The 576,716-nt window shown below is 45.4% G+C and overlaps 1 protein-coding gene and 2 long non-coding RNA genes across 3 annotated transcripts; all 3 read left to right on the top strand.

The window, feature by feature from the left end:
* The first annotated feature begins 239,647 nt into the window (after window positions 1-239,647).
* On the top strand, window positions 239,648-574,367 carry LOC144769584 (uncharacterized). The gene is made up of 48 exons (XM_078653744.1): window positions 239,648-239,787; window positions 248,649-248,712; window positions 257,961-258,013; window positions 260,891-261,034; window positions 263,209-263,358; window positions 263,749-264,954; window positions 266,301-266,391; window positions 267,351-267,400; window positions 268,394-268,530; window positions 268,981-269,107; window positions 271,434-271,611; window positions 279,931-280,031; window positions 280,960-281,184; window positions 281,763-281,937; window positions 282,988-283,065; window positions 284,723-284,775; window positions 290,915-291,059; window positions 293,242-293,352; window positions 295,430-295,571; window positions 296,797-296,934; window positions 298,176-298,319; window positions 300,639-300,740; window positions 310,399-310,506; window positions 310,935-311,091; window positions 312,658-312,684; window positions 314,865-315,020; window positions 316,152-316,430; window positions 318,669-318,786; window positions 320,521-320,600; window positions 323,474-323,535; window positions 324,046-324,148; window positions 326,782-326,880; window positions 329,019-329,117; window positions 333,540-333,553; window positions 346,827-346,925; window positions 378,507-379,198; window positions 395,714-395,727; window positions 407,805-407,903; window positions 417,387-417,419; window positions 483,700-483,707; window positions 485,596-485,743; window positions 486,842-486,876; window positions 487,012-487,110; window positions 520,449-520,569; window positions 562,230-562,448; window positions 563,205-563,297; window positions 569,887-569,957; window positions 573,148-574,367. Exons 1-48 carry the CDS (start codon window positions 239,721-239,723, stop codon window positions 573,478-573,480), a joined length of 7,047 nt encoding a protein of 2,348 aa, XP_078509870.1. The 5' UTR covers window positions 239,648-239,720; the 3' UTR covers window positions 573,481-574,367.
* Window positions 471,566-475,080, top strand: LOC144770525 (uncharacterized). Its single transcript, XR_013598921.1, has 3 exons — window positions 471,566-471,610; window positions 473,466-473,571; window positions 474,979-475,080. It is a non-coding gene; the product is annotated as an uncharacterized LOC144770525 (long non-coding RNA).
* LOC144770524 (uncharacterized) lies at window positions 540,662-558,524 on the top strand. The gene is made up of 6 exons (XR_013598920.1): window positions 540,662-540,787; window positions 547,331-547,432; window positions 551,071-551,084; window positions 552,380-552,409; window positions 557,534-557,639; window positions 558,497-558,524. It is a non-coding gene; the product is annotated as an uncharacterized LOC144770524 (long non-coding RNA).
* Window positions 574,368-576,716: the final 2,349 nt, after the last annotated feature.

Here is a 576,716-nt window from a genome sequence, read left to right as displayed (position 1 = left end):
CGTGCAGGCAGCCAAGAAAAACCTCTTTCAATCCAAGATAGAAAATACCCAAAATAAGAGTACTAAATCTTTAGCATAGTTAAATCCGTTACCGCCCCGAAAGCCAGCACAAAGGCAGGGCCATTCACAGAAGAATTGTCTAAGCAAATAGCTCAATTCTTCCACAAAAAGATCTTTGTGATCCAACAAGCCTTCGCTAACATCTCAGAGGAAGAACGGACCTTTCTACCTTAGTTCTAACAGCAAATTTCACCTCTTGGATCCTCCATCTTTACTAGCTTTCCCTGAGTTTCAGCTTGAACAGTCACAGACCCTTCTCCAAATCATTAAGTCTGGCTCTCCTACAGTCCCATGTCCAGCGAATATCCTGAACCTATTAACTCCCACCATAAACCCCACGGTAAACCAGCTCTTTAATGCTTCCCTTTCCTCAGGCAACATGCCAAAATTATGGAGGAATGCTAAGATTCTTCCACTGATAAAAAAGGCTAACGCCAAACCGATGGACCCTGACAACTACAGGCCAATCTCCCTTCTTCCGGCCTTCTCCAAAGTATTAGAGAAGCATGTAAACAAGGCCCTCCAAAATACATTGAAGATGGGAAGCTCCTTCATGTGTCTCATTTTAGGGCTAACTACAGTATGGAGTCCGCTCTGCTGGAATTGACTGAATTTCTCAAGGGTAAGCTGAACCAGGGAGGCAAGGCTGCTCTGACACTGCTCGATCTGTCAGTGGGCTTCGATATCGTCCCACATGAGAGGCTCCTGGAGAGACTTTCAAACATCAGCCTGGGGGGAACCTCCTTAACATGGATCTTGGTAAATATATTTCAGGACACCTGACCCCCCTCTTTCTCATCCTCGGTCTGGCCATAAATGTAGGGGTCCCTCAGGCCTCCATTCTCAGGCCTACCCTTTTTAATATATATCAAATCCCCCCTTGCATTTATGGTAGAGCAAGACTGCGCCAACATTTTTTCCTATGCTGATGATACTCAGCTGATTTTGACATGTGAAAAAGAAACCAACTTTGATGGTCTGAGTAGCTGCGTGCTTTATTAAATACACTATTTCATTTAATTTCATTAGGTCCCTGACAGTGCAAAGAAACACTTGTCCAAATTCTAAGGGCCTTATTTATGAGTAACCCTGGGCGTAGTGGGCGTAGTGGGGCTCCGCGGAGCTACGCGGAGAGGGCGAGAAGCTACGCCCACTCCCGCACTCCGCGTAGCCCCACTACGCACCTCCCTCCCGCTCTCCCCTACATCCATTATTTAAGCAACTAGCCTTAATAAATCTATTTTAAACCACTTACCGTGTCCGGGGGCTCGTCCGGGGCTCCCTCTGTGAATAGCGTTGTCCTGGATACCAATGCGCATGTGCGGGCGGCCGCGCATGCGCATTTCTCCCGAGAAATGCGCCTGCGCGGCCGCCCGCGCATGCGCATTGGTATCCAGGAAAGGACGCTATTCCCAGAGGGAGCCCCGGACGAGCCCCCGGACATGGTAAGTGCCTTAAAATAGTTTCATTAAGGGTATTTGCTAAAATACTGTATGTAGGGGAGGGCGGGAGGGAGACGGGTGGCGGCCGACTCGGCTACGCTCACGGAGTGGGCGTAGTGTTGCCGGCTACGCTGTCTACGCAAAATGCGTAGGAGGCAACACTACGCCTACTCCGTGGGCGTAGCCGATTCCTCCGCCCAGGGTTATTTATGAGGACTTGCTTCACTTTTATGCCGCCAGTGCGTCTCTTTTTGTGACGCACTGGCAGCGTAAAAAATTTGCCATGTTGCGCCCTATTTACAAACTGACGCATCTAGGCAGATGCATCACTTTCTAAGCCCCTGCACCACATTATACCTACGCCAGGTATAATGTATGCAGGGTGGATGTTCCCCGCAAAAAGCCTTGTAGAAGTGGCTCATTGAATCTATGAGAACTCATTGTGTCACTTCTGGGATGCCATTGTGTCAATATCTTACACCTGCGGCGTAAGACTGATGCAGGCTCTTTAACTTAGGGATTGCCCCATGTGAAAAGACATATTGCTGGAGTTGCGTGTTTTTTCAGACACACCCCAGCAATTCAACACTTTTGCGTCTACAGATACGTCGGAAATACTGACGTATCTGTAACTCCTTGCGACATGATGCGTCGTACAGTAAATATGACGCATCCATCATGTCGCAAGGAGGGCGCACTAAGAAGTAACGCATCCCTGTTTTCGCCAAGCGATGCATCACTTCTTATAAATAAGGCCCTAAATGTGTTTACATCTAATATTCAGGGATAGTTATGTGTGTTTTCAATATTGCAACACAGCAGCAGCTCACCAATATTACTGCAAATAAGCTCTGTGATGCCCTCCCATTTCTTATATGTTAGGCCTTTTTTTTTATCTAAACGCAAGTTTTTTTTATGTATATTGCATGAAACATAAACATAACATTTCTCTGCAATATGGCTGTACTAGACTCTCACACATCAGGTACATAAAAAATAAATTAAAGGAAAACAGTATTTAAAACAATCTGTTAAAGCAATATTTAAGGTCATTAGGGCAAAACTTTGGAGAACGGAGCTGACTCTGTCAGGGGGCCCCCTGAAAGGCTGGGGCCCTGGGCCAGAGCCCACTTTGCCCATGCATTAAAATGTCTCTGAGACGGTGCACTTAGTTAGTTAAAAAGAACTCTAGCAGCTGTGCGCTGCCATACATATCTAAACAACAAGAGAGAAAAGGGACAAATTGTCACTCTTACACCCCTTAGGTCAAATGTATCAAACAACAAAAGAGTAACCAAATAGACTGGTGGCTCAGATAAAAGTTTTGTTACCACAACCAAATGAAAAGTGGGTGAAATTAGTCAGAATCACTGTGAAAATGAACCCTCAGGCACCAACAAAGTCAGTGACCAGTTTCATCATTGGGTTCTTGTTATAGGCAAGTGCAATAGTGCCCTATTGTGAAATGAGTGAATTAATAGAAAATGTAACTGTTCCCTAACCACATTTTTTAATAAAGGGACAGTTCACCTTCGCTAAAAACAAAGTGAATACGGACAACAGATGGTTAAGTCAATTTGAACCAAAGTGTCCTAAAAAGATAGTAACGTACTCAACATGTTTCTGCTTTCACAAGCTCATTCCGCGCAGCATTCGTCAGGACCATACATACCCCAGCTTCTGGTCTGCGCACCCTAAAGCGCAAACTCCAAGTTGTGGAAAGAAATTGTGTTTCAACGAACTCACGGAATTCCCGTGGAAAAACCCTCCTTCAGATAAGGGGTCTTCAATCTGAAAGAGACAAAAATTAATCCGACATAGCCATTATCGTAGTTTAAAACTTCAACACATAGCCATCCAAATGTCGAGATGTTACGTTACCAGTCCATTATTTTAGAAAAAAGATTAGTTGATATAGTGTAAAACAACTAATTCCACCAGAAAAAAACATACGTTCATTATGTGAGAGAGCAAACACTCTATACAGCACTCACTGAGTTTGCTTGTAGAGGCATTCTAATCCCAAACGTCCATGCTCTTCGTTCGGGACTGCGACACTCTATTCAGTATGTCAATTCGTCAAATATATATATAGCTGGCTGTTTTTTGTGAAAAAACTCCAGCATTATTAACCTTCTGTATTTGGCAGCCGTCACCCTTAATGGTATATGGCTAACAGAGGTTCACAATTTTTAAGTGCCCGTAAGAAAATAAACCACACCATATGCAATGGAAGATATAATTGTGAAAACAGGGAAAGGGGAAGAAAGAAACTCACTAATTGTATACGTTGAAATTTCAACGTGGGCTCGTGGCAGGCGAAACCTTCACGCCCGGATTCTCTGTAAAAATAGAACGACTCACTATCATTACTCGAGCACTATATACTCGAAATAGTTATCCGGTCAATTTACGCATTTCATTGGACTAGAAATATGGCTTAAAGTATCTAATTTACGAAAGCCACTTACTTCTATCCAGGCGACAGCCCGCAGCTTGACCTACTGCGATCACATCCACGGCCCGAACAAGACTAAAGCTCGGGACCGGGTGTGTATTTAAAGGCGTCAGCATGCTCCACGTGACCATAGCAGAACTCCAGCTCTTCAAGGGCAACACAACCTGGTGGCTCTTTGGAGCACACGTCACTCCATAATTAACAACGTAAATGCCGATATCACCAAAAAGAAGGAGTCGGATTACCCAACCAATCCCAGATATGTTACAAAGGATAAGAAAACTAAAAACCATGCTCAGTTGTAGATTCGAATTGCTATTTGTCGTCATTATCAATTTTGATAGGAAAAAAGGGGGGCAAAATGACCGTGCATTTCTTTCTTTTCCATCTCAATCGAAACTTTATTGACAAAGCCCTGCTATATCTCGTCTTATATTACAGGTCAATGTCTATTGCCAGGGTCCGTTGCCAAGAAAGCCGACAAACTATTGCTATTATGCACACGGCAAAAACCATCCTCTAAACAGTATAGGGAGTCAAACGTATCTATGTGACTCAGCCGGCCATGATAAATTGGTGCAGAAATTACTAGCCTACCCCTCATAAAGAGGATGTAGTGTGTACTGGTCAAGGAATACAGACAAGTTGTACCATAAATGCTAAAGCTACCAGTGATATGCCTACTGGGAACACAAAAACATAAGTCAGCGTTCAAAAATCAGCGTCTCATGACCGAGCCACACGGAATGGCATCATTAAGACCAGACTCATGTGTGCAAAGACGGTATATCCACCGCTGTTCCTTCTCAAAGATACTGCCTTCTGTGCCTTTTTTGAGCTGCTCAATGATGGTCCATTTGATGTCATTGGGGTTATGGTTTGTCTGTAAAAAATGTGCGGTCAATTTGGTGGTACATTTGCGACACCTGATGTTACTGCGATGTTCGCAGATGCGTTGCTTAATTTTTCTAGTGGTCATGCGCACATACTTCAAGTCACAAGGGCATGTGATCAAGTAAATTACATGACTAGAATTGCAATTTGTGTGGCTCCTTTGATGCCAGAGTTTTCCAGGCTCAAGATTCAGTGTCTTGGTATTTGTAGTTAAATGGCAAACACTGCAGGACGCGACTATCAAAGTTCTAGCCGATGTCCTGGATAGGGCAACTTGGGACTAAACCACCTCTCGTGCTTTCATAATCGAATGTGCAACCCTGGCACTCAAACGTAATTTTTTTGAGTACCATTGATAAAATCTACCTGCAAAAAACGGGCACATCGATGGGCAGTACATTTGCCCCAAGTATAGCGGGGTTGTACGTCTATAACTTTGAATGTACGCACATCCTCTCTGCTACCAACCCCTACACATCCAATGTTATCCTTTGGCAAAGGTACATTGACGATGTGCTGCTTATTTGCAATGGTTCAGAAGACAGTCTCCTTGCTTTTTTTGACTGGGTGAATACCTGTGATCCACATCTCAAATTCACTTACCAATACAAACAATGCAGACTCCATTGTTTTTTTGGATGTCACGATTACCAGGGATGCGGATCATTTGTCTACAAAAACCTACTACAAACCCACCAGCAAGAATAATCGTCTACATTTCTCAAGTTTTCACCCTCGCCCCCTTAGGGAAAATCTTCCCTTTTGTCAATATCTGCGTAGTCGCAGAAATTGTAGTGAATTGTCATATTTTAAAACACAATCTAAAGATTTGACAATCAAGTTGCAGTAGAGAGGCTATCCCAATAACATCCTGATTAGAAGCTGCAAGAGGGCGAAAAACCAGCATAGAGAGGCCCTCCTGGAAGAATATCCCAAGGAGCCTGGAGCCAATATGCCTCTGACGTGTGTAACGACCTACTGTAATATCTCCAATGCTGTGAGTCGCTGCATAGGGAAATATTGGAACATTTGAACCAGTAACAAACATGACTGGCTGAAACCTTTATTCTCATATAAACGAGAAAGGAGTCTGCAAGATTCCTTAGTACATACCCGCCCAAGAATGAATGATACAAGACGGGATCAGGACGTTTTGACGCCCTGGGGTCTCCCGCCAGTGACTGGTCATTTTCCATGCGGTGGATGCAGTGTTTGCCATTTAACTACAAATACCAAGACACTGAATCTTGAGCTTGGTAAACTCTGCATCAAAGGAGCCACACAAATTGCAATTCTATTCATGTAATTTACTTGATCACATGCCCTTGTAACTTGAAGTATGTGGGCATGACCACTAGAAAAATTAAGCAACGCATCTGCGACCATCGCAGTAACATCAGGTGTCGCAAAAGTACCACCAAATGGACCGCACATTTTTTACAGACAAACCATAACCCATTGACATCAAATGGACCATCATTGAGCAGCTCAAACAAGGCACAGAAGGCAGTCTCTTTGAGAAGGAACAGCGGTGGATATACCGTCTTTCCACACATGAGTCTGGTCTTAATGATGCCATTCCGTGGGGCTCGGTCATGAGACGCTGATTTTTGATTGCTGACTTTTGTTTGTGTGTTCCCAGTAGGCATATCACTGGTAGCTTTAGCATTTATGGTACAACTTGTCTGTATTCCTAGACCAGGACATACTACATCCTCTTTATGAGGGGTAGGCTAGTAATTTCTGCACCAGTTTATCATGGCCGGCTGAGTCACATAGATCCGTTTGACTCCCTATACTGTTTAGAGGATGGTTTTTGCCATGTGCATAATAGCATTAGTTTGTCGGCTTTCTTGGCAACGGACCCTGGCCATAGACATTGACCTGTAATATGAGACGAGATATAGCAGGGCTTTGTCAATAAAGTTTTGATTGAGATGGAAAAGAAAGAAATGCATGGTCATTTTTTTCCCCTTTTTTCCTCTCAAAATTGATAATGACAACAAATAGCGATTCAAATCTACAACTGAGCATGGTTTTTAGTCTTCTTATTCTTTGTAACATATCTGGGATGTGTTGAGCAATCCGACTCCTTCTTTTGGGTGATATCGGCATTTACGTTGTTAATTATGGAGTGACGTGTGCTCCAAACAACCACGAGGTTGTGTTGGCCTTTAAGAGCTGGAGTTCCGCTATGGTCACGTGGAGCACGCTGACGCCTTTGAATACACACCTGGTCCCGAGCTTCAGTCTTGTTCGGGCCGTGGATGTGATCGCAGTAGGTCACGCTGCGGGCTGTCGTCTGGATAGAAGTAAGTGGCTTTCGTAAATAAGATACTTTAAGCGGTATTTCTAATCCAATGAAATGCATAAATCGACCGGATAACTATTTCGAGTATATAGTGTTCGAGTAATGATAGTGAGTCATTCTATTTATACAGAGAATCCGGGCGTGAAGGTTTCCCCTGCCACGAGCCCACATTGGAATTTCAACGTATACAATTAGTGAGTTTCTTTCTTCCCCTTTCCCTGTTTTCACAATTATATCTTCCATTGCATATGGTGTGGTTTATTTTCTTACGGGCACTTAAAAATTGTGAACCTCTGTTAGCCATATACCATTAAGGGTGACGGCTGCCAAATACAGAAGGTTAATAATGCTGGAGTTTTTTCACAAAAAACAGCCAGCTATATATATATATTTGACGGAGCGACATACTGAAGTGTCGCAGTCCCGAACGAAGAGCATGGATGTTTGGGATTAGAATGCCTCTACAAGCAAACTCAGCGAGTGCTATATAGAGTGTTTGCTCTCTCACATAATGAATGTATATTTTTTTCTGGTGGAATTAATTGTGTTACACTATATCAACTAGTCTTTTTTCTGAAATAATGGACTGATAACGTAACATCTCGACATTTGGATGGCTATGTGTTGAAGTTTTATACTACGATAATGGCTATGTCGGATTAATTTTTGTCTCTTTCAGATTGAAGACCCCTTATCTGAAGGAGGGTTTTTCCACGGGAATTCCGTGAGTTTGTTGAAACACAATTTTTTTCTCCAACTCGGAGTTTGCGCTTTAGGATGCGCGGACCAGAAGCTGGGGTATGTATGGTCCTGACGAATGCTGAGCGGAATGAGCTCGTGAAAGCAGGAACATGTTGACCACGTTACTATCTTTTTAGGACACTTTGATTCAAATTGACTTAACCATCTGTTGTCCGTATTCACTTTGTTGTTAGCGAAGGTGAACTGTCCCTTTATTAATAAAATTGGTTAGGGAACAGGTTACATTTTCTTTTAATTCACTCATTTCACATTAGGGCACTATTGCACTTGCCTATAACAAGAACCCAATGATGAAACTAGTCACTGACTTTGTTGGTACCTGAGAGTTCATTTTCACAGTGATTCTGACTAATTTCACCCACTTTTCATTTGGTTTTGGTAACAAAACTTTTATCTGAGTCACTAGTCTATTTGGTTACTCTTTTGTTGTTTGATACAAAAGCTTCCTGTAGCCACTAGATCTGAACAGAATTTATTGTTTCCAGATATGTACTGGATGTTAGTTGTGTTTCTAAGTGTTCCAAATTGAGTTTGTTCCACGACCGATAGGTGGATGGATGTAAGGGAGTTTTAGGTGAGTCGGTTAGTGTTCTTTTATGTTGGAAAGAAAACAAGTGGTGGTCTGACCAGGTGACTGGAGTTAAAGTTTGAAAGGTAACCAGTTCAGTATTATCAAAAATGACATCTATGAGATGTCAAGCGATGTGTGTGGGTTTGTGGACAATCTGATGCAGATTCAGTGCATCTAGGCCAGTGATTACTGTTTTTTGGATGTGTCATATTGGGTTTGTCAAACCAAATGTTGAGGTCACCCAGAATGCATAGGTTGGTGTGTATTGTTATCAGGTTTGAAATTGTGTATAGAAGTGCGTCTCGGAAAGTCGCCTTGCTTTGTGGAGGTCTGTAAAGGAGCAGGAAGTTAAAGGAGGAAGACGGTATGGGATTGCATCTTCTCAGAAGAGCCTCACAATTCTTTATGGAGATGTCGTCAGCTTTAGTGATATGTAATGTTTGCCTGAACACAACAGCTGGACCACCTCCTTTTTTGCCTATACAATTTAGGGTGATCGTTTGATTGCCTAGAGGAACAGCTTTATGCTGGTCTGGAGCCATATCATCTCCCAACCGCGATGAAGTTATGAATAGTATGTCTGGTTTTGCGTCTGTGAGAAGGTCGTAGATGTGATGTTTGTTTTTAGAGATGGATCAAGCATTTATTAGTAGACAGTTAGAAGAGAGTTGCTGTGTTGCTGTATCTGTATTAGGTGTGGTGGAAGAGAGAAAACATGGCATTGGAGTTCGTTCCTTTGTGTGGTTTGAAAGGTGGGTGATGTTATATGAATAAACTGTCTGACATTTGACCTGTATTTTGGAATGCACAGGAAATGAGGCAAAATAAAAACGTATCTTTGATGTTCATTCCCATTCTGGACCTCAGCGGCGTTATTTTGGGGATGCTGGGGCACCCTCATCCCCCTACTTCCAGCGCCTGTGTCTGAGGCTGCTCAAAATATCTCCATATGGACTGTATCCTGGGGCATGAAACCACATATGAATTAAATCCCCCACCTTCCCTACCCTCCAGCATGACATTCTCACGCTGGTGTAAAACTTGTGTCATTTAGTCGGGTGCACGTACCTTTTATGAAGCACTTTATATTGAGCTTCTTTGCCTAGAAAACTGTCACATTCCTGTTAAAACTCACTGTATTCATGTCCATTGTTGCTCTGTGAGTTTCCCGATCATAAGTGTGTGGCCCTCAGTCTCATAAGGATGGCTGGCAGTGTCTCTGTGATTATTTACCTATAGAGAGAAGAGATTACTCCTTTGGAGCCCTTGGTAAATTGTTGCATTGGTTTGGGGTTTCGCATCATGGCATCTTTAATGGGTTGGAAGTGATACCCAGGGCCTTAATTGATAATAATATAACCTATCCTTTTTGCTCAGTTCGAACTCTTACAATCGGGAATAGTTTGACACAGCCTTTGAAGTGCATATCTCACACCCTGAGATTGTCGCCTCTACTCCAAGCATCAAGAGGCCCTGACGTTATTGCTGTGATTAAAGTGAATAGCTGTGGAGAAGAAGATGTGGTCAGAACTAGTTAAATGTTGATTTAATCGGAGTGGTGGGGATATTTGGATATCCGTACAGTGGTCTTGCTCTTTTGGGCTTCCAATTGAAGGGGTCGAATTATGTTTTGAAGAATGGCCCATTGTTCCACCAGGGGGATGGTGTAGATTACTCTGTCCCCCTGGTGGAGGGATCAACAGACAAATTTATAAATAACTAATAATTTGGCAGTCATTCATAAAGCATTGGTAGGAACGCTGTCACTGCAGTTCCTGTCAATGCGTATTGGTATTTGGTGCAGGATTGCGTCAGTAAGAAGCAATCCTGCACCAAATAGTTTTATTTTTTTTATTTGGAAAGAAAAAAATCACATAATCGGAATTTCATTTTTAAAATGAAAATGAAATCTCAAAATGGAGGGGGAGCAATATTTTCATTTTACTCTCCTTCACTGCAAGGATTTGTATGGCGGTGATGGATGGTAAAAAAAAATGGCTGCATATCTGCCCATCTAAATTCGGCGGGCGGACATGTAGCCATTTCTTCGTTGGCCCTTTCTCCGTTGGTTGGTTTTGGCTATGACAATGATGGAGTAGTCACTGGTGTAGCCAAATGTATGGTCCACCTGCAATTAAATCTGGTGAGTGGACCATTATTTTGGCGGCTATGTCGATTTTGCAACAGAGTGTCACATGGCCAGTGGGGACATTATCGACATCACTAAGTTAGCATCAGCCTTTCAGGCATGATTCAGCTTAATAGCTGCTTTTATTTTGCAACACCCCTGTCCATGCCTTACACATAGGAACTGTTCACTGAGTTTGTTCTCTGCCTGTTCCTGAAGTTTTGTCTGAACATTGTGAACAAGGTCGATAAACAATAACCCTTGTTGTTCTGTTCCAGTCAGGCACTAGCACTTAGACACAACATACCAAAGCAGCTGGTGGGAGACTGGCATTTTAATATTATGGGGGTGCACGCCTGGGGAACACACACTTGGAGAGAGACCTTTCCAGGGAGAAAGAGCAAGGCGGCTCCTTTGATGTAGCTCTACCATCTAGGCACTAAGGTATGGGGTCTGCTGACAAAGCCCAGAGATCTTCTGTTATATAATAATACCTATTCCTAGCTAGGGGAGGGAGGCTAGCCTGAAATGTCATTTCTCTATTGTCTTTTCATTATGACAACCCCCTACATGTTATATAGCCTAGTTGCTGTACTGACAATATTTGTATTATGCATTTTTCTGCTTGTTGTGGCACATATACTGCATTATAGAGCAGAATAGTTCAATTAAATATTTTTAACTATTTCGTGTCTCTGTCAGATTTTATTGTGGACAAAAACAAGAGTGCGAGCGAAACAGTTTTGTCTCGTTAGCGCAATTCCTGAGAGAGTCGAGAGTGTTGTGTTCTGGGGTGTCTAATCATTTGCTTCTCTGTGAGTGTGTAGGAAAACGAGTGAGACACTATAGCTAGTTGGTCCTGGGCTCGTGGGCACTAAGGTGATGGAAAGGCCTAGCCCCTCTACACGAGGTCCCATAATCCTTCGCATAGTTCTGGGTATGTGCAGAATCTCTGCAGCAAGAGTATACACACCGGCAGGCCATCATATACATCAGCCTCTAAATTCCATAAGGATGGTCCCGCCACGGCTCTGTCCATATGTAGCCAGGGTTTTTCTGATTCTCCATGCCATAAGTACCCAGTGTTGGGATGTTACATAATCTATATTTATATAAAAACGAATGTATGTCTGTCTGTCTGTTTGTCCTTTATGCATTACTATACCATTCATCCGATCGCCATGAAACTTTGGGAAGTTGTTGAGTACACTCCTGCAAAGGTTTCTGGCATACATTTTTTTTAAATATCAGCCCCCCAGGGCCCTTATAATCTTTCAAATACTGATGTACGCACAAGATGGAAAAACAAAAAATCGTGTATCCACAAGCACTCGAATAAATAAATAGAATTAAAACAGCATTCATCCGATCGCCAGGAAACTTTGGGAAGTTGTTGAGTACACTCCCGCGAAGGTTTCTGGCATAGGAATTTTTGGAATATCGGCCCCGCAGGGCCCTCATCCTCCACAGTCCAGAAATGCCTGGAAAGGGAGAGTGCATATTAAAGCAAGTAGCCATAAAGAATGAGAATTGGAGGCCAGTTTGAGGTGGAATAATATCCGCATTTCCGGCATTGCTGAGATAACCAACATGGGCCGACCGGACTCCTTTATTGAACAACTGCTCATAGATCTGTTTGACTGCTCCAGTTTCTCTCCAACTTTCTCCATAGAGAAGGCACACCACGCTCTTGGGCTATGACCCTCCACTGGCGCTATGCTGCTCTTTCTTATTGCACAACTCCTCAACTACAAGGACAGGGATGCCGCCTTTCGCCTGGCCCGTGTGCATGAAACACTCCAGTATAAGGGGTCCACCATCTCCCTTTATCCAGACTTTGCCCCCACAGTACAGGTTGCCAGAAGCAAGTTCAGCGATGTAAAGAACATCCTCCGCAAGGTGAACAAATAGTATGCAATGCCCTACCTGGTTCGCTGGAAAATAAAACATAATGGGAAGCCCAAGATTTTTGAAACACCCACCGATGTAGCCACCTTTTACAAGAAACTGTTGGCTGGCTCCCCCGCCCACTCGCGCTGTTACTCGGGACCAGACTGATGGTGGACTGTGCTTGCCCTGCCATACACTGGCCTCGGAAACTGGAGTGATTAGTTGTGCAGGCTACCTTTCACAACCTCTCCCCACAATCTATCCAGCCAAGTCCTCAAATGGCAGAGGTCTGTCATTCCAGTTACATGCCCAATGTTTGTGGCTATCTATGGGGCATGCACAGATGTGCTCCATCAGCCTCCAGTGTGGATTGGATTCAAACTAAAAGTCACACAAAAAGTTTAGGGCAGAGAAATGCCCACTTTCTAGAATTGGGATTTCTACGCTAATAATGACAAATCCATTTTTTACCACAAGGGAGTATTTGTTATTGGGAATTCAATGATAGAAAACAACATGAGGCTGTTCCACTGTAAGCCACTGCTACAGCTTAAACTCAATTGAGCCCTTCCCCCATGTTATTACCTCATAGGTAGTAAAAACACACAAGGATATTCTGCACTACCTGGGTAAGGAACATACCTTTGTACCTGCCCTTCTTACCACCTGCTTCACCCCTCAGGGCTTACCCTAGGGGTACTCTAGAGGTAGTGAAAGGTATCCCCAGGATTGGCCATTGGTTTAGCAAGGCCAACCTGAGCATAAGCGCAAATGCGCACACACAGGCCTGCAATGGCAGTCTTGAGACATGTTTGAATGGGTATTCTTGTGGGTGGCACCATTAGTGCTGCTGCCCACCAGTAGCCAGGTATGTAATATGCCTGGGTATGTGGTATACCTCTTTACAGGGTACTCACAGGTACAGCACCTCAACCAATCAGGTAAGCACCACTTCCCAGCATGTGTAGAAAGGATATGCATCCTTTCACACTGCATTCCAGTGGGAAAGTTCCCAGAGTCCTTAGACCACGAAAAGAGAACCAGCAAAAAAAACAAGAGGAAAATCAAAATGATTTACAGGGACCATGTCCAACAGCAGAATAAGTATGAACCATAGATGAAATAGTATCACTTGTGTTGGAAGCATAAGGGACTCCTCCACCTCTCCAGGTGGGTAAGTTATGCACCGTCATTGTACAGCAGTCTTAATGGTCCATAACACAGGTAAGACTCAGCAGGGGCCCTCAATGAATGTTGCACTTTGGGCCTTTAGCATCACCTATTGGTGTTCCACTTCTACCACTCTGGAGCAGGCCAAGTCCACAATAGATTTGACCACTGGAATTTTTTTTAAAGGTTTGACCTAAGGTTCAAGAGTTCCTTGGACAAGTCTGTCTGAAGTTCTTCTCGTAGCAATAGATCTGCTTTTGTTAGGGATGTGTCTGTAGCTCTCCCTACACTCTTAGCAATCAATCAATCATGATTTATGAGGCACAGCTAATCACCCTCTATCCAGGCGCTTTCACGCCCCAGAGCCTTATTCATACAGTCAGGTCTTGCTGGCAATTCGGAATTTTGGAAGTGAGGTGATGGGCCGGAGGTGCATGGGAAAGCTATCCAGGTCTTTGCTACAGTGTGGGAGAAGGCGCATTCCTCCGCTTCTGCTTTGGTAGATGCATTGAGTATGGGCAAGTGAAAGGGAGGTAGAGTGTAGTCTTGTCAAAGGTTGGTGGAAGTTCAGGCGGTGGTTAATGTATGCCGATCCTTGGTTCTGTAGAGCCTTGTGTGCGCAGGTCAGCAGCTTGAATTAGCATCTCTTCTGTATGGGAAGCCAGTGAAGTTGTCTGAGGTGGGGTGTGATGTGAATTTGCCAGGGAAGGCAGAGGATGAGTCTGGTTGCAATGTTCTACATGGTCTGAAGTCTCTGTAGGAGATGTGCGGTGATTCCTACATAAAGGACAATGCTGTAGTCCAGTCAGCTTGTGATAAGGACTAGTGTCGTGATGTGTATCATGTGTAGGGGTAGCCACTTGAAGATCTAACATGGCATGTGCAGAGGGATGAAGCAGGCGGAGGAGAGGGCATTGATCTGTGATTTCATGATGAGCTTGTCAATGATGAGTCTGAGGTTTCTGGCATGGTCAGAAAGAGTGGGTGCGGGTCGTAGGTCTGATGGCCACCAGGAGTCCTACCATGTGTTATTGCTGTTGCTAAAGATCAGTACTTCCGTCTTGTCTGTGGTCAGCTGCAGGCAATTGTTTTTCATTCAGTCAATAATGTTTGTCAAGCATCTGTGAAAGTTGGTTCTGGTGGTGGTGGGGTCGTTGGTGAGTGAGAGGATGAGTTGGGTGTTGTCTTTGTAGGCAATTATGTAGAGACTGTGGGATCTGACGATGTAGGCCATACATGCGTTGAAGAGAGTGAGGCTGAGGGAGAAGACCGAAGGGACACCTCAGTTGATCTCCTTGGCTTCAGAGGGGAAAGGTGGGAGTTGGATCCTCTGGGTTCTTCTGGAGAGAAAGGAGGTGACCCATCTGATGCATTCCCTTGGATGCTGATGTAGTGGAGTCTTTCAATCAGCATGCGGTGGGTCTCCGAAATGGTCTGTAGAGTTCTTTTTTCATGGAGATGGTGCAACTTCAAAAAAGATGGCGACTTTTTGCTAGGCTTATCTCTTGGGTGGCATGGGCAGAGTGGTATCGGTGTGAAGAACGACTTTGTGGAATCTAAGAGTGCAAGTGGCTCCCCTGGCCCAGCTATGCTTGACAAGTTGTCACTTCCTTAGTTCCCGAGATGTCCTACGACTTGTGCTTCTAGGTAAGTACCTGTCAAGTGTTTCCTTGCTCCACTTGACAGGTACTTACATAGAAGCACAGGTCCCACAAGAACAGTCTGCGGGGATCTTTCTCAGGGTCTGAGGGTAAGATCCTAGTTTTAAACATTCAACACCTTGGTCTTTACCCTTACCCTCTCTTACCCTCTCTTCTATCTTGGCTTTTATGGCTCTTCATTTTCGCATAACTAACTAACTGAGCTTGTCATATGAATAAGATTTAGACTATCAGTCCTTGTTAGCTACAAGGTGTTGATACACCTGTTTTTATAACAATGTGATGGGCATCCTTAGTCTCTCTCTCACGTTCACATCACATGAACCCGCTGGGCGATAACCTACGCTTGGTTGATGAGTCTTTACTTTATACGGTGCTGACATGCAACAACCAGCATGTACTCCTCTGTATATAACACACTCTTTTCTTTTCTTTTTTCCTCCAGGGCTGATTTCCACGCAGGACCAACGGCCTGCCCTGGTTACTGACCCCTCAGGTTGTATACTGCATACACTGGAAGCCCACTTTGGGCACCTTATTAGTTTATGAGCACAATTAGGTCCTGAAGAATTGCCAATAGGGCATGAAACATGTTGACCACAGGTGAGGGTTGAACGAGGCCGAACTACATCGACTTTGTGTCTCGGTACCCCTCCTTTCACTATTTTAATAAGGCAGTTAGCCACGTGAATAAAGTTGTCTTAGTGGACTAAACTAACCTTTTTTAACACACCCCTTCACGCTCACTACTTCACCTTCCTAGGCCCCTCATACGCACTCAACCACGGCAAGGAACAAAAGAACTCCATAAAAGCGTAGCACTTTGTGCTACCCGTCAGGCATTGCAGCGCCGGCTTGACGTAGGAGCAGGAAGCCGTTGATGAGGCAAGACAACCATCTTGCGGGATGAAAATAAGTCATCCAGCTAATTAGTTGTGTGAGGCTTCCTAGTTCCGATAAGGGATCCTCTTGGTTCCCTGACTATCGATTACACATCCATCCATAGAGAGAGAGACTACTATGCCACACTAACATGATCTCTTGGGGAACTCTGTACATTACTTGGTTATATGCTCTTAGGACAGGTACACTGGACCCCTTTAAATATTGTCCTTTTTAGGTCCCTCTTTGTTGTTTCACTTGATTAGCGTGGGCTGCCCCCCATGGGACCCTTAGGCTACCAACAGTGACACTACTTCACTGCCTTGGCCTACCACATACTCGCTAGCTTTTAGGAGACCACATCAGTGGTCTGCTCACCTTTCGTTAGCACATATCTGTTAACCCGGCCACACTCCACCAATCATGGAAGATGTAGCGGGGCTTAGCTTTGATGAGGACGCCATTGCCGAAGCTCTAAGAGCAGCACCCAGCCTGCTCAATAACCCGACTGCCTCTGCTTCAGGCACTACCAATGACGACTGGGTCATTCTGACTGAAATGAAGAAAGAACTGATAAGGATCACTATACATGGGATAATGATGACAGAATACCTGAGAAGCAATATAGCCCCTCAGGGCCTAATCGTTAATATCATACCCAGGCTCTTCTTAGAAGACAAACAATTCAAGGTTGATTGGTGTCAGGTGTCTTGGAAATGTACCAAGGACTTACTCTTCCTAATAACACAAACAGCTAAACGACTGTCTGATGCCCTACTGGAGAAAATTACAGCTATAGAAGCCACTATGAGGAGTGCAGTTAACAAAAACAATAAAGCCGCCTTTACCACGAAACTAGCTGAAATCAATCAGGAAATGGCTGACCATCATGAATACCTCCTGAAACAAAAAACAGCAAAACTTCAGAAAGATATTTCAAAGTTTGAGAAGGAGAGGGTATACCCATACCTAAAGGACGGTTTCAAAGGTAAAAAGACCAGCTACTCCTCAGATGATAACTCAGATAACAACAACAGGCGAGGCTCTACCAGTAGCGACTCCAGTGGAGGATACACTCCAAAGAACAACCGGTTCCCAAGATGCCCCAATTGGCAACAAGGCTACCAACAAGGACCAATGTTCCATGGGCCTCCGCATATGGCACCTCCATGGCAGTACCCCCCCTTTTTTCCACAGGGCCCGCCGCAATTTTACCCTTTGAACCCGCCACCTTTTCAAGGCAGAGGTTGGGGCAGAGGAAGAGGGCAAAAGCGAGGCGGACAGAAAGGGGTCCAGCGGCAAGACCAGCCGACACAGCAGACCATGGTGGAGACCAGGAGCACCACCAGGGGGAGAAGAGTCTAATTGTCAACCTCTCTAAAAAAGTCCTGACACCCAATGAAAGCAGTGTTCTGGAGAAAGGACTGGGGTTTGTCCATACACCCACCCCAGACAGCTTTCAGGAGATGATCGAAATCAGGCAACTCTTCAGAAAGATACGCTTGCGGGCTTTCTTTGATGATAAACCCGAAGCAAGGAGCCAAGATACTGGATTACGGAAACCTTCCACCTTCACTCCAGCGGATGGGATGGTCCCCCCAGAAGTCCTAACTTTTGAGCGAGCAGTCCTTGCCAGCCTTAAGAACAAACCGCATATCAACCAATTCCATAACCTGACGAATACGGAGAGACAAGCCTCCATCGCATTGGGAAATGACAATACCATCGTCATTAAACAGGCTGATAAAGGGGGAGCAACGGTGATTCAAGACTACGATGACTATAATCTAGAATGTAGACGACAGCTGTCCAATAGCACCCACTACAGACCTCTCACCGTGGATCCAACCAAACGCCTGACTACTACCATCATGAGTATGGTGATTGAGGGTGAGACAAACGAATGGATAACCAAGAAGGAAGCCGATTTTCTCATTACCACTGAACCAGTAACGCCCTATTTTTACACACTACCAAAAATCCACAAGGGTGTCATCCCTGTCCCTGGCAGACCTATTGTATCCGGAATAGGGTCTTTACTGGAACCACTTTCCCAATTTTGTGAAGTGTTTCTACAACCTGTAGTTAAGAAAATCCCATCCTTTCTCCAGGACACCAGAGATGTCCTACGCCTGATTAACGACGTGGATGGTAGGGAAGATGTCGACCTTCTACTGACATTGGATGTGGAAGCCCTATATACAAACATCCCCCAACAGGCAACCTTAGAGGCAGTTGAGACCGCTTTGAGGTCGGAAGAATGGTCATCTCCCACCCCGATCTCGTTTATTATGGCATTGGCCAACATAGCCCTAACGGAGAATTTCTTCAAATATGAGTCACAGCTATACTACCAGATCCGTGGTACATCAATGGGATCGACCTTCGCACCGAGCCTGGCATGTATATACATGGCCACTTTCGAGAAAGACTTCATCTATCCAACCGACAACAACCCATTTCTCGAACACCTTACCCTATGGCGACGCTATATCGACGATATAGTGATCTTTTGGAAAGGGGATCGGGCAAGTTGCGAGGCCTTCTGTACATGGATTAATCTCCAGAACCCATTCCTAAAGTTCACGGGGACCATATCTGAACACTCTTTGCCCTTCCTGGATCTAACAATCATGCTGGGGCCCACAGAGATTACCACCACTCTCTACAGAAAAGAGACCGACAGGAATAGCCTCCTGCTCTACAATAGCCATCACACCAGGGCCCTGAAGGAAAATCTGCAGTTCGGTCAATTTCTGAGGATCCGCAGGAATTGTACCTCGGTAACGGACTACAAACGGGAGGCAACCACCCTTCAACATAAACTACAGGATAGGGGCTACCCCACTAGACTCCTTAAACAAACAGTGAAGAGAGCACTTAACAATAACAGAGAATCTCTACTGGAAACACACACGAAGGATACAAAGGATGTCATTACCTGTGTAACTTCCTACACAAAGAACTCTACATTCATCAAAAAAACAGTGAACACTCATTGGGGGATCCTTAATTCGGCTGGATTAGATATCCCACGCCCACGCTTTGCTTTTAAAAGAACAACAAACCTCAAGGACACACTCATCCACACTCGACCGAAGAAGACGAGCACACTCCCTCAGAACACTCTGTGGGGATTACCACCAGTTGTAGGGCATTTTCGATGTGGCAATTGTGTCGTCTGTCCCCAGTTTATACAAGGAAAAGTCATCACGCTGTCGGACACTTTCACATGGCACCTTAACAACCACACGAACTGCAACAGTAGCAAATGCATTTATATGCTGACCTGCCCCTGCGGTTTAAAGTACAATCCGAGGGTTGGGTTGAGCACATTACAGCATCAGGAGCCCAGTAGAAATGATGGGGTCTCCTCCTTTGACATTCCTGAGAACTCAACCCTTTCCAACATGGCGCGTCCCTATGGCGCTACATCACATAGACATCATCTCTCTTGCCTATTCTCCACGATCTAGGCACCCGGTTGGTTGCGTCGCCAAGCGACGTCACCTGGGACACGCCCCCACTGGACGTACTTGAGGGTTCGTACTTAATGGCGGCAGTAACCCCAGAGCGCCGCCAGCTGTTCTGCGTGCCTGACCGTGCCGAGTGTGGGTGTAGGTTCCGAGAGGCAGTGGCCTCGCGCTGACCGGGTAAGCCAGTGTGTGGTGATATGCCAACTTGTTCCCCTTCCCTCGGACCGTCTGGCGAGGCTGTTTGGGTCTCGGCTTGCCGCCACTCTGTGGTGACCGGAGACTGCCCTCACCCGGGTTAGCGACGCAGGTGCGACCCACGCGGTTCCTCTGCGTCTCATGCCACCTCCTGGCCATTTTTGGGATCATACGGAGCGGACCACCAATTCCACCCCCCGGGGGTGCCTGCCTACCACGCCCAGAGGCACATTTAGGGGTGGGCTGGACCGCAACATATCCTTATGGTCCAGGGTTGGGAGGACTTGGGTCCCGGCCGGTACACGCGGTGTCGTTGCCGGCGCCGCTTCTTGATTCGAGAGGTATGTCTAACGGGCATCTACGGGTTGGTGGGACGCGACTCCAGATGGATTGTTGGTTGGATCCACACCACCCTTTGCTCCTTGACTGGGTTAATTAACCCCGCTTGTTTCCTTGCTCCATTTGACAGGTACTTACCTAGAAGCACAGGTCCCACAAGAACAGTCTGCGGGGATCTTTCTCAGGGTCTGAGGGTAAGATCCTAGTTTTAAACATTCAACACCTTGGTCTTTACCCTTACCCTCTCTTACCCTCTCTTCTATCTTGGCTTTTATGGCTCCTCATTTTCGCATAACTAACTAACTGAGCTTGTCATATGAATAAGATTTAGACTATCAGTCCTTGTTAGCTACAAGGTGTTGATACACCTGTTTTTATAACAATGTGATGGGCATCCTTAGTCTCTCTCTCACGTTCACATCACATGAACCCGCTGGGCGATAACCTACGCTTGGTTGATGAGTCTTTACTTTATACGGTGCTGACATGCAACAACCAGCATGTACTCCTCTGTATATAACACACTCTTTTCTTTTCTTTTTTCCTCCAGGGCTGATTTCCACGCAGGACCAACGGCCTGCCCTGGTTACTAACCCCTCAGGTTGTATACTGCATACACTGGAAGCCCACTTTGGGCACCTTATTAGTTTATGAGCACAATTAGGTCCTGAAGAATTGCCAATAGGGCATGAAACATGTTCACCACAGGTGAGGGTTGAACGAGGCCGAACTACATCGACTTTGTGTCTCGGTACCCCTCCTTTCACTATTTTAATAAGGCAGTTAGCCACGTGAATAAAGTTGTCTTAGTGGACTAAACTAACCTTTTTTAACACACCCCTTCACGCTCACTACTTCACCTTCCTAGGCCCCTCATACGCACTCAACCACGGCAAGGAACAAAAGAACTCCATAAAAGCGTAGCACTTTGTGCTACCCGTCAGGCATTGCAGCGCCGGCTTGACGTAGGAGCAGGAAGCCGTTGGTGAGGCAAGACAACCATCTTGCGGGATGAAAATAAGTCATCCAGCTAATTAGTTGTGTGAGGCTTCCTAGTTCCGATAAGGGATCCCCTTGGTTCCCTGACTATCAATTACACATCCATCCATAGAGAGAGAGACTACTATGCCACACTAACATGATCTCTTGGGGAACTCTGTACATTACTTGGTTATATGCTCTTAGGACAGGTACACTGGACCCCTTTAAATATTGTCCTTTTTAGGTCCCTCTTTGTTGTTTCACTTTCTTAGTTCCACCAAGCTGGTGTTTCCTATCCTACAAGGCAAAGGTAGGTGTATCAGAGCTGCCTTAAGTCTCTATTTGGGGGGCCTTTTGTATGTTTTGGGAGTGCTTGGGATACATTTCACTAGGCTAACTTTCAATAGAGTGAAACACAGGTCAGTGTTGACCCTTATAAAGCTTTGCCTATCCTGCTACAATAGGTGAACAGTCTCTACCAGGCTTTGTAGAAGGAGAGAGCTAATATCGCTTCTCTATCGGTGTGTTCAAGTAAGTTATAGGGCACCAGGCCTGCTATTTGTGGAAGTTTTGTTGCATAAACTACAACTCTGGCATAGTTCTACAAGGTTTGCTTTTCAACCCACGGGTGACACAGGAGAACTCAGTTCAATGCACCAGCTCTGAATGTGAGTGACAGGTTATTGTAGCCCCGCAGAACCCCACCCTGTACATTGTTGGAGTACAGTAACTGCTTTTGGGTTATTAGAAATCCCTGCAAATGGGATCAGGGAGACCGTGGTAATAGAAACAAACACATTTTTTTTTCACAATACCACACACACACGCACACTGCACTAAGGAGTATAGATACTTTTAACTAAAAGCAATTATCACAACAGGACAAACTTGTTTCTCAGCACATACAAAATAGCTACACATGATATCATAAAAACAGCAAGAAGGCACGTTGTGAACAACAAAAATGAAATGTAAATTTCTAACATGATTAAAATGTCATCTAAAACCTAGCATCCTAAAACATACTTCTATGCACTACGCTAAGAGACCATGGAGAGTAGAGTAACTTGCAGTATAGAGTTTCTTAGGGAGAAGAGATGCACGGCATACCTTGTTGACAGCAAGAGTTATTGTTATCACTGGAGGCATGAAGGCAGAGTTTCCTGCGAAGTGCAACTGCACAGCGGTAGTGGCCTTTCACTCCCACTCAGCTTTATAATCATCAGGTAAAATGTAGCATCTTCGAAGTGCATTGGCAATCATCAGAGGCATTTCCCTCTTTCAATGTGTCTGCAGAAATAAAGAGGCATCGCATTTTGAAGCATTCCCAGGTTTACGAGTCATGGCAAATGGGTGAATGCAACAAAAGCCATGGGTGGATGCATGTGAACACCCACCCTGCACCCATGAAACAACTTTCCAGGGCATAGTAATGCAGGATAGCTACTTGCACTGCTTTGCATTACTCCAGATTTACCAAGCAATGCAGGGCCACACAAGGTTATTTTGTAGTGCTTGGTAAATCTGACTTAGGGATTGGCTTACCCATGAGACATCCTCGTGACGCAAGGGCAATGCAGGCTCTTGAATAATCTGGCCCTTAATCTTATCAGAGATTGGAATTTCTGACATAAGTTGAGGAATGTTTGAGATAGGTTATGGCCATCAAGATGTGTGTCCCAGAAGTTTCCTATTGAACAGCTAAGGTTAAAAGGACGTTATTTGCTCTTAATTGGCCTGGACGTGGTGATAAGTAGACACTTGTCCCAGACTAATGTTGCATCACATGCTATATTTATGTCATTAGCCGAATGACTGGACACTTTCACGGGTCCTAGAAAGATACAGTCAGATAACAGCTGCGTCAATAGCAGACAAGACAATGCTTCTGCATAAATCGGAAAAAAGATGGCAACTTACAGTACAGAAGATGGAGTCAGGGCCTACTAAAAACTGGAGACAGACCTTAAGACTTTAAGTCAGTTTTATTTTCAGACCATCTCGTCTTGGCTCCGTGTCCAAATGACCCACTAGAGAATTTCCTGAGCCTTTGTAGAATTTTCCACCCCAAGTCACCTCTTACGTGTGTCTCCACCTCTCTCTTTCGCCCACTGCCCCCACCTGCTGTATCTGGTACCAGCAGAGTCGCCAGAAAAGCTCCTCCCTCGCCTCCAGTGGGGATGGCTATTTAACCCCTTCGCTGCGGTGGCAATTCCGCCGCAGCGCTAGGGTGGTGGTGGGGCCGTATGGCTCTCACATGCTCCGTCACGAGCCTCGGGTGGGCTGTGCTTGTGACGGAGCGGTTCCGTCACGGCCCCGCCCGCTCAATAGAATGCGCCACGGAGGCGCGTAATCAGCACCGCGCAGGTGCACCGAGCGGGCCGTGACGGAACCGCTCCGTCACCAGCACAGCCCACCCGAGGCTCGTGGCGGAGCGGTTCCGTCACGAGCATGGGATGGGTTTGTAGTGTAGTTCCTATTATCCCAATAGGCTCTGCGCATTGGAATAATACCTTCAATAGTATAGGCCTAGACCAGACGTTAACTAGGTCTTCTATTGTCGATATTAGACTTAAAGTTTTGGGTTTGCCAGCTAGCTCAGAGTTCACTAGAACCTTTCTCGAATAGGCAAGGAGGAGTTGAACCTCCCTGGATAGACAAGAAGGGATTTAGTTTCTGACAACCATAGAACATGACAACTTTGCTCTCCCCTAATCAAGAGTGTATCTCTAGAGTCGTGTGAAAACAAAAGACGACTTATTTTACTCAGTCAGTACGTGCATTCTTAGTCTCACCAGATTGTAGAGAAAAGGAAGAGACGGACGTGTTCAATAAAAGATGGTATTTATTGATCAGTCTCTTTTCTCATACAAGAGAAATGGATCGATATTATTGCAATACTTATGGTTAAGTAAAGTGCATACATTAAAAGCAGAAGTATAAAATAATACTGTAAAAACATTGATATGGTTTCTAAGCCATATGATGGGTTAAAATGGATAAAATAGATACATACACATATACATTTGACTAATCGTACTCAACTGGTGTTTCTAACTACGCCTACCCCAGATGTACCTGACCTAAGCCTAATACGTGGGCGGGAATAGAAAGTAGCAGTTTAAGTTAAGTTAGTTTTGCCAAGTGACTGACTAAAGAATTCTCTGCAAGGGGTTATTCAGTTCTGTACCTGGAATCTAGGATGAATGAGGGATGGTATCTCTCGTCTCTGGTCTCGATATTCCAGGCTGCCTGCGAGGGCTACCCGGAAGCGCCGGAGCTGGATTTCTCGGCAGGAGAAAGCAGCGTCTCGTTCTCAGCGCGTCAGGAAGGCGGGGCTGCGCCAGCGGGGTCTGCTCTGCTCTGGGCTTCGGCAAGTCTGGCTGCTCCGATCTCGTCACCACCGCGTGTGTTTGCATAGGGCAATATCGGTAATATTTATACCTTTAAGGTGCCGAGATTGACGTAAGGATGGGCATAGATACGTCAATAATGATGTCATACGACCTGGTCGTTAGCACATTCTTTTGCTGAAGTTCTCGGTGAAATCAAAACAATGGCCGCAGGGTTTTTCCCAGGTTGTCATAGGTTTGATTTGTTTTGAGAACTCCGTATGCCTTATCAGGGGCTGGAGGAATATCGCTTGTCTAATTAGATGGCAAGCGTTATGACCTAATCAGATAACACGTTCCTGTGCCGTAGTGTGGCTTAATCAGATAACGGTTCCTGCCTCATGGGGGTTTTCTGCCTCATGGGATAGCTGCTAGTTAACTTGTTAACCAGAATAGGGTCAGGAATAGGGGGATCGATACAGAACCTATAGGAATGCATCACACCCACTCCACGCTAACTATGGACATATTTACGAATCTATGCATAGTAAAACATACTGTAGAGTATCGTGTATACCTTACCACCCCAAAATACATAAATGCATTTTAAAATTATCAAATATACGGAAAAAACCGTCACATGTAATATATGCACTCAAGCTGTAGAATAATGCTAAAGTAATCACGCATATCTATACATTATCATTAATTTGTATATGAGAATTTACACATGAAATGGCTCTTAATACAGAAAAAAAGTTTCGAGACCATTCCATCGCAGAATAAAATAATAAGGAACATACCAGCGGGCAGCTAATGTCTATAAACTATCTAAAATTAGAAGTTTTAGTTCTCTAAGAATAGTTCTTACTTTAAGCAGAAGATAAGTGTCCTGAAAAATATGTAAAAATATTTTGGGGCTGCTGAAAAAATCGCTGTCCGTGAACTGGAAGGAAAATTGTTCATGGTATTTTGCTATTCTAGTTGAAGGCCAAATTCAGGGAACGCCGTGTGCGAGCTTGCTCAAAAGTCTCTATTTCTGCTCTGGTGAGAACATCATATCATTTAGACTGTCGAAAAAGCTGTCAACAGCTTCCTGGGAGAGTTCCACTAACTCGGAAAAGGATGTAACCATGCATTCGTGCGCATGATTGTCTCCATTGACGTTTTGATTAGTATTGCTGACAGAAGGTCGTACCTGATCAATGCTGCTTTCATCTTGAACTTCACTACCCCTCAATCGTAGTGGTGAAGCTTCCACGAATGCCGTCATCAGGATTGTTAGCCGTTGAGGGCAGCACAAAGCATGAGCCTTTATTGGACTCAACAATGTTTCTGCATCCATTGGCGCATCTGATTGTAGCGTCAGACAGGTGTCTAACACGCATTCTTCTCTGCATAGCAAGCACCTTAATACAGGTAAAACACATCGTTGCCACATTGGTCGAAATGAAAGAAACCAAGTCATGTTCAGATCTCTAAGCCGGGATAGTCCCAGGATTTTTTATATCCGGTCCCGGTATCCAATGGCTAGGATTGTTTCTTCCCTTGTCGCAGGTGTTTTGTCTGTGACATGGTTTGCCATAACGAAATATAAGGACTAAGAATAGTATTCCTGCAATTAGTCCCAAAATGAGGGGAAGTCCGCCAAAAATCGAATGGATGAAATCTGGAAAAATACCCAGTATGGCTTTGAATGGTGTTAATGCCATCGAAAATACGGTCTTAAATACTTTTGAGACTCCACTGGTATCAGAAATATTTAAGATTTCATTCAGGATTTCTGCGAAATGTATGGGGGAATTAGTTGATAACAATGAGTGAATCTCTGCAGTCGTCCTTGCGACTAGGAGATCATACGTTTCTTTTGATGACGTGAGCCTGGTCGGCGTCTGAAGAAGCACTGTTTTCATTCTGCTTAAAGTATCTATTCGAATAGAAGTAATTTTCAAGTTGGGCCATGCCCTTGCCTCCCTGTCTGGAAGGGAGCTGGGGAACAATAAGCGTCCACAGCACTTGACCTTCGCAGTCGTAGTTACGAGATAAGGAGTCCCGGGCATAAGACTACAACATCTGCGGTCCACAATTAGAACGTAACTCCCATTATAGAGTCTTTGAAAGAAAGGTTCTATCTCTGTTGCAGGTGCGCCTAGCTGGTGACATGAAAGGTTATTTGAGTTCCCTTCACAGGCTCCATGCAAACTAATTCCATTACACAGAAGTGTACCGCTCAGTGACATCGCACAATTATTGCCACTAAGAAACACTTTCTGTCCTTTATTACTGACACATGCATGTGAATAGGGCAAGTTCCATGTTGTTTTAATGTACCCTTTTCCCACTTTTTCGTACATGCCAGCCTGTATATATTTTTGGCAGTATTGAAACCTGAAGGTTGATATTGGAATATTAATTATCCCATGTATTATCCATTCACTGACAGGTCGTTCTGACATTGTCACTGGTAATCTCTCGAGTTTCTCAATGCTCAGGATTGTATAATCTCTCGAGTTTCTCAATGCTCAGGATTGTATAATCAGCACCCTTTTGTGCCATACTGATTTGTTTATCAGTGAGGTTAAAGATATTGAATAGTGACGTTGTGTTGATTAAACGCCAAGGCACATAGCCTGAACGCAGATTTTGTAACGTCCAGCCAAGCTGTACAATAGAACGCAATTGGGACTGACCGTGTTGTAACAACAGTAAGTCTTGCGATAATATGTCGATTGCTGAAGACACAATGCTGTCCAGAGAAAAAATTCTGGAGGACAGAGTCATTAACCCATTGTCCACTACAGAGAGTGATTTTTCCAAATTAATACGGTCAATTTCCTGTATACTTTCTGCTGTCTCAATTTGAGTCACCTTCCAGGCCTCGTTGTATGCTGCATATACAGAGGCTGCTATGAAACGTTTCTGACGCTGTTTGCGCGGTCCCATAATGAAATCACGCAAGTCAGCACCATCAGTAAGTAAAGTTAGGTGTTGCTTAATTTCTGCCAGTGTGGAAGTTTGTAGCCACTGAAGGCATAATTTGCCCACACTGTAGGTGGTTATTATCCCTGGGTGTTGTCTTTGGGAATATCTAGGGTCTGGCCTGGTCATTTTGAACCCCTGTGTTTTGTTCAGGAATCTGTCTTGACAGTTATTAGTATCTGTAGGCCAGATCAACCACTTTTTCCAATCAGGATGTGTTCTGTTTTGGTTTAATACATAATTTACGTCTATCTCTTCATCTGTAGAGCTATTGCTGTTCATTGTTGGTTTTGGAATAGACGGTTTATTTAAGTCTTTGATTTTGGCTAGGCCAAGACAGGTAGTTTGTTGAACAGTGTCATTTAAAAATATAATTTGTTCTGGGATCATGCAGGCTCTGAACAAAGATTCTATACCCTGTACTTGCCATTCTTTTGTACCCCAAACACTCTTTACTTCAACGTTTTTGTCCCAATAATCAAAACCAAAAGTATTCATTTGTTCAAAGAATGAGTCTGAATATATCAATTTCGTGTTTGTTATCATGGTCTTTGTCCCTGTCTTATTTGACAATTTGAAATAAAATGTTTCAGCATTACTTGTGTTAAAACCTGAAAAGTATGAATATTTGTCATAAACGGTTCTTGAGCTTCCTTTTGGAGGGGTTGCACAATGTTCCCATTGATTATAATTTAAAACATTTCTAGGTTGTGCAGATCTATGTAGAAAATGGTTACCATAGTGGTTATAACAGTACATACTATCATAATTTGTCGAACCCTGCAAATAATCATGTTTGGTAAATTTAGCAGACATCACTAAGTCAGTCATCATATTATTTATACTTTCAAAGTCCCAATCATCAGCAAATGAGCTTGGTTTTACAAAGTCACTCAACGAGATCTTAATTTGGTGTGGATATTTCAGGATTTCAACCGGACCATAAATTTCGTAGTCAGTGTTGTCCCATGCTACCCCACCCGGTATAGGATTGGCTGTGAAGTTGACTGAAGAAAGTTCTCTTTTCTCGACGTGTGAAGATGTGTGTGGTTTGAGGATCAAGTTGATTTTCTGACTTGCTGTGTCCATTTTAGCATATTTTCCCTCAATGAAGCGTCCCAAAGTTAGTACCATGATGAGCCAAAGTATGAGGATAAATGCACCAAAACCCACCCAAAATTCAATCCATGGAGAAATCAGATATGTTTCTTTCAGTTGTTTCAAAAGTACTTTAACTTTATCTTTAAAGGTTTTTGTTGATGGCTGTGTTTTTGATTCAGTGAAGCCTTCAGAGGAATCATCAAAGTTTATGAAGTAGCCGGATGCAGTTCTGTCAATTGTTCCAATTGCTTCAGGATTACTGTTTCTTGCATAGTCGTTTGTTACTTCATTATAGATTGGTGTGTCTCTGCTAAATGTTTTTATTTGGGTTTTCAGAGGTTTAAGTTCCATTGCATTGTTGCATAGTCCTTGTTGTAGTTTCTGTAGGCGTTTCGAATGTGATTAGCCTCTTCGATTGAACCTCTGTGTTCGTAGCAAATCTTGGTGTTCTACTACTTATCGGGAGTCCACTTGGCCTACTATTTGTTATCGGCCACATGATTGTGGTTTTACCAGGTCGATGGATACAACTCGGTTCTCCTTTTTACCAGCAAGCGGCGGTAGTACAACTGATCTTGTCCCGTTGATGGACAAGACAGGAACTGCTTTTCTGTAAGAAGGCCCAAATTCCTTCTTTACCGCGATCTTTTCTCTGACTAGATCCCCGACTTTTGGAATCCAGACAGGTCTTGCTGGGACAGGTGGTGGTTCTTCAGTGGTTGTTGGCTGCTGTTTCAACTTTATGTTGCTCAGGTCTTTTCTTGTTTCGTTTAAGTCCTGCAAAATAGCCAAACGATCTTTGATATCAAAGCTTTTTTCCTTCACCACTGAAGTCTGACTGTCGAGGTCTAAGACTAACATCCTAGTTCCAAACAATAATTCGTATGGACTGAATCCCTTCAGAGAATTTCTTGGCAGGTTATTTAGACTACGTTGGACACTTATTAGATGTTTGACCCACCCAGCTCCCGAACCTAATACCTTTGCCGTTATAGATTGCTTTATGTCACGGTTTTTTCTTTCAACAATTCCGTTCCCCTCAGGGTGAAATGGACAAGAGTACCGCAATGTAACGCCCATGCTGACCATGGCCTCCTTATAAGCTCTAGAGCTAAAAGCAGGACCATGGTCCGAATGCAGCATGCCAATTGCGTATGTGCCGATAAAGACTCGCAAATCTTTTATAACAGTTCTGGCGTCAGCCGTTCGCTGGGGCCACATCCATATGAATCTCGTGCATGAGTCCACTGCAACCAAGATATATTTATAGTTACCATCCCTTTGTAAGGGACCCCAGTGGTATAGGTAAACACAGGCTAATGGTTTATCCGAGATTAGAAGGGGCGTCTGCGCTGGACGTCTCACCGTTGATACTTTCATTCTTTGACATATTTCACATTCTAAAACATAGTTCCTTGTTTGTCTTCTCATTTGTGGCCACCAGTATCTCTGTTTTAATAATGATACTGTGGCTGAGACGCCAGCATGTATAGAAGCAAGCCCTTCGTGTGCCGCTATTATCAGTCCTAACCTATGTTCCATGTTTGGAATTGCCCTATCCCCCACTCCAGGGATTCGAGCAAAAGGAACATTGTTTGCATCAGTTATGTATGAGTATTTTACTGGAAAGCCTTTCGGGAGTGTTTCTATCGAATCCTTTTCTGTAGCGCTGACAGCCTGTAATATTTCGCTGTCTATTTTTGTTTTTGACCGTGTGATGGCAGCTACGGAAGCCGTTAGCACAGCTGCCTTCGCGGCCTCATCAGCCAATGAATTCCCTGCAACGTGAACGCCATCACGTTGATGACTCAGCGTATGTATCACGTGAGTCTTTGGTAGTTCTTTTTGTAATAGAACTACTTGTTCCCAGAGCATCTTATGCTTGATTGTGCCTCCTTTTGCATCCTTAAAGCCATTCTGAAGCCAGATCTGCAAGTATTCATTGTAAGACTGAATGCAGTAATACGAATCGCACACTATGAGTGTGGGGAATTCTCGATCTGTATTTTCAAGCGCCATCTTAAACGCCAGTAGTTCAGCTCGCTGAGCTGTACAATCTCCTAGCGATTGTGTCTTAGTGATAGCTGGTTTGAATTTTCCTTCGTGCCAGCGACCTTTAACAATCGCGCACGCAGCACTGTAAGCTTGTTTACCCCCTACTGCGGGTTGTGCTGATCCGTCTGTATATATTATACAGCCGTAATGTTCTAGAGGCAGAATTTCGGTCGGCGGAGGACATTCAAATTCATATTGGAGAAATTCTTGTGTTTTTAAGTTAGGATCAAATTCGTATGCCACGTCTGTTGCAGCAAGAGAATTAGCCCATTGTATCCATCTCGGATGGAGCGCTTTAGCATTTAGAATGCTTGCTTTTGTTACAGCCTCTAGGGCTGGTATCGGTGTCACGATTATTATTCGTTTTCCTTGTGCCAGGGCTCGTTCTTTTGCTATAGCTGTCTGTGTTGCAGTAAGAATTTTTTCCGTTGGGCTAAATTTCATTTCAGCCTTAGTGTACAAGTGTGATTTGAATGCAATTGGTACCTTTTCTCCCTCATTAGAGGTCAGGTATGTGAATCCGCATCTTCCTGGGATGACTCGAATCACTAGATTGCGTGTGTTATCACGTGTTTCTAATTTTGTTTTAATTAACATGTCTGTTTGTAAGGATCTCAAAATTTCTGTGTGTATTTGAGTCCAATTGGTTCTTTTAAAATCTGGTTTTATTAGATCATAAAGGGGTTTGACCCTTTCTGCGTAATTTGCAATGTATGTTCTTCCGAAATTTAGGAAGCCTAGAATTGAATGTAGGTTTTTTCGTGTTCTAGGTGCTTGGAGTACGGCACATTTCTCTAGGAAATTGTCAGCCAGGCTTTTGCCTTCACTTGATAATTCGTATCCTAAGAACAGGACTGTTAGATGGGCAATTCTAGATTTTTTAAAGTTGAATTTGTAACCCTCTGCTGCGAACCCAAGTATTATGGTGTTCACTCTCTTCAAGTGAGTATCCAAGTCATCATCTGTTAGGTATATGTCGTCGACATAAGATAATGCCTCGTCATCATATGTTTGTAGTAATTCTGTTACTCTCGCTGAGAATACCCCTGGGCTATTCTTGTACCCCTGGGCTAACCGACAGAATTGTTTTTGAGTGCCATTTATTGAGAACGCAGACAAATATCTGCTCTCTGGTGCTATGTTTTGACAAAAGAATCCATTAGAGATGTCTAATGTTGTTTTGTATTTTTTGCGCACTATGTTATTCATTAGTGCAGCACTATGCGAGTTTTGCACTGCAAAAGTTTTGCAACATGAGTTAAGGTGTCGGTAATCCAAAACTAGACGATATGAATTGTCTGGTTTGGAGACCGGAAACAAAGGGTTGTTCATTTGTGAGGTGCAAGTTTCAATCACCCCCTGGTATTCTAATTGATCTAGGATTTCTTTTACCTGTTTTTTAGCTTCTTTCTTAATTGGATACTGTCTCTGTGCAGTAGGTTGTGATTTTAACTGGATTTTGTGAGGAGGAGAGTCCTCATCCCATCCTACATGATTTTTATATAAAGCAGGAGCTTGAGCTACTGCCCACTTTCTGGCAAGTGTGTATTTTTTATGAATTGGGATATGATTTGAGAAGGCAGGCATAATTATTTCTTCGCCATGAGGGCACTCCCTGACAAACTCTGGTGGCCAGTCTTTTTCAGCTAGAAGGATGTCATAGCCCTTGGAGAGATTATCCCAAAATAGTCCCCTTATTTTTCTACTCTTATCCCCTTCTATACGTAAAGTTATTTCATATATTTTGTGAGGTTTGCTAACTCTGGTGTCTGCAGTTTCCACTTGAAGATATTCATTCGTGTCCACTGTCTCCAGAAGATTCATAAGGACTTTGCGAGCTATGCTCACTTCTGCTGCGCTGTCTAGCATTGTCTGAGCCCATTCTCCGTTTTTCAGTTGTGTCCTCAGTATTCTCGGCATTGTTAACTACCTTGATACTGGCTACCTTCTTTTTTGGAAATTGTAGTTTCTTTTTTAGATGAGCAGATTCCTTGTCTTTGGACTTGGCGTGCTCTTCTCTTTGTTCTGATCGTCCTCTTCTTTCCGATTTCTGCGAGGAAGTCTGAAAAGATTGAGAGGGACGTGTATCAATGTCTTGATATCTATCAGGCTTCTTTATATTATCCCTATTTCTAAGGTTATATCTTTTCCCAGAGGGGTCACTTTGGGGTGACCTGTGTCTTTGGTTCGGAGATTTTTCTCTTCGCCGAGGAGACCTTCCTCTGGACTGGAATTTCTTTTCTTTAGGATTGGATTGTTTGTTTCCATCCCAGCTCTTTTTTTGTGATGTTGAATTATTATTAAAAAATATTTTTCCAGGACTTTCAATCAGTTGTGGTTTTACTGGTATTCCACCTAAACTATCTCTACCTAATTCCTCATAGGATTTTTCTATAATTCTGGCAATTTCAGCTGGTTGGTCTGCTATATCTGTCTCCTTTAACCTCTGGCAGATCGCCACGTTTGCTGCTTCTCCCTTTATGTTGGCTAATAATATAGCCGAGACCTGCTTGAAGTCTTTTAGTAATTTCATACCAAGAGTTAAAGCGGGTTCTGGACCGTATTCGTCTTGAATTTGTTTTAGCACATCTGGTATTACCGAAATGGATGGAACACCGTGCGTTTTTGTGTAGATGGAAGCAAAGACTGTACCCCAAGTGTCACAGTCCTCCACGTGTGGTGCGATTCCCATTGGAAGACAGATAGTCAGAATCCTGTGTTTTTCTAACGGGGTGGTGTCTGGAAACACGCCTCTATTTGGGTGATTTTTTGTGCTAACCAGAATCGTATTTGTTCCCGTTTAGCTGGTACTTTACCTAGGCAGGATTGTATGTTCTGTGGTGTAATTTTATTTGTGTTCCCCTGATGAGGGGTCAGCTGTGGAATTTTAATTGCTGGTTGAATTGTTGAAGTCCGCATCACATATTGGACTAATTGTCTATGTAATTTTATTAATTGTTTTAGCTGTGTTAAAAGCTCTGCTGCAGACATCCCATCGATGTCTGGATGTGGTGTGTATCCGGCTAGGACCGGCCACGTTGCTCCTGGTCTACCTAATGGACCGAGCCTGGTGATGTGATTATTATGTTTTAGGGCGCCATTAAATAAGAGCAGATGCTCTTGAAATTTAAGTGGTACTTCCACCTCCTCGAAAGGAGTGTACTCATTAGGAGGTTCCTCTGTTTTGTAATAGTGGAAGACCTTTGTTACAGCATTTGCTGCTGGAAAGTGTATCCATGAATAGAATACCTCTGTCTGCCGATATTCGTGTGCCTCAATTACGAATATGACTGTGCCACCTCTAGGTGTCAGTCCATTTTCTATAAGTTTTAAAGTTATAGATTTTCTTATGTTGACCGCGATGAGTATTATATCCGGGTCAGCGTCTTGCAGTGCATTATCAGCTGCTGCGAGTTCAGTTACTATTCTAACTGCCTCTCTTTCTCCTTCCGTGTCTGACATTGTACTGTCCAGAACGTTATTTAGTTTGTTTTGCAGATCAGGTTCTTATGGAAACAAAGATTAGATGCACAATATTTTGGAACAGTGTATCCTTCAACGTTGACTAAACCAAGGACCATACATAGGAGTTTCCTCCTGCGAGGTCTGGCGGATATTACCTTTCACCCTCTCCAGACGTCTTTGGAGTATTATGGGAAAAAGGGGTCTGAGTGAAAAAGCACGACTGAGTTACTCTAAATGTCTTACGTTAGTTTTATCGCCTATCCAAACGCGTTGGGCGCCATGTAGTGTAGTTCCTATTATCCCAATAGGCTCTGCGCATTGGAATAATACCTTCAATAGTATAGGCCTAGACCAGACGTTAACTAGGTCTTCTATTGTCGATATTAGACTTAAAGTTTTGGGTTTGCCAGCTAGCTCAGAGTTCACTAGAAACTTTCTCGAATAGGCAAGGAGGAGTTGAACCTCCCTGGATAGACAAGAAGGGATTTAGTTTCTGACAACCATAGAACATGACAACTTTGCTCTCCCCTAATCAAGAGTGTATCTCTAGAGTCGTGTGAAAACAAAAGACGACTTATTTTACTCAGTCAGTACGTGCATTCTTAGTCTCACCAGATTGTAGAGAAAAGGAAGAGACGGGCGTGTTCAATAAAAGATGGTATTTATTGATCAGTCTCTTTTCTCATACAAGAGAAATGGATCGATATTATTGCAATACTTATGGTTAAGTAAAGTGCATACATTAAAAGCAGAAGTATAAAATAATACTGTAAAAACATTGATATGGTTTCTAAGCCATATGATGGGTTAAAATGGATAAAATAGATACATACACATATACATTTGACTAATCGTACTCAACTGGTGTTTCTAACTACGCCTACCCCAGATGTACCTGACCTAAGCCTAATACGTGGGCGGGAATAGAAAGTAGCAGTTTAAGTTAAGTTAGTTTTGCCAAGTGACTGACTAAAGAATTCTCTGCAAGGGGTTATTCAGTTCTGTACCTGGAATCTAGGATGAATGAGGGATGGTATCTCTCGTCTCTGGTCTCGATATTCCAGGCTGCCTGCGAGGGCTACCCGGAAGCGCCGGAGCTGGATTTCTCGGCAGGAGAAAGCAGCGTCTCGTTCTCAGCGCGTCAGGAAGGCGGGGCTGCGCCAGCGGGGTCTGCTCTGCTCTGGGCTTCGGCAAGTCTGGCTGCTCCGATCTCGTCACCACCGCGTGTGTTTGTATAGGGCAATATCGGTAATATTTATACCTTTAAGGTGCCGAGATTGACGTAAGGATGGACATAGATACGTCAATAAGGATGTCATACGACCTGGTCGTTAGCACATTCTTTTGCTGAAGTTCTCGGTGAAATCAAAACAATGGCCGCAGGGTTTTTCCCAGGTTGTCATAGGTTTGATTTGTTTTGAGAACTCCGTATGCCTTATCAGGGGCTGGAGGAATATCGCTTGTCTAATTAGATGGCAAGCGTTTTGACCTAATCAGATAACACGTTCCTGTGCCGTAGTGTGGCTTAATCAGATAACGGTTCCTGCATCATGGGGGTTTTCTGCCTCATGGGATGGCTGCTAGTTAACTTGTTAACCAGAATAGGGTCAGGAATAGGGGGATCGATACAGAACCTATAGGAATACATCACAGGTTAATATCCTTACACTCTCATGGCCTATGGGAACTCCTGCTGGGATGGATGACCATGCCGATTGGGGCAGGGAAGGACTCACCATGCTTTAGATTATGGCCGGCTTTAGGGCAGTGCGACCACTGTAGCCACACCTGGCATTAACTTTGATGGGGGGCGCTTTGTTTAGAAATAACTAAAGGCTTAAAAGCATGTGAACTTCCTTGTGCATCCAGCAGTTTTCAGGCAACTATAAAAACGTCAAGATAACTCTGGTGATCAATGTTCCTACTAGTGAGAGATCAGAATGTTCTCTAGTGGAAGTTTTTACTCATCATAAAGTAGCATTGAGGGTTAATGTGTGTGCTGCAAAGAATGTGTACCATGCAGATCACAGAACTGAGTGTGAGTGTACTATGAGTCACTCAATAAAAAATGCTAAATGAATGACAGTGAGAGACTAAAGAGGGAATAGGTGCGCTGTTGGAGAGTGGTAGTGAGGGAATTCATGGAGTAGGAGGTCATGGGGGGGCACCAAAATAGACTGTCACGCCGGGCGTCAGTAGCACTAAAGCCGACCCTGCCTTAGATATATTCTCATTAAACTGCAGTGCTCCCCCGCCTCATGCCAGTGATGGTATCCTGGTGAGGCAAAGCCCGGCTGTAGACTCAAGGCCAAATTTATCAAGGTTTTGTGTCAACCTAGCGCCACGCAAGAGGGTGCAAGGTTTACACAAAATCAAAGTGAGATTTAGCAAGCCATGCACGGCCCCCTTGTATGGCCCTGCAAGGCTTAATAAATCTGGAGTAATGCAATGTAGCGCACATCGCTGTCTTGCGTTACTCTGCTGTAGGGAGGCGTTCCATGGGTATAGCATGGGTGTCCATGGATTTTGGTGCATTCCCAGATTGAGTAGTGGTAGACCTGGGAATGCATCAAAAAGCTGTGCATCCCCAGGTGAGGCGTAAGGGGGAAAAAACTTTATTTCTCCTCGCTTTTTCCTCTTTATGCATGTGCGGCATTCTGCAGCACACGTAGAAAGAGGAAATGGCTCTGAGGATTGCTTTTGTGCAGGAAGGTGAACCTTCCTGCATAAAGACCATCCTTCCTACAATGCAGGCACCCGTGTATCATGACCCAAGTGTGCTTGCGTTGGTGATAGGCCACCAATAGTGCACCAGCACTGGGAAAGGACAGGAATCCACTGTAGAATGTTGTCAGTGTTGCTACCTTGTAATCCACTCGACTCCGGGCGCTGCGACTAGCTACTTCTCCATTGCACAATAGAGCCCTCTTCCAGCCATGACCACGTGCTTGAGAGATTCAGCAGCTCATCTCCAAGCTGGAAACGCATATTCAGCCGACAGCAGAGCCTCTCAGCCTCTCTCTCTCTCTCTCTCTCTCTCTCTCTCTCTCTCTCTTTGTGAGATGTGAGCTGCCAACCGACGCGTTTCGCCAGCTACGGCTTGGTCACCGTAACCAAGCCGTAGCTGGCGAAACGCGTCGGTTGGCAGCTCACATTGTTTTGCCTTAAATAAATTAACTTAAGCATCCAGTGGTGTCCTGCGCTGTTATTTCCTTGAAGAAGGATTAAACGCTGTTCGCAATTTTGAGGGTGACCGGCACCCGCGCAGGGCCGCCGCAACAGAAGCTGGGAGCAACCGGAGAACGAAGTGGTTGTAATATATATATATATACATATATATCCAACCACACAGTTCCTGGTTGCTCCTGGCTTCTTTTGTGCGGCGGTTCTGCGTGGGAACCGGTCTCCCTTACTATTCTGTCAACGTAACTCCTTTTTCAAGGAAAAACAGCGCAGGACACCTCCGGATGCTTAAATTAGTTTATTGGCAAAAATGAAAGCTGCCTACAGATGCGTTTCGCCAGTTACGGCTTGGTCACGGTCGACCAAGCCGTAACTGGCAAAACGCGTCGGTAGGCAGCTTATATATATATATATATATATATATATATATATATATATATATATATATATATATTCAACACGATCCACCAGCGTCTTCCTTTTAGTGATATCAAAAAGAACAACACGGGAGCCGTGGCCTCAGTAAATGGTGCAGTTTAATGCAGATGCAACGTCCTACGCGTTTCGGAGTAAGCCTACTCCTTCATCACGGGCAAACTTTGTGCATTACAGTGTTGATAATAAAGTAAAAAAACTATGTCACGTGATAAGAACATAAACAAAATACTTCGCATTACACAATTTTCAATTGGTGTTTGTAATAACATTGAAAGTGACTGGAATATATATACACATTGATCATGGTAGCAATAAAAAAGCATAATTTTAGCGCATTATAGAACACTTTTTGTGATTGTTTGTAAGTTACATGACCTTCGCCTAAAGTAATGACGTAAATAGTGCGCATCGGGAAAGACAATTTACAGCTCTGAGTTCAGTAATGGTAATGTCAAAGATAATAATAATAAAGTAACATTTTGCACCAACGAAATAATATTGTCATTCAATGAAAATTGAGCACCCTGCTGATAGAGGATACGAACCCCTGACCTCAAAAGAGTAATACTCGGGGTGAACCAGCCCTCTGTGCTATACGATCACTTGCCTGCCGATTACTGAAAATTACCCAGTCATCTTGTAAAAAGTCATAGCGGCAAGCGTGAGGCTAACAATGCACCTGGTTTGAAAACAATACTGCCCAAGTGGGCTGACAAAATTAAAGTGCAAAATCAATATAGTGAGAAACTATTGCCCCAGTGGGCCTAGATCATATGATTAATAACTCAGTGCTATTGATAAAGTTCATTACGCGAATAGGTCAATCATGAATCAAGCCCCAGTGGGCTGGTGCTCTGTTGAGTGCCAACGGAATTCTTCTCAGTCACTGTTTGGTGAGTGCTCGTAACACCTAAGACAATGGTAAAGGCAAAGTCCTATTAAAATCTTCATAATCAAAAACTGTATCATGAAGAACATATCAAGAAGAAAACACACAAAATTCTAAAACAGCATGCAGAAGGTATTTAGGCAGCAACATTATTGCGACAAAACTTTTTACTTCAATGCAAGTGTACTGACAATTCCTCGTCCATGTTCAACCCCTGGGGCGCCATGCTGTTGAACCTTATGATAAATTTGGACTCTAGTTTCCTGAGTTCCAGAAGTCTATTTCCACCTCTTACATTAGGAGGGACACAATCAATCACGGCAAATTTCACGAGATTCGCATTGCTTTTATGATGTTCGTGAAAATGCCGAGCTACTGGGTAAGTTTTGTCATTTTTACAGATAGCTCTCAAATGTTCTAATACACGCTTTTTGCCCTTATGGATGGTACTGCCAATGTAGTATTTCGAACACGGACATTTCAAGGTGTAGATGGCATATTCAGTATTGCAATTCAGATGTTTTTGTATAATCCATGGAGTTTCATTGCTGCTAAATTTGAGCGATTTAACACTGTTGCTAAATTTGCAGGCCTTACATTGGTTGCATGTAAAGAAACCTTTTACAGCATTGGTTTTTTTGGGGGTGGATATCATGTTGCTGCATAATTGGTCACGTAGTGACCTGGGTTTACGAAATGTTAAAGATGGATGTTCACCTATGCATTCCCTTAGGTCATTGTCAGTTTTGAGAACTTCCCAAAATTTACCGAGGCTTTTTTTCACTTCCAACGCATGAATAATGTAGGTGGTAATGAATCTTACTGTTTTTTCCGATTTAGTTTGAGACTCTGTAGCTTTTGGAAATAACAAATCTTGCTGGTTAAGAGTTTCTACTCTAGAAATGGCTTCTTTTACAACCTTGGGGCTATAACCTCGTAACATGAATCTCTCTTTCATGATTTCTTTCTCCTGTTAAAACTTGTCAGCTGTGCTGCAGTTTCTACGTGCTCGTAGTAGCTCTCCATAGGGTATGCTGTTTATTAAATTGCGGGGATGGCAACTTCCTGCGTGTAGCAAGCTGTTGCCAGCCGTAGCTTTTCTGAACAGCGAACTAACAATAGTATTTCCGGCTACCTCTAATTTGAGGTCTAGAAATTCCATGGTGTCCTTGCTAATCTGATGTGTGAATTGAAGATTCAACTGATTATTGTTGAGATTTTGCACAAATTCCGTAGCTTGTGTAGCAGTGCCACTCCACACACAAAAAATGTCATCTATATAGCGTAGCCAGAGGACGGCGTGGTCTTTGAATAGCCTGATGTTGTGGACTACCTGCTCCTCCCACCAGCCCAGGTAAATGCCTGCAAAGCTGGGGGCGAAGCAGGTTCCCATCGCCGTCCCCTGTGTCTGCCTAAAGATGGTATTGTCGAAAAGGAAAAAATTGTTACTCAAGCATAACTCTATCATCTTGAGTAACATCTCAGTGTGTTGGAGAAAACATAATGGTCTTTTTTTGAAAAATAGTCTGCAGGCTTCTAGACCTAGATTTTGCGGAATGCTAGTGTACAGACTACAAACGTCTAGGCCCAGCATCAGGTAGTGCACTGGAAAATACTTCCAAGTATGTAGATCATTTTCTACAACCATTGGTACAATCACTTCCATCATTTGTTCTTGACACTAGTGATTTCTTACGTCAAATTAATGACATTGAGTGGTCTCCCAATTACCTGATGCTGGGCCTAGACGTTTGTAGTCTGTACACTAGCATTCCGCAAAATCTAGGTCTAGAAGCCTGCCTCCATTTTTCTCCTGTGAGTGTCCGTTTTTGACATAGCCAGCGAATCCACATGTAATGAAAAACAAACAATCATAGCACTCACATTAGTTAAGGCTATCCCAAACAAAATTGTTCCAATGATTATAATACTGCCTCTGGGTCAGAATGACACTAGAGTGTATCACATTGTCATAATAATCAATGTCTCACCTTAATTTTTAAGGGAAAAGGCCTCACCTCACCTGGCAAACAGCAATGCTTGTGTGGGGGATATAACTGTGCCCAGGTCTTAAAACACACCCCTTGAACCCCAGAATAATTGTTAGTTGATTGTAGTTCCGGAGCAGCTGAGGCTGCGGGTTCCTTTTTCTTATAGTGTGATAAGAATATCACCGCCCACCTCCCGAGTGAGGTTGTGGCTATTTAGTCTTTGTTGACCATTCAGTGTTAAGGCACGGGCAGAGCACCCGTTGTACTTGTCGGCCCTTTTGGCTGTACTTGTCGTGTTTACGATGGCTTCCATCTTGGGTTTGGCATTCGACGAAGCCGAAATACAATCCATATTAGATGACAACCCCAGCATGCTGGATAATTTATCCAAACCTCAGGATAGTAGCCAGGATGGTTGGCCAAAATCCTGACTTTGAAAAAAAGTCATTCTCGAACATGCATCCATGGAATTACCATGGCAGAATATCTTAGAGGGAACGGTGCACCAACAGGACTGATCGTAGTCAATTCACCGAGACTCTTTCTAGACGATCCTGACTTCCTAAGAGATTGGTACCTCATTGCATGGAAGTGTACCAGAGACTGGCTGGTCCTGATAATCAAGACCGCGAAGAAAGCTGCGGATAAAATAATGATCGAGATCCAGCTCCTAGAAGGCCAAATCAAAACTACCATAACTGGCAAACTCTTTACTAAACAACAAGAAGAGAACAACAAAACCAACAAGGACTTCAAAGACAACATCCTCTTCTCTAAACTAGAGAAGTGCAAGAAGGATTTAGAGAAGTTCTCCAAGGAAAAAGTCTATCCCTATACCAGCGCGAACTATGTTCCGACGCCATTCAATCGCAACGGAAGAACTGGAGGCTCGACCTATGGAACATCCTCATCCGAGAACTCTACTGACTCTGACTCCTCCAACCAAGGCAATCAAACGATGAAACCTAGAGGAAGAGGTCAGTGGAAACAAAGAGGAGGACAGAATTATAATCAAGGCCAATTCAACCCCTGGTGGCCACCCAATCCATGGATGCAAGGGCCACCCCAGATCCCGCAACAGATGGGACCTTTTGGACCAGGACCATACTATCCAGGTCCGAATGTGCCTTTTTTAGGATTTGGCCGAGGGAGGTCGCGTGGACGACGCCGGACTGCACAAGGACAAGGACAAGTCCAGTGGAACGTCCCCCCACAGGCGATGGGACTTCGGAGCGGCAAACAGATCCCGCAGGATCAAGCGGGCCAGAGCACGGGACCAGCCTCGTAGTGAATCTCAGTTCACATAATCTAACACCAATGGAAGAAAAGGTACTGAACCGAGGCCTGGGTTTCGTGAGTACAAACACAGGCGACCCATTTTTGACACAGATTGAGATGTCGAAATTCTTCCGGAAAGTGAGACTACACTTCTTTTTCTCGAAGGCAGAACCACCTGACACTCTCCTCGAGAACACAGGACTCAAGAAACCATCCACTTTCAGTCCCCTTACAGCGATGGTTCCCGCAAAGGTAGTCACCTTTGAAGAAGCCGTACAGCACGACATACTAGAACTGTTCAAACAATCTCACAATCCATTTGTGAATATTTCCAAACCTGAACAGGAAGCCCTAAAAGATCTGACCAATGATCGTTCCATCATTATCAAACCAGCTGATAAGGGTGGGGCTACAGTCCTTCTAGATATGTCTACCTACAGGGAGGAGTGTTTACAACAGCTGGGAGACACGCGTTCCTATAAGCTTCTGACGGCAGACCCCACGCCTCGATTGAAAACGACTATTGGGCATCTTGTGGAAGAGGCACTGGCAGAAGGCTGGATCACGACCAAAGAAGCAGCCTATCTAACCACCCAAAACCCTGTGACTCCTTACTTCTATGTCCTGCCGAAGATTCATAAGGCCAGAAGACCACCACCTGGCAGACCCATCATTTCGGGCATTGGGTCTATACTTGAACCCCTGTCCTCGTTCGTAGATGTCTTTCTGAGGCCTATGGTCAAACTAATGCCTACCTACTTGCAGGACACCAAAGACCTACTGAGACTGCTACCAGAGCTTGATTTTAACGTCATGACTGATCACCTGGTATCCTTTGACGTAGAGTCACTTTACACCTCCATCCCCCAGAACGAAACACTAGAGGCTATCGAGGTTCTGTTGGGTGATTTAACGTGGGAGTCAATAACACCTATTCCACTAGTGATGAATCTGGCAACGATTGCTATGAAAGAGAATTTTTTTGAGTTCGAAGGCCAGTTCTACTTGCAGACGTCTGGGACGAGCATGGGCAGCGTTTTTGCTCCGTCCCTGGCGAATTTATATATGCACAAGTTTGAACAAGACTTTGTTCTTATCGATACAAACCCCTTTTTGGGATCGATATGCACTTGGAAGAGGTATATCGACGATATCCTGGTGATTTGGCGTGGCGATGAACAATCTCTCCACGATTTTCATAGTTGGCTCAATGAGCAGAATCCTTTTCTACGGTTCACTTTGGAGAGCAGCCGACAATCTTTGGCTTTCTTGGACCTGTTGATTACGATCACACCACAGGGTCTGAAGTCTGAGCTCTATAGAAAGCCGATGGCTCGCAATTCCTTACTGCAGTACACCAGCTGTCATCCTAAATCTCTACGGGATAATCTCCCATATGGACAGTTTTTGCGAGTGCAGCGGAACTGCACCAACAAGGAGGACTCGATAAAGTACTCTGACGACTTGGCATCTAAACTTGCTGAACGGAACTACCCCAAGAAACTGATCCGGCGCTCAATGAAAAGAGCAGCTAACAACAATAGGGAAGCCTTATTGGAACCACCAGTCCCAAAGACCAAGAACGATAGGCTCACTTGTGTCAACACTTTCAGCACAAGATCCAACGCCATACAGCGCATTGTCCGAAAACATTGGAGGATCTTGAACACCGGAGAAGATTCCCTTCCACAACCACTATTTGCCTTCAAAAGAGCAACTAGTTTGAGAGACAGGCTTGTTCACACCAGACCTCCTCCTAAGGCAATCCATCAAGTGGGGACAGTTTGGAACATGCCACCAGTAACGGGACACCACCCCTGTGGCAATTGCGCGGCTTGTCCACAGACCAGAAGAACCACCTCTGTGGATATAGGAACTAATCGGCCGTGGGAGCAGAAGAGGTTCACCAACTGCAACAGCAGTAATCTGATCTATCTTATCACCTGCCCCTGTGCACTGAGATATGTCGGAATGACCACCCGGAAGATCAGAACAAGGATCTCGGAGCATAAGAGCACAATAAGGTGCAAGAAGCAGGCAACAAGATTGACCAATCACTTCATTCAAGTGGGGCACAGACCCACGGATTTTGAGTGGACTGTGTTAGAACAACCCAATATCCCTAATCACATCACGGATATATCCAGGTACTTGTTCAGAATCGAACAAAAATGGGTGTATAAGCTCAACTGCGATAAAAGCGGGCTCAACGAAGACATCCCGTGGATGACACTGTAGAAGTACTATCCAAAGTTTGCATGTAATCTGAGAGATTTACCTGACTGGCCACCTGTTACTATCCTGAGAGTAGTCCTGTCGATTGAGACATGGACCGTAGTGATTATTTCTAACACAGAGATATAGGTTATCCAGCTAGTTCTATGGTTGTCTTATGATTATGCTGAGAACATAATATCGATCCCTTGCTCCATACTGATCCCTTGTCCCTGTGAGAAGGAGTACGATGGCTAGTGGGTGGTTATTTAAGGCTCCTGATACACTGAGAGGAATAATCAAAGAGCCTCCGCGCCAGAATTGACTTTATTATGTCACCGCGCTACAAATGACATCTCACTGCACAGTGTCAGCACAAACTAAGCGCGATCGAGGGGCGCTCATACAATCAGTTTTTCAGAGGCGAGTGTAGTCCTTAATGGACTCGCGCACTAGGGCTCTCAGCCTCCGTATCATAGTTATTATAATTAACTTGACCTGGTCATCACATTAGAAAAGACATCTCTCTGCACTTTGGCATGGTCAACCAAGCGCGATCGATAGGCGCGCTTGAAACTACAACTCCCTGAAACTTTGTAGTCCCTAACGTACTCGCGCACTGAAGCGCTCGGCCGGACCGACCTGAACTACATTACCCATGAGCACTTGTAGTTCTGGGTTCTGCGCGCATGACCCAACGCGCAGGCACAGAGTCAATAAGGAAGTGCACGTCGCCCCCCGCGGCACCTCCCCAAACAGCCCGGCCGGCTGTCTGAAGTACCGACGGAGAGGTGAGGCAGCAGGAGGGGCTTTGTTTAACTCCTTGTTTGATCAGCAGCGCGCTATAGATGCCGCTTGCACTATTGGGTTTGGTGCGCTTGAAATATCCAGCGCGTTTCTGTCCAAGTTAGACATGCAGTCATCTGCCTAACTACTAGTCATTTCTTTTGGCAATACTGATTTTTGTATACTATTATTACAGTAAGACGCTTGGTGTTGTTCATCCTTTGAACAAATTAACCATAGTGATCGGCATGCCTTTAGCTCTTTAAATATTTGCCTGAATATATTACCACGACAACAAAAACGCGAGCAATTTGCTGTTTGATAGCACGTTATATACCTTATGGGTTGTGTGCTGAATGCATTGAACTATGCCATTATATGGGCACCACGATAAGACAACTGCCCCCTTTGGGTTGCCTACCCGGCACCCTCTAGGTGGTGTTTCTGTAACTGCCTGACACTGTCTTTTAACACTGATCTATGTATATATTTTTCTGCACTACAGAGCGGTGCTTCATTTTCCTGAGCTGTTTGCCAGGTGAGGTGAGGCCTTTTCCCTTAAAAATTAAGGTGAGACATTGATTATTATGACAATGTGATACACTCTAGTGTCATTCTGACCCAGAGGCAGTATTATAATCATTGGAACAATTTTGTTTGGGATAGCCTTAACTAATGTGAGTGCTATGATTGTTTGTTTTTCATTACATGTGGATTCGCTGGCTATGTCAAAAACGGACACTCACAGGAGAAAAATGGAAGTGTACAGGTGACACTTTTTATTTTCATAGAATGTCCTGTTTTTTCACTTATCACTGATTTAGCAGTAGCAATTAAGTTTATGGGTCCTGAGGAAGCGGATGGTAATACTTGACCAGTAACCGCAGAAACATGTCGACCAGATAGCCCAGTCAGAAGGTATTTGTTTGAACCACCTGACTTTTTTGCACTATTGTTTTTAGCCTTGAAGGTGCATGACTCCAGAATAAAAAATAATCGTATGCACCATCCAATCTTACACTTATTATTTTCAACACTCTTATTTTTGTGCACTGCTCACAGTTACGATAACTTAATCTACCAGACATCCATCCATCACTCTTTGTCTCCAATATTGATCTATGGTGATAGAGTGGTGGTTATACTACTGTGGAGTAGACCAGATGATGTACTGGGCGCCTACAATCGCGTAACTGATGGACATTTTTTCACAGTGGTTAACTGTCCAGTCTGTCTTCTATCTCAAGAGGAGTAGCAGACACATAGCCAGCCATACATAGCATGTTTTGAGCTCACCATTAGACCCACAGTTATTTGTTGTTTTTTGAATGTTTTATATATTTGAATATACCAAGGCAGTCTGAGGAAAAAGTGCCATTAATTGCTCAAAGGTGTCCTTTAAAAGCATTTCCAGACCTACACCAGTCAAAGTGCCCAAGTCATTACCTCCACAGTGCACAATTAACAGGTCAGGTTTGGGCAAATGCATAAAGGTTTTCACCAATGGTATCAATTGGTGACATTTTAATCCTCTGTGGCCAAACCACTTAATTTCCACATCTTGTAAATTGAGGTTAGGTAAATTCCTGTTTTCAACGTACCTTTGAGCCCAGTGAATATAACTATGTCCAACAATCCAGACAGAAAACATGGTGAGAGAAGGTTCTCCTGCAGTCAGATGAAGTGTGGCAATGAAATGGCAGTTGAAAAAATGAGAGTGTAAAATGAAAAAAAAACTGTGGAGTTTCTGTGTTCATGAAGCAGTAACAGTGATTGGTGGATTTTGATTGCTGAAAACAGAAAGTTAGGGTGCACGGATGTGTTCTTTGAAAGATGTATTTTGAGTGGTCAATAAAAAATCATTAAATGAAAGAATGCACTGGATATGCAGGTGCACTGAGAGTTCAGAGTTCAATTGCAACATTGTTGTGTGAACTTGCAAACAACAGAGGTCTTCCAAGAGGTGGTTGCCATGCAGAAAAGGCAGAAAGGGCAGAGGGGGGAAGGGTTTTCATTTGAAAAAAAGTGAGGGAAGAGTTTTGATTGGGTGACATGAGAGATATATGTGAAGAATTACAGCATTTCTGTGCTTTTGATAGCTGCAGACTCTGGAGTGCATACCTTTTGCTCTGCTGAAGACAAATTGGTGTGTTTCTGAGACTGTTTTCAAACTCAAAGTATTTGCTAAGGTGAGAAAATATTTCTTTAATTTAGATAGAGAATAGTGTGCTTTAAGGAGAAAATTATGAATTATGTGGCGCAAATTGCTTGTAAATATGCTCCCACCTGTGCATGGAAAATTTAGATTTTGAATGTTTGTGTTACATAGCCATGTTAAAAGTGATACAAACATGCTGCAAAGGCAATCAAAAAACGCTTTTATGTGTCTTAAGGACATTTTAAGTAATTTTCCCATGTGCAGTGTTTTGAAATTATGATTTGAAAATCGTTTTTGGGGAAAAGGAATTGTTTTTAAATTTATGACAAGGACATAATGGTGTATGCTTCTTTATAAGGCAATTGACTGTCCCTGATGTTATTTTTCCCATTTTAATGTAAGACCTTTCTCTGTGGCGCAAATTGCTTGTAAATATGCTCCCACCTGTGCATGGTAAATTTAGATTTTAAATGTTTGTGTTACATAGCCATGTTAAAAGTGACCCAACCATGCTGGAAAGGCAATCAAAAAACGCTTTCATGTGTCTTAAGGACATTTTAAGTCATTTTCCCATGTGCAGTGTTTTGAAATTATGATTTGAAAATCGTTTTTGGGGAAAAGGAATTGTTTTTAAATTTATGACAAGGACATAATGGTGTATGCTTCTTTATAAGGCAATTGACTGTCCCTGATGTTATTTTTCCCATTTTAATGTAAGACCTTTCTCTGTGGCGCAAATTGCTTGTAAATATGCTCCCACCTGTGCATGGCAAATTTAGATTTTGAATGTTTGTGTTACATAGCCATGTTAAAAGTGATACAAACATGCTGCAAAGGCAATCAAAAAACGCTTTTATGTGTCTTAAGGACATTTTAAGTAATTTTCCCATGTGCAGTGTTTTGAAATTATGATTTGAAAATCGTTTTTGAGGTAAAGGAATGTTGTTAAAATTTATGTGCGCCAAATGCCCCCAAATTTCTTTTTCAAGGGTGCAGCAGGGTGTTATTGAGACACCCCTGCACCTTTGGAAAAATTCCTAATTTGCGATGAGCAAATTGTTAATCGCAAATTGCACCTTCATTTATATGAGCCTCCTAGCCCATGGAAATGAATGGGTAATTTGCAATTAGCAATTTGCTCATCGCAAATTTGGAATGGTAAAGAATCGCTATTTATTCCTTAAAATTCGCTATTTTGGAAATGCAAAATAGTTATATGATACATATGGCGGTTGATGTCTAACAAGATAAGAAGCTTAGGGATACATTTATGATGACTGGCGCAATGAAGTGGACATCACTTACTTCATTGGTAGAGCTTTACATGTATTATGTCCTCTGTATTCTTCATCAAGCGTAACTTTAATCTGCAATCCTGAGTAGGCCTCACCTTAAACAAACCTCTGGATAGGCCACATCTTATTGTCATCCTGAATTAATCATTTAAAATGCTAGGGACAGATTTATGATAGGTGTATGCCTCTTTTGCGCCACTTAGAAAACACTGTCCATGGGGAAATGACTTAAAATGTCCTTAAGACACATGAATGTGTTTTTTTAAAGCGTTTGCAATTTTTTTTGGTCACTTTTAACATGGCTATGTGACTCAAACAGTCAAAATCTAAATTCGCCATGCACAGGTGGGAGCATATTTACAAGGAATGTGCTCCATGGGGAAAGGTCTTATAATGTAATATGGGAAAAATGACATCAGAGACACTGAAATGCCTTATAGAGAAGCATACACCATTATGTCCTTGTCATAAATTTGCAAACCATTACTTTTCCCCAAAAACGATTTTCAAATCATAATTTGAAAACACTGCACATTTGGAAATGACTTAAAATGTCCTTAATTCAAAATTTGCTATTCCTTATTTTGCGATTGCACTGAAGGATTTGCAAATTTTGCGATTCCTTAAATGCAATGTATCAAACAAAAAGTATGTAAAAAATGATATTAAGGATTTGGAAACTACCACCAACTTCTAGTTTGTGGTAATTTGCGAATTCTTTTCAAAAAGCATTTTTTTCCAAAAAACAAAAGGTCCCATATGACGCCCATACATGCCCTTACGGCATGTATGTGTGCCATATGCCCCCAAATTTCTTTTTCAGGGGTGCAGCAGGGTGTTCTTGAGATACCCCTGCACGCTTGAAAAAATTCCTATTTTGTGATGAGCTAATTGCTAATCGCAAATTGCAACCTTCATTCCTATGAGCCTCCTAGCCCATGGAAATGAATGGGTAATTTGCAATTAGCAATTTGCTCATTGCAAATTAGGAATGGTAAAGAATTGCTATTTATTCCTTAAAATTTGCTATTTAGGAAATGCAAAATAGTTTATTGGTACATATGGTGGTTCATCTGTAACAAGATAAGAAGCTTAGGGATACATTTATGATGACTGGCGCAATAAAGTGGACATTACTTACTTCATTGGTAGGCCTTTACATGTATTATCTCCTCTGTATTCTTCATCAAGCGTAACTTTAATCTGCAATCCTGAGTAGGCCTCACCTTAAACAAACCTTTGGATAGGCCACACCTTATTGTCATCCTGGATTAATCATTTGAAATGCTAGGGACAGATTTATGATAGGTGTATGCCTCTTTTGTGCCACTGTGCGTCACTTTTATGATGCAGCGGCGGTGCTAATTTGCAATTAGCAATTTGCTCATTGCAAATTAGGAATGGTAAAGAATTGCTATTTATTCCTTAAAATTTGCTATTTAGGAAATGCAAAATAGTTTGATGGTACATATGGTGGTTCATCTGTAACAAGATAAGAAGCTTAGGGATACATTTATGATGACTGGCGCAATAAAGTGCACATTACTTACTTCATTGGTAGGCCTTTACATGTATTATCTCCTCTGTATTCTTCATCAAGCGTAACTTTAATCTGCAATCCTGAGTAGGCCTCACCTTAAACAAACCTCTAGATAGGCCACACCTTATCGTCATCCTGGATTAATCATTTAAAATGCTAGGGACAGATTTATGATAGGTGTATGCCTCTTTTGTGCCACTGTGCGTCACTTTTATGATGCAGCAGCGGTGCAAAAGATTTGCTATGAGGCGACAAAATTACAAATTGATGCATTTAGGCAGATATGTCATGGTGTAAAAAAAACGTACCACATGAAACCGATGCAGCAGTGATGCAAAAGATGCACCATGTCGCAAGACAGGCCTCACTTGGGGCCATATGTATCAAGCTAATTAGCATTCGCAAAGATCAAAATTCTACGAATTTCGGCCTTTGCGAATGTTAATTAGACAAATGGTATGTATCAAACAAGTTTGATGCAAAATAAGGAGTAGCAAAATTTGCTATTCCTTATTTTGCAATTGCACTGAAGGATTTGCAAATTTTGTGATTACTTAAATGCAATGTATCAAACAAAAAATATGTAAAAAAATGACATTAAGGATTTGGAAACTACCACCAACTTCTAGTTGGTGGTAATTTGTGAATTCTTTTCAAAAAGCTTTTTTTCCAAAAAACAAAAGGTCCCATATGACGCCCATACATGCCCTTAGGGCATGTATGTGCGCCATATGCCCCCAAATTTCTTTTTCAGGGGGTGCAGCAGGGTGTTCTTGAGACACCCCTGCACCCTTGGAAAAATTCCTAATTTGCGATGAGCAAATTGCTAATCGCAAATTGCAGCTTCATTCCTATGGGCCTCCTGCTGCATGGAAATGAATGGGTAATTTGTAATTAGCAAATAGGTCATCGCAAACTAGGAATGGTAATGAATCGCTATTTATTCCTTAAAGTTCGCTATTTAGGAAATGGAAAAAACTTTGATGATACATATGGCGGTTCATCTCCAACAAGATAAGAAGCTTAGGGATAGATTTATGATGACTGGTGCATCACCAGGGATGTGTCAGTCATCCTGCGCCGCTGTTCCGCCACCCATGGTGTGCTGCATTTACAATGCGGGGCATCATGGGGCAAAAATGGCAAAGATGCGTGACGTATCTGTGCTTTAAAGGTAGTGATTGCTGGAGTTGTATCGCAAGTGCGATGCAGCTCAAGCAAGGCTCAGGGGTGCCCCATCTCCACAATGTTGTGTCAAGACCTATGCCTGCTTAAAGCAGGCGCAGGGTTTTGACGAAGCTTTCTCCTATCTAATTGTAAATACGGCACAACATGGGTGGCAGAGTAGTGGTGCACGTTAACTGGTGCATGCCTGGGGATGTGCCATTTAACATAAATCTGCCCCTTTACATTTAAGTATGTGCAGGACACACAGAGTCGGTGAGGCTTATCCAAGGTTAAGAAGAGATGAGTCCTGTTCACTGAAAATTTAGACATAGACTTCACCTGCTCAGCATTGCTGGACATGGCTAAATAATAGCTGCAAAATATTACTCTTGTTAAACAATTTTACTATTATAATCTCTGAGATTTGTCTCTTACTCTGCAACATCTCATTGTTGTTATCTTTCTTTAAAGATAAAGACAACATCAACATGAGCGACAATCTGCAATCAGTTGATTTTGACCTCATCATTGAACTTGTAATTGAAACATCAGTGGATGTTGATCCTTTGGATGATTTAAATCCTGAGGATGAAGAAGAGCGTGATGAGGATGCAGATTTGTCCGAATTATATGACATAGGGTGGGAAGCTGACCTGCTTGAGCCTATGGAAATATAAACATTTATTTTTAAAATTTATAATTAATAAAAAGTAAAAATGTAAACCGTTTAATTTAAAAATAAAGACACCTTCAAAAACAGGTTATGTGTAGTGTCTTCAATAAAATATTAAAATATGCTCATAAAATTAGATCAGATTCACATATAAAATAGCACAGGTAACATAAATATAAATGTCATTTCTTTTCTGCTATTTCTGTATTGTAAATTTGCCAACGACTAAAAAATCTTCTAATTAAAATGTCAAGTTGTGTGTTAAGTTTTTGATCACTGTTATTGATTTACTGTTTGGTAATAATGGTTAATAACATTTTTTATTATATTTTACCACAGATTCAACTGCAGATCATTTCAAGATTTCACCATGCCAACAATAGAAAGACAGAGAAAGGCTGCAAAACGTCAAAGACAGCAGGTGAAAGAAAATAAGCAGCAGTCCTCTAACAAAAAGATTTGTCAAGTCACGAAGAAAGCACCGGGTAAGAGCACAAAATATTTCATAAGAAATATGTGTAGTAAAAAAAATATTACTACAGAAAATGTTTCAGTCCATAAAACGAGAAGGAATTCAAATGGAAAGGAAAGGCCAATCAAAAATGTTACTGCTAGAGCAAGAGATAACTCTGTGCATGATAGTAGAAGGAAACAACAGTTTAGGGAGATTCGTAAACGAATGTTCCGCAACAGGATAATTGGCAATTTGTTAAAAAATATTAAGAAAGGTCAACAGAAACTGGTTTTTTATAAGAGAAAAAAAAAGTTGAGAAAGTTATTGATCAGGCATTTGAAATTAAACGTAAGTTATTTATTTTGATAATCAATAGAATTAGGAAGCTAAACAAGGCAATTTATGATTTCAAAAGAAATAGTAGATGGAAGAGAATAGTTAATCGTAGTAATTTTTGTGAAGTTTTTTCTGGAGAATGGATGCATAGTTCAAGCTGTGAGGCATTTTTTAATGAGGAGAGTTATTTCCAGGATAATGATTTGGTGCATGCAGTTGACACCAGTGGTCGTGCTTATGAAGTGAAAGATGGTTGTCCAGTTGAAAAAGAAAAACTTGTGACAACAGAGACAGAAGAGGTGTTAGGTAATGAGGTTTTAGGAAGACGTGCTAAGGGTCCTGTCTACACCTGGAAGTGTAGTAGTATTTGTAGTGTGCGACAGGATTCCATCAATTTGCTTTGTGATTTTGTACGGTCATTTAATAAGAAAAGTTTGAAGCAGAAAATAAGGTTGTTGCAAGAATTAGATCCTTGCAGAGTGAGAGAAGTGACAGGTTTGCATGGTCATTCACTGGCTTGTCTTTCCAGGAGAGTATGCCAGAGTGTTTTTCATCATTTCAGGATGCTAGCAGTGCATCATAATAAAGTGAGGAAATTAGTTAGAATGTTGTATTATGCTAAGAGTCCAGCAATTATGCTTAAACAATTATGCGCTGCTCTTTTGCATGGTTCTGAAGTAGATGTGAAGAATATTTGTGAAGAAATTGAGTTTTGTTACTTTGGAAGTAAAGAGGAGAATGTTGAAATTGACCAAGAAGAAGAGGGTAATGTGGAAGATAGTGTACAGGTTTCCAGTACAGATAATTTCCAGAGGGAAATTGCCACGTTTGAGGTGAAATCAAGTGAGAGGCCAAATTTCACTTGTGTGTGTTGTCGACGCACTTATTATAAGAATCAGACTAAGTTAGTGGATTTATATGCAAAAAGTGAAAGGGAAAATAATAGTGAATGGAAGGATTTCGCAACATACTTGATGGTAGAAAATTGTTTTGATTTGGGATTGGATCAACGTGTGTGTACTTATTGTTGTTGCAAATTAAATCAAAACCAGATGCCTGCTAGAGCAGTTCATAATAATCTGGAATTGGTTGAGATTCCTTCTGAATTGAAGGATTTAAATACTTATGAATCTATTTTGATTCAAAGTATCCATCCCTTTCAGGCTATTGTAAGAATGGAGCCAAAGACAGGGAAATTGCCTCCATCAGATTTACAGAGAGGATTAAAGGGAAGAGTTGTTTATTTGCCTCTAGATTTGAAGAAAAACATTAACACAATTGGAGTAGAAAAAGTGGAAGAGGAACCTCTGGTTATCTTAGTTAATGGGGTTCCGACAAAGAATAAGAAAATATGGCAAGATGTAGTAGATGTTAGGAAAGTTAAAAAGGCAACATTGTATTTGAAAAAAAATAATAAATACTATAAGAATGTATATGTTGCAGAAGAGGAAGTAAGTGAGGAAGAGGATAGCGATTTGTGTGCTGGTCAAATTGAGAAAGTAGAACCCTCTACTAGTGAAGAAATATATGAACATTATAGTGTTCATCCTTTGCATTCCAAGGAAGTCATGGGGAATGCTATTGAGTTGTTTCAAATGAAACAAGCCAAAGGGAGTCCCATTAGTGTTTGGGAGGAAAGTTTGGAAGCTCGGTGTTTCCCACAGCTTTTTCCAACAGGTCAGGGAGGAAGATATGATGAGCGACCTCATCAAATTCCTGCTTCTGAATACCGGACTTTGCGATTGTATGCAGGAGATGCTAGGTTTCGACAATGCATTCCTTATTTGTTTCATCTCCTGTTTGAAAGCGATCTGTCTGGACTGTCATATGCAGTGAACCACATCTTGAAACGTGGTATACACATGCAAAACATCTCGGCAAGTGACTTTATGGATAAAGTCAATGTCCAAGACAGTATTTTGGATTCTCACCTGATTAATCTCATGGCGTGTCAGCGTGGTACTAATGAGTACTGGTACCGTCGTCATGGTGATTTAAAATGTATGCTGAGGAACTTAGGTACTCCCACATGGTTCCTCACTCTGAGCTGTGCCGAGTATGGCTGGGAAGACTTACTTGAATTTCTACGAGAGGCAAATGCTAACGTAGATAACATCGAATTCAAGACACCCGGAGAACTGTGCTCTTTGGATCCAGTCAATGTATGTAGGTACTTCAATCATAGATTTGAAGCTATGATGTCTTTCATCATGAATAAGAAGAATCCACCTCTTGGAGAGGTGTTGGATTTCTTCTGGAGAAAGGAGTACCAAGCAAGAGGTGCTCCTCATATACATATGTTGCTGTGGATCAAGGATGCACCTAAATTTGGAACGGATCCAGAAGACTCAGTGATGAGTTTCATCCAACAGTATTCTACGTGTGCTGTTCCAAACGCAAAGGAGAAGAAAAGCCTAAGAGAAAAAGTTCTGCGTTTCCAAAGCCATCGATGTGGAAAGTACTGCCGTCGTAAATTCCGAAACAAGGACAAGTTCTACACCAAATGTCGTTTCGGCTTTCCACGACCGGTGATTTCTAAAGGAAGAGTAAACAGTTTGATGTCTTCGCTGCGACACAATGTCATGAAGAAATCACCTAAAAACACATACAATTTGAAGAGGAACGAAGAGTCCAAGTACATCAATGACTACAACCCGGTGATTTTGTCCATGTGGAATGCTAACATGGATATACAGTTTGTGGCTGATAATTGTATGGCTGTGGCTCGGTATGTGACGTCTTACATCACCAAAAAAGAGAAGACAGAATTGAAGGATATGTGGGAGGACATTTCCCATGAAAAGAGCCTCAGCAAGAAGTTGTACAGTTTCAGTCTGAAGATGTTGTCGCATCGAGAAATCGGAGCGTACGAATGTTCTGACCGGTTGTCTTCAGCAAGTCTCTATGCCAAGTCCAGGAGTATCGTTTGGGCGAGTCTTGGTCTTGCTGCAACGCGTAATCGAGTTCTCAAACCTGTCCGGGAAATTGAGTATTTGGCGGAAAAGGAGCCAAACAGTACCGACATTTTGAAGACCAACATGTTGGATACATATTATCCAAATCGAAGCATTCACCTTGAGAATGTTTGTCTGTATGAGGTTCTTCAAAATTACATATTCAAGAGGAACATCAAAGAAGATACTGAGAAAGGAGTGTATGCTGTAATAGGAAGTGAGGGATGTCTGGTCAAGCAAAGAAAATGCCACTTGGTAAACCATCGAAAATTGAGTGGCGAATCTCCTGAAAAAAAGGAGTTTTTCTATTTAGCACTTTTGCAACTTTTCAAGCCTTGGCGTGCAGAAGAGGAACTGCTTGGAGATTTTCTCTGTTACGAAGACTCTTTCAATGCCGCCAAGGAGACCATAGAATGTCCTGCTTTTCCCAAATATGTAGAAATGTTGAATGCGGAAATTGAGCAGGAAGCAACGATTGCAGCCGAGATTGCCAGAGACAGTTCTCAGGACAGTCAGAGTTCTGCTTCATTGAGTCAGGATCCACTAGGAGGACCTGTTATCGAAAATGAAGCTGCCACTGCTATGAATGAAGTGGAAAGAGCCATGGCACATGCTCAGGAGGATGCGGTTAACTTAGAAGAGTTGGAAAGACAACTCAACGTTGAGCAGAGGAAAATATATGACGAAGTTACCATGCAAATTGATCATGGATTAAGTCATGATAAGAAAGAGTGCTCATGTACGTCGTTGAAGCCTGTCCGACTGTACGTGAGTGGAGAAGCGGGAACTGGAAAAAGTTTCCTCATTAAAGCAATTTCATGCTATTTGCAGGAAAGGACAGAGTCATCGCTGTCTTGTGTTGTCACTGCTCCAACTGGACTGGCAGCACATAATATTAAAGGGATTACTTTACATCGTTTACTGATGCTGCCAGTGGAGCATGACAACAAATTACAATATCACAAGCTATCTGGAGATGCTTGTTTTGAAGTTTCAAGAATCTTGAGAAAAATGAAACTTCTTATCATTGACGAAGTAAGCATGGTTTCCAATGTCATGCTTGCCTTTGTGCATTTGAGAATGCAAGAAGTTCTCAAAACAGAGTATGATGTGTTATTTGGTGGCAAACACATCATTGTTTTTGGAGATCTTCTGCAGCTGACACCAGTGAAAGGGCAACCTGTGTTCAAAATGCTCACGCATGAAGATACCAGGAAGTGCCTAGGCAGCATTGGCAACGTCAATATATGGTTAAACTTCAATTATGCTGAACTGCATGAAAATATGCGTCAGGCGAAGGATGAAGTTTACAAGACTATTCTACAAGATGTTAGAATTGGAAAAGTGACCGAGCATGGGAAAGAAGCTTTACATGCACGATTACTGTCAAATTTATATCCAGAACAAGATGTTGTGCCTGAGAATATTTTTCAGAAAATTACTGAGAAGAAATCTGGAATATGTTTGATGCCAACTCTTGCAGAATGTGCCAAATTCAACAACAAAATGTTGCATTTAGAAAAGCAAGAGATTGTGAAACTGGAAGCTATTGACAGAGTAGAGCATATGGGATCAACAATTATTTTGTCTGAGAATCTGAAAACAAAATTGGATTCATTAGAGAAGAGTATATCTAAAACTGCAGGTTTTGAAAAGACTCTGAATGTGTGCTTGAACTGCCGTATAATTTTAAGAAGGAATTTACATGTTGAAAGAGGTCTGGTAAATGGATCAATGGGTAATGTTGTTGATTTTGTGAAATACAGAAATAGAGATGGAATTGAATTTTTAAAAATTAAATTTGATGGCATTGAGGAAGTACAGCTAATTGCTCGTTGTTCTGCTAGATTTTTGCTTGTAAAAGACTTATATGTTCGCCGTAAGCAGTTTCCTGTTTGCTTGGCATATGCGGTGACAATCCATAAATCGCAAGGTTTAAGTGTAGACAGTGCATTGGTGAATATTGGCATTTCTGTGTTCAAGGAGGGTATGGCATATGTGGCATTGTCACGAGTTAGAACTTCATCGGGATTGTACTTGATTGAGTGTGATGTCACAAACATTTGTGCTGATCTAGATTGTGTTAAGGAATACAATAGGTTAAGAAGAGAGTATGCGCCACATTTGCCTCAGTATCCTTTGTTTGAGAAACGTGTGGTAGGCCGGAAACGAAGAAATGTGACCAATACTGGGGAGGTTGTAGCAAAAAGACGAAAAGTCGATGAACCTAAAATTACAAGCAGAAACAAAAAGGATTCTGTTGAAGATGTTGTTGGTTTTCAATTTGAAAACAGTTCTGGTGTCAACTGCTATGCTAATGTAGTGGTTAATGTTTTGTTTTCTCTAGAAAATGTAAAAGAAGAGATTGTGGTCAATTCTGATCAAAGATTTTGCAGTTTGTTAAATTCTGTGTTAGAGAAATGTAGCACTGATAGAAGAAACATAGAAAGTGTGTCTGAAATTCGAAATCTGTTAGACAGATGTTCAGGCCAAACACAATTCTCTCAAAATATTCAGCAAGATTGTCAGGAGTTTTTAATGTATATGCTTGATGTATTACATGCTGAAGGTGTAGATGTAGATCAGCTGTTTGGGCTTTCTTATCAATGGCAGCATGACTGCGAGAACTGTATGGTATCAAGTACTACTAGTGTAGACTCAGAAAGATTTATATATTTAAGTTTGCCAGACAGTAAATCAGTCTCCTTTAATAAGCTAGTAAAAGCAGCTGATCACAACATGGAGTGTAGCCAATGTAAATCTGAAATGATGTCCACATTATTTATACGAACATATGGCCAGTATGTAATTTTAATGTTCCAACGATGTAGGCCTGATGGAACAAAATTGACAACTTTAATTAAAAATTTTGTAGCTTCGCAGTTGTCAATATCAGGAAGGACTTTTGTAACTGCAGCAATTATATATCATGACGGCCCTTCAATAACATCAGGACATTACACAGCTTATTTAAAGTCTAGAAATGGCTGGTCATTCTGCAATGATTCTGTTTTCATTTTCAAAAAAAAATTGCCGTATGACCTTAAAAACTCTTACCTGGTGTTTTTAAAACCAAAATTTTAGGGAAATAATCTCGGGATGTGCTCTGTGGAATTTCAAGAAGTTCTAATGGCTCCTACACAATTTGGCCTTGAGGATAAGTGTAGTTCAGAGACATAACTTCTAACCATAGGACTGGACGTCATGGAGAAATACGTGCACTTTGAATGAGTTCAGAAAAACTGTTTCTTTTTATAAGCTAATTGAAGCAGCCAATCAAAACATGGAGTAGAGGGAATGTAAGTCTGCAATGCTGTCTACTGTTTTACATTGCTTTGTGATTAAAAGTGATGTAGAGAATTAAATAATTGTAGTAGTCATAGAGGTAGTGTAAGTCTGCTTCATAGTAAGCAGTATCAGTGTCATAGGAAATGTAGAACATGACTGAGCAAGAAGGGGAAGATATTACTATTCCAGGATTGTGAAAATGATCTTCAACATTTTAATTCTGAAAGTTGCGGAAATGCCAAATGACGGGATTGGCTTACAAGAAATCCAAGAGTTATAAATTGCTCTGACCAGATTTGGCCTTGTGGAAACTTGTGGTAGAGAGCAAGAAGTCATTTATTGCATGTAACGTGTTTTTAAAAACGATGGAGATTTTCTTTCAGAAAGTGGCGGGCTGAAAGTAATAACAGCACAAAAGAGTGTAAGCTGTTCATAGGACATCCTTGGACGTCATGGAAAGTAAGTTAACTTTAAGGAGTTCTGAATTTTGATTTCTTATGTTGTATGGGTTTTTTAAACACAATCATTTTGATTGTGTTTTTTTTTCCCCGCTGTTATATGATGAATACCTTCAAGTCACTGTTTTTAGTGAATTTTGATACATTCTGAGAACAGCAAAAATAAACCATTTAACATGTATAATTAATTCTGTACTGTTTGCATTTATGATGTATATGTAGAACTGTGTAGGAGGCATGGAGAAGGTGAGGCTTCTGTAAGTGTCAAAGTTGTTGCATGCAGTGCTGCACTTCTGCGTATTCTTTCATATGCTAGACTACATCTGCACAATGAGATACCTAAGCAAAGGAAACACAAGTGATGTGATTGTGAAATGAGCAAAATAAATTGCACGTATTTCAATTACATCACCTGTGTTTCCTATCATTACGAATCACATTGTGCAGATCAAGTTTAGGTCTGTCCAGGGAAACATAGGAGGTTTGGACTTTGTTGAAGAGTGCAGTGGACATGACTCACTTCATTGGTAGACCTTCACATGTATTATCTCCTCTGTACTCTTCAACAAGTGTAAATCTCATCTGCAACCCTGAGTAGGCCTCACCTCAAACAAACCTCTGGATAGTAGACATCTTATTGGCATCCTGAAGCAATTATTTAAAATTTTAGTGTCTTGCGACACTTTTCTGAAACAACAGCAATGCAAAAGATGCACCATGTTTTAAGATAGGCCTCACTTCATCTGCATCAAGATACTGTTAGTTTAAAATGTATATCTTTAGGACTGTGTAGGGGGCCTGGAGAAGCAGAAGCTTCTGTAAGTGTCAAAGTTGTTGAAAAACTGTTTGTCCTTCAATCTTTTCCCTTGTCTTTTCTAATTTTTAAATACATGTTTTAATATTTTTCAAATGTTTGTTCTCTCTTTCACAGATTGAAAGTATAAAAACAAAAAGTGAGTAATTTAACGACAATTATAAGGTAAATATTTTGTACTCTTTTCGTTACATTTCTATCACATTTAACTACTATTAGTTCCACTGCTTCATTTCTTTAACCCTCAGTTTCCTGCCTTTGCTACTTCCCTCATTCCTTTCTCTATTACCTACTTACTCAACTCCTTCCACTCTTTTTCTCAGTCCCTCTCTTCTCATAGTTCCTCACTCTTGTTCACTCACTCCGTCTCTATTACTCTTAGTGTCTTTGACTGATCACTCTATCACTACTTGTTCATAATGCTTTCTCTGTGTAGTTGAAGCACACTAAGGGGAATATTATGAACACAGCCAATAAAATTATTGCTCTTTTTATTGGCAGAAAACTGGTGCAAAAGTGGTTTTAGCTGCAGTTTTCTGCCACAAAAGCAGCTTTAGCGACACATTTCTGCCAATAAAAGCTGCAAAACTTTTATTGCCTATGTTGATGATATGGCTCTATGTTACTTACATTTCTTTGCTGTTTCAATTAATCTTTTTCTGTTATTTTTTGTTTTCTGTTTTCTATTTTTTCTCTCTGTTATTCCTCATGTTTTAATCTTATTTTGAACATTCACTCACATTCTCCAAGAAACTCTTCTTTGTTAATGTTATACTCTCTTTTTTTTTCTTTCACTTCGTTATCTATTTTGTTTTTCACAATTATACCCTCTTCTGTCTTTTCTTCGGTAAATAGATCTATTAAACAGTATCTCTTCTTTACTCCCTATAGCTGTCTTTCTTTTAACATCACTCTCTGTTTACTTTCCTTATACTTACACTTTTTTTTTTTTTAATTTTTTTTGGTTAGCTCCCGGTCCGCGTACCGGGAAGCTAACCCGGGAGCGAACCAAAAGAAATAGAGCTTGCCAGAGTGCTAAACATTCTAGCAATTTTTTTTGAAAGGGAAGGTAGTTCTGAAAAGAACTTTTTTTTAAATATTTTTGTTGTTTTATATTTTTTTTTATTTTTTTTTATTTTTTGTTTTTTTTGTATTTTTTGAACGATTTTATATTTTTTTTGGTTTTTTTGGGGGGGGAAACAACAAAAAACAGGCGTTGAAAAGGGCTCAACAGAAGCAAAAAAAAATTACTGGGGGCGGTTAGGGCAATCATGGTGTTCATACGCCAGGTTGAGTGCATTGATGCTCATGTTGCCACAAGCTAATAATGCACGACAGTGCATACATAAGTGAATCATGTGCCCAAAATTTTCTTGAATATTTGGCACAGTTTCCCGTGCCTCTTCTGGTGTTAGAGAAATCGGTATTGTTGGTCTGGCCACAGAAGTTGGTCTTGGATTGTCCTGCATATCCCTTATTTCCGCCCGGCTGTAATTTAGTGGATGCTTCCTTGTCATGTGCCTGTGCATTGTGTGATTTCCATAGCTATATTTCTTGTCCGTCCCTCTGGACAATTGTTCTTTGCATATGCGGCAGGTGACATACCTCGCATTGACTTTTTTTTGGCCACGAGGGATCGAATAAAACTGCCAGATGAAACTGGCTTTCTTTCCGGAAACCTGGGGCACCTCTTCTAAGAACTGTGGTTCTTCTCCCTCCTCATCCATTTCTTCATCTTCCTCCTCAGTGTTGGTAATGACCTGGGGAGGTGGTCCTCTCTTCCCATGAGGAGGTGGTGGTGGTGGTGGGGGTCCACCAGCTGAAGCTACCAATGAAGCCATTTTCCAACAAGCAAAATAGGTCTTCCTCTCACAATGATGAAAGTCAGAGTGAGGAAAGAAGGAGGGGTTTTCATCATTTGGGAAAAACAATACTTCTCAACCAATGAAAAGTGTTATTTTTAGGTCACCTGACCTAGCCTTACATCATTATGAAACCAAAAGTGAAATGAACCAATGAAAAGTTTTATTAACAAGTCACATGACCTCTCACGCTCATGTTACGCGCTGCGGATCGCGCCCCGGTTAGCTTCCGGGTCGCTAAGCTTCGCGCCTCGGGACACTTCCGGGTGCGCTAACGCGGTACGTCACAAGACGCATTACGCGGCAACGCGATACGTCGCGCTTTCGCGACGCGCCGCGGATCGCTTCCGGGGAGCTGCGTTTCGCGCCTCGGTCCGCGCCCCGGGGCACTTCCGGGTGCGCTAACGCAGTACGTCATAAGACGCATTACGCGGCAACGCGATACCGTCACTATGTTGATTTTTTACCGGTTCGCGGACCGGGTCGCGGCTTTAAATTGAGCTAACGGGAAGCTTCCCGGTTCGCGGACCGGGAGCGAAACAAAAAAATATTTAAAAAAAATTATTAATAAACATATAAAATATATTTTTGGATTTAAATAAGAATACATTTTACAGCTATAGATATTTGCTATTAAAAAACCATTGAAATTCACTGAAAAAACCATAGGTTATAAACCATATATAGTTAGGAATTAGCATTTACAAAACCTTGAAAATTCACTGAAAAAACCATAGGTTATACACCATATATAGTTAGGAATTAGCATTTAAAAAACCTTATTTTACTCACACAAAACCATTGAAATTCCATATATAGTTAGTTGTACTAACTATATATCGCGCACCCGCAATCCACTGCTGATCATGTCACATATTACATCATTCATGACATGGTCAGTGACATCACTGATGACATCACTGATGACATCTCAAATGACATCACTGATGACATCACTGATGACATCTCAAATGACATCACTGATGACATCACTGATGACATCTCAAATGACATCACTGATGACATCACTGATGACATCTCATTTGACATTACTGATCACATCACTGATGACATCATTCATGTGATAATACGATGAACCTCTTCAGACTCTAATATAACCTTAGATACACTCAGTGTAAACACAGACTCGCAGATTGTCACTCATCCATGAAGTTACACACACACCTAGTCAGTCATGCAAACAATCAATCACACCTCCATTTCCTTAACTATACAGTTAAACACACCTTACTTATTCAAACATATACTAAAACATATTTACTCACTTATACAATCCTGGATACAAGTTCACAATGATCCATACAGCCACTCACACATTCACTGGCTCTTATGCACAGTTATTTATATATGTCAACTCTCACATGTACTGTATTTTACATATGTACTTACTTTGACATGTAGCACTGAGATATCTATTCACTCACCAATACAGTCATGCACACAGTCAACCGCCCATACAGCTGTTTCCACATGCACTTTTGAACCCATACATCTATGCAGAGAGTCATACACCTCCCAGCCACCCATACATACTCTCAGTCTCCCATACAAATACTTGGGCAACCAATCAATAACCCATATAGTTAATCATATAGCTACTGATCAACACATGCAGCAGTTTACAGAACAACAGACATAATGATGCACAAATTGAGACAGTTTAGTCACTAACCCATGCACTCAGTGAGACACATTTAATCACTCACTCATACAGTCAGTCATGCACCTACTAAATCCTTTGTTCAGACACTTCTACATCCACTCATTCTTCAATATGTAAGACATATTTTAACTTTACAGAAACATACAGTCACTGGATGTTGTCATCAGTGATGTCATCAGTGATGTCATTTGAGATGTCATCAGTGATGTCATCAGTGATGTCATTTGAGATGTCATCAGTGATGTCATCAGTGATGTCACTGACCATGTCATGGATGATGTAATATGTGACATGATCAGCAGTGGATTGCGGGTGCGCGATATATAGTTAGTACAACTAACTATATATGGAATTTCAATGGTTTTGTGTGAGTAAAATAAGGTTTTTTAAATGCTAATTCCTAACTATATATGGTGTATAACCTATGGTTTTTTCAGTGAATTTTCAAGGTTTTGTAAATGCTAATTCCTAACTATATATGGTTTATAACCTATGGTTTTTTCAGTGAATATATATATATATATATATATATATCCAGCACAGTTTCCTCGCGTTTTTTGCAAGAAAGAACGCCGAGCCCCAATTTTCAATGCAGCAATGTTTTATTTCTTAAACAGCCGTGGCAAACACCACCCGACGCGTTTCGGAACCAGCCGGTTCCTTGGTCACGGGTCAGTTGTTAGTGCACAATGTTTACGTGATATAGTGCAAAGTGATAGAAAGAGGCCTACGGTTTTTACTATGCCTCGTTCTTCAGTTAGATATTCAGTCACCATGTTGGAACAGTGTTATAACACAATTTTCACAGTCATAGATATCATTATTTACACAATTAAATTATATTGCATAATGACAAACTTAATTCATTAACATTTTAAACTCAAAGTCTCACATTATGAGTTTTAAGAATTCAAAAGATATTGATTAATCAGCACTTGGAGCCCAAGTGGGCATTTGTCAAATATTTCATTTAGTATTATTTAGCCCAAGTGGGCTTAAAGTTCATTTTTAACTATGACTGTCTTAATGAAAATAAATCAATGTGATGTGATACTGCCCCAGTGGGCTGAAACCATAAGTCTCTTTCAATGTTCCTTCAAAGATCAGAAATTCTTCATTTTGGGCAAAATACTCCGTCTCCTACAAGTGAATAATGTGCATATCAGTTAAAATGATTAAATATCAATTTAAAAACATGTTGTAACAAACTCAAGATAGCAACACAGCGATTTAGTCATTTCATATAATATGATTAGCACAATGCAACTTTTTTAGCCTAGGTGGACTGCTAATTCTTCATCCTTATTAATTCCCCCTGGCTGCATGGTCTCATACTTTATAATCAATCGTGATTCCAGTCTACGTAAATATTGCTCTCTATTTCCACCCCTTTCAGATGTTGGGATTGTATCTAGAGCGCAATACTGTAAAAGATTTGCATTTCCATTGTGGTACTTCTGGAAATGACGAGCAATTGGATATTGTTTGTCGTCGTTAGTAATTGCTGGCATATGTTCCAATATGCGTAGCTTGACTGGTTTTATGGTACTGCCAATATATACTAGCTTGCAGGGGCATATTAGTGCATAGACACAGAACTCTGTTTTACAATGCAAGTGCTTTGAAATGATGTATGGTTTCTGATTTTCTGAGAGTACAATCTGTTTACAGTTTTTGCTAAACTTACATGCTTTGCAGGAAAAGCACTTGAAAAAACCTTGAATAGATGTTTTTTTCTTAGTTGGTAAATTACTTTTACACAATATGTCCTGTAATGCTGGACATCGCCTGTAAGTGATACTGGGATATACTTCAACACAATCTTTCAAAGTTGAGTCAGTTCCCAGTACATGCCAAAATTTACTTAAACACTTTCTGACATCGTTGGTCTGATTACTGAAAGTGGTGATGAATCTTACTGGCTCTTTCTTCTCACTCACTTCCTTTTCAACAAGTAGATCATTTCTATCAATTATACAAACTTTTTCATAAGCTGCCTTAATTGTTTTTTGCGAGTACCCTCGCTCTCTGAATCTTTCTTGCATAGTTTTTGCTTCTTTTTGGAAGGTATCATTTGAGCTGCAATTTCTTCTAGCTCGCAATAGTTCCCCGTACGGGATACTATTGATGAGGTTTCTTGGATGACAGCTAGCAGCACTTAAAATACTGTTACATGCTGTGGCTTTTCTGAATAGCTCACTTTCTAATTTCTGGTTTTTGACTTTAACCATTATATCCGTCGCAAGAGGCAGAGGTAACCTGCGAAAGAGATTTGTAGAATATATATATATATATATATATATATATATATATTCAAAGAAGTTCGAAATCAACTCAGCATCCGCTCCCGCTGACAACGAAAATTGAGAAAAAGGCCACAAACTCCGTGCTATCGTTTCCAGTGTTGTTTTATTCTGTGAATAACAGCCCACCAGTCGCCATGACGCGTTTCGCCTCAGCCGAGGCTTGATCACATGTATATATATATATTCTTTCAATCCTTCTCCACAACATACAAAGTAGGCACCGACTCCGTGAGGTAAGTATCAAGGATTATTCTTTATTCCATACCGTAGACGCGTTTCGACGGACCCAGCCGCCTTGGTCACTACATCTACTTCTCCCCAAGTGCATACTCTTTTTATAGTGGTTTAAATTAACATGTGACACAAATGAAAAAAAGTTCGAGAAAGTGAAAAAAATCAAGGAAAGACCATTGGTTGTCATGGTTACAGGCACATAATCGATAGACATGGTGGAGTTGAAAGGTTAAAAATTGCAAGTCATGGTGAAATAAATTCAATAAAATTGACTTTTCGATGTTATTACAGTGAGTCGTGTTGCCTTAATTTCCACTTGCTGCTTGTGCAGAATTATACAACAAAAAGGGAGCTTAACGTGTAGAGAGCCTGATTGTGTTGCTTTTCTTGAAAGTGATGGAAAGTGAGAGCATATTGTCAACCCCTTGCTTTAAAGGTTAGTCTGCGAGCGCAATCTGTAACTCCAAGTCGGATTTTCCACAGTCTGCCGGGTAGATGGTTCATGCTGCACTATGCTTTCTAGGCGCTCGGCTCAGGATGTGGCCGGGCTTAAGGTAAATGCACCGTTTTGGTTATCGTGTTTGTGTGGATGGCACTATTATGCCTAAGTGATGGCGTGTTGCCGTGTGTCAAAAGGCTGAGGACCTTGCTTGAAACAGTACGCATGTGGATTCCTAGTGGATTTTGCGCGTTTGGTAAAGTGAGAAACGCTAACCTGGGGTTCTGGTTGTTTGACAAGTAATTAATAATCAATGGAGGAGGGAGAAGGAATGTGTGATCCTTTCGTTTTCCTTAGGTAAATATCATGTAATCATAAGAGAAGGATCACTTGTCCTGCATAACTAGGGTATGCAGGTTCGTTCTACTAGTCCCAATTAAAACCGTCATGCACGTGATCCAGATGGCAATTTAAGCGGTATATCTTGGTTCTCCGCTTTCCCTCTTACGTGTGTGCATAATCATTGGGTTTAGTTTTTTGCACCCTCCACCAGGAGGTTTTACCCTTAGTTACGAGCAGTAGTGACCAGTGATGTGAGTCAGTGAGGTGAATAGGTTAAAAATCCCTCTTATCCAGATTCATGTGTTTATTGTTCTGGGTTCAGAGATGTTAAAAGAAAATTTAGGTGATTGAGAGTGATTAGGACTCTCTCACATTGTGATGAGTGAAATAGATCGACATGTTTCAGCCCTCTGTAGCCGGTAGGTCAATGGGGCTTTCTTCAGGACCAAGGTGTAGAATGTGTGGAGACCACGGGCGTCTCTTAGTGTGATAGGCAATCTGGGTATTTCCTTGTATGCCATTCTTAGGAGCTTTTTGATTAGACATCTTGAGGTCGCTCGGTAACTGTAATTTAAAAAAAAAAATTGGACAGACTAGACAAAAGGGTAGGGGAGGTGGGTTTACATAAAACTAGTTTACTGGTATTGAATTACCAGGAATACATGCAATACTTCATATGACCGTCCCTGGCTTCTGGTCAGGGTCAACTCTCCCTCTACAATGGCGTGAATATTATAAAGGCAGAGTATCTAGCTCGTAGTGTAAACAGACATATTTGTTGTAACCCTAGTTCTTATATCATACTTCAGTGATAATTCAGGTGCACATTTTGTCAACAAGCACTTCATTTAAGATTGGACTCAGTTTCTTTTATCATACCCCTGTGTTTAACTGTCAAATGGGGCATTGTCAGCGTGCTTGCCAATTACACCAAGAAAATCATTCACCTCTATTATTGGCCTTTTTTTTCATGCATTCGTTTGTTTTCTTTGTAATCGTTCACACCGCTGGTTTAACACAGTATGTACCACTTGTAATGTTTTTATTTTAGACCCGCGATCTAAATCCGCTTATTGCTCAATTCAAGGTTAAATCTTAATAGTTGTTTTCCCATCCTCACTCTGTTGTAGCCGAAAATACGTATGTTTTAATTTTATCGCAACTATGATGTCAATGAGTGGCGTGATGGGCGTTCTCACATACCTGTATTAGCGGTTTCTAATACCTCATCCGGATCCCAGTGGGTCAGGGAGGCCTTCTGAAATAATGATACACGATTAAAAATATGTCCTTTTCTATCTCGACGTGGATGGCACTGTGCTAATCCTATGCTTAAAAACTTTGATAGAAAAACATACATTTGAGGTGAGCAGATCTAGAGTGTCGCTGGTGTTGAAAATGCTCTAACAGGAGCTGCTTTCTGCCTAAACTGGAGAACTACCTAGAGTTCTCTCCTTATTTTTTGCATATATATATATATATGTATATATATATATATATATATATTCATATATATATAAAGAGTCATCTTAATCACTGCGGCCGCCATGAAAAGGATGGAGGTGAGGAAGCTAATGGGGCCATACAGGTCCCTCTGTTGTCCCAGGGCCTGGGTATACATGCAGGGAAGTGCATGCACCCCAGTTCCTCCACCGCATGGACTACAAAGTCTATGTTGTGCAGGAACTTGCTTTGGTGCTCTTTCAGTGATGCAGTTCAAAGGCTCATGTACGAACATTTGTACTATACCGCCGAAGGACTGCTGTGCCGCCCGCCTGCCAGATCATGAAATGACTCATAATCTGGCATGTGGGCAGCGGTAGACCCCACACCACAAAAGTTGTAATCAGGCCCTAAGATAGAGCTGTGCTGCCTGAAAGCTTACCATTCTTTGATCTATGTAACCTGAGAGACAGCTGAGCCAAGTTTGGGCTTGGCCACTATGAATGGTGCGTCAAGAGTTGTGCACTATGAGGCAAAGCTGTCCTCAGTGAGTCAATGTCACACTCCAGGAAACCCCCCAAAATGATACCAGTAGCCACTAATAGGCAGGTCATGCTTGCGATCTCTTGGATGGGGCTACAGAAACATTCAGTTGGGATGAAGTGCAAGTGCTTCGACCTGAATCTGCTCCCTCTGTAAGTGCTGGGAGCAGCTTTTGTCACTGGCTCTGGTCAGTTGTGGGGATTGGGCTCATATTAGGCTGGAGTATTACTCTGCTCTTTTGTCAACCTTATCTTGCACTCTCTTCATGGGGTTGGCACTTTCCATTTAAATAGGACACGAGCATGACCACTAAAGTATACATGTGACACTTCAATGTGCTGGTAGGTCCGAGCTTTATATAATACTCTATCAAGGTGCTGGGACCTGGGGCTGCTAGTGGCAGGAAATATTTGGAGTGAGTGAGTCAAGTAGTGAGTACACATGGGCATGGAGCATGTGTACTCTACTGAACAATAGTTGAGAAATTAACATATTCATTCTGAGCAGGTCCGTGCCTGAATCACAAAGAGTTTGCTTTGAGAAGGTGTATTTAATCCTTGCACTCTTCTAACACTCCCAATTTACTCCCAGATTTCAAGAGCATTCCTGCCTTACTTCTAGGATCGTTTAACGAAGGTGGATATACGTACAATTGACTATGTAATTTACTATATACGCACATATGCTATGTGCGTATATCATAATATGATTTGAACAGGTGTATGTAGTGTTTCCAGATATGATTTATTTTATATTTTAAATATTTGTCAAATGTGGTTGGTATAGATTTTAAAACTCTTCCTTTTACGTTGTTATAACATAATTTTTTTAATGTTTGTGTTATGTGATGTACCTGGGCGAATGCAATGTCTAAATTTATGACTAGCTGTTCAAATTAATTAATCACATTTTATTTCATTTCATTTAATTTATTTATAACATTTTTGTTTTACGTTTTTACAGTGTAGTTTGTATGGGTGTCTGCAATGTCTAAAGTATAATTATTTATTTCAATTTTATTTATTGTATGTACTGTCATGTTTTTGGCATTGGAATTTGTGCTTGGCAGTGTTATCCCCTGCCTCCATTGCTTTGTATGAGGTTCCCTTGCAGTACCTGTGAGTGGCTATGTTTGGTGCATGACTTGCTGCAAGGTATGGCTGGAATAAATCTGAACCTCTTTGGACTGGAGTAGATGTGAGTACAACGTTAGTAAACCAAAACCGGCCTACCCTTTTGCATTACTCCTGACTTACTCCTGAAACTCAGAAGTAATACAGGAGTAGAACATGAAGTACTAACCCTTGAGAGCTACTTTACATGCCTATGTGAAATAGCCGGCTTGTCCAGAAGGATTGCTCTGCTCTCTAAAGTCAAAGCCTCCGGGGTAGTTCCACTTGTGTCATCAAAGCTTGTAAGCTCTGCTTCAGATATTCCACCTACTATCTGATTGCTTGTGGGCCCTGCGAGGTCGCCAGACCCTGCTTAAAATTTGTCTCACATTACCGTTGCTTTGGTATCAGAAAACTCACTTTAAAAATATTTGCCACTTGTGCTGCTTTTTGCCAAAGCACATCACTGTCCTGTCCTGGCTCACTTGGTAAATTTGAGTTTTAAATACTATGGGGCAGACTTACTAAGATTTTCCCCTTGTTTGCATCACAAATGTGAAGCAAATTGGTGCAAAATCTTTTTGTCAGATTTTCTTTCCAGCGCTAAACTGGTTTAGCTATGGAAATAACATGAAAGTAACGGGAAGCAGCACATTGCGCTGTTTTACATTATTCAGCGCCAAAGGGGCGTACCATGGGTGGTGCTTGGGCATTCCCATGCAACCATCCAAGGTTCCTGATGCTAAACGCAATTTACTAAATAAAGTAGACAGGGTTTAGCATCAGAAAATAGCCACCGTTCAATCAGGTGCTTTGAAGGAGAAATGCTTTTTTGTTCTCCTTTATTTTCTGACTTTGCATGTGTGCTGCACTATACAGCACACATTCAAAGTGGGAACATGTTTAAAATTAGTCTAAGCATAGTATTTTGTACTGGAAGGGTAACCTTCCAATACAAAACCTATGCTCGACTCCAGTGGCGACTGATCCAGGAAAGCAGCACTGGGGCGGGAAGAGGGGAAGAGAGGGGGGGAGGGTTAAAAAAAACCTAAAATCATTTACCTGTCGGCCAGCTGGCTGTCTGACTATCGCTGCATCTACTCCGTCCTCTTCCTGGCTTCCTCTGTGGAAACAAGAAACATTAAGCACCCGGGCTCCCAGGCTTCCCATAGCTAATCACAACACTGACACCTTCGGGTAAAGTCCGCTCTATATAAAATCGCATAAATAAATTAATTAATAAATAAACACTGCTAAGCAGCGTAGTGTTTGGTCTGAGCGGCGCGGTTCGGCTCTCAGCCAGGGAATGGGAGCATGGGCATGTTCTCCACGCAGGCTGCTATGCAGCCTGTATGCAGAACATTCATACGCACTTACATAGTGCCCATCACGCCTCCCCCTGTTCTGAGAGCAGAGCAGATCCGTCCCTCCCCACCGAGACGATGCAGCAGGAGCAAATAAAATCATAATAACACAAGTTATTATTTTTTCACTGCTAAAGGAAGTGTGGACAGCGCTTCTCGGCCTTAGCAGGGAGCTGACACTTCTTGACTCACAGAGACACCCTTGCACTATGGCACAAAGGTGAGTCATTGGCGCATGACAGCTAATTCCAGCCCTGGCGCTAGGGAGAGGGGAGGAGAGGAGAGTGCGTAGATTTGGCGCCCACCTGCTCTTGCCTTCTCACAAAGCGCAGCACAGCATTTGCATCCTCTGCACTGTGCTGCGTAAGGAGCTGGTGTGCTGGGGGGACCTAGGCGGTGGTGCTTCCAGAGTGTTCAGAGCAGGGGCTTGCAGCTAACGCTGTTTGTCTGCTAGTGAGTGAGCATGGAAAAGAAAAGGCAATACTCCAACCAGTGGTGTAGCAAGTGTGCCATGGGTCCCAGTGCAAGTAAAAAAATATCCCCCTCCTCATCTACCAGTTGGGCAGTACAATACAGTAGTAATCAGGGTTCAATAGGAACCTAAGGCCACTGAGCAGCGGTGACACAGCATCAGCTGCATCAATGCTAGCTACGCTGCTGCCTCCAACAAAAACATTAATTTATGCTTTTTATCTGAGAGCAGTTCTGTAGAAACTATCAAATTCATTTCTCAAAATCTTGGCATTAAATGCTTGGATTTTGGTTCATAGTTATTTCAACACACTTTAGCTGAAGAAGCCTTTGGTGAACAGTCAAAACAAGAGTACATCACAGGTATTAATCATAGAAACAAACAGAGTTAGATGGCATAAATGTTTCCTAAATATAAACAAAGGATTTAAAATGTAAATGTAGCACGATATGTTATAAAATGTCATGAGAATAGGACAAAGACACAGGAGTTAAAAACAGCAGAATGAGAAAAGTTGCAGACTAGATAAAAAGTGCACATACAAATTAACTGTTAACATGTTTCTATCACAATTAAGTACATCTAACTAGGAAGTGAGTAGTAATAAGATTGGGCAAGAGTTTTAATTTGAGAGGGCCAAACTCATCATAGTATTTCATGCACAATTTTTAAACTTCCTCCTATGCCTTCCAGGCGTATGCGTAGTTTGTAGATCAGGGCAAATAGAACTATAGAATGAGAGTTTAATAGTTGAGTTCAGTTGCAAAACACGTATATAGTGCACAGTATACCAGGGCATCTCTAGCACTTGCCAAAAAAAGGAAGAGCGAAATTTGGGCCGTTTTTCTTTCCCGATAGAGTCATGTCTTGAATCTCATACCACAATAGAGATTCATTTTGGTATTTGAAAGTTGTGGCATCACACAACCAGGCCCCAATCTCTCACTCGGGCTAGACTTTGCTTCGATGGGCCTCTGACGCTTCATAACCTAGCTGTTATGCATCGCTGAGTGAGAACTGCAAGCCCTCGCATGCACAGACACTGAAGTCTGGAATCGCAACTCTTCGAAGACTCTACTCAGTTCCTTTGAGGAGATTCTGCGTGCCTCCCAGAAACACTGATAAGCAAGTGAACTTGCCAGGTCGAAATGGCAGCTTAAAACGCTGTAGTGGCAGGCCTGAGGCATGTTTGAAGGGCTACTCATGTGGGTGGCACAATCATTGATGCAGACCCACTAGAAGCATTCGTATTACTAGACCTGGGCACATGTAGTGCACTCTACGAGTGACTTATCAGTAAATCAAATATGCCAATCATGGAGAAACCGAATTCCATTACTTTTTAGGCACCGACCACGTGCACTTTAGCACTAATCAGCAGTGTTAAAATGCCCAGAGTCCTAAAATTAGCAAAAACTAAATTCAGCACACTGTCGAACACAGCAGTTCCGAAGCAAAAAAAACGGGAAACCATGCCAAAAGAAGCCCGATCTAACATGTAATACGTTTCCTCTGCCATCTTGCTCAGCTTTCTTGGCATCTTGCATGGTGCTTTCACTATTTTTCCTTTCATCCAGGAAGACAGTGGTGAGAGCTCCGAGGGAGGTCATCCTTAATATCCCTCTCTCAAAAAGCAGAATGTAAAGGAAGTGCAACCTGCCATTAACACTTTTTTTTTTAAATTTATTTATTAAGAATTGCAGAGTAGGAAAGCAACAAGCACAACATGAGATACAGTATTGACATCAGTCGACAAGAGCAGTATAGCGTTGCTGCTTATTATGACAAAAGGATGCAATTTTCTATTTTAACATAACTAAACAGAACATAGGCATACGTCAGAGCAGTTGTACATCTGGTTAAACAATGCATCTTTGAGACAAGAAAAGTCGGATATATAAATATGCTATTTAGGGTCAACAAACGGAGTCCGGGCAAGTATCTAGCTGAATGACCACAGACACAAGAAGGACCACATTTGAACCAATGTAGAAACCGCAGGGGCGGTAAGTGAAACCTCCAACAGCCCCCCACAACTCAGCATCAACACAGCTCATGGCACTGCACATTTGTATATGAAGAGGAGGAACGGTTATACATCAACAGATCCGGGCTGCCCATTTGGGCTCACAGGCACAGCCACGGGGGAGGTCGACCTGGCACATGACCACTGCAGGAAGGGCTCCCAAATGTACCTGGGATGCGCAGTAGTCGGCATCAGATCCCAGTAAATTCCCAATTGCACGTGGCCATATGTAACATCTGTCAGCCAGTCATTAAATCGTGGCCTGGTTTTCCGCCCCCAATTAATGGCCACGCGCCGTTTGGCATAGAACAGCAGCAGTGTGTGTAGCTTTCTACTTTTATGTGGTGTGTTCTCAACCCACCCCAGTATGCCCAGAAGCGGAGATGGGGCATCCGCCCCGTCTAGGATTTGATTGACAGCATCAAAAATTTCAGACCAGTAACCAAACAATGCCGGGCAGTGCCAAGCCACATGCAAAAAGGAAGCACCCTCTTCACCACATCTCCAACACCTGTCATCCTCCCTGAGGCCCATGCGGTGGAGAGACATCGGGGTACGGTAGAATCTATGCAGGAACTTGAAATGTATAAGTCTGAGTTTGTAGTTAGGGGAGAGTACCAATAGCTGCCTGCAGCAGAAAGACCACTGCTCATCAGTCAGGGGCGTTTCTAGCTCAGCGCTCCACACCTGGCGTGACCCGGGCACCACTAGCGGGGACTGTTCCTGCAGTGAGTTGTACAGACGCGACACCAGCTTCTTGCGGGAGGCTCTAGCTAAAATGTTTTGCAGCGCTTGCAACTGAGGTGGCTCTTCAGGGAACCGGTCCCACAACGCCCTGCATGAAGCTCTGAGCTGATGATGTGTGAATTTGTCACTAAAGGACACCGGGTGTTCTGCAGTTGCAGTAGGCAAATCTAGAAATGTACCGGTAGGGTATATGTCTGCAAATGTGCGTAGGGTGGTGCCAGCCACCGTGATCTCGCCGCCGCTAACTTCCAGGCATGGGTTCATGGGATTGTGTCTGAGGGGTATAGCAGGCGCATACAACAGGGGCATAGAAGCTCGTTTTAGCAGTTCCCTCATACAACAGGGGCATAGAAGCTCGTTTTAGCAGTTCCCTCCAAGTCCAGCGGAGCATATCAGCTGTGTTAATGTCCCGTGACTGTCTGGGAGCACCACGGTACAGGGCCACACCCAGCGGGAGCAGAGACACCATGCCAATCTCAACTGCCACATGTGGCTGGTACGGCGTGGGGTAAGCCCAAAAGTGTAGATATTGGGCCTGTGCGTAGAGTGCGTATAAATGCATGTCCGGAGCTCCCATCCCTCCCTGTCTAAGTGGAAGTGTCAGCAGAGCCCAAGACAACCTAGCCTGACTCCCAGCCCAAACCAGCGCCAATAGGTGGGACCGCAGGCAAGTAAAGAAATGTTGCGTCAGTGGAATCGGGACATTCGTGAATAGGTAAAGGAACTTAGGCAGCACAATCATTTTTATCAATGCAACTCTACCGGCTAAGGAGAGGGGACGCTTCGACCAAATCGCCACTTTACCCTCTAGCCAGGACACAGCCCTACCGAAATTAAGGTTCCAAATCTCCTGGATACTCCGGCTAATCCAGATGCCCAGGTACTTGACCGCATCTGCCTCCCATCGGAGAGGGTAATCTGAGTGTACCTCTGTTGTGCTGTCAGTCAGAGGGAATATGACCGACTTGGACCAGTTTATGGAAACGCCAGATAGCCCCCCAAACCTGACAAACTCACACAACAGCGGATTAAGGTTCTCATTTGGGTTATTGACGTATAATGTTACATCATCTGCATAAAGGGAGATGAGTAGGCTGCGAGTGCTCAATGCAATGACCCTGGCAGTGTGATGTTGTCTAATCCTGGCAGCTAGTGGTTCCATAGCAATGGCGAACAGGAGTAGGGACAGTGGACACCCCTGTCTAGTGCCCCTGGATATTGGAAATGAATCAGAAACCATGCCATTGAGGCGTATTCTAGCTCGGAGGCGGTATGGAGTAGGCGAATCAAATTGACAAATAATGGGCTGAATCCCATACGTTCCAGGATGGTAAACAGAAATGGCCACTCAAGGGATTCAAAAGCTTTCGTGGCGTCCAGAAACACCACTGCCGCTTGTGTGTCAGGATGCAGATAATGTAGTGCTGAGAAAACCGTTCTTAGGTTGTGGGAGGTGGCGCGGCCAGGTATGAATCCCGATTGGTCCGGGAGGGCCACAATCGGAAGTAGGGGTTGGAGGCGGTCCGCTATTATCTTTGCTTATATTTTGACATCAATATTAATTAATGATAGGGGTCTGTAAGAGTCCATATATTTGTCATCTTAGCCAGGCTTCAGCAGCGTGATAATAAGAGCCTCCCTCATCGAATCCGGCAGCACTCCCACTTCCTGCGCCTCAACAAACACAGCATGTAGGCGCGGGGCAAGCACTTCTGCATACTGTTTATAGAATGCCGCCGTAAGTCCATCAGGACCCGGCGCCTTGTTGAGCGGCAAAGCTTTGATGGTAGCGGCAATCTCCTGAACCGTCACGGGGCGGTCCATATAATGCCTGTGTGCATTATTGAACCATACCAGCGCTATAGACTCCAAAAAGGACTCCAGGGCATCCTTGGATACAGTGTGTGTGGACTCGTATAGTGTGGCATAGTAATCGGTAAAGGACTGTAATATTTCCTGTGGACCAGTTACCATTTCCCCTGCGTTGTTATGTATAGTGTGCACCTGTGTGGGCGGAGGGGTGGAGTTGATCATTTTGGCTAATGTGCGGCTGGGTCTGTCACCCTCTCCATATCTACGGGCCTCAGCTTGCTTCCCAAGGAATTTCAGTTCGTGCTGCACCTCCTCAGTAAAATCCAACAATTTGGCCTTGATCTGGGCAGCCAACTCAGGTGACGGGTCCTCACAGAAGGATTGGTCGAGAACCTTAAGCTCTCTCTCCACCGCCGCCAATGTGTGCCTGATAGACTTTAAAACCCCTGCCCTACGCGCAATACAATGCCCACGTATCATCACTTTGAAGGCGTCCCAGAGGACTGCCTCAGTCGTGACCGAGCCTGTGTTGGCTTCGAAATAGTCGCAATATCACGCCGGATCTCTTCAGTAAAAGCAGCGTCTTGAAACGCATCTGGCGGGAGACGCCATGTAAAGGCTCTACTAGGGACTCCTGGAATGTCTAGTTCTAATAGGCAGGGAGCGTGGTCGGACAAGGATCGGGCCAGTATATCAAATTTCACTGTCCAAGTGGCCACGTCGGGCGACACCAACCAGTAATCCAGTCTAGACCAGGCAGCGTGATGTGCGGATATGCATGTGCCCACTCTCGCACCACCATTGCGGGACCTCCATATATCTATAAGTGAACCCTCCTGGATGACATCCTTCAGAGCTTGACTCGCTTGTGGGTGCAATTGTCTAGATGTGCCTTTCCTATCAAGGTGATCCTCTAGGACCACGTTAAAGTCTCCACCCCACACAATCGTGGAACAGCCAAAAAGGTTGATCTTCGCCCATACCCCTCGGAAGAATTCCGGATCATCAGTGTTTGGACCGTACACGGCCACAAGTATAACCTCTTTGCCGAGTAAGGCCCCATGTAGTACGACATATCTCCCAGCATCATCAATAAGCGTGGAGTATTCTCTCCAGTCTATACCTCGGCGCAATAGGATAGTTACACCCCTGGCATAGTTGGAATAAATAGACGAGTACATGGAACCCCACCTAGAGTGTTTGAGTCTGGGGGAACATGAGGAGTTGATGTGTGTTTCTTGCAGGAAACAAATATCTATATTGTGCCTAAGGAGGTAACTATGCAGAAGTCTAGATTTCCTGTGATCGTTTAGGCCCCGTATATTCCACGTAAGGACTTTGGTCATCCCCATTGTTCGAATTGACACGGTTTATGCCAAAACAACTCCCGACCCATACTAATCATATGGAAGACACAAAAAGTATGCTGATTGTTATACATCTGACAATATACCAAACATCCCTTAACCCAACGCCACCCACCGCCCACACCAACCCCCCAATCAGGTTGTGTCAATACCCCCGTAATATGCCAAGGGCGCACATACAATAGAACAATGCAATCGTGGGAGACACCCCTTGGAGGCGTGGCATCTCGAGCGTACACCCCTGCTTACACAGGGTGGCTGCAAAAAGAAAGTCAGTTCACAACCGGGCAAAGTATGAGGATAGTGTAGAGTAACCTGTCAACCAGACCCTGTGGCACCATATGAAATCCTGCTGTAGGCAAAATTCTTGCAATGAACAAAATAGGGGCAGATCACAACTCAAAGATGATATCAACAGCCCACAGCAACGGTTAGCAATCTCCCCCAGCGAATCCTGGGAACAGAGTAGGAGAAAAGTATAGCACAACTTTACAGCCAGGCACATATGGCAACTTACAGTACCAACACAGGAACACAGTGGTATTTGCAGAAGTCAAAGGATGAAACCACCAAGACCAAACTATGCGGGACCATCAAATAGTAATAATGTGGACACCAGGATTCAATCATTATAACTCATTTGGCTTTCGGCAACAGCCCCATCATCAGTCTTTCTCCTGGATCTAGGATTGCAGATGTGCTTTGCAAATTTTAAGGCGGACCCGTGTCCAAAAAGTGGTGTGTCGTGCCATCGTGCACAACCCGCAGCTTGGCAGGGTACATGAGAGAGTATGGGATCTGTGCCTGGTGTAGTAGTTTCTTGGCAGGCAGGAATTCCTTGCGTGCAGCTTGCACCAGCGGCGTGAAGTCGGGAAAGAAGGATATGGTGTTCCCTTTGTGTGTTATCTTTCCCTTCTCCCTAGCTAAGCGCAGTATGAGATCTCTGTCCTGGTAATTTAGCAGCTTGGCTTGGATCGGTCTTGGCGGGGCACCTACGGGCGGCTTTTTCCCCCAGTGTTCTGTGCGCCCGCTCCACCGTGAAGACAGGGGATAGGTTGGGATCAAAAAGTTTGTGCAACAGGTCGGACACAAAGACCTCCATTTTCCCCATCGCCGTTGTCTCTGGAATGCCCGTGATTCGGACATTGCATCTTCACGAGCGCGCTTCAAGGTCATCAGCTTTGGCGGAGAGCATATCGATTTTCTTTTCCAGGCTGCTGATGCGGGCCTTAGTGCCCTGTTGAAATTCACAGCAATCTGTGTGTCTGTTCTCCAGGCTGTCGAGGCGCGTTTCATGAGTGGCCACCTGAGATCGCACATTGTCAAGTTGGGCCGTCATGCTATCGAGCTTTGCGTCAATACTTTTCAGGCTGGAGCGCACCTCCAGCATCAATGCAGTCACATCAATGTCCTGAGAGGCCTCCATGAGTGGCCCCCCGATGCACCAGCGTCCTGCTCGGTCTGTTTTGACCTCTTTTTTTGCTCAAACGTGAGCCTCGGCTGGCGCGGGTCACCCTTCCCCATGTCCAATGGTCAGACGCCTGTCACGCTGTGACACAGAACGGGTCAAGTTACCTTGTCTGATATGAGCTTATTTTACCGGTGGTGTCAATTACTGGAGTGCAAAGCTCGGGGACAGCAAGTCCGGCAGGCCTTGCCAAAGGCCACTGGGCCTCGACCAGTGTGAATTCCCCCACAGCTCCTACAGCGGCAGGACCAGGACAGGCGCGCCTCCAGTGACTTCGAGCACCTAAATCAGCAGCCAGCAAACAGGTCTCACAAGGGTTTGGGTATATCAGGCCCACCAAGCGTGCACAGCTCCAGCGGCAGGCAGATGGCGCCTAACATGGAGCAGCGCACCTCCTCGGCAACATTCAGGCTCCCCGCCGCTGCAGCGCATTGACCAAGCAGCGTCACCATCTTCGCAGTGAACGCAGCTCACAAGGTCGAGAGGATCAGAAGTTTGCGGCCAGTTCAACAGGTCCACTGTGTGCCGTGTGTTGGTGGACTTCAGGAGCGCTGACGTTCGTGCCCAGGGCTCAGTGCCAACAGAACCAGTCTCGCGCCGACGTCCCCGTTAAATGTCTAGTCCCAAACCAAGATGGCGGCCGCCCACGTTGCCGAACCGCCAAGGCAAGGATATACGATTCCCCGGAGATACAGCAGGCTCATACAGTGGTATTGTTATACGAGGCTTAACTGCCGATGCTCCGGAGCCTTACCCCACCGCAGGCGATCAATTGCCGGATCCGTTCTTGATGCGGAGTTTCTCGGCACTCCGGGCCTATGGCGCCACGCCTACTAGTAGCTCACAGCTCCCGCACAGGCCTCCAGAGCCGCTGGATCCCCCAGCGAACCCAGGTCGGTGAAAACGGCGGGGTCCGAAACAGGGCGCTGCAGGTGCCTCAAAGCTCCGGTTTTTCGGTCAATTGTGCCCAGGGTTGTCCGTCACCATTTCACACTGGCCTGTCTTGCGTGGGACTCGAAATAGCAGGATTATGGTAGGATTATGATTGCAGCCGGCGTAGCTCGCTGGTTAGGCGGCCATCTCGCTGCTCGTCCGGCAACGCCCCCCCCCCACATGCCATTAACACTTGGCTACCAGAATGTTTTCCTGATCCTGCACTAACTTCCATGATTTATCACCGGGGGTGGCAGGCGTTTCACTTTTTTTTTATTTCAATGGGATCTCCGTCTTCTTTGGAAATTGCCTTATGGCTTCCTAGACTTCATGTGTGTTGCTGTGATATTATAAGGGTAACCTGGGTACTTTGCTCAATGGTTATTATTATTATTATTATTATTAGTAGTAGTAGTAGTAGTAGTAGTAGTAGTAGTAGTAGTAGTAGTGTTGGTATTGTTGTTTTATTGCTGTTATTATTATAATAATAATTATTATTACTATTATTATTGTTGTTGTTGCTGTTACCATTATAATTATTATAATTATTATTATCATTCATTTTATTATATTATTATTGATAATAATACGTATTATTATTATTAGTGTTAATATTAACATTAATAAAAGTAACAATTATATTAATAATCAGTATAAATATAACAATAATAATAATGATAACAGCAAAAACCAACAACAATAATAAGTGTAATAGTAATAATAATTTTAATAACAATAACTTAAACAATAATAATAATCAGAATAATAACAACAATACTAATAATAATAATAATATATTATTATTATTATTATTAATTCGCTAGACACATATTTGAAAAACAAAACGTTACATATAGTTGACAGATATGATTATTTGGCCTTAAGGGTAGATTTGAGCTCCACTCCCGCCTCTTTCATTTACATATTTGGAGACACTTGTCTTTCAAAATATCATACAAAGGGAGCAGGGGGTTTTGAGCTCTGTTTTCCACAGAACACATATTCTTTAGTGCTCAGATTTTATTATTTTCATCAATGAAAAATATACTTTCAAACATTTTGTCTTTTATAATTTAAGTCTGAAAAATAAATGTATGCACAGAAACAAAAATAAAACTTCCATGCACAATAAAAAAAAATAGTGACATTATTTAGCAAAATAAAACACTGCAAATGGCAATTGAAATTCTGATGCATAACAAACAGCAAAGAACGAAATTATTCCCATTACATATCCGGTCTAGAAAGTTCATAACTACTACTGGATTTCGGATGGGTTTCCTGTTAGCTGCAAAACTTGGCAAATGATATCTGCAGGTGGCTGTGTTATTGTTTGTGGTTGAGAGTTCCTAGTAACTTAATGGCACTAGGCAGCCCTGGTAGTACCTGTCACTTACTTCCTGCATTGTATGGCCACAATTTATTATCTAAACTGATGAGCTCACCAGCAATGAAGTGTGCCTCAGGTCGAAGTTACAGCCCCCAACGAGGACGAGGGTGATGTTGGTTTTTAAGTTCCCGTCAGTGTTATGGTATCTTTCTGTGCCAGAGAAAGTTGTGTAAGGGGGTGGGGGCGGCTTAAGCTGACTGCATCCAGAAGCAGCGATGGTACACACTTAGAGGCTTATTTTCAAGCCCCTTGCGCCACCATGCGTCACTTTTTCCCATATTAAAAGTGGCTCACAGGGGGCTCAAGGGGCTTGCATATAAGCCCATAAGGGTCCCAAAGCAGTCACACAAACCTGCAATGAACGCAGGGCCGCACACACAAGCCCCCTTACCCCCTCCAATCAACTGCGGGGAACACGTTCCATACACTTTGTCCCAGTGCAAAAGTGAAGCAGACGCCTTTCTGCACCATCTTTTGCTGCTTGAAAAAAGGTTATGCTCCAGCCTATGCTAGATGTCTTCCACTAAGACAATAAAATTAAGCGCAAGTGTCAGATCCCCTTTCAGAAGGCTATGGGGCAAGCTGGAAATCTTGGGCCCAGCCATGGGGGCAGAGGCCTTATGTCCTGAGGCCCAGACTACTATGGGTCCTGCACAACTGGGGCGAGTTCCCCTTTGGCACATAACTCTGAGGAATAGCATGGTCCGAGCATTCCGAGGCTCCCTCATTTGGGGGAATAGATAGATATAGCGGGGAACACAGACTCACAACTCGAACTGCACACAGTAATACATTTTTGTCCAGCCAAATGCTCAATTTTATGAAAAAAGAGAAGTATTTTATTTTACCGCTACTAACACAAAGGTAAATACGACATTCACATACAACTTGCACAGTCCACCTGAGGTTGTGATTCTAGTGCTCAATAGGCAGCTCCCTGTGTCCTTCTCCCTCCTCGCTCTAGCAATAGTCGTTATTCCCCATTGACTATAGGCAACATCGAGGGTAAGCCCTACTTGTAGTCTGAGGCTCAAGAGTCCACTCCAACTCTATATTACAGTCAAAAGAGTTCCAGCGCCGAAGTGCTATCTAGTAAGCAAGTTCTTCTGGGGCTGTTTGGCCCAACATATGTCTTACCCTCACCTGCAAGGTTAGACCGAATGGAGTTCCTGACTGCGTCCCCTCCACTTTCAAGGGAGCGTCATTGGCTGGTTTAGGCAAGTTCACTGCACGTGTACCAGGGAGGCCTCAAGTTCCTGACATGTGGTTTTGGATCCTCCGGGCAGGGTAAGTCTTTTGTTTGTTCCACAGTGGGGAGGGGAGTAGTGTGAATGTTCTGATGCTGATCCTGTTTACTGGTGTAGGTGCATAGGTGTCCCAACAGTGGCCTCATCCCCCTACAATGATCCTGATCAGGTCACACTTCGTGCCAGTCCCGTTGACCTCCTCTGGGATATGGGGTCACAGTATCTATACTACACATAGGTTCTAACCCGTTTGGCACAGCAGATGCCTTTACGGCAGCCCCTTCTAGCATTTGTGGTCATCGACTCTCCTCCGCGCAAGGGCTACCACCCTCTCCACATGTCAATCTATGCACAGCGGCCCCTCGCTGATCACTTTCTGCACACAGGCTCTGGCCCAATTGACAGAGCGATGATCGCAGTTCACTTTGCAACAACGCCTCCTGGCATACGGGGTCACTGACTCCTCACTGCACATACCTGTTTATAACGGGGATATCCATGGCTCATTTCATGGTGGCCTTTCGCAGTTATGCCAGGGTTTCCACATTTTTCCTGCATATAGGCAACAACCTGATTCTGGGAAGCAGCTGTTTTCTCACATCTCGCATAGGGAGTCCACTCAACAGGACTCTCCACTACACCGTACTCCCTCCAATGCTCTTCTTCACAGGGTAGTCTTGTCTTGGCAAGCAGATACGCAAACAAATGATAGACAGAATGCTGAATCAATCATATATTCACCCCCAGTCAAGAGATCTGGGTTAAATCCATTATTTTGCTCACCATGCCACCCCAGTTTAAACCCAGCCATATGCAAATCAGTCTTGTCCCTGTGCCTCATGTGAACATTCCAGACCGAACAGCCAAGCCAGGTCCTCCCTTGACCGGAAACAAGCATCCTGGGACCTGTTTCTGGGTATTACCCTTCATCAGCCAGGCTAGCTTGAATCCAGTGGCACAGTGAGCAAGGGACCTACGTCTGGGCATACCCATCCCACTTAGGGTGAAAAGTGCTACGCTAACAAATGATGGATGGAATGCTGAATTAATCATACATTCACCCCCAGTCAAGAGATCTGGGTTAAATCCGTTGTTCGTTTGCTCACCATGCCACCCCAGTTTAGACCCAGCCATATGAAAATGAGTCTTGTCCCTGTGCCTCATGGGAACAGTCCAGACCGAACTGCCAAGACAGGTCCTCCCTGGACTGAAAACAAGCATCCTGGGTTACCCTTCATCAGCCAGGCTAGCTTGAATCCAGTGGCACAGTGTGCAAATCACTGTCATAATTTCGACAGACATAATATTGACCTACAGTATTTTGACACAAAAGTATCACAACATTAAGATTGACACTATATACTTATTTAATAAAACACAAAATGATCAAAACTATACCATCGTTATTCAAAAATATCAACATCAAAAATATAATTCGCATTATTATCGTTTTCAAAAATATCGCACATTGTTTAAAAACATACACTATATCAACCACAAACATATCGACAGCTAAACTATCGTTATTTTAAAATTATCGACTATACAAAACTTAAAAAAACATTAAAACTAAACAGCATAAACATGTACTACATATCAAATTTAATGAAATGCACATTTTTGTCACAGAATAAATACATAACTAAAAAATAAAGTATAAAAAACACTATTAACAACATTTATACATATAAACTTTCATCATCTATACTACTATTATAAAGAGAGAACACAAACCTTTGAGCCAGGTAAACTCGGGAACCACAGCGCCAATCCACACACCCAATACATTGTAGAAATTGTCAGGGTGTGCAGATGGACATAGGCTATAAAAAATAAAAAAAAACGTAAATTTAAAAATATAACTTCTAAAAAAAAGTAGTGCCCTGAAAGTAGCGCCGGCCGCGATGCTGCGCTGGCCGCGACGTAGCGCTGGCCGCGACGTGCGTGATGATGAGGTGGAGCGGCGGACATGGAGCGGCGGTGAAGTGAGGAGCGCGGGGAGAAGTGGCGGCTCAGGTGCGTCATGACGAAGAGGAGCGGCGGACATGGAGCGGCGGTGAAGTGAGGAGCGCGGGAAGGAGCGGCGGCTCAGGTAAGGTAAAGGCACATTGGAGTTGGGGCGGGAGGGAGTCGGGCGGGAGGGGGTCGGGGCGGGAGCGGGTGTGCACAGAGGGACGGGCGGGAGCCCTTAGTGCACGCAAGCCTCAAATGCTGCCCCCAGCCCCTTTCTGCCCCAGGCAACGCTGGGGCGGGCTGCTAGTATAAAATAATTTTCTTGCATTTCATATATATTATAACACATAAACCACAAATTTTAAACGTAAGGAGAGGAAAACAAATAACTGACTCTTAATTAGCATTTTCCATATAAGGAAAACAACTTCCAAAACAATTCAAACAATATAGATTAACCAATACAAACACACAAATTTAAAACCTACCAATGAAATTAAACTAACAATTTACTAAACCTTATAAAAACGAACTAATCTTACTCTTATATCACACCTCAAACCAACAAAGCAAAAGAAGGCCAAACTCTGCTGGTTTTCTATCTAAAGGAGGAACATCTTCAAACCAAAACCTCTATAAATCTACTAAAAGTAAGTACATTAAAATATCCTAAATAACAGTTGAACTAATTATCCCAAAAATAACATTCATGCTCAAATAACTAATCTATATCTTTGTTCTATTTTATATTTCCCTCTACAGACAACTCCAAACAAAACAACAAAATTACAGAGGACACCATAAAACAATCCAACTAAGAAAGTAAGTTTTTTTCAAAATGTATTATTTAAACCTGTAAAACACCCACCCAAACCCAAAATCCATCCCAAACACCCACCCTACCCCATATAAAAATGCTGTAAAACAAATAATAAAATAAACTGTCATTTTATATCAGACAAATAAACTACTTAAGAAGATTCCATAAATAAAGAATCAAAATCATCATTTTCAACGATCTAAAGACAAACTTTGCAAGTATACTCTAAAGATTTTTATTTTTTAAAACATTACATATATTCCAATATAATTACTAATTCTTATATACATGTATTATAGAATTTTCACCATCAAAACGACTGAAGGAGCACCATTTATAACATCTCAGAAAGGAAAAATGTTATTATGTTACTTGGGATATGTCTACATGCAGGAGAAACAAAATGGCCTAAAAGTCCATTGGAAATGTTCTAAATATTATTCCAATAAATGTTACGGCGGTGCTACTACCAGAGAAACCACTGTAATGTACACCAGGGAACATACTCATCCCCTAAACATTACAGAAATTGAAGTTAGAGGTGCACTTGAAAACATCAAAGAGGCTAGCACAAGCTCACAAAGACCCACCAGTGCAATTCTAAAAGAACAGCTGCCTAGAATCCCCAAAGAAGCTACTGGACACATGCTATCCATAGCTTCATTAAAAAGAAAAATAGCAGGCACAAAAGGGCTACAACAACTCCCACACCAACTCCTAAAACCTTTGATAAAATAATAATTACACCAGAACTAGCTATTACTTTCAATAAGGAACCCTTTATTATCTATGATAATAAATGCAATGAAAAAGGAATAATACTGTTTGGTACAGCAAACAATTTAGTAAGATTTCAACAAGCTGAGATATGGATGATGGATGGAACTTTCACATGTCCCAAACCATTCTTCCAACTCTATACTATCCACGGCCTATATCAACAGTGAAACATTCCCTTTATTTACGCCTTGCTGCCTAACAAACACAATGCAACCTATGTAGAAATGCTAAATAAAATAAAACAAGAGACCAATAATTATTTTCCTCAGAAAATAATTATAGATTTTGAGAAATCTATGATAAACGCTATACTGAAAACATACCCCCATACCTCAAGTCAAGGGTGTTATTACCATTTTAATCAATGTCTATGGAGGCACCTACAACAATCTACACTTGGGGGTCTATTAGGATGGCGGTCGGAAAACCACCCCGACTGCCATGGTAACGGAAATCCACCATCACCGGTACGGCAGCAAAACCGACTGTCCGAATAGGATCAACCACCAAAAATATCCGACCGCAGCAGAACGAGGCAACCAAAGTCCGTCTGTAGCAGGCGGAGCAGGCCAAAATCCATCTGCGGTGGTCAGATCTGCAGCGAAAATACACCAAACCACCGCCAGGACATCGGAGAGACCGCATGGAAAATTAGGATATCCCCGATGTGACAGCGGTACGTTCCGCTGTTTTCAACCGCAGCGGTCACAAACAGTGAAGAATGGGAGAGCCGGCAGAAGGGCTGTAGTATAGCCATCGCTGCGACGCTCCATGAAAAAAATGGCAGCCGATCAAAAAAAATCACAACAAGGCCACCAAGTGCACACAGCAAACTAGCCCTGCCCCCAAAACACCTAACACATCCCAATAACGCACCCCATGGCAACTTCAAAAATACAAATTCCAGCACAACCCATACAAAACACCTGACAACAATACTCCATTTTGACACACCCACATAGCTGAGCATAAAACTAGCCCCTTACTGACCAGAATCCTTTGCAATACTTCACAACTGAAGGGCCCAATACCAGAGCACAAAGGAGAGGAAAATCTGCACACATCACACCAGCACAATAACACACACACACACACCACCCAATGCAGTAGGGACCACCCCGCACTTCAAAAAGGAAATCATGATGTAGTGGCATGACCTGAAGAGGGTTGTGAAAGAAAAGTGTAACAAGAATTGTGAGCTGGCTCAGAGGACTGGCAATGGCCCTCCCATTGCACCCAAAACATTCACTGCATGGGAGGAAAAGGTGCTTGCCATACTGGATCCAGAAAGTCTCACAGGAATCGGCAGGGGAGTGCAGGCTGGTAAGGACAAGCACCATTATACTGCCATGTACTGCCTTGCACAACTACAACTACAAAGCTACACCTCCTAGGCCCAAGCACATTCATTCAAGCGACCCTTGACCCTACCAGGTAGGTCGCTCCCCCTCCGCACAGCACCGCCTGTGTGTCCCTGCCCCAGCTGCTGCTGCTGCTCAGGAAGTTTGAGGCCCTCCAACACCCACAGGCTATCACCTGCGCCTCATCCCTGGTGGACAGTGGTTGCCCGTAGGTAGGTTTTTTCATCATCCGCTTTATTGCATTTATTGTATTGCCTGTATTTTCATTGTTGTGTCTGTGACTGCTGTTGTCTGTCTTCCCCGCTGCCTGTAGTGGTCCGTGCCCCTTTTCTTTCCTTCGTACCCCTTGCTGTCCCCGTGCTCTCTCTGCCCGGTCTTTCTTTCTGTACCCCTCGCTGTTCCAGTGTCCCTGCCCAGTTTTCTTGTCTGTTCCCCTCGCTGCCCCCGTGCCTCTCCGCCCGTTCTGCCTTCTGTTCTTAGCTGCCCCTGTATGTCTGTATTCTGTATTTTGCCTCTGTGCCACTAATTTTTCCGGTATTTCTGTGCCCTTTTTGCCTTCTGTGCCACTTGTTTTTCCCTTATTTTTTGTGGACTTCTGTTCCGCTCGTTTTTTTTATTCCCTTCTGCCCTCTGTGCCACTCGTTTTTCTCTCATTTTTGTGCCCCTTTTTCCTTCTGTTACCTTCGTTGTCCCTCACCGCCCTCGCCGCTGCGTCCCCTGCAGCCCCGCCCCCTAACTGCCCACTGCCCATTCGCTGTCCCCGCCTCCTGCCTCCCAGCTGCTCCTCCCTCCCACCTCCCCATATATGCCGGCCGCTGCCGAAGGCCTGCCTAAGGAAAGCCCGTCTGCACCCGTCCGCGCCTGGACCGGGCCCAGCGCCAGAACCCCTGGCCCCCGCACCCGCCACGACGACCACCGCCACTACGACACCAGCACTCTGTACGCTCTCAACTCCGGACGGAGCCGCACCTGCTTTAAGGCCGCCCCGAAACGCACACACGGCCCCTTCACCTGCCGGAACTGCAGCTACACCAGCTTCAGAGCCGACAAACCACCTGCCAAGAAAGACCCCAACCACCTCCGATGCATACTACTGAACACCCGCTCCGCACGAATGCATGCCGTCGAGCTCTGGGACCTGCTCGACACAACATCCCCGGACGTCGCCTTCCTGACAGAGACCTGGTTTAACGACTCCTCTGCCACCGACATTGCCATAGCCATCCCAGACAGCTACAAGATCACCCGCAGAGACCACACCAATGGAGTCGGAGGAAGAATTGCCATCGTCCAGAAGAACAGCATCAGGGTCTTGACTAGCACCAACGACGTGCTCAGCACCGCTGAACACATGCATTTCCAGATCCACACAGACCCTAACTCCACCCTCAGAAGCACCCTTGTCTACCGACCCCCCCCCGGACCCTGCCCCCAGTTCAGTGACTCCATCGCCGACTTGATCAGCATGCACGCCCTGACATCCACCGACTACATCCTCCTCAGTGACCTGAACTTTCACCTTGAGAACAACAACAACTCCACAACCCTGATCTATAACCCCACCAACCTCGGACTGAAGCCACTCATCACAATGCCCACCCGCTCCGCTGGCCACACGCTCGACCTCGTCTTCTCCCCAAGCCTGCACATCTCCATCAGCCACACCACCAAACTCCTCTGCACTGACCACCGCTGCATCCACTTCGCCTTCCAGAAACCCACCACACACCACCGCACCCAACATATCCCCCACCGTTGCTGGAGCAAAATCACCGAAGACCAACTACTCGCAAACCTTGCTCTCAGCCCACCCACTGAACCCTCCAACACTGACAATGCTGCCCACAGCCTCAGATGCTGTATTGAAGACTGCGCCAACACCCTCGTCCTGTTCAAGAAACCCCCCCACAGAGATACCAACAAGAGGGCCAGCTGGTTCACCCCAGAACTCCTAGCCTCCAAGCAAGCCTACCAGAAACTAGAGTAGAAATGGCACAGTGAACAAACTCCTGACAGCCACACAGCACACAAGGACACCATTAGCAACCACCACCACCTCATCAGGGCGGCCAAGAGGACCTCCTTCAAAGACCACCTCGATAACAACACACACAATAGCAAGGAGCTCTTTAACATTGTGAAGGAACTCTCCAACCCCAGCTCCAACACCAACGACATCCTGCCGCCGCAAGCCCTGTGTGACTCCCTTGCCACCTACTGCCACCGCAAGATAGCAGACATCCACGACAGCTTCAACACCCAGACAGCCCCAACAGACAGCAACACAACAGACCCTCCGCACACCATCGACCACGACCCCCTGCTAGCCTGGGCCAGCATGAGCATCGATGACACCATCAAGACTATGCGCACAATCCACTCCGGATCTTCGTCAGACCCATTCCCGCACCACGTCTTCAACAGAGCAAGCAGCTCCATCGCACCCCACCTGCTCAACATCATCAATCTCTCCTTCGAGACCGTGACCTTCCCAGAGATCTGGAAACACTCTGAGATCAACGCCCTACTCAAAAAACCTAAGGCAGACCCAAGAGACCTCAAGAACTTCCGGCCCATCTCTCTGCTCCCCTTCCCAGCCAAGGTCATCGAGAAAACCATCAACAGACAGCTAACCCGATACCTCGAAGAAAAGAGAATCCTGGACCCTTCCCAGTCTGGGTTCCGCAGCAACCAGAGCACCGAGACTGCCCTCATCTCTGCCACCAACGACATCAGGACCCTGCTGGACAACGGCGAGACCACAGCACTCATCCTCCTAGACCTCTCTGCCGCCTTCGACACCGTCTGCCACCGCACACTATGCACACACCTCCACGCCGCAGGGATCTGAGACAAGGCTCTGGATTGGACCACCTCCTTCCTCTCCGGCAGAACCCAGCGCGTCCGCCTCCCCCCATTCTGTTCCAAAGCCTCAGAGATCATCTGCGGCATACCCCAGGGATCCTCCTTCAGCCCGACGCTGTTCAACATTTACATGGCCCCGCTCGCACACATAGCCCGACAGCACGACCTCAACATAATCTCCCACGCAAGCGACACTCAGCTGATCCTCTCCCTCACCAAGGACCCCATCACCACCAAAGCCAACCTCCACGAAGGAATGAAGGCCGTTGCCGACTGGATGAAGACCAGCCGTCTGAAGCTGAACTTGGACAAGACAGAAGTCCTCATCCTCGGCTCCAACCCTTCAGCCTGGGATGACTCCTGGTGGCCGATGGCACTGGGGGCAGCCCCGACACCCACCGACTACGCACGCAACCTGCGAATCATCCTTGACTCAACACTCTCAATGACCAAGCAAGTCAACGCCGTCTCCTCTTCCTCCTGCTTCAACACCCTCCGCATGCTCCGCAAGATCTACAGATGGATCGCGACAGATACAAGAAAGACAGTCACCCAGGCCCTCGTCAGCAGCAGTCTCGACTACGGAAACGCCCTCTATGCGGGAGCCCTGACCAAGCTCATCAAACGACTACAAGGCATCCAAAACACCTCTGCACGACTGATCCTTGACGTACCACCCCACGGCCACATCACCTCCCACCTGAGAAACCTGCAGTGGCTCCTTGTCAACAAGAGGATATCCTTCAGGCTCCCCACCCACGCACACAAGGCACTCCACAAGTGCGGGCCAGCCTACCTCAACAGACGGCTCTCCTTCTACATCCCCAACCGCCAGATACGCTCCGCCAACCTCTCACTCGCCACCGTCCTGCACATCCAAAGAATGACCACCGGTGGGAGATCCTTCTCCCACCTCGCTGCCAAGACATGGAACACCCTCCCACTGAGCCTACGACAGACCCATGACCTGCTGACCTTCAGGAGGATACGCTTTACAAATGATTGATTGATTGATTAATTCATATGCACCACAATACCCTATACAGGTACCACAGATGTAACATCTACTCCATCCAAATCACCCCAAAAGTAGTCTGCAACATTCCCAGGGTTGCATGTGTACAGGAAGCCAGCACTACTACTCCCACCATGCCCCCTTATTCCCCAGCTAATCAAGACGGAGCACTCCCTCCCACCCAGAAGCATATGGCAGCCATTGTACAGCTCACCTCCACCAACAGGTAGGTAGCCACCTTCACAGGGAGGAGTATTTGGGGGTGGAAGGCCTGCACTACAACTCTCACCAGCCCCCCTTGTCCCAACCCTGAGCAGGATGTAGCACTCCACCACACCCAAAAGCATGTGGCAGCCACTGTATTATAACAAACAAACTTACAGGTAGATAGCCATCTTTACAGGGAGGAGTGTTTGGGGGTGGGAGGCCTGCACTACTACTCCCACCATGCCACCTTGCTCTCCAGCTAATCAAGATGGAACACTCCCTCCCACCCAGACGCATGTGGCAGATATAGTACAGTTTACCTCCACCTAACAGGTAGGTAGCTTTCTTCTCAGGTTTTGCTATTTGGGGGTGAGAGGCCTGCACAACAACTCCCACCAGCCCCCCTTGTCCCAACCCTGAGCAGGATGTAGCACTCCACCATACTCAGAAGCAATTGGCAGCCACTGTATTACAGCAACCAAACTTACAGGTAGGTAGCCATCTTCACAGGCTGTGCTGTTTGGCGCTGGGAGGCCTGCACTACTACCCCCACCAGGTACCCCTGTCCCACCCCTGAGCAGGATGGAACACTCCCTCCCACCCAGAAGCATGTGTCAGCCATTGTATTGTTCACCTTTACCTAACAGGTAGATAGCCATCATATGCTCTCTTGTACCTGAGCAGGAGGTAGCACTCCACCACACATCCAGAGAAATATGTCACAAGTTCGACCCAAATTTGACAACAGGACAGGTAAGTAGACAGTGCATGCACCCCACCATTCCTCTCAAAACGCATGTAGCCAAAAGCCAACACCAGCCCTCACATCCCAACAAAACTGACACAGCTACAATATCAAATTCCAGTGTGCAGACAGCTAAGCGTATGTAACTGTCACAGAAACAAAAGTGGACTCACCAAATCCCATGTTAAAGCAAATCAGGGCACAAACATGCACAGCACTGAATGCTATGTAAGTTCCATGGGGGCTGAGCTTGAAGCACCATATGAAAACAAAACAAGCCTGATCTGTAGAATAAATAAATCAGATCACATGACATGACAAAGGTATGCATGAGATGACTATGGCGAGTTCGTACGCAGATGTAACGCCTGCCAGGCAGAGTATGCAGCAAAGATGCTTCACAAAAAGTTGTATTGCCACCAGTTGTCAGATGACAATATGTCCTTGTAATCACAAATCTGCACGTGGGGCATGGTATCCATTGACATGTTACACAATGGCAAATTAATGTTAGCACCTCTGACAACTCACAACTTCAATATTCATCTTTTTTTTTAAATGTCCACTCCCCTGTCACATGTACCCATTGTAAATAAACACACCTTACACACACATATTGTTGTGTCTGCTCCATGCTTATTCCAGGATGTGCAGTCTTCACCATGATTACAATGTGCCTAGAGTACGGATTGTTTGTAGGCAAGGAGAGACAAAAGCGACCTTGGAAAACACAACAGAACAAAATTCACTAGTCAGGTGGTGACATCACAGCCATCACACAACACTTGTCATCAGGATACTCCAATCTGCACACATTACAATGAGCAACAGTACCAACATAAAGATCCTGTATCTGTGCTAAACTACCCTGTCACAGAAACATTGGCAGCCAGCACTGAGTCCACAACAGGCTGCAGTCACAAACCTCACATACACCTTTCCAACAACAACGACATCAACAGACAATGGCTCCGATGCACATTGTCACTCACCTTCAAGTGAAGTAGGAGTTGATGCGCTGTTGACGCAGGTCAATACCTTCCTCCTCACCACTATCCCAGTCACTCGACATGGGTTGGTTTGCAGGCGGGGGCCTTGGCTGCTCATCAGCATCCAGGAGCAGGGGGATCTTCTTGCGCAAGGCCAGATTGTGGAGCATGCAGCATGCAACTACAATCTGACACACCTTTTTGGGCGAGTGAAAACGTGACTTCAGGAGACCAAAAGTACACATGACGTGTCCTCCCATGGGCATCATTGTAGCGAACTTCAGCTGGGGTGCTGGTATTCAGTGGGCTCAGCATCCAGGGACGGTTGGGATATGCTGAATCACCTAGGTGTGCGATACACAGAGCAAATTTGTAATGTAACTGTGGGAGTGCACCTCATGTCACACACACAGCACACTACCTGACTCTTCGTACATACCCACAATCTATGCATGCTCTGGAAGCAGATTATCTATCAGTCGGGGTACAATGCTGTTACACATGATGCGAGTGTCATGGGCCGAGCCAGGAAATTTGGCGCAGACGTATGAGATGATCATATCTGCCTGGCACACCACTTGCACATTGATGGAATGGAAATGCTTCCTGCTCCTGTTGATGTACTCACGTGCCTGTGGTGGAACCAGTATTATAAACGATTGGTTCATTCGGGTGCAAAGTATACAGTTGGATATTTGAAATAGCATAGGCCACGTTAAACTCTTTTGTGTCCCCCTTGTAAATAATATGTGTATAGTTTGTATGTTACACATGCGCCGAAAGCACAGAGCACTAAAAGTCACAAATTGCACTTATTGTTCACTTCTTTACAGCCTTTTTGCAAATGATATACATTGGAAGTTTTTATGAGTGACTACAATTTATAAAACGATATGAATATATAGATGGTTTGGGATTCTGTTCTTTTAAAATAATTTTTGCTGGAAATTATCTTTGAGTAAAGAGATGTTGGAACGCTACATATGTTTAAGAGACAGTAAAAGAAATACTTTGCACCCGAATGAACCAATTGTTTATAATACTAATTAACTGCCCAGGTTCATAGGGATACTGGGTTAACCCCATTGGATACTAAATCTGTGGTGGAACCAGGCCTACATGTGTGCAGTCAATGGCACCAACAATGTGCCCAAGTGCATACAAATCTCCCTTCATAGCCACCAACTCATGCCTCCTGGGAAATGGGTATATCTGTCCTTGTAGATCATCATAGTAGACAGGACGTTACGAATCACCATGCTGAACATAGGTTGCGACATCCTACTAGCGCTGGACACTGTGTACTCGAATGATCCAGAAGCAAAAAAATGCAGGGCCACCATCACCTTAGAGGTTGGTGTGAAAGCACCCGGATATGTCCTGTGAGGCTGCAGGTGGGGCTCCAACATAGCACATAGGTCTTGGAGGGTGTCTCGATCCAGACGGAATTTCCGTATAACCTCCTCGCCCTCCATGTCTGCCAGCACCGTGAAAGGACGATGCACATTTGGTCTCCTCCTAGGTGAGATGAAATCATGACACATGTCAATGCAGTCCACCAGGAGATGTGTCTGAAATCTTACGTTTTGACTGACACAACACCAGCAATGACTAGCATCACAGTGCAGCTTACAGCACAACACACATGTAGGGACACCTTCAGCTACAACATCCGTACACATGTCCAATTTTCACACAGCTAGCACCTCCCAAACAACATCAGACTATGTGAATGCCCAAAGGGAAATAGCCCCATATTGCATGATCAGCCCTGGGAGTAGTTCCTACAGCATGTGTGTGAAACAGCAACACTACTGTCTCCTACCTAGCTGCTGTACCCGCCTGCCACACCTTCTTGCGTAAGTCAAACCGGGCACACATCAACAACTCAATGAGCCCAGTTTGTGCATAAACAACAAGTAGACAGTCAAATATGCACAATGGGTAGTCAGACATTCATCACTGTGAGCTGCTCTCCCCTTTCATACATTAACATGTGTACCCATTGTAGAGTCCATCACAATACTGTTCTGTGTACATACCCAGCAATATCACAAGTGACATGTGAGGGAGTTCATGCCAATGTTTAAAATCATATACACAAACATGGCATGTGTAGTCATCAGTGGGGTAAATGTTACATTGGCATTGTGGGCACAATCATGTGCCATTAATCATGTGGCCACTGTGCACTGTTGAGAACTGCCCATTGACCATTGACACAGCATGATGTGTCCACAGGTGCTGTAAAAGTGCTCCACCACCCAAATCACGGTCATTCTTAGCAATGTATGCCAGCCGTATCGCGGTAGCTACCACCTGGCCCCTGCGGTGTGTCACAGCCAATGCCCAAGCCATAATCACAGTAGTGATAGTGATATGTGTATTACCAAATGACGGTTCGCATGCCCGGCCACCCAAATCACGGTCATTCTTAGCAATGTATGCCAGGCATATCGCGGTAGCTACCGACTGGCCCTTGCAGTGTGTCACTGCCAATGCCCAAGCCACAATAGCGATAGTGATAGTGATATGTGTATTGCCAAACGGCGGTTGGCATGCCTCACCTCCCAAATCACAGCCAATCTTAGCAATGTATGCTAGCCACATCGCGGTAGCTACCGCCTGGCCCCTGCGGTGTGTCACCGCCAATGCCTAAGCCACAATCACGGTAGTGATAGGTGTATTGCCAAACGGCGGTTGGCATGCTCCGCCACCCAAATCACGGTCATTCTTAGCAATGTATGTACTGTGCAGTGTGTTGGTGTGTCCTTGCACTTCTGGGGGACACCTACTTGTTGTTGGTGCCAATTGTGAGTATGCAGTGTGTGTGACTGGCAAGTCAGTGTTGTGGTTTGTTGATCAGCCATGTGTTTTGATACTGTTTGTACTGTTTGTGCAGACCTGCTCAGCCACACTGACATTGTGGGTGTGTTTTCTCATGCATTGCTGTCACTTGAGGCTTTTTTGGCTCCAGTATGGCATGTGAGGTGTGGAGTCATAACATCCCCTATCTGTGCTTCTGAAACCTACCCATTGTGAGTCGGCACTTCATCTATTTTTGTATGGGGCCTACTCACCTGTCCACTACTGACTACTGACGTACACACCACTTCTCTCTCATGTCAGCAGTCCCCTTGGGTTGCCAGTGTGTGTGCCTCCCCACCACTTCATTTGTTACACTATGCGTTGCGGTGCTGATCTGTGCACAGGACCAATGTGCTACTCAGGACAGTTTTCCCAATTGGCTATAAGTGATTTTCTTGTACTGTTTTGCAGGCATGGTTGCTCATTTAGTTCAACTGTTTGTGCTGCACAGTTCTCTGGTCATTTTGCTTTCACCTGGGTGTCCCAGACTTTTGCATTTGTGGGTGTTGGGTTAGCTGTATGTGTGTTTGCTGAGGTACTGCTACCCTTCCTGAGTGTGATGTTGTCTGTGTCCTGTGCTGCTTTGTGTTGTGGGGGTTCATGGTGTGTCACTCATATCTGTGTGGAACTGGTATGTTTGGTGTGCACACACTGCTTGTCGTGCATGCAGTCCTGTGAATGTATGTTGCCTTGTCCTTGTCTAGTGTGCATCCCCTGATGTCCAGCTGTGTTTCCAATGTGATGTATTGGCATGTGCATCTGTTGTGTGTTTGATGTGGATGTGTGCAGTGTTTGGGCTGCGTTGTCTCTTTCAGCTGACAGATGCTCTGTGTGTGATGTTCTATTTGCATGTGGGTGGGTGTGTTTTGTTGGTTTGTTGTGATTCATTCAGATGTGTGTTGCCAGTGTAGTGAGCATTACTTGTGTGTCGGTCACATGAACGTGGGGCTATTCCTGTTCCTGAGCTTGTTTTGGGTGCATCCTTAGGGATTTCTCCTCTCCTATTTGACCTGTCACTTGTCAGGATTGTACATGTGCAAGCATGTTGTACACTATGACACCATGTTGACTTGATTGGTGGTGTGGTATGTATGTCTTTGTTTCATTGTAGGCCCATTCTTCCCAGTTTGTGTCCATGATTGTTTTGAGATGATGCACTTCTTGTCTGTGTTGGGGTATGTTGTCTGAGCATTGTTCCTGACTGATGATGTTGTGTACTCCTGTTCTGTCTGGGCTCCCATTGCCTTTCCACTATTTTGCTGCACAGGTCTGGTCTTGTTGTACTTCTGTGTATGTTGTTAGTGAGTTTTATGTTTGGCTGTTGTTTTTGTGCCAGCATTGGTTCAGGCATCCCTGAGTGTGTTTGTGTGATGTTTGTGGATGCCCCCAGGGAGCGTGATTGTTTGCCAGTGTATTGACTGGACATTATTGGCCCCCTTCTGTGTGTTTGACACTGGTTTTGTGTGTTGCAGGTGTGAGCTTGTGGGGGAGGGGGGTATTTGTGTGGAGGATCCAAGTTGTGTTTGACAGTTATAGAGTGTAACAATGGGCCATGTGTGTTGTGCTGCTGACATACACCTGTCAAGTAGTTGGTTACAGATGTGTGGCTGTTCACTGTTTGACTTCAGAGACTTCCTTTCATCCCTGTGCCTATTCATGAGTTGCCTTGCTGTCTCCCAGAGTTGTTGCACAGAGGTGACTGTGGTTTAATTTCCCTCACTGTGCCAGCCATGTGTCATTTGATAGGCTAAGAGTGTTGTTATATGTTCCTTTTCTTGCGTGTGATGTACACATGTTTAGTGGTTGGCTCCTTGGCCTTCCATTTGTGTGCACCTCACTTTAGCTTTCCTGTTTGTAGCCCTCCATTGCTGCTGACATCTGGTCTGTGTATGTGGCTGTGTGTCAGTGTGGAGTATGTCTGTGTGACTTGACAGGCTGTGTGTCCAGTTGAGTGATTGATATGATTCTGTATGAGTATTCATTTTGTGCTTGGGCTCAGTTTTCTTGCCATGAGTGTAGTGTAGGTGTGGTGTGAGGGTTGCCCTGGCCCTGTGCTTCTGTGCCTTGTGTTCCTCTGCAACCCCACCTGCTGAGGCTGTCCACCTAGTTGTTTGGTGTGTGGTGCAGGGTGTGGGTTCACCAAGCTGGTTATTGTGCATGGGGGAGCACGGGAAAGTCACATGGCATGTCCCTTCATGTTTGGGGGCCTGGTGTGGGTAGGGTAGAGGTGTGGCCCTATGATCTTTGCTCACTGCTAATGCCTGGCGCTGGCCCTGCCTTCTGCATTGTGCGCATGTTTTCTGGCGTCTTCACCGCTGCAGTGACGTGACCGGGACATTGCATCAATATCGCAGTTAGTGGGTGACTTGGATGCGGAGGGGTGATTTGGTGACAGGTAGGACATGGTGGATACACTTGTGGATGTGTTCCTGTCCCCACCAGGGTGTCTGGTGTGGACAGAGACCCTATATCTGCCCATGAATTGTGTGTTGTTGTTGTGTGCAGAGTTGGGTTATCGCGTACCTGTGGCGGCGTCCGCGGCGGTGCATGACTTGCTGGTAGTGTATTAGGTACAGCACCAGGAAGACGTGTAGAGCTGGCTCCATTGCGGTCAGAACTATTTGGAAGGGCCTGGGAATCTGGTTTCCCGCTCCGTCGTTGTGCTTCTGCCGTCTCTGGTTGGGCAGTTTCTCCGCTGTGGTGCGACTGGCTTTTTGGGACATCATGATTTATACAGCGGATGGGACGTCATTCCGCATGATGGTGGGTCTCCATTGGCTCCCACCGCCGCGGTGGCGAGCGCATTTTGATAGCGGTTCATGTCGCACTGCGGCAGACAGCACATAGGCTATGCTTGGCTATACTAATAGGGCGGGCATGAGGACTGCTGTTGGCGTGTGGAAAATTGCATTTTCCGCCAGCACGCGGTTGTGCATCCGCCCGCCATCCTAATGGGCCCCTAAGTGTAGAGTATGCAACTAACACATCTTTTTGCATACCAAATAAAAAACTAATCGGATTAGCCTATGTACCAGTAACAGATGTTGCTGAACATTACAACCTGCTATTCGAAAGCCTTTTTTACCAACAACATAAGCAACAATTAAGTCCACTCCTAGACTACTTTGAAGACACCTTGGTGGCCAGACTACACAGATCAGGCCATAGGAGACAGCCCATATTTGAAATTCCATGTTGGAACATCTACACTAGCACACTTAACCAACAAGCCAAAACCAATTACGTTGTTGAAGGATGGCATAATGTCTTCCGACAAACCACAGGAAGAGTCACACCTACACCACATAAACTAATAACCTCCCTACAAAAAGAACAAAGCTATTAGGAACTCCAAATGGAGCAATCTGTCACTCAACTCAAACCAAAAACCTCCACACAAACTAAACAAATGTACCAATACCTTGAACAGCAAGTTAAACTATACCCTAGTACAAGAGGCCTGGAATACTTAGGAATGATAGCCAAAAGTCTACTTGAAAACATCCATACACATTAAATACATAATACTTTCCTTTAAAACATAGCAATAAAAAATAAAATGTATTTATTAACTCACAATTAGATTTACTATTTGTAATTTATTTTTAACACTTAGGGGTCTATTAGGATGTAGGGCAGATCACGACTGCCCACATGGTGGTGGCGATCCTCCCTAATTCCTACCCCACCCGCCACCCATTTCCCCCCGCCATATTAGTATGGCGGGGGGACCCCAGCGGACGGAAAGACTGTCTGCCGGTTTACCGCCGGTCAACCAGTGGACCGAGCGGAAAAGGGGCTACATATGGTGGCGGTGTCTGCTAGACCCCCTTCATTATCATGAACATGGTGGCAGGCACCTCGCGGTGCCTGTCACCTTGTGCATGTCAATGCACACAGTGCATTCCCAGCATTGTGGCGGGGGATGCTGTGAGCACCGCTCGCCACAATGCTGGGAATGGAGGATGTGTACAGAAAGGGTATAAAGTTCCTCTAGGATTCAAGATAAAGCAGGGGAGATACTGTAGAGTAGAAGGAGTCACTTATGACCACTTATGTATATGCAAAGAAGGGGGGAAAAGGCAAGATCCCCTTGTGGGAACTAGGGCTCTCACACACCCAGCGAGCTAGATGTCATGCTTCATCATATGAGCCTGCCCCTCGTCAGGTCGGCGCTGCAATACCTGACGGGCACCCAGACTGGGGCTCTTTATTAGGGGGATCTTTTATTCCTGAACGGTGGGTGCAGTGGGGGTGAGGTGCCTAGTGTGCGTAGATGTGAGGGATAGTAAATCTAAAATAGGTCAGTTAGTCCTAACAATCAGTTTATTAAGAAGGTAAACTGCCTAATTTAAAAGGGCGAGAGGGGCAAAGGACTAGTGGCAATGTGTCTATTTGTGTGTGTTATGTTATGTTATGTTAAGCTTTTTTCTATAGCGCTCAAATCACCTGGGGGCATCTCGGCGCTTTACTCTAAATCACCCAAAACGTAAGTAACAGAGGAGAAACAGGGACGGACCTAAAACAAGAATGCCTTTAAATGTTTTCTAAAAGTGAGATAGCAGGGAGTTTCTCGCAAGTATAATGGAAGACTGTTCCAATATTTGGGGGCAATATAAGAAAAAGCTAAGCCCCCCGATCTGTGGCGTCTAATACGAGGTACCTGAAGCAGCTGCTGCGTACCGGACCTCAGAAGGCGAGTTGGGATGTATTTTTCAAATTTGTTTTTGTCACCCCTGGGTGATCAACATGTTTCGTGCCATGAATGTCAAAGAGATCTGGACACTTCCTCAGGATCAAAGTCGCACTATCTACGCTGAAAAGGTAAGTGAATTCTACATATCACGTTCTCTGGTTGATAACCTGAAATGGTAGAAGGGAAAAATATGGAAACTACATGATCTGTGAAATCATACAGTATCTTGTCAACACACAATGTTATCACTGAATCATACTGTGTAGGCCAGTGAATTAGTAAAGGTTAACACTATTGTGTGCTTAAATATTTTTTAAAAGCTCAATGGCAAGGGAATCACATGCAGTCAGGACAGTGGTGGAACTCACCTATACTGTTGTCAAGTAACTACTTGCAACAGTAGCCGGCAGTTGAAATGGACACCGATTGGGTTCTATGAGAAATAAAAAAAAATAATAATTTAAAAGACACCCTTTTGAGCAGGTTGCACATAAGGCTGCTAGACTCCTAAAGGCACAAAGACTGCCTTGATGCCTCTTGGCAAAGTCTGCGCAATATAAATCCTACTTCATTCATTCATTCAAGGAGTAATGGGTCAGGAGTTCCGGTCTAAAGACGGTGACCAAACCCTCATGGATAAAACTTCACATCGTGTATATCATGGGGTAACAAGGTCGTCAACCCGTATTGCATAGGCGTCAGAGGGGATAGCGGTCGAACACCAATACAAACCAATGTGTCAAACAGGGAGACCGACCGGCAAACCCAAAATAGAACACGGAAGTGAGGCACCACATTGGGTAGATCTGAAGTCATGGATCCGTTTTGTTCAAAACGCACTCACCTGTGATAGCGGTCAAGTGAACCTCCTTATCGGGAACTGAGGATGGATATTTACTCACCAGCATAAAAAACACATCTAGCGTACGACCTACCCTGCCACCGGCACCGGGATGGTAACTGGTTACCGGCGAGCAGCGTTAAAGAAGCACTAACCCCGATGACGTGGGCGGAGTCACATGGGTACTCAATGTCTCATATGATTCCCAGCGCTGTGTGTATCATACAGGGAAAGGCAGCGAACACAGCTGCCATATTGGAATATGTCAGTGTGCAGGTGTCTGTGGGACAGTGTGCATGGCGGCAACTATGCATATAGGGCAGCACTTCTCAAAAAAGAGCATACTGTGGGCCAAACTTGCCCATGGATGTCTCTCACGTGTGAAAAGCAGGATGACTGCACATAAGTGTGTAAAGAGATTCGATACATGTACAGTAAAGTGTGTCACAATAGAAGTACAGATTTGACCCACAGATTGGTGTGTGTACTACTGATAATCACATCTTTGATTTTTTTTTTAAATATATAGGGATGCATGGAGTCAACAGTGCATACACGCAGCACTTCTCAAAAATTGGCCCAGGGATGTCTCCTCCGTGTGACTGCAATACCACTGCCCATAAGTGTATAGAAGGACTTGATGCATATACAGTGTGTTTCAGTTGAAGTAAGGATATGAGTCCCAGGATGGTGTGTGTACTACTGATAAACACACCTTAAATATATGTGGCACAGTAGTCAGTTAGGGTCATGACATGTGCACATAGTGGACATTGTAGAATAACTCCCAAGTAATCGTTTTCTAAGTGAGTGCACCCCACAGTATGTTGTCATTAAGTCCAGCAGTATTTGTAGAGAGTCTCTGTACCCATCTTTGTTCGATTTTAAACAATGCTGTCTTGGTGATCTGTGGGTAGGCTTCCAACACTTTCCAGTGTAGTGATTCCGGTGACTTTTGAGCTTCCTTAAAGTGTGTATATAGTGTTGTGGTGACCCTTTGGCACCGAATGTTGCTCTTATGTTCGGTTATCCTGGTCTTAACAGGCCGTATGGTCATCCCTGGCGGGACAGCCGCACCACTGGCGGCCGGTCCCAGCACAAAAGTCCGCCCGCCGACCTAATAGGCCCCTAAGGGCCCGATTCCGATTTCAGAAGGAAGGGCTACGAACGATGTTCGGAGCCCTTCCCCCCGAATCGGAAAATGCCGGACGGATTCCTTTCCCGACCGAGCCATTCTGGTGGGCTCGGTCGGAAAGGAATCCGATTCGGATTTCCAGAAGGCTTATGACGGGCTCCCGTCCGCCGTCTGGGAATCCTCCAGCACTTCCCCAGTTGCCTCTTTACGACCGAGGGAGTACGATGGCAGTTTTTCACTGCCTTTTCGTGCCAGTGTTTTCTGTCTCTGGGGGCCCCAAGCAGGGCCCCCATGGGTGCGAGATTCGTCCATCTGTTGATCCCTGCACCCGGTGGCAGGCCCCTTGGAGTGCAGGCCACAGGGTGCAAGTATGAACTGCATCCCTCCATTTCACAATGCGGGAATGCATTCAGCTCAGAATGCATGCTCCCATTGTGAAAAATACGAGTTCGACCGAACAGGGTTCGGTTGCATCGTACTTGCAGGGCAGTAACCGACGACAGTAGGTCATTCGGTAACGGTTCCTGGCCGATGTCGGACGGACTCAGGTCCGTCCGACACACGGAATCAGGCCCTAAATAATAATATATTCGCACACATTATTTATATATGTGAGAAACTTAAGTAAGGGCCGAAAATCCGTTCTGCTTGTGGAATTTGCGGATTTTTGGCAATTTCACGATCCGCAAATCTCGCGAAATTGCCGAAAAATCTGCAAATCCGCTCGTGGGCGGATTTTGTTTTTTTTCTTCACGTAGTACTCCAGTTGAGTAGAGGTATGGCACAACATGGTGGCATCTTCGTGGATGCATATGCAGAGAGGACGATGCTCCTGTCACAAAAATTAAACCTCAACAGGAAGCACTTACAGATATAAATGGATGCCCGAGTTGCAGCTCAAATTCAGTAACGCATTATAATCAGCCCAAAAACCTAGTGAGCACGGTCGAGGCTATGCAGGTGTGCTTTCTCCCCAGATGTACCGTCTACAATTAGCTGTAATCCTTGATGGAGGTCTTTGCATCCACGAGTTTCTCGAGCGCAATCCCCGTGTTCTTCCAGGAGGCTTGTTTATTTAAAAAAAAAATCTATAATCTGTTATCTAGTATCCAGTGTTAATGAACAGCCATTGACCACCCCTACTACCTACCCCCTTCGTTGTCACTCAATTCAAAAACATTGTTACCTTTGCATTATAGCCACGATCAAAATCACAAAGCAGGATTTCTACCGAATTTCCATCTCTGGGGGTCGAGATTGAAGCAGTGCACGTGCACAAAGCACTTTACGTAGGTGTTCTTGTACACTTTCTAAATTTACCGGACCTGCCCATGCCCTTTTCTCTTTGTATAGCGCTGCGAGGGGGTGAAAGGGGTGATCCCCACACCCAGGGGTTCCAGGAAGTGCTGGGCTGCGGACGAATGCACGGGAAGCTCAGCAGGTTGCCACCGGCCCGTCACTGGTCTGTTTCAGAGCCCATCTCATGCCAGCTGTAAGCCCCATCCGGGGCAGGAGGCGCCGCCATGGCAACCCTTTTTTGACTGTGAACAAGGGGACAAATGTGTGTGAAAGCGGGCATCAGCAGGGAGGAAAGGAGGCAAGTCCATTAATTCTCTTTGATGCGACGAGTGCGCAGTCCCCATTCCCTCCAGATGTCCATCGTGCTGACTCGCCTCTGCTCTTGTGCAAAATATTGTTTTATCGATAGCGACTGCATCCGTGTGGCTTCAGGGCTGTGCAAGTCGCAGTCTTTGTTCTAAATGAGCTCGTGCGTTCCCGCATTACCAATCACGAAAGACTGAGTCACCCAAGCTGGGGGTTTGAACCTGTGACCAGTAGATCAGCTTCCCACATCACGCCATATGGCAACCACATCACATTTCACGTCCTTGTTTATTTTTTAGCAAATCAATATTTTTAGGTGGTTGGTTCAGTTGAAATGAACCAAGACTACCTCGCTTAATAACTGACTGTCTGGTAACAGGGTGTCCTACTGACAGGAGCACTAGTTGTAGGTTGCTAGTGGAGGTGTGTTGAGATCGTTAACTTGAAAACATCAGAACACTTAACCTGGGTTCCATTAGCTGCTTTCCCCATGACCCCAATGTGTGGGATCCTGGGAAAGACAGGTTGTTCTGTGCCTAATTTCCTCGTTCTTCCAAAATTAGAAGCCAGTCAGTTTTCTCCTCATCTGCTGCTCTGATCAGTCTCTGACCCTTTATAAACAAGAGGCATGTGAACTCGCATAGAAGTCCCGCCCGTTTGGCCTCGCACCACACACACTAGGGTATGCAACATCTTCCCGCCCTTTCCCCCACTGTGATGGACAGCTCACTCGAGGGACCTCGGCGCCTATTGGCTTGGTGGCAAAGGTACAGACACATGTGATCACTGGAGACAACTAGTGTAGGAAAAGCCCTATACATTTACCCAATTTGTGCAAATCCGCGAGTTCGCGAATTGTTCGCAAACTCGCAGGTTTTTTTGAGATTTCGCGAGATTTCGCGGACCGCAAATCCGCAAAATTCGCCCATGCTTAGAGAAAGTAAAACATAACAACAATAAAACATAACATTATTTCCCTCCCACAATTAAATATTTTAAGAAACTTACCGTGTTTGTTGTTGTAGTTTCAAAATCCAACATCTTCTTATATAATCCAGTTAGATGTAAATAAAATATCCATTAAAAGTTCCCTCCAAAAAAAGAAAAAATTCGACTGTACCAAAAAAGAAATCCTCCATCGACAAAACCAGAAACCAGAAACTATAAAAACCCCGAAAATGTCTTTAAATTAAGAAACACTCCATGAAACCTGAAAAAATAAGGAAGTGTAAAAAAAAATATTAGTTAGTAAAACTAATATACACTTCCTTAATATAAAAAAGAGCATCTCCCGGCACCCGCAACTACTTTAAATTGAAACCTAAAAAATAAAAACACAAACATTCCCACCCACACAAAATAACACATAATACACTTAATAACATTACTTCTACCTTTAAGGTTTTTAAAAAAACACATTAAACACTCAATTTTTACTTTTCTAACCAGGCCTCAATAACGTAAAAATAAATAAACAAACAATATGTAACTATCGCATACAATACTTCATACCAGTACTAACCAATGTCGAAATACACTAAATAAACTGTAACTAACTTCAAAATAGCTTTAAAATATAGTTAAAAAAAAGAAATTAAACCTTACCTTACTCGACCTGAATCAGTTTCCAACCCCGAGCTTCTCCCCTTCCAAAGGACCTAAAACAACAGCTAGCGCTTTCAAAATACAAGGCCCAAATAAATATGGCAGCTTTAAACATAGTAAATTAAAGCATTTTATTTAAAAACATATATATTTCACATATTAAAAATGTTAAAATATTTAATTTAAATACTACAAATGACATGGAATTTTTTTAAATGCATTACATTACTTTCAACCTTTGTAAAATTATAACAAACATTATAAATATATAATATAATTTTTTTCTGTCATTATAAAAATAAACTTTGCAAAAAACGTATAATGTAAAACATACGTAATAATTATTAATATTAATATAATTCACATTTATTTTATGATTGTATCAAAATGAAAGTATAATTACATCAATTATATGGAAATGTTTAAACGTTCTTTTATTAAAATATTACAAAAATATGTTATTGTACAAATTGAGAATACAAAACAATTATTAGCAATATCTTTGAAATTATTATTATATATTGATATGTATGCAAAGTATTGTAAATGTACATTATCTAATTTCAGATATGTATTTACAAATATGTTTAAAAGATTTTTGATGTATTAAAATACTTTTGTCATTATTCTACCCAAATTACACAATACATTTTTTTTATTACTTCCACAATAAAGAACACCTCTTCTACTCTTATTATTATTTGTATATTTAATAAAAACTTTTAATTTACATTTACATACTACATTTTCTGCATAATAAAGATTGTACAAAATTAATGTCTAATTTATTGTCTACCATTTCTTATTTTAAAACTCACAGTTATATTGTACATATTTTTTATTACACTATATTAAATAACATGTTATAATATATATTTAATCTTTATTCATTTCCTGCACTACTTTTCTTTGTTAATATATTTATACTAATTTAAACTGTTTAAATATGTTTACAAAATATTATTAAAAATATTGTTCCTAAATTACACTTACCACTCTACTTCACATAAACAAACTATACATACTAAACACTAAAGTGACTCTATTTTATATTTCCACTGAAGTCCATATTAAATTAAGGTAGGTGCTGGACACTAAACTTAATTAATTTACTATTCCCACTCCAGTCAAGATTAAATTAGGGTGGGTGCTGGACACTAAACTTAATTAATTTACTATTCCCACTCCGGTCAGCATTAAGACAGGGTAGGTGCTGGACACTAAACTTAATTAATTTACTATTCCCACTCCAGTCAGAATTAAATTGAGGTAAGTGCTGGACACTAAACTTAATTAATGTACTATTCCCATTCTAGTCAGGTTTAAATTGGGGAAGGTACTGGACACTAAACTTAATTAATTTACTATTCCCACTCCAGTCAGGATTAAATTGGTGTAGGTACTGGACACTAAACTTAATTAATGACCTATTCCCACACCAGTCAGGATTAAATTAAGGTAGGTGCGGGACACTAAACTTAATTATTTACTATTCCCACTCCAGTCGGTATTAAATTGGGGTAGGTGCTGGACACTAAACTTAATTAATTTACTATTCCCAGTTCATACAGTATATAGGGGCCTATTAGGATGGCGGACGGAAATGTGTCCCGTCCGCCAAGGTCGCAGCAAAAACACTCCCGACCGCACCACGGAGAATCCGCGGTTGTGATTAGGATATTTATGTCAAGAAACTCCGACTGCGGCGGACGGATGTAAAAAAAAAAATTGAAACTTGTATAGCACACTACTAACCCGCAAGGGTCTCAAGGCACTTGTACGAATACCGCTGTGGAACCCATCCTGGCTTTCCCTGTGAGGTGTCCACTCCTGGGCACCCCCAAGGTGGAGGCCAGGCATCCTTAGCGTTGTGGGGGCCGTTGTGGAGATTAAGCAAGCTATTGCCCAGAGTTGCAGAGTGGGACTCCATGATTGGAATAGGCACCGAGGCGAGAATTATCAGGTCCGTGGAATTTTGAGCCAAGACCCGCCGAGGCGGGGAATTGAACCCTGGTCCCGGGCTAGACCTCTGCATCAGGGTCTGCCGCTCTAACCATTGAGCCACACTTCTCCACTCAAACACCGTCCACGGTGGACGGAGCACACCAAAGACCGCTGTAAGCGGACGGTACCAAAGAAACACCCTCCACCGTGGACGAACATGACCGCGGGAACAGGCCCAACCGCCACTATACCTGCGGAGGGTCCGTCTGCGCGATTAGGATAACGCCGCCATTCCAACGGAACTCACCACCTTCCTCGACCGCAGCGGAAACTATGTATCGCCAAACGGAGCATGACTGCGGAAGGACCACACGAACACCATCCCTGCCGTCAAACCGATTACAAAATGGCAGACGGAAGTAAATAGAAAACACACTAAACAGGACACCCACCCACCTGAAACACCCACCCCCAGCAACTACACGCCCCAATGACACCCCCCCAAGCACCGAAAAATGCACCAAAGTCACCACACCCACAGAACACCTGATTGGCAACAACCATTGGGACACCACCACCACACAGACTATAAAATGAATCCCTCCCACTACCACAGTCCTTTGCATCACAGCATAGCTGCAAGCAAGAGGTAGAATACCACTAACAGCAGACACACACAAACACACATACAACTTGAACACAAACACACCCACCACACAACCCCCCACAACACCATCCCTACACACCACACACCTGCACATCCCACCCCACCCCACCAACACCTTGCACATCACACACCATGGCACCAAAGAAAAATCCCAAGTTCACAGACAGTGAGTTGAAGGTCATGGTAGATGAAATCATCCGTGTCGAACCACATCTGTTCTGTACCCTAGTCCAGCAGACCACCTTGGCAACCAAAAACAACATGTGGGACAGGATAGTGACCAGAGTCAATACCTCAGGGACCGTGTCAAGCACCAAACACGAGATCCAGAGGCGGTGGCATGACCTCAAGGCAAGGGTGAAAGGCATCAGGGCCAAGAACCACCTGCGGGCACACCACACTGGCGGCGGCACTCCCCCGGAGCCCATACCATTTGCAGAATGGGAGGAGAAGGTGCTGGGCATACTGCATCCTGAGAGCCTGGAAGGAATCGAAGAGGGACTAGACGCTAGTAAGTACAAACCAATTAGCACAATCACACTGCCATTGTCTGCCTTGCACAACTGCCAAGACACTTCTCCCTGGCTCCAATCCATGCACGTGGGCCACATAGCCACCCAAATGTGAAGTCCTGGGCTCAAATGCACTCACCATGACCAAACACAAATGTTGCCTCCTACGTTCCCAGCCTTGCATGTTGTCAAAGCAGCCAGCACCACAACTCCCAACAGGCCCCCATGTCTACAGGGAGGGTGGTGGTGGGTGGGGGGTATGAGAGACCAGCACTACAACTCCCCACAGGCCCCCATGTCTACAGGGAGAGTGGTGGGGGTGGGGTGTGTTAGAGACCAGCACTACGACTACACACAGGCCCCCATGTCTACAGGGAAGGTGGTGGTGGGGCGGCCAGGTTTTCCCGCCGGATCACTACGAGACCCCGCCCCCCGCACGCCGATTGGCTACCGCGATCCCCGCCTCCCCGCACACCCTCCCTCCCGGCTCCCCTCTTATGACGCCCCCAGAGCGACCGCGCAGCGGACGCGTGCAGCGGGAGCACCGAATGAGCGCCGAAGGTGCGCCAAAGGTAAGCCCGTCTACGCCCGTCCGCGCCTGGACCGCGCCCAGTGCCAGGACCCCTGGCCCCCGCAGACCCCAGCCCACCCGCCGGACGTACGGCGCCGCCACCCTCAACGCACTCAACGCCGGCCGAACCCCTGGATGCTACCGAGCCACCCCGAGACGCACCCACGGACCCTTCATCTGCCAGGCCTGCAAGTTCTCCTGCACCCGGACCTGCACGGCACCAGCACCCACCAAGCCGAACTCCAGCAGCAGCCACCTGAAGTGCATCCTGCTCAACACCCGCTCCGTCCACAGACACGCCGTCGAGCTTTGGAACCTGCTCGACACCACAGCCCCAGACGTCGCCTTCCTCACGGAAACCTGGATGAACGCCTCCTCAGCACCCGACATCGCCATCGCCATCCCGGACGGCTACAAGATCATCCGGAGAGACCGCGTCAACCAGACAGGAGGGGGCATCGCCATCATTCACAGGAACACCATCTGCATCACGACCAACACCGACGACACCATCGCACCCGCCGAACACCTGCACTTCCAGATCCACGTCAACCCCAAGACCACTCTCAGAGGCACCCTCATCTACAGACCCCCGGGACCACGCACACAATTCAGCGAGGACATCGCCGACTTCATCAGCCCGCTCGCCCTCCCCTCAACCGACTACATCCTCCTCGGGGACCTCAACTTCCACCTGGAGAACAACGACGACCGCAACACCACCACCGTGCTGGAAAACCTCGCAAACCTGGGACTCAAGCAACTGGTGACCACCCCCACCCACCTCGCCGGACACACACTCGACGCCGTCTTCTCATCCAGCAAAGACATCGCCTTCAGCCACGCCACAGGACTCCACTGGACGGACCACAGCTGCGTCCACTTCACCTTCAGAAGAACGACGACCCACCACCACCAGCAACAGGTTGCCCGAAGAAGCTGGAACAAGATCACAGCCGACCAGCTCACCGCCTCCCTGAGTCAGCACCCTCCCGCCAGCTCAGCGAACCCCAGCCAGGCCGCCGACAACCTCACGAAGTGGATCAGCAACTGCGCGGACGAACTCGCCCCTCTGAGGACCCCGCCCAGCAGACCCGGCAGCAAGAAAGCCCCATGGTTCACCGACGAACTCAAGAGCTCCAAGAAGAACTGCCGAGCCCTCGAGAAAGTCTGGAGAAGGGAACCTACACCGGACAACATGACCACCCTCAAGCTTGCCACCCGGAAGCACCACCAACTGATCCGCGCCACCAAGAAAACTGCATTCAAGGACCGACTGGACAACAACGCACACAACTGCAAGGAACTCTTCAACATCGTGAAAGAGCTCTCCAACCCCAACGCCGGTAACAACGACATCACCCCATCGCAAGACCTCTGCAACTCCCTCGCCTCCTACTTCCACAACAAGATCGCGGACATACACAACAGCTTCAGTAGTCAACCATCGCACACAACGACCGCAGCAACGCCACCCACCACCACCCTCCGCGCCTGGACTCCGATCAGCACCGATGACACCGCCCGCATGATGAACTCCATCCACTCCGGATCTCCGACCGACCCCTGCCCTCACCACGTCTTCAACAAGGCCGACGCTGTCATCGCACCCCACCTGCGGGACATCATCAACACCTCCTTCGACACCGCCACCTTCCCGGAGAGCTGGAAGCATGCCGAACTCAGCGCTCTACTTAAGAAACCAACAGCGGACCCCACCGAACTCAAGAACTACCGCCCCATCTCGCTCCTCCCGTTTCCAGCCAAAGTCATCGAGAAGACCGTCAACAAACAGCTGGCCGCCTTCCTCGAGACAAATGGATCCCTCGACCCCTCACAGTCTGGCTTCCGAGCCAACCACAGCACCGAGACCGCCCTGATCGCTGCCACCGATGACATCCGAGCCCTGATGGACAACGGAGAAACAGCGGCCCTCATCCTCCTAGACCTCTCCGCGGCATTCGACACTGTCTGCCGCCGCACCCTAGTGCAGCGCCTCAGCAACGTCGGAATTCAGGAGAAGGCACTGGAATGGATCGTCTCCTTCCTCGACGGAAGAACACAGAGAGTCCGCCTACCACCGTACAAGTCAGAGGCCACCGAAGTCATCTGCGGCGTCCCTCAAGGATCCTCGCTGAGCCCCACCCTCTTCAACGTCTACATGAGCCCCCTCGCGGCCATCGCACGCCAACACAACCTGAACATCATCTCCTACGCCGATGACACCCAGCTGATCCTCTCACTGACCAACGACCCCGCCGCTTCCAGAGCCAACCTTCACGAAGGGATGAAAGATGTAGCCGAATGGATGACGACCAGCGGCCTGAAACTGAACTCAGACAAGACGGAAGTCCTCATCCTGGGCTCCTCGCCCTCCGCCTGGGACGACTCCTGGTGGCCCCCCGCCCTGGGCACCGCACCCACACCGACAGACCACGCACGCAACCTGGGCTTCATCCTGGACTCCTCCCTCTCCATGACCAGACAAGTCAACGCCGTCTCCTCGTCATGCTTCAACATCCTGCGCATGCTACGAAAGATCTTCCGGTGGATCCCCACCGAGACCAGGAAGATGGTCACCCAGGCCCTCGTCACCAGCCGACTGGACTACGGCAACGCCCTCTACGCCGGAACCACCGCCAAGCTCCAGAAGAGACTCCAGCGGATCCAGAACGCCTCAGCCAGACTCATCCTCGACATCCCCCGACGCAGCCACATCTCCGGACATCTGAGAGACCTGCACTGGCTCCCCGTCAACAAGAGAATCACCTTCCGTCTCCTCACCCACGCACACAAAGCCCTACACGACCAAGGCCCGAGCTACCTCAACAACCGCATCAACTTCTACGCTCCCAAACGCCACCTCCGATCAGCCAGTCACGCCCTCGCCGCCGTCCCCCGCATCCGAAGATCGACAACAGGAGGAAGGTCCTTCTCCCACCTGGCCGCCAAGACCTGGAACTCCCTCCCTCCCGACCTGCGCCTGACCCAAGACCACCTCTCCTTCAGGAAGAAGCTCAAGACCTGGCTGTTCGAGCAGTAGCAGCACCCCCCCCCCCCCAAGCGCCTTGAGACCCTCCGGGTAAGTAGTGCGCTATATAAATGCCCATGATTGATTGATTGATTGATTGGGATGTGTGAGAGACCAGCAATACAACTCCTAAGAGGCCCCCATGTCGACAGGGAGGGTGGAACTCCCCACAGGCCCCCATGTCTACAGGGAGGGTGGTGGGGGGTGGGGGGGGTGTGAGAGGTGGGTGGGGTGTGTGAGAGACCAGCACTACAACTCCCAAGAGGCCCCCATGTCGACGGGGAGGGTGGTGGGGGGTGTTAGAGACCAGCACTACAACTCCCCACAGGCCCCCATGTCTACAGGGAGGGTGGTGGTGGGTGGAGTGTGTGAGAGACCAGCACTACAACTCCCAAGAGGCCCCCATGTCTACAGGGAGGGTGGTGGTGGGTGGGGGGTGTGAGAGGTGGGTGGGGTGTGTGACAGACCAGCACTACAACTCCCAAGAGGCACCCAAGTCGACAGGGAGGGTGATGGGGGTGGGGGTGTTAGAGACCCGCACTAGAACTCCCCACAGGCCCCCAAGTCTACAGGGAGAGTGATGGTGGGTGGGGTGTGTGAGAGACCAGCACTACAACTCCCCAGAGGCCCCCATGTCTACAGGGAGGGTGGTGGTGGGTGGGGTGTGTGAGAGACCAGCACTACAACTCCCAAGAGGCCCCCATGTCGACAGGGAGGGTGGTAGGGGTGTGAGAGACCAGCACTACAACTCCCCACAGGCCCCCATGTCTACAAGGAGGGTGGTGGGGGTGGGGGGGTGTTAGAGACCAGCACTACAACTCCCAAGAGGCCCCCATGTCGACAGGGAGGGTGGTGGGGGGTGGGGGTGTGAGAGACCAGCACTACAACTCCCCACAGGCCCCCATGTCTACAGGGAGGGTGGTAGGGGTTGGGGGGTGTTAGAGACCAGCACTACAACTCCCCACAGGCCTCCATGTCTACAGGGAGGGTGGTGGGGGGTGGGTGTGTTAGAGACCAGCACTACAACTCCCAAGAGGCCCCCATGTCGACAGGGAAGGTGGTGGGGGGTGGGGGATGTTAGAGACCAGCACTACAACTCCCAAGAGGCACCCATGTCTCATCCCAGAGCAAGATTGAGTACGCCCACCATTTGCTGACCAGTGCATCTCCTCCTGCAAACTGACAGGTAGATAGACATCTTCTCAGGGGGACCATCCAATAGCAGGACAGGACCACACATATCCAAGTATTGCCTTTCCACCCCCACGCCACCATATTGCCCTGTACTGTCAACCACAACAACATGATGACAACAACAACCATGTCCTGATTCCATAGTGATTTGTAATGTTGGTACCAAAAACATGTCATGTCCACAGCATTAATTATGTAAATCTTGTCCCTCAGGTGATCGCAACTTGACTGACGAAAGCAGCAACTGCCAGCACCAGTCGCAGCCCGGACTCTCTGGGGACGATCCCATTGACAGCTCGGGTGCAGAGGACGATGCTGGCCCAAGCAGACTCCCAGGGCCATCAGGCTCCCAGGACATCCCGGCGTCAACCATCTTGGCCTGTGTCACTACACCAACATCTGCCATTGTGAGCTGTGCAGCTACCACCACCACCACCACTCCTGCCTGTGCCACCCTGCCTGACCCATCGCCCGATGATGGGCCATCGACATCCCAGGGTAGCAGGGAGAGTGGGCGGGAGAGGACACAGGTGAGGCCACAGCTCACAACCAGGAGTGCAGTTGCTAGGCGAGGTCAGGAACGAGACCCACCCCATCCTGGGGGCCAAGACCCTGGAAGCCATCGCCAGAGTCCATGCCTCCTATAAGCGGTCGCAGGCACAGGCCGATCGGGCCCACCAGGACTCGCTAGAGAGCAGCCAGCTGTTGCGGTCCATGGACACTTACATTGGCCAAATTGTGGACCTCATGGGCCAGCAAACTGCTCTGTGGAGGGAGTGGTTATCCCACGCCACACCACCATCCCCTCACCCAAGTGCCCAGCGGGACAGGTCACCAACACCACCGCCACCATCACCTGAGGCCACGGACAGGGAGGTGGCCCCTGACCAACATGCCCCCACAGCTGTCTCCGCTCCGGCTCCAAGACGGAGGGGCCATCCGAGGCTGGATCCAGTTGAGAGCAGTGGAAATGCACCATCTACCCGCTCGAAGAGGGGCCACCACTGACTTCACCCTTCCTTGAGCCTGCCATTCACCCTGTCAACTATCCTGCCCCACAATGCCAAGCATTGGCACACGTTTGTTGGACGAGGTGACATCACACAATGTGGTGTCCCCACGGTGTTTTCATCTGCCATGACCTTCAACTCTCACTTCCCCCAACACCTACTTGTAAATATGCACCAACATCAATCCACAACCTGTAAATAAACACCACCTAAACACATGCTGTGTGACCTCCATGTTTTAATCACATGTTTGTCTAATAAATTGTCATTACCAGGTGCAGGGATCAATGTTCTGGAGAATCATGCCTCTGTGGGAGTGACCTTGGGATAATGAGAGCACAACAAGCACAGGTCAGGAAAGTGATTCACACCCATCACAACACACTGTACTGCAACATCCCACAAACCACACTCATCACCAATTAAGTTGATCACAGGACACACATCAGAGAGCTTTGCATGTTCACCATCTCCCACACACATTTGCAAACAGAACATACCAGAACAGGCAGCATAGACACACCACACCCACACATCACCAGCAAACATACATCACGCATTGTCTAGCTGCACAAGAAGTAGTTACTCACATTCAAGGAAAATAGCGATCAATGAGCTGACGCCTCTGGTCCACACCTTCTTCCTCCCCACTATCCTCATCAGTGGACATGGGTGGGATGGGAAGCCGAGCAACCTGTTGGTCTTCAGGGTCCATGATCAGTTCAATGTTATTGCGCTAGGCCAGGTTGTGGAGCATGCAGCAGGCAATCACGATTTGGCATACTTTGCCTGGTGGGTATGGCAGGGCCCCTCCGGTTTTATCCAGGCAGCGAAACCTAGACTTCAGCAGTCCAAAATTACGTTCCACCACTCGACGTGTCCTCGCATGGGCATCATTATAATGCATTTCACCAGGGGTAGTAGGATTCCGTATGGTGCTCAGCAGCCACGGCCGGTTTGGGTACGCAGAGTTGCCTAGGTGGGGGGATGACAGACACAAATATCATTACCAGGATTGGTGGGATCACCATGCCACACATACAACACAATTGTCCTCACAGCACACTCACCTACAAGCCACGCACATTCTGGACGCAGATTAGCCATCAGTTGGGGGACAATGCTGCTCCGCAGGATGTGTGAGTCATGGGCGGACCCAGGAAATCTGGCACACACATGGGAGATGATGTTGTCAGCCAGGCACACCACTTGCACGTTGATCGAATGGTAGTGCTTTCGATTGCGATATACAGGTTCACGTGCCTGGGGTGGAATGAGACCAATATGTGTGCCATCAATGGAACCCACTACGTGTGGTATCTGGGCCAGGGCATAGAAGTCCCCTTTGACTGTTGCCAACTCTGCCGGCCTTGGGAAATGGATGTAATCATCCTAGTAATGCATCATGGCATTCAGAACATCCCGCAGTACCATGCTGAACATGGATTGGGACATCCCTCCGGCATGACCAACTGTGTACTAGAAAGTGCCTGTTGCGAAGAAGTGAAGTGCCGCCATCACTTTTGCTGTGGGTGTAATAGCTCCTGGATATGTCCTGCGTGGCTGCAGATGAGGTGACAATTGTGCTACAAGCTCCTGCAATCTACGTCGATCAAGCCGGAATTTGCGGATCACCTCCTCGTTAACCATGTCCTCCAGCACAGTGTATGGTTGATGCACATTTGGAGCCCTCCTGTGTGGGAGTAGATGGTAGCAGATGTCAATTGACCAACAACGCATAGCTGTGCCACACTATCACATCTTGACCAACACAATGCAAATAATACATGTTGCAGACAGTGATTATATGTGTGACGTGACCAATATATAAGGCAATAGAGCTAACTGCACACACAATGTTCACCCACAAACAACATCCTGTGTGCAAACATTCTCCAATGTAACGTGCACACATGTTGAAAGTACTGGCAACAACACATGACTGAGGGCCCAAATGTGGACAAGCGTCCCCACAGACATACATGGACGTGCACACACAACACCAACATGGAACACACCCTCCTTGTCTTCATGCACCCATGACCCCACCTACAATGCTGGGCATCCTCACATGACATGCATGGGCACACAACAGGCGACACTTATACACAGAATGCATGTACACCCCCATCATTGTTACTTGCACACACAAACCTCACACTCACAACAGCTTCTGACTGTGGGTACACACCCTTGATGTACTGTGTAGATGTGTACAAATGGAAACGTGTGTCCGCCAAACCAAGATGTCAACACGTCGCCATGCACATCTGCCGCAACTTGGGTGCACATCACTAGCCTTTGTTAACCACTGACAAGGTCAATAGTATGAGCACACATGCAACAAATGGACATGAATGTCACACGTGGACACGGGCCATTGACTTGACATAATGATTCTTGCAGCATTCCGGACATGTCCTGACACACATGCCCAACTATGAATATTACATGTGTGCGGAGACATGCAGTGTGTGTACATACGCCATCTCGGAATGCCTTCCACCAACACAGAAGATGATCGTTGATACAGCAATTAAGCATGACATATGCTGTATGGTCAAGGACCATCACGGTCACACCCCGCAAAACGTATGTGCGCACTACCGTGACGGTGCATCATTTGAAATGAATCACTCACTGGCGTCGCTATGGCGGGGCACGCATTCCGCGGGGGCGGTGCAGGCTAACACATACTTTTGAATATGCAATTCGAAATGGCAGTTGATACCCCCCTACAGTCACATTGCAGCACCCACCGCAGACCGCCGGTCCTGGCCGGTCATCCACCACCGGGTGCTGGCCAGGCACCCACCGCCAGCACCCGGCGGTGGGTGACCGGCCAGCACCCGGCGGTGGGTGACCGGCCAGGAGCGGCGGTGGGTGACCGGCCAGGACCGGCGGTGGTTGACCGGCCAGGAACGGCGGTGGGTGACTGGCCAGGACTGGCGGTGGGTGACCGGCAAGGGCCATCCATGCCATGGTGACTTCAAAGCACAGGCCGCTCACCCACCGCCAGCTCCCGGCGGTGGGTGACCGGCCAGGACCGGCGGTGGGTGACCGGCCAGGACCGGCGGTGGTTGCGCGGCCAGGACCGGCAGTGGGTGACCGGCCTGGACCGGCGGTGGGTGACCGGCCAGGTCCGGCGGTGGGTGACCGGCAAGGGCCATCCATGCCATGGTGACCTCAATGCACAGGCCGCTGACCCACCGCGAGCACCCGGCGGTGGGTAACCGGCCAGGAGCAGCGGTGGGTGACTGGCCAGGACCGGCGGTGGGTGACTGGCAAGGGCCATCCATGCCATGGTGACCTCAAAGCACAGGCCGCTCACCCACCGCCAGCTCCCGGCGGTGGGTGACCGGCCAGGACCGGCGGTGGGTGACCGGCCAGGACCGGCAGTGGTTGAGCGGCCAGGACCGGCAGTGGGTGACCGGTCAGGACCGGCAGTGGGTGACCGGCCAGGACCAGCGGTGGGTGACCGGCCAGGTCCGGCGGTGGGTGACCGGCAAGGGCCATCCATGCCATGGTGACCTCAATGCACAGGCCGCTCACCCACCGCGAGCACCCGGCGGTGGGTAACCGGCCAGGAGCGGTGGTGGGTGACCGGCCAGGACCGGTGGTGGGTGACCGGCCAGGAGCGGCGATGGGTGACCGGCCAGGACCGGCAGTGGGTGACCGGCCAGGACCGGCGGTGGGTGACCGGCAAAGGCCATCCATGCCATGGTGACCTCAATGCACAGGCCGCTCACCCACCGCCAGCACCCGGCGGTGGGTGACCGGCCAGGACTGGCGGGCTGCGGTGGGTGCTGCAATGTGACTGTAAGGTGGGGTATCAACTGCCCTTTCGAATTGAAAACTCAAATGTATGTGTTAGCCTGCTCCACCCCTGCGGAATGCGTGCACCGCCATAGCGACGCCAGTGAGTGATTACTTTCAAATGATGCACCGTCGCGGTAGCGCGCACATGCGGTTGCCGGCAGTGGGGGTGTGCAATAGATGACACACACACTGCCACAAGCGCTGGGACGACATATCCAGGCTCAGCAAGAATGTTGCGGAGATGACACTGGGGATGATTCCAAGATCACCCCGGCTTGCCCGACGCACCATGACCCCTCTAATGCACCGTATAATTGCGGTGACGCATCCTGACCTGTCCGCCCGGCTGAGAGGGCATCAACAGCAGACTAGCGGTAGGCAGACTGTAAGTGTCTGTGACTTGTGAGTGCATGCATGTATTGGTGGTCAGACACAGTAGTGACATCCATGGTGCGTATGTTTTGCTGCAATTGCATGTTGGTGCCATTAGCGGAATGAGCGTTAGCATCCATGTCCGCCACGTGGACATACCAGTTGATTTGTAGTTGAGGGTTCCAGGACATGCCGTTGAGGTCTGTGGTCCCATGGCATGACATGTGTGGTGGTCTGCATGCACTTGCCCTGTTTGTATGATGTACATGTTTCACAGGCACCCCCGGGTCTTTGATATGAGGATATCTGTTAGGGGTGGTTCGTGTGCAGGATGGGTGCTACATGTTATTCGACCGTAAGGAAAGTTGTGAATTTGTAACCTTCACTACGTGAGTGTGGCACTTAGGTAAACATCTCTTCCGTCTCTTTTAGCTTTGGCCGAGGGCACTGACCCACAGACGACAGAGATGAGTGGTGGCAATGCATCCGGATCCGAGATCACATACACGCAGACTGACACTGAAGAGAGCAGCCCCGGAGAGGGGGACAGAACCGTCCCTGAGGACTCACATGTGGAGACACCATCGTCTTCATCTTCAGACAGTGTTGGTGAATCAGCACTGTTGTCACAGACAGGGAGTGGACAATCAACACCTTCAGTCGGTACACAGCACACAGGGCCCACACTGCCACCAACTGCAACAAATACTGCTCGTGCTCGCCAGAGTAGGGGGAGCAGAGTGGCCTTCGGTGCAGGCACCGCTGCCCCTGCCCCTGTGACACAAAGTGCACTTTGTGGTGAGGCTGTTGATCTGCTGCGACAGCTGTGTGTAGGGCAGACCAACATGATCAATGCATTCCAAGACCACGATAGGAAGTTGGGGCAGGTGGTAGCATTCATGGAGGGGATGTAGGTGATGTTGCTGGTCTCCACAGAACAGTGCAGTCATTAGCAAACACTGTGTCTTCAGCCATTCTACAGTCGCATGGACAGGGTGCTACTTCTGTTTCCCCATCCACACCACTAGATGTCTCAGGGGAGAGTGAAATTTCAGACCAGGCGTCCTTTTTGGGGTATTGCACTAGAAGCAGCCACAGGCAACAAGGCAGGGCATGGAGGGCACAGGCACCATCCCCTAGGACAGGGAAATCTCTCACCGAACACAACATGAGCTACACTGGAGTTGACACACAGGATCCTCAAGGGGTGTTGGGGGGAAAGGGATTCACATGTAACACAGGCATCCCCCTCAAAAGGTACTCCCAAGGCAAGGGCACCACCCAAGTCCAGGGACACTCCCAAGGATAAGGACACTACAAAGGAAAGGGCACCTCACAAGAGCAGGGACACTCCCAAGGACAAGGACACTACAAAGGAAAGGGCACCTCCCAAGAGCAGGGACACTACCAAGGACAAGGACGCTTCAAAGGAAAGGACACCTCCCAAGAGCAGGGACACTCCCAAGGACAAGGACACTACAATGGAAAGGGCACCTCCCAAGAGCAGGGACACTACCAAGAACAAGGACGCTTCAAAGGAAAGGGCAACTCTCAGGAGCAGGGACACTCCCAAGGACAAGGACGCTTCAAAGGAAAGGGCAACTCCCAAGAGCAGGGACACTCCCAAGGACAAGGACACTACAAAGGAAAGGGCAACTCCCAAGAGCAGGGACACTCCCAAGGACAAGGACACTACAAAGGAAAGGGCACCTCCCAAGAGCAGCGACACTACCAAGGACAAGGATGCTTCAAAGGAAAGGGCACCTCCCAAGAGCAGGGACACTCCCAAGGACAATGACACTTCAAAGGACAGGTACACTACAATGGACAAGTCTGCTCCCAGGGACAGGGCACCGCCCAGGGATCAGGGACATTCCAGAGACAGGACACCTCCTACGGCCAAGGCACATCCCAGGGCCAAGGGTTCTCCCATGGACACGAGCTCCATCAAGGACAGGCATACATCACCCCTGGCTGCCCTGAGGCTGATGTTGTTGAAGGAACGTAAAACACATGTGTCAGCGGTGGAGTCCCCACATACCTCAACTCCCATCCACACCCCACAGAAGCAGAAGAAGGAGTACACTGTTGTTGCATCTTCCATTACACATGATGCAGAGGGCAGAAGGCAGGCCCACAGCAATCGTCAAGCAGGGTCCAGCACGTCCCCAGAGAGCAGACCACCACAAGCACATGATCCACCTTTGATGTCTGATGAGGCCACACCACTTACCAGTCCAGTCATGTCCAGGGTGCCCCTACAGTTCACAAAGAAAAGGAGACACACACCAGTGAGACCTGAACACCCCAATGTCGCTCCAGTATAGCTGTCCCCAGCTCCCAGAGCCACCCTGCCTCCTGGCCCATACAGCCCTGTGGCTCATCATTTCAGTGGGTCTGGTGGCTCAGCTGCAGTTCACTCTCATGTGTCAGATAGTGGCACTGTGTTTGTTGTTCGCTGTCATGCATCATGTAGTAGCACTGTGTCAGTTGTGCCCTCTCCTGTTTCAGGTACTGGCACTGTGTGTGTCAGCCACTCTCATGTGTCAGATGCTGGCATGGTATTTGTTGGTCACTGTACAGGGACATGTCCTGGCAGTGTGTCTGGGTCTATGGCTCATGTGTCAGTCACAAGAACTGTGGCTGTGTCTCACACTCTTGTTTCTGGTGATGGCAGTGTGTCTGGGTCTATGGCTCATGTGTCAGTCACTAGAACTGTGGATGTGTCTCACACTCTTGTTTCTGGTGCTGGTAGTGTGTCCGAGGCGACTAGTTCAAGCAGTCCACCAGATTCTGTGCTGTGAGGTGTAGCTCCCATCACTCACATGTAATTTGACTTGGAGTCTAGATTGTCCATTGTAACCACCCTTGCATTGTTAATGTCCTTGGGACGGGGCGCTTGACCCACATACTTGTGTTGCCTCTGATGTACCTGTGCCTTGCCATGGACTGTTGATGCACTTAGCCCCTCTCATGTGCTGGCTCTGATGTACCTGCTCTGTTATGAACACTGCCCTGTTGCTGTTATAATACTGCATTGTGCCCTCTCATGTGCTGCCTCTGATGTACCTGTGCCTTGCGATGGACTGTTGCTGCACTTAGCCCCTCTCATGTGCTGCCTCTGATGTACCTGCTCAGTTATGAACACTGCCCTGTTGCTGTTCTGATACTGCATTGTGCCCTAGCATGTGCTGCCTCTGATATACCTGTTCTGTTCTCTGCCATGGACTGTTGCTGCACTTAGCCCCTCTCACGTGCTGCCTTTGATGTACCTGTGCCTTGCCATGGACTGTTGATGCACTTAGCCCCTCTCATGTGCTGCCTCAGATGTACATGCTCTGTTCTCTGCCATGGACTGTTGCTGCACTTAGCCCCTCTCACGTGCTGCCTCTGATGTACCTGTGCCTTGCCATGGACTGTTGATGCACTTAGCCCCTCTCATGTGCTGCCTCAGATGTACCTGCTCTGTTCTCTGCCATGGACTGTTGATGCACTTAGCCCCTCTCATGTGCTGCCTCTGATGTACCTGCTCTGTTCTACCCAGTGCCCATGATCTTGGGTAGTGTAAGATTATACCCCTATTATGTTTAATAAAGCAAATCAATCATGTGTAGTGGTTTGTCGTTGTCATTCCTGGTTGTGTACTTGAATTGTTGATATATTGGTGCGATCGTAAATGCAGTTTCTCAAACATGACACTCCCCCTCCCTACGTCATAGCCCTGGCAGGTACTCCCCTTCCGACAGCAATTGGTGTGTTGGCGTATCTGCATTGTCGTCGGCGATGGTCCATGACTTGCTGGTGGTGGAGCACGAAGAGTATCGGAAATGCGTGTAGCGCTGGGTCCATGATGGCGATCTGCTTGTGGTGGGTACCTCTGCAATGTGTTGTATCTCCGCTGTGGTGAATCCGCCGTGTTCATGCAGGTTGTTTTTCCGCAGCGATTTAATGTGTGTTTTCCGCCATTGTGATTTGGAGGACGGTCGGAGACGTCATTCCGTACGGCGGTGTCTCTGGATTGGTTACGTCCGCCGCGGGGTCGGGTATAGTTCCGCGGCGGTGCGTGCTCTTCCGCCGCGTACAGACATTTGACAGTGTTTCCCATCCTAATATGGCGGACGGAGTGACCGCGGCAGGCGGACTGGAAAAAGGCATTTTCCGCCTACTCCAGGCCGGCGGTCATCCTTCTGTCCGCCATCGTAATCGACCCCTAAATTAGGTAAATGTGGAAAACAAAAATAAATTATCTAACTATTCACACAACAACAAATATAAAATGAATAGAAATACTAAGAGGGTGATTACTATAGCGGACGGATCGCCACCGCCTGTGTGGTGGTGGCGATCCGCCCCCAACCCATTCCCCCCGACATATTACAATGGCGGGGGGACCACGGTGGACGGGAAGACCGTCCACCGGTTTTCCGCCGGTAGGCAATTCGCCCCAGCGGACAAGCACAGCAATATGGTGGCGGTGCCTTGCAGGCACCGCCATCCATATTACTATAATGGCGGAGATGTGCCTTTCCATGGCGGAGACTCTGCCATGGAAAGGCATGCTGTTTTTTATTTGGGGGCCCGTTGCAGGCCCCCAGGGTGTTGGAGGTTTGGGGGTGCACATGGGGGTACCTGCATTTGGTGGCAGACACCGCGCAGTGCCTGCCACGTTATGCATGCACATACACAACATGCATTTCTGACATTGCGGAGGGTGCTGCTGAAAGCACCACCTGCCACAATGTCAGGAATGTGGCTGCGCCCCCCAGTATGGCAGGGGAATCCTGATGCCTAATGTGGGACAGCCGCATACATAGTGGAAGTTCCCATTTCCCCGCCCGCCATACTAATGAACCCCTAAATGTTTAATTTCAATATGGGAATAACAATACTACAAAAACTATTACATTAATAACTACTTTACAAAGTTATATCATTTTCAAATTAAAAAAACTAACTATTTTAAATTTTGTAATTAAATACCAAATTTATATAAATGAGACGAAATATTAATATTACATAACATAAAAAATGTTAAACACTAAACACCCTAAACCACTATAATTCAAACATCCCACTCCTAAAATTATATTTCTAAACTCTTAAATTAAATTTCAAAATTAAATTTAAATTTTTAAAATTATAAAAAGTTTCCTTAACAGCATTTATAAAATACTCCACACCTATAAACACATCACACTCCTAAAATAAGATTTGATTTCACATTTTTAAATTCATAGATAAATTAATACATTTTAATTATTTAAATATTTTTTAAACACTCCCCACTATTATCCCCTATAACACCAAAATCTCAATCCTGAAATTGTATTTCTAAATTATAAAATTTCATTTCAAAATTAAATGGATACATTATAAATAATTAAAATATTCTCAACATTTTTTTTAAAAAACTCCCCACCCTTATCCCCTATAAACCCAACACCCCACTTCTAAAAATATATTATTAAAATCTTAAATTTAATTTCTAAATTTTATTTCACAATTTTAAATGAAAAAAATATTCTCAACAATATTTTTTAAAACACTACCCTCCCCGATCGCGCTCCTAAAAAAATATTTCTAAATTCTTACATTTCATTTCAAAATTAAATTTAAAAAATTTGAAATTTAAAAAAAAATTCTCAGCAATATTTTTAAAACACTACCCCTATAAATCCAACACCTCGCTTCTAGAAATATATTATACATATACATTTTTTCTAACATTATTTAAATATTATACTACTACAAGCACATAAAAAAATATCATACTTTAACGATATTTTAACATTACGATATTTTGTCATTCGATATTACAAATTTCGATATTTGTGTATACACTTAAAAATGATAGTTTTTACATTGATATACAGAACATCGAGATTTATTCCCATCGATATATAAAACTCAATATTTCTGTATATCAATATATAAAAATCTATATTTAGACTACTTACCACAGTGACCAAGGGACCCACATCTGGGCATACCCATCCCACTTAGGGTGAAAAGTAGTTTGCATACAAATGATGGACGGAATGCTGAATTAATCATACATTCACCCCCAGTCAAGAGATCTGGGTTAAATCCATTGTTCTTTTGCTCACCATGAGACCCCAGTTTAGACCCAACCATATGCAAATAAGTCTTGACCCTGTGCCTCATGGGAACAGTCCAGACTGAACTGCCAAGCCAGGTCCTCCCTAAACTGGAAAAAAGCATCCTCGGACCGGTTTCTGGCCATTACCCTTCATCAGCCAGGCTAGCTTGATTTCAGTAGCACAGTGAGCAAGGGACCCATGTCTGGGCATACCCATCCCACTTAGGGTGAAACGTGCTACACAAACAAATGATGGACGGAATGCTGAATTAATCATACATTCACCCCCAGTCAAGAGATCTGGGTTAAATCCATTGTTCTTTTGCTCACCATGCCACCTCAGTTTAGACTCAGCCATATGCAAATCAGTCTTGACCCTTTGCCTCATGGGAACAGTCCAGACCGAACTGCCAAGCCAGGTCCTCCCTGGACTGGAAACAAGCTTCCTGGGACCGGTTTCTGGGTATTACCCTTCATCAGCCAGGCTAGCTTGAATCCCCTTTTGTACCGCTTTGGTCGCCATAAGTGTGGCAGGGTATGCTCAGACGTGAGTCCCTTGCTCACTTTGCCACTGGATTCAAGCAAGCCGGGCTGAAGACGGCTGGAATGCCAGAAACCGGTCCTCGGAAGCTTGTTTCCGGTCCAGGGAAGACATGGCTTGGCAGTTTGGGCTGGACTGTTCCCATGAGGCACAGGGTCAGACTGATTTGCATATAGCCATGTCTGAACTGGGGTGGCAGAGTGGGCTAAAGAACGGTGATGGATCAAACCCAGATCTTTTGACTGGGTGTGAGTGTTTGATTGGCTCAGATGCTCCGTCCATCACCACCCCCTTTTGTACAGCTTGAATCCAGTGGCACAGTGAACAAGGGACCCACGGCTGGGCATACCCATCCCACTTAGGGTGAAAAGTGCTAGGCAAACAAATGATGGACGGAATGCTGAATCAATCATACATTCACCCCCAGCCAAGAGATCTGGGTTGAATCCATCGTTCTTTTGCTCACCATGCCACCACAGTTTAGACAGACAGACAGGCGGTTGTGCTCTAGGCTCTTGGGCAGGTGGTCTTGTATTCTCTGAGTGATGTTTCCTCATCCAGCTGGGAGACTAGCAGGCATTAGCCCCCAGTCCTGGTCACAGGCAGAAGTCTTACAGAGCTTCTCCTCCTCACCCAGCCCAACTGGCTGCTAGACTGTTAAAAAAATTGGGACCTCAAGCTCCCCTTCTTATTATAGTCTATTTTCAGTCACCAAATGTGATTTAGAGTCTGAGTCTTGGAAGTTTATGTTGAGAGTCTGCTTCCTTTTGAAGTGCCTACTTCTCTGCCCTGTCATCCTCCAGATTTCAGTCTGTCACAGCAGCAGTGTCTCCAAAGCTTGAAGCCCCACAAAACAGGCCATGGGAGTGACTAGAGTGCACATCTCAATGTCATCCAAAGTGAAATGTGTATCAAAAAGGTAGCCAAGGGCTCTTATCGGCCCCATCTCTTTCCTTTATTTATTTATTTATTTATTTATTTTACTGATTTGTAGAGCGCATGGCTGCCCGTGGGCGTCCCAGCGCTAAATGACTAGAACCAGCTGAATGAGGAACTCACGGGAATAGCCATGTTTTAAGTGCTCTGCGGAATGAGAGAAGGTTGGGTTGTGCTCTGAGATTTAGAGGGAGGGAGTTCCATAGTTTGGAAGCATTATATGAGAACGCTCGACCACCAGAGCGGGCTTTCCTGATTCTAGGAACACAGGCTAGATAACAGTTGGAGGATCGAAGCGTTCTTTTAGTGGAGTGACGCATGATAAGGTTTTGCAGTATAGGAGGGGCCTTACCGTGCAGAATTTTGTATGTTGTGCAGAGAGCTTTGAATTGTATTCTCTCCTGGATGGTGAGCCAGTGTAGGGCATTTAGAGCGGGTTTAGCTGAGCAGCGGCGATGGGTTCCTGTGAGAATGCGGGCTGCGGCATTTTGTACTGTCTGAAGTTTTGACAGTGCTTTTTTGGGGGCTCCCAAGTAAAGGGCGTTCCCGTAGTCCAGGCGAGAAAGCACAAGGCCATGGATTAGAAGTTTGCGGGATTGTGCCGGGAGTAGAGAGAGGATTTTCCTTGCTGACCGTAGAAGGCCGTGGCACGTTCCTGCCGTTTTTCTTGCCTGGGTAAAGAAATTAAGGCCTTCGTCTAGCCATATACCCAGGCTCTTAATTTCTTGTTTTGGAACGGGGGGAGTACCCATGCTGGGAGGCCATAGGGATTTGGAGTGGTAGAGAGATTTATTGCCCAGAATCATTATCTCCGTTTTATCGTTGTTCAGTTTGAGGTGAGAGAGATTCATCCAGTTTGTTATTTCCGTTAGGCAGGTGTGGAGGTTGGGCAGGTAGTCATTTTGTTGGCTCAAGGATACCACTAATTGCGTGTCGTCAGCGTAGGTTAGGAGCTTAATCCCGAAAGGGGCGACGACTTTCTCAAGAGGGGACATATAGACATTAAAAAGGGTCGGGCTCAGGGACGAGCCCTGAGGGACCCCGCAGTTGATGGCCGTGGGCCTGGAAGTGAAGTTGCCATCTGCTACCTGGAAGGATCTGCTCTCGAGAAAGGACCTAAGCCAGGCCAGGGCCGTTCCTGCAATTCCAAGGTCACTGAGCCTATGGGTCAGTATTGAATGGTTGACGGTGTCGAAGGCAGCACTGAGGTCCAGGAGGATCACTGCCACTGATCCTCCTGAGTCCATGATTTTCCTTGCCTCCTCGACAACTGCCAGTATTGCAGTTTCTGTGCTCTGGCCTGGTCTAAATCCCGTCTGGGAAGGTTCCAGTAGTCTATTAGTTTCAAGGTGGTGAGATATAATATGGTTAACATGTTTCTCAGCTATTTTGCTGATGCCTGGGAGCAGGGAGATCGGCCTGTAATTGCCTAATTCTAGAGGGTCAAGATGAGGTTTTTTGATCAGTGCCTTCACCATTGCTTTTTTCCAGTTGGGAGGGACGATGCCGAGGGTGAGTGAACGGTTGATTAATTTAGTCAGATAGGGAAGAATAGTAGGCGCAACTAGTTTAAGAATGTTGAGTGGTGCGGGGTCTGTGGGACTACCGCTTTTAATAGAGTTGAATATGGGGAGGATCGTTTCAGTAGTTAGGGGAGTGAAATGTGACAGTTGGCATGTTGCTGTCAAAGGTAAGTGAAGGGGCTGATCAACATCGGGGGGAGCATCCAAAGTTGAGGGAGGGAGGGAGTTGATGATGTTGATGATTTTCTGGTTAAAAAAGTCTGCAAGTTCATTGCAGCGGATAGCTGACGGCTCTATCAGGGGGGGGGGGCTCCGGGACTTTAAGAAGTTTCTTGGCTATTTGGAACGTTTCGCGGGATGAGTTAGTGGATGATCTTATTTTCTCCTCGAAGTAATTAATTTGAGCAGTTTTAAGAGCTTTTTTGTAATTGAGGAGAGTGGTTTTGTAATCAGTTTTTTTTGTAGGATCGAAGTTTTTTCTCCAAGCTCTTTCCGATCTCTTACAGGCTTTCTTTAGGAGCCGTACTTCGTGAGTAAACCATGGGGAGGTAGCTTTACCCCGTGGTTTATTGGAGAGTTTTTTAGGTAGGGTTTTGTCCAAAGTGTCTCCTATCCAGGTCGCAAATTCTGCGTCCGCATAAGTGAGGTTAGCATCAAGTTCAGGAGGGGAGCTCTCTAGGTGCAATTTCCATTTTTCTAGATCGAGTTTGGACCAGGAGCGTGTAGGTTTTTTGGGTGGGGTAGAGGGACGCGGAGTGGGAGATAGCTGCCAGTTTATTGGGACTAGGAAGTGGTCGGTCCAAGGTACAGGAATAGGGTCCAGGGCCGTGAGATGGTCAATGTTGGAAAAGATCGGGTCCAACAAATGTCCCAGTGAATGAGTGGGTAAACAGTTTAATAAGTTTAGTTGGGAAGTTTCAAGGTCTGCTATTAAATCCGCGGCTGGTTTGGCTTCCTTTTTGTCAAAATGGATATTTAGGTCGCCTAGGATTATACAGGTGGTGTGAGTGGTGGTTAATATATATGTTTGCTCCATAAGAGATTCACAGAATTGGCCTAGGGGTCCTGGAGGGCGATAGATGAGGAGGCCCGACATGGTTTTGCATGAGGAGACTTGGATTGAGAACATAACGTTTTCACAGTCTAGGAGTGGGCTGCCTAGCAGTCGGCAGGAAAGGTGGTTTTTATGAATTATAGCGACACCGCCACCTTTTCCATTAGGGCGGTCCATGTGATGGATTAGGAAGCCCTGGGGTAGGGAATTTATGATGTCGGGGTCGGAGTCCGGTCCTAGCCAGGTTTCCGTGAGGAAGAGAGCGTCCAGCTCATAGTTTTCCAGCAGTTGGTGGATTTCAGTTGAATGCTTGGGGAGGGATCTGCAGTTGATTAGGGCCATATGTATTGGGGTGGGGGATGGGTTTTCAGGCTCGGTGGGTGTGAATTTATACGGACAGTGAGAGCATCGATTGTGGGGATGTTCTCCGGATACAGAGTGTAGACAGGGGTCTTGTATCTCTCTGTTAAGGTGCATTAATGTATCCCTGGTGTATCTGCGCGTGGGGTAGATGGTATTACCTGTAGGGTCCGGCTCAGCGCTCTGCCTAGCACGGACGAGCGCAGACGAGCTTGCCTTAAGCACGCCTTCGGCGCGCCATCGTAGCGCCCGCTGCGCTCGTCCGCTGCGCTTCCGTCGGAGACACATGTTATATGATGGAATGTTAAGGCGTTGGGGGGGCGTGGCCAGCCGAGATGGGCGTGTCTCGGGGCTCCCTCGCTATCGGTAATGGCGTCCGGGAGGAAGATTCTACCCGTGTCAGCGTATGATCAGCTGCTCGGGGAATGCGAGTAAGTGCCAGGAAAAACAAGTGAGTTTTAAAATCACACAATATCACACACAATTTTTTAAATTAGGTTCCAGCTATCTCTCTCCCGGCTTTCCGCCTCAGGAGAATCTTGTCAGATTTTGATGTGTCCATGCTCCTTTACATGTGACATCTCTCTGAATAAAAGAGAACCTTTTGGAGTGTACTGGGGAACCTGTCTTTCTCTTATCCAATTTGTCCCACCCAGCTTACAGGAATGCAGCAATACACAAATCTATCTAGGAGATTCCTCTACTTCCTCTCCTCCTGTTTCACCATGCAGTTGTGGGTTTCACAAAGTGGAGCCCAGAGTCCTTAATGTACAACACAAGTGACAGACACGAATACACCCAACGCATGTATTCAATATACACGCACTGCCCTTTGCTATATCCTTGGTGTATTGTACCACTCACAGGTACACATATACACAGGACATGCCTGTAACACGCACACACTGACAGTACTGCATATCCCTGTGTTATACCCTTCCCAGGCACACATACATCCAGTGCAGGTACACCACTCATTGCTGCACAGCACTCCACACCTAACCAATGTAGGTCAAGGGATGAGTTAAACACACAGCAGCCGAACTTTAAATGAGTGAGCCAGTAGGACTTACTCCAGTGACCCAAGTTAACAAGCACTGTGTTAGAACCGGGAGTCTCTGGTTGGCAAAGGTAAGTACCTTGGCCCAAGTAGGGACCCCTAGCTCCGGTCAGGGCGACGGAATAACCCTCTGAGATAACCCCTGCTCACCCTCTAGGTAGCATGGCGCGAGCAGTCTAGGCTAAACTCGGAGACAATGTGGATAACATTTGCACTTAACACAACAGCAATTCCCAATCCACCACAAACTGAGACCACACAGGTAAGTATATATAAAATATAACTTTATCTAGTTTCAGCATGTAAATGAAGCAGTTGCATGATAATCACTTCTTTAAAACACATAGCATTTCTAACTTAAAGGTTGCACGTTAAACACTTCGTTTAGAACAAGGTTGCACTTAATTCTTAGTAGGTCTTGTAAATAGGCAGTTCTTAGCATAAAAATAAAAATAGTCTCTAGTCTCTCAAATCAGCACTTAAAAATATGCCCCTGATTTCTATGCACTTCGCTTAAAACGAGCCAGGAAAACAATGTCAGCGCTTAAAAATAGCCAGGTTGATCTGCCCCTAATACCAGGAATGCTAAGCGCGGCAGCGCGTCTCACCCGAAGGCTGGGGGGACTCCTTTTCCTTCCCCCGGCACTTCTTTATGCCTCAGGCGAGCCTCCCTTGCCAGCGCTCACTCGCGCTTGGGCCCGGCCGGTCTCAGCAGGTCCTCCGCCCGCTCCCAGTCTCTCGGGGGCGGCGAGGAGCAGAGACGGCAGGCCGGGGGCCCGAGCACTCCTACAATTCCCTCGGCGAGGTCGGGTCAGTCTTCCCCGGTCCCGGCGGTGATTACGCAGGCAGACGAGGTCCTTGACGACGGGAGCCAATCCTGTCGCGGCCCTTCAGCCGAGCCTCCCGTGACGACACCGCCACGCAGGGGGAATCAGCCAATCCGGTCGCGGCGCTTCTGCCGAGCCTCCCGTGACGTCACCGCCTGCTCTGGGGAAATCGACCAATCCGGTCGCGGCGTTTCTCCCTCAGCCTACGGCGGCAGCCAACCACAGCGCGGCCCCTTCGTGGCTGCGAGCAGACCTTCGGGGGTGCTTTCAGGGCCCGGGCCCGCGGCGATGCTGAGGCGGGTCACGCGGATTTAGCCCTCACCACGCTGGAGCGCTTCAGAACCCTCTGGCCCCCACCAGCACGTGTCGATGAACACGTCGATCTTGAGATGCAGCAGTTAGTAGACAGCGCGGCGCTCTCAAGCAGAACAGAGAGCAGCCAGCGCGCTACACGGGGCAATCAGCAGGGCTTAGTCCAGCAGTCCCCGAGCTTCCCTGCACACAGCAGCTTCACGATCTCCTTGCCACACAGCAGCTTCAGGGGGCACCGCAGAGTCTTGTTTCCTTGGGCAACCGTTATGTTCCTGGGTTGCAAACAGGGGGCCAGCTCTTCTCAGGCCCTTGGAGATTCAAGATTGTAGACACAGCACACAGCAGAGTCTTGGCAGTTTCAAGTAGGCAGGGTCACAGCACACAGCAAAGTCCCTTTCTTCTCCTTAGCTTCCAGGTGGACAGCAGAACAAGTCAGCCCTTAGAGCACACAGCAAGGCAGTCTTCCTTCAGTTCTCTAGCTGTCCTCCGTCCAGCGAGGGTTCCTTCTTGCTTGCAGAATTTCAGAATCTAATCCTCTGCAGACAGGGGTCCTTTCCTTATACCCCCCAATGTCTTTGAAGTTCTTGGTGCATGGAGGCCCTGGGTCCAGTCTAAACCAGTTCTGGGGGTTGCGGAGCACTGAGGTGTCTCTGGCTTTCTTCTTCCTGTCAGCTTCAGGGCCAGTGGGGTCAGTTGACCACCAGGAGAGAGCTAATGTGGGGGAGGTAGGCAGGCACAGCCCAGCACTTATCTGGCATTCCTTCCTCCCTCCTCCCAAGCAGGCAGATGTGCCCTTTCATCCCCGGGATGGCTCCGACCCTCTCCTCTGGGGCTCTGCAGCCCCTTCCTGTCACATCCAGACCAGGCAGACATTCCACAAACCCAGGCACACAGAAAGGTTTAGACAAGAGAACAGCCACTTTCTAAAAGTGCTATTCTCCAACACAGGATTTAAAAACACCCTTCACTAAAAGATGTGTCATTAAATTCTGAGTCCAGGGATATCTTTCACTTATGTCCCATCTGGCTCCTATGGGGAGATAGGCTGGTATCACATGGGCCTAGCCCCCCTCCATGTTACTCTATGGAGCAAGATAGCCTTACAGCGGTGAGCACACAAAATGGCTGTAGCCCACTACCAGAGCATAGTACCTGCACTAGCACACGCTCTACCTTATCCATACACTGCACCCTGCCCAGGGGGGTACCTTGAGCCTTCCATAGGGGTGACTGATGTGCACAGACAGGGAAGGATTAGGCCTAGCCAGTGGGGACACTGGCCAGGCTGACATGGCAGTCACTGACTGCACACAGGCCCTGCGCTGGCAGGCCTGAGTCACCTTTTAAAAGCTACTCATGTGGGTGGCGCAATCTGCGCTGCAGGCCCACTAGTAGCATTTGTCATCACCAGCCCTGGCACACACAGTGCCCTCTACTAGGGACTTCGTGGTGATACAAATATGCCAATTAGGTATACTCAATCAATATCACAATTTACAGAAGGAGCACTTACACTCTGACACTGATCAGCAGTGGCAGAGTGTCCAAAACATCTAAATCAGCAAAAACGAAATCCAGCACAGCATCAAAACACATGAGTCAGAGGCAAAAAGATGGGGGAAGAACCACGCCAAAAGGTGTCAGGTCTAACACGTGTCCCCTCCAGCTGAAAGTGGGGAGAACTACCCAACCTCTTGGGAGTCCTCATCACTAAGGCGGAAGAATCTGGACAGACCGTCAGCGTTGGCGTGTTCTGTACCAGGGCGGTGCTCCACCGTAAAGTCCATCCCCTGTAGGGAAATGGACCACCTCAACAATTTTGGATTCTCACCCCTCATCTGCATTAACCATCTGAGGGGCCTGTGGTCGGTCTGAACGCGGAAGTGAGTCCCAAACAGGTAGGGCCTCAGCTTCTTCAGAGCCCAGACCACAGCGAAAGCTTCTCTTTCAATGGCACTCCATTTTTGTTCCCTGGGGATTAGCCTCCGGCTAATGAAAGCCACAGGTTGGTCTCCTCCCTCATCATTGATCTGTGAGAGCACTGCTCCCACGCCTTGCTCTGAAGCGTCAGTTTGCACAATGAACTCACTTGAAAAGTCAGGTGCCTTAAGCACCGGTGCTGTGCACATGGCAGTTTTGAGGGTGTCAAAAGCAGTTTGACAGGCCTCAGTCCAATTCACTTTCCTGGGCTGATTCCTAGATGTCAGCTCTGTCAAAGGGGCCACAATGGTGCCATAGCCTTTGACAAACCGTCTGTAATACCCGGTGAGACCTAGAAAGGCTCTCACCTCAGTCTGGGTCTTGGGGGGTTCCCAAGCCAGAATGGTATCAATTTTTGCCTGTAGGGGCGCCACCTTGCCGCTCCCCACCTGGTGTCCCAAGTACACCACAGATCCCTGCCCTATCTGGCATTTACTGGCCTTGATAGTGAGGCCTCCCTTCTGCAGAGCCTTCAACACTTCAGTGAGGTGTTGCAGGTGTTCCTCCCAAGTGGAGCTGAACACCGCAATGTCATCCAGGTAGGCTGCGCTGAATTGCTCCAGCCCTGCCAGTACCTGGTTGACCAATCTCTGAAATGTGGCGGGGGCATTTTTCAACCCAAAGGGCATGACACGAAACTGGAAGTGTCCTTCTGGCGTTGAAAACGCTGACCTCTCCTTTGCCCCGTCAGTTAAGGCAATCTGCCAGTACCCTGAAGTCAAATCAAAAGTACTCAGGTACTGGGCAGCTCCCAACCGATCCACCAGCTCATCAGCTCTGGGGATGGGGTGCGCGTCAGTCTTCGTGACCGCATTGAGCCCACGGTAGTCCACGCAGAACCGAAGTTCTGGGGGGCCACCGGGGGTAGCAGCTTTCTTAGGCACTAAGACCACTGGGCTAGCCCAGGGGCTGCTGGAGGGCTCAATAACCCCAAGCGCCAACATCTTGGAAACTTCTTCCTTGATGCTAGCTCTGACCTTGTCAGCCACCCTGTAAAACTTCTGTTTCACAGGCATGCTGTCTCCAGTGTCCACGTCGTGGACGCACCACTTGGTGACACCTGGGGTCAGGGAGAACAGTGGGGCGAACTGACCCAAGACTTGGCGACAGTCCTCCTGCTGTTCTGGGGTCAGGGTGGGGGAGAGGACCACACCATCCACTGACCCATCTTGCTCCTTGACTGCCAGGAGGTCAGGGAGAGGATCGCTATCCTCCTCCCCTCCAACATCTGTAGCCATGAGCATAGTCACTTCAGTTCTCTCAAAGTGGGGTTTGAGGCGGTTCACATGTAGCACTCTCAGGGGCTGCCTGGGAGTCTTCAGGTTAACCAAATAGGTAACCTCGCTCTTGCGCTCCACCACCTCATATGGCCCAGACCACTTGTCGCGGAGCGCACAAGGCTCCACTGGCGCCATTACCCACACCTTCTGACCAGGTTGGAACTCAACCAGAGAAGTGTTCTGGTCATACCACCTCTTCATTTCCTCCTGGCTAGCCTCCAGGTTCTCTTGAGCGAGCTTCCTGAAGCGCTTGGTCTGGTTGCGAATGGCCAGCACATAGCTGAACACATCCTGAGGGGTTTTCCCACGGGATTTCTCCCACCCCTCCTTCACCAGAGCCAGAGGCCCTCTGACAGGGTGGCCATACAGCAACTCAAAGGGACTGAACCCTAAGGATTTCTGAGGCACCTCCCTGTAGGCAAACAACAGGCATGGCAACAAGACATCCCATTTCCGCCTCATGGGCTCCTCCAGGCCCATGATCATGCCCTTCAATGTGCGGTTGAATCTCTCAACCAAACCATTTCCTTGAGGGTGGTAAGGAGTGGTGAATTTGTAGGTCACCCCACACTCACTCCACAGGGACTTCATATATTCAGAAATGAAGTTTGTCCCGCGGTCCGAAACGACCTCCTTCGGAAATCCCACCCGGGAAAAGATCCCCATCAGGGCACGGCCCACCACTGGGGCGGTGACTGTCCTGAGCGGAAGGGCCTCCGGGTACCGAGTGGCATGGTCCACCAAGACCAGGATAAACCTGTTGCCTAGGGCTGTCTTGGGATCCAGGGGCCCCACGATGTCAATGCCCACCCGCTCAAAAGGGGTGCTCACCACGGGAAAGGGTTGGAGGGGTGCCACGCGCTTCCCTCCACTCTTGCCACTGGCCTGACAAGTCTGACAAGACTTACAAAAGGCAGAGACGTGCGTCTTCATCTGGGGCCAGTAGAAATGGGTGACAAGCCTGTGATAGGTCTTGTCTTGCCCCAGATGTCCTGCGAGAGGCACGTCATGAGCCAGACCCAGTAGGAAGTTCCTGAAGCGCTCCGGTACCACCAGCACACGGGCTGCGCCGGGCTCAGCGAACTTAGGCTCACTATAAAGTAAGTCATCCTCCCAATAGATCAAATGCTCCTTGGACCCCAGGCCTGCGGCCTGGTCGGCAGCCTGCTGCCGCACACCAATGAGAGAAGGGCACTCCTTCTGAGCCTGGCAGAATTCCTCCCTGGAGGGACCACCCTCTTGCTGCCACTGGGACAGCTCAGGCAATTCCCCTAGTTCGGCCACCTGCTCCCCTGTAGGTTCCAGGGCATCCCCTTCCGGGTCTGCCTCCTCCTGGACCGTGGGAACAGTGGGGGCTGGTTTCCCGCGCCCTCTACCCCTTCCTCTCTTGGCAGGTTCCTGGGCCATTGTTCCAGGCTCCAGCTCTGTTAGACCACCCTCTCTTGCTGTCATTGCACGGGTGGACACACAGATCCACGCAGGTAAACCCAACATCTCCAAGTGAGTCCTGTGCTCCACCTCCTTCCATGGGGAGCTCTCCAGGTCATTACCTAATAGACAATCTACAGGCAAGGCATCACTTACAACAATCTCCAAAATACCGGAGACTCCTCCCCACTCAAATGGAACTTTCGCCAGCCTGCAGTAGCGCACTGAACTGTCAGCTGCCACCACAGGCCGGAGTACCTGGGGAACAATTTGCTCTTCAGACACCCACTGACACCTAACAGATGTCACGCTGGCCCCTGTGTCTCTCAGAGCCTCCACCACCTGTCCATTGATGGTCACCTTCTGCCCGTATTTCTTAGTGTTTTGGGGCAGCAAGGTTTCCTGGGCCATCTCTTGGTCTCCTAGAGAGACAAGGGTCATCAATGCTAACCCCTCCTCCCCACTAGAAATCAAATCCCCTCCCAAAGCTACACTGGCTATCGCCGGAGCTGGAGCTGGAGCACCAGTGGGTGCAGATTTCTTCTTTGGACAGTTTGGAGCAATGTGCCCCACCTCCCTACATGCATAGCAAGTGAGGGTTTTCTTGTCCTGCGGGCCCTTATGGGGCCAGGACTTCTTAGACTTGGGGGGTTGAGACACCTTCTCTTGGGAACTACTTTGGGGCCCTTTAGAAGACTCCTTTTGATTACCCGTGTCCCCCCCACTCTTCTGCTGGGGACCCGGTCCACCTTTGGCTGGGGTACTCACCACCCCCTTGTGGACCCTGGTGCTAGTCCACCGGTCCGCCTCTTTAGCAAGCTCACTGGGATCAGTTAACTTACTATCCAAAAGATGCTGGCGCAGCTCTGGGACACACAAACTACTTAAGTGCTCCCTACTAATCAAGTGACACAACCCCACATAATCAGTAACTTTGCTGCCCTTCATCCAACCTTCCAGTGCACGCGTGTACATACTCACACACTCCACCCAAGTACTTGAATCAAGCTTCTTGAAGTTCCTAAACTTCTGGCGGTACTGTTCAGCAGTGAGCCCATACCTGAGGCACAAAGCCTCCTTCATGGCGGAGTAGGACAAAGCATCCTTTGCTTCTAAGGGTGCCAAAACATCCCTCCCAGAGGCCTCAAAATGCTTCCACAATCCTGCTCCCCAATTCCTCTCAGGCACCTCATTCATCTTTAAGGCAAGTTCATACGCTCTGAACCACGCATAAATATCCTCACCCCTCTGATAATTCTGTACCAGATCCTTTGGTATGTATACCTTACCCGCCTGTACTGGTTGTGCGCTGCCACCATTAGAACTGGACCCCCTCTCTTTATATTTGAAATCCAATTCCTTCATGCTCCTCTCATGAGCCAATTGGAGCTTCTTTTCCTCCAAAGCGAGAGCATGCCTCCTCTCCTGTGCTGCCCTCTCCTGCGCCTCTTTCTCAACTTCGAGGCGCAGTCTCTTCTCGTCGGCTTCCGCTTTGAGCTTCAAAAGCTCAATCTCATGGGCCCTAGCTCTCTGATTCTCCTCCAACTCCTCTGGAGAAATAATCGTACTGGAGTGGGTGCTGCCGGCCCTAGACGCTGGCTTCGCCACTGGCAATTCACTGGGCAAAAACCCAATCTCCTGTGCGCCACCCTCTTCAATAGTAGCTTCTGGGACACCATGTTTGGCCTCCCACCAGGCCCTCAGAGCTGTCCGTAGCTCTTCCTTATTTGCGCCGCCCCTTACTGGGCATTCAAGCTGTCTGCAGAATTTTCTCAGTTGCTCCTTGTTATAGGTGAGCAACTCCTGGCTTTCAAATTCCACTTCCCCTTCTGCATTCATGCTTTGCGCGGTCTGAGACATGTTACCTCCTACCCCTTTTCAACTAAAAAGGTTTCACCAAAAAGAAAAAATCCTGCGCAACCTGTTCCGCTAAACTAGACTAGTGATGTACAAGAAATCACTGCAGGTCAAGTGCAATCATTAGTTCAAAATCCGCACCGCGAGCCACCAATGTTAGAACCGGGAGTCTCTGGTTGGCAAAGGTAAGTACCTTGGCCCAAGTAGGGACCCCTAGCTCCGGTCAGGGCGACGGAATAACCCTCTGAGATAACCCCTGCTCACCCTCTAGGTAGCATGGCGCGAGCAGTCTAGGCTAAACTCGGAGACAATGTGGATAACATTTGCACTTAACACAACAGCAATTCCCAATCCACCACAAACTGAGACCACACAGGTAAGTATATATAAAATATAACTTTATCTAGTTTCAGCATGTAAATGAAGCAGTTGCATGATAATCACTTCTTTAAAACACATAGCATTTCTAACTTAAAGGTTGCACGTTAAACACTTCGTTTAGAACAAGGTTGCACTTAATTCTTAGTAGGTCTTGTAAATAGGCAGTTCTTAGCATAAAAATAAAAATAGTCTCTAGTCTCTCAAATCAGCACTTAAAAATATGCCCCTGATTTCTATGCACTTCGCTCTTAAAACGAGCCAGGAAAACAATGTCAGCGCTTAAAAATAGCCAGGTTGATCTGCCCCTAATACCAGGAATGCTAAGCGCGGCAGCGCGTCTCACCCGAAGGCTGGGGGGACTCCTTTTCCTTCCCCCGGCACTTCTTTATGCCTCAGGCGAGCCTCCCTTGCCAGCGCTCACTCGCGCTTGGGCCCGGCCGGTCTCAGCAGGTCCTCCGCCCGCTCCCAGTCTCTCGGGGGCGGCGAGGAGCAGAGACGGCAGGCCGGGGGCCCGAGCACTCCTACAATTCCCTCGGCGAGGTCGGGTCAGTCTTCCCCGGTCCCGGCGGTGATTACGCAGGCAGACGAGGTCCTTGACGACGGGAGCCAATCCTGTCGCGGCCCTTCAGCCGAGCCTCCCGTGACGACACCGCCACGCAGGGGGAATCAGCCAATCCGGTCGCGGCGCTTCTGCCGAGCCTCCTGTGACGTCACCGCCTGCTCTGGGGAAATCGACCAATCCGGTCGCGGCGTTTCTCCCTCAGCCTACGGCGGCAGCCAACCACAGCGCGGCCCCTTCGTGGCTGCGAGCAGACCTTCGGGGGTGCTTTCAGGGCCCGGGCCCGCGGCGATGCTGAGGCGGGTCACGCGGATTTAGCCCTCACCACGCTGGAGCGCTTCAGAACCCTCTGGCCCCCACCAGCACGTGTCGATGAACACGTCGATCTTGAGATGCAGCAGTTAGTAGACAGCGCGGCGCTCTCAAGCAGAACAGAGAGCAGCCAGCGCGCTACACGGGGCAATCAGCAGGGCTTAGTCCAGCAGTCCCCGAGCTTCCCTGCACACAGCAGCTTCACGATCTCCTTGCCACACAGCAGCTTCAGGGGGCACCGCAGAGTCTTGTTTCCTTGGGCAACCGTTATGTTCCTGGGTTGCAAACAGGGGGCCAGCTCTTCTCAGGCCCTTGGAGATTCAAGATTGTAGACACAGCACACAGCAGAGTCTTGGCAGTTTCAAGTAGGCAGGGTCACAGCACACAGCAAAGTCCCTTTCTTCTCCTTAGCTTCCAGGTGGACAGCAGAACAAGTCAGCCCTTAGAGCACACAGCAAGGCAGTCTTCCTTCAGTTCTCTAGCTGTCCTCCGTCCAGCGAGGGTTCCTTCTTGCTTGCAGAATTTCAGAATCTAATCCTCTGCAGACAGGGGTCCTTTCCTTATACCCCCCAATGTCTTTGAAGTTCTTGGTGCATGGAGGCCCTGGGTCCAGTCTAAACCAGTTCTGGGGGTTGCGGAGCACTGAGGTGTCTCTGGCTTTCTTCTTCCTGTCAGCTTCAGGGCCAGTGGGGTCAGTTGACCACCAGGAGAGAGCTAATGTGGGGGAGGTAGGCAGGCACAGCCCAGCACTTATCTGGCATTCCTTCCTCCCTCCTCCCAAGCAGGCAGATGTGCCCTTTCATCCCCGGGATGGCTCCGACCCTCTCCTCTGGGGCTCTGCAGCCCCTTCCTGTCACATCCAGACCAGGCAGACATTCCACAAACCCAGGCACACAGAAAGGTTTAGACAAGAGAACAGCCACTTTCTAAAAGTGCTATTCTCCAACACAGGATTTAAAAACACCCTTCACTAAAAGATGTGTCATTAAATTCTGAGTCCAGGGATATCTTTCACTTATGTCCCATCTGGCTCCTATGGGGAGATAGGCTGGTATCACATGGGCCTAGCCCCCCTCCATGTTACTCTATGGAGCAAGATAGCCTTACAGCGGTGAGCACACAAAATGGCTGTAGCCCACTACCAGAGCATAGTACCTGCACTAGCACACGCTCTACCTTATCCATACACTGCACCCTGCCCAGGGGGGTACCTTGAGCCTTCCATAGGGGTGACTGATGTGCACAGACAGGGAAGGATTAGGCCTAGCCAGTGGGGACACTGGCCAGGCTGACATGGCAGTCACTGACTGCACACAGGCCCTGCGCTGGCAGGCCTGAGTCACCTTTTAAAAGCTACTCATGTGGGTGGCGCAATCTGCGCTGCAGGCCCACTAGTAGCATTTGTCATCACCAGCCCTGGCACACACAGTGCCCTCTACTAGGGACTTCGTGGTGATACAAATATGCCAATTAGGTATACTCAATCAATATCACAATTTACAGAAGGAGCACTTACACTCTGACACTGATCAGCAGTGGCAGAGTGTCCAAAACATCTAAATCAGCAAAAACGAAATCCAGCACAGCATCAAAACACATGAGTCAGAGGCAAAAAGATGGGGGAAGAACCACGCCAAAAGGTGTCAGGTCTAACACACTGGCAAAGCCAATAGGTATTGCCTACATGAGGGATATTGCCTTTGGTAATCTGTTTTAGCCATGCTGTACACCAATGTGGCTGCTGATCAGCATGGCTAAACATTATTGGTGAGGAGTTGTGTGGGCATAGATTGGAGTGGGGTAGATTGGGGTAGAGTGGAATGGGGTAGAGTGGAGTGGGGTAGACTGGAATAGACTGGAGTGGGGTAGAGTGGAGTGGGTTAGATTGGAGTGGGGTTGGAGTGGGGTAGATTGGAGTGGAGACGTTTGGTGTAGATTAGAGTGGGGTAAATTGGACTAGGGTAGAGAGCAGTAGGGTGGATTAGGGTACATTAGGGTAGAGTGGAATGGGATATATTGGGGTAAATTGGGGCGGAGTGGGGTAGATTGTGGAAACGTGGAGTGGGATGGATTGGGGTAGATTGCAGTGGTGTGGGGAAGACTGGAGTGGAGTCAGGTATATTGGAGGGGAGTTGGGTGGATTTGAGTGGGATAGAATGGGTGGATTGTAGTGGGGTAGAATGGAATGGAGTGTGATTGAATTGAGAAATATTGGAGTGGGGTAGATTGTGGTAATGGGGTAGATTGGAGTGATGTGGGGTAGATTGGGATGGGGCCGGGTAGACTGGAATGGGGTGGAGGGAGTAGTGTTGGGTAGAATGGGGTAAATTGGAGTGGCGTGGAGTGGTAGATTGGGGAAGATTGGAGTGAGGGTTGGGGTAGATTGAATTGGGATAGATTGGGGTGGAGTAGAGTGGTGTAGATTGGAGTGGTATGAGGTAGATTGGAGTGGAGTGGATAGACTGGAGTGGGTCATATTGGGATAAATTGGAGTGGAGGGGGGTAGATTAGGGAAACATGCAGTGGAGTGGGTGAGATTAGAGTGGAGTGGAGTAGTTTGGAGTGGAAAAGAGAAGATTGGAGTGGGTTAGTTTAGGATGGATTGGGGTATATTGGAGTGGGATAGATTGGGTGGATTATGGTAGGGTAGATTGAAGTTAAGTGAGGTAAATTGGATTGGAGTGGGGTAAACTGGAGTGAGATAGATAGGAGTAGGTAGTTTGGAGTGGGGTAGATTGGGGTAGATTAGAGTGCAGTAGGTTGGAGTGGAGTTGTATAAAGCGGTGTGGGGTAGATTGGAATGGAGTGGGATAAATTGGGTTAGGGTGGGGTAGACTGGAGCGGAGTAGATTGAGTCAGGAGGATTAGAATGGGGCTGGGTAGATTGTATTGGAGTAGATTGGAGTGGAGTAGAATGGAGTAGATTTGAGTGGAGTAGATTAGAGGGGTAGATAAGAATAAGGTATATTGGGGTAGAGTGGAGTGTGATAGATCAATTAGAATGGAGTGAGTAGATTGGGGAGGAGTGGAGAGGGTTGGGTGGGATAGATTGGGTTTATTATAGGAGGGTAGAATGGAATGGAGTGGCGTAGATTGGAATAGAGTGGGTTAGATTGGGAAGTGGAGTAGATTAGAGTGGTGTGGGGTTTATTGGAATAGGGTGGGTGGAGTGGGGTAGGTTGAGGTACAGTGGAGTTGAATGTGCTAGAATGTGGTAGAGTGGAATGGAGTAGATTTTCAGTGAAGTGGATTGGGGTAGATTGGAATGGGGGAGTGGGGTAGATTGGGTTGGAGTGGAGTAGATTGCGATGGATTAGAGTGGAGTGGGATAGATCGGAGAGAAGTATGTTGGAGTGGAGTTGGATAGAGCAGTGTGGGGTCGATTGGGATGAGGTGGGGTAGATTGGAGTAGGATATAGTGGGTTAGATTGGAATGGAGTGGAGTACATTGGGGTAGATTGGAGTGGAGTTAACTGGGTTAGGGTACTGTAGATTGCAGTGGAGTAGATTAGAGTGCAGTAGAGTGAGGTAGATTGGAGTGTGGTAGTACGGGTGGAATGGGGTAAGGTATATTGGATTGGGGTGGTTTGGGGTGGAGTGGGTTAGACAGGACTGTAGTGGGATAGATTTGAGTGGCATGAGGTAGTGTGGAGTGATGTGGAGTGGAGTGGAGTAGCTTGGGTGGAGTAGAATAGAGTGTGTTAGATTGGGGTATTTGATATTTGATATTTGATATTTGAAGGGGTATTTCTAAAGCGCAGCGTTCGCTCCTGAGGGAGCATCATGGCGCTAAGATTCCTGAAAGCCCAGTGTTGGAGGTTGACGGAGGCTAGATGGCGGCTTTAGTCCAGTCATCGGGGAGGTTAAAGATCCAAGTCTTTAGGAGATGTCTGAAGGGTTTCTCAAGGGTTTGTTGTCTCAGGTGTTTGGGCATGCTATTCCATGCTTTAATGGCCAGGGAGCTTAAAGTTTTTCCACCTTTCATCTTCAAGTTGTACCGGGCGGGGGACATGAGGTTGTCATTGGCAGAACGGAGGGGACGAGTCGGAATGTAGTGTGGGAAACGTCTGGTTAGATATTTCGGGCCAGTGGTGTTGAATGCCCGGAAGGCGATGGTAAGAATTTTGAAAAGTATTCTTTTATGGAGGGGAAGCCAATGCAGGGATCTAAGGGCTGCAGAGACAGATGATTTACGGGGTAATTTTAGAACCAATCGGGCGGCAGTGTGAAGGACGCTTTGAAGTTTGGTCAGAGCAGACTTTTTTGTCCCTGCCAGGAGGCCGTTGCAGTAATCTAGGCGTGAGATTATGAGGGCTACTGTTACTGTTTTCCTGGCGTCCAGTGGAAGAAAGTCGAAGAACTTTCTTAGAGATTTTATTATACCAAAGCATCTGCCGGCGACATTCCTGGCGTGCTGATCAAATGAAAGATCTGAGTCGAAAAGTACGCCAAGGTTTCTAGCTGTTGTTACGGTCTGGGGAGGGGCGACAGAGTTATCCGGCCACCAGAGGGCAGGGCAGAAAGAGGTGTTCTTTCCGATGGGGAGGGTCTCTGTTTTGCTAGAGTTACATCTAAGATGGTTAGTGTCCATCCAGTGGAAGACTGCTGTTAAACAGTTTTTGAGATTGAGCTCAGCTTTGGTTGAGTTGTCCTGTAGGGGTACAATCAGCTGTGTATCATCGGCATAAGAGGTTACCGGTATGCCGAATGATTCAATCAGGGATAGGAGAGGGATGAGGTAGATATTGAAGAGAAGGGGACTCAGGATGGAGCCCTGGGGCACTCCTGAGGGGACCCTTTTCTCTTTGGATAGAAAGGAGCCAAGAGCGACAGTTTGGCACCTCTCAGTAAGAAATGATTTAATCCATGATAGGGCAGTATCTGAAATACCTATATCCGTCAGTCTGTTGATCAGGATTGAGTGGGATATGGTGTTGAATGCTGCTGTGAGGTCGAGAAGAATAAGAATAGCCTTCTTCCTCTGGTCTTGCAGCAGTTTAATTGTGTCTGATAATTCAATCAGAGCTGTTTCGGTCGAGTGTTTGGGACGAAAACCCGATTGTTGCGGGTGGAGTATATTATGAGCTTCCAGATAGGTTTTGAGTTCTCTATGGACCAACTGTTCTGTTATTTTTCCCAAAGCCGGGAGAAGAGTGATCGGGCGGAGATTGGTCAGGTCCATTGGGGATTTATTAGCCTTCTTCATGAGAGGTTTGACTAATCCCATTTTCCATATGCGAGGGACAGATCCGGTACTAAGTGACGAGTTGACTATGTCATTAATGATAGGGTTCACCACATCTATGAGTTGGTGGAGAATCTTGGGGGGGCAGGGGTCGGAGGGGGAACCGGACCTACATAATAGGATAGCTTCTCTGGTTTGAGCAAGAGTGACAGGGGTGAAGTTTTTAAATCCGCCAACTGAGGGATCTAGTTGGTCAGAAATAGAAGGCCCTGGAGGCGTATGTGGAGGGGGGAAGTTATTTTGGATGGAGGCGATTTTTTCGTCAAAGTAATCTGATATTTTGTCGCAAAAATCTTGGGAGGGGGGATTTCGGGCTGAAGTGCTTTGGGCTGGGTAAATGATCTAACTATTGAGAACAGGGTTTTTTGTTTCTGACTGGCTTTGTTAATGGCATTGACGTAGAAGATTTTTTTAGTCGATTTAATGTTGGAAAGGTAGTTTTTCCTTTGTTGGATAAAAGAAAGGCGGTGTTAGATTGGAATAGGATGGTTTATGGTAGATTGAAGTGGAGGGGTGGATTGTGGTGGAGTGGTGTGTATTGGAGAGGAGTTGGGCACATTATAGTGAAGACCAGTTGGATAGATTGCACTGGAATTTGGAGTGGAGTAGGGTAAATTGAAATGGAGTGGGGTAAATTGGAGTGGAGTCAGCTAAATTATAGTGGGTTGGATTGATGTACATTTGAGTGGGGTAGATTGGAGAATATTGGAATGGATTACAATGGAGTGGAGTAGACTGGGGTAGATTGAAGTAGAGTGGGGTAGATTTGAGTGGAGTGCTGTGGATTGGGGTGGAGTGGGGTAGGTTGGAGTGGGGTGAGTTTGAATGGTTCAGATTCAGTGGAGTGGGGTAGATTGGAGTGGAATGGGGTAGAGTGGGATGGAGTGGAGTGGAGTAGATTGGAGTGGGGTAGACTGTAGTGAAGTGGGGTAGTTTGGATCATAATGAAGAGGATTGTGTAGATTGGAAAGGGGTAGATTGAATTAGAGTGGAGTAGATTAAAATTGAGTAGTTTGGAGTGGTTTGCAGTGGGGTGGAGTGGTGTGGTTAAATGGGGTGGGGTAGATTGGAGTGGGATAATTGGGTGGAGTGAGGTAGATTGGAGTGGAGTATATTTGGGTGGATTGTAGCAAAGTAGAGTTGGGTGGGGTAGATCGGGGTACATTGGTGTGGAGTGGGATAGACTAGAGTGGAGTGGGGAAGACTGACATGGGGTAGAGTGAAGTGGGGTCAGTGGTATGGAGAGAAGGGGCATAGAGTGGAGTAGCATGTTGTGTCATGGATGACATGTTGTGTTGTGGAGTGAAAGAAGTATATTAGAGTGGTGGGGAGTTGAGCTGAGTGGCGTGGTTTGTCGCAGAGTGTCTTAGAGTGGAAGTGCAGTACACACCAAGTGCAGTGAGTGAGCCTGACCACTACAAAGGGGGCTTTGGGAGGCTCTCCCCTCAAGAAAATTTAGGATACAATGGTGCATTCTACAACACAGTTATCATTATATATTGAATTGTATTAACTTTTAAAGAATAGTAAATGATGACCTTAGTATGCACCAGGATACAACAATCTTTGTTGGGGTTCTTCAATGATTCCCTTATTATCACCCTTCAACTGTGCCTCTCCTTTCTCCATAGCACATCTGTTACATGTATTTCATTTTTTATAGCATCTCTCATACCATTGTAGGATGTCAGAGCACTTTAGATAACACACATATAGAGACAATGAATCATACATGTAAATCAGTGTAGAGAAAAAGTTAGATAAGGCAAAGGGGACTACAAGGTGAAGGATTCACATGTCATTCATACTGGTAGGCATTTTTAAAGAGTGCTTGGTCTGGAAAAGAACAAACGCAGGATTCTGAACATAACACAGTGGTTAGCATTGACTTTAACAATAAAAATCAATTTCCACCCAAATAAACACCTTTAGCAGCATCAGGATAATAAAAGACTGGGAAAAAAACATAAGTTACTAACTTGTACCATGCAGTGTGTAAGCAGCTCTTTGATGACAGTTTATAGGTCACTGTGCTAGATTATGATTGTCTCTTATGAGCTGCAGAGTAACACAAGAATATCAGCGACAAAAGCAGTAACCCTACACTGACCTATGCACATCAAATACTGTTTTTTTAAAATTCATGGTATGCATTCTTTGCAGCAGGTATATTAACCCTCTGTGCTACATTAGATGAGTCAAACCTACCACTGGACAAAACTCATCTCTCTCCAGCAGGTACATTAATCACTGGTGTTATCTTGACACTTTTATTGTTGCTCGGAAACTGGTAATTGTACAAGGAACTTTGTAGTGCTTTTAAAACTGCAGCCTGAGGACCCCCTGGGAATGGGTCACGGACCCCTGGGGGTCCACGGACCCCAGTTTGGGAAACACTGATCTAGTGTATTGATGTGTTTAAACATCTTCAAATATTTGTTTCCTCTACACTTCAGAATGCACAAAAATGTGCTTCATTTGTGCTCACTCCGATATATTCTGAAACATCAGCACCGTTTATTTAGAAAACAAAACATCCTACACCCTCTACTCTTACATGGGTACTCAGAAGGATTAACACATACATTCTCTCACTTTGAAGACAGAGAAAGGAAAATGAACACAAGGACCTGACATTTGACCTCTGTCTTTTAATGCACAGCAAATGTGACAAGATAAGAGAAGATGTAAAGGCCTCTTTACAGAAAGCAGGTTTGTGGAAGAATACAGTATACAAGGTTTGGGCAACAGCACAAACTCAAGCTGGTCAGCATAAAGCAAATAAAGCCAGCAACTAGAAAGCCATAAAATGTGAGCTACAATCCACAAAGCCAATAGTACTCAGGATGCATTTCTAGGTCAGGTTTGTGAATGTCCTCAAGATGTCTTTAGCTGTCTGGGGGTCTTTGACCTAAAAAGGACCAGTACTGACCACTACAGGGTATGCTGCCACTAACACCTTCATGCCGCTTACTCCTAGTAAAGGGAGTAACTTTTCACCACTTTGAAGATAGCACTTTGGGCTCACCCTTCAGATCCAATGATATTTAATCTATGAGACAGGCCTAAGTCATGGTTCACACGCATGATCTGGGTTTGCCTATGACAGCAAAAATCAGCATTAGGGTTCCGGAAATCAGTACAGTTGGGGCACTCAGGGCAGGGGTGCACATCCATTTCTATGCAGAGGATTTTTCGTTCCGAATAACAGGTAACTCTTTTTTGTTTTTTAAGGAATAGGACACATGCAGTTTTTTGATGTCCTTGATATAACAAAATTTGAGGTCACTTCTGTTTGCATTATTTCGTAGACTAGAAACAGTAAAATCCGGGCAAAACATAATTTATGGATGTGCAACCTTTATGTACTGCTGCCACTTGATGTAGCTCCACTATTCATTTAATATGTGTAATGTGTACGCAGGGCCTGCTTTAGCGATGGTGGCACCCAGTGCGACAATGTTTGTTGGCGCCCCCATCCATGGTGGTGGTGGTGTTCACCTCCAACTCAGATTCCCTCACCACCACCTTTTAACCCCTTCACTGCGGGGCTGATTCCCCCACTGTGCTGGGGGGCGGGGCGCGCACAACGCCCCGGTGCTCATCATGAGCTCAGCTCGTCATGAGCCATGGTGCTTGTGTGCTCATGACGAGCTGAGCTCGTCACGGCCACACCTGAGGACCAATGAGAACCGTTACGATGCTAGCGAGTGTGGTATCTATGAACCGTAAATGACGAGATTAATAGGTGTACGCATTTTCGCTACGCTACTTAGAAGGGTTCGTCTTATTTACAGGTTCTTCATTTTGAACACTCGGGTTCCATTTTAGATACGGCATCCATTTTGTTTCTTGCCCTCACGTAGTCAGCGAACAGGCAAATGTCCGCCTCATGATCCTGTGATTCCCAAGACTGGGGGATGGCACGGCAAAGACAGATGGCTCCGCAGCTGGGTAATCTTCCCACGTTGGCCTTTTGTTTCAGCTCCGCATGCGCTCGGCTCGAATCCTTTGATCCTGGGATTGCGCTTCCGATATTTCCTCCACACTCCTTCTTCTTCTGTTGTCTGACTTCCTTGCACCTGTTCCTGTCTCTTACTCTCGTCCTTTTACAACCAGAGTGGAATGTGCATAGCAGCAGGATAATGTGCTTTTACAGTTGGGAACTGACAAATGTTACTATGATTGTGTTCTGGGTTTCCGACACCATGAATGAAGCCCTTTTAAGTTTATTGTGGGAACTGAGTTGTAACCTCTTGTTCGTTACGTTATTGAATGCTGAAAATGTGTATAAAAGGAGCGATCCACATTTACAATTTGAAGCAGACTCTTGGAACCTACACTCTGTTGTACTTCCCATGACTTTTGCATCCCTGCAGTAATAAACGCTGATCTTTGACGCCGAAGGAAGTGTCCCGTGTCTCTGTCACTTGTGCGCCGAACAGGTATCCTACGAAGGTTTCAGGTGTTGTTCCCTGGCACCGCTGGTTCTTAAAAGTCCAGTCCTTCATTTGGCGCCCAACGTGGGGCGACATCAGCGGTACCGGTCCAAACCCTGACGATTGCGAGGAACTTCGTGTGAAATCTCCGAGGAAAAGGTGCACCCCGCTTCATCGATCCTGTTGTCGAAATAAGTGGTCCAAAGATTTTTCCCGCGAAGATTCCCGCCTCCTGACGGCTGCAACGGATCGATGCTCTGACTGTCGACCTGTTTTGGTGCCTGGCGTAGTCCTTTGTATGGCGAGACAATAGACGGGCCTTCCTGGTGACGCCATCGAGCTCTCAGTTAAGTATTTGTGGGTCGCTCCCAGTCCTTAGTTGTTGGTGCTTAGTTGTTTGCATGGTTCCATTGCATTTGTGGTGCTTAGTTGTTGGTCCTTAGTTGTTATTTGACAGTTGCAATTGCCAAAAACTGAGGGTTTTGTCTTTCACGAAGATTTAGTACTTTGGTAACCCTTGAAGTTTGATACTTGGTTAGTGTGCATCATGCCTAGCCGTAGTGGTTTCATTGGTTTCTTCAAATGTTGCAACAAGGATTGCCGGTTGGAGGACTCGTGTCCGATACCTCCAGTTGGAACTCCGATATATGAGCTCTATAGTCGACATGGTGTGGGCCCTATTATATATAATGACTGTTGGGTCCGTTACACGAGAAAGGATGGTATCCTTAGTTGGCCACCACACGGAAGTTTTGGAATGGAGATTTTAGATAATCTAGAAACTAAATTATTTAAGAAGAAAGCTAGGCCAGCTATGTTTGATTCCCTTCGGTTGTGGCGTAAAGAGGCCAAACAGAAAGAAATCAAACAGCTTAAAAAGAATCGTAAAGAAGGTATCGTCCCGATAATGCAAGTTGTACAACAATGTCAGCGAGATAAAGAAGAAAAAGAAATAGAAGTTTCCACTAGACTACATCACATGAGGATAGACAAATGTTATCCGGTATTATCAACTAGTCTTGATAAGACAGAAGAGGACTCGAAGGAGGATCCCCTGTTAGCGTATTTGATGAAATCGCCACCTCCTTATGCATAGGGTGCTACAGCCCCTGTAGTTCCTCCTGTAGTTCCAGTGGCTGCTGGTCAGGCTGTTGTTGGTCCTGCGTTTGTCCTACCACCTGATCCTATCCCTACTGCTCCTTTGCCTGTACCTCCTCAGTCAATTGTTCCTGTTACCTCAGCCGTCCCGGCTACCTCTGCTGTCCCTACGTTCACTTCTAATGTTGTTGCTCCTGTTCTTTTTTCTCCTTCTGTTCGTAATCGTATCCCTAATACTGTCGCTACTCTTTACTCCCCAGTTTCTGGATCGTTACTTCGATCCGAAGTCTCTGAAACTCCTCAGAGGCGCAGTCAAATCCCTGGTGGAAGGGAGAGTGCCACGTTGGTAACTATGGCGCGTAGATGGATAAGACACCCTGCTAACTACCCGCCACGCTTGGTCTTTGATACGTTTTCTCAGTTTAATGAGCCCACTCAGAGATTTGTGTTTGAAGAAATGTGTAACTTTTTGAGAGAAGAATGGTATAATGATGATTTAGATAATGTACCGCCCGATATGACTGAACTTCAGAGTCAATTTTCAAACGGCATGATTGTAGGTGGAGATGTACGACGTGCATTAGAGCAATTATTAGCCTTACGGTGCACAGTGTTTTCTCGAGTGTCGTTTGATGACGATTCCGATACTCAGAAAACGAACTCTGGTCAGTATCCTACGAGAGAGGTTCCGCCAGTATACATGCCAGGTGATCCGCAAGCTAATCCTGTGATTCTGCCATACTTTCAGAGAGTTTGGATACACCTCCCATGGAAGCGATCAGAAGTTTTGCAGGTGAAACAATCTTTACCTGATCCACGCAAGAATCCGGCAGGTTATTATAAGGAGTTGTCTCAACTGGTAGACGCTACTAATATGAATCTTGCGGACATCGACATGCTGTTTGGCAATGTCGTACCACAACCGATTTGGGCGAAAATTCGCCAAGAGAATCATTTAGTTGAGTTGGGTGGTGACTGGGCTACACTGGTAGCGGCAGATGGACGACAAGTTGGTGGGGCTAAGCCTGAGCCGTTGATTATGGATCTGCCTCAGAAAATTATTACGCTTATGAAAACGCTCATGCCAGCGATGAAGGTAAATTGGGATAAATTATCGGCTTGTAAGCAAAAGAAAGACGAGAGTGTCTCCGATTTCTTTACTAGATTTGAGGAGGCATTTGTCGATCATAGTGGTCAGGACATGAGCACCGAAGGTGGTCAACGGTTATTTGTTGATAAGTTTGTGTTAAATTTGTTGCCTGAGCTGTGCAACAAATTGAACAATTCAGAAAGTGCATGGGCTGTTTCAACCACTGCACAGATATTAGCTACGGCTCAATATTATGAGAATAGGGAAAAAGAAGAAAGTGATCGTTCAGATAAGAAAACGAAGGAGCTCAAAACAAAGGTTTTGTTACAGCAGGCATATCCTCCACGTTCGAATCAAAATGATTCGCAACAGCAGTATCGACCACGAGACCAGTCCACTAGAATGCAGTCACGATCTGACTTCTCCGACTTTAGATCTACGCTTGGGTATAATCAGTGTGCATATTGTAGAAGAGAGGGCCATATAAAATATGATTGTCCAGCTTTGCGTGACCGGCTTAACGGTGTGTCGGCACGAGGGGGTCGTGGTGGTCCTCAACAAGCACCCCGAGGTAGAGGCCGCGGTGCCCCTCAATATCAAAATCATGAGCGCCCTCATACCCCATCAGACGCGAATAATTATTTTGACCAACGAAATGTGAGGTCCGATAAATCAGCACAGTATCATGTGGACGATTATTACGTCGAACATGAGATTGATGCAGGTAACCACTACTAGGACAGCCACCGACAGAGAGAGGGAGTAGTATCAGTTCCGGTTGATCAGAGTGGGCCTTACGTCGCAGTTGCTACATCTGGCGTAGTTGAGCCTTTTCTGTTAGACACTGGTTCGACGAAAAGTTCCATCATGCACTCGAAACTCCCTGGCGCACCTTTGTCCGGCTTAACAAATGTTTCCATTGGATTCTCTGGCGCCCCTGTTAGCAATCCTGTCTCTAGCCCTTTGTCCCTTACGATTGGTCCTCATGAGCTAGAGGCCCCATTGATTTTATCTACTGGTTGTGGTGAGAATCTTTTGGGCTTGGATTTGTTAAAACGGTTATATGCGACTTTGTACTGCTCTCCTGCGGGAGTGGAGCTTACATTAGGTCAGAGAGCGATCTCTCCTATGTACTTATCAATTGATAAGTTCCCACCGGAATTGAGTTCCCTTCCTGCGTCGTTATGGGCTACGGGTCCCAACGATGTAGGCTTATTGAACATCCCACCTTATGTGGTTCAGTTGAAATCGAATGTGCGTTTCCCACGTATACCACAGTATCGTATCTCTTTTGATGGTGAGCGAGCACTATTAGCGATCATTTATGACCTGATCGAAAAGGATGTCATTGAAGAAATTCGAGGCAATGTGTGTAATAGTCCTGTGTTACCGATTTTGAAACGCACAGATCCAACTAAACCTCCTGTGTACCGCTTTGTAATTGATTTGCGAGACGTAAATAAAATCGTGATTCCCCAGTTTCCTGTGGTGCCTGACATCACGACTTTGTTGACACTGATTCCGGCTTCTGCCTCCTGGTTCACGGTAATTGATCTAAAGAATGCTTTCTTTAGTATTCCGATCGCTGAGGAAAGCAGAGACCTATTCGGATTTTCACTAGGTGGTCGCAGTTTTAGATTTAAACGCGCACCACAGGGCTACTGTGAGAGTCCATCGATCTATAGCCAAGCACTTAAAAGTCAGCTTGATGCGTTTGTGTTGCCGACAGGCGCAGCCTTAGTTCAATACGTTGACGACCTATTAGTGGCGGCTGATACAGAGGCTATTTGCAAAACCGCTACAGTATCATTGTTGCAGCACCTATGTGACTTACATCACAAGGTGTCACCTTCTAAGCTACAATATTGTTGTCAAGAAGTAACCTACTTAGGTCACTTACTGTCAAAGGATGGGAGAAGGTTGACCCCAGAGAGAATTGCAGCGATTGCTCGAATGACTGTGCCAAAGACTCAGAGAGATGTACGTGCCTTTCTAGGTATTACGTCATACTGCAGACAATGGATTCCAAATTTTTCATTGTTGGCGAAACCATTGATAGCCCTTACGTGCAAGGATGTTTCATCTCCTTTGCCATGGACTGAAGAGTGTCAGAAAAGTTTTTCTGAATTGCGTGATGCGCTGTGTTCGGCTCCTGTGTTGGGTACTCCTGATTACAATAAGCCGTTCACACCTTATGTTCACGAGATGGACGGTTGTGCGTTGAGTGTTCTGACACAACAATTTGGCGACAAACAACGTCCATGCGCATATTTTTCTTCGACCTTAGACCCAGTAGCTAGAGCCTTGCCGAGTTGTTTGAGAGCAACAGCGGCAGCTGCGGCGTCCATTCGACAGTCCGCAGGTCTGGTCATGGATAATATGCTCACGGTGATGGTCCCGCATGCAGTCGACACTCTCTTGAACCGAACGAAAACTCAACATTTGACGAGCGCAAGGTTGTCTGGATATGAGTTGACGTTATTGGCAAGTCACATACGGATAAAATGGTGTAATGTGTTGAATCCAGCAACGTTGTTGCCGATCGACATGGAATTAAGTGATGTAACACCACATGATTGCTATTTGAGAACTGAAGAGGAGACGAAGGGTCGTATTGACCTGAAAAACACTCCATTGGTAGATCCCAATGGTACTTTGTATGTGGATGGTTCATGTTCTAAGTTACCAAATGGTGATGTGACGACTGCGTATGCTGTAGTAACATTGAGTACGGTTGTGGAATCTGCGAGATTGAGTCAGAATTCGGCCCAAGCGGCTGAGTTGATCGCCTTGACGAGAGCGTGTGTGTTGTCCAGAGGGAAGCGGGTGAATGTGTTTACAGACAGCCAGTATGCTTTTGGTGTGGCGCATAGTTTTGGTCGATTGTGGAGAGAAAGAGGATTTTTGACGTCGCATGGTACGAAGATTCAGCACGGACAGCTTGTGAATGACCTTTTGGACGCACTTACATTGCCTAAAGAGGTGGCAATAATCAAATGTAGTGCGCATCGGAAGGTGACGGATGATGTTGGTCGCGGTAATGCGTTTGCGGATGAGATTGCGAAGGAGACGGCTAGAGATTTGACAAATCGAGTGTACGTTGCGAGTTCAGTAAGATGGCCAGTGGAGACTAGTATGTGTGAGGACACAGTTGAGAGTGTGAAGAAGATACAGAATGAAGCTACTGAGATGGAAAAGACTCAGTGGAAAGAGAGTACGGGAAAGTTAGACGAGAATGGATGTTGGGTTGATTTGTCGGAAAAGCAGAGATGGATGTTACCAGATGCATACGTGCTTGCTGTTGTTACTATGGCTCATGGTACATCACACATTAGTACGAAAGGCATATGTAAGTTGCTATCGCCCGTATGGAAGAATGATGGAATTACTAAATGTGCGGAGAGAGTGGTTAAAAATTGCATGGTATGTTTGATGTATAATCCTGGTAAGGGCACCCCCACTCCACGTGGTCATTTTGCTCCTCCCACATGTCCCTTTGAAATTATTCAGTTAGACTTTATCCACATGGAGAGATGCAATAATTTGAAGTTCGTCTTGGTTGTAGTTTGTGCGTTCTCCAGATGGATTGAGGCTTACCCCCTAAAGGATAATACTGCCCTGTCCACAGCAAAGGTTCTACTCAAAGAATATTTCCCCAGGTATGGAATGCCTCGGATTGTATGGTCAGATAACGGAAGTGAGTTTGTGGGAAGTGTAATGAAGAGTGTATGTCGTGGTCTTGGCATAAATCAGAAGTTTCATAGTGCTAATCATCCTCAGTCTGCGGGCTTAGTGGAAAGATATAATGGCACTCTGAAACTGAAACTTGCCAAAATCCAGGCAACGACTGGTCTATCATGGCCCGACGCTTTGCCTTTAGCTCTCTTATCGACCAGGGCGACTGTGCACTCTCAAGTAGGGCTCAGCCCATATGAGATTGTGTTCGGCCGTCCTGCGAACATTTGGGGAGTTCCGAGGCCTAAAGAATTTGACAGACTTGAATATCCAATGTTAATTGACTATCTCTATGATCTGACTGCTAAATTGAGTTTGATTCATCAACAGGTCTTTGAGGCTCTACCGGCACAAACAGAGGGTCCTGGTCATCGGCTCCAACCAGGTGATTGGGTTCTTACCCGCAACTTTGGACGAAAACGAAATCTTGAGCCAAGGTTCGTGGGACCTTACCAGGTGTTTAAACAACAAGGGGGGACAGAAATGGACAATATTTAGAGGGGTCCAGTGTACTTGTCCAGGGCACAAACAAGCAAGAATGTACACTGTTCCCCTGGGGTTAAACAGGTAATAAGGTCTCTCTCACAGTTAGCTGATAGTCAGCTAGAGGGTGTGGGGGTGCCGGGTGGTCAGCAAGTTCCTTGACGGAACTAAGGAAGCCTCACACAACTGATGAGCTGGATGACATGTCTCATTCAGCCTACTAGGGATGTTGTTTATATCATCGGCTTCCTGCTCCTGCGTCGGGCCGGCGCTGCAATGCCCGACGGGTAACAACAAGTGTCACTCTTTTGCGGAGGTCTTTTGTTCCTTGCCGTGATAAGTAGAAACTTGTGAGGCTTAAAAAGTGAGGTAGTGAGCAAAACAGTGAAAAATTGTTAAAAAAAGTTGGATAATCCACAGGGAAGTCTTTATTCAGGTGGTTAGCCACTTTATTAAAAGGTATAAGGAGGGGTACTGAGGACCAACGTGACTATTGGTGTGGCCTCATATCGACCCTCCATTTGGTCAACATGTTTCATGCCCAGCCGGGCAATTCGTCAGGACCGAAAAAAGTGCTCATATAAACCTTACCAGGTGTTGCTGGCAACGAGGACTGCGGTTCGGCTGGAAGGGAAAAAACATTGGGTGCATGCCACCCACACCAAGAAAGTTCCGCTCCCATTGCCAGCAGATAGTTGGATCAGAAAAGGATTCTGCTCGTATGAAACTCACGTCCCTCTAAGTTACGTGCCGTTTAGTGACGCGCAGCTTGTAGGAGATAACACAGTAAGACCCGACACCCCTGTTGAACCATCCGGAGTTAACCCTCTTTCAGCAGCATTGGAGAATTCAAGTTCTGAATTGCGTGGACAATCGAACACTCTTTTGTCGTCTGATCCACTGTTTGAAGAGCAGACTCGCCCCGGAAGAAGTCGATACTTTCTTCGACCGCGCTAACAGACTAATAAATTCTTTTTTTATTTTTTTGAATCTACATCACCTCTATTGTTGCCATAAAATTGTGGACATTACATATATATAAATATATATTGTGTACCTTTTTCCTTACAGCTAGGAGGCGTATATTGAATTCAATGAACTCTGGATTAAAAACCTTTTCATCTGGGTTAACCGTAAGGCCGTGCGGGTACTTCCTCCTGTCTAGCAGGTATCTGACACTAGGTCGATTACTTTTGTCGATTTCTGGGAACTCCTGGGGATTGATAATCGCTACTCAGAACGAAGTGCGTCAAGAACGTCACGGACGGTTTTTAGAAGATGGAGTCTTCTAAGCTGTTGGAAATTGAGAAAATGGTGGCGCAAAGATCCAAATTGCACAAGACATTTCGAAAAAAATGTTTTTTGTTACAGGTTTTCATGTTGTTCCTAACTGTTTCTATGCTGCTGGTGGGTGGAGTATATTTTGGTTTTCAATCATTGCTACCTTCTACTTTACCTACTCCTCCTTCTCATGATTTAAATTCTGTTTCCACTATGTCTCCACATTCCTTTCATCTTCTGCCCCAACATGAACAGGTCAGACGTGCGGAATTAATGAACAATTCTTTTGTTCAACTTCTACATCAGCATCAATTGGTGATGAACACTACCAGTTGTTGGGTATGTGGGTTAATGCCACATACCATGGATAAGGGTATTCCGTATTTTGTCCTTCCTTATAGCCCCCAGGGGTCAGCTCGAGCATTCCAGACCATGTTCCGTAGTGCACTAGATTCCTACCCCCATCGAGAGCCTCGCTCTGCAGACCTTGGTCCTGGCCCGTACCACAAGTCTTTGACGATAGCAATTGCAGATTTAAATAGAGATATTTTTGACGCAACACTTATCCCAGAGGAAGAGGTGCGAGCTTATAAGGATCTGAGTGAGGTCGAGTATAGTACATCAGTGAAAAATAGGCAGTTTAAAAGCTCATCTCCAATCTGGATCGTACCTCATCTCGGTCATTTCTGTCTGCAAGGTCTTGGTCGCAATCCGAGAGCTCAGCTTGGGAAGAGTGCTTGCGTTGATACTTACGTTTTACCAATGCTCTCTTCCCCTGTCTTTCTGACTGCCAAGGGTACCTATTTTGTATGTTATGATCGCGCATATACGTGGTTACCTCATGACTTCTCGGGTACCTGCTATATCGCGAATCTTTTGCCTCCAACTTTCTCTGTTGCCTCAGATTATCACAAAACTAGAGTTGTGAGAGGTGTCATTAGTAAAGAAGATGCTGCCGGTCAAGAAGCAGGAGATTTCTTTAAGGGTTTCCTACCGTTTTGGGGCCCTATGGTCAATAGCAGGAATCTGAGACAGTTAACTCGTGTAGTGGAAGCAACTGCTAACATAACTGCAAGCGCCCTTGGTAATCTGACAGCAGAGCTTCAAGCGGATAGGCTTATGATGCTACAGAACCGTATGGTTCTAGACGTAGTACTAGCAGACAGAGGTGGTGTGTGTAAGGTCATCCATTCGAGCTGCTGCATTTTCATACCTGATAACGCTCCAACGGTTTATCAAGCCATCTCAAAGTTGCATAAAATCTCGGAGTCCATACACGTGGACGAGGGAGATTGGACACTTCTAGGATGGTGTTGGGGTCTGATGTCAACTTGGGGTTGGAAAATTCTTATGATTTTAGGGGTTGTTGTGACGTTTCTGTTCACGTGTTGTCTTTGTGTGCAGTGTGGTCCTGCCTTATGTGGCCTTTGTGCTACAGCGTGTATAAGAAGGCCATCTGTTACCGGCGAGACATTGATGAATAAGATGATGTTCCAACAACACTTGAATGATCTGATGAATATCGACATTGATTATGATTCCGACTAGTGCTTGCCTACATGAGGGCAAAAGGAGCGTCTGAGGACCAATGAGAACCGTTACGATGCTAGCGAGTGTGGTATCTATGAACCGTAAATGACGAGATTAATAGGTGTACGCATTTTCGCTACGCTACTTAGAAGAGTTCGTCTTATTTACAGGTTCTTCATTTTGAACCCTCGGGTTCCATTTTAGATACGGCATCCATTTTGTTTCTTGCCCTCACGTAGTCAGCGAACAGGCAAATGTCCGCCTCATGATCCTGTGATTCCCAAGACTGGGGGATGGCATGGCAAAGACAGATGGCTCCGCAGCTGGGTAATCTTCCCACGTTGGCCTTTTGTTTCAGCTCCGCATGCGCTCGGCTTGAATCCTTTGATCCTGGGATTGCGCTTCCGATATTTCCTCCACACTCCTTCTTCTTCTGTTGTCTGACTTCCTTGCACCTGTTCCTGTCTCTTACTCTCGTCCTTTTACAACCAGAGTGGAATGTGCATAGCAGCAGGATAATGTGCTTTTACAGTTGGGAACCGACAAATGTTACTATGATTGTGTTCCGGGTTTCCGACACCATGAATGAAGCCCTTTTAAGTTTATTGTGGGAACTGAGTTGTAACCTCTTGTTCGTTACGTTATTGAATGCTGAAAATGTGTATAAAAGGAGCGATCCACATTTACAATTTGAAGCAGACTCTTGGAACCTACACTCTGTTGTACTTCCCATGACTTTTGCATCCCTGCAGTAATAAACGCTGATCTTTGACGCCGAAGGAAGTGTCCCGTGTCTCTGTCACTTGTGCGCCGAACAGGTATCCTACGAAGGTTTCAGGTGTTGTTCCCTGGCACCGCTGGTTCTTAAAAGTCCAGTCCTTCACACCTGTTTGTGTAGAACGCTCGCACAGCAGGGAAATTAGCCCCGCGTGTGAGCTTTCTAATGGTCATGATGAGCTCAGCTCGTCATGAGCACACGGGAACCGTGGCTCAGCTCGTCATGAGCATGGGAGGGGTTAACAGTGTCCCTGAGGTCTCCATAACCACTCTCTTTCAGATGCATTTACTTAGTTTTGCAGCACCACTCTGGCACTCATACCAGTGTAGGGTGTAAGAGCACTTTGAAACACACACATACACAGAGACAATCAATCATATGTGTGTGTGTGTGTAAATCAGCATATAGGAAATGTTACATAAGCAAGAGGACTGCAAGGTGTAGGAGTGCAATACCATCCATACTGGTAGGCAGTAGATTAAGAGTGCTTCTGGAGAAGCACAAACTCAGAAATTACTAAGGACCACCAAAGTTGGGGGTTCTCTTTAGTAATAAGAATCGGTTTTTACCCAAATTAACATTTTTGGCAACGTTAATCTATGCTCTAATCTATACTTTACAGTGTGCATGCAGTTCTTTGATGACACTTAGTAATTCACTGTTCTATATTCGAATTTTATCTTTTAAACCACAAGCATCAAAAGGATATCTCTTTGAAAAGCAGTAACCCACTGAACTATTTACATTATATGCACTTTGAGATCTTTGCTCTCTGTAGCAGGCATATTAATCCTCTGTACTATTTTATGATCAGCCAAAACCGTAGCTAGACTAGGAAACTTGTGCTTTTATGATTTAATTGTTTTTAAATCGAATAAAGCGTATTTTTGACTAGGAAACTCCCATCTCTCGCCAGGAAAAACATTAAACACGGTAGTTATCTTGACATTTTTATTGTTGCCTGAAAATTGCTGGAGGCAAGGAACACCACAGCAGGTGCCCATAAAACCAATAAATAAACTTGCAAACAGGTGCGTGCGACTGGTGCGGTGACACGGGTCGCAGGGCTATGGAGCGTACAGCGTGCATGGGATTGTCTAAAACTGCATTGCAAGTGGTGCAGGAAAACCACACCAATAAAACTGCACCCGGTATTACTGAGGCTATGGAATACAATATTTCCCGCATGAGTTACTATCTCACAATTACAAGTTTTACCCCCTGGAATGCTAGAGTCAGGATTTCATCTAAACGTGTCTTCAAGCCTTGTTTTTTGCTAACTATGGTGCATATTATCAAGACTCGGCGATAATGTTATCGCCGCTTTTCGGCAGGAAACTGCCGCTAAAGTGGCGATAAGGGGCTTGATAATATGCCCTTGTGAGTTCCCATAGAAGCCCAGGTTAGATGTATAACCTGGGTTTCTATTGAAATTCTATAGAGCATATTATCAAGCCCTTAATTGCCACTTTAGAGGGAGTTTTCTGCAGATAAAGCAGCGATAACTTTTTTCGCCTAGTCTTGATAATATGCCCCTATATTGGCGAGAATTAAGTATGTATAGATGCAACATAAATTATCACAACCTGTTTCATACCTGTGGCAAGCCGAAAAGCTTTGGAAAAGCTACAAAGAATTCCACAGACGTTCGCGAAGACTGCAAAGGGAAACTTTGCAGCTTTGCCCAGTGCCCCGATGCGACTTTATCATGTTTGCTGGAAGGGACCGCTTCAGGCAACCTGTGGCAGGGATCTGTGTTTGAATCATGGAGATAGATCTCTGCCTTTCATCCTACTACGGTCGTGAAAATGAATACCAACTGGTTCGGTGACAATAAACATCTGTCATAACATCCCTGGCACCTCTAGGGAGACAGGTGCCCTTTACACGTTCGCATTATATTATAACAACTCTAAATAAATTCTCCCAGAGTTGTTCTAGTCAGGCATATCTTTTGGTTCAGTAATGCAGTGTGTGTGACTCTGTTTTAGAAATGTTCTAGGGACCATCCATTCACAGATTCCTACTTTTCAGTCCTACTCGACTCCATTCAGCTAACTGAGTGCATTGAAGCGCTGACTGTTCTATTTAATACTGTTGAAGTCGATAACATGGTGTGAGGCTGGTTAGGGAAATTCTTATAACCTTTACGGACATGGTTTCAGCATCACCGCATTCTCTGACCGCAAAGCTTATTGCGAAAATAAAATATTGATATAATTACTGGGGATTGACTAAAATCTGGAAACAAGAGGAACTCGAAGGATTTGTTCATTGTATACTGTTTACATTATTTTATGTGTTACTTTGACACAGTTTTTCTGGCTAATGTTCAGCCGCTAGTCTAGCTATTTATATTTAATAGGTGAGATTTTTTTTTATGATTCTTGTGATCTGGTTAAACTGCTCTGACTAATGCCTTAAGGGCTTTTATCTTTTCTCTCTGATTCACTCTTACTCTGTGTCAATATTGACACCTCCAAAGCAACGCCTCAAATTCCTTCCAGAGAACCACATACAAGCCATAAGAAAGGCCAGCCCAGTCCATCAGCAACTACTAAAGAAAACCAAAACCCTCTTCACATATATGACTCAGTGCACCAGCCCCTGTTCTTTCCAGCTCAGATTATGGCAGTGCTAAACTATGAAGGCTCTCAGGGAAACCATCGTAAAGCCATAAATCATTAAATCAAAAGAGCCCATTGATGACTGGGCCGCTTTAAAAATAATTCCCGCACAGTCACACTATATTTTGATATAATTAAGATGGGCATCCAATAATGCTGTGTTAACTAGCCATTTAATAATTCAGAAGTTAGACCTCTTTTGTGTCAAATCGGAGCTTTTCAAAACCACTGGCAAATACTCAATAAAAATAAAAATTAAATAGTTTACTGAGCTAACTATAACTTGTGCCCCCACCTTGCACTGCTTGTGACCTTAGATATTACATCACTCATGACGTGTCCAATTACATCACTGATGACACCAGGTATAACCATTACCCTTGCTTATTGTTGCCCTCCATGCGAATATGATAAATCATCACTATTGTAATGGTGACTTTAGTATGTTTTGGTTTTCCTTCACATGATGGTGGTCCTTCAATGTTGTGAGTTTGCGGCCCTCCTTGTCATGATGGTGGCCCATACATAGCATATTTGTGGCCTTTCAATATTATGCCGCCCTTAATACAATTATTGCATAAGGTGACACTGGCACACTTGTACTCTCCTACCCACTTTTGTATTATTGTGGCCCACATCTCTTATGATCATGGCCCTGACACATTGTGGCCCTCATTGACATAATGAAGGAAGGTCTTTTTTTAAATGTCATTATTGGATTTTGAGTCAATACATCAATACATTTTGCCAAATATCAAGCCTTAACATCTTTATGAGTCACCCGAACATCAGCTTAATGAACAGCATCACAGACAAATATTGTTGTGAAGATATCAAACAATAGCCATGCTACACATTTGTCTCTAAGGCATGGGTACTCACAAACTTTCTCTCAGGGGCCAAATTTACAGTGTGGTTTGTGGCTGAGGGCCGCACCGGTGGGAGCGGGGTGAGTGAGAGAGGGGGCGGGGCTAGAGCCGAAAAAAAACTGTGACCATGAGGTTGAACACAGGCCCCCTGCAGCGGATGTCTTCGTCCACTGAGCCACCAGATCTAGCATATACACATATCTCTCTCTCTCTCTCTCTCTCCCTCTCTCTCTCTCTATTCCTCTCCCTCCCTCCCTATCTTTCTCTCCCTTCCCCCTCTCTCCCTCTCTCTGTCTCCCTCCCTCCCTCTGTCTCCCTCCCTCCCTCTGTCTCCCTCCCTCTCTGTCTCCCTCCCTCTGTCTCCCTCTCTCTATGTCTCCCTCCCTCTCTCTGTCTCCCTCCCTCCCTCCCTGTCTCCCTCCCTGCCTCCCTCCCTGTCTCCCTCCCTGTCTCCCTCCCTGTCTCCCTCCCTCTCTCTCTCTCTCTCTGTCTCCCTCCCTCCCTCTCTCTGTCTACCTCCCTCTGTCTCCCTCCCTCCCTCCCTCTGTCTCTCGCTCTCTCCCTCCCTCTGCCTCCCTCTCTCTGTCTCCCTCCCTCTCTCTGTCTCCCTTCCTCTCTGTTTCCCTCCCTCTCTGTCTCCCTCCCTCCCTCTGTCTCCCTCCCTCCCTCTGTCTCCCTCCCTCTGTCTCCCTCCCTCCCTCTGTCTCCCTCCCTCCCTCCCCGTCTCCCACCCTCCCCGTCTCCCTCCCTCCCTTTCTCCCTCCCTCCCCGTCTCCCTCCCTCCCACCCTGTCTCCCTCCCTCTCTGTCTCCCTCCCCCTCTCCCTCCCTCCCTCCTCGTCTCCCTCACTCTGTCTCCCTCCCTCCCTCTGTCTCTCTCCCTCCCTCTGTCTCCCTCCCTCTGTCTCCCTCCCTCTCTGTCTCCCTCCCTTTCTGTCTCCCTCCCTCTCTGTCTCCCTCTCTCTGTCTCCCTCCCTCTCTGTCTCCCTCCCTCTCTGTCTCCCTCGCTCTCTGTCTCCCTCCCTCTCTGTCTCCCTCCCTCTCTCTGTCTCCCTCCCTCCCTGTCTCCCTCCCTCCCTGTCTCCCTCCCTCCATGTCTCCCTCCCTCCCGGCCTCCCTCCCTCCCGGTCTCCCTCCCTCCCCGTCTCCCTCCCTCTCTGTCTCCATCCCTCTCTGCCTCCCTCTCTCTGTCTCCCTCCCTCTCTCTCTTTCTCTTCCTCCCTCCCTTGGTCTCCCTCCCTCCCTCTGTCGCCATCCCTCTCCCTTTGTCTCCCTCCTTCACACCCTCTGTCTCCCTGCTTCACACCCTCTGTCTCCCTCCTTCTCACCCCCTGTCTCCCTCCTTCTCACCCTCTGTCTCCCTCCTTCTCACCCTTTGTCTCCCTCCCTCCCTCTGTCTCCCTCCCTCTGTCTCCATTCCTCCCTCTGCCTCCCTCTGTCTCCCTCCCCCCTCTCTGTCTTTCTCTCTCCTCCCTCCCTCCCTCTCCCTCTTTCCTGCTCTGTGTCCCTCCCTCCTGCTCTCTGTCTCCCTCCCTCTCTCTGTCTCCCTCCATCTCTCCCTTGCTCCTTCCCTCTTTCTCCCTACCTGTCTCCCTCCCTCTACTCTCTCTCTCTTTCCCTTCCCTGAATCTCTATCTCTCCCTCCCCTGACTCGCCCTCCCCCTCCCTCGCCCTCCCCTGACCCTCCCTCTCTCTCACTCCCCTGACTCTCTCCCTTCCCTGACTCTCTCCCTCTCTCGCCCTCCCCTCACTCTCCATTCTTCCCTTGCCCTGCCATGGCTCTCCCTCTCTCTCCCTCCCTCGCCCTGTCTCTCCCTCCCTCGCCCTGTCTCTCCCTCCCTCGCCTTGGCTCTCCCTCACTCTCCCTCCCGCCTCGCTCTCTCTCCCTCTGTCTCTCCCTTCCTCGCCCTCCCCTGACTCTCTTCCTATCTCGCCCTCCCCTGATTCTCCCTCTCTCCCCCTCCCTCAACCTCCCCTGACTCTCCCTCCATCGCCCTCCCCTGACACTCTCTCTCTCTCCCTCCCCTGACTTTCCCTCCCTCGCCCTCCCCTTTTCACACTGTTAAAAGTAGGTTGTGAAGGACAGCCCTGCTATCGGCCAGGGGCAAGCAAGCTTATGTATGTGACCACCAGAAACCTGCGTGCCAGGTCAAAGCCCTTAAGGAAATATATGTGTCACATGCAGGCGTGCAACACCCATTGAGTTTAAAATCGCCCCCACCCCCTTGACAGCTTGCTTTGCGCGCGCACAGCCGCACCGGAGCATGTCACAGGTCTTTAAAGACCATTAACTTTTTAATGAGGCTTTGTTCTGTTTCACCTCTTCTGACGCCCCTGCAGCTCCACTCTATGGCTGGAATCTCTCGGCCCCCAGAGAGCAGAGCCTCTCCGAGTCCAGGCTGCTGCAACCGGTGGTGTTTACTGACACTTTTTTTTTTTTAAACTGGTACATGTCTGTAAGGTCCGCGGGCCGCCAAGGAAGGCTTGCCGGGCCGCGGGCGGCCCGCGGGCCGTACTATGAGTACCCCTGCTCTAAGATACCAACGCACTACTCATTGTATTGTTATTTTACAATACAAAACACATGCCCAAATCATCATCGATACCCTCATTACCTTGCGATGGGTTGCCATGTCCTTTTAAAGTTTTTGGGACACCCCCTGCTGTCATATATAGCCTGGTACACCACCAAACGCAAACACTAATTTTCTTTCCATTGTGTAAAAGTGGGGGAGGTTTATGCTCCCCCCAAACTATTGCTGTGTCTCTTTTCACCATTTTCTACCCCAGATTCCACAATAATTTGCATATTTGGATGGTGTATCATCACACCAAATACCCAGAATTGTTTTATAGATAAAGTCGTAGAGCCTTATTATAAATTTGGTGGTGCAGGAGCGATACCGCCCCACTCCCACACCATCGAACCCACCAGATCATGACTTTTTTCACCACTGGCGAGCAGTTCTTTGATGGTCCCACAGCGGTACCTATAAAAAAGGCACAGCAATCGGAACGCCAAAGCAAGTTCCTGCAGGGCATGGAATGTCAAGTCCATGCCCTGCAGGAACTGGGGGTGGATGCAGACAGGGGGTACACAATGTGCCCCCCTGCATGCATCCCATGGTGCAGAAGCATCAGGGGCCCTTCTGGGTCCCATTTGTTTCCTCTCCATCACAGTTTTCAAGACAGGCTTATCGTCATGAAACCGTTGAGGAAAGGACACTCGTAATATTCCTGGCAGGGCTGCAGCAGCCCCACCAACCATATGTATGTAGGGAATTTGTAGAGCGCAGGAATCACCCCCACAGGGGTATCTCCGCAGTAGCATAGAAAATAACCCTGGGCAAAGCACTACGCTTCGCTTGCGTAGTTTGCGAAGTTTGCGCTACTTCGCACTATGTGAACTGCACGTAGCACAGTGCAAACACACGTAGCATAGTTCAGCGGTCATTTTTTGCTCGCTTGCGGTCCTCAACGTCAAGTTGGCGACCGCGAGCAAGCAAAATGACATCCCAGTGTATCTTTTTCCTCGTTCGCGATAAGCAACATCAAGTTGCCAATCGCGAGCGTGGAAAATTAACCTCCGGACGACATTCTCAATGCGGGGAGGTCAGGTTTCTCATTGCGAGTGGTCGCGTATGCTTGCGACCGCTCGCGATAAGAAAATACCAGTCCGCGTTAAGAAATCTGCAGCTCGAGTAAAAATCTATTCGAGGGGCAGAAAACTAGAGCTCGCACTGTGCAAGATGCCGTTTTCAATGATTGCACAGTGCCGACTACTTGTCCGCACTGTGCAATCATTGAAAACGGCATCTTGCACCATGCGAACAGGGTACTACGCAGTTCGCGTAGTGCTACGCGTAGCTTGCATAGTGCGAAGTGCACTTCGCGTAGCTATGCATAGCGCTACTTTGCGAACTACGCCCAGGGTTAATAGAAAACAGATCAGCCAAGCATAGGCTTCCATAGCTCAAGCCTTGAATAATTCTGTTGTCAGCAGTTTTCTGAAGCGAGCGAAATTAGAACATTTACATAACTCCTCTGGCAAGGAATTCCAATATTTTGTGGCCAGATAGGCAACCGTTTTTCCTCCAGATCGAATTTTCCTAAAACAAGGTACCACCAGCAGCCCTTTGCTTACCGATCTGAGACAGTGGTTTGGACGGATCACTGACATAATATAGAATGACAAAATATAGACTTACCAAAATATAGTCACCAAAATATAGAATGGCAAAATATCGAATTCCTATCTACAAACAGGTAAGTACAAAAATATCGAATCCAAAATATAGTCTTTAAAAAATATAGTCAGTCAAAATATCGAATTTTTTTAAATGTCTTAAAAGTAATTTAAAGTTAATGAAATATAATTAACTAAAACATACTTAAAAATACTCAAATAACCTTAAAATTAAGATATAATTAATTTAAGTTATTAATAAAAAATGTACAATATTTTACCGTAGGATAGCAGGAGGGTAACATTTAATATTACCACTCCAATGAGTGCAACAGAAGGGAAAGCGTTGGATAGCGTAGGGGTAAAAAATACTATTCCCACTCCAGTGAGTGCAACAGTAGGGAAAGCGTTGGATAGCGTAGGGGTAAAAAATACTATTCCCACTCCAGAGAGTGCAACAGTAGGGAAAGCTGTGCATAGCGTAGGGGTAAAAATTACTATTCCCACTCCAGAGAGTGCAACAGTAGGGAAAGCGTTGAATAGCGTAGGGGTAAAAAATACTATTCCCACTCCAGTGAGTGCAACAGTAGGGAAAGCGTTGGATAGCGTAAGGGTAAAAATTACTATTCCCACTCCAGAGAGTGCAACAGTAGGGAAAGCGTTGGATAGCGTAAGGGTAAAAATGACTATTCCCACTCCAGAGAGTGCAACAGTAGGGAAAGCGTTGGATAGCGGGAGGGTAAAAAATACTATTCCCACTCCAGTGAGTGCAACAGTAGGGAAAGCGTTGGATAGCGTAGGGGTAAAAAATACTATTCCCACTCCAGAGAGTGCAACAGTAGGGAAAGCGTTGGATAGCGTAGAGGTAAAAATTACTATTCCCACTCCAGAGAGTGCAACAGTTGGGAAAGTGTTGATAGCGTAGGGGTAAAAAATACTATTCCCACTCCAGTGAGTGCAACAGTAGGGAAAGCGTTGGATAGCATAAGGGTAAAAATTACTATTCCCACTCCAGAGAGTGCAACAGTAGGGAAAGCGTTGGATAGCGGGAGGGTAAAAATTACTATTTCAACTCCAGAGCGCGCAACAGTAGGGAAAGCGTTGGATAGCGTAGGGGTAAAAATTACTATTCCCACTCCAGAGAGTGCAACAGTAGGGAAAGCGTTGGATATTGGAAGGGTAAAAATTACTATTTCCACTCCAGAGAGTACAACAGTAGGGAAAGCATTGGATAGCATAGGGGTAAAAATTACTATTCCCACTCCAGAGAGTGCAACAGTAGGGAAAGCGTTGGATAACGGGAGGGTGAAAATTACTATTCCCACTCCAGTGAGTTTAACAGCAGGGAAAGTAATGATTTAATATATTATTAAAAATAAATTAAATATCAATACCAATAAAACATTAATTGAAATTAATAACCAATTTAATATTATGTAATAATTAATTAGAAATACAACTACATATTAGTTATTAAAAATTAATAACCTATTCATAATTATTTAACAACTAATTAATTTCCAATAACAAAAACTAATTAATAATAAAAATTAATACCAATTAAAAATTAACAGTAAATTAATTATCAATACACAAAAAGTATTTTTGATATGTAATTAATTACAATTACATTACTTCCCACCCAATTCCCCTATAAACCGACATCCCACTACAGAAAATACATTAATACAATTATCATAATTATCAAATATTTAATTAATACAAAATAATTACCAATTAATAAAAATTAATTGCCAGTTAATAGAAATTAATTACCAATTAAAAATTAATTAACAATAAATTTAAAATCAATACCAATAAATGAAAAAAATTATTTACTTAATTACAATTAAATTACTTCCCACCCTATTCCCCTATAAACCCACAAACCCGCTACAGAAAATAAATTTAGGATATTAACATAATTAATATTTAATCAATTAATACAAATTAATTGGCAATTAATAAAAATTAATTACCAATTAAAAAATGACAATAAATTCAAAATGAATACCAATAAATAAATAAAAATATTTAATGAATTACAATTAAATTACTTCCCACCCTATTCCCCTATAAACCCACAACCCGCTACAGAACTAGAAAGCAAAATTTAATTAAAAATTAATAATAATTGCTAAAAATTAATATTTAATTTAATATAATTAAATTACTTCCCACCCTATTCCCCTATAAACCCACAACCCGCTACAGAATTAAATTACGCAAAAATTAAATAACATAAAATTCATTACTTAAAATACATTAAACATACATTACAACAATTAATATATGTTATGTTATGTTATCAAATATTTTATTACGCGCTCTGCTACTACAGAGTATCCTGGCGCGATATGTAAGCACTAAACAGACCAAATCCTGAAAGAAAGAAGCAGAGAACTACATACTAAGATTAAAAAGATGGGTTTTTAACCCTTTCTTGAATCCCGCTAATGTGGTTGATGCTCTCAGAGAAAGTGGCAAGGCATTCCAGGACCGTGCTGTTTGGACAGAAATTGACTGCCCACCCAGTATTGCATATCTGACCTTGGGCATAGACATCAGACGGAGATTGGCCGATCGAAGAGCACGGTGAGGCGTGTAAAAGGTAAACCTCTTGTGCAAATATTGTGGGCCTTGGTGATGCAAGGTCCGAAAGGCCAGAACCAATGATTTGAACAGAATGCGATGTGCCACTGGGAGCCAGTGGAGCTCACGAAGATGGGCACGTGCACTAGTTCTTCGTGGAAGGTGGAACAGAAGTCGCACGGCCGCATTCTGAATGATCTGCATTCGATTTATAAGGTATTTCGGGAGACCACTGTAGAGAGCATTGGCATAGTCGAGCCGTGCCAGGATCAAAGCACGCAAAACAGTCTCCTTCGCCTCCCTGTGAAGAAGTGGAAGGAACCTCTTGAGTGACTTAAGGGTCGCAAAACAGGTCGCAGTAAGTTTTTTTAGGTGAGCTTCAAACTTAAGATCCTGTCCAAACCAGACCCCCAGGTTTTTGGCCGGGCCTCCATGATAGCTAGGACATGCAGAATCAGTTGGCCAAATAAGATCCCTAAAATTGGCCGGAAAATTGCCATAAAATAATAGCTCTGACTTGTCCTCATTGCATTTTAGCTGAGCTGAACAGCAGAGGGCCTAGCGTTGAGCCCTGTGGTACCCCGGTGGTGAGCTTCTTAGGTGATGAAGCAAATGGGGGCATCCATACCTGCTGCGACCGCTCAGACAGAAACGAAGACAGCCAGGCCAGAACCGCGCCCGACAGCCCCACCTCTGCCAGCCTTGTCAACAACTGGGCATGGGGTACCGTATCAAAGGCGGCAGATAAGTCCAACAAAACCAGGACCGCTCTGCCGCCTCCGTCGAGACACTCCCTAATAGCTTCTGAGACTTCCACCAGAGCCGTCTCAGTGCTGAAAGCAGCCCTGAACCCCGATTGAGCCGGGTGCAGGGCATGAGAAGATTCAATAAAACTATTTAGTTGCCTAAAAACAACTTTTTCACACACTTTCGCTAATGCCGGGAGCAACGATATCGGGCGATAGCTGGAAGTAGCCAGGGGGTCTAGGCCGGGCTTCTTCAACAAAGGAAGAAGTTTTGCCTGTTTCCAACAGAGAGGTACTGAGGCAGAAGCCAGAGACAGGTTAACAACCTGGGTAACCTCCTGATACACCAGACTAGCCGCTCCCCCCAGAACCCTAGCAGGGCACGGGTCAGAGGGTGAACCAGACTTTAGCGCCTCCAAAATGGCCAGCACATCAGCTTGCTGGGCTGGCTCAAAGATGGAAAATTGGCTGACAGGTTGCTTCGCACCCAGATCAATGATAGGTGGTGAAAGCTGAAGGGGACCACCGGAGTTTAAAAGCTCCTCTTGAATTTTAGCGATCTTATTATCAAAGAAACATGACAGTTCCTCACACCACAGATCGGATGCCGGAGGAACTGGGGAGGCGGCACAAGGGGAGAGAAAGCTCTGAACAATGGCAAAGACTTCTCTGCCATTGTTGTCCGCCTTCTCAATCCTTCCTGAAAAGTAGCTACTTTTAGCAGCCTTGATTTCAGCATAATATACCTTCTGCGCCCTCCGCAGCTTGCACTTAAGTTCCGGGCAGAATTCAAGGCGCCAGGCTCGCTCCAGCTTTTTGCACCCTGATTTGAGCTCAATAAGGGCATGGGTGAACCAGGGTTTGGAGGGAGACAACCTCGACCGCCTGCTACCACCCTTATTAGTATGTAGAACGGCACTTTGTTCAACCCAAGCGTTGAATGATTCCACCGCAGAATCAAGATTCAATGGCAGGGTCGGCCGGTTCGACAGAAGGGAGTCCGAAAAGGTAGACAAATTTATTCGCTGGGCATGAGCTTGAGAGACAGGTAGTTCCTTCGGCCCTTTTGATTTTATGGGCCAGGTAAACAAAATTAAGGCGTGGTCCGACCAAATGACCCTCCTAGGGGGTAACATAGTGATCTCAAAGTTAGAGCAGACCAAATCTAACCAATATACACTTTTCACACATATACTAACATACAAAACACTTTAAAAAAATTTATATTATTAAAAAATCAATATATTTAATGCCTATATTGTATACTTCGATATTTTGACTTCTATATTTTGAAAATCGATATTACTTACCTTAAATTCGATATTTTTAACCACTATAGTGTGTCCATTCGATATTTTGTCCATTCTATATTTTTACTTCGATATTATGTCCATTCTATATTTTGGAATCGATATTATGACTGTTTACCGGTTTGGACAATATAGTTTGAACTTATTCGCCATTAAGCTCGGGCGTGTGCCAAAAACGGCTCTGTGAGCAAAGCAACAGAGCTTGAACTTTATTCTCTGGCGGATAGGAAGCCAATGGAGAAATTTCAATAGTGGCCCAGGGGAGGTGCGAGGTGATTTATTAAGGACTAAGCGTGCGGCCACATTCTGAACGATCTGCAATCTGCTAAGGAAAGCCTTGTTCGCAGAGGCCAGTAAAGCATTACAGTAGTCAAGGCGACCTATTATCAGAGTCTGAATACGTACTGAGAGAGGCAGCCAAATGAACACTCTGCGCAAAAGGCTCAAGGTATGATAGCAGGTCCCGGCAGTGGTCATAATTTGATCTTTCATCGATAACCGTGCATCCAGCCGGGCCCCTAGATTTTTTGCCACCGAGGTAGAAGAGGGGGCGGGGCCTAAAACTGTTAGCCACCACGTGGGGGACCAGGAATAAGTGCAGGACCAAACAGCAGGATTTCGGTTTTGGCCGCATTTAGCTGCAAGAAGTGTTCAGTTATCCAATCAGCTATGGCAGACTTGCCTTTAGCAATACATTGATCGACTGACTCCGTATCCTTATTGAAGGATAGGAGTAATAGTGTGTCACCTGCGTAGGAAAACGCACAAAGCCGTACTCTCGGATGACTTTAGCAAGTCATGTAGATATTGAATAAAGTCGGGCTCAAACAAGAGCCCTGGGGCACCCCCTTACTAAGCTTCATAGTTCGAGATCGGAACGGGCCCAGATTTGCGTGTGCTGGTCCAAAAAACTAACAAGCCAATTAAGCGCCTGCCCCTGCAGACCGGCCTCTCTCAGTCGAAATATCAGTTTCTGATGAGAGACTGTGTCAAAGGCTGTGGTTAGATCCAGCAGGACCAACATCACTCCTTTATGATCATCTAAGGCCATTTTAATATGGTCCGCTACCCCAATGAGAGTTGTCTCAGTGGAATAGTTGGATCTAAACCCGGACTGTGAGGGATCAAAGATGCCGTTTGTCTCCAAGTAGTCCACTAACTGCGTGTTAACATGGCTCTCTGCCATTTTGCCCATGAGAGGAAGGAGCGAAATGGGACGGTAGTTGGAGAGCACTTCGGCAGGCACCTGATCTTTCTTCTTGATGGGAAGTACTTGGGCAGCCTTCCAATCTAAAGGCACACTGCCTTCACTTAATGACGAGTTTAAGATCTCAGCAATAGGGGCAGTCAAGAAAGGGGCGAGAAGGGCAAACTTATGGGCAGGCATAATATCCAGAGGGGATCCAGATTTTGCCTTTTTTTAGCATGGCTTCCACTTATGCAACATTAGTATGCTTACATTGTTTCAGACCTTCTCCTGAGACTAATAGTGGTATTAATTCAAATTTGATAGGTATCACCTGTCCTATATCTTGAGGAAATTGTTTAAAAATCAAATTGATTTTATCGTCAAAATATACGGCCAGGTTATCACACAAACCCTGAGAGGGGGTGACCAACTGAGCACATGCTGTAGGATGGGTAAGGGCATTAAGGATTTTATAAATATCTTTTGATTAATTTCCTGCATGATTACATTTAGTTATATACTGGTCTTTACGTGCCCTATTTAAATTCTTATGATAGATAATGAGGGCCAGTTTGAATTTACCTGTCTCCAGCTGGGATTTGTGCCAGGATTTTTCTAAGTGTTTACATCTGGAATTTTCACTGCACTGGTCATCAGTGTACCATTCTTCACTTTTTTTCCTGGAGTTATTAAGATGAAGTGACATGAGCGCCAACATGTCTAGCGCATCACTCATGGTTTTATTAAAAATCTTGCGTTTTGAAGAGCTATCCATAAGCTCATTAAAAACAGGAGGAGTGTACATTTTTCTGAAAGATTCAGATGTGACTCTGTGCCAGCATCTTTGAAGACCTCTTGCAGAGCGTCCAGTCATTAAGGGTCTACAATTACTGTGGATTTTGAATGGGATCATAATTGGTGGACAGGCAGGATCAGCAACAATATGAGGTGATGTGGAGAGTATAATATCCAGCGTATGACGGGCTGAATGTGTAGGCCTAGAATTGATTTTATTTAAGCCTAAAGTGGCAATATCAGCTAAGAAGCTTGCAGCCTCTATATTTTCCTTATCATCACTATAGACATTAAAATCTCCAAGTAACAGATAAATATTGCGGCCTTAAGACCGCAGCAACACTACCAGATCGCAGATCCCTGGCAAAACCAGCGGTCCTATGGCTGTCGACCAGCCTACTTGTTATTGGGCGGTCGGAGCACCGGTGCGGCCATAGCCGCACTGCCACCGTGAGTTTGGGGTTTATCTGACCGCCAACCTCATAATAAGGCCCCTAGTGATACCTAAGCATCTCTGTTGGCTCGTAAACACTCTCTCCCCAAAATCATTTTAGGTGAATTACATCCCAGAGTATCAGCTGCATCCTCTTAGCTATATCCGAAGAAGCATGACAACATTTTACTATTTGTGTTCTCATGGAATAGCATCTGTGGAGTATACTCAGTAGTCTAAGTCTAAAGCACAATGTTATTGCCACTTCTTGTGGGTTTTGAAGCACCTCAGCCCATTCGTCATCCTAAGGGCACCCAAGTCTCCTTCCTATTTATCTTAGAGTTTGGACAGGTCCTGTGAGCTACTCATTATTTTTGATATATATGAGTGAAGTGGCTTTTGCGGATAATACTCTGTCATTGAAGGGGCTACTTTAATCAATTTGGGTGAATTGGGGGCACACAGGTAACGAGTGGGACATTCTAAATAGCAGAATATCACCATTTCAGCCATCTAGAATGCTAATTTCAATTTCTTTTTTTTTTTAATGAATTTTATTTTTCAGTTCATAGCATTAACATAAAAGCTTACTTAAATAACACAATGTTAGGTGTGCTGTAGGGAAGGCAGATCAGAAAAAACATAACAAAACTAAGCATTAGTTGGCTATATAAAGATACTCAAAATAGAGTTATTGTTCCAAGCATAGAAAAAAAAAATACTTAACAAATCACACACTTTCCATATGATGTATCACAGGCTGCCAGATCTGAACCCCTAGTTGTTTATTTTGTGTTGCCTTAAGTCGGTAAAGATTAAATTCTGTATAAAAAACCTTATAAAACTTCGCTTGCCACATTTCATACGTAGGTGCCTCCGTTTTCAGCCACATTGAGGCGATGCATGGGCGAGCGACTGACATGGCCATGAACAGAAAGAATCTATATGGATAGTACTGTTGACATATATTACCATTTCTACATAGCCCAAGCAGCAACATCTCTTTAGATATCATAATGTTTACATTAGTAAGATGTGACACAAACTGTTCAACTGATGAAAAAAAGGTGCTAACACATTGCAATCATAAAATATAGGCACTATGTCAGCATGCGGTATATGACACCTAAAACAATTCCCTGCATGGGCATCGCCCCACTTCATCATTTGAGAAGGTGTATAGTACAAATTAAATAACGTTTTATAATGCCGGGATCGCAAATTGGCAGTCAGAATAGCTGTGGAAGCCAAATCAATAGATTCTTGAATAAACGGGCCAGAAGTACTCAACCTAATACTCCATTTCGCGTCGTGAGCTGAAATGTCATCACGTTGTGTTGCAAGCAAAATATTATACAATGTTCCAATCCTACCACGTTTAGACATAGCTTTAAATAGATCATCAACTACTATAGGGGTTGTTTCAGGGTGCTTAAAAAAGAAGTCTCTTAGCTGCAAATATTTAAAACAAATCATTCTGCAAGATTGCATATTTGTCACTTAACTCCATAAATAACAACATAGTACCACAATTGAAAATATCCCCAACTTGACGAACCACTTTATCCCGCCATATCCTCATCTTAGCGTCCCAGAATATTAATGGAAGTAATTCTATAGAGTCGAGTGGGGTATAATAATTAATTCTATCAAGGGAGATAGCCTTGCGCACCCATCTCAGTCCTTTAAATGCAGCAAATACAATCTTAAATCTAGTTTTTTTATAATAACTCTGCTCAATAAATTTAAGCAATAAATGTCGCGAGTGATCTCCCAATATCATCAAATAAATATTGGGGGTTTCAAATGGCCTTGTCTCTCCACCGGTTACCAGAATATCAATATTTTGTAAAAGGCAGGCAAAATAATAGAAAACAAAATTATGCACCCCCCATCCCCCTCTAGAAAGTGGTAACGTCATATATTTGGAAGCCCGCCGGGCCTTCTTCCATCCCCAGATGAACCTATCGGTAATAGATTGTAACATAATTAATTGCTTATGTGACAACTCTAGTGGTACTGTCCGAAAAAAATAAAGTACCCGAGGTAATATGCACATCTTCAATACATTGCGTCGCCCAACCAAAGATAGATGTAAACATTCTACCTTTTCAAGTTGCCTTTTAACCGAACCTAATATATCCGCCCAGTTAACGGCTACAATTTCTTGAAGGGACATCCTAATCTTAATCCCCAGATATCGAGCCTCTTGTGTCACTCGCGGCTCGCCGGGGCATAATCCTGGGGTTCAAACAACCTGGGTTTTTTAAAGATTTAATTTGTACCCGGATGATTTCCCGTACTCAGAGGTCACACGTTCGATTTCCAATAACGCTCATTCCGGATCAGATGTAAGTATTGCTACATCATCAGCATATGCTAGAACGCGTACACAGTAGTTCCCCACCACCATTGATTGTATAGCCTGCGAAGTTTCAAGAATACATAACAAAGGTTCAATATACATCGCGAATAATAGCGGTGCACATGGGCATCCTGCCTTGTGCCACGCGTGATATATACATAGGCAGATTCATTACCCATTGCGCAAATCTTTGCCCTAGGTCGCTTATACATCGTCTGGAGAGCGAGCAGGAACTGGGGCCCAAACCCCATTTTGCGCATAACTGCCCAAAGAAAAGCCTAAGCGACGCGGTCGAACGCTTTTTCAGCGTCTAGGAAGATTAAACCAATATTTTTATGAAGTACTGCAGCATAATCTAGCACGCCAACAACTCTATGCAAATGGTTAACAGTACTTCTCCCAGGTAAAAAACCATGTTGATGACGGGATACCAAAAGAGGAACGCTTTGAACTAACCGGGATGCTAGAATTTTAGAGTATACCTTGGCATCGGCATTTATTAACGATATAGGCCTATATGAGCCAACCAGTTCAGCAGGCTTATCTTTCTTCTTAAACACAACAATATTTGCGTTGTCCCAGGATACAGGGGGATTGCCTATCTGGGCCGCAATAAAAGTAGCCACCATATCGTCTTTTATTACCGGAAATAGAATACGATATACCTCTAAAGGCAGTTTATCAGGTCCGGTTGCTTTTCCAGGTGCCAAGTGCTCAAGTGCAGACTGTAATTCTGTCATAGAAATAGGCGCCTCTAGCTCCTCTCTTATCATATCTCCCACCTCAGGTAGATATATACTTAACAGGTATTGTTCAATCAGATCTTGGGGTACAACATTTTGAGTATAAAGCTCCTTATAATATTGCTGGAATATCTCAATTATACCCTCTATAGAGGTCACTAAACGACCCTGGTTATCTAACAGCCCCTCAATTCTGTGAGATACTTGTCGGCCCTGGAGTCTTGAGCTAGACATCTGCCCACAGTTTCACCATACTCGTATCGTTCAGTTTTATTGATTTTATACTGGATTGCTATGCCTCGCTCCAGACACCAATAATCTTTGCCTTACAGCAAGCGACCCTGGTCTGAGCAATCTGACTATCACTGTTAGTACTAATTACTAAAATTAAGTCTCGCTCAGCCGTTTTTAAACCTAAATTCAAATTTTCAATTAATTCTTTCCTTTTACGTTGTTGAATCCAACCATAACTACAAGTTTCCCCCCTTATACCGGCCTTAAAACAATCCCAAACCATTGCTTGAGAAGCAGTACCCCTATTGTATTCAAGAAATTGTTTGGCCCATAATTGAATATGGCATATGTAATCCTCCTCTATTAGAAGTTTTTTAGAAAAAGTAAATGAACGTTGTGTCCGTGCGAAATTAAAGCGGGGAAGGTCCATAACTACAGGGCCATGGTCTGATGTTATACGTGGTGTAACCTGCATCTTGGCCCGTACCATTGAAAATCTAGGCACAAAAATATAATCTAACCAAACAAATGTATTGTGGGGAAAAGAAAAAAAAGTATATCCCGGGTCCCCCTGGTTAGCCAATGGCCATCCATCAACCAAGCCATGCTGAGCCAATAATTGTTGGAGTGCATAAAACACTTTTGGCTTCCGACCCTTATAGTTAATAAATTAGGCATCCCAAATAGATGGCTCGCCGTGTATATTAAAATCGCCTAATAATACCAGGGGGGGTGTCCCACAAAGCAAGCTCAACATGCAAAAAATCCAGAATCTGCACTTCATTAAGATTAGAACCATACACCGTGCAAACTGTGATTTTATTACCCCCAATTATACACTCTACGATAGCCCAGCGGCCAAGGTTATCCACCTTAGTTTTGCCTGCCACTACTAGTGCTTGCCGTCCCAGGATTGCAACCCCTCGATTCATTGTAACTTGTCTAGATGCAGCTAGTAGTGAATATCCCAATTCAGTTAGTACTTTCCGGTTCCCCCAGGGTATATGAGTTTCCTGAAGGCAAATGATGTCAGGATTATTTAATCGTATCTCCTCCCTCACACGCCTCCGCTTCATCACATTGTTCAGGCCACATTCATTAAATGTACATATCCGTAAATTATTATCAGCCATTATCATTGTCATCGAATCGCTGGTCGTCACAACATTCATCAAATAAAATTGCTCCTGAGTCCCTACAGCAGCCGCTGTGAACTGATTTTTTCCCCTTTTCACCCAAACCCCCATGATCCCCCATCCCATTACCCCAAAACCCATACCCTCCCTACAAGTCCCTCCCCCCACCCCAAAAAACACCCTCCCCCATAACTAACGCAATAGGGCCTAGCGCCCCTTGATGAGTGTGAGCGTCTCTCTGAATGCTCAGACATACCCATATAAAAAAAAGATAGTATTACAGTAGCATTAGTAAATTAATCCATAACAATATACCAAGCCTTTAAGGCAAAGACTGCAAATACTCTTTAGCGGAGGCCTCAGATGTGAAATAGCGAGTCTGGCCCTTATTCACAATTTTGAGAGTTGCCAGTTGCAGAAGAAAGGCCTGCAGGCCCTTAGATTGAGATGGTGCAATCAGTTGTCGCAGCTGCCAGCGGTTCTCAACCGTTAAGTGGCAATAATCTGGGCATACGAAGAATTGAATCCCTTTACTGGATCGCTTTTTTTCAGGTCGCGCAAGATCATATAGAGCCTGTCTTGCCAGAAAGTTATTCAGTGAAATTAGTATAGCACGGGGGTGCACAACCTGGCCTGCTTGTCTATTTCTTGCCGGTCGTTGACGGAATGGGAAACAATGTGCCCGCTGGACTTCTTGAGCCCAATTCCATTCTCTCACATCCGGAAAAGCCTCGTCAAATAATTTGATTATAAATTTGTGGACATCCTGACTCTCAAGGGCTTCAGGGACACCAAGGACACGCAAATTATTGCGCCGCAGTCGATTCTCTAGATCAGCGAGTTTATTATGGACATCCTCCCTACCAGCCTTGATGTCAGCAACTTCCTCCCTTTGGTTTGTCACTTGATCTTCAAGCACAGATATACGCCCTTCGGCTTCAGTCATGCGATCGGTAAATTCATTGCAAGATTTGGTCAGGCGGCGCACATTATTTTGCAGCTTACGACAGGCTGTATGTATCTTTAAGTGTTCTGCACGTGCCTCAAGCCTATGGTCGGTGATGGCTCTATAGATTTCTTCAAGTGACACCGGACCCATTTGCTCCAAAGCAATGCCACCAGTTGCGTGATCAGATAGATTCATGTGTTCACCGACAGCTCCTCAGCAGAGAGATCCCAGTCAGGAATTCTAGAAGTAAGTGCTTCGTCTCCCTCGACCCTTCTCCTCCTAACTGTAGATATCGCCTCTACAGATATCGCCCCAGCAGTTACACCAGACATATTATTACTTGCATCCATTGAAGCCATTGCGCTGGGTGTAATGCCACCCGACCCTCCTTCATGAAGTGAAAGGTCGTCTTCAAACTCCTTGTCTAAAGCTGAGCCATCAGAGTGCTCCGAAAGGGAAAAAAATTCCCCATCCTTACTACTCGCCAGGTCAAGTGTATCCATTGCATCATCTGTAATGGCTTCTTCGACCACATTCAAATCATCAGGCTGGTAAAGAGTTTTATCTACTATTGCCGTATGAAGTACAGAGGGAGGTTGTGCACGGGATAAAGGTTCCACCGGTATTGCAGGTGTTGCAGATGTTACAGCCACTGCATTGCCTTCGTCGTGATTACCAATAATGCCAACATCGAGCGCCGCAGTTCCTGACGCATCAGCTTTCTTCCCAGTATTAGGCTGAAACATTTGTGGTATCTTTAGAGCGGGCTGCCCCGGAGTTTCAGAAGCCTTACTGACTTGAACTTGATCTTGAGCCAATTTAGCAGCTAGTGCAGCACGAGTACCAACCAGGCTCTCCCCAGTAGGTCTGGTTTTTCCCCCACGTGCTGTTTTAGGTGGCATAATCAATAAAGAAAGTCTCTGCAGGATAGAGATGAAATGTGGACTAGAATAGCACCAGGTTTCTTCAAGAGTTCAATGCGAGCTTTAATTACACAATCACTACAATGTATCATCGGGTTTGTTCAAAAGTTAATACTACTAATAGCTGCACCGCTACAATGTATCAATATGGGAGATTACTCACGAGCCCAGGGAGTCACTTTAGCCCACTCTGCTCTGCTCAGCTTTCACTCTTCAAAAACTCTGTAAGATCTGTAGATTTTAGCAAGACTCCCCCGATCCTCGTTTCCAACAAGAGAGAAGTTTTTACCGCACTGCTGGGTCGTTTATTTGTATAAAAAAACGCCACCTCGTTTCCAACAAGCAGCTCACAGCGGCCAGCGGCCACCATCCGCCACCGCAGCGTCGGCCAAGTGCCGACCCCCGAATCCGGGGGAGGAGCGGCGTCAATCAGTCCGGCGAGAAACCGACAATGAGGTAACAGGGACAAACAGCCCAAAATCGTCCATGAGAAGGGCTAACTCCTAACGAGAGAGCTCAGATACTGCAGACCGCAAAAAATCACACGCCGCCGACCTCCACTAACAGCGTTTTGGGAAGTCCGAGCGGAGCCGCTCACACAAGCGTCTGCACTGCAGGCGACATCTTGCCTTCTGATTCAATTTCTTAAATGATTTCAGACCATGACTCGCTCATTATGTGGATTCCTATGAGGTCCCATTTTTTAAACCCTGGTAACTACCCCACTTCCATCAACAGGTCACTGTCCCAGAGGGTTGTTTCCTTTGACAGCTTCTTTTCCCGTCCCATGTTTATTTGCAGTACTCCAGGCCAGTACCATTGTTTTTGTATGAATCAAATGTTTAACCCTGTAAAATGCAGAAGGGTATCCTCTAGAGCGTATTTTTAGTGCCGGATAAAACCCTGGGGAGGCCCCCAGGCAGTTAAAATGTCGGTACCCCCTCGCAAATGATCTTCTAATACGTTTCAAATTTTACCGACCAACAATTTAAAAAAAACACATTTTATTACACAAAGCTAAACGTTAACAATTATTAATGTTATTGAACAAGAATTAATTGAAAACAATTTAAGAGAGCTTGATTGTAATTTTCTTTCAAGATCAATTCATTATTATTTTGATCCGTTGTCGTGTGTCCCCTAAAAGGAGTAGGGCCCATAGGTCGGTGCCTACTTTGTATATTTGGTAATCCAGGACTGCGTATTTTTTAGGCTAACAGGTGGCTCTTCTAGTAGAGAACAGACCCAGTGATTTAACTCAGCCAGCTGCATTTATGGATATCTGGGTGGGCAATCCTGCCATAATAAACCATTTTGCGTTAGTTTCTTCAGCGAGATTACTGGCAGTCCATCCTTCCATACCAGTGACCTGACTGGAGCCTCTGTTTTCCTGAAAATCTCTTAAGGGGATATATGGTGTGCTTTGGAGGACGTATAGAAACTTACAAGCTTGATATCTTAAATAGCACAGCATGCCCCAGGAGTAAGAGTGGCAGTTTCCTACAGTGTCACATGTCCTGTTTGCACATATCCAATTATTATATTCGTTATTGTTGTAATCTTGACTTGGTTCACTCTGCCCCCCCCTCTCCCTCACAGATTGGATTATGCCTTGCCTTGTTATGAACATTCCACAACTAACTTTAAGCATCTCACATGAGCTGCATGTGATGTTGATACCCAAAATCACTAGTCCAATGTCCTCAATTAATATGGATTCTAGGTCCATCAGCTGACAGCTATGGCGTTGTCAATTCCGTCAAAAAGGCTTGTATGTCAGCATCTCCTAGGTGCAGAGGTCCCAAAAATATGTTGTGAAGTTATTCACAATAGTTTAGTTCCCTTGCACAGCTGTGCATGCATGTATGCTTAACTATTTTACCAACCCAACTGAGATACTCATCTCACTTTCCAACCCAGTCGAGAAGCCTGCCTGCTTTGTTGCCTTCCTCGTATAATCCCCTTTGTGTTGCCAGAAACAGGCTACAAGCCTCACCCTCTGTACTCTTCCAGTATTACAGTGTTTTAAGACTATGATGATTGCCTAGGTTATCAGTTTTCAATTGTAGGAACCTTTCATCAAGATTGAGAATAGACTGCTTCAATCCAGTTTAGCTCAGCCCTTTTTCACTTCTTAAGGGGCGAGGGAAACCTAATGGCCTTCTACAAGAGGACCGTTCTATATGACTGCCATAGTATTATTGCAGAATCTACAAATGGATGGGCATATTTACAAGCTAATGGTGCAGTATGGTGCTGCAAGCAATGTTGCTGTGCTGAGCTACGTCATCTTCTAACTGCAGGAATGCTCCATATTTACAATACGGCACATTCCTGTAACCACCCCTACGCCGGCGCAAAAAAAGCAGCCTAGCACCAGTGCAGGCACCCATGCACCATAATGCAAGAATGCCTGCATTGTAGGGATGGTTGTGGTTATGCAGGAAGGTATACCTTCCTGCTCAAAAACCATCATCAATGGCGTTTGGCTCATTCTTTGTGTGCTGCAGAATGCAGCACACATAGAAAGAGCAACAAAATGAGGAAAAATACAAATATTTCTCCTCGTTGTGCCACTCTGACACCTCCCCTGGGGGGGCGTAAGTTTTTGGCGCTTCATCAGATTTACAGATCCTTGTAAATCTGGAGTAGTGTCAAAAAGCAATGGGTGTTGCATGGGAACATCCACAGCAACACCCATTGCACGTCCCTTTGCAGCACAAAACTATATCGAGGAAGATCATATTTACAAGGCGGCGTTACAACACACAAAGTGGCTTAGCGCAGCCTTGTAAATATGAAGCAAGGCACAGCGCTATCGGAGCATCGCAAAAGTTACGCTCAGGCGGCGCAATGCCCTTGTAAATAAGCCCCCCAATATTTTCTGAAAAAGAATTATCAGTTGTTTGGCGTATTATTTTGTTTCATTTCTTTACTTTGTAGACACCAGCCATTTTGCTTCCACTCACTAAATCTCTGATGTCCCCAAGGTTTAGCCTCGGTCATCAGTGGAGAATGGTCTGATATCTCTCTAGCATCAGTCAATCTGTGTTTGTGCATGCTCCCTGTAAGTAATAGGGGTGTGCAAAATACATGTTGTTAGACCTGGCATCCGTGGCGTGGTTTTCCCCTGTCATTTTGCCTCTGACTCCTGTACTTTTGCTGTGAGCTTGATTTCGTTTTTACTGGTCTAGATGCTTTGGGCACTTTGCCACTGCTGACCAGTGCCAAAATGCAAGTGCACCCTTTGTAAATTGTGCATATGTATTGGTGTGTCCATAATTGGCTTATTTACTTTACTACTGAGTCCCTAATACAGTGCACTGTGTGTCCCTGTGCCTGTAAATCAAATGCTGCTAGTGCGCCTGCAGCATTAAGTGCACCACCCACACAAGGTAAGTCACCCCTCTTGCAGGCCTTCCAAGCCCTAAGGCAGGGTGCACTATATCTCAGGTATGTGCATATCTGCATGAGCAGGTATGCCTCTACAATATTTAAGTTTATTCTTAATATTGAATATTGTAAGTGCCAGGGAAGCCATAGAGAGTACATGGGCTGGAAACTTGACAACTCAAGTTTGCCAGCACCATAATGGCTTCACTGAACCCAGGAATGTTTGGTACCAAACAAATCCTCTTAATAAACCCACACTGATGCCAGTGCTGGATTTATTAAAACATGTACCCAGAGCGCACCTCATAGTTGCCTCGTGCAAATCTACAAACCTTGGTGTGGTCTCTGACTATCTTTAGGCAACCTGCCACCACCAGACATGTTTATGGACATATGGGGTGAGAGCCCTTGGTCCCTGAGGCCAGATTCCAGCCTCTGCTGCTAGCAGCAAATGGCAGCCCCTGGTTCAAACCCCCACTTTTGGTGGGAGAACCAGCAGGAAACTAAGTGAGAATAATAAGTATGCCCCCTGTTGTCAACTCCACCCCTCAGGTGCTGGGGACAAAGTAAAGCACATTTTTGAATACCCATGATCTTGAAGATGGTGAGACTTATCCAATCAGAGCTAAGACAATGCCCCCACCCACAGGAGGGTGGCATAATAGAGGGTGTGGACACCCCATGTAAGGGACCCATTGGTCCCTACCTGTCACTCCCTTGTAACACATCTAAATCGAGTACTTAGGTGACACCTCAGGCCCTGAATTTGAGATTCCTGGCTACCTATGAATCCCGGACAACGAAGAGCTGCAACAGCAAGAAAGAAGAAGGACCACTGACTGACTCGACGCCAACCCTACCGACTTGTCTGCAGCATTTTACTCCTGCTGCAAAAGTTGACTCATCCTGCAGGTCCAATGACCTCCAAAATCCTGGGAGGACTGCCTGCCTTCAATAAAGATCAAGAACTCCCAAGGACAGCGGACCTGTCCGCAAGAAAACAACAACCAAGGAATTTTGAACCCCGTGGAACTGCAAAACCCGACAACTGAATCCACCTCTGCACCTGCCGCCTCCGGCCCAAGTCCACATTGCCCACCAGTCCTAAGAAGGTTCCCCAATAGTCCTGAGCCCAAGTTCATCGAGGGTTGACCCCTCCTGGGAACCACACTGACACCTGCAGCCTCAACCCAAATATCCCCCCCAACTGCTGCCTGCTGTTTGCCTTTTCTGACATCAAAGGACACCCCTGCACCCCCAGCCCCTGGGCCTTAAAGAACTTGACCAATGGTGTCCCTATGTCCCCAAGAATTAGTACTTACCTGGGCAGCTGTTCGCTTTCTTCGCCCTGCTGCCTGTCCAGAGCCTGCAGCTTTTTCCTGAAAATTGGGTGCCCAAAGCTGTGTTGGCCCCTGTGTTATTTGGTACTGCCCTGGGGCCCCTCCAGGGCTTGCCTAAAACCCCAGAGATTGACCACAGACACAGCTTTTACTTACCTGTAAATAGAGCATCTTCGATCACCCTCTGTCTCCATTGGTTAACATTTAGCACCCTACTCTGAATTTCACCTCTGCACCAGCCCCCCCCCTGCCCCCCTTGGTGCCTTGGTGCTAACTTGAACCTTGCCATGTGTCAATCTGAAACCCCAAAGACTGGATCCGTAAGTCATGTACTTATCTACACTTAAACTGCATTCTTGTTTTCCTCCTAGAGGTTAACATTGCTAAACTGAAATTACACTTTTTAAAGAGAAACTTATTTCTTATGAAAAACATACTTGTAGTAGCGTTCTAGTTGTTCCAGGCAGGAACAGGAAGGGGTAGGACAGGAAGCGGAAGGCGGCCATGATTGTTTGCTGGCGCCGACCGCTAGTAGATGCACAGCCCCGGCGCTCCGAAATAAATGTACATCTTGATAAAGCTAAAGCGAGTAAAGTGCTTTATTACAATGGCGACGAGGGTGGGATGTCATGCCCGATCACACACGCGACCCTCGCGTACACACGCATCTAGCGTGAGAAAGTGAAACTGATTACCGGAGCGCGGCAGAGGAGCTGAGGCAGCAGGAAATTGGCGCGAAGGGGCACCAGCACTACAGCAAGCCAAGTAAGAGCCCAAAATTAACCCCCAGGGCTCTGAGGTCCACACTGCCCAGTGGGGTCACGCTCACAGTGGACAAAGGCACGGAGGGGCACTGGAGAACACCACTGGGAGTCACAAAGGCACCAGGGCATACCACAGTGGAATCCCGACAGTGACCAGACACCCAGGCAGAGCAGGAACACGCTGGCGGAAACAGCGAGCTCATCCCGCCCAGGGGCAAGAGGCGAATCGCAGGCTACAGCCGTCCCCTCTAGGAGTAGACAAGAGGAGGACAGTGAAGGAGAGATCAAGGAAGAAGACGAGGGGGAACAGGACGCCCCAGGCAGTCCGGCCAGACAGGCGGTCGTAGTAGCAAAGACCAGGAGAAACACAGCGACCATGGCGAATCAGGGCACGTCTCTCACCCAGTTGGTGCCATTCCTTACCAAAAGTGGAGAACCGGAAAGGAAGTGGGAAGACTGGAAGAGGTACTTCCTTAATTACCTAGAAGCGCTGGAGGAGGAGGTTGACACCCCATTTACGAGCAAAAGGAAAAAGAAGATTTTGCTTCACAACTTAGGTCCAGAAGGGCTCAGGATATACGACACCATCGTGAAAGGTGAGAGAGCAGCGGGGGACACTGAGGTGTTTGATCATGCCATTGAGGACTTGGACGCACATTACAGACCGGTGGTGTGTGTCGCCATTGACAGATTCAACTTCTTCCAGAGGAAGCAAAGGAGCGGCGAATCGGTAGATGAGTACGTTGTGGCATTGCGGAAGTTAGCCCTCACGTGCAAATTTGGGGGCTTGCATGATGAACTCATCAGAGACCAGATAATCATGCATACTTCCAGCTCCCACATACAGGAGAAACTGTGGGTAAATGGCGACGCCCCTCTCAAGGAAATCTGGGCGATGGTCAAGAAGGCTGAGCTATCGAGGAGGTGTGCTCAGGCAGCGAAGAGAGACGCCCAGGATTCGCAAACGGTATGCAAAATAATGGCGCCAAATAGAAGTGACCGTTGGAAGCAGAACGAAACGCGGAGGAACCAAGGAGGAGGTAGAGCTGACGTCGCCTCCAGACCACAGGCGGACAGCAAGTCGCACAAAGCAGGAAAAAACCAGTGTTACAGGTGCGGTAGCAATGCCCATCTAGGTAACGACAAGGCGTGCCCCGCATTCAGAGCCAAATGCTCGTACTGCAACATCTTTGGACACTACGAGAAGGTGTGTCGCAGGAGACCCAAAAACGCCATGGTGCGTTTAGTGGACCAAGAGCAGCGAGATGACTCCAGCGATCAGGACGACACAGTGGAAGAGGAGGAAATTCTGTACATTGATGTCCAGATTCTGGAAATGGATAGCTCCAACGCTGATAGACCTCGTCTCGACATGCACATAGGGGGGATACCCTTGGAGATGATCGCTGACAGTGGAGCGCCCATATCCATCATTCAGAGACGGGTCTGGGAAGACAACCTCGCGCCAAGAATTAAAGAAACCCTTCTACCCATGGATGTGAGGCCGGTTACGTACACCGGGCAAAAGATCCCCATGTTAGGATACTGCCCACTCTTGTTTGAGTTCAGAGGCCGCCAGGCGCAGTGCAAGCTGTATGTCGCGGAAAGAGGCCCGTCCGTGTTGAGTTGGAAGGACCAGGGAGCATTAGGGATTCAGCTCAACCCAGGAGGCATTAAGAAGATCCTACTCATGGATATGGAGGTCAAAGAAAATGTGCAGCTGTGGCAGACGACGTATCCCAAAGTCTTCAACGGACAGATCGGTGAACTGGGAAAATACACGCACCTCATCAAGCTTAAAGAAGGAGCAGTGCCAGTGGTGCACAAAGTGAGGAACATCCCGTTCCGCAGCAGAGAGGCCGTGCAGACTGAACTGGACAGGTTGGAAAGGGAAGGCGTCATCAGGGCGATTGAGAGCGCAGAATGGCTTTCTCCCCTGGTTGTTGCCCAGAAACCTAACGGCAAGGTGCGTCTCTGCGTGGACTTAAGGGAATTAAACAAGAACATTGTCATAGACAAATTCCCCTTACCACGCATCAGTGAAATGTTGGCGAAGACAAAAGATGTCACATGGTTCTCCACGGTGGATTTGTCGTCGGCCTACCATCAAGTGAAGCTTCATCCGTCTTGCACCCACCTTACATCATTTATCACGCCGTTCGGGTGCTATGAGTTCGTGAGGATGCCTTTCGGCCTAGCCTCGGCCGCGGCGGTCTTCCAGAAGATCATGCACAAACTCTTGAAGGACCTGAAAGATGTTCTTTTCTTCCAGGATGACATTCTGGTAATGGGGAAGTCGAAGCAAGATCACAATGTAAAGCTACACAAGGTGTTACAAAGACTGCAAGACAACGGGTTGACGGCTGAATGGACAAAATGCAATTTGGGAGTCCAATCGGTCACGTACCTTGGCCATGAAGTGAGCGGACAAGGAATAACCCCAAAGAAGACAAACATGAGAGCCATCATGGAGGCGCCCACTCCGGCAAAGAAGGAAGATGTTCGGTCATTCCTGGGAATGGCCGAGTATTATAGCAAGTTCATTCCTCATTTTGCTACGAAGACACACTATATAAGACAACTGCTCAAGGAAAGGAACAGATTCAAGTGGGGGAAGGAAGAGCAAAGGGAGTTCGATGAGCTCAAGCAAGAAATGGGCACAGCCATTCCCCTCAAGGGATTCGACCCAAAAGCAGAATCCATTCTCACCACGGACGCCAGCGACCGCGGCCTTGGAGCGGTACTGATGCAGAGAGCGGAGTCAGGAGAGATGTCAACGGTCAGCTTCGCCTCACGCTCGTTGGCGCCCAATGAAGAGAAGTTCAGCGTGGTGGAGAAAGAAATGCTAGCAGTAGTCTGGGCGGTAGAGAAATTTCGGCAATACTTGTGGGGAGCCAAGTTCCTGGTGAGGACCGATCACAAGCCCCTAGTTCGTGTCCTGACATCAAGCGGACATGATCATGCTACTCCGAGAATCGCCAAGATGACCCTTCGACTATTGGACTTTGTCTATGAAGTTGAGCACATTCCGGGGCCACAGAACAAAGTGGCCGACTTTCTGAGTAGGGCGGCAGCCATGGACGAGGCAAGGAGCGAAGAGAGGCAAGAGTGGGAAGGTTACGTGGTAGCCACCATCCAAGACACTGAGGAAGTGCTAAGCGCCCAAGACTGGGAAGAGGCCTACAAGGAAGACACCGACATAGAGGCCGTGAAAGGATACGTAGTCCATGGATGGCCAGAAAAGAGACACTTGAAGGAGGAACTGAAGAGATACTGGGAGGTCAGAGAGGAGCTGTCGTTGGCAGAGAACCCAGTGTTCCTACTCCGGGGTGACAAGGTAGTACCGCCCCGGAACATTTTGGAGCGTTTGAAGTCCTTGCTGCATGAAGGTCACCAAGGTATCACGAAGACGAAAGCTTTGGCCAGACAAGCATACTGGTGGCCTGCCATCGATGTGCAAGTAGAACGGCACGTGCGCACATGCGAGTCTTGTGCAAGGTCAGACAAGTCCCAGAGCATGATGAGACCGCCTTTGGGAAGATTTCCGATCCCGGATGGCCCATGGGAAATGTTGTCAGTGGACATAATGGGGCCAGTCCTAGACAAGGAGGGTACTCAGAAGTACGTGGTGGTTGCAATTGATAAGTATTCCAAATGGCCTGAACTACAAGTCTTGGAACGAGTGGACACCGAGGCGGTAATACGTTTCTTGCGTACCACATTTGTCAGTGAAGGCATCCCAAAGATCATCACCTGCGACAATGGTCCCCAATTCACTTCTGAAAAGTGGGCCGCTTTCACCAACAGAAACGGCATCGAAGTAAAGCACACCCCGATCTACCACCCGGCGGGGAACGGCCAGGTGGAGCGCTTTAATCGAGTGATAATGGGCACCATACAGGCAGCCATTGAAGATGGTTTAGACTGGGAAAAGGAGCTAGAAAAAATGATTTGGGCATATCGCATCACACCAGGGAGCACAGGATACAGCCCTTTCAAGATCTTAAGAGGTAGAGACGCCTTCACCAAAGACAACGCAGCATGGAGGAAATTGGTGATACAGAGCAAGTGGTCACCGGCGGTGGTCAGAAAGAATTTAGAGAGAGCGCAAGACGTCTACACTGCTCATTACAACAGAAGACGTAACACTCAAAGTACAGAACTGGACAAGGGGGATTGGGTGAGGGTGAAGCTAGCCATCATGAAGAGAAAGGGGGAAAGCAAGTTTTCACCTCCCCTCAAGGTAGTGGAACCCTATGCCCGGTCAGCCCTGCTGAGCGACGGAAAGATATGGTCTATGGACAGAATGGCAAGGTGCAGCAAGATACTGAAATGGGAAGATGAGATGGAAGAAGGAGCTGAGCAGGTTTTCGAAGAAGGAGTAAGAGAAGGTGGAGAAGGACGAGGAGAGAACGTCGGTGAAGAAGGTGAAAGACAAGGAGAGAACGTCGAGAGTGCAGAAGGACAAACAGAAGGTGAGGAAAGAGAAAGGAGAAGGTCGACAGGAGAAAGAAGCAAAAACGAAGAAGGAAGTGAGAAGAGAGCAAAGGACGGAGAAGAAGAAGGTACGAGAGAGTGGATGGAACACAAGAAGACAGGAGGAGAGAGAAAGGAAGAGAGAATGGAGACCCGGGTAGGAAGAAGAATTAAGGTACCGGAGAGATTCAAAGACTATGAAATGGACTGGAAGTAAGACTTTTGTAAATGTGTTGTTGTGCATAAAGGGGGGAGATATGTAGTAGCGTTCTAGTTGTTCCAGGCAGGAACAGGAAGGGGTAGGACAGGAAGCGGAAGGCGGCCATGATTGTTTGCTGGCGCCGACCGCTAGTAGATGCACAGCCCCGGCGCTCCGAAATAAATGTACATCTTGATAAAGCTAAAGCGAGTAAAGTGCTTTATTACAATACTCACATTTAAACATAGACCCTCGTTTCTGGGCTTGCTGGCCGCTCACCTGCTGGTTGTGCTGCACAGCTGGAGGGAAGGAGACTACCACCCCCAGCATTCCTCACGCGGCCAGGAGGCCGCCACACTGAATACGGGGCGCTGGAGCGCCATAAATCACAGAGAGGCATCCTGCAGCACGGGGCCCTCGTTTCTGGTCTTGCTCACTTGCTGGTTGTGCTACACTGCTGGGGGGAAGGAGACTACACCCCCAGCATTTCCAAAACGGCCAGGTGGCTGTGAGGCTGAATCCAGGCGCCGGAGCGCCTTAAATCACAGAGAGGCGTCCTGCAGCGCAGCCATCACCTTTGACTCCGCCTCCTCACTCGCCACTGCGGAGGTATTGTTAACATCCTTATTCTAGTTTGACTGTCCTCTATGTTCCTTGCCTAAGTGACCTTGGGCATGTGTTGTATTTTAATTGCCAGAGCCTCTCAGACTGTGATCACTGCTCCTAAAGGATTTCAAGTTAGGAGTACTTCATAGCTGTAGCCCCTCCAAAGCCTCAGACAAAATGGGAAAAAGGAAGATGAATACAGGAACATCCAGGGGAGACACCATCACCATTATAGCCTCATTTCTGGTCAGAGCAGTGTATGTTATCTCCAATGGGGATTTCACTAACTAAAAGAAGACTTTCTATGGAGTCAGAAGAGGTATCCAGCAGTTACATCCCGCCACTAGCACTGAGGGCGCAGTTAGCACCACACCGACAGTTTCTGTATCCCCCATAGACATGCATTCTACTGAGCCTCAAATGGACAACAGTACCACGCTTGTTGCACCCCCAGTTACAAAGAAGAGGGCTGGTGGGAACAGAGTACCTCTGCTGCAAAAGAAGGCAGTCTTACCCGCTATATGTGTTATGGACCCTGACTTAGACAATGTCATGGACTTGTTATTTCCTAGGTTTGAATCTCTGTTGAAAAGTGTTGACCCCCATCCAGATGCGACTTGAATGGATAGAGGCCAGGCTTATTCGATATTTTCCTCAGGCTGTGTAGCTCCTACCGGCATTATTATTTTATTATCAGGACTTGTATTGCGCAACAAATCTTCCCAGCAGGGATTTCTAAGCGCTTTTGGCAGCACAGTGCTAGACAGGGATTACGGCTTTAGAAGAGCCAAGATTTTAAGAGCTTCTTGAATTGTTCCAGACTGGGGAAGGCGTGCAGCTCATCCGGCAATCAATTGCAATGGGGAGGGGCTAGATGCAAAAATGTGCGTCTACCCGTTTTGGTTTTCCTGATTTACATGAGAGAAGCAGATTCTGGTTGCTAAATCATAGTGAGCGAACAGGTGTATAGGCTATTATTTCCTCCTTAAATATAGCGGGCCTTTCCCCTGCTGTGTTCTTAACATCATCACCAGTAAGTTAAACACTGCTCTTTTCCTCGCAGGCAGCCAGTGCAGCTTTTGCAAAAGAGGGCGGGAGGGGGCACACCTTGGTTTATGAAGGACCAGTCGTGCCGCTGTATTTTTCACTACTTGTAGTCTTGCTGCAAGGTCCTCCCTGATTCCTACTAGAAGCGCATTGCCATAATCTAGTCTACTGACTAGTAAAGCCTGTACTAAGGTCTGTCTGTCATTCACAGGGATCCATGGCAAGATTTTCATCAACATCCGCATGATACCAAAGCAGGTTCCTGATACTGATTTCACATGCTCCTCCAGCAAGAGCTTGTTGTCGATCAGTATACCCAGGTTTCGTGCCTGTATCGTTGGGTTAGGTGCCTCCCCCTGTTCCAATGTCCACCAGTCCGAGGACCATATCTCTGTGGCCTTTCAAAACAGAAGGATCTCCATTTTATTGGAGTTTAACTGTAAGAAATTCACACTCATCTAAGTGGTGAATTGCAACATTCCGGCCTTAAACTTAGCTCTTGTCTCCACTGGGTCCATCTCGAAGGGGACTATCACCTGCGTGTCATCCGCATACGAGATTGTCTCAAAGCCACAGGATATAATGATGGTGGCCAGAGTAGCCACATAGATGTTGAATAAGGTGGGACTTAAGATTGAGCCCTGCGGGATCCCCTTGTCTACTGCCAAGGTCTGGGAGACAAATGTGTATAATTGGACACATTGAGTTCTGTTGTTAAGGAAGCTCTGCAGCCATGACCAGGCTCTTCCTCCGAAACCAATCACCCGCAACCTGTCCAACATGACACGGTGGGAGATGGTGTCGAAGGAAGAGCCTGGTCATGGCTGCAGAGCTTCCTTAACAACAGAACTCAATGTGTCCAATTATACACATTTGTCTCCCAGACCTCGGCAGTAGACAAGGGGGTCCCGCAGGGCTCAATATTTAGTCCCACTTTATCCAACATCTATGTGGCTACTCTGGCCACCATCATTAGACCCTGTGGCTTTGAGACAATCTCGTATGCGGATGACACGCAGGTGATAGTCCCCTTCGAGACGGACCCAGTGGAGCACCAGCATAGGGGGCGTCCATCTGTCCAGTGACATCCTGCATCCATCCTAGTGACGGCCTTGGCTGAAGGATCCACCCGTCAGGCTAGGCCCATACCTGTGACCGCCTTTAACACAGGGAGAAGTGGCCACTGAACCCAGTAGGAATGCACCCAGTACCATTACGCCATCTTCTCAAGGGGGTGGTCAGGTGCTGAGATTAAACTGTACCATGCAGGTTGCTGTAGGGCCAGGTCAAACAGATCCCCTCAGGGGTCCGTCGCAGCCCATTGGGGGCAGTTATTATTATCCATACAGTAGTCCCTCAAGGGCAAGTGTGGCACGAGTGGGAAACTGCACCTCCTTACATCTACCCCCAGAGCCAGTTCCTCTGGTTGCTATTCTGACGGGGGTCCCTCACCTCAAACAAGGAGCGAATGAGTCAACGGTATGTCGATTGATCTTCTACATAAGGTCAACTTTGGTGTGACACTTCCATACTAGATGGGCATATTCAGTCCTCACATTTACATTATCATAATGGCTAGGAGAGTGAGCTGGGTGGGCTCCAAGGTCAGGCAAAACCTGGCAGGAGACAGACTGTTTTGTAGTTAATCTAAGGCACTTTATGCACACTAAAGCTTCTGTTAAGAGTAAAGGTGGTTGGGATGTAAGATCTACAATTAAGATATTTCTCCGTAATTATTTTTATCCCACAGCTCGCTCTCTTTTGAAAGGTAGTGGCCAGTCCACCTCTAGGCCTATGGGGACATTACAGGGTGAGCTTGGCAGGAGTATTCCTTTATCTTACAACAGGTTCACACCCTTATTAGGACTAGATGACATTGATTGACAATTGTTACAACAGGTTACACAACTAAGTCCTAGGCCAACGGGTTATTTAAACTTTGTGGCTCCCCACCCCCATTGTGCAACTGGCATGTCATCCAGCGCTCCTTCTATGACAGTTATGACTTGGAATATAGTGGGCCTGAGGGCCAAGAAAGACAACACTAGATGGTTGGGCATGTTGGGCACTGACACATAGCTGCTTTGCAGGAAAACTTGGAACAAAGAGAAATCCTTTTTCATGGATGGTTTGCCCTCCTTCTTTAAGTTTGCATCCCGGTCAACCGCGGGTCGTGCCAAGGGCAACATCCTTGTTATGGTTTAGCTCAAACTTCCCTGCATGACCTGTGAGGTGAAAACTGATTCTGCCAACCTTCTGGCAATAGAGTTTGTGTTTAAAAACAACCCCCATTGCTGAAAGTAATTTGTTATACTTTTTCTGCAGAAATTGAGACACCGAACATATTGCTGCTCTAGATCACTTTATGGCACTCTATGGAAAGGAGAGGAATCTTTACTATCAAATGTAATCCTGGGTGATTTCAGTGTACACCTATGTCATTTAGACTGTACCTCTTCGTCAGGGCCTTTGGGTGCAACCTACTTGGCTTGGCTCCTCACTTTGACACACGGCCCAAGGTTAGCACCTGGAGGCGCTCCTGGTAGATAACTACGTGTACTGTTTAGAACAGACATGGGCGGGTGACTTTGTTCCCTCATTCTCAGGCAGGGAACACTCATCTACAATTGACTTCATTATGACATCTGCTGCTTTGCTCTCCACTGTTAATGCTGTACAAATTTCCTGGAATAATTTCAGTGATGACATCCTCATCATGTTAGCTCTGGCCTTGAACCTAGACACAAATAAGCAGGTGGGCAAGTCTGTCTTGAATACTTGTATCAACAATCAGAATAAATATCTGCCAAACAAGATAAGTAAAGATGGCTCACTCAGAGTCCATAAAATGTATTCAGCAAAATTGAGCTCACTAGATTTAGGGACCAAACACAGATTCAGCCGTGCAGCAGTCTTATAGTATAACATCTTTTTATTTTTTATTTTCTTTCTTTTTTATATATATAAACTATGGATAAATGTTTCCATCTCATATCTTTAGGAGATTACAATTAAAAAGAGAGAACACATAATACACACTAGAATTTCATGACGTCTCTAAAACAGCCCCTGATACCCCACACTATAAAAATTCAAAATTCACTCATTCAATCTACACATACGTAAATGCACACACTTCACTTTCATCCACCATCCTCTATATGGTTCCAGAGTAACAGATGAACTTGATCCTGTAGAGTCTTCTCAGCACAGCGCAGCACTGAAGACCCCAGTTGGTAGAAACAGGACAAGGAAAAATAACACCAACGCGCGTTTCGGTGACCGGCCAGATCTATTGCCGCACCATCATCAGGGCACAGGGTGCTTCATGTCAACAGACTCAAAGCATTTGTCGACAGTGCAGACATGGGCTTGCTCATGGCTACAGATGAGGGGCAGGAGGAAGAGAGTGACCCTCTCCCAGACCTGCTGACTCAGAACCCTGATGATGGTTCAGTAGATGGTGTAGTCTTTGCTGACAGCCTCTCTGAACATCAGCAACAGGACTGCAGACAAGCTATTCAGTCCTTCAGACATCTGTTAGCCCCAGCGATTCCCTAGGCCCTAGGCCCTAGGCCTTTCCTTTTTTCGTGACGTGGTACTTATACCACTTTCTTAATATATGGTTTGCTTCGCTCCTAGGGCCTAACCGTAAATTGTGCAACTTAACGTATTCTGACTAAGTATCTTGTTATGTGCTTTGGCCTCTGATCTCATAAAGAGTTCAGTGGAGTGTGTTAGTAAATAAATACATATATATTTTATATATATCCTGTGTGGTGTCCTTTCATTTGATATTCAAGGGGTTACATGTGGTAAAACAGTTGGCTTTACACGCCCTCAAGAGTCTTTTAGCCTAAGACTGTTCTCTCCACACTACCACTAGGATAGCTGGTCTATAAGGTTGACTCACAACCATCACCATAAGGGTTGTTTGGACTGGTGCAAGGTGATCACTAGAATAGTGATCATCATTTACCAGGCCAACTTCTCACATTGGTGTGCAACGGTTGGGGTTAGAGCTTGCTGTTGTTTTACCACTTGTAATCTTGAGATATCATTTGAAAGATCACATAGGTACCTGTAGGTACATATAGAAACAAGTCTTAGTATACTTTAGTTCTACTGAACTTAGCTGTTGTAGAGTAAAGGGCCTAGCACACCCTGACTGCAACTCCTAGAAAGGTTCTGTAGGAAAACAAATAGTGTAGGTAGGTGCAACACCACACCTCACTAGAAACCATGTCTCAGACAGTGAACCCCAGTGGTTCTCTGCCTGCAGAGGTAGATCCCTTGGGGACTGCTTCGAGATATGAAGCCTTAGCCTTCCAAGAATTGAGACAACTGTGTACTTCTAGAAGACTAAAACAGGGGTCAAACCCTACCCTCAGATTCCTGGTTGAGCTCTTAGAAGAGTATGATGCTGAACAGACACCTAACTCAGGTGCTTCAGGTAGTACAGATGAAGTCCTTCCCTCCACAGATGATACTGTGGAACCAGAAGAAGAAGAGGAGGTAGTGGAGGAAGATTCTGATCTTGAGGTAGACAGCCAGGTCCCAGTCAGAAGACTTAGTCAGGCTAACCTAAGCATACATGGGAGTCAGTATGGGAAGCCCCCGCACAGACCCCCAAGTGGGCTTAACCAGAGGCAGAGGAGAGGAAGATCCCACTCAAGGGAATCTCTCCAATCTCATGCTTCAAATGGCTCTCATGGCCCTGCTCAGAGAGAGATGACCTCTCCTCAGAGAAGGGAACATGAGGCCAGAATGAGAGAGGCTGCTGTGAGGATTGAAAGGCAAGAGCTTGAAGTTGCCTTGGCCAAAGAGAAGCTTGCTCGTGCTAGATTCCTAAGGATAACGATAGGTCCTATGAGAATAGAAACCTAAGCAAGATTGTGCCCCCCTACAAAGAAGGGGATGACATCCACAAGTGGATAACTGCTTTGAAGAGGGTCTGCAAGGTACAGCAGGTACCCCAAGGTCAGTGGGCAGAAATCCTATGGCTCTCCTTTTCAGAAAAAGGTAGAGATCATCTCCTCACAGTTAGTGATGGGGATGCTAACAACTACTCTGTCCTGAAGTGTGCTCTGATTGATGGGTTTGGCCTAACCACTGAACAATATAGGTTGTTGTTCAGGGATACCCAGAAGACACAGACTCAGGACTGGACTGATTTTGTTGATTGTGCCACTAAGGCTCTGGAAGGCTGGTTATTGGGAAGTCAAGTTAAGGACTATACAGGATTGTATAATTTGATCACGAGAGAGCAAATCCTTAACAACTGTCAAAACCAGTTATTGCATCAGTACCTGATTGACTCTGATCTGACCTCTCCCCAAGAATTGGGAAAGAAGGCCGACAAATGGGTCAGAACCAGGATTAAGCAGAAAAAACAGAACCAGGGGGGTGATCAGAAAAAGGCAGACCAGAAGGGTAATGAGCAGAAACCAAAAGACCAGAAGTCTTCACCAGGCCCCCAAAAGGCACAGGGGGAAGATGGCTCCAAAAAGAACAAACAGAAACAAGAAGGCCCAAAGAAGCCCTGGTGTGGATACTGTAAATCAGTCTCTCACTGGTTTAGTGAGTGCACCAAGAAGGGCACACCACCAACCACCATTGACCCTAAGGCAACTGTTTCCCCTAGTCCAGCTGTTAGTGGTGGTTCCCAGCAAAAGGGTGTAGTAGGGTTGACCCTGGGAACTGAGGTGCACTCTGGCCTAGCCAGAGTACCAACTCAGGCTGTTCTTGTCTTTGATGGGGACATAGCAATGTCCTCTACTGTAAGTCCCAGTAATCTGAGCAAGTACAGGCAGACGCCTTTTATTAATGATAAGATGGCTCAGGCCTACAGGGACACATGTGCCAGTGCCACCATGGTGACACCTAACTTTGTGGACCCTGAACAGATCATACTAGGTGAGAAGTACCTAGTGACCAACGCTAGCAATGCCACTACCTCCCATAGTGTGGCAGTTGTTAACTTCTCCTGGGGAGGGGTAACTGGCCTCAAAAGAGTTGTGGTGAGTTCAGATCTTCCAGTAGAGTGTCTGTTAGGAAATGATCTTGGACCTCAGTTTGGTCTGAGGTGGAGTACAGGACCCATGCAGCACATGTCCTTGCTGTGACCAGGTCAGAGGCCAAAAAGTGCTTACCTGAATAGGTGCGGGGTCTTGGAACAATAGACCAGACACCACTCAAGAGAAAGAGCAAGAGGGTTAAGGCAGTGCCTTCCCCCCTGCCTCAGGTTGAGGATCAACCCTCCCAGGAGGATGATTCTGAGATCCAAGAGGGAACTGTCCTAGAAGAGCTTGAGCCTGACCAGGTTGAGTTTCTTGGGACAGGGGGACCCTCAAGGGCAGATCTGAGGCAGGCACAATTAGACTGTTCCTCTCTTGAACCCCTCAGACAGCAGGCTGTTGCTGAGGCTGCTGGGAATGCTCACGGTACCCATAGAGTGTATTGGGATGATGGGCTCCTTTAATCAGAGGCTAGAGACCCCAAACCTGGTGCTTCCAGGAGGTTGGTTATACCTCTGCAATTTAGGGGCTTCCTTCTTACCTTGGCCCATGATATTCCCTTAGCAGGACACCTGGGCCAGAACAAGACTTGGGACAGGCTTGTCCCTCACTTTCACTGGCCCCATATATCAGAAGATACCAAGGAGTTTTGTCGCTCCTGTGTTACCTGCCAAGCCAGTGGCAAATCAGGTAGCACAACAAAAGCCCCCCTCATACCACTATCTGTGGTGGGGGTACCCTTTGAGAGAGTGAGGATAGACTTGTTGGACCAATGGACCCCCAAACAGCATCTGGGCACAGATTTATACTGGTGGTAGTGGATCATACCACCAGGTATCCAGAAGCTATTCCCCTGAGGACTACAACAGCTCCTGTTGTGGTAAGGGCCCTACTTGGACTTTTCTCCAGAGTGGGGTTTTCAAAGGAGGTTGTCTCTGACAAAGGTGCAAACTTCATGTCAGGATATCTAACTGCAATGTGGAATGTAGTGGTGTCAACTATAAGTTCACCACCTCCTATCACCCACAGTTCAATGGGCTTGTGGAGAGATACAACAAGACCCTCAAAGGGATGATAAAAGGGTTACCAGAAAAGCTGAGGCGAAGATGGGACATCCTTTTACCCTGCCGTCTGTTTGCTTACAGAGAGGTCCCACAAAAGGGGGTTGGCTACAGCCCTTTTGAGCTTTTGTTTGGGCATCCTGTATGGGGACCCCTATGTCTTGTGAAGGAAGGATGGGAGTTACTTCTCAAAAATCCTAAGCATGACACAGTGGACTATGTACTTGGTCTCCGCTCCAGGATGGCTGAGTATATGGAGAAGGCTTCTAAAAACCTTGAGGCTAGCCAAGAACTTCAGAAAACTTGGCATGACCGAAAGGCTGTGCTGACTGTGTACCAGCCAGGACAGAAAGTGTGGGTGTTGGAGCCAGTGGCACCAGCAGCACTCCAGGACAAATGGTCTGGGCCCCACACAATAGTTGAACAGAAGGGAGAAGTCACCTACTTGGTGGCCCTTAAGCAGCATCCCAGGGATGAGTGTTAGATGAGGTCCTGTAGACAAGCATAAAGAAAGGTGATTCAGTAGAGGAAAAAGCATATTAGAGAACAGGTCTGGGAGGGTCTGTGCCAGGCCAGCGTGCTAGCTGATAGCTCTATGTTCTGAGGGATAGTAAATCGTCTTTTTTCTCTGGCCCTGCAAACTCCAGTTTGGACTGCATCATCTCCCCAGAGAGATGGGTTAACCATTATGAAGGGATCCATGACGGGGAAGATCCGGAGGTATTTAACACCCCTGGGGAAACTAGCATAAAATTCTCACTTCTAATTTTTAGTGTCAATGAAGTGCATAATGCAGGGGGGGCGTGGCTGGCCGAGCTTCGTAATGGCCGCTTCCTAAGCGAGCTCCGCCATCCGGGATAATAATCCTGCCTTTGGTGCGGCTGAATCTGCACTATGATACCACCTCCGACTGGGGGAAAGCCGGGGCACACAGCGGTGGCAGTTACAGGCAGATTACAGGTGCCTTGCCGAAGTTACAGGTGTCAATCTGTGGAGCGGCTGATCTGCGGCGGCCGTGACGGCAGGGAGCCGGGCTGCCTTTCAACTCGAGCCCGAGTCGGAGTGGGCCGGCTGAGCTGACGCTAATCAGAGCGGGATCTTGCTGGCGCGCTGCCTGGAGGTGAGGTGACTGGACCCGAGGGGGCTCTGCAGCCCGACTGCAAAAACCTCACGCTGGCACTGCGGTGACGGTGTCCCCCACTCAAAAACGTGCGTAGGCTGGCATCAGATTGTAAAGATATTAATGGGGAAAATGGTGGCGCCCTATGTGATCCCTGCATAGCGCTAGACTACTTTGCCATCGGGGAGTGCAGCAAGAACCAAGACCGGTGGTGAAATACGGAGGATGCCAGGCTGAATATTTAAACACTCCGATCCTAAAGTGTCACGGGGAGTTGGCAGGTTGAGACATGGCGCTGTGCTGAGGGGACCCCGAGATTGCCTGTGGTGCCCCCGGAAGCCGAACACATGCACGAGCCCTTTCCTGCTGTGCTACTGGTGGGGGTGTCGCCTAAACAGGTTGTGAGCTGGCCCTGTTGCACCCCCGAGAGCACACACCAAGACTAGGCCTGTGAGGCAGGCATTTAAACGTGCATTGCTGAGCTGCGCTGTGTGACCATTTTAATAGACACTCAAGACCTCGTGGCTTGCTAATGATACGTGTACCCTACTGCTGATATATATGGACCTGGGTGCTGGCTGAAATCTACCCCTGAGCTAGGCAAACTTCGTGACATAAGCGCCGCCATAATGGAATTGTGGACGTTTTCAACTGAGTGTGTTTGACACCATTACAAAGCGGATTCCGATAGGGTCGGACACTGGCGTAGACATTGGGCCATAGATGCAGTGACAATTGAGGGGTGTGGGCTGCATCCCAGATTTACATCGTGTCTGATGTGCTGCACATGGGTGCTCGAGTGGAGAACGCTGGTGACCTGTCGCATCATGGTGGTTATGCGGACGGCGGGGAGTTAGCTCTATCGTGAGATAAACGTGTAGTTGGTGACGCAGGTTGGATTGCTCCAGCACACATCACCTGGCTGAGCTACAGGTTACAGGAAGTCGTTGTGTTGAGACGGATACTGTGGCTGTGACGAGAGCAGGCCGTGACTGCGGCTGGAGCTTGGGGCGGGCACAAAGTACGCAGTACAACCGTCTAGTACCTTAAATAAAATAAGCACTGGTCACTTGAGCCATCATGGGTAAACCGGAAGCCAAGAAATCGAAACGTACCTTTGATGCCAGACGATCGACTAGACAGACAGACACTGAGACTGGGGCACAGGGAGGTTCGGACACAGATGCGCAATCTGGAGAAGGGGGAGAAGATCTTCGGTCACTATTGCTAGAAATGCGCAATAGTCTTAGAAACATTAAGTTGGATACGCTCACTGCGCAACTGGACAGTGTGAAGTCGCAAGTGAACACGCATGAAACACGACTAGATGGCCTGGACAATAGACAAACAGAGTTTCATGAATTTCAAACTGAGACGAAAGAACAACTTTTACAAATGGACAAACTCTTGGGCGTCATTAGAGCAAAGAACGATGACTTGAAGGCAAGGTCACGTAGGAATAACCTTCGGGTCACAGGCATTCCGGAAACCACAGCGATCTCAAAAATGGAAGATTTTATCTCGGAACTCCTTCATGACCTCTTTGACCCTCATTTGTCCAAGGTATTTGTGGTAGAGAGAGCACATAGAGCTTTGGGCCCTAAACCGCCTGTGAATGGCACACCTCACCCTATACTGGCCAAGCTACTAAATTACCAAGACAGGGATTTCATTTTGCGCCTAGCGAGGGAGAAGGAACAGATCACGCACAAAGGAAACTCTATATCCTTCTATCTGGACTTCACCCCGATGGTACAGGCTGAACGGAGAGAATTCCTCCCAGCTAAGCGCCTCCTGCTACAAGCGCAAATACCATACTCCTTGTTGTACCGGGCCAAGTTAAAAGTGTCTCATGATGGCACGGCTCACAATTTTACATACGCCAAATCCGCACTCAAGTTTGCCAAACATGTTGCTGGCAAGGTACCCAAACGACGAGGGGAGAAGGAAAAGCAATCCGATGGCAGGCTAAGTGATAACGATTGAACCGCCATTACACAACGCAAGAACACTGATGTATTGTTTAATGTTCTCTGAGGTTCTATTTTTTCTCACTCACACTGCTCTAAACTGGACTGCTCTAGTGTCTCTGGGGGCACCCTGAGGAGATAGAGTGTACGTTTCAATTGTATTATAATGTGCAGTGTTTAGGCTATGCAGCACCATCCCGGCCACCCTGCGCAAGTGGGGGAGTATGTCGGCCTAACCTCACCCACCTGGGAAGGTTCCCTATATTTTAATTGCTAATGTTTCCAGCTGTGGATGGGAGGGGTATACTACAACCTGATTGGGGGGTTGGAGTGGATGGCGGGTGGTTATTGAGGGTTGAATGTTTAATTCATTGCCAGTATGAAGTAGTTGCAAACAAAGTGAAGGTATATTGTCAAATTCTTGGTATGTACAGGTTGGGCTGGACATTCAGTAGTGAGTTTACAAAATGGCAATGCACATGAATATATTCAATATTCTAACTTGGAATGTAAGGGGGTTAAATGATGGATGGAAGGCTCGGCTGGTGCACGCCTTTTTGACGAGACATGGTATAGATATCTGTTTGGCTGGGTGGTAGTGAGGTGACGCTAGCCGCTGTATATGGCCCAAATACTGACTATCCTGACTTTTTCTGGCAGGTATGGTCCAAGATTAGTGCGCTGGGATGTCACACTGTCATTTGGGGAGGGGACTTTAATGCTGTTCTCGAGGATACTGCTGACAGACATTGCATAGCTAGATCCCTACACCCCCAAGCGAGCGCTGCACTGCACGATATAATGTCTGATGGAGAGCTATTAGATATTTGGAGGGTGCGTCATCCTAGGCTCAGGGAGGGTACATGCATTTCAAGCCAAAATGCTGCCTGGTCCCGCTTGGACTTTTGGCTAGTCACGCGTGATGTAGCTGCCTGGACGGTGGAGGTAACACATATGGCACGTTCACGCTCCTTGCCTGCTTAAACTATCCCTGCCCAAGGTGCCCCCACGCGCATTTACCTGGAGATTACCACCACACGTATTGCTAGATGAGGCATTAAAGTAGGGTGACAAGATTCTCAAAACAAAAAACGGGGACAGGTCATAGACATAGAAGTAGGACTACGGTTTGCAGTACCATCCACATGAAAGTAGGATTATTTGACAGCTGTCATAGACATAGAAAAAGGACTGCAATGACAGCTCCCTCCACAGACCGAGATGAAGCATTACAGACAACAAATACGAGGTCTTTTATTGGCACCCCTCTCCTTTACACAGCAGCATTAGTACTTCTTATTACATTAACACTTTTAAGGAATATAGCATATACATGCCAAAAATCAATAAAACATCACAGGCTAGCAAACACCAGTGCAAAGAGAGCATGCGCGCACATGCTCAACTGGAACAATGAAAAACAGGGACATTTATGTGTTTAACAGGGACACTGTTTGAAAACGGGGACATTTGAGTCACTTGGAGAAAAGTGTCGGGACACAGGGACACTTCTCCAAAAACGGAGACCGTCCCGGGAAAACGGGGACGTCTGGTCACCCTACATTAAAGGAGGAAATAAGGTCGGATATTGTGGATTACTTTGCCACAAACTCTGGGTCGGTCGACACTGAAGCATAGCGCGGCAAGCAGGTGTACTTAAGGCAATAAGAGGTACACTCGCAGAGCTAGAAATGCAAATTAAAACTCTAGAGGGGCGGTTTTATTTACAGTCAGATCCCGAAATAGCAGGTCTCTTGAAATCAAAGCTACTTGAAGTAGAGGAGGAAGCGAACCGCAAGGTGAAATTCCTTGGTAAATATGCAGAGGCGAGGCGATACGGAGAAGGTGACAGACCAGGGCACACTTTGGCGGGGATGATCAGACAGTGCCGGAGTGCTACCTTTGTACATGAGATACGGGGTGTCAATGGGGCTGTTATCAGGGGTCAAAAGGAAGTGCTTAATGTATTTTACACCTTCTACTGTGCCCTTTACCGGACAGCTGGCAAGACAGACTCGGTAGATATGCTTGAGTTTCTGGAATCTGTTGCACTTGTATGGTTTAATGACAATCATAGAACCTACATGGATTTACCCATCACGACAGAAGATGTAATGCAAGTGATAAAGAGTCTCCCTCTGAACAAGGCCCCGGGACCGGATGGCCTAACAGCCTCCTTTTATAAAGCCTATGCGGAAGAGTTGGCTCCCCGGCTGCTTGCTGTGTACGAGGAGGCACTGGAGACGGAGATTTTACCACCGTCTATGAGGGAAGCAATGATTATAACCCTGTTGAAGTCAGACAAAGCGGAAACAGAGTTGGACTCCTATAGGCCACTGTCGTTAATAAATGTTGATGTAAAGATATATGCTAAACTGTTAGCAAACCGTCTTCAACCAATGCTTCCACTGATCGCGCCTCCTGATCAGTCAGGATTCATCCCAGGGCAATCAACATCGCATCATTTACGCACTCTGTTCTCAGTGATCCATTATTTACATCCGAGAGTCCAGGCTGCAGCCATATTTTTAGACGTGACGAAAGCGTTCGATTCACTAGAATGGCCTTACTTATTCCTGGCACTGTCGCGCATGGGTTTAAGTCCTTTATTTGTTAAGTGTATTAAGCTTCTCTATGGGAACCCACTGCCCGCATTAGAGTGAATGGCTTGGTATCGGACTCCTTTCCGATCTCTAGAGGTACCCGGCAGGGCTGCCCGTTATCACCATTGCTATTTGCTATAGCGATGGAACCCCTAGCAGCCAGGATAAGACAATACCATGCCCCTAGGGGCATAGGGTTTAGTACCCAAAGCCTCTTGATATTGCTATATGCGGATGATGTAATTTTATACATTCTCAACCCAGAAGAAAATCTAAACCCAGTACTACGTGAATTTATAAGATTCGGGGGCTAGCTGGAATATCTATCAACTGGGCAAAATCAGTGATTTTCCCGCTAACGGATGGCACGAAGGAGGTGACCTCTGAGTTCCCCCTGAGATGTGAAGCTAACGAGGTCAAGTATTTGGGTGTATGGCTGAGCAGAAATCTCCAGGATATTTGGAGCCTGAATTTTGGAAGGGCTTACTCATGGCTACAGGGGAAGGTTGCAATTTGGTCCAGATTGCCCTTGTCTATAGCGGGTAAGATAGCGCTAGCAAAAATGGTCGTTTTACCCAAATTTCTTTATTTGTTGTTTGTGAATGTGCCGATTCCCCTCACCCAACATTTCTTCAAGAATTTACGCTCATTGTTGCTGTCCTTGGTATGGGCAAGTGGACAGGCTAGAGTATCCTGGAATCTCCTGACCCTTCCATTGAAGCAGGGTGGTTTGGGCACCCCTGACATGCAACTATATGCCTTATGTGCGCAAGCACAGTTTCTCCACTTTTGGATACATAGGACGCCTTTTCAGCCACATATAGCGGTTGAGATTGATGCAGTAGCACCGGTGCCCCTGGCTGTCGCATTATATCAAAAGTCGCAGCGCCCAAGAGGTGAAGTAGATACCGCAGACACATTGCGCTGGATGTGGCGTGCATTGCAAAAGAGGGCGGGCATTCTGATATTGTATGCACCATCCATGTTGTTAGAACATAACCCAATTCTGCTGTGCATGGATGGAGCTGTGGGAAAGACCCTGATTGAAAACATGAAGCTGTGAACATTTGCGGATCTTTATCTAGGCGGTAAATTCAGACCCCCCACCGCTTGAAACGGAGGAGCGCGCTGTTCCATTTGTTGAACAATTCTTATATCACAAGCTGCGCGCCGCCTGTCGCGAGCTATGCGCGGGAGGATTTCCTGAGGCCCCACCGGCGATGTTAGCGTTAGAGTGTATCTTTAAAACACCGTCGGCACGTAAGTCAATCACGCGCCTCTACAAAACCATTCAGAACGCCCATTGGTCTTACAGCCTAAATCATTGATGCTATGGAACAGCGAATTAAATCCGCAGGTGACGGAGGACCAGTGGGAATTTTGTTGTGGGCAGCTGACTGTTCTTCCCCCAACTATCGCCTTAGACTGATTAATTTTAAATTCCTGCATAGATATTACCGAACACCGATCAGTCTAGGCCGCAGGCGTTTGAGGAAGGATGACAGGTGCTGGAGATGTGGATATACATAGGCTACCTTCCTGCATATGGCTTGGGAATGCCCAAGATTGTGTATGTTTTGCCAGGAGGTGTTTGATGCAGTGAACCAAATGATTGGTAGGGCTGATGCGCCAACTCCGATATTGGGCCTTCTGGGGTGTGTACGTGACACACTGCCTAAACGGCGCAAACTACATGCGCTCCTTTTACTCTATGCACGTGGACAGGTGGCTGTCTGGTGGTTCAAAAGGATTGTCGTCACAGAGGCTACTAGCCAACGGGCCAGCAACCGGACAACGCGTCGAGCAGAACACCAGCAGAAGGGCCCCACGCAGAACTCGTGTAGTGTGGAGGGCTGATCTTCGGTGCAGGTGGAGCTCGGGTTCGGGGTTTCTCAAACCCCAGTGCACAGCTTCGAGGATGCCTCAGGAGCTGCACAGTTAGCAAGTTGCAGGCTTTCCAAGATGTCCGGTCCCACGTGTCTCGTCGCCGCCACGGATCTCAGCTATGCTGCAGTCGTGAAGAGAGGGTCAGAGAGGTCTGGAAGTCTGGGTCTTGTCGGGCTCTGTGCTCGGGTTCCGGCGGGAACGTCGACAAAGCAAGCCGGTGATTTGCTGGATGGTGCCTGGTTGCCCAGGGTGGTCACTCCTTGGCGACAAGGTAGATTCTTCAGTCTTCACCTTCAGCAGAATGTCGAAGGTCCACAGTTTCGTATCAAGTTTCGATTCAGGATTAATCCAAAGTCTCAGGACTCCGCTCCTACCTTTATACAACTAAAAGGGGCTGGATTACTTTCTAGGTCCCTCCTAGGGGTGGGACCAGGAAGGGGGGTGGTTACATCCCCTCTCCTTTGTCCAGTTTCGTGCCAGAGCTGGGGCTGGATTGCCCCAGCAACCGGTTTGAACTGGGGTATGCATGGAGCACCTAGGGTGCCCCAGGCAGTGTCTCATTCTATTCAGCCCTCCCTGTCCCAATACACAAAGTCCTGTCTGGGGTGGTGCTCGCACCTCTCCAGGCAGGAAACCTATTGTCCAAACCTCCGTGGCTGGAAGGACTCCGAGCAGCAAGAGGTCAGACTTGTGTCGGTGGCGGCAGCGTCCATTTTGTGACGCTGGGGCTCTGGTTAACTTTAACCTGGATAGTCAGAAACAACATGTCTTCTCCCTCTAGAAGGGTGGAATGCTACCCCCGTCGCCAGAATTGACCAGGGGTTAGTATTCAAAAGCGTATGACACCTTACACGACATGTTTGGATAAAGCCAAACCAAAGTTAGCATTTAACCGCGAGGTTCATAATGCACTTAAGAGTATATGGTATGGCAATATCATAGAACAGCTATAAGGACATGGTTCCGAAAGCTGCAGACAGGCTCAGCTCATGCTAGAGCACCATCTCACACATAACCAAGTGCTCTGCCTCCAGGATTGTTAAGGCCTACCATAGGAGTAACTTATAGGTTACTGTGTGTCTATATATAAGGTTAGATATAGGAATACTATACCTAAGCAAGGGGTGATTACACGACCTTGCCCCAGCTGAGTGATCAGCCAGTTGTGTCAGTTTGGATGGCCAGCCAGGGGTGGCATAATACATGCTGCAGCCCCTGGTAGGCCTTGGTTACACCTATGCCCTGAGTACCTAGAGTACACTTCTACAGGGGCTGACAAGGTGAACCAATTCCCAATTGTGTATGTACCTCGAGTACATGGTGTAAATTTAGAGAGAGTGCATCTGGGCTGTGGGTCTGATCAGCAGGCCCACAGCCACATCTAAGTCGAAAACCAGAGAAGCAAAAGCAAAAAGTGGGGGTGACCATAGGAAGCAGACCCTACGCTCCTACAATGTACAATAATGTATAATATTAATACATTTTCCTTATTTGTTGTTTGTTACTCCAGATGACGTAGACGCGTAAACGTGAAGATCGCGGGCATTTTGGAGAGCGACGTTGGACAAAGCAGCAGGAAGCAGATCTGCGCTCAGGTAGGAAACTTTACAAACTATTTTAAATGTAAATAAATATGTTTAGGAGTCTATATATTGAAAAGAGAGAATAAGGAGAGGTTGCATTGTTAATGTAAACATTTTTTTTAGAATTTCAGCATGTCTCCGGTTATGTAGCTAGTGTATGCCGTTGTTGAGTCGCCTGTTTAGAATACTCTAATTGTGATAAGATTTGAAAATGTTAAAAATAGTAATTTGTAGGTTGTGGTTATGTATAAATTCAATGTGTAAAGAAGTAGAAGAAGATCGAGAATCTGGTTTTGGATTTTTGGAATGCATTGTTTGTTTCGGGATTTGGAATTTTGGATACGGATCGAGAACATTGTTTTACAATGGATGGATTATTGGGATAGAAATTTTAGCACTTTTGGATTCGAGTAAAGAAGAAAGAAGAACGCTCGTGGATTAAATGGTGGAATTTTTTGATTCGCAAGCATTTTTTGAATTTGGAGATCGATTTTGGAAAAGACGTTTTTTGAATGCTTGGGTTGTGGTTCATTTAAAGAAAAGTTGGAATTCTATCTTCTGCTGTTTGGATCTGTTTGGATCTTACACATTTGGAAAAGGTCAATGGGACTTGTTTTTTTTTTTAAACAAAATATTTCTGGGAATTGTTTGATTAAAAAAAAAATTGGATAACTTTATTTAAAACAAGCCAGTGGATGTCATGTTGGATTTATTTTAAAGAATGGATTCACAGGAAGATGGAAGACATCTAAAGGTAAGGTGACCCGACTTTTAAATTTAGAAAAATGTTTTGAAAAAATGCCAATTGTAATTAGATGTAATGTGAATTTAGGGCAAAGCAGGAAAGTATAGTTGTATTATTAGTTAAAAATGTAGTATGTTAGCATCTTTTGATTTTTTGGAGATGCGTGAGTTTAGACTACCTGTTAATGTTTGTGAAATTCTCATTTCTTGGAAACTTTGCTCTTTCCTCAAAGTTTCCAAACAATGATAGAAGTTGGGGTGAGGTTTACCAATTGTATGGTTGAAGGAGTTATGCCATCCCTCTATGGCATTGTTTGTCTTTGCTTCTCCTTCTAAGCAACACGTGTAGCAGTTCCACCACTCCACATGGAAACGTGGCTTCCTCCTGCGACCCGACCTGCTTAGATGTCCAATCCATGTGTCTTCAAAATAATTTAGTAGGGGTACCAATTTTTCCTCATTTTCATTAAAAAATCCGGATTCTGTAATTGCAGTGTAGTACTCGTCTACACTTTCAGGAGGTACAAAGCAAAGAGCAGTTCGTTTTTTTAGTTCAAATTGTAGTTTGCTATCCGTTGAATAATCTGCAACCAGGGATGTTTTTTGTAATTTACGCCAAAATGTCTGGGAAAAATGGAAAAAACATCCCTGAATTTGGGTATCCGTGTACGTTTTGGTGATTGTATTAATCATTGCAAATTCAAAATCAACAATTATTTTCCTAGGACTTTTGCTTGATGTTTTGCTTATAATCACTGACAAAAGTTCAGTGTAGGTTGCAGATTGTTTATCAGGTAGCAAACTGTAGACTAAGGGAATTACATTGTTATTTATTTTAGCATGAATAGTGTAAATTTGTGTGAATGGGTGGGGCGTACTTTTAAACGTCCCATCCATCATCCAAATTTCACTATTCTCTAATTTTACAAGGTTGTGGGGTGTACTAAAGATTAGCATACGTTTCTGAGGGTTTTGGTTGTCATGCAGGAGGAAAGATTCATTGGAAAAAGAGATAGTAAGTTCAGGAGGAATGCGAATATCAGAATAGGTATGAGGAGTGGTGGTATGAGTGTTACTTGCCTGCTTTTTTCTTTGGATAATTCTTCTCAAATTAGGAATTATAGGCATACTGCTAGCTACATGGCTGGGGACATGCTGTGCAACCTCTCTTAAAATAGATCCAGAAGTGTCATTGGAGGTGCATGCAATTTCTTTCATTTCGTTGATAGTTTCTCTTACCTCAATGTCCATTGCAGAGGCAGAGTAGTTGTGGTCTGTTGTCTTAATGACTGACTCACCAAGAGTAACTGCTCTGCCTCTGCAATGGCTTGAGTAAAATTGCACACACCTCCAATGTCTTCGTGGTTCACTTATTCTCTCTTTACAATATATATATCCTGCATGTTTTAATAGTCGGTTTCCACGGTTTGATTTTCTGTACGACGCAGTTTTGTCTGTAGACATTATCAGAAAAGAAAGTAAAAAGGAATTTGCAATGTATTTTTTTAATTAAATTTTTATAACTTGACAATCATCACTTACAATCCCTTCTTTATGCAACACTAAGCCTACTGCTACACATTCTTGGAGTTAGAATAGTAATTTAAACCCTTACACTATCCATCACTTTCCCTACTGCTGCACCCTCCTGGAGTTAGAATAGTAAAGTATACCTCTACACTATCCATCACTTTCCCTACTGATGCACCTACTTGGAGTAAGAATAGTAAATTATACTCCTGCACTATCCATCACTTTCCCTACTGATGCACCTTCCTGGAGTTAGAAAAGTAAATTATACTCCAACACTATTCATCACTTTCCCTACTGCTGCACCTTCCTGGAGTTAGAATAGTAAAGTATACCTCAACACTATCCATCACTTTCCCTACTGATGCACTTTCCTGGTGTTTGAATAGTAAATGATACCCCTACACTATCCAACACTTTCCTTACTGATGCACCTTCCTGGAGTTAGAATAGTAAAGTATAGCTCCACACTATCCATCACTTTCCCTACTGATGCACTTTCCTGGTGTTTGAATAGTAAATTATACCCCTACACTATCCAACACTTTCCCTGGAGTTAGAATAGTAAAGTATACCTCTACACTATCCATCACTTTCCCTACTGATGCACTTTCCCGGTGTTTGAATAGTAAATTATACCCCTACACTATCCATCACTTTCCCTACTGCTGTACCTTCCTGGAGTTAGAATAGTAAAGTATACCCCTACACTATCCAACACTTTCACTACTGATGCAACTTCCTGGAGTTAGAATAGTAATTTAAACCCTTTACACTATCCATCACTTTCCCTACTGATGCACCTTCCTGGAGTTAGAATAGTGAAGTATACCTCTACACTATCCATAATTTTCCCTAATGATGCACTTTCCTGGTGTTTGAATAGTAAATTATACCCCTACACTTTCCAACACTTTCCCTACTGATGCACCTTTCTGGAGTTAGAATAGTAAAGTATAACTCTACACTATCCATCACTTTCCCTACTGATGCACTTTCCTTGAGTTTGAATAGTAAATTATACCCCTACACTTTCCAACACTTTCCCTACTGCTGCACCTTCTTGTGTTATGAGTTATAATAGTAAATTATACCCCTTCACTATCCATCATTTTCACTACGGATGCACTCTCCTGGAGTTACAAAAGTTTTTTTATACCCCTCCACTATTCATCACTTTCCCTACTGTTACACCTACCTGTAGTTACAATAGTAATTTAATACCCGTCACTTTCATACCTTTTCACATTACAGTGGTACTTTTAATATATACTTTTTGGATTGTCTAAGGTTTACCTTTTTACTTTGGTTGTGTTGTCTGTTGGCCCGAAAAAGAATATGATACGGGACTTCTTTGTAGAGTTTTCAGTTCTTTCTCTGTTTTTAAAGTAAAGAGGAACATTTCATTATCGTGCTGCTTGTTTAATAATATTATTTGATGATGTTGAGAAAAAACATTTTGGAAACATTAACGTTTTTCTTATTTATTTCCTTATGTTTCAGTTTATATATACTATTCAGTTGCATTATAAACAGTTAAAAAATATATACATGCTATATTTTAAAAATACATTGCTTTCATTTGAAGTTCTTTTCTCTGGTCACTTGAATTGACTATAATGTTTATGATGGTTTTTGAACGTGTCTTACCTTTGCTAATGGTGTTTTGCTTGGTTGATGACTTTTTCAGTTCTTTCGTATTCATTATTCGTAGGTTTGGTAGGGCTTTCTTTATCTGTTCAAAAAATTATTATAAGCTTTCTTAAGTATCGTGTGGTTTTAATAGTTGCGGTGGTTCATTGTCTTTTAAACATAGGTTCTTAAAAAACAGGGTTTTTGTGCTTATACAAATATATTTACCTTATTTGTTCTTTTGGATCTTGGTTTCTTCACTATTTGTTCGCTGTTTTCGTGCGTTTTTTCGTTTGATGCAAGTTTTTGATATTGTCAATTTTTCTGTTGATGGGTGAAATGAAAATGTAAAAGTTATTTCTTATTTTAATAAACCCTACTTTAAAAAAATATATATTTTGGTTATTACAAGTATGTTGTCATATCTGAAAGTATTGTTTTAAAACATGATAAACATTTCGATTTATTTTTTTAAAAAAATGTTGATGGGTTGACATTTTTGAACATAAGGAATAGCATCGCTGAGTTAAACGATATAAATAGTAATTCTTTCAAAATGTTACCTTACTGTTTGGAATAAATATGTCTTCTACTCCTTTTTCGTTTTTTCAATTATGGTTGTGATCTTTGGTCTTCAAATAGTAATCAGTTTGCTGGAAAAATGTAAATATAAAACTTTTTGCCTTCGGTAATATTTTTAATTCTTTTAGTCAGAACACGTTTTATTTTTGGGGAAAGAGACATAAAATATTCACATTTTTAATTTCTAATTATTTACGTGAATATTCTTCTATGTTACACTCTTGACATTCTTTAAAAAAATTATTTTCTATTTTAAAAGTACTTACATTGTTTGCAATTTGTTTTCCAATGTGGAGAAGGTTTTGGGAAACAATGGCTATGCTTATATTACTCTGAAATATAAAGATGTTTTAAATTTATCATTTATTCTAGATTGATTATTTTAAAATGCGCAATGTTTCCATGTGTTTCTAATTCAACTTACTTGTTTTCTCGATTGGTTTTGTATAACTGTGGCTACATTTCTTCTCTGTCGCAAGAGGTCAGAGGGTCAGCTACATGCGTCTGCTCTCTCTGGTAGTTGATGATCAACTGTTTTCAAAATGGTGTCTTATTCGTATTTATATGTTTCTTTCAGTGTCATCTAAATTTTAGAGAAAAGCATTGTTAAAATGTGTTTTTTTTACTTTTTATTTGCTGTGAAAACGTGTCATTTAAATTTCGTGTTTAAAAGTGTGTGTTTTGGGTTTCCTATTGCGTTTTGACCTCCATTTTGTATTCAATGAATTGGTGTTTCATTCATGGAAAGAGTTGTAGGACTCTTTTTTTGGCTTTCTTTGCTAAAATGGCGGCTATTTGTTTGATTCGCACTTTATATTAATAATTTTTACGTTTTGGTATGTAACAGTTAATGTACTATCATTAATATGTGTTTTAAATCGTTTCTTTTTTAAAAAAAAGATTTTAATGATTTAAATATTCATTTAATACTCGTACTTATTTTAATACTCGAGTACTGTTTTTAAATACTCAAGTATTTGTTTTTAAAAATATTAGGCTATTTTTTTAAATTTACGTTAAGTTTCTTACTACATTTTAATACACTTCCCCACCCAAAACCCTTATTTTCTCTGCCCCCCCATCCTAGGGGTTATTTTACAAAATTTAAAAAAATATATTTATAATTAATATTTTATGCGTTGAAATGGTATGCTTTGTATTTGTTTTCGTTGTAATGGTAGTTTTCCATTACTATTATTATTTCATGTACTAATGGTATGCGTTGTAAAATCGTGCTTTGTAATGGTACTTGCGTTGTAAAAAATGCGTTGTAATAGCATGCGTTGTAATAGCATGCTTTGTTGTGACATCCGTCCATGATTATGTACCACGGATGTTGATATATCTATAGACTTGACAGACTCTTGTAAGTGATGTACACCGTATGAGCTCTTCAACGCTGTACCCCCCCTTTTCTTCTTTTCTAAATTCTTTGCCTCCTATGTTGCCATATGCACCTTTTATGTCTGACCTCAAAAAGTTGTAAATGTATTACATGAATATGAGAAAATACCAAGATGGACTTACTACACTATTGTAATCTGGATGTATTTTGACTGCACTGTTCGCTGGCAACTGGTTGGCACTTGTGCCTTGATACTGTTTTCTTGTTTTGGAAAACTAATAAACACGCATAACGCCATTTTGGACACAGCAGGGAGAAAGCACTGGGCCCGGATGGTGTTCCACCGGATCTATATAAAACAGACCCCCTGACTTGGGCCAAGATCCTGACATGCGTCTTTAATGTGGCCTGCAAGTGTGGCTCTCCAGTTTCTTGGTGTAAAGGCGTTATATTACCAAACTTTAAACAAGAGGGAGGTATGACCCTGCATGTTTTTGCCCCATCTCACTCCTTAATTGTGCTGCTAAAATCATGGGAGAAGCAGTGTTTGAGCGATTAACCTGTCGGCTGGATATCCTCTAACGTCATCTTGGAGCTTCAATATGGTTTTAGGAAGGACAGAGGGACTGTGGACCAATGTGTCAACTTACAACTGATAGTGGGAACATACACTATAGCCAAAAGGGGATGTTTACATATGGCATTTATAGACTTAACCTCAGAGTTCGATCGTGTCAACAGATCAAAGCTTTGGCAAATTCTTTTGGACTTGGGCATGGACACAGACCAAGTGGCATTTCTCCACATGTTCCATCTCGATCTAACTGCATTGGTCAGGTATGATGCACATAGTAGTCTGTCTTCCTCTTGGGTGGGGGTCAAGAGAGAGGTAAGGCAGGGGTGCATTCTGGCCCCCTTGCTGTTTACCCTTTACATGAACAAACTAGTAGACACTTTGACAACTGCCTATATAGACATACCTAGGGCAGGCATGGAACGAATCCCCACATTACTTTATGCTGACGATGAAATGTGGCTTGCTTGTACCGCAGTGGGTTTACAGAAACTTTTGAATGTGTTTATTGATTTTATGGACTCACTGGATCTTTCCACCAATTTTGATAAATCGCATGCAATGACCATCGGAAGTCGTAAGGCCGCTGAGTGCAAGTTTTTTGTGGTGATTGGAGTTTACCTAAGTGTACCACGTGTGATGATAGAGGCTCCTGGGTTGCCCAAAGAAATCATAAAAGGACTACCCTGGCAAGGGCAGTTGGGGCCACTATTTTGCCAAAATACTAGGGGCTAAACCTGTTCCCGCAATTCTAAAGGTCTTTAAAGAAAAATGTATACCAATGGCCAGTTATGGCTGTGACTTGTGGGGTTACAGAGACGTTAGTGATTTACAGGCTGCAGAGTACAATTTTCACTGTAAACTTCTTGCCGTTCCAATAAACACCCCAACTTGTACTATTCACAAGGAGTTAGGGGTGGGTAATATTTCTGATCACATCCCTTTGGCGCCAATAACATGCTGACGGAGAATCTGGTCATGCTCCGTTTCTACTCTGAACCAGCACATACTGAAGGACTGTAGTGCTCCTGAAGGCACCTTGGGCATTCCATGGCTAGGATATGTCCAGGAGCTGCTGAAGAGGCTAAATTGCTCAGCAATGTTCACAAATCTAATATCTTTGTGCCCAAGTGATGCGTTGGCTATCATAGATATGTTTTTGGCCAGGCGGCAGTGGAGAAACGGAAGATAGTAAACTTAAGAAACCTACTGTGCAGCAACACTTTTTGTTGACTATGAGCCTGAGGGGGAAACCCTATTTGTCATATGTTAATAATGCTCCCACCTGTTTTATACTTTACAGATTTAGATTTAAAACACGTGCACTGGTTTTTAACTATCCCAATGGGTTTTTCAAAGTCAGGAGCCCTGAAACCTTGCCCTTGTGATGATTTTCAGAACATTTCGTATTTTTCATTTTTCTGTGAATTTTACTCAGTTTTAAGGCACAAATATATTATTCTGTTGGTAAGGCATATTCAATGTGTACAAGTAAATCCCACACTGTTGTTTTTACAAACTTTAGCCTCACCTACAATCTGTTTTGGAGTTTCAAGTTTCTTTTCAGGAGGCCTCATATTGAGGAAAAGACAATTTAAGGTCTAGAGGGATTCCTTATCAATCATTTTACCCCGGGTAACTTTGTATTAATTTATAAGTGGTATTTTTACTGTATCAAGTTACAGTCTGTGGAATTTGTCCAAGCCAATGTATTAGGGCACTTGCACATTCAAATTGTCATGTTTTAAATTGGCTTGGCTAGAATCCCTTTTTATATATTTGTATCTAATCTTTGTGATGAAATTGTGTTTTTAGCCTGTATTTATGCGAATTGTATGGTTTTCTTTTTATGTGCTTTCATGGTGGAAGAGGTGTGGCGCCGCGGCTAGGGCGACTGACTCTGGCTTCTGGGGATCACGGTTCAATCCCCGGCACTTGTGGCAGATTAGCCCAGCACCATGTGACTCTGGGCAATAACTTGCTTAATCTTCCAGACGGCCCCCAGCGCCTAGAGACCCTTACGGGTGATTGTGCGCTTTACAAATGTGGGTTATTATTATTATTACATTTGACCGAATAAAGATGCATCGAATTGAATCGAACATAGATCTTGGTCTTAGAATAAACCTAGAAAGAAGGTTCTTTTTCTGAAATTGGTGTGGAGCTCCTTTTTGAGTTCTGTGTTATTTATTAATCACTTTGTGTATAACAAATGTCTTACATTCTGTGTTAGGCGTACGGCTGCTCGACCACACTACCACAACTGAAGCACTTTGGGTTTATGTAGAAGCCCTGTACACTTATGTGGCAAAGCTCTGGACTCTTTACATGGTATAACCAATTATTGGAATATCATATAAAGAGCCAGCTTCCTATAGCATACGTCTGAGGGGACTCCCTAGTGGATGGAGTGAATAGTGTTGGCAGCTTCCATGGTGGTGATCACTGGGCAACAGGTAAAGGTGGTTTGCAAGGTGGTGCTGGATTCAGCATGGGGGAAGTTGAGGGAGGTTCAGTTGTGGAGTGAAGTTGTTGTAGATGGTTTTGATTTTCACCAAGAAGTAGTACACAACATTATGTCATTATTTTGTGGTGAGTGGTTAGAATGCAAGTATCCGTTGCTTGCACCCCTTGCGTTCATTTTGGTTTATTTTACTAGCAAATGCATACGTGCATCAAAAATTGATGTACAGATGCATTTCACCCTAAAATATGGCGCTAAATTATGGATTTGCATTGTGAGTTATTATGCATCAATTTGCATCATTTTCTCAAACTTATGTGTAACTACGTAAAAGTAAATTATGCGAATTTAACACACTGCTACTTAATTCCCTTAGCATGCATATCTAACAGTGGTGTTCATGTATTTATGTAATCTCAAAATTTACTTTATATGTAAGACAGTTTGGGATTATTGCTTACAAGATAAGATGGATCTGTAAGATCAGATCTGTAAGATTCTCCCCCCTTTCCTCACCATATCTAAATAGGTAACTACATTTACTCAGAGAATTCTGAGCCTTTTACCAATTGAAGTATGTCATTCTCTCTATTAGTTTATCGTTATTGCCCCAAATGGTGATTACAGAAGAAGTTCAATAGAAGGTTTGTTTCTCATAGGCAGAGTAGCCATTATATTCCTTATTTTAGCCAGGCTAGCTCTTGTTCAGGCAAATCTATCTTTGGAGGTGGGTCTATTGACAAGATCCCCACCCTCATGTGATTTCTTTGTGTAGTCTCAAACCATTCATTTTCAGGGTTTTCCGTTTCCTTTTCCCTATAGACTAGTAATTGAATTTCCTGATGATCAGTCTCCATCCCTTAATGTAATTCCAGGTGTCTTCAGTAGTGAAAAAGTTCTAGGACTTCCCTACTGTTATTATGTACAGTTTGGCTGGGAACAGCACCATATATTTTATTCCCCTTTCCCTCAGGGCTCTGTGGCTTCATCAAACCTGATCCTTTGTGTATAGTGCTGCAAAATCAGGGAAGATGCAGACCACAGTGATTTCATGATATATATCTCTGTATCTGTGGGTACCTTAAAGAATTGTGCCTCTGTCTCACGGTGAACATCATAGGTATAATGATGGCCGTGGCATATAGTGGCCATCAAGTCATAATTTGTGCCGGTAGTTGCCAGTGATCTCCTCCCCTACTTACATATGAGGAAAGGCACTACTTCATGGTGGCCCGTGGGTAGTGGTCTCAGTTATCGAAAAATGGATTTCACCACATTTAATCACCCTGGATGTATTGTTTTTTGGACCACCTGGTTTCTGGACTTCTGCTCTTAATGAATCTCACTCACACCGTAAGCTCTGTTGTAATAGACTGGGAGTGCTAACTGCCAGTTTGCGCTTTTTAGGATAACCTCTGCTGTGCAGCTAGGATAATAGGCTCTTGGTTGGTTGCACGTGAAAACGTGCATACACGTGTAAATCTGGACATGCACAACTACCATCTAACTCAGTCCGGTGTATGTACACAGGTACACTATTGCAGAGGAGACCTATCATGGACTGGTGTAGGCCTGGACAGGTCTAATAATATGAATGGCCATTCATGTTGTGAGTATATGCATCTGTAGTGCTTCACTGAAGTGTGTAGGATGCTCTACTATTGTCAGAACCCCTTTCAGAGGGCAATGGGGCACAGAGGTTTTACTGGGCTTAACTGTGGGGGTTGAGGCCTTTCACTCCTGATATCCTATGGTCGGACCTACTGTGGATCTTGAGCAACAGCATCAAGAACCCCATCTGCACTTGACTCTAAGTGGTACATGTAAACAAGCAGTCTAAGTCTCCCTCGGGAGGAAGTGTCGATACAGATTAGTGAACACAACTCACAACTCAAAGAGCACGCCACATTAGCAATAAACCAATATCCAGTCAACTACTTATTTTTAGAATAAAAAGACGCATTTTATCTCTAATTCCAATCATGCAAAGGAAGGTTATGACATTTATAGACAACAACATATTTCCCCCTTGAAGTCAGGGCTCTAGTGTTTCAACAGCAAATCCCTGTCCTACCCACTCCTTACAGTGAGTTTGGGATATTTCCCCATTCACTGGTGGTCGCATCCAGGGAATGCTCACTAGCTGGCCTTAACTCAAGAGTCCACTTTGTAAATTGCCTAAAGTGTCTTGGTGTTGCAGCGCTCTTAGCAGCAAGTCCCCTGGGCCTGATAAATTCGCACTCAGTCTTACCCGCTCGGCACAGAGGAAGTGTGAAGAATCCTGGAGGGTGCCAATCTGGGGTAACTCTCACAGCACCAGGCCTTTTTGGGAAGTCAGCTGCACGAGGTAGGCAAGACAGCTCTTGGCAGGTGCAGGCTCTCCTCAGACCCCGCGCGGTTGCCTCCAGCAGTGAACAGAGGTTTTGCCACGCTCCTCCAGTAGGGGAAGGTTCTGTGTTCCCCAAAAGAGGGAGTGATTTCTATGCTCCTGACTTCAATGCCAGTGATGAGGTGATACATCCATGACATCCTCACTTGGTCCATGGGGTCGGGTTAGTTGTAGTCCTCGTTGTTTGCTATGATCCACGGGTCACAACGGTTTACAGTACTTAGGCTCCCGGCCCGATCTGCAAGTCACAGTTGTTCCCGACAGCCCACACTTGCATTTGGGGTTGCCATCCCGCTGGCCCACATGGTACTGGCCCTCATCGTACAGCAGTCTCCATGGCACTTGGCATACAGGGCAGCCACTACTATTTTGCACAGGCTTTGACCTTACTGCACGACCCTCATACCATGGCTATCTTCATGGCGACCTTCTCCTGGCATACAGGCATTGTTGACTTGAGCCTGCACATGGGCAACAACTAGATTGGTGCAGCAGCATCTCCTCGCACCAGTAGATCACTAGACAGGGACTCCCACTGGATCACGCACCTCCCCACACTCTGCTCTTCCTCAGAGGGCACAGTAGACTTGGCAAGCAGGCAGGCACAGGTACTCCAGACTCCAGAGCAGGTATTGATTTTTCTGGGTAATGTTTCCTCACTCAGCAGGGAGATTAGCAAGCCTTGCTCCCAAGTCCTGGTCACAGGCAGAAGTCCTCCAGAGCTTCCCCTCCTCACACAGCCCATCTGGCTGCTTGTCAAATGACAAATGTTGGGGATTCAATTTCCCCTTCTTATAGTCCAATTCCAGACACCAAATGTGATTTAGGATCTGGGCCTTTGGAGTTTTGTGTTGTGGTGCACACTTCTCCTATTCCTCTTCTTCCTCTTGTAATGCCATTTGTTACAGCAGGAGAGACTCTGAAACTGATATTCCCACAGGCCATTTGAGTGGCCAGAGATCATACTTGTGTTTCAGCCACAGAGATATGTGCATCAAAAGGTTAATCCTGGACTCCCAGGCCTTCTCAGCCCCATTTCCTTTATCAGATATGTCCAGGCCCCTTTCTTGTGATCTCTTACTGAATCAAAAAGCATCATTTGAAGTGAACCAAGGGAATCTCTCTCTACCTTCTCCAGTGTGTCCCACCCAGATCACAAAAATTCAGCAATACACAAATCTGTATGTGGGGAGAGGAATTCCTCTACCTCCTCGTGTCTTCACCAGGTGAACCTGCGCTTCCAAAAATGGAACTCAGGATCCTTCATGTACCATTGTATTTTAAACCTTTTCTGCCGCTGAACCTTTTTTTTTAATTTGGAAAACAAAACAATCACTTTCTCCCACTCACCACGCATCACGGGCAGTCCCGACTGAGCAATATAGGCCGCCATTTTGCTGAGGGCGCATTCTAGTCGTTGGGGGCATACTCGCATAAATAATGCGAGCTGCACGGACGCCACCATCATTAGGAGCAAGAAGGTATTAGTACGCTGCTTCTCTTACTCGTACTTCACTTGGCTTGTGTTGGGAGTGTTTTAAAGTTTTCTTACTGCGCTGCTATTTGTATTTTAAACCTACTCTGCTGCTGAACCTGTTTTTTGAAATTTGGAAGGCAAAACGATCACTTTCTCCCACTCACCACGCATTACGGGGAGTCCCAATTGATCAATCTAGGCTGCCATTTTGCTGAGGGCGCGCTCTATTGGTTAGGGGCATACTCGCATAATTAATGCGCTCTGCGCGGACGCCAGCGCCATTAGAAGTGAGGAGGTGTTAGTACGCTGCTTCTCTTACTCATACTTCACTTGGCTTGTGTTGGGAGTGTTTTAAAGTTTGCTTACTGTGCTGCTATTTGTATTTTAAACCTACTCTGCTGCTGAACCTGTTTTTTTTAATTTGGAAGGCAAAACGATCACTTTCTCCCACTCACCACGCATCACGGGGAGTCCCAATTGATCAATCTAGGCTGCCATTTTGCTGAGGGCGTGCTCTATTGGTTAGGGGCATACTCGCATAATTAATGCGCTCTGAGCGGACGCCAGCGCCATTAGAAGTGAGGAGGTGTTAGTACGCTGCTTCTCTTACTCATACTTCACTTGGCTTGTGTTGGGAGTTTTCTTACTGTGCTGATATTTGTATTTTAAACCTACTCTGCTGTGGAACCTGTTTTCTAAAATTTGGAAAGCAAAACAATCACTTTCTCCCACTCACCACGCATCACGGGGAGTCCTGGATGAGCAATCTAGACCGCCATTTTGCTGAGAGCGCGCTCTAGTCGTTGGGGGCATACTCGCATAAATTATGCGCACTGCACGGACGCCAGCGCCATTAGGAGCAAGGAGGTGTTAGTACGTGGCTTCTCTTACTCGTACTTCACTTGGCTTGTGTTGGGAGTGTTTTAAAGTTTGCTTACTGTGCTGCTATTTGCATTTTAAACCTACTCTGCTGCTGAACCTGTTTTTTAAAATTTGAAAAGCAAAACAATCACTTTCTCCCACTCACCACGCATCACGGGGAGTCCTGGTTGAGCAATCTAGGCCGCCATTTTGCTGAGAGCGCGCTCTAGTTGTTGGGGGCATACTCGCATAAATTATGCGCGCTGCTCGGACGCCAGTGCCATTAGGAGCGAGGAGGTGTTAGTACGCTGCTTCTCTTACTCGTACTTCACTTCGCTTGTGTTGGGAGTGTTTTAAAGTTTGCTTACTGTGCTGCTATTTGCAATTTAAACCTACTCTGCTGCTGAACCTGTTTTTTCAAATTTGGAAAACAAATCACTTTCTCCTGCGCATTACGGGGACTCCTGGTTGAGCAATTTAGGCCGTCATTTTGCTGAGGGCGTGCTCTAGTCGTTGGGGGCATACTCACATAAATAATGCACGCTGCGCAGATGCGCCGCTGGTGCGCCGAAGGCGTGCCGTAGAGAAGTCTGTCTGTGCCCGTCAGCATCCCAGAAGCAGCCAGGCATGCTGCCCGTTTCCAGACAGAGACGGTGATGCCGGATGGTCGTCAGTTTTACAGCCGCGCTGATTTGTTAGCTATAGACCTCCAACGGGGTGAGTGCGAATGGCATTGGGTGGTTTAAGATCATCTGAAAAGGCGGAGTGAGAACTGCAAGTTTAGTTTTTGTCCTGTGTTGGCTGATTGTACTCCCCCGGGAGTCCTCCCTTCATCTACCCCAAAAGGAAAACTTATACAGGTGTGCTAATCAATTCCTGCTTGTTAGTTAAACATGCCCCCGATATATTTGAGCTCCTCTAAGACGAGCAGCTCGGTATACTATTTGTGAACGAGACGTGGCTGAATGAGTTCTCCGCACCGGTTATCGAGTTAGCCATTTCTGGGGGTATAAAATAGTGAGGGCTGATCACAAAGGGCGAAGAGCCATAGGTGTAGCGGTGGTGTTCAGGGACACATGGGTTTTTAACGTTCGAAGACACTCTAGCTATTGGTGATGTGGAGGTACTTTATTTCTCTATTACCATATACCCGCACTTTACGCTGGCTGGACACTGGTGTACAGACCCCCCGGCGTTTCTGAAAGCCCTAGATGGTGTAATTGTCCCCAGGGCTCGTCGCTTTTCAAACTTCCTGCTTCTTGTAGATTTTAATATCCATTTGGACTGTGTGGAGGCCAGCGACACCAGGGAATTTTATGATTTGCTTAACATGGCAAAACTCACTCAATGGACTAACTCTCCATCTGACAGTGGGGGGCACATTTTAGATCCAGTGTGTTCCAATTTCCCTTTATGTATTATGGAACCATTTCAAATATCCTGGTCTGATCATTTTTTGATACAGTTCTCATGGACCATTGTGATACCTCCTCCATCTAAGGGATTCCCTCAAGGTAGACCTTCGCCATGTATTGATTCTGCTGCCTTTTGCAAAGCACTGTTAGATACACGTCCTATGGTTGCTGTAAACCTAGACAGTGCATTAGAGAGTTTCACTAACTGGATCACCCAGGCAATTCAATCCTTAACCCCGCCCCTCTCGAATAGACGGGCAAGAAGTACCCCTTCAAAACCCTGGTACTCAAGTAAGCTTAAGGAATTAAAACAGTCCTGTAAAAATTTGGAACGCCGTTGGAGACAGGTATATTGCCCCTTAGCTAAAACAGCACTAAGGAAGGCTCAGAGAGAATACTTTACTGCTATCAGAGAGGCCAAAAGTAGTTTCTACGCGGATCGTATTGCCATGTCCAAAAATAACTCGAAGGAAGGAAAACAACCTGTCCCCAGACAAAGCTAAAAACTGTCTCTCTGTTGTTTTTAAATGGCTTGCACTGGCACAGCTGAAGTGCAACGAGGACAAGTCGGAGGTACTTCTGCATGGATCCTTCCCCCGCACTTTATGGAGGCTCTATGGCCCACTGAGTACCCCCCGCCCAATTCTGTTGGTAACCCTGCTAAGAACCTGGGGGTATGGTTCAGCGAAGATCTCAGGTTCTCCATGCAGATAAAAAAACTTGCAGAGAGTGCTTTGGCATGTTGAAATCACTCAGAAAGTTTTTCCCTTTGCTTCCTCGGCCAGCCAAGGAAATGGTGACCCATGCTCTTATCCTGTCACGCATTGACTATGACAATGCATTGTACATTGTCATGCCTGGCTACCAGCTAAAAAAATTGCAAACAATACAGAATGCGGCAGCTTGGGTTCTACTTGGTATTCCAGGTCGATCAAGTATGAAACAACACTTGCATGATCTCCATTGGCTTCCTGTGGCCCGCCGTGTCCAGTTTGAAGCTCTCATTTTGGCTCATGGAGCTCTGCATGGACTGGGGCCACTTTACCTTAGGAGACGCTTCGCCTTCTACGCTCCTTGAAGAAATCTGCGTTCCTCTGGGCTGCGATTGGCAGAGGTCCCCTGCTTCCGCCTTGTTTGTTTGGGGGGCAGCTCCCTATCTTTTTAGGCAGCAGAAGCCTGGAATTCTCTCCCTTTGGAACTGCGCAATATCCAAGATACCAGGCTTTTCAAGAAGCAACTTAAGACCTTGCTCTTTAACTAAGCCTGCTATGCTCAGCCTCCTCTGCTCTTGACGTTGGCACTTCGCGCGGGGACACTCTTGAGTATCCGTGCGCACTATAAACACATTATAACATAACATAACTTGTATTCAGTGTATGTACTCAGCACACACACTGTCCAGCACTGTTACTACCATGTATTGTACCACCTCAGGCATACATACATTCAGCACACACATTCACTTTGCACACACTGCTCAATACTGTAGCCATTCTACATTGAGCCACTTGCAGGCACACATACTGCCAGCATACACATTCACCCTGCATGCGCTGCACAACACTACATCATTCATGTACTCTACTCTTCGCAAGCACATATACACCCAGTACACCCACTCACCATGCACGTTCTGCACAGCACTGCTCTAACTCTGTGCTGTACCCATCACAGGGACATATACAATCAGTGCAGAGTCGCCACACCTGCCCTGCGCCGCACTTCATATCTAACCGATGCAGGCCAAGAGGAATGTTGAGCACACAGCAGCCGAACTTTAAAAAAGTGAGAGAGTCTGTAAGCTTCACTCCAGTGACACAGATTAGCCTATACATAGCTATTGGCTTCGCTGATGTGTTTTAACCATGTTGTACACCAGTGTGGCTGCTGTTCAGCATGGCGAAAGGTTAGTAGAGTAGAGGAGAGTGGCATGGAGTGGAGTGGGGTGTTGTAGAGTGGAATAGCATGGAGTGGAGTAGAGTGCCTGAGAGTGGAGTAGAGTTCAGTAGAGTAAAGTACTTTAGAGGAGAGTGGAGCGGAGTCGATCGTCATAGACTAAAATGTAGAAGAGTGTGGTAAACCCAAACCCATCACACCACACAGCACAGTCCCTTATAAGAGCCCCATACTCACTGGCTTCTGACCTTTTTGCTTCTGTCTTTCCTTCCTCCCCCTCTCTCTCTCTCCAGATCTAACCGTTCTCCCTACTCCAGACCAAAATCTAACTGATACCTAAGCTGTTACCTCCATCAAAGCTGATACTTCCCCGTCCCATACCCACTCACCTACCCAAACCCATCACACCACACAGCACAGTCCCTTATAAGAGCCCCATACTCTGTTATATTCTATTCATGCTTAGTATGTCTGTGGAGATTTGTGGTGATTCTTTAAATGAAATCTCACTGTCGCCTAGCAACTTGTCAAAGGAACTTTGCAAGGAAAGCAGTTGATGTGAGAGGCTGTGTCTACCTTTCCTCTTGTAGCCTTAATAAATCTACAGTTTCACTCATTAGTATCCAGCGTGATTACTACAAAATAAATGGCGACGATTTAAGGCTACATTCTCCCACGCGTGACTTCTATCAAAAACAAGAAGTATTTGCTTCCATCAAGAGTCTCCCTTCATCTACAAAAATCTCATCTTCGAGCTTCAAAATTATTCTTCATTGAAGACGAGTCTTGGTGTAATACTCTAGGATTGTCCTGTGGTTCATTGGTGACACGGTAACCTATATTTCCCTGTTTCGAGTGGAGACGGTAGGCATTTTATATCTACATTTTCATCGTGCTTTCATTGAAATGCCGCAAGACAAGAATGCCAAGAATGTATGACTTTCGATGATACTCTGATCCTAGTATTTTCTGTTGGCATTTCTACCAGGAAGGCATATGACTGTTTGTTCGATTTTGACTGCAAAAAAAGGAGCATCTTTTAATTCAATTCTTTTGGGATTTATATATTTAGAGAAGAAGGTGTTTGTTTGAATTTGCCCAGTTTCAAGCTTTTTCTCTGTTTGTATTTGAAGAAGAAGACGGAACATCTTTTAAAAAAAAATACAACTGTTGGCATCTACTTACTTGGAGCGCGTTCCTCCGAACTTTCTTCTTTGTTTGCATTCTCTTCTCATGTCCAGCCTGCGTTCGATTCTACCCAAGCCTCGTTTTCATGTTCTACGTCACCACGTCAACGTAGAGGCCATCTTGGATCAGTTTCACCTTCCTTCAAACGTTTTCTTTTTCCAAATGCGTTTTACTTCAGTGACACACACACTGTTCGCATTTTATTTCACGTTGCCTCTCGTCGTACATTCATCATTTCAGTGATGCGCACACTGCTTCTTATGTGCGTGTTGGTTCAGTGATACGCACACTTCATACAGGACATATTCAAATCAATTTCAGCAAGATTCGCATGTTTTTCAGTGACACGCACACTCTACATTATCGCAATCTTATCGCAATATCAATTTGTTACATTTTATACATGTTGAGTGATACATTTTTTTTTTCTTATTCAGTGACACGCACACTGTGTTATCTCAGGATCTTCATATTATCTTATCAAACGTGTTACTGCAGTGATATATATATTTTGTTATTTTACTATTTCCAGTGCATTATTTTTTTTTAAAAAGGAAAACTTTAACGCGTGTTACTTAGTAGTATTTTAGTTATCAACCTACAGTTACAGTGTACTTTTATGTCTATATAATATTTTTGGCAGTTCCAGTGGCAACTTACATTTCTATACTTATTTTAACATGACTTCTGCTCAATCTATTAATCCTCCACCTTACTTTTTAGACTCCCCAGGTGATCCTCCAATTCGTTGGGAAATTTGGCATGATGCTTTCGAAATCTATTTAGGTGCTATTGGAGCTTCTCGTTTTGCAGCTGAGAGAAAAAAATGCTTGTTGCTTCTTTCTTTGGGTTTCTTTGGGTTTCGAAGCAAGATCCATTTTTAAACATTTGCCATCTTTATCTCAAGATGAATCTCAAGACTTAGATGAATATCAACAAGCTGTTTTCAGACGCAAACGCAGATTTGACAAACAGCCCAGTCTCATGGTGTTACGTCATAAATTCTTTAAGAGGAAACAAGCAGAATCTGAGGATGTTGATACCTATATTTCCACTTTACGAAGACTTGCTGCTGACTGCAAATTCGAAAATGTTACTGACCAATTGATCAGAGATCAATTTGTGTGCCATTGTAAAGACAAAAATATCAGGCAAAAGCTTTTAAGTTTATCTGATCCAACTTTAGACGAGACTTTGAAAATTGCAAAAAGTATTGAAATATCTGTTGTCTCACTCAAAGAAATTGATGATAAGCCTAATGATGTGGTGAAAGTTAACAATCTTTCTAAGTCACGCAACAAATCTCCACAGATCACCCCTCATTCTTCCCCCAAATTTAGTCCCTTTGAATTACTGAGAGGAAGGAAGGCCAATAGTAATTTAGAGTCTTTCATGGAGACTCTCTTTAGTCGCCGGGGAGCAAATTCGTTAAGCCAAGTGAAGGGAGTAAGTATGGGGGCCTCTGTAGCTCCGTCCATTGCTAATATCTATATGGCGGCCTTTGAGGCAAAATTTGTCTGCAATGAAATTGCCCCGGTTTTTTAGTCCATTTCCCACTGGTCCAGATATATTGATGACATCTTCTTTATCTGGACCAATGGGAAAGATTCCCTTGTGGAATTCTTAAAATGGATAAACTTGACAGATACCAACTTAAAGTTCACAGCACAATTTGACAAAAACTGTGTTGAGTTTCTTAACTTACTAATTAAGTTGATCTTTTTGTAAAACCCTCTGCACGTAACACATTACTCCATTTTAACAGCTTTCATCCGCGGAGTCAGCGCCAGAGTATCCCTTTTTCCCAATTTTTAAGAGTGCGAAGGAATTGTTCCAATTTGGCAGACTTTGATCGACAAGCTATGATAATGAGGCAGAAATTTCTAGACCGTGGCTACCCACACAGGTTGGTAAGAGACTCCTTTAAGAGAGCCAGATTTTATGACCGCGACCACCTTTTGAGAGCCAAAAAACCCAATGAAAATAACCACCTGGTTTGCATAACTAAACACTCTACCCTTGACAATACTGTTAAACAAATTATCAACGCCAATTGGCACATTTTGAATTCCAACCCCACGTCAAATGAAAAGCTAGCCAAGCCCCTATTCGCCCATAAAAGAAATAAAAACCTTAAAGATTTGATAGTACATTCCCGTTTTACTAACAAGAGTGGTCAGTCAGAATTCTCTCAAAGATCATTGGCCGGGAAGTTCCCGGTCAAAGGTACTGTGAAATGTTCATCCTGTAAATCCTGTAGTGCAATTCTGGGAGGCGAATCTTTTGAGTATAATGGATATCCCATGGATGCACATGACATGTGGAACTGAAAACTTCCAATTGTATCTATTTCATTTTATGCCCGTTTACCTGGGTTATGTTGGTGAAACATCGAGGCCTATCCAAACAAGACTCACTGAGCATCGCTCGGCGATACGTACTAAGAAGACTGTAGCCCCATTAGTCAAACATTTTCTAGAAAAACAACATGCGCCAGATGATTTTAAATGGCGCATTATAGAAAAGATTAGACTTCCTGACAGTAAAGGTGGGTGCAAAGTCCGAAAGAAAAGAGAAGTCTTTTGGATTTTTAGCCTGGGAACCTTCAGGAATGGGTTGAACAGCGAAATACCATGGGAAAATGCGATCGTGTGATCATCACCCTTTAGGTTCATTAACCTGTCTCACTGAAATCGATAATAAACCCCTTCCCCCGCCCCCTCTTTTCGATTAGCAGTAGTTCCTTTTATTCTTTTACTTTGTTTTATTTTGGAATTCTTTCTCATATCGGTTTTATTTTTATAATTTTTCGATCAGTCCTGTCCTCCTTTTTACCCGTCTTTTAGAATATCCTATTCCTGTGGTGCTATTCCGCTAATAAGAATTTAACGACGAGTTGGTCCTCTCTCTATTTTTTGACATTGGTAACTCGTGCAGTCCATTTTCCACAGCACTGCGAACCTAGGGCTACTCCATCTTTAAGTCCTCTCTCTAGCCTTCTTAGAGTTCCAGGTGTATCCATTTATCATCTTCGGACATTGTATATATACTGGTGTAGTTTCTTTGGACTCCGACCATCTTTCCGTTACATCGACTGTGCGGCGGACTCGTACGCTGCAACATCGGACACCTGAGGGCATTATCCTGCCTTCATGTGGTGTTTTAAGGTAAGCTTTGTTCGGAAATAATATCGCCTATTCTTAGGTTCTCTGACCATACCCCTCTTTTACCGTTACATACTGTTCGAACAAACATTGACACTACACTATGTGTGTGTTGTCATTCCAGTTCCTTATCATAAGGAGGCTCCGCTGATAAGACATTACTAATCAACTTCGGAGTAACCTACATACCGTCACCATCGAGTCGGATTGATTTAACGGCTTCAGCGCCTAAAGGTAGTCCTCTCGTATACTAGAATTCCGAAGTTCTGGCTATACAATCTCTTTCGATCCCCATATGAATTCATCTTTTAAAATAGTTGTTCCGTTTTCATTTTTGCTTTCAGAACCCCACGTTTGAAAATTTATGTCCGTCATTATTGATATTTTACAGTATACAGTTCATTGCAGCATTTGGGCGACATATACAACAGGTTCCTATATCCGGAACTTTGTGTTGCACCCCCCTATTTCCCCCCCCCCCCATTTTTCTAAATAATTTTTACCTGTTTCCTCAATTCTTTATTTCATTAATAACCGGACTCGTTAACAATATAGTGACAAACATCAATATTGGGGGCTAACATACATTGGGGTATCGGCTTCCCCATTTTTGTATATCAGGGATCAACAAATAAGGACTGATCGTTTGGGAGTTCATTAGTTTTGTCATTGCTGGCCAAAGGTAGAATAAGTGTTCTTCGTCAAGTATTATGATACCTTGGACCGCCACTATATTGTGCTTATAGAGGTGCTTATTGCGTCCCCCCGCTCCCCCCCCATTTTTCTTATGCCCCTTTGTTCTACGTTCCAGGTGTCTGTGTTTATCAGGGGTATGTCTACCTTACTAAAACATTAGTTCTCTGCTTATTGATCCCAGAATTTGCACACTATAGGATCTGAGTTTCTATTTTTTGTAATTTTATATATCCTAGGAAAACAACTGTTGTGGCGATTTAGGTATTTTTGAAATGCCCAAGAACTGATCGTTTGCGTCCTGCATACAGTTTCAGTCAAACTTCTAAGAATAGTGAGTAATTTGATCGTGATTACACATGTGTAGCTCTAATAATTAGTTATGTAAAAAGGAATGAATGTTAATTTATTATAGTTATCAATATTATGTTTTTGAATATCGAGTTTGATTATTTCAACGCCACACACTATAGTTTTGCATTATACTGTGGATCAGCCTTGGCTTATTTTATCAATTTGTGTTTAAATATGCCTGTTTATGTTTTTAATTAATTCATGTAACTCTGAATTCACAATTCCCCTCCTTAGCTCTTTGAGTATGGCACAATCTCTATGTTTAAGTGATTATCAAATTGGTTATGGCAACAAGATATTGGATTTGGTAATTTGACAGTGATTACTTAGGCCTTGTTTTATTTTTGACTATGAATACACGTTTTAGTGTGTCGTTTATGAAATGTATTGATAGAGTAACATGAAATGTAACAGACTGTTTTTCCTTTTCCATATGTGCGTTCCAGATATCACTACTCCTTGTGACTCCTGAAGAAGGCGTCTTTACGCCGAAACGCGCGTTGAGTCTCACTCCGTTGAGTTTCATTCGCCACAGTGTGCATTTTTGTAAAAATTAGTGATATGAATTTGTAATCGTGTATTTTGAATAATAATGTATGATATGCATGTTTTTTAAGTCTCCTTGTTTATATCGTGTTATGATGGTCAAGCCATCTACATGTATGATTTTTTAATCTGTTTTCATTAAAAATATGATCATTTTTAAATTTAATTTTCTTACTTGAAGTTCTTGCTGTCATTTTATATTACTTGTTTGCCATTTGTGTTGACTGCCTAGGGTTTCTGTTCACACACAATAGTAATTTAGAGTCTTTCATGGAAACTCTCTTTAGTCGCCGTGGAGCAAATTCGTTAATTATCGATCCTTAATCTTGATTAGCTAAAGGGCAGGCACTGGTTTAACAAGGTCAGCTTCAGGCAACAGGGTCAGTTCACTCAGGTCAAACAGAAGTCAGCAGGAACTGGAGCTAAGGTGTACATGTCCTTAAAAAGACTAGTTCAGCCACAGTCATCGGCCTATGTGAGGGCAACCACAAAATGGCTGCCATACACAAAATGGAACCCAAGGGTTCAAAACGAAATCCCTAAATACGTAGTGAATCCATCGTGATGAAAGCACTCATACTTGCTGCACTAACTAGTTACGGTTCGCTAATATCAAATTCGTAACGAAACCATGACCTTTATGAAACGGGTTCAGAGTTCACGGAACCTCAGACCAACCTCATCGGCCACTTGAACTAATTCACCCACAACCATCTTGTGATGACTTTTCTAACCACTTTAGCCTAAAGACGGAAAACATCAAGAAAGATCTCCTCAAGGACCTAATCTCTCACTCTGACCCCTTCACCAAATCCCCCCTCCTACCCTCAAACGCTTCTCAACAAATCACATCAAAGTTTACCTTGAAAAACAACGCACCATGGTCATACTTCTACCCCTATTCTGAAGCTATAGGCAAATTTCTCAGTGCCCTGAAGCCTTCCAATCACCTAACTGAACCACTCCCCTCAAATACGGTTGAAGATCTTACTCCTATGCTATTACCCATATGGACCAAGATCATCAACAGTTCACTTCAACAAGGCTGCATCCCTGACTCCCTTAAGGTAGCGCAAGTATCTCCCATCCTTAAGAAGCCCACAGCTGTCCCCACGGACCTCAACAACTACCGCCCAATCTCAAATATTCCCACCCTGGCCAAACTTCTGGAAAAATGTGTTCATCACCAACTGACAAAGCATATCGACCACTTCAAGCTCCTAAATAAACACCAATCCGGCTTCTGTGCAAATCACAGCACGGAATCAGCCATGACACACATCATTGATGATGCACTGCAACTACTTGATCATAACGAAGCATGTCTCCTTATCCTATTAGACCTCTCCTCAGCATTTGACACGGTCAAACACGAACACTTGATAGATCTGTTGAAACACAGAATGGGTCTTTCAGGACCAGTGCTCGACTGGTTTACCTCTTTTCTGCATAACCGGACTCAAAAATTCAAGGTCAACAACACACTGTCCAAACCAGTTCCTGTTACGTTAGGAGTCCCACAAGGTTTCTCGTTATCACCTACACTCTTCAACCTCTTCATGGAACCACTCTCCGATCTGTTACAAACATCCAACGTGCAATTCCACATGTATGCAGACGAAACCCAACTCTACCTCAAGATCAACACCTTGGATGACATTAGTTTGCTCAACAATACTCGTAAGACCACCCAAACATGGCTGGCAGTGAATCACCTCAAACTGAAAGCTCTAAAAACTGAATTCCTCCTTATTGCTCCACCCGCCAAAGTCCCCACTATGCACAATTTGATAAAACACCTCACAGCACTCGATGTTCAACCAACCATTGTGGATTCGGCAAAATCACTGGGTATAACTTTAGACTGTAACCTCAACATGCAGAAGCATATTAGTAATGCAACGAAGGGAGCAAAGTTTCAGATCAATACACTAAGGAAGCTGAAGCCCTTCCTACCTCCCAATGACTTCAAGTTAGCGGTTCAGGCTCTAGTTCTACCTCGGCTGGACTATGGAAGTGTCGCGTTATACGGTCTCCCCAAAGCCACCACAGCTCCTCTAAGAGCCTCCACCAACGCGGCAGCGAGACTCATCACTGGCTCGAAAAAAAGGGCCCACATTTCCCCGGATCTAAAATCTTTAAACTGGCTGCCATTTGAAACCAGAATCCACCTGAAAATAGCTTGCATGACGCACAAGGCCCTACATCATAGTGCACCCAGCTATATCACACAAAAACTCACAATATCTGGAGGATCAGATCAACAAGAAGTGCGGAAAACCTCCTTCTGAAACCACAAAAATTCGATAAGAAAAAAACGTATAATCGTTCCTTTTCAGGAATGGCACCCAGGATATGGAATGCCCTTCCACCAGAAATAAGACTGAACCACTCCACCTCCTCCTTCAAATTGGAAGTAAAAGGCATCCTTATGGCTAAATTTTCGTAAACATAGCCTCACATGACTGCGGAGAAACCCTATTACATTCTTTTTACCAACAATCTAATGCTTGGCTTTTTATATGTACAGTTTTGTTCCACTTATTGTGACGTTTTCATCATCAATGTATTACCATCATCCTTAAAAACCAACCGGTCCAGTTTTTGCACCTTATCTGATGTGCCCTTCTATCTGTGACTGTTCTCTGCTACCATTCTCTTTGGCCATGTTTACCCTTATATGTTTGATCTGTCCTTTTGCTCGTTTATTAAGCTTGTTGATGTTATTCTTACGGTCCTGCTTATTTTTATTGTTTGATATGCCTATACACATTTACTGTAAAGCGCTCTGATACCCGCAAGGGTCTTGTTCGCGCTCTATAAAACGTTCAAAATAAATAAATAAATAAAGGGGAGTGGTGTAGAGTGCAGTAAAACAGAGTGTTGTAGAGTGGAGTAGAGTGGCGCAGAGTGCCCTTGAGTGGACTGTCTTAAAGTGGAGTAGAGTAGAGTGGTGTAAAGTGAAACAGAGAGGAGTGGTGTAGATTAAAGTGGCATTCAGTGGTGTAGAGTGGCATAAAGTGGAGGGGCATTGAGTGACGTGAAGTGACATAAATTGGCATAAAGTGGAGTAGAGTGTCCTAGAGTGGAGTGGAGAGTCGTAGAGTGTCATAGAGTGGAGTGGAGTGGCATAGAGGGATTGAAGTGGTGCAGAGTGGCAAAGAGTGGAGTGCAGTGTCACAGATTGGAGAGGCAAAATTTGAGGTAGCTTAGAGTGGAGTGGCATACAGTGTCGCAGATTGGAGTGTGGTAGAGTGGAGTAGCTTACAGTAGAGTTAAGTGGCGTGCCATAGAGACAAAGACAAGCTGGACAGCGAAAAACAATAAAACCAGCAAATAGAAAGCTAGCAACTGTGACTTACAAAACACAAAGCCAATGGTAAGTACTGGGCAAAATTAAATCCTAGGAAAGCTTTCAAAAACTCCCCAAGAGGTCTTTTGCTAAGCTTCTACGTAAAAAAAGACCTGTTCACTACAACTAATCACTACACAGTAAGCTACCATCATTGTGATCATGGTGCTTAACTCCTGTGGATGGCAGTAACCTTACACCACTATGGGGTTAGCTCTTTGGTTGCCCCTTCCGGTCCAACAAAACCACTATCCAAGAGACAGGCCTAGGTCATGGTGCACACACATGATCTGTGTTTGCCTATGACAACAAAAATCAGCATTAAAGATCTAGACAATAGTACAGTTGTGCACTCAGGGCAGGGGTGCACCTCCAACACTATACAGAGGACTTTTCCATCATAACAACTATATTGTACACTGTGTGCTAATTCTGAACCAAACTATAGTTTCACCATGGTTAAGCCTAGAGACTCAGTTGATGCATCATTCTTAATATCCAGAATGCAGATGTGAAATTAATGTGCACATATATGTACTGCACGTGGCACTTTATGATTTATATTTTTTCTCTGGTTCAGCCCTTAACTATATTCAGTCCTTTGAATCACTCTGCTGGGCCAAGTTAATTACTCTGAAGGCCAACTGGAGGATCTAAAGCCTATATCGGGCCATTGCCAGCAATTAGGTCAACTTCTGGGAAAGGAAATTAATCTGCAGTTGCTAAGTACTTTTCACACTCCGGGGCAGTGGTGCTGGCCTATATACACCCTCTTCGGACAGCAGAGGAATGGACCTGCCGGTGCGGACCTTGGACCGTTCCCTTGGATCTTCTGTGTACTGCTGCTGTAGGAGTGTGGCCCCCAGACTTAGCGTTGACCCAGGTGTGCTGCAAGTGGCCAAAGGAGGCCATGGGACATGGATGTAGTGAAGGCAACTGCGTTGGGGGTCCCGGGATGTTGCTTAGGTAGACCCTGGGCCCAGGAGTAGTGCCTGTTACCCTAGCAGGAGATAATTCCTGTACAAGTAGGTAGAGCGGTCAAAATCAGGCTCCTCAAAAAGTGGCAAACCTTTAGAGGCCTCCCGTATATGCTCCTAGTGGCTATGCTGGCCACCAAAAGCAAAACTCACTTTACCCCATAAATGTAAAAAGCGTGCTCACCTGTACCGCCAGGGAGCCATGGGAACTGTTGTCCCCAGTAGACCATTCAAGCACAGCAGTTTGGGACCCCCTATGCACAAATGTAAAGCTTCCCTAGTAGGCCTATGCCACCGGGGCGACAATGGCTTAGAGCGCGCGTATAGTGCCCCCCATTCCTTAAAATAAAGTGTCTCTGGACCCAATTTCCCTGGTGACGAAAATGCCATAAGGAGAGCTGCTGCTCTCCCAATGAATGTGCTTCCACGGAGACCAGTGTCCTCTAAGCAAGGTAGCGTATCTTCTCCACCCCACCTTACCTATGTCCAGTGCTTGAAATGGAAAAATAGAAGTGCAGGGACTCTGCAGCAGAGTATCTGCTTGTTTCTGAGAAGTGCCGGTACTCTCCAATCAAAAGTATAGCATTTCTCTTGAGAAGTGCTTTACTCTCCCTCTCAACATAAAAAGTGCTGGTGCTCCGTACCAGACAGTACTAGCCCATTTAAAGCACTGCCTACGTCTGGGATAAGAGGGCCGCGCTGCGAGCCAGCACCCGGCACACGCGTGGAGGCCAGCTCCATGAGGGCACAAAACAGTGTCCCTCGAGCATGAAGCAGGGTGGGCTGCACAGGCTTTGCACCCCAGAACAGCACAGTACCTGGATGTTCCATGAGGAGCAGTGGCACTCGGTCTCATTTTAAAAATAAGAGAAAAGGTGCATGAGAGTGCATGTTTTAAAAAAAACCATGGAAAACCATCGTTGTGAGGGAGGTTGCTCATAGCATAAAATGACCTGAGACAAAAGGAGCCCCCAGAACCGTCGGAGGCGCATAACCAAATGTATCAACCAATCAATCAATCAATCATTTTGTTTATTAGTTAATTAAAACCATAAACAAGCACAGAAAGTAATAAAAAGGAGTACAGCAAAATTCATTACACGATTTTCATAGTACCCAGTATGCAAATTCCACAGATCCCTATTATCTTTCAAAGTACAATTATGTGGACTAACAAAAATTCCAGTCCCTGTTTAAAACCATTCGAGTGTAATAAAAACCAGATTAACAACATTGCTGGGGCAAGAGGCCGTCAGCCAAAAGCGCAAAGAACTAGAAGGGTCAGAATAGAGGTCTGCACTACCCAACTGAAAAGGTAATCCTCTAGCAACCTGTCCCTTTCAAGATGATACACGGGAATCCCACCGTTTGGGGGAAAGCCAAAAACATATAAAACATTTTTACAGTCTCAAAACACAACCTGGAGTTAGGAGAAAGCCTAATTTGTAACATTCATGAAACAACGGGAGGGGGCTGAGCTGTTATCAAAAACCAATAGATATAAATAACACAAAACAAAGCACACACCTGGGGGAGGGCAGTGATGGCCTATTCAAGGAAGCGAGGGGGAACGAAGCCAGGACAGCAGCCCCCTTAAGAAAGTGGAAATATCATTATATACGCCTTAAGGTTCTCCCCACCTCCCTGGCCTGGGGATCTGTTCCAGGGCGGCTGAAATCTCTATTTTAAAGAGCTCAAGTATTGAATCATTCGGACGTTCACCCTAAGAGTCCGTGAGGGTACCGACTCAATGGGCGCTCGCTTGCCTGAAACTTTGAACTCCCAGGGCCAATAGTTCTTTGCACAGAAGTGACCTCCGATGAGACAATAAACACGGGAAGATGCAAAATGCATGTATCATAGTATCCTCGGCAAGCGTGCATAGCCGGAATCATTTATTCATGGGATTGCCATCTTCCAGCCACTTTGGGATGCAGTCCAGGGCCGGAAGTGGCCCTAGTCGCGAGGCCCTACATTTTTTGTTTTGATTTGTATGGAATAACAGACCCCCAGGTCCGGTTGCTCTCGTATAAATATCCATGTGAGAATTTAGCACCAACCACCCTAGGACTCGTTTTGCAGTTCTCTTTTATCCTCCTTGAGACCCTCAAACTCCTGATTGATTGATTGATTGATTGATTGATTGATTGATTGATTGATTAACTGATTGATCCTCCAACCGACTTATCTTCTGAATGCATAAACAAATGTAGAGAGAGGGCAGGGGCATCACCAACTTATTTTCAAGTGTTCTCGGGGCTGCCAGGAGAGCATGAGTCACCAGAGGAGCCCCCACATCATCCATTCCAAGAAATGAAACCTAAGGGTCCAAGGTGGTCGGACTGATGAACCCAGGAGAGGAATCAAGCACTCTTGGGGGGGGGGGGCTTTTAGCCCAAAAGCTCTGGGGTGCAGGGACCCCTGTTGGTGGGTGCTAGGGCTGCTTTGCAGCATGTAGAAAAGTAGGGGGAAAAAACTAATGTGTACAATATATTGATAACTGAAATGCTTTATTAAGAAACATAATGTTAACAGTGACACATTACATATATTATTGAAGGTCTTTGAGAAGTTTTGATGACAATGACAGTTAACAGTGAATCAGTACGTGCCTTAATGGATATCATTGTATGTGTGTGGCGCCGCGGCCAGGGCGACTGACGCTGGAATCTGGGGACCACGGTTCGATCCCCGGCTCCGGCGGCAGGTTAGCCCAGCACCATGTGACTCTGGGCCAAAGCTCGCTTAATCTTCCCAACGGCCCCCAGCGCCTAGAGACCCTTACGGGTGATTGTGCGCTTTACAAATGTGGACTTTACTTTACTTTATTCTAAGTGGGTTTAAGGGTGTTACACTAGCATATTATAACATATGTACGTTTTTATTATATGGTGACACACTAACAAAGCCAGTAGGCTTGATAAATACACTCCATTATATTGTGTCTGGTATAGATAGTGTAGATTGTGATTTTAAGGTGCATAGGTCGCCATGGGTGTGAGCTGATAGGTGGTTGTGATCATAAGTATTTCCACCTGCCATCATGTATGTACTTGTAAATTAATGGGTGGGATTGAGCAGTCTGTGAGTAATTTAGAAAATGTTCCTTTCTATAAGTGTAAGCACTGATTAGGCACAGATTTTTTGGGTGGTGTTCAATGACTTTCCCCAGCCCCACATTCTTTCTATAGATCAGTGTGACATAAGAGTCCAGCGACCTTACAGCCGTCACAGGAAAGCATCGCCTTCTGCACCTGCCCCATCACAAGCTTCATCCCCGGTCAGACCGCACATTAGCCAGCTAACACCTCAGAAGACATGGGCAGCGTGCCACACCTTTATCGTGGGACATACGCTCTGTCATTTATGGCACAGTCCCTAAAAATCTGTAACCAGAAGAACCACTCCCGAAACGAACTGGCAGAACTGCCAGACACCTGCATTGTTCACTTAAAAGAAAAAAATCTCCGAGAGCCACATAGCTGTCACTTGCGCTGCAGTGCAGAGGTCACTGGCTTACAGGGAAACCTGTTGCACCTGTCACTATCTCCTCCCCCATTCCAGGGTGACAGTGTCACCTGTGGCGACCATAAAAACTGGAGGGAGCCGGGCAGGGAAGCCCCAAATCTCACCAAGCCAGCACCGGAAGAACACCGATGCTGTGAGGGCTGCCAGGTCTCAGGTGGTCCGCGCCCCTTCCCTGCCCCGCTGCAGCCTCCGCCATGGGGCTCCACCCGGCCGTCCTCTGCCTCCTGGCCTCGCTGCTGCTCTATGCGACTGCAGCCAAAGGTACCGTTTTCTTTTCAGTCCGTTTCTCCTGGTGGGTCTTCGGCGAGAAGTGAGTGGGCCCTTCGCGCGTGCTGGGTGGCCGGCCAGAACCCGTCCTGCCCCTGCCTTGGAAGGAGCCATCCATTGGCCTCTCAGAACCTCGTAGAAGCTCGGGGAAGGCCTTGGAGCTCAAGAAAGGGGGACGGCTGGGCTCTTTCTGCCCCGGTTCAGGATCTTTTGGGGGGAGAAGGTGATGTACAGGCGCTCTGAGGGAGACTCTTCTAGAAAGGAGAGATGACGTTTGACGTGCCCAGACTTACACAGAGTCTGAGTTGTAGGCCTGGAAAGCAATAACCATCTGGGTAGTGATAGGGCCGCGTACGGCACCTTGGGTCCTGATGCAAGCAAGGATATTATCAGACTGGCAGGGTGGGGGAGCAGTGGCCGCCTTACAGCCGGAGGCACCCCGCTGAGCCTGCCGTGCTAGCGATAGCTGTGCTTACAATTAACAGCCTATTCAACAGTAACGCTACTGTGGATTGGGGTAGCATGGCCCTGTTCTTGGTTGGGGCAATAAGCTCCTTTGGGCCAGAGTCAGTCAGGTAGGCGTCGAGCCCTTCCACGCAGGTGTGGCCTCGTTTCCAGGGTCTGTGTTAATTTCAGTGCAAGGGGCCCAGGACGTCTGCGCCCGCGGCAATTCTTTTGATGCTGCGCATTCCCAATCCACGTGGGAGATATCAGCTGTGCGTGGCAGTGAATAAATGTGACGTGAATCTTCGCTATGTCTACGTCTCTCTCTCAGCGACGTGACGTCGACGACGTCACCCCTCACACAGCCTCCCAGGTGGGCCCGCTGCCGGCATCCCTCCTCCGGGGGTCTCCACACGCAGACACTCGTGCTCCGCGGCGGAGAGTTCTTCGTGACGGTTTTTAGAGGGCGGTGTTGTGCAGTGAGTACCGAAGAGCGCCCCTCTCCGGTGTATTTGGTGAGACGCGTGTGCATGGCGCAAACACGCCCGTAAAACCTGCACCTAATGGTACCCGTCGATGTCCCCACACGTTGTTCACACGTGGCCCGTACACCGCCCGGCTACCAGAGGAAGCCAAACCTCACTGGCAGCTGAGGCGGGGGAGCAGGGGTGCCAGGTGGGGTGACGGTGTGAAGAACAGGGGTGCCATGTGGGGGGACCGTGTGAAGAACAGGGGTGCCAGGTGGGGTAACGGTATAAAGAACAGGGGGGCCAGGTGGGGTAACGGTGTAAAGAACAGGGGTGCATGGTGGGGGGACCGTGTAAAGAACAGGGGTGCTAAGTGGGGTCACGGTGTGAAGAACAGGGGTGCTAAGTGGGGTCACGGTGTGAAGAACAGGGGTGCGGTAACGGTGTAAAGAACAGGGGTGCTAGGTCGGGTCACGGTGTGAAGAACAGGGGTTCTAAGTGGGGTAACGGTGTAAAGAACAGGGGTGCTAGGTCGGATCACGGTGTGAAGAACAGGGGTGCTATGTGGGGTCACGTTTTGAAGAACAGGGGTGCTAGATGGGGTAACATTGAAAAGAAGTGGGGTGCTAGGTGGGGTAACTGCAAAGAAGCGGGGGTGCTAGGTGGGGTAACTGCAAAGAAGCGGGGTGCTAGGTGTGGTAACAGTGCACAGAAATGGGGTGTTGGTGGGGTAATAGTGTAAAGAAACGGGGGTGCTAGGTGGGGTAAAAGTGCAAAGAAGCTGGGTGCTAGGTGGGGGTAACAGTGCAAAGAAGCGGGAGTGCTAAGTGGGCGTAACAGTGCAAAGAAGCGGGGTGCTAATTGGAGCAAAAGGGAAAAGGCACAGGCGTGTTAAGTGGGGCGACAGGGGAAGAAGGAGCGTTGGGGCTAATAGTGCAAGAAGCAGGGTGCTAGGTGGGGCAACAGTGCAAAGAACTGGAGGTGCTAGTGGGTTAACAGTGCGATGCAGGAGTCCTAGTTGATTGACAGTACAAATAATCGGTGGTGCTAAGTGGGGTAGTAGTGAAAAAAACAGGGGTGCAAGATGTGCTAATAGGGTGAGAGAGGAGTGCTGGTGGGTTAACAGTGCAATGAAATGGGGGTGCAGGGTGGGGTAACTGGTGGCTCTGTCCCAGTTCCACGCCCTTCTCGGTCGCTAGGTAGTCTGCCCATGTCTGAGCCACTTGCTCGAGGAACTAGATGTGGGCGAGACAATAACTTCACAGGGAGAGCTGAGCGAGAGCCGAGCCAAGGGTCTGCACCGCCAAGAAGAGCCCGTGCACAAGTTAAGCCTTGAAAACAAACACCATGTTAGAATATGATAAGGTGTCTTCAAAATTCTTATTATAGATGAAGCAACACTATAGGCAATTGAGAGAGGTGTTTGTATAGCCCACATCATGAACTCTCAGAGTTGAAAGTGCTCTCATATATAAACATGAATAAAAAAGGAGGCTTGGTGAAACAGGATCACACAAATTGATCAAGCAGAGAAGCCGGGATAAATCCCAGATTTGAGTTTCACTCTGTGAGAATCAGCCACTAGATGGATTTCTCATTCTGACATAGAAGGTTAATGCGTTGTCCTTCATTCTTGGAGGATGAAATTAGAGTGAGGGTAACAGGCATTTCATATTTGTCAGTTTTACACTGGGCAAAGCTTACCCAAGGACATAAGAGCTCTTCACAACAGACACAGTCACACTTTACTTTGACACACAGAGATCGGCTGATCCAAGGCCGGCCTACAAACCTTCACCTCAGTGAAATCTGGGCTTGTTATGGGCTTGGGGTTCAAACACGGCCTCGAATAAAGCCAGAGTCAGCTCGGCTCGAGATTTCAGTGGCTCGCACAACCTCTACGAGAAACTAGTGCCTCTTCAGAGCCAAGGCAGGGCAGGAGAAAACGAAGAGTGCACAGAACAGTTCTCATTTTGTTTTAAAATTACAATATTTAGCCAGACTGGGGTAACGTCTGGTGTAAGTGGGGGCATATTGGTCCCCACGAAGGACACGTGTGGTCTCAATGACACATCTTGGGTCACATATATACATTTTAATGGTCAGACATTTTGTTCGCAACTATTTACATTTTGCCGGCCTGGTACGATAGACCCTGCCCACAAGAAACATATTGATCGCGACTCCCCTGGAATTACACTACAGAATACAATTCACAAAAAGAGCAAATAATTGCCTGATTGAAGTAATGAGACACTTTCATGAGGTGCACAATGCAGACTCAACTGCCCCACCTGTGATCCTCAGCACCGTCAATAAGAGGCTCCTACAGACTATTGATAGAGTCGAGGTCAGCAGACTTCGAAGCACTATGAAGGGGTCTAAACCGTCTAAAGCCAACTGGGAGGCAGTCGAGGCCCTGGCCAGACAATGGGTATACAGCTCGTGACGATTGAGGTGCAGTGAGAGTCCACAGTTCAAGAACTCATTGGGTGCTAAACAGTGCAAACAGCGACAGGCTTCATTCAGACGTGTGGGCAATCTGTTACGGACGACCCCTCAGAAGAGAACGGGCGGGATAGTTTGAAGTTCAGAATTAGAGTGGGGCAGTTGTTAATGACCACTACATTTCCACTGAGAGGCTGGATATGTTCCCTCCAAACCATATTACCAAAAGTTTTTATACTGAAATTATCAGAACAGTGGTGCTCAATCTCAACTCAAGGCGGCCAGCATTGGGCCCCATGCTTGAGGGGAGGGCCTTATTGGATAATTCCAGGGCAAGTCAAGGAATTTTGGCCTTTTAAATAAAATAACAATTTGTTTCATTCCTTGACTTGCCACTGGGGCCATACTGATTGCTTGTAGGTTTAGCCTTCCCTATCTCTTTTGCTGGTGCACCATATGTGGACTGTCACCGCCTGGTACGTACTGCTTTGCCCTACATCGCCCTGGGTATTTCGTAGAACATACTTGTGCTGTTCAGTCCTTGCGTGGCCAACGAAAACCTATACAAGTCAAAACGAACCAGCTTGATGGCTTGCTGCCCATCCTCCCTTAGGCAGGACCTTTACTGCTGTGCATAAGCATTGCTGCAAGTAAGAAGAGAGGAAAATATCTAGACAAGTGAATTAAAATGTTAGAAGCAACAGAAACTTTCAAAGGGTGAGACTCCGTGATGCCCAGGAGCAACATTCCTGTGGAGTTTTGGAAAGAGGGTTTGAGAAGAACAGAATTAGTAACTTGCCCCAGGATAAGCTGTTGTTCAGAAGAACCTGCCAGTTCAGATTTCACAGATATTTGTTTTTACTAATGTTTGAAGAACTAGGCAATAGGTGGCCCAATGTAAACCAGCCGCCTCAGGAGGAACCGGTCCGTCCTGCTTCCTTCAAACCTAGCTCCATTTTTGTGGGCTGTGAACATTGCTCTGTGAAGGCAGTAACTGCATCTGTTGGCTTGACACCACTTTATGTAACCATTGACCTCTCTGCTCATTGGTGCATATATTGAATTCGGAATGAGGAATCGCTGAGTGAGGAGGGTGTGACCTCTGATTTCCACACAAAATCTAATTTCCAGAAATGTATGTAGCACCTCCCTGCAAGCCAGGCACTGCTTTTGCGATGGTGCAAGACGATTATCTAAAAAATAGCATTAGTTACTTGTTTGTGACAGCTGGCAGTCAGTGTGCCAGGGAGGGCTGTTCATGCCTGGCTGGCATTGTTATCACCGATGCTTCTTCAGTGGCAGTTTACAACTGCACAGGTTTCACAGGCAAAGTAATAAAGTAGTGCACTGGGCCCTGCCTGCACCTCCACTCACAGGAATTAAAATGTTTAACGGAAAATTAGTGTTAAATATCTGGTTTGGATAGGGCACCTATGCTCGTCCCCACCCCTCCTCACCCCCCGGGCAACTGCCCAGCGAGCCCATGCATTAAGTCAGCACTGGTTGGTTCCATTAAATTAGTCCTCCGTGCCTTGTAGCGAGAGCCTGCACCTCCAAGTGCATCATGGGTACTCAAACCTAGCAGGAGTCATGTGTCCCCCAAGTGTCTTCTGTTTTAGGCCGCAGATACACCAAGGCCAGAGCAGCATGGCTAAACTGTCCACCATCTCAGACTCACGTGACCTGTGTCAGTTCCCACTTCTGGCATCCACAGAGATATTTAGGGCACACCAAGAGGGACACCATTCACTGGCTAAAAGTGTCTTTTCAATATCAGTGCCTATCATGGGAAGTTTGGGGCACCATGGGAAGCCACCCCACCCTGGGTTCCACAGCTTCTCTTTTTCCGAAATATAATGAGATGCTCATTGTCACTGGAGGGAAATCGCGCCTTTCAAAGACACTATGAGTTAATGGTATGGGACACAACTGTTGTGTTTGCAGTGCCCATTATTTTCATGCACCCAACTCAACGAGTGACACACAGGAAAGCCGTGAGGTTTACCAACAGGTTGGGGGTCCCTGGAAAATCATTTCAATCAGAGGCCGTCTTTCACAATTCTTTAGTCCTTGACGCATGACTGACAATTGAACAGTTCATTTTTGCCCTGGATGTTTTGCAAATCCACAGGGAAATCATTAAAAACAGTAACTTTTAAGAAACGAAAGGACATAAACCAGGGCTGCTTTTAAATTCAAACTTCGTGCCTCTCTCTGCCAAGAACATATAATCCTCTCTTAGAGTTCTATCAAGGCATGCATTGCCTGCAAAGAACCAGAGACAGGGTAAGGCACAGGAGACATGAACAGACGTCATCCTGCACAGGTTATAATGCATTTCCTTCAAAGTGATCGCCCCCTGTTGGCACTGACGACAGGGACCAGATGTACCCATTTTTCATGCAAAACAGCACAACAAGCAACTGTGCTGCGGCGCATAAGGGGGAGAGGACAGCGCAGAGTTATATCTACTAAGATTGGCCAGCTGCTGCTGTCCTATTCGCTGGCCCTTTAAAAGGCTGCAGCACGAACTCACACCATGGTGCAGAGATGAGTGTGGGCGGCCTAACACCGGATTTTTAATAGAAGCATAACCTTCCAGCACAAATTCCTATGCGTATATAACCTCAGAAGGATCCATCCATTGAATGTGTCAGGTGCACTGCAGCACACACGTGGTACATAGGTGTTTCTTATAGAAATGGAAACGTTTCCCCTTATTAAGTCCTGCTCCAAAGAGGCATCAGTTTTTGAGGCAAAGCTAAGTCTGGCTATTTTAGTAGATCAGGCTTTGTGTCAAAACCCATGGGTATTTGCGCTGATATACCCCAGTGACACCCCACTAATATCCCTTTCACGCAATGCAATGTAAAGCGGCACAATGGGGTTTTGTTATCAGAAGAAGACACCTTTCTATGGTAAAACAGCTTTTGCGCTGGATAGGTAATACCCTTGTGAGGCTTTGCATTTCTTTACGTTGATTTGCTTTGCGCTGTTGAACTCTGAATTTCAGAAGCCTGGGCCCAGGTGTTGCTGTAAAAGTGCTACCTACCTAAAGCATCGTTCTTAGAGCTTTGTTCTCACTCGGACCCAGTCCCAGGTGGTAGCTGTGTGCCGGTAAATACGGATATCACTGGGCGTGATTCTCTCCATATGCAAGATATCCAAATCATTCAAGTTTCAGACTACGGGATGAAGGATAAACTTGTAAAATCACATGTTTTCCCCGGGTTCAAGATGCGCAAACTCAGAATATATGGAGTTTGTACACACAACTTACCCCATGGTTTTACCTTTCCAAAACTGTACTCCTCCACCTGCCACCCAGTGAAACAGGAAGTGCTGCTCTTTTTCTCATAGTACACACACAACATGCAAGTCGCTGCCCCTCCACTGATGACTCAGACCCGCCTTCCCTATCCAAGGAACAAGTCAACCCTGGTTTACTAGGACGTAGCCTTTACTCACATTGTTCCGCAAAGTGAAAATACTGTAGATAGCATGGTCTGTAATAGTTCAAACATGGGCATTGGTTCATTAGATACTGGATGCAAGGAGACAAGGATACGGTGAAAGCACACAGACCGTCCAACAAGACACCGTCATCTTGAACTTTATACATATTTGCGCAAGCATTAAAGAATGCATTGAGCAAGTATGCCCCGATTCCATATACAAATCCGTATACATATATACAGCAAAGTCAACAAATCATACATTTGCAGAGTGCTACCACTCTTCCACCTCTCTCCTTGCTGGCCGCACCTGCTGCGACTAATGGCGCCTCTTCTGCTAGCCGCAGGGTGCGCTGGGCCATTTGCACAATTGAAGGTGAGCAACACAGCTTGCCTGTTCCATTCATCGCATGGAATGTTGGGTAATGTAGTCAATCAATCAATCAGAGTTCTTGTAAGGCGTGACCACTCACCTGTCAGAGTCTCAGGGTGCTGAGGAGGAGGGGGCAGAGGGGGGGGGGGGGGGGGGGATAGCTGCCAGGTCTTAAGGCCCTTCCTGAATTGAGGCATCAAGGTGCCCCCAATGGACAGAATAGTAGTGTTTCCCTGTCAAAAAAGATCACTTAAAGCAACATGCTTGCATAAGTACATCGTCTCCGGAGCGTGCACCTCTTCAAGGCATCCTCAGACACAGACTGCAATCTAGGCGCTTGATTCCCCGACTGGCCTGCTAACTGACGACCTCGCTTGGATGCAGCTTTCTATACAGAACTCTTTTGGAATAACTAACAAGATGCCATGCCCTTTGTTCTGAAATTAATAATATGACTAACAAAAAGCCTCTAGAAAGTTCTAGGGGGCACATCCCTCCTTTGAGCGAAACACATGTCGGCTGAGTTATCCATGTATGATAGGTACATATACATTAATTAGAGCACAACACAACGTGTGCTACTTTGTTTAAAGGAGAAATAGCAACATCCTTTTCTGTAGGAAAAAAAACTAGTTTAGTGCACTTTCTTCCCTTATTGGCACAGGAAATGATTCTAATACCTTGAGATAATCAAGTTCGGGCTCCTTCCTTCTTCTGTAGAAAAAATGCAGTGATACCGCTATAAATGCGTTTATACCGTTACAAATGCGGTTATACAGTTATAAATGTGGTTATACTGGCATTAACATAACATAACATGGGTATTTGTAAAGGGCACGTTCACCCATAGGTCTCTTGGCGCTGTATAACAGATGTTTTATTGAACGAGGCAATGCATTTTCACAATTTAATTTTGATTCAAGGTACCCTTCCTCTTCTTAAGGCCTCTCCCCCTGTTGTATCTTACAGGAGCAACAACCAGTGTAGAGACAACCAAACTCCTCCGACCCACTGTCTTTTTAATGATTTTGTGCCATCCAGCCATTTTCTCATCTGGGGTCTAAGCGCTTCACTTGCGGGACATCACCCATCCCCACTCACCCCTACACCCGTGCATTTCAATGCAAAGTCCCTCATTTTTTCCGGAAGTCCCAATTAAATCTTCGGGCTGAATCTGCAAAAGACGCTTAAAAAGTCTTAAGACTTCAAGGCTTAAAATAGCTTGATGGATGTCTTCTCTGACTTAAGACTGTTTCAAGGTTGACTTAGGAATCATGGGCATGATTTAACTTGGTTTTTCCCTAGCTTAAGACAGATTTAAGGCTGTCTTAAGCAAAAAATTTGTACCACTGTCTTAGTTAGAAAAGAGAGTTTTAGAATTAAGACAATATAGAATAAAGTGTTGTTCAAGTTTAAGACAAACCTGAAAAACACTTCGCTCAAACGGGATCATTTTTGCAGCCTGAAGACAATCTTAAGCTGAAAGGAAAATGTAGTAAATCTGGTCTTAAATTGAGCACCGCTTGTTCTCAGGTTTGTCTGCGTACCATTGTATTGCATATGTTTATTTAATGTTATTAGCTGTGGCCTGTTCTGTTGTAGTGAATAACTAGGGGAAGTTAGTAGTTTTTGGGTGTTTTTCCTAACTCTGCTGTTTCCCCTTCGCAGACTGTACCTACATGGGGAAAACATACAAGGATGGAGAAACCATAGAGACGGACTGCGAGATCTGGTAAGGAGCTAAAGACGATGCTATCTTTACAGTCTGCTGTGTTGGCCAGGGTGGGTCCAGTGAAGAGAGTGTGGCAGACTGTATGCAAGTGTTGACATGGTTAGGCATGTGAGCAGTAGTGGCTGATGTGTGGGTGGAGTGGCGAGTTGGGGACCCAGGACGACGGACGGAAACAGAAAAAAAAGAAAAGAAAAAAAAATACCTGAAGTAGGCCCACCCCTCTTCTTCTCCGAGTCCTCCCTGCAGCACAGACTCCCCTGCAGCCAATCCTGACGCTTCTCTCATGTTTAAAAGCAGTATCAGGATTTGCCTGAGCGCTGTGAATTTGCACTCCCAGAGAAACTAGGAGCCGGTGCTTGCTGTCTCCAATCCGGCAATGCAGCTGGGTAGGAGACAGCTCAGTGCGCATGCCGGTTTGGCTGTCCTGAGACACTGATAGCAGTACTGCCCACCACTCCCTCTCCTGACTGCCCCCTCAATGGCCCCACCCCCAAGACTAGAACTTGAAAAGTAAAGCGATAATAAACCCATTTTATTATCGTTTTATTTTTTAAGTTTTGAGGCAGACGGGGTGGGGGGGATACGCTACCTCACCATTGGGGAGGAGCTGCCACTGTACGTGAGCATCCATGCTATGGAGGCCTGAGCTCTGTTTCTGGGGGGCCCAGGTACACTATTAATATGCATTTTCTCACTTTGTCACAATGCTCCCCATTCATCTTTGGTCACATGGGGAGCTGGCTCTTTCATGTCCTGGGTCCATGCCTATCTAGGCTCCCTCTCTCACCCATGTGGAAAGTGTGGGATCAACAAACTCGGCCTGAAGGCATGTCTGCTAGGGAATCATGAGGTGTTCGAACAGAACTATTGCTTTGTGCGTTAGGATATGCTGGGAGGTGTGTTGTGTCTTGTTAGGGAAGGAGTTATATTGTACTCTTTTACTGTATTGGTATAAGGAGGGATATGGATTGTGCCCTGTGTATGCATTAAGATGAACACGTGTAGTGTTTTGGGGTTGTGTATTTTAGTGTCCGTATAAGTAATGGTACATGAAGTGCTGACGCTTTGGTAGGAATTTTAGAGCAATGAGCAGTCTCTGGACCTAGAAAGGGGAGTGATATTTTACCTTCCATGGTCAATGAATGTAAGAGGAGCTGCAGTTGTTTGCATCGTTGTCCAGTTGTAAAATGAGTTGTGTCTAGGTGTTCTTTTGCCTGAATGAAAGTTAAAGGCTCTTCCAATGTTGTTGCACCCTGTGTAGATGGCCCATACCTAGGTGGACAATGCAGCTGCCTTGTTGGTGCATAGCATTTGCAAACTATAGGGTTCTCTCACTTTAGTGTACAGTGAGTGAGCTCTGATTTAGTCGCAAAGTTCGTAGTTGCACCTTGTGTGGAGGTTTTATTGGTTATTGACTTTAAGTATTATGGCCCATATTTATCATTTTTTCGCGCAACGCAGCAAGCCACCCTGCTGCACTGCGTGATAGGGCAGGTATGCCCATATTTAACATTATACAGTGCATTCCTGTTCTTTCCTAACACTTGCACACTTTTGGCTGCATAGCACCAATTCAGGCACCCTTACATCATGGTGCAAAAGGTCCCTACACCACAGTCAGGATTGTTTTGTGCAGGGAGTACCCCTTCCTGCACAAAAACAATCCTAAGAAGCATTTTCTTCTTCATGTGCTGCAGAATGCAGCACACACAAAGAGAGGAAAAAACAAGGAGAAATAAAGATATTTCTCCTCGTTACTGCTCACCTGGAGAAGCATAACATTTTGACGCATTCTCAGGTCTACCACTAATGGTAAATCTGGACATGTGCCAAAATCTTTGGGTGGTTGCGTGGGAACACCCCTGCGCCACCTATCGAAGGCCTATCTGCCAGAGTAAAACAAGACAGCCATTTGCCTTGTATGGCTTAATAAATCTCACTTTGGCTTTCTGTCGCCTTTGCGCCCCTATCGTGATGCAGGGGTGAAGCAAAACCTTGAGAAATCTTTCCCCAAGTGCTTATTTTTTGTGTTTTATGTGTACTTGTGCTAAGTACTTTACATGTGAATATCAGGCAGGAACAATGGGGTTATGCAAATCAGCAGTCGTGGCGTTTTCAGTATAATTAGGGATATGCCGCACTTCCCGTATAATCCACCATCTTCTGCTTAATTTGCAAAGTTTAGCAAAAAAGTTGTTTCTAGCTAAAGCAAATCAAAAGTTAATAAACCTTTTTACTGGGCAGTGACAGGCACCCTTTCTTTTTCTTATTGCTGAATTTAGGTGATATAATGAAACTAATGAGGTGCAACATTTGTCCAGAAAGTGTTACAGTGCTACTGCCACAAAATGTGCTGCATTATGCCTCATAATTTGCCTTTGTTGGCACATAATTTATTTAACGCTACCACATAATTTGTTTCTTTCCTGCTACATAATCCCAGTGGCCCTGTTTATAGGCCATGACAGCTTGTAGTGCTGTGGAATTTTTCTAAGGAGAGATTTATGTTGCGTCTTGCGTTTGTGTAAGTAAAGATGGGTGTTGTGCTTTGTGTTATTGGGTGTGAACTATCTGTAGAGGGAATGGTGCCTGTGAAACTGTAGAGTGCTTGTGAGTGTTCTGCCTGCCCTAGCAGAAAGGCGCATTTGGCTGGATGTTCTGTAGGGATAAACTGCTGCTTCGGCGCGTGTAATATCAATCCGACCTACAATTCTTCTTTCAAAAAGAAAATCATCTGTATACGGTTGACTGTACCTTCCAGGCTCGATCAGGGTACCCCTATTTGTATTCTCATATTCCAATTATGAATCTCATGGAATTTTAAAAGTGATGTGTCCCCAATGGGAAAATGATCAGTATCCTTGATAGTTTATTTTTCATTGTAATGTGTAGATATTCCATACACTATTTAATGCAAATTAATTTTTACACCAATATTTCATACACTACTCCAGACTAGAGTAGCGCGTTTTCTTTTTATGGAACATCTGTGGTTTTAGTAGCAGGTAGCTAGCACAGATAATCCATTCTTCAATTTTTTGCCAATTTAGCAGTGTGCTTTTTTTATTTATATTCTTGAATTTACTCTTTCTGGCTTCATTTCTCACCTTCATCAGGATGTTCATATAAATAACTCTGGCCATTTTGAAAGTGCAGTTTTCTTTGATTCCCCGTAGTCTTCCTCTGAGCCCGTGGGCCAGTGTGCAGTCTGTCTGGACTAGCAGGAAGGGTCGCTTGATTGGACAGCCTTTATGGATAGCCTCCTGCGTCTGGTGCCATGTGACATCTATCTGACCTTTTATCTGCATCTGTATTGGCTGCCTGTGTTACACCTCATTCTGAAAGTCGCTCATTGATCCATTCCTGCTCACAGCAGCTGAGTAAATGATGAAAGACCCACCTGTAGTTGAAGTTTTAGGGAAGTCTGAAAAAGATAATAAAAAAATAACAAGGTCTGGCCATGACCTTGTGATTTCCGTCTGGATGGTAGAGTCGCGAGGAAGAGTACATTATTCTGGCCCTTTTCTATCCAATTTGTCATTGCATCCTCTAATTTAACAAGTATTTGCAATGCAATCGGTCTCGCCTTTGGGACCTTATATGTATTTAGCTATACAGCACATTAGCCTGGGTGCTGAAACATCTACTGTTCTTTAACATGGAGGGAAAGTAAGCACCAAACTGTGCGATACACTAGGTATGGGAACACATAGAGAGAAATATTGCCTTTCAGGAGGAAATTGTATAGTCCAAAGCTCTCAGATAGCAATCAAAAGAGACACTCTGCCTAAGGATTTCTTAATAAAGTGCTATACGTCACTGATATACAACTAAACAGTCCTGAACAGGGTACCCTTCCAGTCCAAAGATCTGTCTTTAATATAAAATCAGGGCTACACAGTCAAAATATCGAGTAGAAAATATCGAATGGACATAATATCGAGTCCAAAATATCGAATGGACAAAATATCGAATGGACAGAATATAGACATCAAAAATATTGTTTTTAAAGTAAGTAATGTAATATCGAATGTTAAAAATATAGAAAGTTAAAATATCGAAGTATATAATATAGGTTATTAAAATTATCGAATTTTTAATAATATCGAATTTTTTATAGTGTTTTTATGTTATTATATGTGTGAAAAGTGTGTATTTATGTTCTAATTTATTTTAATTATTGAATTTTGTTTTTTTAATTTTTGCGTAATTTAATTCTGTAGCGGGTTGTGGGTTTATAGGGGAATAGGGTGGGAAGTAATTTAATTATAATTAATTAAATATGTAAATTTATTTCTTGGTATTCATTTTTAATTAATTGTTAATTAATTTATATTTGGTAATTAATTAAATTTTAATTGGCAATTAATTTTAATTAATTGATTAATTGCTAATTATGTTAATTTTACTAATTTATTTTCTGTAGCGGGTTGTGGGTTTATAGGGGAATTGGGTGGTAATTTATTTATAATTAATTAAATATGTCAAATTATTTATTGGTTTTTTTTAGAATGAATTGTTAATTAATTTTTTTATGGGTAATTAATTAAATTGTATTTACCAATTAATTTATTTAATTGATTAATTGCTAATTATGTTAATTTAACTAATTTATTTTCTGTAGTGGGTTGAGGGTTTATAGGGGAATAGGGTGGGAAGTAATTTATTTATAATTAATTAATTAAATAATTAAATTTATTTAATTGTTTTTAATTTTAATTAATTGTTAATTAATTTTTAATTGTTAATTCATTAAATGTTAATTTGTAATTAAGTTGTATTAATAGGTAACTCGTTGTAATAAATTTTAATTTGTAATTTTAATTGATTAATTATTGTATTATATTAAATTGGTAATTACTTTTAATTAATTTTTTATAGATATTAATTTATATTTTTTTAAATAATATATGAAGTATTTACTTTCCCTACTGTTGCACTCTCTGGAGAGGGAATAGTAATTTTTAACCCCTACGCTATCCAACGCTTTCCCTACTGTTGCACTCCTTGGAGTGGGAATAGTAATTTTAACCCCTACGCTATCCAACGCTTTCCCTACTGTTGCACCCACTGGAGTGGGAATAGTAATTTTTAACCCTACGCTATCCAACGCTTTTCCTACTGTTGCACTCACTGGAGTGGGAATAGTAATTTTTACCCCTACGCTATCCAATGCTTTCCCTACTGTTGCACCCACTGGAGTGGGAATAGTAATTTTTACCCCTACTCTATCCAACGTTTTCCCTACTGTTGCACCCTTTGGAGTGGGAATAGTAATTTAAACCCCTACGCTATCCAACGTTTTCCCTACTGTTGCACTCACTGGAGTGGGAATAGTAATTTTTACCCCTACGCTATCCAACGCTTTCCCTACTGTTGCACCCACTGGAGTGGGAATAGTAATTTTTACCCCTACACTATCCAACGCTTTCCCTACTGTTGCACTCACTGGAGTGGGAATAGTAATTTTTACCCCTATGCTATCCAACGCTTTCCCTACTGTTGCACCCACTGGAGTGGGAATAGTAATTTTTACCCCTACACTATCCAACGCTTTCCCTACTGTTGCACTCACTGGAGTGGGAATAGTAATTTTTACCCCTACGCTATCCAACGCTTTCACTACTGTTGCACTCACTGGAGTGGGAATAGTAATTTTTACCCCTACGCTATCCAACGCTTTCCCTACTGTTGAACTCTTTGGAGTCGGAATAGTAATTTTTACCGCTACGCTATCCAACGCTTTCCCTACTGTTGCACTCACTGGAGTGGGAATAGTAATTTTTACCCCTACGCTATCCAACGCTTTCCCTACTGTTGAACTCTTTGGAGTCGGAATAGTAATTTTTACTGCTACGCTATCCAACGCTTTCCCTACTGTTGCACTCATTGGAGCGGGAATAGTAATTTTAACACTCTTGCTATGCTGTGGTAATAATATTGTATATTTTTTAATAATATTCTGTTAATATATATATATGTTTTAACAAATAAAATTGTATTTTTTTTATAACTTAAATTAATTATTTAATAATTTTAAGGTTATTTAAGTATTTTTAAGTATATTCTAGTTATTTATTTTTTATATTTTGTTAATGTTACATTATTTTTAATAAATTCAATATTTTTACAAAGTACATATTTTTAAACGATATTTTTGACTCGATATTTTTGTACTTACCTGTTTGTAGATAGGACTTCGATATTTTTGTAGTCGATATTTTGGAGTCGATATTTTTAATGCCTATATTTTTGTAGTTGATTTTATGTCAGTGATCCAAAATCAGGGCCTTCGGTGGTTATATCATTGAAAATATCAGAATTGAAAAAAATATTATTGTCTACGGGTGCTCGGTGCTCGTGTAAGACAATTTCTATGGACTGGAATCTAGAGAATGCTATAGTGCTAAAGTGATTCTGGTATTTTACTGACCTCTGCTGGGCGTTTTCTATCAAGAAAGTTAAATAGAGGCAGTTGCCAGAAAAAAAAACGAAAGTCACTCAGCAGATAGCAATTCTGGTATTTTACTGACCACTACTGCTCGTTTTCTATCAAGGCAGTTAAATAGAGGCAGTTGAACAAGCAGAAAGCAATTCTGGTATTTTAGTGACCTCTACTGGTCGTTTTCTATCAAGACATATAAATAGAGGCAGTTGAACAGAAAAAAAGCCCCCAAGTGGAACAGACAAGTCCTAGGGCAGATCTCCAGAGCTCACAAAGTACATACACATATAAGTATATACATAAGTATATACAAAAAGTCTCGAATGCTCGACCTAAAAACCATGAACTTCATGCTTCAATAACAGGGCATGTAGCAGTTCCGTCTGCGGTCCACCAGCAGAGCTCTGTGTCAGCCAACTGCAGGGGCGCCCGGGGCTCTGTTGGTTGGTACTGAGGTGCATTGGAAGACCAGCACTGCAGACACGGTGATATCCGAGCCGAGAGTACTGCCTGTGGGAATGGACGTGCATTGCAAGAGCAGCACTAAAGACTCGGTGCTTTCAAAGTCGAGAGTACTGCCCGCCGGCATTGAGGCGTATTGGGAGAGGAGCACTGAAGACCCTGGGCTATCAGGGCAGAGAGTATTGCCCGTGGGCCTTGAGGCGCATTGGGAGAGCAGCACTGCAGACCCGGTGCTATCAGGGCAGAGGGTACTGCCCGTGGGCCTTGAGGCGTATTGGGAGAGCAGCACTGAAGACCCTGGGCTATCAGGGCAGAGAGTATTGCCCGTGGGCCTTGAGGCACATTGGGAGAGCAGCACTGCAGACCCGTCACTATCAGAACAGAGAGTACTGCCCGTCAGCATTGAGGTGCATTGGGAGAGCAGCATGTAGCTTGAAGTACTGTCACAACAGAGAGTAATGGATTGAAGTTCATCTACAGAGCTATATGTGAGTCTGAGTACTTTCTGAGCAGGGAGTACTGTACACGAGGACTGATGTTCATGAACAGAGCTTTGGGAGGATCCCTGTATCAAAGATTTGAGGCACTCACGGTGAGGCGCCTTGACAGAGCTGTGTGTGGATACGTTCGTTAGAATAGCATGGCGTGCCACAGGTCAAGAGACTGACTTGCATGTCATAGCTCTGCAAGGTTGCAAGTAAAAGGCGCTGGTGTATGTCAGGACTGGCGTCCCATAACAGAGCTGCTTGCTGTCATCCCCGCAGAGGTGCTTTAGGTGTGTGTGTAATAATAATAATAATAATAAAGGGGTTTATAGAGCGCATGGTGACGCCATCCCGGCGTATCCCCGCGCTGTGGAGAGAGTCAGACAAGAGGAAGTGGGCTGGAGACCTAAAGAGTATACAGGTAAGTTTTTATTAATTTCCTAAATTTAATTTCAGTATCTGCTAGTCTGATGTTCATAGGAAGAGAGTTCCATTTGTTAGCCGCTAACACCCGGAAGGAACGTCCTCCCATTCTGGCTTTTTTTATCCGGGGGATTTTGAGTAAGCCAACTCCCTCAGAGCGGAGAGTTCTGTTGGGCACATATGGAATGGCTAGATCCGTCAGATAGGCAGGGGCTTTGTGCGAGGTGTGTGTGTGTGTGTGAGAGAGAGAGATCAAGTGTGTGTGTGTGTGTGTGTGGGTGGCTGTGTGCATGTGTGTGTGTGTGTGTTGTGCGCGCTTCTATTAATTTGCAGGTTACTTATTTGAACTTTTTTTTTTTATCTGAGAATGGCATTTATTACAAGACTTTGCCTGGGCAAAATTGAGAGATTATTATTGTGGATACTTATTCAGTCTAAAGTGAATACAAACATGCAAATATTTCTGTTGAGCTCAGATTAACTAATTATCCTACATACTCTAAGGGCATAATTAGGCCTGAGCGGAGTTGGAACTCCGCAAAGTGACCAAAAACCTCCACTGCGCTACACGGAGTTCAGCAAGCAGTGGAGTGCAATACATCATGCCGCTCTTGCTAATTTTTAGCGCTGGGTGTTTGTCCCACAATGTAAAATCAAAATGATTGGCACTACGCGCAGCCCAAGAGGGCAATTCTTCTTTCTGCTGCACGAATAGATGTTGTACGCGAGCGGCAGCTTCCTCAACGCGAAGGAAATGTTTCTCAATGTGAGCAGTAGCGACCAGCAGCGACCGTCTACGTTGAGAAATCTCACTTGGAGGTCGTCTGGAGTAAGATTTTCCTCACTCATGCTCAACAACTTAATGTTGCCAAGCTGCAGGAGAGGAAAATCTCTGCGCCCCTTCACAGAGTTTTTGGGAAATCCGTGCTCTACGTGGAGCACAGAGTGGGAAATTATTTGCAAACTCCACGCGCACAGTGGGATTTCATGCCCAGGCCTTAGTGTAAGGGTGAGAAGACAAGAAGAGTACACGGGGGCCTCATCTGGAAATGTGTTTGTCCATTCTCAAGGTCACATCAAGAGTATTATGTCTATTTCTTGAGGCCTCATGGGAGGTATTCTTCATTGGAGGTGTCTAATTTTGGAGTCCACATCTTCGGTATTTTGTCAAGTTCTAGGGGCATCATCTGATGTATTGTACTACAGCTGAAGTTCTGTATCAGGTTCTGGAGGCATCAGTATTGCTCCCACTTCTGAATATCACATCAGTTTGGCAGGCATAACTTTCCGCACATCCAACTCTTTGATTGGCTATACTAAAGCAGGCTTCTTTGCAGCTTCCTAATTTTGTTGATATGCACAAGTGCTTTGTCTGATGCCACTGTAATCACGAGCTAACAGGCTGACACCCGTCTCTTCTCTTTCCCTTGCAGTGAATGCACTAATGGAGAAGCTAAGTACTGTGAGCGCAAGGAGTCGTGTAACAGTAAGTCAACAATGAGCTTGGAAGCGTAAGCATAATGTTCTCTGCTCTACCTGTTCTATTGGGTGATCAACCCTCTCCACCAGGCCCATGTCAAGGGGATGAAACCAGGGCTTTAGAGGTGATCAAACATCTTCTCCAAGCCCATGTCAAGTGGAAGGAACATGGGCTTTATGGGTGTTCAAACCTCTCCACCAGGCCGATGTCGAGGGGAAGTAACCAGGGATTTAGGGGTGACCAAACCTCTCCACCAGGCCCATGTCATGAGGAAGGAACCAGGGCTTTAGCTGTGATCAGTCCTCTCCACCAGGCCCATGTAAAGGGGAAGGAACAACAGCTTTACGAGTGAACAAACCTCCCATGTCAATGAGAAGGAACCAGGGCTTTAGGGGTGATCAAACCTCTTCACCAGGCCCATGTTAGGGAGAAAGAACCAGGACTTTAGGGGTGATCAAACCACCCGACTCCTATCTTAAGGTAAAGTAACTTGGCTTTGTGTCACTTTAATTCAGAACAGCCTTATTGCAAAAAGTCCTGTCCAGAGGAGTCTAGAGAGAGGAGGTCAAATTTTGGAGAAGTCACACTGTTTCAACAGACTAGTCCCTCTATAAGCTGGAACTGGCCTAGACAGAAGCATCTTTATGCCAAGAGCACCTTGCATCTCAGTTCTGCCTGGCCCTTCCTTCGCATCAGGGTGACCAGCATCTTGTCTATCCATCCAAACAACCCTACTTAAAAAGTTACTTTATACCTGAGGTTTATCAATAGCCACAGCTAGAATAAGAAGTGTTGCTACTCAGTGTTTTGTCCATTAACATAAATCGTGGGAAGCAAATGACGACGGTAGGTGCGACAACTAGATCACACTCAGAAACCTTTAGCTCGACTGAGCATGGCACCTCTGCCATACCATAGGGAGTACTTTTATCTCCAATTGGAGGTTTGAAAGCCAACATCAAAAAAATGGGGACCACTCACAGGGCACCACGTTTGACACATTTGTGGGGTAGGAAGATTCACTCACAGATCCTCCTGACAACTAGTGGCACAAGACATGTTGACTGACTGGAGTTGGAACCTAAAGAGGGAACTCACATCCGACTACCAGGGTACTTTATGACTCCATTGGTAGCATTTACCTAAAAAGGTTTTTAGTCTGACAGTGCAGTCCAATCATTAAAAGTAGTTGGTGGACTCCCTGACCAATTTTAATCCACATCATCACACATGAGATACCACCCCACCTAGACTCTACCTTGCATTCATCATACGGCATACCAATACGAGATCTCTGCCAAAGTGACCCCTCGGGGGACCCGTGGGGCATTGCTGCACCGGCCCTGCAAGGAGCAATATCCCTATGATAAAGCATGACATCCCTGTGGGATGTGTGAGGGCAACTTGAAACAGTCCTTCTGATTGCTACCATGCATATGCCTGAGTCCTGCACAACCTGTTGATACCTCCTCTTTCTTTTTTGGAACAGTAGCCCTAATTTTTGTTTGTGACATAAACTATGGAGCATGGGCACTGGACCTCTCATCCAGCTCGCAGTCCCCCACCTCCTCTCTCTAGGAATCCCGTGATACATCATTAACATAAACCACCACAAAACTGTGGCATGGTGCATGGCAATAGTGTAAGTGTCCTGTATAAAGCACTCTAGTTTTTACCTTTGCTTTGCATGCCCTGTACCATTTTTCCTTGAGTAACAGGGTATCAAACAAGAGGCATATTTATGAGCCCCTTCGCCTGCCAGAGCTTCACTTTTTGTGGTGCTCTGACAGTGCAAACTACAAAATCTTATCTATGAGGTCACGCAAAGCCACTTTGTGCAGCTTTGAATGGCCTCATAGATATGGAGTAAGGCAAAGCAGCACAAATCGCTGAGTTACTTTACTCTGTGATCGGGAGGCGTTCCATGGGCATTGCCGTGGATGTTCCCACACAACACCCATGGATTTTGACGCTTCCCCAGATTTTTACAAGACCATGTAATCCTGGGGAAGCTCCAAAACGTTTAGCCTCGCAGGGTCAGGCACAACAAGGAGAAATAATTGTATTTCTCCTTGTTTATTCCTCTTTCCATGTGTGCTGTATTCAGCAGCACACATAGACAGAGGGAAAGCACCTCCCAGGATTGCTTTTGTGCAGGAAGATGCCCCTACCTGCACAAAAGCAAACCTTCCAACAACACCGGCACCCTTGCACCAAAGTGCAAGGGTGCCTGCTTTGGCACTAGGGTGCAGAAACGACTCCAATGCTGGGGGAAAGGACAGGAATGCACCATATTATATAAATAAAGTGCATTCCTGCCCTTTCACTTTGGCATAGGTCAGCACAGCAAGGTGACTTGCTGCAATGCCCTACGTCAAATCCCTATGAAATAGGCCCTAAAGCTACTGTAGTAAAAATGGCGAATAGCAACTCTTTAAACTTGGGACCTCATTTATTGGGATTTCACATGGGGTAGCCCTACATCAAAGTAAAAGGGCAGGAATGCACCCTATTTGAATAATACGTTGCATTCCTCTCTTTTCCTCCAGCACTGGCGCAGTTTCGGCATCCTAGCGCCAATACAGGCACCCTTGCACCATGTGCAAGGGTGCCTTTTTCTGTCAGCAGGATTGTTTTTGTGCAGGAAGAAGCATCTTCTTGCACAAAAGAAATCCTGAGAGGCGTTTCCTCTTCCTCTGTGTGCTGTAGTGCTCTGCCTGCTCCTCTATCTTCCATAACTGCTGTTTTCTGATATTTGATCGCCGGTCTTTCAAGTGAATACGTGGCCCTAGTGAGATGAGTGTAGTGCAATGAGAAGTGGGCAGAGGAGGTTTGACAGTTGAAATTTTAGCTGCGGTTTAAGTTATCTTCTCTGCATCCAAGGTAAAAGGAGAAGGTCCCTCAGCGAAGATGCCCTAAAAATTAATTATCTAGATGAGCCAGGAGTCATCGAAAGCAGCTTTCATCGGAAGAAGCGCGCCTTGTCACCAGACCTCGAAGAGGAATTCATAGACAACATACAAAATGGTGAGACCTGATCTTCCCTCCCTACCCCTTAAATGTACTTGATTTTCTTAGGTTCCAGCGCTGTTCACTTCTCCTTTCCTCAGCAGTACTCCACTGTCTTGATTCTTGATGCTCCGATATTCCCATCCCTGCTCCTCCCTCCCACTCTGAAGATCCCACTATTGCTGCTTTCACATATGCTCTTCTCATCTCATGATGTTCTGCTGTCCATACATTCCCTGCTTTGGTCTCTTTCACCACGAGGTCCTGCTCTCCCTTCTATCCTCCTCAGTTCTCTTCCCTCTCCAGCATTTCCTGCTGTCTCGTGTTTTTCCTCTTCTAGGTTTGTTTTAATGCACACGACACCCACCAGTGTTAAAGATGGACTTGCACAACCACAACAATGCATAAGAGGTACATGGCAAATCGCACTGGACGTCTGAGTTGCAAGAAGATAGATCACAGAAACTTGACAAATCTCATGGAAAGTCTGCCTCGTAGGTAGGTATATCAAGGAACCATGACCTACCACATGGCCAGTCTGACTCTTTTGAGAATGATGAAAACAGGATGAAAAATCAGACCCGACGTCTGACTCCCAAGAAGGTGAATGAAAGGAAGAAGTGTGGCTCCCACGAAGATGGATGAAAAGAAGATGGCACCCACACAGTAAGTGTGACTCACGTAAAAACGGATGAAAAGAAGATGGCACCCACACAGTAAGTGTGACACGTAAAAATACATGAAAAGAAGATGGCACCCACACAGTAAGTGTGACTCACGTAAAAATGCATGAAAAGAAGATGGCACCCACACAGTAAGTGTGACTCACGTAAAAATGGATGAAAAGAAGATGGCTAACCACACGGTAAGCGGGACTCAAGTGAAAATGGATGAAAAGTAGATGACTAATCACACGGGAAGTGAGACTCATGTTAAGATGAATGAAAATAAGATGGCAAATCACACAGGAAGTGAGACTCGTTAAGATGGATGAAAATAAGATGGCAAATTACACAGGAACTGTGACGCACGTGAAGGTGAATGAAAAGAAGATGGCAAACCACATAGGAACTGTGACTCATATGAAGGTGGATGAAAAGATGACAAATCACACAACAAGTGTGACTCACATGAAGATGGATGAAAAGTAGATGTCAAATCACACAGGAGGTGTGGCTCACATGAAGATGACAAACCGTACAGAAATCCGTGTGGCTTATAAGAAGTGTGGCTCACTGGTTAGAGGAGGCAGACCTGGAAGCAGAGGTCAGCCCGGGACCAGGGTTCAATTCCCGGCTCGGCGGGGTCTTGAGTCCTAAAATGTCCATGGACTCGACAATTCTCGCTCCGGTGCCTACTCGATTCACGGGTTCACACTCTGCGACTCTGGGCAATAGCTTGCTTAATCTCCACAACGGCCCCTCGCGGTGGGATGCCTGGCTTTCACCTTGCGGATACCCTGCCGGGGTTATCTCACAGGGGAATACCAGGACGGGTTCCCTAAGCAAGCGCTTAGAAACCGCTTGGTGATTTGCGCTATATAAATTCCTGTACAAGAAGATGGATAAAAAGAAGATAATAAAATCTGATGGGAAAACTAGCTGCCTTGAATATAGACCAGATGCACATGACAAAACACACCAGAAAGATGGCTCACTTGAAGATAGATCTGTGCAATATGACAAATTACTCATGATATGTTACCCAAATGAAAAAAAAAAATAGGGGAACATGAAAACCCACATTTAAGTGTTGAATCTCATGAAGATGGACCAACAGAACATGACAATGCACATGGAAAGAATGGCTTTCATGAAGATTAGTCGAGAGAACATGACTAATCACATGGGAAGGTTGGCCCACATGAAGATGGACCAGGAGAACAGGTCAAATCATCTGGGAAGGCAGGTCCACGAAAAGGTGGAGCGAAGAAATCTATTTGCTTTGTCAGGGCTCGCTGTCCTCCTCTCTGCCCAGTTTACTTCTATCTCGTTTAATGGATCAAGCTTTGTGTATCTCCTTCCTGCACTCACTTGCCCCCTCTCACTCATCAACAGTTCACACCTTACATACACCTCCCGGCTCCAAGTAATTCTGCCTCCTGCATTTCCCAGTTTGCCTTTCATCTCCAACAAACCAAACTACTACCCTGATTTTACCCCAGGGATTCACCAACCAACTTTATTTTACAGGTAAAGGCAAAGGGGTGGTTAATGTTAAGAGTAAAAGCAGCAAAGTCATCACTGGCACAAATCAAGTCATAAAGACTGTAAAGAAGATAGAAATGGTACAGAGTCATGTAGCTGATTCCAACGAAAATGAGGAAAAGCGGATCCAAGAAGGTGAGAACGTGGCTTATTGGGCTTGTATGGCCATTGTTGCTCAGTCTTGCACCATCGACACCCATTCCTTGCCCACACTACATCCTTCCACTACCATTCCATCCCAGCACCTCTGCAGAGGGATTACAGCGGGACACTACTACCCCAGAGTATTGGGTGGTCACCACCATTCATGGGCCTGTTTTATCTGTGACGCAGTTTTACCTATTTCCTAATATTGGTATCTCTGAGCAGTTGCACAGCAAAAGTGAGGAATCTATAGTTGATGGCTACATGCTGCACGCAGGCCTCATCATTTCACGTCACATAACTACCTGCAGCATTCTACAATAATACAGAGAGCTTAAGTTTGGCAGGTGGAATAGCATCTTACTGCTTTTTGTCTTCCAGAGTTGGTGAAAGCGGCAGCACAGCGGAATATGAACGTTGAGATAAAAATAGAGAAGCATGGCCAGAGCAGTGGCAAGAAGATACTTGACATGTCACACATAAATCTGAACTCGCATAACGATGGATCAGATGAAAAAGACAAATTACCTAGGAAGGATGGCTCAAAAGAGGATTCAGAAGAAGACAGCAAAGGAGACAAGAAGCCTGGCTCACATTATGATGAATCAAAGAAACACAGCATAGAACACAAGAAGCCTGGTTCACATGAAGATGAATCAGAAGAACACGGCAAAGAACACAAAAAGCTTGGTTCACATGAAGATGAGTCAGGAGAACACGGCAAAGCAAACAAGAAGACTGGCTCACATGAAGACGAGTCAAAAGAACACGGCAAAGAACACAAAAAGTCTGGCTCACATGAAGAAGAATCAGAAGAACACAGCAAAGAACACAAGAAGCCTGGCTCACATGAAGATGAGTCAGAAGAACAAGGCAAAGAACACAAAATGCCTGGCTCACATGAAGATAAATCAGAAGAACACGGCAAAGAAAACAAAAAGCCTGGCTCACATGAAGACAATTCAAAAGAACATGGCAAAGAACACAAAAAGCCTGGCTCACATGAAGATGAGTCAAAAGAGCACGACAACGAACACAAAAAGTCTGACTCACATGAAGAATCAGAAAAACACAGCAAAGAACACAAGAAGCCTGGCTCACATGAAGAAGAGTCAGAAGAACATAGCAAAGAACACAAAAAGCCTGGCTCACATGAAGAAGAGTCAGAAGAACACGTCAAAGAACACAAGAAGCCTGGCTCACATGAAGACGAGTCAGAAGAACACGTCAAAGAACACAAAAAGCCAGGCTCACATGAAGACGAGTCAGAAGAACACGTCAAAGAACACAAGAAGCCTGGCTCACATGAAGACGAGTCAAAAGAACACAGCAAAGAACACAAGAAGCCTGGCTCACATGAAGACGAGTCAGAAGAACACGTCAAAGAACACAAGAAGCCTGGCTCACATGAAGACGAGTCAGAAGAACACATCAAAGAACACAAGAAGCCTGGCTCACATGAAGACGAGTCAGAAGAACACGTCAAAGAACACAAAAAGCCGGGCTCACACGAAGACGAGTCAGAAGAACACATCAAAGAACACAAAAAGCCTGGCTCACATGAAGACGAATCCGACTCAGATGAAGGTAAGAGATCTCATAGGAAGTATAGCTAACATCAAGGGGCCCACAAACATGAGAATGAGGAAACAGGCCAAAGAAGCCAGCAACTTGCAGACGTTCCACCCCTGTGAATGACATGTGCTCAGAGAAACGTTGGCAGAGTAAGAAGAAAGTGTGCTGGTCACTGCACTGCTTACTACGCATGCATGTCAGTTGCAGACTGGCTCCAGGACCTGGAGTCTGAGTCTTAGTTGTCAGTCATTGTCAGTCGGTGGTGGTGCAGCCGGGTGCGTGCTTTCTACCACACCAAGAATTCAGGAGGCAGCGGCTCACCTGGAGTAAGTCCACCAACAGGCTGCCTCTACCTGCCATGGTCCTTACCATCCTGTGCACCCAGAAGTGGCTCACCCAGAGTGAGGTCCCTGGCATCCTCCTGCGTAAATCACAAGCATGGGTCCAGCAGCATGTTTGCTGCACCTGGAGTCATCCCTTGCAGCTTGCATCTATGCTTCAGCACTCTCAGAGGGAGAGCTGAGACAGAGAGACCTGATTTTCCAGTGCCCCTACATTGTACCAGATCAGCACCGTGTACTATGGCACCCTTATCATTGCAACCAGAGCTAAAGAGTCCCGCAGCTCTCCCAGCGGAGGGCGGTGTCTGCCTGGGTACCTCACGCCGTCTTTCACGTGCACATCACCTAACCTTGCCAACCCCTTGCAGCCATCGCCATGACGTCCATGACAGCAAGCAGGTCTCCAGCATGCACCCAATGCCTGTGCTGCCGAGCTCAAATACATCACCTGCACTGCTGCTCCGAGGCCATCTGCAAGCCCTACATCCAAGCCCTTCCAGTGATCTGCGGAGATCAGAAATGTTTGTGGTGAATAAAACTCCAGTGTTATCAAGGGAGCCGGAAGACTGTGCTGCTGGGACTCTGGAGAGGGAGGCACTGGCCGGTGTAACTTCAGGGATGAGGTGCCTGCAAAAAGTAACAGACCTATCCACATTTCCTGCTCTTATGGAACTTTGAGCCTCCTTAAGAAGTCCCTGTGTCAACTATGTTGATGATTAACCTAGTGTGTCTCTCTGTGCCCCCAACAGTGTCTGCACTATATTATTTTCTTGGCAACCTAGGATTGTCTGTATAAAGGTAGAGACTAGAGTGTAGAAAAACATGCAGTGTCATACAGTTAGGCAGTGTGTTGAGGCAGCCTGAGCACAGATGCAGGGGAGAGAGCAGTTTAAGTCGACAGAAATGACTACAAGGTAGAACAATGGGCAAAATTGCGGTGCAGGCGGTGGATTTTGCAGACAGGAAATCAACTGTGTTCAGCATTTTAGGAATTGTTACCACTTTGCTCTCCTTTAGGTGAAAACACACCTGAAAATGAAGATGGCTGCTTATTCAACCACGCTTCCATGGAAGACGGAGAGTCTACCAAGTTGAGATGTCTAGAGTGGTAAGTGGATTCTCGGTAGGTACATTTCATGGTTATGCAGATCTATCACTTCCATATGTCATTTGAATTCATTACAGTAACTTCTTCCAGAGACCCCTGCATCCCTTAATCTCCATCTCTATGAAAGTGAGGTCTCCACATGCTATGGTTACACTGCTATAAAGAAGCAGATTTTAATGTCGAAACACATAGTATGTCGGACGCCCTTAAGACCAGGGTCCTTTGGATGATTTTTGAAAACTTGCTTTAGGTTTATTATGACTATGTGGACTTGTAATGGGATTGTTCCATTACAGATAGTCTTTCAAAAACTAACTTTCTCCTCAACTCATCTTTGATTTTATTTGTCCACCTTTTTCTAGCTATGTTCATTTCTTTCAAATAAAATGTCTCGCTGGGAGTTCTTCTTTCCATCTTTCCTTTTGGCTCGATCTTCCATTGACCACATCTCTCCTCCAGAGACTGAACCTTCACAGACCGCAACCTACGGGAAAGGGGTTTTCGTAACTGCCCCCTTTGCATTTCTCTTTGTAGGGTCCGATATGTGTGGCCCATCGCTGACCTCTTCTTCTGCCCCATTATCCATATTGTCTCCTTTGTCCGCTCTTACTTTCTCTGCTTGTTCCACTCCCCCTCCGCCCTCCATTTTAATCTTAAAAGAGGAGTTTATTTTTGTGGACTATTTGTACTGAACATGTTTCTGTCTCCCATGAATCCATCATCTATTCACAAACCTACAGCTTGGTACTTGACCTTTTTCAGAGAGAGCTTCTTCTCTACTTACTCTCCCCCACCCATTTAGGTGATGGGGCGTGAGGAAAAGGCTGGGAATGGAAGGGTGTGTAGCTATCATGTTCACATTGAGCTTGCGGGCTCTTCTTTTCGCTGCTTCCTAACCTCTCGAGGGATCTGTGTTATATGCAGCTGATGGGCTTTCTTGTGTCCCCTCTCATTTCCAGCACCTGCAAGAGTGGGGCAGTAAGCTGTGTGAGAGACTTCCAATGCCCAGGTGAGTGCTGCTCCGTGGCTTTGTTGTTCTACAATGAAGGGTCGCCATGAAAAACTGCCTGGAAGAGCCATTCTCTAGTGAGGGCATGATGTAATGCAAGATTGTTGAGTGTTTTGTTACGACTCAAGGAATAATGCGATAGGATTGCGTTGGACTGGCCATGCCCTCATGATTTGGTATGGCGCAGTCCTCAGACAGTTTTGTGACATACTTTTGTCTGCATGTCACTGTCAATGGGTACATGTGATGCACTTGTTTTGGCATTTGTTGTGGCTTTTACAGCAGTTCAGGACATGATGTAGATTTTGGATGATGCCAACACTGGAAAGTCATAAAGAAAACGCTATAAATTACTTTGTGATCAAGTTAATGTATCTGGCTACAGGAAGGCTTTCCAGAATTTGTCTAAAAGCCAGGGCTGGCTGGGTCCAAACTGGTTTGGCATCGTGAGCAAAAGAACAATAGATTAAACCCAGATCTCTTGGCTGGGCGTGAGTGGTTGAAAAGTGTCAGCACTCCGTCCATAATTTTGTGTTTGCTATAAGACAGGTCAGCCAGATAGGATAGCACAATATTTGTGGCAGGCGAACAGGGCATGATCTTTGACTAGAGGTGAGTGACTGGTTGGAGAACGTCTACAAGGCCAGCATGTCTGATGATTAACCCAAGCATATATTTAACCATGGAGGGATTACAAGGATTGCCTGTTTATCCTCCCCTGCCAATTTACTATCCCACCTCTTCCTGACCTTGGCCCTGCCTGTGATCTGAAAGCGTGTGTTTTGGTTTAAGATGGTTTTCCATAGCACTGTTTTTTATGTATTTTCTTTTACAACTAGATGCAAGCATAGCGCGAAAGAATTGCAACCATTGCTTCTCCCTCACCACCCCTCTCTCCTGTACTCATCCCTCAGGCTCTCTCTCTCATACCTTCATTCCTCTGTCCTTGAGCCTTCCTGGTAGTTTTCTGACACTTTTGTCTTCCAACACTAGGCATCTGCTCGGTGAGCGGCTACCAGATGATCCGCACCTTTGATGGAAGCCTGTTCGACAGTCCGGGATCCTGCAGCTACATGCTGGTCAAGACTAGCAACTTTGCCATATTCCTGCACAACACGCAATGCGAGGAGGTTGGTACCCATGTGCAAAAAAGGGAAGGATGGGAAAGAGAAGCAGGGATGAACCAGAGGAGGGTAAACTAATGGTTGAAACAAGGACTTGAAAAGGAAAATTGAAGGATATAATAATATCCAAAGAGAAAAGAAGGAAGGCGTGGAGGTAGAGAAAATAAGGCAGACATTTAGAATAGTGTTTGGTGGGACTATGGAGTTTCTCATTGCTTCACATGACTATATATGTTGGCATTCTGACGGCTGTCACCGTTTAAAAAGAGGTAAACCTCTTCAGTCCATACACAATGCAGCAGAACTCTACGACCAGTTAAAGATGGATCCACAGACAAACAACGTATAGGTTCATAAGAGCAGGGGAGCACTCTGATCTGAATGGATAAGCTTCAGGTACATGTTTTCCACTGGCAATCAGCCCAGGTCCTAAATAATTTGCTCTTCTTGATCCAGAATGAAAAAGCAATCTGCATTCAAGCAGTAGAAGTCCACATTACCCCTCAAATGAAAGTGAAGCTCCTGGCTGATGGCAGCGTATTGACGGATAACGGGGTCATCGATCTTCCAATCCACACCAACGGTAAGCTATGGAACCACAAAGAACTATTCAGAGTACAGAGAACGCAACTCTCTTTCACCCTGCCATCTACACTGCATGCCCTCAAAAGAGTGGAAAATCGTGAGTGTAATTCCATTTTCAACCAGCAGCATGGGAGTCAATTCATCAACGTAATTAAAAGCAAGCTAATAGAACCTACTGGTGCAATATAAATATTTAAACATGCATTGATAGAGCCAACAAGTCTGGGGTCAGTGCAGTAATGTGTGTAGTTTTAGCACATTTGAGTGAGACACACAAGAGGAAGCAAACGGGAGTGGACAGTAAGGCCTATGGGTGTAAAGTAATCATCAATGCAGTTCAGTATAAGCACTCAAGTGGAGGTAAAGGGATACACCCACCAGTCAGTAGCTTTAGGTGAGAGATGAATAATCCACTGGGTTGAGCGAAGATGTGATTGGCAAAGTCTAAAGACAATGGCCAAAAGGGGCTTGTCGAAGAAAGTTAATGGTTGGAAAAGGTGAACTTAAAGCCCGTTCTATTATTCGATTAACATTTTAGCAATAGGTTTATATTGTTAAAATTGGTCAATTTGATAGGCCTGTTGTCAAAACTTGTACCTAAAAGCAATGTTTAATTATCTTATAAAAGTCGAAATGTGACCTCACTGCTCAACTACAGTAAAATAATCACTTCGCTAGTGTAATATTTTGCTACCTTTGGGTACTGATAACAGAATACCTCCTATTCATCAGAATCAGACAACTCTTAAAGGCAAGAACAGGAGCAGATTACCAAAGCCTGTTACATAAATAAAGCCTTGACTAGATTTTCAGCTCTCTTTTGTATATTTCTTTCCCTTAAATACCAGGACCTGATTTAGAGTTTGGAGGACGGATTAATGCCTGTCAGGGCGACTGAGTACTATACTCCATTGCCCTGATGGACATCCTATCCACAAGATGTTTGTAAGTCCCACGGACATCTCTCTATCTTGATAGGAAACACTGTCATGGCAGTTCCTGTCAATGTATTACAAGTTTGACAGATGGTACGGTCAGCTGACTGTCAAAGATCTCAAAAGGTTTTTGTTTTTCAAAAACAAACTTCCAAAGTGGGAGCTTGCTTATGGTTAACAAAAAAATAATGACCCACACCTCCTGGGTGATTTCTCACAGGATGTTCAGGTCATTATTGATTTTTTCCTGTCGAGCACAACCAGATTTTTCCTGACAGGGACAGACACTGTAATGCTCTGCTTCACAATGCTCCTGTTACGTGAGCAGGGGGAGGACGTATTCTACCTGCTGAGCCGATGTGGGCTCCATTGCCGGAATACTCATGATCCAACGGTATGGCAGGCAGAGTACTCTGTCACATTGTAAAGGTATTGGAAGTTACCTCTTCGTTCCATGACCTTATAAAGGAACTCTACATCTGCCTCAACGCGCTGTCCTCTCTTGGAACTTATGTTATGGTATTTTATCTGCTATGTAATTAAGCCGGAACGTAAAGATTTGAAAACACTGAGTCACCAGACCATACATCCCCCTTTCATTTGCACAACAACGTACAACCCAGTGCGCATAGTAATCGCTAAAAAGCGTTTCTTTCTAATTCCTTTAACCCCTTGCGTGCGGCCGTGATTCTGCGCCTGTGCGGCGTTTTTCGAAGTGGGCGGGTTCATGACGGCCCCCAGCCGTCAAAAGCACACGCCCACCGTGCTGCATGACGGACGGGGGTCGTCATCAGCACGCAAGGGGTTAATGCTGTTTTATGCTACAGTTAGTTTTTTTTACAACAGTACAAATTTGGAGGAGGCTGTAATTACAGGAAGGAACCATGGAAATGCCCCTCTCAAGTGCATTTGTCTAGCGATGTCAAAGGCAAATGTGTATTTTAGCTTGCAAGATTCAGGTTGTTCAGCTATCTCTGAAGGAACACATGAAAAAGGCAAAAACATTAAAACTAAGATGCCCACCCCTAATATGGTATAATATCCTGCTTTCTAGATAGATTATAGTTTGTTTTCCTTATGGAGCAAACCGACTGCATCCCCGCAGCCTCCCACGCCAGTACGGTAGATACAAAGGCAGAACCTGCTTGATGTTCATTGTAGATTAAGGGGTAGAGTAGATGTTGTTTCCCAAAAATGAAGTCTAATCTAGGGTCCGCGAATGATCGCTTCAGTCATCATGCTTGATCTTGGAAAATACACCTCAGGCTGCTGGACAGATATGTCATTTGTATGCTTCTTACTGCAGAGGTTTACACCCATTCCCTGTGCTTGAACTACTGTCCTCCTGCTGCTGAGTTGTGTTTTAATACGGGCTCTCTCTCTTTGTAGAATTCATCACCATTAGGAAAAGCTCCTCTGTATTCATGGAGGTTGTGAGCACTTTGGGCTTTGCCCTGCATTACGACTTCAAAGGCCACCGTGTGTACGTCATCATGGACACAGCCAGGAAGGAGGATACTAAGGGGTTGTGTGGAACCTTCAACGACAACCGCAATGATGATTATATGTGAGTAACCGTACAGCCCCCTTCTTTGTCAAGCAACCACTGCATAGTTAACAAGATTGTGAATCCAACTGTTGGTTCCACCTGTCTGAAGGTACAGATGCACAGTGTACATAGACCTGTTACTGTCCTCACCGACACTGAATCCTGGTCAATGCAGCAGAAGGCAGTCCATTCTCCTAGTGTATTTGGCTTTGCTTGAGTTGTGAAGTGGAACCAATGTTTTACAGCCTTGGAAACCGGCGTTTCGTCCTTGTGGACTTATCAGAAAAGCAAAAGCTCTGTTGGTGCAAATGATGAAAAACAATGCCAAACATTGACAGTGTCAACCACAGATGGTGGTCCGTGCAGAGGGGTCTTACCTTAGCTAGTGTTAGAGCAGTCTTGGGAAGTAGGGAACAGCCCTAGTCAGTGCTGGAGCAGTCATGGTCACAAGGGAGAAGTCCTTGTGTGAGGGCAGTCACGGTCAGCTTTGAGGGTTTTGGTGTGAGAGCAGTCTCGTTCAGCACCGAGGGCTCTGGTGTGAGAGCAGTCTCAGTCAGCACCTAGGGGTTTTGGTGTGAGAGCAGTCTCGGTCAGCACCGAGGGGTTTTGGTGTGAGAGCAGTCTCGGTCAGCACCGAGGGGTTTGGTGTGAGAGCAGTCTCAGTCAGCACCGAGGGGTTTGGTGTGAGGGCAGTCTCGGTCAGCACCGAGGGCTCTGGTGTGAGAACATTCTCGGTCAGCATTTAGGGGTTTGGTGTGAGAGCAGGCTCGGTAAGTAGGGAACAGCCCTAGTCAGTGCTGGAGCAGTCATGGTCACAAGGGAGAAGTCCTTGTGGGAGGGCAGTCTCGGTCAGCACCGAGGGGTTTTGGTGTGAGAGCAGTCTCGGTCAGCACCGAGGGGTTTGGTGTGAGAGCAGTCTCGGTCAGCACCGAGGGCTCTGGTGTGAGAACATTCTCGGTCAGCATTTAGGGGATTGGTGTGAGAACATTCTCGGTCAGCATTTAGGGGTTTGGTGTGAGAGCAGTCTCGGTAAGTAGGGAACAGCCCTAGTCAGTGCTGGAGCAGTTATGGTCACAAGGGAGAAGTCCTTGTGTGAGGGCAGTCTCGGTCAGCACCGAGGGGTTTGGTGTGAGAGCAGTCTCGGTCAGCACCGAGGGCTCTGGTGTGAGAACATTCTCGGTCAGCATTTAGGGGTTTGGTGTGAGAGCAGTCTCGGTAAGTAGGGAACAGCCCTAGTCAGTGCTGGAGCAGTTATGGTCACAAGGGAGAAGTCCTTGTGTGAGGGCAGTCTCGGTCAGCACCGAGGGGTTTGGTGTGAGAGCAGTCTCGGTCAGCACCGAGGGCTCTGGTTTGAGAACATTCTCGGTCAGCATTTAGGGGTTTGGTGTGAGAGCAGTCTCGTTCAGCACCGAGGGCTCTGGTGTGAGAGCAGTCTCAGTCAGCACCTAGGGGTTTTGGTGTGAGAGCAGTCTCGGTCAGCACCGAGGGGTTTGGTGTGAGAGCAGTCTCGGTCAGCACCGAGGGGTTTGGTGTGAGAGCAGTCTCGGTCAGCACAGAGGGGTTTGGTGTGAGAGCAGTCTCGGTCAGCACAGAGGGGTTTGGTGTGAGAGCAGTCTCGGTCAGCACCGAGGGCTCTGGTGTGAGAACATTCTCGGTCAGCATTTAGGGGTTTGGTGTGAGAGCAGTCTCATTCAGCACCAAGGGCTCTGGTGTGAGAGCAGTCTCAGTCAGCACCTAGGGGTTTTGGTGTGAGAGCAGTCTCGGTCAGCATCGAGGGGTTTGGTGTGAGAGCAGTCTCGGTCAGCACCTAGGGGTTTGGTGTGAGGGCAGTCTCGGTCAGCACCGAGGGGTTTGGTGTGAGGGCAGTCTCGGTCAGCACCGAGGGGTTTTGGTGTGAGAGCAGTCTCGGTCAGCACCGAGGGGTTTGGTGTGAGAGCAGTCTCGGTCAGCACCGAGGGGTTTGGTGTGAGGGCAGTCTCGGTCAGCACCGAGGGGTTTGGTGTGAGGGCAGTCTCGGTCAGCACCGAGGGGTTTTGGTGTGAGAGCAGTCTCGGTCAGCACCGAGGGGTTTGGTGTGAGAGCAGTCTCGGTCAGCACCGAGGGGTTTGGTGTGAGGGCAGTCTCGGTCAGCACCGAGGGGTTTGGTGTGAGGGCAGTCTCGGTCAGCACCGAGGGGTTTGGTGTGAGGGCAGTCTCGGTCAGCACCGAGGGGTTTTGGTGTGAGAGCAGTCTCGGTCAGCACCGAGGGGTTTGGTGTGAGGGCAGTCTCGGTCAGCACCGAGGGGTTTGGTGTGAGGGCAGTCTCGGTCAGCACCGAGGGGTTTGGTGTGAGGGCAGTCTCGGTCAGCACCGAGGGGTTTGGTGTGAGGGCAGTCTCGGTCAGCACCGAGGGGTTTTGGTGTGAGAGCAGTCTCGGTCAGCACCGAGGGGTTTGGTGTGAGAGCAGTCTCGGTCAGCACCGAGGGGTTTGGTGTGAGGGCAGTCTCGGTCAGCACCGAGGGGTTTGGTGTGAGGGCAGTCTCGGTCAGCACCGAAGGGTTTGGTGTGAGGGCAGTCTCGGTCAGCACCGAGGGGTTTGGTGTGAGGGCAGTCTCGGTCAGCACCGAGGGGTTTTGGTGTGAGAGCAGTCTCGGTCAGCACCGAGGGGTTTGGTGTGAGAGCAGTCTCGGTCAGCACCGAGGGGTTTGGTGTGAGGGCAGTCTCGGTCAGCACCGAGGGGTTTGGTGTGAGGGCAGTCTCGGTCAGCACCGAGGGGTTTTGGTGTGAGAGCAGTCTCGGTCAGCACCGAGGGGTTTGGTGTGAGAGCAGTCTCGGTCAGCACCGAGGGGTTTGGTGTGAGGGCAGTCTCGGTCAGCACCGAGGGGTTTGGTGTGAGGGCAGTCTCGGTCAGCACCGAGGGGTTTGGTGTGAGGGCAGTCTCAGTCGGCTGGGGGTAGTCTTAATGTAAGAACAGCTCGTAGTATTCGACAGAGCTCGTAGTATTCGAGAATCCTCTGCGCACAGGGAACTGTCTTAGTGCTCGAGCAGTCTCAGCGAGTCGGGGGAGCCTTTAGCTGCGGTCTAAGTCAGCAGGGAGGTCCGCTGGGTGCCAGAGCAGTATCAGTGACCAATCAGAAGTCTGAATGTTAGAGCAGTCTGTCAGAATGTATCAGTCTTAGTGCTGCAGCAATCCTAATGAGGCGATAGAAGTCAGTGTTAGAGCAGTCTCGTCGTCTGGGAGCAGTCCTAGTGTGAGTCCAGTCTCTGTGTACAGGGAGCAGTCTCAGTCATAGTCATAAGAGTCTTTATTTGGAGGCATAAAATACATCCATAAAAGCATCACACAGATCATACATGTCTCCCAAAATAATAAACCTATCTATATAGTCCATCATTACTCCAGTTTCGCTTAATTAACCTGTTATAATTATTTTACATACATATTACAAATTCTTGCTAGCCCAAACATATCACATTGTAAAAAGAAACGTGGATTATTCTCTGATCTAAAACCTACCATCATGTATTTCACATGATCTATATGCAACATGATAAAAACATAAAATGTAAATGTTTCACAAATGAAATCATACATTTATTCAGAGATAAACACAAGCTCATTTCATGAAGCTATTATGGTTGCAAAAGCTTATCATTTCATCATCTGTTAAGTACACTAATACATGGGAGTGTTTTGCCCTTTTGTCCTTTTAGCACCTCATACGTATTCTGAGAGATATTTGGACTTATTTTTCACATTGTCTTGGAACATTATAAATGTAAATGTAAATGTGGGATTCTTGTTAAGCGCACTCTTACTCTACCCGAGTGTCCTGGCACTGTAGACCTCTGGGGAACCCGTCCTGGTTTTCCCTGTGAGATGGTCCCTTTCTGGGTATCTCCAGGGTGAAACCAGGCATCCCCGGCGTCTGTGGGGGGGCCGTTGTAGAGATGAGGCAAGCTTAATGCCCAGAGTTGCCGAGTGTGTTCCCTGGTTAGAGTAGGCACTGAGGCGAGAATTATCGAGTCCGTTGACCCTGGTCCAAGACCCTGCCGCGTCGGGAATTGAACCCTGGTCCCGGGTCGTTCTCTGCTTACAGGTCTGCCGCCTCTAACCAGTGAGCCACACCACTCCAATATCAACATTAATTTTAGCTCTGCTATATTCCTTTTCTGCTATTTGCTTAGAGGCTCAAATATAGCTCTATCCCAAAGATGTGAGTTACATACAGATCCATATGGTGTTGCTCCCTATGGGTTAAAGACAAGACCACATACCAATGTATCAGTTTGCATTTATATCCTCTTGATGTTGCTGTCTTCGTCAATCAGCACTCATCTGTCTCATCATCTGTATCAGCCTTACTTATTCTTTTGTCCACTCCTATTCATTTTCGTTCCGTATTCTACCAATGTTAAGGGGGACAGAGTTCCCATCAGGCATCAAGCTCTGTTGTATAGATTAATCCCATTAATAATATACAAGAGGAGAAAGACATTAAATCCGGACTACCCATTTACACTCATACCTAGAACGCCTCTACTTAGATTACATCACTGCTGTAATAATCCATCAGATGTATTATATCATCACATCACTATAACAGGTGCTTTGGAAAAAAATTAAGTGCCAGGGCCCTCCTCAGAAGGCCACTGCAGGTTGCACCACTACTTTTTGATTAACAAACAAATGTAGTTAAGGTTGTATTGAAGACGGTACCTGTTTGAAGACTGCAAATGTGTTCAGAACATGCTAGGGACAGCATTAGTTTGGAAAAGGAAACTTGCATTAGTTCTTGGTCACTGCCAAGAGTGGAATTGTTCGGTTACACAGTCTAAAACTGAATTAGTTCAAGCTACCTGCTTTTTTCTGGCACACAATTCAGAACCTGCTTTAGTGGTATAATGTTGGAAGGTTGTATTAGTTCTGGTAACCTATCTAAGCCTGCTGTGTTTGTGGCACACTATTCAAAGCCTGCTTTAGTGGTATAATATAAGGAGGTGCATTAGCCTTGATAACCTATCTAAGCTTGCTTTGATTCTGGCACACCAATTAGAGCCTGCTTTAGTGGTATAATGTTGGAAGGTTGCATTAGTTCTGGTAACCCATCTAAGCCTGCTGTGTTTGTGGCACACTATTCAAAGCCTGCTTTAGTGGTATAATATAGGGGGTGCATTAGTCTTGATAACCAATCTAAGCTTGCTTTGTTTCTGGCACACCAATCAGAGCCTGCTTTAGTGGTATAGTGTTGGAAGGTTGCATTAGTTCTGGTAACCTATCTAAGCCTGCTGTGTTTGTGGCACACTATTCAAAGCCTTCCTTAGTGGTATAATATAGGGAGGTGCATCAGTCTTGATAACCTATCTAAGCTTGCTTTGTTTCCGGCACACCTTTCAGAGCCTGCCTTAGTGGTATAATGTTGGAAGGTTGCATTAGTTCTGGTAACCTATCTAAGCCTGCTGTGTTTGTGGCATACTATTCAAAGCCTGCTTTAGTGGTATAATATAAGGAGGTGTATTAGCCTTGATAACCTATCTAAGCTTGCTTTTTTTCTGGCACACCATTCAGAGCCTGCTTTAGTGGTATAATGTTGGAAGGTTGCATTAGTTCTGGTAACCTATCTAAGCCTGCTGTGTTTGTGGCACACTATTCAAAGCCTGCTTTAGTGGTATAATATAGGGGGTGCATTAGTCTTGATAACCAATCTAAGCTTGCTTTGTTTCTGGCACACCAATCAGAGCCTGCTTAGTGGTATAATGTTGGAAGGTTGCATTAGTTCTGGTAACCTATCTAAGCCTGCTGTGTTTGTGGCACACTATTTAAAGCCTTCCTTAGTGGTATAATATAGGGAGGTGCATCAGTCTTGATAACCTATCTAAGCTTGCTTTGTTTCCGGCACACCTTTCAGAGCCTGCCTTAGTGGTATAATGTTGGAAGGTTGCATTAGTTCTGGTAACCTATCTAAGCCTGCTGTGTTTGTGGCACACTATTCAAAGCCTTCCTTAGTGGTATAATATAGGGAGGTGCATCAGTCTTGATAACCTATCTAAGCTTGCTTTGTTTCCGGCACACCTTTCAGAGCCTGCTTTAACATAACATAACATAGTGAAGTGCATTAGTCTTGGGAACCTATATAAGCCGGCTTTGTTTCTGGCACATCATTCAAAGCCTGCTTAAGTGGTATAATATAGGAAGGTTGTATTAGTTCTGGTAACCTATCAAAGCCTGCTTCGTTTCTGGCCCACCATTTAAAGCATGCTTCAGTGGTATAATATAGGGAGGTTGCGTTAGACCTGGTGCACCATCCAAACTTGTGTTGGAAGACATTTCACGGAAAGCATTAGTCTCGGTAGGCGATTCTATTGCTACATCAGTCTGGGACGCTGCTTAATGTTACATCAGTTCTGATACAATGTTTCAAGACTGTGTAACACTGTTCTAAGGATGCATCCTAGACAATCGTTCCTTCTGTGTTTCCATCCCTCCCTTCAAGTCCAACTTCCAGCCTCTGGCCACGGGGGTTCCGCAGGGGTCCTCGCTGAGTCCCACGCTATTTAATCTCTATGTGAGACCGCTGGCTGATGTCGCCAGGCAGTGGGGCCTTACTTTGGTCTCATATGCCGACGACACACAGCTGGCGGTCACCCTCAGCGGGGACGCGGAACATGATGCCCCCAGGTTCCAGGCTGGACTGAAGGCGGTGGCAAGCTGGTTGACAGGGAACTGTCTCCAGCTTAATGCCACCAAAACGGAAGTAATGATTGTCGGAAGGGGAGTGGAGCTGTGGGGTGACCAATGGTGGCCTCCAGAGCTGGGACCAACTCCGACCCCGGTGTCGGAGGTGAAAAATCTGGGGGTTTGGCTGGACGCGGGCCTTACCTTTGTACTACATACTAAAAAAACAGCAGCCTGTTGTTTCGGTCTGTTGAGAGGCTTAAGACCAGTACTTACATTTTTTGATGCCCCAACCAGACAGCTGGTGATCCAGGCAACCATCATCTCTCGCCTGGATTACGCTAGCTCTCTTCTGGTTGGGGCCAACCAGGCTGAGTTAACTCGCCTGCAACGGGTTCAAAACGCTGCGGCTAGAGCAATTGTCGGCCTGCCCAGATTTTGCCCGGTGGCGAGTGTCCTTCGCTCCCTACATTGGCTTCCAGTGAGGAAGCGCATCCTCTTTAAGGTCCTCTGTTTGACCATTAAGATCTTGAGAGGTATAGGCCCTGAAATCTTGTCCAGCTGTCTTTCTTTCTATGTCCCCACTCGCACCCTCCGCTCTCAGGGCCAGGCTCTTGCTGTAGTCCCTAGATTCAGGCTCAGCCGCATGGGGGGTCGCTCCTTCAGTGTAAAAGCTGCATTAACTTGGAATTCTCTCCCAGTTGAAATCCGTTTGTTAGAGGACCTTATGACCTTTCGGAGAGCAATAAAAACTTTTTTGTTTTAGCTGCCCCCATTATGTCTTATCTTTTCCTGCTGTGTTATGTTCCTCCTTGTCTATGCGCCGGGACGCTCCTTGGCTGGAGTAGCTGTGCGCACAATAAATTAAAATAACATAACATAACATAACATTAGTTCTGGCACCCTATCACAACCACAAATTGGTTCTCGAATAATATCTAATGCTGCATTATTTCACTCACTTGCCTGGGATGGCCTTCATTCTAAAAGCCAAGTGAAAGATTGCATTTCTCCGCCTTGTATATTTCTTCTAGCATATTGTCTATTGATGCTTTGGTTGTGGTACATTATTCCAAGGCAGTGACTGTTCCTTCACATAAAGGGTGCATTAGTTCTGCCATACTATAAAAGACTTCAGAAAGTCACACGTGTCTGTAAAACGCACATTCACTCTTTGGGGAATCCTGGCAATGAATGACGAGGCTATCTGTTACCCAGGTCAGTGGAACTCTTTTCATGGACCTCGGAAGAGTGAAAGGGGGATGGGACTTGACCTTGGGACTTTGGGGTCAGACAGATTCCGGGAGTTGATGCATTAGTCCTCTGAACCACCAGGTCTAGCTTCAGACTTTCTGCACTATCCAGAGGTGGCACTCACTCAAGCACACTATTTGGAGGGGGAGCACTTTCATTTTGAGAGTCTGCCCTCAGATGGGCACTATGAGACTACATACCTGATGTACACAAAGTGCAGCTTGACTTTCAGTGCCAGTGATGCGGAGTGGATGGCTCTCTTGAACCCCACTGAACCCTCCTCACACTAGGGTACTGCAAGGCCATCTTATCATGAATGTTAGGCCTCTGCATTCAGTGCCTTAGCTGCTGTTGCCTTGTTGCTTCTCCACTGGGTCACCAGCCTGATAGTTAACCAAAGACACTGTTCCCTACCCTTATGATTTCAGAAGCTCCAATGGCATGCTGGAGAGTGTGGCCGCCATGTTCTCCGTATCTTGGAAGATGGATCAGTCCTGCACAGAGCAGCCCAAAGGGGATCCCGACCTAGGTGAGTCGCAGTCTGCTGGGCGCAACCTGTTCATCTTCGAATTATTCTATTCATATGTTCAAATAACAACCAGGTCAACATACATAAAATGAAGTTTAGGTCTAAAGAAAAACTGAGAAATAGCTTATGAATGTGTTCATTTATTGACTAAGTTGAGTTGCTTGGTGATGCTTATTCTAGCATTCATGAATGGTGTCATCGGGATAACGCTTGCCTTTGATTTGAGATACACGTGTAAAATTGTGGTTTATTTTCTAAAGAAATCAATGAAAACATAAAAAGAACACAACACACAACAACAAAGAAGAATTTTATCACACCCTTCATAGATCTTCAAAAACACACATGAAACTCCACCTCAGTGTCTAACGCAATGGGCTGGAGTTTCATGTGTGTTATTGAAGCTCTGTAAAGGGCGAGTTAAAATATATTTCGACTTATCACCACAAGAGGTGTGCCTGACGGTTTCCTTAGTGACAACTGACTCTGTACTAGCACGTGTTTCAGTGCTCAAGAGACTTAACCAAGGAGAGTATCTAGAATAAACCTAGAATTAGAAACGTTCTTGTACAAAAAACCTTATAGAAAGACTCAAATCCCCCCTACCGCTACTTCACGTGAAGGGAGGTGAGGGGGTCTTGCTGTTTCCTGCATGCTTAAGTCATTCACACCAATGTTAACCAAATGCTACGTTTTGGCCACCACACATAAAGCTGGGGCAGGGATGAAGGGTCCTTCCTCCTGCACCCAACCTCCTGGAGTGTTACATTGTTCTACCCCCTTGAATCTACAACTACCTTTAGCCTGAATATTGTTTGCTGAGGCAGGATCCAATGTATAATTCATTTAGGTTTGCAATTCTATGCTAGTTGTACTGCTTTGGCCTTGCAGCTTGTCCTTACTTACTTCCTTGTGTTCCCTACCACAGACGTTATGGTGTCAGCCAAGGATAAGTGTGACGGTTACCTGGATGAGTCTATCTTTGCGGACTGCCGCACTATCATCGACATCACCGGCTACAAGGAGTCCTGCGCCTCAAGCATTTACTTTGGAGAGGAGTTTGGTGGCATGTGTTCTGCGCTGGCAGACTATGCCTACCACTGTGGCTTTGCTGGCATCACTGTTCCCTTCCGTTCCACCTTCTCAGACTGTGGTAAGAGCACTTATACAAAGCACAGGTAAACACCCTGGGGCAGGTGATCTAACCCTGTCCAGTAGAGCATGCATCGCTCTATCACCACGTTAAACTTCCTCTCACTTTGCCCCATTCCTACTCAGGTTTGTTCTTATCCCTCATTTCTCCCTGTGTCACTCATTTCTATCTTAAGCTTCTTTCTTTCTCTCTGTATCACTGTTTTACTATCTTTCTCTCCCCACAACAAATGCTGGTGCTCACCACCTATGAGGGCCTGCCCCAATTAAGTACTGGCTGGAGACCCTTGTGTTTTTGTTTATTAGTAAAGGGAATATTAATGTGCAATGGAATGACACAATTCTGCTATTTCTGGACCTCACTGCACTGATGTTCTCATCGAACTTCTTGTTTGCCTCTCAGGGACTGGCTTATTGGCTGTGTTTCAGACAGATCTGATGTGTTTGTAAAGATCAGTTCCATGGTAGATTACCCTTACTCTGCTTCAATATAATGTAAATTGATGATGAGGCATCTAGATATATCATTTATTGCATAGCATTCTGCCTTCTAATATCTCTATTTATTGTTACATCTAGAAATCAACTGTCAAGACCCTCTGATCCCGGCCACTTTGTCGGAGTTCTCCAATAGAGATTGTCGAGAGTACACTGACCAACTTCTTGTGTTTCCTGCTGAATCCATGCTGAACGAGGTGTGTGTCTGCCCCTCCAACCAGTATTACGACTCTACTCTGGACACCTGCGTCGATGGGTAAGTGGAAATTTGTAACCCTAAAGGATCTCTATGAGGTCCTGGTCTTAAGAAAGATCATACCCAAATTCTATCTGCACGTCACATCTAGCTCAGGATGAGTAGCTATGCCAGTGCCCTGATTATCTGCTGCACACTAGCATTGCACAGTGCAGTGCCCACAATCACAATATTGAATGCACTGTGTGATACTTTGTGCTCAAATCAAACCCTTGCAGTAGGTTGCCACTTCCTTAGCAGGGAGCAACACCATTACTAACAATGGTAAGAAGGAGTAACAGATGTTGTATCTCATGGTTTTGTAAAGTACCTTTACTGCCATGTCTACTATGTTCTCACCTTCCGTATAATAGTGGCTGAAATAGACAGTGGAAGATGAGTACAGGTTGTTGCATCATTAGAGAGACTTTGGTCCAGCTGTTTGAAGATGTAAATGTAAATGTGTTGGACTTGTAAAGCGCACGGCTGCCCGTAAGCGTCCCGGCGCTTGCTTAGGGAACCCATCCTGGTATTCCCCTGTGAGAAACCCCGGCAGGGTGTCCACAACGTGAAAGCCAGGCATCCCGCCGCGAGGGGCCGTAGTGGAGATTAAGCTAGCTATTGCCCAGAGTCGCAGAGTGTGACCCCGTGAGTTGAGTAGGCACCAGAGCGAGAATTGTCGAGTCCGTGGAATTTTGAGCCCGAGACCCGCCGAGGCGGGGAATTGAACCCTGGTCCACGGTCGATCTCAGCTTCCGGGTCTGCCGCATCTAACCACTGAGCCACGCTTCTCCACTCTAGGATCTAGGATTCTGTTATTTCATGAAAATTGTGTTTTCAAATTAAATAGCCAGCTTTCTGCTCACATTTTATCACGGAAACATTTAGGGATTTGAAAGAACTCAGTCGCTTTGACTACATATTCACAGGAGGCTCATATAGAGATTTGGGGTCAGAGTGAGTTTTGGATTAAAACCTTGCAAAGATTAGGAGCCTAAGAAGGCTCTTTATCCCAGTGAAGGTCACATGCCTCACAGTGTTATTTCAGCGTTACTTTTTTCTATCTTTCAGTGACCAGTGCCCTTGCTATGCTAACAATCGCGTCTACAAACTGGGCGAAATGGTCAAGTTTCAAAATGGAAAGGAATGGTAAGCTTGTCTTTTTGAAAGTGACTACAAGGTGAACAGAACTCAAGTGACCTTTGAGTTATAATGAATGCTTCACTAGGTTTGAGTCACCTATAGCCTATCTACTAAAGCAGGATAAGTTCAAAGAATTTGCTGTCTTTTTAAGGGTATAGAATTTGTATTATTTTAGTTCATGCCACCAGACCGCTTTAGGTGTCTGTTGGCAATACACCTGTGGTATCCAATATAAATAAAAAATAGTTTTTTGGTCTGCTCTTGCTCATGATTCAATGGCTTCCTTGACTATCTGCTTCTGAATCTATAGCTCTTCTCCCTGTTCCTACGTCTGTTCCACCAAAGCAGTATTTAGGATTTCCTATTTTTGATTGGATAACTTGGATTTTTTTCTCTGCTGACCTCATGATCATGCATTGTGGTGCATTAGGGACTATTTTCTCTCTATCTTTCTCCTCCTTCTACCGGCTCCAAATTCCTTTTCTACCTCAGGTCTTTTTATGTGCAAAGTAGAGCTCCATCAATTATATGGGTATTCCAAGCATACTGTGCCTGCATGCATGAAGCTACTTATATAAAGGCAGGTAATCATCTTTGAATGCATTTTTTTTAACCATTCGAAGATGGCCACTTGTGCACAAGCCATAGCCATCTTGAAGGGCTTTTTTATAATGCTAAAGAAAAAGTATTCCAAAATGGATACCATGCCTGCACACGCCCAGTGGCCATTTGTTGAAAAATGCATTGGCAAGTCAATAGGTTAGTACCCCGAAATCACAGGTAAAAACTATTTACTTTGCCAATGCTTGTTATTTCTGTTCTCTGCTTTCAATTTAGCCAAACTGTTCTTTTTTCCAAGTAGTTAGCATCATATCAACCAATTAAACCTTTTTTTTTTTTGCACATTAACATCCTGACATAAGTCAGTGCAATTGATACATTCAGGCCCTATATATACATATATATATATATATATATATCTTTCTGCCAAGGTCTCCGTTTCTAGCCACAACAAAGACCCCTGGGGTAGTACTGATGGATTGTCCTGTCCCCAGATGTTATGTGGAACACTTCGTTTTTGTTAGTGCCAGATTCAGAACATTGTAAAAAATGTGGTCTGTTTTGCCATAGAGGCTACAAAACGAGAAAAACAGAGAGCTCCTGTTTTTTAGGCTGACTTTCATAGGAAAGCCTTGCATCTAGATTCTAGAGTATTATTGATTCACCAATCGGGGATGCTTTATGCTTCTGTCCAAAGCCCATCTGAAATCTTGCTAGAAACCAAGAGGATATTGGGGCAGATCCATGCTAGAAATCCAAGCCTGGGGCTTAACAACAGCACTTTGGTGGCTCTACAGTGCCGCTAGAGGTGGTGTAGTTTCAATTACATATACAAAAAATGCATAATGTATATGAGACTGATGCTGCTAATGTCTGTCTGGCCATCATGAAATCTGAGTTCCCTACAGAGTAATCACCTCTATTCAGATATTTTTCGGCACAGTGGACATGTTTGTGCTACCAGATCATTATCTCCAGCACTCAGTGGCCTGGAAGCATTTGCTAGTAGTTGTAGAGGCTGCTTTGATAGTACTGATTAGAGGACCAGACATCTATCTAATGTTAGAGTAAATGTAAACGTGTTGTTCTTTCCTCTCTTTAGTGGCTGCCAAAGAATCATGGAGTGCTCAGATGAAAATATTCCCACACCTAGTGGTAAGTTGAGTCTGGCCGGGAAGAAATGTTGAGTTGTTGGATGAGTGCTGTCCACCTCAGGTTAACTCTGGTGTCAGCAGGTTGTAAGCTAGTGAGATAGCGCAGCTGACTAATGCATCCTTTAAAGAGATCTGCATGTAACCTGTCGGTCACAGACTCCTACCCCCATGGGTCAACTTAGCCTTACTTCTTTCCCAAGTTGATCAAATGAGTACCGTTGAGCTGAGTAAGGATTAAAACCTGTCATCGGCACCTTCTGCATCGTGGAAGTCAACTAAATGGGATTTATTTTAGATTGTTGCAGCTGTGGTCTGTGTGTAGTATACACCTTAGTATGTATAGTGAAGGAGCAGTAGACTGAACAGAATGACGGTTTGAGAAAGAGCATAAACTGTCTTATAGAAATTGGAGTTTTAATTGGGGCATCCAACTCAATGAGAACATTAAAATCTACAATCATGTTACAGGACAGCGCTGGGGTTAGGAAGATCTAGAGAACTGGTTATCAGTGGTGCCTGTTTATTCATTTATTTAAAACATATATGGTGCTAAGCACTATTGACGTACGGTAAAGTCAACTAATAAAATGAAACGAGATAGAAGTCTAAAAATACAATTACAAATAAATATAAACAAGCATTTACAATGCAAAGGTTTCGCCTTTGGAAAAGTTAAAGCTATTAGCATTGTAAATGACAACATTTTTATTTATGTGTTGGTTTTGAAAACAGATAAATAAATGGCATAGCACTCTGCACTCCCTAGCCCTCCCTAGTCACTCTGCACTCCCTAGCACTCTGCACTCCCTAGCACTCTGCACTCCCTAGTCACTCTGCACTCCCTAGTCACTCTGCACTCTCTTGCACTCTGCACTCCCTAGCACTCTGCACTCCCTAGCACTCCCTGGTCACTCTGCACTCCCTAGTCACTCTGCACTCCCTAGTCACTCTGCACTCCCTAGCACTCCCTTGCACTCCCTCGCACTCCCTTGCACTCCCTAGTCACTCTGCACTCCCTAGCACTCCCTAGTCACTCTGCACTCCCTAGCACTCCCTAGCATTCTGCAGTCACTCTGGACTCCCTAACCAAGTTTACAATAAGTAAGAAAGGTTTGCTAGTCATGTATGGATTAATTACAATACAAATTGATATTACCAACCACTGCTTACGAGTATTTTTGTGGGACTTCTATTTTTTTTTACTTGCCTCTACATACCCTACGTCATTCTGCTATATGTGATTACACGGTTTTAAACCCTTTTCCTCCACTGTCCATGCTATCAACCTCAGAAGGATGAAAGGCGGAATGGACCCGCTGGGAGCTCTAACACGCAACCATAAGTGCAAACACAGGGTCTTACAGTGGGAGCATTAGCACACAAAGCCACCAGAACCGGTATTACGTCGCCGCTCACCAAAACACCAACATGCACACCAAAAATAGACAAAGCATCCAGCAGGTAAGAACTGCAACAAAAGCAGTACGCAGAAGCCCAACAAACAGAAAGCACAAACACGCAATCCGCCAGGACCGAAAACAATAGGGCAAAATGGGGGAAATCAACCAATGAAAGCTGCCAGGCAAATACCAGAGCAACAGGTGCCTGAAACCCCACCAGGAATGGAAATATGCACAGAAACATAAAACTCACCCAGAGGACGCAAGTCCCGTGGGACAGCACGACGAGATGGCAGAGTCGAAAAAGTGACAGGCAGCAGAAGAGCAGAGATCACCAAACAGACGCACAGCTGTAAAGCACTTTGTGTTGTAGCATGAGATAGAACGGAGCGCGCATGCGTGCAAGACACCGCCAACAAACAAACACGGCCAGAAAGCGATGTGTGGAAAAGTGACTACAACCCACGTTGACCAGAAATTAGACAAAGAATCCCACAAGGACATGAGCTACTCAATGGACACAAATAATGTACAGACCGTGCACCCCCGAACTGAGGAACGGCCGAGCGTGCAGCAACACTGGGACCGGGAACATTAACAAACTTGAAAACCTTGACCTGAAAAAGAAAACCCCGGACTTCAATGCGGTGGTAGCTAGAATAGCAGGGTGTCATCTGGTAACCCTAACACAAACAAATGAAACAAGCATTTACGACGCATTTACACACGGGCTCAGGGAGGGGGGACGGGCTCATGCAATAATTTTTCAGGTAATCCCAGTGAGTGGTTTAGTTCCAGTTTGTATTTCACATAGTTTACTGATTCTTCTACTCCATCAGAGTTAGTTATTCCCAATATGTTGCATTTTAGTCTTATTTCATATTATTCTTTCATAGTGCATGCTTTAAAATGACTCCAGGTGTTCATACATGCCACAATTAAAAGTTCTAGAGTTGATGTTGAAGGAAGTGCGAGCTTCTCGCAGTGCCTGTCATTGGGCCAAAAGGGTGTACAGAATACGTAGTCCTTCAATCCTTGGCCTCTCTGCAGAGCACACACAGACACCACAGTCAAAACCAATAGGCCTGGCTGGTTTTAGGTGATTGTCAGTTTTTATGTTGTTAGATCTGGATGTAATAACAGAAAAAGCTCAGAGAGACACCAAAATATAGTTGGGTGGCACACTAGGAAACAAAGAAATGTAATTTATGTGTTTAAGCCACGCCTAGAAATGCATAGTCCACTCCCCTTTTACTGACACACTCTTCATCCCAGTTGAGCGGTCTCACAATCACGACACCACATAACATGCCGTGGCTACTAAAACAGATCTTCGTGTTTCCCCCCAATTACCCCACATCTTCGAAGAAGCGTGGGTAGGTACACTGTCTGACTTGAAATGCCGAACTACCTCGGCGGGCATCCAAAATACGTCTATTTTTTTGCAATTATGGGGTTCAGTAAACGATAAACTTGCTATCACTGACGTGGCAAGCCAAGCGCAGCTGCGTTTATACTAGAAAGCAAAGGTAATAAAATGTTACAAGGGGCACAAGGGAGAGAATGCTGGGAGTACGTAAATGAGATCTATGCTATGACAGAACTGGTTTAAAGGACGAGCACTGAAGGCATTGGCGGGTGGGAGGCTTGGCAGCAGAGTCACGTAATGCCGTTGTCCCCTGCGGACATCGGCAGGGATTGCCTAATTATCGTAGTTTCCCCCATCGCCTACAAATTATGGAAAGACCAGTCTGACTCCCACAGACCCGTGTTCCACTCTGCCTCCGAACCCTAAGCCCATGTAGCACTCTACGACCCACTGCTCCTCCGTTCGCCTTATGCATTTCTAGTAAGCATTCATAAAGCCAAGAGGCTTAGCTTATATAAATTATAACAAAGTACAGACCAATGCAATTTTGTCAAAAACGTCCTTCTCAATGTTTAACCCCAATCTAACAGTACGGTATAATCCTCCTTTTGTTTGACTGTAGTTCTGATAGTTCAATGCACAACAGTAATCTCAACGGTCTTGCGGATTTTGTAAATTAAAGCGAATTAACCTTTTCGGCTCAGGGAGGGGGGACGGGCTCACGGACAGCGGGAGGGGGGGAGACGGGCTCACGGACAGCGGGAGGGGGGGGACGGGCTCACGGACAGTGGGAGGGGGGGCTGAAACGGGAGTAAAATATGCACTACCCAGTTCCATCAAAGGGGTTAATAGCCACTCTTCAAATACGCCCAGGCCACTTTTGAGGCGCAATCCCTCGAGGCCTTGCTAGCAGAAAGGGGCCCAAAATAAATTTCAGCCGACTGGAGCATTAACTTAGAACAAGTCTGTGGAGGAACAAAAAGCTAATTAAAGCGTCCCTAGGTAAACAGGTGTGGCCGGAGGTGTGCCTGTTGCAGCACATAGCAAACAAGCATTTACAAGTGGTGCGGGAACAGGCACACGGAGAGCGGGAGGGGAGGGGCAGGGGCGGGAACGGGCACACGGAGAGCGGGAGGGGGGGAGCGACCGACGGGAACACTCGACTTTGAGAGAGAGCTTTTGTTAAAAAAAAAAATCGACTTCGCAGTGTAATCTTAACCGAGCCGACCCGATTTTAATTACGATGTCTCGTTTTATGCAGTGCATTACGTTACGGGAATGGAGGCTGAAATCAACTCACCTGGACTTAGGTCGGCCGCGGAATGGCCAAAACAAACCTCGACGAGCAAAAAAAATAAACCCCGCCCACCGCCAGACTGACGTGACAAAAGGGGCCGGATGAGTAAAAGTCTCAGAAACGCCCACGAGTCGCCTCGCAGGATGACGGACGCCTCTGTTTGCCAATGTCTAGCGTCCATTTATGGAGCTAGCCAATGGGAAACAGAGGCGGGACGAACATCCATAGTGTAACTCAAGATTTCGCCCTGGGCGGGGCACTACGTGCCTTCGCCAGGTCGAAACCTAAAAAGCTGGGGGAAGAATAAAAAAAAATAAGTGACATCTCCAATGCAGAAAGAGGTCAACAAATAAACAAAACAAGGTAGATTTAAAATAAACTCACTACACCAATTAGACCAGTCGAATAAATCACGCCATAAAAATGAGACCTTGTTTGCTTCCCACATTCATGCCTAGAGAAAAATCCCAACGGTTTCCTTTAGGGCAGGAATTTCCACAGTACCAAGAGAAGCAAATCTATTCATGATGATTAATTTTTCCATTCTAGAAGATACCTTTAATAATTTTGTAATTAAAAATTCCGACGATGATCCCACCCTCGCACCCTGAAATCTCGAACGGGATTCACTTGCAACATTCTTGACAGGCCCTCCTCCTGCTTATCCAACCGAAACACATTTGTTCAAAGAGGCAGGTTCACGATTTACAACTATCACATACATAACCATTTTTTATGACATTATTCTTTGCCCAATTAAATAGCAATTTTTAATCCCATGTTTTGTTTAGCTACACTATGTATTCATCTAAAATAAAAAATGTACTAGCATTATTTCTATAACTTAATAACTATATTAAAAAATTTTTTTAAATGTTCCCTTTTGAACCTTGATTTTTATGTTGAGGGCAATTACGCAGCAAAACAAGAATTACTGCAAGAATGAAAACATAAAAAATAACTATTTTTCAAATAATACACAAAGGATTATTTATGGCTGTGCTTGTAAACCTAGGAAAGGAGGTTGTTTTATTGAGGATAATATCTCAATTAAGAGTGTGTGAAATTCACGTAAATTACATTTGCGAAATTACATCACATTTTGAGCCCATTATGCAAAATTATGCAAAATTAAGCAAAATACAAAACCAGCATTTGGTGCTATCTTTTAATGTGAAATGTGTCTTGGCGTCCATTTAGGGCAGGAAGATGCACTAGATGCAAAAACAAATTGATCAAAAGGCACATGTGCCACAAACAGCAGCCATTCGCGTATTGGTTGCCCTCGTGTGGTTGCGCTAAATCTTGGCCACAAATGGCATTTAGTTACATGATGTGGTGCAATTGCACAATTTCTGGAATTTCACACAACTAGAGAAACATGAAATTACCAAATGTACATGAAATTATGACGGCATAATGGGGATTTTGCTTGGACATAGTCTCAATATACCACTGTTGGCTGAAAAGGTACGGAAAGCTTGTAGCCATTGCTGTCCCTTAAGGAGAGCAGTCTGATCCTATCGATCCCTGCTAGCTCTTTGGGAACAGGAATTTTGCAGGTAGGATCCTTGGATGCTTCTTAATTCTAAGCCTCATGAATTGATGCACACACATTTGGTCACATTCTAGTTTACATTTAATTCCATTTTTTCAGGAAGAGGCTACCTTATTCTTCGGACGCATTCATACATATATTGCAGTTCTCTAAGAAATAAGAAGGCTGCACCAATCTTAGAAAACATTTTGAATTTAGATCTGCATTTAGGTACTTTACAATCCAACTGCAGCAGTCTCAAAAATTGGAAGGCCTTAATATGGGATTGGTGAGAGGTTTGGGCGAGAGTTGGGATGCGTCTAATGCAAGCTGTAATATAGGGAGGAAGATGGGAAAATACCAGAGTTACAACCTGCTGTCCTCCATTTCCAAACAGTATAAAGGTGCGATGGGGCTCTAGTGCTTGATTAGACCCTCCAAATAAAGGGTAAATGCTCAACCTCTACCCCGCTGAGAGAAATATAACTCGATGCTGATGATGTTGGTGATCTGAAACATGTTTGTTTTCTTTTCCAGTAATAGAAGCATGTCCCGATGGTGAGGTCTACAGTGACTGTTCAAATGGTGTTGGAAAGTCTTGTGAAAAGAGCTGCTTGAACCTGGAAATGATAGATCAAGCCTGCCCTGCTGAGTGTGTGCCAGGCTGCATCTGCCCCTATGGGTAAGCATCATACGAGCTAATAAGAGTGAGGGGTACTCAAGGAACACCCAATGTACGGGAAGTTCCCCCATTCACTTTTTCTGCTTTAACGTCCAGGCCTGCAGCACTGTACACCAGGCAACTAGCTAGAAAAGTATCACATAATCAGAAGGTAACACAGAACCAAAATGTAACGACTTGAAATGGAAAGAGCAGAACTGTGTTTGCATCTCACAAGAAAGGACCACTAAGCAGAGATACTTCTAAAGTCAAGTGCCTCCAGGACAGAGCTTAGCTGTATCTGTGATGAGCCTTCATTACTGGATAGACTACCCTCAGTACCTCTCTGGTGCACCTTAATGCCTTTCTCAGAAAATGGCTTCTCTTTATCTCAGACGGCAGGTTTTCAATGCACTAAAATGCCAGGGGCAGTGGAATTCATATCCTACACACTTTGCTCCAAGATTAAACCACAGAGTGACCCCCCCCCCAGCCCCTTCATGCACTCCTGTTGACCTGAGGAGCTGGTAAAGATCAGTGTGTATTTTTTGTTCCTTCCCCTGCCTTCACAACCTCTGAGTGGCCAGCAATGGTAGTGGCCTGGGTCCTAATGAGCCAGCTTGGCATGCTATATGCTACGTCTGGATACCACTAATTGACACCCACGCTGAGTCTGTTTTACTGTTCATTGAACACCTCGAGCCAATGCAATAGCTTATGACCAGACACTGTGTGATATATGTAAAAGATATTCATTCTGGAGCTGAAATAATTTAATATTTTAAGAAAGATCAGCATGAGAATCCGTTCGATGACGCAATGTGGTTGTAGATCTAAGCACTGTTGGCTTAAGCTATGAGTTGCAAAAGAGATCGGTGTGGTTCTTCTCAATTTGGATGTTTATAGTCCATCCTGCAGTCCTGCAATTCTAATATGCTGAGACATGCTTGGGTATATAGAATCCGACCTAGTGGACCTGCTCGCGTTTAATATGTAGGGTGTTTGGACTGAAAGCCCATGTGGTTGAACTAAGCTCAATAGTCCTGAATCTTGAGAGTTCTCTCAATAGTTAGCACACGGTGGTCCATTGCTGGTTCACCAGGATCAGGATCATTTCTCAATATAAATATTGTTTAGATTTCTTTATCTTTAAATTGATGTTATGTGGATATCGTGAGCATCTAGCATGGCTCTGGCCATCATTACCTAATGTTGAACATTGCTGAACGACAAGCTTTGATGAAGTACACAGCGACTGAGAAGAGAAAAACAGGTTACTGGATTGGAAATATATACTCCACTTCAGTAAATAGCTGAACCACTGCCTGTAAATGGTGAGTTTCATACCTACTCAGAGGTGATCCGGTCTCTACATTTGGTATTCGCTGGTAAGCTGGTGCTTCAGAGAGCAGGGCGGAGGCTAAGATGTCATAGGTTCTTCCCTAGCCCATTCAGGTTTCTAAGTCACCTGTCTACCATGCAATACTCCGAATTCCCCTGTAAGACATTCACCTGTGACCTTAGGAAAAGAGACAGGTGGGCACTAACACACATTCATTCCAAATGAGCAAAAAACAGTCAAACTCGAAGACTCTAACGCCAAGAGGGGTAACAGCTCGAGAAGACTTGAGACAGAAATGAAGCAATAGAAGGGAGGAAAGACAGACAGGTCTACCGTGGTAGGTAGGTGGCTAAGTGATAAGGCCGTCAATGTCGGAAGTTTTTAACACCACTTATTGTTATTATTTTTTTATTTATTGGTATATTTTATAAGTATGTCTTTACCAAGCTGTTACAGGGCGCTTTATATGTACCAGATAAAACATATGAACTGGAAAACGAGGAACACCTAGTAAGGAGGAGCTGTATCAGGGATTTCAAACACATCGGCTCTTTTAATGGAAATGTTCTGAATAGAAGTGTCCTAAAAGTCTTGCAGAAAGTGGTGAAAGATAATCTGACCAGAATCCTTTGGCAGGGCAATCCAGCGAGTCTAAGCAAAAGAGGAATACTCTTGGTTAGCCATTCTACTTTACCTCTTGTACCATGATCGTATGTACGTTGGGCACAGATTGGCCAAGCCATTGCAAGAAAGATGGCTGAGTCATCCTATCTCGTTGGGTTTGGTTGTAGGTGTTTTTGGCTGGTTACCAATAAATACTCAATTGCAATAACTGTTCTTTTCATGCCTTTTGTGCTGCAGGAGTTACAGAGACGACGAGGACCAATGTGTCTCTATTTCTGAATGCAAATGCATCCATGGAGGAGACAAGTACAATCCAGGAGAAACTATGGTGCAGGACTGCAATGCCTGGTAAGGAAGTGATGCCCCTGCATACTTTGTACTGAATCCACTGGCCTTACAGTTTCCTTCACTGATAGATAGGTCAGGATGCCTTCTTCACATATCTCCAGACAGTACAGATCAGGTCTCAAGCTGGGCATGCTACAAGACATGAACATCAATTGATAATTATTGAGCAATGCAGTAAAAAACAAAATAGATGTTTGTAAATAAAAGGTCAATGAGGTAGAAAGCACATGAGTAAGCAATAAACCACACAGCTTTAATAGTAAGGACCTCATTTACAATATTTTGGCGCATGGCAGTGCAGCAAGCCTTCCTGCTGTGCATCAAAATAAAAGGACAGGAATGCGCTGTATCTACAAGATAAGGCTCATTCCTATCCTTTTCCCCAGTGCTGGTGCACAATGGGCTGCCGTGTGCAATGCAGGCACCCTTCCGCCATAGTGCAAGGGTGTCTGCATTGTAGGGGGTGATTATTTTTGTGCAGGAAGGGCCACCTTTCTGCACAAAAACAATCATAAGAGATCTTTCCTATTTTCCTCTTTTTATATGTGCTGCATAATGCAGCACACATAATGCAGCACACATAGAAAAAGGAAAAACAAGGAGAAATAAAGGTATTTCTCCTCTTTGAGGCTCCCATACGCCTCCCCTGAAGAGGCAGAGGAATCTGACACATTCCCAGGTTTACAAAACCTTGTAAATCTGGAAATGTGTCTCGTCCATGGACTTTGCGCGGGAACACCCACAGCAACACCCATGAAATGCCCCTTTCACACAGAGTAATGCATGAAAGGGGGCCATATTCACATGGCCATAAAAAACCATGCAGGGTGGCTTTACGTTACCTTGTAAAATAGGGCAGGCACACCGCGCCGTCGGTGTGTCAAAAAAAGTGATGCACAGGCTGGGCAATGGGCTTGTAAATAAGCCCTTTAGTTATCTGCTGGATTTTTAGTCTGATGTTGAAATACTGATTGCAAACAACTAGTTGCAAATTGAAACCATTAAATAATTTTACCAAACGACCCATGTACAAAAAGGGCTGTTCTTAAAACGCCATTTCGGAGTGGGCTGTAATCCAACCTACCTCATGAATAGTAATGAGATAGATTGAAAATTGTAACTCATTCTGATTAGTTGCAATCACAGGCATGGTGGACTGTGAGGCTCAGCAGACCAACATGACTGTGACTGCCTTTAAATAAAGTCAACATTTTTAAAATGCAAACTGTTTTCGTTAAAGGAAACCGGGCTGTTTAAAAAAATACTTTATTTTTAAAGAAAAGCTTGTTAAAGGTTTGATGTGATCTCCTAGACCACTGACTGGACCCTAACATATATATTTTTTTACATTCATAAAAGAGAAGGAGTCAGTCTCAAAGGGAGTTTTCACAACTGTTTAATAGGTTCGTAATTCTGGGCCTCTTTTCTTAGCTTGGCCAGACATGGAACATTTTTACAGAAGTATGCAGTTTAAAATGAGGCTCTTCAATATTGAGCTTACGCCTCTCAAAGATGAAGAGGCCAGCTGTACTAATGTTTTCTTTCCAAAGGTTCCCTCCACAAATATTGATATTTTAGTTTAATTAATTTACCTCTCCAGCATCTGTGACTTTTCAGAAGGAAACCAATCTGTACTTGAAAGGTTGTGATTGCAAGAGAAGAAAAATACCTTTGAGGGCAGTGAAAGGCACGAACAGGTGTGTAGGGATATCCAGAGTGAGCCTCCGAAAGGCAGGTAGGGGTCAGTCTCACCTTGCGTGCGACTAACCCTTTACCAAACTTCCCACCTTTTCAGCAGCACAGTTTGTTTAATACATCTTTAAGTTCCTTTTTAGGTTAGTTTATGATAAACTGGATCTTGATGCTTCCGCCTAGACAAAAAACTATTTGAGCCCCATTTGTTTTAGTTGAGAAGGTGGCCATGTTCATTGGAAAGCAAAGCACTGATCTTAGAATGCCCCTGCTCAGTAACCGCGTGGGTGCTGTTGGTGCAGTCAAGGAACCCAAAGCAGTGCTGCACCAGCTTTTAGAGAGAAGCAACAGGATACTGCTAATGCTGCCACCCTTCATCTTTCAGCACATGCAAGGATGGACGCTTTGAGTGCACCCGCAATGCCTGCACTTCAGTCTGCAATGCCTATGGCGAATCCCAGTTCATCCTCTTTGACAAGGTCTGGAAGAAGTTCCCCACAGTCGACTGTACAATGATGCTCGTTATGGTAAGTTCACCTTCACAGTTTCCATGAGGCCATGATGGTAGGCTGGTTCCAAGGCGGTAAGTAGGCTTTGTCATGATGTTTCATGGCTATGCCACATCCTATTTTTTTGTGCTCACATCAAGCAACATACTGCAGATCCAAGCTGCCTTTATGGGAAAAGAGTTTGCGCTCTGAATCAAGATGGTAGGTGGCAGTGCCGAAGCAATCCTGCTTCATAGTCATAAGTAAATATGAAGGGACTTTATCATACGAATATACTCTACCAAATCACTTGAGGTCATGATGCGTGTCATCAATAACTGACATACCTCCTGACTGTAGGGTGCAGTTGGGAGAACAGTTTAATCCTTCAAGTTGGCACCCTCTTCTACCTGAGGCCCCCTTTGGACTAAGCCCTGGTCCTGGAAGTGGCACAGGACATAGGCTGCTAGTGGAGTTTGTTCCCATACCTCTAGAGGTACATTTCTTAGGCTAAGGAACTGCTGTTCTTGTCTCTGTCAGCAAATCATGAAGTATTTAAGTGCTATAAAAGTTATCCTTCTTGAAAGTACAAGCACTTTCGATAAGCGACTAAGGCCGAGCCACACCCCACACTACTCGCGGGCTTCCAGACCAAGATAGTGTGGACTACTGTGAAGCATATCTGAGGGTGAGCTTTCATTCCTCACCATAGGATCCCCTCTGATATTTATAAAATGTGGAAAATCTTCACACGTGCGAGATCCCATAACACATATATGAAAAATTATGTTTTCTATCTAATCAAGCACAAAGGAAACATATTTAAAAAAGGATCATTTACTGATTTTGTGTTTTCAACCAACGTTTAGCCATAACTTGCAATTAACAGCAAACTTGGCTGAAAATGCCACTTATGGCAGTATAGACAACAGTCGTTGTGTGGTTAGTAAAACTCAACAGAGTGTGACCCTAAAGATGTTAGCGCACGCAGCTCGAACCATCGAAGAACAGTATGCTCTTGGTAATCCTTAAACGCAATGTCTGGGGTTTATTTAGTAGTCCAGATCCTTGGTTCAGGAGTTATACGTGAGTTAAAGGCCTGTTTCTCAATTTCAGCCTTGCCTGATCATGTAAGAGTCCCCATGCCCCTGTATTTTCCTGATGCCACCTGCCATTCTTTTTTTGCCAGTTTAGAGCTCTAAGTGCATGAGTGAGTTTCTGAGAAGCAGATTTATAAACCCTGTACTTTCTTGTCCATCCTCAGTCTGCAGAGAACCCTCCATTCGCTGTGGGGGCAACAAGCGTCGCTTCCAAGTTGCTGGCTGGTTCCTACTCTACCAAGAACATCACCATTCAATTCGGGGATACCTATGTGTTGCTGACGGAGTTTGAACCTCAAGTGGTAAGTAGGTGCTAACATCTCACCATCACGTGCCTCGTATGAAGGCTAAGCTGCTCTGTAGAGGGCAAAGAAATGGCAAGGGAGGGAGGGACAAATACGGACACTACGAGCACAGGTTGAAAATGTCGGCCTATGATGTAGAGCCAGCATCTACAGAATTGCAGAGCGTTGACTGGGCTATTGATTCTTCGGTTCATGAAGCCGTGAAAGCAGCCTCTGAGCCCCATCCTCTGGAGGGCTGCCCAGTATCCCATATGGCAAGTCCAACACAGAGAGTACGGAAATATGAATTTGGTGAGCATAGCAATTTAGTGAATATGGAAGCAATTTTAGCAAAAGGAACTTCAGGATCTGGTATGGAGAAAGTGAGACTTTCTAGTTTTTATAGTGATTAAAAATGTCCTGTGTTGAAAAATGCATGTTGCACAATGTAGTGCTATGCACAAGCTTAGTATAGCACATGCATTTGGCTACTTCTTTGCGGCAATATCACTCCATACTGGATGGCCACAAGCTGCCCAATTCAAACCCCAGCCACGCCTGAGATGCACTCGTATCCATCATACAAAAATGCATCTCTTACTTTTTCCACCGCCACTCTAGCTACATCCCAGGAGGTTAACCATCTGTATAAAATCACTCTTCTCTATTATCACACAGAGCGTGACTTCATGTTTAGCATTCACACAATCCAATAATTGCTCACATTTACTCTGACAAAACACTAGTCTTCACCAAGTTGGCGCGTTGCAATGGCCTTCCCTCAAGAAGCCTTTCAACCCCACGCATGAATTGCCACCTCAAACTTCTTTTGCCCCATCTACCAAAATATCTGTCCTCTCAACCTGAAATTGGACTTCACGCAGAAGACCTTTGTAGTGTCATCATCTTCAGTTTGCGTACACGCACCAGCCTCTGGCATTATTGATTCCCAGGAACAGAAGCCACTTGAATAAAGTATGTGCAGATCACAGAATAAACTAACGTGTAACCAATGAATTGTCTCGATCCATTCTCCTCCTCACATCCTAGGCTCTCTAGCCAGGTGCTGATCATATATGATGCCTTTGAAGCTTTGAGGTGACTCTGTACAGCATACCAGCTCAAATTGCAGTGTGTGTGTTTGTGTGTGTGTGTGTTTGTGTGTGTGTGTGTCACAGTTGACACACAGTAGACCATTATCTGGGGGACACTTGCTTCTGTGATTGCTTTCATTATCAACGCTCATGTTTGTTTTGCAGATGTACAACCCAGCTGCGTCCCACCACAACGAAGTTAACATTTACCGGGCTGGTTTCTATACCGTGGTTGACTTTCCCGAGGGACTGACGGTATATTATGACCTCCATTTGGATGTGGTCATCCAGCTCCAGCCTCACTTGCAGGTATAAGCACAATTTTGTATAACCGGAGGGGAAGACGAGTGGAGGCTAAGGGTTAGGGCATTCGAGCGAGAGGGACTAAGGTGTGCGGGATAGGGGTCTATGCAGCTGATAGTGGCACATGTATGATCTCAATGTCAGGGGACACACGAGGACCTTTTGGGATATATTTAATGTTTCTTCTCCATCAACTATAAAGCAGCAATTCACTGACATACTTAGAAAATAGATTTTGACCTGCCACCAGTGCAGTCTACTGGGCAGTGCAAACAACACTGAGTGTAACTATTTGTGGTCCATAGGTTCACATACATTCTGAAAGTGCTAAATATGATAGGAAGGAAGTCCCAAATAGAGTAAATTGGCATAATCCACCATAGAGGCCCTCAGAGTCCTCATGACTACCTTGTGAAAGTCAGACAGAAAGAAGGCCAGAACCCGCATTTGTTGATGGAAACAATGGAAATCTCGTGGGCCAACGATGTAGTCTGGGATTTGCTTAAAGCATGTTCACTGTGTTTTAACGTTAGGTTACTAAGCACTTTGCCCATCCAGCGCCGGGAAACCCTTTTTGGGTAGCTGTCGCGCTTAACAAACTTAATAAATAAATAAATAAAATAAATAAAAAGAAAAGAAAAGAGTCAGTACACATTGTTTTAGTACTGCAGGTTGGACCTCCATTTTAGATTAATTTATCTAAATCCACACAGTTTCATCATTTCTGAGGAGAGGAGATGTGGCCTAGTGGCAGATTTGAATCCAGCTTAAGCTCTTGACGTTGTGTGATTCTGGGCAAATCACTTAGTATACCCGTGCCTAAGCAAAATGTGATATGTGAATTATTTTTGTGTGACCCCCACTTAATATATGTAATCGTGTAGATTGTGTTCCATTCCCCTAATTAATGTATGGCACTTGGTTGCTTCCCACCTAGATCTGTGCTATTTACATGCATCTCTGCCACCAGATGGAGATGGTGTACCAGTTGCTTAAACCTGTATTGCTGCCCAGTGACACACATGCACATCAATGTGTTATTCGCATTAGAGTGGAATTGCAGATCTTGGTAGCAACTTTCAGAGTTTTATGTAGACAGTGAGAACATGGGACAGAGAGGATCCCTGGGACATACAGCACTCATGAGCATGAAGAGAGGCTCTCGGTGTCACCTTCCATTCCCAACCAATGAGGAATCAAAGACAGGGCGACTGTGGTAGAGATAAATAGGTAGTGGAGCATATGGAGAGGTCCACATTGTTGAATGTAACACCAACCCTGATTGGTTATCATCCAGCCATCCCTGCTCTACCACAGATGCGTTTGAGCTAATTCACTGGGAAACATCACTTACAACGCAACTTTTACCACGCAGTGCCTTTACATCGCAACTTTTACAACGCAAACCATTACATTGCATTGCGCTGGAGGGCGCTCTAGGATAGGGAATAGGTTAATTTACTATCCAATAACCTTCCCTAGTGTCCACGGGGACTGGAGTTGGAATAGTAAATTAAACTATTCACTATCCAGCGCCCAAAAGCACTATGCGTTGTAATGGTAGGCGATGTAAAAACCGCGTTGTAAAAGCATGCAATGTAAAAGCATGCGTTGTAATGTCGTACATCCAATTCACTACTTCTCTCTCCAAGATTATTAAAGGCCCGCAATCACACAAGCGTAAACAACATATTGGAATTGTCAGTTTCTTCAGATGTTTTTTCAATCTTTGGGGCTACTCCCTTTATTATTCACACGCTGATTATATTTATTAATGATACTGCTCTAGGTGGATTATTACTAATGATGCTCTAGAAGGAAGTATTTCTCCCATTATGGGAATTATGATAGGGGAGGGTCTGCGCAGGCATCACTGGGACCAGGGCCGGCTCTAGGCATGTGCAAGCTGTGCACCTGCACAGGGCCACCAAACCCAGGGGCCACCACGCCAATATATATCCTTAATATATTAATTCTCTGAGGATGGATACATATTTGCGTGGTGGCCCCTGGCAGGGATTTGGCGGCCTCCTGCTCTGTTCCACTTCTAAACACCCTGACCCCCTCCCCTTTTTACTGGCCTGCGTGCTCCGCCCCGCCCGGACCCCCTCTTCCGGGCCCCCTACCTACGCTCCTTGCCCAGGGCCACCATGAGCCTAGAGCAGGCCCTGCTGGGACTGACTGATGACATGTGCCAACCATCTTGTGACTGTGAGGACAGGATGCAAGGACAGGTTTCTCTAAGCCTTCTATGGTGCTGTGGCTGCTTATCGTAGCTTTTCTTCTTGCTTGCTGGATTTAATCGAGGCTTTGTGGGTTTTGCAGGGAAAGGTCGAGGGAATGTGCGGTGACGCCGATGGAACAACAACCTATGAATTTTCCAGAGGAAACATGTTGCAGTACGGCTCCCAATTTCTTGCAGCTGGTGTAAGTTCTGGGGTGTGGGTGTGGTTGGGTGTAGCAGATACACGTTTGCTAAAAAAAAAGATAACCACTGTTGTGTGTTTTAATAGTATAGAGAAGACTTCATATGGTGCAGGCTGAGACAACAAACATTTCTAGTCACCATGGTGCATGATGGTGAAGACTGCATGCTTTCCACAGTTTTCCTTCATGGGCTAGACTTGTCTCGTTATCTTTCCAAATGTTTGGAAATACTTTTCCATTGTTTCCTGACGACCACCCACAAGAAACCCTAGTCGCCTTCACAGTTCACATCATCTTTGCTTATTGTTAAATTATTAAAAGTCATACAGACTGATTAGAAAAACTACAATAAAAACAAAACGACATTATTCCTAAATGACATATCCTTACAAATAGTTGCCATGAAAGAATTAAAATGCAAGTGTTATAAAGTCACAGGTATAAATAACGTGTGTGTGTGTGTGTGCGGGAGTGCGTGCGTGCGTGTGTGTGTGTGTGTGTGTGTTTGTGTTTGTGTGTACGTGCAGAGACGTTTTAAAGCATGGGTAAAGTGGGCTCTGACCCAGGGGCCCCAACCTTTCAGGGGGCTCCCTGATAGAGCTTGCTCCTTTCTGCAGAGCCTTTCCATGATTACCGTAAATAATTCTTAAACAGTAAGTTTTGAATACCGGTTTCCTTTATTTTAAATGTGGGGTGGTGTCATTTTGTGTTGTGTTCGATCAAAACAGGTCCTCGTCAATTAGAAATGGGAGGGGTCATAGAGATTATTTGCATTATTATTAGTGAGCTGCTGTTGTGCAACAATATTGAAAACACATGCCACTTTACCTGAATATTAGATGTAAACACATTTAGAATTTGGATGACTCTGCCTATGCACTGTCAGTGACCTGGTCAACTGGGCATGAACAAGCTGAAATTGGACCATAAATTCAAAGTGTCCTTAAGAGGGGCCCCAAAAATATGTTTTGCCTAGGGCCCCCAAAATCCTTTAAATATTCCTTCGGGCGTGCGTGCGTATGTGACCTGTCAGCCCTTGATATGATATATAAACAAACAAAAAAGAATCACTACAAGACCATATTCAAGATTTACTCTAGAAAAGCAACTTCTGACTTGCAGAATGAACTTTGTTATTTGTCTATATTTAAACACTTTGGAGCAGATTTACAAGAACGGACGCATCTCTGCATATCAGCAGAGATTCTTCAGTTAACTTGCCTAAGTAGAAAAACCCTTGCACCACCATGGACGCATCGCATTTACAATGCAGTGCACCGTGGCGCAAGGATTGACATTCGTGGCGCATCTCTCGGGGTAAAGGTAACACATTGCTGGAGTCGAGTCGTGTGGAGTCGAGTCGTGTCGCAAGCGAGACGCAACTCCATCAATGCTCAGGGGCGGCCTATACTTATTGTGCTGCGTCACTCCCTATGCCTGCAGGTGTAAGGTTTTGACGCAGTGGCGTCATAAAAGTGACTCAGTGAAATCTTGTGCATCACTTTTACGAGGCATCACCCTGCATACATTATACCTGACGCAGTAAAATGTCACGCAGGGCTTTATAAGGTGACGCAATTCCCTCATTGCATCACTTTGTAAATGTGTCGCAACATGGGGCATTGTATACTCAATGTCGCAAGGGGCTTGTAAATCTGCCCCTTAGCCAGTTCTTATAAAAAGGATGCAAGACAACTGCATAGTTGGAAGTTCATACTCGTAAAGCAACAAAACATGTATGTATTTATGTATTTATTTAAAGAGTTTTATATAGCCCAAACATGACCCTTGGGTATCAGAGCCCTTCACAGTTACATGAGGTAGGTTAGGGATACATCTTGTATAGTAGAACGTTTCACAATGATATGAGGTAGGTTAGGTATACAGCTATATAGTATATACAGTGACATGAGCTAGGTTTAGGATATAGCTTGAATGTCAGTATTAACCTATATATATATTATTGCTGTAAATGTCTATCTTCATGGTTACGATTAAAAGTTATTGGAACTGATTAGTGTACAGGTGTGAGAGTATTCCAATGCAAATAGTTCTGATGTGTATTTTTCTGTGTATTCTATATCACCACGAGTCTCGAGTAGCATAGTACCGTGAAAGAGTATTCCCAGTATAACTGGTGACTTTATCTTTACTTAAATTGTTGTTCTGTTTTGCAAACACCTATATCACGGTGCTAGTGATGCATGTTTTCTCTCCTAAGAGTCGGAAAATCCATCCAAGTAATGTATTTTTTTGGTTACGGAAGCCTGCACACACAGCATATTGAAATATCATCACAGTTAAAACCACAGAGATGACAGTGTAAACAGTAAGGATGAGCAGAATTCACAGAGTTTCATTCCACAGAATTCAGCGGGATTACATATAATCTGCCAATGGTTAGAAAACATGCATGTTGCGCTGCTCGTGCTCAGTCGCGGTCCGTTCAGGTAAAAGGGGTGGGGCCGGGTTGTGGGGGATTCCGACAGCCGATGCTGAAGGAAAATTAAATAAATAATTAATTTTCTTTCATTTTCGTCTGTCAGAATCCCCCTCAACCTGTCCCCATCGCTCTACTCGAGAGGTAGCAAATTTACTTGAAAAGCAGCCTTTGTAACTGCTACCGCTCATGATCGCCAGTTTTAGAAAATTGCGCTGGGAGGCACCAAATTTTGCTTGCACTCGCACATCTGGAGCTTTGCAGGGAAAAATTTTGCTAGGCGGTAATTGCCGGATTTTAACTGAAATTCTGCTTTACAAGAGTAATGCAGAGTCAGTAAATTCCCCCAATTCCGCTGGCGTAATGAAGCATTCTTTCCACCCCTAATAAATAGGCACATTCCAAGTTCCTCCATTTCAGTCTAAAGAGTTTCAAAGGATGTTGAAGAAACCACAGATGCATAAACCCAGCCACATTCTTTTTTTTAAAAGCTTTCTTATGATGGGGTTGAATCTCAGAAAATCTCTTCTTTGAAACAAGATCTTATCAGGAGAAACCGAATGGACTTCAGCATACCTAATCGATAAAGTCTTAAAAGGTCACATGATCGATATCAGTAGTCCAGGCTTGTCTGTTGCAGTGGTCCAACTCATAGTAGCCTTAGCACTTAATTAATCATTGTTAGCACCAGTTTCCCCATGAGACCATTTTTTACAGGATTAAATTACAAAAGAGGTCCACTCTTGAGCCCATAGAAACAAAACTAAGTGATTACATGCATGTTCGAAAATAGTTTTGGGGTAATTGTGGGTGCTGCTGTAAATGATTATTGGAAGAAGGTCACTGACCTTACATTTCAAGTAATTGTCAGGATATTTATGAAAAACCACTCAATCCAGGCTGCTACCAAAGATACGTATATGAAGAGAAAACCACAATTTGTTGGTGTCCAAGTGACCATTAGAATTTGTTCTTTCCTGACTGAGAAACAGATTTTTTTTTGCAGAAATGATCTGTAGAGTATTTAAAGAATCCAGAGAGGGCTGGTGACCAATAGGAGTCATGTCAAACAGCAACAACATGGTATCTTCTGCGTACAGGATGGTTTAGAGCCCCACTAAATACCCATGCCCTCGGTGAATAGGCAGAACATTATAAGGGCCACTACACATCCTTCAGGCCTCTGTTAGTGGAAATATGCTTCAACACCTTCTTACCTTCAGCGATCTTAATTTGGTCCCAGATGTCACTATAAAAAGAGACAATTGCACTTAGGGGCGAAGCCCAAATATCCAATTTCAGAAGCTCTTCTAAAAGTAAGTGACAGCTGTCCCCTCGAGACGATGCTGTGATATGTTTAAAACATGTAAACGTGGGTTTTTGTTATGATACATAGCTAACAAACAAAGCAGTGCAAGGGGGCTATCCGATGTCTCTAAAACAGAACGAAAATCTGCCTCATTGAGTAAAAGGCAAGTTGTCTCTAGGTTCTTCAGAAGTGACCAGGTCTTGCAACTGTACGTTGGCACAGAACTTGATTTTGGTGTCCAGTAGAAGAATCGTCTGCTAATTACTTGATTTAACTGGATCACCATTCTTGATTATGCATTATAATTTGCATAGTTTTGTGTTATGCATGCTACACAAAATTCACAATAATATGCCATATGTCACATTACATAGTAGAACTATGTCACTATTCACTACAAAAGGATAGCGCTGGAGCTCAGGCCCAAAGCAAACACGCAGAATATGAGTGGCTGTTGTTTGCAGCAATTGCATTTTCTGCACAATTTATTTGCCTGCAATACGCCCTTGCATCAAAAATTGACACCAGTACTCTTTTCATGTATAATTTTATGCCATTGTTCATAACATTTCCCGTATTACACTAAAAGCAAACTCTGTAAATTTTGCAGACCTCAATTTAGGACCAAGATCGAACCATACAATGAATTTTAGAAGAGCGACATGCACAAGTAAACAATGATGATAATATCTGGTCTCCATAATCTGGATCATGTTTGAAAACTAATGCCAGTATATCATTTTGTCCAGTGGTTGTAGACTGCTGTATGAATTTCTGAGTATTGAGAACAAGAAACTAATCAAAATTTGGATCTGTGCGAACCTTCCCCTAAAATTGGGCAACCAAGTATTTTATCACTCATATATAATCTGAAATTATGCAGTTCTCATTTCTAAACCTAAACCATATTGGAACCACTTGGGAACCTCATTCAGTCCAGTGAGTTAATTACTCTCCTAAATCGTTTGGAATGCCTTACTTTTTTTTAATCTCAAATACTTCCAATCATGACTCTTCGTGTAAGGTTTATTTTGCCGTATAGATGGAAAAAGGTAGTTTTTTTTTTAGATCTAAAACAATAGCTTGTAAAGAGGGGTCTGCAGAGTTTAAGGTTCCCAGATGGCACAAATAGCGATTAATTTCTATTTTTTTACTCCACAAGAATGGCAAAAACCGTCTTCTCAAATTTGACCTACACATATATTGGGACAGATTTCGCCCCCTTTAGATTGTCACTCTCAACCTTTAGAGCAATAGAATATTAAAATACTAGATGGAATCTTTGAACACTTATAAAAGTCCTAAAAGTATAATATATTGTACAGTATAGCACTACAATTTCCAGAAAACTGAGTATACCTGATAGGAATGTCTGATTTAAAGCATCCATTGAGGGCACGCAGGTTTAAATCCTGAAGTTTGAAGAAAAAGTGGAGGCAGCACCAATCGCAAAGTAAATTGCAAGAAACCAGAATTTTGCAAAAATAGATTTTTCTTTTATTTTCTTTTTTTCAAAGTGCACAGGACAGCCAACGCGTTTCGCTCCCCAACCATGGGAGCTTCGTCAGGGTTGAAAACAACGTGAGATATATATATATATTAATGACATGTACTCACATATACAAACAAATACATCACAATACATACATAATTAAAAACAAATTATACAAAGTCTAAGTACACCGAAGATGGCACTTGACACAATGAAATCACATTTACATGTTTACCAACATAACAAGCTTCGTGTTTGGGAGTTTGAAAGTAACCTATAACTCCAGGATGGCAGTTAAGTAACCACTTGGTTCGTTTATCGAACAGAGCTTCCACACAACATAAATGTTACTTGAATGTTGGAATTATACATTAAGAAAAGAGAGAAGGTAAGAGGGGAAAAAAGTTAAACTTGCTAATCACACAATCTTTGGGAAAAGCCAAATACTAATAACCAATAGAAATATATATATATGTTCTCACCAAAATTCAATAGATATTTGTGCACTACCAGTGCAGTATGTAGTATGAATGAAGAGAGCGAGATACACCAATATGATGGTACAGGTACTGAAAGAGGAAGAGGACAATGAGCTACACACAACATCCAGGTACTAAAATAAACATGACACAAGAAGACAAGAGAGCCCAACCTAACAGGTGTAGATCCAACGTTTCCCAGCATATGTAATTTAGAAAAAAGCCCTATCTCCTCACCTAATCAAAAGTTCCGTAATGCAGATAAGTAGAGGGCCGTGAGCTATGTTGAATCCAATAATATCAAAATGTCATCAATGGATATGTCTGTATTGAAAAAGTAGAAAAATGAATATAATAAAGTATAGGAACATGCCAAAAAAAACATGTAGGTCTTAGCATGCTTTCCTGTCTAAAAGAACACAAACTGAAAAGTATGAAATTAATGTTCCCACATCGTACAAGACCAAAATGTTCTCCCCAACCACAAATTGGAATCGGAGGCACACAACAATGAGGCAGGGCTCTAATCATCATAGACAATCAAGTTTAAGATCTCAAGGTAAAGCCATCTGGTTTCCAAAATACTAAGGCATAATCCAAAAATAAGCGTAATTGAAATAATATCGGACAATCTAGGAAAAACGGTATTATCAGTCAGTCAAAATTAAGAGTAATTGTAGCAACTCACTTTACTATCCATTGAGATGTCACAGAGCAAGTAAATGAAAAGGCAGTCCTTGATAAGCCGCTGTCACAAGTAACTACAATGAAATATAAAGAAAGAAGGTTTAGAAAAGAATATTATATACGTACACACATTACCAGTACATCAAAGTCTGTGTGCGTTTCTACGCTACACTTAAAAGGAGAAGATGCAAATAAGCAATAATATGCATCTCCACGCATTGCCAGTACATCAAATACGTGTGCGCTCATGCGCTGTACTTAAAATAAAAGAGTGCAGGTAAACTATAACGAGGATCTATTGTTTTGAACTTAAGGGTAAAATCCCAGCCCCCTTGAATGTTTTAAAACCCCGGAAACGCATGTATTAAGCCCGTATCTGTTCTGGGATACAAAAAAGCCGTCAGGAGGAAGTCTGCGAATGAATACCGGGTCCCTTGCATATTTCAAATGGACGGAGACGCATGTATGAAACCCGTCTTCGTCCAATATGTGCCTGCATTAGAATAAATTAGCTGCGTGAATAAGTTATTTAAATTACCTTCATATATTGACCAACATTGACTTTAACTACGGTTACCCAGTAAACCTCGGAAACTAGCTTCTAGACCCCCGAGGTCTAAGACAGGATATAAACGACGAACTAGCTTCATGCATTATACCATTTTAAATAAAGCGCTTACCTCGGACAAGGTTCTACGCACACAAAGGCCCCCGGCGAAATTTGACAAACAACCTAATGGGAACCGGGCAAACTTTTAAAACCCGGCAGGCCGATCACATGATCAAGCCACCTGGTGTCGGTAAGGAAAGAAGGACAAGAGCGAAAGCGGCAATGTAGCGGCCATGATGTACTGGCCACAATATACTATGAAAAAGAGAAAAACAACCACCCAAAGCACTATAGAGCTTTGATCATAGTCGTTTAAAAGGATAGCATGACTATCTAGAGTCCATGGACCGATGTAGAATGTTGTGATAATGTAAAATAATTATCAAAATTATATATATATATTTAAGTGAGCACGTGTAAGGTTTGCACAAAGTATGCAAGATATATAAATAAAGCAGATAGATCAACCACCGAAGTGTGTTGATTGGTCCATATGAAAAGAAAAGCTGTGGTATATAAAATACAGCAAGAGCCACCGGAAGAATATCAGATTACGTTCTTATCGGCTAACCATTTACACAGAATATGATTCCTAGAGCGCCCACATGACCTAAACTAACCTATACGTTTTCAAAAAGTGAGTCAATTGAAACGAATTGAAAAAGACATATACTACTGAGGCCCAATGTGGAGCATACTGTAGCTTAGCATTTAAATAGTAAAATAAATAGACAAGTTTTATAGTACAAGCACGACAAAACGCCAGAGGTTCTTGTATGAAATTCGAATAAAGGTCCAAGCTGATAGAATAATTTTATATAATGTATACTTGTCCACATTACACATTATTTTTAAAAGGAAACTCTTTATTGTAATCTGCAGGCATGTGAAAATAGTTGGATGTACAGTTACACCATGCCGAAAAGTTTAAATAACAACAAAAACTTTATTTTGAAAAAAACCAACGGTAACAAGGATTAAGGCAGGGAGTATGTTATAAGAAATGGTGCATTTCGTTATCAGAATTATGTCCATAGTTAATCGCTCGAAGACGACAAATCCATTTTGCTTCCTCCCTCCTCAAAACCAACTCCCTATTTCCACCTCTCTTGTTGTAGGGAATGTGTTGGATTGCATGGAACCAAAAGGTGTCATCATTGGGATGTTCAGAATTGTAATGTTCAATAAGTGGATGCCTGATGTCCCTATTAATGATTGCCCTACGGTGTTCTTGTATTCTTAATTTTAGCGGTCGTAAACTGCTGCCAACATATATACGACCACATGGGCAGCCCAGGACATAAACAGTGAAGGGAGTATTGCACTTGCAAAAATTAGTTATCCTAAACCTGCGGTCGCCATTGTATGAGAAAGTGGTGGTCTTATTCCTACCCATTTCGCACACAATGCACATCCCACAGGTATAGAAACCTGCCGGTTTGGGAGGTAGCCAGTTGCCTTCGTTGGGAGGCGTGGTAACATAACTTGGACAAAGCTGGTTACGTAAGGAAACACCCCTCCTATAGGTGACCGATGACTTGTCACCTATGTAATTTTTAATACTCACAATTCCGGTTAGCAAGTGCCAATTCCTCCGGAAAACATTGAATATTTTGTCACTGTGTGACGTATATTGGGTGACAAATCTGACTTTGCATGATCCTGAAGTTTGGCTTTAATAAATGCCAAAATTTGTCTATTAGAATCATACAATGTCTTCAAAATAGTTAGTTAGCTTGCTATTGAAATCACATGGCACCATTAGCACTTCAGTCATGAATTCATAACTTAGCTCCATTATTAAAATAGCTAACTGTACACTGTTCTTTACATAGAATGACAAACCTCCGGTCCTGCTTTGGATTCTCTATCCATGCATGAACGTGTTGCTAACTTTAATTAGAAATGCCTTCCCCAGCCATGTATCTTGGATCCAAAGTATTGCCTGATTGTGCAGAAATTCAAGAGAATCTCTTTCATTCAAGGATCTGCAAAGTCCAGCAATGTTCCCCGATAGTATTGATGATAACGGCAGGCTAAGGCCTGATTTTAGTCTATTCATTTTACTCTTTCAGGTATACTCATCTCACTGATGCCCTTATTTTCCATATTCAGTCGGTCCCTCAAGTTTCATCAGTGTTATTGGGTCCTCCATGTTCTCTTAGTATCTTCACTTTAGGTCATTAATAATGTTTCCCAAAAGTATCATCCATTCAAAATGTGTACCCTCATATTGGGTCCTGCATATTTTTCCAGCATAGTTATATATGAACCCTTAGTGTTCTCTTAGTATAAACTTAATGATTCTTCATTTTATTTTATTTTTCTTCGACTTCCTTATGCTCTGTTAGTATCACCCTGTTGGTGTATCATTTTTTTGGCTTTATCCTATTGGGGTTCTAATAATGTTATCCAATTAATTTATCATGATCTGTTGTTATTATGATATTGAATATTTCATTCTGTATTGTCATTATCATTTTGGTTCAGTTGTTATCCGATTGGTTTCTTCAAGTTCTATTTGTATTATTTTATTAGCCATTTCAGTTGCACTAACCTACAGAGGTATTCATTTTCTGTTTGTGTTTTTCTGTTGGGTTCCTCATGTTCTCTTGATATTCTCATGTTTGTTATTTTACAGTGTCCATATGAGAAACCTCTCCCTCCGCCATCTGGCAACCACACGATCTTCGTTGAGGAGCGTTGCAGCCTACTGAAGAGTGATGTATTCTTCCCATGCCACAGTGTGGTAAGTTCCTGTCTTTCAAGCCTACACTGATTCCATTACATCTTAGCAGTATATTTCGCTCAAAGGGACTAGATTCCCTGCACCTCTTTTTAGTGACTAAGTGAATCTTTCTCCAGACACCTAAATCTGGATTAAGAAATAGACACAGAAAAAGCTTTGTAATCGGACCGAAAGATTTTAATAATATATTAACAAGCTATTGTTGATATACCACTTATGCCAAAGCATGGAAACAAATCATTTTATAACGAACTATCATCACCCAAACAAAGTGTGTAATCATGCTATTGAACTCAGATTGATGGAAGGTTGCGTCTTCCTTGCCAGGATTCAAACCTGCAGCTCACACATACATATCAACATTATTAACTTGCTGAGCTTTCTTACTAAGTGGATAGGAAATGTAATCACATCTTGCCTCTCCTAAGGTGTCCGTGGACTCGTACTACTCTGCTTGTGTGGAGGAGACAGCTTCCTGCATAGAAGGGGAGAGCTGCCTCTGCTTCTGTACCGCTGTGGCCGCATATGCGCGTGCTTGCTGCCGCCAAGGCATCTCAATTGATTGGAGAACAGCTGACACGTGTCGTGAGTATATCTGGATTTCTTCTGCAAGAAGGTGTCAAATGTTCTTGAAACATAGACAGTAAAAGTAAAGATAACATTGCTGGAAGCAAAGAAGCTCCTTTTGATATGCCCAGACATGGGTCCCATGATCTCCATGCCACTGGAGTCGAGCTATCCTGGCTGATGAGGGCTGAAAGCCCGAAACTCGTCCTAGGATGCTTGTTTCCAGTCCAGGGTGGACCTGACCTGGCAGTTCGGGCTGGACTGTTCCCATTGGGCGCAGTGTCAAGACTGATTTGCATATGGCTGGGTCCAAACTGGAATGGCATGGTGAGGAAAAAACTGATGGATTCAGGCCAAGATCTCTGTACTGACATTGTTCTGCATTCTATCTATCAAGTGTTCTTTTTGCAGTGTGTTAGGAGCAGCATTCACTCTTGTTACACTCTTGGTAGCACATTGAATGTTGCCTTCCCTTGAGGAATGCCTTGCTTTTCTCCTGCCAGGTCTCAGTACAAGAACGAGTTGCTGCAGCTCACCCTTGCAGTCAGATTCACATGTCCTTTTTAGGTCTATCCTAGACAGTGCTTGCCCCTGTTTGGAAGATCTGTTGTATGTACTTTGTGGGCTCTGGAGATCAGCTCCAGGACTTGTCTGCTTCCACTTTTGCTTAGGGACTCATTTTTCTGTTCAACTGCCTCTATTCAACCTTCTTGATAGAAAACGACCAGTAGAGGTCAGTAAAATAGCAGAATTGCTTTCTGTTTGTTCACTGCCTCTATTTATCTGTCTTGATAGAAAACGACCAGTAGAGGTCAGTAAAATACCAGAATTGCTTTCTTCTCAGGAACATTCATTTTTAATTTTTTTGGCAACTGCCTCTATTCAACTTTCTTGATAAAAAACGACCAGCAGGGGTCAGTAAAATACCAGAATCACTTTAGCATGCCCTAGATTCCAGGCCATAGAAACTTGTCTTCCACGAGCACCCATAAACAATAATATTTTTTTAATCTTGTATTTTCAGTGATATGACCACCAAAGACACCAATTTTATATTAAAACATGAGCTTTGACTATACCATTTCATGCTGATAGGCAATACTTCTCTCCAAGTGTTCCCATACCTGGCATGTTCATCAGTTTGGTGCTTACTTTCCCTCCATGTTAAAGAACAGTAGATGTTTTCAGCACCCAGGCTAATGTGCTGCATAGCTAAATACATATGAGGTCCCAATGGCGAGACCGATTGCATTGCAAATGCTTGGTTCTGATAGTTGTCCGTATGAGGCAGCACCGTGCCAAGGAGCTTGCACCATAGCTCAGAACTTGAGCAAGCGCATGCAATGCTTGTTCTATGACTTGTCAGACTACTGCCAGATATCTGTAGCGGGCAGTGACATTGCATGGAGACAAGAAGTGACATGGCATGGAGTTTGGTTATGCAAAAAGTTTGATGTGTTTAGCATTTAATACATGCATGATGTTATGTCATTGTATACCTGAGTCCTTGGCACACAGTAACATATCTCATATGAAGCGAAGAAACTAGCTATTTTAATTGATGATTTTCTCTTTTCATTTTAGCCGCGCCATGTGAATACTACAATAGAGGTAAGCACTACGTCCTGCTTGCTGGAATGCAATTACATCTGATTGAGGTAGATCTTTTCCGTTTTGGAGCATAATTCTTCCAATAAAAATGGTCAGTAGGAAAGGAGGCAGATGGATATCAGTTTAAGACAAATACCAGGCTCTCCCTGTAGAAAGAATCCCAACTAAAGCCTCTTTAGGGAAACTGTAAATGTAGCCTGTGTTCTTTGCTGCCTGGCACTGCTTGGATGGTGGAATCAGAGAACAACACCACACCAAGAAGTTAGACTGCACTAAAAGGAGCATCCTCCTCAGGCATGGTAATGGACAGACTGAACGAAGAGGATCAGGGCCAGACTGGCCATAGCGGGCACTGGGCAATCCCCCGGTGCACTGCATGGGTGGGGGCTGGTTTTGGGGCCCTGGAGGGCGTTTTTGTTACAGGGCCGTTTTTGCATAGCTGCAAAATCGGCCCTGTACCAAAATCGACCGAAAACTGGCCCCGGCAAAGAGCTCGGCGGCATCTCCAACCCCCTTGGGGGGGAGCGGCCGAGCACTGTGCCAGGGCCAGTTGCGGTTCCCAGTCCGGCACTGAAGAGGATCATGTTCAAGTTCAAGTTCAGGAATTTATATAGCGCACTACTCACCCAGAGGGTCTCAAGGCCCTTGGGGAGGGGGTTCATTATTTATCGAATAGCCAGGTTTTAAGTTCTTTTCTGAAGGAGATGTGGTTCTGTGTAAGGCGGAGGTGAGTGGGGAGTGAGTTCCAGGTCTTGGCCGCCAAGTAGGAGAAGGATCTACCTCCTATGGTGGATCTTTGGATACGCGGAACTGCGGCGAGGGCTTGATTGGAGGATCTTAGTTGGCGGGTGGGTGTGTAGAAGGATAGACGAGTGTTGAGGCATTCAGGACCTAGCTTGTAGAGGGCCTTGTGTGCGTGGGTGAGGGGACGGAACGTTATTCTTTTGTTGACGGGGAGTCAGTGGAGGTCTTTCAGGTGGCCGGTAATGTGATCTTGGCGAGGGATGTCTAAAATTAGTCTCGCTGATGCGTTTTGGATGCGTTGGAGTTTTTTTTGTAATTTGGCTGTGATACCGGCGTAGAGGGTGTTTCCGTAATCTAGTCGACTCGTGACCAGTGCGTGGGTGACAGTCTTTCTTGTTTCGGAGGGGATCCAGCGGAAGATTTTTTTAAGCATACGAAGTACATTGAAGCAGGAGGATGAGACGGCGTTGACTTGTCTGGTCATCGAGAGTGAGGAGTCTAGGATGAAGCCAAGGTTACGTGCGTGGTCTGTGGGTATGGGTGCTGAGCCCAAAGCCGTAGGCCACCATGAGTCGTCCCAGGCAGAGGGGGATGATCCTAGGATGAGCACTTCCGTTTTGTCGGAGTTAAGTTTTAGGCGGCTGTTTTTCATCCATATGGCTACTTCTTTCATGCCTTTGTGAAGATTGGTTTTGGCGATGTTAGGGTCTTTGGTGAGGGAAAGGATCAGCTGGGTGTCGTCAGCGTAGGAGATGATGTTAAGGTTGTGTTGACGGGCGATGGATGCGAGTGGACTCATGTAAACGTTGAAGAGGGTGGGACTGAGTGATGATCCTTGTGGTACACCGCAGATGACTTCGGTGGCCTCTGAATTGAATGGGGGAAGTCGGACTCTCTGAGTTCTACCAGCTAGGAACGAGATGATCCAGTCCAAGGCTTTTCCTTGTATGCCGATGTTGTTGAGGCGTTGTATGAGGGTGCTGTGACAGACAGTGTCGAAGGCGGTGGAGAGGTCGAGTAGAATGAAGGCTACTGTTTCTCCGTTGTCCAGTAGTGTTCTGATGTCATCTGTAGCTGCGATGAGGGCGGTCTCGTGCTGTGTTTGGCTCGAAAGCCTGACTGTGAGGGATCGAGGGAATTGTTGCATTCAAGGAAGGTGGCGAGCTGGCTGTTGACGGCTTTCTCAATGACTTTGGCAGGGAATGGGAGGAGGAAAATGGGGCGATATCCCACTGAGTCATTGAGATGATCTCTTAGAATGTAAAAGTCCTGAAAATGCTAGTACGAGCCAATTTGGTGAGAAAATATTTTCACATCCTTAGAACAAACCTATGATGATAGGAAATCCATATTCGAGTTCACTGGTGTTGGTTTGTAACTTCGGCAGGTTTTTCTACATGTCCATATTCATGCATGGGTCTCTTTTTGCCCAACAGAGGCTGGAGAAGGGCCCTATCACCTGACAAACATGAATCAGCTGAGGCTAGTGGCAGATTTTGAATCCGGGCAGGTGATCCTGTCTCCTGCTGATGACAATGAGGACCTGAAGGCAAGTTTCATGGTCACCCCCGGTCTCTACAAAGACATACACAGTGAGTATTTCAGATTTGTGTCTCTAGTTTTAAAGCGATAGACCTCAGGTACACCAAGATTCAACAATAATTAAGACTAAATCAAGGTTTAAAAGGGTCAATGAATACTTTCCAATGGTATGCCCCCTTAATATCGAAGATGGAATAGCTTAGTATAAGAATATCAAGGACAAGATATTCAAACCAAAATATCGAAAGGTAAGTATAGATTTTGATACAGTTTCAGTTTTTCAGTTTCAGTTTATAAACTTTATTTCGATTTAAAAATAAATCACAAAAGTCAATATATTCTCAAAGTACGTAGATGGGGAGTTAATACTAAAAGATTAGTCAAATATCAGTCATGATGATGTTTTTTATCAATAATATAATTCTCCAGTGTCTTGTTTTTTTCACTAGCTGGGTGAGGTTAAGGAAGGAGCAGGTGTCAGTATGGCACTGAGGGGTGGGTGAGTGCTGCATGGGTTTTGTGATGGGGGGCCTGCTGAAAAATGTAAAGATTAAGCTAGAAAAGATTACGCAGCTGTGATGATGCATTGAATGAGACATTCTGGGGATCCATTGTTGAGATGACAGCAGCCAGCCGCATCATGGTCCTGGAAAACTTGATATATTTTAGTTGTAATTACAGCGGCGGCCGTCACCGGTAAGTGTCGTGGGATGGTGGAGCGGGTGGGGTGGGAGAGGGGGGAAGTCGACAGATGACGAAATAGGTATAAATAATAAATAAATAATATCTATTCCGTCGTCTGTCGACTTCCCCCACTGCTGCGCCCTGCGCCGCCAAACCGCGCTTACCTGATCCGGCCGCCGCTTTGTAATTTAAAATTGGAAGTACCGGAGTATAATTGCCTTCCAGAACTCTGGCTGTTGAGTTTGTTTGTTTATTTAGAATAATGAATTCAGCTTCTCCTTTCAGAGCGTGAGCAAAGCACACAGTGATTAACCATTGACAATATCATATATGTTTCTTATTTTCCCCCTTTCTTAAGATTATCATCCCTTTGAGTAAAATGTTGTGTTTGTAAAATTCACAAAATGCATTTTTCAGAAGGAAGCACAGGCAATGGCCCACATAATACGAGGCAGGTTTCAGTGCAGCACCTTTATTTTCTCCCTTTTCCACTACAGGCATAAGACCACCCATCTCCCTGGAATCTGCACTTTACCCTAACTACTTCATTGTCCAGGATGAGGACGGCAGTGTTCATCTTGAGAAATGGCAGTCCAGTGTTACTTTCCGCAAGAGGGCCACATTCATCTGGAGAAAGAACCGTTGGTCAAGGGGTTACGATGCCCTGGAATCATTCACCCAACGCGGTTACTACCTGACCGCTGGCAGTGACAACTCCCTGTCTGTCACCAAGTACATTAAGAGGTCTACACAAGACGCCAGCTTTAAACTGACAAGTGAGTGTGACTTGCTCCCCTACTCTTCTGTCACTCTTAACTCCAGAAACTCCCCTTTTCCACTATAGCGCATGCTATTGACTGAAACAACCTGCATCCACAGTAACTTACTACTCGAATTTCAAACATGAATAACTTCCTGCATACTCAGTGTTCAGCCTTTTCTCTCTCCCAATTAACACTCTGATTTCCTTAATATCGTCTGACGATCGCAGTTTTCCACCTGATTAATTATCTCCCACTTTCCAACGTTCCAAACGTTTTTAAACCATTTGATTGTCACACATTCTAATCACCTCAGTATGTTAACTAATTATGACAGTGCACTCTCTATAATGTCCCTCATCGACCATAAGCTCTACATTCCTTAGTAGCTTACCACCATGCAGTGTTAAATACGGGAAACATCCATTACAACGAAACTTTTGCAACGCACTACCATTACGACGCAACTTTTACAACGCAAACCATTACAACGCATAGCGCAGGGGGGCGCTCTAGGATAGGGAATGTATTTAATATACTATCCAACACCTTCCCTACTATCCACGGGGACTGGAGTTGGAATAGTAAATTAAATAAATCACTATCCAGCGCCTAAAAGCACTATGCGTTGTAATGGTATGCGATGTAAAAACCGCTTTGTAAAGGTAGGCGTTGTAAAAGTATGCGTTGTAACGTCATACATCCGTTAAATACACTTCAATAGCCTCCCATGACCCAATTTCTTTCTATTCAGTAAAGTACTACAAATTATATTGTTTTTAAACCTCCTGTCACCAGAAGCTCTAATCTCCACCATGCTCCCTACAGCCACAAGTTTCCATTCCCCAAATAACTGCATATGACTCTATTGTTCTGCTGTTTCTAATACTGGCTAACCCAAGAGGCAGATGATTTATTTCCTTAATAACATTCCATCTTTCCAATTTTCAACTCTCCTCATTACCCTTCCATCGCCCCCTTGTTCTGCTTTTCCTAAAGACCTCTCCTAAGCCTAACATTCTACTCTCCTCAATACTCTACATTCACCTCAGTGTTCTGCTCTTCATAATGGCCTCGCCGAAGCCTAACATTCTACTCCCCTCAATACCCTACCATCACATCAATGTTTTTCTCTTCCTAATGACCACGCCGAAGCCTAACATCGACTCTCCTCAATACACTACCATCAGGTCAATGTTCTGCTCTTTCTAACAACCTCGCCGAAGCCTAACATCCTACTCTCCTCAATAATCTACCTTCACCTCAATTCCCTGCTCTTCCTAATGTCCTCTCCTAAGCTTAACATCCTACTCTCCTAAATATTCTACCGTCACCTCAATGATCTGCTCTTCATAATGTCCTCACCAAAGCCTAACCTTCTACTCTCCTCAATAATTCACCGTCACCTCAATGTTCTGCTCTTCATAATGACCACGGCGAAGCCTAACATTCTACTCTCTTCAATACCCTATCATCACAGCAATGTTCTGCTCTTTCTAACGACCTCACCAAAGCCTAATATTCTGCTTTCCTCAATATTCTACCATCACCTCAGTGTACTACTCTTCCTAATGACCGTGCCTAAGCGTACCATTCTACTCTTCTCAATACCCTACCAACACCTCAGTGTTCTCATTCCCCTAAAAACCTCCCATTGCCATATATTCTGATCTCCCTAAAAAAAATTCTGATCATCCGAATATTTTACCCTCCCCAGATTTCCTTGCATGCATTACATGTATCATACTGATACCTCACACTCTTCCAAAACCAATCCTCCTCAGTGTTTTCTCTTCCCAGTCATCCTTTCCCCTATATGCAACTTTTGCTGCCCTTTTCACTACAGACTTCCATAATCAATGTTCTGCTCTCCAAGTCTGCTTCACAAGCTCCGCCACCTTATGGAAGGGCTCCCTCTTGCCAGTACAAACCTTATTGACTTCTGTCCTAGATCACCATCATTTTGCTCTTTCTTGGTCCAGAACTTTTTCCTCTTGCACATCTTCAGTGACTTACATCATCCTTGTTACTTTTCTTTGTAAAACTATTTGGTCCTCTGTAAAACTTCTAATAATCAAAGTCTGTCATCCTCAAACAGGCTCAGAGCTGGTGTGAGCCTCAAGTCTACTTAAATTATGTATATTGATTGGTAGCATGTGTGCTTGAACCATGTCTGCGCATCACCAGAGGTCCCTGTGCGTTTTCCTTGAATGCACATGAAAATGAGTAACTTACAATGTTTTTCTCTTCTAGTGGAAAGTTTTGGATTGCCATTCTTCTCTATGTGTCTCTGGAGGTACAAGTCCTGTGAGCCCCCATGCATTAAAACATGCCAAGATCCCTACGGTACCAAGTGCTCACTAAGTCTCAAGTAAGTGAAATGCACACCGTAACCATAATGGTTTTCATTCAAGTGTAAAACGTATCTCTTGCCTACTATCATTGCCCACTGTACACCTGAGATCCTGTACACTTTCACTGCATAGTCATAATCTGGTCCTATTAGGAAATACTCTCCCATATCAGGCATCATTTCTCTTCTCCTTCCTTATCATGATGATGTAGAGGTTATGAACAACTGAATGGAATGGAAAGAGGAAGTAATATGGAGTAGAGAGATGCCAGAAGAGAGGGCCTACAGGAAGAAGAAGATTATAGGCAGCAGGAAAAAAAGAAGTGATAGTAGAGTGATGCTTCAGGAAAGAGGGCAGAAAAGGCATGATTCGGTGTGTTTCAGGCGTCCTTTGGCATGAAACGTGCCGCACTCGGGTACTGTCCAATAGGTGAGATTACTATTAATTTAAAACAGAAAATACGCTCACATAAATCTATTTATAATCATATTAGAAGTAGAATGTTGTGCTTCAGGGAAACACCTCTTCCCCTGCAGAAATGTGCCTGGTCCATTACCCCCAATGGCACTTAATGAGAAGTCGACTAGAGCTATGCTGCTATGTGACTTATATGGTGGCTCACTGGTAGAAAACATTAGTATTTACTGTTTTAAGATATTGTCAGGGAGCTGTTTAATGCACAAAGAAATGGGCAATGAAGAGTTCGAAATTCTTATTGTCCCCCTTAGATATGTGTCATCCGATGCTGTGCATCGTAGTCTGCTCATGCCCCGCCCACCCTATCTATTACTCCTTTTAGTCAACACACCCTCTTTATTCCCCCTTCTAGTCCAACCACCCCCTTTATTTTTACTTCCAGAACACCCACCCTCTTTGTCCCCTTCGTGTAAACCTTTTGGTTTTCACCTGTGAGGAACTCTGGACTCCTATGGTGCAGTCAAGGAAGGTTCCACAAACACCTTCTAATGTTAGGAGGGAGGAAGGGGCATGGGGAGTGATGACACAAGACCTGGCTAGGTACTAATATTGGAAAACGGACTTTCAGAATGGGAACTTTAGGGAAAGAACCAGAAGGGTTAAACACTATTTGTGGTATTATGAGTTGATATCCATTTTTTAATATGTAAAATTGATCTTTGTTTTAGGGGTCGTTTCCAATGCTATGTGTACTTGTGGTGTTTTTTTATCTTGAAAGCCTAACTTTAAAAACCAGAAAGTAGAATGGGGATTGCAATAGATAGAAAAGGAGAAACGTATCAATGACTTTCACATCCAGAAGAGTGCAGAGTTAACGATAAATAGGATCCAAAGACACACTCTTCTCTTCTCTAACTTCATCTAATGGAGTGAGACTAACCAGAGATACACATCCTTGACAAAGACCCAGACAACTCTGGTAATGTACATCCTCCCGGCATCCCGCACACTCCCCTGTTTGGGCACTTTGACCACATAGAGTTCTGTCGACGCACATCTGTTCTGTTCAGCTATAACTACGGCAGTTCCGGTATTGTGCCCTAAACACAGCATTGTTGAGGCATCTTACCTCGAATCAGTAGTAGTCTAGACTCCAAGCAGACTTACAAAGAGTTGCTCCAGTACTCATTACTATTGATGTCCCTCATATGCAACCAGTACAGCTCAGCTAGCCCAGGTTTGGAGCCATCCTCCACTGCCAATACTGTTCTCCCTTACCCCATCACACCGACCCCTCCATCAAAGTTCACAATTTTACTTTCTTTCCCCCTTAGTGTGGAGGGCTGCTTCCCGCACTGCGCAGAAGGCTTGGTGTTTGACGAGAAGACCCACCGATGTGTTCAGTATAAAAACTGTGAGTATTTCATGATCCACCTTCAGGGTCCGCCGATTCAGGGGGGTGAGTTGGTACTTACTAACTGTAGTACGTATAGCAATACATTAGGCTATGAGAAGGGCAGAGGGCTGCAAAGGGTTAAATTTACACTTCTGATCCAAAGTTCTTGCACATTTTTAATCAATATAACAAAGGACGGCGACCCCTAATCTTTAGAGTTTCTTCTGAGTTTTTACTGAAATAAGTTTATTAGTGTACTATCTGGTAATCCTTCCCTGAATACCACCAGAAGCAACGCTACAGACAATGAACAGCAGAAAATGCAGAAAAATCAGCACTAACTGCCTTAGAACGGATGTTTTCCATGGGTACCGCCGGATAGGTAAATGCGGAGGCAATAACCGCAGTGTTGTAATTATAGCAGCTGGGCAGTACCTTGTTTGAATGAAGGTAGATGGTGGTTGAAGGCAGTTTGTGGGACATACTGAGCCTGGTGAAATCTTTGCCTAGAGTTGTTTTCCAAACCTTGTTACTTATGCCAAAATGGCAGAGATTCCAACGTGCTCCTCACAGTACTATGAATGAATGGGAGATTTATAGAGCACGCAGCTACTTAAGGAGTGACGGGAGGAGCCCCATGGTACACGCCCAAAAACACTAGCTTTACTGCCCCACAGAGAAAAGCCAAGTTTTATGCTTTCTGCAGAATATAGTCTCAGAGGGGATCACAAGCAATTTGTGTAGGAGTTTTTTCCATGCTTTAGCAGCCTAAACAGAGAAAGCTTTACCACCAGGGCTTTAAAGAGGGTCAGTTTCCTGACAGGCAGCCAGTGGAGGGCTTTAAGGGCGGACGAGATCAAAGGACACCTAGGTAGACGCAAGAAAAACCCAGCCGCTGCATTTCCGACCGCCTGCAGGCGATTCACCAGTCTCTGCAACTCCTAAATAAAGGGTGTTAGTGTAGTCGAGGTGAACATCACTGCCCTATTTGTTTGACAATGCCGACGCCTTCTGAACGCACTAAACACTAGTGCTTGAGATGTGAGCCCATCTAGCACGGCTACCTCTTTCAATATTTGAGCGGAAAAACGTGAATGTTGAAAAGCTGAAGGTGACAAGTGTATTCGTGTTTTAGATAACCCATGTAAACAACACATTTAAACGTGAAAAGATTATTAAAAAACTTTACAGTTACATGTGGAAGGCAGCAGGTCTCTGCTCACGGCCGACAAGGGCGCCTCTTCTAGTGCTCTTTGCCAGCACTTCCACAGTCTCAGTCACTCAGAGGAGCATTTCATGGCTGGCACAGAGCGCCGGCATAGTGAGCTGCCGTTCAGGGCACAGAAGCTGGAATGAAGTGATTGTATCATCCATCATCTTCAATCAAGAACTTTCAATATTGCCAAGTTCCTTTCCGCCCCTTGTAGCTTTTCCCTCCTAAAATGGACACCTTTCACATGCATAGAAAACGCAGCGTGGCATCCTGCCTACTGGGAGGAGTTGCTCTTTCCTCATGCAGTCAATCAGGAAACATGAGAATCCTTTGCAGTATTCAGCTTTTGACACTGTGCTGAATTGCACAGGTTTGCACACAGAAAGTTCCTGGACAGATATGTCCTCCACCCATGTGGCCATTCTTGGGCTGAAAGGCCCTGTACTCAGGTGCCCATTCCTTGAAAGAAAGGCCCTTTACCCATGTGACTACATGACTGTCTCTTACATGGACACATTTGCCTATCCTAAGCATTCATTTTGCAAACCATTGAACTCTAGGAGAAATCAATTAACTTACCAGATGTAGCAGAATGTAGCAGATTCAAGTAGTAAATGGTCTCTGAACAGAAAGCTTTGTGCTGAAATAAGGGTGCCTCAGTTGCATTTTGTTCTGTGATCACCAAGATCTAGGTAGAAATAACTAGCAGCGCAAAGACAGTAACCTGTTGTCCAAGTTACGCCATTTTTGTCAGGACCAGAGATATGATAAATTGAACAATGGAACAACCAAAACTGTTACATAGTGAGAATGAAAACTACAACACAGAGCCCAGGTAACAGAGAGATCAGCTAGGAAAAAAGTCAGTTCCTCGCAAGTAGACGAATGTTGGTGTTAATAGCCAGGAACTAATTGAACTACTGGAAGATTTACTCTGAGCTGCTGGGAATGAGGGCCTTATTTAGAGTTTGGCGGACGGGTTACTCCAACACAAACGGGACGGATATCTCGTCCACCATATTACATGTTCTATTGGATATAATGCCCTAGTAGTATGGCAGACGGAGTGACACACCTACCAAACTCTATGTCAGGCCCTAAATTTCCTATGCACGTCAGAGATATTGTAAACATTAAGCTTCTGCTAAATTCGGATCTGCATACCAAGTAGCTCAGATGTGCCACATTACATCATCCACAGTCATCCACAGCAATGGACATGGATAGATTTTGCGGTTTAATGAGTTTAAAGTTCTGTATCTTATGTTTACAGATTTATTGGAAATTGCAAAGTTGCTCAGTGGCTGTTGGTCTCTATCACACAATGCTTATTCAGCACTTTATCTCTAGATGTAGTGAGTTATCTTTGTGTGACTGTGTGCCACTTTCTATAACTGCGAGTATTTGAGTCTCAAGTTCTGTATAAATGAGTCAGTGGCAGGATATCCGTCAGTCTTGGAGTGTGTGCCTGTATGTGTGTGTCTTCAGTTTAATTTGTATCCATAGGCTAGTCTAGGGCTGCCAACATTTGTATATGTATCGATACATCTGAAAGTGTGAAATGTGCAAGTGGTAGGGAATGTTCAAGTTCTCGTTTTAAGCATCTTAAGAACAATAAGAGCTGTCTAAGGGAATTGCATAGAAAAGTGTGAACTGTATTGCTGTCTTTCTTGAACAGGTATCAACGAGCCAACTCCATTGCCACCATTTACTCCGGTGACATCACCCACCACTCCAGATGTAAGTGATAAAGAGATCTCACACACACACCACTCTAATGTAAGAGCTAAATAGATTCCTGTCCTGTCCTGTCCTTGTGTAAGAGATACAACGATCACATGCACCATTCATAATGCAGGTGATAGGCAACTTGCACCATCCACCACTACTGTAAGTGACTAAGAAACCCCACTTATAAGTGATAAAGAGCGTTCACCCCATGCTAGATGTAAGTGGGTGAGGGGATATACTGGTGTCTGTCTGCAACAGAGGTATCCTCTCTTAGTGTTGTGCAGAGGATTGTTGAAGGGAACTGGAGAGAGAGGGAGAAAGAGAGAGCGAGCAGATTCACAGCCATTTCTAAGGCCTAATATTAATCTACTACATCTATAAAAGTATACTATTGAGATGCATATTATAATTGCTTCTAATCGAGCCCCCTCGTTAACATTTAGTACACACCCTTCTGAAAAAAGTCAGTACACATCACTGAGGACTTCCTATGTTGATATTTTACGTTTTCTATCACAGAAGTGTAAAGGTGCAACTTGCAGACTGCCAGACTGTAAAGTGGGTGCTATTCCACGCAAAACAGAACCTCGGACGGATCCTTGCTGTGACAAATACATCTGCGGTGAGTTGATGAGTTACAACAAATTGGAGCTCAGTAACAGTTTTTAAGGAAAAGATTTTGAGGCACTGGGGAAGAAGAACAAGGGTGTCAAAGAGCCAGATATATTTAACACTGAGCTAGAAAACGGAAATGGCTGCATCCACTCTTCAGCAAGAGTGTATGAGCCGAAGAATGCAGTGGTCTGCCAGTTACCTAGCACTCACTCAGTGTGGGAAGTCCTGCTTGGCTCCAGAGACTGACTTCCAGAGTAACATTGAGGCCCAACCCATTGCCAATCCAAGAACCAGTAATGATGACGAGAGCCAAGAGCTATGATGCATGCGTAGTATTACGCAAACACTCTTGGCGGTCCACAGGGTGAAAGCTTGTGAACAGTTGTTCTTTTCGAACCACCGAAAATTAAGACTGATTAGGTCTTCAGGATATTCACAATGAATGGGTAGGAGGTCAAAGTGGATTTAATGAATTTCAGCTGAGATTATCTGCATGTTTGTCTGCCATTTTGAAAACTCAACTGGAGTTTACTGTATGGTGACTCAATGAGACTACCTGTATGTGGTAATGGTGCATGCAGGCAATCTATCGCCGAAAATATGTAGTCATCAAATTTTACCCCAGCTGGCAGTTACACCATGGTACCGAGGGCCTTCTGCTTGAGAAATGGCTTGATTGAAGAGTAGATTCAAACCGTCAAATAGCAAACAATGTTATAGATATTGGGTAAGACATTTAAGTGTAATGTGCAGTGAAGAAGATGCTCACACTGGTCAATTACTTACTGATCGATGAACAATAAACATGAGCTTCAAAACATCCACAAAGAAAGAGGACATATTACTGGCTAAGGAAGTGGGGACACAAAAAAGGTCAACTTGATAAACAGAAAAACGTATGGCCTAAAGGGAGGGGACCAGAATATCACAGTCTAAATGTTGTCCGACATGAATATTGTGTCCTAAATGTAGTTTAAAAAAATATCACCCAAGTAGGTTTTGTTTATAACCATATGTATTGGGTTTTTACAAAAACAAGGCACAAGCACCACATTCAACCAGTACATACCTATGACAGAGCCTTCCCACAGGGACGTGTGAATATCGTTACTGCGGGACAGCCATTTCAAAATGTTCCCGCCATTTGCTTCAGATCTTGGTGTGTTTCTTAAGACAGCCTCATGCTTCGTACACTGGCTTTTCCTGCTGCGCACACCAGTCCACACCATTAAGCCAATGAGGCCAGTGGGGTAGAGTTCCAGCGAGGGCTATGTCTCTTTTTACGACCACGGTGGCTACCCCAATCAGCACTTGCTCGGCTCTTGGCCCCCCCACACTGTCTTAAATCCCCAGTCAAACTAGTTGATAGGACAATTCTACCTCCCACCTCAGGACATCTGAGACTGTCTGGGCCACTTCACCACAGAAGCTGGAGATGTAGGGGCATGCCCACACCATATGGTTTAAGTCTGCAGGTGAGTAGGGACACTGAAAACAGGAGGGAGTCTAGCGGAGGCATGCCTGGTGTAGGTGAGAGGGTGAGGTAGGCACAGTGGAGGTAATATGCTTGTACTAATCTCAACTTGGAGGAAATAGTTAAGGTGTGAGGGGCCATCCTAGTACCACACCAGTTCTCTTTTTTAGGGATCCGATCCATCCCTCCTATTGGGTTTGTAATGGTGCAGATTTGTCAGGGGATGTAATGATCAGAGAGCGATAGATTTGGGAGATCCATCCTTTACCCAACGTGCCGGTCAGGAGCCCAGCTTCTAAAGGACTGTGCTCCAGGAGCTCTGTCTCCAGGAACAAATGCACTCTCAGTGCATGGCGCAGTTGAAGGTTATTTGTGAAACTCTCTGGATGACAAAGCATAGTCCGATTACAGCTCTGGAAAGGAGTGTATATGCCCGCCCAACAACACATCCCCCAACAGTGAAATCCCCAACAGGCCCCATCGAGCAAAGCCCTCTATTTTACATAACCAGGTCCCTCTCAACAAGGGCATCTGCATCCTGTGTTTGTTGTCCCAACCCTCATGTCTAAGGGCTAGCGCCAGCTAAGAACGACTACCTGGGTTAGCCCCGGGACTTTTCTGGAGAACGTGGCACCATAGAACATCCCAAGCACAGTGTCGCAGCCCATTGCACCCAGTACTGCACTAGGTTTAATAGAAAATCTACACTCAATGGAACAATGTTTTTGTAAACAATATATGGGAAACAATATTTATGTTGGAGGATATTTCTTTTGATGACATTCCGACATACCTCTGGCCCAAAGAGATGACAAAAAAGTAACTGAACAAAGCTTACTTGTTGTGTATTCAGCTCTTGAAGAACAGAAGGCAGCTATTCTCAGTGTATGGGTTATACTTCATGGTTTTCAACATGTTCAATTAAGAGCTTGCCTGAGAAATCCATCTAAATCGAATTTTCAGGCACAACACACACCTCACCATGTCTGGAAACATTCTGGCGTCCCAGCTGGAGAATACTACTCAATTGTGAATAAACTTCAGCTTGCTCAGTGGAGTCCACGGCGTCTAGGGTCTGTCCCTAGATTCAGGGCAGGTGGCGAGAGGTGGGGTTGCATGTGAAGTGACACTGTTTTCTTTCTCCTTCCATGTTCTACCACTGTCAGAATGCGAAACGTGTCCTACACCACAAGTATGTGGATTTGGGCTCGTGGCCAAACCACATCATGAGCCTGAAAACGAGTGTTGCGCATCGTACACATGTGGTAAGTTTAACATAATTTTAATTGATTTAAGTGACTTGTTGCGAGCTATATGTCAAAGTGAAGCACTGTCAAAATGGTTGGTGTTTGGTCGCTGGTGTAAAGCGATCTAGTGTAATTGATAGAAAATAAAATAACTGAAATTCAAAACCTGCAAGCATTAATATATAAATCTATGATGGGAAAAGTTTAGTGGCATTTTCTTGTAGAAAGAGAGTTCCAATCCCCCACACGTGCCCTAACTTTTTACTCTTCTCTTATGTGTTGTTTTCCTTCTTTTTCTCACTGTTTAATGTTTTTTATTGTCTATTGTTAAAAGTCCTGTCCATTTGGCATGTCCCTCTATTCCCTGTACATTTTTGCGTGCATAATGCATTTTTCCGATTTGTGTTTATAAAATGCATTCTTTGCGAATTCAGAAAGCAATCAGTACTTCTTGTAGGTTTAAGTCTTTTGGGCTTATTCTATGATATAAGAGGATTCTAGGGGCCATATGTATCAAGCAAATTCGCATTCGCAAACGCCGAATTTCGCAGAATTTCGGCGTTTGCGAATACGAATTTGCTAAATGGACTGTATCAAAGAAAATCTGGTGCAAAACAAGGAATCGCAAAATTTGCGATTCCTTATTTTGCAATTCCATTTAAGGAATCGCAAATTTTGCGATTCCTTACATGTAATGTATGAAGCCAAAAGAAAATGCAAATTCCTTGAAAAATGCATATTTTTGCATTTTTTAAAGTGCAATGTGACGCACATACATGCCCCTATGGAATGTATGTGTGCCACATGTGCACCCATGCTTATTTCAGGGGTGCAACAGGGGGTCCTTTGGACACCCTTGCACCCTTGAAATTATTCTCAATTTGCGATTCTCAAATTGCGAATCGCAAATTGAGAATAACTTCACATCACTTTGCATTGCACACCAGACCTTCTGGTCCTTAGGTCCGGCAATTAATCTCCCTCTTATCACACCCTATCTTCCCACCAGACAGCTGCGCTCTACCTCTGCAAATCTAGCCATTGTGCCGCAAATAAAAAAATCAAGATCTGGAGGCCGCTCTTTTTCTCATAACATAGCCAAGCTGTGGAATACCCTTCCCCAGCATCTAAGATCTAACCCCGATATCCTCTCCTTCCGTAAACAGCTGAAAACGCTCCTGTTTACCATGTAGATAGCGGAGCTTGACACTTTCTTTTCCTGTTTTTAACTCTCAGTTGGTATTCTTAGCGCTTGGACGCCTCAGGGCAGCTATATGCGCTCTAGAAATCGAAATTCATTCATTCATTCATTCATTCATTCCTATGGGCCTCCTGGCCCATAGAAATGAATGGGAAATTATTCCTTAATTGCGATTTGCAATATGCTAATCGCAATTAAGGAATACTAAGGATTAGCCAAAAAATTGCGATTTTCTACATACATTCCAATTTGTGATTCTGAAATAGCGATTTCTAAAAAATGGCTATTTCAGAATTGCAAATCTGGATGATGATACATATGGCCCTTTCTGCTCTCATGTCCTGTTAGAGGATAAGGGCAGCAGTTGTGGGGATCCTGGGGTTGGTTGGAGGGACCTAGAGTGCCACAATTAACATGATCTACAAAATGATATTCAACCAGGATGGCTCAATGACTTCAATGCTCACCACTGACATGGTCTATGGCCTTCAAAGCTGGTTGGGCCGTCAGCCTTTTAAGGTTCGTCAAGTTAAGGAACATTCCAATTCGGATGATAGTTCCTGATATTTTTAGGGATTTACGGTGGTACAAATTAAAATTGTAAATATAATTCCCAGACAGGAGGGTGAACCAGAAGCTTGTGAGTGAGGGGGGGCTCCAGAGACTAACAACAGAGCTCTATGAACTAGTGGGAGCTAGTTGGAAACTGCGGAGACCGGTGCCTGCTGGTCCACATACAGGAACCACAGATTAACTGACACACACATATATATATATATATATATGTGTGTGTGTGTATTAGCACGACTGCCCTCTCTGACTGGCAGAGAATCAGTCACAGTCTCTTTCTTATTGTAGTCCTAGTGAGAATCTCGTAAGGAGTCCCACAGTGGTGTTTAGACTGCATGTCTCATGGGTGTTGAATTTTTTTCTCATGTTCTCTTATCATCACCAGAGTGTGACACCTGCCCTGCAACTCCGGATTGTCAACCAGGTTTCCACCTGCAAACCAGTTTAGAACAAAAGAATCCATGTTGCGTCCATCGCGAGTGTGGTAAGTTCAGGACCACTATCGGCGGAAATGAAGTGAATAAACAATGAGCAGGGTGGTGTGTCCTCCTTTAGAGAGACAGTAAGACCTGCAGAGATGACAGGCTCTGTATACCAGAATACAGCGCAGACAGTATTGTTTGATATCAATATCGTGTCCCAAATTCCGTTTACAAAACTATCACCACATTGGCGTTAGTAAGAAAATCTATGACCAATGGGAGAATAGTTCTAAAAATATTAAAGAAACAGTCATTCAGTATGGCGATATTTCTGTATATGATTTCTGACATATATCCTGATGGAGATACACTTCAAACACAAAGAGACCGGGGGAGGGGGCTGAGAGAATTAAGTAATCAGGAGAGGAATGATGTGATAAAAGTCATTTTAGATACCCAAACAATGCAAAAATAGCGCAGTGTCATACAGCTTTAAACAGGGAAAAGGAGTGAAACAGTGATGCTGTCTTAGCCCAACTCTTGTTCACATGTACACAAAGAAGCAAGCTGTCGCCATGTCAGGAGCATTAACCTTTAGATTTCTACTAAAAGACGCAAACATAAGCTGCCTAATCTATGCATATCACCTGGTCTTCATGTCCCTGACTACTTGAATCTGCGATAAAACAAACCCAAACATTTACATACTAAAGCATCAGGCTTGCATGCATGTACTACGAAGCGTGGGCACATGGTAATTGGAGAATGCCATACATGCTACTTTTTTTTTCTTTTTGCTGTTGAATTGTTTTAATTACATTTTAACAACATAGCAACAATACAAACATACAGTTTTATGCGCCATGTGTTTCTAGCATGTACAGAGCACCAGTACTCCCCCACTTTCCCTCACCACCCAACACATCAGTGCATTCCTCCTCGCACAGTGTATCTGCAGAATTCTGTGCAGTAGCAATGGCATGATTCAGTCATACGTTTCAGGAAGTCTGCCATCATTCTTTGTTTCTGATTTCCCAACATATACATCCTACATTAGCCCTATGAGCATGAGGTCTTCCTTCAGCCTAATCATTGTTAGTGACCACCTGCTGCCCTTGCCCACTTCAGTAAGTCTTTTGACCACAATCCCAAGTTCAGGGATGCAAGTCATTGCTATATACGTCTCTTAAATAGTACTAGTGCCGGATCTAGATATCTACAGACTAGTTTATTGTTTTTAGTCTGTATCATGAGCCTCAGAAGACCAGGTTCAGGTGTACACGGTATATGCTGGTCCACCATTTCTGATGCGGTTGTCATTACCAACATCCATGTGGGTCGCAACACCGGCCAGTCACACACCATGTGTTAAAACACCACATCTATCCACCTGCAGTGATGGCAGTCTTTGGGCACTCCTCCAAACATACAATGCTTGTGGTATGTTTGACGCACATGGTTAAATTGCATGCAGCAGAATCACAAATTCGGGGACACCTGTCTGATATATTCCACAATCTTGACCCATTGCTTGGATTAAAAGACTCAACCTAGATCAGCCTCCCATTTGTTTTTTTGCTAGGAATTGGGTTTTATGATTATGCCATCAATAGAGTGTACAGTGTCCTCACTTCTCTCCTGCCCGTGCCTTGTGCCAGGCGACCCACTAGGAGCGAAGAGGTGGGCAGCTCAGCCAGACCGGTACCCCAGTTCATGTGAATATTATGTTTGAGTACATTGTATTTGAGGAACTGGCCATGCAGTATCACGTCTGTATTAACCATGCCTTGGAATGTATTGAGTTTGAAAAACAGGCCACCCACCTGTGTCACTCCCGCCTCCCTCCAGAGCTGTCTCATTATTTCATTTGGCCTCAGGCAGCACTCACCAGTCTAATTGAGGGACAAATTGACATGGGCCTTTGCCGGCATGTACGTACCTATGCCAACAGGACCTGGCTATACTCATCAATTTAGTGCCTGCCAGCTTCTCACCAGTGGGGTGTAGGATCCATTTCGGGATAGGTATGTGATCCAGAAGTCTTGCTACTTCCCGTCATTCAGCATTTGAGCCGTCCCCAGCCATTTCATTGGCCATTGCAGTTGTGCTGCCACATAGTACTACTTGTAGTTGGGGGCTCCTAGGCTTCTCTCAGACATTGGATGATGTACCCTGTGTAGTGCCACTCTCTTCCTGCCACGTCCCCATATAACGTCAGAAAGGAGGCCATGCAGCATCCCAAAAAAAGATTGTGAGTGATCTCAGTCAAGGCGGAAAAGTAATATAATAGTCTAGGTAGTGTTAGCATTTTGCCTATCACCAAACAGCCTACCAGCGAGAGCGGAAGGGAGTTCTAAAATGGCATGGATCTGGATCGATCATAGGGCCTTGCCCAGGTTACCCTCAATGAGGTCCGGTCTTTTATGTTATATCTGTGCGTCTAAATACTTGAAAGTGTCAACCCTCCAGATAAATCTGGTTAAGGGAGTCTCTGACTGCTGGGCAACTATTATAAATCTCAGGGGGAAATGACAGGACGTGTCCTGGTTAATTTTAAGGCCCGAGAACTTTCAAAAGGTGTCCAGCATTTCCTCAAGTGGTGGCAGTGCCTATCCCCCACTCGGCTGCCTTTGCATGAAGCAAGCCCGCTAACGGTTTCATGGCTATTGCATATAGCAGTGGGGACAGCGGACAGCCTAGGCGAGTGCCCCTGTCTATTTTGAAGGGCTCAGATATGGTCCTGCCCATCTTAACTCTGTCCAATGGTTGATTGTAGAGAATCCGGACCCATCCCAGAAGCAAGGAGCCCACACCCATTTTCTGTGTACTGTTCGGAGGTAAGGCCGTGCCAGCATATTCAATGCCAATTCCATATCAAGAGACACTGCCAACTGATCCGAATTGGTGATTGCTTTGTCACTCATGAGGATGAGCAGGCGCCTAATTTATAAGAACATGTTTCTATAAGGGATGAATTTGTTCTGGTCCAAATGGACCAGGAGCCCTACCAACTGTAGAGGGCCTTTTCGCAAGAACTTTCCCTGGTATTTTATAGTCTCGGTTTAGTGAGGATAGAGGCCTGTACGACTGAACGTCCCTGGGATCCCGGGCGGGTTTAGGAAGCACCACGATTAATGCTTCCCTAAGGGACTTTAACAATATTTCCGTTCCATGCGCTTCATTGTACAGCTGAAGTAGTTTCGGCGATAAGTGAGTACTATAGGCAGAAAAATTCCGTTGGCAGCCCATTGGTCCCTGGCATTTTGTTTCATGCCATCTGTGCTACTGGAGCTTGTGTTTCCTCTGTTTGGATTGGTTTGTTTCATTCACGCCATACACGTGTTGACATATTAGCAATTGAATACCATTTTTCTCAATGTACCGATTTTGTACCGTAGAGACTTTATTAGTATCTGGAAACAGGCAGCCAAGTAGAAATCCAAAACACTGATACAACACAATGAAGAAGGTATTGTGCTACAAACATGTAAATAGAATGCTACAAACCTGTAAATAGAAATAGTGGCATCCCTAGAGGGAGCCAGATGGGGACTGTGCCTCATCTCTGTCTGTCCTCCTGGCCCCCCTTTTGCCCAGTAACACATTATATATATATGCTGTCTACTCACTGTGAAGAATCCCAAACCAAGGCAATTAACAACAAACTATTGTATTGGCGATCACTATACTGGACGGTGACACAAACAGGAATATGAAACAGAACAAGATCACACCTATTAAAAATGTGACAATGTAAGAACAGAAACTATTAAAAACTCACCTGCATATGTATACCTATGAATATAGGATAGACTGCAGCACTTGTAAACACTTAAATCATGCCAGTAAAACAGCATGGAATTGAATTGAGATGGGAACAGTTTTCAGCAATGAACACACACTGCAAAGTACTGGAAGGCTATCCAGACATTAAGACCAAAGTTTTTTATTTGTCTCTCGCTCTGCCCTGACACCACATACATTACTCAAGGATGGTGTCACTTGGTCTGAACCTGCCCTGCCAACTCTTACCTCGTGTGGGTCACAGGACACCCCTCCCTTACCCTGCAGCATGGGGATGGATGCACTATGGTGTATGATGGAATTATTTTAGGGGTATTTACTCATTATTTAGGAATCTAAAAATAAGATGCCTTTGGCAGGTTTTTTGTGCAGGGGACCTCACACAAATTTCTTAACGAAGGAGTTCAAATTTAACAGAGCAACATGGCAAGGCATAGAGAGAGCTGGGGGTTGGAGAGTTGTGGATAATCACAAAACTTAAGCCTGACTGGCAAATGTCAAAGGTCAAAAAAGATGTAATATGATGCCCCCAAAGTTCACTAAAATTAAGACACTGTGGGACACTGTGATTCAAACGTCTTGCAGTTTGGGATTATGTGTCTGTCTAATTTGCTTTCTGGATATCATTATGTTTTTCTGTCATGAAATACTGACGTTCTTCTTTCTCATTTTCCATTTAGTGCCAGAACCAACGGTAGGTTTCTTTCATCCTTTTGACTGTTTTCATGTGGGTGGGTCGGGCTCCTTTTTCAAAGAAGGGTGTGTGTGCTTGAGTACGGGTGTGCATGGTTTAGGGCACTTGCAAAGATGGACATCAGAATATCGCGTGCCAAAGTATTGTGGTGCAAAAAAAGTGGCTAAATATCAAGGGCCAATGTATTATGAAGGTAAGGGACACATAGATAAGTATATTAGTCTTAACTTCGTATCTATGTACCTTGAAGATATATTAAAATGCATAGTTAGGTAGAGTAAGCGTATGCAGACCTATATGCACTTACCTTCACTATATGTTGGTTTTTAATATTTAAGCCACAATATATGGTTACCATGATATTTAAAACTCGTTATTCCCTTGGTATACTACCCTTACATGGGTGAACTGGCGCCTTTTGACTGTCATTTCATGATTTCCACTTTCCACCTTGACTTTTACCTTTTGTATTTGTCCCTTAGGCTGTCATAAAAAAAAATCTTCTAGTTGTGTTTTTATGCAATAAAAATTGACTTACCAACTGCCCTTCAATGGTACAATTAAGCTTCATTAAGCTTATTTTTTAATAGTTTAATGATTTGATGGTGGTAAATAGTTGTTATTTTCTTTAATAATGTGCATGAAAAACGTCAATAACAGTAATAACAATACCGAAATTGGCTTGAGGCTACAACCGTTGTTAAAGGCCCAAGCTCATGCTCGGCAGCATGCAATAATGATATATTAAAATAAATAAATGGGTAGACCTCCCACCAGGGCACTGTCATCTGAAAGAGTGCTAGGACTAGGCCAGAGTCAATTACACGTCACACATGTCAGACATGTGACTGACTCTTTATTGAGGATAACGTTTTTTCATGAGGCTTCAACAGGTAATAAGTTGCATGTTTCTATGTCAGTTGGTCACTTCTTGCACAGCAGCCATGTTCGTGTGTTCTATGCTCAGCCTTGTTCACCAAACTAGTTTTAGCATTGTAAGTGTGTAGGATTATGTATCACATTATCTAACTAACAAACCTCTTTTTACGTTATTCTCCAAAGAAACCGGCATCCACGCCCGCCACACCAATGAAGGTAAGTTCCACACTGTTCTTGTGCATGTGGAGGTGAGGAGGGAAGGAGGCAAGGGAAATTCATTGGTTCTTCGTTGGGTTTGCCAAAGAGAGTCTGATTATTGAGGAGGGGTGGGCCAGGCGCGCAACACCCATTGGGCTCACGGGGCTTCAGGCCCCCCCCCCCCGTCGTGTGTGTCAGCCCGGGCTGACACGTCTTCGCGGGTTGGCGAGCATCTAATTGCAGCCGCATCCGAGTACTTAACAGGTCTAAAAAAGACCAATAATTGTAAATGAGGCTTTTGTTGTGTTCACCCATTCTTACAGACACTCTGTCTGTGGTTGGAAGAATTAGCCCCCCCCCGAAATATTTTTCAGGTCCCCCCCCCCCCGAAATTTGCCTCTAGTTGCCCGCCTAGGGTGGGCGTTACTCATGTATTTTGCTGTAGTGAAATTACAGTAAATTTACGTGACCTTATGCAGAATTACACAAGGAGTGTAATCCAGTTTTTAGCGCTATTTTCTTAGCACAAAATGCACCCTTGTGGCCAAAATGACCTCAAGGATGCATTTTGCACCACGAAAATAGCTCAAAATGCAACAGAACAGGAACACCAGCAGCCGGCAGCTGCGTGTTGTTCCTGTGCTCCTGAGATTGGATTTTTGCATCAAATTACTCATAAATACATGTAACCAGCGGTGGCTGCCACAGGTAAACACGGTGGTGGGTGAGAAGGTTGAGGTAAGTTGACAGACGACGGAATAGTGTATAATTAAATAAATAATACCTATTCCATCGTCTGTTGGCTCCCCCCTGCCATGCCCTGCCCCGCCCCACTTCGTTTACCTGAGCTGCTCGTCAGGAGGAAGCTTGCACTGGCCCATTTCTCCTGTTAGCACTGCCTAAAACAGGACCAACTACTAACCAAGAAAGTGGGGCGAGGATGTGGCGTAATGGCCAGAGCCGCCAATTTCGGTGCTTGAGAACCAGGTTCGAGTCTCAGTGTTGGCTCAACATCCTGTGATTCTGGGCAGAGGTGTGGAGCAGAGGCCAGGGCGGCTGACTCCGGAGCACAAGACTCCTGGTTTGATCGCTGGCAGCAGCTCTGCCCAGCATCAAGTGACTCTGGGCAATTATGTCCTGGTGCCTTGAAACCCTTAAAGGGTGATATGTTCACGCTTTAAAATAGTAATTATAAACACTTAATCTCCCCATGCCCATGAATGTGTCCTTAACTGGTGCTCATGAAAAGGGCCAGTGTTGATGATTAAGTGCCAATGCTGAGAACCGGAAACCACCAGCTCAAATTAAGCACTGCAACTGCTTTGCTGTACAGCAAAGCACAGTGCAGAAGCTTTTGCAGAACCACCAAAGGCTATTGCAGCACAAATTCCGGACAGTCGACAGAGCCAGGAGGCCACAGCCATTGCAGGCATTCACTGCATTCCAGTAACATGTCATACCCATGCAGCTCAGCACACATGATCACTGCATGTCGGCTCCTGCTGCTCCACTGAGGTGACCTAGACTCTTGGAAATGGCTAACGCCTTTGAAAGTCCTGCAGGGCTGCAGCTGAGCCAGTTACATGTTTATCTTAGGTTGACCAACCGTCCATAAATTTCACGGACTGCCCGTAATTTGGGCCTCTTGTCCATTGTCCATGAAGAATTCTTTCAGGACGCCTTTTGTCTGTCATTTCAGACGCTGGAGCACGCTGACCCCTGCAAGCAGCCTGAGAGTCCTCTAACTCTCTCTGCAGAGGCCAGCTTTTGCTCCTGCTGTAATCAGTGGCCTGCAGCAGCACCTCCCCGACCTGGAAAAGGCTGCTATTGGCCCATTATCATTCTGTATGTCGGCCTAGTTATCACATACAGAATGATAATGGGCCAGTGACAGCATTTGCTGGGCCGCCTCCTGCCAGAGCCCAGGGCATGACAAACTGCATTTGTTTATGGGCTCCAGTCACCTCACCAGGGGTCAGGCTCTGGGGTGGGGGAAGGTTTCATTTTGGCGCGTGTTACGCAGGTGCATTCAATATGCAAACAGGTGTTTCACTCCTGCACACAATAGATGCAGTGCAAGGTTCTCTCAACCTATTATAAACTTATTTTGACTTGTGCTTGTGTTGGTTGTCTTTTTACTTATGTAATATTGTGCAACCTCCTCTGATGTGTCTGTAAAATGTACCTTTTGTCCCAAATTTATCCTGAATTCTGACCTTCTGTCCTGAATTTTTGTCATATATTTTGAACCTTTTTTCCTGAATTTTTACACTCACTGTCCTGGATTTGCACCCATGCCAGTTATTCACTCTGGTTTATCTGTCACTCAGCTACCGTCTCAAAGAAGCCTTTTTCACATCGGTCTCTCTGTGCCCAGGACCTAGAAAAATAATGTTTCTAATAATTCTACGGAGTCACTAACCTGGTTCACTAACTCTCCCACTGGTAAATCATTCCTCCACACTAAAACAACTCATGCTTAAGTCACTCATTCATTCATCAGTCACATTACTAGCCAGTCTCAGGTCCAGACTGCAGGAAGACTGAACTGCTGTCTTACCAGGGGTTCATGCCTGTGACATGGGTTTCACGCGCACACCCTTAGTGTGGGGGCTCAGGCCACTGATCAGTTAACATTGGGGTTGGAGGGGTGGGGGGGACAGCCGTTTCGAAGAAATATTACCCCGTAGTAATCTCCTCGTCACTATATACTCGAGGAATGACGTGTTAATCGCTTGTGGGAGCCCGAGATTTGCTAAAAGCGCCCGTCTTAGTGTGCCCGCTCTTCAGTGTGTAACCCTTTGACTTCTGGTTTGTATTTCATGGCACAGACTACATGTGATGGGGCCTTATGCTATAAGCCAGACTGCAAGAGGACCGGTGAAACCCTGCGGCCAGCTCACAGCGATGACCCGTGCTGCCAAGCATACACTTGTGGTGAGTGGTCGGGCACACTTGGCGCTAGGACAACAGCCCTGGAGGGATGAGGCATGGCCTATGTAGGTGTACAAGAGGGACATCACAGCTAACAGCGCGTCCAGCGTCTATGTGTCTCAGCCCTCCTCCCCCCCCTTCATCTCTCTGCCTCAGCCCTCCTCCCCTCCATCTCTCTGCCTCAGCCCTCCTCCCCTCCATCTCTCTGCCTCAGCTCTCCTCCCCTCTCCATCTCTTCGCCTCAGCCCTCCTCCCCTTCTCCATCTCTCTGCCTCAGCCCTCCTCCCCTCCATCTCTCTGCCTCAGCCCTCCTCCCCTCCATCTCTCTGCCTCAGCTCTCCTCCCCTCTCCATCTCTTCGCCTCAGCCCTCCTCCCCTTCTCCATCTCTCTGCCTCAGCTCTCCTCCCCCCTCCATCTCTCTGCCTCAGCTCTCCTCCCCCCCTCCATCTCTCTGCCTTAGCTCTCCTCCCCTCTCCATCTCTCTGCCTTAGCTCTCCTCCCCTCTCCATCTCTCTGCCTCAACTCTCCTCCCCCTCATCTCTCCGCCTCAGCTCTCCTCCCCCTCTCTCTGGCTCAGCCCTCCTCCCCCTCCATCTCTCTGCCTCAGCTCTCCTCCCCCTCTCTCTGCCTCAGCTCTCCTCCCCCTCCATCTCTCTGCCTCAGCTCTCCTCCCCCTCTCTCTGCCTCAGCTCTCCTCCCCCTCCATCTCTCTGCCTCAGCTCTCCAGGCCCGGACTGGCCGTTGTAGGCACTGGGCAATCCCCCGGTCGGCCGCATGGGTGGGGGCCGGTTTTGGGCCCCAGGGGGCCGTTTATGCTGCAAAAACGGCCCTGTAACAAAATCGGCCGAAAACCGGCCCTGGCAAAGAGTGCGGTCGCACCCCCAGGGTAGAGGGGGGGCCGGCTGAGCACTTTGCCAGGGCCGATTTCGGTTCCCAGTCCGGCCCTGCAGCTCTCCTCCCCCCCTCCATCTCTCTGCCTCAGCTCTCCTCCCCTCTCCATCTCTCTGCCTCAGCTCTCCTCCCCCTCATCTCTCTGCCTCAGCTCTCCTCCCCTCCATCTCTCTGCCTCAGCTCTCCTCCCCTCCATCTCCCTGCCTCAGCTCTCCTCCCCCTCTCTCTGGCTCAGCCCTCCTCCCCCTCCATCTCTCTGCCTCATCTCTCCGCCTCAGCCCTCCTCCCCTCTCCATCTCTCTGCCTCAACTCTCCTCCCCCTCATCTCTCCGCCTCAGCTCTCCTCCCCCTCTCTCTGGCTCAGCCCTCCTCCCCCTCCATCTCTCTGCCTCAGCTCTCCTCCCCCTCTCTCTGCCTCAGCTCTCCTCCCCCCTCCATCTCTCTGCCACAGCTCTCCTCCCCCCTCCATCTCTCTGGCTCAGCTCTCCTCCCCCCTCCATCTCTCTGCCTCAGCTCTCCTCCCCTCCATCTCTCTGCCTCAGCCCTCCTCCCCTTCTCCATCTCTCTGCCTCAGCTCTCCTCCCCTCCATCTCTCTGCCTCAGCTCTCCTCCCCTCCATCTCTCTGCCTCAGCTCTCCTCCCCTCTCCATCTCTCTGCCTCAGCTCTCCTCCCCCTCATCTCTCTGCCTCAGCTCTCCTCCCCTCCATCTCTCTGCCTCAGCTCTCCTCCCCCTCATCTCTCTGCCTCAGCTCTCCTCCCCCTCCATCTCTCTGCCTCAGCTCTCCTCCCCTCCATCTCTCTGCCTCAGCTCTCCTCCCCCCTCCATCTCTCTGCCTCAGCTCTCCTCCCCACTCCATCTCTCTGCCTCAGCTCCCCCCCCCCTCCATCTCTCTGTCTCAGCTCTCCTCCCCTTCTCCATCTCTCTGCCTCAGCTCTCCTCCCCCACATCTCTCTGGCTCAGCTCTCCTCCCCCACATCTCTCTGCCTCAGCCCTCCTCCCCCTCCATTTCTCTGCCTCAGCCCTCCTCCCCCCTCCATCTCTCTGTCTCAGCCCTCCTCCCCCCTCCATCTCTCTGCCTCAGCTCTCCTCCCCCTCATCTCTCTGCCTCAGCTCTCCTCCCCCTCCATCTCTCTGCCTCAGCTCTCCTCCCCTTCTCCATCTCTCTGCCTCAGCTCTCCTCCCCTTCTCCATCTCTCTGTCTCAGCCCTCCTCCCCCCTCCATCTCTCTGCCTCAGCTCTCCTCCCCTCCATCTCTCTGCCTCAGCTCTCCTCCCCCTCCATCTCTCTGGCTCAGCCCTCCTCCCCTTCTCCATCTCTCTGCCTCAGCTCTCCTCCCCCTCCATCTCTCTGCCTCAGCTCTCCTCCCCCTCCATCTCTCCGCCTCAGCTCTCCCCCTCTCCATCTCTCTGCCTCAGCCCTCCTCCCCCTCCATCTCTCTGCCTCAGCTCTCCTCCCCCTCATCTCTCTGCCTCAGCCCTCCTCCCCCCTCCATCTCTCTGCCGCAGCCCTCCTGCCCCCTCCATCTATCTGGCTCAGGACTCTAACCCCTCCAGTGGCGGCTCGCCGAGGGAGTGCTGCGGGGTGGTGGGGCGGGGGAGGGACAGGGTCGGGGGGTAGTGGACTGTGACATACATAGTGGAAAAGTGTGGCTCACTGGTTAGAGCGGCAGACTCTGAAGCAGAGATCAGGCCTGGGACCAGGGTTCAAGTCCCGACGCGGCAGGGTCTTGAGCTCAATGTCCGTGGACTCGATAATTCTCGCCTCAGCGCCTACTCTAATCATGGGTCCCACGCTGCAACTCTGGGCAATAGCTTGCCTAATCTCCACAACGGCCCCTACAACACTGGGATGCCTGGCTTCACCTTGGGGGTGCCCAGGAGGGGCTTCTCACAGGGAGAGCCAGGAAGGGTTCAACAGCGTTATACAGCGCCGGGACGCCCCGTTGGGGCAGCTGTGCGCTTTACAAAATACACTACATTTACATACAGCGGAATGAAATTAAGTCAGTAAATAAATAAATAAAACAATTTACATTGCAAGCGCTGCATTGCCAACTCGGCGATGCAGTGCGCTCAATGTAAATTGTTTTATTTATTTAACTGACTTAACTCAGTTCTGCCGTATGTCGGCCAACCCAGGCCATCTCTCACTGCCTCAGATCTCAAGGACCATCCAGTCCAACCCTCGCAGCCTTGGATCTCAAGGCCAATCCAGGCCATCTCTCACTGCCTCAGATCTCAGGATCCATCCAGCCCATCCCTTGCTGCCTCAGATGTAAGGATCCATCCAGCCCATCCCTTGCTGCCTCAGATGTAAGGATCCATCCAGTCCATCTCTCACTGCCTCAAATCTCAGGCCCATCCAGTCCATCTTTCTCTGTCTCAGATCTCAGGACCCATCAAGTCCATCCCTTGCTGCCTCAGATCTAAAGATTCATCCAGTCCATCTCTCGCTACCTCAGATATAAGGATCCATCCAGTTCACCTCTTGCTGCCTTTGATCTCAGCCCATCCAGTCCATCTCTCGCTGTCTCAGCTCTCAGGACCCATCCAGTCCACTTCTTGCAGTCTCAGATTTTAGGGGGGATACAGTGCATCGTACTACGCCTCATGTGTTTAACAGAATGTGTTTCTGCTTTACTTTGCTGGTCTGTATTTTCAGAGTGCCTGCCCTGCCCCGTCCCACCTGTCTGTAGCATGGGATACATCCTCGATACAAAAATAGATAAGGAAAGAGACTGCTGTCCCTCGCATACATGTGGTGAGTACACGGGACCAGGAGCACAGGGAAAATGATGAGAAGGCATGGGCACATTAAGATTTGGGAGGGGTTGGGGGTGGGGATAATATACTGTATCAGAACCTAATTTGAAAAGGAATCGGTGCCGGGCCAAAGTTATCCTTAAAAGCCAGAAGCAGCTGCCATTGAGGGTCCGAGTACCGAGTGCTAAGGCTGCTTAGTCTTGATCCCACCTCATGCCTCTGTAATCCTCCACCAGACACTGACTGCCTCATCTCACTCTTGCAGGTTCCTTCTCATCTCTGCTTTCTTCCTTTGTCACTGTTTTTGCATCTTTCTCTTCCTTTTGTCTTTTGTGTTTTTCTCTCTCTTGCTCTGGATCAAAGTCTGTTGAGGAAAAATTAATGCTGGCACCCACAAATGTATGCCTGTAGAGTCCATCTGCAACCACTGGCTCAAATTACACACTGTGTATATCCATGTTGGATGATCAATGAGTTTCCAGCCCTGGGATTTCTCTTTGGAAATTACGATGTGGTGCTTTAGTCTAATTGGTTCAATAAACCAATACTCCAGCTCTCAGAAAGCATTAATCTGCACACAAAAAACATGAGGCTGTGTGACAAACCTGCCCCTGCCCTCCTTTCTGCCCCCACCCTCACTTCCCATTAGCAGCCAGACCAGACATCTCTCCATCTACGCAGCACACCAAGTGGCGTAACGCTAAATGATGCCGCCGCACGCAGGTCATGATTTGAGGACCGGAGTCTTCCATATCTCGCAGATATTCATTAACCTTGGTCTGACTTAATGGTTTGGGGTTCTCCTGTACCGTAAGGGCTACAGGGGTCTAGGTTATGCCCCCGAGCAAACCGGCAGTGGCTTCAGAGCACTGAGGGTGGTGGCAGTGGGCATCAATACACATCAGTGGCAGAGGTGTAACACAGGACCCTGCAGCAAAAGCATCACCATGGGGGCAATTCTTCAGGGACTTCCCACTAGCCCAAGGCCAATGAATTTCTGTGAGATATGGGACACTTAGGGGCATCATATTTTGTAGGTGGGCTCCATCACTTTGCATTACGCCACTGGTCAGAGGATGCAGGCGTGAGGGCCTGCACTGTGGCTGCAGTAGAAGAGCTGTGTCCAGGGCACCACTTAGAGAGCCCAAGACTCTAGCGGCTGAGGTCAGCAGTAGTGACCGTCAGCGAGTGAGAGGCCTGCCAGGGCCTGCAAAGGACAGGGTGCACATAGGTGCAGCAGCAGATGGCCTTTGGAGAGAGGCGGGCGAGAGGATGGGCACATCCAGAGAGGAGAGTCCCAAGAGCAGTAGTAGACATGCATCAGAGGTTTAGGATCAGGGAGCTTGAGAGAGGCCAGAGTGGGGAAAGAGAGAGAGACCTCATCTCTGTCATTGGCTACAGGAGGTCCCTGTCTCTCTGCATGTGCCCTGTTCTCTCCTAAGAACAGGGCACATACAGACAGACAGGACCTCCCGTAGCCAAGGAAAGAGAGAGGGACGAGAGAGAGAGAGATAGAGAGCGAGATAGAGACAGAGACCCCGTTACCTAGGAGACAGACAAGAGGGCACATGCAGAGAGACAAAGACCTCCTGTGGCCCAAGTGAGATGCTCCTTGACCTACAAGACAACAGGGCACACCCTGAGAGACAGAGACCTCCAATGCGTAGGAGAGAGAGAGAGAGAGGAAGACAGAAAGAAAGAGTGAGACTCCCCATGACCTAGAAGATAACAGGGTAGTCTCTGGGAGACAGAGGCCTCCCATGGCCCAGGAAAGAGAGAGAGAGAGAGAGAAAGACAGAAAGAGAGGGTGAGACCCTCTTGACCTAGGAGACGACAGGGTACATCCAAAGAGACAGAGAGAGGCCTATAAGAGAGAGAGAGAGAGAGAGAGAGATGGGCCACCCAGGAGCCATGAAGGTACTCGGTACATTCAGAGATCCGCCGAGCTGTATTAAAAGGCAAAGGCGAGTGTAGTATCCTCACATGTTGTTTCATTCCCTATGTTTCTTCTCTCTAGCTGCTCAGCCTGTGTGTGTGTCCTCTGTATGGAATGTTGGTGCGTGGACCTTCACTAGAATGCCTGAGTGACTGGATGAGGTGTGACAGTTGGTGAGAGAGGCTGAGCAGCTAGCAGGCTGCTCCTGGTGGGGCTGTGAGTTACCTGTGGATTACCATCTACAAGACTTTTACCACCTGTTAACTTACTTCTGAATAAACCTACTTGGTTTACATCATACCAGCATAGCGTGGTTACTACAGCGATCTAACAAGAAGAAGAGAAGCAAAGTGACTGCACCAGGCACAGAGAACAAGCAGGATACGATGAAGAAGAGAAGCGCAGGGACTAGAGGGGTACTGCTTCAGAAAAGGGGGTGGTGATGAACAGAGTGTCTGAATTAAGCAGACCACTCTTACCCAGTCCAAAGATCAGGGCTTGATCCATCACCGTTATTTAGCTCACTGCCCCATCCCAGCTCAGAACCTGGCTATATGCAAATTAGTCTGTCCCTGGCCCAGTGCATCATGGGAACAGGGCAGACCAAACTACCAAGCCAATTCTTCACCAGAAAGGAGACAAGCTTCCGGGGACCGGTTTCTGCCATTTCAGGCGTCGACGGCCCGGCTTGCTTGAATCCTGATGGAGCAGTGAGCAAGGGACTCATGTCTGAGTATACCCTTCCACGCTTATGGAGGACAAAATGATTCAGAAAAGGGGGTGGTGATGAACAGAGTGTCTGAATTAAGCAGACCACTCTTACCCAGTCCAAAGATCAGGGCTTGATCCATCACCGTTATTTAGCTCACTGCCCCATCCCAGCTCAGAACCTGGCTATATGCAAATTAGTCTGTCCCTGGCCCAGTGCATCATGGGAACAGGGCAGACCAAACTACCAAGCCAATTCTTCACCAGAAAGGAGACAAGCTTCCGGGGACCGGTTTCTGCCATTTCAGGCGTCGTCGGCCCGGCTTGCTTGAATCCGATGGAGCAGTGAGCAAGGGACTCATGTCTGAGTATACCCTTCCACGCTTATGGTGGACAAAATGATTCAGAAAAGGGGGTGGTGATGAACAGAGTGTCTGAATTAAGCAGACCACTCTTACCCAGTCCAAAGATCAGGGCTTGATCCATCACCGTTATTTAGCTCACTGCCCCATCCCAGCTCAGAACCTGGCTATATGCAAATTAGTCTGTCCCTGGCCCAGTGCATCATGGAAACAGGGCAGACCAAACTACCAAGCCAATTCTTCACCAGAAAGGAGACAAGCTTCCGGGGACCGGTTTCTGCCATTTCAGGCGTCGTCGGCCCGGCTTGCTTGAATCCTGATGGAGCAGTGAGCAAGGGACTCATGTCTGAGTATACCCTTCCACGCTTATGGTGGACAAAATGATTCAGAAAAGGGGATGGTGATGAACAGAGTGTCTGAATTAAGCAGACCACTCTTACCCAGTCCAAAGATCAGGGCTTGATCCATCACCGTTATTTAGCTCACTGCCCCATCCCAGCTCAGAACCTGGCTATACGCAAATTAGTCTGTCCCTGGCCCAGTGCATCATGGGAACAGGGCAGACCAAACTACCAAGCCAATTCTTCACCAGAAAGGAGACAAGCTTACGGGGACCGGTTTCTGCCATTTCAGGCGTCGTCGGCCCGGGTTGCTTGAATCCTGATGGAGCAGTGAGCAAGGGACTCATGTCTGAGTATACCCTTCCACGCTTATGGTGGACAAAATGATTCAGAAAAGGGGGTGGTGATGAACAGAGTGTCTGAATTAAGCAGACCACTCTTACCCAGTCCAAAGATCAGGGCTTGATCCATCACCGTTATTTAGCTCACTGCCCCATCCCAGCTCAGAACCTGGCTATATGCAAATTAGTCTGTCCCTGGCCCAGTGCATCATGGGAACAGGGCAGACCAAACTACCAAGCCAATTCTTCACCAGAAAGGAGACAAGCTTCCGGGGACCGGTTTCTGCCATTTCAGGCGTCGTCGGCCCGGCTTGCTTGAATCCTGATGGAGCAGTGAGCAAGGGACTCATGTCTGAGTATACCCTTCCACGCTTATGGTGGACAAAATGATTCAGAAAAGGGGGTGGTGATGAACAGAGTGTCTGAATTAAGCAGACCACTCTTACCCAGTCCAAAGATCAGGGCTTGATCCATCACCGTTATTTAGCTCACTGCCCCATCCCAGCTCAGAACCTGGCTATATGCAAATTAGTCTGTCCCTGGCCCAGTGCATCATGGGAACAGGGCAGACCAAACTACCAAGCCAATTCTTCACCAGAAAGGAGACAAGCTTCCGGGGACCGGTTTCTGCCATTTCAGGCGTCGTCGGCCCAGCTTGCTTGAATCCTGATGGAGCAGTGAGCAAGGGACTCATGTCTGAGTATACCCTTCCACGCTTATGGTGGACAAAATGATTCAGAAAAGGGGGTGGTGATGAACAGAGTGTCTGAATTAAGCAGACCACTCTTACCCAGTCCAAAGATCAGGGCTTGATCCATCACCGTTATTTAGCTCACTGCCCCATCCCAGCTCAGAACCTGGCTATATGCAAATTAGTCTGTCCCTGGCCCAGTGCATGATGGGAACAGGGCAAACCAAACTACCAAGCCAATTCTTATACTGGGAAGGAAACAAGCTGGGTAAGAGTGGTCTGCTTAATTCAGGCACTCTGTTCATCACCACCCCCTTCTCTGAATCATTAGAGGGGTACTGCAGCAGAATCCCTTGCGTATGTTATAATACAAGGAATGGTCTTGAAGATGAGGCGTAGGTTCTTTAAGATGGTTTATTGTCTAGGTTCAGGGTAAGTTATAAGTTCCAATAATAAGCTTCAATGATGAGCTATAGTAATGAGCCCCACTAGGAGCAGCCTCCCTGCTTCTCGGCCCAAACTCCAACTGACACTCACAGGCACCCAACATTCCAGTGCATCATCGTGCACCAACATTCCACACAGCACACTCATACTGGCTGAGCAGCAGGTATAACACCCACCACACAGGACTCTGCACCACCTGCTGGCCGGCCGAGGTGGACAGATCAAGGTTATTCCCTTGAGGACTGTGCCCCCACCCAGTCCCACAACTCTGCCCACCTCACTTTTCACAACCCTGTCACTTCACCTGGAAGCAGAGTGTTAGGAAAGGATTAAAAACATTATTACATACTGCACGAGCCCTACACAAAAAATTACATAACTTAGAAAAAAACAATTAAAAACACAAACAGAGAATTTTTCATGTATGGACATTTGTGTACCTGCGAACCACGCTAGAGAATTCAACCTGCTCACTATAGTCCTTGAGCTGACAGCCCCCAGCAGAGCTGAAACCAAGCCAATTCCTTGCGTTAGAAGATGAGGGGGGAATAACTGGGGCCCTTTCATGCTAAACAGAGGGCAGCCTCGATACTATAATCCTCCCTGTGTTCTTTCAAAGTGGCTCATCGTGAGAAATGGTCCTGGCACACACAGCCACGGCCCCGCAGCTGCACTGATTGGCACTCCCACCTTCTGCTCTGTGTGAGGGTGGTCAAAGGGGGCAGGTCTCGGGTTACACTGCACTGACTGACGTATTTATGTCTCATGTTTCATTCACAGTTTGTCCGAAATGTCCTGATCCTCCACAGTGCCACCAAGGGTTTGTCCTCAGGCAAATCACCAGATCAGACAATCCCTGCTGTCCGGTGTACGACTGCGGTAAGTGCCCCAGAAAGGACCTTCAGTCCAGTGTACTAGCGTGATAAGTGTCCCAGAAAGGACCTTCAGTCCAGAGTACTAGCGTGATAAGTGCACCAGAAAGGACCTTCAGTCCAGAGTACTAGCGTGATAAGTGCACCAGAAATGACCTTCAGTCCAGAGTACGAGTGTGGTAAGTGCACCAGAAATGCCCTTCAGTCAAGAGTACGACTGTGGTAGGCACACCAGAAATGACCTTCAGTCCAGAGTATGAGTGTGGTACGTGCACCAGAAAAGACCTTCAGTCCAGAGTACGAGTGTGGTAAGTGCACCAGAAAGGACCTTCAGTCCAGAATACGAGCGTGATAAGTGCACCAGAAAGGACCTTCAGGCCACCATACGAGTGTGGTAAGTGCACCAGAAATGCCCTTCAGTCAAGAGTACGACTGTGGTAGGCACACCAGAAATGACCTTCAGTCCAGAGTACGAGTGTGGTAAGTGCACCAGAAAGGACCTTCAGTCTAGAGTACGAGTGTGGTAAGTGCACCAGAAAGGACCTTCAGTCCAGAGTACGAGTGTGGTACGTGCACCAGAAAAGACCATCAGTCCAGAGTACGAGTGTGGTAAGTGCACCAGAAAGGACCTTCAGTCCAGAGTACGAGTGTGGTAAGTGCACCAGAAAGGACCTTCAGTCCAGAGTACGAGTGTGGTACGTGCACCAGAAAAGACCTTCAGTCCAGAGTACGAGTGTGGTAAGTGCACCAGAAAGGACCTTCAGTCCAGAGTACGAGCGTGATAAGTGCACCAGAAAGGACCTTCAGGCCACCGTACGAGTGTGGTAAGTCCACCAGAAATGCCCTTCAGTCAAGAGTACGACTGTGGTAGGCACACCAGAAATGACCTTCAGTCCACAGTCCGAGTGTGGTAAGTGCACCAGAAAGGACATTTAGGCCACCGTCCGAGTGTGGTAAGTGCACCAGAAATGCCCTTAAGTCCAGAGTACCATTGTGTGATACATGCACCAGAATGGACCTTAAGTTCAGAGTGCGAGTGTGGTAACTGCACCAAAAATACCCTTCAGTCCAGAGTATGAGTGAGATAAGTGTACCAGAAAGGACCTTCAGTCCAGAATACGAGTGTAGTAAGCGCACCAGAAAGGCACTAGTGTTCAGAGTACAAGTGTGGTAAGTGCACCAGAAAGGACCTTCAGTCCAGAGTACTAGTGTGGTACGTGCACCAGAAAAGACCTTCAGTCCAGAGTACAAGTGTGGTAAGTGCTCCAGAAAGGACCTTCAGTCCAGAGTATGAGTGGGATAAGTGCGCCAGAAAGGACCTTCAGTCCAGAGTACGAGTGTGGTAAGTGTACCAGAAAGGACCTTTAGGCCACTGTATGAGTGTGGTAAGTGCACCAGAAATGCCCTTTAGTCAAGAGTACGACTGTGGTAGGCACACCAGAAATGACCTTCAGTCCAGAGTACGAGTGTGGTAAGTGCACCAGAAAGGACCTTCATGCGACCGTACGAGTGTGGTAAGTGCACCAGAAATGCCTTAAGTCCAAAGTACCATTGTGTGATACATGCACCAGAATGGACCTTAAGTCCAGAGTGCGAGTGTGGTAACTGCACCAGAAATACCCTTAAGTCCAGAGTACGAGTGAGATAAGGGTACCAGAAAGGACCTTCAGTCCAGAAGATGAGTGTAGTAAGCGCACCACAAAGGCACTAGTGTCCAGAGTACAAGTGTGGTAAGCGCACCAGAAAGGACCTTCAGTCCAGAGTACTAGTGTGGTAAGTGTACCAGAAAGGACCTTCAGTCCAGAATACGAGTGAAATAAGTGCACCAGAACTGCCCTTGAGTCCAGAGTACGAGTGTGGTAAGCGCACCAGAAAGGACCTTCAGTTCAGAGTACAGGTGTGGTAAGCACACCAGAAAGGACCTTCAGTCCAGAGTACGAGTGTGGTAAGCCCACCAGAAAGGACCTTCAGTCCAGAGTACGAGTGTGGTAAGCGCACCAGAAAGGACCTTTAGTCAGAGTGCGAGTGTGGTAAGCGCATCAAAAAGGACCTTCAGTCTAGAGTACAAGTGTGGTAAGCCCACCAGAAAGGTCCTTCAGTCCAGAGTACGAGTGTGGTAAGCGTACCAGAAAGGACCTTCAGTCCAGAGTATGTGTGTTGTACGCGCACCAGAAACATCCTTCAGTCCAGAGTACAGGTGTGGTAAGCGCACCAGAAAGGACCTATAGTCCAGAGTACGAGAGTGGTAAGCACACTAGAAAGGACCTTCAGTCAGAGTACGAGTGTGGTGAGCGCACCAGAAAGGACCTTCAGTCAGAGTACAAGTGTGGTAACTGCACCAGAAAGGACCTTCAGTCCTGATACGAGTGTGGTAAGCACAACAGAAAGGACATCCCATCCAGAGTACGAGTGTGGTAAATGCACCAGAAAAGCCCTTCAGTCAAGAGTACGAGTGTGGTAAGTACACCAGAAAAGCACTGTTTTCTAGAGTACGAATTTGGCAAGTACTTTTTAGTGCCCCAAAGGAGGCTCGGTGAGCTGAAGAGGGCACTAGAGAAGTAGGGATTTCAGGAGCAGGGAGGAAAACTGACAGCTAGTCGGCCTGCTTTGGAGGGGATACCACACACAAAAGCCAGCACCCGGCTATTGAATTTGCCCCATTTTTGTTGGGAATGAAAAGAAGCACACAAGATTGGCGTGAGTGAATCTCATTGTCGAGACAGACAGCATGGAAACTGCTATCTTTTCACTTATTTCTTAGTTTGCGGCCAAAATATTCTATGTTAGAGGTTTCTTAATGGGACATTTTACAAAGTATCCCAGAAACATGCAATGACATAAGCAGCCGCGGTCACTGTAGGTAAGAGCGGCGGGCGGTGAGGGGTGATTACGAGAGACGACTACGAGGGAAAATGTATTATTTATTTAATTTTCCCTCATGGTTGTCTCTCGGAATCCCCCCTCGCCTGGCCCCACCACTCTTACCTGCAGCGGCTGGACATAAGGTTTTTTTATTCCGTTGTTTGTACAGATCTGTTTCTGTAGATATTGGATTATTAGTTTACCCCTGATGAAGGCCTGTGTGTGCGCAGGCAACGTCGAAAGGCACCAGAGAGAAGGTCTGAGCAGTTTCTTTGCTAAAGGCTGGTCATGTGTCCTCTTCTCTTGCGAGGTGGTCATCTTCAGAAGGTTGCACAATGCGCTCTGTGATGCAACCACAACCCAAAAGTCAGGGGCGTCTCTTGGCTCATGGCGGCCCTGGGCAAGGAGCGTAGGTAGAGGGCCCCCAGAGGAACAGGTAGGGGGCCCCCAGCGGAATGCAGGCGTGGAGGCCAGTGAAGAGGGGGGGTCAGGGTGTTTGGAAGCGGAACAGAGCCAGAGGCCGCCAAATCCCTGCAAGGGGCCGCCACCCAAATATGTATCCATCCTCAGAGGATTATTATATAAGGATATATATTGGCATGGTGGCCCCTGGGGTTTGGTGGCCCTGTGCAGGTGCACAGCTTGCACATGCCTAAGGCCGTCCCTGAAACAGTAGTGTGTGCCACACACCCTCGTGTGGAGGTTTCTGAGTAGAGGGGTAAGCACCGCTGGGGGAATCAGGGATTGAGGGGACACAGCACCCCATGAGGCTGAAGAGGGGCAGCGGTCTGTACAACAGATTGCATCTGATGTCGAGGGGCGTTCTGCCTTCCTTTCAGGTGGTCAACCCCACTGTGGGAGTCTCTTTTCCTCACGAGAATAGAAAAAGAGTAGAAATAAAGTAGTCCAGATGAAGGATGAAATGAAATACCTGAACATGTTAACAAAATGGTCACCTGGTTTACATTATACTTGCGAACTTCCAGCCTCTGTCCTAGTCGGATCCCATCATTTGTGAAGACGACACCTGAGCAGTCACTGGACTCCTGCATGGGGGGAGGGAGGGGGCGTCCTGAGGGCTTGCAATTGTAGCGTGTGCAACTATAGCTCTGATGTACTTCACTCCACCGTGTACCCTCAAATGTAACCTGAGGGGTAACCATGAGCAATGTGATCCCGTGCATCAAATTCTGCTCACGGCGCCCAGTAACACAACAGATCCAAGGGAAGACATTTTTGGTTTCAGTTGACCTTAAACCCACCCCATCTGGTTGAAGAGGAAGCACCTTTTTTTTGTGTGCCGTGGGCGGCTGTGATTTTCCTTCATGCTGTGTAGACCTCCTCTGTGGCCAGAACCTCTCCCGTGCACTGGAAGGAGTTAGAGCATCAGAAAGCAGGGAGTGGGCCACAGACTCTCAGAACTTCTTCCATTGAAGAAGTTGGTAGTACACAGATAACTTTGCTGTGACCGATGAACTGTGCTAGGAGTGCTGGTGGAAGCATCCTGTAGCTGACCTGTGGAACCTCTGTACTAACCACAGTGTCCATTGCAAGGCGCGGCCTTGGGTTGGCGACCCGTGTTTTGACTTTTGAGGCCTCTGTGTAGAGACCCTGTGCCAGCTGCAATTAGTAGGACTGGGTGCCTTTTGTGCAAAGTGCCCTGGCATAGCCATGCATAAGAAGCACGTGACATCTAATGGAAAGGTTCTACAGAATACTAACTTTGGAAGGAACCAGGGGAACCAATTGTTATTGCAAAAACTATCTAGCTCGGCCTCTGCAGCTTTCCTAGTACTAGTCCTATTTCACATCCTCACCTTTCCTACTCACACCCTTTTTCTTTCTTTCTTATTTGTTTATTTATTTATCTTCATTGATAAGCGGACAAGTGATGGATGGATTGACGTATGAACGGGCGGATTGGCAGGGGGATTTATGGACTAATGAATAAATCGATAGGGGATATATTGACGGATTAATGAACAGAAGGACTGGCGAATATTTAGATGAACTGACAAATGGATGCATTGATGGGTGGACGGACGAGAGTATGGATGGAGGGTAGATATAGGGAGAGACAGGTAAGTGCATGAATTATCGATATATGCTATGGGCGGATTGATGGCTGGGTGGATGAATAGATGCAGGGATTAACTGCATTTAATGCAATTTAGTGCCTCCAGGCGCTGGCGTTTGGTTTCACGCTGTGCAGCAGGCTGTCATCTTTTAGGATTAAGCCTTACTCTTTTCAAGTGAAAAACCTACTATTCGCCTTCTCATCCCACCCACATTTGTCTTTTGAAAAACATCATAGTTAGGGGTTGGAAGTGAGCAGACACACAGAGGAGAAAGAGGGCGCAGCACTTTGTACTTTGCATCACACGCAGTTTGCTAGTTCGTAGAATGGCCTATTTGTTGTCTGTAGTTGTTCTACATTTGAGAAGGATGCACTAATGCTTTTTTCTCTGTATTTGTCTTTCAGAACCATTGACGGTAAGCTGCTCAAATATTTTTTCTGGTGGTTAAAAAATGTCTGTTACACACTTGGTTCTGTCCAGATTTCCCACGTCCATATACATATAAAAAAAGTTATAAGCTACAAAACATTTCGGTATAGTCCAAGCTAAAAGCATTCATAATTTAAAAAAAGTCCCAAACACGTAAAAGAGCATTTTCCTGATTTTTTTTTTATAGCTCCCACCGCATGATTGTGTGGCTAACAGTTATGAACCCGTCTCTACCTCCTTGGCATACCTTATTGCTAAGTGCTTTCACTCATTGACTCTTGCGCTGGGCCTACTTTCAGGTGTAGCAATTTGAATCTGAGATGTTTTGTCCTCAGCCAGTGAAATATTGGCCCCATGGCTTTAACCACCCCTACTGCATGCTACCACATGTCACTCCCCATTTATCTTACCTACAATTGGTACATCGTTAGGTGAAGGAGGACCACCCTCAAACTGAGTTCACCTGTATTGCCCTGGTAACTCAATATCCATGCCTGGACCTTCTTTCCATGGACATAGCCATCACAACGCCCACTTTATCCTTTAGATGCCAATCACCCCTGATAGACCTCACCCAATGTCGCCCAGAAGGGACAAACTACAAAGAACAGCTTCTCAGCAATACCCTATGAAGGACACCCAGGAACCCATCATTAAACCCACCCAAAGTGCTGTGCAACTTCACCAGGGACATGAAGCGCTATATAAACAATGCAATCAGACCACCCAGAATGTGCTTTAGACCTTACAAGGGATATGGAAAGGTACCCAGCAACTAAATAATGCAGTATAACTGTTCTTCAATTAAACTCATGCTGTTCAGTTTTTTAGATATATTTGGATCTACTTCTAACAACCGCTTTCTGTAGACTTTACACCATCCGTGATGTAGAGACTGCTTCAGAAAGTTGCTGGTAACTACACACATGTAAACACCTCTAGACACTCCGTGCCTATCCAGTTTTCTTAAATGTGTGTTAAATTGTGGCAGAAGTTTAAGAAGTTGAAATGTGTTATGAACTGTTAACCAACCAAAAGTTTAAGCAACTCACTTATCTTCTCCTTCTTATACCCTACAGACTCCAGAAACCATCACTACTCCGGTAGGTTCATGTTCTTGGGGGTGGCATATATAAGGGGAGGGATTGAAGGCTACCCTGTGGGCTCGTGGTTTGTTGAAACAGTTGATTCATGGTGAAGTGTGCCCCTAACCAGGCCTTAATTCTCACTAAAGGTCCCCCGGCAATCCCTTGCACTCACACATGCTGTAGTATCGTTAACGGCGTAGTGGCAAAGCTCTTCTATCGCCCACTCCATGGCCACCTCTGCACTCATAAAATTCATTCTCAGAGGATAGGACCTGTTTTGAAGTAGTCTGCCCTGCTCGTAAGGCTTTGCCTGTGCTTGGACCTGTTATGTGGCAGGCAAGATTAGGGGCCGATATATGAAAGGATTGCGTTGCACTGCGTCACATCTTCATAAAGGTATCTAGAAGTTTGAGGAGCTCTCGTAGGAACCCTAAATTTAAAAAAAATCTAAAACCTTGAACCAGAATATTACAGTGGTTGCAGTGTGCCTAAGTCCTTCACTGGCGATATTTAAAAAGATCTATACAACAAACTACTTAGGGGGGTCAAAGGGCTGGTTTACCGACTCAGACTAGATACATGCCCCTATCAAGATCATGAGTGTACCACAAAGGGTATCTAGGAGTCTAAAAGAAGTGAAATCTAATCACAAACCAACATTGACATGAAAAAATAAGAGACAGGTGGAAACTACATTCATCAATTGCATCACGTGACAAGATGACAACACATTCACGTGAGGCACATATTCTAGGTGGAAATTTTCCCATCAGTTGTCTAACTGTGCCGCCACTATCACATCATTTGGGTTCTCCTTACCCAGGAGTGTGTGCCTTCACAATCACACCAAACACAATGGACGATTATGAAAATAAAGAGACCCTACAGATATTATCTGTTAGGCGAACACAGTAGCAAAAAGCAGTGCAAAAGAAGTGACTAGTGATAATATAAAATTAGGTAAAACTGAGTAGCAAATGTTTTTTAATAGTTTCTCTCAGCTTCCTAACTCTAAAAAAGGGTGTACAAGGCAGATTTAACAAAATATCTGCTCAGAGAGTCCACCATAATCAATGTTGGTTTGTGATTAGATTTCACTTCTTTTAGACTCCTAAATACCCTTTGTGGTACACTCATGATATTTAAAAAGAATCTAAAAACATACCTCATTTAAAAATGTATTGAAACTAAATTGCTAATATTTTCCACCATTCTTGGATTCCTAAACTCACATTCACATCCACTGCAACTTGAAAACAAAAATGGATCCTGATGTCATGTGACCCACTCACACTGGCAGTGAACCTCCAAACTCATGCAGGTTGCCCAGCCACAAAGAGCAACAGGCTGATACAGTCAAAATTGAAAAGTGGACTGGCAGTGTTGCAGACCATGTGACGGTTGTGCTGTAATCCATGGGCCAGATTCACAGAACTAATTTAAGACAACATCCTAAACGTACTACTTTTGGTATTCACAGAAGGCATTTAGTAGTAGTAAAGTTAGGATTTTGTCTTAAGTCTGTCTTTAGTCTGTCTTAAGTCTGTCCTACTACTTTTGGTATTCACAGAAGGCTTTTAGTAGTAGTAAAGTTAGGATTTTGTCTTAAGTTTGACTTAAGTTTGACTTAAAACAGACTTAAGACAGTCTTAAGACAAACTTAAGACAAACTTAGGACAGACTTTGCCCACGATTCCTGGTCCTCACTCCAATCTTGAAACAGGCTCTCTGTCACTTTCATAAAAAAATGACCTCTGGCATGTTGCCCCTTTTTGCAGTGAGGGTGCCCACGACCATAATCCTAGTAAGGAAAATGAGCCCCCATGCCCCTTTTGAAAGTAGGACTGTCATAATTGTGATGCAATGGCCCCCTCAGACCCTTGGGTACCAGTGTCAATGCACCTTCTTTACTAATTATAGCTACTCCTTGAGAAGAGGGCGGTCGTCTCTACCCTTTGTTGAAAAAATAAGTCCCCATCTTGCCTTATGTAAAAAATAAAAAGATAAAGCATCACTTCTCACCTCCCTGTTACTTGGGTCCTGTTCCCCGAACAGCAAGGGTGAGCTGAATCCTAATGGTAGCAAGGAAAATTAGCTCCCACTCCCATTTTTGGTAGCAAGACAGTCCTATTTGGGGTGCAAAGGCACCTCACACTAATGGCTCAGTTGTGTTGCACCTGCTGCACTGATGGTGGTGGTGGTGTTCATTTTTTTTAATAAACAGTGAGCCCCTCTATCTCACCCTCTTCCCTGTCGCATCTCTCTGATGAAGCTGTCTGTGTCCATTTGTAAACAAAGAATGTGTCCCCACATATCACCTCTCCTTTGTTCTATCAAGACACTGCGCCAACCAAGATTCAATTCAGTGACTCTTTGGTTACACATTCAGAGATCTGCAGCAATCACATTAATCAAGTGGGGTTTCCTTGCAATTATTTTAAAGGTGTGTCCTTTAACAATAAAATAGTCATAGAAATGTTGTTCTTTTTAGCCATGTCTTTGATCCTGTCACCAAACTCACTGATCAACACCCCGGGCACTCAGTAGCCCAGTTTCATTATTGTTTTTATGCACTTTGACTCTGCATGCAAAAGAAGACAGCCTGGAAATGTGCCTTCCAGGCCATCTTAATTTACAAGTATTGCTGAGGCATTTGTGGTCCCCTGGGAATTCAAGCATGAACCCCAGGGGGCGCGCCCATAGTTTGGTGACTTTTGACCTAGATGAAAAGACACTCTGTCTCCTGGTTTTAAAGGTGTGCAGCATGTGCCATATCACCACATGCAGGATTGTGAGGTGCCCACTGTGGCCTGATTATTGTTGTCTTTTCCACCCCAATAGAGGGGTTAATTACCTGTTTGTATTAGGGTGAGTGGCACCCTTATACGGCACTGCTCATGAGCAGTCTGGCAGCAACTGCTAGGGACTGCCTATGTGGACCATCTAGTTCCATCCCTGCTCACCATCCCTGGCACTACGATCCCTCCTGACTCTCCAATCGACTCCTCCCTCAATTCAGTCTCGCCTCCCCCTATCCACCAGGACACCAGAAGGCAGCTCTCCCAAGAGGAACAGGCCTCTCTCCTGGCAGACCCGATCTCCTCCTTCACCCCTGCTTCCCCTCCTCCCAATCTCTCACTCTCCTACTGGGACATTATCCTCAACACACCAGCCCAGCCAATGGCCAGCACTCTCATGTACCCCTCCCTACCTTCCTGGGACACCGAAGAAATCTCCCCCTGCCAGTTTAATCACCCCTTTATCTAATCAATGTTTTCCAACAGCCAGACTTCCCAGCTCACAGAGTGACTTCTCCACCATACGCTTGCAATTCTTATCCACCCCACCCTTCTTCCTCTGCTTCATCTCCCTTTAACCTGAATCCTTTGTAAACCCCATAAATCTCTCTTCGTCCCCCTCCTCGTTACAGGACTGCTGCTCAACTCATTATCCTCCTATGGCAACCTCTCCCTTACCCCTTCCTCTAGCCTAGAAGAACGGTACACTTTCTACATCTACCCTCTGGCTTAATTTTACTCATCATGCATGTATCCGGCCCTCATTTTACCCAGCCCACATGCCCTCTCCGACGCCTTCTCTCTTTATCTCCCAAAACCCCCTACCATTCAGCGACTTCCTTCTATCCGATCCCCACGTACTGTCCTCCCACCACAGACCTCACCCTTCTCCTCATTTAGAACTCAATACCTCTGTTTCTTTCAATGTATGCCCAGATAATTTTCCCTCCACCACAACTGCACCCACAATCACTACCAATCAACACCACTTGACGGGTCTCTCTCCACTCTATAATCCTATACCCCAGCACACCTTCTTTCCCCCCTCCATGCTCTCCCTCTCAAGTTGAACTTTCTTCTGAACACATCGAGCAACATAACATTCCGCGCTCAGCTCTGCTTTCCTTAGAAAATAAACTAGAACATCTCATATCCTCAATGTCCCAGCTTGAAGCTACCGTATCCCACTTAAGTTCTAAAATATCCTCTTTCCCAACACCCTATTCTCCCTGGCGAGTACCCATTACCCCAAACTCCTTATCCCGAGGAGTACCCTTCTCCCACGCCCCAAAAAAGTTGCACACAATCAGTCCCCACAGACATTTCTAATTTTTTGGCTAGCTATAATACTTCTAACACCCATACCTTTTCCTCTCCAGCCCACACTAATCATTGCACTATACCAACCATCTCCCTGGCCCGAACCAAACCGAAATTTTCAACCCAGGCACCAAAATTCAGGAACATTATCCCGATCACACCTAAAAGCCCTGATATCCCCTTCAGCAAAACAGTCATATCAGAGCTGGGCTGTTTGCTTCACAACTATTAATATGAATATAAACACGAGCTGGAAATTTCAGGTATCACCAATCTTTACAATCTTGATATACTATTCCTCACTGAGACCTGGTTAAACGACACCTCTCAGACTTCTTTCGATCTTCTACTCCCCGCAGACTATTCCATTATCAAAAATGATAGAATGGATAAAGTTGGGGTATCATGGCAATTATCTTCAAAAACTCCCTTCAATTCAAAGATTTTCCCAGCAGCTCTTTCCGCACTTTTGAAAGTCTTTCTCTGGAGCTTCAAATACAGCACAACTTCCCTCTCAGGTTTCATGCCATTTATCACCTGTCTGGTGACTGCTCCGCCTTCACAGAGGAATTCACTGACTTTGCTAGTGACCAATACCCCCAAAGCGACAAACAGACCTTTGATGTAGGCTTTTCATCTACACTGGGGCATTTTGGATGATTCAGCTGCAAACAGGGTTGACACATTTCTCTTAGGAACTGATTGCATTCAACATAGCATAAAAACCAACACACTCCAAGGGCTCCACGCTTGACCGTATTATCTCCAAAGAAGATATGCTAACTGTTTTTGATTGTATACCAGTAGACTGATCTGACCACTTCCTCATACCCTTCTCACTGTACTTATCACATTCTGTAATCCTTGGCCAACCTAAGAGGACTACTACCTGGTTCCGCAACACCTAAAACATCGACCTTGACATTTTCTGCAACACAGCTATGAGGACACTTACAGTCTTAGACCCCAACTCTGACATTAATGATTTTACCACCCAATGTCTCACTAGTCTTTTAGTCGTGATTAACAGTGTTGCTCCACTACAAAGTATAAAGAAAGAAAGAAGTTGAGGTACCTGGAGAAACAATGGAGACAATCTTCTTCCACCATTAATCTCTCAAATCTACATTACACAAGATCGTGATGTCACAAACACATCTTTGGTGAAAAAATGATTCACTTCAGAACCCTCCTCAACTCCACCAAGAACAGACTCAAAAAGCTATTTGACCTAATCAAATGTACCAGCAACTCTTCCTCAACCATCAAACTTGACAACCCTCCCAAGAAAGCAGCAGAACTTGCACTATTCCTTGATCAAAAAAATTAAATCACTTATATATAGTGTCACTCATCCTACCCACACGAAAACCTCCCATCCATAGTCTCATAGCAGAACATTGACATCATCTGCGAAGATGACCTTCTCAAAAGCATTCTGGAAACAAAGCCTTCAAACCATTCTATCAACTCAATCCCTAGTGACATTGCCTTTGACTTTTACATATACACGCCCCACTACAGGACCAGTCTGGTTAACCTCCTTCTCAACCAAGGCTCCCTTCCTGTTTCCCTGAAAACAGGACTGGTTACCCTACTTCTAAAGAAACCCTCTGCTGATGTGAATGACCTCAACAATTTCCTCCCTATCACCAACCTCTTTATCTTTCTAAAATTACCGAAAGTTGTGTAGCGTAGCAACTCTCCCAACATATCAAGGACAACAACCTCCTTGACAAATCTAGCTTCACTCAAGACTGCAGCCCTACTACAAGTGATCCACAGTGTCCTGCAAGTATTTGACTCTGTTTGAGTCATGTCTCCTGATCCTTCGGGACCTATCCGCAGCCTTTGACACTGTTAATCACAAAACTCTTCTTAACACATTAAATTAAAGAATGGGTTTTGAAGGCACAGTGAACAAATGGTTTGAATATTACCTCTCAGACAGATCACAGATGATCAAAATAGAAAACTGTCTCTCTACATCAATGGCTGTGGAACAAGCTGTCCCTCAAGGCTCAATCTTCAAGCCCACCCTGTTTAATCTTTAATGGAACCGCTGAGAAATCTACTAAAAAAGTCAGGGATCCATTATCACCTATATGCTGATGACACCCAAATCTACCTAAAGGTGTCCTCCGCACACATTTCAATCCTCAACACCACTCTCAACGCCATCCAAGATTGGATGTGAACTCATCAACTAATTCTGAATTCCTCCAAAACGGAAACCCTTCTTCTCTCTACCTCACTCTCTCCTCCTCCTGTTCAATCATGGATGGACAATCTGAACATACTTAACAATATACCTACCATTGTTGACAGCGCCAAATCCCTATGCCTAAGCCTAGACAAAAGACTCAACCTACATTCATGGTAGCAATACCATCACCAAGAACACACAATACCAATTGCACTTTCTCTGGGAGGTTCAGCATTTCTTTCCTGAGCAAGACCTGAAAACCTTGGTCCAATCACTGGTTTTCACCACATTGCAGTACTGCAACTCCCTCCTTGCTGGCCTCCCCAAAACTCACCTTTCCTCTTTAAAATCCATCCTCCATTCAGCTGCACTTTTCGTATATGGGCCCAAAAAAAAAATGATCACATCACAGCCATACATTTTTCTCTTCACTGGCTTTCCATCTAAGCAAGGTCAATTTACAAGACTGCCTGTATCATCCATACAGCTTTACACACTTCTACTCCTCGCTACCTGGTGAATAAACTCAAACTATCAGGCGGCTCCAGACCTTCATGCAATGCTGAAAACTTACTGCGCAAACCTCTTACTTTCAAAACTGAAAGATTTATGGCTCAATCCTTCTCAGGTAGTGCAGCTTATATTTGGAACTCGCTACCTCCAACCCTCCAGGCCACTGCCTCTTCCGGGCTTTCAAAACAAATCTTAAAACTCTTCTCTTCCAAAGACACTTCCAGGAATACTTCAACCCTGGCCGTAGTGGGCACTGGGCAATTTCCCCAGTTCGACCCAGGGTGGGGGCCGGTTTTGGGCCCCTTGGGGGCGTTTTTGTTATAGGGCCATTTTTGCAGCATAGCTGCAATATTGACCCCTGTAACAAAATCGGCTGAAACCGGCCCTGGCAAAACAGTCTGGCCGAACCGTCAAACCACCCCCCCCCCCCCCCCCACCCCCCTTTGTGTTCCCAGTCCGCCCTGAACCAAGCTCATGACCCTCATGTTCGCATGGCATTGTCTTAAGGTCAGTTTCATGAATATGGATTCTGTACATTTATTACCCTAATTATGTCGCCTTTCATTTTTATAATCATGATTGTATATGTTACTTGTTAATATGTAAATTCCACCATGAGTTGTTAAGCGCTCTGACACATTTGCTTAAAGTTCGCGCCATATAAAATTGCATTAAATAAAGAAAGAAATGCCCTGCACTGGAGTTGACTGCAGGCCTGGCCGTGTCTGCTAGTACAATCTTCTTTTCTTAACCCTTCCGGTTTGTGACTCCCTTTGCAGACGCCTTGTGATGATGCTGTATGCAGACAACCTTTGTGCACGAAGACCGGCGCCCTTCTAGAAACGCTCGCGAGCAAGAGCAAGTCCTGCTGCCCGGAGTACGAATGCGGTGAGTATGTTAGAGCTCTCCGTATGGATAAATACTTTCACTGGGGCAGAGGCTCCCCCTTTCTCAGCCACCACCGGCACCCTCAAAACCGGAACTCACGACAAACTCGTGTTTCTGATACAGGAATGTTTGCACTCACCAGACTTCCAATGGGGATCAAAAAATATTTTGCATCTTTATGTCATAAAGCAAAGTATTGTTTCTGTCAGAAATACTTGTAAAAAGAGGTGTCTGTCTACACACACTCCGTCCTTGGATGGGCAGATCGTGCACATAGTTGGTCAGCAGAGGGCGCCCCAAGTTCACAGTTCCGCAGCTGGGTTATAGACTAGCCTCGGTCCTGTCCTCTCAGCATCCAGAGTTTAAACGGTGCAGCGGATTAAGCTCAGGGACATGTTTAGATGAAAAACCACAAATGCAATTTCCCTGCTTGAGCATAACCAGGCAGCTGCGCACCAGAGGCTCATCTTGCTAAAGTACAGATTATGCTATCGTTTGATCCGGCCTTCGGAGAGCACACCTGTCACACTTAAGCATCCCTTCTTCAGAATCATGGGCTCGAGCCCAGCCCAGCATACAACCGAACCGGGGACAAGCCTGCAGCGGCACGAAGGCTTCCCTGCAGCGGAAGTCTCAAAATTCAAGGCGGGCTCGGGCTTCCGGAAGTGGAAAGCTTCTACGGAGCAGGGGCGTACCTTCCATTGGTGCAGCAGGTGCATGGGCCACTTTTTTAGGTGTCTAACTCACTAGTGGGCGCCACTTTTATTTTGCTGCCTGAGGCTATATTTTGTCTCCGTCTGACCTGGGTCTTATTTCTAACAATTCTAGAAGTATTGTCGAAATGATACGCATTTTATTAAAGTGTTTGTCTCAATAAATGATGTGGGGCAAAAACAAAGAGTAGAAAACAGGTTCCTGCATTAACGAACAGTGGTACGTGAGTGGTGATGGGGTCGAGTACAGGTACTGGTTGTCCTGAAAGGGGCTGCCTGACTCCTGCCTGACACTGCTCCAGTGCTCTCACTAAGGTCTGGCTGCGCTGGCGGGGTAGAAAGGCAGGCGTTACATGGAGAAAAGGGGGAGACCACAGGGAGGGCAGGAAGTATACATCAGATTCAGAATGGGTCGTTATCCGCTTCCATCCCTGTGCAATCACATGCACCCAATACCTTAGCGACACCAAACACAGCAACACCCCTTGCTGCGCTACGTTGGTTGAAAGGGATATGGTAGGAATGCGCCATATTAAACATTAGATGGTGCATTCCTGTCCTCTCAATGTGCTGCCTTGGGGCAACACAAGCACCAGGCCCGGACTGGGAACCCAAACCAGCCCTGGCAATTCACCTCTACCAGCCCTGAGGAGGGCGTGGGGGTGCTTCTGAGAAGCAGTGCTGCCCCCGCTTTTGTAACAGGGGGCCGATATTGAAGCATGGCAGCAAAACCCAGTAACAAAAGTGACCCCCACCACTCAAAAACTGGCCCCCACCCATCCAGCCCACTGGGAAAATACCGATGCCCGCTACGGGCAGTTCTACCCTGACAAGCACCCCTGTGCCAAGGCGCAAGCTGCCTGCATGGTACGCAGGATTGTTTGTGTGCAGGAAAGGACACCTTCCTGCACAAAAATAATCCTCAGAGTCATTTTCCTTATTCCACTTGTGCTTTAGAACGCCTTATCTTGGGAGGCTTATCATTTTGAGGCATTCCCAGATCTACTACTTGTGGTAAATCTGGACATGCGCGAAAATCTATGGGTGGATACCTGGAAACACCCACTCTTCACCCATGGAACGCCTCCCTGGCTCAGAGTAACGCAAGGCTGCAACTTGCACTGCCTTGAGTTACTCCGGATTTACCAAGCACCGAAGGGCCAGACATATGGTGGCCTTGCATTGCTTTGTAAATCTGACTTTAGTGTTTCATTGCCCTTCTGTGATACAAGGGCAACGCAACACTCTGGTAAATCTACCCCCATATGACTTCATAAACGTGAGCGCTGAAGACGTGGGTGTTACACTGTTTATTGACAGTGTATGGGAGAGTTCTTCCATAGAGGTCACCTGCTTGTACCAATCGCCTAAGCAATATGGCAAGCATCATTGGGTGACGGGCGGTGCCCACAAGGAAATGCCCCTCTATGATCTGACTGCAGCAGCCGAAGCACCCATTGCCATCCCACTTCTCCCACAGACTCTGGTGGATGGGAGGAGTACACAGGAGAGTCAACAGTGAAACCGCACATTCTCCCCACTGCCCTGACATCCTGGATACTAGGCTGAGTTTGCTACTAAGGGGTTACCTGTGAAGAAAAAATAACAGCTATCTTCACCCAGTCCTCAGGGGAAACATCCTTTACAACGCAACTTTTACCACGCAGTGCCTTTACGACGCAACTTTTACAACGCAAACCATTACAACGCATTGCGCTGGGGGGGCGCTCTAGGATAGGGAATAGATTTAATTTACTATCCAACACCTTCCCTAGTGTCCACGGGGACTGGAGCTAGAATAGTAAATTATACTATTCACTATCCAGCACCCCAAAGCGCTATGCGTTGTAATGGTATGCGATGTAAAAACCGCGTTGTAAAAGCATGCGTGGTAAAAGCATGCGTTGTAACGTCATACATCCAGTCCTCAATCACTAGCATTCAACAACAGTAAGCCTTCTAGAATGATCCTTTATATGATGATGTCAGCTTGGGTTTTGAGACCTATTCACTGGATGGGCCCTTTAAATTCACTGACTCCTCAGTGGTCGCAATCATTGAGCAGGCAAGGCATTACTAATGACTAGTGCTTAAAATGGAAATACACTTGTGCAGGTACTCACTATTCAGAGTACCACTTTTATCCTAAGAAGTGCCAGTGTTTTTTCATTCAGTATGTTGCTGCAGACCTGAAACATGCAAGTAATCTCTCTTTAACCCCTTGGGTGTGGCCGCGATTCTGGGCCTGTGCGGCAGAATCGCGAGTGGGCGGGTTTATGACGGCCCCCAGCCGTCATCAGCACATGAGCCCCGTGATGCATGATGGCTGGGGCCGTCATCAGCATCGAAGGGGTTAAAAAAAAAGAAGTGCAGGGTACTCCATGCCGGTCAGCACCTGCCCATTTAAAGCACTGCTCATGGGGAGTCTGAAGGTTGGTTTTAGATGTAATAGAACAGAAATATTATCACACTTAATAACAAACCATGTCCAGCCAGAGATATTCCTTTTAACAAGAATATATGCATAGATTGTTAAATACAATGTTTCTGATGTTGTTTCTTATAGTTACCAGTTATGGCCCACAAACTGGTTTTGTGTGGGATGGAGGAGGATATGAGGGGATAATGTGTAGCGTCGACGTTCTAGGTGATTATACATGAAATGGCGGACCACTTCTCCGGCAGCTCACTTGCACTTTGAGGTGGTTTCCTCTACTCACTATTCTCAGCTTCCTCTGTCTCTGCTAAGTGGGGCAGGGTGGAAGGCTGTTTCTGGAAGTGATGAGGTTCTCAGGGGTAAGTGGGAAGCAGTTAAGATTAAGGTTTGACAGCACATTTTAAGGTCGAGCAGCCTCCTTTTTACCCAACTTGGTCTCACTAGCAGGAGTTAACTCGCAGCTATCACCACATATTGAAAATAACACCCTCCTTACTCCTTTCAATCAGGGTTCAAACCGGCCCTGATCACTAACACCATGTTAAATGCCCCCAGCAATGACCTAAGAATCATCCTAGACTATCATCTAGACTGAGGATTCAAAGGATCATCTTTAAATTCTTATGTCTAGCACATAAAGCTTTCTATACAGCTAGGGCAGAGTACATTAGATCCAAAATCCAATGGTATGTTTTTAGCAGAAATCTCAGAACAACATCAGCCAGAAATGTGTTTGTCTCTAGGGTGAAGCTTTCTTCTGGTGGAGGGAGGTAGGTCAACATTTGTACCTCAGCCACCTTAAAAGTGTGAAATAATCTATTCCGAAATATTGAAATGACTGATAGTCACTTGCAGTTTAGGAAACTTGCCTATTTTCAATTAGGTTGCAGATCAAACTCTCTTTCTTTGCAGTTTTTTAGCACCAAGACTCCTTTAGGTATTAATGCACTTTAAACAAATTATTTTAATTTAATCTCAAATGTCTTGACCTGTCGGAATTTATTTGCTATCAAAATGTGTCCACTCTGAAGGAAATCCATTTCAGTCAAAACATTTAATATTCTATTGTTTAAAAAAGTGTAAACATGGTTAAAAAATGACTGGGATATGCAAATTTGGAACACAATGATTTAATCTGTATTATAGATGACCCTAATAAATGGAGGTGCCCAAAAAATTCAACCAAACTGTGGTCAATGCGCAAATGTGAATGAAGATGTGAATCGTAAACAAGTCATGCATCTCAGAAACAATTTGTCACGTTGGCTATCTGGTGCAGGCTGTGGGTCACTAAATGAAAGGGTTGTGCCCAGAAGGCTGACCATCTAGGTAAGAGGAATAATGCCACAGAACCAATTCTTTTAACTGGACATCCTTCAGTCAAATCCCAAACTTCCCTGGTACGTTTGACACAAAAGAAGAAACTATTGTGGAGGGCTCCATGGTTTGCACATGGAGTTTAGGTGAATTGGAGCAGTCACCCATAAGGGTACTTAAGAAGTCTCAGCTCTTGGCTAGGCAAGGGGTGTTACTGTCTTGGGATGACAGAATTACTTTGGATCCACCTCTGACAGGCAGATTGTAGAGTGCTTCCTGGTATCACTTTAGAGCTAGCACCTTGGTGGTCCATAAAGACATGGAATACCAGGCGAAAGGCCTGCAAGAGAAACATTCTGGGAAAAATGTAAACTTGTAGAATGAGAAATCGGCATCAAGCAATCTAATCCTAAAAGGCTCCTGACTTTTAACTATGGAACCCCCCTTGCCTTCCCCAGCTGCCATGGTCAACTTATCCTGATGGTTGGTATTCACAAGAGGCTGTCAATTTGGCCTGTCGAGGCCTATCAAGCTGGCATAATCATGTGAATCATTTGGCGCCTCTCTTCTCTACCATACTGCCACAACTATTGATATGAGTGTGAACAGATGTGTGTAATGCTGGCCCAGGTAGGGACACAGCCCACAAATTTCCACAGAGTGGTAAAAAAAAATGCCCCATTTTGTGTGGTCATCCCCATTGTTTCCTAAATTGTATTGCTAATATTTCGACTCTGAACACTGGGGCACTTCTGTCCAGTGCCCAGTGAATGTACTCCAACCCCTAAGAAAGGTAAAAAGAGCGAATCCCTGTTAGGTATATTTAACTCTCCTTTAAAGCCATAGTACATGGTGTGAATACTATGCCCAGGTCATGGAAAGTTAAATGTTACCTATGGAATGCAGCACTTTGTGTGCCATCCACAATTTGGGACAAGGAAAACATGGTTTTGGGCCAACATGTAGCCTGACCACTGAAGTTTAAACCTGCAGTCCTACCTGTCAAAATAACCCATTTGACTGGAGAAAACACCCTTTTTAATATTAAAGAAGTTACCCCCTATGTGGGCCGTGTACCCCACAAGAAAGGGTGCATGGGATTTGAATGTGGGACTTGTAAAAATTTAATGTCACCATGTCACTAAAGTGACAAACCTCAAAACGCTATTTTCACTGTGGAAGGCTCTTGCTGCCTTATGATTAAAACTAGAGTTCAGATTAATATATTACTTTTGCTATCTCAGGTTTGGCAAATGCTTGAGAAATGGTTCAACAACTCTTTAAAGATTTAATAAAAAAGCATACAATTCAATGGTGAAGTTAGGTTTTTAATAAATACTTATCAAAAGTAACTTTTAGATGGTTACCTTTTTCCCTGCCTGAAGATTCTGGTGGATACTTTGCAATAGCCTGACATGACAGCAGCTGCCCTGCCAGATCTTGACCTTTATGTAGTGTGAAAACTGCTCCTTGAGCAGAGACAATGGCTTCGGCCCAGTGACGGGATGGCTGGATGTGAAGAGTGTGATACATATCAGCTTAGGAAGAGCAACTTGGGAGGTTCCAGGAACTTCATTAGCGAGAAAGGGAGAGAGGTGAAGCCTGCTTTTTCATATTTTAGTGTAAGGGAGACCTGAGGAAGTTGAAGCCTTTGTTCTTTAAGCCCCAAAAAGCTAGTCGGACACCATTTCAGTGGTAGGGAGAGCTGGTCTCTGAACCAGTTTGCTGTAGTTTAAAAGAACGGACTCCTCGTTTCCCTAAACATACACCTGCCTGCCACACAAGCTTCCTTCAAGCCCAGAAGGTCTGTGCCATCTTGGATTCCCCATGGAAAAGTGCTTTTAGGGCAAGTTTGCTGCAGAACACACAGTATGTGCTGCAAAACCAGGTAGAGTTGGCCTTGCATCATTTTCTCCATTGGTTAGGGAGTGTCTAGGAGTCACCCTTACCACTGGCTACTGAACTGTACAAAAATGGACACTTTCTGGACCTGTGTAAGAACAGAAAAAGGACTGCACCTGCTGTTTCAGACCTGAACAGCTGGACCTGCTCCCTCTTGCACCCAGGAAAAATATATGGACTCCAAGGGTCAGTTGGCCGACCTCCTGTAGAGCTGCAAGGACACAACCAGCTGCAAGAGGCCTTTTTCCCTGAAGTACACACTAGATCAAAAGCAACTGGACCAGGACTAGACCCTGATTTGCCCTTTGCTAAAGTACGTTCTGACCCTTAAGTGCTGTCCCTGTTGTCCTAGGACCCTTGGCTTTGTCTAGTTGGACTTCTGCAACCATCTCTGAAGTTAGGACTTAGAAAAATGTTGTACTTACAGATCACTAGAGGGCAAGGAGAAACCCCCCAAGTCAATTTGACTAGGGTGCAACCTAAGCGAGTGAAGATTTCAAGTTGTTACAGCTCAGAGTTTTTGCTGCTCGAACATCCTCTTTAGCAAACAGTTGTGGCAAGCCTATCTGACTTTAGTGTTACCTTCTCAGATACAGCCCACAGCCTTGCACCGCTGGCTGATTCTGAGCTCCAAAAAATGGCACTAAGTCAAAATAAAGAAATCTTGAACAGGGAAAGGCGCGAAAATTGTATGACTGATGAGGGGATTTCCCTGGGTGCGAAATATTAACTTTTCCCACTCTAAACTTTTCTTGCAAAAACCAACAGCCTCAACGATCCTCATCTAATGGCTATCCAGCTTCGAAAGAATGCTCTTGCATACAGTCTGCAACCTTGGCCCCTTGGAGGATTTTGACTTTCATTTCAGAGACTGGGTCAATAGGTAAAATCTTTGACTGGAATGAACCTGATTGGGGTACCCGAAACCGCTCTCCATTGCGGTTGGCCTGAAACTGCACCTAGGCTGTGGCAACATTTGAAAAGTCGTTTTTCTTTGTGCTTTATCTGTTAAATATTTAACAATTTATATTTACAGTTCCCCTTATTTGATTTGTGTTGTTTTGGTGTCATTTTGTGTATTACATTTTTCTCTAGTTTTATAAAGTGGAGTGCGAATTCAATTGTGTTGTTTGTTTTCCATCTTAACTGTTTTGGAACACCTAAATACTTTACACATTTCCTCTAAGTCTGTCTTATCTGTGCCATATCTGCCAGGCTTAAGCTCAGGTTTAAATACGAGGTGAAATTAAACTTAAGGGGGCCCCCCTGCAAAGTATATGGAGGGGGCACCGACACTCCAGACCAATCGAGAGCTCTAAAGCCAGGGGCCTGTTGCCTGTGGACAGTGCTAGAGGAGGACCCCCCTGGAGCTCAGGGTTCCCTCCACACCGCGGGGGCTATAGGGTCTATTGTCACGCCACTTGCTTAAATTACTGAATCCTTTTGCCTGGACCTAACAGATTAGTGGCTTTCTTACTTGTAGTAGACTACCATCCACCCCAAATAATATTTTACTTACCGACAATGGGTATTAGGGGAGAGGTGTGGCGCCGCGGCCAGGGCGACTGACGCTGGAATCTGGGGACCACGGTTCGATCCCCGGCTCCGGCGGCAGGTTAGCCCAGCACCATGTGACTCTGGGCAATAGCTCGCTTAATCTTCCCGACGGCCCCCAGCGCCTAGAGACCCTTACGGGCGATTGTGCGCTTTACAAATGTGGACTTTACAAATGTGGACTTTATTAACCCACTTAGTTGGATATGCACTGTGTTGCAACTGGTAGATATGCACTGTGCTCTGTAGACCGTTAGGGTTAGAATGACTAACTGTTGTTTTTTTTCTTTCCATCTTCTTTCATCGCCAGTTTGCCCAAAATGTTCCCCAGCGATGGACTGCGGGCCTGGATTTGAGACTGAACGACATTTTGACAAAGATTCAATGTGCTGTCCTGAGTATTCATGTCGTAAGTACATTCTTGGTAAATTCGCAAGAGGGTGGGACTAGAGCCTTCTTGTGGTCACAAAGGTGGCAAGAGTGCTGGTGCATGTACAGATGCACTGTTGCCACAGCATGAACAGGTGCACAAGTGCCAGACCATAAGCAGATATGCAGGAACCAGAACTTTGACAGATGCTGGAGCATATTTAGATGCACTGGTGCCAGACCATGTACAGAGCACTAGTGCCACAACATGTACAGATGCACTGGTGGCAGAGCATGCACCAATGCACTTGCATCAGAGTATGCACAAATGCACTGGTCCCAGAATATATACAGATGCAATAGGTGTGAAAGCATGCACAGATGCACTGGTGCCACAGTATGGACAGATGCACAGTGGCCAGAGCATACACAGACGAACAAGTGTTAGTTCATGCACAGATGCACAGGTGCCAGACAACAGACTGATACACAGGTGCTAGAAGCATGCACAGATCAACAGTTGCCAGAGTATGTACAGATGCATAGGTGCGAGAGCATGCACAGGGGCTAGTGAATGCACAGGTGTCAGAGCACCAACAGATGCACGGGTGCTAGAGCATGCACAGATACACAGGTGCTAGTGCACACACAAATGCACAAGTGCCAGAGCACGGGCAGACGTGCTGATGTCAGAGCATGAACAGCACACATGGAGTGTCTAGATGATGCACTGCTTCTGGTCATAGAGAGAACAGAAGCAGAGCTCCCAGACACTCCTCATTTACTGGAGGGAAATGTTTGTGGATCCCACCCCAGGAAGTGGTGCTCCCCTGAAACGATGGTTACAGCACCCCAGCTCTGAAAATAGTTTCAGAACCACTAGCCCCCAGGTACTGAGAGGACAAGGCAGGCTGCATTGGACACACTGGCCTTTTGTGCACAGTTTAACAAAGTATGAATTACTGACATCTCTCTCTCACTTTCCTTTTCTTTCAGACCAAGTAAAACTAACGGTAAGTTTGTTACTTTGTATAGACATGTTTGGGATGCACTGGGCTGCTCTCAGTCATGGACCATCAAACACTCACTCTTTAAAATTGGGGGCCTTGTTTAGTACTTTGGGCAGAGTAGACTGTATTAGCCATCCTAACAATAATGTTTTTTCATCCTCCTTTAGACTCCTGCCAGCCCTACACCTACCCCTCCGGTGAGTACTGCACCGACCTATGCAAGAGGTGGGAGAAGGTAAGGGTTTATGGGAGGGGTGCAATGCCAGATGAGCACCATAGAAATTGAGGGACTTCCTTGTGCTGCCTCTGAAAAAACAGTGGGGCTAGTTCACAGTCAGGCTCATATCTGTGCATTGTTACTCCAGTGAATAACTATATAGAAGAGACTAATTTAGACCTTAGCGTGGCTAGGGCAACTGCTTGAAGGGCATCGAGGATCATTAATCATCAAAGCGGAGGATCTGATGAGGCTTAAGTGCATTGTTTCTGTCAGACAAGGCGCTTCCTCTGGCATTTGCAGCTGTGCTGCCCCAGATTGTCCTTAGAACCCACAGAGGATGCCCTTGTGAAGTAATGAGGAAGACTTTGATAAGGTCCAAAAATGATTGCATTGGCCCTATGATCAAGCACGTTTCGAAGCCTGTGGCGAGCAATCCAATGTTTCCTATAGTAAGGGTGAGCTAGTGGTGCACTACTCAGGGGTGTCTGTCACTGTACTGCAAGACTTTAGTGGAATTACAACTTCGGCTCTGTACGATCGGCATGGATCTAGTAGCTGGTCGTGAAAAGGGACTTAAGGATACTCAAAGAGTACAGAAACAATATGTAGAGCTTTGGAATGCTGGGGTATCCATTTAAGTCAATGGAATGGCAGAGGGCTAACACTCGCAGGTGTAGCCTTCAGCTCCAAAATGCTAATGGTTGTTCTAGTTTTCCTTGTTTAATTTAGAACATTATACCCTCAGCAGGTGGAATGTTCTAATAGTATTACAGCTTTCCTACTTCTGGCTATAACAGCCATTAAAGGCTCTCTCTCTCTCTCGTTATAAGCCACAGACGGAGTTTTGAGCCCATGTCTCAGGAAGAGGCCTTTAACAGACGACATTGCATTCTGCATTTATTTATTTATGTATTTATTTAATGCGATTTTCTGTAGCGCAAACTTTACCCGAAGGTATCAGAGCGCTTTACATAAGAACCAGTTGCAAAACATAAGGACTTAGGATTACATGCGTTACATAAAAGTTACAAACAGAAAAAATTGCAAATGTACAAGATGTAAAGTCACATAAGGAGGGGATACAAACAGAAAGAAAAATTGCACATGTACAAGTAGTAAAGTCATTAAAGGAAGAGATACAAATGGATATACTCTAAGAGTCACATAGGAATGGCAGAGAGTGCAAAGGTCTACTGCATATACTAGTGATTAGAGTTATCTCTATATACATATATTTACACATAGTAAATTTTCTCAGGTCAAGAGCCAAAAAATAAAAAATAAAAAACCAGGGGAGCAGAATTCCTTTAAGTGGGGTCGGAGGGGGATGGGGGTTTGGGGGTGGGGGCGCAGTCACAGCACCAAGGGAGGGTGGGAGGGATACAAGGGTATGGAGAAAAGGCAAAACAGAAAAGGGAAGACACATTTGAGGATCGTCATGGGGAAACGAGGGAATAGGGTAAAGGAAGAGGGAGTGGACAAGATGGCTGAGCTAGAATGCTTTAGTAGCAGAAGAACTGTTCGCCTGCTCCACAAAGAAGAGAATTGTGTGATGGTCAGAAGACGAGACGGGATAAACAAGGGTCCTCAGGAAGAGATGTCATACTGAGAATAGTCATGCTTTGAAGTGGGCTCTGTTTTATTTTTTTGGGATGTGCATAAAGCTAGGTTGGGTGTTTTACTAGAGCAGTGGCGTCTGCTCTGCTAGGAGCATCGCCCCACTGCTTTTTTGGAATGGAAGAAAGGGAAAATAAAATGATAATAATTCGCGTTTTTATCATTTTATTTTCTTCTTCCTCTGTCCGCAGCTTTGTATGAAAGTGCTGGTTCAGGAGAGGAGAGGTAGCACCCTCCTAAGTGTGCAATGACTGCTTGGCTTGCTGTCTTGGGTCGCCCAAAACAGTCTAGTGCATTTCGCATGTTCTCCACCCAGGTTGCATTACAGCCTGCGTGGAGACATGCTCAGGCTCCCAGTCAGCATCTGAGAGCCGAAACACGGAGCTCAGACCAATCACACCGCTGCTAATGCAGCATTGTTATTGCGCTTCCTGTTGAGGCCGAGCGGGGAAGGACTACAGAGGAGAGACGTGGCGAGGAAGCTGCCAGAAGGTACGTGTTTATTTTATTTTTTAACCCCTTCCATGCTGGTGACGAACCCCAGCCGTCACGCTCCACGTGCTCGTGTGCTGATGACGGCTGGGGTTCGTCACTGTCCCGCCCTGTTCGTGCGGCTGCCGCACACAGGGGGAATCGCGGCCGCACAGAAGGGGTTAAACCGCTACCCCTACGTCCTCCACCTCCCGCCCCTGCCGTCGCCCCCCCCCCCCCAACCTCTGATCGGTGCTGGCCACCGCTGTACTGGAGGGCCTTGCTTTAATTAGCTCCATGCTTAGTTTCACATTATGAGATTACACAGCCTGTTTGATCATGGCGTCTGGAGTCAGAAAGGATGGAGTGGGCAATAGGCACACATTGGGGTACTAAGGTTTCATGTTTGGTATCACGTAGACAACACCGTGAAGGTTCTGTGAACATGCAAGTTCTACGTTTTATTAAAAAAGAAAACAGATGAAATTGATTCTACCTACATGTTGTGGAACTGTGGGAAACCATAATAGCAACACAGAGTGGCATCCACTTCCAATGAATGCTTCAGAAATTAACATTATTTACGCTGAATATCTGGGGGCTGGGTGCCTGCTTACCTCGCATTCTGCTGATGTGGTAATTTGTGCATCAGGCACTTTCAGGAGAGGCACAAAGCTTGGCCCTGGTATGTAAACAACATGAGCGCTTGAGATAACAGCATTAGCTAGCTATCTATAGCTTGGTTGCGACTGTGAAAAATCCTCATTTCATGTGAGAAATAGATTGAACTCAACTTTCTCTTTTTGATAATTGTTGTATGTGTATTCCAGCCGGGTTGCGAGGGAGTCACCTGCCCACCCAGGACCTGTCACAGAGAGGGTGAAGTACCTGTGTCTGACCCAAGTGACCACAGCTGCTGCCCTCGGTACTCCTGTGGTGAGTTACTAGATGTGCCAACGGGCTAGGAAATAAGGGGGGATACTGCTGCCAGGCCTGCCACAGTGAAGGGACCAGCAGCGACAGAGAGCTCTGGTGCGAGGCTGCATGCTGTAGGACATTGCGCGTAGGACATGGCTTTCCATTGGAGACTTTCAACCTACACCGACATCTTAGGGGTTTTAGGGGTTTGGGTAAAGAGATGTTTTGGGGTCCTTATTAGGAACACTTAAGGTCAAATTTACACAAGATCCATTTTTTGCGGTCAGTCAATTACTCAGTAATAGACTTACCGCAACCAGCGATCGCGATAATACTGCAGATGCAGTATTACATGAGAACTAACACGTGGAAGCACGCATTCTACTTGTTTTTCTGCATTTATTTATTTTATTTGAAAATCGCTTCCCCATCCACAGGCTTCTCCTTAATCAGAGCAATCTACTATTCAGTATAGATTGAAAGAAGTCTAGGGAAATAAGCGGAAGTTGGCAAGGAATAGCTAAGGGCCTGGTTTAGAGTTTGGCGGACGAGTTACTACATCATAGCGTAATAGATAGCCCATTTGCATTATTAAAAGTGCATTACATGCTTAGAAATGACAGACGTGTGGTATGCAGCCCTGCCTAAACACAGGTTATTATCAGGTTGTGTTAGCCTTTCAACCTACAGAGGGATTGTTTGCGTTTAACACACTCTACAAAATGTGTTTCGTTAAAGAACGACCCTTCTCTGCAGAGCTTCTGTAATTGATCTTCATCCTTCACGTCCTTGCAAAAATCCAGGAATACATAAAAAAATATTTATGCTACAGGTGAACTTAATGGGTGTGAAGTTGAGCAGGACATGCGTGGCTCACATGTGAGGTGCCAGTACATAGAAGGCTCTTTAAAAGGCTGGGGCCCTGGGTAAGTGCCCTCCTTGCCCATGCCTTAAAATGGCCCTGATTTGGCTTTTTTTTTTCAGGCCAGGTTAGGATGCCCTGTGAGGAACGACAAAGAGTCCAGTAGGCTCTTGTTGACTAGCCATAGAAGGTGCATGTGGGAAGAGCTGAATAAGAAAACGAACTACAGCATTTATCATCAGCTTCTGAAGCGATCATATTATCGGTTTTTGTTGCCCATCCAGCCCACCTATCACAGTCACAGCTCTCAGGACCCACTGCATCCATAAATCCATAACTCGCCTCAGCTCTGAACGCCCATTTGGCCCATCTCTCACTGCCTCAACTCTATGGCCTATCCAGTTTATTTTCCAATGTCTCAGATCCCAAGTTGCATCTAATCCATCTTTTGCTGTCTCCGCTGTCAGTGTGCATCCATCCACTGTCTCAGTTGGCAGACCATATCCATATGGTTCCGCTCCCACAGTCCGGTTCTCTCTGCGCACGCCTTTGTTCTTAATGATGGAAGCAGTTATGTTGGGTCTGTTTGCTTGCTAGGGGTGATGTACACACTGCATGCATACTCTTCTCTTATCCATGTCTTGTTCTTTATACCTCAGAATGTGCTCCGTGTCCTCCAAAACTCGTCTGTAAGTCTGGAAAACAGCCTACCATTGAAATCGACGTGGAAACGCAGTGCTGCCCCAAACAAACATGTCGTGAGTACTCGAGAAACAAGGAGTCAATTTTGAACAGCTTAGATCCTAGCTGCATTTAGAATATATAGGGCTCGAATCACAAAGGTAAATATGCACATATATATCTACCAACGTGTACATCACCCTTATACCTCAGTGTAAATTCTTACTTTTTTGCTATTCGCCATTTCTGAGTGGAGATTTACAGTTCATTGCACACTTAGGCATTTCCTAAGACTGCATTTATGAGTTTAAAGTTCCAATTAGTAATTATGCACCTATTTGTGGTGATCTCTGCCACCAAGGTAGAGATGACCCTATAGGAAAATGTAGGCAAATATAATAAATTGTATTGTTTAAAAATATATATATATTTAATTTAGTGTAAATAATTATAAACAACTAATATTAATCCAGGACTTTTTCGAAAAATACACACAACACATAACCTCCCAAAATCAAGTTTGTATTAAATTGCAAATGAAGTAAAATGTATTAGTTGTTTACTTATTCTTTTTGAACAATTATGTAAAATAAAATTCACCCACCATCACTACCACTTATTATTACCTAATGCCTAACACTCTGATAGCTTTAACTCGCGCTGTACTTCAGAAGTAGTAGAATCTAATTTTTAAAATTGCATTGCACTATTGAATTTGAATAATTAGAGACCCTGTCTGAATTCCATTAAGCTGAAAGTTTCAAACTTGTGCAGTATTTTAGAAGTTGTAGTATCTCGTCTTGTAATTTGCATTGCACTGTTTGAATTAAAAATTGAAGCCAGTCTGTTACCAGCGACCTGTTTCTCCCGCCGTTGGCCTCAGAGAACAGCCGCATTAACATTGGCTACCTAGACTTGCTCTCAGCCAATCAGGTGGGGTGGAACGGAGTCAGCTCCCACTCCGGTGCACAGAAAAGAATGGGGCAGCGCGAACGCGCCGCTGGCGCGCAGATGGTGCGCCAAAGGCACGACTAAGGCAAGCCTGTTTGCGCCCGTCCTCGGCCAGCCACGACCAGGGGCCCGTCATTCTGCCCAAAAACTTACTTACACCATAACAGAACTTAAATATTCAACCCCTGAACTTGGCCTGTCAACAATTACTAGATGAACTTGGCCTCCTCCAATCTGGTCAGTCATCTGAATTCGGCAAAAATAGAGATTCAAGTCAAATCCCCAGCCAGATTACTGCACCTAACAGCCTAAGCACAACATGCTCTGTAAAAGAACTAAGCATACTGTACTTAAACATCCGGTCTGCAGTCAAGCATAAGTTAGAATTGATCAACCTTCTCAACACTGACTAACCCGATATATTGTTCATGTCAGAAACATGGCTGACGGAAGAAGCCAGGCCTGACATTTTAGCTGCACTTCCAGATAAGTATTACCTGCTATTCGCAAATAGAACAACAGGAAAAAAAGGGGAGGGGGGGGGGGGAGTGGCAGCCGCTATAAAAAAAGGATTATCCGCCATCAATGTCTCTCCACTGGAAATAGAATTAGTGGATAGCCTAGTCTTTAAGATAGACTTTACCAACAGCACCATGATATGTGTACTAGTGTACAGACCTCCAATAGCTATGCCTAACTTCCCAAAAGCCTTTTGCAAATTGTATCGCATCCCTGACAATTTACTTCTCCAAAGTCCTGGTCAATAATGAACTTAATTATTGGGCAAATGAAGAAACAGGGGGAAAGAGTGCCCGGGAATTGACCGACGCTTTACAAAGCCTGAATCTTTCACAACTCATTCAAGCGCCAACCTACAATAAAGGTCACTCTCTTGACCAAGCATGAACGATCAATCTGACCCTCCAAAATTTAGAAATACAACCGTGTATGTTCTCCGACCATTATACAATCAGGTTTGCATTAGGTGATATCTACACGTCCAGAACAACACCTTCTCAAAAGATCCTATTGAGAAACTGGCACCACATTAACTTGGAAGCATTATGTGACACCTTAAAACAGAAACCTCCTACGCTCCATTTATTTTGCCCTCCATGTTATTTAAATGTTTCCCATTGAGACCTAGCTATTTGGCAAAAGCCCGGTGGAGCTACCTGATAGCTATAGAGGAGATGGGTTTTGGGACTTCCCCCTCGACCGTCACCTACCCAGCCGGTCTTTGGGCAGACTTTCCTTCGTCTTTCTGCCGTATATCCCTCCCATCCTGTTTCTCTGCGAACCTCTTCCCTCGACACTTGAGACCGAACTATTTGTCTGATGCCCGATGGAGCTACCTGGTTTAGCTATAGGGGAGATGGACCGTGGATTCCCTCCTTTGTGGTCACCTACCCAGTCGGTCTTTAGACAGACTTCGTCTCGTCTCTACGGTTGTCTCTTCCCTTATCCTCAATTTCTCACCTCCCTTACCCCCCACTTCTTTTCGCTCTCCTTTCTCTCCTCTCCTAATGTATTGCTGATTGTTTGATGTAATGTGTAATTGTTCATCTTTTTCTGTTATACTGTTAAACCACATTGTTGCACTTCTTTTCGTCCCTCCTGTCTTCTCCTCCCGCTTCCTCCCTCTATTTATGTCTCTCCTTCTCCCCTCTCTCAATGTATTGAGACTGAACTTTTTTGTCTGATGCCAGATGGAGCTACCTGGTTTAGCTATAGGGGAGTTGGGCCGTGGATTCCCTCCTTGGTTATCACCTACCCAGTCGGTCTTTAGACAGACTTCTTTTCGTCTCTCCGTATTGTCTCTTCCTATATCCTCCCTTTCTCACCTCCCCTGCCCCCTCCACTACTTCTCTCTCTCATTTCTCTCCTCTCCTAATTGTATTGCCTATTTTTTTGGGATTTATTGTGTAATTGTAGAAATTTTTCTGTTACATCGTTGATTTTCTGTTATATTGTTGATCATCATGTAAAGCGCTCTGATACCTCCGGGTCTAGCCAGAGCTATATAAAACTCTTCAAATAAATAAATAATGTAGACAATCTGGAGCGAGAAATTGCAGACTGGCAAATGAAGGCTATCAACTCTCATGCTCCCCTAAAAACTCAAACCTCACGTGTTAGGGAACACGAAGCACCTAAATTGTTTACGGAAGAGTTAAGATAAGCCAAACTCCAAACTCATCAGGCAGAGTGGAAATGGCGTAACTCCTACTCACCTGAATCCAAAGAACACTATAAAATTAATCTCAGGAAATACAAACACGCCATAATGGAGGTAAAAAAACAATTCTTCTCCAACAAGGTGTTGAACACAACTAATAAAACCAAAGATATCTTCAACACAGTAAGGGAATTATCTAACCCAGATCGTGTCACCCCCACCAATCCCCGTTACTCAGAAACTCTGCAGTGACCTAAGCAATTTCTTCATTGATAAAATAGAGAAAATTCAGGAATCTATAGATACCAAACATCAGGAGGTGGAAAATGGTTTCGTAAATACCAACACTGACATCCGGACTACCTTCCAGTGCATAGGCCAAGACCAACTCTTGGATTACCTAAACATAATAAAATCGGGCTCAACAAACGATGTCTGTCCACCTGAAGTACAAAAATCCATCTTCAAAGCATTTCCAAAGATCACCCTCTCTCTTCTGAACCTATCCTTAACTCAAGGGACAGTTCCACAAGCTTTCAAAGAAGCAGTGATTATTCCACTTCAGAAAAAACAGGGAGTTGATCCCCAGAGGCCGAATAATATTAGGCCAATATCCCTCCTCCCCTTCTCGGCTGAAGTGTTGGAGACACACATAGCAAAGACTCTCAGCTCTTTCATTGAGAAAACAAACTTCCTAGACCCACATCAGGCTGGTTTCCGCGCAGCCCTCTCCAAGGAGTCCATTATTCTATCTGTAATGGATAATCTAAAGGAGAAGGCAGATGTAGACAGCACTCAAGCATTGATTCTCCTGGACATGTCTGCAGCCTTTGACACCGTCAACCAGAACATTTTGGTGGACCGTCTGACTGCAGCAGGTCTCAGTGGCACGGCCCTGTAATGGTTTCAATAATTTCTTGTGGATAGAAAACAGTTTGGCTCTCTCAGTACAAATCGGGCACAGTAAGCTTGAAATGTGGAGTAATACAGGGCTCATCCCTATGCCTGCATCTTTTCAGTATATATATATCCGCCCTCTTATCGTTGTGTTACGGCAGATGGGAGTGCAAATCTACAACTACGCTGATGATATGCAGCTAGTCTTCCCCATCAATGAATCTACAGAGTCTCAGGAATGTCTAAAAAATCCATGCTGTTCATCATGAAATGAATGTACAATAATCAACTAAAACTCAATGCCGAAAAAACAGAAATCATTATCCCCAATAATAAACTCCAGCATTGGACTCCCGCCCACTGGCCCTCCGAGTTAGGCCCGAAAACTCGATAAAAAGTCTAGGCATACACATTGACTCAGACATAAACATGAACATGCAGATTGGAGCAGTCACCTCCGCTTGCTTACTCCAACTGTGGAAACTGAGGAAAATCAGAAGATTTTTCAGCAGAGAGACATGTATCCAAATTGTCATCTCTTTGATTCTGTCAAGAATTGATTATGCTAACTCTATATACCTAGGTCTTCAGAGCAATCAGATACATTGTCTGTACCTAATACAAAATGAGGCAGCCAGAATTATATCCCAACAAGGCAGACGATGTCACATCAAGCCCCTGCTAAAAGAGTTGCACTGGCTTCCAATGGAGCAAAGCTCGAAGTTTAAAGCCGGCTGTATTCTTTTTAAAGCCTTGCATGGGACTGGCCCTAAGTACATTTCATCAAAAATCCATAAGTACATCCCCCACCGTACTTTAAGATCTATGCACATGATCTAATTAGAGGTCCCAGTTATTAGATGCAAAAGAACAGGAGGCTCACGCTTCTCAATATTAGGACCAAAACTCTGGAACGCTCTTCCGGCCCCATTGAGACTCGCGTCAGGCCTTTTTCATTTTAGGATGAAGACCTGGCTCTTCACCCAAGCTTGCAGCTAGACCTGCACCATCCTTACCAGTAACTCTTTTTGGAACGTAACTCCTGCAGCACCAAGAAACCTGTTGGTGAACAAGCGCTATAAAAGTTCCTATTAACATAACATATCACATAGTTATGGTTTTAATTCATTTTATTACTTTTTAGCCTTTTTAAAATCAGGAACGTAACTCAGTTTATTATGCATGTGCGTGTACGATTTAATCAGAAAAAGAATAAAGTTTAAAATTAATTTTGCACAATATTTCTAAGAAGTGCAATTTGTGGATTTTAATTGTCTCACTCTTATCTAGATGTGTGATTTGTACTAACATATCTCTCCCTGCACCTCTAGTTAAACTTACCTTAATCTGACCCATTTTTTTGTAATTATTGCCTATTGCCCCATAACTTCCCTTTGTCTCTTCTACGTTTTCTACTTAATCCTTTACTTCAGTAGCAGCTGCTACCGGACAGGGGTGATGGGGAGGAGGGAGAAGGGAGAAGGGAAAGGGGAGGAATGTAATAAGAAAAGGACTTACCTTTAACAGCCCGCCGCCACATCTCATCCTTCCTCCATCCTCTTCATCTTCCTGTCCCGGCCGGTGGCAGCAGGAAGCACCCGGGCAAGCAGGCTACTCTGAGCCAATCACAATGCTGCAATGCAGTGTTATGATTGATCTGAGATCCGTGGATCGACGTTCAGACTTGAACAGGGAGATTGTGCATGTCCCTCACTAGGCTGTGTCATGCAGCCTGGTAGGAACATGCAAAGTGTGCATTAACTATTTGGTCAGCCCAAGAGTTTATGCTCACTCAGGAAGTGCACACCACTCCTCCCCTGCTCTTGCCAGCCGTACCCCACCACTGACTGCAATAGGGAAAATGAAATGATAATAACGATACGGTATTATCATTTTATCTTTCCTTTTGAGCCGTGGGTGACACTCCTTCGCCTTAGGGGAGAAGCTGCCACTGCTGTGTCTCGAGATCTCCAGCCATAGGTTTGTGAATTATATTTTGTAGTTCATAAACTAGTACTAATGGAGTAGTACGTTAGGTATTTCAAAATACCTTTCAAAAATCGGCCCCATCGCATGGTCTATCTCCTTAAATGAGCGAATCATCAGTAAAATAGATCCTCACTTCCCCCAGCAAGTAGGACTTGAACGCTTGAGCTTCCCGTACTTTTAACTTCTAACCTCATCCTCAATTGTCCCTCTCATCTGTTTCACCGTCATCCACACAAAAGTGGACAGGCCACTGCCCTTCATCCTGCAACTCCCCCAAAAAGTTATTCTGCCATCACCTGTCCTTCTTATTTCAAATACCTCTTTGTCGCTCCCCCTCTGATGATTTCACAAGTCTCAGATGTACAGCTATTGATGGGTTAAGATTCTGGATCTGCAAGGCGGGCCTGACACCACTGTTCATGTGGCAATAATCACAATACATAGGAATACATCACTGCAACCCCGGCCTGATTTCACTTTGAATACACCTTGGGTCAAGGTAGTAATAGTGAGAGTAGAATGGGGAATTAAACTCGGCTTCAGCCGTTTAATGCAGGAGAGCTCGAAGTGTGGGGCGGGGCTTGAGGGGGGCTCTTTCCTTCTGGAGGTTTGCTCTAATAACTTTATATGATTTAGGGCCTGATTTGGGGTGGGATGGTAACAGAAACTAACCTATTTTGAGCAGAAATCTGGAAGAAATATTCCCCAGTGGGATTTTCATGATTTTCAAAAATATATTGCAGGCGATGAAATTCCACCGGCCAGTACTCCTCCTGGGTTATCACTAAAAATGTCCTCTAAAAAATCAAAGACTTTCATTTTACGCTAACTCTAGAATATTCCTTGGTAAGAAAAAATCTGGTTGAGAAAACTAAAAATAGTCTTTCTTCTCTTTTTTAGCGAATGAAAGCACGCCGGTAAGTTTCTTTTACATTCTATTATCGGACTTGTGGTTGATTCCCGCTGATTACAAAGCTGGGAGACAAGCATCAGTTTCTCCAATCGTATGTGCAAACTTTAGGTAAAATCTTGCAGTCATTTAAGTTGTTAATTCTGAGTTCTTAAAAGTTTCAAATACTAGAGTATAACTGTGCTGGACCTTAGCTAAACATTCCTGCATGTTTTCATTGTTGGTGCAATTCCATGTAATATCAGAATAATACAAAAATACAATCCAGATTTGTAAAAGTGTTTGGAATTTCCATGTGAGTTGTTGGATTTTAAGCTGCCATGTTATGCAACACAGGTTCAGCCAGCCATGTGTCTTTACACGACAGTCTTTACATGCTTAGGTTTTTGAGCCCCTAGCTATAGCAGTAAAGTTAAACTACATGACCCACAATGCAACATTTCACTGGCAAAAAAGCCAGGGCTGACTAAAGATGTTGGCACATGTGGAATAAAGACTGTGAATACAGGAGCAGGTGGGGATGTGCTGCCTGCCCGGGCTAGGGAGAATGGGGATGTTTTATGTGTTGTTTGTTTTTCCATGTGTGTACCTATATGCATGCTCTAGTGTCTGCCACTGTACCCGTTAAGGTATGTTTGACGCTGAACTTAAGGGAGGGTTTGGGTGGGGAGGATGTAAATGTCGTTGTTAGCTTGTTATGTGTATTATAAGGTTAACAGCTAATGTGGGGATACAGTATAAACTCTTTAGGGCAGTGGTTTTTAACCAGCGGTCCGAAACCTCTGGGGGTCCGCGACTGCTTGGAAAATTAAATAGTATTTACAGATTAATAAGTCATATATAAGCACAGTTGCAAAATGTACACCTGAACATTTTAAAACAGTGTGTAAGTGTGAAGGAATTTCAAATTGGAGGCCGAAAATTAAACTAGTGTGCTTAATTGAATCAAAAAAAGCTCCAACCTTCCTGATAACATTGTAATTTTGTTTTTTTATATTTGTTTTGCAAATTAAAGTAAATCTTTAAAGATTGCTATATTTGTATAATGAATGCTTGTTTCTGTATTTTTTGTGTAATATTCTGTGGCTCAACTCATTAAAAGTACATAAATAAGCTGGGGGTACCTGGATTGCAGTAATGATTCAGTGGGAGTTCCCGGATTAAAGTGATGGTTAAGTGGGGGTCCACAGAAGTCAAAAGGTTAAGAACCACTGCTCTAGGGTAGGGTGTTGATTTCCCAGATTTTGCATTCTCTCGGTTTGTGAAGTGTACATTGTCTCCCAATACAAGTGTGCGAATGTGACCTGCGCGCAGAGCCACTGCGGAAAGACCGGTGCTGTTCCCGTGGTCCCGGCTGACCCATGCTGTGATGTGTGCGGTGAGTGAACTTGGGTCTGTTGAGGGCAATTCTTCACTGCATGCACACAGACCTCTGCAAAAAACAGGGCCAGACTGGCGATAGCGGGCATCGGGAGGCTGGAAGGATGGGGGCTGGTTTTGCAGCGGCGGGAGCGGGTTTTGCAGCAGTGCTTCACACTTGCACCAATATCTCGACCCCCCCTGGAGTCGGGGAGTGGACCGACACAATTGGCAGGGCTGCTTTAGGGTTCGCAGTCCTGCCTGGCGAGTACGCAGGCCTGGTTAGAGCTGTCGGGGCACACAGCCACAATTCACTGATTTACCGGGCGAATGAAGATGAGCCGTGATTGAACATACAAGGGGAAAAAAGGCCTAAGAGTGTCCTTCACGGAAAGAGAGGAACACGAGGTGACCGGAACCTTAAGGTATCCAACAGCCCGTCGCTCACTGTCCCTTCGCCAAGGGCCTACACAATCTCTCACTGCCTTTAACTACTTGGCTTCTGTGGCCCCATCCAGCCATCGTTCACTTTCCAGATAGCCTCTCCCAGGGGCGGATTGGCACTGCGGGCACTCGAGCATGGGCCGAAGGCCGGTGTCTCAGTGCTCTCTGTGGGCTGGTTTTTCCCCCTTTACAGTCCACAGAGAGCACTGACAGGGAGAGGAAAGCAGCTTCCGGTGTTCCATCGTTTTAATCTCCCCATGGGGATGATCTTCCCTTTCCCATAAGGCCCGTAGGGGGAGACCAAACCGACGGTGGAGATCATCTACTTAGCCTACAGCTGTAATTGTAAGCTCCCCTCTGAGTACTGGAGACCAAACCCACAGGGAGATCATTTAGTTAGAACTGGGCCAGTTCAGTGATGATAAGCTGTGGCCTCTCCTTGACCCCCTGCCCTGCCAAGCAATCGCTGATGGTGGGCTGGGGAGGGGTGATTGTGTGCAAGATTCAACCTCCCTGGGGCCCAAGGCAGCCCAGAAACAGTGTTTTTTTAACACCTGCCCACAGCCCTTCATTCAGGGCATAGTGGGGAGAAAGAATGGGTCTAACTATGGGGGCCAGGTAATGTGGGGAACTGCACCATCATCACCTTAGCCCACCCCTCCTAGCCCCATGGATGGCCCAGAAGCTATGTATTTGCTTTAGCCCCTCTCCTGACAAACCATTGCCCTGAGGCAGTGAAGGGCTGGGGAGGGTTGGGTAATTTACAAATAGCTGGGGCCTCTCTGTTTTTCAGATGCTTCTGCGCTGGAGGGCTAGGGAATAATTTTTTAAGTGAAAGGGGCCTCGCTGTTTTCAGGTGCTTCTGCGCTGGTGGGCTGGGGAATAACATTTTAATAGAAAGGGGCCTTGCTGGTTTCAGGTGCTCCTGCGCTGGGGAATAATTTTTTAAGAGAAAGGGGCCTTGCTGGTTTCAGGTGCTCCTGCGCTGGGGAATAATTTTTTAAGAGCAAGGGGCCTCGCTGTTTTCAGATGCTCCTGTGCTGGAGGGCTGGGGAATCATTTTTTAAGAGAAAGGGGCCTCACTGTTTTTCAAGTGCTCCTGCCTGGAGGGCTGAGGAATAATTTGGTAATAGAAAGGGGCCTCACTGTTTTCAGATGCTCCTGCACTGGAGGGGCTGGGAATAATTTGGTAATAGAAAGGGGCCTGTCTGATTTTCAGGTGCTCAGCTTGTAGGACATTGTCACCTCGGCCCTGTGTCCTTCCCAAGAACAATATCCTCCCACTTACATTCCTTGTGTGTTTCCTGAAAGGGCATGGCCACGAATGTGGGCCACGCCCATGCATGTGGGCCACGCCCGTGCATGTGGGCCACGCCCGTGAAAGTGGGCCATGCCCCGCGAATGTGGGCCACGCCGCGCAAATGTGGGCCACTTTTTTCGTCAGTGCCCGGGCCAAATTGTGATCCCAATCCGACCCTGGCCTCTCCGTATCTGACCCGTAAGGCCACACCCAGTCCTCTCTCTCAGTGTCTGATATCTGAGACACATTCTGTCTCTCACATTCATACGCAGTCTGTGCAGGAAGCAGCGGTAGGACGGTAGGGCCGCATTTGGGGGTATTTCGAGGGATGATGCAGAGGGAAAATCAATTATTTATTTAATTTTTCCTCTGCATCATCCCTCGAAACCCACCCTCATGCCGCCTCACCGCTGTTAGCTGCACGGACCACCGCTGCTCACGTTCTTCTTCCACCTGCGAGAGTCTTGGATTTGTAAAATGGCTTTCGTAACACACGTCTGCAAAATAATGAAAGTGTCAGGCAGAGAGTAGGCCTCTGCATTTACTCTGCTCTAACGTTCTGTATCTTTCCACAGAGTGTCAGACATGCCCCTCACCTCCAGATTGTGGCCATGGACTTGTCGAAATACCACATTTTGACAGTACTACACAGTGCTGCCCGACGTACACATGCGGTGAGTAGAGCTCCTTTTATAAGCTTGTACATTGGGGTGGGGTGAGAGGGGAACAGGCAGTACACACAAGGACTGGTGTATATTCATCAGGCAAAAGAGCTGGGCGAACAGCCACTGCAGAGGCCAGGTCTATGGGCGCTAGTGGAAGTTAGAGTGTGGCGCGTCTCAAGACCACAGTTCGCCACTTGTCAGTTATCCTCCTTCTTGACGGCCCCGCGAAGGCGAAGGTGATGTTGTCTCTTCGTAGCCTGTCCCTTAGTGCGAGGAAGCCTTTCCTGGTCTCCACTGTTTGTCTTGAGTAGTCCTGTGTAATTATTATCTTGTTTCCATATACAATAATCTTCTAATAAAAGTCTGAAAAAAAAAAAGAGTGTGGCGCGTCTATTTCTTTCAAAAGGCAGGGGCGGCTCCTCCGCTATTGCGAAGGAGCGTCACCCCTCTCCCACCAGCACTACTAGGAACAGGAAAAATAAAATGATGATAAAACGCGTTTCAAACCTGTTTTATTATCGTTTTATTTTTCTATTGCCGAGTCTTGGGGCGGGGACAGGGTGATGGCAGGCACTTGGTGGAGTGGTGAATTCACTGCCTTCGCTGCGCATGTGGGTTCGGCTGGACATCTCGGGCCAGCCGAACCCACGTGCTCAGTGAAGTTCTCTTCAACCCCAGCTGCATTGATGGGTTGGAGAGAGCATGCACAGGCTCCCAGTCTGTCTGGGAGCCCAAATCATCGGCGCTCAGGCCAATCCTGAAGCTGCTCTCATTGATGAGAGCAGCTTCAGGATTGGCCCCAGGACAGTTTGTGAACCTGTGCCGGCCTAAAGTACAGAGGAGGGGAAAGCAACAGAAGAGCACAACGCAATGCTGGAGGGCAGCAGATAAGTTCTTTTTTATTTTTTGTATTTCTCTCCCATCCACCCGCCCGACTCACCTCCTTTCCCTGATAGTAGTCACTCCTGTAAATAGGCCTCTGAATGGCAATAGCTGTAGCTCTTTGTGGAGTGCCTTGCTCCACGTAGATATCGCTGGGGGTGGCTGAAGTAGTAACAGTATGGTGTAACTGACTACTTCAAGCAGTCGCTGGAGGTTGGTGGTAGTAACAATGCGGCGTGCCTGGCTTGTATGGGAGGCCTCTGGTTGCTAGTAGTAGTAGAGTATGGAAAGGTTGACTCCTTACTGACACCGCTGGGTTTTGTTAGTAGTAACTGTACAGTGTGCCTGGCTCCTTACTGAAGCCTCTGGGAGTTGGTATTAGTAACAGTGTGGTGTGATGGTAGTTGTTAACTGCAGTAATAGCATGGCTTGCCTGGCTCCTTACAGAGTCCTCTCTGTGTTGATAGCAGTAACAAAATGGAGTACTCATCTAGTTCTTCAACTGCTGGGTGCTAATAATAGCAAAAGTGCGATGTACCTGGCTTCTTCACCAGATCACCATTGTTGATTGTAGTAACACTATAGTGTGTCTCATTTTTAGAGGTACCTTTGCCTGGCTGTATAGAGAAGCCAGGTTTCTGGGAGGTGCTTATGATAAGTGTATGGTATTGTATGGTATTGTATTGTACCAGCTCCTTGTGTGGCCACAGGCTGTTGGTTGTAGGAACAGTATGGAGTGTCTGGCTTCCTAGAGAGCCCCCGGTGTGTTGATTGTAGTAACAGTATGGCATTCCTAGCTCCCAGGAGAGCCCCGGTAAGCTGGTTCTAGTATTCTAATGGTGTGGCTGGCTCCTTCCTCAGTCCAGTGGCTGTTGGTTGTAGAAACAATATGGCGAGCCTGGCTCCCTAGAAATCTCCCCATTGTGTTTGGTGTAGTAACATTATGGTGTGGCCGACTCTTTCCTGATACCAATGACTGTTGGTTGCAGTTACAGTATGGCATGCCTGGCTCCCTTAAAATCCCCCGGTGTGTTGGTTCTAGTAACCTTATGGTGTGTCTGGCTCCCAAAAAGAATGGGATTCTGGCTGTCCTTTAGAAACTTTTAATCTCTGGACCCCTTTAGAAATAATACTCAATGGATACCCTGGAATTCGGTTGAGCCCACCCTGGTTTATAGGGACCAGGGTGAGTCCCGGTGATGAAGCATGACACTAGTAGGGTGTGTGAGGGGCCATAAAAAGTTTTTTTCGGTTGTTTTGTTTCTGGGAAAAACAGGTCAGAACGGAGATATAAGGGTGGTAGAGTGGTGGAGTACCTTAATGTTAGATGAATGAGGTAGAGAGGCAGTATCCTGCAATTACACGATACAAATAAAGAATCGCTCTTCTCTCCCCACATTAATTTGTGGAAACGAGGTATAGGCGTTGTGTGGTTCTTACAGTCCTCTGGGTGTTGGCTCTAGATTCAGTAGTGAGTGGTAGGATCTCTGGGTGCTGGCATAAGCAAACATATTATATGCGTGAAACCGGTTCTTTAGTGAGAAAAACAAAAGTGAAGGTTGGAATGCTTGAATAACTTCAGCATTGGGGTTTTCCTCTTCCTCACAATTCCATGTCATTGTTTCTTATTGGTGGTATCACCACAGATATATGCTGTAAGAATAGCCCTGCACTAACTGCCAAGCCATATGCCCTCTGAAAGGGAACATAAGCAGCCGCAGGCCATGTTCCCTATAACACCCCGACTGCCAAGGGTGAGGTTGTAATAGTGCAGCGTGCGGCTCAGTATGTAAGTGAAACCTGTATGTGTTCTGGTTGCATAACTCTGTAGTGGCATTGGTACCGTGGTGGCTAGGCATTCAGGCCCTCTGGTTATGATAACAATACTTTCTGCCCAGTGCCCTTCCAATATCTGGCCTCTGGGTTTGTGGCCGGCAGAGAGGCCACGTTGTGCGGGATGGAATACTAGTGCAGTGTACTTGATGTCCTCTAATCTGAAGCCCAATGATCCGGCTGCTCCTGATAGTAACAGTGCAGTGTGGATCAGCAGAGAAGCCGCGTATGTTGATGTGGTTGTAGCTGCACTATGTGCTTTTTACTCTATTCTCCCAGCCAGGGACTCTATGCTTCTCACACTAACAGTGCAATGTTTTTGCCTCCATCTCCTCTCCTCTCCAGAGTGTCCCACATGCCCACCCGCTACTGAATGTAAACCTGGATACACCCTGACATCACACTTGGAAGATGAAAACATATGCTGTCCAGTCTACAACTGTGGTAAGTATTAAAACAATGCATTGGGCTCAAATTTGAAATATAAATCAACGAAGTGAATAATGAAAAGACTATGATTGAAATAGTCAAAAATTATGAACAAATAAACACACCTTGAAGATAAGAAGAGTACGTACACTTGATTTTGAACATTGATAAGTGAGTGCGAGCTTGGTGATGTGTTTTGGAGTACAGAACACACATGTTAATACAAGTATTAAAACAAGTCCATGAGAGGGCAGGGAGATTTTGAGGGGAAGTTAGGGGAGAGTCAGTTGGCAGAGTGACGTGGGACATTGAGCTCTAGTTCTACAATAGATAGATACAGGGCCTGGTGAAGGCGGAGGATGAGAGACACAAGGTTAATACAACGTGGCAGTGAAGAGCAGACTGAAGATCATGTGGCAGTTCAGATGAGACAGACTGTATGGTAGTGAGAGAGGACAGAGACCCAAAATCCTGGAAGTGAGTTAGACTGTGGGCAGTGGTGAGGGCTAGTAGGTGCATCACTACCAGCTTTCTTCGGGCGCATGTACAGGAGGTAAGGAGTCAACCAGAAAAGGCCAACTGGCCTGTTGGGGAATGTAGAAACAGGCAGGTCTGGGCAGAATTTCGATTACGGCAGAGTAATTAAAGTAATTTTGCTAATTCTGTGTTACTCTTTGATGTGGAATTACTGATAATTACGTGATTAGTCCTTCTCATGTGATTAAGAGTAATTTTGGACAAAAAATCATACAGCGAGAGCACATTTAGTGCATGTGAATGGCTGCGCGCTATTCCTGTTCTGCATTTCGTGTTGTGTTGGACTGCAATATGTGCATTTAGTGCTAAGAAAATAGTATGAAATGTCAGTAGTAAGTTGGAGAAAAATCCAGATCCATGAGAACATTTATGGCTCATGCTCACTATTCGTGTTCGAATATATAATGTTACAACGCAAACAATTACAACGCATGCTTTTACAACGCGTTTTTTACATTGCAACTACCGTTACATCGCATGATTTTACAACGCATGCCATTACAATGCCTTTTTTAAAACCACCATTACAACGCATTCCATTATAACACTTATCATTACACCACGTAATACTTTTAGTGGAACAGTTGGGTAAGTGTTGGATAGTGTAGGGGTAAAAATTACTATTCCCATTCCAGTGAGTGCAACAGTAGGGAAAGTGTTGAATTGTGTAAGGGTAAAAATTACTATTCCCACACCAGTGAATTCAACAGTAGGGAACGTGTTGGATAGTGTATGGGTAAAAATTACTATTCCCACTCCAGTGAGTGCAACAGTAGGGAAAGTGTTGGGTAGCGTAGGGGGGAAAATTACTATTACAACTCCAGTGAGTGCAACAGTAGGGAAAGTGTTGGATAGCCTAAGGATAGAAATTACTATTCCCATCCACCCCAAAACCCATACCTACCCTAAAACTTAAAAATCTCCATTACTGACTTTATAATGCATTGTAATGGCATGCGTTGTAATGGTATGCGTTATAATGACATGCGATGTAGTGACATGTGTTGTAATGGCATGCATTGTAATGGCATGGGATGTAAAGGCAGTTGCATTGTAACAGTTGCGTTGTAAAAGCAGTGCGATGCAATGACTGCGTTGTAATTGATGCTTTCCTTCGTGTTCTGCAGCATATAGGTCTGTTTCTTAGTGCAAAATGCAACCTCACGTCCATTTTGGATGCAAGGGGTGCATTTTACATGGAGAAAACTGCGCTAAAGTACGGTAGGGGATAATCCTACTCCAAGGGCACATATAGTGAGTGCGAGCAACTGGTGGTGCTTGCTAATTATGTTCTGTTGTATTTAACAATATTTGTTAGCGCAAATTGCATCCTATTTTGAATGCGAGGAGGCATTGTTCATCAAGAAATAGCGTGAAATACAGAATTACTCTTTTTTAGCATAATTCAAGTGTAATCTTGTTTAATTTTTAGGAAATTCTGCATGATCATGCTACATGGAATTACGCGAGTAACACCCACCCCTAGAACCATGTCAAGAGCAGGTTCATTTACATCCCTTCCGTGTGCCTCATCCTGCCCCATCCTGCCCCTGCTTGTAAACAAAACATGGAAATCTGCAGGCAGTCGTGAGAGGCCCAGCTTAGGGAACAATTACTGCACACACTGGGAGTGAGGCTTATGAAGAGAGTAAACCACACACTGGGAGTGAGGAGTGAATGGGCCACGGTGGCTTAAGGAGTGTGCTGGACACACTGGGAGGGAGAAGTGAATGTATCACAGTGGCTTAAGGAGAAAGTGCAGCACACCCTGGGAGTGAGGAGTGAATGAGTTATGGAGAGAGTGATGAACATACAAGGATGGAGGAGTGAATGTGCCAAAGTGGCTTAAGGAGTGTGCTGGACACACTGGGAGGGAGAAGTGAATGTATCACATTGGCTTATGGAGAAAGTGCAGCACACCCTGGGAGTGAGGAGTGAATGAGTTATGGAGAGAGTGATGAACATACAAGGATGGAGGAGTGAATGTGCCAAAGTGGCTTAAGGAGAAAGTGCTGCACAAACTGTAAAGGAGGTGGAGAATGTGTTACAGTGGCGTAGGGGGAGTGCACCAGACTCTGGAAGTCCTGAGTGTGTCACACTGGCTTAGGAAGTGATGTGCCACACAGACTGTTAGGGAGGTATGACTACTTCACAGCGGTTTAGGGAGAGAGTACAGCGTGTGCTGGGAGAAATGCCTGTATGTGTCCCAGTTGTTTAGGGGAAGAGTGCAGCACACACTGGAAATAGATATAGCAGCTGCTATATCTAACTTACATTTTGATACTCCTGCTGTGCACTTTCTACTCCGAGTGAGAAAGGCATGAAATTAGCAGCAGCTCAAGGAAGAACAGAATCTAGGAACTATCTTTGCCTTCGCTGTTCGTCTTTCCTTCTCCTTCCCTCAGCCAATCGAAGAAAACAGGAGGTTGCTTTAGAAGCTAAAGGTGGGACAATGGTACCGCCGGGTCATGGGATCAGGGTACTTCTGTGCTTGATGCCCTTTCTGCACCCTGTGAACATTTGGTGAACCAATGTCCATGAGCCCAGAGCTGCCCTGGCAGGCTCTGATGGTTGTGTCAGGGTGGTCACTGAAATTACAGTTACATGGACACACCAACATTATAGGGTGGAGGGTTAATGGTAATTTAGAAATTGCAAATAGGATTGTAGATAAACACAGCTGTGGTTTTTTTAGGTGTCACTTGTGTTGTGCTTGTGAAATCTCTTGTATTTAATATATTTTAAAAGGGGGCTCTTATCAGTTTCCGCGGCAGAATGACTGTGTTCATTCACTTTTGTCAGAAACTTTGTTTTGTTAACTTCTCTTGGCTGCAGGCATTTACGATACTTCTACTAAAGCTGTTTAAGCCCCATTCACTGAGGAGAGGATACAAGATAAGATCTCCTCCCATGTAAAAGACAGACAGCTTCTAACAGTATGCTGGAATGCTTGCTTTTCATTACTTAGTTGAATAAAGCAGACACTTTAGCCTTAGAACGTTTGTGGTATTTATCTAGCAAGTGTTAAAGTCATGATTTCAATAGTGCAGCAAGTGCAGTGGCACCAGGACCAAAAGCTCCAGGCACCCCACTAAACACCGATTATTGCTGTATTTTCCAACTAAACAGGTAGTCACAAGTGCAGTTATCTTTCGGGCACTAGGATCATGATTTGAATGGTGCAGCAGGTGCAGTGGCACTGGGACAAAAAGCTGTCAGAACTCCTCTAATCTCCTAATATTGCTATATTTTATTCCTAAACAGGCAACCACAAGTGCAGATACCTTGGAGACAACAGGGTCATGATTTGAATGGTGCTGTAGGTGCAGTAGCACAGGGCCCAAAAGCTGTCAGAACTTCTCTAAACACATAATATTGCTCCATTTGACTACTAAACAGGCAGTCACAATTGCAGTTAATCTGAATAGTGCATAAGGTGCCGTGGCTCTGGGGCCAAAAGCTCTATGGACCCCACTAAACCCAGATCGTTGCTAAATTTCACTACTAGACAAGACAGTCACTAGTGCATTTATCTGTCATGATTTGAACGGTGAGGCAGGTGCAGTGACATCAGGATCAAAGGATCCAGGCACCCCACCAAACACCGATTATTGCTATATTTTACAACTAAACAGGCAGGCATAAGTGCAATTTTCTTTAAGGGGCTAGCATCATGATTTGAATGGTGCAACAGGTGCAGTGGCACCATGCAAAACAGTAGTCGGAACTCCTCCAAACACCTAATATGGTTATATTTTACTTCTAAACAGGCAGTCACAATTGCAGTTACCTTGCAGTTGAAAGGTGCAGCAGGTGCAGTGACAGCGGGGCCAAAAGTTGTCATAACTCCACTAAACACCAAATATTGCTGTAGTTTACTACTAAACAGGCAGTCACATGTGCAGTTACCTTGCAGGCAACAGGGTCATGATTTGAAAGGTGTAGCAGGTGCAGTGGCACAGAGCCCAAATGTTGTCAGAACTCCTCTAAACGCATAATATTGCTAAATTTTACTACTATAAAGGCAGACACAATTGCAGTTATCCTGCAGTTAAAAGGGGCTTAATTTGAATAGAGCAGCAGGTGCTGTTGCACCGGGGCCAAACGCTCTAGGGACGCCACAAAACACAGAATATAGCTAAATTGTACTACTAAACAGGCAGTCCCAAGTGCAGTTATCTAGCAGGCACTAGGGCCATGATGTCAGTGGTGCTACAGGTGAAATAAGCAGTCGTGTGCAGATACCTTGCAGGCACGGTGGGGTCATGATTTCAATGGTGCAGCAGGTACAGTGACACAGAGGCCCAAAGCGCCAGGAACCCCTCTAAACACCAAATATTGCAATATTTTACTACTAAACAGGCAGTCCACAAGTGTAGTTACCTTACATGCAATAGGGTCATAATTTGAATGGTGCAGCTGGTGCAAATGGTACCAGGGCCAAATGTTGTCACAGCTCCTCTAAACACCAAATATTTCTGTGTTTTACTACTAAACAGTAGTCACAAATGCAGTTATCTTGCAGGCACTAGAGGCATAATTTGACTGGTGCAGCAGGTGCTGTGGCACCGGGACCAAAAGTTGTCAGAAGTCATCTAAATGCATAATATTGCTATTATCAATTAATTCTATTGTTTCCCTTTTTAATTTCATTTTTCAAAAGTTTGCTATTACTTAGCCACATTATACTACTAGTAACAGCACAATATATTGCCTTTGTATACATAAACAAGTCATAACACTTTAACAGACTTTCTGCAAGTTATACTGTAAAACTACTCAGCAAGTTACAACAAAAAACAGCTTATCATCACTCACATAGGCGAAACCTAATGCATTTACTAATGCTTGTTTAAAGAGCAAGTACTTGCAGTGGTTTAACACTTTCAGTGGTAGGACAGACACTTGAATGGGAGGGTACCTGCACATTTCAGGTGATGTGTAAGGCATTATTTTTTTTTTCAAAGTACCGGCACTGATGGTTTTCACTTTAAGCACAAGGGGAACCCAAGGGAATGGAAAAAGCACAAGGACCTCATTTACAAAGCCTCTTTAATAATGCTCCCTTGGTGCACATTACTGTGCCATATCTACTAGGCCACGTAAAGCCACCCTGCGTGGCTTTTCATGCCCTTGTAGATATCGTGTGCTGCAATGCATCCCAAGTCGCTGCGTTGCCTCACACTGTGATAGGGAGGTGTGCCGTAGGCATTACAGGGAGGGTTCCCACATAAAGTCCACGGTATTTGACACATTCCTAGATTTACTGTGCTCTATACATCTGGGAATGTGTCAAAAGCCTACGCCTTCCCAGAGGTGATGTAAGGGAGGTGCAACGAGGAGAAATAACTTTATTTCTCTTCATTTTTCTTCTTTCTATGTGTGCTACATTCAGCAGCACACATAGAAAGAGGAAATCACCTTCATTGATTGTTTTTGTGCAGGAAGGTACTCCTTCCTGCACAAAAACAGTCATCCTTACAACCAAGACATCACTTGCACCATGGTGCAAGCGTGCCTGCGTTGGCGCAGCGCAGCCCTTTGAACACCAGCGAACGGAGAAAGGACAGGAATGCATCGTATCATATATATACGGTGCATTTCTGCCCTTTTCTTTTGACATAGGACAATGCAGCAGGAAGGCTTGTGGGGCTGTTCTACACTAAAAAATTGCTAATTATCCCCAAACTCCTAAAGACAGGTGTAGTGCGTGGCGCTGTAGAGGTTATACTGCTAAATACAAGGCCCAAGGAACACTGCTCGTGCAGGGATGCTTTTTACTACAGCTAAGTGGAGGCGTTCTGTATAACTGGACCGTGCAGGGATATTGATTAGTGAATAGCTATGCTGGGTGCAGGGATAAGCATCACGGCTCAAAGTAAGCCTTGCAAGCCTCTCGGGTGCAAGGTGTCACAACCTAAAGCTTCTGTACATCTTTTAGTGCCTTAGCTGATACGAAATGTAGTAGCCCTTGACCAAATTTTACAGAGAGTGGGTCAGTAGTTTCCAAGCTGGTCTCACTTCTTATCCAAATTCCAGAATAACGAAAATGCATGCTTTAATAAAACGTGGATGAATATTTTTATCAAATTTTACGCAAAGATTTTTTTTAAGAACAAAAAAGAATCCAAAACTAACATTTTCTTTCTGATTTTGTTTTCTTTTAGTATTATCATCAACGGTAAGTTTTATGCTGCTGCAATCAGCCTGGCCTGCCATGATTTGCGTCTGTGGTAGCATTGAGAGTCATCCCTATGGTATGTTCAATGTAAGCTGCCACCTTTTTATGTACCATGCTGGTCATTGTCCTCCATATGTACCATTCTGTGCATAACCCTAATGAATAAGCATTATGGACCATACTCAGTTTAGACCACTGGTTTTGGAGACCACCATCTATGTGGACCACACCCAACCTAGCCTGACCTCAGTTACCAGTGGTTTATTGACCCCATTCTCCAAGGGTCACTGCAGTCTAATCTGGCAACTCGATTCGCCACAGCATGACTACACCTCCCCTTTCATCGGTCATTGTCAGATGAGTCTCCAGTATTTATGGAGCACGCGTAGTCCTGCCTGTCATTATAATCGTTCACACCCAGCCTCGTCTTCCATCTTTAATGACCACCCTCTGACTCGCATGCAATCTTTATTGACCACCTTTCAGCCAAGGCCACTTTCTTTCTCCACCACGCCCATCAAATATCTCCATTTGTATTGCCCATCCCGTGTCTACTACACCATTCAATGCCTCCATGCTGAGCAGTATCTGCCATTTTAATTAACACATTCTCCACTTTGATAGGCCGCACACCTCCTAGCCTGGTCTCTTCCATACAATATTCAATAATGTCAGGCAATGTCTTATAATGAAAACTGTTTCATAATCCATTGATATTTGTGATAATGTTGATTTTATTTCTCCCATTCCTTCCTCCAGACTCCCAGTCCCACACCTCGGGTACGTACCTGGCTGGCTAGTCTTGGGGGAAGTGGGGCTGGTTGGCGGAGGGGCAGAGAACAGAAGCTGGACTGCCTTGGGCTTACGGTTGCATTTACTCTCTCTACTGACCTAAACAGGCATGCACACGGCACAGGCACTAACTCTCGCCTAGGGCGCAGAGTGGCTCTATTCTGGTTTTTTTTATCCGTAGTGCCTGTGGCTGAGATGGGGGTCATCAAAGTTCCAAAACAGAAATTAGGAGAGTACGGTGTCTCAGCTGGACAGTTTGCAAACGCCTGATAACCTCTGCATAGGTTAGGGTACTCTTGGGTCTTTCTGTTCAACTCTCATCCAGCAGTAGTGCAAAAACGTGTACTGTGTTCACTACTTCTCTACACTGCGGCAATTGCCATTTCAGCCTCTATCTGCCACTTATTTTTTAACAATAAATACCTTAGTTGTGGAGAAAGTTGTCTGTGTAGGACCCTGATAATCGCTTCAGACAATTGGTAGAAAAAGCTGTCCAATCAGTATAGTCTGCACGAGGCCCGGAAGTTGTGATGAGAGCAGCGTGTGAACAGTGTGATGAGGATGGGAGGAAGGCAGTACGATTGTACAGAGGGTCTAGGGCGAAGACTGTGCGCATACTTTGCAGCCATGTTGTGGTTTTAAATGATACATTCGCCTAGTCTTTGTTGCATTTGAATACCGCCCTCGCCATTTCTCTGTGCCCGTCGGTGTAGAAAGAGTTCCAGCGGACCGTTTGTCTGCCTGTCTCAGTACCCGCTGGAGCAGTATTGACTGGGCACAGCGGGACCATAGCACCCCTCACTGACGGTGCATGTTGCCCCCGGGAGCCCTCCTCATGCCAGTCTGTGTTTTATGGAGCTCTGCTGGCGCTAGTCATTCCAGTCTGTTCTATAATGAGTAATGGAACAGACCAGGCCCTGCACAAAGACACCACCACTATCATTACAAAAGACACCATCTCTGCTGTACAGATGCCACCTATAATCAAGAGAGAGTGGCCACATTTAACCTGGGCAAATCAATTGATATGACCTACTTCCAGATGAAAAACGTCTGGTTTGTTATATGGACTCGCCCGCTGGGTTTTAATGCAGTGGCATGCTTCATTACCAAGTCCTCTTCTCAAAGAACGGCGTAGTCTCTGTTTATTCGAGGGAGCGCTTTGTGTGGTATTATGTTTGTGTAACCTAGGGTTGGGGCTCTATCTTATTAAAATTGTCTAGGGCTGCCCGCAAGCGCAAGTGTTGCCCTTTAAATCCCCGGACCATCTACAGGATTAAAAACAGGATGTTGAAGCAACATATTTCTGCCTTCTTGTGCCCAGTTCACATAGGCCTGGGCGGAGTTCATGATGTTTTGCTCTGTGAATCTCCACGAAGTGCTGAAAAACCTCTACTGCGCTCTTTGGAGTTCGGTGAGTGGCGGAGTGTGGTAAGTCGCGCAGCTTGCACTGATTTTTTAGCTCTGGGAGTTTGTCCCACGCTGTAAAATCAGGGCGATTGGCACTACGTGTCGCACCAGAGGGTGCTGCTTCTTCCGGTCGCTCCAGTAGATCATCTACTTGAACGGCAGCTTCCTCAAAGCGATCGGCAGATTTCTCAAAGCAAGCAGTCGCGACCTGCCATGAGTGCCTGTAAATGAAATGAAATCCAGTATTTGTAAAGACCACAATTACCTGAGGGTGTCAAGAGCTGGGGGCCGTCTGGAAGATTAAGCAAGCTATTGCCCAGAGTCACTTGTTGCTGGACTAACCTGCCACCGGCACCGGGGATTAAACCGTGAACCCTGTGGTCTGGAGTCAGGCGCCCTGGCCGCTGCGCCACACCTCTTGTTCATTAATTGTACCTAGAGGAGATCTAGTGCACGATTTTTCTCACTTGCACTTGCCAACTTAACGTTGGCAAAGCCGCGAGAGAGAAAAAACTCTGCTCTGCGTCACTTCACTGAGTTTTGCAGAACTCTGCACTCTGTGTACTGTGGACAAAAGTCCACGAACTCCGCCAGCCAAGCAGAATTCTTCGTCCACCCCTATCCACAAGGTGCATAGTGGTTTCACACTAACACTCATGCCAACATGCCATACACTTCCAAGGACCTTCTGAGGTTCTTCCCCATATTGTAGATGCAGCTGAGGGGGCCTTTAGGTGAATATGTTAATCAGATTCTTTGATGAAAGTGAGACAACAAGGCTGTCCACCCCTCACCCCCTACGAGGCAAATAGCCGCTGTAAAATAAGAACTAGACTGGGGAAGAACCTCTGAAGAGTCTTTTAAATGTAAGGCATGTTTGTATGAGTGTTGGTGTAGCACTACGCACCAACATAAGAGGTAACATCCAAAAAGTAAAAAATATTTTTGGTAGGAATCTCAGAAGTTTTGGTCCTGATGAAAGCCAGATTCCCTGAACTGGGCACAAGAAGACAGACACATGATGGCTAGTCCTTTGATGTAGAGTGCATAACAAAACTTCTTGCATCTATATCCTGTTTTTAATCTTGTCAGGGAGCCTTGGGAATAAAAAGGCAGTAAGTGCAGTTGCAGACACCCTGAGACAGTTTTAATAATTAGAACCCTTGTTTACACAAAAAATAACACGTAAATACCTTCATCGAATAAATGGGATAGAGCCCGCCCTGATACAACACCTTAATTGAGGTGAGGACTCGATGATGAAGCATGTCACTGTATTAAAACCCAGTGGGTGAGCGTCCGTATAACAAACCAGGTTTTTTGGGGGAAACAGGTCATATCAATTGATTTGCCCAGGGAAAATGTGGCCACTCTCTCTTGATTATAGGCGATTAGAGTGGAAGCTGAATGGAGCCACTATTTCACATCTATCCCCCTCTTGTGATTAAGATTGCAAAGATACTGCCACCAGTGTGAGAAAAGATACCACCAACAGTGTGAAAAATGATGCACCTCTAGTGTGAGGCAAAAACCTCCACCACTGTGAAAGAAGACATCACTTCTAGTGCACAAAAACACCACCATCCATAAATGTTGGAAAAGGCCCACCACTAGTGTACAGACACCGCAACCAATGTGAGAAAGGACACCATTGCTAGTGTATAATGTTAAGGACACCTCCACCAGTGAGAGATAAGACACAATGCTACTGTGAGAAAATACACTACCACCAATGTTAGAAAAGACCCACCACTAGTGTACAGGCACCAGACCCAATGTAAGAAAGGACACCATTGCTATTGTATAATGTTAAGGACACCTCCACCAGTGCGTGACAAGACACAATGCTACTGGGAGAAAAAACACTACCACCAATGTTAGAAAAGACCCACCACTAGTGTACAGACACCACAACCAATGTGAGAAAGGACACCATTGCTAGTGTATAATGTTAAGGACACCTCCACCAATGCGAGACAAGACACAATGCTAGTGTGAGAAAAGACACTACCACCAATGTTAGAAAAGACCCACCACTAGTGTACAGGCACCAGAACCAATGTGAGAAAGGACACCATTGCTAGTGTATAATGTTAGGACACCTCCACCAGTGTGAGACAAGACACAATGCTAGTGTGAGAAAAGACACTACCACCAATGTTAGAAAACACCCACCACTATGTATAGACACCACAACCAATATGAGAAAGGACACCATTGTCAGTGCATAATGTTAAGAACACCTCCTCCAGTGAAAGACCAGACACAGTGCTAGTGTGAGAAAATACACTACCACCAATGTTAGAAAAGATCCACCACTAGTGTACAGGCACCACAACCAATGGTAGAAAAGACACCATTGCTAGTGTATAATGTTAGGACACCTGCACCAGTGCGAGACAAGGCACAGTGCTAGTGTGAGAAAGGACACTATCACCAATGTTAGAAAAGACCCACCACAAGTGTACAGACACCACAACCAATGTGAGAAAATACACCACTGCTAGCGTATAATGTTGAGGACATGTGCACCAGTGCGAGACAAGACACAGTGCTAGTGTGAGAAAGGACACTGCCACCAATGTTAGAAAAGACCCACCACAAGTGTACAGACACCACAACCAATGTGAGAAAATACACCACTGCTAGCGTATAAAGTTGAGGACACCTGCACCAGTGTGAGACAAGACACAATGCTACTGTGAGAAAAGACACTAACACCAATGTTAGAAAAGACTCACCACTAGTGTACAGACACCACAACCAATGGGAGAAAAGACACCGTTGCTAGTGAATAATGGTAGGACACCCCCACCAGTGCGAAACAAGACACAATGCTAGTGTGAGAAAAGACACTACCACTAATGTTAGAAAAGACCCACCACTAATGAACAAACACCACAACCAGTGTGAGAAAAGACACCATTGCTATTGTATAATGTTAAGGACACCTCCACCAGTGCGAGACAAGGCACACTGCTAGTGTGAGAAAAGACACTACCACCAATGTTAGAAAAGACCCACCACTAGTGTACAGGCACCACAACCAATGGGAGAAAAGACACCATTGCTAGTGTATAATGTTAGCAGCTGCGGCTGGTAGTGGGAGTACCAGCCAGGCTTTGACGTGGGGAGGGGGAGAGGCAGGGTGAGGGGTAGTAATGTATGGATTACGGAGTTTAACAGGTAAGTAAACATATAAATAAATAAAACGAATTTCGTTGCACAAACTGTATCACATTTAGTGATGCAGTGCACGCAACGAAATTCGTTTTATTTATTTATATGTTTACTTACCTGTTAAACTCCGTAATCCATACATTACTACCCCCCCACCCTGCCCCTCCCCACGTCACCGCCATGGCTGAATGGTAGGACACCTCCACCAGTGCGAGACAAGTGACACTGCTAGTGTGAGAAAAGACACTACCACCAATGTTAGAAAAGACCCACCACTAGTGTACAGACACCACAACCAGTGTGAGAAAAGACACTATTGCTAGTGTATAATGTTAAGGACACCTCCACCAGTGCGAGACAAGACACAATGCTAGTGTGAGAAAAGACACTACCACCAATGTTAGAAAAGACCCACCACTAGTGTACAGACACCACAACCAATGTGAGAAACATCATTATGAGGGGAAAACAACACCAATGTGAGAAAGGCACACCACCATTGTGAGAGCAAACTCTAAAACTAGTGTACAAAGACACCACCACCAAGGTTAAAAAGAAACACCACTCGTGTGAGGAAAAAACACCACTGTTAGGGTACAACGACACCACCACTACTGTACAAAAACCACTGCCAGTGTGAAAAAAACACTATTGTGGTAAAATACACCACTATTAGTTTACATGGTACCAAGACGAGTGTAATAAAAAACAACTATCAGTGCACAAAGACACCACCACCAACATGAGAAAGGGGAGTTACGTACAGCTCAAGCACTTGTGGGACAGAGACGTTCCCAGGGAACAGAGACCTCTCAGCTCGTTATGAGACAGAGAAGTTCCTTACCGGTGGCAGGGTTGAACAGGCCGCCATTTCACCGCCTTAGACTTGGCGCCCTGCGTGAGGGAGGGTGAAATGCTGGCTCGTGCAGACAACCTCTCCGTGTTTGAACAAATGAACTCTCGTACAATAGGGTGTGAGAGGAGAGGGCTCTACGAGGAGACACCGCACCGGGTTTGCAGAATAAAGGTCCACCTCTGAGCAGTTGGGAGAACCTAACAAATGGCCCGAGCATTAGGGGGGCGGCTGAATGTCGAAGATCATCTGAAAGGCTTTGTTTTTACCTTCGTGCATTTTCCCCTAATATTGCAGCCCCCTTGTGACGGTGTAACGTGTGCAGCGCCATCGTGCAAAAGGGCAGGCGAACACCCAGAAACAGATGGTTCTGTTATAGACTGCTGTCCTAACGTCACCTGTGGTAAGTTGACCCGTCATTCCCGGTTGGCCTTTGGTGTGTTCGTATTTTAGTCATTGCATTTTGGCTGTGTAACTATGTTATTTTCAGAAGCAGGTTCTTGATGCACTATGTGGCCGGGTAGGAACACAGGTAAATATTGCGCACGGAGTCCGTGTACTGCAGCGGGCGCATTTACGTCCTACTGCACTGATGGTTTTTAGACAAGGGCCGGACCTGCTCATTTATACGTCACACTATCAGAGGTCAATAGAATCGCCTGCTCACTGGCACATATATCGACTCCGCATGTCGACCACCAATCTTTGTCAGGGGAAGCAAATACAGGGGAATTCTCTGCGTTCTCTGCATTCACTTGCCATGATGATATGTTAGTAGTGGTTAGGGGTGAGTCGCGATAACTGCAGGTCGATATTAAAACTTCGTATTGTGACGGACAGATACATTGTTCCCAGTTTACCTCCATCAGTTGAGGGACCCGTCCCATCATGCACTTCAGCCTTGCACCAGCTCAGCCCCTACACAGTAAATGCAAACTATCTCCGACTTGCCACTCAGATGCCTGTTAAACCAGCCTGCCTTAGGTCTGTGGTGCCCGTGGCAGCTCTTGGTTATAAGTCTGCTGTTCCCAACTTTGCCCTCTGTGTTTTCCAAAGATCTTCTTTCTTTAGCTCTCTAAATGCAATGGAATATGGCGTCCAGCCTATCATGAATGTGACTGCAGCACGTCGTTTCCAGTTCCCATCATCCTCTAAGCTTCCCAGGGTACCACTGCTGTCACACACATGCCAAGGCTCGTCCCTCCCGTGTTACCCCTGGCACTTTGTATAACAGCCTACGAGAGTAAAGGACAGACAGGCTGTCAGGTGTCGTGGTCTTCAGTTGTTAGGAGCAATCTCTGGAGAGGGGAGGATGGTGGCTGAGAGCAGTGGACCTCAGCCCTCCTTTTCACTCCAAATAACTGAAGACCACCACACCTGACAGCATGTCCTGTGTTCTCGTAGACTATAATACAAAGTGCCAGGGCGAGAGGCAGATATCACTGCCTTTGAGCCGCTCACTCAATGTCCAGTGTGCCAGATGTACCACAGCCTGTGTGTGCACCTGGCCCAAGCATGGCTATGCTAACTGCAGTCTCTGTGTGTGTGACTAGCTACCATTTCCTAGCTCCCATTTGGGGACCAGCACTTTGGTTTCAGTCTCTTCTAACATGCAGCCTGTGTGCCTTCTAGCTCTCGGCTGGGGACCCGGCATCTGGTTTCCGGCTCCACCAACATGCATCCAGTGTGTATATCTGCCTTTTTTTTCTGAGACAAGGCCTCTCTGGTTTCAGGATTCTCCAAGGTGCAGTTTGTGTGTGCGTTTGACTCCCATTTGGAGATCTGGCCTCTGGTTTAGGCTGCTCTAACAGACAGCTACCGTTTGAGGACCAGGATGACCCCCTCGTTTCAGGCTAATGTAATGGGCAGCCCTTGTGTGTACCTGGCCCACGCCTCTGGTGTCAGGCAACAGTAACTGCAGCATGTGTGTGTATACCTGACTCCTGTTTCTTGCTCCCCTTTCTGGAGCCCAGATCTCTGAGCTCAGGGTCTAGCCTTTAGTTTCTGTCTGCTTTAACACGCAAACAATGTATGTACTAACCTTCTGATGTCAGGCTCCTCTAAAGCACCGCATATATGCGTACCTGGTTTCTGGTGAAAGGACCAGCAGGCTCTGGTTTAAGGACGCTCGAATGCGCAGCTTTGTGTGTATCTGTAGCCTGCGTGTGTGCCCTGCTCCCGTTGTGATTTCAGTTTATTCTAATGCGGCTTCCTTGTGTTTTTTTCCCTATCAGTATGCGGCACCTGTGCCCCTGAACTCGAATGTGGCTTAGGACAATTCCCTGAGGAAGTCTTTAACCCTGCCATTGAGTGCTGCCCTAGGTACACATGCGGTAAGTACAACAAATTGACTCCCAGCCAAGAGGTGTACACTGACAGCTTGGTGAAGGGCATGTCACAACAAATGTTTAAAAGAGACATTATTTATTTGGGCACAGAAAACATGCCTACGTTTAAAAATCAAATTGCATGTGAGGTTGTGGTTTTCCATCAATGCTGATTAGCCCTGGAATGAGTCTGTAGGTTTAAACACTAAACATAGCTGCATCTGGGGCACGGAGCCTTTAGGAAAGTACCAGCTTCAAAAATAGAATCTGACGTGGGTTGGCAGGAGTTGAAGCAGCATCCGGTGTAACATCCAAAGGAGTACAGGCTCACATTCACACCCCCAAGAGCAATACAAACAAACACAAATGCTACTAAAACTAATTAATATATATATATATATATATCTTTTTTTTCCAACATAGTTTAGCCACACAAGACAATCCTTCAGCTTTCCAAATTATTTATTGAATAAACAGAGCCAGTCTGTCAACCGATGCGTTTCGGCCTTGCGGCTTTGATCACAGTAGGGAGACACTACTTTCAACATCTATTTAAGCACTTCCTGTTAAAAACAATCCCATTGCATTATGGGAATTGTAGTTGTTTACAAGTTTCTCCAAAAAGACAGACAATACATCATTATTTTAGATTGTACTCTGGTGGCCAAACTATAGCGTGTTAATCTAAGCATACATAGTTGTTCTGCTCTATATTTTTAACACTTGGAGTGGGCAGCAAATAATTATTTTTCCTGATTGTTCCTTTGTTACACTGTAATTGTGATTAGTATCAAATAATTACACGTTTTAAATTCAGTTCTTTTTTAAGATTGTTGTTTACGTCCTTCTTTTCTTATGGTTAACCCATTGCAAGGTTCTCCTGTGCTGATTTTATGTATAGTACACATCTTCGTCCGTTTCCACGCTATTCTAGGATTAGTATCCTGTGGCTGTGTCCTATGCTGAGTTCGTGTGGGTATCCCATAGCTGGATTGGATTTTTCGGATGATTTTTGTTTCATTTTCCATGTTATTTCAGTTCTCACTTAAAGGTGAATGTACATCTCCTCATCATTATTCAGGCTGTGAGGCTTCTTGGTTTTCAGCCTTATGATGTATTTGGACTCCAACTGTCTCAATTTTCTTTTCCGATCACCAAGTCTTTCACTATGTACTATGGAGTCCAGACCAAAGAATTCCATTATTCTCCAATCGTTGGTTTGACATTTGGCCAGATGTTTGGCCGTTCTAGTAGTGTATATATATATATATGTGTATATATATATATATATATATATACATACATACATACATACATACATATATATATATATATATATATATATTCGCACAATAGTAGCCAGACTGCAGCGCCAGGTCCCCAGGACGGAACAGACGACCAAACGAATCCGGTATGAGGCAATAAGATTTTAATAAGGCAAACTCAGCAGCAAAGCGAACTGGCGCGTTTCGGGCGGATGCCCTTGATCACAGTCAAATGTTTACCCATCATGCCTGAATTTTTAAAGTGCTAGTGCACACCATGTGATTACATTAAACATGGAAAAAATACTACTTCGTTTCTATGGCACATCAGAGAACAGAGGTGGGTGATAGCCAAATTCAATATTTATGTCACACGAATGCGGGTTGATAACTGAATAAATTCATATAAAATAGCAAGAATGTTTCATATATATGAAGAGCAACATCTTTATGTCGAATCACTACATTTACCAACATAAATACGGAACGGCCGTGAGCATTCCTTTCTCCACCAACTACGCTGACCTAACAATTGAGTTGGTGGGAGAAGGAGATTGCATGGTGTCAAGGGAATTAAACATTTTGGGGGGAAAACACCCGACTTTGTGATATAGATGACTTGTTCGTCATTTGGTTTAGTACAGCAATGGAATTTGCATAAGGTTATGGAAAACCTCAGAAAGATCTATGTAGCCTCAGATTCGCTTTTGAAATAAGGGAAACAAGAGTAACAATCCTAGATATTGAAAAGTACAAATCGACTATAAAATTGAAACCTCACTACATAGGAAAAATACTGCAACCAATCATTTATTACACACCAGTATTCAACACCAGGAAAGACTGACATGGAATAACCTATACAGAGAACTTCTGAGATTGAAGAGAAAATTGCTCAACACTCACTATTCAACAAACAATATAAAAATAAAAGAGATTTATTTTCATACATTAATATATTTATACTGCACAAAATGCAGTGGTATAAAGATCTATATTTTACAGGGAACTGTGATGTATTTTCCATATTTTGAAGAAATGATATCATAATGTCAGCCTCTGCAGAGCTTCACTATTGTTTAATTAGTAATGAAAAGCTATAAACATATTTAAGCTTAGTTATAATTAGGTCAGGACGAAATTCAAATTATGCAGGTGTAATTTGCATAATTTTGTAAATTTCTCGTTACATTTGTTCCACAAAATTCCAGAAATTACACAATTATGCCACTTTGAGTAATAATGTGGCATTTGGAGTACACATTTAAAGTGAACGCACAATTTGTGGTCAAAATGTATCGTGAATGCTCAGGGAGAATAGAACTTGAATGGCTGTTGTTCATTGTGCTATTGCTTCAAATGCTTTTTTGTCCCAAAAATGCATGCAAGGATGCATTTCATGCTAAAATATAGCACAAAATGATGGATTGTCAATTTACATAAATATGCGTAATTTGCATAATTTTCTCTTCATTTCACGTAATTGCACAAAAGCTAATTACTGGAATTTCCCATACCCTTAGTGATAACTCATCACTTAATTTGAAGTCTCTTTGTTAAAACCAAGCCAAACCATATTATTAATAATGCAACCTATACCAGTGTATTTTGTGCAACAAAAGCACCAACAATTGTATTAATTGCATGTTTCAAATATATCTTTTCACAAAATTAAGTGGTATTGTGATAGTGTACTATACATTAATGTATAAATACTTCACTACTCACCAGTCCTGTATCAATACTCTTTTGTAATTATTTATTACTTTTGAATAGTGATGTCACAATGCCTCCTGCTAGAAAGTTTTGATAGTAACTTACATTGAACTGCTTGAAATACGTGTTTGAAGCAAATTACGACCTGTACATTACTGTGTTTACTTTCAAATTACAGATCTCTCATTTATTCTACAGCATATCTACAATTAGAATATCAAACTTATAAACAGGAGCAAGCGACAAAAGATGTTTTTAAAAGGGTTCCGGTGACTTTGTGACCATGTTTCGTAAGAAATGACAATCCTGCCTGTAAAAGGAATAGGTCAAGTTGCTTCAGAATTTAGAGGCCTTTAAAGAACCTGGCCTTCAGCCTTATTGCCTATGCAGTCACAGACTCCAAACTGATGTGTAATATCACTGTAACATTTGTCAGCAGGTAGTGAATCCAATTTGTTTTACAAACACAGGCACACCTTGATCCGACAGCACTAACTCTGGTGTGTTTATTTTACTCTTTCCTTCTATCACCAGAGTGCCCACCAACATGCCCCACACCTGAAGACTGTGAGTTTGGATGGGTCCTCAGCAAGGTAGAAACTGAAAACGTGTGTTGCGAGGAGTTTGAATGTGGTAAGTATAGACAAAACAAAAGCACAGGGAGTGCCTCAGAGCAGCTGTTGTAACTTTCTGGGAGCTTATAGACAAAAACCTGTTGTCACGGAGAAAGGAGTCAAGAGCCAGAGTGCACTGCAGAGGAAAGTACTGCTCTATTGCAGCACAGATAGTTTGCAGGGGGAGTAAAGGCGACTGTACCGCAAAGCAGAAGCTGTGTCCCACACATCCACCATCCATACTTTCACTCAAAATACAGACGTAATGTCAGCACAAGGGTATCGGTGTAAATCTCAGTGGAACTTCACACGAGTCAGGCCAGTAGACCGCACTTCCCTCAAATAGCAAAAAAGTCTGATCAGGACTAAGAATCCCAAATATGTGTTATGATGCCACCGCCGCTGTATGTCAACAACCCAGGGTATGGACGGTAGTCCCATGCCACTACAGTGGTTACGCTTGGTGTGCCCCTCCAGAGTGTGGACCTTAGATTTTCCATGGCAAGGCCTAGGCCTCAGTACACATACCAGAGGAAAGTACAAGCTGAGGCAATGAAAATACCAGTTCAACATGTAGTTGGATTACCCAGGGCACTGGTCCATGCACGTATACCATGCAGGGGACATTATCATCCCAACTGAATGGTTAGGATTAGTAGTTGACACTGAATTGTTAGTGACTGATGAACAGAAGGCACCTAGGATAGTAGTAATCACTGGCTTGTTAGGGGTGGATGATTGGAAGCAAGCCACACAGACTTGCAGTAATCACTGATTGGTTAGTGGTGGATGAGTAAGAACGGGGCACCCAGGCTATTAGAAGTGAATGAGTAGGGATGTGACAACCCAACTGGTTGTAGTCACTGACTGTTTACGTCTGGATGAGTAGGGGTGGGCTCGCCGTGCTTGTAGTAGTCTCTGACTGGAGAAGGGTAGATGAGTGGATGTGGGGTGTGACATTCAAGCCTGTAATAGTCACTTGCTGGTTTTGGGTGGACGAGAGGAGGCAGGGATTGTCCAAACAGGCTAGTGACATTCACTGATCGGCTAGGGTGGAAGAGTGGAGGTGGTGCACTCAAGCTAGAAGTAGACACTGATTGGTTAGCGTAGATGAGCGGGTGGGCCACTCATGCTTACAGTAGTCACTAACATGTTAGGAGAAATCCCTGCCAGGTTTCTCGAGACTCCATCTTAGTATCAATGAACATATTTCTCTGTTTCCAATATTTGCCTGTCTCCAAATGGTGCATGCTGCCATGCATGCTATCTCCCCCATGCCGAGTGACATGAAAGTATGAGAGTGCCAGATTAAGGGGTGTCGCTGATCATTAGCCCATATCACAGAACACGGGCCACTTATAGTCACTCAACGAAAGAGGAATGTGCATCCAACTGCCCTGTTTATCTTAACTACCTGTTTGTACCATGTCTTTTTATGAGAGAGTTAGAGGTCAGATAAGTTGTAAAACTAAAATGTTTCTCTCTCACTTTCTTTTCAGTACCCAATACAACGGTAAGCACCTCGCCTGTTTCTTTGTACACTGAATTATGTAATTAAGAGTCAGTCGGTTACTGTTACATTTTTGGTATTCTCTGTCTTTCCACCATCACCACCTATTTGTCACTACATATAAAAAGTACTTTCACAATCATTTTTGTTTTGATATTTTAAAATGTAACATGTGTTAGATCTCATTTCTGATGATACTCACCCAGCTTCTGTTGTTCTACTTCTGCATGTTCTTACTCACCAACTCCTACAGTAAGTTCAGTGATGATCGGATTATGCCCAAAAGCGGGTTGGTAAAGTGATGCTTTTGTTGCCTAGCTTCTTTCTACCATAGACTGCTCGTGGTCTTAAGCACCGATGGCTAGACATGCCTTTCTAACACCCCCATTCTCCGAAGCTCACGCTCCTTGACTGAGCCCAGCCAACAGCATCACAAGGATGCGCTCTTGAAGGCAAGGAGTCCCATCTTGCTGTTAATTCCAAAGTCATCCTACTGACTCGCGTTTGAGAAGATGCAATGGTGGTGGAGAGTTGAAGAATTGGAAAGAACATGGTGACAAGTTAAGAAAGATCTTGCTCACGCCCACCTGTGTTGTGTGTGAGCCGTGAAGGTAGTACAGGATGGCAAAGGATGGATATCTAGGCAACTTCTGAAGGCCTTCTCACTCAGCTGCTGCAATGTGAAATAAAACTGAGCCAAGTACTTCCCGCTGCTGGAGTAGCATGGCGGCAGAAAGTGTCCAAAAACCACTACTCTAACCTGGCAAACTCTCCAGCAGGATCTATCCTCTTCAGTGTACACGCTGGTATCACCATTAGCCATGTTGTCTTGGCCTCCTACCACCTTTGGCCAGATTACCCCCTTAAAAGGCTAAACTAAATGGCGCTGGCACAAATATGTCTTTACGTCGCTGATGGTGCTGGTTTCAAGAGGTCCTGCAAAAGGGCAGCACTAAGGCCACTGCAAACAAATCACAAGCCTTTATACTTCAGCAAAAAAAGTATAAAGCCGTAATCACTGTAGTATTAGAACTGTGGGCCATATGATCAAGAAAGGGCGATACATTATCGCTGCTTTTATCGGCAGGAAACTGCCGCTAAAGCGGCGATAATGGGCTTGATAATATGCCCTTGTGAATTCATATAGAAGCCCAGGTTCTGGTGTTAACCTGGGCTTCTATGGGAATTCACAAGGGCATATTATCAAGCCCATTATCGCCGCTTTAGCTGCAGTTGACTGCCGATAAAAGCGGCGATAATGTATCGCTCTTTCTTTATAATATAGCCCTGTATCCTTAATTCCACTAATTATAGTTTGGAGGTCTTTACATTGTCAGTGAGCTCAGCTATCGCTATTATATTTTCATTGTCTTCTGAATGTATCGCAGGTAACTTTCCACCCCACTCGTAGGTCTGCAGCCGTGTTCTTGGCTTCCCTAGATGACTTGCAGTGGAGACTACCTGCTTCGGTCTTCCTTCATCTTTCTGACACGTCTCCCCTTCCATCACGATGTCTTGCTTGACAAGTCTTAGGTTGGAAGGGCTGCACCCAAGTTGGGCTGCTTTTTTCCGTTTACTAATCAAAGAAATGACGCAACATTTTCAGACCTTCCCATGGGGATTCCCAGGGGTCTGAGTCAGACCCGAGTCAACATTTAGATAACTTCCTGGCTAAACTGACCGGGATGCTCAGCTTCCATTTTTGTTGCTTGTTGTAAATGTCTCACCTCTACAGTCTCCCAGAGAATGATCAGAGGCAAAGCTCACCGTGTGTGACCCTGAGCATAATAATCATTACATTACTGAGTGCAGGAAAAATATGCTCATAAAAAAAACATTAAAAGTTACTTAAAACCTTGAAACTGGAGCAACAAACACCAGTTTGATATCTCTGGCTATCTGCAACACAAAGGCATTGGCAAACACCAGGATTATTGCATCTCAAACGAGAAAATTGCAGCAGTGTTAGATAATATTAATGATTTTATGTTTCCCTTGTTCATCATTGTTAACGGGTCCCCCCCTATGCATGTTTCAAAGGTGCTCCATAATCGTTGACATCTGGCAGTAGGAAGTAGGAAGCTTTGCGCTGCTGTGAGCCCCATGGCGGTACCTTAAGGATGTTATACACAGAGAACGAACAGACGAATGGGCCCTGTAGGGAGGGATAGTACGAAAGATACCACTAATGGAAGCCAGTAAGGTTACAGATAAGGTTAGGTAAAGAGGAAACAGGAGGCGAGTCCTGAAGGCTGTGGGTTCGGTTATAGGCATGCAATACTTTATTTAAGCTGAGGACCAATTCAGAAGAGCATCCTTAAGTTCTTCGGATGAAACCCTTCTGTTGCTGAAACCTCTAAAGAACAGTACAATAAATCTCACCATCTGATATTTCAAAATGCAGTATTGTTTATTTCTGGGGGTTTTCCTGAAGCTTTCTCCTACGAGTCAGGATTCTATGCTGCTCGTTAAGTTCCGTTTCTCACTCTCTGTCCTTTTAAAGATGGCTACTCTGCTTTGTGTTTCATTCTGCATTCCACTTTCGTTCTCTCTTTTCTCAGTGTGATTCATTATATTTCAGATGTTTGGTGTCTTAATGTATTGTTTTCATTCTGATTTTTGATACATATATGCTTTGGTTTATTAAAGATTTCTGCAATGTGTGTTTTGTTTTCTGGGTAATGCTTGTATCATGAAAGAAGTGATTAAGGAAATGAGAGAGACGGGAAGGGAAGGCAGTGTGGGGTGTTACGTGTGCCCGTATACCCGTGAGCTTGGTTCTTGACAGCTGCTTTTTGTGCCCCTATAGCCGGTGGACGTGTGTCATTTGGTGACATGTCCAATGCCAGGCTGCAAGAAGACAGGCGCAATCCCTCACCAGGTCGACGAAGGCTCTGGAAAGGGTTCTGGAGAAGACCCCTGCTGTCCGGAATATGAATGCAGTAAGTTGACATGTGGACACTTATAGCTGAGGAAACATCCCAACCATCTTTAACTGTCTTCACTCACACTATCTCAAGGGCCCATCCAGTCGATTGCTCACGATTTCAGGGGCCCATTCAGTCTATCGCTCACCGTCACAAGGGCCCGTCCAGTCTATCTCTTCTCGCCTCAGATCATAAAGTGACAGTAATCTCCGCATCTTTTTTCCTGAGGTTGCTCTTTGTTTTTTATCTAAGCATACAGTACAATCATGTGTTGAGTGAACCTCTTCTCTAGTCCCTCCTGACCTTCCTATCCTTAAAGAATGATCTTGGACGGTAATGAACCGAGGAAAGAGTCCTGTCCCTTTCTTAGGAGCACGTCTGCCTCAGCATGGCTTGTCAACCATGCACAGTGTGAGCTTTGTTTACATAACAAGGACCAGGCCTCTGGGTCCATCTCCAGTAATGCTTTGCTTTCTTGTTGTCTTTTCCTGCTCCTCCATCATCAGAGTGCCACCTGCCCTGCCCTAGTCCTCCAGTGTGTGGCCCTGAGTTTGACACACAAGAAAGGTTTGAGGTGGACGCAGACTGCTGCCCAGAATACCGCTGTGGTAAGAGCACTTGAATGAATTAAAGCACACCGCTATTCTCATTAAATGTAGTCCGGAAGCAGCAAAAATCTAGGTTTTTCAGAATGATGCACATTTATCCTATTCCCGCACTGTTTATGAAATGAGAACATAGCGTCTGTGACAGCAGAAATAAATTGTGGTAATGCCCTCTCTGGTAGCAGAAATACAGCAGGTTTGAAATGTGGTAATAGCATCTTTGATAGCAGAAATACAGCAGGAATTAAATGAGGTAACCCCGTCTCTGATAGCAGAAATACAGCAGAAATAAAATGTGGTAATACCCTCTCTGATAGCAGAAATACAGCAGGAATGAAATGTGGTAATACCATCTTTGATAGCAGAAATACAGCAGGAATAACATGTGATAATGCCCTCTCTGATAGCAGAAATACAGCAGGATTGATATGTGGTAATACCATCTTTGATAGCAGAAATACAGCAGGAATAAAATGAGGTAATACCGACTCTGATAGCAGAAATACAGTAGGAATGAAATAAGTTAATACCGTCTCTGATAGCAGAAATACAGCAGGAATTAAATGTTGTAATGCCGTCTCTGATAGCAGAAATACAGCAGGAATGAAATGTGGTAATACCATCTGATATCCTATCAGATAGGAAAAATACAGCAGAAATGAAATGTGGGAATACCATCTGATAGCAAAAATACAGCAGCAATGAAATGTCAAAATACGATCTCTGATAAGAGAAATACACCAGGAATTAAATGTGGTAATACTGTCTCTGATTGCTGCAATGCACCATGAGTATAGTGTGGTAATACCATCTCTGATAGAAGAAATACAGCAGGAATGAAATGTAGTAATTCAGTCTTTGATAGCAGAAATACAGCTTGAAAAACATGTGGTAATATTATCTCTGATAGCTGAAATACGCCAGAAATTAAATGTGGTAAAAACTGTCTCTGATACCAGAAATTCACCAGGAATTAAATGTGATAAAAGCAGAAATGTACCATGAAAAAAATGTGGCAATAACCGTTTCTGATAGCAGAAATACACTGTGAATAAAATGTGAAATCCACACGGAATTATGTTTGCGGCGCTAATGTTCCTTCTGCATGACGATGTAATATACCTCTCTAAATGAGGACAAGCCGAACATGAGAATTGTACACACTTAATACTGGGGCTATATACCTTACACTAATCTGAAGATGTACAAATGCAAGGCGGTGGTAAAATACGTGCTTATACACATTGTCATACGATGTCGGTCGGAAAGGCTCCAAACGGCAGTCAGAGTCTCCTGTACCATGGCGGAACCTATGTTTCTGACCGAATACGATAAAAAGGAAACCGTTCGGTCATTCCGAATCAGTTCCGACTGGCATTTGGAGACTCTGAGTTGGTTGATCCAAATCGTATAACTCTACGGACCGCGTTTCCGACCGAGGTACTAAGAAGTCGCATTTTGACAGCCTTTCCAAATTAGTCTGTACGGTATGGAACGTCTGTCGGAAACTGACTTCGGGGGCCCGTGGCAGGCCCCCTTTCACACTGAGGCATTGCGCAGGGGGTTGTGGCGGTACCCATGGTACCCCCCTTTAATCATGCACAGTGTGGCACGCACCATGGGGTGCCTGCAACAGGGTGCAAGGGTTTACGCAACCCCCCTTTTTTTCCAATGGGAGCCTGTGTTGTCAGAAGGAACACAGGCTCCCATTGAAGTCAATGGGAGACTTTCCGAACTGTGTTAGGAAACATCGTAATGGGTGAGTCGGACTCGCCTAACGTGTCGGTCAGATCCGATTCAGACAAGGCGTAGGTTGGATTTCTTTCCAACCAACATCGTAATGAGGCCTGTTGTGCAGAAAGTGAGAGCTACAAGGAGAGACTCAGCTAAGACTGCAAGTAAAAACTGAAATTGCTAACAACAGAATGATCAGTGTGGGATCCATGTAAAGATATAGACATATAAACCAATGACTGGGACAGAGAGTCATAACACCTACTAACAAAGTATCTACCATCAATAAAAACTTTCATACAATTCCAATCTTTTTTTAATTCATAAATACTACTTAACCCACTTCCCATCTGTAGTTGGTCTAGGATAATTTACAGGTCTTAGCAGGATTTGGAGGCTGCCAATGGGTTAGGTGCTTGTCGCTTTTTTTGTAGGGAGTTGTTTCGGTGTGCTAAATATTCTAGACGTTTTTGAGTCTGTGTTTGCAGTTCATGATTTATCAGTTTTAGTCCTCACGTAGTACTCAATACAGGGATTGTTTGTGTTAATAGAAAGGCAGGTATATAAAACCAACCACTAACCTTATTCAATTTTAAATTCCCTTTCAGTTCCAAAATCAACAGTAAGTTCTGTGTACTTTTCTTCATGTTAGATATGTTTGCATGAATGGGGTGGTCCCCGTTAAATCTTCGTGTGTACCCCAACTTTGGCTGCATGGCTTATGGGTCTCATTACTTTCCAGGCACAGAAATGTACCAGGCCAGTGCTGCCTATTTTTATCCTACTCCCAGTTGACCTTCCACTGCATCCTGGCTTGATCCGTATTATTGCCCCGTGTCTTCCAAAGCCCACCCAGCTGCTCATTTTATAGCACAAGTCCAACACCGATAGAGCCTATTCACAATGGTCCTGGTTGCCCGAGGGGGTATTCACCTTTTCCGACAGCAAACGTACAGAACAATGTCTTGACTGTTCTTACCACACCGACCTCACCGGGTCTCCAGCTTAACCCAGGCTTTATCATCATTAATATTGCATCTTTTCCTCTATTCTCCCTAGCAATACTGCTCCTGAAACAGACATTACCCGGGCTCCACCTTTACTCCAGCTATTGCTCCCATGCCTGACCTATCCCGACCCATTCTGCTTGTTCCACCACTGCCTGGTTACACGTTGTTCATATTTTCCAATTCTCTCGTTCCTGTGTCTATCCAGTCCACCTGTGTTAGTGTTCTCTGTAGTCTTTCACAGCCCGCTCAATCTCCAGTCCCTCCTATTGTCGAAAGACAGGCCCTGAATGGTCTTCAGATTTCCAGTTCTCCCAGTGTTTGTGTTAAGTGTTCCCTGGTGTCTATCCCAACCCAACTGGTCTCCACAGTGTCTTCTATTCTTGAACACAGGCCTTTCATGTTCTAAAGATTTTCCACTTCATTCAGTGTTAATCTCCCTTGGTGTCTATTCCAGCCCACATTCCCTCCTATTCATGAACACAGGCCCGAATGGCCTTTATTTTTCCAATTGTCCTGGTGTGTTCCCTGCTGTCTGTCCCAGCCCAACCAGTCTCCACAATCCTTTCTATTCTTGAAGACAGGCCCAGAATGTTCTTCAGATGTTCCCTTTTCTCTCTCATGTACTGTGCTCCATTCTGTCTGGCCCAAGGAGGTTCATTTTGCTTTTCCTCTCATACTATTGCCGGTGTGGTACTGTTATATCATTGTTGGAATATTGTCTGACATAAATATCATGACCTAAATATCATATATGAAAATATCGCTCCAGTGGAGCTTATAATAGAAACCCTACATCCAATGGGACGATATTTTTGTAAACAATATTTAGGATGTACTGTTGACGTCACGTGATATTTCTGACTACGATACTCTGTCACAACGCTGCTGCTGACGTACAGACCAGCAGAGACTGCTGCTCCAGTGTTGGTATCACAGTAGTTCTGTTGTGCTGTAATTTTCTTTGTCTCTTTGTCTCCTGCACTTCTGTTGTAATCTAACGTTTCTATATCTCACCTGTACGTACCCTCTCCCACCTCACCCCTTGAAAATATTATAAAGAATGCTATGGGGTATTACAATGGCTACTAGATGCAGTGCTTAATCTGCAAAGTACTAGGGGCCATATTATCAAGAAAGGGCGATACATTATCGCCGCTTTTATCGGCAGGAAACTGCCTCTAAAGCGGCAATAATGGGCTTGATAATATGCCCTTGTGAATTCCCATAGCAGCACAGGTTAACACCAGAACCTGAGCTGCTATGGGAATTCACAAGGACATTTTATAAGGCCATTATCGCCGCTTTAGCGGCAGTTTCCTGACGATAAAAGCGGCGATAATGTATCGCCCTTTCTTGATAATATGGCCCCCGGTGCTTGGCCCAGACCTTTGCTCAGAAGCTGCCCCCAGTACGGCGGAAGGTCGTGTTATTGTGTGGTCTTGGTTTCCCCTACTGCAGCTTTAATTCATCGACACTCCCTCCCTCACTTCTGCACCTTCAGTTTCGTCCCTGCTTTCTCCCTTTGTCACTGATTTGACATCTTTCCCATCCTCCTTCTTTCCCTCTTTTGTGTTGTTTTTCACTCACTTGTCTGGGTCAAAGTCTGATGAGGAAAACTAAGTGTCAGTGGTCCCCACCTGCAACCACTGGCTCAAATGAAGCACTGACTAATTGGATAGCAAACATACTAATTATCTGTTTCTTCAACATTTTCAGGTTCCGCCTCCAACACCTACACCTACTCCATACGTAAGTTCCATGGAAGCTTTTCTTAGGCGGGTAAAGCTAGCAGGCCAACGGGGGCCATGGCGATAGTTGATTTGTGCATTATCATTTACTTCATCCAGCGTCTTAGGTTCCGATGTGTCATTCACCAGTTTATCACTGTGAAGCCTCCTGTATCCTGAAATGCAACGTTGCCATTCTTAGCCGTTCTTTGCCAGGGGTATGCATTACTAGTGCTCACCCAGGATGCGTAGAGTCTAGGGTACTGCCCATCAGATGGCCATTGGAGGCCTAAAGCTGTAAAGGCATCACCTAGAGCGACCAATGACCACAGCATGTCAGCTGAGATAGAACTCTCGTCTTAGGACATCCTTGAACACAAAGAGCAAACGCCGCGCCCCTCTCCAGGGGGTTGAGTCTGACCTATGTGGTTTCTGTATCACTCCACAGAATCCATGTAAGGATGTTACATGTCCAGAGAAGCCACGATGCACGAAGACCGGTTCACGTCTAGGCGAGATAGATGGCTCGGGGGAAGAACCATGCTGTTCTGAATATCACTGTGGTGAGTTGTTGGGCTAAAAGTGGGTACTTACAATGTAGAGGCATACCTGGAGACCAGAAATGTTCAGAAGCAACACCCAAAGAATACTGAAAAGTCTAAGGTTACAGCTTTATTGTGAAAATGATAGCAGTGGGCAGCATCAAAGAGTGCAAGGAGAACATCTACGCATAATGGTTGGAAGTGAGTGGTTAATTTGTAAAAATAAAATCAGTGCCGGGACTCTCGTCAGGAAGCAGCTTCCTCCAGCCCATTTCTCAATTTAGCGGCGCCTAAAACAGAACCAACTACTAACCATAAAAGTGGGGAGAGGATGTGGCATAATGGTCAGAGCTGCCTACTTCGTAGCTGGGGAACCAGGTACGAGTCTCGCCATTGGCTCAACAGCCTGTGATTCTGGACCAATCATGTATTCTCCCCGTAAATGAATGTGTCCATAACTGGTGCTCATGAAAAGTGCTGGAGTTGGTGATTAAGTGCTGGTGCTGAGCATAGGAAACTACCCGCTCAAATTAAGCACTGGTGGTTGGGAGGGTGGAGGCGATACCTGGGTAGTGTTTGAAAAGGGATTGTTGCTCATCTAATAAAAGCTATCACTGTCTCAGTTCTCAGGTACATCCATTCCCTCTCACACAGTCACAGCTCTCAGGGCCTGTCCAGTCCATATGTCACTGTCAGATCCCTGATGACATGCCCAGTGCATACATGATTGATTCTGTCCTCAAGGTCCATCAGTCCATATCTCACTGCCTCAGATCTGGGTCACGTACAGCTCATTTCTGACACTCACAGCTCTCAGGGCCTGTACACACCACAACCCTATTACCGCTCCCATGGTTTGGCCAGTTCCTGTGTCACTGTATGATCCCACATGGCATGCATAGTGATTACATCACTGATGGTGTTCCCAGTGTCCATCATTCTGTATTGCACTATCTCAGCTCTCTGAACCCATCTGTCCAACTTTCACTGCATCAGCTCTGAGGTCACATCCAGTCTATATCTCACAGCCACAACTCTCTAATTCTCTCCAAACCACCTTTCACAGCCAGGGCCGGTGGGGTCCATTCGCCCATATATGTCTAAACAGTCACGGTCCATCCTGTCCATTTCCTACTGTCTCACGTTCTCAGCGATCTCTGCCTTTTAGTATGTATTCAGTGGAAGACATCTCCATACAATCTAACCACTCAGGCCTTCATGGCCCATTTGACCCACACCTTCCTTCTCTTCTATCTTGGACCATATTAGTTTCAGTTCCTCCTACTCTGGACTGGACTGGGAAGGAACCAGCTCCTAGTTCCGCCCTCATACTTCATTGCATATCATGCATAGCACTGCTCCATGGCTCCCTGAGTCCTTCTTCAGTCTTTCTTCTCTTTCAGTCTAGTTCACTGCTCTCAGCAGCATGACTCCACCTTGAGAATCTGTACCCACTGGGATACCATTTAAAGGTTTAATATAGATCTGATCCTGGTCCACATTCTGCCCTAAATGCATCTGTTCCTATTGTCAACATCTGGCCTAAGCTTTGCTTACTGAGAGAGCACCAGCTACTAACCACGGTTGTATGTAATGAACCCATCAAAGGCCAAGCCTAAGATGTACATTGTGTGCGAGCTTGGGCAGTGCAACACAATTTTGCATGGCACTTATGGCCCTTTATAAAGTGTTGTAAGCAAGTGGCGTGCCATGAGAGCACCCGTGCAAAGCTTTAGTAATGCTTACTCCTATCTTCTCCATGTACCCACGCCAGTGTTCAGTACAATGTGCTGCTGTTTGCCTGCTCCTCTGGGGTTCGCCCTCTACACTGCTGTTTGCCTGCTCCTCTGGGGCTCAACAACTGCACTGCTGGGTGCCTGCTCCTTTGGGCTTCGACTGCTGCGCTTCTGTCTGCCTGCTCCTCTGGGCTTCGACTGCTGCGCTTCTGTGTGACTGGTCTTCTGAGGTTCAACTGCTGCACTGCCGGTGCCTGCTCCTCTTGGCTTTGACCTCTGCGCTACTGCTTCCCTGCTCCGCTGGGGTTTGGCCGTTGCACTGGTGTTTGCCTGCTCCTCCCTGGTTCGATCGCTAGGCGCTATGTGCCTGCTCCACTTAGGTTCAACCTCTGCGCTGCTGTGTGCTTGCTTCTCCAGGCTTCGTGGGGGTGCAACCACTGTACTGTATGCCTGCTCCTATATGGTTCAAACGCTGCACTGCTATGTGCCTACTCCTTTCAGGTTTGACCATTGCACTGCTGTGTGCCTGTTCCTCTGGGGCTCGATCACTGCACTGTTGTGTGCCTGCTCCTCCAGGAATCATCCGCTGCGCTGCTGTCTGCCTGCTCCTCTGGGGTTTGACTGCTGCACTATTTTGTGCCTGCCCTCCCCGGGGTTCAACGGCTGCACTACTGTGTGCTTGCTCCTATTGGGTTTGATAGCTACACTGCTGTGTGCCTGCTTCTCTGAGGTTTGACCGCTGCGCGGCTGTGTGCCTGCTCCTGTGGGGTTTGACCACTGCACTGCTATGTGCCTGCCCCACCGGGGTTTGTCCACTGCACTGCTGTGTGCCTGCTCCTCTGGGGTTTGAACACTGCATTGCTGCTGAGTGCCTGCTCATCTGGGGTTTGCCTGCTGCAGTGCTGTGTACCTGCTCCTCCGGGGTTTGGCCACTGCTGTGTGCCTGCTCCTCTGGGGTTTGACCATTGCACTGCTGTGTGTCTGCTCCTCTGGGGTTCGACCGCGTGCGCTGCTGCGTGCCTGCACCGTGCTGCTGTGTGTGCGCCTACTCCTCCGGGTTTTGCCAGCTGTACTGCTGTGTGCCTGCTTCCCCGGGGTTTGATCGTTGCACTGCTGTGTGCCTGCATCTCTGAAGTTTGACCGCTGCACTGATCTGCCCCTGCTTATCCAGGGCTTGACGACTGCCCTGCTATGTGCCTGCTCCTATGGGATGTGCCCCCTACTATGCTGTGCCGCTGCTCCTTTGGGGTTTGACCGCTGCACTGCTGTGTGCCAGCTCCTCTGGGGTTAACCCGCTGTGCTGCTGTGTACCTGCTTATCCAGCGCTTGACCGCTGCACTCATGTGTGCCTGCTCCTCCGAGGTTCACCCACTGCGCCGCTGTGTGCCCGCTGCTGTGTGCCTGCTCCTCTGGGGTTCACCCGCTGCGCCGCTGTGTGCCTGCTACTCCGAGGTTCACCCACTGCACTCATGTGTGCCTGCTCCTCCGAGGTTCACCCGCTGCGCTGCTGTGTGACTGCTCCTCCGAGGTTCACCCGCTGCGCTGCTGTGTGACTGCTCCTCCGAGGTTCACTCGCTGCGCCGTGCCCGCTGCTGTGTGCCTGCACCTCTGTGTTTCTGTTGCTGCACTAACGTTACTTTACTTTTGTATTTCCGTGTCTCGCATCAGTCTGTGATCGCTGCTCTGAAGCTCCGGAGTGTCCCCCTCGCCACAAACTGAAGACATTTTTTGACTCGCAGAAGGAGTGCTGTCCCCGATACGAATGCGGTAGGTACTAAGAGAAACATAAAAGCAATGGGGTGGGAGAGGGGGACACAAGGGATGCAGGGGGGAGACAGCACCAGCCTGCCATACACGAGGAATAAATGGTGCAATCAAAAGACAGTCGAGCTGTGATAGAGGCTCCGTGGGGACGGTGGGCGAGGAGCGCAACGAGACAAAAGGAGACACACAATCTGAAAGTCTTTGACCAGAAACTCTGGGGCATATTACCAAGGGTGGCGATAGGCAATTATCGCCGGTTTAGCGGCCGTTTTCGGCCGCTAAGCGGCGATAATTCTATCGCTCTATTAGCAAGCTGTCGCTAACTAATGTTAGCGACAGCTTTTAGGCGATAGCGAGCGGTTTGGGGCCTGCTTTGCATGTCAGCGATATTTATCGCTAATGACATGCAAAGTGAGCGCAACCAACCTGTTAGCGACTGAAAGCAGTCGCTAACGTCGCTATCGCCTATTAGCAAGGCAGGCGTAGCGATGGAAATATTCCCTCTATCGCCAAAAACCAACGCCTGCTCAGACCAGTTCTTAGCCATGTTATCCAATTGGAGGTGGATAACATGGCTAAGAGCATTTCGTCGCTAATTCGTGAATATCGCTGTATTCTCAGCGATATTCACGCATTTCGCCGCTATCGCTGGATATTTTAGCACAATGGAGAAAAACGTTGCTAATAGCATGTTTTTTCCGCTAACATATCCAGCGATAGGCATCGATAAAAAAAATCGTCGCTAAGCCTATATAGCGATTAATATAGCTACTTGTTGGTAATATGCCCCTCTATCCGTTGCATTCACTCCAGAGCCTGTCCTCTCTCGGTCTCTCCCGTCACATCCACTCCAGAGCCTGGCCTCTCTCTGTCTCTCATGCCACAGCCTGGCCTCACTCGGTCTCCCGTCACATTCACTATAGTGCCTGACCAATCTCTCTATCTCTCCCATCACATTCACTCCAAAGTCTGGCCAATCTCTCGGTCTCTCTGTCACATTCACTCCAGAGCTTGGCCTCTTTCAGTCCTTCCTATCACATTCACTCCAGAGCCTGACCTCTCTCGGCCTCCCCTGCCACATTCACTCCAGAGCTTGGCCTCTTTCAGTCATTCCCATCACATTCACTCCAGAGCCTGACCTCTCTCGGCCTCCACTGCCACATTCACTCCAGAGCTTGGGCTCGCTCGGTCTCACCAGTCACATTCATTGTGGAGACTGGCCTCTCTCGATCTCTCCCTCACATTCACTCCAGCTCTGGGCCCTCTCGGTTTCTCCTGTCACTTTCATTCCAGAGCCAGCCCTCTCTCTGCCTCTCCGTTCACATTCACTCCAGAACTTACTTGGCATCTATTGGTCCCTCCCGTCACATTTGTTGCAGAGCTTGGCCTCTCTCAGTCTCTCCTGTCACATTCACTCCAGAGCCTGGCCTCTCTAAGTCTCTCCTGCCACATTCACTCCAGAGCTTGGCCTCGTTCGGTCTCCTCTGCCACATTCACTCCAGAATCTGTCCTGTCTCGGTCTCTCCCTTCACTTTCACTCAAGAGCCTGGCTTCTCCCAGTCTCACCCATTACATTCACTCAAGAGCCAGACCTCTCTCGATCTCTCCCGTCACATTCACTCCAGAGCCTGGCTTCTCTTGGTCTCTCCCGTCACATTTGTTGCAGAGTGCCTCTTTTAGTCTCTCTCGTCAAATTTGTTGCAGAGCCTGGCCTCTCTCTGTCTCTCCTGTCACATTCACTCCAAAGTCTGGCCTCTCTGGGTCTCTCCTGTCACATTCACTCCAAAGTCTGGCCTCTATGGGTCTCTCCTGTCACATTCACTCCAAAGTCTGGCCTCTCTCGGCCTCTCCTTTCACATTCACTCCAGAGCCTGGCCTCTCTCAGTCTCTCCCGTGTCATTCACTCCACAGCCTGGCCTCTCTCGGCCTCTCCCTTCACTTTCACTCCAGAGCCTGGCATCTCTCCGTCTCTCCCATCACATTCACTCCAGAGCCTGGCCTCTATCGTGTCATATTCACTCAAGAGCCTGACCTCTCTCGCTCTCCCCTGTCACATTCACTCCAAAGTCTGGCCTCTCTGGGTCTCTCCTATCACTTTCAGTCCAGAGCCTCCCCTCTCTCGGCCTCTCCTTTCACATTCACTCCAGAGCCTGGCCTCTCTCAGTCTCTCCCGTGTCATTCACTCCACAGCCTGGCCTCTCTCGGCCTCTCCCTTCACATTCACTCCAGAGCCTGGCATCTCTTTGTCACTTTCACTCCAGAGCCAGCCCCCTCTCTGCCTCTCCCTTCACATTCACTCCAGAGCCTGGCATCTCTTCGTCCCTCTCGTCACATTTGTTGCAGAGCGCCTCTCTCGGTCTTTCCCGTCACATTCACTCATGAGCTTGGCTTTTCTCAGTCTCTCCCCTCACTGTTGGGATTGGGCCCAGTGGGCGCGTTTTGCGCTCCACAGGGAGCCTGGAGCCTGTGCCTGCTGATTTCTCCACCCAGCAATACAGAGGGTTAGAGAGACGTCAGTGTGCATGATGCTTTGACCGGCCCGAGACAGCCGGCCAAACCATCATGCGCCCTGACAGCAGGGCTCGCCACTCCTCCTCCTGCTTTGACCGTTACATTAACTCCAGAGCCTGACCTCTCTCGGCCTCTCCCATCATATTCACAGCAGAGTCTGAACTCTTCATCAAACCCTGCCATGCCAGGGCTATCTGAGTCTCTCCTATCACTCACTACAGCACGTGTCCTTTCTGGGACTCTAATGCAACACAAAAAGATGATGTAACACAAAAAGATGATGGACGGAATGTTGAACATTGTCAAACATTCACCCCCAGTCACAGATCCAGGCTTAATCCATCGTTATTTTGCTCACCACGCCACCCCAGTTCAGACATAGCCATATGCAAATCAGTCTTGACCCTGTGCCTCATGGGAACAGTCCAGCCCGAACTGCCAAGCCAGGTTCTCCCTGGACTAGAAACAAGCATCCTAGGACCGGTTTCGGGGTTTCACCTCTCTTCAGCCAGGATAGCTTGACTCCAGTGGCGTAGTGAGCACGGGAGCCACGTCTGGGCATTCCCTTCCCACTTTCTGCGGCTCTCCCATCACGCACTGCAGTGCCTTTCATCTCAGTCTCTGCCATCACTCACTGCAGTGACTGGTCTCTCTCAACCTCTCCCATCACACACTGCAGTGCCTTGCCTCTCAGTCTCTGCCATCACACACTGCAGTGCCTGGTCTCCCCCAACCTCTGCCATCAAACACTGCAGTGCCTGGTCCCTCTCAACCTCTGCCATCAAACACTGCAGTGCCTGGTCTCTCTCAACCTCTGCCATCACACACTGCAGTGCCTGGTCTCTCTGGGTATCTCTCACTAGCAAGTACATGGCCTCTCTGTGTCTCCCATTGCAATCACTGCAGCACGTGGCCCCTCTGGGGCTTGGCATTAATGACTGCGCCTGGCCTTTCTGGGTCTCTCGAACTGCATTAGTAGCAGAGCCTTCCCCCCATAGTCTCACCCCTTTACTCTGACATGTTCTCTCTGGACCTTTGCCCCTCAACCTGACTGCATCAACTGCGCTCCCTGGGCACCTATCGCCCCTGTATCTGTAGCACCTGCCCTCCCTGGCTGTCTGACCTCACTCTATCTGAAGTACTTGGCCTCTCTGGATTTCTGTCCCCCACTCTACCTGCAGCAGCAGTCCTATCTGGGAGTCTGTCCTGCACTTAGAGCTTGACCTCGCTGGGTGTCTGACGTCACCCTGCCTGCAGTATCTGGCCTCTCAGGGTGTCTGCCCTCATTCTGCCTGCCCTCTTTGGGTCTGGCCCATCACATTCAGTGCAGCGCCTGACCCCATGGAACACTGCCTCTTCTAACCTGTCCCTATTTACAAGTGCTCCTCTCGCTGGGGTTCTGGAGTTTACATTCGGCTACTGCTGCCTTAAGACAGAGCTTTTGGTCTCTGCAAATATCAGGTGTTACTGCCATGGTGATGGCTCAGTGATTGTTGAGCATGACTTGCCAGAGAAAGTGTTCCTTACCCCCATACATATGTACCTGTGCAGGCGGGTACATTGCTGCACGTGGCTTCTTCAGTTGTCGCAAACGTAGGGGGAACAAGGAAGTGGAGGAGCATGTCATTAGCCTCCTTGGCTCAACGACACACTCCACCATTTCTGAAACACAAGGCTGCACCATATTTACAAGAATGTGTTGCAGTCCTGTGTTTCTCCTTGCGATGGCGCTAAAGCTAAGTTTAGCAACTTAGCGCCAATGCAGGCACCCTTGCACCAGAGTGACAAAAAAATCATTTTTTATAGATTTGTTTATGTACAGGAAGGGACACTTTCCTGTACATAAACAAACCATGGCATTTTGCTTTTTCAATGAAAAAGCAAACACTAGGAGAAATGATGCATTTTTCCTCGTTTTGCAAATTTAAGACCAGGGTTTTCCTGGTCTTCATTTTAGACCTGGCCTCTTATGTACACTACCCTGGTACATAGGGGGCAGCGTCAAGTACAATAGGTGTTTCGGTGGAACACTCACCCCAACACCCACTTCACAGCCCTTTCATGCTAACCATAGCGTGAAAGGGGGCCTAATGTGCAAGGCAGCGTTAAGCCACGTTAAGTAGCTTAAAGCTGCCTTGTACATAAGGGTCAGCACCTATCGCCACCACAATGTCGGTAAAAGTGACTTTGTGGTGGCGATATTGGCTTGTACATATGCCCCTAAGATTATATTTGGAACTGACATTTTCATGGCGTGTAAATAGTAGCTACACCAATATTTTTGTTACAGTATTTTTAAGTCATGAAATAAATAGGACTGGATGTTTACAGTTTTTCATTTTTATTTGAAAAGTTTTATATAGCGCTGGCTAGACCCGGAGGTATCAGAGCGATTTACATCAGACAGGACATTATTTCAGAACATTGTTACATAGTTACATCAGTTACAGTTACCAGTATATGCTTTGGAGAAAAACGTGAGCTTACGCAATATTATAAGATATTAGCGCTCACACTCGTGAACCCCCTGGGGTTATGTAAAGTAGTTGATGAGAAGGGGCATGTGCAAAAACGCCAGTTTGGATGTTTCTCTTGGTGTTTTTAAGAACACAACAATGATTGTTCCTCTTGTTTCTCATTTCAGTCTCACCGGTAAGTTGCCCATGACGGCCTTCGTGCAGTAAGTAGCGCTCTGGAGATGGACTTTCCGACTCTTTAGAGCACCACTGTGGCTTTGCGCCATGTCTCTCTGAAGCCAAAACATTTAAAGGCATTATAACAAGATTTCAATATGTAAGATGTGCTATGTCTGACATATCTAATAATAGGGCTTTTAGTGGTGTGAAAAAAGAAGGGCGGGGTCTCAAAAAGGGACGTGGTCTAATAAGCGTAAGAAACCTATGTAAATAGGTGTGTTGCTTAAAACGTGAACTAAAATCCTGTGCTCCCCATAGCAGGCCACCTGACCAGTATTGTAGTGCCTCTTTCTGACCTTTCTGTTATTGCATCTAGAAATATAACACAACAACAGAACTCTGCCAGAGCTTATTAGCTGTAAAAGATAAATAAGTAACAATGAATTTGTTGTACTGAAAATACATTTTAATTCCGAAACTATGAGATTGTGAAAAAAATAGTTATGTGAAGGGGTAGTGATCCTCAGAGTCTCAATTAGCCCTGTTCTTTTCTTCACAAAACTTTCCTCTGCAGTGTGTCTGTGTTAGAAACTCACACCCTTTTTCTCCCCACATCTTTCTGAACTCCGCCATCTGCATATCACACCACATTTCTTTTCTCTTTAGCACCCTCTTTTAATTCTCTCTTGGATGCACTTCCTTGCATCTCATTGACTTCACCTTCCCCTCGTACACACACCTAAAAGGATTGCCTTCTCTCACTTTCATCATGTCAATATTTCAACAACTCGCCATCTCCTTCACACAGTTTCATGTAAAATCACCATTATAATTGCTATGCAGAGAGGCCAGGGACTGGATGAGCATGTACTCTGAATACTTTTATGGGCCACTGATAGGCACTATGTGAGAATCTCCCTGTCTCTTCGGCCTAAGTTCCAAATCTTAAAACCGAGTCCATCATCAATACCCATCCCCAAACCGATTTCACCAAGATACCTAGATGCAACTAAGTTCGCAGTATGTATTGTACAAGAATAAATATGCGGAATGAAAATAAAAAAAACCAGAAACACAACCTTGAAAAAAAAACACTCTTGGGGAATGCAAGATTAAGTGAAATAATTGAAATGTAAACAGGGACTGCACTGCTGATATGGATCACCTTAACCATTTCTACAGTCATTGTTCAGAAATAGATCAGTGTTGTTGCCTGTCAACTTAAGAACAGGAGCAGGACCCGTTTTAAGGTCAGTTTTTCATTACTGCCGAGTCTGAGACATGGAGGGATCCGGCCGCCCGCTCAAGCCCTGTCTCCTAAAACCACTGACTCTTAAAGCCTCAAGGCATCAGGTTGATACCACTCACATCCAGTTCATGAAGGTTAGTGATGGGGCGGCGCTCAGAGGAGGAAAGGAAGTGATGTAAAAGAGCAGTTGCCCTATCCAATGAGCTTCTTCTTTGATGCGCAGTCTCTTTCTGCATTGGATCCAAAATGTTACATTCTGTAGGTGAGACGAGGCCTTTCTTTGTCAACTCATACTGCACACATATTTTACAAATAGATAAATATCACCTTTTCTGAGAGAATCTACAACAGGAGTCTGAGCATATGCCTTTTGTAGGAAGAAGGAGGAAAGACTCCTCTTCATCTTCTGACAGAAGGTGCTTGCTGAGCCAGTGATTGCTTATAGCAGAGCGTGCATGTGGGTTGCTCCTCTGTCACTTGTGTGTGACTTCTGTAGAGCATTTAGCATGGCTTGCTATAGCTAATGCATTTGTCGTCCACTACTGGGGAGAGTGTATGGAGCATTTACCAGGAAGCCCTATATAATACGTACATTGCTTTGTCATTCCTGGGTGGACTGCACAGTACATTGAGCATGACTCCTTACAACTAGTGCACTCTTCTGTCACTCCTGGGTAGACTGCACAGTACATTGAGCATGACTCCTTACAACTAGTGCACTCTTCTGTCACTCCTGGGTGTGCTGCAAGGTGCACTGAGCATGACTATTTATAACTAGTGCACTCTCCTGTCACTTCTGGGTGGACTGCACAGTGCACTGAGCATGACTATTTACAACTAGTGCACTCTTCTGTCACTCCTGGGTGTGCTGCAAGGTGCACTGAGCATGACTCCTTACAACTAGTGCACTCTTCTGTCACTCCTGGGTAGACTGCACAGTACATTGAGCATGACTCCTTACAACTAGTGCACTCTTCTGTCACTCCTGGGTGTGCTGCAAGGTGCACTGAGCATGACTCCTTACAGCTAGTGCACTCTTCTGTCCCTCCTGGGTGGACTGCACAGTACATTGAGCATGACTCCTTACAACTAGTGCACTCTTCTCTCACTCCTGGGTGTGCTGCAAGGTGCACTGAGCATGACTCCTTACAACTAGTGCACTCTTCTGTCACTCCTGGGTAGACTGCACAGTGCACTGAGCATGACTATTTATAACTAGTGCACTCTCCTGTCACTCCTGGGTGGACTGCACAGTGCACTGAGCATGACTATTTATAACTAGTGCACTCTTCTGTCACTCCTGGGTGTGCTGCAAGGTGCACTGAGCATGACTATTTATAACTAGTGCACTCTCATGTCACTCCTGGGTGGACTGCACAGTGCACTGAGCATGACTATTTACAACTAGTGCACTCTTCTGTCACTCCTGGGTGTGCTGCAAGGTGCACTGAGCATGACTATTTACAACTAGTGCACTCTTCTGTCACTCCTGGGTGGACTGCACAGTGCACTGAGCATGACTATTTATAACTAGTGCACTCTTCTGTCACTCCTGGGTGGACTGTACAGTACATTGAGCATGACTCCTTACAACTAGTGCACTCTTCTCTCACTCCTGGGTGTGCTGCAAGGTGCACTGAGCATGACTCCTTACAACTAGTGCACTCTTCTGTCACTCCTGGGTGTGCTGCAAGGTGCACTGAGCATGACTCCTTACAACTAGTGCACTCTTCTGTCACTCCTGGGTGTGCTGCAAGGTGCACTGAGCATGACTCCTTACAACTAGTGCACTCTTCTGTCACTCCTGGGTAGACTGCACAGTGCACTGAGCATGACTCCTTACAACTAGTGCACTCTTCTGTCACTCCTGGGTGGATCCTGTAGAGCACAAACCGTAGCTGCTTATACCTACTGAATCCCTCTGTCACTCCTGGGTGTGCTGCAAAGAGCATCTAACACTCTATAGCGTCTACTACAGTACATACAATCTGGATGTCCCTCAGCATAGGTCTCTGTGCCATGTCCTCTTTTTCTACATACCCTCCTGTATTAGCTGGACTTGTGGCAGTCTCTCCTTCTTGTCTCCACACTCCACAGACACGGATGCTACAGAGTGAGCCGAATATTGATCCAATGCAACGTATTGTTCTTTGAAATGATTTCATTTCCAAGGCCTCCTGATTTTTCAAATATGATGGGCATGATGTGGCCAAACTAGGATTCTCACGTTCTGCGGGGGTTTTGCCCTATTCTTACTTGGCTGGCACTGGAGTGGGTGTTGATCTCTTTACAACCAAATGTGGTCAAAGTGTAGCAAAGAATAATGCAACGGTGCACACGTACTAGGAAACAACTGACTGCTTTATTCTTTGTCCTCTGCAGTGTGTTGACATCACATGTGCCCCACCTCCACAATGCGAAAAGCAAGGTGCACGTGCTGAACCACAGGAAGGTTCAGGAGAAGACGACTGCTGTCCGGAGTATGATTGTGGTGAGTTGAATAAGCATCCCCGTTCACCTCGGTTTCCTCAGCCAACGCATCTTCTCAGTTGCTTAACAGCCCCCTAACATTGGTACCGGTGTTGTAAGCTTGGCTCTAAGGTTGTATGCCATTGCGGCCATTTCAGGAATGCGTGTAGATTATCGATTTCTAAAGCGGAGAGCGTAGTCCACAGGGACTGACAGAAGGTGTCATTACAGTGGTAATGTACACCTTGACTTGAAATTATGGGCCATGTGATGAAGGTACTTTTATTAAGATGAATAGAAAATTGGCCGCAGGTGTAGGATGTTGAATTATTTCAAGCTCAAAGAGCCTACAGGACATTGGCAGTGATGTCATATATATGTCATGAATTATGCAATATATGAGGTCATAAGCAGTGCATAGCGGGGGCGCAAGGTATAGTTAGCTCAGCAAATTATAACTGGTGAATGTCAGAGGTTTTTTGTTTTTTAAAAGTTACATTTTATCTTATTTCAGAACCTAACTATAACGTCACTTTAACCTTTTCTTTTTAAAGAGTTCATATTTTTAAAAGTATAAAAATAATTATCATTAATTAAGTACGTAATGTTTAACCACGAAGGGTGGATAGTCTTTACATTTTTGTTTTAATATTAATATTTATAAATTAAGTTAATTTGTTTTATTATTTCATTATGTAATACACATTTAAGTTGAGTTGTTAATGTGTGGTAATATATTATTTTATTAGTTTCAGTTTAATAGTAATTATTTTACACTATGTTGCATTAATATTATATACAAATATTTCTAAATATGTTTTTAGAATAGTACACATTAATGCATTTTCCTGCACTTTCCCACAGGGAGATAGATCTTTACCTCTACGGTTGGAGACCTCGACCAAAAGGTGAAAAGTTACCAGAAGTAACTTAATACTCATAAATTCTGTTGTAGGAGGCTTCACCCCTCATTTAAAGTGGTAGAGATATGGATGTCTACACCCAGGTCTAAATATCCACTCAAGGTGAAGAGCAAAAAAGAGGAGAGTTGAACCTAGGTGGAGAGTAGATCTACACATGTAAATGCACCCTTGTAAATCAAACCCATAGTCTTCTTTGTGGTTTCAGAGTAAGTACTAAGCATCCTGACATCAGAAACCAGGCACAACCTCATACAGATTACTTATCACTCTCGTACATGTACATTGAGTACTGTATTTACTGCTGCAAACCAGAAGGCAGTCACAGGTGGCCTACGATAACAACTGCCATAAATGTCCTGTGCTACATACCATGATACCGTTCTATACCATGTGCTTGGTTCCAGATTAACATTACATGAACTCCTCATACATATCTTTCCTTTGTTTCCCTCATTAGTGTGCCAAGAGTGTCCTCCCGCTCCAGTCTGTACTCCTGGATGGAACAGGAATGAGATGATCCACCTTCTTCAGTGTTGTCCCACATACACCTGTCGTAAGTACGATGCTAGTCATTACAACCATAAACTAGCGAGAAAGGGAACGTGAAATGGACTCTCGGTGCAAGGTCATCTAGATATCAATGATAATTATCAGACACAGTGGAATGTTCACATTAGCTCCACCAATCAGAAGGTTTAGACTGGGGACATTAAGTGCTGTTATTTGCCTGCATTCTAAGCCCTCCCTGGGTCCAGACATAAATGCTGGTGGTAAAAACGTGAGGAATGTAGGACAGCTATGAAGGCAGTGGAGTGAAAACAGGGCGAGCAAGTGAGAATCAGGCCCCCATAGGAGAGGGTTGAAAGTGATGCACAGGAGATAGAAAGGAGACTTAAACTGACAGTGGTGCTGTGAAAACTCACAAAACGGGGCACAGAACCGCAGAAGGTGATTGGTAAACAGGGGAGTGAGTAGTTATTACCGGACTCTGGGGTTGGACAAAGGCAGCACTAGCTGTGCCCACAGACAGGCAGCAGCTGTCGATAATCAGTGAATGCACCCTAAGTGCCCCTCCTCTATTTCCTCTTGGCCGACCCCAGGCCTTCGGAGGCTGTGGAGCCCATGAATACTCAGGTGTTGCGTAGAAGCAAGATACCAGCATGTTCATATGTTGGGTTGGTTGTGCACAACAGCACTGTTCCTGCCCTCCGACAATGCCCAGTTCCTTGGTGAGACTGCTTGCACAGTCCTTTCTGAATCAACCCCCTTTGACTATAAACTCACTGTAGTCTGCAGACCTTATTGTGGAACATTTAAAGGCTCCAGTAATCCATGAAAGAGAACCAAGGTATCATTGTGTTTTTGCTGAGGCTGCACGGAATCCTTTAAACTAAATGATAGATGGAAATTAATATAAACTTCTGTATTACTTATCACCAAAGGAGATTAAATAACACCAAAATGACCCACCATCAGAGTTTTACCATCATCCAGGTTACATCTGCTGGGAAAGTAAGGGTGTGTGTATATATATGAGGTCGTACCTTGCAGACAAGAGTAAGAGGAGTATCTAAGGGCCAGATGTAGGTGGCCAAATACCGGTCGGTAACGGCCGATTTCGGCCGTTACTGACCGGTATTTGGAGTTTTAGATGTAGGGGGATTAAAAATTACCAATTCGGTAAATTTACCGAATCGGTAAATTTGCCGATTCTGTAAATTACCGATTCGGTAAATTTACCAATTCGGTAATTTGAAATGTAGGTGGCTCTGAAAACAGTGCCACAGGGCCTTAAGGATTCGTTATTTACCACCAACTATTAGTTGGTGGTAAATAACGAATACCTGTGTATATGCAAATCTGTGCATGTACACCTGTGCCATGTGCTAAGGGCATTTATGTGTGTCACATGGCACACAAGCATGAATCAGGGGTGTAACAGGGTGTCAAAGTGACACCCTGCCACCCTTGACTATTCGGTAATTTTACCGAATCGGCCTCAAGGCCCATAGGAATCAATGGCAATTACCGAATCGGTAAATACCGATTCGGTAATTACCGCATCTTAACGATTCGGTAATTGTTACCGAATATTTACCTACAAGGCATTTACCAATTTGTAAATACTGCATCGGTAAAATTTGGTATTTACGAATCGGTAAATGCCATTTACCTACATCTAGCCCCAAGTGATACTCGGTAATGGCTGTTGATGTTTGGAAATTGAATCTTGCCATGTTGTATAAAAGCTGTAATTAGCACTTTACAAGACAAATGTTGTAATAAAATCAATGAACGTGACCGGACGCTGGGAAAACTCACTCTGGGAAACACTGGGTTTTAACCGCACACACTTGTGGGGGCTAGAAGGGTGTAACGGGGTTAAAGGCTTTTAACCGTTCTCTTGAAAAGACACTAATATTATGTCATCCGTTGTTTTTATTCCAGAACCGCCGGTAAGTTGCCTGTGTCCATCACTTTCTACGTGCTGTGAGTAACGCTCAAAAGACAGACACCAATGTCATGGCATGGTTATTCTTGGTTGAGCTGAACTTCACTGGGGCTGTGGTTCATACTATTTCTAGTCAGCAACACCTTACAATGTTATTATGGAAGCTGGAATGATGCATTTAATATGTTAACTGGGACAAGGCACCCTCACACTTGCAGTGGGGCCTCCAAACAGAGACGTTATGGGCACATTACCTGGGGCAGAGGGACGGCAGAGGTGATATGGAGTCATTGTGTAAGAGAGAGAGACAGTCGAGGTAGCTAGACTTAATACGTCGGGTCTAGAGATAGCAGAGATAGCATGGACCTATTACAAAGGGTCTAGAGATAGCAGGGATAACATGGAATTAATACGTAGGGTCTAGAGATAGCAGAGATAGCATGGACTTAATACGTCGGGTCTAGAGATAGCAGAGATAGCATGGACTTAATACGTCGGGTCTAGAGATAGCAGAGATAGCATGGACTTAATACGTCGGGTCTAGAGATAGCAGATATAGCATGGACTTAATACGTCGGGTCTAGAGATAGCAGAGATAGCATGGACTTATTACAAAGGGTCTAGAGATAGCAGAGATAGTATGGACTTATTACGTAGGGTCTAGAGATAGCAGAGATAGTATGGACTTATTATGTAGGGTCTAGAGATAGCAGAGATAGAAGGGACTTATTATGTAGGGTCTTGAGATAGCAGAGATAGTATGGACTTATTACGTAGTGTCTAGAGAGAGCAGAGATGGTATGGACTTATTACGTAGGGTCTACAAATAGCAGAGATAGTATGGACTTATTACGTAGGGTCTACAGATAGCAGAGATAGTATGGACTTATTACATCGGGTCTAGCGATAGTATGGGCCTATTACGTAGGGTCTAGAGATAGTATGGACTTATTAGGTAAGGTCTAGAGATAGCAGAGATAGCATGGACTTATTACGTAGGGTCTAGAGATAGCAGAGATAGTATGTGCTTATTACGTCGGGTCTAGAGATAGCAGAGATAGCATGGACCTATTACAAAGGGTCTAGAGATAGCAGGGATAACATGGACTTAATACGTAGGGTCTAGAGATAGCAGAGATAGCATGGACTTAATACGTCGGGTCTAGAGATAGCAGAGATAGCATGGACTTAATACGTCGGGTCTAGAGATAGCAGAGATAGCAGGGACTTATTACAAAGGGTCTAGAGATAGCAGAGATAGTATGGACTTATTACAAAGGGTCTAGAGATAGCAGAGATAGTATGGACTTATTACGTAGGGTCTAGAGATAGCAGAGATAGTATGGGCTTATTTGATAGGGTCTAGAGATAGCAGAGATAGTTTGGACTTATTATGTAGGGTCTAGAGATAGCAGAGATAGAAGGGACTTATTACGTAGGGTCTTGAGATAGCAGAGATAGTATGGACTTATTACGTAGTGTCTAGAGAGAGCAGAGATGGTATGGACTTATTACGTAGGGTCTACAAATAGCAGAGATAGTATGGACTTATTACATACGGTCTAGCGATAGTATGGGCTTATTACGTAGGGTCTAGAGATAGTATGGACTTATTAGGTAAGGTCTAGAGATAGCAGAGATAGCATGGACTTATTACGTAGGGTCTAGAGATAGCAGAGATAGTATGTGCCTATTACAAAGGGTCTAGAGATAGCAGAGATAGTATGGACTTATTACGTAGGGTCTAGAGATAGCAGAGATAGTATGGGCTTATTTGATAGGGTCTAGAGATAGCAGAGATAGAAGGGACTTATTACGTAGGGTATTGAGATAGCAGAGATAGTATGGACTTATTACGTAGTGTCTAGAGAGAGCAGAGATGGTATGGACTTATTACGTAGGGTCTACAGATAGCAGAGATAGTATGGACTTATTACATACGGTCTAGCGATAGTATGGGCTTATTACGTAGGGTCTAGAGATAGTATGGACTTATTAGGTAAGGTCTAGAGATAGCAGAGATAGCATGGACTTATTACGTAGGGTCTAGAGATAGCAGAGATAGTATGTGCTTATTACGTAGGGTCTAGAGATAGCAGACAGAGTATGGACTTATTACGTAGAGTCTAGAGATAGCAGAGATAGTATGGACTTATTAGGTAAGGTCTAGAGATAGCAGAGATAGTATGGACTTATTATGTAGGCTCTAGAGATAGCAGAGATAGTATGGACTTATTACGTAGGGTCTAGAGATAGCAGAGATAGCATGGAGTTATTACGTAGGGTCTAGAGATAGCAGAGATAGTATAGATTTATTACATAGGGTCTAGAGATAGCAGAGATAGCATGGATTTATTACGTAGGGTCCTGAGAAAGCAGAGATAGTATGGGCTTATTACGTAGGTTCTAGAGATAGCAGCAATAGTATGGACTTATTACGTAGGGTCTAGAGATAGCAGAGATAGTATGGACCTATTACGCAGAGTCTACAGATAGCAGAGAGAGTATGGACTTATTAAATAGGGTCTAGCGATAGTATGGACTTAGTACGTAGGGTCTAGAGATAGTATGGACTTATTACATAGGGTCTAGAGGTAGCAGAGATAGCATGGACTTACGTAGGGTCTAGAGATAGCAGAGATAGCATGGACTTATTACGTAGGGTCTAGAGATAGCAAAGATAGTATGGACTTATTACGTAGGGTCTAGAGATAGCAGAGATGGTATGGACTTATTACATAGGGTCTAGAGATAGTATGGACTTATTACGTACGGTCTAGAGATAGTAGAGATAGTATGGACCTATTACGCAGGGTTTAGAGATAGCAGAGATAGTATGGACTTATTACATAGCGTCTATAGATTGCAGAGATAGTATGGACTTATTACGTAGGGTCTAGAGATAGCATGGACTTATTACGTAGGGTCTACAGATAGCAAAGATGGTATGGAGTCCTGGTAGGTGGGTGCCCCATCGTCGTAGAGCAGACTGGGTGGATTGCTGTGTGTAGCTCTCTGGAATACTGCTGAAGATTTCGGGTGGTGATACATGGGCCTGCTGTTTGCCATCCTGACCCGTTAACTCCATTCAGGCATCCAGCCTCTTGGGAATCCTCAATGCCAGGTTGAGCACCAGACTGTGGTTCTTATTCTAAAATTGAAGTTTGCACCATGTGGAAAACTATGATTTCCCATTTGGGAGAGTGATCCAGTTCATGCTTCCTCTACACATGCCTGCTGTAGGCCAGGAGACTCCTTCCAGCCCATTCCAGTCTGCGAGAGGGGGATTGTGGGAGTTCAGGTGGGACGGTGCCAGTTCCTCCAGGGCACACAGCAGTGTTGACCAATATGACTTTCCTGCTGTATGAATTATAAAACAGAAGTGTGACTCGGTGCTTTCTCTGTGACCTTTGCCCTCTGCAGTGCTTTGGGGTAACATGTGGCGACCCCCCACAATGCCCAAAGGATGGACAAACTTCATTCCCTACTGAAGGGTCCGAGGAAGACGAATGCTGCCCTGAGTATAACTGCGGTAAGCTACTTATTGGACAACGAGCGCTCTGCAGAGAAGTACATAGTGCAGCAGCTACTTCTAGGGGAAACAAGCACTGGTACCAATCTAGAATCCAGCTTCTACCCAAGTGAAAGAGTTAAAAGCTGAGCGGCAAGATAAACGTTGTTCATGGGCAGTGAAACGTCAGCTGGTGAGAAGGGATCATGACAATAGTGTACCAGCTCATAACAAAGGCCGAGCCAGTTGCTAGCTCCTGGTCTCATCTTGCGCAAAAAAACAGCCTAGCGCAACAGTAAGAGCTAACTGGCACGCGCACAGGAGACCCACTGCCCATTCAGAAAGGAAACCAGCCATTGACAACCCTGTGGCCTAACCTCTCAGGCAGGCGAGAAATCAGTCAGAAGTGACTCACAGCCCTCCGCTAAGTAGTAATTGTCTATGTGCTTTGGAAATCAGCCCGTCACAATACTGAGTTCTAGCTACGTATGCAGGCAAGACATCAGTTACTTCCCAACACATAGTATTAACCAGATATGAACACAAGGAATCTGTCACTGCCTGACAGAGACTACTAGCTATACATGCAGGCAATAAATCTGTCACTTCCCTACTGAGTACTAACTGCACGTGCAGACAATAAATCACTCACTTCCAGACACAGAGTACTATCTACATATGCACACAAGAATTGAGTCCCTTTTCGACAGAGTCTAACTACATGAGCAGACAAGAAATGACTCACTTCCAGACACAGAGTACTAGCTATGTATGTAAACAATAAACCGCTCACTTCCAGACACAGAGTACTAGCTATGTATGTAAACAATAAACCACTCACTTCCAGACACAGAGTACTATCTACATATGCAAACAAGAAATGAGTCCCTTTTCGACAGAGTCTAACTACACGAGCAGACAAGAAATCACTCACTTCCAGACACAGAATACTAGCTATGTATGTAAACAATAAACCGCTCACTTTTAGATACAGGGTACTAGCTATGTATGTAAACAATAAACCACTCACTTCCAGACACAGAGTACTATCTACATATGCAAACAAGAAATGAGTTCCTTTTCGACAGAGTCTAACTACACGAGCAGACAAGAAATCATTCACTTCCAGACACAGAGTACTAGCTATGTATGTAAACAATAAACCGCTCACTTTTAGATACAGGGTACTAGCTATGTATGTAAACAATAAACCACTCACTTCCAGACACAGAGTACTATCTACATATGCAAACAAGAAATGAGTTCCTTTTCGACAGAGTCTAACTACATGAGCAGACAAGAAATCACTCACTTCCAGACACAGAGTACTAGCTATGTATGTAAACAATAAACCACTCACTTCCAGACACAGAGTACTATCTACATATGCAAACAAGAAATTAGTTCCTTTTCGACAGAGTCTAACTACATGAGCAGACAAGAAATCACTCACTTCCAGACACAGAGTACTAGCTATGTATGTAACAATAAACCACTCACTTCCAGATACAGAGTACTAGCTATGTATGTAAACAATAAACCACTCACTTCCAGACACAGAATACTAGCTATGTATGTAAACAATAAACCACTCACTTCCAGACACAGAATACAAGCTATGTATGTAAACAATAAACCACTCACTTTTAGATACAGGGTACTAGCTATGTATGTAAACAATAAACCGCTCACTTTTAGATACAGGGTACTAGCTATGTATGTAAACAATAAACCACTCACTTCCAGACACAGAGTACTATCTACATATGCAAACAAGAAATGAGTTCCTTTTCGACAGAGTCTAACTACACGAGCAGACAAGAAATCATTCACTTCCAGACACAGAGTACTAGCTATGTATGTAAACAATAAACCGCTCACTTTTAGATACAGGGTACTAGCTATGTATGTAAACAATAAACCACTCACTTCCAGACACAGAGTACTATCTACATATGCAAACAAGAAATGAGTTCCTTTTCGACAGAGTCTAACTACATGAGCAGACAAGAAATCACTCACTTGCAGACACAGAGTACTAGCTATGTATGTAAACAATAAACCACTCACTTCCAGACACAGAGTACTATCTACATATGCAAACAAGAAATGAGTTCCTTTTCGACAGAGTCTAACTACACGAGCAGACAAGAAATCACTCACTTCCAGACACAGAGTACTATCTACATATGCAAACAAGAAATGAGTTCCTTTTCGACAGAGTCTAACTACATGAGCAGACAAGAAATCACTCACTTCCAGACACAGAGTACTAGCTATGTATGTAACAATAAACCACTCACTTCCAGTACTAGCTATGTATGTAAACAATAAACCACTCACTTCCAGACACAGAGTACTAGCTATGTATGTAAACAAGAAATCACTCACTTCCAGACACAGAATACTAGCTATGTATGTAAACAATAAACCACTCACTTCCAGATACAGAGTACTAGCTATGTATGTAAACAATAAATCGCTCACTTCCAGATACATATTACTATTTCTATTTACATATGCAAATAAGAAACCAGTCACTGCCGACATGGAGTACTAACTACATAAGCAGACAAGAGGTGTGGCGCAGCGGCCAGGGTGACTGACTGGCTCAGGTTTCCATCCCCGGCGCCGGCGGCAGGTCAGCAGAGCACCATGTAACTCTGGGCAATAGCTTGCTTAGTCTTCCCGACGGCCCCCAGCGCCTTCTCACCTTCGGGTAATTGTTTGCGCTTTACAAATACTGGACATTTACATTTACAAGGACTCACTCACTTCCTGCCACAGAGTACTAGCTACACATGCAGACAAGAAACCTGCCCCTTTCCGATTTAGTAATAACTACTCTATGCAGACAAGAAATCATTCACTTCCCTACACAAAGTGCTAACTACATATACTGACAACAAACCAGTCACTCCCGACACAGAGTACTATATGCTGACAATAAACAAGTCACTTCCAGATACAGAGTACGAGCAACATATGCAGAGAAAAAATCAGTGACTTCCTAACGCAGAGTAGTAACTACACGTGTAGACAAGAAATCATTCACTGCCTGACACCGAGTACTAACTGCCCTAGCATTCTGAACATCAGTCACAGCTGGACATGGGGGAGTGACTTCTCTTATCCACAGGAAATACGTCGCAGTTGATAGTGACAGCACTAGCTACCCATAGCGAGAAAGTTAGTCAGAATATGACCCTGAGTACTAAGAGATCTTGTGCACGGTGGACCATGCATAAGGACTATGTTACCTTATTTATAGAAAGGTGAGAGTCTAAGAGAGCGAAGCAGCTCTCCTATCACACCGTCTCAGAAGGAGTACCACATACCATGACCACGCGGAGCGGCCTTTGCATGCGCACACTTAGACGCAGACCCACACCAGTGCCTCCTCTCTCCATCATCAGCAGTTTCTGACTCTCTTGCATTTAGACTGTGCTGAGCCTTTCATAACTTTCTGTCTCCTCTCCTCAGCATGTCTACATACATGTCCTCCAAAGAAAGAGTGCCCAGAGGGGCATCCCAGAATCGAGCTGTTCAACCCTGAAAGGCAGTGTTGTCCTGATTACATCTGTGGTGAGTACTAAGGCGTCTACAGTACACCCATGACTGTGTCATACCCACAGGGGAGGAAAGGAGCAGAGCCAGGTGTTAGGAACAGGTCATGAAGAATAACTGAGGTGTCAGTGCAGCTTGCTGCCCCAGTACTAGGGGAAACGCAGGGAGGCCTCTCTCGGAGCCAGCTGCCCACAGGTGTCAGCAGTGAGCGCTTACCTTACTGAGGAATCCTGCAGACCCGCCCACACCACCAATAATATAATGGTGGCGGTGGGCGGGGAAGCACAGCACCTGGCAGCAGGAATCGAATAAAGCAGCGTTGTTCCAACTACAGAAGTACCTCTGGACGACCAAGGAAACATGGCTGCAATAGAGAGGAAAAAGAACAGATGATGGACGCAATGCTGACCAAATCAAACATTCACTCCCAAACATGAGCTGGGTTAATACTCTGAAACCGGTCCCAGGGTGCTTGCTTCTGGTCCGGGGAGAACCTGGCCTGGCCTGGCAGTTCAGGCTGGACTGTCCCCACTAATTTACATATGACTTGATCCAACTGGAATGGCCTGGCGAGCAACAACAATTATGGATTTAACCTAGATCTGTGACTGGGGGTGAATGTTTCATGTGTTCAGCATTTGGTCCCTCGTCTGTTTTTTTGCAATAGAGAGGACAACTATAGAATGCGCAATAGGATCAAATGCAGAAGGCTAGAATGTAAATAAGGAGGTGAGCTACTAAAGGCCCTTGGGGACGGTAACAGTGAAACGACCTATAAAATGCTGAGGGGGTACTGTAACTATTATTGCAATGTATTGCAGTTCCATTTATATATTGGTTCATACCCCCAAAGAGGTGTTGAAGCGCTTTATTGAGGGTAGCATATTATTCCGGAACCCAAGTTTAGTGGTTAATCCAGTAGTTATTAGTATTTGTTGGTTATTGGGCTCAGTAGTGTGCACTCAGGAACTGTTCCATGTCTTTTCCCCAGTTGCTATCTGCAGATTAAGTTAATAGGAGTCAGGTGTGATCATTAATGTGGGCTCATGCAAAGGGAAAGTGGAATGTGTACATGCTCTTGAGTATTTAGCTACTGTTAGATTGCAAGGAATGGTTACACAGAGGAAGAGTTTGTGGTGAGGAGAGGTATGTCCAGCTTGGTGAAATATAGTAAGGCGTAAGGAAGACAAGCATGCGACAGCGGAGGCTACATTCAGAGACGTATAGAAGGCTGAGCATGGTGTTTCGCCGAAACTGAAGCGTCTCTGAGCGAATGTGAGCAAAACCATGCCAGTCTCACTTACTGCTGGAGAATAAGAAAGTGCACTTACTCTTTCAAAAATACTGTATTAACTGCTTTGTCATGGCCAGTATTTAAATAAAAAAATATTAAAAACATGTAGATAAAAAAAGAATGTACACTAGGGTGGAACTACAGCCTTATGGGCATGGGTAGATATGTATTGTTCATCCATGTAATAAATTACCTATTTGTGTGCATTGTAAAGGCACCTTCCCTTCCCTGTCGCAGCCAGTAAGTGATGCTGACACTGACTGACACGGCACTATTGTCTGTCTCTGATATCGCCATGTGCTACCATGTAATGCTTCAATGGTGCTATAAGTGTAGTATTTGTTTTTGGTGGCATCAATTAATACAAGAGGTCAAAGGTTTTACACAAAATTACCACCCTCTGCTGTCAAAAAACGATGAGATGATAAAGAGGTTGGCATCTTGAAAAGTGTAACTTCTCCACCATGGGCATGTAAGCCCCCCGCAAAAGCCCCCTTTTTAGGTCTAGCATTCGAGACCTCTTGTATATACTTTAGTATATACTTGTATGTGTATGTACTTTGTTGCCTCTGGAGATCAGCCCTAGGACTTGTCTGCTTCCGCTTAGGGACTTTTTTTTCTGTTCAACTGCCTCTATTCAACTGGTCTTGATAGAAAAGGACAGTCAGGAGGAGGTGAGTAAAATTCAAGGATTGCTTTAGCATTCTCTAGATTCTAGTCCATAGAAATTGTCTTCAACGAGCACCCATAAACAATAATATTTTTTCCAAATCTTGTATTTTCAGTCAGTGATAGGACCACGGAACACCCTGATTTTATATTAAAAACAGAGCTTAAGACTATACCGATTCCTTCTTAGAGGCAATATTTATCTCCATGTGTTCCCACACCTGCAGTGTCATGAAGTATGGTGCTTACTTTCCCTCCATGTTAAAGAACAGTAGATATTTCAGCACCTAGGCTAATGTGCTGCATAGATAAGGTCCAAAACTATACTGTGGCTATATTTGCCACCCACTATTCAGGACAGGACACCACCTTTGACCTGGTCTTCTCTTTTTGTGTTTTTCAAGTTGTTATAAGGGGCATGAGTTGACAGGTCGTAAAACTATTTTCCCTCTTGACCCTCCGCACATATGTTTTTTGAGTATTACAAATGCTTGTTCATATTGTAGTGTTCTTCACTGTTAATGGTACTGCAGATGTGTAAAAGTACATTGTTCAGTCTTTGTATAATGTTAAGATTTTTCTAAAGGAGGAGGTTTGGGTCTCTCGGACAAAATGATTCTAAGAGCATTCACGCCTGCTCAGAGTATATGGTAGAGAGTTATTCGGATGAGGACCAATTAGTCAGTTATAGTACATCAGAGAGACATTTATACCAGTGATGCCCAGTTATTGCCCCTCATAGCTCATGGAACTCCTGGTGGGGTGTTTTCAAGTCATATCAGACAGACTTCCTGATAGTTTCCCAGAGCACACTGGTGAGGGATGCTTGAAGGAGGACCAGACACAGCGCCTCTGCCTTTCAAAGTATTCATGCACTTGAAGGAAGGCTATTCTAGCACGGGCAGAGGAGCACAGAGTAAACCGTCCAACAACCAATGTGGAGGGAAAATTCCTATAGCCAACCTTGACCGCTCATTAGGAAAAAATGGCAGCCAGTTTCAAAGGCACAGTGTCAAAGGCGCAGTGTTCAGTCCTCCCTCGAAGCAAGCACCCAGGATGCCTAGCACACCATGCTAATGCTTTATAGTCTCTGCCCTGATCATAGTAACAAATAGTGTCGGTATTTCATGCATACTTTTTAGACGTCTTGGAGACAGCTCCAGAGTCTCCCATCTAAAAGGATTGCTAATTACTCTGGATCTTTTCCTTGTTTTATCCTCTGCACGACACCATCTCCTCGTCTGGAGATGTGTGGATTTCCATATAATGTGTGCAGTTACTTAGGGTGGATTTGGGTTATAACTTGAAACCAGGAATTACAAGCTGAGGGGCACAGTGCACCTCAGTACTGGTTTAGTGTGCACATAAGATCTGTTGGCACTTGCTTTCTGGAACAAGTACACTCAGAGTTCGATTTTGGACAGGTAGAAGACTGAATTATAGAGTATTTAAGAATTTATTTTAACATTTCTCTCCCTGCTTTTTATTTCAGGACCACCGGTAAGTTTCTTGACATTTTCTTTGTGTGGTAAGTAAAGTTCTGAAAAGCGGGGCGGGTGCTACTTTATCGCCTCAGTGTGTTTATCATCGGACCAAAGGAGGGGCCTTTCAAGCAGTCACCTCTTAAAAGTCTTACGGTGAGTGACCCCTGAAGTTGCTAAACTAAATTTATTTGATTAGTCTAGTCATCAGCTTATGTATGTAGTCAAGGAAATGCCTCCAGACTCCCAGAGCCGCAAAGCATCTGACACCCATGATGTGCGTGCCGTGCAGCTCCCACTCATGGTAATTTCATGAAGATTGATAGTGGGGACTAAGAGCAGGACTGGGTGTAGTTAAGCATACAGTACCGAACAATACTGAGGGTCTAACGTGGGTTTCCCATCTTACATAACCGTCAAAGTCTACTATACTGACAAGTTGCCTACTCGAAACATCTAAGTACGACAATCCCTAAGACATAGGCTTTGCCCATTGTGAGGTATAAGATGGAGGATTCTGCTAAAGACAGGCATTCGGGGAGTACTACTGACCTAAAAAAATCATCTAAAAATGGAACAGACACACTCATCCTGATCTGATACCAAGCAGAGGGAAAGTGTGGCGCAGCGGCCAGAGCGGATCACTCTGAACCGCAGAGCTCATGGTTAGATCAGCATCATGTGACCCTGAGCAATAACTCACTTGATCTCCCTGACGGCCCCTAGCACCTCGAAACCTTAGGGGTGATATGTCCGCGCTTTACAAGTATGAATTATTATTAAGAAACATGATTTCCACTTCTATCTAGAGAGAGCTGGGGTAATACTAATGACACATAATTTGACACATAACTGGGAAATCTGGACCTAGCCTCAGAGTTTGTGTTCTTGACCTCTGTGCCTTGTATATCACATTACAGCCATGCGAGGGTGTGACATGCAACGACCCTCCACCGTGTACAAAGAAGCAGCAAATGGTAGTCGAGAAAGGGCGAACCGCCGACGGCTGCTGTCAAGTGTATGCATGTGGTAAGTCATTGAGTTAGTAGGGGATCCTGCGTATGGTGTTAGAAACTGTATAATGCAGCAGCGCATTTGTAGACCACTCTACTTACGTTGCAAAAAAAATAGGGCCCAAAATCTTTGTTAAGAGGATGCGCGACCTGTGTTATATGCTCAGACAATTCCGAAAGCAGGATTTCAGCGAGTCAAGAAGGAAGCCTGCCTTTGTCCAGGCGGCTTTAGGGAAGTTCTGGCTCCAAAAACAAAGTAAAAGTTGGGTCGAAGAGTGCATTTTTATAGCACAATTTTTGCTTACATTTGCTTAACAAAGCATAGACTCTGAAAAGTCACTCATTAAATGTTTCAGTCATTTTACAGTACAGGTAGAAGGGGGGGGGGGAGCTGGAATATGACAGCTCTATGCCCCCTCTTTCTGTTCCCTATTCCTCCATCACTGTGGGCAACCCACTTTCAAACAGCATGTTTATCTCATCACACTGTTCATCTTTTCTCTTCTTTTCTCACTTCCTGCCTTTGTCTCCTTCTCTTCCTCATCTACCGACCCTTCCAACGCTCGCCCATCTCTTGCCCTGCTCTTTCTCCCTTCACTCTTACGAGCGAACCTAGAGTGGCACCTTCTTTTAACGCCTTTCTTCCCTTTATGTTCCCTCTGTCCTCTTCTTCAAAGGGTCCATCATGGACTCTCTTATGCTTTTATACTCTTCCTTCTCACCGTCATTCTGTTTTCCATACAGCTCAGTCGCTTGAGTGAGAACTTCTTTCCTTCGCTGATGCGCATCCTCCATCTGCTCCAGCCGCTTTTAACTTCACTGCTCAGCTTTGCTCCACACTGCAGACAGTTCCATTATATTCCACACCTGTGTTATTCGCTCCTGCTTTCACTCTGTGGTTTACAGCACGAACAATACTTTCTACAGTTTGACAAAGAGCTGGAGTTGGCAAATATTGCACCTGCCAGGGGGCCCCAGTAGTTTGCTGGATTAAGGCACCATACCACCAGGTGACTTTAAGCAAAGGCTTGAATTTAATAGTCCACTTTTCGGTTCAGAGCATATGATGGGGCTGAGGCAAAGCATGCACTCTGATATGTATTGTATATTCCACTTTTATCGCTCTTAAAATAATGCATTTATTTAAGCGTTTTATAATAGGCTGCGTTTCATCTTTAGGTTAAACGTTATGTAGCAACAGTAACTGTCCGGACATTTCATCAAAGAAACACAACTAACAGCTGGTTATTTCAGCCTTTTCTAATTTTTTTGCATAATACTTTTAGAAACACGTTTTAGATACTCCCTTCCTTATGAGTTGCCTCATTTTAAATATTATTCATTGTGAATAGGCACAGCACGAGAACCTAAAAGGGGTGCCCCACAGCCAGGCTGCTTGCAACATGTGCTCACACGGACGGGTTGTCTGTGCAGCAAAAACATTTGATCGCAGTGCCCTACCAGGCCAGTGCTGCTTCTGTACTGCGTGTACTTAGGAATTTGTATTTTCTGCTTGCTTGCTGGCAAGAGATGTGTTCTAGAGGCTGTGGAGCCTAAGGCTTGGGTTTGTATTGGCACTGGACTGACTGCTCAAACTTCAAGTTAAAAAAGGAAACTATGTCCTGCCCACCAGAGCCATGTTTACTATTTCCAAAGGGCCCTGGGACAGTAACCAATTAGATACTCAAACTGGTGGAGGTGATGAGTGGCACTACCAAGAGAACTTGACATCATAAGAATCACAGGTCTCCTGTTTTTACGTAGGACCCGGGTGGGGAGGAGGCCTGTACATTAATACCCATGAAATGTGTTCTGACCTCAATAACTAGAGGCCTTGCTTTCCTAAATACGCACAAAGTGTGCATGCACATTCGAGATATGTTACCCAAGTGCTGTGAAACTGTGAAACCGTGTACGGAGTCAACTGTGTTCTATGGAGGTCACAGGAACTGCTGCACAAAATGGAGGTCCCATCAGGTTCTTTTTGCCTATCGCATGGACGTGACAGCATACGTTCTGCCTCTTCTGGGACATTAGCTCAGAGACAAGAATGTCATAAGCTGCTCAGGTGATTTAGGGGCTCGGATGGTGTATGACATTATGGTGGTGGAAGAGTCACAGATGAGTCTAGTCCCACTCCAGTCAGTAAGAAATACAAATAGTACTGTGTCATACAGCAGAGGCAGCATAAGTGGTTTGCTTTGTCGATGATCTATGAGAAGACACGTTAATTTTCATGTTTCTCAAAACCAAAGTATGGGGTCTTCAACAGGACTGGACTGAGAAGAGCACTTAAATACAGTGACGTGAGACCTCCGCCGTGTAAGTGGAAGGTATGGGCTTGAAGAAGCTCTCATCAAAGGATGCGTGGAAACCTGCTTCTTTCGGAGCCATTGCCACGAGAGACAGATTCTACGGGATTGGTTCCCATTACATTGCAAGCTGGTGTGATACTGCTGCATGTTTCCACTCATCCTTTGATGGGAGCTTCTTCAAGCCCACACCTTCCACTTACACGGCGGAGGTCTCCCGTCGCTGTATTTAGGTGCTCTTCTCAGTTCACTCCTGATGAAGACCCCACCGCAAGGATAACATTTAATCTTGCCCATAGGGGTCGAAACGTCGACAACACACAGACATCATACAACACAAACTCTGGCGACACAGTGTTCTTAAAAATTGCTTGTCCATTAGAGGTATGTGTATTTTTAGGAACACTTGACCTACCAAAGGCTGGAAAAGTTCTTATCATGCAAAGTTGATGTATATATGTCACAAATACCTTTTCCCTGTCCGTCACCCACACATTAACACTTAAACACCCATTCCCTTCCTTGTTTTCCCCCATTTGCACCAAGAGCACTGTAATATATTGCACTGTAACCATAATGAGCAACAGTGTTGTCTTTATTTTCTAATGCTTTGAATACTATGGTATTAGATGCTTTGCTTTAAAAGGTAAATAAATTAGACTTATGCCACAACAAATGATTGGAGTTTTGCTATTAAATATTGTCCTAAAAATACGTTCTTTGCTACCGTGACCACATCTTTTTGTACTGTCATTATTGACCCAGGTTAGGTAATATGTATGGGTTACCCCCTTAATACTCAATACTGATTACAAAATAGTAAGTTTTCAGCTGGTATAGGATGGGGTGGCGTGTTGAGGGCCTGGGGGTAAAAAAGAAAAAAAACATTTTCCTCTGCAAACTGCCGTCTTTCCCTGATCGTCTCTCCTCCTGGAAGAAAAAAGTACACCCCCCCAGCCCATCACAACGCTGTTGTCACTAGCATGATGAAAGCAAAACCAAAGGGGATGATGGACGGAGTGTTGAACATTGCAAGCACTCACCCCAAGTCAACTGATCTGGGTTTAATCCATCATCATTCTTTAGCTCACTATGCCACCCAGTTCAGGCATGGCCATGTACAAATCAGTCTGACCCTGTGCCTCATGGGAACAGTCCAGCCCGAACTGCCACGCCATGTCTTCCCTGGACTGGAAACAAGCATCCTGGGACCGGATTCTGGCTAATCAGCCGTCATCAGCCAGGCAAGCTTGAATCCAGTGGCAAAGTGAGCAAGGGACCCACGTCTGGGCATACCCTGCCAACTTATGGCAAACTAAGCAAAACCAAAGGGGATGATGGACGGAGTGTTGAACATTGCATGCACTCGACTCCAGTCAACTGATCTAGGTTTAATCCATCATCATTCTTTACCTTACTCCGCTACCCCAGTTCAGACATGTGCAAATCAGTCTGACCCTGTGCCTCATGGAAACAGTCCAGCCCGAACTGCCAAGCCATATCTTCCCTGGACCAGAAAGTAGCATCCTGAGGCCGGTTTTTGGCTAATCAGCCGTCATCAGCCAGGCTAGCTTGAATCCAGTGGCAAAGTGAGCAAGGGACACTTGGTTTTGCTTTGTTCGTCACTAGCATGACAGCAGCGCCATGATTGGTCTGAGCGCCATGGTTTAGTGCTCATACAGGGGACTACGAGCCTGTGCTTGACCTCCACCCCGGTTGTGCATTACAGCCAGGTGGAGAACATGCTAAGTGCGCATGACTGTTTGGTAGGCCCAAGACGGCCGGCCAAACCGTCATGCGCACTAAAGTACACATGTTTTCTCCTCCCCCTGCTGGATGTGACTACAGCCAAGCCTGGCTCCGCCCCAAAACTGGATTCAACACAGAAGAATAAAATGATAATAACAATGTGTTATTATTTTATTTATCCTTTTTTTCACTGCTGAAAAGCAGTGGGGCGATGCTCCTCCTTATCGGAGGAGCAGCCTCTGAAAAGAGTCTCAAAGAGTAAGTTCAGTTGATAGTTACTACCAGCAGGTCCCACTGGCATTAAGGGACTGGGTCTCTTTAGGTCCCTCTTCAGACATCTGACTTGGACCATAAAGTCCATCTCATACAGCCTCGTCTCACTTGGACCATTCAGTAGCCAGCTTTGACTATCGATGGGGTACACTCTATGTACCCCAAGCTAGTACAACCTTATGCTTTGCTACTGTAATATAATTAAAACATGGAGCACCTTCATTGGCTTCCAGATTGCTAACTCCAACAGCAGAAAATAACAGGGCACACCAGAGAAAGTCAAACATGTGCAGGGTGGGACAGCTTTCCTTACCTTTGCAGCCTCACCAATTGACCCTGCGTGCTCACTGAGCTTGTACTGAGCATATCAGGGACACCTCAGTCTCAACCCCAAACCTGCCCGAGTATCCTCTGATAGGTTGCCTTAAGGATGGTAGGTAGTGTGAGGTATGCTTGGAGATGATGCGTGCCTTGTCAGCTGGAGTGCTCTGCGCTATATTGATTTTTCCATTTCTTTATTTATATCAGAATGTGAGGCCTGTCGGACACCTCCTGAATGTCCCGCGGGATTTACGAGCTCCAAAACGTTCAACCCAGATGAAGAGTGTTGTCCCCAATACACATGCCGTAAGTACTGCTCTAACCAATACCAGCATACGGGGAGGAGGCCGCAGGAGGGCACTGGATGGCACAAGAGAGTAGCATGGCAAGGATATAGATTGTGTCTAGAATTCAAGGAGCTGTGGTGCAGGTAATAGGAGCAGCATAGTGACTGCCAGGGCTACTTCAATCCATAAAGCAAAGGCAAACTGGGGTGGGGGTAGGTTCCGCAAACGGCCTTATGCATGTACTCTCACCTCTATAGCAGACCATCTTTGTTTTTTCTTAGTAAGCAACAGAGTATTGGCTGTAGCTTCAGGGAAGCAGGGCAGCTTGTGCACAATGAGGAGGGTTGGACCTCGGCCCTCTCACCACCTACTCTCGTGTTCCTGCTCTTCCGAACAAAGAAAGGGGGATCTTCCAGAGATGTGGAGGGGCTCATGATGGATCATGCCTATCCAGGGAGTCATGACAATTGGGGAGTGGGAGAGATGGGGATTACTTAGAGGAGCTAGAAACTGAAGAGAATAATCCTCTCTCTTGAGTAGAGTAGTTGAAGAGCTCAACAAGACTCCAAATCTAAGGCTTTGATTTATATATATATAGTTCCTGTAAGTCTGAACCATCTTCCCATGAAAATAGGCCTGGTGAACACCCCATGCCCATGGGTCTGGATTGTATGAGTCAGTATCCTGATATTCCATATAGTTCCATTAGGGCGCGTTGCCCTTTCAGCGAGGTTCACGGTTTCTTTTACCATTGCGCGTAGGGAAGTTACAGAACCGAACAAAACTAACTTGTAAGGATGGGCCGGAGATCTAATCGTTTTTCTGCACTATGTTTTTATTGATGCTAACGCGGATACGACACTGACTGTCTTATACACTTTTAATTTCAGGACCACCGGTAAGTTGCCTGCAACTTCTTCTGTGCAGTAAGTAAAGTTCTTAAAAGGAGGGGGAGCATTTGTTAGGAGAGCCTGTGTTTGCCACACTCTCGAATGCCACTTGGGCCTTGTGCAGGAGAGCAGGCTGTAGCCCATTCTAGCGTGTGAGGGGGACATTCAGCTGATTCCAGTGTGAGAGGAGGTTCCAGCCCATTCTAGTGTGAGAGGTACATTCTGACAATTATATTGAGAGAGAGATGGCCTATTCTCCCCCCATAGCCCTTTTTATTGTGTGAGAGAGACATTCTGCTGATTCTACTGTGAGAGGAGGTTCCAGCTCATTCCAGTGTGTGAGGAGCGTTCAACCGATTCAAGTGCGAGTAGCAGTTCTAGTCCATTGAAGTGTATGAGATGGACATTCAGCTGATTCCAGTGTGAAAGAGGAGGTTATAGCTCATTCTAGTGCGTGAGAGGGACATTCAGGAGATTCCATGCAAGAGAGGAGGCAGTAGACCATTCTAGTGTGTGAGAAGGACTGTTAGTCAATTCTAGTGCGAGACAGGAGGCTCCGTCCCATTCTAGAGTGTGAGCCGGGCATCCAGCCGATTCCAGTGTGAGGGAGAAGGTTCTAACGCATCTTGCATGTGAGTGACATTCACCAACTCCAGTGCAAGAGAGGAGGCTCCAGCCCATTCTAGTGTGTGTGGGGGCATTCAGCCGTTTCCAGTGCGAGGGAGGAGGTTCTAGCTCATTATATTTTGTGAGGGACATTCACCAACTCCAGTGCAAGAGAGGCGGCTCCAGCCCATTCTTGTGTATGAGAGTGACATTCACAACTCCAGTGCAAGAGAGGAGGCTCTGTCCCATTCTAGTGTGTGAGAGGGGCATTCACCAACTCCAGTGCGAGAGGAGGCTCTGTCCCATTCTAGTGTGTGAGGGGGCATTCACTAGCTCCAGTGCAAGAGAGGAGGCTCCAGCCCATTCTAGTGTGTGAGAGAGGCATTCACAACTCCAGTGCGAGAGGAGGCTCTGTCCCATTCTAGTGTGTGAGAGGGGCATTCACAACTCCAGTGCGAGAGGAGGCTCTGTCCCATTCTAGTGTGTGAGAGGAGCATTCACCAACTCCAGTGCGAGAGGAGGCTCTGTCCCATTCTAGTGTGTGAGGGGGCATTCACTAGCTCCAGTGCAAGAGAGGAGGCTCCAGCCCATTCTAGTGTGTGAGAGAGGCATTCACAACTCCAGTGCGAGAGGAGGCTCTGTCCCATTCTAGTGTGTGAGAGGGGCATTCACAACTCCAGTGCGAGAGGAGGCTCTGTCCCATTCTAGTGTGTGAGAGGAGCATTCACCAACTCCAGTGCGAGAGGAGGCTCTGTCCCATTCTAGTGTGTGAGAGGGGCATTCACAACTCCAGTGCGAGAGGAGGCTCTGTCCCATTCTAGTGTGTGAGAGGGGCATTCACCAACTCCAGTGCGAGAGGAGGCTCTGTCCCATTCTAGTGTGTGAGAGGGGCATTCACAACTCCAGTGCGAGAGGAGGCTCTGTCCCATTCTAGTGTGTGAGAGGGGCATTCACCAACTCCAGTGCGAGAGGAGGCTCTGCCCCATTCTAGTGTGTGAGAGAGGCATTCACAACTCCAGTGCGAGAGGAGGCTCTGTCCCATTCTAGTGTGTGAGAGGGGCATTCACAACTCCAGTGCGAGAGGAGGCTCTGTCCCATTCTAGTGTGTGAGAGGGGCATTCACCAACTCCAGTGCGAGAGGAGGCTCTGCCCCATTCTAGTGTGTGAGAGAGGCATTCACTAGCTCCAGTGCAAGAGAGGAGGCTCCAGCCCATTCTAGTGTGTGAGAGAGGCATTCACAACTCCAGTGCGAGAGAGGAGGCTCTGTCCCATTCTAGTGTGTGAGGGGGCATTCGCCAACTCCAGTGCAAGAGAGGAGGCTCTGTCCCATTCTAGTGTGTGAGAGGGGCATTCACCAACTCCAGTGCGAGAGGAGGCTCTGTCCCATTCTAGTGTGTGAGAGGGGCATTCACCAACTCCAGTGTGAGAGGAGGCTCTGCCCCATTCTAGTGTGTGAGGGGGCATTCACCAACTCCAGTGCGAGAGGAGGCTCTGCCCCATTCTAGTGTGTGAGGGGGCATTCACCAACTCCAGTGCGAGAGGAGGCTCTGCCCCATTCTAGTGTGTGAGTGGCATTCACCAACTCCAGTGCGAGAGGAGGCTCTGTCCCATTCTAGTGTGTGAGAGGGGCATTCACCAACTCCAGTGCGAGAGGAGGCTCTGCCCCATTCTAGTGTGTGAGTGGCATTCACCAACTCCAGTGCGAGAGGAGGCTCTGTCCCATTCTAGTGTGTGAGAGGGGCATTCACCAACTCCAGTGCGAGAGGAGGCTCTGTCCCATTCTAGTGTGTGAGAGGGGCATTCACCAACTCCAGTGCGAGAGGAGGCTCTGCCCCATTCTAGTGTGTGAGTGGCATTCACCAACTCCAGTGCGAGAGGAGGCTCTGTCCCATTCTAGTGTGTGAGAGGGGCATTCACCAACTCCAGTGCGAGAGGAGGCTCTGTCCCATTCTAGTGTGTGAGAGGGGCATTCACCAACTCCAGTGCGAGAGGAGGCTCTGTCCCATTCTAGTGTGTGAGAGGGGCATTCACCAACTCCAGTGCGAGAGGAGGCTCTGCCCCATTCTAGTGTGTGAGGGGGCATTCACTAGCTCCAGTGCATGAGAGGAGGCTCTGCCCCATTCTAGTGTGTGAGTGGCATTCACCAACTCCAGTGCGAGAGGAGGCTCTGTCCCATTCTAGTGTGTGAGAGGGGCATTCACCAACTCCAGTGCGAGAGGAGGCTCTGCCCCATTCTAGTGTGTGAGTGGCATTCACCAACTCCAGTGCGAGAGGAGGCTCTGTCCCATTCTAGTGTGTGAGAGGGGCATTCACCAACTCCAGTGCGAGAGGAGGCTCTGTCCCATTCTAGTGTGTGAGAGGGCCATTCACCAACTCCAGTGCGAGAGGAGGCTCTGCCCCATTCTAGTGTGTGAGGGGGCATTCACCAGCTCCAGTGCAAGAGAGGAGGCTCCAGCCCATTCTAGTGTGTGAGAGGGGCATTCACCAACTCCAGTGCGAGAGGAGGCTCTGCCCCATTCTAGTGTGTGAGTGGCATTCACCAACTCCAGTGCGAGAGGAGGCTCTGCCCCATTCTAGTGTGTGAGTGGCATTCACCAACTCCAGTGCGAGAGGAGGCTCTGTCCCATTCTAGTGTGTGAGAGGGGCATTCACCAACTCCAGTGCGAGAGGAGGCTCTGCCCCATTCTAGTGTGTAAGTGGCATTCACCAACTCCAGTGCGAGAGGAGGCTCTGTCCCATTCTAGTGTGTGAGAGGGGCATTCACCAACTCCAGTGCGAGAGGAGGCTCTGTCCCATTCTAGTGTGTGAGAGGGGCATTCACCAACTCCAGTGCGAGAGGAGGCTCTGCCCCATTCTAGTGTGTGAGTGGCATTCACCAACTCCAGTGCGAGAGGAGGCTCTGTCCCATTCTAGTGTGTGAGAGGGGCATTCACCAACTCCAGTGCGAGAGGAGGCTCTGTCCCATTCTAGTGTGTGAGAGGGGCATTCACCAACTCCAGTGCGAGAGGAGGCTCTGTCCCATTCTAGTGTGTGAGAGGGGCATTCACCAACTCCAGTGCGAGAGGAGGCTCTGCCCCATTCTAGTGTGTGAGGGGGCATTCACTAGCTCCAGTGCATGAGAGGAGGCTCTGCCCCATTCTAGTGTGTGAGTGGCATTCACCAACTCCAGTGCGAGAGGAGGCTCTGTCCCATTCTAGTGTGTGAGAGGGGCATTCACCAACTCCAGTGCGAGAGGAGGCTCTGCCCCATTCTAATGTGTGAGTGGCATTCACCAACTCCAGTGCGAGAGGAGGCTCTGTCCCATTCTAGTGTGTGAGAGGGGCATTCACCAACTCCAGTGCGAGAGGAGGCTCTGTCCCATTCTAGTGTGTGAGAGGGCCATTCACCAACTCCAGTGCGAGAGGAGGCTCTGCCCCATTCTAGTGTGTGAGAGGGGCATTCACCAACTCCAGTGCGAGAGGAGGCTCTGCCCCATTCTAGTGTGTGAGTGGCATTCACCAACTCCAGTGCGAGAGGAGGCTCTGTCCCATTCTAGTGTGTGAGAGGGCCATTCACCAACTCCAGTGCGAGAGGAGGCTCTGCCCCATTCTAGTGTGTGAGGGGGCATTCACCAGCTCCAGTGCAAGAGAGGAGGCTCCAGCCCATTCTAGTGTGTGAGAGGGGCATTCACCAACTCCAGTGCGAGAGGGGGCTCTGCCCCATTCTAGTGTGTGAGTGGCATTCACCAACTCCAGTGCGAGAGGAGGCTCTGTCCCATTCTAGTGTGTGAGAGAGGCATTCACAACTCCAGTGCGAGAGGAGGCTCTGCCCCATTCTAGTGTGTGAGTGGCATTCACCAACTCCAGTGTGAGAGGAGGCTCTGTCCCATTCTAGTGTGTGAGAGGGCCATTCACCAACTCCAGTGCGAGAGGAGGCTCTGCCCCATTCTAGTGTGTGAGGGGGCATTCACCAGCTCCAGTGCAAGAGAGGAGGCTCCAGCCCATTCTATTGTGTGAGAGGGGCATTCACCAACTCCAGTGCGAGAGGAGGCTCTGCCCCATTCTAGTGTGTGAGTGGCATTCACCAACTCCAGTGCGAGAGGAGGCTCTGCCCCATTCTAGTGTGTGAGGGGGCATTCACCAGCTCCAGTGCAAGAGAGGAGGCTCCAGCCCATTCTAGTGTGTGAGAGGGGCATTCACCAACTCCAGTGCGAGAGGAGGCTCTGCCCCATTCTAGTGTGTGAGGGGGCATTCACTAGCTCCAGTGCAAGAGAGGAGGCTCTGTCCCATTCTAGTGTGTGAGGGGGCATTCACCAACTCCAGTGCGAGAGGAGGCTCTGTCCCATTCTAGTGTGTGAGGGGGCATTCACAACTCCAATGCGAGAGGAGGCTCTGCCCCATTCTAGTGTGTGAGAGGGGCATTCACCAACTCCAGTGCGAGAGGAGGCTCTGCCCCATTCTAGTGTGTGAGGGGGCCTTCACCAGCTCCAGTGCGAGAGGAGGCTCTGCCCCATTCTAGTGTGTGAGTGGCATTCACCAACTCCAGTGCGAGAGGAGGCTCTGTCCCATTCTAGTGTGTGAGGGGGCATTCACCAACTCCAGTGCGAGAGGAGGCTCTGTCCCATTCTAGTGTGTGAGGGGGCATTCACAACTCCAGTGCGAGAGGAGGCTCTGCCCCATTCTAGTGTGTGAGGGGGCATTCACCAGCTCCAGTGCAAGAGAGGAGGCTCCAGCCCATTCTAGTGTGTGAGAGGGGCATTCACCAACTCCAGTGCGAGAGGAGGCTCTGCCCCATTCTAGTGTGTGAGGGGGCATTCACTAGCTCCAGTGCAAGAGAGGAGGCTCCAGCCCATTCTAGTGTGTGAGGGGGTATTCACTAGCTCCAGTGCAAGAGAGGAGGCTCTGCCCCATTCTAGTGTGTGAGGGGGCATACACCAACTCCAGTGCAGGAGAGGAGGCTCTAGCTCATTCTAGTGTGTGAGAGGGGCATTCACCAACTCCAGTGCGAGAGGAGGCTCTGTCCCATTCTAGTGTGTGAGAGGGGCATTCACCAACTCCAGTGCGAGAGGAGGCTCTGCCCCATTCCAGTGTGTGAGGGGGCATTCACCAGCTCCAGTGCGAGAGGAGGCTCTGCCCCATTCTAGTGTGTGAGTGGCATTCACCAACTCCAGTGCGAGAGGAGGCTCTGCCCCATTCTAGTGTGTAAGGGGGCATTCACCAACTCCAGTGCAGGAGAGGAGGCTCTAGCTCATTCTAGTGTGTGAGTGGCATTCACCAGCTCCAGTGCAAGAGAGGAGGCTCCAGCCCATTCTAGTGTGTGAGAGGGGCATTCACCAACTCCAGTGCGAGAGGAGGCTCTGCCCCATTCTAGTGTGTGAGGGGGCATTCACTAGCTCCAGTGCAAGAGAGGAGGCTCCAGTCCATTCTAGTGTGTGAGGGGGCATTCACTAGCTCCAGTGCAAGAGAGGAGGCTCTGCCCCATTCTAGTGTGTGAGAGGGGCATTCACCAACTCCAGTGCGAGAGGAGGCTCTGCCCCATTCTAGTGTGTGAGGGGGCATTCACCAACTCCAGTGCAGGAGAGGAGGCTCTAGCTCATTCTAGTGTGTGAGAGGGGCATTCACCAACTCCAGTGCGAGAGGAGGCTCTGTCCCATTCTAGTGTGTGAGGGGGCATTCACTAGCTCCAGTGCAAGAGAGGAGGCTCCAGCCCATTCTAGTGTGTGAGGGGGTATTCACTAGCTCCAGTGCAAGAGAGGAGGCTCTGCCCCATTCTAGTGTGTGAGGGGGCATACACCCACTCCAGTGCAGGAGAGGAGGCTCTAGCTCATTCTAGTGTGTGAGAGGGGCATTCACCAACTCCAGTGCGAGAGGAGGCTCTGTCCCATTCTAGTGTGTGAGAGGGGCATTCACCAACTCCAGTGCGAGAGGAGGCTCTGCCCCATTCCAGTGTGTGAGGTGGCATTCACCAGCTCCAGTGCGAGAGGAGGCTCTGCCCCATTCTAGTGTGTGAGTGGCATTCACCAACCCCAGTGCGAGAGGAGGCTCTGCCCCATTCTAGTGTGTGAGGGGGCATTCACCAACTCCAGTGCAGGAGAGGAGGCTCTAGCTCATTCTAGTGTGTGAGTGGCATTCACCAGCTCCAGTGCAAGAGAGGAGGCTCCAGCCCATTCTAGTGTGTGAGAGGGGCATTCACCAACTCCAGTGCGAGAGGAGGCTCTGCCCCATTCTAGTGTGTGAGGGGGCATTCACTAGCTCCAGTGCAAGAGAGGAGGCTCCAGTCCATTCTAGTGTGTGAGGGGGCATTCAGTAGCTCCAGTGCAAGAGAGGAGGCTCTGCCCCATTCTAGTGTGTGAGAGGGGCATTCACCAACTCCAGTGCGAGAGGAGGCTCTGCCCCATTCTAGTGTGTGAGGGGGCATTCACCAAATCCAGTGCAGGAGAGGAGGCTCTAGCTCATTCTAGTGTGTGAGAGGGGCATTCACCAACTCCAGTGCGAGAGGAGGCTCTGCCCCATTCTAGTGTGTGAGTGGCATTCACCAACTCCAGTGCGAGAGGAGGCTCTGCCCCATTCTAGTGTGTGAGGGGGCATTCACCAGCTCCAGTGCGAGAGGAGGCTCTGCCCCATTCTAGTGTGTGAGTGGCATTCACCAACTCCAGTGCGAGAGGAGGCTCTGCCCCATTCTAGTGTGTGAGGGGGCATTCACCAGCTCCAGTGCAAGAGAGGAGGCTCCAGCCCATTCTAGTGTGTGAGAGGGGCATTCACCAACTTCAGTGCAAGAGAGGAGGCTCTGTCCCATTCTAGTGTGTGAGGGGCATTCACCAGCTCCAGTGCAAGAGAGGAGGCTCCAGCCCATTCTAGTGTGTGAGAGGGGCATTCACCAACTCCAGTGCAAGAGAGGAGGCTCTGTCCCATTCTAGTGTGTGAGTGGCATTCACCAGCTCCAGTGCAAGAGAGGAGGCTCTAGCTCATTCTAGTGTGTGAGGGGCATTCACCAGCTCCAGTGCAAGAGAGGAGGCTCTAGCTCATTCTAGTGTGTGAGTGGCATTCACCAGCTCCAGTGCAGGAGAGGAGGCTCTAGCTCATTCTAGTGTGTGAGTGGCATTCACCAGCTCCAGTGCAAGAGAGGAGGCTCTAGCTCATTCTAGTGTGTGAGTGGCATTCACCAGCTCCAGTGCAAGAGAGGAGGCTCTAGCTCATTCTAGTGTGTGAGTGGCATTCACCAGCTCCAGTGCAGGAGAAGAGGCTCTAGCTCATTCTAGTGTGTGAGGGGCATTCACGAGCTCCAGTGCAAGAGAGGAGGCTCTAGCTCATTCTAGTGTGTGAGTGGCATTCACCAGCTCCAGTGAAGGAGAGGAGGCTCTAGCTCATTCTAGTGTGTTAGTGGCATTCACCAGCTCCAGTGCGAGAGGAGGCTCTGTCCCATTCTAGTGTGTGAGTGGCATTCACCAGCTCCAGTGAAGGAGAGGAGGCTCTAGCTCATTCTAGTGTGTTAGTGGCATTCACCAGCTCCAGTGCGAGAGGAGGCTCTGTCCCATTCTAGTGTGTGAGAGGGGCATTCACCAACTCCAGTGCAAGAGAGGAGGCTCTGTCCCATTCTAGTGTGTGAGTGGCATTCACCAGCTCCAGTGCAAGAGAGGAGGCTCTAGCTCATTCTAGTGTGTGAGTGGCATTCACCAGCTCCAGTGCGAGAGGAGGCTCTGTCCCATTCTAGTGTGTGAGAGGGGCATTCACCAGCTCCAGTGCAAGAGAGGAGGCTCTGCCCCATTCTAGTGTGTGAGGGGGCATTCACCAGCTCCAGTGCAAGAGAGGAGGCTCTGTCCCATTCTAGTGTGTGAGTGGCATTCACCAGCTCCAGTGCAAGAGAGGAGGCTCTGCCCCATTCTAGTGTGTGAGGGGCATTCACCAGCTCCAGTGCAAGAGAGGAGGCTCCAGCCCATTCTAGTGTGTGAGAGGGGCATTCACCAACTCCAGTGCAAGAGAGGAGGCTCTGTCCCATTCTAGTGTGTGAGTGGCATTCACCAGCTCCAGTGCAAGAGAGGAGGCTCTAGCTCATTCTAGTGTGTGAGTGGCATTCACCAGCTCCAGTGCGAGAGGAGGCTCTGTCCCATTCTAGTGTGTGAGTGGCATTCACCAGCTCCAGTGCAAGAGAGGAGGCTCTAGCTCATTCTAGTGTGTGAGTGGCATTCACCAGCTCCAGTGCGAGAGGAGGCTCTGTCCCATTCTAGTGTGTGAGTGGCATTCACCAGCTCCAGTGCAGGAGAGGAGGCTCTGCCCCATTCTAGTGTGTGAGAGGGGCATTCACCAGCTCCAGTGCAGGAGAGGAGGCTCTGCCCCATTCTAGTGTGTGAGAGGGGCATTCACCAGCTCCAGTGCAGGAGAGGAGGCTCTGCCCCATTCTAGTGTGTGAGAGGGGCATTCACCAGCTCCAGTGCAAGAGAGGAGGCTCCAGCCCATTCTAGTGTGTGAGAGGGGCATTCACCAACTCCAGTGCAAGAGAGGAGGCTCTGCCCCATTCTAGTGTGTGAGTGGCATTCACCAGCTCCAGTGCAAGAGAGGAGGCTCTAGCTCATTCTAGTGTGTGAGTGGCATTCACCAGCTCCAGTGCGAGAGGAGGCTCTGTCCCATTCTAGTGTGTGAGTGGCATTCACCAGCTCCAGTGCGAGAGGAGGCTCTGTCCCATTCTAGTGTGTGAGAGGGGCATTCACCAGCTCCAGTGCAAGAGAGGAGGCTCCAGCCAGATCTAGCGCACGAGGGAGGCGACCTGGGTGTGTGAGTGATATAAAAGAGAGAGCAAACGAAGCGCAGCGTCAGTTCCTCCTGTTCTGAGACAAAGGACCATTGACAAATATGAGTTTTACACCTCCACATACCAATACTAAATGCCCATATAGTGGTAAAAACGCTGACCTTCTCTTGTTGTGTCCGCAGTGCTTTGGCGTCACTTGTGCCCCACCTCCAGTGTGCTTGAAGACGGGCGAAACTGCAGTCCGAACGGAGGGCTCGGGAGAGGATCCGTGCTGTCCTGATTACGAATGCAGTGAGTTTATGACTGGGGGCTCAGCTCCGATCTCTGTGGGGGGAACTCTAGAAGGCAGTAGTACACTCGGGGTGTGCAGATTTCCAGCCAAAACACACAAACCCAACGCTGAAACCGGTTTCCAGAGCTAAAGGAGAAGCAGACAAACCCGGAAGCTGTCCCGAGAAGAAGTGGCATGGAAGTTGGAGGGTGGCGGGAGCTCTGCTTTGGTATCTTTTCTGTTGAATCAGTTAAACACAGGCCTTCCACAGCCTATCTCTCGCTCACACTTTCAGCTGAGTCCATCTCTCACCCTCTCAGCTCCCTGGCTACATCCATTCCATCTGTCCCTGCATCAGATCTGAGGGCCCACCCAGCCCATCTTTCACTGCCTCAGCTCCTAGGCCCATAGAGTCCATCTCTTGCTGTCTCAGCTCTTGCGACCCACTCAGCCTATCTCTCCTGTCCCAGCTCTCAGGACCCACCCAGCCAGCTCTCACTGCCTCAGCTGTCAGTGAGCCTGCCGAGCCAATCATGTCTCATTATCCTAGATATAAACACCCATCCAGCCCACCTCTAACTGTCTCACTCCTTAAGAGTGTACCCTGTCTATCTCTCATGGTGTCAGTTCTCAGAGCCCACCTAGTCCTTCGCCCACGGTGTCAGCGCTCAGGGTCCACACAGTCATCTCTCACTCTCACACTCAGCCCATGTCGTCTTCTTCTCTCAGAGCTTAGCACCCATCTAGTCTATCTCTCGCAGTCTCACCTCTTAAGGTGCACCCAGTCCATCTCTCACAGTCTCATCTCTCAGGGCCCTCCCAGGCCATGTCTAATAGCCTCAGCTCCCAGGACCACCGATTCCATCTCTTACTGTCTCACCTCCTAGGTTACACCCAGAACATCCTTCATGGTGTCAGTTCTTAGAGCCCAACCAGTCCATCTCCCACTGCTGAGCACTCGAGGTCCACCCTGCCGTCTCTCACTGTCTCAGTTGTCAGGGCCCGTCCACCCAGTCCATGTCTTGATCTCCTAGATCGACTCCATCTCTCACTGTCTCACATCTTAGGGTGCACCCATCTCTGACTGTCTTGCGGCCCCTCCAGATAATTTCACTGTCTCAGCTGTCTGGAACCTTCCAGCCCATCATTCGGTGTCCGCGACAGCTGCCATCTGATTGATTTTAGGAAATATCCAGTGTATTCGCCAATCTGCATATACTTCGCTCCAAAGTGACCAATCTCTCCCTCTATTTCCAGTCCTTCCTACTCACAGCGATTGTATCCTATCAGCCACTCTGTGTCATTACTTTATCATTCTCGAGGGGCTAATTTACATACTCACTATTTAGTGATTTTGGCTGTTCAAAGCTTTAAAGCAAACCAGATAAGTTCATTTGTCTTTTATTAGTCTTGATGCACCTTGCACGGGCGAAACATTCTTGTAAATCTAATACATTTGCACAATGCGACTTAAACTTCAGGGGGCAGATTTACAAGCCCCTTGTGACACTTTTGCGCTGCCGTTGTGTTACGCAACAGTGGTGTCAAAAATGCAACAAATTTACAACATGACACATCTAGGCAGATGTGTCACGGTATAAAGCCCTGCGTGACATTATACCTGCGTCAGGTATAATGTTTGCAGGGTAGGCGTTCCCAAGCAGGAAAGCCTCGTAAAAGTGACACAGTGAAATCTACAAGATTTCACTGTGTGACTTTTAGGACACCACTACGTCAAAACCTTAAAGAAGTGACACAGTGTATTGGGAATAGGCTGCAGTATGCATTGCTGGAGTTGTGTCATGCTTGCAACACGACTGCAGCAATGCGTGACTTTTCCGCCAACAGATGCGTCAGAATTTCTGACATATGTCAATCCTTGAGCCATAGTCCGCCGTATTGTAAATACGGCACATCTATGGTGGCGCAAGGGTTTTTTACGCAGGTTCAGGGAAACTGCTGCATCTTTACAGATGTGTCAGTTTCTTGTAAATATGGCCCCCGGATAAGAAATGAATGTTTAGCCTACCATTTTTCTTGAGCGAACCGTTCATGTGCTCAGGAAATAAGTTACAAATCAACAACAAGTGCTCATCAGTCTTGTGCACATGAACTCGATTATAGTCTGATACTAAGTGATAATCACTCTTGTGCACAGAAAATCAGTTATAACCAGATACTAAGTTGTAACTACACTTGAGCACAGGAAATCAGATTTAACCCAATACTTACTAGTCACTCCTATTAGTAAATCAGTTATAGCCTGACACTAAATTCTAAATACGCTTGTGCACGGGAAATCAGTTCTACACCAACACACAAGTATTAATTACTCCTGTGCACAGGAAATCAGCTACAGTCCTACACTACCACACTGTGGTCAAACTACACTTGTGCACAGAAAATCAGCTGGAGCCTTACACTAGATATTATAACTACTCTTATTAAAGGGAAATCAGTTCTAAACCGACCCACGAGTGCAATCGCTTTCCTCATTGTGCTTCCTTGTCTTCTAACCAGGATGTGACTCCTGTCCTATGCCTCCGAAATGTGTCCATGGATTTCTGAGACAGAACAAATTCGATGAAAACACTGAGTGTTGCCCCACATATATCTGTGGTAAGTATATATGACAAGTATTGCACCCATGCAGATGATGATTTTAGGGGTGGGAGGCTGTAGAGGAATATGGCCAGGGGTAGGAACAGAGCACTAGAGCAGCACCAAAACAAGCCAGCACTCTTTATATTTCAAGTATAAGGTAAAACAGTGTCTGCTGCAGTGGGGTCTCTAGAAGTGATTTTTAGGGAAGGAGTCACTCGTTGCTCCACAGATAAAACTTGTGAGGCCACATGCAAAGGGTAATTGCAAAGAGTATGTGGGATACATATAAATATATATTTTCTATCAAAGTCTTCAAGCATAGGATTAGCACAGTGCCATCCACGCCAAGATAGAAAGGGACAACGTCTTTTGCCATTTCTTCAGCAAAGTCTTTAAGCATAGGACTAGCACACTGCTGTTGATGCCGAGCTATAGAATGTCAAAAGCCATTTACCACTCCAGGCACAATATTACAGCTTTGAATTGGGAAAATACCAACCAAGCCAACCTGAAATGACTAAAAGCAACCCCATGCACAATGTTTTGCTCTACTTAGAGCTCTTCAGAGAGGTATAGCTTTGTCCAGACACATAGGATCACCCAGTATAAGGTAAAACAATACCCTTTCAGGCATAGAGTGATGCATAAATTATGCAAAAAAGAAGCAGAGAACTCTGGGTAGTTCTCAAGTTTAGGTGCAATCTCAGTGGGGCGTGTAGATAAATACATGTATACATACATACACATAGTCTGATTTAAACATTGTAAGCAAACATGAAGGCTTCTGTATTACTTCAAACAATGATTTGCAGTCAAAGGTAGATGGACAAATAATTGGACGTGGTAAGGTGCAGTGTCTGTTTGTGGCACATTCAACAGGTTCAACAATTTTGGTGGTGGGCTGAGGGGGGCAGGGGAAATAGCACTGGGGCACAGGCTCCCTCTAGCGATACCACTGGTCGGTGACTGTAGTTGATGAGAAATTTCAAGAGATCACTTTAATAACGCTTATATTCAGGTTTCAGAACCAAATGTGAAATTATCAGAGAGGGAACTAAGGTAGAAGCGTGACTACAGCTGCAAAGAGAGAAACTAAAGGAAGTGTCAGAGAGAGTAAAGATGAGAGAGTAGGCCAAAGAGCATCTGTATCACAAGAGAACCAAGTGGAGCCTGAGAATACATTGTATCACAAGCAGGGCTAGAGGAGGATGAGGACGGATTGTATCACAAGAGAAGCTAGAGGAGGCCGAGGATGGGTTATACCACAAGAAGAGGAGCCTGCGTGTGGTTTGTATCACAAGTGGGACTAGAGGAGGCTGAGGATGGATTGTAGCACAAGAGAACCTAGAGGAGGCTGAGGATGGATTGTATCAAAAGTGAAGCTAGAGGAGGCTGAGGAAGGATTGTATCACAAGAGAAGCTAGAAATGGCTGAGGATTGATGGTATCACACGAGGGAGGAGCTAGAGGAGGCAGAGGATGGATTGTATCACAAGTGGGACTAGAGGAGGCTGAGGATGGATTGTATCACAAGGGGGTTTAGAGGGGGCTGAGGATGGATTGTATCAAAATATAAGGATCTAGAGGAGGCTGAGAATAGATTATATCACAAGAGAAGCTAGAGGAGGCTGATGATGAATTGTATCACAAGTGGGACTAGAGGGGGCTGAGGATGGATTGTATCAAAAGATAAGGACCTAGAGGAGGCTGAGGATAGATTGTATCACAAGAGAAGCTAAAGGAGGCTGAGGATGGATAGTATCACAAGAGGAGAAGCTAGAGGAGGCTGAGGATGGATTGTGTCACAAGAGGAGGAGCTAGAAGTGTCTGAGGAGGGATTGTATCACAAGTGGGACTAGAGGAGACTGAGGATAGATTATATCACAAGAGCAGCTAGAGGAGGCTGAGGATGGATTGTATCACAAGTGGGACTAGAGGGGGCTGCGGATGGATTGTATCAAAAGATAAGGACCTAGAGGAGGCTGAGGATAGATTGTATCACAAGAGAAGCTAAAGGAGGCTGAGGATGGAATGTATCACAAGAGGAGGAGCTAGAAGAGTCTGAGGATGGATTGTATCACAAGTGGGACTAGAGGAGGCTGAGGATAGATTGTATCACAAGAGCAGCTAGAGGAGGGTGAGGATAGATTACATCACAAGAGAGGCTGGAGGAGGCTGAGGATGGATTGCATTACAAGAGAAGCTAGAGAAGGCTGAGGTTGGATTGCATCAAAAGCATGGCTAGAGGAGGCTGAGGAAGGATTTTATCACGAGAGAAGCTAGAAGAGGCTGAGGATAGATTGCACCACAGGAGGAGAAGGCTGCTTACAGACTATAGCACACACAGCAGAATTAGGAGGTAAAATGGCTCCTGCAGCACAGAGAGGTTTCAAGGGACATAGAGACAGGTCTGTTGCACAAGGGTAACTAAGGGATGTTGAGAAATATGGTTTCACAAGAGATGCTAGGAGGTTGAAAGTGTTTTGTATCACAAAAGGAGCTACAGGATACTAAGGGGGTTGTATTACAAGAGAAGAGGAGCTGGACCATGCTGATGCAGGATTGTATCATAGGAGTAGCTAGAAGAGGCCAAGGTTGGAATTTATCACAAGAGAAGCTAGAGGAGGGTGAGAAGATATTGTATTACAAGAGAAGCTAGAGGAAGCTGAGTGAGAACAGCAACACAAGAGAATCTAAAGGAGGCTGATATGAGGCTGTATCACAAGAGAAGCTAGGGTGGAATGTAATAATCTAGAGGAGGCTGACCAGAGGATGGATTATATCACAAGAGAAGCTAGAGGAGGTTGAGAAGATATTGTATCACAAGAGAAGCTAGAGGAGGTTGAGAAGATATTGTATCACAAGAGAAGCTAGAGGAGGCTTATGAGGGATTGTATTACAAAAGAAGCTAGAGGAAGCTGAGTGAGAACAGCAACACAAGAGAAGAAGAGAAGCTAAAGGAGGCTGATATGAGGCTGTATCACAAGAGAAGCTAGGAAGCTAGGGTGGAATGTAATAATCTAGAGGAGGCTGACCAGAGGATGGATTATATCACAAGATAAGCTACAAGAGACTGAGAAGAGATTGTAGTCCAAGAGTAGATAGAGGAAACTGAGGAGGGATTGTTCACATGAGAAGCTGGAGCAGGCTGAGGAGAGATTGTATTACAAGAGTAGCTAGATGAGGCGGTTTAGAGTTGGTAGTACAAAGACAACTCATCGAAGGTAAAAAGAGACCTCCCCTGCAGCAGAAAGAGATCTCCTGGATAGGTAAAGGAGGGTATGTAGCACAATAGTAGGTTAATGAAGCTGAGGAGGGATTGCATCACAGGACGAGCTAGAGGAGTTGCTGAGAGATTGTTGTTGTTTATAAAAACAATATCTGTAATTAATTCACGTTGATGAAAGTAGGGACAGAATACCGGCGCCAGGAAGGCCCAACACTACAAAGTGACTCCTGCAGCTCTAGGCATGTAGTGATGACAGACCAAGACTGTGAGGATGTCTAACATAGTCACACACCAGAACAAACACTGCTCGTTTCCTACACTGCTAATGGGATAGAAAAAAACATTTAGAATTAAACACTAAGGCTCCACCAGGGCTGAATTGCACACAGTTGTCATGATGGGAAGTTGTAATGTTTAGAACTGGAGTTAATAAAGCAAACACACTAATATATATATTTTTCTTTTCATTGCAGTGCCACCGGTAAGTTACTCATACTTTCCTTTGTGTAGTAAGTAAAGCTGTGGGCAGAAGGGTATGCTTTGTGATGGGAGCATGTGGTTGTGGTTTGCCTTAGCATCATTGGAGCCTTGCACAGTACCCCTAAAATGAGTCACCTTATAAAAGTCTTACAATGACAGCTGGTGTTTTAAAATGCATATGTTCTTTTATGTAGTTATGTTCTCTATATATGACACTTTATTTTTGCAAGCCTTTTCCAGTCACACTTGGTTCCTCGAGCCCAGGCTCCTTCGAGTTGGAGGCTATAGGCAGATGTGTTTGAAGGAGCATGGAGAAAAATCTTCAACTTTCATGTGGACTGGACTCGGTCCAAATCTTATAAGGGCCCATCTTAACCACAGCTCTTTTAAACTGGAACACATCTGTGACAATTGACTTTTTCTTGAAACGCTTAACCTTCAGGCTAGGGTAAATAACGGTTATAAGAGAGGAGAAGGTAATCAAATGAGTGAAGACCTCAACAGAATCTTTTAGATATGTTTAAAGGAACAAAGTGGGAATTCCAGATCACATACCTAAAAAAAAAAGAAGTAAAATTTGTGAAAGGTTATTGAAATCATTTTTGAACCCAAACATTTTATCAGTATGTATTCCTTAAATGGATGATAAAGGTTATCCATTGAATAGGGGTAGATAGGCCTGTTAGTGCCCCCACAGGACCAGCTACATGCCAGCTATGATATGGGGATGGTTTAATTTCCCAGAAGCTCTCCCCTGTCAACACCCCAGAGCCATGCAGCTGCATTTCACTCTTGTGCATTGATAGGTCTGTATTTTCAGTCAACCTGATTAACAAAAAGTACACAAAGCTCCCAAAAATACACTTCCCCAAATATTCTAAGAATGAAGCTAGAATAGTGAATAATCCTGTTGTCGAATATTTGGGGGTATTTTTGTGCTGATTTTCATTTGAAGCACCGAAATACCAATATTTCTGAGAACAATTATAATACTGGCCTGTGTCCTTTCCAGTGGCATCTCTAGAAGTGGCCCTATAAAGTAAGAGATGGAAATGTCAGTCGGTGAGGTACGGGTTACTTACCTTCGGAAACGATGTATCTGGTAGAGACGATTCTAGCCGCAGATTCCTTAACGTAGAATTACCCCCAGGCGTGACACTGGATCCGGAAAACACTTTCCCTCTCCCTCTCCCCCATCCAGCAATGGCTTACACAATGAACACGGACATTTTTAAGTAATGTGTTACTCATCAAACACTAAGCCCGCTCAAATCGCTGAATTAGACACATTCTGCTACTAGATGAACATGCCTCCCACACTGCTGATACCATCATCTGATTCAGACTCTGGTCTGCAATGTACATTCTAGATTTGCTTGAATAGTCAAGCGCTAGAGTAATGAAAGCACCGCAGTGCTATAGCAGTCATAGACTGTGTGCTATACAAATTTGTATTTGTATTTTGTATTTGTGGTATACTTATAGAGCGCAGACCTGTCACCCAAAGGGCATCCTGGCGCTTCGAACCATAAACCAACAGATTACAGCGAGTTAGCCTGTCCTAGGGAAGAGGTAGGTTTTTAGCGCCTTCCTAAAGGCTGGGAGATCCTCAAGATTCCTTAGAGATATCGGCAGGGAGTTCCAGAGCTTGGCCGCCGCTACTCTAAAGGATCGGCCGCCCATCCTCACTCTCTGGAAGCGCGGAACTACAAGTAACCTCGAAGAAGAGGAGCGTAAGGCTCGAGGTGGAAGGTACCAGGCGAACATCTTCCGCAAATGGCGATAATATTGTGTAACATGACGTATATGTCTTGAAGGTAGCATTCTTGGCCTCTCTCCTTTGCAGTGCTATGGAGTAACCTGCCCCCCATCACCACAATGCACAAAGATAGGAGAAACTCTTGTTGGACAGCAAGGATCCGGTGATGACAACTGTTGCCCTGATGAAGAATGTGGTAAGTTGCTAAGTCCAGTCCATCCTCTCAGTCTATTGTTATATCAGCATTCGAAGTCCATCCAGCTCATCCCGTTCTGTCTCATGAGTCCACTACCAATAAGCCATTGTCTACTTCTGCTCTGGAAACAGCCAAACCTTTTTTCATTGTACACCACAGTGCCCATCTAGCCACCCGTCACTGTCACATCACTTAGGTCCAGTCCAGTACTAAGGTCCAGAACATCCAGTCCAATTTTTTATGCCCGAGAGCCCATACCTCTCAATTTCTCAACTCTCAGTTCCCATCAAGTCCATCTGTCTCTATCTTCCAGGGCGCAGCTGGTTAATATCCCATTGACTACAGTGTTTCTAAGTCCCATTCTTTGACTAGTCAAGGTACCAGCCCCCAGTTATTTTAAGTGTTGGCAATGTGACCCCCCTCTGATTTCTTTGCTGACTGAGACCATGCTATTCCCAGGCCTATATATTGCGGTGGGATACAGGAAACCTATTTAGCCCTTTCCACTAAATCACCCTAGGTCATCGACTCACCTGACGCTTTTTAAGTCATTGCTACAAGCCTCTGCCAAGTGCTGCCAAAGATATTTATCCTACACTCCCGTGTCTGCACAAGTAACCCAGTCTGAAGATCGTTTCCTGAAGGGCTCAGTTTGAAATCCCAACACTAGATGCGTAGAAATGTACCTTTATAGGGACATACGAAGATGCTCTTTTGTGTGACAGGGGCCCTGAGGAGTGTAGATGTAAGCCTTGTTATTAGTAAGGGGTTTACATCCTACTTTCAACCTGCGCATATATTTTGGTGCATTAATATTGGTGGCATGTCTTTTGGTTTTCTACTTTATTGTGTTTTGTATTTCTTTTAAAACTCCTTATCGAGCAATTTTTTAATCTCACTACTTTTTTCTGCAGAAGTCCCATTATCTTCACCCGTCAGGCCTTTCTTTCTTTTGCCATCTGCCCAGCCTCTTGCAGCCTCCTTCCCTGCCACGGCCATTCGCAAACACTGTACTTCTAGTGGTTTAGCACTTACCTTCCACGTGATCTCTCGTTTGAAACGTCTCCCCTTCATCTCGTAGCCCCTTCAACGGCAGAGTGGGGCTCACAGTGACTCTTCTCCAACCCAGGAATGCTGTGCAAAATGAGAAGTCTTTCTCAAGTGTTCAGCTTTTCCGGTGCAGCAGGACTTGGAATTTCAAAAGTTTCTCTGGAGCTTTTTGGCACCTCAGCTGTTCTGCTTCATAGATTACCATCATCCTGGCCAATGCCTGATTGATGTTCGACCCATTTTTATACTCAGAAGAAAGCTCCTGATTGAAAGCTGCCAGGAGTGAGTCTGACTCAGTACTGGGTTGACTTAATTGAGATTTGGAAGAAGGGGCTTTAGAGTAGATTTACATCTCACTATTGCAAACATTATCTCACACTATCACCCCGTGTGGGAGGGCAGAAGTAACTTCCAGCAGCCCTTCACAAAGATGAAATCAATGTCAGGTTGTCACTCAGTTTTAATGTCTTGCAGACAGGGCACCAGGAGCGACCATTTCTTATCCTGGAATACTTTGTTTATAAAGCGTACATTGACATGTGACTGTCACCCCTCGATTTAGCCTACACTGGTTCTGATCCACATTTATCTTGCCATGCTTTTCCTTCAGAATGCGGCGCCTGCCCTCCACCTACAGACTGTGACCAAGGATATCACAGGGAAACCTTCTTCTATCCAGAAATTGAATGCTGTGCGCGATATACCTGTGGTGAGCACTGAGATAAGCTTTACTCCTGCGTACCTGGGGCAGAGCGACAAGAGGGCAGGGCATGGGAACTAGCACACGAGGTCAGGGTGACTCTGAATGGCCATAGACCTTTTCCACTCAGCTTTCTCTGGTGGTTTAAACAATGCAAAGGTAAATAAAAGCTGATATTCTGAATCAATAGTACACAGAAAAGACAAGAGAGGAGAAAAATAGAGGATATCACTAAAGAGCAAGGATGAAGAGGAGGTAGGGAGCCAGGTCTTGTGCCTCACAGATTCACGTCCTGGAGGGTCCACTCAGTCTTTTAGCATTCTGGTGTCGATAAAATGAGTACCATTGAGTTGGGTAACAACAACCATCTGTTATTCCTTACCAAGCACCCTTGTGGGTGAACATGTGCTTTACAAATACATGTTATGTTAACAGACGCTGGGTTTGTAAAGAGGGACAAAAGAAAGAAGCTGTCTCAGGAGAGAGTATAGAAACCTGATGGGGAGTTAGAAGAAGACCAAAGTGACTGCCATGGTGTGTGTCCCACTAGAGGCTGGGAATGACTGAGCACAGAGAGGTGACTCAGAGGAGACTGAGGAGGGAGCACAGCCAAGAGAGGTAGAGAGGGGTGGAATATAGACCATCACTAACACTGTCCTTCTTGTCTTTTGTTTCAGAACCTCCGGTAAGTTGTCCGTCTCCTTTCTCCATGCAGTGAGTAAAGTCTTTATTAAGGCAGTGTTTGTTGGGGGCCCATCTGAACATGTTATCGGCCTTGGCTATTTCTCTCCCAATCAGTCACCTTCTAAAGATCTTTGCAGTCATTTAATAATGAATATTCAGACTAAATCTATGCATCCTTTTACTATGTTAGTCATTTAATTTATGATCTATTTTTTTCCAGACAACTCCTGAGCCTGTGACGACCCGCCCCACATCCCCTCCAGTATGTTTTAAGAATATCAGTGCCAAGTGGGGCTGAAGGGACGGGTGGGGGGGGGGGGGAATCATGGTGGTGTGAAAGTGGTGGGGAGCAGCCTTTGCTTCCTGATGATGCTGGCTGGCCATGGCCTGTGTTGGTTACAAGCACAGATCGATGACCTGTTACATATAACTGTTGTGAATTAATATATGACTTGTAAGAAGCAATGGAGATAGGCGGCTATCAACGCGGGGGCTCCAAAAGTATCTGAATTATTTAACCTGTTTTTTTACAACCAATCGCTGCCTGTTGACGCTTGAAATGGTTGCCACCACCACACTGATTTACCAGCATCCCAATTTTAACATTTAAAAAAGGCGACAGTTTCACCATAGCGTATAAAACAAACTCTCCCAAATCATTGCCCCCTACAGCGTTCTTTCCCCCAACCTCTTGTTTTATCTCCAACCTCCAGACTGCAGTTCATGATCTCAAACTACGAATCACCTTGCAAGGCAGCTCATCTGTTCCTTCACGTGTTGAAAGCCCCTGTCGTGAAGGTCCCTGCACAATAAAACATATTTTATTTGCATACCTGAATAAATGAATAAATAATCGGTCCAAATGTCATAAACCTTGCGCAGAGTACATGAATCGCCTGGTGCCATCTTGAATTGAGCTGGAAGGTTGCACTTGAGTCTGGAGCCTTCTGATAGAATGTCACTTCGTCTATTAGTTCCACTTGAAGGCATTCTGTGGGGCACCTGGAGGTGAAGCAGCAGTCTGCACACCTCTGTGCACACTGGCAGGCCGCACAGTCCAGGCAGGCCGCGCAGTCCAGGCAGCTCTGCTTGGACAGCTGCAGTGGGCGTCTGGGAACCCCGAAAGGACCTTACCTAAGCCCTTGATCACTGGATCACAGCACAGGGTCCAGGTCTACAATGGGATCAATAACAGGTCAGGACTGTGTCCAATCTGCGGTATTACCCCATACCAATCATCATGATACACCTAAATAAGGAAGATAACTCTTGGCGTTGATGGCTTGAAATGAATGGGCTGTGCGGGTAATGAATAGCCAGCCTGGAGGAGGCCGCGATCGCAAGGTCAGCCCTTCGGTCCTAAGGATGGAGGTATTGATTCTGGTGTGCTCTCCAAATACTCTGAGATCCACGGGGGCAAGCAGGTGATGCATCTAGAAAACCGACATCTGCTACCATGTTTAGTTACCATGTTTAGTTTAGTTACTATGGGGCATATTAGCAAGAACCTCGTTGAAAGTATCGCCATTTTATCGGCAGGAAACTGCTGTTAAAACGGCAATAATGGGCTTGCTAATATACGTTATAGAATTACAATAGAAGCCCAGGTTAGATGTCCTACACAACTAACCTGGGCTTCTATTGGAATTCTATAACGCATAGCAAGCTCATTATCGCCGTTTTAGCTGCAGTTTCCTGCCGCGACACTGGCTATAATTTTAACAAGGTTGTTGCTAATATGCCCCTATGTTTTGTGTTGGAAATGATTATCCATGGGATGGATGGAGAGGTTTAAACAACCCACACTTCCGGTTGGCTTTTGAGGTGGTGGCCATCACAAGCCAGCTGTATTCAGCCTCTTCCTGATCATCCCGAGTGCTAGGAGTGGTAGGCCCTGTCACCCCCCCCCCTCCTCCCTCCCCGCTTCCATCTCTCATATTCGGATCGGAGAGTGACACGTCCACCACACTTTGTCTATGGCAAGAACTGAAGTACGTGTGCCCACATTGTGCTAAGAAAAAAACACTAAACGCGCATATACCTGTGACGAAGCTGAGATTGCTGTGCACGTCCGAGCCTTTGTTGTTGACCCTTGTGTTTGGTGTCCCACGTTACAGGAGTGCACGGGCGTGACATGCAGTGAAGAACCGCAATGCAGGAAGACAGGGCAAACTGTGGTGTCTCGTTTTGGAGATGACCCATGCTGTGAAACCCATACCTGTGGTGAGTTGTTGAGCTGGTACTGTGAAGAGGAATGTATTATTTTGCAGCACACAAGAAGGGGTTAAGGTTATTATGTGTGACAAAACAAGTACTGTTCCCCTGGAGGAAGAGGTTTACAAACATGGACACAGAAACTCGGCCACAGCAGACACGCTGATGAGCTCGTTAAGAGTTGCCTGGGTGCTATCCCTAGGTGGGTGTGCGTGTGCGTGTGAGGTGCGGGGTGTAAAGTAGCTCTGGGCAACTGCAAATGACTTGGTGTTTCTAATTCCAGGTCGGAAAACACCAAACCCAGATGTACCAGGTGCAAAATCACACCTGTTGAAAACACGGGTGATTGCGGGCGAGGGCCCCCGCCCAAGCCCTCCCTGCACCACGGGGAGGCAGATGACGCCCTCAGCCCCTTCCCAGCACTGACCTACGCCCTCATCCTGCCCGACTCTGCCCCCAGCTGGGAGCCCTTCCGCACTGCCATGTCCCTCCCCCTCCTAAGAAATGAGGACTTGACCCTGGCTAATGTCTGATTGCTTTAGGCATATTTTTAGATTGAGTCAGGAGCTCATGGTTAAAAGTGGCTCGAAGTTAGTCTCTAGACGTCTCTAAGGGCCATATTATCGATAAAGGGCGATACATTATTGCTGCTTTGATCGGCAGGAAACTGCTGCTAAAGCGGCGATAATGGGCTTGATAATATGCTCTTGTGAATTCCCATAGAAGCCCAGGTTAACACCAGAACCTGGGCTTCTGTGGGAATTCACAAGGGCCTATTATCAAGCCCATTATCGCCGCTTTAGGGGCAGTTTCCTGCCGATAAAAGCGGCGATAATGTAACGCCCTTTCTTGATAATATGGCCCTAGGTTCGATTTGTTGAGATTGTGAGAAGGGGGTGTTATCGGGAATGACATGTAATGCCCACTATTTGGGGCAGGGATACTGGCCGGACTGAATATTCCACCGCCAGTAACCCTGCATCAGTTTACTGGCTCCTCGTAATGAGGCTCTGAGTGTTACCTTCCTGCCCCCAGCCCTTCCTTCTACCCTCATCCGACCCGAGGATGGTACTCATCTGGTATGTACTATGTGCTGTGCGCCACAGACGTAAGTTAGGGTCAGCCAGATGTAGCATGTGCTACTCTATGATTTTACTGCTGACGACCACTGGTTTTTTACCTTCTGTAGTTTCCTCCCTTTGTCCTTCTGTCTCATGAGCAGCAAACAGGAGGTTAGGGAGGAGAAGAGGGAACAATTTTGGACTACCTTGTGTTGTCATCAGTAGTGACAGGGTACACGGTATCACTTTTTGCTACCCCTGCCATAGGGTGAATTATCATCCATGGCTGTCTCCTCCCATGAGATTTAACTGCATTGTCCCTTCTCTATGTTCATCTTTTTGTTTCCTTCATCAGAGTGCACCACTCCATGCGGTCCAGTTCCAGACTGTCCTCCAAGAACTAAAAGGGTGGAGAGCTTCGATGCTGACACAGAGTGCTGTCCTAATTACAAATGTGGTAAGCATCGATGAGACCATTACACCAAATGAAGGAAGAGATGAGACGGGCGGGAGGGGGGGGGGGACGGGGTGGAGCTCTGAGTGCGTCACGTGCTGAGCACGGTAGCACCATCACATGAACTGTGAATTAATAAGCTAACTAGTGAATTAATCAGATAAACTAATAGGGAAGACAATTTGCAACTTGCAGAACCTTGTAGGCTTGTATGGGCTGGTAAGGGGGCATTTAAGCCGGGAGCTGCTGGTGGGGCCCACCGACACTTATTGTTGGCGACCAGTGCTTCTATTTCCTTATCAGACTTTGACTCAGAACAAAAGAGAGAAAAACACACAAGTGAGAAAGAAGGAGGAATAGAAATATGGAAAAACAGTGACATAGGGAAAACGTAATAACGAAAAAGAACCTGCAAGAGTGAGATTACGGATCAGGGAGTGCCTGGTTGTGGATGTTAGAGGCATAAGGAGAAATCATGACTAGAAAGCCTTGGTATCCGCAGTCCAGACATGTGATAGCGCCATTCTCTGGTTTTCGAGCAAAGCCTTGGGCCTGTCACTCATTGTTTTATAAATTAAGCACTGGACTGCCTTGATATGTAGCTGTGTATATGCTGTTGGTGTTAATATAGGTCCAATTCTAATACTATTTCCACTTTCTATTTCAGAACCAGTGGTAAGTTGGGTGTCATTTCCTCCATGCAGTAAGTACAGTTCTGAAGTGTGTGTTTGTGAATTGTGTTAGTGACAGTACATTAAAAGACCGCATAACTCCTATTCGAACAGCGATTAAATAGTGTATAGGAACAGCTGAACCTCTAGCAATTATGTATTTTCAATGGTGTATAGTCTTAAAAGCATAACTTTATCTTAATGCTGGTTCCTATATCCCTAGTCACTGTTTTTTTCAAATTCCCAGCTAAGGAATATTGTACACCATGACCCTAGTTACAAGGTTACTGCAAACACAACAATGATGGACAGAATGTGGATCAATGTCACACATTCACCACAGTCCAAAGATCTGGGCCCAAATCCATCGTTTTTCCACTCCACACCACCCTGGGTTAGACAATGGCGATATGCAAATCAGCGCTGACCCTGTGCCCCATGGGAACAGTCCAGTCCGAACTACAAAAGCCATGTCCTTCCCAGAACGGAAACAAGCATCCGAGGACCGGCCCGGTTTCGAGGTAACACCTCTCATCAGCCCGGCTAGCTTGATTCCAGTGGTGTGGAGTAACTGGGACTCACGTCTGAGCATCCCCAGTACACTTAGAGCGGTAACTGCAAACACAACAATGATGGACAGAATGTGGATCAATGTCACACATTCACCCCAGTCCAAAGATCTGGGCCCAAATCCATCGTTTTTCCACTCCACACCACCCTGGGTTAGACAATGGCGATATGCAAATCAGCGCTGACCCTGTGCCCCATGGGAACAGTCCAGTCCGAACTACAAAAGCCATGTCCTTCCCAGAACGGAAACAAGCATCCGAGGACCGGCCCGGTTTCGAGGTAACACCTCTCATCAGCCCGGCTAGCTTGATTCCAGTGGTGTGGAGTAACTGGGACTCACGTCTGAGCATCCCCAGTACACTTAGAGCGGTAACTGCAAACACAACAATGATGGACAGAATGTGGATCAATGTCACACGTTCACCCCAGTCCAGGTTAGCAGCACTCAGGTGATTTTACAGCATGACTTTTTTTGTACCATATCCATGTGGTAAAATAACCACACAACTGTTCACTTATGAATAAAACCTCATGGAGTGAGGAATTATCATGCAGGTCGTGGCTGTGAAACGACAGAGAATCCCCTATTGCATGTGGTTTTCCCACTTACATTTAACACTTGCTCGGAGCCCTTCGACCTCATAGGCATTCATTCTTATATAGTGTCTAATAGGATTGAAGTTTTTGTGCAGAGTGTGGGAAGGGTGCTTGAGCTGCAATGGAAATGTGTTTGTCTTCTGTTATGCAGGAATTCGGCTACTTCTCACAGAGCCCCATCGCCTGAGCTGTCACTCAGGGCTTCTGAGAGAGAAAGACTGCTTTGGAAGGCAAAGGAGTCACAATTCACTTAGTTCTGTGGGGAGTTTTAGGAGGACAGCGCTTGAGAGCTTCCTAACAGTTCGCAGTCACAGATCAATCCTTTTGGTGACCTTTTGCATCCACCCTCCTCCTCTTCAAACCTCTCCCGTTTGCTGTTTGTGCTCATGGTGAAGCTCAGCCCGTACACTCTGTGCTGGAGGTGGTCCAGAGTCTGGCGGAGATGCTCTTGAGGGTTCACCTGGGGTAGGAGGTTCAGGGTACAGGTGGAGCCCCGAGGGCCCTCCTGTAGAAAAGGTGCGATCCTAAGGGCAACCAGATCTGACTGCGGACTCAAACCACCTCATCCAGTCACAGGAGCCACAGTCCCTGTAAGCACGAGCGCCCATTCGCTCAATCCCAAGGGCTGTGCAACTTCCTAGGAAGAACAGTAGACTCTTGCACGGGGGTGCTTTGGTAACCCAGGAAATGCATCCCACATGCACCTGTTACTGCCTCTCTGACACATGAATAACACTGGAGACACTTTCTTAGCCGTCTACACATTAGAGTTACACTATCAGCTCATCATTTCACCTAAGAAAGGGATAACTGGTCCTGAGACAAATGCCTGTAATACAGGGTGGCGATACAGGTTAGAACCGTGGCCCTGCGGGTGCATCCATCGCCTGCAATACAGGATGGTGGTACAGGTTGGAACCGTAGACCTGCGGGTGCATCCATCCCCTGCAATACAGTATGGTGGTACAGGTTGAACCGTTGACCTGCGGATGCATCCATCGCCTGTAATGCAGGATGCCGGTGCAGGTTAGAAGCGTTGACCTGCGGATGCATCCATCGCCTGTAATCCAGGATGGTGGTACAGGTTGGAAACCTAGACCTTCGGGTGCATCCATCCCCTGCAATACAGGATGGTGGTATAGGTTGGAATCGTTGACCGGCGGATGCATCCATCGCCTGTAATGCAGGATGGCGGTGCAGGTTAGAACCGTTGACCTGCGGATCCATCCATCGCCTGCAATACAGGATGGCGAAGCAGGTTAGAACCGGGGACCTGCAAGCACATCCATCGCCTGTAATGCAGGATGGTGGTACAGGTTGGAACCGTTGACCTTCGGGTGCATCCATCGCCTGCAATACAGGATGGCGGTGCAGGTTAGAACCGTTGACCTGCGGATCCATCCATCGCCTGCAATACAGGATGGCGAAGCAGGTTAGAACCGGGGACCTGCAAGCACATCCATCGCCTGTAATGCAGGATGGTGGTACAGGTTGGAACCGTTGACCTGCGGATGCATCCATCGCCTGCAATACAGGATGGTGGTACAGGTTGGAACCGTAGACCTGCGGGGTGCACCTATCATCTTCACACCTTTTTAATTAGTGCAATTTGAGGACTGTAATATTTGCCATTGATCGTTATTGTGATATCTCCAATACTTTACTACATGCTGGAGCCACTTGCCCTTGGATTGTATGGAAAGTTTCACTTTCTAAATTAGGATTTAAAGCACTACTTTCTTCAGCACATAACAGGGGACCCAGCGTTATGCCGCTCTCGAGTGGGCTATTTTACCTTGTGTCAGATAACATGGGAAACTGAATGTCTGACGATAGGCAGTCTTGACTGAATGAACAAGATAATCAGGAAATCAGTTACAGCGCAGGCAGTAAGCTGCAATTATTTAACACATCTCCTAAAAAAATATATGATAACATGTATATAGTGTCATTTCACAGAAATGAAAGGGTAAGAGTGCCTTCAAGGGAATTCGTTTAAACAGATTTTTACACTTTCAATGTGACTTACAAGGATCAGTTAATAATCCCCATCAGAATTCAATTCAACTGAATAAAATTTAGATCAAACAGACGTAACTACATAAATGACAAACATAAACACAAGCCAGGTGTATAGAGAAAGAAATTTATCAAAAGTTTAAAACAAATCATCTGATATACAGAAAATGAAATAGGACTGCAGGTTGACACTCAGTATATTCACAAACAACTCAACAGAACCTATTAACGCCTATCCCAGAAGCATAATGAAAAAACAAAAAGGATGAGGCGGAGGTCGACGTTTCGGTCTCCTACAGGATGCTTAGCGAGACCATCTTCAGGACTGATGACAATTTGAATCTGTATATTAAAAAGAGTGTAATAGAGAATATTGTGACAATTGCAAATTGAATTTGAGCAACAAGGTCACGTCATTAAGTTGTGGACATGGGTCCTCCGGAGAGTTATTAGTATCACCCAATCTTTCAATTTGGTTGGGTTCGTAAGCGCAGTGTACCGCTTTTATTAATACGTCCGTCAGACGGCGATTCCAGAGATTTAATCAAAAAGGGGGGGTTCCTTTAGTCAGACGTTCACTTAACTCGACTTCCGGTGGCTTCTGCAAATACGATAGCGTTCTCACCGAGGTCCACAAAGCGGGGATCCTGTTCCTATCGCACAGACGGAAAACCATCTATCTATTTCACAGAAATGGCCTTAGAATTTGACAATTGTATCTGCAAGGGCATCCTTAAAAATAAATGTGTTGCTTGTCGGTAGCTTAGTACCACACATTGCTTCACCGGGCATAGTTTTCATTCAGTGGGGCGCCACAGTGTCCAAAATCTTTTGAGGAAATAAGTAATATAACTTGGATCGAACCCATTCCGACATTGCTTTTTCTCATTTTTTGTTCTACGCAATAAGATGGGGCAGCACGAAGATGCATAACATTCATGCGATATCTGATGCTCCTGTTTCCTGGTGCAGTACAGCTGTGAAGGGCTGATACTGGGTGGCTACAAAGAACTAATACATCTTTATTGGGCAAGCCATAAATAGCAAAGTCTTTTCTCAGGCACAACTTTATTTTTGCACACGTTCTGCCCAGTAAGTCTTTGTTGCGAAGTTACCAACGCCTAGCGATTACGCTACCAATGGTCTGTATTGTAGGCGGGGGGGGGGGTGTTCTCTTGCCCCAGGATTTAGCTATCCTGCAAGGAGGAGCAGAACATCGCATGCTCTGGGAAAGCTTTGACATTCTCTGTTTGAGACTTTTTCTTCTTGTGCCTTGTCCTCTGCAGTGCACGGATGTCACGTGTCCCGAACCAGAATGTCCGAAGATGGGTCAAACTCCACTTCCCATGGACGGTCCATGGGAAGACGAATGCTGTCCTGAGCTTTTGTGCGGTGAGTTACTGAGTCCATACTGAAGGCGGGCAGAGAAGAGCACAGTGTACAATTGCATGTGGAGGGCTGCAGGTGACCCACTCTGTGCACACCGAAAGAAAAACCACAAACCGTGAGACCTAGAACCAGACAACTATTCCCCTGACCTAAGAAAGCTGTGAGAGCCTCAGGGCATCCGTCACTGTCTCCTGTCTCATCCAGCTCACCCCCCACTGCCTCACCTGTGCAAGAGCAGGGAATACATCTCTCGCAGCCTCATGTCTCGGTGTATCAGATCCACGGAACAGGCACTTTGGATCTCACTGTATCCGCTCTTAGGAGCTGCCCGGCCCTTCCCTCAATTTCTCAGGTTCCATCAACTCCACCTATTCATGTCTCAGATCTCAGGGTTCTGCCAGTTAATTTCTCACCGTTTTACCAGTCAATCAGAATCTAGTCTGGCTTTCATAGCTCAGTCTCACAGTCCACCCACAGTGTCAAGTAGTGTTTTAGCTCTCAGGGACCAACCCAGTTTAACCTACCCTAGCTCAGCTCACAGCCCTGTCCAGTCCACCTCTGACTCTGGCTCGGGCTCCACCCATCCCTCTGTCACTCTCTCAGCCCTGAGGACCCATCTAATCCAGCTCTACCTCAGTTCTCAGGGTCCAGCTTTCATTCTCTCAGGTCGACCCACGTGTCACTCTCTCCTTGTACATTCACTCTGCCTCTCAGCTTCCATGGGCCTGTCCCGTCTGTCTTTCACTATCGCAATCTCATATCCCATTCACACTATCTTTTACTGTTTCAGCTTTCCTGGACCATCCATTTCCTTCACTGCCTCAGCTGTCACCTGTGACAGTCCATCTCTCCCTCTCTCCATCCAGTCCATCTCTGTCTCAGGTCTCTGGTGCCATCAACCTATCTCTCACCATCTCATCCCTGAGGACCCATGTACGCCATCTCCAACTCGGGTCTCAGGAATCATCTATCTATCGCTCATGTTTCATCTCGAAGGCCATTTATAACTCGGATCACATGGCTCATCCATCCATCCATCTCCCACTGTCTCACCTCTGAAGACCCATCTAGACCATCTCTGACTAGGATCTCAGGGCCCATCCATCCATCCATTCATCCATCCATCCATCCATCTCCCACTGTCTCATCTCTGAGGATCCATCAAAGCCATCTCTAACTCGGGTCTCAGGACTCATCTATCCATCTCCCATTGTCTCATCTCTAGGGACCCATCTGAGCCGTCCCTATCTCGGAGCTCAGGGTCCATCCATCCATCTCCCACTGTCTCACCTTTAAGAATCCATCAAAGCCATCTCTCATTCGGGTCTCAGGCCCATCTACCCGTCTCTCATAATCTCATCTCTTCGGACCCATCGAAGCCATCTCTAGCTCGGTTCTTAGGGTCGATCTCTCAGGCTCTCATGCATCATGCTGCCCACCGCCCACTCTCTCGTTCTCCATCCAGTCTGTCTCTCAGCTGCAACAGGGCCAGTCCAGCCTGTCTTTCACTATCTCAGATCTCCGTGCCCACCCGGTTGCTCTCTGACTCCGCTCTCAGGGTACCATCAGCTATTGGAGCTCACGCTGATTCCTTAAACGCAGTTGCACCCAGGCACTCTCTGACAGAATCAAGCAGGGCACTGCCATCTTTGGTGAATGCAAGGAGTGTCCAGGCCCAAAGGCAGATCATGTGTTGCCATCTCTGCCCCCTGCACAGTTGATAGCTTTGCACCAAGGCATTCTCCCTCACATTATCAGAACCGACCCCGGCCGTCTCTTCAACCCACCTCATTTCTAGCCCCGCTGCTACCAAGCTGCCACAGACAGAATCCTTTGCACCTGGGTTGGGCCTGCACTGACTCTCTCTCCCCTTTCCGTGTTCTCCTTCAGAGTGTACTGTAGACTGTTCTCCAGCACCCGTGTGTGCTCCAGGATTGAAATTGAAGACCATTATCAACCAAGAAACCGAGTGCTGCCCTCATTACGTCTGCGGTAAGTTCCAGTACAAGCCTCAGAAAGGGGGGGAACAGGCAGGGGCTGCTGTTCACTGTGTCAGTGACACGTCAGACACATGGAAGAAGTGCAAAAAGGCCAATGGACTTCAACGACTGATCTGCACAAGCCATAGGAAACGCAGGGACACCTAACCACAGACATCACTAGGGCCATGTCATAATATTAGGTTCTAACTACACTGTAGTAGCTTAGAAGTTCACTGTGGCATAAGCCATGTATAAGGATCAGGGGCGTAGCTACAATTGTGAAACCAATGCATTGCACCAGGGCCGAGGTGGGAGGGGGCCGTCTGCCATGTACAAGCAATGTTATTTCAGAGGCTGCCTGTTGTGATTATTTAAAACACAGTGCATGCTTGGGACTTGGCTGTGTTTACTTTTCAGGGTGAGGGGTCAGTGCTTAATTTGAGCCATTAGTTTCACGGTGCTCAGTTCAGCACCAGCACTTAATTGTCAATCCCGGCATTTATGATAGTTGACACATGGTGGCACTGTTTGTGCAATTTACAGATGATCATAACAACAGTTTTTTTTATTACCACTAATACCTGCCGCCCAAGCCATTCGTCAGCGCTGTCAGTGCCAGTGGGTGGTGCCAGCTGCAGTGGGCTGCTGACGAGATCCTGACACTTACTGATATACAAATTAAGCATTGGGAGGGGTACAAAGCGAGTAGAGGATACAGGAAAAATAACAAGAGAGAGGGAATGGATGAAAGACAGAGAGAGTGAAAGAATGGAGAGGACGGCAAGAAGGCTGAGCGAGAGAGTAGACAAGGATGAGTAAAGTGGGCGAGGGGAAAGGAACAGAAAGGAACCAGAAATGAGGAGATATGGGAGGAAGGAGATGAGGATGAGTGAGAGGCAGAAGAGGGAGAAGAAAGAGACTGAGGAAGGGGATAGAGGGGAGCGCATAAATGGATGAAGGAGATGCGAGGAGAGCGGGGTGGAGGTAGGGAGGCGAGAAGGAAAGACCAGTAGAATGACGAACTTGAAGGCCGGTAAATAACATTACTCTAGCAGGTGCAGTGATACCGGGTTCGGGGCTGTAATGGGCGCACTCCACCTCATTTCTTGTAGTATTTTACTACCAGGTGGGAGGCTCTATAGCCATGCTTCACTAGGACCCATGACCCCCAGTCCACGCCACTTATATGGCCACCTGACTCCGGAATGTAAACAAGTAGGGATGGGCCTTTACAGCTATATCCTCTGGGCTACACACTCACACGCTTGTCCTAAGGTCGTGCTGTGGGTGGGGGTTATTCAATCGTGGTGGCAGGGATGCCTGTCTGTAATTGGTTTCATGGATGATAGTAGCACTTAGAAGACTAACACTGTTATCTCTGCTTTTCATTTCAGAACCGCCGGTAAGTTGCCCGACATTTTCTACATGCAGTAAGTAAAATTCCGAGTATGGGGGCCTTTGCCTGAGCATGTGTTTGTGGCGCACCTCTGCGCACTGGGAACTGGGATCCTACCCTTCTCAGACAGGTATTAACTCAGGCAAACTTTGAACTATTCCATGTACATGGGAAAGACAAATATCAAGCTTATCTTCAGAGGACAACCGGTGGGCCACAGGTCTGAATCAAAGTAGGGCTGACCCAGTCTCTCATCCTCCATAACTCGGTATACTTAGCATCATTAAGTCGATTAAAATATGAGGAGGATTCAGCCCATTCCAATATGAGAAGGGGACTTTCAGCCCACTCCTGTGTGTGAGAGGGACATTCAGTGCGATCCAGTGAAAGAGGGACATTTAGTTCATTCCAGGGGGAGAGAAACATTCAGTCAATTCCAATCGGAGAGACCATTCAGTCCATTCCAGCGTGAGAGGGGCATTCAGTCCATTGCTGTAGGTGAGGGGGGCTTTCAGTCCATTCCAGTAGGTGAGGGGGCTTTCAGTCCATTCCGGTGGGTGAGGGGGGCTTTCAGTCCATTCCGGTGGGTGAGAGGGGCTTTCAGTCCATTCCAATAGGTGAGAGGGGCTTTCAGTCCATTCCAATAGGTGAGAGGGGCTTTCAGTCCATTCCGGTGGGTGAGGGGGGCTTTCAGTCCATTCCGGTGGGTGAGGGGGGCATTCAGTCCATTCCAGTAGGTGAGAGGGGCATTTAGTCCATTCCAGTAGGTGAGAGGGGCATTTATTCCATTCCAATAGGTGAGAGGGGCATTTATTCCATTCCAGTAGGTGAGAGGGGCATTCAGTCCATTCCAGTAGGTGAGAGGGGCATTCAGTCCATTCCAGTAGGCGAGGGGGGCATTCAGTCTATTCCAATAGGTGAGAGGGGCATTTATTCCATTCCAATAGGTGAGAGGGGCATTTAGTCCATTCCAGTAGGTGAGAGGGGCATTTAGTCCATTCCAGTAGGTGAGAGGGGCATTTAGTCCATTCCAGTAGGTGAGAGGGGCATTTAGTCCATTCCAGTAGGTGAGAGGGGCATTTAGTCCATTCCAGTAGGTGAGAGGGGCATTTATTCCATTCCAATAGGTGAGAGGGGCATTTAGTCCATTCCAGCGTGAGGGAGGCATTCAGTCCATTCAAGTAGGTGGGAGGGGCATTTAGTCCATTCCAGTAGGTGAGAGGGGCATTTAGTCCATTCCAGTAGGTGAGAGGGGCATTTAGTCCATTCCAGTAGGTGAGAGGGGCATTTAGTCCATTCCAGTAGGTGAGAGGGGCATTTAGTCCATTCCAGCGTGAGGGGGGCATTCAGTCCATTCAAGTAGGTGGGAGGGGCATTTAGTCCATTCCAGTGTGTGAGAGGGGCATTTAGTCCATTCCAGTAGGTGAGAGGGGCATTTAGTCCATTCCAGTAGGTGAGAGGGGCATTTAGTCCATTCCAGCGTGAGGGGGGCATTCAGTCCATTCAAGTAGGTGGGAGGGGCATTTAGTCCATTCCAGTGGGTGAGAGGGGCATTCAGTCCATTCCAGTGTGAGTGAGGGACATTGTACCCTATTCAGTGTGAAGGAGCAGCATTCTGACCATTATAGTGTTAAGGCAGCACCGTTCCCTCCATTACAGCTTGAGAGGAGACATTCAGTCCGATCCATCGAATGAGAGAGGACATTGTAGCAATGTGACTAGTTTAAAGAGGAGAGCAGGCGAAATGCAGCGGCAGTCCAGCCTCTTCAGACAGGGTACATCAATTCCCCTCAGTAAAGAAAGAGTTACTTTAATAATAAACAATGTACCGAGAAAACAAACCTGCCACTGTTGGGCGTCTCACAGTTTTGTCCTTGATCTTTGTCCTCTGCAGTGCACTGGCATCACGTGTGCCCCGCCTCCAACATGCCAGAGGACAGGCGAAAGTCCAGTTGAAATTCCAGCAGAAGAAGGTTTCGGCTTCGGCTCCGGCTCTGGCTCCGGCTCTGATGACCACGACTGCTGTTCCGACTATAGCTGTGGTGAGTTACCCAGCACTGACTGCGCGCTGCTGCCCGACGCTTGACAACAGTGTCATGTGAGGTGTGAAATTAATCCCCAGAGCCATTGAAGAAGGAGACAGACCTTTGAGAGTCTAAGGGGTCCCTCAGATATTTGGAGGAAACGAAATGTTGGCTAGTGGGGGAGGGCTAAGAATGTCTTCTTCACAAAATTATCACCAAAGCTAAGAGCTCCAATAAACCTCCCTCCAGTACACCTTTCAGCACCCTGGTTCTCGCATACGGCTCTGTAGAGTCTTTCCACTGTTGGAGGTGGGTACACTTGAGTTGTGGCGTTTTGGGATTTTTCACAGCGTTGCCAGTGGGTCTATTTTCCAAAGGAAGAATTCTTCCCTCAAAGCCAAGGTTTTGCTTGGGGTTTCTTCTTAAAAACCTACTTTGTATGATGTTTCAGCCCAAGTGTTTCTTAAACTACTTCAGCCTCGTGAAGCTCCGGTGTTTCATGATGTTGGGGAGCAATATTGTCCAACTTCACATGCTCTGCTCCCAGGGGGGTCTATCAAGACTATCACTGGCACATACGCAGAACGGTACCAGGGCACACGGCCACTGAGGGTAAAATCAACCAGACAAGGCTCACACCAGGTCACAAAACCAGAGAGCGCACCTTCTGGTAGAACAATCTCTCACCAGGCACTCTGAGACTCAAAACAGCGCCAAGAGGCCATCCAAAAACATAACCGATGTGTTGCCAGGTTGTGCGGGCTCTGGATTACTGCTCATTTACCAGATGTCCATGTACCACAGAAGGCAGATTGACATGAGGAGTGCACCCATGGGTATTCCGTTTACACCCACCTATACTCATAATGAGTCATTGCAGCAATGTGGCAGACCCCTAGGCCTAAAACAAATGAGTGCCCGTCCCACCAGCACAACTTTTCCAAACTGAAACCAAGGTAGTAGTACACATTTTAGGAGTGTTATTGCTGTTGGTGTTGGCAGTCAAAAACAGTCGGAATTGGTATTCAAATCAGGACTTTATTTACACATGTAAAACATGCACAATCCTGAATAAATTTGAATACTCTTTAACAATCCCTTCCCTTCCACCCCTAGGAAAAGCACTGAGCACAAACTGGCCTTGTGCACAGGTAATCAGTGACAGCCATTCCCACCTCACCTGTAGTGAGTCCCGAGTGCTAGTAATGGGTTAGATATCTGGCCCTGCTGGGTTCAAAATGCACTTACAGGTCGCTAATGTTAATCGTTTTCTCTTTCTCCTTCAGAATGTCTACCGTGTCCTCCACCTCCGGTCTGTGAAAGGGGACTTCACCTCGAAATACAGATCGACCCTGAGCTTGAGTGTTGTCCCCATTACAGATGTGGTAAGTATCAAATCCCAAACTGAGAATGGGATGTGAGAATGGAAATTGTGGGGCTGTGTGTGGTAGTGCACATTCTGATGCCGGTAATAAACAGGCCTTGGCAAAGCCAATAGGTCTTGCCTTTAAACTTTACCCATGTTCTTGGGTGGAGTAGAGGTTGGGGGCTGTATGGGGGAAAGCACTAAACGAAAGAGCAACACTGAGAACGGCAAAGGGAACAATGGGTGCTTGATGGAGGGGAAGCACACAATGGGGAAAGTAAAACTGACTGTAGCCAGGGCAAGGGTTGTGGGGGAAGCGCAAGATGGAGAGATCAACATGGAGGGAGAGTGAAGCACGTGAGTGAAAGAGAAGCATGGAATGTAGGGGAATTTTTATTGAGGGAGAATCACACAAGGGGAGCGCAACAGGAAGCATTGGGGTAGATTGCAGGAAGGAAGCACAGCAGGGAAAACCAACATATAAAGCAGTGGGTTATTTCTCCGGGAGGGAGAAGCACATGAGGCAGAGAGCAACACAGAGCACGAGGAAGTGGGATTGCGGCAAGGAGCACACGAGGGGTGGGCAAAATGGAGCATGGAGCTAGAGGAAGCACACAAGGGGGTGAGCAACACAAAGCGTGGAGGGAGTTTTGCAGGTGGATGAGGCAACCGAAGGAAAGCGCAGCACAGAGTAGCGGCAGGAGGAAGCACACAGGGCACACAGCAGTACCGAGCATTGGGGAGAAGCACACAAGAGATAACAACACGGAGGGCAGGGTGAGGTAAATCACACTAGGGAGAGATATGTAAAAGCCATTCACCCTCTTGGAGTGCTTAACTATAAAGACAAGCATTTACAATGCAATGGTTTCGCCTTTGACAAAGTTAGAGCTATTGGCATTGCAAATGACAAATTGTTTATTTATGGGTTGGTTTTGAAAACAGATAAATAAATGGCATTGTCATTTACACTATACAGCGCACACTGCACACATCCCAACTGTACAACACCCAGTGCTCTCTGCACCGTACAGCGCCCACAGCACGCATCCCATCTGTACAACACCCCGTGCTTTCTGTACCGTACAGCGCCCACTGCACGCATCCCAACTGTACAACACCCCATGCTCTCTGCACTGTACATGTTAATAATTTCCCACACCGTTAGTTATGTTTATTATAACAAACTTATGAGCAGGCTTGATCAAACAAGATTATCCTCAAATAATCATGCTCCATCAATGGTACTCCCACATCCAGAAATAAAGAAAGCGGTGACAGGGCAGCAAACCATGCCCATACCAGTTAGCAAAATGACAAGGTGCATAAAACAATATGGACATGAACATAGAAATGCCTGCGATTGGAGAGTCCAATATATATCAAGCTTTGCGCATTCCCCTTGTCAGCGCATTCCCAACTTATCCTGTTAATTAAGTAATCTGTAATGTAGAGTCTAGAGGAGTTTCCTCATACGGATACTACATAGCACTACTAACCATGATGTTACAAGAACCCCAGAATCATCGTGCCACAACCCACGCTTGCATATACAAAGCAGCACTCGTGATCACCAAAAAAAGCTTAACAGCAGCTGTCAAAAACAGTTCACAGGGAGCTCCGACGCACACACTGTTATCAGTCATCTGCCGGAAGCTGCTGCTCTCAGAAGGGGAAGTAAACAAAGGGGGCATTCTCCACATCTCACATGAAACTCCTATGAGATCCCACCCACTATCCACCCATGCTGCATGATACACATCTGCTTGACCCGCAAGATTGTCAGGACTCTGATCGACAAGGACGTTTTACTTTTATTACACGTCACAGAAACATATGCTACTACAGTTAATTAAGAGTGTGGGCCGCGGTACTGAGGGGGCAGCATCTCTACCTTGTCAGCACAGGGTAGACCGCACTGACAGCTATAATGCCGCCTCGTGACACTACAAATCACAGATCAGCCAATTGCAGTGTAGACGGAGGCAATGACAAACCTAAAGTACCTATCTATCTGCACCGGAGGGGGCCTTTAAGTCATGGTAGCAAGAACCGAATATAGCTGCAACCCTGACGAAGGCTAACAAGAGCGTTAAATACGGAGGCAATTACAAGCACTGGTGTATTGTGCTGTAGCTGTATTTGTGCATCCCCAGCCAAAGCCCTACTTACTGTGCGCAGCGGATCAGGCGGCTTCTCGCGGTCCAGCGCTCCCGCCGATCTCCGTTGCAACTGCTCCCGAGCCACTCGGTGCCGCGGCCTGGAGGAGCATAGCAGGCCGCTTCTCCTCCCTTCTCGGCTCGCAGAGGACTCCGGCGTTCAGCGGTTTGAAAATGGTGCAGCAATAAGCCGGGAAACAGAGCTGGGGCAGCGGCAGAGCTTCCAGCGGGAGGGGGGGCGGTTTGAAAATGGCGCGGGGCAGCGGCAGAGCTTCCAGCGGGAGGGGGGGGGGGCGGTTTGAAAATGGCGCGGGGCTGCGGCAGAGCTTCCAGCGGGAGGGGGGGCGGTTTGAAAATGGCGCGGCAGGAAGCTGGGAAACAGAGCCGTAAACATGCCTAAACAGACACAGACAGGGAGAAACATGAGGCGAGATAGACATACAAAGGTAATAGATATTTGAAACAAAATGCTGCTTACCTACTCCAACAGAAGACACTCCGAAAAAGCAAAAAACATGACCGAGAAAGAAAGAAAAAAAAACACGCCCACCGCCGCAGACGTAGGGAAAGGGGTGGGATGAGTAAAAATCGCGGGAACGCCCACGAATCTGCTACGGCCATGACGGGCAGATCTGTCTTCCAATGGCTAGCCTCCATTTATGGAGCTAGCCAATGGAAGACAGAGGCGGGATTAAGCTCCATACTGTTTACAAAAGTTTTCGCCTGTGCGATACTGCTTGCGCAGTAAACGCCAGGCGAAACCTAAAAAAAGGAGTTCCCTTTAACAGATCAGGTGAAGGATGCAAGCCAGCTAACCAGAAGAATGCAAAAGAGGCTATACTCCAGGGTAAGGATAAGCACAAGATGGGACAAGGAAAGCCATTGAATACAAAGTAGGAAAATAAGAGTAACTATACAGCCAACCAATGGTAAGCAGTGAGCTGGCTGTAAGTTCTAAGTAAGCCCACAACAGGTTTTTCACAACCGCAGCTTGTGCTGTCTGTCAAGCTAGACCTAAAAAGGCATGCAAAAAACTGACTGGCACGCTCTGGTGCAGCGCCTGCCCTCTTGACTGAAGGTGACATGAGCATCAGAGCAGCTGTAGCAGCCGCCTAAAAGTATAAAAGAGAAGGCTACAATTACTTTGCTGATGGAAATATGGCCTTCATAGGGCTTGATTCTCCTGGGTAGCTTGCTCGAACAGTCAAAGCTAGCTCTGATGAGGTGGTGTGAAGTTGAGTCAGTTAATGTATAAAAACAAATTACATACACAATACATATGAATGCTAGAATGTAAAAATAAATAATTTATAAAACATCTTAACATTATAGTACAATACGGGCCGTGACACAGATTAAAAGGTCAAATGGTACAACTAGGTGACTCTCAATGGAAGGCAAGGTTATTTGCCAAATACGAATAGACAAATCAAAATTAAACAAAATTGGATACAGCTTGGGCAGTCCTTGTTTCTACTGGACATACTGCAAATTGCACGGTTCCCGGGTCACTAGGTTCTCACAGTTGGGTTTAGCAGTCCCTACAGGCTGCTGACACTGATAACTCAGGATCTACTGAATGTGATAAGACAAATGTAGTTGAATGCATGGCTTGCTTTACAAAAATACTTGGTGACATTAAAATGATAAATGGCTGTAACTTTGAATTCTCCAGTATTAGGGGTGTCTTTCATAGATTCACATGCTTGAATATTCCCCGTCGTCGAAGTGGGAGTCCCACGGTACATAAAAATAGCAATATTGCTAATATAACATAAATGATAATATCATAGAATAATAATAATAGAGATAATACACTGTAAAACCTCTAAATGGTAACTTCCATAGGAAGACATTACAAGAGAAAAAACTCATTTGTAACATATCAGTGTCCTTATGTTGGTCCAAACTGCAGCCAATCAGGCTCAAGCACCCTCTAGAACCTTCTCCTCAGAAGCTCAAGCCCTCAGATTTTCTACCGCACGTCGTGTGAAGGGAGTCTCCCTGAGCTCTGCTCAGTTTTTTCTTCAAACTTTGTCTTTTCAACTTATTTCTTCCAGAATGTCAAGTAAGAAGTCTTTGTTTAGAGCTTGCTCTTCATGTGGGAAACTACGGTTGTTTGAGAAGGACCCCCACCAAAAGTGTATTTACTGCCTGTACCCTGACCACAAGGTGGATGAATGTAAATTCTGTAGAGCTCTTCCTTCTAAGACTCTCAGAGACAGGGAAGGTCGTCTTCTTATATGGTTGAAGCGCCTCCAAGATAAAGAAGATGTTCTGTCAGACGCAGTAAGTCTTCAGTCAGGCTGTTCCACTGTCCCTTCCAAGCGTGGGAGTGCTCAGGACTTACCTTCTCCTTTTCTACAGAAGAAGAAAAAGCTGGCTTTACCTGTGGCACAATCTTCAGGTCCTATGACTTCTGTGTCAACGCCCACGAGACCTGGCTCTCAGGCGTCTTGTCCAGGCTCTATCAGTATTCTGACAGTCTTGACTCCCAGGTCGTCGACGGGCTCGTCGACGACCGTTCCGTCCACAAGATTGGCTTTGCTGTCTTCGTCGACGACCTCTGTGACGACGACGTCTGCCTCCTCGTCGTCGACGATGGTGATGTCGACGTCCTCAACGTCGACGAGAGCTCCTACGATTCCGTCGACGATCCCTATTGTCTCGTCGGCGACGAAGTTGCCGTCGACGAAGAAATCCTCTTCGACGTCGAAGGATTCATCGTCGACGAAGGTCCCGTCGACGTCAGCCTCTCCGTCGACCACCTCGTCGACGTCGGCTTCGTCGACGAAGAAAGCAACGGTTCCGACGACGAGATCCCCGTCGACGTCGAGTGCTCCGTCGACCAGCTCCTCGACGACGGCGTCGTCGTCGAAGAAGGCGACGCCGGTTCCATCGACGAAGGTACCGTCGACGAAGGTACCGTCGACGACGATGCCGTCGACTAAAGTATCGTCGACGAAGATACCGTCGACGAAGACACAGTCGACGAGGCTGACGTCTCCGCAGATCCCAGCAAAGAAGTCTCCGTCGACGCACGTTTCGTTGACGACGATACCGTCGACGGCGAATCCCTCAGTGGGCCCTACCTCGTCGACGATGGCGATTTCCTCAGCGGCATGTTCAGATTCCTTCTCAGGATTGGGTTCTTTTGCCACCATGCCTCTGGTACCACTGCCTTCCTTGACCTCTGGCAGGGATTCTTCTCTGCAGTTGCCACCTCCTGATCTCCAATTACCCTCACCTTTGATGGCTACTGATCACGAGACTGGGTCTATGGGGGACGATGTTAACGATGAAGCTCACAGTCCATCGGAGTTAATCATAAAATGTCAAGACTCCAGTTCTGACCAAGAGGAGGTGGAGGAAGTGGTCCAACCGGATGACCAATTTGTCCAGTTTCCTATGGCATCTTTCCCAGTTTCTTTGTTTTCAAACCTCCAGCATATGCTGGATGACTACAATCGAAGGTTTCCGCCTACCCCTCAAGGTACTCCAAGCCACGCTCCTGCGGAGGACTCCGGCCCTGCCACCCATCCGCAGTCTTTGGAGCAGCCTGTTTTGCCAGAGCTTCCCCGCCCTAACCCCCCTCTTATTCCGCAACCTGGTGCGCACGGGGTGGATGAGTCGGACAGTGAAGAGGGGGAACTACACCAGGATACTGACGATGAGCAGGATCCGGATATGGCGGAATACGACGACTATAGGATACAGACACCTTCTCCGCAACAGCCAGAGGCAGGTGATTCGCCTTCCATTGATACAGCAAGCTTCCATGTGCTGATGAATAAAGCGGCGGACCGCTTTAAATTGCCGAGAGAACAGCGGCAAGAAGATTGCTTTCTCTACGATTTCAAGAACAAACCGTACAAACAAATTCACACCATACCAATCATAGAATTTGTATGGAAAGAAGGGATGAGGATTATGCACTCTCCTAACTCCTTGCCGGCACAAGTCCCTCGCCTGGAAAAGAAGTACAAGGCTCCGGCTGGTTCACCTGCTTGTTTGCTGTCACATCCCAAACCAGACTCGGTGGTCACACAGGCGGCACAGCGACGATCCCGTAATCCGGCAACTCCTCTCACTACTCCACCTGATAGAGAGGGTCGACGTTTGGACGCCATTGGGAAGAAATTTTCCACCATGTCCAATACGTCTGTACGCGCTGCAAATGCATTGGCCATTCTAGGTCGTTTCGACAGGCAAATGTGGTCTGATATTTCCGCATTCGTTTCACTAATACCGGAAGCGTCCAGAGCGGAAGCCCAACAAGTTCTCCAGGATGGCATGAGGGCGTCAGAGGAAATGATTGACTGTGCGATTGATGTGGCGAGTACGGGATTTCGCATCCTCGCCAGTGCTGCGGCCCTCCGCCGCCAGGGCTGGCTTAAATCCACTTCTTTCCGGCAAGAGGTCCAGTCGAAGATACTCGACATGCCCTATGACGGTGAATCTCTTTTTGGCGCTCACATTGACGAGGCGCTTGAGTCAATTAAAAAGGACACCGATACAGCAAAATCGCTAGTCTCCTTACAATTTAAGAAGCAGCCCTTTCGTGGCGCCCGTGGAAGAGGTTCGTCTTCCACAACTTTTCGAGGAGGACACACTCAGTACCGCCAATTCAACCAAGGCAATCAACGTTACTCCTCCCAACAGTCTACTCGCCAAAATCAGTCAAGACCCTATAAAGGAAAACCTACTTATAGGGGTGCCAACAACAAACGCCAGTGACTCTCATGTCACACAAGGAGTTGGAGGGAGAATCTCGCAGTTTTATTCCCAATGGTCTCTGATAACATCGGACCAATGGGTATTGGACATTGTTCGCAAGGGTCATGCCTTGGAGTTCACAGAGATTCCTCCTCATTCTCCGCCATCAGGCCCGCCACCTCCCCATTTTCTAGAATTGCAACATCAAGTTCGTCTTCTCATACTAAAAGGTGCAGTCGAAGTGGTTCCTATATCACAACAAGGGACAGGTTTCTACTCACGTTTTTTCCTCATTGCCAAGAAGACGGGAGAGTGGCGGCCTATACTGGATTTGAGGGCGCTCAATTTCTTTCTGAAACAGCAGTCTTTCCGCATGCTCACATTGTCAGAAGTCTTGCGGCTTCTCTGCAGCGGAGATTTCCTGTCCACGATAGATCTGCTAGACGCCTATTTTCATGTGCCGATTCTTCAACAGCATCGCCAATTTCTAAGGTTCAAGGTAGGCACTGTCCATTACCAATTCAAGGTGCTGCCTTTTGGCCTGCGCTCGGCGTGTAGTGTAGCTCCTATTTTCCCAATAGGCTCTGCGCATTGGAATAGTACCTACAGCAGTAAAGGCCTAGGCCAGACGTTAACTAGGTCTACTACTGTCGATATTAGACTTAATTTTTGGGTTTGCCAGCTAAGCTCAGAGTTCGCTAGAAACTTTCTCGAATGTTCAAGGAAGGATTAACTCCCCTGATTAGACAAGAAGGGATTTAGTTTCTGACAACCATAGAACATGACAACTTTGCTCTCCCCTAATCAAGAGTCAATCTCAAGAGTCGTGTGAGCACAAGGCAATTATTTTACTCAGTCAGTACGTGCATTCTTAGTCTCATCAGAATGTAGAGAAAAGGAAGAGACGGGCGTGTTCAATAAAAGATGTTATTTATTGATCAGTCTCTTTTCTCGTACAAGAGAAATGGATCGATATTATTGCAATACTTATTGTTAAGTAAAGTGCATACGTTAGAAGCAATAGTATAAAATAATACTGTAAAAACATTGATATGGTTTCTGAGCCATATGATGTTTAAAATGATTAAAATATATTTACATACACATATACATTTGACTAAACGTACTCAACTGGTGTTTCTAAATACGCCTACCCCGTGTACCTGACCTAAGTCTAATGCGTGGGCGGGAATAGAAAGTTACAGTTTAAGTTAAGTTTGTTTTTGCCAAGTAAATAACTAAAGAATTCTCTGTGAGGGGTTATTCAGTTCTGTACCTGGAAGTTAGGATGAATGAGGAATGGTATCTCTTTCTCTGCTCTCGATATTCCAGGCTGCCTGCGAGGGCTGCCCAGAAGCGCCGGTGCTGGGTCTCTCGGCTTGAGATAGCAGCGCGTCTCTCAGCGCGTCAGGAAGGCGGGGCTGTTGCCTGCGGGGTCTGCTTCTGCTCTCGGCTTCGGCAAGTATGGCTGCTCCGTCTTGTCACCACGCGTGTGTTTGCATAGGGCAAGGTCGGCAATATTTATACCTTAAAGGTGCCGGGATTGACGTAAGGATGGACATAGGTACGTCAATAAAGATGTCATACGACTTGCTCGTTAGCACATTCTTTACTAAAGTTCTCTGTGAAATCAAAACAATGGCCGCACGGATTATCCAGGTTGTCATAGGTTTGATTTGTTATGAGAACGTCGTATGCCTTATCAGGGGCTGGAGGAATGTCGCTTGTCTAATTAGATCTCAAGCGTTATGACCTAATCAGATAACACGTTCCTGTGCCGTAGTGTGACTGCGTCAGATAACGGTATCTGCATCATGGGGGCTTTCTTGCCTCATGGGCTGACTGTTAGTTAACTAGCTAGTTAGTTTAACCAGAATAGGGTCAGGAATAGGGGGATCGATTCAGAACCTATAGAAATACACGACACCCACTCCACGCTAACTATGGTCATATCTACTAATCTATGCATAGTATAACATAGTACAACATACTATAGAGTATAGTGTATACCTTACCACCCCAAAATACATAAATGCATTTTGAAATTTTCAAATATACTGAAAAATTGCAGTCATATATTGTATGCACTTAAGCTATGAATTAAATGCAAAAGTAAGCACGCATTTTATGCATTATTGCTTGTTGGTATATGAGAAATACACATGAAATGGCTCTTAATATGGCTATACAGAAAGAAAAGTCGAAACCATTTCATCACATAATATATTTTGTGAACATACCAGCGGGCAGCTAAAGTCTATATAAAGTATCTAAAAATAGAAATCTTAGTTCTCTAGGAATAGTTTCTTACTTTAAGCAGAAGATCAGTGTCCCGGGGAAAAAATATATAGAAAAATATTTTAAGGGCTTGCTGAAAAAGGTTGCTGTCCGTGAACTGGATTGTAATTGTTCATGTGACTTTATTTTTAAAGTTGAAGGCCGAATTCAGGGAACGCCGTGTGCGAGTTTACTCAAAAGTCTCTATTTCTGTTCCGGAGAGAACATCATATCATTCAGGCTTTCGAAAAAACTGTCAACAGCTTCATGGGAAAGTTCCTCTAAGTCGGAAATAGGGGTAACCATGCATTCGTGCGCATGATTGTCTCCATTGACATTCTGATTTGCATTGCTGACAGAAGGTCGTACCTGTTCGATGCTGCTTTCATCTTGAACTTCACTACTCTTCAATCGCAGTGGTGAAGATTCCAGGAATGCCGTCATCAGAATTGGCAGCCTTTGAGGGCAGCACAGTGCGTGAACCTTGGTAGGAACCAACAGTGTATCTGCATCCACCGGCGCATCCGATTGTAGCGTCAGACAGGTGTCTAACACGCATTCTTCTCCGCATAGCAGACACCTTAGTACAGGTAAAACACACCTTTGCCACATTGGTCGAAATGATAGAAACCAAGTCATGTTTAGGTCTCTAAGCCGGGAGAGTCCCAGGATTTTTGATATCCGGTCCCGGTATCCAATGGCTAGGATCGTATCTTCCATTGTCGCGAGAGTTTGATCTGTGACATGGGTTGCCATAACGGAAAATAAGGACTAGGAATAGGATTCCTGCAATTAGTCCTAGGATCAGGGGAAGTCCGCCAAAAATCGAATGGACGAAATCTGGAAAAATACCCAGTATGGCTTTGAATGGTGTTAATGCCATCGAAAATACTGTCTTAAATACCTTTGAGACCCCAGTGGTATCAGAAATATTTAAGATTTCGCTCAGGATTTCCGCGAAATGTACGGGGGAATTAGTTGATAATAATGTATGTATCTCTGCAGTCGTCCTTGCGACTTGTAGATCATACGTTTCTTTAGATGACGTGAGCCTTGTAGGCGTCTGAAGAAGCACTGTTTTCATTCTGCTTAAAGTATCTATTCGAATAGAAGTAATTTTCAAACCGGACCATGCCCTTGCCTCCCTGTCTGGAAAGGAGCTGGGGAACAAAGAACGTCCACAGCACTTGACCTTCGCCGTCGTAGTGACGAGATAAGGAGTCCCGGGCATAAGACTACAACATCTGCGGTCTACAATAAGAATGTAACTCCCATTATAGAGTCTTTGAAAGAATGGTTCTATTTCAGTTGCAGGTGCGCCTTGCTGGTGACATGAAAGGTTGTATGAATTCCCTTCACAGGCTCCGTGCAAACTAATACCGTTACACAGAAGTGTGCCGCTTAGTGACATAGCACAATTGTTGCCACTAAGAAACACTTTCTGTCCTTTGTTACTGACACATGCATGTGAATAGGGCAGGTTCCAAGTTGTTTTAAGGTACCCCTTTCCCAATTTCTCGTACATGCCAGCCTGTATATATTTTTGGCAGTATTGAAACCTGAAGGTTGAGATTGGAATATTTATGATTCCGTGGATTATCCATTCACTGACAGGTCGTTCTGACATTGTCATTGGTAATCTTTCTAGTTTTTCAATGCTCAAGATTGTATAATCAGCACCCTTCTGCGCCATACCGATTTGTCTATCAGTAAGGTTAAAGATTTGGAATAGTGACGTTGTGTTGATTAAACGCCAAGGCACGTAGCCTGAACGCAGATTTTGTAACGTCCAGCCAAGCTGTACAATAGAACGCAATTGTGACTGTCCATGTTGTAATAACAGTAAGTCTTGCGATAATATATCGATTGCTGAAGACACAATGCTGTCCAATGAAAAAATTCTGGAGGACAGAGTCATTAACCCATTGTCCACTACAGAAAGTGATTTTTCCAAATTAATACGATCAATTTCACGTATTCTCTCTGCTGTCTCAATTTGAGTAACCTTCCAGGCCTCATTGTATGCTGCATATACAGAGGCTGCTATGAAACGCTTATGATGCTGTTTGCGTGGTCCCAGTATGAAATCACGCAAGTCAGCACCATCAGTAAGTAAAGTTAGGTGTTGCTTAATTTCAGGCAGTGTGGAAGTTTGTAGCCATTGAAGGCATAATTTGCCCACACTGTAGGTTGTTATTATCCCTGGGTGATGTCTTTGGGGATATCTAGGGTCTGGCCTGGTCATTTTGAAACCCTGTGTTTTATTCAGGAATCTATCTTGACAGTTATTTGTATCTGTGGGCCAGATCAACCATTGTTTCCAATCAGGATGTGTTCTGTTTTGGTTAAGTATATGGTTTATGTCTATTTCTTCATCTGTTTCAGAGCTATTGCTAAACATTGTTGGCTTTGGAATAGACAGGTTATTTAAATCTTTGATTTTGGCTAAGCCAAGACAGGTGGTTTGTTGAACAGTGTCATTTAAAAATATCATTTGTTCTGGGATCATGCAGGCTCTAAACAAAGCTTCTAAACCCTGTACTTGCCATTCTTTTGTACCCCAAACACTTTTCAAATCAACATTTTTGTCCCAATAATCAAATCCAAAAGTATTCATTTTTTCAAAGAACGAATCAGAATAAATCAAGTTTGTGTTGGTTATCATGGTTTTCATCCCTGTCTTGTTTGACAATTTGTAATAAAATGTTTCAGCATTAGTTATGTTAAAACCTGAAAAATATGAATATTTGTCATAAACGGTTCTAGAGCTCCCTTTTGGAGGTGTAGCACAATGTTCCCATTGATTATAATTTAAAACATTTCTAGGTTGTGCAGATTTATGCAAGAAATGGTTACCATAATGGTTATAGCAATACATACTATCATAATTTGTAGAACCCTGCAAATAATCATGTTTTGTAAATTTAGCAGACATTACTAAGTCAGACATCATATTATTTATACTTTCAAAGTCCCAATCATCAGCAAATGAGTTTGGTTTTGCAAAATCACTCAAGGAGATCTTGATTTGGTGTGGATATTTCAGGATCTCGACCGGACCATAAATTTCATAGTCAGTGTTGTCCCAGGCTACCCCACCAGGTATTTGGAATTGCTGTGAAGTTGGCTGTAGAAAGTTCTGAAGAAAGTTCTCGTTTCTTGAGGTGTGAAGATGTGTGTGGTTTGAGGACCAAGTTGATGTTCTGACTTGCTGTGTCCATTTTAGCATATTTTCCCTCAATGAAGCGTCCCAAGGTAAATACCATGATGAGCCAAAGTATGAGGATAAATGCACCAAAACCCACCCAAAATTCAATCCATGGAGAAATCAGATATGTTTCTTTTAGTTGTTTCAAAAGTTCCTTTGCTTTGTCTTTAAAGGATTTTGATGATGGCTGTGTCTTTTGTTCACTGAAGCCGTCAGAGGAATCATCGAAGTTGATGAAGTAACCAGATGCAGTTCTATCAATTGTTCCAATTGGTTCAGGATTTTTGTTTTTTGCATTTTCACTTGGTACTTCAGTATAGATTGGTGTCTCTCTGCTAAATGTCTTTATTTGGGTTTTCAGAGATCTTAGTTCTATTGCATTGTTGCATAGTCCTTGTTGTTCTTCTGTAGGCGTTTCGAATGTGATGAGCCTCTTTGATAGGACCTCTGTACTGGTAGCAAACCTTGGTGTTCTGCTACTTATTGGGAGTCCACTTGGCCTACTGTTTGTTATCGGCCACATGTTGTGGTTTTACCAGGTCGATGGATACAACTCGGTTCTCCTTTTTTCCAGCAAGTGGCGGTAGTACAACTGATCTTGTCCCGTTGACAGACAAGACAGGAACTGCTTTTCTGTAAGAAGGCCCAAATTCCTTCTTTACCGCGATCTTCTCCCTGACTAGATCCCCGACTTTTGGAATCCAGACAGGTCTTGCTGGGACAGGTGGTGAATCTTCAGTGGTCGTTGGCTGTTGTTTCAACTGTATGTTGCTCAGGTCTTTTCTTGTTTTGTTTAAGTCCTGCAAAATAGCCAAACGGTCTTTGACATCAAAAGTTTTTTCTATTACCACTGAAGTCTGACTATCAAGGTCAGAGATCAACATCCTAGTTCCGAATAATAATTCGTACGGACTGAATCCCTTCAGAGAATTTCTTGGCAAGTTATTTAGACTACGTTGGACACTTATTAGATGTTTGACCCACCCAGCTCCCGAACCTAATATCCTTTGCCGTTATAGATTGCTTTATGTCACGGTTTTTTCTTTCAACAATTCCGTTCCCCTCAGGGTGAAATGGACAAGAGTACCGCAATTGCACGCCCATGCTGACCATGGCCTCCTTATAAGCCCGAGAGCTAAAAGCAGGACCATTGTCCGAATGCAGAATGCCAATTGCGTATGTGCCGATAAAGACCCGCAAATCTTTTATAACAGTTCTGGCGTCAGCCGTTCGCTGGGACCACATCCATATGAATCTCGTGCATGAGTCCACTGCGACCAAGATATATTTATAGTTACCATCCCTTTGTAAGGGACCGCAGTGGTCTAGATAAACACATGCTAATGGTTTATCCGAGATTAGAAGGGGCGTCTGTGCTGGACGTCTCACAGTTGATACTTTCATTTTTTGACATATTTCACATGCTAGAACATAGTTCCTTGTTTGTCTTCTCATTTGTGGCCACCAGTATCTCTGTTTTAATAATGATACTGTGGCTGAGACGCCAGCATGGGTAGAAGCAAGCCCTTCGTGTGCCGCTATTATTAGTCCTAATCTGTGTTCCATGTTTGGAATTGCCCTATCCCCCACTCCAGGGATTCGAGCAAAAGGAACATTGTTTTCATCAGTTATGTATGAGTATTTTACTGGAAAGCCTTTAGGGAGTGGTTCTATCGAATCCTTTTCTGAAGCGCTGACAGCTTGTAATATTTCGCTGTCTATTTTTGTTTTTGACCGGGTGACGGCTGCTACGGAAGCCGTTTGCACAGCTGCTTTCGCGGCCTCATCAGCCAATGAATTCCCTGCAACGTGAACGCCATCACGTTGATGACTCAGTGTATGTATCACGTGAGTCTTTGGTAGTTCTTTTTGTAAAAGAGCTACTTGTTCCCAGAGCATTTTATGCTTGATTGTGCCACCTTTCGCATCCTTGAAACCGTTCTGAAGCCAGATCTGCAAGTATTCATTATAAGACTGAACGCAATAATACGAATCGCACACTATAAGTGTGGGGAATTCTCGATCGGTATTTTCAAGCGCCATCTTGAATGCTAGTAGTTCAGCTCGCTGAGCTGTGCAATCTCCTAGAGATTGTGTTTTAGTGAGGGTTGGTTTAAATTTCCCTTCGTGCCAACGACCTTTAACAATCGCGCACGCAGCACTGTAAGCTTGTTTACCCCCTATTGCGGGTTGTGCTGATCCGTCTGTATATATTATACAGCCGTAGTGCTCTAGAGGCAGAATTTCGGTTGGCGGAGGACATTCAAATTCATATTGGAGAAATTCTTGTGTTTTTAAGTAAGGATCAAATTCGTACACCACGTCTGTTGCAGCAAGAGAGTTAGCCCATTGTATCCATCTTGGATGGAGTGCTTTAGCATTTGGAATGCTTGCCTTTGTTACCGCCTCTAAGGCTGGTATTGGTGTCACGATTACTATTCGTTTACCTTGTGCCAGGGCTCGTTCTTTTGCTATAGCTGTCTGTGTTGCTGTAAGAATTTTTTCCGTTGGGCTAAATTTCATTTCAGCCTTAGTGTACAAGTGTGATTTGAATGCAATTGGTACCTTATCTCCCTCATTAGAGGTTAGGTATGTGAATCCGCATCTCCCTGGGATGACTCGGATCACAAGGTTGCGTGTATTATCACGGGTTTCTAATTTTGTTTTAATTAGCATGTCTGTTTGTAAGGATCTCAAAATTTCTGTGTGTGCTTGAGTCCAACTGGATCTTTTAAAGTCTGGTTTAATTAGATCATAAAGGGGTTTGACCCTTTCTGCGTAATTTGCAATATATGTTCTTCCGAAATTTAGGAAGCCTAGAATTGACTGTAGGCTTTTTAGTGTTTTAGGAGCTTGGATTACGGCACATTTCTCTAGGAAATTGTCTGCCAGGCTTTTGCCTTCACTTGATAACTCATATCCTAAGAATAGGACCGTCAGATGGGCAATTCTGGACTTTTTGAAGTTGAATTTGTAGCCCTCTGCAGCGAAACCAAGTATTATGGTGTTCACTCTTTTCAAGTGAGTCTCCAAGTCATCATCTGTTAAGTAAATGTCATCGACATAAGATAATGCTTCATCATCATATAGTTGTAGTAATTCTGTTACTCTCGCTGAGAATACCCCCGGGCTGTTCTTGTACCCCTGGGCTAACCGACAGAATTGTTTTTGAGTGCCATTTACTGAGAAAGCTGTTAAATATCTGCTCTCTGGTGCTATGTTTTGACAAAAGAATCCATTGGAGATGTCCAAGGTTGTTTTGTATTTTTTGCGCACTATGTTATTCATTAGTGCAGCACTGTGTGAGTTTTGCACTGCAAAGGTTTTGCAACATGTGTTAAGGTGTCGGTAATCCAAAACTAGACGATATGAGTTGTCTGGTTTGGCGACCGGAAACAAAGGATTGTTCATTTGTGAGGTGCAAGTTTCAATCACCCCCTGGTATTCTAGCTGATCTAGTATTTCATTTACTTGTTTTTTAGCTTCTTGCTTAATTGGGTACTGCCTTTGTGCAGTTGGTTGTGATTTTAACTGGACTTTGTGAGGAGGAGAATCCTCATCCCATCCTACATGATTTTTATATAAAGCAGGTGCTAAGGCCACTGCCCACTTTCTAGCAAGTGTATATTTTTTATGAATCGGTATTTGATTCGAGAAGGCAGGCATAATTACTTCTTCGCCATGAGGGCACTCCCTGACAAACTCTGGTGGCCAGTCTTTTTCAGCTAGAAGGATGTCATAGCCTTTGGAGAGGTTATCCCAAAATAGTCCCCTAATTTTCCTAGTCTTATCTCCCTCTATACGTAATGTTATCTCGTATATTTTGTGGGGCTTGCTAACTCTGGTATCTGCAGTTTCCACTTGAAGGTATTCATTCGTGTCCACTGTCTCCAGATGATTCATAAGGACTTTGCGAGCTATGCTCACCTCTGCTGCGCTGTCTAGCATTGTCTGAGCCCACTCTCCGTTTTTCAGTTGTGTCCTCAGTATTCTCGGCATTTTTAACTACCTTGATACTGGCTACCTTCTTTTTTGGAAATTGTGATTTCTTTTTCAGTTGAGCAGGTTCCTTGTCTTTGGACTTGGCGTGCTCTTCTGATCGTCCTCTTCTTTCCGATTTCTGCGAGGAATTCTGAAAAGATTGAGAGGGACGTGTATCAATGTCTTGATATCTATCAGGTTTTTTAATATTATCCCTATTTCTAAGGTTATATCTATTCCCAGAGGGGTCACTCTGGGGTGACCTTTGTCTCGGGTTTGGAGATTTCTCTCTTCGCCTAGGAGACCTTCCTCTGGACTGGAATTTCTTTTCTTTAGGATTGGATTGTTTATTTCCATCCCAGTTCTTTTTTGGTGAATTATTATTATTATTAAAAAACATTTTTTCTGGACTTGTAGTCAGTTGCGGTTTTACTGGTATTCCACCTAGACTATCTCTGCCTAGTTCTTCATAGGATTTTTCTATGATTCTGGCAATTTCAGCTGGTTGGTCTGCTATATCTGTCTCTTTTAACCTCTGGCGGATCGCCACGTTTGCTGCTTCACCTTTTATGTTGGCTAATAATATAGCCGAGACCTGCTTGAAGTCTTTCAGTAATTTCATACCAAGAGTTAAAGCAGGTTCTGGACCGTATTCATCTTGAATTTGTTTTAGCACATCTGGTATTACCGAAATGGATGGAACACCGTGCGTTTTTGTATAGATGGAAGCAAAGACTGTACCCCAAGTGTCACAGTCCTCAATGTGTGGTGCGATTCCCATTGGGAGACATATAGTCAGAATCCTGTGTTTTTCCAGCGGGGTGGTGTCAGGAAACACCGCCTCTATTTGGGTAATTTTCTGTGCCAACCAGAATGGTATCTGTTCCCGTTTAGCTGGAACTTTACCTAGGCAGGATTGGATGTTCTGTGGTGTAATTTTATTTGTGTTCCCCTGGTGAGGGGTCAGCTGTGGAAGTTTAATCGCTGGCTGAATTGTTGAAGTCCGCATTACATACTGAACTAATTGTCTGTGAATTTTTAGTAGTTGTTTTAGCTGTATTAACAGCTCTGCTGCAGGCATTCTTTCGATGTCTGGATGTGGTGTGTATCCGGCTAAGACCGGCCACGTTGCTCCTGGTCTTCCTAAAGGACCGAGCCTTGTAATGTGATTGTTATGTATTAGGGCGCCATCAAATAAGAGCAAATGCTCTTGGAATTTGAGTGGTACTTCCACCTCCTCGAAAGGAGTGTACGTTTCAGGAGGTTCCTCTACTTTGTAATAGTGGAAGTACTTTGTTACAGCATTTGCTGCTGGAAAATGTATCCATGTATAGTATACCTCTGTCTGCCGATATTCGTGTGCCTCAATTACGAATATGACTGTGCCACCTCTAGGTGTCAGTCCATTTTCTATAAGTTTTAAGGTTATAGATCTCCTTTTAATGACCGGAATGAGTATTATATCCGCGTCTGCTGCTTGCATGGTAGCATCAGCATCTGCTATTTCAGTAGCTAATCTAATTGCCTCTCTTTCTCCATCACTGTCTCCCATTTTACTGACAGGATGGTATTATTTTTGTTTGCAGATCAGGTTTCTTATGGAAACAGAGATTAGATGCACAATATTCTGGAACTGTTTTATCCTTCAACGTTGACTAGACCAAGAACCATACATAGGAGTTCCCTCCTGCGAGGTTTTGGAGGATATAATAACCTTTCACCCACTCCAGACGTCTTTGGAGTATTTGGGAAAAGGGGTCTGAGTGAGAAAGCACGACTGAGTTACTCTAAATGTCTTACGTTAGTTTTATCGCCCTTTCCAAACGCGTTGGGCGCCATGTAGTGTAGCTCCTATTTTCCCAATAGGCTCTGCGCATTGGAATAGTACCTACAGCAGTAAAGGACTAGGCCAGACGTTAACTAGGTCTACTACTGTCGATACTAGACTTAATTTTTGGGTTTGCCAGCTAAGCTCAGAGTTCGCTAGAAACTTTCTCGAATGTTCAAGGAAGGATTAACTCCCCTGATTAGACAAGAAGGGATTTAGTTTCTGACAACCATAGAACATGACAACTTTGCTCTCCCCTAATCAAGAGTCAATCTCAAGAGTCGTGTGAGCACAAGGCAATTATTTTACTCAGTCAGTACGTGCATTCTTAGTCTCATCAGAATGTAGAGAAAAGGAAGAGACGGGCGTGTTCAATAAAAGATGTTATTTATTGATCAGTCTCTTTTCTCGTACAAGAGAAATGGATCGATATTATTGCAATACTTATTGTTAAGTAAAGTGCATACGTTAGAAGCAATAGTATAAAATAATACTGTAAAAACATTGATATGGTTTCTGAGCCATATGATGTTTAAAATGATTAAAATATATTTACATACACATATACATTTGACTAAACGTACTCAATTGGTGTTTCTAAATACGCCTACCCCGTGTACCTGACCTAAGTCTAATGCGTGGGCGGGAATAGAAAGTTACAGTTTAAGTTAAGTTTGTTTTTGCCAAGTGAATAACTAAAGAATTCTCTGTGAGGGGTTATTCAGTTCTGTACCTGGAAGTTAGGATGAATGAGGAATGGTATCTCTTTCTCTGCTCTCGATATTCCAGGCTGCCTGCGAGGGCTGCCCAGAAGCGCCGGTGCTGGGTCTCTCGGCTTGAGATAGCAGCGCGTCTCTCAGCGCGTCAGGAAGGCGGGGCTGTTGCCTGCGGGGTCTGCTTCTGCTCTCGGCTTCGGCAAGTATGGCTGCTCCGTCTTGTCACCACGCGTGTGTTTGCATAGGGCAAGGTCGGCAATATTTATACCTTAAAGGTGCCGGGATTGACGTAAGGATGGACATAGGTACGTCAATAAAGATGTCATACGACTTGCTCGTTAGCACATTCTTTACTAAAGTTCTCTGTGAAATCAAAACAATGGCCGCACGGATTATCCAGGTTGTCATAGGTTTGATTTGTTATGAGAACGTCGTATGCCTTATCAGGGGCTGGAGGAATGTCGCTTGTCTAATTAGATCTCAAGCGTTATGACCTAATCAGATAACACGTTCCTGTGCCGTAGTGTGACTGCGTCAGATAACGGTATCTGCATCATGGGGGCTTTCTTGCCTCATGGGCTGACTGTTAGTTAACTAGCTAGTTAGTTTAACCAGAATAGGGTCAGGAATAGGGGGATCGATTCAGAACCTATAGAAATACACGACAGGCGCCTCGTGTTTTCACGAAGGTCCTGGCCCCAGTCATGGCTTATCTACGTCTTCAAGGAGTGCAGATTTTTCCTTATCTGGACGATTGCCTCCTGAAATCTCCGTCTCCTCTACAGCTGGCTCACGACACAAGTCTCTGCCTACAGACTTTCGAGTCACTGGGGTTGACCATCAACGTGGACAAGTCACATTTAACACCATCACAAAGGAGAAACTTCCTGGGTGCCATTCTCGACACGGAATTATCAAAAGCCTTCGTTTCCCAAGAACGACAGGTGAAGATAGTACGTCTGGTCACCCTCATCCGTTCAAAACAGTCAGTTTCTGTCCGCATGTTGAAGTCCTTTCTGGGGATGGCGTCGTCCTGCATCGCTCTACTCCCGAACTGCAGGCTCCGCACTCGCCCTATTCAGGAGGAACTAGACCTGCAATGGCGCCAAGTGTCAGGATCCTTCAACGATCTAGTGAGAGTCTCGTCTCGCATGAAAGACAGTCTCCTTTGGTGGAGAGAACCATCCAACCTAAACGAAGGAGTTTCCTTTCTGGCCCTTCCTCCGGATCTAACACTGACCACAGATGCATCCATGGAGGGTTGGGGAGCTCATCTCCTAGACCTTTCAATCAAAGGAAAGTGGACACCGTCACAACGAACATGGCATATCAACAGATTAGAGCTGCTGGCGATCTTCCTTGCTCTCAGATCTTTTCTGCCTGTAGTGCAAGGAGAGTCCGTGCTGGTTCAAACGGACAACACAACCAGCATGCACTACATGAACAAACAGGGCGGCACAAGATCTCAGCCCTTGTCTCGGCTAGCTCAGAAGATCTGGAACTGGGCTCTTCGTCATCGAATCTCCCTGACGGCGGTCCATCTGCCGGGGGTTTCAAACATCCTAGCGGATTCGTTGAGCAGATCCACATCATCGACCCACGAGTGGGAGCTTCATCAACAAACTCTGGACATGGTGTTCCGCCGTTGGGGTCGTCCCCTGATGGACCTTTTTGCCACTCCACTGAATCGGAAGTGCCCCGCCTTTGCGAGCTGGCATCCTCATCCGGGGTCCAGCGGCAACGCCCTACTCATGGACTGGAGCGGCCTGTTCGCCTATGCATTTCCTCCCATACCATTGGTGCCGAGGACATTGTGGAAGATGCGCAGGCAACCCTGCCACTTGATACTGATCGCACCTCGTTGGCCCAGACAGGCTTGGTTCTCAGAACTTCTTCTGTTGTCCCAATGCACGCCCATTCGTCTACATCCACGTCCAGATCTTCTGTCCATGGACGAGGGCCAAGTCTGCCATCCAGACCCGACCACTCTTCAGTTATGGGCATGGAACCTGAATACCTCGAATTCGCGAATTTAGAGATGCCCCAGGAATGCAGAGAGATTCTGGCTTCTGCTAGAGCTTCCTCAACTGTTCAAACGTACAAACTAAAGTGGAAACGGTTTTGCCATTGGTGCGCAGAAGCAAATGTCCATCCACTCACTTCTGCCCCGGAACAGCTGTTGCCTTTCTTTCTAAGCCTTGCTCAGTCTGGCCTCTCTCATGCCACCTTGAGGGTCTTTCTGGCAGCTATTTCACGTTTCAGACATGATGGCTCAACCTCTCTCTGCTCATCCAGAATTATCCGACAATTCTTTAAAGGTCTCTTCAGGAAGTTTCCTCCTATCAGACGCCCGCCTCCGGCATGGCAGCTCAACGTGGTATTGTCACAGCTCATGAAGCCTCCTTTTGAGCCAATCCACAGAGCAGACAACAAGTTTCTTACCTGGAAGGTCGTTTTGCTTTTGGCCCTAACATCTTCTCGCCGTGTGAGCGATCTTCATGCTTTCACAATCAAGCCTCCTTATTTGCAATTCAAAGCAGATGGAGTATCTCTTCGTACCAATCCCTCTTTTTTGCCAAAAGTGCCTACAGATTTCCATCTGAACGAACCTGTCTTCTTGAAGACTTTCTTCCCGAATCCACAGTCACCGGCAGAACAACGCCTTCATTCCTTAGACATCAGCCGTTGTCTAAAGTTTTACATTTCAAGAACTGCCCCTTTCCGCAAATCAGATCAACTTTTTGTAGCATATGGAAGAATGCGAAGGGGACATTCAGTGACAAAACAAACACTTGCAAGATGGCTCTCAGCAGCCATATCCTACTGTCATCAACAAGCTGGCAAGCCTTTACAGTGTCCTGTGAAGGCGCATTCGACGAGAGCGATGGCGTCTTCCACCGCCTTGTTTGCCGGAGTGCCTCTACACCAGATTTGCCGGGCGGCAACGTGGTCGAATAGGCACACCTTTACCAGACATTACTGTTTGGATTCTATCAGCGAGGCGGATACCGCAGTGGGGCAAGCAGTGCTTCGCCATCTCTTTAAATAAGGTGAGCCTCTGTTCCCTCCTCCTTTTTCTTCTGTGATTGCTATATGCTTTTAAGCTATGTGTTTACTTCTTGTGAAGATGCTTGCAATCCCAGTGCTAAGGAGTTACTGCTATCTATTCTATTCAAGCATGTGAATCTATGAAAGACACCCCTAATACTGGAGAAGAACTATTGTTACTTACCTGTAAACAGGTGGTTCTCCAGTATTGGTGTCTTTCATAGATTCACATGCGACCCACCCTTCCTCCCCTCAGAGGCTCTCTTCTCCTCATACGCTATTATTACTAGTGCTACGAAAATCTGAGGGCTTGAGCTTCTGAGGAGAAGGTTCTAGAGGGTGCTTGAGCCTGATTGGCTGCAGTTTGGACCAACATAAGGACACTGATATGTTACAAATGAGTTTTTTCTCTTGTAATGTCTTCCTATGGAAGTTACCATTTAGAGGTTTTACAGTCTATTATTATTATTCTATGATATTATCATTTATGTTATATTAGCAATATTGCTATTTTTATGTACCGTGGGACTCCCACTTCGACGACGGGGAATATTCAAGCATGTGAATCTATGAAAGACACCAATACTGGAGAACCACCTGTTTACAGGTAAGTAACAATAGTTCATCCTAGGTCGTGGTCAAAGCATTCCAGGGGGAGAGGGGTGAAGCAGGAAGTCTTGGCTCTCTTGTTGTAATGATTAGAAACACACTGGCTAATATCTCTAGCTGTTGGTGGTCCCACAATCTGGGGATGCCTCTATTCACAGCAGGGGTGTTGGCTCCCTTCAAACCCAAGTAGGGTTTCCATAACCCTAGGCAGGAGGTTCTACAGCTGGCTAAGCGAGGGGATCTGACGCTGAACTCAATAAAGGCGCTGCTGCCAGGATGGTGTTCGGACATCCACAGACGTGATTCTGGGACGGTTCACAAACCTCTATTGAGAGAAGTTGTCTGGCAAGAACGACTTGTCTTCTGGACTGTCAGAACTAAGTTGGTTGTTTTTACTGGTAGGCGCCCATCCAAAACCTTACCATAAGCGCAACCTGATTCAGACGGAACAGCCTAACACACAGGGAAGTGGCTGTTGTTCTATTATAAGGGGCAGTCAACAGATTCAGTGCCTGTTGTAAAGCCATGCTGCACCACCAAAAATCATAAATCACTGCCACCAGCCAGAAACCTCCACTTTAGGGTGTTGAGGGCATATTTGGCTGCCGCTTCGCACACGTCTGTACGGTTTCCAACAACTAGAGTGTTGTGTGAGTGGAAGGGCAATCGGGACACCGTTGCTGGGTTGGTTTGTTCAAATAGTGTAGTCAGTGAATCAGGCCAGAACTTAAGGAAACTCCCACCATTCCATTGAAAACGAAAGCCCACCCTCTTTTATAGTTATAACATGCTGTTTTGAAAAATTCAGTCCGGGTATAAAAATGTAATTTATTTATTTATTTATGGGATTTTTAATGCGCAACTAATACCCTAGGGTGTCTAGGCGCAATGAGATGCTCTAAGATACACAAAATTCAGAACAGGAACTTATTGATTAAATAACCAAGTTTTCAGAGCCTGAAATAAGTGTTAACGTGACAGTGCAGAGAGGAAAAAAATGTAATATATCAAATGCAGTACAGAGACGAAAAGGTAAGAGACGTTTGGAATAAGTAAGGATGAAAGGGGAACGAGATAAAGAGAAAGTAAAAGGAACTAAGGATGAGAAAGAAAAGGAGCAGAAGTATGGGTGTCAGGGAGACGAGTACGAAGTAGATAAGTGAGAGAGAAGCGACCACAGCATATAGATGTGAAAGGGAGGAATGGGATAGAGAGATGACAAGGAGATTAAACAGAGGTTTGGGAAAAGGGAAATGTAGGACATACTTAGAAGAAAAGAGAGAATGTAAAAGGGTGGGAGAGAGAAGAAAGGAGCAAAGGCATATGGGAGTAAGGAGATGAAGAGAAAGAGTGAGGAAATGGAGGAAGGAGAACAAGGACAAGTGAGATTGGAGGATAAAAAGAAAGACATTGGGAAGGGTAGTGAGGAAACAGGAAAAGGGGAAGAGTGGGTGACGGAGTGAAGGTAGAAAGGAGAGGGAAACGATGGGTAAAGGAGGGCACAGAGCTGGCCTTCGTGGACCGGTTTAGATAACTTCTGCTTTAGTCAGTCTATCGCAATGTCAATGTAATGCACTAGGACCTATGGTGCGGCCCCAGCAGATACATCTCAAGAGGGGATAGTATCAAATGGCACTTCAGTTCCTGGCATCTGGAGTACACAGAGACCACAGGAGTGCACATGGCCTTTCCACACAGAGGATCTCAGACATGCCTTCGACCTGTGACTTGTTGATTGTCGAGCACTGGATGTCTCACACCTCTGTGTGTGACCTGCACTGACGCCTCTCTACGTATTTCTATTTTCCATCAGTGTGTGATCTATGTACACCAGCTCCGACCTGCGACGATGGGTATCGTAGAGAAGTGGTGCCCAACCCGGAAAGTGTCTGCTGTTCTCTATACATCTGTGGTAAGTAGCACGGACAGGGTTATGCCCATTAACTGAGAGAAGTAGCTTGGGCCAGGACATGGGATGGAGGGCCAGGACTACAGATGCCAAGACAAAACTGCACCCAACATTGCAAAAGAGCTTTGAAGCAGAGTCTGCTGTGAGGTCTGCCGGTGCAAGGGCACCAAGACAAAGGGGATTAAAGACCTGATGTTAATCTGACCCCTCAGCAATGTCTAGCGGTGGGGGGAGGAGGGAGGCTGAAAAGTAACTGCAGAAGAACAAACATGAAGTAGGGGAAGCTCGGAGTGATTCTGGTAAAAAGAAGCATGGGGACTGTATGGGCAATGCAGCATAGAAGAAGAGGAGGGACTGGGGCAGCACAGAGGGGTCCAAAAGAAGTCTGAGCAGGAGTACAGCAACGAATTGATCAGGTGAGGTTGGAACCGAGGAGGATGTAGTGGCCTCTTAGGGTCTCTCCCATATATACTGATTGCAGCGCCTGGCCTCTCTGGGCCGCTCCCAAATCATTGACTGTGGTACCCGGCCTCTTTGGCCTCTCACATCACATTGACTACTGCACCTGGCCTCTCTGGACCTCTCCCATCACATTGACTATAGCACTAGGCCTCCAAGTTTCTGTGCCATCACACTGACTGCAGAACCTGGCTCTCAGGGTCTCTCCCTTCACATTGACTGCATCACCTTGCCTCCAAGGACCTGTGCCAACACACTGACTGCAGCACGGCCTGCCAAATGATCTGTGCCATCACACTGACTGTAGCACCTGGTGTCCAAGGATCTGAGCCATTACATGAACCTTAACACCTGGCCTCCCTGGGTCTCTCCCATCACATTAACTGCAGCACCTGGCCTCTCTGGGTCTCTCCCATCACACTAACTGCAGCGCCTGGCCTCTCTGGGTCTCTCTCATCACACTAACTGCAGCACCTGGCCTCTCTGGGTCTCGCTCGTCACACTAACTGCAGCACCTGGCCTCTCTGGGTCTCGCTCGTCACACTAACTGCAGCACCTGGCCTCTCTGGGTCTCTCTCGTCACATTAACTGCAGCACCTGGCCTCTCTGGGTCTCGCTCGTCACACTAACTGCAGCACCTGGCCTCTCTGGGTCTCGCTCGTCACACTAACTGCAGCGCCTGGCCTCTCTGGGTCTCGCTCGTCACACTAACTGCAGCGCCTGGCCTCTCTGGGTCTCGCTCGTCACACTAACTGCAGCACCTGGCCTCTCTGGGTCTCGCTCGTCACACTAACTGCAGCGCCTGGCCTCTCTGGGTCTCGCTCGTCACACTAACTGCAGCGCCTGGCCTCTCTGGGTCTCGCTCGTCACACTAACTGCAGCACCTGGCCTCTCTGGGTCTCGCTCGTCACACTAACTGCAGCGCCTGGCCTCTCTGGGTCTCGCTCGTCACACTAACTGCAGCACCTGGCCTCTCTGGGTCTCGCTCGTCACACTAACTGCAGCGCCTGGCCTCTCTGGGTCTCGCTCGTCACACTAACTGCAGCACCTGGCCTCTCTGGGTCTCTCGCATCACATTAACTGCAGCACCTGGCCTCTCTGGGTCTCTCCCATCACATTAACTGCAGCACCTGGCCTCTTTGGGTCTCTCCCATCACATTAACTGCAGCGCCTGGCCTCTCTGGGTCTCTCCCATCACATTAACTGCAGCGCCTGGCCTCTCTGGGTCTCGCTCGTCACACTAACTGCAGCACCTGGCCTCTCTGGGTCTCTCCCATCACATTAACTGCAGCGCCTGGCCTCTCTGGGTCTCGCTCGTCACACTAACTGCAGCGCCTGGCCTCTCTGGGTCTCGCTCGTCACACTAACTGCAGCACCTGGCCTCTTTGGGTCTCTCTCATCACATTAACTGCAGCACCTGGCCTCTCTGGGTCTCACCCATCACATTAACTGCAGCACCTGGCCTCTCTGGGTCTCACCCATCACATTAACTGCAGCACCTGGCCTCTCTGGGTCTCACCCATCACATTAACTGCAGCGCCTGGCCTCTCTGGGTCTCGCTCGTCACACTAACTGCAGCACCTGGCCTCTCTGGGTCTCTCTCATCACATTAACTGCAGCACCTGGCCTCTCTGGGTCTTTCTCATCACATTAACTGCAGTACCCTACTTCTCTGTGTCTCTAACATCATACTGACTGAAGTATCTGGCCTCTCTGGGTCTCTCCTATCACATTAACTTCAGCACCTTGTTTCTCTGACTCTCTCCCATCACATTGGCTGCAGCACCTGGACTCTCCCCGGGTCTCTCTCATTACATTAATTGCAGCACCCGCCTCTCTGTGTCTCTCCCATCTGCAGCACCTGGATTCTCTGGGTCTCCCCCATCACATTAACTGCAGCACTTGGCCTCGCTAGGTCTCTCTCATCAGACTGACTGCAGCACCTGGCCTCCGGGTCTTTCCCATCACATTGACTGCAGAACCTTGGGGCATATTATCAAGGTCGGGCGATACATTATCGCCGCTTTTATCGGCAGGAAACTGCCGATAAAGCGGCGATAATGGGCTTGATAATATGCTCTATGAATTCCTATCGAAGCCCATGTTAGATGTGAAGACATCTAACATGGGCTTCGATAGGAATTCCATAGAGCATATTATCAAGCCCATTATCGCCGCTTTATCGGCAGTTTCCTGCCGATAAAAGCGGTGATAATGTATCGCCCGTCCTTGATAATATGCCCCCTTGTCTCTCTGACTCTCTCCCATCACATTGACTGCAGGACCTGGACTCTCCGGGTCTCTCATCACATTACTTGCAGTGCCTGCCTCTGTGGGTCTCTACCGTTACAGTGACTGTAGCACTCGACCTCTCTGTGTCTCTTCCATCATACTAATATATAGTGGTTGGGGGACGCACAGCTAATACTTAATTTATGGTTGAGTTCCTTTAGTCAAATGTTACTTTGAAAGGTAGGGTGCTACACGCAGGTGGTGTGTCCGTCCGACACACGTATATGATAAGTCTGTTCAAAGCATCACCATGTTACCTTGGTGACATCCCTGCATTTAGTGCACACCTTTGGTGTTTAGACAATAAACCTCCATAGTGTAGCCAATTATCGCAATTTATTGGTGCATAAGATTTCAGTCAGTAATCCATTTCATTCATGTTTTACATTCAAAATATTTTTGTTTTCAAGACACTGCTCCAATGCATTTCGGGTCTTGTGCCCTTCATCGGGGAGCTTCTGTGAACAGAGACAAAGCATATCATACAAAGGGTGGGGTCGTGTTTACAAAGGTGTTTCAGCGTTACGTGCGGGTCGGGTAAGTGCTTGGAGTGAACGGGCAATTTTTCGTGTGCTTAAACGTGATGGTATGCTAAGTGAAAAGATCACGGTGGCTAGTGACGGAACTAACAGAGTGTTTCAAAGTAATTTCGGTGAGAAGCGCAATGGAATATGAATGTAACACACCGTGGCCCAACTAACGTTCACTACTATTATTATTTTTCTAGACATTCCACACGGCAAAAGAACGTAAGCGAACGACGATTTACCGATTTGTTGATTCACGCGCTTGCACAATCACCGAAATTACTTTAAAACACTCTGTTAGTTCCGTCACCAGCCACCGTGATCTTTTCACTTAGCATACCATCACGTTTAAGCACACAAAAAATTGCCCGTTCACTCCAAGCACTTACCCGACCCGCACGTAACGCTGAAACACCTTTGTAAACACGACCCCACCCTTAGTATGATATGCTTTGTCTCTGTTCACAGAAGCTCCCCGATGAAGGGCACAAGACCCGAAATGCATTGGAGCAGTGTCTTGAAAACAAAAATATTTTGAATGTAAAACATGAATGAAATGGATTACTGACTGAAATCTTATGCACCAATAAATTGCGATAATTGGCTACACTATGGAGGTTTATTGTCTAAACACCAAAGGTGTGCACTAAATGCAGGGATGTCACCAAGGTAACATGGTGACGCTTTGAACAGACTCTTCCATCATACTGACTTCAGTAACTGGCCTCTCTGGGCCTCTCTTATCACAGAGACTGCAGGGCCCTAAACAGGTCCCAGGAAGCTGGTGTCCGGGCCAGGGAAAACCTGGCTTGGCAGTTCGGGCTGGACTGTTCACATGAGGCACAGGGTCAAATTTGCATATAGCTGGGTCTGAACTGAGGTGGCGAAGTGAGCTAAAGAACGATGATGGATTCAACCCAGATCTGTGAATGGGGAGGGAGTGTCTGAAAGGTTTCAGCACTCCGTCCATCATCTCCTTGTGTTTGCTCTCTGGGTCTCTCCCTTCACACTGACGGCAGACAATTGTCTCTCTATCTTGACCATTAGACCAGAGACTGGCCCCTCCAGCTCACTCATCATCGCAATTACTGTTATCGGTACCCTAGTTGAATGTGAATAAAAACAGCCTTTGATCTTTCAGACGTCTCTAGGAGCCTGCAAAAAAATATATGTCTTTATGTTTAATGTAAGGTCCTCCTTACTAGTGGCATTTCAATTCTGAAGGAACTGCTGATAGAAGTTACGAATCCCATCAGAACATGACATCTGCTAAAACACTGCAGATTTCTTAACGTTACCCAAAAGATTAGTCTTCAAGTAGAAGTCTTGCATAAAATTAAGAATTACTCTCAAATCGGATCCGGAATTATCAATGCCCCCAATAATTCCTCGTTTCTCAATGGACCCTTAGGGCACTCATAGTGAGGACTAATTGGGGGCTTGTGGGACTACATGTACCTTTTTGTCAAAAAACTAAGGGGCTTATTTAGAAGCCCCTTGCACCACTTTTGTGTCATTTTTAACATGGGAAAAGTGAAGTACGGGTGGGGCAAGGGGTTTGTAAATAAGCCCCTAAATAGACTGTTATCGGTACCCTAGTTGAATATTAATAAAACAGCCTTTGATCTTTCAGACGTCTCTAGGAGCATGCAAAAAATATATATGTCTTTATGTTTAATGTAAGGCCCTCCTTACTAGTGGCATTTCAATTCTGATGGGACTGGTGATAGAAGTTACGAATCCCATCCGAACATGACATCGGTTAAAACACTGCAGATTTCTTAACTTTACCCAAAAGATTAGTCTGCAAGTAGAAGTCTTGCATAAAATTAAGAATTACTCTCAAATCGGATCCGAGTTTGGGAAATTGTTGCTAAGGTATTTCTTGTTACTCAAGTCCTTTGGAAATGAAATCTTAGCATGGTATAGAGGTGTTTGTTACCAATAAGGTCTTCAAATAAACATCTGTTAGTCAGCACCAAGATACCCTTGGGTGAACGTGCGCTTTACAAATACACGTTATGTTATGTTATATTATGTTATTATGAGGGGCCCAGTAAATAGGCTAGATTGTTCCCACCCCCAGAGCTACTTGTACAAGTTGAACCAGTGCACCCTGAGGTAGAACCTGAGGGTCCACTAAGAAATTCAAAATTAGCAGGGCAATCAGCACTTCCAAATCCGATTTTCCTGGGAAGTCCTCATTTTTTTGGCCGACCTTTCATTCGGAGAATAATCTCTGGGCGAAAGTTAGATCCATAGTGTTTCAGTGGATCTCACAGTTCCGATGGGATTGGTAATTGCTGTGAATGGCCTCAATAGAATTAAGAAGCCACTCATGAGGGTATATGGGTTGGTAAAAGTATTAAATAAGGAAATACATAGGAAAAGGCATTTACACTTCACACACTCAGAAAATTCTTGTGAGGGTAAGGAGGGGGCAAACACACCTATATGTAGCGTTTTACTGATGTTGGGACGTCACTAATACGGTTCTCCCTGCTTTTTATTTCAGTGCCAGTGGTAAGTCACCCGAAACTTTCTTTGTGCAGTAAGTAAATGAAGGTCTAAGAGAGCGTATGGAGCTCTTGTATGTGCCTGAGTGTGTGTCTATGTTTGTATGTCCCACCCAGTGCTTAAATTGATCCGGTGGTTTCCGGTGCTCAGCACCAGCACTTAATGAACATTACTGGCACTATGCATGAGCACCAGTTAAGGACACATTCATTTACAGGGAGATTAAGTGATCTGCCCAGAATTACAGGATGTTGAGCCGACATTGATACTTAAACCTGGTTCCACAGCTCTGAAGTCGGCAGCTCTGCTATTACGCCACATCCTCTCCCCATTTTCATGGTTAGTAGTTGGTTCTGTATTTGGCGGCAACGAGAAATGGGCTAGTGCAAGCTGCCTCCTGACGAAAGCCCTGGCATTTTGTTTTTTTTACAAATTTACCACTTTCCCACCATTTCTACTGGAAACCCGGAACATTTGCCTCCAAGTCAGCCACTTTTTAAGTCTCATACTGAACGCTCTGTCAATTTATATGAAATATTCTTCATTTATTCAAATATAAGTTCACTTCTAATGCTAACAGTGCCCATTTTTTTCCAGACAACCCCGACTCCGAAAACACCAGGACCACCTCCGACACCCACTGTGGTAGGCTTCATGCGCATTATTCATGAAGAGGGTTCCCACGGTTGGGCGATGTTGGCAGTGGAGGCGGGGTGGATTGTTGAGGATGCTGTTTTGTGATTAAACATGGGAATTTCTTCTGCCATAGTCATGGGCAGAGAGACCAGCGACATTCGTCATAAATCTGTTCCCAACTTGGCTTGTGAGTAGCGATTGTTATCAGTGCCCACCCATCATACAAGACTGGTAGATGCGACGACTTACATGATGGGGAGGGAGGCTAGGCCAACCGTTCAAGGTCAGTTCAAGAGGGATCTGCTGTAAGTCTGAAAGCAAAAATACTTGGACCAGCCCAAAGCACAATCAGCCTGATTCATGTAGGTAAATTGCACTCGCAAAGGGCCAGATTCTGAGAATCTGGCCCTTTGCGAGTGCGATTTTTGCATTTGGTATTCATGATACCAAATGCAAAAATCGCTATGTAAGAATTCGTATATTTGCGTGGAATGGCATTTAAGGAATCTCTAATAGAGATTCCTCAAATGCTATTCATGACACAAAACAAAATAGCGATTTTGGACTTTTGGGGCCGCTATTTACCGACAGGTCAGACCTGTCGGTAAATAGCAAAAACTCAGAAAAATGCTTTTAAAAGCATTTTTCAAAGTTGCATGTAGCACACACACATGTCCTTTGGACATGTGTGTGCGCAACACCTGTCCAAAAGTGCATTTTAGGGGTGCTACAGGGCGTCCATTGGACACCCCTGGCACCCTTAAAATCGCTATCTTAGTTGCGAGTAGCAATTTGCTACTCGCAAACCCCCATTCATTCCTATGGGCCTCTTGGCCCATAGGAATGAATGGGGAGTATTTGCGAGTAGCAAATTGCTACTCGCAAATAAAGAACATGTAGGAATCGCTATTTAAGTAGCAATTCCTACATGAATGCCGTTTTGCGTGTCCTCAATAGCGAATCGCTATGATTCGCTATTAGGGACACGCAAAACGGCATGTACATGAATCAGGCTGAATGTCCCTTGTAGAAGCCACAAAGCAAACTAAAGCCAGGTCGGAAAGTGGAGGAAGTTACACCCACCCTAATGAAAAGGCCTGGACGGGAAAACGTAGCATGTACTTAGGATTTTTCATAAGCAAAATCTTACAAACCTAACCCCAATGTTGTTCATAAACAAGTTGTGCTTCTAATAATGGAACCAACCGGATACTTCAAGCCTGCTTCTTAATGAGCATCATCTTTTCTGACGACCTAAACGCATTTAAAAGTAATAATATTTTCATGGTAATATTAAAAGTATATTCTACAAAAACGCACGAATACAATGAATAGATAGATTATGAACATTTTAAAAGATCACCCCTTATCAGGTCACCAGACCACTCTGTACCAGGCAGCTGCCCGAAGCATAACACAGAGAAACTAAGAGGACAGGCGGCGTCCCACAAGGATCAAACTCTTCGCGTGTGGGAGGCTGGTCTCCTCAGATAGCACTACAGGGTCCCGGGGAATCCGTGGGGAGGGTCTCCGGGGCAGAGGCTAACAGTAACATCCACCCAGATGTAAAGAAATGAGGGAAGTGGCACAAACCGAAGTGAAGAGTACGTGGTAGGGGGTACGTGACAGGTGGAGGGGAGGAAGACGCCTGGGCGGATAGCAGGCAAAATCATAGCCCAGGAATGCAAGATCTCAACGTGGCCACGCACTGCAGCATGGATTTGGAGAAGGTTCTAGAATCTAGTGGACTGGATGGGCCTACTCTCTATAGCTGATGCCCATGCACTGTTTCAATGTCACAACAAGCCAACTGAACGAGGGAGTCCATTGTCAAGCAAGTCAACTACTTAGTATCCCAGAAGGGCTCATTTTGCATGTAATTCATGTTCCTATAAAGATATTTGATTGCGCTGCACACATTGATCCTCTTGTGCTCGCAATCTTAGCCCTAGGAAGCTCAACATGCCCACTCAGTATGGGTTCATGTGTGGCCTAGGGCTGATGGATTCAAACTTTATGTTAGAAAAGTCCCGTCCTTTCTTGGCTGTGTGACTGTACTCTCCCCACACTGACTTCCATATGGTCCCCTATGGAGCACACTCAGACGCACATGCATAAGGAGCTTTCACCAACATATGCAGCATATGCCTCTAGCCCCTTGATCCATCACTAAAACTAAAGCGCAGAGAGGTGATTCAGCTCACATAGTGCTAAACATTCCTCCATGGGCACTAGTAGTAGTTACTAATGTTTTATAAAACCAAAATATAACAAATGGGTTCATCAGAGAACTGCGTGTACGCACAGCCAACTTTATTCAGCATTCACTGCTCCTTTTCCGGGTGCACGGGACAGAAACAGCACTCATGGTCCACACATGTGGATTGTAGCTTCGATAAAGCTCTGAATTATGACTCCATAACACACCCCACAAGCGTGGGTTCTTGACTCTGTGCTCTGTCTCCTTCATTGCAGGGCCCATGCCAGGGTGTGATCTGCCGCAGCCCTCCACAGTGTAAGAGGGTTGGTGAAACTGCAATCGAGGACTGGAGCGAAGGCTCAGGGAAGGAAAATTGCTGCCCCGAATACAAGTGTGGTGAGTTTCTTAGCATATACCTTCCGTTGATTACTATCAAGAGAACTGAATGCCCCGGCGGGGCACGCCGAGGTGTGTGGAGTTCTAGGGGAGACACCTAAAACAGGCATTGGGAAAACACCCCGCCATAGGTTTATCTATTGAACGATCGCTATATTATATATATATATATATATATATATATATATATATATATATATATATATATATATATATATATACTTATATATATATACTTATATATATGTTGGAGCAAGTATTTTTCCTGCGTGGGATACTGCTGTGCTCCCCCGCTTTGAGGGTCGGACTGCGCGTATGTCTGGTATCCTGACTTTTGTTTTAGACCTAGAGTTATGCTGATCTAATGGTGTGTACAGAGCCCTATGCCTGTCTCTGACTGTGCAGGCACCTGGACTTTATCTGTGACCTGGACCTTATCTAATGATAGCGTAGCCAGAACTTTTTTTATCTGTTTTACTAAGAGTTTGTAGCTTATAGGGCAATTTTGAATGTGGGACATTATCCCGCTGTATTTCTCCCCGCGGGGAATCACATAGCGGTCGTTACAACAAGCGCATTGTGATTCCGCATACCATTACTCCGCAAGTTGGAGCGGAGGGGGGCGCTGAAGGTTGGAATAGTATAATTTACTATTCCAACGGCAGTCTGTGCAGACAATAGGGAAGATGTTGGATTTTAAATCCAACACCTCCCCCTGCCCCCCTCCCCAAGTCGTTGTTCCGATTTGCGGAGTAATGGTATGCGGAATCACAACGCAGTCGTTGTAACGACCGCGTTGTGATACCCTGCGGGGAGGGGAGAAAGATTTGTGGTAAACGTTGTTTACCGGTCATTTTATATAATGTTCCGCTGTTATGCGTTTGCCTAAAACCTGGTGCTGCCATCCAGAGTATATAGTGACTGAATATGTGTGAGTATGGTTTGTGTGTATCACATGGGCAGCACTAGTGCTTTGTGTGTAAAGGAGTCTGGAAACTGAATCCAGTGAGATCCATTTTGAATAAGCAGATTGAAGGATGATGACAGCTTCTCAGACAGTGGAAGAATATTGTCCGCCTTCCTTTGGCTAAAGGGTGAAGATCCAGTATCTGAAGCATAAAGAACGTTCACATGACCCTCTACACCACCAGCTGTAAGAGACTAACGAATGCGAACCGGGTGTGCTTTTGACTTGTGGGAGTATTCGAGACTGCGCCTGCGCCTGATTCATGCTTTTGCACTAATTACTGGTGGGACAAGCCAACTAAGAGTCACTCAAGATTGGAGTAGCATGAAGGGAATTCAACAGATATAACGTCTCAAGGGAGAAACTATCCCCAGGATCACTAGTTTGTAACCTAAATTGAATTGTACGGTATTTAATACTGCTGCTTGATCGAAAAGTATTTTATATTCTCAAAAAGGCAAGGACTGAGTTGGACACTGAAGTTATTGCTTCTTTGGTTGATTAAGTTTTGAACTCAGACACCCCACACTACCTCCTTGCCCTGCCTGTGACTGCTCACCCCGCTACCATGAGAGTCAAGTGTGGAAAGAGTTGTGCTTGGCCCAGATTGTAGAGCCATAGTAGGATGGATCAAAGGCAAACATCCTCAACATTATGGTTGGGGCCCCGAAGCCCCTGTTGTGGATCCCCCATGGCCATCTCCTACTGAACGCAACCTTTGTTCATGAACATCAGAAACAAGCTGCAGGGTGTGGCACGTGGCCAGGCCTTGCCCCCAACCCACTGCAGGTGGCTTTTCCCCGCTGGACATGGCTCACAGATGTGCGCAGTCGGGTTGACCAAAGGGACTGGCTGAAGGCCAAGGGCAGCAGGGGTTGGCCGCAGGACATAGCGCAACCCTCCACAGGCATTTAAATCCTACTGTATCCTTCGTTTCGCTGTGCTCAACGGGAATACTGTCATATATTTTTTTTAGCTTCTATTTTAAAAAAATGGTGCCCTTTTTCAGAGGCATAAAATAGCCTTGACGGTTTGTTTTACTTTTTATCACTATTTCCACAACATAGGGGTCTATTATGATGTTGGGCGGATCGCCACCGCCCGCATGACAAAGTCCGCCCGCCATCATAATAGACCCTTAAGTGTCCCAGGCACTTTTCTGGGGTGCCACACCTCTCATGGTGCCCTCCCTCGCCCAATTGCTGTAGAAAGGTTTTTCCACAGTGCGAAATGTTAAATTTTTACTAAAATGTATATTTTCAAGATGGCATAAAAAATAAAAAAATAAACCTTCATCAGCCAGCCACATTTCATTAAAAAAAAGGATATGACAGGATTCTCTATTTTCTAAATCACAGTTTTAAATGGGACAGATATAAAAAAATGTTTACCCTTTAAACCCATAATCTGCAACTTTTTTTAAAACTCTACATCTCAAAAACTAGTGAATGGGTTAACACCTAAAGAAAGTCTGATTTATGAGTATAGTTCTACTTTTATGCCAAGTTTGATGTAATCGGTTCAGCGCTTTTTAGCTGTAGGCGTAAACCACAATTAGTAGGGGAGCTAAAATGGAAAAACACAGAAATGGACGGGTGTGTGTGTGTGAGTGCGTTTGCTTGTGGGTGTGTATATCTGTTTCTTTGCATATGGTTGATCGTAAGCCACCTGAATTCGTCTTTCTTGCCAAAAGAGAGAATGTCTTCGATTTTTTTTTATTCACCTCCGAGGAAAATTATATAAAACATTTGTATACCTGAAATAGTCGTTTTTCGTAGTGTGAATCCATTCACAAAATATTTGAAGGGATTTTAGGACTAGTCTCACAGCCTGAACAGAATAAACATGCCACGCAGGAGTAAGGGCGGCACACAACAATGAACCCTGGCTGCCACTGCACACAAGAAAGCAATTGTAACCCATTACTGACCATCAATGCACAAATGAGAACGGTCACAGCCCAACAGAGAGCACTAACTACCCTTGCAGAGGGTATACCAGACACAGCCAGTACTTAGCACCCAGTACCTCCTAAATTATTGAATACAGCGCGCTGTGTGCCAAGCACCCTGGATTTAAGTTGCACTATTTACTTAAGGCATTTATTTTTGTATGTCCATCCATCAGAGTGTCATCAGGATTGCTCCCCTCCGCAGTGTCCCGCTGGATTTACCTTGAGATCGTTATCCAACGAGGAAGAATACTGCTGCCCTCAGTACACCTGTGGTGAGTAGTAAGATGACAGTGCTTAGAGTGAACGACAGAGAGTGGGTTGATGAGGGCACCACACTAAGCTTACTCAAGGGGCAAAGGAGGTCAGCTCTGACACAAGGCCTGCTCTGGGGACAGAAGCAAAGCAGGCCTAAAAGGATGGAAGCCACTGATGTCCAGAATCAAGGGTAGTGCGGAGGGCACCTGCGCCTGCTTCAGAGTCATCCTATTCTTTAGCTGCTAGTAAACAACCAGCATTGGCAGGCTGATCATTTATTTCCTTAATCTATTAAATCCCTCACTCATGAGGCACATACATTGCCCTTTTCGACAATGTGGGTTATTTTCTTGCCTACTACTTATTGGGGATTGGCTCTGTTCTCTACTGACTCCTGCCAAGCCACTGAGCGAGTGTCGCTACACCTCCCCTATCACGCCTTGATTTAGGAAATATTTGTTTATTTTCCCTTTCTCTGTTGGTACTTTTTTATTGTACTCTAGAATTTATGCAGCTTACAATACCCCTGACAAGGCCAGAAAGTGCTCTGATTTGCATCGGGTTCCTGGTGCTCTTTAAGAGTGCATAGCTCATGGGTACTCCCAATTTTCCAGGAGACAAAAAGTTTGGGCAGTGGAGCGACCGAAGGCTGCACTGCTGCCAGCAGGGTGGGCGGTATAAGGGCGAAGCTAAGTATGTACATCTAGTAGCTGAATTGAATTGTGCAGTGTGGACGGAGAAAAACTTGGGATCAATCTTGGCATCTCCACACAACCAAATTGTGTGTTCCTGGGCAATTTTGTTTCATTTTCCCTCCCTTTTTTTTATTATAACATATAAGAAGACCTCGAAATACTTGACTACAAGATGTGGGCTGTACAAAACCTTGTCCTGTGTTTGATTTAATAAACTATAGTGTTGTTCATGTGTAATAGGAACCCCGGCTACCCAAAGGGTGCATAGAACAACTGACTTGGCTTTTAGTTCGCTATAGGCATTGTTGTCAGTGTGGGAGAGAACCATTAATGATTCCCATTTAAAAAAATACTACTCAGTGCACAGACAATGTGATTTACTAAGGTGACCCGGTTGCCCACGTTAACGAAATATACTTTTTGAATTTTGAGAGACTTTATCATATTTTAACAAGTTTGCTACAAGATTTTTTTAAAGTAAAGGTGTTCCTAAATGTAAGCGGTGCAGGACACCGTAGTTGCTTCCTTTTGCTTGCAATTGACCATTACATAAATGCTGGCCTATTTATTTAACATCTATTTAACATTAGTGCTGAGTCGAGTGAACAGCAGCCTAGTGCTGCTGCTGGCCAACGAGCCGCATGGAAAAGTCAGGAGCACCGCATGCGCCCCCCGGGCCGTACCTTGAGTTTCACTGCCAAAGTTCATAGTCTATTGGACGTAGTTTGCCCCACATGGCATAAACTGGATAAGGTATGTGAGGTTCAAAGACTACGTGGCAAATGCCTCAGCTTCAAGCATGTGTGTTTTAGAGAGTGTGAGGATAGGAACAGATATGTATATCTACCCTTTTAGGAGTGGTCAGCATCCTAATGATCAGACTGTTACAGTGTAATAGCATGTGGAGTGGTGGATTCCATCAGGGATTATGGTATGTGGACTTTACCTAGAAGTGACAGAGACTCAACCACCGGAAACTGTTAAGCTATCAGGACATGGTTCATGCCTGGCTTATCCAGAGTGATAGAGGCTCAGCCCCTAGAGACACTGTAAAACAAACAAGTTTCATTGAGGAGCGGCAAAGGCACAACCTTTGTTAAGCGAACCCAATATACACCATGTGGGCCCAACCAGAACCAGAAGTCGTACAACGCTCAGAAGCACTGTTAACCAACCAGAGTATTTAAGAATCATTAAACGTGTCTTGGTGTACACCCTTGAGTACTATTCATTCAAGATCCCTGATCTCTGGGCAACTTGGTGACATGAGCCAGTTCGGTGCCGCTTTTGATGCCCCGGAAAGCGACTACTGCTGATAATTGGGCCTCATGAGTGATGTAATAAGTGCACGACTATACAACCTTTTAAAGACCCAAGTTCATGTTTTCCCCTTGGTCAAAGAGGTTAAATTCTGACCAGGGATTAGAACCCTAAGGCCCTCTCAGGCCCCAAAGCAGATAACTTCCAGTTGGTGAACACTAGTCAGTTTGTTGTTCACACCCTAACCAGGGTGAAAACGGACCATAAAAGACATTGATGGACCCCAGATAAAATAGTTGGTAGGTTGCTGAACTGACAGAACAAACCTGAACTGGCCTACCCAGTGTTACCCTCCCATCCTCACCAATGCAAGGAAGCCTAATACTTTCTTTTAGATCCTAGGGCCCCTGGCTCTTTGTGTAGTTCTCATGAGGAGGCATCTTTGTGCCTTTCTAACACTTTCCTTCCAGATAATATCCACCTTCGGCATTAACGGACAATGATATTTCATGGTATAAAAGAAACAACGCGGCAAAGGGAGAATCACATCGCTGATCTCATTTCATGTAGTAGACCAGCATGGCATGGATTTGGGGGCAGGGCTTATGTTTTCAATCCTACCCTAGCTCTCCTCCCTTGGCTGCCATTACGAGCTGGGGGTTTTCACCAGAGCGAAAACCCCAGGTGAAATACCCCAAGTCACAATTCCAACTGTATCCATTCTGGATTTTCAGGTCCGGAAACTCCAGACCTGACTTTGCTGCTGCAGGGGCTGAGGGCAGCAGCACACCCTGGCCCCTGACTGACACCTGCCGCAGCATGAGTGGAGCAGGCATTGTACCCCAGATGGACAGAAGCCTGCCCAGAACTCCAGCCCCCCTCTCGTGCCACCACAACCCTCCCACTGATGATTCCTCCTGCTTATCGCAGATAGACAATGCCAGCATTAATCCGCTGGAATCAGGAACACCTGCCCTGTAAAGGACACAGGGGCATATTATCATCATCAGGGGCGTTACATTATCGCCGCTTTTATCGGCAGGAAACTGCCGATAAAGCGGCGATAATGGGCTTGATAATATGCTCTATGAATTCCAATCGAAGCCCATGTTAGATGTGAAGACATCTAACATTGGCTTCGATTGGAATTCATAGAGCATATTTTCAAGCCCATTATCGCCGCTTTATCGGCAGTTTCCTGCCGATAAAAGCGGCGATAATGTAACGCCCTTACTTGATAATATGCCCCTTAGTATCTCTGGGTCCAAGCAGGTATTACCCATTTTGGTAGAAAAAAAAAACTCAGACCAGCTGTAATTTATTGCAGGGATGCTAGCCGGAATCGTAGACTCTTCCCCTTCAGTACCACCACACCAACGCTTTAGCTATCTGTACTGCGGCTCATGCCTTCGGATTGCTCATGTCCTGCCCTGATCTATTGCTTGATCTGCTCGATGTGGAACCAGCACTTTCATTAATGGTTGCTCTCAGTTTCCTGCCTTTGTTGGGGTAGCTTTCATGGGCTCAGCTAGCGAGGGCATCTACTAGCTGTTTGCAGTGGTCTTACTATCCCCATCCAATGATGAACTTCACTTGCTGGTCAAAATGGGATCACTGTCCCCATTGTCAGTGCCTTTGTACCAGTTCTCATGCAGCATTTGTTCCCATTGCCTCAAACATGGCTCCTCGGCACGCTGGCTCCACCACTTCTGTGGGTCTGTCTTCTCCTCTCAGTTCGGGTCATTCACTGCTGCAGGTTTTTCTAAAGCGATAGGTCTCGAGCACACTCCATGCTCTCTACATTTTTGCTGGTACCCAGAAGAAAGCCCACCCTCCATCACTCACAGCAGAGGCCCAGCTGCCCCTGGCCAGGCCCCTCTCAGACCTACCATGTTCTCAGACTGTGTACAGAAGGGGCGGAGGGGACACAATAGAGTAATATTCTGTACGAGGTTAGCATTGTGTCAGGTGCAACTTCTACAACTAAACCAGAACAAGTTTCATGCAACTGGGGGTAAAAGCATGAAAACCCTTTATGGGCTGGCCTTGATTCCCTGCTTTTGATGGAAGATTGGCAGCAGTAAGGTGTTGAGGCTGTAGGCCTTGAGGGAGGTTTCCTCGTAGCAGGAACCAACATGTTGTCATGAAGTCTGAGCGAGAAACCATTGTAGGGAACCAGCTTTGGGCTGTCTTCGGGGAACCTGACAGTGAACCCGAAGAAGTTATAATTTAGGATACTTATCACTGTACAGATTTGTTAATCTTGCTGCATGTTTTTATTATTAAAAAGAATAGCACACTAACACTGCTGTCATTGCTTTTCATTTCAGTGCCGCCGGTAAGTTGCCTGTCACTTTCGTCATGCAGTAAGTAGCGCTCTGAAAATTGGGGGCCTTTGTTAAGTACTGTTTTTTGCAGACAAGTCATTCTACGAAGTTATAACGCCCCTGATGGCCACTGGGGTACTTCCCGTAACTGGCAGGAGGGCGATGGGACACAGGTGCTGATTTCCGAGGCCCTTGTGGGTTTGTCGGGGCACACAGTTTTTGGATACCTTTAGTTTGTTCCAAACTGACAAATCAAACAGTCTATATACATAATTTCACAAAAGTTTGCTGTTACCAATGTCTCGTTATTTCTGGTTGTGAGCCAGCCTCAAGATTAGAAAAAGTAAGTCTGAAGCAAATAACTCAGTATATAGATACTTTAAAGGCATCTAAAGCTTTTAATTTGATAGTGGGAGTGGGGACCCGACAAATCTGCATAGGTAGGATAATGATCTGGGAGATGGATACACAGGCCTATGGAGAAGGATTCCTTTAGAATTGATAACGGTCTGCAATCAGAAAGTGTATTAGTATTGCTTTAGATTTAGGCAAGGGTCAGGTGGGAGCCCCTCCAGCCATGCCTGCCAGTATCTTGGGAGACCCCCTGAGTCTAGGTGATTTTACAGAGGGGCACGAAGGAGTTCTTCTTTAATTTAGGCATTATATCGTACAGGTTTAGCTCCAAAACAAAAATCACATATTTAGAGTGAACGTTTTAATTTTAGCAGGGGTAGCTCAAATACAAGGGGCTCTACATAGAACAGGATGGTATGTGGGGTCAGATTGAAGCCACACCACACGGTGTGATGAGAGGGCAAGGGGTGAAAAAGTGTAATCGAAATGGTACTAAACGATGTGAGTTTGCTGTTGATTTACCTATTCACAATACATACTCTCACATGAAATTACGCAGTGATTTGATAATCCTCAAGAGTTGGATACAATTTACAGAAGTAACGTGTTTGCAAGATGAACAGTATTCCATGCTATGTCCAATAGGATGAAATACTCCTGGTATACCATTTCTCATGTGCGTGTAGAGAATTGTGTGCCTTGTGCATAGAGGTAGTGTCTCCTGTCAGGCTAATCCCGAGCTAGGTGAAACTCCTTTTTTTTTTTACTCTTGGAATCAAAAGAAGGAGCTGCAGTGCTCATACTTAGGGCCTGATTTAGAGTGTCACAGCGTACCATGTCTGCCAAACTGAGGATCCACCACTTTCGTTAGAGTCATGCGGATAATCATCTTTCTGCCAGTTGAATCCCCGCAGATTCCACCAGCGGAAACAATATATCCGCAGCCACATGGACTCCAGTTTAAGTTCACCAGATCATCTGCTCTAATTAGAATGGAAAGTCTGTTGTACTTTGTTTTCTGTGTGTGGCCGCAAGATTAAAACTCTGTGTGTCAGGGTCATTTTGTTTTAGAAAAAAAAATCCCACTTTGGGACTTTTATTGTAAAACACAAGAGTTTGTTGAGCCGCCACATGAAACGTGGGAGCTCTCAGCAAACTTGCATTGCCTTAAGAGGAGCCGCCATGGCGGCAGCACCTTTGAAGGCACACAGATCTCTGACAGATTGGAGATCCCTAAATATGTAGGGCAATAGTCTGCCATATTGGTGGAGATGCCAAGGAGATGTCAAGCCAACTACTTCCCACAATGTAGACTGGTAAACAAACCTAAAAGGGGGCAAAGCGAACACATTTTTCCAAGGTGATCATTATACATTATCTGAAAAGAGAATGACGTACACTGACAATGCAGTACACAGGTACATCAGGTATTTAAAACCATGGTAAAACAGGAGGATGCCTTGCTAAAGGCAAATGTGTTGCCTCCAGAATGGGTGAATGAAGACCCTTGCTAGCTGAGGAGCCCTGTAAAGAAACTCACAAACAAGGCGAGGCTAAGGACACGTCCCTCTTTCATGCTAAAGGTTCTGCAATTTACTTCTTGATCAAGAGATTTGCCCATCCAGGTCTCACTCAGACTTGACAAACAGTCAAAGAGACTGTTCTTCCCATATGACAGCCCGGATCTATGTAGGAAAGTCTCCAGGGTGTTCTGAGCTCACTGGGTTCTTTTGTGTGACCCCTTTGATTAAGGTCACACCCCCTATGGTAAGAAAGCCTGCCCACCCGGTTAAGAATGGTGCATGATCTATGGACTCCCAATACACGCATCAATCAGAGTCATATTTCAAGCAGCTGTTAGGGGTACGCCCCATAGTGAGTTTCAAGCATATGCTATGAACATGAGCTGAATAGCAGGAGCCCAGCTTCTGATGGTAGTTATTTTAACAAATATGTCTTAGAAGGATTACTCGGGGTATCATAACTGTCTCCAATAGAATTTTTTATGCTTTGGAATCTCCACATGAGTCTCAATGAAATGAATGGGACATAAGTGGAAGTATAAATTACAAACCCAAGGAGGTGGTGTATTCTTAGTCCTTTAGCCCCCTCATTCCTACACCCTGCCTGCCATCCTCTCTGCTCCGGGTCTGCATGCACAAGTTCAAGAGCCAGTGGAGGCCCGGTGTGAGTGCGGAGGTATTTCTTCGATGAAGATGTGGCCCGAAAAGCCCGCCAATCCCTCTTTTGTAATGTTAAGGCACCTGTGCAGAACCACTGCTCTTGCTTTGAGGCAGCCACACCCAAATCTTGCTAGAGCATCCTGGATAGCACACATACTGTTCTTTATTAAAGAAGATGCAACTTCAAAACATTAAAAACACACACACACATCCTGAACAGTTTAATTTTCTATTCCAACTCCAGCCCACGTTGACAGTAGGGAAGGTGTTGGAATACAAAATTTAACTATTCTTTTGCCAACAGCGCCCTCCAGCGCAAGTCTTTGAAACGACTTGCGTTGTAAAAGCAGCGTAGTAATGCCCGCGTTGTAAAGGCTGTTCCCCAGAAAAACTAACACTTCATTATGATTGTTTTCAACCAACTTGATATCAGGATTTGGACTGATTCAGAATCATTCTTAAAGCAGAGGGGGTCACATAACAAAGGCTAGTGTATTGGGAGATAGGGGTAGCGCAATTACTGCAGGTAGGAGCTTCCACTCCAAACATTTAGACAATTCTAGTTATTGTGATAAAACACGGAACCAGGATGGGTATGCAGCTTCAGGGTAGGCAGTAGACAAGGAAAGACTGAGCGGTACTGTGTTCTCCATTTTATATTACTGTTCACACCAAAGCAGGTTTAAAGGATACCACCAATCCCATGAGCTACATCGGGGTGGCAAAAGGGGTATACTGCCCAATTTCCATAGTCGTTTCTACAGACTTGAGTGAGTTAGTCTACCAGCTGTATGCTACAGAGCTGTTTCTAGTCAGGGTTGTTTCAAGTGTCAGAGAGTGGCGTTTGAACAGACCCGGTAACCTAAAGGAATATGATAACACGTAAGATGGCATGGAAAGATGGCACGTCTTTTTTAAAAATATTGAGACAGAGATATAGTTTTACAAAAAACACATAAGCTGGGAATAAAGGCTAACATTGCAAACATAACTTACCAATGATAACCTAAAATCTTTTATTCTTGGCTTTCGTAGTGTTTCAATGTAAAATGTGATGAACCTCCGAAATGCGACAAGATAGGTGAAGCTGCAAAAGAAGTGAAAGGTTCTGGGCAAGATGGCCAATGTTGTGCTGAATACAAATGTGGTAAGTTGCTGAATGGAACATGGAGTCTGATACCTGATGATTTCTGATGTACAACATATGTAAGGCTTGGGTTCAAGATATCAGAAACAGTGAATATTTACTACCAGAATCAAAATGCTGACCTACTAGAAAAAGGGAGATGAAATCTAAGTATGCTAAAAAGGGAATAGATGTTTGAATATAGCTTTTAGACCTCAGTGCCTTAGAGACTATCAATCCAATCACTTTCTGTCTAACCCAAAGCTCTCTCAGCTAAGAGCCCATTCAGTCCATCTGTCACTATCTCATCTCTCTTGAAATAGTCAGTTCATCTCCTATTGTGGCATCTCTTGGGACAGTCTATATCTAACCCCATGAATCACAGGCCTACTGATATCCCTCACACTCTCTCCCCAATAAATCCATCTGGCCCATCCATCGCTTTATCAGCTGTTAGAAGGTATTATGTCAGCATTTAGTCTCTTTGAGTTCCATCAGCCAACCTCTCACTTCCCAGCTCACAATATATACCACCTCTCATCTTAACAAAGTTTTGGGATCTTTCAAATCTAATGGAGAAATCACGCATGTGGTGTTCAAAGCTACACAAAAAGCCACTTAATGAAATCTCTGGCTCCTGTGTTAAAAGGTCTCAGATTATTGTGTCATTTAACGCAGCCCAAGTCCCAATTGTAGGATTTTCCCAGGGGCTCCACTCTGTCCATGCTATTCAGAATTTCACCACTCTTCTAAACGTTAGATATAATTCAGCCCCCTTATCGGCTGGGTCTACTTTTCTCTTGAAGAACATCATGTAGGCATTATAGCCCTCTGCTCTGGGCAATAACAGTTGTTAAAGGCTCCAACCCCAAATTAGAGGCCGAAGTACTAAGGGAGGGCCTAGAATTAGAGTGAGGGAGGCCAAAGGGTTATAAAGCTGTGAGAACATGCCATCCACTGAGGGTCGAAAGTTCTAAATCAGTGGTTGGTTCTTAACCCGTAGTTCGGAAATCCCTGGGATCCACGACTACTTAGAAAATCAAATCACTTTTAACAGATTAATAACATGTATATAAAGAAGCAATATGTAGTACTGAAAATTTTATAGCATTCTGTAATTGCAAAGGAATGTGAAATTGGAGGTATAAATCTAATTGGTGTCCTCATATTAATTTGTTGGAGAAGTGTAAATGCATCAAACAGAATACAGAGAAATGGATCAAACAGAATGCAGTATGGATGATGGGAGACCTCAACTGAATTTAGAAAATCCCAACTTTCCTTTTAAATTGACCATTTTGATTTTTATATTTGCTTTTGAATTAACTAAAGTACGTATTTGTTTGATGAATGCTTGTTTCTGTATTTTTGTTTATTGTTTTGAAGTTAAAATAATCGAAATCGGTGAAACTGGGGTCGCTAGCTTCCAGTAATGACTCAGCAGGTCCCCGAATTCCAATAATGATACAGTTGGGGTCCCTGGATTCCAGTTATGATCAACTAGGGTCCACAGAAGTTAAAAGGTTAAGAACCACAGTTCTAAATTAAAAAGGGAGAGAAACATAAAGACAAGCATTGGAATGTCGACGCAGAAGGTCGGCACCAGCCATTATTGGTCCTGAGCCACTCCTTTGCCTTTAGTGGAGCGCTTAACATTCCCAATGTTCCAGCAGACATACAGTGTCATGAACGTAGGAATTCAGTCACAGTCTGACACTAAGTACTGACTTCCCTTTCTTTCCCTGCCTTCACATTAATGCAGAACCTTAGCCATCTTGAAGCCACTAGCCCTGAGCAGCCAATAGTCCTGCCAGAGATAGAGCAAAGCTCTATAAGGCGAAACACAAACTACCCTTGATCTCAGGGTGTCGATTACAGATAGGCCAGCAGACTACTGCAATGTGGCAGCACGGCTAGTGTTCTGGGACAGCCTATTTCTTATCACTTCCTGAAGCTATCTCTACTGCAGGGTGATGTGCACCTCGCTCCCCTAGGCGTAGGCTGGTACTAGCAGTTTCCACCCTTACTTTCTTTTTTTTCTTTTCTCTCATCAGAATGTCATGATTGTGCTTCTGCACCCGAATGTCCTGCCGGATTCCACTTGAAAACGTCATTCGACCCCAATACAGAGTGCTGTCCTCAGTTCACCTGCGGTAAGTACTGCCACAAGCATCACAACCACACTATGGGAAGAGATAAACCGGGGGCGGGGAACATCCTTTTCAACGCAAATTTTACCACGCAGAGCCTTTACGACGCAACTATTACAACGCATGTCATTACATCGCATAGCACTGGGGGGCGCTCTAGGATAGGGAATAGATTTAATTTACTATCCAACACCTTCCCTACTATCCACGGGGACTGGAGTTGGAATAGTAAATTAAACTATTCACTATCCAGCACCCCTTAACGCTATGCGTTGTAACAGCATGCGTTGAAAAAACTGCGATGTAAAGGCATGCGTGGTAAAAGCATGCGTTGTAATGTCATACATCCACCGGGGGCGGGGTATGGTAGTTTGACATGACCATGGCCATTCATTTGCTAACAGTTCATGCAGCACAGGCATGGTATGATACCAGACTACCCATGTCAGAATATCATCGGTCTTAAATATCGTTTACAAAAATATCATGGAAAGATATTTTTATAAATGATACCCAGGGCACAATATTTGTGTTGGACGCTATTTGCATTAAATAGCATATTTTAAGTCAACCGTAGATTTAAAGGCCCAGTTACACCAATAGATGAACGAGAATTAGAAACTGAAAAAAGCTTTCAGTAAGTTTTAAAGAAGGTTAATACGTGTCTACAAGCCCCTCAATAGGGTGAAAGGGGACACAATAGCACAGGTGACAGATCTAAAGTGGCATTCTCAGAGTATCAAAAGGAGCATGCCACAGCCACAGCCATTGCTTGATTTGTAATAAAATGAGTGCCGATGCCCAAAGCTCTGCTCAGAAACTCGTGGCCCATGCTTTTAAATGTGGGCGCACCTAATGCCAGGGCAGCATAGTCTTGAATTGCCTCAGGGCTCTTCCATCCATTACACAACACTCCTTTTCCATTTGTGTCACTGGTACAGGTTCCATCTTTCAACCTTTGCAATGGATTTTCCATCTTTCTCTTCTTACTTCTTTCCCCTGTGTGTGTTTTTCCTTCTATTACTCGTGGTCAGTGTCTGATGGGGAAATATAAGTACCAACCCCCAAACCTGAGTGCAGGTGTGCTCCACCGGCAAACACTGGCTCAAATTAAGCTCTGGTAACAGCCCCCAGCTTAGACCCTGCTACCATAGGAGCTCTAAAGAACCAGCCTGGGATCTTTGGAGATGTCAAAATGAAGGGCTCTAGGCAAGGCTAACGCACACAGACGCACGTATGCACACAACAAAGTCCAGGATACCCATTATCGGTCCTCTCTAGGTATCTCAACCACTGCCGCTGTAACTGCACTGACTACAGAGCGTGGCCTTTCTGGACCTCTTCTCGTAATATTTGCTGAGGAGCCCAGACTCCAGTGTCAGCTGCTACATCACTGTTTCTGCCTCCATGGGCAGTTACTATTTTTGCAGAACTTGGCAACTCTGATTCTCACTGTGTTTCTCTGGGCACAGATCAGAGTCGTCCTTCTGTTATCTAGCTGCAGACCTTGACATCACCACCTCTTTATGTCGGGTTTGTGGCCGAGCTTGGCTTCTCTACGCGTCTCCTCCGTTATTCTGGTTGCAGAATTTGGCCTCACAGCTTTCTTTCTGTTGAATTTTCAGTAGAAATGGGCTTCTCTAGGTACTTCCTTAGTTACTCTGGCTGCAGGCTTCAGGCATTTGTTACCCTGGGTGCAGAGGGCAGAGCTTTGCCTGGAAGTTTATCGCTATTATGTTTTCGGCAGAATGTGGCTCCTTCAGGTTACTGTCTTTGACTATCCTTGCTTTCCTAGATAGTTCCCTTGTTAAAAGTCCTAAGTCATTTGCCCATTTGTGGCGCCCCAATGTACGCTTTCCATAATACTCTGAGCAGTCTCTTAAACTGTCATGCTTTACTCATAGAATTTGGAGAGGGAGTGGATATCAAGTGATCAACCAACTAATTGTATTTAATAATAACATTGTTTATGTAGCAGTCACAGCCACAGCTTACTACTTGAAAGTCCAGTAAATACCAGGTCTTATTAGCCAAACAAAACCCTGTAATCTTCCTCTGAGCTTTAAACATGCTGTAGGCGACTGGCCAAAGAATGTTTTGCTGATCCATATAGTTAGCTAACCGTAAGCAAAACTCTACGTGTGTCTTTTGTTAATTGTATGTATTTGTATTTCTGTTATTAGTGTGTGTTGCAACCATTGAGATCATAAAAAATGCCTAAGTGATTACAGATTGTTAGAGCACGAACCACGAAGTAAACATGTTGGGAAAAAGGAGGGAAAAGTTGAAAATATACAATATAAGAGTCTTTACATACAGTGCAAATGTGATGGTGGTGGTGCTAAGCGCAGTGGGCACTGCAGTCTATGGGGATATGCAAGAATTATGGGGTATTTCTTAAGGGGGGGTTGTAGGTATGGAGGGATGTATGACATTATAACGCATGCTTTTACATCGCATGCCTTTACAACGCGGTATTTACAACGAATACCTTTACAACGCATAATGCTTTTGGGCGCTGGATAGTGAATAGTTTAATTTACTATTCCAACTCCAGTCCCCGTGGATAGTAGGGAAGGTGTTGGATAGTACATTAAACCTATTCCCTATCCTAGAGCGCCCCCCAGCGCAATGCGTTGTAATGGTTTGCGTTTTAAAAGTTGCGTCGTAAAGGCACTGCGTGGTAAAAGTTGCGTTGTAAAGGATGTTTACCGTATGGAGTGAGGCTGGTAACTGCTGTCTTTGGGGTGAGCATTCAAGAGTAAAGACAAGAATCTAGAGGGGGTGGATGGGAGTGTAGGGGTAGTTGCTTGGAATTAGCTTTGCGAGTGGAAGGATTCCTCAGAATGTAGGGAAGATGGATTGAGCTAGATGAAGGGGGCTGAGGTTCTGGGCTCATTTGGATACCAAGGTAGCAGATTTGGGGCGGTTTTTGGTTACTTAGAGCCTTTCAGCAAGTTGTCAAAAGGATGACGTGGGGAGATCTAGGGAAGTTAAGCAGAGCATGGGTTAAAAGAGAGGTATCAAGCCAAGGGGGCAGTTCGGGCAAGAAAGGTGGAACGAGTATATGACATACCAGTGCACCTCAAGGGTTTCTGGCCAGGGTGATGTGAGGAGGGTGTCAGCCTAACCTTAGATCAGTGAGAGCTTAGCTCTACGTGTTCGGATTCATGAGAAGTAGAAGATTTCTGTTGAAGGCATCATCAGCTTAAAGCAGCCTTCTCACATTCAGTAACGCACAAGAACATATATCTAGCACCTAAAAGTGCTTGTGACCAAGAGTCCATTTGTTATAGAGAGTAATGATGACTACACGTTCACAACGCTGCTATCAATATAATGAAAGAGATTTAAGAAATTAACCAGAATGGTAGTACCTGACTCTCATATACAACGACAATCCATCACTGGAATTCACAAACGTGTGAGAGTGGAAAGGTCCTATCACACTGGTGCCTGTCTGTTTGTGTAAATAAGAATAGAAAACTAACAATTCTTTACTTATTTTTCATTTCAGAGCCACCGGTAAGTTGCCTGTCACTATGGTCATGCAGTAAGTAGTGCTCTGACAACAGAAACATTGATATGTAATACCTGCGTCTCAACTCAACCTTCAAACTCCAGTTTGCAGTGCCCTCCTGGCCTCCACCTCAGACTCCTGGTGCCGCAGTCCCGCTGATAATAAGTGAATGTTATTTAGATTATTGATGGATGTATAGAGGGTGAGGGAGGTGTTGAAGGAAACAGGTTAGAAGAGGTTTTGAGTTGTTATGTGGGAGTGACAGGGTACACTTCATACAGCAAGTTTAAATACACAATGATAAAGCTTTGACAGTCTAACAATGAAAATCTGTGGAAGAGGATGGGAGGGGCAACTTTTCAAACCACCCTATCTGTTCTGTATTAAGACTACAACTGGATAGGAGTGGTCCACAAGTGAACCAAGGGACACTGGTGATGTAGGAGAAAGGCGGGCCAAGTACTTGTTGGTTATAACCAGGTCCCTATTCTATCCGCCTCCCAGATGTACGAGCCTATAGGGAATTCATCCAATTATAAGGGCATCTCAAAGGTCCTGGGAAGGAAGGAATGAATATTTTCAGAAGGTAAGGTCCATATGTTGAGGCATGCACAATAACATGAGGGGAAATAACACATGGCTTAAAGAATGGCGGGTAAAATAAAGAGAAAAGCAACACAACCAAGTTTCAAACCATCTCTTTTGAACATAAACTGCAGGGGAGAGGTAGACAATGAGGCTCTGGTAATAAACAAAAATATAGGTGTGTAGAGCAATCACACAGAAATACGCCTGAGTGACTAGCGTGAGATAACAAGCATTTGCAATGCAATCGATCTCGCCTTTGAGACTTTATAAGTATTTAGCCATGCAGCACATTTTCCTGGTGCTGCCACATCTACTGTTCTTTAACATAGCAATGCATTGAGAAGTACTTGCAGTTTTATGGCAGGCTGCCATTCCTGCCAGAACGGGGTATTAAGGTTATAAATGCAGGCAGGAGTCCGGTATGCTCTCCTGTAATCATAGAAAGCGTTTGTTTATTCAAATATTGTTGCCCCTTTATTGGGATGGGACAGAAATCTGTTCATGCACTGGGCAGCAACACTTGTCCACGTGCATGCACAACTCAGCCGATGCTGAGAATGCAAACCTGTGTGATGAGGATATTGTGCTAGGATGGCAGAGACCATCTGCTTTGCTCATTGGGTGCATCATTTGTGAAAATGCACATCAGTATCTACCACTGCTGCCAACATGGTGATGCTGTCAACACTCCGTCCTGAGCAACAAAACACCCAGCAAAACTGCGGGAGGCCAGTGTGAGCCTGCAGGGCAACGGTCACCAAGAGGCACTTCTGGCATGCCCTCGGGCAGTTATACCCAGCTCCCAGGAACTCACGTAGCAAATGCAGTGCAGAGCTACCAACCCTCAGAGCGTTGAGACGGACAGAAGAGATGTCATAACTATTTTTTATCCACTGTATTTTATTCATCCTATCTGCGTTTTGTGGGCACTGGTTAATAGAAAGTGTGTACAGTATCAGGTCGCTTTTGCATCAGAGTCAACCAGTAATGTCTTCAAAATAACATGCAAACAAGCATCACATGATGCGAAAAAAGGCTAGTGCATGCGCAATGTAACTCACTACATGGCTTATGCTCCACCCTTTCTGATACCGGAACGGCAAGTAAGAGAACCAAAAACGAGAATTTCCTCTAAAAACATTAACGTTAATTAAAATAACAAAAGTAAACACGTTGTTTCCCGATACAAGCGAGCACCAATGTGAAGAACGAACGGCGTCCACCTTACAACATGCACCAGAAATGCGAAGTGGTAAAATATAAAGCGCAATGCATTACAAATAAAACTTTTGCAAAGACTTGGCCGTGGTTACATATAAAGCATATAAAGCACATTGGCTTTCCTTCAAAAGAGCGGCAATAGAAAAATATTCATAGCAGAAATCCGCTTAAAAGTAAACATGCGGTTTCTGATTAAATACAATTCCCTTTAAAACATAATCACAACTGAGACAATGTTGAGATGTTAATAAGCATTATGGCAACAGAGCTGAGCATATACAGCACCAATACCTGCTTAGCTGTGGAAGTTAAAAAAAGAATGTTCAAACCCAAATGGAAAACAGGCCCGGGAGTGGTGCATGTGCGCGCGCGCAGCCTTCACTTTTCAAGCACTGCACTTGGCGCACTGCTCCGTGCTCCTGCAAGGTGGATGCTACCACAAGCACGAGTGCAGTGCTTGAAAAGTGAAGACCGATGGCTAAAGGCCCTCCTAGAGCAGCGCATGCACGCTGCCTAAGCGAAACCTAAAAAGGGCAGGGGTGAAGGAAAAGCACAGTGGATTGGGGAATTACAAACATGAAACATTAATTATTGTCCTACTCTAGAATTCAATGGGTCATGAGAATTCAGATATTGTAGCATTAGCCAGATACACTAAAACTATTCCGGAGCAGGTGCACAAAAAACATCTGGTTTAAACCACAAGTCCTATGAGGCACAGCTGAAAAATGATGTAAGCAAGTGAACAGTAGAGTAGAGATAGAGACTAAGGACACATACAAACACCTGAAGGAAATGCATTAATAAAGGGGTCTCATAATGTCTGAGTATGAGAGTCGTTAGCACATCATACCTCTTCCGGATCTAACTCCTTAATCATTAAGGGTGGATCAGTGTCCAGGAGAAAAGAAACATGAGCATCCCTGAGGCAATTCATCACTTCCTCCCCTGGACTTGGGTATATGTATACCACTCACTTATCTTGAACTTTCGGTTTGTGTTTCCTGGCAGATTAAGAGATAGAATAAGAGCTAAGGGTTTTCAGTATAACAGATTTATATGAATAGTACATTTTACATAAAAGGTACTAAATGAAAGTAACTACCATTTGCAGTCAAAGAGGCAAAAACTGTCCTGGTGTTCATAACAATTTCTAGGAAAGACTTAGTGTGCTACAGTCATAGAAAAACTGTTTCACACCTGGAGACTAAGTTGCAACATCTTCTTCTTAGATAAATTCAGCTCAGGCAGCTAGGCTCCTGCACATTTAGCACATTGTACAGTGCCTAGCTGCATGACCTGAGAAAGAAGCGTATAGGCCAGGCTGATCTTTGCTCAGCCTGACAGGCACTCTTCACGTCAGGAAAATGATGGAGGGGGAAGTGGCGCTCCTTCCTTAAGGACAGGCCGCTGCTATAAGTATGTATTTTAAACCTTCTTAAAAACTGTGTGGAAGAAGTTGGCTTTGCTCTGAACCCAACGGTTTTTGTTCTTGACCTTTTTCCTCTTTAGTGTTTGGGTGTCACATGTGCCAAGCCACCAACCTGCAAGATAGGTGAAACTGCAGACATTCTGGAAGGTTCCGGGCAGGACCCCTGCTGTTCCGAGTACGAATGCAGTAAGTACTTGAGTACATGCCAGATAAAGCGTGTTGTGCTGGGAATTGAGTCTAGCATATGGAGATGTGCAGGGTTTTACAAGAGACTTCCCAAACCCACCTATTAAAAACTATGGGGCATATTTCCAAGCACGGTGTTAACATTATCGCTGCTGTAGCGGCGATAATGTTAACACCGTGTAGAAGCCCATGTTCACACCAGAACATGGGCTTCTATGGGAATTCACAAGGGCGTATTATAAAGCCCATTATCGCCGCTTTAGCGGCAGCTTTCTGCCGCTAAAGCGGCGATAATGTTAACGCTGTTTCTTGATAATATGCCCCCATGAGAATTAACTTCCTAACATATGGAATTCTCCAATTTAAAAGATTTAAAAAAGAATGTTGTAGACAAAGAAAACAGTCGCCTTTTGAGAGTGTAGAGGAACATGACAAACTTTTTTACTAAATGTGTTATCTCAAACCAGGCTCTACCCAGTTTCACTCACCACTGTCTAACCTGGCAGGGTTCATTGCTACCTCAGATGTCAAAGTCCACCTTAATTTTCTATCACTACCTAAATTCTCAGAGACCAGCTCTAACCATCTCAGCTGTTACCGCCCCTCCATTCTTCAATTCTTTGGGCCCAAACAGTCCATCTGTGTCTCAGCTCTTAGGGCCCACTCAGTTCACCTCGCTCTGCCTATCTTCTCAAAACCCATCCAGTTCTGAAAGGCTCCTTTATGTCATCACTACGTAAATTCTCCATCTCTAACCATCTCAGCTGTGAGCGTCTCTCCATTCTTCAATTATTTGGGCCCAAACAGTCCATCTGTGTCTCAGCTCTTAGGGCCCACTCAGTTCACCTCGCTCTGCCTATCTTCTCAAAACCCATCCAGTTCACTTCTCACCGTCGTATTTGGGCCCATCCAGTTCATCTCTTGCTATCTTTCCTCTATGGGCCCATCTAGTTCACTTCTTATTTTCTATTTCGTATGTCTTTATGTCCAATTTGTTTAATTTTCCTTAACAGAAAATCAGCACACTACATCTATTTCTACCATTTTGTAATATTCATTTGTTTCGGCTAATTGAGTAGAATCACACGTCTCACTCATTGAGACTATCTTGAATAGTGGGTCCTCTCAAAGTGTTTTCAAAGTATAGAGCACATTGTGCGGGGATGGGGAGAACATGTCTTTCCACACCTCTGTCCTTATTTCTCCAGGAACAACATCTCACTTGTCCACAGGTAACACCTTTTGGAGAGTTACATGACTCTCCGCTATGCAGGCTGTGATGTACAAATACACTGTCACTCCTCTTCCATTGAACTAAGACATAGGCGTCCTTCAGAGGGTAACACCCGACTGTGCCACCCACCAAGTACCTGTTGGTGCCATTTTTTACCAACACTGCCACATAGGCACCCTGCCATGCTTAGCTGTGCTGACACTACTACCAATGGCTGAGCCACTATAGTTCCTCAAACATTAAATTTCACTTCATGCACACCATACTAGCTAGCGTTACTCCCACCTCTTATGGGCAAAAATGTACTCGTCCATAGAACCCACTGGAAAAAGGATAAGAGGTAATCCCTATAAAACTGCTTATTGATGATTAGACAATCTGATTGGAGAGACCTATATTCTTGCAATTGCTGTGATCTCTGCGGTTGAATACTTACTTTTTGTACAGACATATCTGTGCATCTGGGTTCAAAGCCTGTTGAGAAACTGCTATATTGGAGCAGACACCTTTGTCTCCTTTTGACCCGCTCCATAATTTAGAATCCAATCCCGTTTCTCCGCTCTCGTACCTGCCTTTCCTGCCCACAGCGCGCACTCTATCCCTCAGAGCCCATCCAGCATCATGATAGAGGCAAATGTGAAGGGCATCTCATGGGTTGACATGTTCTCCCACCCAAAAGGCACCACTTTTCTTTGTGTACTTCAACCCACCATCCTCCTGTTGACTAAAAACCAACAGGCAATACATGTTTTAATTTGGCCTTGGTTACAAACGTGAGAGCCATCGCCCTTGAACCTGTCCATGACTTCAGTCACCCTTTTGGAATCCTATATAATAATGCTTTCACCAACTTCTCTGATCACTTTAGTTTCTTATCCCTTGGTTGATGTAGCTTAGGATTACACCCCATCGTGAATTTAGCTTTAAATGTATTTGTCAGCTTCTGATGTGTCAGGATCAGTCGCCTGAATAACTTCATTATATGTGAGCAGCTTAACCAGCGGAAGTATGAACCAGCTGTCAGACCAGAAGTTCCTTAGCGGCTCCCCCACAATATACCACGTTTAAGAAAAGCCTCCCCAAAGCAAATGTTGCTAATAATAAATCTGCGCCTCTACTATTCCGGACACTTCAGTACAGGCCATTTTCAAACCAAAACTAATGCGACCAGAAGTGTTCTCGTGATTTACCTTCTCCAAGCTCACTAAAAGGGGTCTTTCCCTTGTGTTTTTTTAACCTCTCTCACACACTCACAAGATGTCATTGCTTCAAAACCTCCTTTCTATGTCTCTGCAAATGGTGTGTTAAATGCTTCTTTTATCTTCCAAGAGTTTAAAACCCTCATTTATTACCTTTAAATGTTTGTGCTCCCTTTCTCTCCCAGTGCCCACCCCCTTCTCTGCTACACTCAACTTTGCGCACTTTACTTTCTCCTAACTATAGTACCTGCTATTCCTACTCCTTCTGTTTCTTGGGGCCACACGTATGAAGAAAGCATTTTTGCGATTCCCTAATTGCGAATCCTTGCAATTTGCAATTAAGAAATTGCAAAACGGCATGTATGAAAGTGTGTTGAACACATCCTGCAATTCCCAGTGGCTCGCAAATGACCTGCCTAATGAATATTAATGAGGGAGGTCGCAATTCGCGATCCATTAGGAATCGCAAAAATCACAGGGATGGTGGCCTGCTGAGGTCAGCAGATCACCATGTCTTGATTGCTTTTAAAAAAAGCAATCTTTTTGTTTTTAATGCAGCCGATTTCCTTAAAGAAAAACGGGTTGCATTTAGAAAATTTAAGGAAAGTTTCTTTTTTTTTTTAAGAGGAGCTAGAGGTCTGTGGGACCACTGCCTGCTCTTGGAAAAAGTTTTTGCATACATTCACAGAAGGGAAGGTGTCCCCTACCTATTTGCGAATGGGTGACCACCTATTTGATGTAGGTCGTAAAATGAGAATTTTTTGCTACTGCTTTTCGGTCACAAAACATTCCTACATACCGATGCCGTTTGCTATTAGAAAAGGACGCCCTAAGCATGCCCCTTCCTAATAGCCAATCGCTAACCCATTTTGCAATTTGGTAATAGGTTACAGAATCGCAAAATAGAGTTTGGTACTTTGGGAAAGCTTTTTTTTTATACATGTGGCCCTTGGTTTTCACGACACTTCAATACTAGGGGGCAGATTTAGAAGAAAGTGACGTATCTGTGAAGATGCTTCACATACCCTGCGGCCTTTTGAGAAACACTTGCGCCACTATGGATGCGCAGTATTTACAATACGGCGCACCATGGCGCAAGGATTGGTAGATGCTTCAGAAATTCTGACGCATTTGTTGATGAAAAAGTCACGCATTGCTGGAGCTGTGTCGCAATCCCGACACAACTCCAGCAATGCAGGTGGGGGCCTATCCTCATTGTGCTGCATCACTCCTTATGCCTGCTCCAAGCAGGCGTATGAATTTGATGCAGCGGCGTACTAGAAGTGGTGCAGTGAAATCTTGTAGATTTCACTGCGTCACTTCTATGAGGCTTTTTTGCTTTGGAACGCCCATCCTGCATACATTATACCTGATGCAGGTATAATGTGACGCAGTGCTTTACAACGTGACACATCTCCCTAGATGCGTCACGTTGTAAATGGGCTGCATTTTTACGCTGCTGCTGCGTCACAAAAAGTGACGCAACTGCGGCGCAAAAATGACACAAGGGGCTTGTAAATCTGCCCCCAGGTTTCTAGAGTTCCTTTATTGCTGTGTCCACTGTGTCCTGCCAAAATCTGGGATGCATCTTCTACTTCACCCCTTGCTTGACCCTCTCATCTTTACTTCTCTTTCTTTGTACCACCTATATGTTCTTCACCGAAATCTACCCCTTGCTTCATGGCCTTGTAGCCTATGATCGCTTCTAAGTTCCCTTACCTCGTAAGAAAAAAGCTAAGCATTCTTCCATGTCCCTTTGACACTGTGCTTCACCCTTGTTCAGTGCCTGGCTGGCAGGTTGTGCCACCTACACTGCATTGATGGTCTAGTGGTGAGCTAACCATGCTCATGGCCTAGCTGGCCACCTCTTCCCTACAATGCGGCTATTATGTTTTTTGGAGCTGAGCCACATTGGTTGGTGGACCTGCACAAGCCCAACTTACTGAAAAAAAAACCTGGAGGTCTAAACCGTGTTTCCAAATCTGTAGTTATCTTCTGACCCACTGCTCCGAAGCCAAACCCTTGGCCAACTCGCCATATGACCAGACCCTGGGGTCTAGCTGACCTTCCATTCGTTGATTCGTGTGCTCTGCACTGGTGGTCCAGTGTCACAAAGAGATAGTCACAATTTTCATGCTTGTGGAACCCACTGGCACCTACCATTGATCTGGTCGAACTTTCCTGATTTAAGAGTCTTGTGATGGTGTTCCCAGGTCTTCAGCGGCTTTTGGTCTTCCAAATATTAATTGCGTACTGCCTGTAAGCCCGTTCCAGGCCTAGGTGGCCCAGGAATGTTCTTACACCTCCGCCATGCACGCCCCAAAGATGATGCGTAAAATCGTATTAAAAATGAAAGCTTAAATTTGATGCCAAGAGATATCTTGTGAAGTCAAACTCTTCCCTTGCAAGCCCCTTGGCTGATAAAGGCAGCCCAAAGTAACTCAACCGCACATCTTTGCATGGTCTACAGTAAAGATTAATCTGCTCTAGCAAATATTTTCAAGCAAGCTCACATTGTAGGAGGCCACAACCAGAATGAAGTTATGGGGGCAGGGTTGGGTTGGGTCAACAACCCAGCCTATTCTGAAAACATCCCCGTTATTCAGCCCCCTATTGTGAAAGCAGCTTAGTGGGGAAATGGCAGAGTGGCACAATTAAAAGTCCAGTCTCGTTGCCTATCTAGTCACCACCATGCCTCCTCTGCCCACCTGTCACTGGGGCGTCTCCTGTGCTTGGTCCTCTCCACAATAGCTCATCTTACACGTTCCTGCTCTGTGAAACAGTCTAGGATGTAGGTGCCAGGCACAGAAATACTATTAGAGGCGGTGACTGGCACACACATTATGCATCAGTATACCAATTTCAGAAGAATATGCAGCAGGTATTATGTAACAAACAGAGAATTTCCCCCTTTATACACCGCCCAACTGCCTCTTGCATATAATGCCTTAATAACCAGGAAACGCACACATACACAGAAAAAACGCCAAGATAAAAGATAGACCACAAAAACAACGAAATGTATATTCATATGCAAAATAGGTTTTAAACTTAAAATGTGAGTCATAAGTAGAAATTGTTGTTAGTTTTGGCTCTTGGCCTGAAAAGATGGTGATTTCGTACAAACGTGGCTTGAAGGGAGGGTGAAGTCATATCTTGGCCAGTCGCTGTGATGCTGTTGAATGATTGATGTCCCCCTGCCCTGCCCACCTCGAGTTATTCAGCGCAGGCTCAGCCCTGCTGTGTAAGTAGTGCTACCTAAAACTGATTTCTGTCTTTTCTGGAGACTACGGGGCATATTACCAACAACTAGCGATATTTATCGCTAAATGGGCTTAGCGAGTATGTTTTTTAACGCCAAGCATCGCCGGATATTATCGTAGAGATAACGTGCTATTAGCAACGTTTATCTCTAAAGCGATAAAATATCCGGCATTAGCGGCGGAATGCGTGAATATCGCTGGTAATCCAGCGATATTCACGCATTATCGCTAATGAGGACTTAGCCATAATATCCAACTCCCATTGGCGTTTTGCGCGAATATTTCCATCGCTACGCCTGCCTTGCTAATAGACGATAGTGACGCTAGCGACTGCTTTCAGTCGCTAACAGGTTGGGTACGCCCACTTTGCATGTCATTAGCGATAAATATCGCTGACATGCAAAGCGGGCCCCAAACCGCTCGCTATCGCCTACAACCTGTCGCTAACTGCTGTTAGCTACAGCTTGCTAATAGGGCGATAGAATTGTCGCCGCTTAGCAGCCAAAAACGGCCGTTAAAGCGGCGATAATCACATGTCGCCCGCCTTGGTAATATGCCCCTCCATCCTTCGGATCTGGCACAACGAAATCACCCATCCTATCCAGGTATCTACAACAATTTGCAGCTCCGTAGTACAAAGCTCTCTCCCAATGGCTGGGAAATAAAGGCAGATGCATGTGTACAGGGTACGGTGAACAGAGAATTGCATTCCTCTGAGTTTACGCTGTCCGTGTGATATGCAGACATACCAGATAACACGTCTGGGTCCCAAACTAGTGCCACAGCCCATAGGCTTTAAAGCCCCTAATGTTTTCTTTGCTGCTCTTTCCTGTTCTTCTCCCACCAGAGTGTTTACCGTGTGCTTCAGCTCCTAATTGTGGACCTGGATTTGTTGCTGAACCCGTTACTGACTCCCCGGAACCTCGGTGCTGTCCTCAGTACATCTGCAGTAAGTACAAGCCAAGCTTTGCACAAACTTACAGGTGTGCACTTGGGGCAGGTTATTTTATGTTATATAATTTCATAAAGCGCTCGAATACCAATAAGGTGTCATGGTGCTAGCGTAGGATGTGAGACAGTGCAGGTGGAAGTGCACCGCTCTAAGGGGGAAGTTTGCATGGTCTAAGGATGCATTACACTGGAGCAGCTTGCATGGTTGGTTACAGTGAGACAGTGCAGGTGTAGGGTGTCACCTGCGGGTGAACCACTGTAAGGGAGCATTACTGTGAAACAGTGCAGGTTTAAGGGTGGACCGCTCTAAGGGAGCATAACACTGGAGCAGCTTGCTTGGTTTCAGTGAGACAGTGCAGGTGTAAGGGTGGCACCTGCGGGTGCACCGCTCGAAGGAAGCATTACACTAGGGCAGCTTGCATGGTTGGTTACAGTGAGACAGTGCAGGTGTAGGGTGGCACCTGCGGGTGAAGCGCTGTAAGGGAGCATTACTGTGAAACAGTGCAGGTTCAAGGGTGACACCTGCGGGTGCACCGCTCTAAGGGAGCATTACACTAGGGCAGCTTGCATGGTTGGTTACAGTGAGACAGTGCAGGTGTGGGGTGGCACCTGCGGGTGAACCGCTGTAAGGGAGCATTACTGTGAAACAGTGAATGTTTAAGGGTGGCACCCGCGGGTGCACCGCTCTAAGGGAGAATTACTGTGAAACAGTGTATGTTTAAGGGTGGCACGTGCGGGTGAACCGCTGTAAGGGAGCTTTACTGTGAAACAGTGCATGTTTAAGGGTGGCACCTGCGGGTGCACCGCTCTAAGGGAGCATTAGTGTGAAACAGTGCATGTTTAGGGTGGTACGTGCGGGTGAACCGCTGTAAGGGAGTATTACTGTGAAACAGTGCATGTTTAGGGTGGCACCTGCGGGTGAACCGATGTAAGGAAGCATTACTGTGAAACAGTGCATGTTTAAGGGTGGCACGTGCGGGTGAACCGCTGTAAGGGAGCATTACTGTGAAACAGTGCATGTTTAAGGGTGGCACCTGCGGGTGCAACACTCTAAGGGAGCATTACACTGGGGCAGCTTGCTTGGTTACAGTGAGACAGTGCAGGGGTAAGGGTGGCACCTGCTGATGCATCGCTCTAAGGGAGCATTGCACTGGTGCATCTTGCTTGGTTTCAGTGAGACGGTGCAGGTGTAAGGGTGGCACCTGCTGATGCACCGCTCTAAGGGAGCATTGCACTGGTGCATCTTGCTTGGTTTCAGTGAGACGGTGCAGGTGTAAGGGTGGCACCTGCGGGTGCACCGCTCTAAGGGAGCATTACACTGGGGCAGCTTGCATGGTTGGTTACAGTGAGACAGTGCAGGTGTAGGGTGGCACCTGCGGGTGAACCGCTGTAAGGGAGCATTACTGTGAAACAATGAATGTTTAAGGGTGGCACCTGCGGGTGCAACGCTCTAAGGGAGCATTACAATGTGGCAGCTTGCTTGGTTTCAGTGAGACAGTGCAGGTGTAAGGGTGGCACCTGCTGATGCACCGCTCTAAGGGAGCATTACTGGGAGATAGTGCAGGTGTAAGGGTGGCACCTGCTGATGCACCGCTCTAAGGGAGCATTACACTAGGGCAGCTTGCTTGGTTTCAGTGAGACAGTGCATGTGTAAGGGTGGCACCTGCGGGTGCACCGCTCGAAGGAAGCATTACTGTGAAACCGTGCATGCTTAGGGTGGCACCTGCGGGTGAACCGATGTATGGAAGCATTACTGTGAAACAGTGTATGTTTAAGGGTGGCACATGCGGGTGCTACGCTCTAAGCGAGCATTACAATGGGGCATCTTGCTTGGTTTCATTGAGACAGTGCAGGTGTAAGGGTGGCACCTGCTGATGCACCGCTCTAAGGGAGCATTACTGGGAGATAGTGCAGGTGTAAGGGTGGCACCTGCTGATGCACCGCTCTAAGGGAGCATTACACTAGGGCAGCTTGCTTGGTTTCAGTGAGACAGTGCAGGTGTAAGAGTGGCACCTGCGGGTGCACCGCTCGAAGGAAGCATTACACTGGGGCATCTTGCTTGGTTTCAGTGAGACAGTGCAGGTGCAAGGGTGCCGCCTGCGGGTGCACCGCTCTGAGGGAGCATTGTACCGGGGCATCTTGCTTGGTTTCAGTGAGACAGTGCAGGTGTAAGGGTGGCACCTGCTGGTGCACCGCTCTAAGGGAGCATTACTGGGAGACAGTGCAGGTGTAAGGGTGGCACCTGCTGGTGCACCGCTCTAAGGGAGCATTACTGGGAGACAGTGCAGGTGTAAGGGTGGCACCTGCTGGTGCACCAATCTAAGGGAGCATTACTGGGAGACAGTGCAGGTGTAAGGGTGGCACCTGCTGGTGCACCGCTCTAAGGGAGCATTACTGGGAGACAGTGCAGGTGAAAGGGTGGCTCCTGCTGATGCAACCCTCTAAGGGAGCATTGCACTGGGGCATCTTGCTTGGTTTCAGTGAGACAGTGCAGGTGTAAGGGTGGCACCTGCTGGTGCACCGCTCTAAGGGAGCATTACTGGGAGACAGTGCAGGTGTATGGGTGGCACCTGCTGGTGCACCAATCTAAGGGAGCATTACTGGGAGACAGTGCAGGTGTAAGGGTGGCACCTGCTGGTGCACCGCTCTAAGGGAGCATTACTGGGAGACAGTGCAGGTGTAAGGGTGGCACCTGCTGGTGCACCAATCTAAGGGAGCATTACTGGGAGACAGTGCAGGTGTAAGGGTGGCACCTGCGGGTGCACCACTCTAAGGGAGCATTACTGGGAGACAGTGCAGGTGAAAGGGTGGCTCCTGCTGATGCAACGCTCTAAGGGAGCATTACACTGGGGCATCTTGCTTGGTTTCAGTGAGACAGCGGCAGGGCAGCCAAAGGAGTCTGGCAGCAGCAGGGCAGAACCATGAAGAATAAATGAAGTGTAGAAAATTGACAAACAGAAACTAGAATCTGCGAACAGAGGTGCAAAGGAAGATACTTGGGGAAGCTGAGCACGCGTGGAGCGAGGAAAGCAAGGTTAAACGGGGGCTGAGAGAAGAAGTACGGAGAAGAAAGAGAAATATTCTTGAGACTGAGAGCAGAAGTGCAAAGGAAGACGCAAGATTAAGTTAAAAAATGCTGAGAGCAGAAGTGCAGAGGGTAGTACGGTGACCTGGTGGGGCTAAGAGCAGAATTACAGAGAAATATTCAGGAGACTGACAACAGGTGCAGTGAAAGAAGCAAGGGGAGGCTAAAACAGGCCTGGCAGATAGAACGCTGAGTAACAGCAGCAGTTAAGAACAGCTCCATCCATCATTCTGTTCAAGAAGGGATTGAAGACCCACCTCTTCAACATCAATGTATAGAGTCCCCCTCTGCCTTGCCTCTCACTTCCTTCACGCCAGGATACTATTTTCTTAGTAACAGAGCGCGCTATAAAAGCCTATAATAATAATAATAATAATAATAAACAGACAAAAGCTGACGAGCAGCTGGAGGAACCTGAATGTGTAGAGTAGAAATGCAGTTCCATATTCTGTCGTTGTTATGTTACTTCACAACTAAACCAAAGGGTTGAAAGGGGAAAGTGGGTGAGAAAGATAACATACTAAAATAATCCTCTCTGTGTTTGCTTTCAGAACCTATTCCAACGGTAAGTTATCATTTTTTCTTGATCTAACATACATTAAGTTGAGAGAGTACATTGCTAGAGAAGCATGTAAAGTGTGCGTCTCATTATTTGTGTGTGCCTCTGTTCAAAATCAAGGCCCTGATTACGTCGTGCACAATTTGTGGATGCCACGACTAATTACCATTAGCAAGGAGTGTGCTAATTAGCAGGTGCCCAGTTTGCCTCAGAATGAGGATTTACCTAGAAATTGTGCAGGGATTCAGCTCTTCCCGTGTGTGTAGTCATATGCATGATTTGCACCAGTGAGCGGATGCCACATGTACATGCCGTACATCGCATGGCACTCCTGTGTTACGCGTAATTTGCATCTGATTTGTGCACTATGATTCCTGTATTCTGATTGCAGATACGAGGGGAGGAGAGGAGCAAGGGGCAGTTACACTGATACAGCTGCACTGCATGTGTTACAGACCAGAATATTTTGGTGTCATGCAGCCCCCGCAGTGCAGGACAGATCTGACCTTGGCATGAGGAATAACATGCACGGCACTTTTATTTAAGTCACACTGCCCATTTCTTCCCTGCAGCACCTAGCCTTTCCCCCACAGCGCAGTCTGGACGGGGAGTTGTGGCAGGGGCCGCTACAAACTGCAATCCTCTAGTGTTTGCAATGAAAATTCCTTTGTAAATCTCACTACAGACTACAATAGCTGGGAGCAACACACACAGAGTCAGTCAACTATTCACAAACCCTTCCTCTAACAAAAATCCAGGCCTATTGGCTTGTCCACTGCATTAAAAAAAAAAAAGTGAAATCTATTGGCTTTGCCAATGCTTGTTTTCAAAAATGGCCCATTGGGCACCAAATGCTCATATTCGCTTGGGTGAAAAAGATAAATAAAATAAATTGTGTTGCATTAGGGCACCTCCTGCAGCTTCAGCAGTAAGGATGGGACCAGTGGTGGTCACATACTTGTACAGCACTAGCTTTGCTTTGTGTCTTCCAGCCGGGCACTGATATAACAAGCACACATCACTTTGGCACCAGTAACCAGGATCTGTTTGGTACCAGGGTTGAGGACCGCATGAACTACTCCTCCAATACACATTCCAAGGGCTGCTATTCGCACCCACTGCAACTAAGAGAGGACATCTCTCGGGCACAGTCTCGAATTTGCACCCAAAACTGTATTATCCCTGTAGCGGTGAAGAGGCAGTAGGACTATTAACCACAAGGCGCTGTATCAGTCACATTTAATAAAATACTTCATAATGTACCAGCTCATTTATCTTTTCTTTTTCCCCACTTTTGACAGGGTCCTCCAACTATCCCGCCTACCCCTACGGTAAGTGCCATGCAATTGCAGTATGCCCTGGCAGAGAATTAATTGCTATCATATTTTATAACTTCAACACTTGCTCATGCTATGTTATGTTGTGTTGTGTTATGTTATGTCACAGACATTTGTATAGCATGCATTATGCCACTGATATGATGTTACAGCGCTAGTTGCAAAATGTGAAGTATCATTTATTTGATGCTAAAACCTGTACAATTGATGAGGAATTGAAGGGATGAATGTCTGTAAGGTATTATTAATTTAGCATTCATAAAACAGCAGTTCACAATCCCATGGTTTGAGTTTTGTGAAGATAGAGTGAGCACAGGAGTTCCACACTTAAGGTAATGTCAGTTCAGTTCAAATGGATCCATCATCTCCCATCTTGCTTCTCATCTCCAGCCAGACTTACCTTGCAAAAAACTAATGATTCAATATATTACATATTTTTTTAGCCGGAATCCTGCAGTTGCTTGAGAACACACGGTAGAATAATACTGAAACCAGTGACTTACAGTCTTCTGAGATGGTTTTGAATCCACCACTATTCCAATCTGGACGCATCGTAGGAGGTGCCCCTTAAATTAATTTGATATGCATCGAGTCCCCTTTAGTCCAAGGATGTGCTCTGTTTAGGCAACATGGACATGCTTTCAGAATATGGGGAGCCTGCTCTGTTATCCTCAACATGTAACCCTTAATAAAATATAGTCAACATCTTCAAAAATATAATCTGAAATCTGTGGACATTTGTGCAAAAGTGGGAAGATAAATTCAGAAAATCTGCAGACTCAAGGGTATAGATTTCGATTTCTTTATCTTATACGTAGATATAAAACTAAATATAATGCGTACTGGAGATATTTTCTGCATGCCTGCTTATTAGACGTTGCTGCAAAATGGCCCTATCTAATGAGGGACAACTTCAGCAAGCGTCGTGGGACTGTAGTTTCCCATTATACATTTAAAATGTTTAATTTCTGGTAGGGTCAACTTAGCCTTTTAACCTTCTGAATTCAATAAAATGTGTCACACTGAGTTGATTGAGAGCACCTGTTATCTAAGGGTCATTAGATATTTGAATTTGTGCTACTGCACAGCTTTGTGTGATTGATATTAATTGATGATAGGTCTTACTATTGGTAAACAAAATTAAATTTATTTTAGTTATGTCTAATTCCAGGCTGATAAGCATGTTGTCGGAATTAATATGATGTGGCAATTATTTAGAGCTCTTGTTTTCCAAGATCTTGCCCCCAACCCAGCCATCTCTCACTTCACTCCTTCTTTTCCCCACTGGAAGCCTTTTTATGTCTAGCTCAAAAAGACATCAGTCTAGACGACCCATTATTACCAAATTGTTTTAATATACATAAGGTGCGTTTTTTGCTCCAACCAGTGGACACTTACGTATTCACCTCAGGCTGTTGGTTGTTTGATGTATCATTCTGCCTCCTATGTGGAAAAGTATGGCGTTACATCGCAATACATGGTTACACATGCATTCACCACGCATGTGCTACAACGCGAATGCCATTACAACGCAAACCTTTACCACGCATGTTATTTCAGCGAATAAGCCTTTAGCACGCATGCCTTTACCACGAATTTCGTCATACAAGCATGTATGTTAAAAGCATATGCATGGCAAGGGTTTCCATGACCCCTACCCTAAACCCCAATCCTTGTCCCTGGCGTACCCCACCACGGCCCCCAATCTTAGGGAAAAAAAATAACCTTCCCCTGCCCTAAAACCTGAAAGCATACACCTGCGCAAACCCCGGCCCCTAGCCCTTCCTCTGCACTAAACCCTAAAAACACTACCCCTACACGACACCTCCTGGCCCCAGACCCTTCCGCTACCCTAAAGGCTAAAACACTGCCCCAGTGCTCCTCCCAGCCCTCTGCCCTTCCCCTACCCTAAACCCTAAAACACTACCCCTAGACTCCCCTGCTGCCTCCCAACCTTTCTTTAACCCAAACCTCTAAAAAGTAGCCTCCACCCCACTGCAAAGCCCCCTTACCTCTCTTCTCATGCAATCTGAGGGGCGGGGCATGTTTTTTTGAGGAAGCAGTAGAGTTTCTCCGTATCCTCTAACGATGTGGAGTGCTTACTAACATGGCGGTTTCCACGCTTATGCCCTTACTACTACACATATGCCTTTACAATAAATACCTTTACAACGTAATTCGTTGAAAGGACTGTAAAAGCATATGCGTAGTAAAAAGATACTTAGAAAAGGCTATGCGTTGTAACGGGGAATGCATTGTAATGCATGCATTATAATGCGTGTGTGGAAACAGCCTCTTTGTAATGACTGTTTCACACACTGAGTACTTGCACTGTAATCCAGGAAGGACTATGTTACATCTCAAAGGGACACTGAATCATGACATATTAAATGTGTTAGCTCATAAATACATTGCATATAGAAAATAATTGTTTTGTTTAATTGTTTCACTACATCAGGCAGCCTTTAAAAAAAATGATTTTATTCAGGACTCAAAATGCAAGCCGGACCTAGTGGCCTTGACAATACATGTTATTGTCTTTTAAACCTAGAACCTTAACTACTACTTCTCTATATTTTGCCTGTGATTGCAAAATTTCAATAAAAAAATCAAATATCTCAAGGAAACCTATTTGATCAATAAGGAACTAAGGGGAAGATGCACTATTTACTGGGCGCAAAAAACTGGTCGCAATTTGTGATCATTATTTTTGTGACCATCAAAGAATTTTACAAACTGGCCTATTTACTAATAAGGCCATTTGTAAAATTCTGATTCGAAGTGAGTTGTAATCCAGCCTACCTCATAATATTAATGAGGTAGGTTGCAAATTGCAACTCACTCTGATGGGAGGCCATAGACCACAATCCGTCAATTGTTTTTCAATAAAATAACCTTTTTTTTTAATGCACCTCATTTTTCTTAAAAACAACTATGCTATGTTAATAAAGATAATTACATTTGTTTAAAGTTTGTTTGAGAGTTGGCAGTGATCTCCGGAATGCTGCCTATCCTAACACAAACATTTTTTTAACATTCACAAATCGAATGGGTTACCACTCCAATTCGGTAACTATTCAATAGTTTGCAACCTGAATTTAGTTGAAAAGCGTTGCTAAATTGTACACTGAATCAGTATTTGCAAGGGATACCTACAACAAGCCCCTTCCAAACACCAAATCAGTATGATGTTACAATCCCATTCTAGGAGTTGGTAAAAGTTTACAGATGTCTAAAACGGGATTACAACATTCCCAAAAACATTTTTTTGCTGTTCCAAAATTGAATATACGACTATAAAAGTGTTTTGTACATCTGGCCTAGGTTATTCATGCTCTGCTCACCATTGCAATGGCTGAGGACATCAGCATTCTTCCACGTGAAAGCGGTTTGTCTTTGTCATATGCGGTACAAATCAATGGTTGGGGAAATAGTCCAAAATCAGATACCTTATGATTTATTTTACATTTTAAGCACTGTTAATGACTTCTTAGGGAATTACAAAGACTCCCATGAATACGTAAAGGCTCCGACAATCATAGATTTTTTGGAGAACTCCAGTGCACAAAATATATACCTTCAACATTTCTACTTGGTGGCCATGTCTAATGAAGGTCAAATGCGCATTAGCAATTGTACATTTATTTCCCTGGGGATAAGATTTCTACCCCTGGTAAAGCACTTACCCCTCACTCTCCATTATTCCCATCTCCCACCTTGGAGAGGCCCTCTTGCCATCGACAGAAGCAAAGTTAACCAACTTTTCTGCATGGTGAACTACCTGCAAGCGATATGTGCACATCTAGAAACCTATGAGTTTGAGAATGCTATCTACTCTTATAAAGTTGCCATCCCACAAGGAGCAACTATACTGTCTCCACCACTAAAACTGCAAATGCTGCATTTGCTGCCAAATTGGTGAATTTTTCCCCTTTTGTTTTTGCACCTGGTGAATGTTAGTTTTCACCAACGCTGATTTTGAGAATAAGGATGTAGAATTTATGTTTGTAGGCACGGTTTCTGCTCACATTGATCCCAACCAGGTGTGCTAAATCACCAGTGGATCAGTTCCATAGTTTGCTGTTTCTTTTTTCTCTGTGGACCTCTTTGGAATTGAAAAATAGTTTTATTGTCATTTTATTTTTCTTCTGTCTGCTGCCTGTCAACCTCATCCTGATAGAAACAACATCTGCTCATCTCAGTGATTAGGCTAGTGGCTGATCATCCTCTGAGGGAATACTGGAAGTAAAAGTACATTTAGAAGTAACTGCTTTCAATGGTCCTAAAGGAAATCATTTAATTGCTAAGTTTTCCTAACTAAAAGGGTCCCAATTCACACAACCAAAAACCTTTAGTAAGTTCAATGTGATGTTCAACATACTGGAACATGTCCATATAGGCAAATGTCTTCTGTCTAGTACTCCCAGGTTTGCTACACTATTCTGGGGCCGGAAACGGGTCAAAATAAAGAAATGTACACTTTCCTTTCACTGCACTGGTTCGATCTTCTGCTCTCGCGCCGCTCTGCTCCTCCCCTCTCCTCCTGGCACTGCAATTCCCATGAGCAGAGGCTCCCAGACTCCCCACGCAATCCAAGCACTCATGCTTTTACCCCCAGCATGAGAGCAGCACTGGGATTGAGCTGATCAGGCCAGTTTCATGCTCCAGCTGGGACTGGGGGCCTGTGCCCCAGAGTACTGCTGGTATCTCCAAGGTACAGCCGGAGATATCAAAGTGCACATGTTGGTTTGGCCGTCCTAAGATGGCCGGCCAAATTGACATGTGCAAGGGAGTGAACTAATAACTCCCTAAATTAACATTCATGCTGAATAAGGCTGCACCACAACAGAGTCCGTATTAATGTATTGCATATAATGCGGTCTGCCGTGAAAGCGAGAACCGCATTCTTTGTATGTATTGAATTAGTTCTACTGTGTCCAGAGGTTCTTCTATAGTGTATCTTTCGCCCTCTCCCACTCCTCTAGACCTAAAAGAAATTTATATTGGGGGTACCCTCAGCCATGATAATGCGTTCTGCTTGATACAGCGCCTCAAGATTGGGGTGGAAGAATGAAGGAAAGCTGTGTTTTAAATAAACTTTTAATCTCTCCTCAACAGCCATTTTGCGCACATGTGACGTGCAGTGATGTCACCTGCAAGTCCAACGAGAGGTTGGTGGAAAGGCCCAAGCCTCCTCAGGCATGCTGCCCAGTACTAGAGTGCGGTGAGTAAAGAAAGATTCCCAGAGTGTCATACCTGTGAAAGTGGTTAGTGAGTGTACACTCACGTGATAAAAAAACACAGCAGGCTGGCTCATCTTTTAGCATTCCCAAAGCACTTAATGCCTCAGAGCATGCACTTAGCATGCATCAATATCACCCAACAGAGATCTTGGTTATTTAGCTTTGTATTCACCAGACATGTATCTTTCTACCCGTTACATGGTTTATACACCAATCCATGCTACTTTCTGCTGCCAATCAGTCATGTAAATATGGATTTCTGCACCTTCACAATGAGCAACTATGATTTAATGGGAGACACAACATGGATGCTTTCACTCTACCTGTTGGATGCTTGTATTGCCAGTCAGCAGCTTAGTCTGAGGTTGTGCCTAGTATGCAGCTGCCACACAACATTTGTTACAAATGATGAGAATGCAAGATGGGCAGAGGCTAGCCACAAGCCTGATGACAACCCAAAAATAGTTGTGTGTCAATGGCCTGTTTATGGGGTTACTGATCCCTGGCTCCCATGATCCTGCAGCTAGTTTGTAGAGCATCGGTCTGACTTTAAGCCGCTGACGTCTGCAGTGCTTAGTCGCACCACTGGCATCTATTTCTCGGCCAAACAACTGAAAGTCAAAGTCCTTCAAAAAGAAAATTATCTACAAAAAAAGAGAGCATGTGTAGGCAAGAGACTTATTCCACTCAGCAAACATCCACCAACGTGATCCAATATACAGAAAATGCCCGTTGCTGGAGTTTTTCCATATGATAACACCCCAACATGCTGAGTAATGTTCATGGTGTGTATGAGTGGAGCACTAACATTGTTCTCTTTGCTTTCTTTTCTTTGCAGAACCAATAATAGTGGTAAGTTTCTTTTCTTCAAGATATCATTAAAGAATTGAAGAGGATGGTCACCCTCCGGTTTCAGGGTGTTTCTGACCTAGAGGGGGTCTTTTAGAGCCTTCTATCAAGTCCTACCTTTAATCTCTTCTGTACATGTATTTTGTTTATGATTGATCAGTTTTAAAATAAGATAACAGACAAAAAAGGTTTGAGTCGCAATTTCACTATTCCACAAGGCCCTAGTCAGGCCATATTTAGAATGTTGTGTTCCATTTTGGCTACCAGATATGAAAAGGGCATATTGAAATTGGAAAAGTTCAAAGGCAATCAGAAATTACTATAAGGAATGGAGGATAATTTGGATGAAAGGCTCAATCTCTTGAGGTTGTTTTCAGTTTTCATACTGAGATGAGACCATGCCAGTAGTTGATATGCAGGGCCCGCAGGTAGCCTTTGAATCACAGCGAAATTTAGGGTGGAAGGAGAGAGTGTTCATCCCTGCCAAAGAAAACTCTAGTGTGAGTTGTTACAAGGTAGAAAAGTCTTCATTCAGTGGTAAACATTCCAATTTCGTTCCATGGTTTGAGCATAGGTTGAATGAGCTCACGGAGTCATGACATTTGTGGGCACCAATTTATGTAAAGAGTGTTTGGAATAGCTAATAAATTATGCTTATTATCTTGGTGTTTGGCAATAGGAAGCAATGCGTGTTTTCCTGTTTCTTGACTAGATTGTTATAGTGATGGATCGTGTTGAATATTTATGCACAACTTCCTTTCAACCAACCCTCTTAAACATGCTTTGTTTTTACCCTCCCGCAGACTCCTGGAACCACACTTCCTCCGCCTGTCACTCCGGTATGTTTCATGTGACTTGTTTGGATGATGATGCCCTAGTTCTAAACGTGTTATAGAAAGCACACTTTATTGCAGAATTTGAAGTCCAGAATCAACTAGTCTGTAGCCATTCTCAACCCATAGCTTAATCCCTGGATTTACTTCGCCTTTGCTGCTACTTACTGCAATATCTGCCCTGAGGATGGTTTTTTTTTCTTAATCCCTTGAATTACTTTGCCTTTGCTGCTACCTACTGCCATCTCCGCTTAGTTTTTTTTTTCTTCATCCCTTAATATACTTCGCCTTTGGTGCTGCCTACTGCCATAACTGCCCTCAGGCTGCTTGTTTTTTTTTTAATTCCTTGATTTACTTCCCCTTTGCTGCTTCCTACTGCCATATGTGTTTGGGGTTTTTCCTTAATCCCTTGATTTACTTCGCCTTTGCTGCTACCTACTCCTATATCTGCTCTGAAGCTGCTTGGGTATTTTCTTAATCCCTTGATTTACTTCACCTTTGCTGCTACCTACTGCTATATCTGCCCTGAAGCTGCTTGAGTATTTTCCTAATCCCTTGATTTACTTCACCTTTGCTGCTACCTATCGTCCTATCAACCAGGAGAGTGCTTGTTTTTTTTTCTTAGTCCCTTGATTTAGTTTGCCTTTGATGCTATCTTCTGCCGTAGCTGCTTGTTTTTTCTTTTCTTTATCTATTGATTCACTTTGCCTTTCCTGATACCTACTGCCATATCTGCCATGAGGTTGCGTGTTTTTTTTCCTAATCCCTTGATTTACTTCGCCTTTGCTGCTACCTACTGTCGTATCTACTGTGAGGCTGCTTGGGTTTTTTCCTAATCCCTTAATTTACTTTGTCTTTGCTACTACCTACTGCCATACCTGCCCTGAGGCTGCTTGAGTTTTTTACTTAAACCATTGATTTAGTCCCCCATTGCTGCTTCCAACTGCCATATCTGCCCTGAAGCAGCTTGTTTTTTTTTCTTAATCCCTTGATTTACTTCCCCTTTGCTGCTACCTACTGAAATAAGTGCTTGGGGTTTTTCCTCAATCCCTTGATTTACTTCGCCTTTGCTGCTACCTACTGCTATATCGCCCTAAAGCGGCTTGGGTATTTTCCTAATCCCTTGAGTTACTTCACCTTTGCTGCTACCTACTGTCCTATCTACCATGAGGCCGCTTGGGGGGGTTTCTTAATCCCTTGATTTAGTTTGCCTTTGATGCTATCTTCTGCCATAACTGTCCTGAAGCTGCTTGTTTTTTTCTTTATCTATTGATTCACTTTGCCTTTCCTGATACCTACTGCCATATCTGCCCTGAAGTTGCGTGGGTTCTTTACCTAATCCCCAATATACTTCGATTTTGCTGCTACCTACTGTCATATCTACCATGAGGCTGCTTGTTTTTTTCTTAATCCCTTGATTTACTTCACCTCTGCTACTACACACAGCCATAACTGCCCTGAGGCTGCTTGTTTTTTTCTTCTCTTAATTCATTGATTTAGTCCCCCTTTGCTGCTACCTGCTGCCATATCTGCCCTGAAGCAGCTTGCTTTTTTTCGTAATCCCTTGATTTACTTCGCCTTTGCTGCTACCTACTGCCATATCTGCCCTGAGACTGAATGGGGGTTTGGGCGATTCATGTAATTGTTAGCCTCCTCTCATGTGCAAATAGGTAGATGGGCATCTCCACTGATAACAACTTCCTCGTTTTACTACCCCACTCCCACCTCTGACCCTGCTATTGTAAAGTTGTCAACAATAAACTCTGTCTTGAAAAAAGCGTGCCAAAAGGAAGTAAAAACTATGCGCCCAGACGTGTATAAGACAATTTGCAACATTTTCTGATTTTCTTGGAATGAGTGCTCTTGGGAGGCTGACTCGGTTGCAGCTTCCCTACATCACTCAAATGTAAGAACATGCATAGATAGGTATCTATGAATAAAGCAAATCTCTATCTCGACGCGTTTGAATGAAACCTATGCATGCATTTGCATTGTTTCATTTTTTATTTCTCTTTGGAGATTTCTTTCCCTGTGAAAGACCCGGGCCATACCCTAGCCAATGTCAGGGGCACTTTGGATTGAAAATCCATACATTACCCCTTACAATAAATGAACTCATACTTAAAACTAAACGATACTGTCAGAATTTCAAGCATGAATTGTAACTATTTCTGATTCTGTGATCCAGGAACAGTAATTTGACCTTATAAATGCTAATATGTATGCACCTAAATTATACACAGATGTGGAAATAACTTTGTGAGTTTGGTCCGCTGTGCAGTTTTACTTGAGGGAAAGGCAAATCTCTGTGGTATGCTACTGTCATGGGCATGCCTCGGAGATGGACTTCAAAGCCATGCATGCCGTGTATGGTGTCACAACCCCTTGATGATTAGCCGCAGTATCATCGGAGCATATAATCACCAGGAACATTTTTCTTCCAACTGCGCATCTCATTGGATTTAGTTATTTTGTTAGTTGACATTATAATGTTATTTTGTTTTAGCCAAACTTTGTGTTTTTTTAGTTTTTAAAGAAAGTCATCTACGTGGCACTAGCTGGCACAGACAGGAAAGAGCACGCCTTTGATAGATGGAAATCTTCGAGAGAAGGGAATCATTCTTAACGTGATGAAGAGGATCACACTCAGTGATTTGGCATCCATTTATGGAAGATAAAAAAAAGTGGGTGTGCCTAATTTGAGCTAATCTGCAGCTGCTCCGTGTACCTTGAATCTGGGATAAAATCCTTTGATAAACAGCAACCAAGTGTTGTTTGGTTTTTAAATTATCCTCTACTACATTATCCAAGGGTGGTTTCCAATAGGATGTGCAAGGTAGGGAGACCACATGCAGCAGGACGAGGATGGAAAGAGAATGATTTGACGAAACTTTATGAAACTAATCCAGTTCGAGACAGATCAACAAACGTACGAAGGTACTCCTAATAAGATATGGAGTGTAAGTGCCTCCAAAGTAACCTCTTCTTTCTTTGACTTCCAGTCGCTCTGCAACCATGTCACGTGCACAGTTAAAGCCTGCAAACCCCATGAAAAGCTGGTTCAGAGGCCCACACCCCCGCAGGCATGCTGCCCAGTCTATGATTGTGGTGAGTATAGCTTTACTGTACTGCTACAACACCCTACGTGTCACTCGGGTGCTTGATTGGAACAGGGATTAGCTTTGTCAAGGAAGTCAGACAATGCCATGATATTTTAAATCATTTAGACAACAAACATAACCTTTTCTTAGATTAATTCATGTAATATTATCTGTTCTGCTATATGAGACATAACTGATTATGCTTTGTCTATAAGGTAGCATGGTAGTGTCTTTTCTTGCAGTTTTGGAAAGAACTATTTCATGCTCATCCTGGACGAGGACCAATATTTCAACTTCTTCAAATCTTATGTTTTCTGAACCTTACAAATTGTAGTGTAGGTTCATTTTGTTTATGTGATTTGGGGTTTCCATCTATCAACTCACATATCTGGCTTTGGGTGTGCATGTGTCTATTCACATGGAAACCTATGTAAAAACCCAGGACTCCATCAGCTGTGGCCTTACTCCTTTACAGACTCCCTTTATTCAACATTCAGTCATGCATGCACTGATCCAGCTAGCTATATATTTGTGTGTTCAGTGGTTATTCACTTTTCTTAAACAATTCGTTTAAATACCTCCTCCACAAATGAGTTTTCCCATAAACTAATGGCTTTATCTCTATTTGTGCACTTTTCGGCAATGATCTTTCAGTCACCATCTTTGATCATTCAGAAATGTGAGCCTCCTGCCTTCTACAACAATAACTACGTATATAGATGACCAACACAGTGATCATTCAGTTTCTATTTCCATCTTGCAGAATGCCAGTGCGATTCGGTGCCGACTTGTGGAAGTGACGAGAGATTGGTCCCAGTGCACCAGGTCAACCAGTGCTGTCCAAGACTGAAATGTGGTATGTATTTTATATTATGTCTTGTGATCCACTCTACTGCAGTTCACGCCTTCTCTAGCAATATTCGTAAAATATCTTCTGATGGAATATTATTCTTCTCCATGCAATCTATGCAAGCAAAGTAGATTTCCTTATTGACATTTAAAGCATAATAAACATGCTATTTTAAAAAAACAGAATGACATGGTTAAAAATCATTAGATTAGAAACTGAGCTGGACTTGTTTGTAAATGTCACCAGAACCCTCAGTTGTACTATTAGACTGTAATACACATTAATAATTAATTATTCCTGTACCCTATTTAATGGTTCTTGTAAGAAATTAAATTATTATTTGTGGTGAGTGACTACCCACCTCCAGAAATGTCACTGATTTATCTTGAGCACACCCCTCTTGTAGCTATGGCACAGAGCACACAGGCTTACACCTCAGGGCATTGTGTAAAGTATGTATGAAGTACCAAACAGTAATGTAGTCAAAATGCAAAACAAATAATATCCAATCCATATTTGAAAAATAGAGGAAAGAGTAGTAAACAAAATGACAGAAAATCCATACTGGGGAATGGTCTATGGTCATAGTAAATCTGCACCTAGGCATAATTTTAGGCTGACCTAAATGGATTGCATACCAGAAACAGGAACTAGGTTCTTCCTCTTCAGAGATGCTACCTTCTGACTCCCTGTTTTAAGTCTCAATCCATCACAGGAGTACACTTCTAAAGCCCCCCAGGACCTCTGGACAGGAACATAGACACCGAGTATCAAGTAGGGGCCAACAGAAGGGTCCAGTTCAGGTCTAGTTTCCTCTGGTCAGCTGGATACTTCCAGGAAAAGGTCTCTTGCATCTTGGTGTCTCCATGTAGCCAATCAAGAGGTCAGCCAACTGACCCTTGGAGTCAATTTCATTATCCTGGGTACAAAGGGAGCAGGTCCAGCCCTCTCAAGTCACACACAGCAGGTCCAGTCCTCTTCTGATCTTCTGCGGGATGAGAGAGAGTTCTGAAGTTGGTATCCGGATATGTCATATTTAATCTTGACACTGGCTAGTGGGTGGGAATGAATCCTGAGCACACCACAGCCAATGGGGTAAAAGTTCCCAGTGGTACCTCTACCCATTTTACAGCAGTTCCTGTTTGTATTACTTGAAACAGGCCCAAAATGCCATGTGTTAGGACAATGTAAATCTTCACCCACATGAAACTAGGGCCCTTAAGTTTGGGGTGTGTGTGGAGTGTACTATGGTACTCTCACCTCTAACACTAAAATCCAGTTTTCGATGCACACTGGGCTCACAACAAACCCAGAGACTGAAGACTGGAATGACAAAAGCAGAGTCTTCCATCAAGCAGATAGTAGACACACAACAATTTTCTTAGCATCCTGATCTCTCCCTTTCAAGTATGTCTCAAGAGTTACATGTGGCTCAATAGAGCTGTCAATCAGGATTTGACACTGTGATGTCATAAGAAGGCCCACCGCACCCATCCTCATATTCTACTGAACTCAGGGGCATCATCTCTGTCCATTCAGGCCAGCTTTTTTCTGGGAGGCGTTTCACACCTTTTGCAAACCTACTCAAGTTTAATCACTAACTGAGACAAGCTGGAGAGCCAATACAAATTAACCTTCAGAACTTCAGCAGGGAAAAGGTAACTTTCTAAAAATGTTCCTTATTATTTATTTTTAAAAACGGCTTCTCCTTTGAATTTGATTTTTAATAACTATAAAAAATAGTTTAATTATTTTTCTGGTTGGTCCCATTCCACAAATACAGTATTAGTATCGTAATCTGTAATCTGGTTTTCTACCTAGGACAGCTAGGCATGCCACAGTGAAAATACCTTTTAGTGCCATGTCATTTTAGGGACAAGGTAATATTATTTTATACATGTCCCACTTTTAAATATAAAGAACTCTACCTTGTGGGCTACAAGACTCACATAAGTGTGGCTTATTAATATTTTAAAAGCATATTACAAGGGTTTACTTTTACAGGTTGCAGTGCATGTTCACACTCAATCAATCAATCAGGGAATTGTGAAGCGTGCTACTCATCCGTCCGGGTCTCAAGGTGCTGGGGAGTTTGGTGCAGCTCCGGGTCATTTGAAGAGCTAGGTCTTGAGGCTCTTCCTGAAGGTGTGCAGAGTGGGGGCACGCCCGATGTTGATAGGGAGCTCATTCCAGGTCTTGACCGTGATGTAGGAGAAGGCTCTTCCACCCGTTCTTGCTCTGCGGATGTGCGGGGTTTTGGCAAGGGAGAGGTTGGCAGATCTGAGGTTTCTCATGGGTATGTGAAAGGAGATTTTTTTGTTGAGATATTGGGGTCCGGTGTAATAGAGGCATTTGTAGGTGTGGGTGAGTATCTTGAAGGTTACTCTCTTCTCGGCGGGGAGCTAGTGGAGGAGTTGTAGGTGTTGGGTGATGTGTTCATGTTGAGGGATGCCAAGGACGAGTCTGGCTGCGGTGTTCTGTATGGTCTGGAGCTTGAACAGCAGGGATTTCTTGATTCTGGCATAGAGGGCATTTCCATAGTCCAGTCTGCTGGTTATGAGTGTGTGGTTGACAATCTTTCTGGATTCGGGGAGGATCCATAAGGTCCTGCGAAGGATGCGGAGGGTGTTGAAACAGGTGGAAGCGACAACATTGATCTGTCAGTTTACAGTGAGGGCCGAGTTGAGTATGATGCCCAGGTTCCGGACATGGTTGTGGGCAGGCAGCCGAGAGCGGTGGGCCACCAGGTGTTGTATCAAAAAAGTTGAAGTCTGTGCACAGCTTGTATTGTAAAGGATTTGAAAGAAGCATTTAGACCTTCATTAATGTGTAAGGTTCTCCCGAGGTATCACTCTCCGAATCAGAGTATGAAGATGATCAAACGATTTGCATCCCCTTGGATTGGGGTGTGTCCCCCTAGGCACCAATCCTACCCTGGATTTCCAGGGTAGGATTGGTGTCTAGGGGGACACACCTAGGGGGCCTAGGGGGACACACCCCAATCCAAGGGGGTGCACATCGTTTGACGACCAGGTGTTGTCCCATGCAGAAGAGGAGGGTCCGAGGACGCGGACTTCTGTTTTCTCCGAGTTGAGCTTTAGGTAGCTGCTGCTCATCCGGGATGCGAAGTCCTTCATTCCTTCCTGGAAACTGAGTCCGGTGATGTGGGGGGCCTTGGTGAGGGATAGGATGAGCTGGGTGTCATCGGTGTAGGATACTATGCTGAGTCCATGCTGTCTGACAATGGCGGCGAGAAGGCCATGTAGATGTTGAAGAGCATGGGGTTGAGCGATGATCCCTGGGGCACTCCACAGTTGATCTCTGTAGGTTAGGAGAGGAAGGGCGTGAGTGTAATCCTTTGGGTTCTGCTGGTGAGGAAGGAGCAGAGCCAGTCGAGGGTAGCTCCCGATATGCCAGTGTCATTGAGTCTGGCGGTGAGAGTGCGGTGGGAGACAGTGTCAAAGGCTGCAGAGAGGTCAAGCAGGATCAGGGCCACGGTGTGGACCTGGTCGACGAGGGTGCAGATGTTGTCTGTGGCGGCGAGTAGGGAGGTCTTGGTGCTGTGGTTGCTTCAGAATCCAAATTGGGAGGGGTCGAGGATGGAGTTCTCTTCAATGAAGTTCGTTAGTTGGGGGTTGACGATCTTCTCGGTGACTTTGGCTGTGAAGTGGAGGAAAGAGATGGGTCGGTAGTTCTTGAGGTCCGTCGGATCTGCTGAGGGCTTCTTGAGGAGGGGCTTGACTTCTGCGTGTTTCCCGCCATCAGGGAATGTGCCTGCTTCGAAGGTGGCATTCATGGTGCGTCAAAGCTCAGTGCTATGGTGGCAGCGGCTCTGTGGAAGATATGCGGAGTTCAGGGGTCCCTGGGGGCTCCTGAGTGAATGCCTTCCATGGTTGATGCAGTGTCTTTGGTGGTGACTGTGGTCCAGGAGGAGATGGTAGGCTGTCTATCGTTGCTGGGGGGAGGAAGGGGTTCGGTGTACAGAGTCTGTTCATTAAAGTTATCATAGAGGGCTCTTATCTTCATGTGGAAGTGGGAGCTGAGTTTGTTGCAGAGGTCTTGGGAGGGCGTGAAATCCCTGGCTTCGCTGGGGAGCTTGGTGAACTCTTCAATGATGCTGAAGAGTTCCTAGGAGTTGCTCGAATTGCCATGGATGTTGTTTCGGATGAAGGTTCTTTTGGTAGATCTGATGAGTTGGTGGTATCCGTTATGGCGTTCTTGTAGGTGGTACGGTCTTCTGAGGTTTTGCTGTTTCTCCATAGCTTCCCAAGACATCTGCAGGTGCGTCTGGATTCTTGGATGTCTGCGGTGAACTAGGTGGCCTTACTGGGGCGCTGTCTGTCGGGGTTGCGGAGGGTGGCGGGCTTGTCTGCACAGTTGGGCATCCATCTGTGAAGTTGTTTGGCTGCGGAGTTAGCGTCGGTCAAGGTGGGTGGGGGATCGTGGATGAGGGTGGAGTTGAGGTGCTCCTCTGTGATCTTGCTCCAGTTCCTTCATGGAGGGCCCGGTGTAGGTTTGGAGGCGGTGACTTTGTCGAAAGAGAAATGTACGCAGTGGTGGTCTGTCCAGGGGGGTTGCATGGTGTGGCTGAAGTGGGGTCAAGGTTGTGTCCTGACTTGTGGGTGGGGGTGGTGACAAGCTGTTTCAGTCCAAGGTTGGCAAATTTGTCCAGGAGGGTGGCGGAGCTGGGGTCGCTGAGGTTGTCAAGGTGGAAGTTGAGGTCTCCGGTGAGTATGTAGTCCATGGAGGCAATGGTGTGGGGTACAATAAGGTCGCCGATGGTAATGATGAATGAGGTTTGAGGTCTGTGCCAGGTCTGGATCTAGAAATGGAGGTGTTCGGTGTTGGATGGGGAGTTGCTCGTTCTGAAGATGAAGAGGCGGTGGGAGCTCTTGTGTGCGATGGTGAGTCCTCCTCCTGGGTGGCTCGGGTGGTCCTTCCTCTGGATTTTGTATTCGTCTGGGATGGCGGTGGCAATGTCAGGGGTGGAGGTGGGATTGGTCCAGGTTTCCGTGAAGAAGGTGACGTCTGGCGAGAGGGTGTCGAGAAGGTCCCAGATCTCTACAGCATGTCTGTGCAGGGAACGCACGTTGAGGAGGATCAACCTCTGGTCCTGGGGAGTACTGGCGTCTGGCGTGAGTGCGGTGGCCATGGGAGTGCGGAGGATGGAGAAGGATTGTCGGTAGTGTCGGCAGGAGAACTGGTCATGGGTGGTGTTCGGCGTAGACAGCTAGCAGTTGTTGTTCCTTCCAAGGTTGAGTGTGTGGAGGTGAGCTGAGTCATAGTGGTGGGTGGTCGGAGAGCCAGGGTCCCTGGCACTGGTCGCGGCCGGCTAGCGGATGGGCACAGACTGGCTTGCCTTTGGCACGCCTTTGGCTGCAATATTCAGGATACACAAGGTAGGCCTGAAGATATGTTTGCACTGCCACTATAGAGTAAGGCATGATAGTAGCTGCTGCGCACGAGTGGCATTTCACTTCCAGACCCTGGGTGCACTTATAACATCATAGACTAGGTAATTACTGGCAACTTAAATGCACCAGTCAGGAATAAGCCAATTTAACTATGATTAAAGGGGGAGCACAGGCAATTGATTAGTGGTTAGAAGAGTTTTAAAGTCAGCAAACATATAGGGGCTAGTAAAAGGCAAAAAATCTGGGATGACTATGCAGAACAAGCGGATTTCCTACACGACTGTTTACCCTTCCCATTGGTTGAATTCAGTAATTTTGGTCATGACGTTGTTTGAATTATGGAGACATAGTCCCTGCATGATGCCCTTGAATCACAGCTGCTTGTGCAGAAGATGTGGGCTCAGTTAGATCACACACATGTGGCCTCTTCAATGCTGTTGCAGCAATTTTAATTCTGCACAGGGGAGAGGAGACATATTGTTCTCTCTTCTTGGTAACATCCTTTAGTAATGTATATAGGTAAAACAATTCTCTGGCGCCTCAATGCATTCGCAGAAGAAACGCATACACGTTTCATTTAGGGATTGCATTGGGAGGTTTTGTATGAGTGCCTCCCTTGCACTTCATTTCTGAGAATGCGGATTTGGGTTATAGTTCCTTTAACCGGTGGTCTTGGGTTTGATGAGGGACTTCAATGATGTCATAATTTGTGTCATACGTACTATGGCCACAATGGATTGTGGATGTACTTTTTTTTAAGGATTTTCAATTTATTTCACTGTTCTGTTAATTATACGTGACTGTTTAGTGGTATTTTTTTAATATTAACCGAAGTGTTTAATGATATAGTGAGACACTTCCAACGTTAATGCTACATTAATTTACAATGTTTAAATAAAATGCAGGGCCTTTTCTAAAATCAAACACTGTAGGAGGAAGCAGCAGATCTAATTCTGTATTATGTTCTTATTACCAAGGGTTTTTCGTGAAACATGAAATTGAGCACTGAAATCATGATGCAGTCTACTTTCTTTCTACAAAGTGCAAAGGGCCAAATAACCTAAAGAAGTGGTCCTAATCTTATTTATGTATAGCAGTTACACACAAAGGTGGACAGAACATTTATAAATTCTGCAATACGTTGTCCACGTTGTAATACATTATTTTCTTTTAATCTGCAGAGAAGAAAAAAGACGAATGCCACACTGTGCCCAAAGCAGTCCAGCTGGTTCAAGGAGAATGCGAAGCTACGGTGAGTGGATGCTTCTGACAGAGGCAACAACACATGAATATAGGATTGCTCCACAACCTGGACAGTGTATGGGAAACTTAAGAAATTGGAAGCAAACTGTTACAGTTTACTAAGGCTTAGATTGGCAACTTTGGTAGGATTTCCCAGTGCCGTGGTGGACTCTTTTCCACTTTCAGTTTATTTATTTATTTGTCACAAATAAATAAATATTTATTGTGGTCGTTAGGCCATGTATTCATGTACTTACCGCACACTGCAACGAACGTTAAGGGTCATTAGCTGTCCTTCAGACGAACTAACCACAGAACACTACTACAGATGTGAAAATGAACAGTAACACCGCTGCTTTTCCGAAGCTTACCAGAATGGCCTCACGTTGAAGTTTTTTGGGAATAGAATAACCTGTCAGTGGATGCAGGACAGCAAACCTGCACCACCTCCTTTTCAAGAATGAGGTCCTAAGGATGCTCCTAGGAATCTGACTGCCTGCTATGAACAACCCTGATAGCCGATGCAATGAAGTTCCTCCACATATAGACTGGGGATCTTACTGTAGATATTAAACACTAAACATGCCAATCTGAATGTGACTAAACCTGGGCGAAGTTAAAGGTAAACTGACAAAATCTTGTGAAATTCTCAAATTTTGAATGATATGAATTTTGCAAATTTTTACAAGATTTTATAGGTGTAACATGTTACGTGATTTTGCCCACAGGACACTGGTTTGAGCAGAAAATATCTTGCAGGAGCAGTACAAAGTTGACTGCATGATAATTTCTCCTCAAATCAGTCTCTCCAGTATCTCATGTGACGTTTGACGCAATATGCTCTCGTAATTTTGCAAAACTCACCGGTAGACATGACAGTCATGTGTAATAGTACCTAATAAAAGTCAAAGTAACCAGCACTAATGATATCAAACTTCCCCTGTCATAGAACTAGTCTGGCTGAATTGTACTTCAGTCGGTCCTGTGGGTAGATAGCCCAGTAAGGCATTAAGTGTAGTCTAGTTTTGAGTTTATAACTTAGCCTGCAATTGATATGCAATGCTTAGTGCTCAGATAAGGTAATGTTTATTGTCAGTTTCTCAGGCAAAATAAGGATGAGTCGACGACTGTCATTATATGTGATTCGAAACATAATCTGGCATCCCTCACCGCTTCAGAGTCGTGCTGTTTTTGAGGTGGTAGTGAAAAGATCAAATTGTTCAGGAACTTGGGCAGTGTTACGTATTACCTACCTGCATCTTGTGAATGGAGCCAATGGGAAGAACCTCTGTTTTTGCCTCATTATTTTTTGTCCCACTGTTTTTCAACCTGAGGGCTGCACCCTCCAGTCCTTTTCTTACTAAAGCAAAACATTTGTGCCATTGACGAGCAGATAGCATCCCACCCTCCACTATCACTTCAGATGACTGAAGAGGGCAAGATTTGCCCATTGAGTGCGGCCAAACAAGAATGATTTAGACCACCTAATATTCGTGTCTGGCATGGCAACCTCAGAGCCAAGTCTCTGGAGCACTGGGTCAAAGGCCGCCTTGTAGAACACCATAGACAGATCCAACAAACATAGCTATGACATAACATCATCATCTGCAGTTGTAGTACGTCATCAAGCGATGCCACCAAAGCCTGCCAATGTAGCAGGAAACACCTCAAACGTCACACTGCATAGTAAAATCGTACCTGAGCAGCAGCCTGCCCCTGTCACAGGATGCACATCATAGCAAATGTATGTACCTTTGCTAACCCTGAATAATGAAATGCCCAGAGGAAGTGATAAGCCTTAGCTATAGCATAGCCTGATTTAGTTTGGTCACCATAGGCTGTGCACCCAGAACCTATTAATTCGCCTACATGAGGTTTTTTTTAAGAGGTGGGTCTCCAGTGAGGCTGCTACCTATAAGCATATAAGCTGTATATCTGACAAACTCTGTGATTGGTGAAATACTCAAGAGTATGCATGGAATAATTCAAGCATAATACAATTACAAAAATGTGAAGCTCTGTCATAAGCTAAATATTTCATTTCCCTCAGTGACCAAGCAATCGTGCCGAAGTTGTCATCAGGAGACATGAGTGCCTTACATCTTCTGAACTGTACAAAGAATGTTGCTATGTAATCGTTCCTCAGGCATTTGTGGACCTGTGCAGAGAAACACCTGAAAAGAATGAGAAACTAATCACAAGTACATCCTATTACTTTATAACAGGCTACCATTCCATGGAAAAAATTAAAGTTGTTCACTCATTCCTTTCTTTTAGCCAGAAAAGTTGAAAAACAAGAGTTTGGTAGCTGGGAACCTAGCTCTTCGTAGCACTCACCTTCTAATGCTGATTTTCACTAAAAAAAGAATTGAGTATAACATAAATAAAAAAGTACTGATAGATAAGCGACTAGTGATAAATGACGTTATTGAAACAGACAACACCTAAGGCCCTATTACAATACAGTACACTTTTCCTGTCTGCGTCGTGGCAGGCACGCCGGATGCAAACAGGGAAAGTGCGCCCTATTAGGAAGAATGTGCTGCCCTCGGGGCACCGTATTCATGAGAAATACAGAGCGGCTGTTTAAAATATGCCCGTGTTTGACTGTGCAGACAGCGACCCGTCTGCACTTTCAAGAGGTCAGAGAGATCCCCTTGCAGGCGGGTGCAGTGAGTGACTGCACCCACCTGCAAGGGGATGTCATGGGACCCGCCTGCAAGGGGATGTCATGGGACCCCCTTTCTCTCCTCCCGAAGGCTGCCTTCTGGAGGCATGCTGAAGGTGTGCCACATTTTTGTTAGTGACTTTCAGTGCACCTCCTAGAGACATGTTTGCCTCTGTTCTCTCGTCAGTAATACAGTACAGGCGCAAAAGCAAAGAGATTCCCTCATTTGCAGGGGGCCACACCACCATGCAAATGAGGAAATGCCCTCTCTCAATAGCGCTGGTGCTATATGTACGCCAGCGCTATCTGTATTACAGAAGGGGCCGTAAACGCATCTGCAGCCCCTTCTATAATACCAAAGTGCTCCGGGGGCGAACAAAGCAGAGCAAATGCCCACTGCGCGACCAAGATACTTCTGTAATACGGGCCCTAGTGATCATCTCTGTGTCCATGACACCTTGCATATGTCATGCCTGGCTGGAGGCCTAACCATGCATATGGCTAATCTCTGCTTTTTGTATTTCATTTGAAGGTGCAACTACAAACCTGCAGAGGGTACTGCCATTCTTCAACTGAATACAGCCACAGGTGGGAGCCGGTGCCACACTGCCAGTGCTGCTCGGTGAAACGTACCCAAACCAAGACGTTTGAGATTCCCTGCCCCAATGGCAAGAAGACAACACTGGTGGTAAAGGAAGCTGTGGCATGCAGCTGTCAGAGTTGCTCCGGTGAAGAGGACGGCAGTGGAGAGGGAAGTAGTAGCAGCAGTGAAGAGGAAAGCAACGAAAGCAGTGAAGAGCATGGAGGCGTTAGTGGTAAAAGCCACTCTCTTGTCTGGAAGTACATAAAAAAGACAAACAACTAATAGATGGGTGCCATTTACCTCACTGGTATCAGCACTCATCATTCCACCTTCCAGTGAGTCTGTGCTGCCAGATAATGTTGCCTCACGGGCCTTGTGTATATTAAATGTACCCCTTAATCGCTGCTTTCTCCTATCTCCTCCCAACTCTTGTTTAACCTAGGCGAATCAGATCTGTTTTACAGTGTGCCATACCAAGAAGTCCCAGATCCTGCCTGGAGGTTGGCAGCTGTTCACATATGATTTAGGTCTCCTGATGTCTGGGCCCTGCTTTGCATGTACAACAAATCTGAACCGGTGCTGTAAGCTCTACTTTTATCAAACGTTGCACTACCCACGTGTTCTAACTTCAGTTTTATAAGGCAACTTATTAAAGAGCTTGGTGTTTGTATCAGGAGACTATTTGAATGTTAAGCCATTCTCAGTATTTCCTAGGGAGCATGCTAGTCATAGATTCACAATAGAATCAGTGCTGGATGCACAGGTACACTTGGAGACTCAGCAGTATGACGTGACCACAGGAGGCCCGGCTTGAGAGAGGTCGCGACCTTCAAATGGAGCTTCACCAAAGCTACCTCAGATTTCTCTGCTCGTCTCCAACTGCATATGAGAATTTCTTCGAGCAATCACTAGTTATGTTCAACAGAAGCATCCTTTCAGAACCTTAACATATGACTCCTAAGGCCTGCACTTCCAAGTTTTCACGCGTACCTGCTCTGGCCCCTTTTTACACTTTGTATTCCCGATTCCGCTTTTCTTATTTTGTTTGTATGGTTTGTGTCATTATGTACAGTGGTTTTTCAACAAATTTTTTAAAAGATGAATGCTATAGGTGGAGTTGATTGGGTAGGGCAAATGTCCTTTAATAAAAAAAAAGCTGTTCAATGCAACTAAACGCCTTCTTTCGTTTCTTTCTGACAGAAGTCAAGTGTTATGTTGTGTTATTAAACTTTATAGAGTGCACGATCATCATCGGTTTCTTGGTGCTAGACCGTTAGGAGCTAGAAACTGGTAGGAAAATTCAGAAAATAAAAAAATAAAAAATTGCAAAATGGCCAGGTTTTGAGCGAACATATGAAGGGCAAAAGAGAACCATCTTGATAGACGACTTTCAGCAGAGAATTCCATAATTTGGCCAAGAATACTGAGAAGCTGTGGCTACCTGTCCTGCTTTTTTGGATTTTGTAATTACTAATACATCAACAGTGAATGAGCATAGTGTTCACCAAGGGTTCTATCTCTTGAGATGATTCCTGATGAAATGGAGGCCTGGCCTGGAATAGATCTATAAACAAGGGGGAGTCTCTTCAACTCGTGGAAACCAGTACGGGTAGAAGAGTAGAGGACAGAATTGAGAACATCTAGGGGTCATCAGAATCATGCGGGTAGCCATACTCTGACAAGTTTGTGCAGTAAGAAAATGGAGATCAATAGATAGAGAGAATTGGCATAGTCAAGGCATGGTCCAATGCAGGCAGAATCAACTAGTTTTTTTTACCATGGTCTATTTTGCCTGTATTGCATGTCTTTCTAAATTATGCCTCTTTTAATTTCTAACTAATAAATACGACTGGAACAAAAAGAAAGAAAAGGAAGCATTTTTCTAAGAATCTTCAGATAAAAATTACAGGAGGAAATTACAGAAGAGATTTGGTTAGACATATTTCATTGTCTATTTTCACTCAAAGGCTTTCTACAGATTTTGTTGGTGAGGAAGGACAACGATTTCAGCAAGCAGAGGCGTAGCTAGAGCTTGTGGCACATGGGGCTATCCCTCAGATTGCTGCCCCGGGGGGGTGGGGGGGGTGGAGGGGGGTGCTCGGGAAAAAGGACGACGGCAAGCACTTGAATGAGGTCTGAGAGACACGTAGTATCGCCGCTAATAATTACCTCGAATATGCAAGTTACATGCACATACATGACACAGTCCAAGGCTACACAGTTGAATACACCGGTGACTGGCAGTACAAAAGAAAACACACAGACTGCATGATCTATCTGGGTGTGACATCCATCAGAGAGCTGTGTAAACAATTACCTGGTAATCCCCTCAGCACAATGCAAACATGCACATACATGACACTGTTCAGGGATCCATCACCTACAGCTGACATTAAATTACTATACATCATGGTGCCCCCATTAAAACAGTGGTGACATGCACAAATGTGATGAGCTCTGGGGACCCAAAACTACGTAACAGTGGTGAGTCTCTTGAGCAAACCAGGTAGGCTGCATTATGCTAAGCTTACATGAGATGCTGTTAGGTGTGTCTATTTAAATATATTGCCAAAATAATACCACACATTATGACTAAATTAAAGAAGACAATAACAATCAAACTGAAAATGAAGGGATGTAAAGCCAGGGAATCGAACCCTGGATGTACATGAGATAATCATGGAGATTATGGGATGGGCTGTATTGTCATACACTACTGTGACCCCCTATTAGATGTGCCTATTAAAATATATTACCAACATAAGTTAAAATAATTTGAGTAAGGTACATCTGAAATATGCATTAGAGAAGAAAATTGTGCAATGTACATGACTTATATAGGGATACTGTCAAAGAGATTCAACCCTTGATGTGCATGGACAAGTCACAGATGATACACAGTAAGAAGCGGTCTACTGTACATTGTTGTTATGAGTAGGTTCAACGTCAGTAGGTAAAGAGCAGCCTCAAAGTGCATAGCTGCCAAGCTTTCAGATTGCTAGGTGTGATATTTTCATAATTTTATTGTAATTATGAGTACGCCGTTTGCACCAGTTTTAGTCTTCTTAGAGTTTCTCATTGCTCAAATGAGTGTAATTACTGACATATGCATATATGTGTTCCTCGTCTTCATTGCTTGAGTTTTGCTCGCAAAAAAGTGTCACTCATAGTCGTTGAAATGTCACTCATAATTACAATTTAATTATGAAAATGTCACACATAGCAATTTGAAACCTTGGCAGCTATGGTCATAGTCGTTGAAATGTCAATCATAATTACACTGAAGAGTCTGAAATTATGAGAAAATGTCACATATCTGAAACCTTGGCAGCTATGCTGCCACTGCAGCCACTCTGCCACTCACTCAATATACCCTCTGAAAGCTCTCCTCTTACCTCACTCGTGACTCGCTCCAGGGTCTCTATAACAGGCAGGGGTGGTTGGTTCAAACTTTGTTCACTTAATCAGCAGCCAGACTCCAGAGCCAGCAAATCACCCAGAGAGCAGCACTGCCACTG

The sequence above is a fragment of the Lissotriton helveticus genome, chromosome 7 (assembly GCF_964261635.1).
Source record: "Lissotriton helveticus chromosome 7, aLisHel1.1, whole genome shotgun sequence".
NCBI lineage: Eukaryota > Metazoa > Chordata > Amphibia > Caudata > Salamandridae > Lissotriton > Lissotriton helveticus.
This window is presented reverse-complemented; position numbering and strand designations above follow the sequence as displayed.

Bases quoted from the DNA above. Each gene is read 5' to 3' on its own strand.
- LOC144769584 (XM_078653744.1), top strand. From the start codon at position 239,721: ATGGGGCTCCACCCGGCCGTCCTCTGCCTCCTGGCCTCGCTGCTGCTC. The intron at 239,788-248,648 runs GTACCGTTTTCT...TCCCCTTCGCAG, and splicing joins CTATGCGACTGCAGCCAAAG to ACTGTACCTACATGGGGAAA. The intron at 311,092-312,657 runs GTGAGTATATCT...TTTTCATTTTAG, and splicing joins GAGAACAGCTGACACGTGTC to CCGCGCCATGTGAATACTAC.